The sequence below is a fragment of the Phyllostomus discolor genome, chromosome 3 (assembly GCF_004126475.2).
Source record: "Phyllostomus discolor isolate MPI-MPIP mPhyDis1 chromosome 3, mPhyDis1.pri.v3, whole genome shotgun sequence".
NCBI classification, from domain to species: domain Eukaryota; kingdom Metazoa; phylum Chordata; class Mammalia; order Chiroptera; family Phyllostomidae; genus Phyllostomus; species Phyllostomus discolor.
In genome coordinates, this window is record NC_040905.2 from 81,888,403 (window position 1) to 82,465,118 (window position 576,716).

Below are 576,716 nucleotides of genomic sequence, written 5' to 3' on the forward strand. Positions count from 1 at the left end.
AGATGGTGACACTGGCTTGGATAATGCTCTTAGTGGTGCCATCCTACATACGTTCCAGAGCTTTCACTCAAGTGATAATATATGAGTTCAGGCCAGAAGAGTGTTTTTACATTGGTACAGAACTGTTACTTGATAATACATCTATGGCTACATGAGTTCAGTTCAAGTAGGTAAGATGGAAAGAAGAAAGAGGGAGCTAGAGAATAGGGATAACCAGTCTGAGAATGAGACAGTGAAGTTTAAGATAACAGAGGTGAAGCAGCTCTCGATTGTTTAAGGAGTGACCTGGATGTGAAGAGCACTGAAAATATAGGACATGAAGGAACTGAGTCTAGTGTATTGAGTGTGTTCTCATGGGAGTTTGTGGTAAACAAAAGGACAGATAGAAACACTGCAAAGGACTATGAATAAAGCAGGTGACACAAAACTCCTCCCATGATGGGAACTAGGGTACAGCGAATGCAATAAATTATGGTGAGGATAAAAAGAAAATGATATTTCACCATAGCCCTGTCTAATAGAACTTTCTGCAATGATGGAAATGCTCTATATTTGAATTAATCTTTATAATAGTCACTAGCCACATTTCATGATTGAACACTTAAAATATGACTAGCTTGCACAACCGAATATGAGAGTGAATTTTTCATTATATTTAATTTAATTTTAATTAAGTTTAATTTAAATAACCACATCAGTCCAATGTCTATCATATTGAATGATGCAGTTCTACAGATCTGGAAGAAGAAGGGAATGAATCCAGTAAGGGTGAGGTAGTGTATTGCTGACCCTACCACCAAACTGGACCATAAAATACAAATGAACCTCACACTGTCCTTCACTTGTGTTTCTGGGTACTTACTATCTACCCTACTCCTCCAGGGGGATAATTGTGTAGACACTAAAAGATAAGTCATGTTTAGAATGCAGAGTCACTATGTTCTGGATAACTGTAAGCTCTTGTTAACTAGGTACTATTGATAAATATGTGTTATTGTAGTCTTTATACATGATATTGCCAGAATGTCTTTCAAGCTGCTATATCTACAGAAATAATTACCAAAGTTTGGTCCATGGAACCCTTGAGATTCTCAAGACCATTTCAGGGGGGCTCAGGAGGTTAAAACTATTTTCAAAAGATACCATGACATCATTTGTTCCTCTTCATTCTGCTGAAATTTACACTAATTTTACCAAACTATACAAGTAATCACTCTAATTTTTTCACTTCCAAACACTTCTAATTTTAAAAACAGAGAATTTTATTTAGGAAAGTCTTCAATGAAGTATTAAAATTATTAATTTTTTAAAGATTATATTTATTTATTTTTAGAGAGGGAAGGGAAGGAGAAAATGAGAGAGAGAGAAACATCAATGTGCTGTTGCTGCGAGTCATGACCTGCAACCCAGGCATGCACTCTGACTGGGAATCGAACCTGCGACACTTTGGTTCACAGCCTGCGCTCAATCCACTGAGCTACGCCAGCCAGGGCTAAAATTATTAATTTTTAAGTCATGATTCTGGCTTGCTGGACTTTTAAATAGGTTACTTTGGAAAAAAGGGAAGTACACATAAAACCCTTATATTGGACTCTGAAATACAATGGCTGTCCCTAACATTTTGTAGTTATTTAAGTTGTGAGCTGAACTAGCCACATTTTTCAATAAATACCATTTTACTTGGAAGAATGACCAAACATTTTGATTTTTCAGAATTGTGTTTGGCAGACGTTCTTTGGAAAAAGAACAAAGTGTACTTATCACTTCAAAGAAAATAATTGATAGTGTGTATATGTTGGCAATGATAAAATTTAAAATTTGACAGAAAAATTGGAATTTGAAAAACTTATTTGCCAGTGTGAACTTGACTTATTTTTCAATTCTTACAGACTTTTCTGATAATATTGGTGGTAATATTAGTGTTTTTTTAGTTGTATAATAAAAGTGTCAAAGTTTGGAAGATCTGTGTAATTCTATGAGTGTATATTTTCCAAATGACTAATGCACAATGATTCTTGAGCAAAATGTCAAAGTGCAAGACAGTCCAGTGCATTTTAATGCAACAGTGTAAGAAGAGTTCACTGATATGGTTTCAGATTGCACATTATAACTAATCTTTACACGCTTACTACTTGTCAAGTTTGAGTGTAATATCAAGGAACAATAGACTCAATTATCTGAAAAAGTATTAAAATTATCTTCACTTGTTCATTTATATAGCTGTATGAGGAATGATATTCTTTGCATACTTGAATAAAAACAACAATTTACAGTCAGTATGGTTTTAAGTTAGATATAAAAGAGATCTGCAAAAATTGTAAAAAAATGATACTATGATTTAAAAAAATATGACTATTTTTAAAAAATGTTTTATGTTAATATTCAATGGGTTTTGTTATTTATAAATTAATTTAAAACATATAACTTTCTGTTTTAAATTATAATACATAAATATCAATAGATATAACTCATATAAGCCAAAGCTCCTTAGGGTCCTTACTTACCATTAAGAGGATAAAGGGGTCATGGGATCAAAAAGTTTGAGAACCACTGATCTAAAAAAACCTCATTTTTAGCCCTGGCTGGCGTAGCTCAGTGGATTGAGCGTGGGCTGGGAACCAAAGTGTCCCAGGTTCGATTCCCAGCCAGGGTACATGCCTGAGTTTGCGGGCCATGATCCCCAGCAACCGCACATTGATGTTTCTCTCCCTCTCTCTCTCTCTCTCTCTCTCTCTCTCTCTCTCTCTCTCTCTCTCTCTCTCCTCTCTCTCTCCCCCCTCCCTTCCCTCTCTAAAAATAAATAAATAAAATCTTAAAAATAAAATAAAAAACAAACAAACAAACAATAAAAAACACCTCATTTTTAGCCCTGGCTGGTGAAGCTCAGTGGATTTAGCATGGGCTGCAAACCAAAGCATTGCAGGTTCAATTCTCAGTCAGGGCACATGCCAGGGTTGCAGGCCATGGCCCCCAGCAACTGCACATTGATGTTTCTCTCTCTCTCTCTCTCTTTCTCCCTCCCTTCCCTCTCTAGAAATAAGTAAGTAAGTAAGTAAATAAATAAATCTAAAAAGTGATTTTCAGATAGTTTTAAAAATAATTAAAATAAAAAAATAAAAAACTCACATTTTTTAGCATCTGTCATGAACCTCAGTTTTAAAGAACATTTCCCTTAACTCTCAATCCACTCCCTGTTCTGTGTTTGTATAGCATTTCTGTAAATGTTCTTTTGAATGTGTATATGCTATGTGTGAGACAAAGACTGAGGCAAGTAGACAGACATGTGTACAAGGTGGAATTAAGCAATAGCCCTTTGTATAAATGAGAGCAATGGTACACTTACGGACAAAGACAGAGGAGCCAGTGGACAGGGGAAATAAAGATTAAAAAAGATAGTATAGTGAAGCAAGAGCATTTGCTAAATTTTAAGAGTACTGGTTGTAAAGAAGAACCAAGGTAAAAAGAATTAATCTTAGAAAGAAGTAACTGCATTTTTCTATCTTCATTGAGAGAGGTTAGTATTACTAAAAATTTAGTATGCGAGAAGTGAAAACTAGGAATAACGGGAGACATTGTGTTGAATGACCTCAACCTCTTTAACAAAAAGAGGAATACACTGTCATTTACTAAAAGAAAAAAAAGGAGGGGTTTCTGAATTTGCAGCCATCATGACCATAAGAGGGCTAGGAAGCACATTAGATGTACTGAGACTTGCTGTGTCAGAGTGGGTGTGGCCATGATTAGTTAGACCAGCTATTCATCAGAACCCATGTGAACTTTCTTTTTCTCTTATGGAGTGGGCAGAGAAGCTACTTAGAGTCAAAGTAAAGTTGAGAGCTAACAGAGGAAAAATGCCATTGAGAAAAAAGCTAGTGAGCAGCTTGGGAAGGCATGGGAGTCTATTATTAGGGAGTTCTAAAGAGAGTTTTGTTTGTTTGCTTTATTTGGCACATTTGATTAATTATTAAGTATATAGCAAATTATATGAATAACTTACTCTGGCAAATAATTGGTGCTTATTATAATTTCTGATGTCTAGCTGTAATGTTTAATTGAGAATAATGAGCAAATTTACTAATTATGGCTGCAATTATATATTTTTTTCATGGGGATAAGGAGACCTCAGGGTAAAACATACTCTATGCCTTAACTATAGGAACATAGCATTTGAGGCTGGCATCTTACAGAACCTTTTTCATCAGCAATCATCCTTAAATGGCATTGATGAGGGTACAGCAGTTAATGTTAATAAATTATAGTAGTATTCCCTTATCTGCAGTTTTGTTTTCCATGGTTTCAGTTGCCAGAGGTCAGTCATGGTCCAAAAATATTAAATGGAAGATTCCAGAATAAACAATTCATAAGTTTAAATTTCACACTGTTCTGAGTAACCTCATCACATAGTCATTTAATCATTTCATGTCATCACAAGAAGTTTAACTTAAATAACCATATCAAAGAAAATACCAAGCAGATATTTTGTGAGATAGAAAGAGACCACATTCACATAACTTTTATTACAATATATTGTTTTAATTGTTCAATTTTATTATCCACTATTGTTAATATTTTACTGTGCCTAATTTATAAGTAAACTATACCACTAGTATGTATGTATAGGAAAAAGCATGGTATGTATAACATTCAGTATTATCTGTGGTTTCAGGCATCATCTAAGGTGTTAGAATGTATCATCCATGGACAAAGAGGGACTACTGTGTACATAGTCTTATTATATAAATTTTCTGGGCATCATAAATTGATTACCATATTTTTGCTTGTTTTGAAAATTAACCAATATTTTGTTGAATCTGTTATCTAGAAAAGAGTTAACCTAGGGGCTTGTATATTTCCACCAAAAGAGATTTTGACTCCTCTTTCAATTAGTCAGTACATGCTCCAATGGGCATTTCTTGATTTCCCAAGGCCAGCTAGATGCATTGTCACTGGGTTTCCATAACACTATGCCAGCTTCTGTCTTGGGATGTGTCATATGGTATTATAACCACTCATTCACTTGTCTGAATCTCTCAGGCAAAAAATAATCCTAAGGGAAAAGATATATATTTTATTTATTATGTCATCCTTAGAGGCAGGTACAGTATCTGGCAAATACTATATAGTAATTAATAAAATCAGTTAATAAGATATTTTGTATCTATTTGAATGTAAAAATATGAAAAAGAGAGTACTGACACAAGTCACAATAGTTTTAACCTGATTGTCCTTATCAAAACTAAAGAAAGGGACAGGGTGACACGCAGGGGCAAGTTTCAGCACTTAAAATTACAGCTGCAAACCTGTAGCTCTTTATTGTTTGGCTGCAGGAGGTTTTGAAGTAAGGATTGCACAGCCAATGTGCCTGTGATCCTTTAGTATTTAAGCATCTTGGGGCCATGGGTTACTAACACATAATTTCTGTGCATAAATATTTGAAATATTTTGTGTCACTGTCATCCTAATTGGGAACAACACTCTACTAGCCAGAGAATTTACAAAACCATACTGGGCTATCATTCACCTCTCTAGATATTTATTTAGATTAGAAAAATACTCACCTAGTTCTGTCTCAAAGTGTATTTTCTAAAAAAGTTATCTTTTCTCATGTATTTCTCATATTATAAACACCTGACCTGGCTACCTCCTGGTTTATATCCCATTTGAAAGGACACATACTTAGGAAGACCTTTCCTGACCCTTCATTGTGGTTTCCTTTCTCCTGTTACATGATTCTGTAATATCAAATAATTTATCTTTTATATGTGTTATATCCAAAACTTATTATACAGTATCTGCCTTTTTCACAAGACTATAATTTTCATAAAGGATAGGGGAAGCCATGTATCTCATTCATGGGTATGCTTTTACTTTTACACAGTGCCTTGCACAAGTTTGGAGTTTTGGTGAATGAATGTCAAATGAGTAAGTGTGGGTTAACCTATGAGTTCAGTCCAAAAACCAGAAGCTATTCTAGGTCTTTCAAAGAGGGGAATAAAAATTCATGGAATTGTTTACATGGGTGATAGACAACCAGATGAATCAATCAGGCATGATGAAACAAACCAGAAATTAATGACAGCTGGAAGCATGAAGGCCATAGAAGAAGGGACAGAGGAAAAATATTTGTATTAGACCTAGAAGATGGGCTGCAGGGGAGCTAGAAGTGTGGCCATCAGAGGTTGGATCCTGAGGGTGCGGCTGTTCTGCATGAACAGAAGGAACCCAGCCACTGCCAAAGCTGTCACTTCACGGTCAAAAAGAGAAAGAAATACTGTGGTTTCTCTCTTACTCTGGCCTTCTCATTTTCACTATTGCCTAACCTGTCCAGAAGCCAGTTGGCCAGAGAAGCTAGCTCCAGGCAAATGTTGTTCCTTGTGTTGTAGAACAGAGGGGGAATAAGGGGAAGAGCAAGAAAAAGATTAGTAGAGTAACAAATACCCAGTACAATTAACCCTGTAAACCTCCTGGAAGACTGATTTCTAGAGGATCCAGCCTGTGACCAGTAGGACACCAACAAATAATTGAAAAAATTATATATTCTGTCATTATTTCAAGAAAGTAAAGACCTGAATGATTCTATTTCAAATTGAAAGTGTTAGATAGGAAATTAAATCTGTTAAATCTATGCGCACTCATAAGATATTACTGACATGGTTTATGGGAAAACATATATTGAATAATCGGCAAATTGATTAAATCTATATACAAGAGAATCATGGTAAGAATAATCAGTTCTGACATGTAGAGTAAATGAAAACAAAAAGAACAGAATAGCAAAGTACTTTAATATTTTTTGTGGGAAACATAGCTTTTGGGATATAAAAATGTGAGATCAAAAAAACTTGTTTTTCTGGCATCAAATTTATGGTTCAATTAATAGATTTCAACCATCAGAGAAAATATTCCAGATGAGTATATTCCAATGGAAGCATAACCTTTTTGTATCTTTACTAAAGAGTTAAAAGGAAAAAAAGAAAAAGTCAATTACATAAATATGGTGGATTTTCAATAAGAATACTCTGTCTCCAGAACAAAGAAAATATGATTAGTATAAGGAGGATGTGGCCCAACTGTTGGTGAAAAACATATGTGTTTGTGTGTCTGTGTTATTGGTGGTGGAAGTTATCTAAAGAAAGAAGCAAAAATCAGAGATAACTATTTCTGTGTCCTGGTGGAATTTGTGAAAACAGTAATGCCAAAAAGTGAATAATTTGAATGTATACTATCCAGGTAATCTAGTGGTGTACTTTAGAATGCCTGGGCACTCAGTACAAGCTCATTAAGTATATTATGGATTGCACATATGGAATATTGTTGGTGACAAATGTATTAGAGGTCATTAAGTAAAATGTCTTCATTAAACATAAAAAAGACCAGGAAGGGGAGAAGCCTATATGAGTTTGCGGATACATGGCTGATAGTTCATAGAGTTCCTACTTCTTCAAAAACTAGTAGTAGTAAAGGATACTGACTTTGCAGTCAGTAAGACTTGAGATTAATTTAGAGCTCTGCTATTTGTGTCACCATACACAAAGACATGCTCACACAAGTATATAGTGGTGACCAACACAAGCAATTTACCTGGCTTCATGACAGTGGAAATGAGGTCCTGTCACAATAGTGAGAAAAGCATTTCCAAGGGCCCACGCATGGGATGTTGAGGTGTTGTGGTAGGATTTATTGGGATAGAAATAGAAGGCTGCCCCCAGGGTCCCAGTGTCTCATATATGTCCATACTGCTGTGGGAAAAGTCCAGCCTTGTCTTCATCAAGCCCAGGAAAAGGGCCAATGTCCACAAATTCTGTGCCATTGGTTTAGTCCATGTCAAAGCTGAGTCTAGTTCAGCCTCTGTCCCTGCCTGGCTAGTGTAGTCTGCTTCCAGCTGTGCTCTGGCTGGGGCTGTGTTGCTGTACCCAGGCTGGTAATCTGGAGCCTGCACTTGGAGTCTGCTTGGTTGCTGGGTTGCAAGGCTACCAGGGAGAGAGAACTTGCAAATGAACAGAGCAAGCAGATGCTATGGCAGGAGGGGTGAAAAGAGAGCTAGCTTTGTTAAACTTGGATTACGTTATCTTGGGTTTGGGAAGGACCAGGTTCCTTGTTGGGCCCTGCCCCTAACCAATCCATTTCCTAGACTTTCTGGGCTTTTGTGTCCTATATCCAAGCCTGTCCTTTTCCCAGGCTATTCACTTGCCCTTTGTGGTCACCATCGTAGATCCTGCTACCATGTCTTCTAGTAGAGGGGCCTTCCCCTGAGCCATCTTGGCTTCTACTGTGCATGCACCCAGCAGAGGAATTTCCCCTTTATTGTTTTATTCCTCTCCCTCATTGTCTATGTGAGTGGACTGGTACTACCCTGGGAGATTGGAAAGGCAGGCTTTACTCCCTATGCAGGGGAGGGAGGAGTGTTAATCGGCTTGGCAGGGCGTTGCTGTGATCCCTGGGGTGTCTGAAGCTGAACTTCCAGACTTAATCTGGCTTACTGTCCATTTCAGCTCCTTAGTTAATTAAGCTTCTTCATGTCTGATGTCCTTTGCTCCTTTCCTTTATTAATATCTAGCTACCTATTCTATCAGCTTCTCAGACCTGTGTTAAAGAACAAAAATTTAGCTAAGTAAATTAAAGTTTTAATTGGCTTTATTCAACAATTCATAAATTGAGCAGCATCCCATATAGTAAAACAAAAAGTTCTCTGAGGCATTGTACAAAATGGAAGGGTTTTATATGAAAAAGAAGGGGGGAGCAAGGAAGTTAAAAGAGTAGATAATTTCAGGCAAGGACATCTTTCCTCAGCAGAAGGCAGGGGTTTTATCAGGAAGATTATGTCATAGCATTGATCAGAAAATTCCAGGCAGATTGATTCAAAATTCTAGTCCTGGGAGAGACTGAAACTGCATTTATAAAAAATATGAATTCTTGGTGCAGCTTACCACAAGTAACTTCATTTTGGGTCTGTTGTTTTTGTTTGTTTGTTTGTTTTGATCAACTCTAGTGATCTCCTTAGCATATTTACTCTGCATTTTATTAATGAAATTTGATAGTAATTCGTAAGAGTTCTTTGGTTAATTTCTTAAATATCTTTTAAAGTTTGTATTAATTTTTGAATCTATTATTTTCTGATCAGTGAATATACCATATAATATCTGCTTCAGGGAAATTGCACTAAGAGCTTAACAAATTTTATAAATATTCCAGAAATATTCAAAGAGAAAGTATTTTACTTGACTTCTCAATCTTTTTCCTTACACTTTTCTAATATGGTTCCATAGATATGGTCTTTACTTCCTTCCCGCTGGTGTTGCTAAAAAGGTTTCTTTTAAAAAATTACTTTTTTAAGAAGAAGATAAAAATATGAACAGTAAAATGACAACAAACTCACAACTATTAACAACTAAACCTAAAACAAAAAACAAAAACAAAAAACAGACTAAGCAAACAACTAGAACAGGAACAGAGTCACAGAAATGGAGATCACATGGAGGGTTATCAGTGGGGAAGGAGAAGGGGGAGAATGGAAGGAAAGGTACAGGGAATAAGAAGCATAAGTGGAAGGTAGAAAATAGACAGGGGGAGGTTAAGAATAGTACAGGAAATACGGAAGCCGAAGAACTCACATGTACAACCCATGGACATGAACTAAAGTGGGGGAATGTGGTGCAGAGGGTATGTGCAGTGTGGAGGGGAGTGAAGAGGTGGGGAATGGGACAACTGTAATAGCATAATCAATGAAACACATTTAAAAAATACTTATTTTAGAAAATTATTTCTTCATGCATTCTCTTTAATATTTTTCATGTTGTTTTTTTTACTTGTTTTACAGTATTTAATTATAGTCCCATGTTCTTTAGCTCTCTCTCTTTCTCTAATCCCCCCTACATTCCCCATACCATACTTATTTGAAGGAGATATGCTTTTTATTTCAGTATTTGCTGACAGTCATGGTAAATCAGTTGTCCTGCTCATTCCACTTTATTTTTGAGTATTGTTGAGCAGTTGAGGACATATATCAGGTATAACCATAAGGGAAGTTGTGATACATGGTTCCAGGCTCATTCTTGGCAACTAGTTGGCACTTACTTGGTCTGTTCTGCTTTAAGTGATGATCTTATTTTACCCTCTTCTGGTCCTCTCATACTTCACACTTAAAGATGTATTCTTTATTTGAAGACAAAGTTGCCAGGGTGCAGATCTATGTCTGGTCCTTTCCTTGTTTAGTTAATTTTGCTTTGAGGACTATTCTCCCTCCCCAGCTTCCATTTGCCCCCACTAGTATCTCTTCCTCACAGGGTTATCTTTCAGACACAGCCTCTGCATGGATGTGGACGGTGCATGGGGACATTAGCAGTATTCTCATTGTGTGAAAAAGAAGTGCCCAACAGTGAATAGGACTGCTTATGCCTCATATTTTTGTTAGTGGTCACATAATCTAATTTAACTTTTTTTTATCTTTATACAAATTTGAAAAGAAAATGTGGGGAGTCAGGTAGGATCAAACAATACTGGCAAGGAATTATTTCAAACCACAATCAACCAGTTACATTTTGAGATTTGTGAATGTAATGTTAACTTTAGCTACAGTTTCTCAAAGGACAGATGCATTCACACTCACAAAATGCCCTCAGACCATTCCTTAGGGGTGCAGGCAGCACACGCCACCCACTCCATGCCCCAGTGAGATATCTTCTCAAGTCCTCCAGTTTTTAGAACTTTTGTGGAGACTGGAGGTGTCCAACAGCATATCAGTCTACACAATAACATGCTAAAAATAGTTTTAATGATTAGAATACTGAGACACCACATAGTATAGAGTTATATATGTCATTATGCAATATTGAAATGAGAAATTCACATGGAAAGAATAAGCCAGCACAGCCTGAAAGGAAACTTCTAGTAGAGTTTCTAGTGAGTTTCTAAACTAATTAACAGGTAAAGCAATTTTAAAATGTTCTTTTCAAGTTGATCAACAGTGCAACTGACTATTCTCATATGAAGCAAATAGGCACAATGGTTAAAAATAATTCAACTATATTTTTAAAATATTTATTTCTACCTATGATTGTATTGCTCTCTTTTATTTACCTGATATTGCTTATGGAAGAAAAACACTGAAACTTCCTATACATAGTAATAGCTTTCAAATGCAGCGAATTGCTGAAAATAATAATTCAAACACAGTGTGCATGATGGGAAAGTTGTTTGCACAATTGAAATGTGAGAGCTGAAGAAAGAAAACCACAAAAAATATAAAATTTTGTGCACTTAAAAAATAAATTTGTTTTGCCCTGGCTGGTGTAGCTCAGTGGATTGAGAGCAGGCTGCGACCCAAAGCATCACAGGTTCGATTCCCAGTCAGGGACATGCCTGGGTTGCAGGCCATGGCCCCCAGCAACCGCACATTGATGTATGTGTCTCTCTCTCTCTCTCTCTCTCTCTCTCTCTCTTTCTCCTTCCCTTCCCTCTCTAAAAATAAATAAAATCTTTAAAAAAGAGATCATTTTTAAAAAATGAATTTGTTTGATACAATACACTTGCTAAAAATTATACAGTTGTAGACTAATATCCAATTTATTAAGTAACTGGTTATTAATGTACTCATATTCCACGGTGGGCATGTGGATGGGAGGATGAGCCATCAGATAAACACTAGGTTGTAAAACACACATTATTTTCCCACAGTGACTGTCAACCTAGGACTAAGCCTGGGGACCCTAGGTCTCTGTTGTCCTGGAGTGGAGGATTTCCTTTCTACAAAGACTTTTTTTTAACATATGGGGTTAGTCATCACTACATATACAGACACGTTTGACTCAGTTGTGTATATAAGGCTGTAAAGTATAAAGTAGGGCCAGGTAAAACATAACTTTCACATTGGGTAATTTGAAAAAGTTTAACAAAAGGACAGTAGACAAGAGTCTGCTTAGATTGTAGTGAAACCAGACAGTCATGCAGAACCTCTGAGAAGGCTGAGACCTGAAGAGCAGAGCAAGGAGAATGGCATAAACAGAACCAAGGAAGGTCTTTATCAAGGGCCATGACTTGGGGACCCAGCCAGCCCTTTGGTAAGTAGGGCAGACAAACAAATATTCTTCCTCTAGTCCCCATCACCTGAACCAATCTAGAAAGCAGAAAGCAAAGGAATAAATGGATGTTGTCCACACAGGTGAGTCTCCTGTGCACAGATCGCTGCAAAAAATAGCAAAGAGTGTGTCTGGTTTTATTAATCTAAACTCTTTCTCAGCTGACTCTCTCATCAGGCTCCATTCATCTACCCTCTTACCCTTCACCTTGTCCAGTACACATGTCACGACAACAGAATCATTTCAGTAGAAAGAGATATGGGAACACATTTTAATTTCAAACCTTTAATGGGGTTATTCTTACAAACCTGACTGAAAATATTTGAATGTATGTATTACGTAAAAAAAGATTTAATGTATGCATTATGTAAAAATCACAAGAATAATATTAAATTAATTTTATACTATGCAATTTATTATTAGATATAGTGAAATACTACATTACAACAGTTTTTAAAGCTTAACATTATATATATATTCAGGTAAATAAGAAACAGCTTATATACCTACTGGAATCAATATTGCATAAATTATTGATTTTTATGCTGCAACTCCTAAAACAATAAAAATCCTGGGTCAGGAGCAAATTGAATCCATAGGTAACATTATTGCAGAATTTGGTGCACAGTATGGGTTTCAGATCATTCAACCATCAGTTACTTAGCTATAAATTTCCTGGCATTCAGCTTGTCAAAGAGAAGCTGACAGTAGGGTGCCGCAGCATGATGGTGTGCCACTGGAGTCTAAGTCACACTTGTATGCTGCTCTACCCTCGGCTCAGAAATGTCAGGATTGTTATTGAATTGCTAATATGTCAAATGCATGGTGGAAAGTACATGGTTAAAAGCTTTCCCTATTATTTCCTTGATTGCATTAGTGTTTTCTGAGCTCTTTTATAGGTCCAGATGGGCATCACCTGAACAACTGCTTTTCTTTTAAAACATTGCCTTGCCCTTATGACTGGGTAAGTCTCATTATCACAGAAGACACTGTTCTATTACAGCACTATCCACCCAAAACTTTGAGGATTCAGTCTTCTGCTTTAAAATCTCTGAAATAGGCAGAGGTGATTTTTAAAATAGACTCTAAATTTTCCCGAATAAATCTTAGTTTGAATTTGAGAATGGGAGACTTTTCCTTAAGTAATTCAAACCAAATATAAACCTCCCAACATCCCTCTCCTATTCCTAAATACTCTGTAGCAAGTAAAGATAGGAGTTCAGATATCAGGCAGCTAAAAATAAGCAAGCAAACCCTACCCTTCACATTTCTGACCTGAAGCAGAAACTACACTATTTTTTGGCACTCAAAGGCAGCAGAGAATTAGAGGTGCACAGTGTGAAAGGCAGAGAAGTTAAGAATCTTTGCATCGTAGGAAAAAACTCAATGAGGAAGGATGAGGACACCTGGGTTCTGCTGCTGCTTCTGCCCCACAACAGTGTGTGATCTCCAGTCAGTCTCTTAGTCTTGGAAGCCTCATCTGTACATTGAGTCTAACCGTACTCACCTGCTCTAATTTTATTAGATTATCCTGAGAATCAAGGGAAATACTAATATGACATTGGGATGTGCTTGAATAATAGTAAAGTTCTATAAAAATAACAGAATTAAATTTGTTATATGGAAAAATACATCAGCCTAAAACTACTAATGAAAGACAAACACACCTGTACACACACATTCCTAATAATGCCTTTCTCTACAGAATGATCCATTCATACAGAATCAGTTCTTAGGAAAAGCAAAATATGGTTGATAGTAATGATTAGAAACTTTCAGAATGGATCTTACTAAATTGTTTTCCATTAAATTCTTTAAGTTGAATGCTTATAGGTATTAGGTTAAAAGAAGAGAGAAGGGAAGGGAATAAAGAAGAGGGAAGAGGAAAGAAGGAAGAAGGAAAGTTGGAAGGAAGGAAGGAGGGAGGGAGGGAGGGAAGGAAGGAAGGAAGGAAGGAAGGAAGGAAGGAAGGAAGGAAGGAAGGAATAGTAGGAAGGAAATTCCATAGCCTAATACAGTAACTTTCAACTTTTTTCATGTCATCACACACATAATTAAAATTCTGCAGCATACCAAATATATTTTTTTTGCCAATCTGACAAAAAATAGGTATAGTTTTGATTCATTCACACAAGTCAGGTATTGTTGTGTTGGCTGTTGTCATTTCTTTTGCTTGACACTCTAAGGGAAATGAGGTCAGGGCCTCTGACTAAAGAGTCAGAGATTCCATACTTTAAAAATTCTTGTGGCATACCAGTGTGAACCATAGCGCAATGGTTGAAAATCACTGGTCTGATACAGTAAGTTGGAAACGAAAACAGGTAAGATTTTTCAGACTTTAATATCCTGATATTTAACCACATCATTATGTAAGAGGAAAGCATAGTATGCGGTGTTCCAAATTTTGTTTGAAATTGAAACTGCCATAACATACTTTGAAAAATGCTTTTGTAGAGGGATTCATTTAATCAAGCAATTCTGGAAAGCAGCCAAGGCCTGGAACCGTGGAGGTAGCAGCTTCCTTGATGCACAGAGAACATCAATCAAGGCAAACACAAAAAGAATAACAGTGACTAAGATTTGTTCAATAATTCACAGATTACAAAACATTTCCGTGTAATCATCTCTCCTGATTCTCAAGGTACTTTTTGCAAATTAGGTAGTATATCCACATTTGAGGTAAAGAAGAAAATGGTAGTAAAGTTTGTGTCTAAGATCACAGAGCTGGTGACACAATATGAGTTCCAAACAAACGTGTCTAATGTCGGATCCACTGAGTTTCCGCCATAGCCTACAGCCAGAGAACAAGAGAGAGAGTGACAAACTTTGTACTAGTTCTTTAAAAACTCAAATAAGGAATATAAACTTTTCCTTCTGTTAAATCCTAAAGACTTCATGGTGTAGTGATTTTTAGATACCTGAACAGCTGATATGACTGACATTTAATGAAATGAAGGACATAAATGTCTGGGCTTTGTGAGGAAGAGTTGAGCCATTTTCTAGGGTCCTGTTAAATTATTGGTTTAGCTAGTGCTATGCACACCAAAAATATAATCTAATAGGACTTTATACATATGCTAAAAAGTTTTATAAAAATTATGTGAAAATCTAAGTAATATAGGAGAAGTCCATTATAATGGCATGCTATTTTAAAATAAGAACATTGTCTTGAAATTTATTAACACTGAGCACTCTTTCCTGTCATTTTAGCATTTACAAATATATACTGAGGTGAAAGTAATTTCTGTGAATTAGAACAGTATTGAAAAGAAACCAAACACCTTGTAAGTTTATAAAGAGATATTTAAGAAATATTTAACAAAATTAAAACTAAATATTAAAATCACAGAGATACTAAGCCCTGGCTGGTGTAGCTCAGTGGATTGAGCACGGGTTGCGAACCAAAGTGTCACAGGTTCGATTCCCAGTCAGGGTATATGCCTGGGTTGCAGGCCATGACCCCCAGCAACCACACATTGATGTTTCTCTCTCTCTCTCTTTCTCCCTCCCTTCCCTCTCTAAAATTAAATAAATAAAATCTTTAAAAAAAGTGTTAAAAAATCACAGAGATACTAAGATTTTGATGAAATTTTATTATTGACAAATGTCTGTGTCTACATGACACAGGTACATGTCACCACTGTGTGACATAAAATTTTGAAATCTAATGATATCGATGTAGTGAAAAGTTGCACACTATTTTTTTGCTGTATCACCAAGTTAATAGTTGCGTTTCTATTTATTGTGGTACTGTCCTATAGGCTTCCTATACAACTTTTCTAGAGCCTCTAGCATTAATGCTTCCCTTTTCTAATTTCTGCTGTCTTTCAGAGAAGACGATTGCCAAGGACTTTTAAAGAACTAGAGATTGACTGACTGTATGTCTCAAGATGTAAGGGCCTTTTAAGGTAGGAGAAATAGATTTTATTATTTTTATACATTTTTTTCAAAAAGAGTTAGTTTCAGGCAGCTAATGTTCTTTTGGTATATTTGTACATTTGAGGTTCCATGTATGACCAAGTATCAGAAAATCTGATTCCGATTCCAGTTGTTTCTTAAGTCTGTGATTTCTGACTAATGATGTGATCTCTGAACTCAGAATCTGTATTTGTAAGATGAAAAGATTTGGTTTATGTGCTTTTAAGATCATTTTCAGTTTTAAAATGTTAAGATTTTCTAAAATATTTTAATAATTAGTGCTTTAAATCAGAATGTAAGCACTTGCCTATTCTGTGATGTTGACTATTCTTATACATTAATTTTTAGAATAAAACCTGGTCTTTGAATAGTATGTCATTCACATACACACTTCAATTCTGAGAGGAAAGCAGTCTATGGCCATTTGATTTCATACTATAGTATAGATGTGTTCTGCTTATTTTTCCTTCAGGTGAGCAAAATGCATTATTAGTAAATTTTGCATGACTTTTAAATATATTTCAAAACATTAGAATGAACACTTCCAAAAAACATAGACTTGAAATCTTAAAATGAAAGTTGACTTCTTTCTTCCTGATGTATTGAATTAGCTGCCAAAAGACATAGTTGATCTGTTCTTCTCACTCCCGAAAAACCTATTGATTATTTCCAGCACCGCCTCCCTGCTTGTACCTAGTGTAGCCTTTAAACTGGATATACTGCATACCCATAGCTGCCATCCTAACTGGGAAAGCTGCGTTTGCAAGCTCTCTCTATCTCTCTCCCTCTTGCTCTCATTCTCATTCTGTCTCTCTCTCCTTCTTTCTGTCCATTACAGAAGACTAACATTCAAGTTTACAACTTGTGAATTGCAAAATCCCAGAAGGCATTGTTCCCATATACATTCTATGCATTGGCCACCATCTTCATGTGATTGAAGAGCTCCTCTGAGGTAGATCATACCTTTCTCAGGGATCTCTGACTGCCATAACAACATACCATAGACTGGGTGGATAACACAATAGAAATTTATTTCCTCACAGTTCTGGAGGCTGAGAAGTTCAAGACCAAAGCATTACCAGATTTGGTTCCTAGTGAGAGTTCTCCTTCTGGCTTCTTGTACATAGCTGCCTTCTTACTGTGTACTCACATGGCCTTTCCTTGGTGCTCACACACATGCACTCACACACAGAGGGAAGGAGGGGGGGAGGCAGGAAGAAAGGTAGGGGAAGGAAAGAAAGATATTCCTCTCCCTATAAGGCCACTATATTGAAGGCCCTACCCTCATGACCTCTCCCAACCCTAATTACCTCCTAAAGTCCCCCTCTTCAAATAATATAACACTGGGCATTAGAGCTTAAACATATGGATTTTGAGGGGAAACATTCACTCAGTAACATTCTGTCCCTATGCGACAAATTGATGTCCTCCTTCTATGCAAAATACATTCATTCCAACCCAACAGCGCCTTGAATCTTAACTTGTATTAGCATCAACTCTAAAGTCTAAAATCTAAAGTTCAAATATATAAATTAGATATGGATGAGACTTGAGGTACAATTCATCCTGAAGCAAAATTATTCTATAGCTGGTGAAACCAGGAAAGTTCTGACAGGCATTGGACAGACATTTCCATTCCAAAAGGGAGAAATAGAAGTAAGGGAATGGGTCCCCAGCAAGTCCCAAATCTAGCAAGGTGAATACCATCAGATTTTAAATGAAAAAATAATCCCCTTTGTTTCAGTGCTCTTCCCTAAAGGCCAGCTGAGGCAGCAGTCCTCGCTCTGTGGCTCTGCTAAGCAGGAGTCATACCCCCAAATCTCTGGGCTGCCCAGGACCATGGTTTGCAGGGCAGTATCATCACCAAGTCTTTGGTCATATCTGTACTGCCTTAGCAGTTCTTCCCTTTTCTTGAAGAACAGTGCATATTTGCATCCTAACAGCTCACTAACCAACCCTGCAGGACCTAAGAGGTCTGACAGCCTTTCTTTATTTCCTTCCACCTCCATCCCCTGCAGTTCAAACTTGCCATGTTTTATACTCACGTAATCCCATAACCTTGTTATTAATTAATAGTTCAGCCATATACTTGGTGTCCTTTTCTTAACACATTCTATTAGTTCAGGGTCCAGGACAAATTATGCCCCCTTTTTATTACAAAATATTTTATTACAAAATCATAAGCATGTAATTGTATAACATAATGATATTACACTCAAGCACACCGTATGACATTTTAGGTGAAATGTTCAAAATAAAACTATAAATTATTACACCCATATTATTACCCCACCAGCCACACTCAAGTAGGCGTTACTTCTGCCTGTGTATTTTGCAAAATGATCAAGCTGATAGTTTTCCAAATCTTTAAATTCTGATTCATTTTTGCTTAACATTTGCTTAACAATTCTCCCTTCAATTCATCTCTCTTTTCTTGTATTATAATATAAGCAGTCAGGAGTAACCAAACTTCTCTTCTTTGCTTACAAATCCCCCAGTTAAACATCCACTTTCATCACTCCCAAATTCTGCCTTCCACAAAATGTGAGCACACCAAAAGAAAATTCAGTGATTTTTTTTTTGCCATTTTAGAACAAGGATCACCTCTCCTCTGATTTTCAATAACACATTCTTTATTTTAGTCCGAGACCTCACTAGAATGGCCCTTAATGTCCATATTTCTGCCAGCATTATATTCATGGGTGTATATGTACTCCCTACAAAGATGGAGGCTTTCTCACCAGCTCTCCTCTTTTCTTTGTGAGTCCTGAGCAGAATCATTCTAACATCCATTGTCCTAGCATGCACCTCAAAACACATCCAGCCTCTACCTATTAACCAATGCCAAAGCAGCTTCCACATTTTCAGGCATTTGTGATAGCAACATCCTTCTTCTCAGTGCCAAAGCCCATCTTAGAATTACCATAATATCCCATAATCCCATTTCTGCAAATATATCCAAAGGAAATGAAATCAGGATCTCAAAGAGATATCTGTACTTCCATGTTCACTGAAGCATTATCCACAAAAGTCAAGACATGGAAACAACCTAAGTGTCTCACAGTGAATGAATGGGTAAAAAAGATATATGTAACATACAATGGAAAATTATTCATCCATGATAAAGAAAGAAATCCTTCCATTTGCATTAACTCAGTTGAAACATTAGGGCATTATCTAAGTGAAATAAGTTAAACTGAGAAAGACAAATACTGTATGATATCACTTGTATGTGGAATCTAAAAAAGCTTAACTTATAGAAACAGAGAGAGTGTGCTGGTTATCAGGGGTGGGGGTGAGGAAAAGGGAAGATCTTAGTCAAAGGGTACAGACTTCCAGTTATAAGATGAAAAGTCTGGGGATCTAAAACACAGCATAGTGATCTTAATTAATAATAGTGTATTATTTATTTGAAAGTTGCTAAGAGAATATACCATAAATGTTCTCACAACAACAAAAAAAAAAAGGTAATTATGTAATGAGATAAAGGTATTAGCTAATTCTATGGAAATAATCATTTTGTAGTATGTAGGTGGATCTAATCAACATGTTATATGTCAGTTATATATAAATAAACTGATATGGTATTATATATCAGTTATATATCAATAGAGCTGGAAAAACAAAAAGAAACCTATCTTAGCTTGGGCTTTCACAAAAATACCAGAGACTTGGTGGCTTAATTAACTAAGATTTATTTTTTCAAAGTTCTGAAGGTTAGAAAACCTAAGATCAAGGTGCTGGCCCATTCAGTTTCTGGTGAGGATTCTCCTCCTGGCTTGCAAATGGCTGCCTTCCCACAGTGGCCTCACATGGCCTTTCCTTGGTGCAGGCTCGTGGATAGATATTCTCTCTCTTTCTCTCCCTTCTTCCCTCCCTCTCTCTCCCTCTCTCTCCCTCTCTCCTCCTCTCTCCTCTTTCTTATATGGCCACTAATAATAAAGCCCCACCTTCCTGAACCAATCTAATCCTAATTACCTCCCAAAGGTTCCATCTCCAAATACCATCACAGTGGGATTTAGGGCTTAAGCACATTAATTTTAGCAGCATATAACCTTCGGTGTATAAATATGTATATCTATATATTTATGTATAGTGTATATATATTTATACACTATGAATATAAATACACTATATATAAATGTATTTATATACTATACATATATGCATATTTATGTGTGTATATTTGTGTGTACATGTATATTTGAGGCCTGGTTGAGGCATAGGCCATAAATCATGGGCATTTAGTGAAACGGAGGAATAAAAAGTAGAGCGGAAGTAGCATACCAATTATATAAAGTAGCAGCTTCATTATGGATCTGGGTTATTGTATCAAGGTCCACTAGCTCAGATTGTCAGGGTGACTAAATCTTTATACTTCAGCATTACACAGAGTTCTCTTGACTGTTTACAGAGCTGGGCCATCCCATCCCATTCCAGATGAGGAGCTGAAAGTGCACACTGTATCCAGCTATGCGCAGTGGCTAACATTGTTGGCCACCTTACACTTGTCAGGGCATAGCTTCATATTTCCGAAGGCTGGAATTATAAACAGAGGGAGGGGTATAACCTCTGCCAATGTATCTGTTCTCTCTGGCTTTATTAAAGCAAATAAGGCATATCTGTCCACCCTTAATCACTTCCTTGGTGGGAGAAGATTCAGTAACCCTGAATCTTAATAAGGACAATGATCCCCAAGTATCTGCTGAAATTACTTGGACACATGAATGATTGAGTAGGACTTTCACTTATGTTGGTGCTAGTGGGCTCTATTGGGTCCTACTAAAATATCTAGTTTTCCTTGGTTGCAGCTGAATTTCCTTTCAGAGAAAGAAGCTGTTAGACTGTTAAACTGTACAGAGTGGCCATTGACCATGTTTAAGAACACCTCTTGGGCCACATTGGTTGTAGCCCTGGAGAATTGCAAGTCTCGGCTTCCCTCTTCTTTTGGTTCATCTGTTTGAAGCTGAGAGGCAGAATGTGATTGGGTAGAATGAGATGTCAGGCACAGGTGCCAGGGTTTCAAGATGAATGGAAATTCCTGAAAAGTTGGGTGAGAAAGAGTAATTGTTTAAGTATTTCTTACACATGTGCGGCAGTCCAGCCACTCTGGGCTAAATGAGGTCTTTTGAGCTGCGACCCTGAGATGAGAAGGGGCAAAGGACTTGGTAGTTCTCAGCATGGATAGACGGCCAAATCTAAGGCTTGAATGAAGCTAGTTTTGGGAATCAGAAACAGTTAAAAAATGTCAATCTATAAATATGTGAAAAAAAGATATATAATTTAATCTAAAGGCTATATGATATCTTTTTAAAAAAAATCTTCCAGGGGCACATCTCTTCTTTTGAAGGAGTAATAGTCCATAGGTGTAGGCAGCTTGATCCAAGTTGGACCAGGCATTGTACTTTCTCACGGCCAGTTATTGACTCAAGCAGAATCATTGCTTATGTATATGGTATCTTCCTTAGTGTGAGTTTGAAAACGATTTTGCTTCCTGAAGTCACTATTTCCATGTGGCAGAAAATTTTAATATACAGATTTTGGTAGAATAACTCATTTTACTGCCACCAACTGGAAAACCATGATAATTAAACACAGTTAACTCAAACAACTGGGAGATTTGGGGTAGTGACACCCCTTGGAGTTGCAAACCCCCATATGTGGGGGAAACTGGCCAGCAGTATCCATCTCGGCTGTGGATGCTCATCGAAACATGAGAAAAAACATACACAGAGACAACCAGGCCCTGTGGGGAAACAGGGACAGAAGGGCCACTCTCTCTAGTGGAGAACGCACCTTATCCATTCCCAAGCAGATTTTTATTGAGAATGCAGACTTAGTTTGTAGATTCACAGTCTGGCAGAAAAGATCAAAAGAAGTAGGTGACTTACAAAGGTGCAGACAGAACCCCTGCTGTGATTCTGGGCAAAGATTGGAGTTTTATCATATAAAAGGACTACAGGTTCCAAAGGTTTCCTGTCTGTACCTTAAAATTCCAAGTTAATAACATCCTCCAGCAAACAGATCTCACAGGATCTTGCATATTCTATGTTCCAGGCCTGATTACCCGGAGGGTCTGCTGTTTCTGGTCTGGGCTGTACTGCCCCTGCTATTTCCTGCAGGTCTGAGTTAACAGAGAAGACAAAGGCAGCTAGGAGACTTGGATTTCTCATAAGGACTCAGACTTTGACAAAGCCGAGGGGGCAGGGGTTGATGCCATCACCCCTTCATATCTATAGCCCCGTAGTCTCTTCCCTTAGGACACATTCTCACGTGATCACGTCTCTCTTAGATTCATTCTCTTTCTTGGAGAATTGTTTCCCGTCTTTGACTGCCAATCATGCAAGGGAGTCAGGCATTAGAACAGGCAGCGTTCATGCCAGGGAAATAAGTTTTGTCTCCTTAGTGGCTTCTGGTCCAGAGATCTTTCACTCAGCCTAAGTCACGGGGGGTTACAGATTCCTGAGACCAGGCAGGGCAGTCCCCAACACCCATATAACTTTTGACTCTACAGTATGCCCTTGGCATTCTCAGAGTCAACCAACCACAGAGTTAAAGCAGTATGTTTCTATCTGCGGGTGGGAATACTCAGTTGGGAATTCAAAAATACTGTTTTTGATCCATGGTTGGTTGAGTCTATGAATGTGAAACCCACAAATATGAAGGGTTGAATGTATTTATTGAAAAAATATGACTATAAGTAGATCCATACAGTTCAAATCCTTGCCATTCAAAGGTCAGCCGTATAGAAATGTATGAATTTTCTATAAGAATAGCACCACTGAAACAGCAGCTTTGCACCTGACTCAATCACAGTGATTAACTGAAGTGCATGTCCATGACCTAAGTTAGACCTATCAAAGTCCCCTCCTGGGAGCTTGCTGTGATGATCTCTTTCTTTTCTCATTGCTAAGTTGGGAATATGTGAACCAGTGGCTGAGGTTCAACCTGTATGGAAAACTGGTTTATGAGAAAGAAGCCAATCCACCGCAAGGTGATGGGATACACACACAGGAAGAAAGAGTCCCAACGGTCCCAGAAATTTTGGCTTCAAAGTTTTGGAAGATATTTCTATCCTAGCCTTCTGGAGTCTGGGTCTGAGACAATTTCCTTTGCTAATATAAGGAAAAGTTCAGTTTCTGTCAGATGGATAAAAGGTTAAAAAGGTCATGTATATTGGCTTTGAAGGTTAAGTAAAATAAATTGACTGTAGTTGGAAAAAAGGGCGAGAAGAGATACTGTGAGGTAATGTCACTTTATTACTACACAGTCATGTGCAGAGTTATCTAATTGATCCTGCTGAGAGGATGTTTTACTGCATCTTGTGGTATATCTACTCCATAATGTAGAGACTTGCCTAGAGTAGCCATTTAGAAAAAACCTGTTGAGGGGTCTTGTTCTTATGGTACATCCATATGTGCAGACATATTAAATTTGGTTAGTTTATTATGTTAAAACATTTGTTGAATTAAGTTAATTTTAAAATACACAGACATGGCAAAACTTTATGTATACACTTATTTCCCTTGTAAACTATTTATTGAACAACTACTTTTCAATAGACTGTTATTTTCACTCAGGATACTGTAACAGGTGTTTGTACTTATTCTTCCAGATCACTTCTTGTTTTGTTTTGTCTTACTGATATGCATAGATGTCATAGGTATCTGTGATTGCAAAGATATCATAGGCAGCCACCATGCCCAAAGCAGATGATACATAAAAAGGAGACATTCTCCAGACAAATGGAGACCACTCCAGAAACCATACTGGTCATTAGTGGCGTCTAGCTCCCAATTTGTATACCCTAGATGTCAAACATAACAGAGAGCGAGACAACTTCATGATCTTCAAGGCTTAATCTAGCTAGAAAAGAAACCTTAAGTTTGGTTTTAGTCTCTGGAGTGTGGTCTCTTTCCAACAGCCTAGAAACTGGTTAAAATGCAAATTTTAGGCTCTACCCCAGACAAGCTGGATTTGGTGCCCTGGTTGGGAAAGAGAAGGGGTCCAGAAAGCTGTGTTTCAATGCCAAAGGCTGAGGACCACTGCCTAGACCTATGCAATATTTCATGGTCAGTGTATATAAGGAGAAATTTTTTAATGTTCTCTATGCTGCATTTCACAACATTTTCTGTTCTAGATGTCATGTCCTTCTCTGCCACTCTCCACCCTGGCCCCTCAGTTAAAACTATTTTATTCAGACAAAAATGTCATTTTCCTTTCATCTTTTCAAATAATTTTAATAACATTATTGAATTTTACAAGCAAAAAAGTTCATGCAAAAGAAAAAGAAAATCACAAATCTCTACGGAGAATGATAGTATGTATATTATTCTTTTTATTAGGTAGTATATCAATAAGAGCCATAACCAACAGGATGGGACAAAATATTCTGTGAATATTCTTGAGCTCTTTGTGAACTAAAAATTATGTCAGTGTCAAGCATTTGCTTATGTAAGTTATTAGGGATCATTTGCAATAGATACACACACACACACAAGAATACTGATAAGTGCTTGTAACTAAAAAAACATCCACTAGATGATCTCCTATAAGTATCCAATCTTTCCTACTGCAAAACTCAGAAAAAGATGAGTAAAGACAGAAATAATAACATGCTGGGTGCACAATCGCTTCTCTATGTAAGACCTCCCTTTCCTATTTAGAAATATGTTATTCTAAGATTAACAAGTGATATGGTTTGTGTATGTATCCATTTGTAGCTAGCATTAATACATAAATTTATGGACAAATTCATCAAACATTTTATTAGGTGTTACTTTTGCTGTTTGGTCCCCATAATTTGGCTTTAAAACATCATATATACTTATCTTTGAAAGAGCATAGTATGAGCCAAAGGAATAAAATATTTTTCCAGAAGGGTAATAAAAAGTAGGGAGTAAATAAATGTTATTTATGTCCATGTGTCCTTTTCATCCTGCCCCTTTTCCCTAAATATTTTTAACTTTATCTGTACAATTTTTTCTTTTATGAATATTTTACCCATGCCTCCTTAATGACTGGAAGACAGTGGTAGATACTACTGCTGGGACCTACGAGCTTTTCAGTGTGGGTTTGGAAGCCCACTTTATCTTCTCCCTTTCAGTTAATTCCATACCATTCTTAGATATGGAATACAGACAGGTGATAGCCATTATATAAGAGTAGATGGTGATGTGGGTGTGGATGGTGTGTTTTAGAGTAATAATTATGATTTGATTTTAAGCCAGAATAGTTTAGTTCATTAATAACAATGAATATCATAGGGCAACAACTTGCTTTCTAATCTTCAGTGAAGACAATTCATAATATAAGGAAATATTCTTATACTGTAAACTGTTTTTTTTATCTTCACAACTCTTCCCTAAAATCATTTAGCTTTGAGGTTTTGGAACTTCCCTCTTCACATGTGTACTATTGAGATCAAATATTCAAATCTTGGGAAGCAGCACCTTCTCTTTTTTTCTGTCTTTTCTGACCATTCACCTTTATTCAGATATGAAAAATAAGAATATCATTAAATAATAGTGTGGGCATTTTGTATACCTGATAGAATTACTTTTATGTTACATCTTTGTAAAACAATACATATTTTTAAAGAGTAACTTGCAGAGAAAAAAAGAACTTCAAAAAATCTATTCTTCCAACCTCAGAACACTCAGGAATATTACTCATTTAACACTTGTAATTATTTTTTCTCTTTTCCCCTCTCCACTTTTCTTACTGCACACTGGTTCTTTTATTCTTTCTTTATTTTAATTCCCTTCCAGCAGCCTCTGGTTTCCACCTCTGTTTCCAGTGATTTTTCAATGCTGTTATTTTTTTTGAGACCATCTGTAAGTTTCTATTTTTAGTCGTGCTGTCTCTTTCTTCTTTCATATTTCAAATATGACTCCCAAAGATTGTGTCAAGATGAATTGTTCAGAATGAAGACGGTGATTGATTATGATGGACTTAAGGAACGGGGAAGAGAAGAGTTGTCAAGATTTTCTTCATCCAATAGAAGTGCGTTGGATAAACCTGGGGTGTGAGAAGCAAGAAACAGAAAGCCCTACTAAGACATGACTCAAATGGGAAACCTAATAAAATAATGATTTGGAGTAGTATTTACTGAAGAAAATAAAACAAACCAGTCTGCCAGGTTAGTAGCTAATAACCCATGGATTTGCTACTAAGGAAATTAAAACTTGAGCTAATAAGAATGGTAGCCACCTACTGAGAATGAAACTGAAGGCTTCCTATTAACTCCCCTCCCTGGGTCCTTTGGACAGAACAGTCAGAAGGTCATTTCCTATTTATTTAGTAGCAAAAGACTTGAAATGGAAAAAATATATATAGAGAAAAATGTCGGAGGCAAACTCTTATTCAGCTCCCTCAAAAGGAGATTCAGACAGGGTATTTTTACTCCTTTGGACAAAACATGCATCAGCATAGGTCACGAAAGAGGAAGGGCAGTTAAAAACATGGAAAAAGAAAAAAGGAGCTGTCGCAGATAAGTACAGCCAAGATGACTCATACAGTCTCCCAGGGGATTTTTGATGTGGGGACATCAAATTAATAAATCCACTATTAGCTTTGTGGAATCCACAGGGCTAGGCAACCTCTTTCAAGAACTCTTGATTTCCTGTTTCTAAAGGGTCAGGGGTCTCTATTTTTGCGCACCGCCCCCCCCCCCCCCCCCCCCCGCACAGAAGTGAGAACACTTCTTTCGAACTCCTAGTCACTTTGAGAATGATTGGAGGTCTTCGGGGCTAAACATTTAGAGTCGTTTTACTGACCCTAAATCCAACTCTTGACCGGATCTGTGAGTCTGTCTGTATTGATTGATGTGAAAGCGTGCTGGGGATCCAGGTCTCTGCTGGCGGTGAGGCAAAAGGAGTCCGGGCTGATGTGAGAAGACACGCAGCAGTCTGCGATGCTGAGGGCTTTTCAGGATCAAGACCTGGGGGTGGGCACGGCAGGAACTTCGCTCCCCGCTCCCTGATGCCCAGGTGCCCGGGGAGAGATCCTGGAGCCAAGTGCCAGGGGCACCGCAGCTGACAGCCCCGGGCACCACGGCCCGCGGAGCTCACTCCCCGCGGGGTGCGAGTGCGAGTGTGCGCGAGAGCGGCGGGCGGCGGCGGGAGGAGGCGCAGGCGCGCTGCTCGCCGGTCTGCAGCCGGGCGCCGGGCGCCGAGCGCCGCGGCTCGGGGAGTTGATGGCAGCACCACAGTGCGGCCGCTGGGCCGAGCGCCGAGCGCAGCCACCCGCCGCTGCCCAGGGAGCGTCCAAGATGTGGAGGGATCCGGGCGGCAGCGGTTGCAGCAGCGCCAGGGACCGGGGCGCGCAGCAGCCTCCGCTCTCCTGCCTGTGTTGACCTGCCTCGTCTGGCCCCAAAGAATGTCAGCCAAGTCCAAAGGGACCCCCCCCTCCTCCTCTCCAGCCAAGGGACCACCGGCAGCCTCCAAAACCAAGGTGAAGGAACAGATCAAGATCATCGTGGAGGATCTGGAATTAGTCCTGGGCGACCTGAAGGACGTAGCCAAGGAACTTAAGGAGGTGAGAGGCACAGGGGTGGGGAAGGAGGTCGTCGCCTTTTGCCCCCTTGGGGTTTTCGGTCCGCTTTTCACTGGGAACCGGCGACTTCTTAACTCTTAGGAAACTATAGTAAGAAGCCTATAGACGGACTTTCTTTGCTCCGGTGACTCCTGAGAAGAGTTGTTGCACTTTTTAAATTTTTTTTTAATCAGGAAGAAATCAACTAGTGTTTTAATCGATGGAACTGGGATGGTGGGGTGAACGCGCGCGTGTTTAGGTGTGTGTGTGTGTGTGTGTGTGTAGTGTCGGGGGAGGGGGGATAACGGGGGTGTGTCGACAGAGGAAGAAATGAGCAGCCTGGCTGGGGTGTGCAAGATGCCCCTCTCCTGCCCTCTTTCCCCCACAGAGTCCTTCTTTAAGTCACTCCTTGCCTGGCAGCCTCCTCAAGCCCGGGCCGAAGGGGGTCCAGGTCCGGGCCCTGGGCCAGACCGGGGAGGGCAGCTTGGGGGAAGCTAGGCTCCAGCTCCCCTCCCGGATTTCCGAGCCCTGCTGGAAGGAAGGCATCCCTGCTGCTGGCAAGGGGTACCCAGACTTGGGGAATGTGGAAAGGGTCCGGGACTTTCTCACTTTCACAGTTTCTGAGGCATGCCTTACCCTCTTCCGAATGTCGCTCCTAGTAACTCTGGGCCTCTCCCCCCACCCCCTTCTTCCTTCCTCCCATCTTGTCGCCACTTGGCGTTGAACCTGGGAGCTTGGCGCATTAGTGTATGTGTGTTGTCCGTGTGTGTGTTGTGCGTGTGCCAGGGTCTTGCCACTGGCGTCCTAGCTCTTGGGAACCCGGACTGTTTTGCTTTTTTCCCGCTCCCCACCTATTCCTCTTCTGCCGTCTCCCCCCCCTCCAACCCCCGTTATCCGGATAGAAAGAAGCGGAGGCAGAGTCAAGGCTGAGGCTGCGTAAAGGAGGCTGCCGCTCCCGGCGGGGGCGAAGGCTGGCTTGGGAGGGGTCGGGTCTCCGCGAGCCTGGCTGGAAGCTGGTGGAGTCGCGGAGCTGGTGGCGGAGTCTGAGCCCGCTGTTCTGCTACCGAATGGGCGCCTGGTGTGGTCCTCGGTCAGGGAGTCCGCACCCGCAGTTTCTTCAGAGCTAAGACTAACTTCTAGGGTGGTGGTGCTGGAGGAGGGAAGGGAAGGGGTGGGCGCTTCGTCTAGGTCCAAATTGTAATCTTGTTTCTGAGGCCGAGTGGGAGGAAATTGAGGGTTGTTTGGATGCCCAGCCTCTAGAAATTAACCTCCTCTACCAGTTTCCAATCCAAATGTGAGGCAAGAGTCCCTCCCTCCCTCCTACCCCCACCCCGCCCTTCCTTTCCCTGCTCTTCATTACCTCTATGACCAGAACTCTGCATTTGGTACCAAATGCAAGTCTGTCAAAATGGCCCATTCATGGGCAGAGTTCTGTTTGTCGTGGCAAATGCCATTCCTGTAGGTGTTCCACAGACAGTACATAATTATTACTGAGGTCCTGAGAGTGGAGATTGATACAGATGATAGATGTGAGGATAGAACTTGCTCATGTTCTCGGGGCTTCTATAGGATCATTGCTTCACAACTGGTTGACAGATGGTGAGGTTATGCATTGAAATTCAAGTCTAGAGATGCTGTTCGTTTCTTTGTTATTCTTTAATTTGACATTTTTGGCAGGCTGTGTTTTCATCCGAAACATCATGGCGTTGTAAAAATGAACAAATTTGGGCATGTTCCTTTTGGCAGAATCGTGCTTTATAGTTGTTGAGGTTTCTGAGGTGGGGGATATGGGAAACCTGCATCAACACAGTAAATACGTTACTGTCTTAGCAAGGAGGCTGAGCTTCAGATAGGATAGTCAATCAAAACTCTGCGTCGCTGGGCACATCCTTCCTTATGATGTGTCACTCCATTCCCTGCTGCAGACAGAACAAATGACACGAAACTGCATATGGTCTTGTGCTGTCTTGCTTCATTATTCTGTAGAAATATGGAGATCAGTTAGACCTATACTGAAACTTTTAACCCCCCTGAGGGTCTTGTGTAGAATCACAAAGAAATACACCAGGGAGTCTGGAAATCTGTTCTTTTCACTCTCTCTGTGTCTTCATTTACTGGAGAATATTTAAGGGGGGAAACATAGTTTATAAAAGGAACAGAAAAGCATAGATAATGTACAACCAAGGAATGAGAGGATTTGTCTTCTGGACAGATAAGAGAGAAAATTTTGTTTGATGCTTTGGAAGTTTGATTGGCTGCCAGGGCGAGTAGGGGTAAAAACCTCACCTGTAAGAGTGACATTTGTAAGTGATAAATGATGCGAGGTGATTGTTAATTATTTATGGAAGGATATCATCATCCTAGGTTTGCACATGGAATTGTATTATGGTATGTCTGAATCTCAAAACATTGGCAATTTATATAATATGAATGATAGTTATTTTGAGAACAGAATATTTATAGGGCATATTTAACCTATGGCCTTTTGCAGTTGTCCAGCATTTCTCTTTTAAAGACCATACTGCACATGTGACTGAGCATGTCTGTGATGCAGTTTTGAATGAAGGAGTAACTGAAAACTTAGTTAATTACAAACCTTGTTAGTTTCTATACCCGTGACTTACAAATATAAATGTCGCTGTAAATTTATCAATTGTTATACTCAATATTCTGGCTGTATGTCATTAGTATATACTAAGTATAAACTGTTTTATTTAGAATTCTAATTTCTTTATTGGTAATGCCTTTAGGCCTTAATATAGTTTGATAGTAATGAGTAGAGAACTCTTATTAACTTGTAACAGAAATTATAACAAAGTGATATGACTACATCACTATATCAGTCAATATGATACTTATTTTACTTTTCTGCTTTTTTATTCTATCTAAAGTACAATATATTTAATTTTGCATAAACTCTGCACCAACAGTATTGGAATTTTGTTTGAAGTTATTTTGAAATTGCTTTTCCTTTTAGAAGTTTTCTGGCCTTTAGTCATCTGAAAATTCAGGTAGTGTGGTGGATTTGAACACAATAATAGCTTCTGGGAACACTGATAATTAGTAACAAAACTCCATAATTATTTTGGGTGTTTTTTATGACCAGTTATTTAATCATGATTCAGTCATTTATAATTAGATTATATATTGGAAGAAGAGGAACAGGATTTCTAGAAAATCTGAGGGCCGTTTTATTCTTCCCTCAGAATTTAGAAAAACCTCAAATAACTTGACTTTCAGACATAATAGGGATCTTTTGGTCTTTTGTACTACAATGGGAAAACATAAGTAAAATTCAGCATTTTTATTCAGCACTTTCTATATATTATGTTATTTTTTTATTGTTACCAAAATGAATAAGTTATCATTTCTGGCCTCAGTGAGGTCAGAATGTTGGTTTGGGATGCATTTATCATGTCTCTGAACACCAGCAGTGTAAACAGACATTACTGCCTTAGTGGCCACTCTCACTATGATCTAATAAGTTTGGGAGAAGTAAGCAGAATTGAGAATAAGAGTGAGCGTATGTGGATTAATGAGCCCACGCTTGCTGTGTACTTAGTGGTATGATAAGCCTTTGGTAAATAGAGTAGAAGATTTTAAAAGATAGGAATTTTAAGAAACCATTTATTCAGATTGTCACGATTAACACAACAGGATCAACGCCTCAGTGCCAAGTGTTATAAGTAAATACTGGAGATTTTTATGAAGGATACGGTTTTGTGGGGAATAAAAGGTCAAAAAAAATTTTTGATCTTTCTCTGGTATGTGGATAAGATTTGAAAAGGTTGAGAGAAGAAGGAATTAACAGGAAACAGAAATAGGAATTAACAAGAAATTAATCCATATTGCTTTTTTCTACACATGGAAAACATTATTGGTGAAACTCTAGAGTTTTAGGGATGAAATTAACTATTACTGGTTTTCAGGTGTGTGATCATTTATTTTTAGAAATGTGGAAAAAAGAGCTTTTTAAAAATAGTTGTCAAATAACCTGACATCTCTAGGTACCAATTCACCAGTTCTTTTACAAAGATCTCACTGGAGACCTGCTTTGCATCATATGTTGTTGTTACTATGGGATCACAGATCTCATTAATTAGAGGGACACTGTGCAATAAAGAGCATTTTATTTGGAAACAAAATTCATTGCTGATTCAGGTGAATTCTGTTTGAGTTTAAACTGATTATAACCTTGAACATTTTTCTCAGTGTTTCGATTTATGATTTTAAGTGGCAAGGCTGATCTGTGGGTTGAAGATATATACGGCTACATCTTATGAGTAGACAGGACTCTTACATAGGAGCCAGGGAACCAGTTAACATTCGTGCCCTGGAATCACTCAGGGACTTTTCTGTGGGAAGGTATGTCGGCACTGTGGCTATGGATGGCAAAGCACCTCTGAGTTTTCATATACAAAAACAAATTAAATTAAGTTTAGTTTTGAAAAGCTTGGAAATCTGTAAGAAACCATTTGGGAGCTGATTAAAAGAGAATTAACAACTATCTTTTTTAGTGTTCTTTTTTAATGGTTTATCTACTTGAAGTTGTGTAGTTTATTGCTCTAGGAAATCCTACTAAATATTTTTTGGTTAATGAGTCCACTCATATAAACTTAATTATTAGAACAAATTATAAAGAATAATATGTGGATTGTTTCCTAAGTTCTAAAGTTACGAGTGAATGAAATTTCTCAGTTCATTCAATTGTAGCAATAGCCATTTCTTCCTACTCTCCTCAACAGTCTAACCCCCAAACTGGAGTATATTTACCAAATGCTAAAATGCTTTTTAATTTTTAAGTATGATGGCTTCACATGTTACTGAAAAAGCAGAACGGTTCTGAGAAACTGAAGATAACCAGTGACTACCTTTCACTGACTCTATTGCCAACACCTAAAACCCTCTGAGACTCAGAGAATTAGCCGATAAGAAATTCAGGTAGCCTTAAAGTAATAATAAATGTTTGTTTCAGGCAATAGTGAAGTAATAGATAATAAAACCAATCTAATAGGTTTTACTGTTACCTGGATTATGTTCTTTTTTTTTTCCTACCCTTACTGCTCTGAGGATCTCAAACTGTAGGATAAAAGATAGAAATGCCAGTTTGAATAAAATATATTTTTTCCAAACAAATTAAACTACAGAACCTTCTACAGAACTAATCATGAAAAATTTCTTAGGCAGCTTTTGAGAATTATGTGGTAAAATTTCAATAGGCTCCTGATTCAGTTCTGAATGAAATGTGGACAACTAACATCAAGCTGAACATAAAATACTAGAAAACAACAAAGAAAACTTTTTCCTTTGGGAAATAAAGTTATTTATTTCATTAAAACTTTATTTTTATAGGGCAGTTTTAGGGCAGTACAGAGCAAAGCTGAGCAGAAGGTACAGAGGTTTTCCATGTAGCTCTGTCCCACACATGTCCCCTCCTCCATCATCAGCATCTCCCACTAGAGTGGTACATTTGCTTACAGTTGATGAGCCCACATTGATGCATCATGTTACTTAAAGCCTGCAGTTTACAGTACGGTTCACTCTTGCTGTTGTGCATTTTATGGGTGTGGATAATTGTATAATGACATGTATCCATCATTGTGGTGTCTACCTCTTCATCCCTCTCCCAAGCTAATCCCAAAGGTGCTAGGTTTTTACAGAACACATTTCATTTCTTTCCTAATTTTGGAAGCAATACAGTATGCTATAGAAAGTTTGGGGGGGAAATCTCAAAATTGTAAAGGAAAAATAAAAGTTATCCTTAATGCCACACAAAAATAGATATGTTGAACACTCGGCTATATTTTCTTTCAGTTATTTTGTGTGAATATTTTTAACATAGATAAAGTCATATAATATTATGAAGTCATATACAATGATTTCTGCTTTCCTGAGTAGTAGTAGATCATAACCATTATATAGATGTGCTATAAGTTACTTTATAGTCCCCATAATATTGGACATTCTATTTATTTCCAAGTGTTTATGGCTGTTAAATATCACTAAAAAGACAGTTTTGACAATATAGAAGTGGCTAAGAGAGAGTTTACTCTGTACCTGATATTCTTCTAAATGTGTTTATTTATATTTAATTCTTCTAACCCTCAAAACAAATATATGAGAAAGGTACTACTGTTATTTCGTATTACAGATAAGAAAACAGAATCCAGAGATTAGTTACTTGCCCAAGTTCACTTAATTTTAAGTGGAAAAGTGAGATTTCAATGCCAGGCAATTTATTGCTAAAGTCCAGGCATTTAAGCATTATATTCTATTTCTTCTTCTTCTTCTTCTTCTTCTTCTTCTTCTTCTTCTTATTATTATTATTATTACATTTTTTAGAAGAAAAAGGAATGAAAGTTTTAAAGTTTTCTATTTTTATTGTCAAAGTGTCTTCCAGGGAGTTTCACAAATATTTATATCCACCAGGAGTATATATGGACATTGTTTCTCAAATTTTGAGAGAAACTAATACATTTTTTTTTAAATTTAAGCCTTGTCATATAGCCTATTATTTCCTTGTGGTAATAGTCATTGTATTTGTGCATTGCACTCAATTTTGAGCACTGATATTGAGGCAAAACTAATAGTGAGTTAATTTAACCTTGCAATTTGCATCTCCCAAATAAATAGAGGCTATAGAGAATTATTTTTGACCTATTTAGTCTTAAAAATATTAATGATAATATCACATAGTTTTTTTATATTATGACTTAGAAAATAAAGACACAACTGATGGGTACTTGTTGATATCTAGCTAGCATTGTATACCGCTGTTCCAAATGAATAAAGGAATTTGGCAAACTTTAATTCTCTTTTGTTATCAAATTGCTTTATAAGGGAGCGGTTTCCTGAGATATTTAGGGTCTGGCAGTTGTTTCACTTTCTCCTATTACTGATAAATAGAGAAGCTTGTCAAATTCTTTACCAGGTATGAAATTATTGAGCTGGCTAACAATGTCATATGTATATTTATAATTAGATTTCTCATGTGAATTCAGTGGTATTGATTGTAAGCTACCCTCTCCCCTCATATATCAGGGAAATAAGAAATGACCTTATTCTAAAATCCTATTTGCTTTTTTCCAGTGTAATATGGTTAGATGTATTTTTATTATATTTAAAGTTAGTTTCATTATATTTAAAATTAAGATTTTCCATTGGACCTAGGAAACCAAAGTTAGCACTACTGCAACTCTAAACAAGAACCAGAAGGTAACATTAAGTGAAATGAGAAAATAGACAGATCTAAGTGATGTCCAAATCAAAGTAGACTCTCAAGGGGACCTGTAAAATCAGGACAAATATTACCTTATATGGTGTCAACAAAAAGTCTCTGTCACCTGTCTAAAGCCAACAAAAGAACTCAGCCTAGGATTTGGTAAAAGGAGGAACTTTTTTCAGGTAAGCAGTTTGCAAACCTGAGAAATTCAGCCTGTGGAGGAAAACATAACTGTACTCTACCAGACAAAAGGGTGCCCACTTTTTAATAGAGAAAGTCTTTAGTCTCTGTTTGGTTTTTTTTTTTTTTTTTTTTTTTTTTTTTTTGCAAATGAGGAATCCAAATTTACACAATCTGATTGGCCCACCTATCACTGCCCTCATTCATGGAGTGGTTCTGTTTAGTCAAAGATGCAAATGAGGATACAGTTTTGCAGTTCTCATTAGACAGGGTAAGTCTCCACCCATTGGTTGAAAGACAAAACCAGGAACTCCTTTATAAGAGTTAATGCAGATGGCAGGAGCACAGTGCAGGAGGCTGAAGGCTTAGTCTGTAGCTTTACCCTGAAATTAAGCATGGGTGAGAGCTCTCTGTCAGCAGTGGCTGCTAGACTCTGATCATGAATTTTGTCCCCGTTAACCTTGAGGAGTCCTGGGCAGGTAGATTCCTTCTTGAGGTTCATGATGGCATGAGCTGTTTTTAGTTTTGAAAATGAAAGGACAGGAGAATTCCAAAGGACTTAGGCTTCTAGACTCTAGGTAAGAAATATGAACATTGTTAAGACAGAACTTATATCTATGATCTTTGTTTTCCCCCCTCCAGCTTTGCAAATGCTACTTCAGTTTGCAAAGTTTACTTCTAGAATACTTGCAGAGAGTCAAATTATATACCTATGCCCATTGTGCCAGTTACTATGGTGTTTGGCACACTATAAATAGATTTTTAACTACAGATAGCATATGATAAACTAGTCTAGAGAAAGCAAATTTGATTATTTTTAACAGGTACTATATGCATGCTAACAGATTGGTGTTTATTTACCTGTTTCATAACATCAAATGTATCCTAAGATTGCAGGCTGTGTTCATGTGACTGAAAATTACTAGGTTAGAAAATATGTCAGTCAAATGAATTGTTTTCTAGCTACAGTGGTTCTTATTTTTCCCCCCATATCATAGAGCCCTTTGAAAATTTATAAAATTGTAGATATTTATCCTAGAGCAAAAGCTCATACAAAAGTAAGTCATTGCAGATGTTCAGGGAATCTTGGGGGAGAGAGAATGACTCAGGTGAAAAGAAAAAACAAGTGACTGATTACCTTTCTTTTTCTTTTTATATTTTTTAGCTAGTTACTTGGGACCAGCTCTATAATTTTCAAAATCAAAAGCCCTGGCTCTACTAAAAAAAAGAAATACTGATGACTATAATGTGATGGTTTTTATTTCAGGGAGACAATGGTAAACCAGCAATTTACTTGTCTTAGAGGGGCTCTGGTAGCTGGTCTCAACACAGGAATATATTCACTTCCTCAAAAACTACAGAATACTTGTGTGTCTAAAGGTTAACTGTCACATTTTTTTTTAAATGACGTGTGCTGGAGCATATCATTGTATAGGACAAGATATTTCCACAGCTTGTTATAAATTATGCATAGTCTGTTTTTGAAACTGGCCCCAGAACAACACTTTCTGTTTTATGATTTCCCTGTGTGAAATTAATTCATGAATTAAGAGAGAGTTAGTGAATTCTTGATATGTGTAAGACACTGTTGTGAAGACCATAAAGGATACAAACATGAATAAGCTTAAGAACCTGTCCTTGAAGGAAGCCCCTTCTAGGAGGCTGAACTTTATGGGCAGGAGGGTGCATGAAGAAACTCTAAAGTGATGTAGAATGTGTAGGGGGCCATGATAAACTACACCTAGAATTCAAAGATGGGAGAAACATTCATCTCACTTTCCAATTTAATTGATTTTCTCTATGTTAATGAATTCTAAATTCTGTTTAATAAGATATGTAGTAACTCCTGTAATAATGCATCGTGGCTTGGGGATGTGAGCGCAAGCCTTTCAAACTCATGCTTATGTTGCCTTATTACTCCACTTTAGGTTATTCTTAAGGATTATGTTAATACATTGTAACATTTCAATGCATATTACCAATACCAGGAGTTACTTTTACAAAACATGTATCTCCCAATGTTTTTGTCAATGCATTTGAAAACAATCAGCCACCAGTTAGTGTTCACTTTTAAATTGATTAACATAAATCATTGTTTTACATACATTGTAACAATCAAGCTTTTGTAGTTTAACATTCTAACTTAATTTGAATAAAAAAACTAAAAATTTATGCAGAATTCCTGAAATAGAAAATTATTACTTTTTAACTTTTGACAATAGTGAAAACACTATCAGGCAACCATAATTAATTAAAAATAACCTTGTAACTTTAAAGCTCAAATATCAGAGATAAGTTCATGTCTATTCACTTATTTGTAAAGTATAACTTTGATTATTCCTTGATTAGATAGATCATTTTTTATAAATGTTTAGAATTATCATTTTTTAATAATAGGAGAGTTTTGAAGTGACATAGTGCAGAAGGGTAAGATCTGAGACTCTGACGCCAACCGCTTTGGTTTTTAATTGCTGCGCTACACGATGCTGGGCACGTGATCTCTGTCTGTGCTTTCAGTTTCTTCCTAAAATGGCAGTGGTGATATTAATGACCTACAGCATAGGCTGGTTATGGAGATTAAAGGAATTAATATATATGACTCACTTAGAACAGTTCCCATGTACAGAGTGAGTGCTATAAGTATGTTTGTTTTATTGTTATTATTATTTGCACTTATTTGAGCCTCTTTTTTTCATGTATTCGACAGAAAATTGTTAAGCATCTACATATGCTAGGCAAGCAGTTGCTGGGGATATAGTGGTTCACAAAACAGACCAAATTCCTTCATGGAGCTCACACAGAGAGTGGGGAGGGCATGAGGAAGACAGACCAACATAAAAAATAGCAAATTATGTGAAATCTTAGACAGTGACAAGTCTAATGAAACAACAGGAGATTGTAATGGGGTGAACGGTGATGGTGAGGAGGTGCGTTTTTAAATCGGGTGGTACAGAATGAGCCTCGTTGCGGAAGTGACACGGCGGTGTCAGAGGAGAAGCTGGAAGGTGAAGGGGCATGCCTTGTGGGTACCTAGGGGACCGCTCTTCCAAATAGAGGGCACAGAAGCTTGAGGACCTCATGGTGGGCCTGTTTCCCACATATTTGCAGAAGAGCAAGGCCAGTGTGGCAGGAGTGAATGAGAGGGGGTCAGAAGGGCACTGGGGGACATGTCTAAAGATTTTAATTCTTTCTCAGAGTGAAACAGGAACTTTGCAGTTTGGGGCAAAAGGATGAATGGATGTGATCTACTTCCATCTTTTTCTCCTTACCTTTAGTCTTTAGTTCAAAGTTTCTCAAACACAGCTCTCTTGACATTTTCGGCTGATAATTGTTCAGAGCTGTCCTTTGCATTGTATGATTTTTAGCAGCAGCCCTGGCCTGTGCTAAAATGTCAATGTGGCAATTGAAAATGTTTCTAGATATTGCCAGATGCCCCCTGGGGAGAAACAGGAATCGCCCTCATTGAGAACTAATGCTCTAGCTCTTCCTTCTTATTCCATATTAATTAATATTGCCTTCTTTGTCCCCCTTTTGTTTATTTATGCTTTTATTTGTTGTTTATCCATCAAGCATCAGGCCTTATGTTTCTTTCAGATATCGTGTTCTCTCTGTTTTTTTTTTACAAAGCTTTATCTGCATTCTTACTTACCTTTACCTGATTCTATTTTTTCCCCCGAATGTGCTTTTAAAATACACCTTCTCATTTTCCTTTTCCACTTGCCCTCCCTCTTTTTCCATTTTTGACGATGAAATACAAATTACACTGAAAAACTGTAAGGAATTTATGTACACATGTCTATTTTACAATTTGGGGGGCGGGATTCAGAAGGACTGGTGGGAGAGGCCAATGCTGACTTGCTTGGCTTCTTGCCACTATTAGTTCCTGAGTAAGGTCTTTGGCAACCTTGACTGTAAGGAAAGGCTTTTCATCTCATCTCTCAGTCAGTCTTATGCTCCTCCTGCCTCTTCTATCTCTGTAGAAATAGGAGGGTATGAGTGTTGTCGTGGCACACATTGTAGAAGAAATAAGGTGATGGTGATGATGTGATGATGATGGACATGACCAACACCTGCTCATTGCTTACCAGGAGCACTTCTGAGTTAACTCATTTAATCCTCACAGTTCGCTTTGGAAGTCATTATCATCATTCTACATAGGGAGAAGCTGAGACAGTAAGGTTAATATAGAAAGCTAGTGATTGAGCTGGATGCTCGATATTTTTCTTTTGTACCATTGTCCATACTGGCTTCCCAGTTTCCAGTGGCAGCATAGTCACTGCTGTTTTACAGGTTTTTCACTTCACTGTAATCTGTCTTCTCCCTCCTCCTCTACCTCCTCTGCTTCATCTGTCACTTTCCCCTTTATTGCTCTTTTTTTCTCTTGCTCTTCCTGTCTTCCTGTTTTTCCATCTTTTTGCTTTCTCATCAGCTTCTTTGATATGCCTCAATATCTTCTTCATTTATCAAAGTTTTTCTTTAAATTCCTACTATATGCAAGACAATGTGTTAGGCATTATAAATAAACAGTGAGCGACACATATACGGCCCCTGCCATCTGAAATTATATACTAGTGGGGAGACATTCAAATAATAGTAGAAATAATACTTATTAAGGAGTGTTAAAGGCTATGAAAGAAAAGTGCATGATACAGTAAGAGCATGAACTTGGTAAACTTTGTCTGTTCTCACTAAATGGGTTTTCAGATTGGCTGCTTCCTTCTTTCCTACTGCCACCTCCTTAATCCCTGTGCTACTAATTTCATGGATGTTGTTTCAATAGCCCTAGAGCTAATCTCTCTTTTGTTCTCTGCCAATTCATTCTCTGAACACTGCCAGATTAATCAGCTAATGCACTGGTTTCTTCAGGACACATCCACCCCACCCTGGCCCTTAAGAGATCCCACCCTATCCTCTTTATCCTTAAAATGTCAGAAGAACAAACCCAGCCTTCCAGCCAGACATCCAGCAGTCTCAGTTTTCTTGTTTGGCTATCTGTGTCTTCTGTTGAGTGAGTTACACAGAGACCATCCCAGACAGACAGTCTTGATATTTCCACAATTTTTTTACCTAATTGAATTCTGTACTCTTCATATTTATGGTCACTATACCACTGCATTGTATTTGCTTATGTTATTTAACAGTAGTTCCTTGTCTGTGCCTTTTTGAAAAAATCTATTAGCCTTTCTTTCTTAGTTACTGACCACGTAATCTTCTATGCAACATTTTTAAAGCCTCACTCTTGTTATCTGCTGAGGAATTTGAACTTGAGGATCCAACTCTGAGTAATACTGATTAAGGCACTAAGGTCTAAAGGCCCATCCTTCTACTTGTTCTTTTTCATCTACTCAAGAAAACAACTACCCACCCTCCCTGTCTCTCCTACACCATCTTTTTTACTCTCCGCAGATGATTCCTATCAGCATACAAATTAAAATATAGGTAATAGTAAAATCATCTCTTGATCCTACTTTCCCTGAAAATCACTATCCCACTTTTTAGCTTGACTTTACAAATATCTTAAAAGAGTTGTTTTGTGTGTTATTACCTACTTCCTCCCATTCTGTTAACACCCACTTCCATCAGACCTAACTGTAACCACTACATCAGAACAGCTTCTATTTGTTTATTTTTTCTCTGGTTTCCTTTGCCCAAGGAGATTTATCAGAAAAAAAATATTGCTATGAGAAATGTCTGAGCTTTTATTACATATGTTTATTTCTAGGGTTTTTATGGTCTCACATCTTATGTTTAAGTATTTAATCCATTTTGACTTTGTTCTTGGGTGTGGTGTAGGAAGGTGATCTAGTTTAATTTTTTGTACGTATTTGTCTAATTTTCCCAACACTATTTATTAAATGTTTTTAAAACCCTCACCTGAGGATTTGTTTATTGATTTTAGAGAGAGAAGAAGAGAGGGAAAGAGGGGGAGACACAGAGAGAGAGAAGCATTGATGTGAGAGAGACACATCAATCAGTTGCTCCTGTATGCTCCCTAACCAGGGATCAAACCTGCAACCTAGGTACATGCCCTGACTGGGAATCAAACTCACAACCTTTTGGTGTATAGGACAATGCTACAACTAACTGAGCCACCTGGACAAGGCGATATTCTGAAAATTTGTATGGAATCACAAAAGACCCTGAATAGGCACAGCAATCTTAAGAAAGAAGAATAAAGTTGGAGGAATCATGCTACCTGATAACAGACTATACTACAAGGCCATAGTAATCAAAAGAGCATGGTGCTGACATAAAAAAAAAGTCATATAGATCAATGGAACAGAATAGAGAGAACAGAAATAAATCCATGCCTTTATGGTCAATAAATATTTGACAAAGGAGGCAAAAATATGCAATGGAGTAAAGACAGTATTTCAGAATATTTGGTGTAGTTCTTTGAAATACATCATTATTATTTTGATAGGAATTGCATTGAATCTATAGATTGCTGTGGGTAGTGTGGACACTTTAATGATATTAATTCTTCCTCTCTATGAAAATGGTATATGCTTCCACTTATTTGTATCTTCTTCAGTTTCTTTCTCCAGTGCCTTATATTTTTCCAAGTATAGGTCTTTGAATGCACATTCTCCCTAATACTTATTGTTGATTTATTGATGATAATCATTCTGAGAAGTGTGAGGTGATAATTTATTAGATTTAAATTTGCATTTCTCTGATGATTAGTGACATCGAGCATCTTTTTTTTAAAATTATTTATTAAAAGTTTTTTCTAATTTTATTTTAATCATTGTTCAAGTACATTTTTCTGTCCTTTACTCCCGTCCCAGCCTACCCACCCCTCCCTCCCATTTCTACCCCCCCTAGTTTTTGTCCATGTGCCCTTTATATTTGTTCCCATAAGAGCATCTTTTCTTATTGTCTGTTGGCCATCCATATGTCCTCTTTAGAGAAGTTTCTATTCAGGTCCTTGGCCCATCTTTAATTGGATTGTTTGTTTGTTTTTTGATATTGAGTTGTATAAGTTCTTTATAAATTTTGGGTATTAACCCCTTATTAGATGTATCATTGGCAAATATGTTCTCCCATTCAGTGGGTTGTTTTTTCATTTTCTCTATGGTTTCCTTTGCTGTGCAAAAACTTTTTAGTGGAGAAAAGGGAACCCTCATGTACTGTTGGTGGGAATGCATATTGGTGCAGCCACTGTGGAAAACAATATGGGTTTTCACACCAAATTAAAAATGGAACTGCTTTATAACCCAGTGATTCCACTTTTGAGAATACATTGTAAGAAACCTGAAACACTAATTGGAAAGAACTTATGCACTGCAATGTTCATTGCAGCATTATTTACAATAGCCGAGGTTTGGAAGCAGCCCACATGCCCATCAGTAGATGAGCAGATCAGAAAACTGTGGTATATAATGGAATACTACTCAGCCATAAAAGGAAGGAAATCTTACTTTTTGTGACAGCATGGATAGATCTGGAAAGTATTATGCTAAGCAAAATAAGCCAGTCAGAGAAAGACAAATACTATATGATTTCCCTTATAAATGGAATCTAATGAACAAAATAAACTAACAAACAAAATATAAACAGATTCATAGATACAGAAAACAGACTGACAGCTGTCAGAAGGGAGGAGGGTTGAGGAACTGGATTAAAAAAGGTGACGGGATTAAGCAAAAAACAAACAAACAAACAAACAAACAAAACCTCACAGACACAGTCAGTAGTATGGTGAAGAGGGTAAAAGGGGATGAATGGTGATGGAAGGAGACTTAATTTTAGGTGGTGAACACACAATACGATATACAGACGATTATTATAGAATTATACACTTGAATTTTGCCTATGTAATTTTATTAAACAATGTCACCCCAATAAATTCAATGCAAAATGCTTGATATATATATAAAAACATCTGTGTCTATCAAGGTTATCAGTGACTCTGTGTTATTTAATCATATAAGCGATTTTGACTTCTAATCTTATTTAAAATGTCTTTCAGCAGCATTCTCCAGTCTCTTCAAATTCTTTACCTGGCTTGAAGAATGCGGTGTTTTCTCACCTCACTGGTTTTCTTTCTTTGTTACCTTTACTTATTCTTCCTCTCAGATGTCTGAGTTAAAATTCTGATCCTTTTTATTTTTAAATAAAATATTCATACTTAACTTCTTGGTGTTTAACTCAATCCTATGATTTAATTCAATTTACAGGTTCCAATTGTGTATCTCCAGCCCAAATCTTTCTTCTAAACTTATACAGTCAACAGTTCTCTACAGCTCTACTTGGACATAAGAGATATCTTTTCTTTACCTTATCCAAAAGTCAACCCTGATCTCCTCCCTCCCTCAAAACCTAATTAATCCTTTACAGTCTTTCCTGTGTCAGTTGATGGTGTTCTTATCCGTCTGGAACTTGGACTCATTATCAACTCCTCTTTCATGCATTATATACAATTCATCAGAAAGTCTAGTTGGCTGTATCTTCAAATGTTTCCTGAATCCGACCAATTCTTATCCCTTCCATAGCTACCACCCTAGTCCAAGCCCACATCCTGTCATTTGGGTAGGTTCAAAATTCTTCTTACTGTTCTTTCCTGCTTCCTTAAGCTTTTTTCCAGCTGAGGAGCCAGGGTAAATCTGTTACCACGTTACTTTTCGCAAATCCCTGTAGGGACTTCCCATTTCATTCAAAGTCAAAGTGCTTACAATGGTATTAAGGCTTCAAAACATTTTCCTTCTTCTCCTGTTATCTCTCTCCCCTCCTTTCTTGCTACTTTATCTCCAGCATGCATGAGGTTTTTCTGTTTCTTGAATATTGTGAAACTTTCTTGCCATTAGTCATTCTAAATCTTAAATTAATTGAACAATAACTCATAAAAAGATATTGGATACTGTTTAAATGAGCTTTAATCATCCACTGTGTCCTTAAGAAATATGCAAGCAGTCTGTTACAAAAATCCAATATTATGTAAAATACTCAATAACTAGGTAATATTAGTGTTTGGCTACTCTTTCTTCTTTTTCTTTTATGTACTCCCTCTAGTGTTCAAAATGATGAGTCCTTATAATTAGCTTAGTCAGATACTGAAGAGTAGATTTTAATGTAGAAATAGGACATTTGTAAATTGATATATATTTTTTTTACTTAGGTGATTATATTGTCCAGTTACTGAACTTTCAATATAGTATATGAAAAATGTATTCTCTCTCCCCTTACCAGTGGGATCTGACTGTGTCTTTTTGTGTGAGTATTTTCAATCTGTTCACTTCAATCAGGGACAATATTGGACTTCTTGGACTTCTTTCTTTAAAGCCTATACAATGTTGCAGATTTTTCCTTCATTATTGTAACTGAAGTCCAGGTTTTAAAAGGGCCATTCGAATATAAACAGAAAGCTTCTGCTAAATATATGCAAAATGGAAAAAAGAACTTGACTGGAGGAGTGTCTTTGAACATGGAAGTGAAAACATTTAGATAATTTATGTCATTTGCTTTAACATATTTAAATATTATTTAAAGTAGTTTCAGAGTACCTTAAATAAATAGCCAAGATGGTTCTAGGAATAATAAATAAGTTAAAAGAAATAATGTATGCTATTGTCATTTAATATAGAATATTATTAATTGCTTGCCTATGTAGAAGAGAAGATACTTTTATTATAAAGTTAACTAAATTACTGCTATTTACTGATTTTTAAAAACCAGTGACTAGTAACAGAATATGATTTGACTTTGGGTGGTGGGCACACAGTGAAATATACATATCATGTACCACAGGATGTATACCTGAAACATTTATGCCCTGTGAACCAGTGTCACCCCAATGGATTTAATTAAAAAAATTAAGAAAAACAAAAGCAAAATCAGAGACTAGTGTTGGAAGTTAATTTTTCTAAATTGACATAATATAACTTATATTGGATTAATGTAGTACAGTTTTTAAACCACTTTGATTCCTATTATTTCAATTGGTTAACTTCAAATGAAGTAAAAAAATAGAAAGAATAAATTGCTTTCAATGACTTTCAGAGACATTGTTTTCTAAGCTGTATCTACTCTCTGGAAGTACTTTGATATTATAATGATTAATGCATTTTAAAATGGAATTCAAAACTCAACATTTACCCTGTGCATTTTTAGGGGAGAATTATATTCAGTACTTAAAACTCATTCATAACAGGCTATATTATATGTCCCTGGGAAACTTACATTTTTTAAAAAATACAGAATAATATGATACAGCATGTCATGTCTGTTTGGGGTTGTTTCATTGATAACAGACAGTATGCAGCAAAATGTTTGAGAGTTTAACATCTGCTCTTTGAAAGTCCCTAATATTCAGACATATAATGTATAACCAATTCCATTACTCAGCAACAGCCTCTTAGGTTACCTTGGTTCTGATACAGAATACCAAGCTGGCCAATAACACTAGTAGGATTTTCTTGTGCTGGGAAAATAGTTATTGAGAAACTATCCAAATTCTTATTTATAATGCTTTATAAAAATTTTATTTATTTATTTTTAGAGAGGGGAAGGGAGAGAAAAAGGGAGAGAAACATCAATCTGTCGTTGCCTCTCTTGCACCCCCTACTGGGGGCCTGGCCTGCAACCAGGCATGTGCCTGACTGGGAATCAAACCAGTGACCTTTTAGTTTGCAGGCCAGCACTTAGTCCACTAGCCACACCAAACAGGGCTATAACAATAACATTTTTCTTTATGTCAATCCATTAAAAGTGGTTCTAACTTATATACTGATAATTTTATATTACCTAATATGGCTAATTCCTATAATGTAGTACTTAACTCTTTCTTAGATTTGAAATTTTTCTAACCATATTATGTTCTTACTTATTTTTGATCCTTCTTTCCTCTGGAACATTGAAGAAGAAAAAGAGGATTTCAAGACATATTTGTAATTAGATAATGGGGTTTCAATCAAAGGGATTTAATGAAACAATACTAACACCTGAACAGTGTTAGAGAGAAAAGAAAACAGAGCAAGGGCTATCATTGAACGTAAATGTAGTAATAGCCTTTATTTGTTTGTTTATTTATTTATTGTGCACAGTGTCAGGACACACTATTGTTACAATATTTTTTGAACGTAGACTGCTATTTACTAAGTTGATAGAAGGTGATGATTATCTTAAATTGTAAAGAAAGCTAAACTGCCTAGCTGGTGTGGCTCAATGGATTGAGTGTTGGCCTATGAACCAAAGGGTCTTGTGCCTGGTTTGCAGGTCAGGTTCCCAGTAGGGGGCACTCGGGAGTCAGCCACACATTGAAGTTTCTCTCCCTCTGTTTCTCCCTCCCTTCCCCTCTCTAAAAATAAATAAATAAAATCTTAGAAAAAAGAAAGCTAAACTAATTAAGTATCTTTTAGTCAGAAGTTTTGATTGCCTATGCAATTATAATATACAATTATCTTAGTTCACTGTATAGATGTATGAGAGTGATTGAATTTATGTCTTTAGAAGTCCTTCTATAAGCCATACTGTATAGTACTACTCAGCTTGGCATTGACTGAAGTACTATTTGATTCTAAAGTACATGGCAGGCAATACTTTGGCTGATTTAGTTCCCTTTGGTATTTGTTAATTTTCAAATAAAATGTAGACATCTTAACTGGTAAATGTAGACATTACCAACATCTTAAAATATATCATTCCAGATATTAGTTCCATTATTAATATAGAAGTATTTAGTATACGTGTGTGTGTGTATAAAATTCTTCTGGAAGTGTTTGGAAGATCTTTTTGTTTTTTGAAGAATATAGCTAATAATAATAATGCATTATATTAATATCTGTCTTATAAATTATAAAATGCATATTAATTTTATAAGTACAGGAGAATAATTTGCATTAACATGGCTAGAAGTATAATTTAATATTTCTGTAAATTTAAGAATAATTTCTTAATAAAAGTGTTGCTTCAATGCACAGTATCATAAAACATAATTTGGTTAGTGTAAAAGAAAATTTTAAATTGTAGCATGTTTATGGAAATATGTGAAATTTGTTTCAACTTACCTAGAATGTTTTTCCAAAAATATTTAAAAATTGTTTAATCGTTATACTTAAAAAGATGTCCATTACTAAAGAGAACCAAGAAATACCTGAATTTGATTTAGTGTTCAATCTGTCATTCTAACAAAAATAACTAATCATTCATTTTTTTGTTGCTATGATTGCCATAAAATTTTTCTTAGGAACAGAAACTATTGATACAATTATGCGATAATTGCCATCTCCCTCCCTCTCTCTCTCTCTATCTCTCTCTCTCTTTAATGAGCATAGTACCCACTGGCATTTTCTTTTTTTATAGTCAGGATGTATGTATGCTCTGTAAGAATAAGGACCTTGTATGTCTTTTATATTACTTTACCCATTTAGTTTAGAGCAGTGTCTATCATGTCATAGTTTAGCAAAGTATATTTAATGAAGACCTATAAAAGTAAAATTTAACACTTGTTTCTTGACAAGTATTATTTAGCCAATAACGAATAAGGAGTTTTCAGTATCTGAACATTTATAATTTGTCTTATATCCAGACCCTTTGTGTTGCTCCTTATTTCAGAATTTAACTATTGTAGTGGTTAAGGTGGGTTAGATTGTACTGCATTAATAAATAATCCTGAAGTCTCAGTTGTTTAATTCAACACAGCATTTTTTTTAACACACTATGCTCTCTGATGCAAGTTGGCAGAATCTGTGCTCCAAAGAGTCCCTCAGAGTCCCAGGGTCTTTTGATAGTGCTATCTGAACATATGGTTCCTAGGGGAAAAAAGAATGCAAGGAAAATTCATACCTATAATTCTATCTTTTAGTCTGTAATTGGCACAGACCGCTTGTGTTTGGTGTTTGCAGAACTGTCACCCTAAGCTAAGTGCAAGGGAAATAAATCTTTCTTATAAGCTGATGATGAAGAAGATCAATTGGGATTTGATAAGCCCAGTATTGTCTTGACCACAACTCCATTCTTACAGATTCTTGTTTTTTATTCAGAGTAAGGGTTATGGATATTTATTTCATTGAGTAGGTTTTACAGACTCACACATTTTTTCTCTCTCTCTCTCTGTCTCACACACACACACACACACACACACACACAGAGTTTGCCAAACTCAGTAAATTTGTCATTCTTTCCCAAACTTATTGGAATAAGGATTCTGCTTTTTGGAGAACATCTGTCAGAATTAGTATTCTGTGGAGCAATTTTAGAAAACATTCTTTTGGATCAAATCAGAATGTGTCATATAAAGAAAAAATTTACATTTAGTAGAATCTTTAGCCTATAATAAATTCTTGGGTATATCACTTTTCATTGTGCTTTTCAATAAAAAATAAACATAATAATAATATAATAATACACCATTTAGTTCATCATGAAGACAAATTTCTGATGACTCAGATGTCAGATCCGTAGTCAAAGACCTGAAATTAAGAAAGGAAATGCCCGGACTCAACTTCAGTGATTCCTAACTAGTTTGTGAAAAATTCATGCACTGAAGTAAATTTACTTATTTCAGTAAACTCCAATTTGGTCTTAGTTGGAACAAAATATTAACAATCTTAGTTTTCAGTCCACAAACACCAAATTAGAATCAGTTGCAGGTTTTCTTTTCCCCCCAGAAATGTTCATGCTGGCAATAGTATGCAGCAAAAGCATACATTCCAACAGCAAGGAAAAACCCAGAATAATTTTTAAAAAACAAGCAAATTCACAACAACTAATCATATTCTTAATAGAAATAACTTATTTCTCGATTATTCAAGTTATCCAAATGAAGTTAAATTAACAGTAGTGCAGTCTGATTTTAAAAAGTGAGTCAAATGCATCAAACATTTAAAATGATTGTTGATTCAAATATTGAAAGTAAAAAAATGCTTTATTCCTTACAACTGTAAGTGGCATAAATATGGTATTTTTTTGATATATTCTCCTTTCTCCACACAAATTAGAAGACAATGTTATAATGCTGTTTTGAATTTATAGAATAAAATATGTCATATAGATTCTTATGTTTCATTTTCTCTCTTAATAAGATGGTAAAATAATTATGAAATTTGGTGCTAGTCTTTTAAGTAGTTGTTCTACATTGTATACATATGTATATTTTCTGTAATTATATATTTTGTTGCTTTAAAATATATACATAAATAGTTGTTGACAGAAATATGTCTTATTCTGGACGAGAAGGAATGTATGTAATTTTTTATTCCCTGAGTTTTAGTAAAATAAAATTTTTGTACTAATTGAAATAATGTAATTGTCTGACTTGAGTACAATCATTTCAAATATATAATTTATGTTAACAATTTAAATGACCAGATATGCACTTCTACTGACTTATAGTTACAAACTATAATTACAACTGTTATACTTTGTGGATAAGTCTAAACCAGTTTAGAAGAGTGGGTTTAAAAGTATTTTTCCATATCGTATAAAATAATTGAGTTTTTGTAACAGTTTGGTCACATTTTTCTTTAAGTTGTTTTCTATATTTCTTTTTTTTAAGCTTTTTCATTTTATTTTTAGGGAGGGGGAAGGGAGGGAGAACAAGAGGGAGAGAAACGTCAGTATATGAGAGAAACATCCATGTACAAGAGAAACATTGATTGGTTGCCTCTCTCAGGCCCCCAACTGGCAACCTGGCCTGCAGCCTAAGCATGTGCCCTAACCAGGAATCAAACCAGTAGCTTTTTGTCCTGCAAGATGATGCCCAACCCACTGAGTCACTCCAGTCTGGCTGTTTTCTATATTTCTAGAAAAAGTATTAAGATAAATACTGATTATCTTGAGTTTGAGTCATTCACTTTATTAGTGAAAAATTATAACAGGGTCATACATGTAATTAGGTAAACTTTTTATCATATGTTTGTTGGAGATGCATTTTGGATAATGGGAAATGCCAACATTAATAAGATTATTTTTGTGCTATGACATCTGTTGTTTGTACTTGCTATGATTTTCTGAAGTTCTCTTAAGTAAAAGCAATGATGTTATAGACCAACTGCAGTGAAATTGTTTACCATGAGTTACTAGTGAGTCTTTTGCTGATGTTGGTGCAGATTTTGTCTAGACTTAGTTTTTAATGTTTATCTGCTATCATGTTGAGTGGTGCATGAGCAGTCACATGAAAAGAGTAAAAAATGTCTAGGCCCTGTGATTAATTTCCTTTGAAATTGTTTAGCCTGAAAACACTTTAGATGTATATACTGTAATAATTTCTTCTCCTTGTATATACTTTATTAACTTAAACACTGTATCTTTGTTATTTTTCTTCATTTTCTTTTTTTAAAACTATCCACCAGTTTAAAGAGATGATGTTACTTCCAAGATCATAAAGCATTGATAACAAAATCCATTAGAAGCATCTGATTAATCAGTGAATTGGACTGACACAATTCTCCATATTAATAGCATTATAAAATATGGAAATGAAGTTAATAAATTAGAGTACTCAGTATCTTCATAGCCTTTATTTTTAGTTCATATATAAAAACACATAGTATTCAGTTTACTAAGGTTAATCTTTGGAAATATTATTAGTTTCTGTTTGCTTGTTGGTTTTTTAAGTAAAACAAAACAAAAAAGCCTTATTGATTGTGTTATAGACTGCTTTATACCTAAACTATTACATTTTCTTGTCTTGTTTTACCAAAATCTTCAATAAGTTGGTATCATTTTTTTAAAGCTTTTCATTTTGAGATAATCATAGATTTGTATGCAAAGTAGAAATTATACAGAGATATCACATGTACCTTTAGGCAGTTTGTTCCACTGGTAATATCTGAAAACAATTATAGTACAATATCACAACCAGAACATTGATATACTCAAGATACAGAATAGTTCTATTTTCACGAGGACCTCTCATATTGCCTCTTTATAGCCTCGCCCACTCCCCTGTCCCCACCCCATCTCTAACTCCTGCCAATCACTAATATGTTTTCTATTTCTACAATTTATCATTTAAGTATTGTCATATAAATGGAATCATACAGTAAACAGTCCAATTGAAAAATGAACAGGCATTTCACTAAAGATGATATCCACCTAGAAAAAGAGAAAATAAGTGAGAAGATGCTCAACGTCACTAGCCATAGGGAAATACCGTTTTCTTTTGGGATTGCCTTTTTTTCACTCATCATAATTATCTGGAGATCCATCCAGGTTTTTATGTGTATCAGTAGTTTGTCTCTTTGTATTGCTGATTAGTAGTCCATGGTAGAAATGCACTATACCTTGTTTAACCACTCACGCATTGAAGGACATCTGGGTTGTTTCCAGTTTGGGACTGTTATAAAAAAAGGTGTTATAAACATTTATGTACACAGTTTTGTGTGAACATCAATTTTTATTACTCTGGGATAAATGCCCAAGAGTACAATTGCTGGATTATGTGGCAGTGCTGTACTTAGTTTTATAAGAACTGTCTGATGGTTTTCTTGTGATACCACACAGTGTCAACTATTGTAGCTATATAATTAAGTCTTGAAGTTGGGGAGACTGATTCCTCCCACTTTGATCTTTTTTAAAATTATTTAGCTATTCTAATTTCTTTGATTTCCATGTACATTTTGAAATAATTTTTTCAATCTCTACAAAATTTTTACTTTGACTTTGATAGAAATAATATTAAACCTGAATATCCATTTGGTAAGAATTAACTACTTACAGTGTTGAGTCTTCCAGTCAATGGACATGGTACATCTATTGATTTAGCTCTCACTGATCTCTTTTATCAGCATTTTATATCCTCTGCATACAATCATGTATTATTTTGTTAGATTTCTACCTTTGTGTTTGATTATAAATAGTATCATATCTTTAACAATTTTTATTGAATTTAGTGGGGTTACATTGGGTAATAAAATTCTGTATGTTTAAGATGTACAATTCTACAATACAATCATCTGTATATTGTATTGTGTGCTCACCACCCCAAGTTGTGTTTCTTTGCATCACCATTTATCCTCCCTTTACCCTCTCCTGCCGCTCCTACCCCCAAATGACCATACCCTACTCCTACTTCCTCTCCTCCGACAGCTATTTTTATTTCAGGATTCTGATAACTGGTATATAAAGGTATAATTGATTTTTGTATGTGGATCTTATGTTCTGTGACCTTGTCTATATCATTATATTCAAAGTGGAATTTCCTGTAGACAGTATGTAATTGGATTATTCACTTTACTAATCCTTTCTTTGAAGTGCTGTTTTAGACCATTTGTTTTTCATGTAATTATAGGCATGTTAAGGCTTAAGTCAGTTATATTTTGTTTTGCCTTTTATTTCTCTGTTTTCTTTTTTGTGAAAATTCCATTTCTCCTATTTTTGTTTGTTTCAAGTATGCTCATAGTCACATATCAAAGCATTTTTTCTGGTGGCTCTTTTAAAATCCTTATCCAATATCTCTGTCATCAAGGTATTCACATCTATTGATTGTTTCTCTTTTTTGTGTTTTTTAAAATTTTTATTGAGGTATAATTAACATATTAGTTTCAGGTATATAACATAATGATTTGATATTTGTACATACTACAAAATGATCGTCACAGTACGTCTAGTTAAACATCCATTACCTCATTTTTTTCCACCACTCCCCCCAGCCCTACCATCCACACCTCCCACCCTTGATCCTACCCCCCTTCTTCTTTGTCCATGTGTCCTTTATGCACGTTCTTTGATGACCCTTACTCCCCCTCTCCCTGTTATTCCCTCCCACCTCCCCTCTGGATACTGTCAATTTATTCTTTATTTCAGTGTTTCTGGTTATATTTTATCCCTCTTTTTTTTTTTTTAATTTCACTTAGTTTGGAAACTTTCTGATTCTTGGTATGATGTGTGATTCTCAACTCAAACGTGGACATTTGGGTGTAATGTGTCTGGAAAGTCAGTGCAATACAACACTACCGACGGAGGAGTAAGAATTCACTTTGCTCACTTGACAAGTTAGGGAGGGAAACAAGAGTGCTACTTTTTACTCACTTTTGGGTATGAAAATCTACATTTCCCCCTTCCTCAGCCTTTTCTGATACTACCTCAGTAGTATTATTCGGGTCCTTATTTATGGTGTCTCAAGGGTGGAAATCCAAGCTCCCAACTTGACCTTTATTGGTGTAGATGGAAGTGGGACCACAGTTTATCTGTGGTGTTTGGCTTTAGTAGAGAGCAGCTACTATTTAAATTTTTTTAAATTGTTGTTCAGTTACAGTTGTCCCACCTTTGCCCCCATTGCCCTCCCCCGCACTGCCCCCATTCCCACAGTGAATCCCAGCCCCCATTGTCTGTGCCCATGAGTCCTCTATTCTCGTTCTTTTGCTTGCTGGATGGATCCCTTTTTCCCACATTATGCCCCTCCCCCATTCCTCTGGTCACTATCATTTTGTTCTTTATTCTGAAGGTTCTGGTTCTATTTTGCTTGTTCTTTCCTGGTGATTTGACTAGTGGGATAATTATTTTGTTGGGCCTTTTTGTCTACTTCCCTTGATATTTTCAGTAACAAGTCTCAGATATGTAAGGCAGAGAAAGTGCAGAAACCGACCACCTTCTTTTCCTTTGAGTTTCGAAGTTTCTCTGCTCTTCCTTGTTTCCTCTCCCTTTTAGTCCTTGTGTTATTTTATGTTATGTCCAGGGTTCCAGAGCTTTTAGTTGTATTTAATGGTAATAATAAAGTAAAGCACATCAACTCCATCATTTTGGAAGCAGAAGTTCTGGGTACCATTTGCTTTTAGACTGAAACATTAAACTAATCCTGTATTTGATAACAGAGACATGTTGTAAAATTAAACTTTTCAGTCTAAAATGCTAAATTAAAAAATGAATTTCAAAAGTATGGCAGTCAAGAAAGAGAAGCATTTATTCTTGATTTATATTTTTTAAAAATTTCTTGTAATTAGATAATAGAAACACCACATGAAAAACTAATTGCCTCTTAAGAATTTGTGTTTTCTGTCAATCTCAGTAAAGAGAATTCAAATATAAAAATTACACTAAAGGCAGTAACCTATCCCTATTTTTGGTTATTTAAAGAAAGTGTCTTTCAGCATGCCAATTAAATGCGTGAGAAGATATTCAGTATTATTTAAGTTCCTACTAAACTATGAATTTATATTCATTTCTTTTTTTCCCTATCTTTAGGTTGTATAAAAGTTAATGCTTGGATAAGACTTTCTTGCCTTTATTTTTATGTTATTTTACTTATAAATAAGAAGCCTTAAAATAAAGTTATTTTAATAATAAATAACAAGCCTTAAAAACCAAAGAGAGTAACTATGACATGAATGAAAAAAAAAAACACAAGGTGAAGAGGTTGAGTACTTTTCCCTAAAAATTCAGGGAAAGGGCACTGAACTTCAAGTGGCAGATAGTAGCATTAAACCTCTTTAATTTGAAATAACAAAAGATTTTGCCTGAATATATAGCATGCATGTGAAAAGGCTCAAGAAAATAGAAATGGGTAAAATTAATTTAATTAGAAAATCTTCTAAATTGGGTTTATTCTTTGTGAGTGACATACTTAATTTAATGACTAATTAAATTAATTGAACATTGCTTTTGAATTCTACTGGTTTCTTTTAAGTAGAAATAGGTATAAACATAAATTGTGGTCATATTGGAGAGAGAATAGTACATCCATCAAGCATTTAACTCCATGTCAGATATTTCTTTTGTTTGTATTTCTAGAAAAGGTTACTTGGAAGTAGTAACCACACACATGCACAACCCCACATCAAGTCTTGATAGGTAAAAGTTAACTTCTAAAACTAAGTCTACTTTATGATAGTATAATGAGAAACAGTAGTTATTTGACACTTTTTCTATATATACTTATTCAAGGGGACATTTTTTATAAACAGTATCTTCCCTGTAGTTTAAAGGACTTTTTTGATATTAAGGTATTATTTTCATAAGTTGCTTCAGGTTTCATTTATGGAAAGGAATGGAACTGTCCAAATTAGCAATTGCATAGAGAATGTGATCCAGTGGTTCATAAAAGAAGAAAATAAATGGCTAGCATAAATATGAAAAATTGTTGTGGAGGAAGGGAGGGAGTCCAGTACTTTCAAAGCAAATATAATGAATGTGTGAAATGAATTACTCTTTCTGGAAAGTAGCTTGTCAATGTATTTATTAGATGCCATGCAAACTCTTTGTTCCAGTCATTTCACTTCGGGGATTCTGGTAAATAGTTCTTTTATTTTAAGGGAATAACAGAGAAGCACAGAAAATTTTAAATAAGAGAATCTGCATCAAAATACATACATCTATTTTCTGTTATATACTGTCTTTGTTTATTCTTAATTTTCTTTGTAATTCTATTTCTTAGTTTGGACCATCAAAGATATCACTTCCCTAATTAGTAAAGAACTCCAATAAATGTTATTTTCAAAAGCATATATTAAAATTGGAATATTTATTTCACTTAACATTATGCTATACAGTTCCATCCATGCTATTGCAAAGGGTAGGAGCTCCTTCTTTCTTTTTGCTGCATAGTATTCCATCGTGTAAATGTATCACAGTTTTTTGATCCATTCATTTACTGATGGGCACTTAGGTTGTTTCTAGCACTCGGCTGTTGTAAATTGTGCTGCTATGAACATTTGGGTGCATAGGTTCTTTTGAACTGGTGTTTCAGGATTCTTAGGGTATAATCCCAGTAATGGAATTGCTGGGTCAAAAGGCAGTTCCATTTTTTTAGGTTTTTGAGGAAATTTAGTTTTCCACAGTGGCTGCACCAGTCTGCATTCCCACTAACAGTGCACTAGGGTTTCCTTTTCTCCACATCCTCTGTAGCACTTGTTGTTTATTGATTTGTTTATGATGGCCATACTGACTGGTGTGAAGTGATATCTCATTGTGGTTTTAATTTGCATCTCTCTGATGCCTAGTGATGCTGAGCATTCTTTCATAGCCAGGTGGTGAAGACAAATACCTTATGATCTCACTTATAAGTGGAACCTAATCAACAAAACAAACGAGCAAGCAAAATATAACTGAAAGTTTTAAGTAAAGAACAAACTGACAGTAACCAAGGGGGAGAGGGATAATTGGGGAAAGCAGGGGAAGGGCCATCAAGGAACATGCATAAAGGACACATGGACAAAGCCAAAGAGGGTAGGTGTGAGGGCAGGAGGCAGGGATGGGTGGGGCAGGGGGGCATGGTGGGGTGCAAATGGAGACAACTGTATTTGAACAATAAAATAAAATAATGAAATAAAATAAAATAAAATAAAATACAAAATAAAATAAAAAATTGGAATATTTAGCCCATGTAAGCGCCATATGGTAGTCAGTCAAGGTTTAAGTATTCTTACTGTCTTTGTCACTCCTGAGGCAGAAAATCCTTCTAATTCTCTTTTGTATCTGTGACAGAAATATTTCAAATGGCAGAAAACAGAAACCATAATAGAAAGACAGCTGATAAATCAAGAGGTTCTTTGTGCTTAAAATGCAAGGCCACCTGGTGTGAGAATTCAGAGGTCTTGGTTTAGATTCCAGCTTTGTTACTATCCTTGGGCAAGCTTGTTAATCCTCTTGGAAGGCAGTGTTCTTTTTAATAATTGAAGTATCTGATGTTGCTGTTTTGTTTTGGGTTTTTTTTTTTGAAGTTTCATACTGGCCTGCCCTCATTCAACCTAATAAAATTAATAGATTTTTTCCTAGCACCAGTGATTTATGAGTCCATTGTAGAATTAATGCTGATTTGTTTAAAAATATATATACATACATTTTTTAATTCAAAAGATCTAGTTTTATGAGGCCAGGAGACTCTCTGGCCATTCAAGAACCTTCTCATATTAACTAGTGAAATGGCTAGATTAGCTAACGTATAATTTTTCCTTGGATCTAAAAAGTATTTTCCTGGTTCAATTTGCCATGTTAAACTGAGGCACAGAAATACAATACTAGGGAGCCACTGGATTAAAAAAAAGTTAATTTCTATATATTCAGTTAATCTTAGTTAAAGACCTTAAATTCTACCAAGAAATCTACAAAAGTTTAAGAGTGAATTAGAAAATATCAGTATTGAACATTTTTGTAAATGTCATAAAATTCTAAAAGAAAATTTAAACTCTGGGGACTAAAGTATTTAATTTTTGATGAAATGAGGGAAAAGGAGAGAAACACAATTTATACAAAAATATTTACTTAAAATGATGTAAATAAAGGTTTAAAAGTTTTAAAAATTATGCTATTTGATTCATTTACAGTTTCTATGAAGAGATATAACTTTACCTGATTCCATTTTAAGGGTAGGAAAAATGAGTTTTCTGATATACTGTGAATGCCCTAATAGAAATAGTTATGGACATAGAGTGGTTACAGGGACAATCTGAAATACAGTTGCGACACTGTTGAGGTATGGTGAAAGACGTGGGCCTGGCATTCAGGTAGCCTCATGATCTGTCACCCAAGTAAGACTCATTTCTTCGGAAAAAAATCTGTCTTGTAAAATAATCCATTTGTTGGAGATAGTGGTATTTGGCAAAGGTTCAGGCCACTCACTCTCTGCTTCCCTCTGCCCTGGCCTTGGTGCTGATTCTGCGGAAGGAAACAACCGTGTTGTGTCATCTCAACTTGGAAAACTGTTAACTGGTAACGTACCAGCGTGAGCAGCGCATTTGGAGTCTTACAGCATGTCATATCCTGGTGGAGACCAGCCAGAGGGATGAGAATTTCTTTGAATTCCCACCAGGCATTTCTTATACATGGTGCTGATAAGTTTCTGAAGAAATTGTGGGGATATATCTGAAGTGCTGCTTACCTTGAGACTGCCTGCTTCGATGTAGCCTGTCATGTGCTGGGTTGACACTTTGAAAAGAAGCTCTTGTTCCAGTCTTTTCGAGATACTTCCAGTTACCAAAGAGAGCAGTGAGTCACTCTTCATAGGGTTGACGTGGGCAATGACATTTGGCTCTAAAAGGGCTGGGTCTGTGGAAGAAAATGATGGTGTGGTCAGCAGAGAGGAGCTCGTGCAGGAGCTCAGAAAAGGGCACCAAGCCAGGTTCTTGGCTGTGCAGCCATGCAGGCCCCTTTGGCTGTAAGGAGCACCTATAAAGCCAAGACTGTAAAGGAGATGACAGTGGCTATAGCATTTCCATGCTACTTCTTAATCATATCTGATGTGAGTCTCAGAGAGTAACACATTCTGGGATCACATTAAATCTTCCAGGGCCTGTAGTCCCAAACCCATAGGCAAAGATGTGCTCTGTATTTTCAAGGACTTGATCGCATTAACTCATGGAAACAGGTCTCGTGGTTGATGGTAGAAGACAGGAGCACCTGTGCCTGTTACTGGCAGCTTTTATGGGAGTGGCTCTCTGGGTTCCTAGGAATCTCAGTATTGTTTTTAGGTAGTGTTTTTTCTAGACATTTGGAGTATTACCTGAAGAATCAAGCTGTATTTCAATAGTTTCAAGGATAATGCTAAAAAGAATTCCACTGATTAACTTAATCTTCTCTTTCCTCTTCTGTGCTCTTCCTTTTCTCTTTCCAGACACTTTTTTTGCTTCTAGAATGAGTTGCAAGGTAATATAAACTTAATGAAGTATTTTAATGGAAAAATAATGTCTAAAAGATACTGATGGGATTGTTAATAAAGAAACAATTTCTAATCCATTTGGTTATTAAAATGTTTCAGAGAAAATGGAATAAAGACAATCCAAGTCATAGATAAGAGCTCTAACAGGAAGTTGGTCACTTTAAATATGTTTGAATATGGCTTATGCCTCCTGCTTGGGCAGGTATCGAATAATAAATGGATTTCCCAAATGGGCTCCTTTGCACACCACTTACCAGATGGAGAGGGCTTGAGTGGCTACAGCTGAAATTCAAAAAAATCACTCTTAAAATTTGCTTTGAGATTATTCATCATAAGAATTATCACACTGCCAATCACTGGGGGCCAAAGGTTACATGCACTTGGCAGTTGTGTGTCAGTATTTTAATGAGAAAGTGTCATGGAATTGTCCATTTTTGTTTTGCAACATATTGCTACAGAGTAAAGGTTTAAACAGATTGAAACAATCTGTTGTCTTTTCTCTTTGAATAATCTAAAAAGTGGTACAACATAAAATTGTTCATGAGTTATTTGTCATATATACTTTAAAATGATAAAATATTTACTTTTTAAACTTACTACTTCTTTTCTGAAAGTTTTATATGTGTGTTTATATATGTATGTATACATAAAATATGTTTTTCTTTTTTCTGCTTTCTAAGAAATGATACTTTAAAAATCAGTGAAGGAATAGATGGATAGATAGACAGGTATACTACAGAGGCTGCAGGGTATTTTCATATGCATTATCTTTGACTTAGCACCTGTGTTTCAATTTAGAATTTTGGTAAAAATTAACTTTTAGATTTTAGTTACAACTCCTTTTATCTTCATTCACCTTATAAGAAAAGGAAAAATACAATCTTATGTTAGAAAAAAATCCCTGAAGATGAAAATTAAAACACATTAAGTATGTTTTGATTAGATATTTCTAAACAATGCTTAAAAATCTCTGTCAGAAATATGACCTGATGTTCAGTGCATACATATGTGGTATAAACTGACCTGGCTTGTACCAGTTAGGACTATGTTCCAGGTCCAAATTACAGAAAACAAAATATTAATGGTGGATTAAAATTATGGTGGTGATTTTTCCTATGTAACATGCTCAGAGGCAGACTATACAAGGCTAAAGCAATAGATTCATAGTGTCATCAGCACTCTGGCAATTTTTATGTTTCTATTTCTCTTTGTCATGTGGCTTTTCCCTCATGGTGGCAAGGTGGATGCTGTGTCACCAGCATCACATCAGTCTCCAGGCAAAAAGAAAGGAGAACAAAAGGCTAAAGAGTGGTAAAAAGAGCTTAGAGGCTGAAAGTTTCTTTAAAAAGTTTTCCCATGTGTTCCCATCTCATTGAACCATAGTTGGGTCTTAAGACAAACTGGGCCCTTCCAGTGTGGCTCAGTTGGTTAGAATGTTGTTCCATAACTGAAGGGTTGTGGGTTCAATTCCCAGTCAGGGCACATACCTAGGTTGTGGGTCCATCCTTGGTGCAGGAACACTATCCGTGGTCCAGGTGTGTCTTGGAGGTAGCCAATCAATGCTTCTCTCTCACATGGATGTTTTTCACTCTCCTTTTCTCTTTCCCTCCTCTCTCTCTCTAAAAAGCAATGAAAATGTCTCTAGGTGAGGATTAGAAAAAATTAAGGAGGCAGAATAGAGGCTTGCAAGGGGAGAATTTTAGCAGCCTCAATAAAAGGCAAGGCAAATTCGAAGGATTTGGGGAAGTAATTCAATGTCTGACATTTCACTCATTTCAACTTTCTGTCAGTGGTCACACCAGACTAAAGAAATTCAAAGGAGAAACCTCTTGATTTTTAAATCTAGCCAGGTAGCTACTTCATTTTCAATCTGAACATTGAACAATTTGTCTCAAAGGATCAGTCTACTTTTATTTTTGAGAATATATTCAGAAACCCTGAAGAAACTAGATATATAAAGACACCTATTCCCATAGTATTTCATAAATGCACTTTTATGAGACATAATACTCTACGTTTGTAACCCTGAATGTAAAGATGTACAATCTCTAAGGCCTTTTTAATTTTTTTAAATTTTAATTGTTGTTCAAGTACATCTTTTTGCCTTTTACCCCCATCCCAGCTCACCCACAGCCCTCCCCACCTCCATCCTGTTTCCACTCCCCCTTGTCATTGTCCATGTGTCCTTTATACTTGTTCCTGCAAACCTTTCTAAGGCCTCTTCATGCTGTATATATCTATGCTGCCAAAGCTAAAATGGACATTAAAATATTTCTATTTTTGATGACATATGTACAGAAAACATTTACTTAAATTATAAAACAAACTTTTCAGTGGTCATTTCTAATTTATGAGCAGTGTTTTTTCATAGCAAAAGTGGCAAATGTGTGAGTCCATTTAGAATAGGTGACCTACGTGAACAATTTATTTTGGTGATCTAACAGAAAAGTTTGGTACACTCCAAATTAACATGCTGGTTCTATATCAGTTATCAAGACAACACAGTAAAATATTAGACTGATTTATGAAGTAGACATAATCTGTATATATGAAGCCTGAAGAGGGTACTCAATATTTTGGTCACTGTTATTATCTCATTTTGCTTTATGATATAACTTGAACTTTGAAGTCAGAGAGTGTTACAGAACAAACAAGGGGGGCCTGGGACAATATATTATTATGGAAAAAAAAGCCCCCAGGTCCGTCATGTCTGCTGCCAGAAGAAAGATGTCTCTCAATGCCAGAGATTTGTGAAAAGGAAAGGAAATGTTTATTTAATGCTATACAAACTTAAAGTAGTGACCTAATGTCTTTATCAAAAATCCTAAAGTCCCTTAAAACACCCACAAACAGACACAGTCCTTCCTTCCTTCCCCCTTTGCCCAGTCCAGAGTACCGTATCTCAGGAAAGGAAATAGAAGTCCATGGCTCAGGCAGTCCTCTGGTTATTCCCAGTTAGAACTCCATCTCTACTGGGAGACCTCCCTGGGTTCCCGGTACCCTCAGCTGAGTCGCTGGGATCTCTGCTAAAACAAGGTGGTGGTTCCCCCTTCTGAACCTACGAGGGGTCCTCACTCTGGCAAAGGCACGTGGTCCTCTCTCCCAGGGCCACGGGAGTCCCCACTCTGCCAAAGCCACATGGTGATTCTCTCTCAATGGCTGTGATCCTCTCTGCACTTCCGCAGCTGCACTTCCACAGCCACAGGGCTGCGGGAGTCTCCACTCTGTCAAGGCTGCGTGGTTCTCTCTCAATGGCTGCTGTGTCTGGGTTTAAATCCCCGCACCAATCTTCCTTTGCAGCCCCATTTCCAACTCCTCCTACACTCGGGCACACTTGCCCTCAGTCTGCTGTCTTCTCTAGCTTTACTGGTCGCCATTGTGGGTCTGGGCAGGTGTGACCCCATGTCATGGAGCCAATCTTCTCCGAGCTCCCACACAGGCACTGTAACTCGGGGGACCTGCCCCCCAGTCCCATCTTGGGGGGAGGTCCCTTTCCATCCCCCTGGCCTAGAGCATGGCCATAGCTATTTAGCATATCTAAGTGACCAGCCAAAGGCTATAGGTATGTTAAATGGCCATGCCATGGATTAGCTGCAAAGCTGCCCTGCATGTTCTTGCTCTGTGTGCCCCTTCCCCCAACTCACACCTGTGGGGGCAGAAGTGGAGACATCTTAAAATCTCCTGGATACCTTGAGTTCTGGACCCCATTTCAAATGCCTATTTGGGGTCCGCCCTCTTGGCTGCACCCTGTAACAAGAGTACTAGGTTCAAACAATTTAGGATGTCTGACTTGAGCCAAGTTAGTGAGTGAAGAGTGTAGGCTTCTGTTTTGTCCTTTGTGAGTGGGGACGATGCCTCCTCTCATGAATTACAGTCATGCGTCCGCAAGATGAGCATGTGCCTGGCAAAGAGCCAGTGTACAGCGAGGAGGACTTGTTTCCTTTCCTTTCCTTCTTCTTTGCCTCCAGCCTTTTACCTACCTACCCAGAAGTCTTCAGCTTGTCCATAACCTTTATTTGGAATTGAGGAGGGGGTCATGATGGGGGGAAAGGCACAACACTTAACAGTGTTTCTAAGCCACTCTGGAGTATTAAATATGCCGATTTGAACTTGGAGAGTTTGGAGGCAGCAATCATTGGGGGATGAAAGAATCAGTATAAACTGATTCTATGTGTAGATACTTTCAGATACACTGTAACAACTGGACACAAGCCGTGCCATTGTAACCATGGCAGTTACTGCTGGGTTGCCTACACACTGTATGTTTCCTCTTTCTCCCTTCATGTCAGAATCCTACTTTGGTTGAGTAACTCACGTGCTCACAAAATAACTACACCTTTCAGGTTCTTTTACTAAAATGAGTTCCAGTCAGGTCAGTGATCTCTAAATAAAAGTCACTGGTAGCACTTTCAGGAAAGCTTTTGAAAGATGGTAGACAGAGCCACACATATTCTTCCCCTTTCTCCTCCCCTTTCTCCCCTGCCTGCTGCCTGGAGTAGGGCTGTCATGCTGAGACACTGTCACCCTTCTGAGATCATGAATGAGGACGAAACCCACATGCTGGGATCCTGAGATCGGTGACACCAGGAATATTCCTTCCAGACTTCTCCTACTTGTTGCATCATCCCATTTGCTTATGTAAATCCCTGTTGTGTGCTGAGAGATGGGTTTATTTTTTATGTGTCATTAAACACAGTTTTTAACTGTTTATAATGACAAAAGAGAGTGTGTGGAGACTAATGACAGTTTGCCCTCTTTAATAGCAGTGTGCTGCACTAGGATAAAATCAGCTTCTTCAGCTAGATGATAATTCAGGAAGCCTCGGTCACTTTGGAAATTACACTAGAAAGGAAAAAACTTTAGAATTATGATATAATCCATCTCTACCTCATTAAACTCCCATATTTATAGGCTTAGGCTTTTAAAAAATATGCAGGATATCCTTATAAAATCTGTCTTTACTGGCGCCTTATGTGGGCAACATCCCTCTGCAAACATTGTGCTTTTGCACTTCGGCTGTTTTTCCCATTACAGGAATTCTCTTAGGGTTTAAACATTAGTTTGGGGACAAAGCTATATATGATTATGATCTGATTTACCAAGCAGTGAATATGTTATATATATAAATGCTGCATATGAATTAAGTTGAACTATAATGTAGTGAAAGGTACTAGGCTTGTCATTGTCTGAATTTAAATATTTATTACTATACGCTTTTTGCTGGATAACCTGTGACTGAAATTGCTCGGTGCTTGGATGGTGATGTTAATTTGCTTAGTCAAATAAAATTTGTAAAGTTGAAAATGTATCCTGATGGGCCTTGCTTTCTCTAAAAGAGGCTGTTGATTTAGATTATATAACAATGTCTTATGTTTGTTACCCATGAATCTAATAGTGATTTTCTAATTAGCTGGCAAAATGCAGTAGCTCAGTAAATCCTTGTCTTTTACGTTCACATGTTTTATGTTTCTTGTATTCATCTTGTAAATACTTAACTCACATGGTTTATGAGCAGCACCGGCCCACGATGGTGTAATCATACATCTGCATGCCAGATTTTCCCCTTGGCTTCCGTTGAGTTCTCTGCATCCATCTGTAGGACTGTTTACAGCCATATGCTTTTGGTATCATGTGAGAGTAAAAGGACTGGCTGAGACTACCAGAGGATGCATGGCAAAACATTTGGGGCTACTGAAATTTTTTAGTTGGATGCAGTCACATGTAGTAAACTGTGCTGGGTTGTGGAGGCTCTGTTGCTCCCAGAATGGGGTTTGAGGAATAATGGCTTTGAAGCACCCCACCTCCACACCCCCTCACAGCTTCTCAACCCATCAACTCTTCCTTTTGTCATTCTTTATAGTTAAGTAGTTGCAAGTAACCATTACTATGGTGCAGGGCGATTTGAATTTGAAAAGAGGAGGCTATCAATTTTAGGCTACCAATGGCTGTTGAATTTTTATTTTTTAAAGTTAACTGCACCAGTCACCAGAGTTTTGCCCCACAGTATTCGAGTTAGAGAAGGAGGGAATTCATGTGAACTGAAGTTGTCAAGTAAATATCAAGACAGTTCCATTTTTATTTTATCTGTTCAATAGAAACTTTCACTAACAGTGAGTGAATAACTTTCTAAATTGGAATTTTGTAAGAACATTGAGTAATATTTAATTCATAATGGTGTGTCAGGACGTCAAGTTGTTTCATTGGAATATTCTTTTAGCTTGACATGTTGGGCTTTTGGTATGATGGGGCGATGGATTCCCTGTTCATTCTACTCTGCTCTGCATGTACATGTTTGGATTAGGGCATCAATAAGGTTTCTAGTAGCCAAACGGGACATTTCAAAAAGAGCCATTCCATGAAGGGTTAAAAGGTTATTAAGGTAGAATGGCCAGAACTAGGTAAATACACATTTTATTCTAGCTGGGCTTGATATTTAAACTATTTTGTCATTAACTTACACTAATTTAGTATTTGTTTCTCAACTGTTAAAGTAAGAAAATGATTTATGCCTGCCTCCAAATAGATGGTATTATGAGCAAAATGATCATGATTGGCAGAACACTTTGTGTTCTCAGAAAGCTATTTAAGTGCTAAATAATAACATTCAATGTGTTACATAGGAGCTTATTAATGTATGTCAGAATGCAGTTCATAATGGAATCTGAGAAATGGATGGGCTCTGACAGCTGGAACTGCTCCTCAGTTGAAATTGCTAAGATGAAAAATTACTCTCTGGCATGCTTATCATTGTGCAACAGAGCCTGTTATCTTTGAAGAATTATTTTGCACTTCCTATCATTTGTAGAAAAGCATCATGTCCCATGAAATGCCATCTGTACTCACACATTGGGTGTTAGTCATGGTATGGCACCACTGTTTTTTTAAACTGTCAGAAGTAGCCTTATGCGGGGCAGATGTGGACAAATAATGGGCCTTGTACTAAACCTGAGAAGCTCAAGGGAGCCCCACAGATTTCCATGCACTTGTACAGTTGGACCTTACAAACTCAGAGACCGAAGTAACCACATAGGATGGCCTGAATGTGAGAATTCCCAAGTGAAAGCCAGTCATGGTGGGTGGTCACATCCTAGGCCTGTAGCTTGCTTGTCAAAGGTCAGTCTTTACATCTGAAATTGTCTGTTGTCTTTGTGCATCTAAGATAACATACTTTTGACATGTCAGAGTAGTTTTCTTTTCCAGACCCCTCAAAACACAGCAGTGGGCACCAGCACAGGAGCACTAGACCCCAGAACCTCTCGGTTGTTACCTTGTTTCCCAAATAACATCTCTATGAGCTGTAAATGCTAACTGTCCAGAGCCCACCAATGTACAGGAAGTGTGTGCCTCTTCATTTTACTGTTCATCCAGTCTCAGAGGTTTCCCCGCTTTGCTTTCTTCTGCCTCCCTTATCTATCACCAATGCACTTTATGTAACCTCCCTCAAGTCTTCTCCGTTGATTCTAACATATAAAATAAGCTGCAAAACTGCCTTTCTCCAGAGCATTTTCTCCATTTGTTGAGATTTTTCTTCCTGCCAATTGTCATTACTTTGGCTCACATAAACTTTTGTAAGAATTTTGTCTTAGGCTTAATGTTCTTTCATCCACATAGATGAAGAGGATAGGATGTCTTAAGTGTTGGTGAGGGGGAATTTGACAAACAGGTAGCTAAATGAATTCTATTTACTGTGGTCCCTAGATTACACAGAGGATTCCTATTTATCTTAAAACCTGGAATTTAAACAGAGATTCAACACAAAATTTGTGTGTCATGTACATCTCTGATGCAAGGTGGGCAGTGAATGAGGGAGCCCAGACTCTGGTCCTGGTTCTGTCACATATGAGTCTTGTGCTCTCAGTTATGTCCCCTGTGAAATGTGTGGGCTGCCTCTTCCCTTCTTGTTTGAAAACACTCACATCATGTGGATGAGAGTACAGGATGATATTATGTGATAGGGTCTGGTAATCAGCTTTACAGTCCCAGGAACCTCGTTTACTGACATACTGAATGTGAATCTGTCTCTTTGGATTCCACACAAGCTCCCAGAAACTAATAAATAAAAGCATAATGCCAGGTGTTAATACTGTATAATGAGAAATAGGACTACCAAAGGTGCCACCATCTTTTGGCGAGCTGGTCCTCTCCCTAAAGGCAAACTATTTGGGAGACCAGGGTATAATTAAAAGCCTGTGCAGGTTGCATGAAATCAGTTTTGGTTGAATGGCATCAATCCAAGGTAACTTAATTCATGTACATAGTGTTTTTCTGTCCTTGGAATCAGAAAGAACACATCTTTGGGCTAAAGCATTTCCTCCTTTGAACTGGGTCTCTGAAAATGTTCATTTTCTACATTTTTCTAAACTTGCATTGCTGACATCTCCTTTGATTTATGCATTGTTATCGACTTCAGTCATGCTATAGCCAGTTTTCTCTGTGTGGGAGCCATTTTTGGCCTTTCAAAATGACTACTACCTTTATCTCTCTCTCTGACTTATTATGTGCTGATTTTATAATTTAATTTTCAGAGAGAAACCTTATTTCTCTTATTTCTAAGTTCTTGGAATTTCTCCCTATAACTCTTCCCCTGCCATCACTGACTATGTTTGGTTAGTTCATTATTTAGAGAACTCAGATCTATCACAACTTTCTACTCAGTGTATTTATTTGGGGAGTTCTTGGTGTTTAAGGAGTTATTTGACTTTTCGGATTTTACTTTCATCCTATGGGGAAAAAATAAAATTCCTTTGAAACCCTAGCTAGGCAACAGAGGGGAAATAGCATTATCTCTTGACATAGTGCCTACAGTGTCAAAGAACAAGGCACATACAGGGAGAACTGCTCTAGAAGTGTCATTCCCATCAATTTAGGTTACCTTAGAAAAGTGAGGAAACTTGCCTCTTCAGAGGTCTTCTAGGAAAATGACAGCCGTTGTTTTTAACAGCTTTGGTGAAAGAGAAATCTGTCTGATGTCCTGAGCCCTCAGTTAAATTATTCAGTCTTACTCAACACAACATTTAGGTGATGCTTTATTATTGTGGACACCTTTGGAGTTTCAAAAAGTTTCCCCACTACAGTTAAGCTGAATTTAAGCACTTGCAGATCAGCTTTGCAAGCTTCTGACTCTACCTAGAACCCCTTCCACTGACCTGTCCTCCCTCTGTCCCTGTGCAGTGGCAATGTTCACAGACTTGTCTTCCCTTCTGCATCTACCCTGTCTGACTTTGTAGGCCTAATGCTCCATTTCTCTTCAGCTTTGAGAGCATCAGGGTTTTAAGGGTCGGGATCTTGTGTGGAATCAAATCCATGACAGATCACAATTGCCTGGCTATGGTTCTACAGTCAGCTAAAAAAGTCAGCAGTCATGAGAACAGCAGTAAAGCTGGGGTATCTCTGGTAGATCTTGGTATATGGAAATACCTTCCTCTGGGCCACTTGATTCTGGCTGTTCTCCCCAGATGTTTGGAAAGGATGGATGAATTTCATCTTATAGGAGGTTGGTTTCTGGCTGCAGAGAAAAAAAACATAGGGTGATATTGACATGGTATTTCTGCAGGCACTGTCTGAACAGCCTGTTTAAGACTTAGATCTAGTCATTCTACTTACATCCTTCCAGTCACTTCCTGGTGAACCTAAGATATAGATTTCTCATGATGGCCATCTCCTGTTCCCTTCCTTTCTAAACTCGTCTCAGAACTGTCTTTCCTTTGCTCATTATGCTCAAGCTATGCTTACATGCTCCTAGTTCTTAAATACTTTACACTTGCAGGGTTCAGAGCCTTCACACATGTTTCCCCTGCCTGGAGTTGGGTGCCTCCTCATCTCCGCTGACTCCTCCTCACCCTCAGACACTGATTGCTGTCACTGCCCTCCCCATCCCAATATTCTCTATTATATTACTGTATTCTCCTTTTTCATAGAATATACCATATGACTTGTCACAATTTGGACTTACACACTTATTTGTGGTTTTATTTAATTGACAGACTCATAAGGTTAGAGATAACCTCTGTTTCATTTATCATCATATGTTTGGCATTTAGCACTTTGCCTGGCATATAATAGGTATTAAATAAATATGTTATAAATGAATAATGATTGATTCTAATGTGTCATTTGCAGCATACTGATTTGCTGATTCTCAGTGCCACTGTGGCATTGGGCAGTCAGTAAATCCAAGGCTTCAATTCAGTTTTGTATGAAATTCAAGGCTATTATAATATTTGTGTTAAAGGGAGTTTGATGCATTTTCTTTAACTACTAGAAGTGTATATATGGAATATATCTACTGTTCCATAATATCTTCGAAGTATTTGAAGAAAACAAAACTCTTTGTTTTTAAGTAGAGAGAACATGTTAAATGCCCCATCTCATTTTCAGCTAAAGTGCCTTTCTGAAATAATCTCTTTTGTAAACCAATGAAGAATTGACATGTGATTGGTAATACTGATGATATAATGCTGACGATGAAATGGACAACAGGGACTTTGTATGTGTAGTTGGGTATGGCACCTGCTTTGGAAGGTGCTTGGGTCGAGTGGCATCAAGGCCACAGTTCCCCCTGACCACTGTTTCTTTTGTTAATCTTTAACCAGTCTCTGACTTTGAAACCCAGATTAGTAGTATATTGCATCAGTCTTTTATACAATCTATGCACATTTGCATATATTAATTTATACAATAAATACAATGTGATTCACACAATGAATTTTAAGCAAATATGTTATATAGGAAATTTACCCCAGGAAAGAGAAGTGCAGTGTGCATTATGTGGTCTGGGTTTATGAAGATCCCATGTTCATTGCCTTTATAGCATTTATGTAATCTGAAATTATTTTGGTTTTATTCAGTTGGGAGGTATTTCTGTACATATTATGTTGATAAAAAATTTTTTCTTCAAGGAAACATTTCTCAAATTTAAATTGATGGTGTTTGTCTCCTAATTGAAGATTTCCTGTCAGGTGCTTTTCACTTTCCTGATGGGTCTCTTTTGCTAGTGTAATTGCTTCCCTACACTGACTCTACATCACAGTTCAAGTCTAAGGATTTTTATGTTAGAAAGAAGAAAAAAGTTATTTCTTGATATTATCCCCTGGCGGTAAGTATCCGTACGTTGGCAATTATAAGGCATTTATACTGCATTTTAAAACCATCTGATCACAACATTAGTGTCTACAGAATAGTAACTCAGCCGAGCAAAGTATGGCCTCCATGGATGCTTTTCTTTTTACATATTTTTTCTTTTAAAGGTATTTATTTCAGGTGCCAATCAACGAAGTAAAAAAAGGAGGTCCGCAGAATATATTTAAATCCTATTTGGTATGTTGGCATGGATTGTGGATGTTCCTCTATAGATAGTGGTCATGGCAAGGGGCGCTGTGGCCTCAGAACCTGCTGCTTTGCTTCCCGTTTTAGCCATCTCCATATGGCTCTCATGGCGCCTACCAGCCGGCTGCCACAGGCAAGGCCACTGAGTGGCCTGTGGCATTTTGAACATCCTGCTGGGTCTGTATTATAACCAAGAACAGTTTCTATTGTTAGCACATTCTGTGAGAAATCCTCTGGAGATATATGCAGTCCAAAGAGAAAGCTTCCTTGGGGTTTCCCTGAGTCAGAGTGAAAAACTGGTGGAAGGAAGTCTTTGGCAGCAGATCCTTTCACACGGCTCTGCTGGAAGGTCTGGGAGGAAGCTGTTACAACAGCGAACATACTGAGGCTGATTGAATCTGGTTGGGCAGCCTGCTTCTCCTCATCTTAAAACATTAATTTGCATGTTTAATTTATTTCATCAGAGTTCCATAAGCAATACATGATTCAGTCCATTCACCTATAAGAGAAATTAGAACATCGCAGTTGAAGCAGAAACCTGATCTGACAGGTACCGCAGGGCCAGTCTCGCCCTCCCTGCCCTCTCCCTACCCCTCACAAACTGCTCCTGCTTAAAATTCTGAAGACTGGTTTGTATCCTTTTGGACACTTTAAAAATACTTTCACATATATTAGTCAGTTCCCACAGAAAACAGATATGCAATTTTCTTCATTGATATATAAAATAAATGGAGAGAAGAATAAACTTTCCTATGGTGAAAAATGTCCTGGGAAATCTTCAAGTTTTAAAAATAGCAATCTCGTAGATTGCTTTTCTTCTAAAAAGTAGCTAGAATTTTGAGAGATTGCTGTCTTTTTAGCTAAGCCCTCCAGAATATCCATGGCTAATAATACTTTGTAGGTGAAACTTGGCTTTGTATCTGTCTCAGTCATTCTTCATTTCCAAAGAGGAAGCCAGTGTGAAGTGGTGGCTGTGTTCTCCTCTGAGAGAGTCTCATGCCTTAACTGTCACTTCTCTCTGCTTGACCTTCTGAAGCATGACCTTTATGAGACCTACAAGGACTTACTTAGCTCTGAAGTTCTGAGTTTCTCTGTGATGCTTCAGTTGCAATTGGAGTAGAGTGTCTTGGCTGGAAAATGCTGTGTGTGTGTACAGTGAAGGATAGGTAGCCCTATTGAGCTATAGGATCTACAGTCAAATTACCTGGGTTTGAATCTTTCTTGTATGACACCATATGTGATATTAAAAAGCCTAGTTATCTTACCTGATGTTAACTTTAGCAAAAGTTAATTATGATTCTTTAATTGATAAATTTAAATCACTTAGGAAGCTCTTTGCATTTCTCCCCTAAACCACATCTTACATCAATAGTGAAATAGCAGCTGTTTGTTTTAGTCTCATTTAGTTTAAGGAGAAAAGTGTGCCAGGTATTTTGTTGCGCCTTTAAGATAGGAAAGAGTTGGATGCCATGAGGTAAGAGGATATGCTGATTGAGAGAGGAATTCCAGGGAAAGTTTCTCTGAGGAGCTGACATAGAATTTGCTTTAGGAATGGACTAGCTGGGGCAAAATTCCCTAAGAGGACAGAATGCATATAAAAGTTTTGAGATAGGAGGAATTTTGCATAGTTGAGGGACTAGGGAAAAAGGTACCTGTAGCAGTATAGTGATATTTGGAAAAATTATGTAAAATGAAATTGGAGAAGGTGTAAAAGACTCTGAAAGCAGGAGTGATATGGTATTGCTCACTGTTGTATCTCCAGACTCCATTCTGTGAAACAAAATGAACGGGCAAACAAATGTATAAATGAGGTGATCTAAAAGAAAAGGAGCTGCCAAGAAGTTATGGAGAAAATCATGAGTGTTTGGTGTCACAGAAAACAAAAGCAGAATATTTTTAAAATAGGTAAGGATGTTCAGTTGATTCTGAGAAGTGAGATAAGGTGAGGATGGAAGAACCCAATGGCGTTAGTAGCATTGTGGTCCCCTGTCATCACAGTGAGAGCAGACTCATTGGGAAGTGGGATTGGCAGTCCCTTTGAGTAGGTTGTTATGGACAGTAGTGCAGCATAGATACTGGATGTAATTATAACTTTTTTTAGAAGCTGAAGGGAGTCTTTTAAAATGAAAGATAGGATATCCTGGAGCCTTTGAATGTTAAAGGGTATGATCCAATGAGAAAAAGGGAATACAGATGTAAGAGAGAAGTGACATATTAGGGGATTTGGTTTGCTGAGGCAGTACTGAAAAATAATACATTTTATATATCATTTTAACAATTCACTATCTCATTTTCAGTTTTTCCTTTTTCTACTGAAGGGATTTCATCTTTTTACTTCACTTTTCTATGGATACATCCCTAAACTAATCCCTTCTCTTCTGCTGTGAATCTTTTCTAAGTAATCCTGAACATAGCATTATGAAAAAGCATTACAGATATGGAAGCACCATAAGCTTATGAAAGACTCAAAATTTTTCTGTTTTCATATGATTATGCCTATTATTTTATTAGAACTTTGCCCTCAGAATTTGATCCTGTTCCTGTGAAATTATAGTAACATAAGAATTAAAAGGAAGCAAGGAAAAGGGCCCTTGTTAGTAGATGACCTCACTTTCCCTTTGAAAGAGGCTAGGCGGAGAGGAACCCGGAACCCAGAGCTCCTTTCACGTTGGTTCAGCACATTCACAGGAACTGAAACATCTGTCATTGTAGTGCATTAACACTACACTAACACTACACTACACTAACACTTCTCTGTTGACTAGGTAAGATTTTCACAATGCCTTTTGTCCTCCTCATTTGAACATCTTACGTGTTGTCATCTATGTGTTTCCATTTGTAGATTAGTTATATACTATAAAATGTCTAGGTGACAATGGTAATTCTTTGTTCATAAGTTTGTGGCCCTTAATTTCTGCTTGGAGTTTTGTCTCTTCCTAGCAAAATTTTCTTTTTTTTAAAGATTTTATTTATTTATTTTTAGAGAGGGTAGGGAAGGAGAAAGAGAGAGAGAGAGAGAAGCATCAATGTGCGGTGGCTGGGGGTCATGGCCTGCAACCCAGGCATGTACCCTGACTGGGAATCGAACCCGCGACACTTTGGTTCGCAGCCCACGCTCAATCCACTGAGCTACGCCAGCCAGGGCTAAACATTTCTTAAAGATTGTACTGATTACACCTTTGTTTAATTACTTTTAAATTAAATTATATCAAACATTGCTTTTTGGTTTTTTATAGTATCATAATTCATGTTCGTCAGGTGATGTAGATATTTGTCTACAGGACGCTTATTAGGACTTGCCTCTGACAGTGTCCCCAAGGGAGTAAGAAAAGCAAAGTTGAACTGCACTGTACTTGCAGGATGGCTCAGCCATTTCCAGTGGAAGTTCTGCAGTTGACATCTGATCTGAAGCAAAGGCCTTTGTACTCTGTATCAGCCAGACCTTGGGGAGGGGGTGCCCCCACGAAGGAGTGTGACCTTGGATGAGACAGCTCCCTTGAGTTCAGGATGATTCCTGGAAGAGACTTGGCAGTAAGTACCAGTAGGCTGTATTCCTGGCATCTGGGATTATTAGGCCTCTTTTCCAAAGGGGGAATGTAGGCAGCATCCAGAATTAAATTTATAGCATTTCTAATGAGGAGAAGGAAGAAAAAAATGCAATAATTAAGAAATGAGTTTAAGGACAAAGGAAACAGGAGTGATAGGTTACCAAATGTCTTTATTTTCTGTCTTCAAAGTATGCTAAGGTCTTATCTAAAATGTGTCTTGAGTGAGATCATTTACTTTTTTTAGAATAATCAGAAAGAACATACATTTAGTACTACAGTTTTTTATCCTATAGATTTCTGGATTTACTATTGTTATTGCTTCATGGAATCTGTGCTTTTTGTTTCTAATGTATATACAACTGACCAGAACCACAAATTATAGTCTACCCATCATTATGGGACCCATTTTTGTGGTAAAACTGAGCTTGTCATCTGGCCTTTGACTTAATTTAGAATCACAGAGTATGAGCCCTATAGTGACTACCATAATTTTCTTTTAAGTTTTACATTTATTTGTTTCTTTCTTATAAAGGTAGTTTTAATAGCGTCTGTATTTCTAGAAAATAATGCATCTTATCATTACATTTATTTCTGGTTTTGATCTAATTACTAGTTCTATGTTGATGTCATAAAATATATAGATATTTTTAGGTGTCAGTACCTCCAGAATTGATATATTTCAATGGAATCATTGTTATAATATATAGTATCAATTGCACTGTTTTAAAACCAACATTATTATTAATGTGCTTTTACAGATAGGACAAATGCTGTTTTGATTTGCATATATAATTTTTTGCCATCACACAAATAACTATAATACATATATTTATATTTGGGAATATTATAGCTTAACACTATTTAGTATTGGTTTATTCTCTATATTGTTTAATTTTTTTAAATGTTTGCTTTTTTAAGATTTTATTTATTTATTTTTAGAGGGGGAATGGAAATAGAAAGAGAGAAAGAGAGAGAAACATCAATGTGCGGTTACTGGGGGTCATGGCCTGCAACCCAGGCATGTACCCTGACTGGGAATCGAACCCGCGACACTTTGGTTCGCAGCCCGTGCTCAATCCACTGAGCTATGCGAGCAAGCGCTTACATTGTTTAATTTTTAAACTTTAGTTTGTAGCAGTACTTGTTGAAAATAAAGTTTATTTATTTATTTATTTATTTATTTATTTTTCTTTCTTATTTTTTAAAGATTTTATTTGTTTATTTTTAGAGGGGAAGGGAGGGAAATAGACAGAGAGAGAGAGAAACACCAATGTGCGGTTGCTAGGGCTATGGTCTGCAACCCAGGCATACACCCTGGCTGGGAATCGAACCTGGGACACTTTGGTTCCCAGTCTGCACTCAATCCACTGAGCTATGCCAACCAGGGAAAATAAAGTTTATTAATTAATATTTTCTAATTATTTATTTTCAATTAAATTGCTTTTCCCCTCTAGAGCTTTGTAATTCATTGCTATTTTTGCACCCTGCAGTCAGTGCTTTCTCATACTTGAGTTTACATGCATTTATATTTCCTAACATATATTTCCTGGTAGAAATCACCTTCAGTGAACATTTTCAGAGTTAGTATATTATTTATGTATTCATTTATTATTTTTAACCTAATTTGTATCATGTAATATTTGAAGTAATAATAAAAACATTCTATCTCATGACAGTATAATAATGAAGAAATAGATAATTAAATCCATGGGAAGTATAAAGAAGTCATAAATGAATGCAAGAGGAAATAATATTAATATGTAGACCACAAGGGTCAAAGTGGGTTGTGAAGCTAAGCTTCCAGCTTGGATGTGAGTTTTCCTGTTACAAAACAGGACAAGATAAATGCTCAGTTATGTAGCAGTTGTTGTTAGAGAACGTAATAACATTATTTTCCATTTACAGATGAGGAAACTGATGCAGACATTTATGTAACCTGGTGTCACATAACCAGTTTGAGTCAGCATTCCAGCATAGTTAAGGTGACTTCTGTGTCCCAGTTCTCTACCCTTCTATGTGAAATAGTCTTCCATATCTGCCCTATAAAAATCCTTACAGAAAACACAGTACCAGACTCAGAGTTTGTTGTAGCTGAATTACTGTTCTAAAAAAGGATCTTAGTGTATTTAAGGACAATTAATAGAGTGTCTTTGTTTATAATTTTTTCTTAGTAAAGATACAACATTTATAATGCACACCCTATAAAATTAAGCCAGGGTGAACACATTCTGATGCTTCTGAAGAGCCATGTCACGTTTGGTTTTCACTGATACACAAACTATGAGGGTGAGTTTTTGAAATGGCTGATGTTTAGCCATTTTTGACTTACAAAATGGCAATTTTATATGTTTCAACCTCATATTGAAAGTGATACCTTAAAAATATGATAATATAGAAATACATTTGTCAGCAGGGTCATGTGGAGATTTACTGTAATAGGTCCTTTAATTCTGCTTCATCAGTTGCTAAGTCTTCTTGAAAATATTTGGTGGTACTTATAGCCTATAGAAGTCAACTTATCATGGCAAAATAACTCTTTCTTATGAGACTGTGTCCTCATTTCTACTACAGACTTACTGAGACAAAATAATAAATATTTTAAACATTCTTTGTATACTGCAAAATGATATGTAAATGTGAGAGGTCTCCATTATATACTTAAATATACTAAATGAGGTTGACTACAAATCACCACATTGTCCTCTTTTTGCAAGCCTAATTAGTCAAGGTAACTGCATGGTCCTGTTAGAGCTCCATGTTTCTGTCTGTTCCCCCATACTTACCCAGAGTTAAACTTATTAATTTAAATACAAAGTGTAACTCCACCATGTTTGTTCTTTTTTATTTCTCCATTTATTTATGCTTGCTTACTGTATTTTTAAGGATCTTTCTATGCCATCTTAAATTCTTTCTGGAACATGACTGATTATAAATACATCTATTAAGTAGATAGTCTGCATTAAACTATTCAGTTCCATGGGTCACTATGAATATGCAATTGTGACCCATTTTAAGAGCGTATGGTTATACTTTAGTAGCAATGTCAATATTGCATTATTTTTAGTAAGTGCTGGGTGGAAAATTTTGTTAGGTATTGTGAGGACTTTTATCTTGCCAAGTCTACATCCACAATAACTAATATAGACAAAGTGAACACACAGCAAGCAGCTATAGAACACATCAGTGTTTATAAGTCATTAGTGCACTTTGAAAAATAAGCCCTGACGAGGACTCACTGTGCAGTTCAAATGGCCAAGTTGGTGTGATAGATGTTGAGCATAACATTTATTTTTCTTAACGAGACAGTGGATGAATTATTAGGTAATGACAAAGCTTTGCTCCCTGTTGAAAGAATTTCAAGTATATAAAAAGAAGAAACATTTTTGGACAAGCATCTCCCCATGTAACAACATAACAGATTAAGCTAGATCTGAAGAGAAATCTGACTTCATTCATTCTTGGCAGGAAAAGGGGCTGAAGGACAGTAAGGTCCACAATTCCAGCCCTAATCTTTCTCCTCTGAGAGGGAAGGGCATCCACCGTATGAGTGGTGAAGAAATGTTGTGTAACTCCCAGGGTCTCTGTGGGCCTGGAGAGTGAAGGTCTCATCCTGTACTCTCCTCCTCATTATTCACGTGAGGCTTGGAAACTCTTCTCCTTTACACACCAGGTCCCAGCCAGGACTGCCTTTTCCAATGAGAACATAGATCAGGCAGCCTCAGTCCCTTGTTATTTCTAAGTCCATTTGTATAACTACCTTCAGATTTGTATATTTTCCAAAAGCATTTATCCTTTTTAAAATTGATTTTAGAGAAAAAGAGGAAGGAAGGGAGGAGGGGGAGAGAGAGACAGAGAAAGAAACATCAGTCTGTTGTTCCACTTATTTGTGTATTCCTTGGTTGTTTCTTGTATGTGCCCTGAATGGAGAGCAAACCTGCAACCTTGGCTTATCAGGTTGATGCTCTAACCAACTGAGCTATCTGGCCAGGACCAGAATTTATTTTATTTAATTATAATTATGTACCATTTCTTTTCCTTTTTGACTTTTGGAATATACCCTGTGCCTTATATATTTTTCCTCAGGTGACAAATTCAGGAACTAGCATGAATTATCCCAGCCTTTCTTCATTTATTCATCTTATAGTACACTTACCCTTGTGTATCCAGCCCAGGGTGGGGGGGCACCTGTTTGGTAGTATAACCCCTGTTACCTGTACCAATTCTGCTCTCTACCAGAAATTAGCAGTCATAAAATAATATAGTGTGTAAGTGCACTAGTTGGTTAAAATCACATCCTTAAATTTGGAACAATCTGATTTCAGTAAAATCAGGGCAAAGTAACAGATAAAAGCATATGTAGTAATAATTTTCTAAGCATTTTCAGGCATTTCCAGCCAATATCTAGGTTTTCAGTGACATCATAGTATCAGAACTATCCCCTATTCCAGATGAGCTGTTGAAGAAAACCAATAATGTGTGATCTGGCTAGGCAATATCAGAATAATTTGATCATACTGGGCCACTAGATAGTATCCTTCTCTAGATCATGTCACTGTATATATTGTATGTATTTTAGAGCCCTAAGATCATGAGAATAGAGTTGGAACAAACTGCAGTAATCATCAAAATAAAAAAAATAGTAAGCAAACCAAAAACTCCTGGTTGTGAAATGATGTCATTTTCTGTCACACAATGAGTTAATGGTTGAAGTGGATTGATAACCTAAGTTTACCTATGGCTAAAACTTTGCCTTTCCTGATAAACTAATTTGTGTTTCCTGTAACTCTGTATAGCTCTTCACCTTGATGGATAATGGGTCCCCAAGTTAAAGCTTACATAGCTTAGTACCCAAGTGGAAGTTGCCGTAAGTCACCCCCACTCCCACCAGCTCCCTTAACCAAATCTTCTAATTCCCAGAAGGCAAGTCAAGCTTCGATGTGGCAGCCACAGCTTGATCTGTGCCTTTATTCATAGTTTCCTGCTAGATCTTGTGATTTTAACATGGTCGGGTAACTGAAGTTCAAATTATCATTGGTACATGGATTTTTCTACACTCCTAAATCCCATGCCAAGGAGGCTACTTCTAGATGGGGGGAGGGTGTGGAGAGCAGAGTGAACAGCCATGAAGAATTGCTCCCTTTAGGACAAGTGAAAGCTGGAGGTAGTCAAAGGAAACTGTCAGAAGGAGAGCGTACACAACGGTGGAAACGGTATATTATCATGATTAGGAGTAGGAACTCAGGAGCTTAGAGTCAAAGAAAGCTGTGCTTTATTCTATACTCTGTGTCTTAGGTAAGCTGGTTAGCCTTTGAACCTCCATTTCATCATTATCTTTAAACAGCAATAATGCCTAACTCATAGTGTTTGTAAAGTTCATAAAGCCTAATAATTAGTAAGCTTTGTATCAATGCTAGTATTGAGTACAGATTTGAAAATAGAAATACCTGTTTTAGGAAGAATATGTGGATAGAGAAGTTACTGCTTAAAACATTCAGTTAATATACATCATAACAAACAGAAAAAAACAAACATTTTTTTTAACCTGGAAAAAATACGATGTGACAATTCTAGAGTTTTTGCCTTAAGTAAACCACTGTGGAGTTTTTCTTTTGCATTTCATGGAACATCTGTTGTGTTTCATTAATGTAGAGATCAGCAAACCTTTTGTGTAAAGGGTCAGATAGTAACTATTTCAGGCTCTGTGGGCTGAGAATCAAAATCAAGGATGTAATGTAGATGCCCATGTAACAAAAAAAATTCCACAAATTTTTATTAATGAAGTTCAAAGTATAATAATAATTGAGGACACATTTTTGTAATACAAGTCTAGTGAAGAGACTAGCTATATACTTTTTTGTGGGGGGATAACCTTTTCTTAATTGTTGTTCAAAGGTACTGTTCCCTGTCATCAAATTTATTGCTAACATTTGTCTGGAAAAGCCATACTTAGCTGATGGGTTGTACATAAACAGGTGGCAGGCTGGATTTGGCTCATTGCTGACCCAGGTCTTGAAGGATTAAGGAAGCAAAAGAGGCTTGAGAGATTCCAATCAAATTCACATGTTTATAAGTAACCGTTTGAGTAGCCTCCAGCTAATTGTGAGTCATGAAGTGAACAGTATAGCTGTGACAGTGGCTGAACATATGTAGATGTAGAGTGCAACTGGGGACAAAATCTTGGGACTATGCCATGGGTCCCTGGTTTCGGAGCATCTTTGCTCTTTTTACATTTGCCTGAACTTTGAGCTAAGAGGTTAGTCAGGCCTGTCATATCTTCTTATGTACATGTTCTCAGATGTTGGAGCCACTGTAGCAGAAGGGAGAAAAGAACACATCAAAGACAGTGATGAGGGATGCTCACTTCATTTCCTCTCTTATGAGAACACAGTAGCCTGGAGATGAAAGCAGAATGGAAACTACCTCTCCCCTTTGTAGACGCCCAGTGTGGAAGTGTATGAAGAGGTGAATGGAAATCCAAAGATATTCCACAGAACCCTTTCTTAAGCACTGAAAAGAAAATTTAAGTTATTTAGTGAATATTATTTTATGTGAAAGTCAGATAGGAAAAGCATGCAGAGGCCTAACTAGTGTCAGGGTGAGCAGCTTCTCCCACCATACCGTAGTGAGCATCCTGTGTGCCTGGGACTGGTACAATGAGTACTCCGAGTTGCTGCTGCTGTGGGACATTCGAGAATTTAGGTATAAGAGAGGTGAGGTCAGGAAGGGGAATTTGAATGTGATACTAATGGGGACAAAAAGACTTTAAGCTTTTTGCACTGTCAGCACTGTGTAGAGCCAAAAGATGAGGACAGAGAGTAGTGGTTGAGGAGAATCAGTCGGAGTGTGGCAGAGTTGGTGCTGCCCTACAGCGGCCTTCACTGGAGTGCAATCGGTGATGATTGCTAGCCACATTATTTTTCGGGGGTCAAGACACCAACCACCTGTGTGGCGACTTTGCCATATTCTGGGTATGAAATAGATAGAGGCAAGAGCCTGGAGTGGCAGAGAGAAAAGGAGAACATGGAAAAATTATGATACCTCAGAGGAAGTACAAACTGTCCCTAAGTCAGTTAGGAATTTGGGCTCAGTGAAATCTTTTGAATTTCCAGCTGAGCCTTAGGGATCCAAAGCAGAATCCCATTTGCTGTAGATCGATTTATTGCAGAGTGGGAGAGATGGGAATTCAAAGAGGATGTGGTAGAGATGCCAGGTCGAGAGGTGACGTACAGAGTTCATTCTGAGCAGGGTGTGGCAGCAGGGTATTTCCTCAGAAGTCTGAGAGTGGCCGGGAAACATGCAGGCAGGCTGTGGCCACTGTGTGGAGGCTGTTGACAGGTCTTGCCTCTGCCCACCTCGGGCGGGATGGCCCAGGGCAAATTCATGAAGAGTACAGGAAACTGCAGCTGAATAGTAGGGATTTCCCAAATACTTTGAACACTTTTGATGTTCTTCAGAGTTCAGCTAAAACTATGAGTCCTTGTGGAAAGAGGTAAAGTTCACCCTATGACTGATTTACCTGGATGGTAATATAGCTTGAATAGAAAAATCATATTTTCACAATTTTGCTAAATAACCATTTTTTTCTTAATGTTCCCTCCTTCCCGAAATGCAAACTTAATCTCAACCCAACAAATGCTAGTTCTTAGTGTATGTTAGGGCAGCATACTTCCTTGATGAAGAACAAATCAATGCTCACTATAATTGTTTTTCTCATTACAGTATTTATTGAGAGTCTATTAAGTGCCAGATGCTGTGTCAGAATTATATAAGTGAATTTGATAAGATTTCTGGAGAAAATAGCTTTAACAATTATGTTAATTTTGACATTATGGTAACTGCTAAGGAAGAGATACATAAAATTCCAGCAAAAACAAAGAGGAGATGTGAACTTTTAAAACTTCTGACAGTGTTTACTTTTAAAAATGGCTTATTGACAACGCAAATCATCTCTATGGTTATATATGCACTGAAATAATGTACAGTGAGGCTTTATCACATGTGATCTTCTTTCAAAAAATTACCTGTCCCTAAGACAAAATCTATGTTTGTCTAAAATACCAAGCATAACAAATAACCTTCTGGATTATATAGCCAATTCTGGTGACATTTATCCATTTGAATTAAGTGCAGCAATTCCTGCTGGGAATTCACTATTACAGAGTGCATCAGCTTTCATGGTTTGAAAACTGCTCCTATTCAGATCAGCTTGAGGTGGGTGAAATAGGACAGAGAAAAATTCTTCAATATCCTTTCAAAAATGACAAGGGAGGAAAGGATAAACTTTAAAAGTGAATATGGATTTCAAGATTTAAGACCAAGGTATCTTTTAACCCTTTTGTATTACTTTGCACTAAAATAGAATAATTGTCAAAGGATCTTGTTACCATGGTGATATGTCTTTTAAGAGCACATAACTAGATGAAGTTATTCAATTATAATACCAGAAAATATTGAACACAGTATTTTATTTAGGTTTTCCTTTTTTAAAATATTAACTTTTTTTTAACTAAAATAATACCAGTTGGAGTTTTGTGTACTGGCATGAAATGAGTACAAATAGCATTTATGCATTGTGACACATTTATTTCTTCTTTTAGGAAGCTTATATTTCTTAAAATATTATTTCCTTTTCAAGCTAACAGAAACTGACCATTTGGGGACCAAATATAGGTAGTTCTCAAGGAAAGAAAGTTATGCCTGTAAATATGCTACATATGCACATAGTATTTTAGTGAAATACTGCATGTAAAGCACTTGGCAAAATGCCTACCCCAGAGTTAAACCGCATTTGTGAATGATGATGATTCTCTGCTTGCCTCTTTCCCTTTTCTTCGGACTTTTCTCCCCTTTGCCTTTCGTCCTTCCTTCACTTTCCTAGTGTTTCCCTCCTCTTTCTGTTTATAGTTCCCTCTGTTTCTTAATTTCTTTTTCCTTTACTCCCGTTTTTTTTTTCTTTCTATGTTTCTGAACTACTTAATAAAGAGATTAAATATGAAGGAATGGCCTAAGACTAGTGTTAGAATAACTCCATAGGAGCAAAATAGCATATTTTTGCAGGGCTGAGTGCACTTGATTTTGGATGAGGTGAGGTGCAGGGGATGTGGGGGTGGCAGGTTTGAGAAATGGCTGGCAGGGTGGAATTTGGTGGGAGGGGAAAGGAACCGCCTTAATGGAAGAAGGGTTTGAATAATGAGGAAGAGTCTCCCTGGAAGCACTCATGATGAAAGTTTCTGCATTCCCACTTAAACCAGAGAACTCCATGCAATCCTTACTACCAAAATAGTGAAAGGCTTTATTTAGCAAACATTCTTCAGGAGGCTTTAGCAGAGCACATGGAATCTCAGAATCATTCCATGCAGTGCATAGCATAGTGCAACAAAGATAGAAACAGAAATAGACATACAGTTGGTAAAAAATAATTGAAGTATAAAAGGAGTGCACTGACAGCCTCCTCCTTCTACCGGATTAAACATTCTCATTGCTCAGCCCCATTTTCTCTGCAGTCCAATTACACTAGGTAGAATAACGAGGAGGTTCAAAAACCCAGAGTACAAATTTCATTTTTCTGTTTAAAGGAAGGAAAATTGTCAGGTAAGAACCTTTCTTGAATATAAGCATCTTCTTTCCATTCTGAACGGTGGTAGTTTGATGGCAAACTATAGGTTTGATTCTAGTTTTACCATGGAGATAGTGCCCAGAGGGAGTGGTTCAGATCTTTAAGAGAATACTGCTGGGGGTGCTCCTTAGCTTTTTTCCTATGGGAGGCCGTAGGGAGCTTAGGTCATTACCACCAGAACGCAGGATGGGTTGTAGTGAGTCACATAGAAGTCTAGAATAGTGGTTAGAGGGCTAGAAGAATATGCCTGATGTTCAGCTTTCTGCTCATAATACCAGTCACTCCAAAATACAGTAAACTAATCAGTGAACATTTGTACTTTCTAGCAGATCATTTCCATATAAACTTCAGTATTAATGTTTTCCTCTATAAATAAATTTGGCACTTTTCTTTTATTGTTGTTCAGTTACAGTTGTCTCACCTTTTTCTCCATTGCTCACCCCTACTCTGGCCCCCCTCCCACAGTCAATCCCTCCCATTGTCCATGCCCATGAGTCCTCTATTTGTGTTCCTTTGCTTGTGCCTTCCCTTTCTTCCCCCCATTACTGCCCTCCCCCCTCCCCTCTGGTCACTATCAGTTTGTTCTTTACTTCCAAGTCTCTGGTTCTATTTTGCTCATTTGTTTATTTTGTTGATTAGGTTCAAATTATAGGTGAGATCATATGGTATTTGTCTTTTACCACCTGGCTTATTTTACTTAGCATAATGCTGTCCAGTTCCATCCATGCTGTAGTGAAGTGTAGGAACTCCTTTCTTTCTGCTGTGTAGTATTCCACTGTGTAAATGTACCAGAGTTTTTTGATCCACTCATTTACTGATGGGCACTTAGCCTGTTTCCAGCACTTGGCTATTGTAAATAATGCTGCTGTGAACATTGGGGTGCATAGGTACGTTTGAATTGGTGTTTCAGGGTTCTTGGGGTATAGTCCCAGCCATGGGATTGCTGGATTGAAAGATAGTTCCATCCTTAGTTTTTTGAGGAAATTCCATACTGTTTTCCCCAGTGGTTGCACCAGTCTGTATTCCCTCCAAAAGTACTCTAGGGTTCCATATTCTCCACATCCTCACCAGCACCATTTCTGTCTTCTTGTTTGTATCTTCCTTTATTTTGGCAGCCTATGACATTCTGCCACTGTAGAAATAATGCTTTGGAACTCTCTAAATTGTCACTTATTTGGTAATGAATAACCCAAGGAGGGGAAAAAGGAGTAGTACCTACTAAGCATAACGCTAAATTAAAAACAGTTAATGTATGCATACACGTTTAAATATGCATATATGCTACAATGCATAATTAACTTATTTACGTGACTCCTCTGAGCCATTGTACAGTTAGTTGACAAGGCAGTGATAAAAGAGTTGTTAACTGGCATCTAATGAGTTGAAGTCATCTGCAGTTACTTGTTAACAGTGAGTTACTTGGACAGCTAATTATAAAATAAATCCACTAAACATTTACTTTTTCAGTATGCTTGAGTTTTCCACTCCTATATTTTGAAAAGTAAGCATGTATTGAATTTTATATCAACAGAGAGAATGAGAGTAAAATTAAAATGATGATTATATAATATGTTCTCCAACTCATAAAATACTATTGATTGGGATTCAGGGACACTGTTTTACCAAATCTCCTCACTGTGGGAGAGATTACCATAAGTCCCATTATGATTATCCATATATGCCATTTTAGGTAAAGATTATATACTATTGTTTGGGAATATTTTCTGTATTACTTATATATTATTTCTTTAGAAAAATATATCTACAGTTCCTTTGAGGCACATTTCTGGCTCATTTATAGATATAATTAAAACATTGAAAATTATTTGTTGAATCTCATATGATGTCAGACTTTATAAAAATGTCTAATAATTCTAGTTCTCTCTGGTATTAAGTTTTCAATACCCTTGTCACCTAAGTTGTTCTGCTTCAGTGAAGAGTGGTTAAAAACTTTGTAATGTGCAATATGCATGCAAGGAACTCACAAGACATTTGATATTCAATTTTATCTTTCAGGAGTGTTAAGTTTTATTTTTATAAGGAAATATATGCTTTTAAAAGAATTCTTTTTTTTATAAGAATTAACTTGAATTTTTAGGAAAAAATCCACATACTAGAGAAATGACAAAAAAAGCAAAAACCCACACCAGAGCCCATTTCCAGGGGTTGGGGGCATTAATTATCAACATTTTACAATGTCATTCTAGAAAATTTTCTGTATAAAAACAAAAAATATAGAGTGAGTGGGCTGAGGTAATATCTCCCCTATGCTTTCAGTGTTTCCAGGTCATTCTGATGCAGAGCAGTGTTCCTGAAGTCAAAGGCAGAGTGTTGCTGTCCCTGCTCTGTCACTTCAGCTCTGGCTCTCTGCCTCACGGGTCTGCTGCAGTTTAGGGACCTGGGGAGAAGATGGTAGAGGTGTTTACCCAGGGGTTTAGCAGTCCTGTCCATTTGGAGCAATCTCCTGGATTTCTGCACAGAAATCTTTACATACGTCCCCCTCATCCACCTGAATACACCTTGAAGGCATCAAACACAGTAATTTTAATAATAACCTATTCATCCACACCCCTACTAAATTTTCAACATAATTTAATTCAACAAATATTTATTGAATGCTGTTATATGCTAGGCATTATTATATATACCAGTAAATGAAGCAAAAAAAATCCTTTGTCTGTTGGAGCTTAAGTTTTAAAAAGAGAGATGGTCATTAAGTCACAGCATGATAAAGCAGGAAGTTCAATAGCATGTTGGAAAGTGGCAAATTCTGTGGAAAAAGAAAAAAGTAGACTGGTATAAGGGGGATCTGGTGTGCCAGGGTGGAGGTAGGATGGGTGGCTATTTTGAATAGGATGGTTATTGTGAAGGTGTCACTTGAACAAAGACTTTAAAGGGGTGAAGGATTTGGCTGTGTGACTGTCTGTGGCAAACATATTTCAGCTGGTATACTTAGCCAGGACAAAGTTCCCAAGGCAGGACCATGTGTGGTATGGTCCAGGGAGTGTTTGTAGCCCAGGGAGAGGGAAGCAAAGGAAGGGTGCCCTTCCCTTCCAAGGGGTCCAAGGGTTTTGCAAGAGGTCCAAGAGCAGTTTTGCAAGAGGTTCTCAGGTGATGAAGTCAAAAGATAATGAGAGCCTGGCCATTGAGCTTTGTTAGCCTTGTCACGACTTTAGCTTTTCTCTGAGCGTAAGAGGGAACCAGTGTGACTATTGAGCAGAGGAATACACGATCTGGATTATATTTTTTAAGCATCATTCAGTTTTTGTGTGTGTTGAAAAGAGCCCATAGGATGACATGGGCAGAAAGACAGAAAATTAGGAGGCTATTCAATAGTCCAGGTGACAGATGATGGTATGATGGCTTAGACTGGAAAGCTGTCAATGGAGGTAGTTAAGAACTCACTGGATGATGGATATGTTTTGAAAGTATAACTTACAAGGTTTCCTGACAGATTGGATGTGCATTCTAACAGCAAGACAGGAGTCAAAGCTAAATTCAGTTTCTGTGCCTGGTTATTTGGAGTTGCCTCTGCAGAGATGCGGAGGGCTTTGGCAGGACAGGTGTGGGGGATATCAGGAGTTCAGTTTTTCACAGATGGAAATTGAGTTGCTTTTTAGAAATCCAAACAGAGATGTTTAATAAGCAATTGTATAAACCATTTAGGAGTTAGCAAGAGGTCCAAACTGGAGATATATGAGTATATTTGGTTGCTATAGGGTGTTATGTAAAGCCATGAGACTAAGTAAGTGGGACAGAGAAGAGGACCAAGGACTGAGTTCAGAGGCATGCAGCACTGGGAAAACGAGCACCTGCCCTGCACCCATGTCTGTTGCTCCTGTGTTTCTGAATATCTTGAAAAAAATCTTCTATTTTTATTCTGTTTCAATTATATCCATTGAACTCAAATCGTTCTTCACTGTGAATATATACATATAAGGCATATAAGTGTGCTATTCAGAGCACCCAATAGAGATGGTTAAGATAGACAAGTCCAGCTGTTCTTGATCATACTGTACTTAAAATACTTTATTGCATCTTTTTTGTATATATCATTTTATAGATAGAGTTATGTGTCTAACTCTGTATTTGAAAATTTATCATTTCTCACATTTTTTTTGTTCTCTCTACACATTCAATACAAGTGGCTTCGTGATTTTTTTCAATGCATTTCTAAAGATTATTTCAATATAGATATTTTTTAAAATGAAATACTTGAATATTTGTTTCCTTTATCTTGTGAACTTCAACTGGTCAAGTTAGAAGAAAAATATAAATCCTTAAGTCTTATGAGTATGTATAGTTTGACAAGTTTTTGCATGAAAAAATTTGATTTATTGGTAAACCTTTTTATAGCTATAGAAATAATCTTGTAAATGAACAAATAATTTTATCAGAACTTTGTAGAACATAATTATTTTTAAAGATATGCATTGTGGTGAATAAGATTATGGATCTAAATAATGTAATGAATCAGATTGTAATGAATTTGGAACTCAGAGTGATTATCTGTATTCACTTTGCATTCATTTTACTTGTGTATATATGTATATGCATACCCAATGTGTACACACATATGTATAATGTATGTATATAAAATCTCTATGAGGGTATCCTGTTACTTTGTTCTTCTGAAAATTTAAAATGGCATTGCAGATGTCTGTAGTTATTGTTTATTGACTATCATTATGAAGAAAAAACATGTTTTGTAAAATGGTTTTTAAAGCTGTTGTGAAAGAACTTCAGTCATAGATAATTTGTACAAGTCAGACTCAGAATTCTTGTGTACCCGTGTTCTCTAGCTGTCAACATTTTACTGCACTTATGTTACCATTCTATTTCTCTCACACTGTGATTATTTCATGAAATCATTGAGAGTAATTTGCATATACGGTACCTCTTTATTTATAAATACTTTGTATATAGTTTCTAGAAAACAAGGACATTCACTTATGTAATTATAATGCAGTTATTAAGATAAAAATCAACACATACAATGCTATTAGCTAGTCAGATTTCACCAACTGTTCCATGTTTAGTCATTAATTGTAGGTCGCTTACTTTTGATTTCCCTTATTTATAAAATACCACATCAGCCACTGCTGGTGTTTAGTTACAGAATTCTAATAGTTGGCATAAGCAACTGACTATGTGCATGTATGACCTTCCTGTGATCAGGAGACAGTTCTAAGTGCTTGAATCTCCTTTGTAACCTATTGATGTAAATGTCAGTGATGCATTAATTTCTTTAACATTGGTTTTCCTATTTTCTAGGAAAGAAAGAAAGACACCTATTTTCTAGTGTCTTAATATTATGTATATTGTACAACGTTCTTTAGAAAGTTTCTTTATTTTCCAGCTAACACTACCCTTTTCAAGGGTTCTATAAGTAAAATGTCCCCAGTGTCTTTTGTTTTTAAAACATGCCTGGACCTGAGGGGAGGGGGAAGGGAGATAACAGGGGAAAGAAGGGTTAGGGTCAAGTCATGGAACATGTAGAAAGGACCCCTGGACAAAAACAACATGTGGGTGAAGGATTGAAAGTGGAAGGTGGGAGGTAGGTAGGGCAGGGGAGAAATGGGGGGAGGGTGGGGACAACTATAACTGAACAATAAAAAAAGAAAAAATAAATAAAATATGCCTGGAATAAGTATATATATACACTGTTTAGATTAAATAAAACATACACGAGTGAGAGGAGAGAAACCAGTCATGTGAAAGGATGGCCGTTTTGATGTGTGGGAAGAGGCATTACATATGTTTCCATTTTAGTGGGTCTCTCTCTGTCTTTATTGGTCACTGGTGAATTAAGTTGTAATATTAGAACTAGCTATTGTCTGATGTCTATCAACCAAGATATTCCCATATCTTTTGAAGTTTATTTGGATTATTGATTTTCAAGCTGTCTTCCTTAACAACATAGTATACTTTAAGGGGGAATCATTATTTAATTCAAATTTAATTTTAAAAAATAATTATTTAATAACCCTAAAAGAATACACATTTATGAATTAACAAACTTGAACAATTATGATCACCAGTGTATTTAATTTGTTTTATCAAATTGATTATTTTTTATTTTTGGAGAATGGAAGAGAGAGACATCTATTTGTTGCTCCATTTATTTATGCATTCACTGGTTACTTCTTGAATGTGCCCCAAATGGAGATTGAGCTTACAACATTCCCTTACCAGGACAATGCTCTAACCAACTGAGCTACTTGCCCAGGGCCCAAATTGATTCTTACAATAAAAATTTTCCTACCATCTCTGGATATATATTTGACACTTCTAGAAATGTGTTATTGAGTAAACAGGGTATAACAGTAATTTTCTTAACAAATACATTTAAACTTTTTACAAAATTTTCAGTTACTATAGTATACATGTTTCATACCAGGTAAAACTCAGTGGATGCTTTAGCAACTGTTATACAAAATTACCCATCCTGTCACAAAAATATAATTTTATTCAGGATATTAGTCATTATTGTTAAATTGAAAGGTTTTACCTACCGACATGGACTGTTTTTAAGCAAAATGAGCTGAATTTGGCCAAGCAAGATCACATTTAAGTTCCATTACCAGCTCTTTAATTATAGTTACTCGTAGTGGCTGCAGTTAGAGAACTGGTAGTGGAACTGAAATAAAATGTAGAGTCAGTTTGAAATAAATTGTTTTGAATTTTGAATGACTTTTTAACATCATACATAGTTACCCATATATCTTGGATTTTTAAAGAAAATGATATTATTTAGCATATCATAATGGTAAAATATACTTGGAAGCCTACTTTCTGCTAAACAAAGGAGATCGAGGGTGGGGTGGAGGGAGTAAAGAAAAAGGAGTCATGGGCATGGACAACAGTGTGGTGATTGCGGGGGTAGGGCAGTATATGAGATCAAATTGGCAATGGAAAAAATACAATAAAATTTTTAAAAAATATAAAACAAATGGCTAGCCAAGTTGTTGTCTATTCATTGACTTCATCCATGTTGAATGTTTACAATTTAAAAAATGCAAGTTAATTAGTAGTAGTATTCCATTTTTTATTTGAATAAGTGTTTCTACTACCCTATTTAAGAAATTTAAGTAACTTACTAAATTCCATTTCTAATTTGAATATGGTTTCTACTATTCCTCTTTCAAGCTACTGGATTAGTTTAACTGATGAATATTCCAAGATTTTAAGAGGAGCTCTTGAGAAAACAGGGATATTTCAGCTACATTTCTATGTGAATTAGGATTTTGTCACTGCTCTGTAACTAAAATGAAATCCACAAGTAATTTGACTTTGGAAGCAGCAGGCATCTATCAAGCTCAACTGTAAAATTTTGTTATCAAACATACATCAATTCTGTTTATTGGGTATACACATATTACAATTTTGAACTTGGAAACATTAATATTTACTATTAAAATGCCACTTCTCGTGGAGATTTAGTGGATTGAGTAAAGGTTTCCATCGCTAAAAGTTTGATTACTGGTGGTTTGAATTCCTCAGAAAAAAGAAGATACATATCTCTAGGGTACTTTTGAAAACTGAAAGGGTCTTCAGCATTTGCATTAATGTGTTGCAAGTGCAGATAAAAAAAAAAGAAAGTTGTCCTTGCTTCCCAGACTTGTTTAAATATTCTAAAAAATCTAGTTCTAAGATCTCAATCTTATGAATTACTTCTCTGCTCTCCTTTTCCTAGTGGTTTCCAGCCGAGTTGGGAGCTGGTTGCATTTGTACAGCCCACTTAGGGCCACTGCTGGGAGAAATTGTGTTCTGAGTTTATTCCCTAGAGGAAGATTGTGAAAAAATGGGTGAAGGAAATTGGTATAAAGGAAAACAGCTAGCTCAGGAACAGATGACTCCAAGGGCAGAAGAGGCAGTTTTGTTTGTTTTGCTGTTTCCTTTCATTTTAAATACCTGGGCTTCCGAGAAAAGAGGAAAGAGCAGCTCTGTAAGGCTTAGAATTTCGTGAAATGTCTGGCAGGCAGCTTCAAGTTTGTTTCTATACCACGAAGAGGTTCTCATGAATATTTCGGATTTTAAAAAGTCATGATGATAAAGCAAGTAATATGGTATCTTATTTCCTGGCAGTTTGAAAATATTCTAAATCAGGATCATATATTTAAAATGCAATAACGGCAATAAGAAAGGAAACCAAGAAATAAGAAGCAATGCCCATATGTCATTTTAGTGTAGATTTTATTCTGAAATTTAAAGGAGTAATACTAAATAATATTGCAAATAGCCATCTAAGGGTCCTATCAATTTAAATATTTTTTCCAGCAGAGGTTTAGTTGTTTGTTGGGGAAAAAAAGTGTGTAGAAGAGCAGTATGAGATATGAGGTTCTTGTATTATTCATTGATTAATGAGTATGTAAATGATCAGTTTAGTATAATGTAATTGGATGGTTAATTTTTAACAATAATCAATATATCAGCCTGAAGCAGATAAAATGTGTTGTTTTATTTTGGCTATTTCTTGCACGGATTATAGTGAAAAAATGTGTAAAGCTTTATTTGTTAAGCTTTATTGAAATGTTTTTTGGTTTTATGATGAGTGGTTAACCTGTATAGTGGGAGACATAACTGAGTCATTTTTAGAGTTTATTGTCCTTTATAGTTTAGATTCTTTGTTTTTTTCACACCATCCCTTCTGTTAAAATTTATGTACATGACTCAGAAAGCCGAGGACACACCTGCATCTACAGAGGGTAGAGCTGGCTGCCTTGTTTACTTTGTTACCAATTTCAGTCTGGATGAACCTGACAGGATTTCATACTGTGATGGCTCATTAGACAGAGAAGATAATAATCCATGAGCCAAGCACATTAGCACACTGTAGTTTTTGTCATTTGAGAACTTCTCTTTAGGCCAGGACAGGAATTCTCAGCAGGACCATGGCAGAGTCCCCTAAGGAGCCTCTGTTACCTGCTTGCACACAGCAGCCAGATTGGTCTTTCTTGAATACAAATATGAAAACATCTCTTTCCTTCTTAATGTGCTTTACAGGCTTGGACTGGCCTTAACCAGAAAATTCAGGGATCGTAGGATAACAACCAGATTTCTGCCTCAGTTCTATAAGACCCCATGTGGCCTGGCCTGGCCTTTCTGCCAGGTGTGTTGTGTGCTGTGCGCCCTTGGACAGCCAGTGTTCTGGTTACATGGGCTCCTTTTCTGCTCCTTGAAAATGCCATTCTCCTTCCTGCCTTGGGCCTTGGACATATTGTATCCCTCCTGTCCTCCCTCTGTCCTACCGTCTACCCTAACCAACTCTTTTAATCATTTAGGACTCAGATGAAAGAATTTAGCCTTCTGCTGACCCCAGGATAGAAGAATGCCCCTTTTTTGCTATTATTATTTTTTCCAACTTTTGCTTTTTAATACCACAAAATATTTCTTTGTAAAATTAATCACATTATACTTCTAAATAACTAATTTTTTTATTGGTATGTCATTGTCTGCCAGCCTAGATAAAATGGACATTTGTGTAGGCATGTGGAACAGAGCCGTGAGCATAGGAGATATGCATTAAATATTATTTAAACAAGTGCACTCAGATATATATGTATAAATATATGGTCTTTCACTTATATATATATTTATAAAGGGATTCTTTGAGGTCTTATGATTGATCATTCTAGTACTTGAGGCAGGACAGAGATAGGACATACAGCAGTGAAGAACTCTTTTTTGAAAGCCTGAGCTAGTTTCCAAGTCTACATCATTTCTAGTCACAAGCATAGGATTTTGTTAGCAGTGTAGGCCAAAATGCACTTCAGACTGTGCGCTCTGCTTTTAAGAACTAATGGCAAAAGATTAAATAGTAGCTCTGTCAGAGCAGGTATGGGACTTTAAAATGACTGTTTAAGGGCATCTTAAACAATTGCCTGTTTCTTAGGATTCATGTGCTGAGACATCCACATCCCCTTTTTTATAACAAACATTAGTCTTTGGTCGTAATCAGGGGCCTACACACAGAAGTGTTCCTGCCTTTTCTGAAATAATTGAGATCACATAACCTGCAGGACCCAGGTGGACAATTTTGGAAATAGACATGGTCAACTGAAAAGGCATTTCACCCTGGATTTCTTGGCCTCTTTATATTCTCTTGATGTTTCTTTGAGTTAATTGGCACACTGATTCTCCCCTTTGTTCTTTTTTTTTTATACTCTTAAGTATTCATTGAAACCTGAAATTAAAAAGTAAACAGTATGTCTATTCTACCCTGTTAAAATCATATCATTCGTATTTCTTCCCTCTTGGGTGTTACAAAGAACCTCTGAAAAGGACTCTCTTTACTAGTTAAAACTGTCATTGTGTGTTACATGTCTTAGCGGGGCACTGTGGTTCAACGTTGGAGCAACCTCTGGTCCTTGTCACGGCCATGGCCTTGTTGTAGCCCTTGTGCCAGCTTGTTGCAAGGCTTTAGATGGTGATAGTTGTGCTGGAGTAGCTTTTTGATAAGGAATAGTTCCTTCAAAATAAATCTACCCTTTTCTCATTTTACTGCTAACTAATAGGGCCTTCTCACTACATTTTTATTAATGGTTTCTCAATCTTTTTAATAAAACTTTTATTTTGTAATAATATTAGAGTTATAGAAGATTTGCAAAGATAGTACAGTTTCCATATACTCACCTCCTCCTTTCCCCTGATGTTAACATCTTTTGTTACCATGATACATTTGTCAAAATTAGGAAATCGGCATGGGTTGTTTATATTTTAGAGTGTACGGTATGTAGTAATTAATCACCAATTTACATTCTTTCTCGTGATAAACACTTGGATAGTATAGCTAAGTAAGGAAAACTGATGTGAACAAAATATGATGTTGGTGAGAATAGAACAGAACAGCGATTGCAAGTACTTTATTTCTGTCAGCAGTGTTGGTATAACTAATAGATCATTTACACATAACCCAGATTACATGGGCTTCAGTGCGTCTCAGTAATATTTGTACTGCCTTTCATTTCTGGCTATTTAACTAAGAGCAGCCATGTGTAGTTGAAGGGGCATGAAGTTAGGAGTAAGAATTTTTTTTTCTAACCTTGGAGCTTTTATCACTGTGTGTGACCTTTAGGGTCTTAGTCTCTCATTTGTGAAATGAAGAGTGTAGACTGAGGACATCTAAGAAGTGTGTTGTCTTTACTCAGGGATGAATTTGCAATTCTGTCTTTCATGATCATGTACAGTCTTTATTCAGTGTTTGTCAGGCTGTGGAAGGATACAGGCCAAGTCAAGAGTTTCTGTAACAATCCTTGGGCCTCTGTGATCATCGTGGGAATAGAAGTCTGGACCAGAGGGGACAAGTTCACATGCCTGAAGTTACCTGGCAGGTACAGAACTGAGTGACAAAGAAGGAGGTAGGGGCCCTGATGACCTGGAGACCATGAGCCCTTTCTATTGGGGCAGCTGCTACACAACTCCCAAGGACCACGCCCCAGGGGAGTGGGTCTTCTCACCTCTCCAAGGAAGCCCCATAAAAAGCTTTTTGTGTAAACTTCTATGGTCTTCAAATATTAGCAATTAATTCAGTTTAAAGAAACCAACTCTCTGAGCTAAATTAAATATTCAGTAGTCTGGAAACCGATCCATTGGATTCCAGGATTTTTGATTTCTCTTCTGTTTTAGTGAATGTCAGACATGTTTGGCCACTACAACAATAAAAACGTCTTTTCATCACAACTGAGTACATGCCTGTGTGTTTGTATGTATGTGCATGTGTGTGAAACCAAAACTGAAGCTTAATGAAATAATGTGTGGAATATGATTGTTTCTGTTTTATCCTATGTAACATTTTTTCTATTCTATTCTGTATTTTTATATTTCATCTACTGAAAAAAAGTAGTCACATTCATTATGTCATTTTCATGATCCACCAATGTGTTGACTTCCCACTTCCTGCTTCTCAGAAAAATGGAGAGGACAATACTCTTGAAACGTGAATATGATTTTCCCACCTAGAGAACCTAGAGCTGAGATATCCCTGAGGTGATTTTCTCAGCTTGATATCTTAAGGGAAATTACATAACCAGTGTGAATGTATTGATTGCTGATACTTTGAGTTTTCCATTTGTCTTAAGTAATCAGCACTGGGAGATAATGGTGTCCTTAAGAGGAAGACACAGCTGCACAGAGAGGGTAGAAGAGAAGGACAGAGACAGACTATTTGGGAATCTTAAATTGAACATTACAGCTATTTTTGGCAAAATACATAATTTTCTTCCTTTCAGTTGCCTAAACATAACATATCTTCATGTGTGTTCACATGTCCACCAACTATTTTTTGTTGTTTCTTAGTAAATAAAAATCAGTTTAATGAGATAATCAATATAGGTGATTTTAGGTATTGGAATCTGTCCATTAGATTCAAATTTTTATTACATACTTTCTCTGGAATTAATTGATTTTCCATATGACCTCAAGCTCATTAGTAAGGCTTCTTTCAGCGCTGACTTAACAATTCATCCAAGGCAGTGAGTTTCCTAATAGTAAAGAAGGCTGGACATCTTAACTTATGATTTTTATTCCTCAAGTCAACAGGGCTTATTTCTAGGGAAACACTTTAATTTTAGGAGAAAATATTGGCAAAAATTCATTAAACATGTATAAAAATAAGATGTTATATAGTACTTCCCAATTTAAATTTAAAAAATGTTACATGATGTATTTCATCATTTTTATTTATCTCTGTGGAGAAATATCCTAAAATTACATATTTGGTCAATGAGTTTTTGAATGTCAAAAACATTATACTACTCGTAATGAATCATTTGCCTCATTAATAATAAAATAAAAAGACTGGGAACCACAGATTTCACCTTAAAAAAATAACTTAGCCTTTATAAATAACATTTGCTCCCAAATTCCCAGACTTAAGTTAAAGGAATGTGTCATTCTACATCAGCTTTAGAAGTAAGAAATGTTCTTGTAAATTCCTTTTTAGGTAACTTAATCCTCCTGCGGAGGCTCTGTTTTATATTGATTTGACATGTAGTTAGACAAAGATACAGGTTTCTACTACCGAGGTAGATGTGTACCAGCATTTACTGAGCACTTACCGTGCAAACTGCTTTTTATACATTGTCCATTCATTCTCAGAGGACTAGAGGGAGCCTTTTAAAATCATTTCCATTTCTTAAGTGAGGAAGCTGGGGTCAGTGACAGTGTTGCACAGTTTGTGGTAGAGGCCATGTTCTGAATCACTGTGTTACATTATCTCCGTATTTTGCTCAAAAAAGACTTACTTGCAAGGAAGCCAAAAATTAAGTGACCACACTTCCTAGAATATATACAGCACCCAATGCACATAAACATGGCTAATAGTCACTCAATATACAATGCTAAAGATATACCTGTTGGATTCTGAAAATACCGAAAAACTTAAAAACATTTTGTATAGGTTGAAAGATGGTTATTGATCAGATCTAGCCTCCATCTGCCCTTCTCCACAACCTCGAGTTTCCCCCAGTGTCTTAACAGGCCCTCTGTGATTCAGAAACAGAAAGATGACTGCTTGGCACAGCAGGAACCAGCAGAGGTCTGGCCCAGTGCCGGGCCCAAGCTGTTTCTGGTTGGTTGGTTTGACTGACTGATGGTTCAATACTTTGGAATCATCTCCACATATCATTGTTTGACCTGAGAAAACAGGTGCTGTGATCGGTCAAGTGTCCCTGCCTGATCTGCTGAATCAAAAGCACATGGTGGGGAGGTGACCAAGGACTTAACTTGAGATTTTCCTCTGCTTTGGGGGGCATTAAAATAGTCATCTCAGTGAAGATGCTTGGGAGTCTCTAAAGAGCTCAAACCATTATCATTTTCCAAGGCTGGCAAAAACTCCTAAATCCTTGGATTGTTTTTATTCCTTGGGAAAATATGGGGAAAAGTTGGTTGAGTGAATATGGAGAGTCTTGGGTACAATCTTAGTCGCTGAGACAGGGAACAGGATTCCTCACCAAATCCTATCCCTCATGCCTACCCACTCAGGAAGCTGAGTCTCTCTGTAGACTCAGAGGCTCTCTTGGCCTGTGGGAGAGCAAAAATAAAAGAGCTGGTGACTTTCCTCTCTGTAGTTTTTCTCCTTAAATCCTTCACCAACATTCTTAATCCTGTGCTTCCCTGGGAAGGCAAATGATCCTCATTATAATGCAACTTTCAGTTTTACAGTATTCATTATCTTTTGGCATTATCTACGAGAACATAATTGATAAAAACAAAATTGAGTTCTTATTATTTGGCACACAGTGTTCAAGAGCAGAATGTCAGTCACTGAAGTGAGCAAAGTGCTTACTTATTTGAAATTTGAAGTTACTTAAACATTTCTGCAACAACTGTGAATTCCCTGGATGCTGTGAGACTGGCAAACATTAAAAGAGGGTAATGATTTGAATGTCTATATGAATATAATGACTTACTCAATGTCTTTAAAACTGATTAAAATGCACAACGAGTGAATCTATCAATTTTTATAAAAACACGCACCCACACAGGTGAGAAAGGCTTATTTCTCTCATTTTTCATAGGATTTTACAAAAAATACTGAATGTTAAGAATAAAAATACCAAACCTTTCGATGAAAGGATATGACGAATTGTGTATTTAGGATCAGTGTCCTATATTTCTGATGCTGAGGAAGATGGTGATTTTCAAGTTGAGAATCTTGATTTCAGAAAAGGAAACTGGGACTGTGTGCCCCTGTTTCCAAACATTGCAGGTAAACATGTGTGACTAATGTTACTGTTCACTTTGTTTCCTAACCCGCACCTATTTCTCAGTGACCCACTGTGAATACATGAACTTTCTTGGTATTTGGCAGTGCTTGCCTGAGTCAATGCAGCTGTTATTTTTTAGATATAGGTATGTCAGTGTTCTCTAGTCCTGTGTTTACATTAGGTTTCTACTCCTCCATAATTTTCTCCTGAAAAATCAGCCAGGTCTCAAGTACAACTTTTTAAGCAAATTGTGTCAATGAAGGTGACTTGGAAATTTAAACAGTTAATAAGAAAAAGAAAAAAGTCTTTAAAACAGTTAACAAACATATTTAAAAGTATTGTGTGCTTTTTATTGCTGGTAAAAGGAAAAGCCTCATTTTAGTTGAATTAGAGCTGTTTTAAATAAAAATTGGGACATTTATACAAAATAGCAGTTAGCTATTGCAGGCTGTCCATGCTCTGCCTGGTTGACAAGGTAACTTCAGTTTTAAAGGGTCAAGTGTTATAACTGACCCTCAAGCCTTTTGTTTCAGCATTGTCCTGGAGTTGTCTTTCATCAGTAGAACTGGAAATATTCTAGGGCTCGACACGTGTCTTATTGTGGACTGATTGTAATGTAGCATCGTGATGGCCTCTGACTTGCCATTGTGCCAAAGATGACTAAAGAATTAGGGAACACAGAGTAATTGATACAAACCACTTCCTGACTGACATGCTTTCTGCTTTTGATGAGATTCCACAAATTAGATTTTGATGCACTGAACTAAGTTTCAAGGCACTGAAATTTGAGGGCCGAAAATGTTGAGGCCTGGTGTTAAAAACAAGACAAAGAAAAACTAGACCCTTTTCTATCCCCTGAAACACATGTACGCATGCACACACATTTGTTTCTTCATTAATAATAAAGCCAAGTTACTACTCTAGAAGTAAGGAATGACCCATTGTCCTCATATCTCCAAGTTGCCTAAGCTTGCATGTTTTTCTCCTTTTATTCTTTAACATAAATTCCAGCATGCTCTTCAGCTGTCGAGAACTGGAAGTGACTCCTATGTTCTTTTCCATCAACTGAAGTCTCAGGCTGGGCTTTATGATACTCCTTCACCTCTGGTCTCCCTACCTATGGAAATATTCCCACTAGTTTTCACCCTGTAAAGGATTCAAGAATAGCTAATATTTCTTCCTTCAAAATAGCTCATGTTTCTCCTGTTTCTCTAGTGTGAAATCACCTCCTCTTTTGTTATTATACACGTCCTGTGCATTTCTTGCCGAGCATTGGGTTCTATATGCCTCATTCTCCCTGAGACCTTGTCTGCCTATACTTGCTTTCAATATCTTCTCTCTTTGTACACTTGTGCTAGTGCTGCCACTGTTTCATGTTCTCAGATTGCTCCTAACAAAGTAGTTAATTGACGATCACAGGTGGCAAACACAAGGCCCATGAGCTGAATCTGGCCCAGCACCTTGTTTTATCCGGCGGCAGCACCATGCTCCTTGCCCCTAGTTAAGGAGTAGTTACATTTATACAGTCCTAAATTGCCTTCGGCCCTTTGAAGACAATCTTGAGGCTGATGTGGCCTCCGGTGAAAATGAGTTTGACTCCCCTGAACTAGATTATATACTTTTAAAAAAGAGGAACCATACCTCTGGTTCTATTTTGCTCGTTTGTTTGTTTTGTTCATTAGGTTCCCCTCATAGGTGAGATCATACAGTATTTGGAAACAAGGAACAGACTGACAGTGGCCAGAGGAGAGAGGGGAGGGGAATAAGGGGAGTAAAAAGGGGAAGGGTCTAGTGAAGGACCTAGACCCTTCAGATATAAATGACCCATGGACATGGACAATGGGGTGGGGATTGACTGTGGGAGGGAATGTGGGGGTGGGAGGGCAGGAGAGAACAACAGGGGAAAATTGGGACAACTGTGATAAAAAAAAAAGAAAGAAAAAATAAAACAGGGACAACAATCTAAATTTCTTTGTACTTCTGTAGCATCTCTTGTATGAGAAGATTCTATATACACACTTGCTGAGCCTTTAAAATATATAACTATAATTTAAAAATATAACTTTGTCTTCCTGGTATTGAGAAAAGTGCCGTAATGGATTAGCAGCCCAGGCAGGTCACGGTTAAAGTATCTTAGGTGGGAAATTCTCCCTATTTACCGAGTTTCAAATCCAACAAGCTTTATCCTGTTCCATGGCTACAGATTTGTCTATCTGTAATTCTAGGTGGTTAATTCACAAATTAATTAATTCAGTGGAGCTCTTACTACACACAGGAGTATTGGTAGGCACTTAGCAATACAATGTTGAATAAAAATAGACAAGTTCTTACCCTCCAGGAGTTTATATTCTACCCCGATGGACTAGAATTATATCTTTCTTCACAGAAATGGACAATTGTAATATTCACTGCCCTTTAAAGGACAGATAGATGATTTGGGGGGAAAAACACCCAAACAAGAATTAAAGCAAACTTTCCTAGGAAAGGAATTTGAAAAACGAATTCACGTTAACTAAGTGGTGAAGTGATGTATACCCGGGCAGAGGCAACGCCTTGCATAAAAACGTTACCAGGAAAACAAAGTATTGTAGAGGATGGTCCACAGCACTTACTTGTCATTATCACTAGAAAAGCATCTTTAAGTACACAGTCCTCTCTTCCTGCTTAATAAGTAACAACTCCAAATATGAAGTTGGACACATTGTAAAAGTCGTTGAGAAATAAGAGGGTTAGTACTTAGGTTTGAATAGCTTGTATCTTAGGGTTTTTTTTTATTTTTGAACTGAAATTACTTGCTTGCAGGGAAAATGGAGAAGTAAGTGACAGACTGCAGGTTTGATTATTTTACAGGCACAAGATATAGGAAGTTTCTGGATGTGGTGGTAAACATATAACAATGAGATAAAGAAGTTCTAGAAAGCAGCTGCCTTCCCCATTTCCCTCTGATGAGCAGAACTGTCTTAGGACCCCTTGCGTTATTAGGACTGACAGAAAGAGGCAGCCGGCAGGCCTAAACACAGACAGCTTACAGAGATGCCTACAAACCTGTCAGCTCAGAGTCAGACAGGTCTCGATTTATATCCTGGGCCTGCCATTTAGAGGGTGGTTTCCCTATCTGTGAAAACAGAAAAAGTATTAAGAGAATTAATTGAGTTAATATTTGTGTAAGCGCCCAGCATAATACCTTGAACATAGATGCTTCCTTTATTATTTTTCCTCTCTCTATTTTTTATCCTCATTTCTTTGCTTCCTCATTGTTAACACATTTAAAATGCAGTGTAGCCTACAGGAGAGAGGACAGAGCTTGGCAGGTGTCCTGACTGTTCCAGTATCTTCATTGTTCTTCCTCAGCTCTCAATATGCATTTATTTTTTCTAAGAGAAGCTGGGTTAAAATTTGACTTTTAGAATCATATGAACTCAGGTTAAAATGCTGGTTCTTTGACTAAGTGGGTGTGTGACTGTTGGCCAGTTATTTATTTTCAATTCAGATTCAGATTCATCATCTATTAAAGACAGATTATAAGATCTCCCTCATCATGTTGTTCACTTAGTATAACCTGCCATATACTCAATATACAATAAATGTATGTTACTTTCCTCTGTATACTGGGAATGAGTTTATATTTAAGCTTAATCAGATGTCACTGTGTGTTTAACCCAAGTTTTCTACCAACTGCGAGTCTTTTCTTTGGGTCAAAAGTATGACCCATACATATGTCAGGGTAACACATGATGAATACGTAAGAGAAATTGCCGCTGATGTGGAGCAGGTGCAGTGCAGGCATGTGTGGAAGGACATTGTCCGCACTGGATGGGTTTCTGGCTCAGCACAGGGAAGACATGGGTGCATTCTCAGACCAAGGAGACCAGGTTCTCTTGTGCCAACATCATGTCTTATGTATTTAACAAATACTCACATTTGATTGGATGAATAAATATGTCTGAGAGCTCAGTGCAGGATACCCAGAACATCTCATGGGCTCACCCCCTCATGTAGGACTGGAGAACGTTCCTTCCAAGGGATCCATAAACAAAAGTGAGTCTTAGGCATCCTTTCTAATCGAATTCCCAATCCCCTATGACATTGGGGACTAAAAGTGATATGTGGCTTTTGTAGTAACAACAGACTATACAGTAGGTAGACCATTTTTTCTTTTTCCTACCCCTAAGATATTTTTCATTGGTTTTAGAGAGAGAGGGAGGGAGAAAGAAACAGAGAGGGAGACAAAAACCAGCGATGTGAGAGAAACATTGGTTGGTTGCCTCCATATGCACTCTGACCAGGGATTGAACCCACAACTTGGTAATGTGCTCTGACTGGGGATTGAACCCACAGCTTTCTGATGCATGGGAGGATGCTCCAACCAGCTAAGCCACCTGGCCAAAGCTAGAGAGACCATTTTGATAAAAGCATGTAAACCTCTGAAGTTTATACTGGTTTAAAATTCAATTTGTGTTTTTCAGAAGCCTCCAATGGCTCCTTTCCATTGACAAGGCTGGAAATGTTTTCAGTGGGGACTCATGAGAAACACTTTTTGTCATTTTCTCATTATATTGCCTTGAGTGACTGCACTGGGAACTAGATGCTTTATTCTGTTTTATTGACAGTCACAGGGCATAACATTAATATGACCTATAAAATATCATGTGAGGTACACAAGCATATTATTATTCTTGCAAAATTATACATAAGCTTATTACTAAATTATAGTCTGAAGACATTAAAAAGAACAGTGATAACCAGAATATAGTGTCATTTCCCTAAGAACTAATCTTATTACACTTGTTTAATGTTTTTGGTAGGATTACTAAGTGGTAAATAAGATACTCCTTCCTGTGCATCATAACGTGATTTTAGTAAGGCATGTTGCAGAGTGTCTCAAGGTGTCTTTGCATATAGGAGAGACCATCACTAAAATCAGGAAAAGGGATGCTTTGAATTATAGCTCACAATTTATAAAACATAGTTATTCTGAATAATAATGCATGCAGGCAGCTTCTTGGTTTTGTTATTAAGATGCTTCTTCTTGTCTTTTTGTTGTTATTAATCACTTCTTAAAAAATTTTCAAGGTGAATATCATACACCATTGCCTCTACAAAGTATTGGCAAGATCAACAGATTATCCTCACGTTTTTGCTTCACATTGCTTTAGGAAGATTTTAAGGCTACACCCACAACAACTGGTGAATTTGGTTTCATGAATTAGACATCTCTTTTTACGTTTCAAGGCCATCAATAACCACTTACTAACACAGATGAAGTGATTGTCCTTCATCCCTACAGTGCTTCTGATTAGCATTTTATTTTTCTCAATTCTCTATACTGCAGTTAATAATCATGGTCAAAGAATACCCTCAATGACATTATAACTTGGTGGAGTAATTCTAAAAACAATCACACTTGAATTGTCTAAATTAAGAACAGTCTTTTAATAAATGAGATAGAATTGTTTAGCAAGTCACATAGTAGGAATTCAGTAAATATTCTCTTTATCTACTTGTTGAGTCTAACAAGCAAGGCCTATTTTACAACATTACAATAAGTTATATGCATTGCTTTGTCCTGTTTAAACATTTTTTTTAATTATTTAAATCTTTAGAAGGAATACTAACTAAATTTGCAGATGATACACACTTGAGAGAGGATAGAAAACATATTGAAGTTTAGAATCATATTTTCAAATTAAGTTTGTTTACTGTTGTTTTTGAAAGGGACCAGATATACAGGTGGTACTACCAGGTATGATTTTGTAGGTTCTCACTGGAAGCTTCCCACTTTTGGAGGCGTTTTGTCCCCAGCTTTACTAAGGTGTTATTGGCAAATAAAAGCTGTATGTACTTAAGGTGTGAGGTGTAATGTGTTGATATATGTATGCTGTGAAATGATTGTCACAGATAAACTAATACTGTGTCACCTCACATACCCCTTTATGTGTGTGGTGCGAATAACTGAGATTTCTTCCTTAGCACATTTCAAGTATACAATACGTTCCTATTAACTGTAGTCACCACGCTGTGCATTAGGCCTCCAGAACTTACTCATCCTATGACCGAGGGACTGTATCATCTGGGCAACATCTTCCCTTTTTCCCAAATGCAGCCCATGTTAACCACCTTTCTGCTTTCTGTTACTATGAGTTTGACTTATTTTTTTAAACCTTCTACACATAATGAGATCATGTAGTGCTTGTTTTCCTTTGGTTTATTTCACTTAACATAATGTTCATTTATGTTCTTGCAAATGGTAAGATATCCTTCTTTTTTAAGGCTGAGTAATATTTATATCACATTTTAATATATATCATATTTCTGTATCCATTTACCTGTAGACAGGCACTAAGCATTTTCCATTTATAATAAATAATGCTGTAATGAACACAGGAGTGTAAATATCTTTTCAAAGTAGTGATTTTATTTCCTTGGGATATGTACCTGGAAGTGGAATTACTGGATTGAATGGTAATTCTACTTTTAATTTTTGAGGAACCTCTGTACTGTTGTTTACAAGGCTGTACCAAATTACATTTTCACCAACAGCATACAAGTGTTTTCTTTTTTCCACATTTTTGCCAACACTTCTAATTTTTTCACTTTTTTTTAAGATTTTATTTATTTTTAGAGAGGGAAGGGAGGGGGGAGAGAGAGAGAGAGAGAGAGAGAGAAACATTAATGTGCGGTTGTTGGGGGTTATGGCCTGCAACCCAGGAATGTACCCTGGCTGGGAATCGAACCTGGGACACTTTGGTTCCCAGCCCGTGCTCAATCCACTGAGTTACACCAGCCAGGGCTTAATTTTTTCACTTTTTAATAATAGACATTCTTTTTAAAAAGTATCAGGTAACATGTCATTATGCATTTGACTTGCTTTTTCTTTATTATTAGTGATGTTGAGCATTTTTTCACATCCCTGTTGGCCATTTTTGTGTGTTCTTTGGAGAAATGTCTATTCAGATCTTTTGAACAAATTTTAATTGAATTATTTGGTATTTTTGTTGTTGAGACATATGAGTTCTATATATTGTTTGGATATTACCCTCTTATTGGATATGTGGTTTGCAAATATCTTCTTCCTTTCTATGAATTGCCTTTGCATTTTCTTGATTGTTTTCTTAGCTGTGCAGAAACTTTTGATATAGTTCCACTTGTCTGTTTTTGCTTTTGCTGCCTATCCTTTCGGTGTCAAATTATAAAAAGAAATAGATCATTGCCAAGACCAATACTTTGGGCAAATCTCTAGCAGTTCTAGATATTCATCTTCTCATGCAAAATAAAGGATATGATTGTATCGAACTATATATAATTCCTGTGGTTTCTTTTGCATTCTTAAGTACATATTATAATAGATAATTAAATTTCATTAAATACTTAGTAGAAAAATATGAAGCATATCTGATAATTAGGTTATTGACAATTTAAAATTATTTAGCATCAATTAAAATAACATCTTTCCAATGTTAGAATTCTTGTGTATGGGTGCTTGTAAATAATTATTTTGAAACTCATTTTAATTGGAACCTGTTAATATTAGAAAATATTTCATATTCAGAAGGGGGCGGGAGTATGTGATGGTTAGAGGTTTAGAGTTTACCAAGTACAGGAGCTTTTCATTAAAAATTAGATCTTCTACCATATTTAGGTTTTTTTTTACCTTATGAATATTTAAGCATTTGTTTTTTGTAATTTTTTAAGTTAAAACCCAGAAGTTTTCAGAACTATTCTTAAAATAATCTATTCTCTGTGTTAAGTCAATGTTAGTAATTTTTTTACAGTGTATTGTTTATCAAAACATTATGTTGTTCACATTAAATATGTTACAATTTTATTTGTCAATTATACCTCAGTGAAGCTAAAACTATAATAAAGTACTCCATTTTTTTACAAATTAGATTAAAGGCACTGAGCTTTTCTTCACCTGAAAGTGAAAGACTATTAAGGAGTAAATTGGAATAATAGTAGAAGGTAAATTCTTTGTTTTGTATAAGCAATATGTAGTTGTAGAAAGATAACACATATTTGGAAGGATTATAAATAAAATACCTACTCCAGTTCTGTGTTTTTTATGGAGGAGATTTTGAAATGAGGTAGTTATCTTGTCACTAGGCCCTAATGGTAGTCCCACATGTAACTTTGTGATTGTGCATGTCTATCATTTCAAGGAAAGATTAATTATATCCTTCTGGAAATAATTGGGTAAAGGTGTTTTTGTTAACTTTGTATCTAAACCCCTTTAACAAGTGATACTAAATGTCAATATCTTCTAATTGTTACAGAATTTTTCTAAGGACCTTTACTGCTTGCTTTCAGGAGTGTCCAAACTTTTGCCATCTCTGGGCCACACTGGACGATTTGTCTTGGATCACACATTAAATATATTGTGACACATAATCACAGAAAGATCTCATAATGTATTAAGTAAATTTACAATTTGTGTTGGGCCTCATGCATAGCCATCCTGGGCCGTATGTGGCCTGTGGGCCGCGGGTTGGACGTCCCTGCAAGGGGTACAGCTTGTGTATTCAGTTATGACATCAGTGATATATGCAGTCTTCATTTGATGCTTTGGTAATTTGGGGGTTTGTTTATTTTTGGATTATATCTACCTACAATGCAAATTAATATAAAGGTTTTTATTGGCTTATGTTAGTAACCTGCAGTTGAAAGTTCCAGATGTATATGGTGGCATAAGCGGTTGTGACAGTTTGAGGCCAGCTGTGTGTTGATGATCCCTTTCTGTGTGTATGTTTCAAACTTGTGCTGAAGCCATAGCTGAGCTTTTCAGTTTCTTCATGTGTGATATATTAAAAGTTAACTAGAGGGAAAAGGGGATTTAAAAAAATAGTAAAGCCATGTATAACCTTGAAAAATAAAGTAGTAAGTAAGTATAATTATACATCATTGAGGTGAAATGACTTTTGAGGTTCTATACTCCTTATATGCATCAACTAGCCCATTCTGACTAGCTAATCTCATTAACTTTTCCCCAATGTGGAGAAACGTGTCAAAATTACTAGTTTAAAAAAGAGCTTGTTCTGCCATGTTTGATGGGATTTTTAATTCATCAAAGTGTGATCTGGAAAGATCATAGGTATTCAAAATGAACAGAAATTTTAACTCCTTTCTCTACTACCACTTCCTACCTATGAGGTATCTAGCAAATCTCTCACCTTACACGTAAAATAAAAAGAAAATGATATTCATCACCTCAGAATTGTAGGATGGAAGAAAGGAAAAGTGTCCTCTGTGAAATAGCTTTGTTAATTCTAATGTATATTACAATCCTTAGCAGTCATCATCTCAAAACCAAGTACCTCTAAAATAGCACTCCATTTTATTGTTTTGAGTACTGGGCTGATTATGAGCACAGTTAACTTTACAGTTGCACCACACCTGGATTTCTTTCATGGTATTTTGACATCTTAATTTTTTGTTAATAGTTCCTCCCACCCCACAATTTTGACAGGGTTGGTTTAGCCTGTTCTCACATGGATCAGGGCTTTTTCTGTGTTCATGTATGAACACAGCAGGCTAGACTAGGGTGTGGGGCTTTCCTCCTGCTCATTCCTGTGGGTGTTACTTGAACAAGAGCTTGACTGACATGTACTTTAGTATCTTGTTAAGTTTTATATCTTTTCTTTTGGTGTTTGTTTTCACCAAACAATCTAGCTTCTTGGCCGCACAGCTAGTTAGAACAATGCTTTTGCTGAAGTATGCTTTTGGCTGGTGGAAGTGTTTTTGATCACTGGCTTCAGAAGATGGTTATATCCACATGCAAAAAAAAGTTAAGAAACTGAAACATCTCTTGTTTTCAAATGGGTTAATTTTAAATAGTTGATAGATGTATATTCTATACAATTCAATAATAAGTTTTAAAAGGTCACCCACTTTACAGTGAGACTTTCTTCTGTTTCTGTCTCCTTGCCTCTCTCTCTTCCTCCTGGGAAGCAATAACTGTTAACAGTTTCTTAAATAGCTTCCCATACATATTCTAGAAGCAATTCTCTATGAATTCCATCAGAAAAGCACTTTTACCCTAACTTAGCTAGCATCATGCTGTTCTTAAGTTTCAGTCTGGTCTTTGATATATTACTCTTAAGTTGGTAAAAATGTGACTTTCTTATATGCCTTACAAAGTTCTATTGGTTCTTTTTTCTTTCTGTTCCTGAGGCATAATACTCGGCTCTTGCATAATTTCTAAATAAACAGCTTGTCATCAGTTTGTGTATGGACACACTCCATGCTTATCAGATCAGTGTGAGTTATGCTTCCATACTTCTCATATTTTACAACTTGATGTAGAGGGATAAACCTACTGTCCTAAGCTGGATATTCATGTACACCATTTAAGCTTGTAATGGCACCCCTGTATTTTCTGATTGGTAGTATTGGATTTTAATTCAAAATGTATTCTCAGTCTGTGCAGCTGGCTTCCTGGCCTCGTTTCTTTTTTTCTGAAGCACAGTCTACTTACCTAGGGCCCTGTTATGGATTGCATGTTGTAAACCACCAAAATTCTTATTTTGAAGCCCCAAACCCCAATGTGATGGGGGTTTTGAGATGTGGGGACTTTGAGAGGTAATTAGGTTTAGAGGAAGTCATAGGGTCGGGTCCTCATAATGAAATTAGTGCCCTTGTAAGAAGGGACTAGAGCTTATTTTTTCTCTCCCTCTCTGCCATGTGAGGATATAATAAGGTAGCCAGTCATCTGAAAACCTGGAAGGTTTTCACTAGCCACAAAATCTACTGGAACCTTGATCTTGGACTTGCATGCTCCAGAACTGTGAGACTGTGAGAAATAAATATTTGTGCAGGCATGTGTGTGTGTTTAAGTCAACCAATCTATGGTATTTTGTCACAGCAGCCCAAGTAACTAAGACAGGCCCTGACAATCTGTCCAGCTCTCACAGGACCGTTTACCTGATGGACAGGAATTTGCCTTGGTTTTTCAGTTAACTTTCCTACCACTGTGCTTTTTCTATCACATTGGTCTGGAATAGAGAGAGTTTACAGAGCCTGGTGGGAGGTTATCATTAAGACAATTTACTACCTTCTAGGAGACAGCTCTTGTGCAATAAATATCACTTTGGATCAGGCCTTATTTTGTCCCGGTTCACTCCCTGTTTACCCATCTCTACTCAGTTTTAGCATGTCTATTTTGGATGAGTCTGCTGATTATATATGATAGTCTTAGGAGTTACACATGGTTGCAAGGTATATTTCTAATATAATATGACACGAGCTTTAGTTTAAGTGAATATACTGGTGCCCTGCATTGTGTCTGTGGTTGTTAATACATCACCAGTATCTCCTGGACAAGTGATTACAAGGTATGTGTTGTGAGGTTATTGCTTCTTTGTATATCGGTCATCTTTCAGGAGACCTGGAGAATCCAGAAATCTGATGTAGCTGGAGCCAGGCAGTGTGCAGCAACAGCAGAGACTGCAAATGCCAATATATGACCCTATATGAAAGCTGGCTTTCTAAAAACATAGGTCTCCAGGTTCCACTCAGGGAGACATGGATCAATAGGGCTGGGATAGAGCCCGAAGAGTCTGTACTTTTAAAAGTTCCCTGTGTGATAAGATTGTGCAGGTACCAGGGAATTACTGCCCCAAACAGTAAGTGATGAGCTTTCTGTCATTGGTTATTATCAGGGATATATTTTTATGGGAAAGATCTTTCTTGAAAGAAAACACAATAAAATCATCCAGGAAAAAATGACTTTTTTTATGTTCTGTATAAAGAGAATATGGAGGACCAACTGCTACCCTCCATCTCCCTACTTTCTCTGTCACCTAATTTGGGGAGCCAATTTGAAGTAGAAAATACTGTGCAATATTTGTTGATTTACTGTCTGCGTTGTACAGCATGGCATATAGGCTTCAGCATTTTCATTTTTGTAGTGAGTAGAGTAATATAAAAGTGAGAATTACACATCCTTTGGTAATAATAGATTATACACCACAGCACGCATTTTTAGGATGTGATTCTGGTGCTTGTTTGGCACATAGGGTTTTGATGTTAACTCTCTGATGTGCTGGGTTAATTTGTGGGACCATCTGAGTTTGAGAAGTTTGAGAATTGAATTTAGCTCATTTTAAGAAAAGTGTGAAATGCTTGGGTATGCTGTCATCACTGATTCCTGAGAAACACAATGAAAGTATCACCAAACCCTCTTACAGCTTTGATATTAGATCCCCTTCTGATGCCTCAATGTGTGAATTTTCTAATTTCTCACTCAGGGTCATATGAGATTCATTCATTTCACACATATTTAGACATCCCCCATTCTAGACATCTCTCTCTTCACTATCCTGCTTTCAGGGGTTATTTGTTTTTAGTTTGTAAAAACTCATAAATATTTGTTAGATATGCTAAGCTTTTCTGTTGTATATTCATAAAACACTATTTTAACTATTCACTTGTTTCTTTATGAACATTAAGGTGTTTTATGTTTTTAATGTTTTCTGTGAAAACTTGTAAATCCTGTACCTGTAAAGCTTGCAAGAACAGAGCACAGACTCTTAGGGCATCCAGTACAAAACACTGGGGAGAGACCCTTGCTCCCCAAGGGTTAAGGTAGGTTAACTGTTTTAGTTTTACAGTGATGGGATTTTTGGTTCAACACAGACTCTTGTGTCTTGGAAACTAAGAAATCAGGCTGAGAAGTCAACTACCACACAGAGAAAGCATGAAGATGCTTTGCATATTGTATTCATTTAAAAAAATGTACTGTCTCAGAAGAGATAATAAAATAAAATTCATGGTCCCTGAAATCAGATAGTGTGTGTTAGACGAGAGGATAAGCATGCTACAGCACAACAGAAGAAAACCATTGGAATGGTCAAGTCTAAAGGAGATGACGAAAACAGAGCATGACCCCCAGGAGGAGTAACAGAAAGGTGCTGTGGTGTCGTGTGATGCCCCAGCATGATCGGGGGATGATTCATAAAAGGGATGGGAATGAAAATGGGCTTCGAGGTGCAGGCAGGGATTTGCTAGATGGAAGGTAGTAAATAATACATGTCAGGGGAGTGTTAGGAAGCAGGAGACCTGGATGGGAACAGCTGGGTAAAGGGTTAATGCAAAGGAAGAATTGGAGATGAAATTAAGAATGCATTAACACTTTTATGAGAAAAGTAATAGAAACTCTGGTTAAAGGGAAAAACGGTAGGGATTATTAGATCTGGGCAGCTTAAAATTCTAGACATACGATTCAGTTTAGATATAAGGCTTATTATAAGCCTTATTAATAACCCTGTGACCAGGGTGTGGTTTCTCTGTTGTTGTTTCTTGACTTCTTGTCCCAGGATTTGCTCTGTTTCTAGGTTATAAGCCTTGTATCTTTCACTGCCAGATCCAGGAGATGAGAACATCTCTCACCTGAACTGCTAAAAGTGGGAAAGATGTGAACTTTCAAGGGAAAATTAGGGTACTGTTGGTGGAAAAAGTAGAACATTGATGGTGAAAAGGCAACCTCCAGGTGTCTCGCATAGGCATATATGTTGGGTCACATGGGTTATGTAGGGACTGAGGCAGCTGAGATGGTTTTCTGTGGAAAAATGGCCTTATGTAAAGAGTAATGGAAATAACCTATGAGGCAGGTATTATTTTTCCAGGGGAGGGGGGCTCCTGAACATGTGCAGTAGAAGACATGTATGATTATATTTGTAGTAGCACTATTCACAGTAGCAAATTTGAAAACCACATAGATGCCAATCAAGCCAGGAGTGAATGAGTAATTTGTGGTACATTTACAAAAATAATACCACAGAAAAAATGAATGAACTATAGCAACATGAAATGTCATGGATACATCTTAGTGATAAATTGTTAAATGAAAAAAAGGGATTCCTAAAGATTATAAATCTTTATAATCTTTATAATCTTTATATACTATTGTAAATTTAAAAACACATAATTTTTAAAAACATATCTTTTAAAAGTATAATGTGAATGCAGTAAAATTATACAAAAATATGTGAGACAAAATAAACAAGTGAATATGTAATATAGATGCCTGTATTACATGTTTTAAGAAAAAAATTAAACAGTATAAGATGATAGAATGTGCTGGTATGGGAATGTTAGAATGTTATTTCTGTTTTATATATGATGGCCATTGAAGCCTGCTCTTAAAAGATGGCATACAAGCACAGAATGGATGAAACAAGGAACAAGCCAAGTGGGTGGCAAGCGAGGAAATCTGACCTGAGCATAGGGAACAGCATTTGCAGATGCAGTGAGAGCGTGCTTGGTGTAAACCCAGGAATTCCAGGGAAGCCAGTATGGCTGAAGTGGAGTGGTTACAAGGAAGAATAATAGGATGTAAAGTCAGAAGAGCAGGAAGGTTCAGATCTTGTAGCACTATCAAAGCCATTGTCGGGGCTTGTCTATTAACCTGCATGAGATAGGAGTTCACCACTATGAGACAGGAAGCCACCAGAGTGCTTTGAGGGAAGGATTAATTTTTTTTTTTGAAAAAATTAGTCTAGGCCCTTTGTGGAGAAAAGGGTGGGAAGGCCAAGCTTGGAATCAGGGAGATCAGAGATCAGTTAGAAGGCTTTGAAGTCATTCAAGAGAGGACTAATGGTAATTTGGGAAAGGATATTTATTTTGTTTATCTATTACCTTGGAACACATTACCCAAAACTTAGGGTCATGTTTTTGTTGGTCAAGGTTGTGGAAAGGACTCTCAGCTGGGCAGTTCTGCTTCATAAGACACGAACAAGGGTCGTGTACAATAATATTCATAACAGCACTATTCACAGTACAGTCATCCCTCACTATATCACAGTTCACTTATTGCAGCTTCACTGTATCATCTAATTCTGCATCATGGAGTTTTTGCTATATCGCGGGCTTTTGTGGTATATAGATATTCATATAATATTTATGATTTTAATTATTTTTGCCTAAAAATTTTAAAACAATATGATTTTTTAAAAAATGTTAATTTAAACATGTTAAAAGAATATTAAATCAAAATAAAATACAGTATGTATTTCATCAGTGGATGAATACCATACTGTACACAATGGAAATGCAGTACACCGCTACTGTATGCACAAGTTTCCCAACCTGAGATTGTACACAGTACACTATTGGCTGATGGAATGGTAGGTGACCAACCACAGCACTGTGTTCTGTATCCTGGGCGCTGATTGGCTCAGTGACCGTAGCATTGGTCCGTTTGCTCTCCCACACTGTGCCCATACGTTCAGCAACTCTCCTTGTCCACTTCACATCCACATTTGATCGTTGCGTGTAGTGTTGCTCTGTGGTGTTGTGTTTTTGTGAGATTTTCATAAAAGTTTGAATTTATTTCAAGCCCTATAATGCCACTCAAATGTTCTGCGCCTTCTAAGCCTTCTGGCAGTGAACCCAAGCGCCACAGGAATATGCTTACCATCAAAGAGAAGGTGGAACTTCTGGACATGTTAAAGGAAGGCAAAAGCTATGCTGCTGTAGGCCACCATTACGGGATCAACAAATCTACTGTTTGCTACATAAAGATAGACAAGAAGGATATTAGGTCTATGGCAACAATGACTTTTAACAAGACTGCAAAGAGGGTGGTCACTTCCCTCAATGAGGCCATTGTGAGGATGGAGTCTGCATTGGCCCTGTGGATAAATGACTGCAGGAAGAAGAATATCTCGCTGGATACCAACACCATCAGGATGAAAGCCAAGAAACTTTATGATAGTTTTGCAGAAAGCACAGACATTCACAACGGTGATGAGGATGAAGACAAGGATGACAATGTAGAAGCAGGACTGTCGAGTGCTTCTCCCACCAGACCAACCCCATTCAGTGCCAGCAAGGGCTGGTTTGACAAATTTCAGACACTCTTTGGACTCAAGAGTGTTTCTCTGCATGGAGAAGCTGACTCCGTGGATAAAAAGCAGTGCCAGCAACCCCCCATAACTATGTTCATCACTCAGATGAAGAGATCAGTTACACCTATGCCTTTAGCAGAAATAGAAATTATGGCCCAGGGCAAAGATACTGTACCACCTGATGAAGCACCTGATGAAGTGGTGCCTTCAAAAGAGCTGTAATGTTCTTCTTGGCTGTGCAGTACATTCATCTCATCATCATCACCTTCTTCACCATCAGTACTGCACAGCTACATAATTCATGATCTTCATCATTCAAGTTGTAGTATACTTCACTGGTGAGTACCCATAGAGAATTTTATATGTTGTTAAAATTACGTAGGTTTAAGAGTGTAGAAAGTGTTTAAGAGCATATGAAGCATTTATAAGAGTGTGGGAAAGGTTAATAAAAGAGTGGGAAAGGTTTATAGGAGTGTAGGGTTTATAAAGCCTTAAAATATATATAAATAATAAAATAAATATAATGCTGTTGCTTCATGGATTTTCACATATCGTGAGGATCTCTGGAACATAACTCCGGCGATAGGTGAGGGATCACTGTATTCAGTTGGTTGCTTATTTGGAGGATCCAAGACAACTTCACACATATGCCTCATGCCTTGGAAGGGACAGCAAGAAGGCTGGGCTTTACTGAGTCTCTCTGTCTCCAGATAAAGTCTCTGGGCCTTTCCATATCTTTCCAGAGTACCATTCAGACTTCTTACAAAACAGTTTACAACTCCAAGAACAAATATCCCAAGAAACCAAAAGTGATAGTTTTCAGTATCTTAAGGCCTGGATATAGGAAATCCCAAACATCACTTCTGTCATTCTATTTATCAAAGCAGTCACAAAACCCACCCACATTTCCAGAGTAGGGGATTTAAGCTTTTTTTTTTGATGACAGGACTCTCAAAGAATTTGTGGTCATATATGGGCCTGCCATAGTATGAGAAGTATAAGTTGCAAGAAATGGCTAAATTCTAGATAATTTTTAATGCTTAGCTTATAGGTTTGGCTAATGGATTAGATATGCATTTGAAAGAAAAAGAATCAGTGATGGCTCCATGATTTTTGATCTACACAACTGGAAGAATGGAGTTGCCATTTACTGGGGAAGTGAAAATTGTGAAGAAAAAATCAGAAGTTCCGTTTTGTATATGTAAGTTTGAGTTGTCTGTTTGACACCTGCATGGACGAATCAAGTAGGCAGTCAGACATAAGACTCTGGAGTTCAGGAAAGAGGTCTGAGCGGAGGCTATGTGCGGGTGGTATTTAAATAAATGGAAGTGGATGAAACTGGAGTTTCATTCAGGGAGGTGAACAGTTAGAGAATAGGAGAAATCAGTTTAATTACTGAGCCTAAGGGAAGTTTAAATATTAGCAATTATAGAAATGAGGAGAAACTAGCAAAGAAACCAAGAATAAGTCATGAAGTAGAATAACCAAGGGAAAATTATGTCTAAGAAGCCTTAAGAAACTATTTGGAGGAGCAGGGAATGATCAAATTGGTTACACACTGCTGATTACGTAGATGAGGACTGAAACTTGAATATTATCTTGGAGCCTAAAATCCACTGGTGACTTTATGGAAGCTATTTTGTTTGAGTCATAGGAACAAAAGCCTATGGCAGTGGCTGCAAAAGCAAAACAAAAATACAAAACAATGCCCCTCCGCCTTCCAAACAAACAAACAAACAAACACGAGAATACTTAGAGAAAGCTAGCATGAAAAATATCCATACTACACTTTCTAGTATACCTCATTTCTGCATAAATGAAATGCCCATTATTTTCAGTTCTGGCCTATATGTCTGAACAGAGGCAAATGGAGGACCTTGGACATTTGTATCAAGTTAAGGGCAATTGATAAAGGTGATAATATCTGTGACTTTATGTCTATGACTTAAAGAATATTGACAAGAATTGTTTGTAGCCATTAAATATGTTTCTGTTTGTCTCTCTTTAACACTTTCAAATATCCAGGTTTGATTACTTTGAATTGAAATGTGTATTTAGAAGTGTTTTATTGCTATTATATCAAAATGATAAGAGGCATAAATTCCCATTTCAAACCTATGAGGAAAAAATCAAATTTGAAAGCCTTTGGGCCTATACTTTCTAGTTGACCATAGTTCAATATATATTATCTGTTGTCTTATTAATATTTCCTGCCTTGTCCCTGAAGACATTTGTGTGTGAGGTATTGATTTTATCATGTCAAGACTGCAACTTTCACTTGAACTGATTTACTAAAACTTTAGGAGGATCACAGTGAGTCTGCAGGACACTGACCTGGCAAATCAGATACTTGAGTCCAGACCTGGAACTCACTGGACGGGAGAACTCACTGCTGCTCCTGCTACTCGCTGGACAATATTGGTGGCAATCATGTTACTGGTAGTAATATCACCTTCACCACATGATGGTAAAAAAAGAGGCTTTCTGCTATTATGTTACACATATTATCTCTTAAGACTCCTTCCTATAGATTGAGGTAGATCTTATTATTTTGGCCATTTTACAGATGAGGAACTTGGGTTTAATGGGATTAATAATTTGCCTGGTGTCACACATTTGATCTGTGCAGTCAACTTGGGAAGGCAGACAGAATCCAGAGCTTATAAAGGCTTAAGAGCTAACTGTCTCCCCTTTGTTAGTTTAATTCCCTTTAGTAAGGGTAACAAGTGACCTATATATGCCTTATTGTGACAGACAGTGGGGTGGAGGAAAGCGGTGGCAGGAAAGTCAAGGCAACTGTACTTGAATAACAATAAAAAAGGAAAAAAAGAAATATATATATATATATAAATGCATGTTTATACTACAATACGTATATAGTTTTCACATGATTTCTATAATGAAGATGGAAACTTTAGTTTGTCTGGTTGACACAGTTTTTAAGATTGCTAATCTGTAACATTTTTACTTTGGCCTTTAAGGTTTCTACATTTCTAATTTCAGTGAAATAGAGTGCCAGGTTCAGTGATTTTCCTTTCAGTTTTTCATACCAAATGGTTTATATGTTTCTTTTTGTACCAAAAAAATCACATAGTAATAATTAGTAAACGTACATTTTATTTTTTATTTTTAATTTTGAAATATTTTATTTACTTATTTTTAGAGAGAGGGAAAGGGAGGGAAAAAAAGAGAGGGAGAGAAACAATGTGAGAGGGAAACGTCAATTGGTTGCCTCCTGTATATGCCCTGATCTGGGACTGAATCTGCAACCCAGGCATGTGCACTGAGCGAGGATAGAACTGGGTGTTATCCCTTTTGCTGTGCAAGATAACACCCAATCAACTGAGCCACACTGGTCAGGGCTGTAATTAGTAAGTATACATTTTATATAGTTTGTAATAATATTGACTTACCTAGTTTTTCAAGTGATTATTCTCAATTCAGATATATTCCATTGTTTTTAAGTTAAAAACAGCAAAGCTCAGGGAAGCAGAATCAGGATTCAAGAGATTAAGTTTTACTTGATCTTTAGAACATATTTACGTTCCTATTAAACCAACAGACAAATAATGGGAGGAAAAGCCCCAAATATAGTTTTAAATACATTTTTAGTTTCTTTTTTACATGTTAAGTTAGATAAGATCATTTTTATTTTACTTTTGTTCTGATACTATTTTACCCAAAGGAGTACACACACATAAGAGGAATCTAAGATTATTTACAGCCTGTAGCTACCAATTTGTGAATTCTGAGAAACTAATTAATTCATATATCAAATGGTGTGCTGAAACCATATGGCAAAGCATGCAGTCTATATTTTCTTTTTTCTGAATAATTACAGACATAAATTTAACAAGTTTGTTCACTTTAGTTTGGAAAATTGGGAAAGGACTGTTTGGATTTTAGAGACAGTGGTTTAGTAATGCAGAGCATAGATTACACAACACAGAATTTGAATTAGGCAGTCTTCAAACATTCTGAGTTCAGGATTTAGTCTCTCCTGAAATCTGGTTCTGTTGAGGTCCCAGGATTCTTTACAGCAGAACCTGACACAGGATTCCATCCACTGCCTTGTCTGCTCGATGGCACAGTGGGCACCACCACATTTGCTGACAGAATGCCCATCTTTGGGCAGATGGCTATGTTCACACAAAATTAAGAGAATTTCTGGAATATGTCAATTTGACAGTTTTTTCCATTTGTTTTGTTATTCTTGTTTTCTAATGCTAGCCCTTTAAGTCACAATAAACTAGAAGTTCCAGCTTTTTCCTCCTACTGAATGTTCAACCTGTCTCCTTTCTGAGAACTTACATAGGAATGTTCCTCATTGGAAGCTCATTTTGGGTTAAATTAGACCTTTGAAAATACAATTATTTTCTGTGCATAAAAATACCATAGAAATTATAAATGGAAATCCTTGGATTTCTGAAGTACTAATTTTCTAAAAGGGACCATTTGCAAATGTTAGTGATGTTGTTATGACAAAAGAAATTGTTACCTTTATCAATTCCCAGATTTTTTAATTCTCTGTAGTTCTTTCAGGAAGCTATTACTCAAATTAAGCAAATTGATATATATAATGCTTGGATTTGGATATAAATAAGGAATACCAATATTTTACAGTTCTTTATAATGAAGAATCCAGCACTATGAGAATATGAAGCCACTTCACTCAAGAAACATTTGTTGAGTATCTATAATATGCCAGTTAGTATTTTAGATGCTATGAATATAAAATCTCTAACTTCATAATATCTAAGAAACCAGTAATATTATGGAATTAGGAATATGGTGAGGCTATAAGCATGAATTATTACATTGTAGGTAATAAACTTATTCTCAAAGCACTTTTAAAAAGCAGCAGAGTTGCCTCTATTATTTGCTATTTTGTATATGTACAAAACTAAGCTAATTTGATATTCAAAATGTCAGCAACTGTGAAAGGATTTTTTATCAGTAAATAACACCCTGTCAATAGAATATGTAGACTAGAAATAGTAAGTCCATTTTGAACCTTGTTTCGTATCATTAAAAATCAATATTAGAATGATTGTAGCTCTAATAGTGAAAGATGAAACACCAGAACATTTATAAAAAGTAGAATATCATTATGACCTTGTAGTAGATAAAGATCATTTTTATAAACATGCAGACTGCAACTGTAATGGAAAAATATTAACAGATTGGACTAACTGAAAATGAACTATTATATGTCAAAAATGTCATAAAGAGAGTGAAAGAGTGAAACATGAACAAGAAAAGTTTTAATGTGTATATTTGAGAAAGCACTTGTTTCCAGAATATATAATTCCAAAAAATTAATAATAAAATAAATAAAGACAACCCCATGCAAAAAATGATCAAGTGACTTGAATGGTCACTTTATAAAAAAGTATATATAAATGACCCCAAAATCTACCCAATTTCATTAGTCAAAGAGAAGTGCAGATTAAACCCACTTTATGTATCTCTTTTTTAGGGAAAGGGGAAGAGAGGGAGAGAGAGAAATAACAATGTGAGAAAGAAACATCGACCAGTTGCCTCTCATGTATACTCTGACCAGGGACCCACCTGCAACCTAGGCACGTGCCCTGACTGATAATCTAACCAGCAACTCTTGGCTTTGCTGGATGATGCTCAACCAACTGAGCCACACTGGTCAGGGACACTTTATGTATTTATGAGCACTCACCAGAATGGTTAAAAGGACAAAAAATAGACAGTATGGAACGCTGGTAAGGGCATGGAACAACTAGAATTCTTATATACTGTTATGAAATGATAGATATAAAACTATGTCTAGATTCTGCTGTATTTTAAAATTCAGAAATTCCACTTGTGTGTATATATATACACCAAAGAAACATGTTCACATTATTTATTGTAAGACATGTAAAAGAATGTTTATATTGGCATTATTCAAAATAGCTCCAAACTAGAAGAAACCCTATTTCACATTAATAGTAGAGTGGATAAAGTGTGGTATATTCATATGATTGAGTACTACATTGCAAAGAGAATAAACTGTATGTAACAGTATGGATTAATCTTATGAACTTATTATAACATTTTTCTTACTATATTGAGCAAAAGAAGCCAAATACAATAGATTGTTTTATTTATAAAATGAGTCTATGGAATTGGAAGTAAGAGCCATGTTTATTTTTCTGGGAAAATAGTAACTGAGAGAGGGGGAAGAAGAGCTTCTGGAGTGCTGGGCATAGTCTGTCTCTTGAATTATCTGCTGATGTCATGGGTGTGTTCACACTGTGAGAATTCCAAATAATTTGTGCACTCTTCTGTTTGCATGGTACACAACAATAAAATGTATTCAGAAAAATTAGAAAAATAAATGAAGGGAAAAAGTATTTGTAGCTAATACTTTGCCCAGAATTAACTCTTTGAAAACAAAAAGCCCAACATTTTTTATTAAAAATTTTTTTTTCAATTACACTTTATATTCAATGTTATTATGTCTTTTATGATAGTAAGAAAATGCCTGCTCTTATACACACTGCCCTCTGTCAGTTATTATCCTAAATTGAGCTATAATTTGTTAATCACGCCTCTATTTTGTTCTTGTATTTTTGGGTGGAAAAAATGCAGAAAATTAGTATTACATTTAAAGAATAGTGACTGTATGAGCTGGAGCACTGCATCTTTCCTGCCATTGAACTTTAACTGATGAATCTCTGTTCAGCCAGCTTTTGGACTGGAGCCTGCACCATTGGCTCCCCGATTCCGAGGCCTTAGGACTTGCTCTGGAACTACATGACTAGCTCTCCCTGATCTGCTGCGTGCCCACTGCACATCTTGGAATGTTTTTGTGCTCCATAATTACCTAAATTAATTCCTTATAATCCATCTCTATATTTCTCTCTGTATACAAATTCTGTTTGCTCTCTCTGATGAATACAAACACTATTTTTAAAAGATTTGCTTTCCTTATGCTGACAGATTCTTTTTTATACAGCATCGGTGAATTCCAGGAAATGGTTCACAATGAGTGAATAAATGCATATTCTTGTGAGTTCATACTAATATGATTCACATATAAATACATATAGCAATGTGTGCAGACAAAAGCAGTATGTGTTTCAAGGCTATGCTTTGAAATTTTAACAAAGAAATCTAAACCAACAGGTTTTTGTATTTTTCTCTCAGATGGCCTTGTTTAAAGCCCTGAAGTTTCCACACTGAGTTGTTACTAGCATATGAAAGCTCAGTTAGCAAAGGCTGCAAATTCTGAAAAGTGTAGAAGCTGAAGAGAGACTGTTTTATTGAGGTCTGGAGGATAACCTTGGCCTACTCATCCTCTCCATGGACAGTAACTTGATTGGTACATTAGTGTAGTTTTGAGGAGATAAAATAAAAGCAGAGAAATAATACTAATGTTTTCTTCAAGGTAACTTCTAGTTGAATGTGCTTCTTTTTTTCTGAAACACTGACATCTGCCTGATATTGTTGGGAAACACCATTTCATGATCACTGCTTCCTGGAGCATTTGCTGTTTATTTTACACAAGGTAGTGTGACGTTAAAGAGCACACAACAAAAGGAACCCACACAATGTAAAGAACACACACTTTGGTTAGGTAATATTTGATGTGCCTTCTGCCTCTGTTAATGAACAGTACTGGGCTTCTCCTAGGGGAGGTGAAGTGGAGCACAGGGGAGAAATGACAGGCATGAAAATGCAAAGGAGTGGCTCTCGTCTGCTGAGTGGCCACCATATGGCAGGCACAACATTAATAACTTTATCTCATTTGATTTTCTAGCACTTGGAGATGGAGATGCTATTATTGTGCTAATTTTTAGAAGTGGAAACCTGGGAAATCCACACTGTTAGGTGGTTGAGATGTAATTTAAACCCAGTTCTTTTAGAATCCAGAGACCAAACTATTAATTGGTATGCTAACTTAGTGAATGAAGAAAAGAAAGAATGAAGGGAAAAGGGCAAGAGAGGATAAGAAGAAAGTGGAAAATTAAAATATTTATTATAAATTAAAATACTTTATAGGAAAAAATATTTGTTAAAGTAATAGAAAATGTGAAAGGAAAAAAAGCAACTGGACACCCACAATCCAAGGAACCTTTTGTACTCCTCCCTTCCCCAGGTATTATGCTTGGCATAAATTTGCTTGATTGTAGTGCTATTTTGTATAGTTTATATGTGCTTTAGTTATCCTATTTTTTCACTAAATGTACCTTTAGTATTATCTGAGTTACTATAAATCTTTATAAACAACTTCATGTCATACAATGTTATATTGAGAAAATGAGCAGTATTTTAATCAACTGTATTTCTCTATGGGGACAGTTAGCTGCTGTCTGGGATCCATGATGTAAGCATGACCATCAGTGTCCAGAGAGTTTGTTCTCAGTTTGGGATTAATCACCCTCCTCTGAATATTCACTTAATATGAAACTTCTAAAATAGTTTATTCTTGACAGAATTTTTATCTTAGGGATGGTATATTATATTACGGCCTTATATAACTACAAGTAAAAATAAGTCTTAAAACCACTAACTTCTAAACCCTTTCATTCTTTACATTGTAATTTTCCTTGTGATAAATTGTATATCACTGATTTTTAAGATAAATCTCCTCACTCTTTTTTTTTATAGAATCTTATAAAACTGACAAGGTTCTTTCTTACAACAATGTTTTAAACATTCTTCTTTAGCATTTTTAAGTAAATCTTTTAACAATACAGATTATAAATATTCAAAAGGAGATTTACTTTTTCACAATGTAAGCACTGTATTCATAACCACTTTATTTTATATCATTCTTCATCATCTTCAGATTGCTTAGGTTCTCATCATCATATACCCAGGTATAAACCCTAAGCCTGGGTTGTCAAAATCATCTAATGACCTCTGTCCTTTTGAGTCCAGAGAAATTGCCAGTTACTTTTTTTTTTTTTGCCTTGTACCTCTTTAAATTAAAAGAAATGGCTATAGTTTTCTTGGGAAAGAGATTGTTCACTGAACTTCTATCCTGAATATGAAGTTCTAGTTTTTAAAATCATTTCTTATTCTAGTTATACCATCATAAGTTGGGTTCCTAAATGTGCATATATTTGGTCAAATTAATAAAAACATGAAATATTCAAAGATTATTTTTCTAGTTTTATGTCTACATTTTAAGTAGTTAGCATCCCTTGAATTTGAGGATGTTAAATGACAATAAATAACTTAATGGTTTAATGTCCTGACCTCTTTCTCTATCTGCAGATGATCACATACAGTCAGTATTAAGTCATTGGCTGGACACAGGGTGAGGCAAAAATCCTGCTCTAAAACACTTGGATATAATTGTGAAGATTACATGTAAATATAAGAATAACTGTAGGGATACCTTGACCTATTAAGTGCTTATATTTTCATTGAATCCTCACAGCAAAATTAAGAGCTATGTATAAGTATCATCTGCATTTTATAGGTGGGAAGCTGAAACATAAGTGAAAGATAAGTAAATCAATACAGAAAATGGACTTATTTTGACTTTAGGAGTATGTTATTTAGCAAACAGCAGTAACATTTTCCAACTGGCTTGTTCTAGGAAAACTTTGTAGAATATCTGTAGATGTGTTTGTTAGTGAATGACTTCACAGTGTGGGCCATAGGTTTGAGGGTGGGGGGAGAATTTCAGACAGAAAACTAGGTGAACAAAATGTTTAGAGGAGTATTTTTATCAGTCAAACAAATTGAATGGAGGCAGGTACTTATATAGATAAATTAAAATCAGACAAGTTGGTAAAGACTTAATTGTGATACAATAGGGAGCAGAGGAGTCTGGGGTTTACAGTATTGTGTATTACTGCCAAAGAGAGTTCACATGCATTAAACACAAAAAGATATAGATCTAAAAAAGCACAGCAGAAATACTATCTTCTTCAAAAGTCAAGGAACATGTAGAAAGGACCCATGGACAAGGACAAAGTAGGGGAGGATTGAATGTGGGAGAGGGGGTAGGCAGGGTTGGGGAGAGCAAAGGGGGAAAAATGGGGACAACTGTAACTGAACAACAGTAAAAATGTATTTTTAAAAACTTGTTGAAGAAATATAGTTGAAAACAGATGAGGAAATATTGTGGAGGGCTTTAAAAACAATCTAGAGAATTCTGTTAAACACTTAAGGAATTTAGTACAGTAGTTTCTGAACGATTTTCATAATTCCTTTACAGTGGGGATATTTGCTCTAGGATTATGAAGTTAAGACTGGTTAGTTCCAGATAGTCTGTCAATTAAAAAAAAAATGACCAAGTAGTGTCAGAGGTTTCAGATGCCTTAAACCTAGTTATAAATTGATATTCCAAAGGCTAGGCACCGTGCCAAATCTATTTGGATTTTCTTTTGCTGCATAACAAATCATTCCAAAACTTGGTGGCTTAAAACAGCAATAATCATCTAATTTCTCTAATGGTTTCTATGGGTCTCAGCTGGAAGATCGAAGGTTGGAGGTTGGAATTATCTATAGTCTCAATCACTCCCAGAGTTGGTGAAGTGGCCCACTAAAGTTTGGTTGGTATGACCACATGGGGTCTCTTTGTGTAGCCTGGGATTCCTCACAATATAGTGGCTGGGTTCCAAGAGCCAGTGTCTCAGTTTAGAGAGTGAGTCCATATGAGATCACTTTGCTTTGTATCACTCAGCCTCAGAAGTCAGGCAGCACACCTTCCTTTGGATGTTACTGAGCAAGGCAGTTACAAAGGACCACCCAGGTTTAATGAGGAGGGGGCGTAGATTTCACTGGAGCATTGCTGTCACATTTTAACAGACGTGAAAGAATGGGCACTTGTGTTAGAGGGGTGTGTGTGTATATTGTCATGCTTTTAAAACACAATCTGCCATTCCATCTGAGGGTTCTAAAAATTGCCAGGGCCTGGCAACCAGGTAGAAAGCAGTGAGTCACATTTGTCTCCTGGAGCTACTAGAGGTATTTTATTAAACATGTCAGGAGTTAGGTCATCTCCCAAGGGGAGACTTTATTCTTTCTTTTTTTTTTAAGCTGTGCATTTTGGTGAGCATTTGTAATGAGAAACTGGAAATTTGATTTGTGAAACATGACTGGAAACATCTAAAAATAAAACAACTGTGTCAAGGATGAAATAACCGTGTGGAGAATGGCATTACAATATTACAATTGTTTGTAAATCTCATGAGAGTGGGCATGTTGAAGTGCCAAGGCTAAGATTAGTTGCCTGGCACAAAAGACAGCTATGGAGGTTGGCAGATGCTTTAGAATGATGTTATTTGTTGTTCAAATGAAAACTATCCAAGTGCTGGGCACTCAGACTTCAGGCCATGCACTAGATGACCAATGTTAGGGAGCGTCCTCAGATTCACTGACAACAGCCACTGCAATCATGTACCCAAGGCTGTACCAAACAGTCCAGGGATCTGCTGTAAGATTCAGAAATTATGCTGATTTTCTCTACTGGTTCAGTTTAACATTTGCTAATACCTGTTGTGGGTCAAGCACTGTGTGCTACAGAAATGAACATGGCCCTTTCTGTCCAGTGACATTCCTACCAAAAGAAAATGACATGCAAATAGACCATTTCATGGGCAGATGTGAAGTGACCTGAAGAAAGTTAGAGGGGAATCTTCTAGGCAGACAGGGACACATAGGAAAACAATAGAAACACAAGCCACAGGGATTAACTGTAAATTACAGGACAAAGTGGGATGGGATAGAGTTGAGGTTTTTGAGGTTAAGTAGCATACAAGATATAATTGAGGAATGTTACCTAAACTGGATATATACAAGGCCTTTACTTCCTTGAGTTGTGATTTAGAGTCTGGATAAGCAATTTTTATAGGAGGGTATCTATATTATAAACTTTAAGAATCAGAAAGAATCTCAGAGGTCATGAAGTAACTATATAATTCTAGTTAATTGTAAGGTCATAAATTGGCTCATGAAAGTGAAAGGGTACCATAGTTGATTAATAGACGGAAAAGTTAATTGCTAATTTTTTTGTCACTCCTTTTCTTAAATTTTAAAAAGTATTTTATGACTGCTATTTAAAATTAGTTATACTACCTTTCTATTGCTCTTCTGTTTTACATGCAGTATCTGATTGGATTTTCAAGCAGTTTTTTTTTTAGATAGGCACAGATTAGATTATCTGAAATTTATATTGAAATAAAGTATATTTGGGATGAGTTGTGAATATGACCAAAATTTATCAATTTTCACAGCAAGGAGTAATAATTCTGACTTTTGACTTTAGACTTTAAATCACATGCTTAAAATGAAAGCATTTTCTTCCAAAATAATCCTCATATGTGTTTGTTAAGAGCCGGAGGTCCTTTAGAAGTTACTTGCATGTTTATTTTCTTATTTAACCTTCCCAATGATCCTATGAGTTAGATGGTGTGGTGGAGAAATTATGACAAAGAGACACAAAGAAGGTCATTTTTATTGTGCTCAGGACAGAATGGGGCTCAACCATGTCCTGTTGGAATCCAAGTCCTCAGCCTTTCTGCCTCATTAAATTGGCCCCACTGTTGCCTGTCTCTCAAAAGTATTCTCTAAAAAAATAAAACAGCAGTGTAATTTACCCTTGCCCCATGGGAAACAAGTTCAATTGTTAAAACAGTATGAAAATCAGTGGACTTTGAAATGTTAAATAAGAACAAGCCAGATATGTGAATTTCACTTACGTACTCACTGGATATATATTTTCTTATTGAAGTGGGCCTAAGTTTTTACTATTTAAATTTTAATTCGATAGAATAGCAGCACACATCACTGCATAGTCGTGTCAGAAGATTTTGCTGATTTAGGAGAATGAAAGGCAATGTTTCTCTGTTTGGTTAAGCTTCCCTAATATTTCTGTTCCATTAAGAATTTCAGCTATATTATTCAACACTTCAAGTTAGTGTTTCAAGCTAAGCACATACGTTTCAGATGGCTGTTACCTATTACTTTCAGTTCTAGGATCTCTGTCACTTGGAGTTCATGCTTACATAAAAAAATATTAAAATCTACTTTATACCAATGTGTGCAAAATTATCTTAACGTTGAAGAGATATATGCACAAAAGATATATAAATTAATAGACTTAAAATATTTTTATCTTAAAAAATCTATTGTTTCAAGACATGATTCATAAATTAGTCTAGAGAAAGGAAAGCGTAGGGTTTTGTTTCAAATGTGATATGTAGCAATCTTCTAAAATCATATTTGTAAGTTATGTGCCTTAATTCTAGCATTTTATTGCGAATTTAAGTAATTCATTAGTAGAGTACAAGTTCTGACTATGAACTCTTAACCTGGGATTCAGATACTCATGTTTTGCTCTCCCTTATTTTTTCTTTTTAAGAATAATAGGGCAATCAAGTCCTTCTTCTCTCGGTATCTAGCATAAGACCCATAGAGTATTTGTACTAAATAACAGTTCTAATAAATAACAGTTCTAATAATGATATTTTCTAGGCAGGAACATCTCCGTGAAATTCCTAGATTAGAATCTTACCTCTACCATTTCCTAACAATGTGACTTTAAATTACCTAGCCTTACTAGGCTTTCATTTTATCTCCTGTAAAATACGGATAATAATAAAACCCCCTTTATAGGTCCATTATAAAGATTAACTGAATAGACATTTTTTTTGTTTTAATAAAGGCTAAAAATTAAGCTCATTAGCCTGATTTTCAAGGTTCTTTACCCTCTAATTTAAAGATACTTTCTGAAATGTATCTTCTGCCTTAAAAAATGTATGCTTCAAATAACCTCTGAACATACCTAATTTTTAGTGTTTCTCATTAGCACTAACTTTCAAAACACTGCAGTTTTGAAAGAGAGTGGCACTTGCCACTCTCTTTAACTAGAACACTTCTACCTACCTGTTAATATTTGATGTCACCCAACCCAATCCAAGGATAGTATCCATAAATTTTCAAGGAATGGGAATGTTCAGCACAGTACAAACTTTATCGCCACTTCCCATAGGCTTAATCTGAGGCTGTGGCTTTAGGGCAGTGATCCTTGGACTAAGTAGCTAAAAGTCCACAAGCTGAAATGGGCAAGGTTCTGAATTTTACTGCCAAGAAGGTAACTTGGAACTACGAATAGTTCTTGAGATGTATGATAGTACTTGTCTCCCTTATCCACTCAAAAGCATTTCTAGGATTCACAGGGTTACTTATTTTATTTCTTCCACAATATCTTGTGCTATTAGTTTGTAAACACTTTATTGAGATGTGATTAACATACAAAAAGCTGTACATTTTAATGTATACAACTCGATGAGTTTGTAGATATGTAATATCTGTGAAATCTTCACCATAATCTATGGCATTGGCACATCCATCACCTCCAAAAGTTTCCTCCTGCCCTCTTTATTATTTTTATTATTAAGAACACAATATAACATCTATCGTTTATTTTTTAAAGATGCCTGCACTCCCATGTTCATTCCAGCTAGTGTTTTGTTCCATTTCTAAGACATGGTTTTCAGAAGACATATGCCTGTAAGAATGTTTCTATCTCAACAGAAAGTAAAGGAAAGATTGATGATATCAAATACTCAATTGCCTTAGGAAGGCCTTGTTTCCTCATCTCTTCCCAACTTGATTCTTTAACTTCCAACACAGCTAGCTTCTTGATGCCTCCCTTCTGCTGTCTCTGAATATCTGTATCAATTTGTCTGTTCGTAGCAGCCTATCTTGCTGCACCCATCCAGTTTTCTTGTATTTTCAAGTTATTTGCACACTTGGCTTGTCTTACTAATAAATAGTGAGAAACTTGAGAAGGGGTTGCCTCATCTCTCTGTTTTGATCTTCCTGTGTTCTACAAGTATTTTGTCAGTAGGGGTTTTTAAATATTTTATCTTATACTTATTCTATCAATACTGCTAATATATTATGCTTTTTCTAAAATGACTGATTCGGCATTAATGTTTTAGAAAATGTTACTTTTTTTCAGAAAAGCCTCAAACTTTTGAGATGTATCTAATACATCTAGAATTCTTAACAACTAAGATTGATGCTTGAACTGTTGTTACTGGGAGACTTTCAACCAGACAGATCCAGGTTCATATCACTTTCTGGCTTTTCTGGAAAGGCGCACTTTAGGATGTGTGACTTCCCAAAGTACAGTTTCTATAGTTGTAACATGGAGAAGAAAAAATAGTGAAATCATTTGGTGAGGGTAGAATGAGACCTTGACTATAAATTCTAGAGACAGGCTCACAATAAGCATTCACTAGAGATTAAATATTATTATTACCATGAATAAAAATGATTGTATATATAAAATCTAAGAGTATTTAAACTATTTGAATAGCAATCTAATAACAGCATTGTGTGTTTTCTTTTTATAGTAAGCCCTTGATTAGTAGAGATGATGTATGCATATTTCATGTATTCCTCTTCATCTGTCACAATCATTGTATTTTAAAGGCAATATAAATATTTTTATAAATGAGGCCAACCCAAGAATGATTTATAAGAAGTGAAAAATACATATCAGTTTCAGTGTTCATAGAACTCTCAATGCATTATAAATTATCTACATATTATAGAGTGTAACATTGATTTTATTTAGTTAATTTAATAAATGTAATAACTTTTTGGAAGACTGGGGTAGAAACAAATAGTGTATGTGTTCATTGTTTTCTGGATTATCTGTATAATTAATTCCTTTTTTTACCATAAGCACATCCACAGTCTAATTGTCCTGGGTATGTAAGTAGTATTGGTTGATTTCAGTTTTGCGGTCTGAAGGAATTGCTATCAATATCAGGGTAAGAGTAATTAATGTATTAATTAATTAATATATTAAGTGTATTAATGAAGTTGGAATTTCTTATCTTTATCTTTTTTTTAATGGTATTTCTCTAAGAGACTCACCAAAACAGCTATGTAAGAGTAATTTGTGTTTTCTTTGGATGTATATAAAAGAAAAATCCTAGGATATGGTCACTTATCCTATTTCTTTATTTCTTATGCAACTCACCATCTTTAATATTTTTATGGTATTTGGGACATCTATCATTTTCATCATCAAAATGGCTCAGAAAATATGCTATATTACAGTTTTGTCATACCTGATGATGATGTCATGCTACTCTTCCATAAATTTTGGTAACAAACTTAACTTTATTGAAGTCTATAGACTCCTTCCAAACACTCTCTTACAAACATAAATTTCAGATGAAAATATTTATTAACATGAAAAATAAACTTCTAGGCCTGGGGAGCGATATGCAGAATAACTCTTGGAGCAGTAGTCTACACAGTGGATGCTTAGTACATGTTCTTGATTGAGTTGACAGCGGATGGAACCAAGTTGTAAAGCATATATTCAGGACCAGTCAACTCATGTGTTTTTCTTTGATATATATTGAATCTACTGATATATTACATTTATATGAAGTGTGTGAATCATAGTAAATAAGATTTTTTTTAATGTTGTGACTTTAGGTGAATGTTGGAACCATGCTTTTGGTGAATGTTGGAACCATGAACTTTTGCTGTGGTTTATTTCAAAAGCAATTTGAAACAACTATTGTACATATTATTTATATTTCCTTAACTTTGTTGCCTAATTTTTCTGTGCTTCATCCTTAGGAGGACCATAATTTATTATTTAAACTTAGGCAATATATATCTATATCTTAGCTAATAATTACCTTTGGATTTTCATAAATATAGTTATGATTTTATAGGACATGTGAAAGTATTTTGTTGTAAAATTAAAATTTTATTAACATGTCTCCTATGTAATATTCCAGTATCTCAGTGATAAATGCTAACTTCTAAAGATATATTATTCTATTTTCTGGAGTAGCATGAGATAATCAATGCCAACCTCTTTAAAAGATGTGAAAACCTAAGATACCTATTCTGTGATTTCCTTTTTCAATTGCTATCTTGAGAAATCACTTTATTCTCAAAGAGTCTTAATGTGAATTTGTAACTCTCCTTTAAGAATCTTTGTTTTGTACCTTATCAAATGCTTTTTCTGCATCTATTGATATGATCATGTGATTTTTGTCTTTTGTGTGATTGATGTATTATGTTTATTGATTTGCAAATACTGTAACATCCTTGCATCCCTGGGATGAATCCCACTTGATCATGGTGTATGATCTTTTTAACATATTTCTGGATGCGGTTTGCCAATATTTTGTTGAGGATTTTAGTGAACATGGATAAAGGACATGTGGACAAAGACAAAGCAGGGCAGGATTGAGGGTGGGAGGTGAGGATGGCTGTGGTGGTGGGGAATAATGGGGGAAAATGGAGACAACTGTATTTGCAAAACAAAAAGAAATGAAAAATTATAAAAAAATTATCTTTTTTTACCAATTAGTGTTCACCTTTCATATAAATAGTTTAAAGGATCTTGCTCTCTAATATTTCTTTATCTTGACAGAGTTCTAGTTAGACAAATTTAACTTTGCAAATTAAATTAACTCTTTATGTTTCCATTTTTAAAAACTACCTAATGTATTTCCTATCAAAATGCAATATTTTGTTAGTACTTTTTCAGGTTGAGATCCTCATAGCAAGACGAAAGATTGACAGTTATTGTGAAAATTTTAGAGGTTTCTCCCACCTGAGGAGGAAGTAATGAATGTTGAGTACTTAAAGTAAGAGCTGCACCATTTTCAGAAAACCAGAGCCTGATTATATCAAAAAGCCTGGTAACAAACTCTTTTTGAGACTTGCCTTACCATGAAATTTGTATATATTTTGAGCTAGTAGGTTAAATCTTTTGTTTTACTTCTTTATTTGTTTTCTTAGAAATTATGTTTTCTTTTATTTTTCTTTCTTTTGATGTAATGAAACATCTCAATCACACCAAAACTGCAGACAGTTTTAATCAGTGAGGTAATCAGTACCTTTGTACATATTGTCTAACCTAATGAAGCAAATATTTTGCCATATTTGACTTAAAAATGTTATAAATGTTGTATAAATAAAATAGCACAAATACAATTTTTGTCTCTTGTTTAACTTCCCAAATCCCATTTCCCTTTCTCTTCTCCTCTGTACCTGGATATAAACAAAATCCTGAATTTGGCGTTTATTATTATACTTCTTATGTTTTCCACATAATATGCTACTTGTTTTGAATTCTGATTTGTGTCATATGCACTTATTGTGCCAAATAATTTTTCATCCAGCATCATGCTATCCAGAACTTCTGGTTATAGCTTATGCATTCTTACTGCTGGAAAGTATTTGATTATAGAATATGAAGGGCATTGCATTCAATTATAAAGATATAGTACAACTTATTTATATATTCATCAGTCATTGACAGTTTTTCAAGTAGTATTATTATGGATATTGAAATGGTATCCAATTAATCCTTTTTTAAATTGATGCTACTAAAGATGTTCCACATTCTCCCTAGCCTTTGTCTCCCTCCACCCAGCCCCCGCCACACCACCTGGCTTTCACCACGTCACTGTCTGTGTCCATGGGCTATGCATATATACATATGTGTTCTTTGGCTAATCTCTTCCAGCCTCCTCCTCCCTCCCCCTCTGAGATGTCAGTCTGTTCCATGTGTCCATGCCTCTGGTTCAGTTTTGTTCATCACTTAATCTTATTCATTAGATTCCACATATAAGTGAGATCATATGGATTTGTCTTTCTCTCACTGACTTATTTTGCTTAGCATAATGTTCTCCAGGTCCAACCATGCTATTGCAGAGGGTAAGAGTTTTAATTGGTGTTTCCTTGGTTATAAATGTTTATTGAATATTTGGGTTTTCTTATTTGCTAAAGTTTTGTTTACATAATTTATATTTTCTAGTGGATTACTTGTCTTTTTCATATTGATTTGCAGAAGATTTTGTTTACTATATTTGAGTACTAGTACTTTATAAAATATATGCTTTAAAATGCCTTTTCCAATGATTTTGGTTGTTTTGAGCTTATTTGTAGTCTCTTTTATAAACTTTAGTAGACTTTGTTACCATTTTACATTACACTTTGTGCTTTTTGAATTTTGTTTAAGAAATCCACTTATATTCCAAGTTCATAAAATTATATCTTTCTATATTTTCTTCAAAAATTGCTAGTTTTGCCTTTCATGTTTAAGAAATATTTTTGCCCTGGCTGGCATAGCTCAGTGGATTGAGCTCGGGCTGCGAACCAAAGTGTCGCAGGTTCAATTCCCAGTCAGGGTACATGCCTGGGTTGCAGGCCATGACTCCCAGCAACCGCACATTGATGTTTCTCTCTCTCTCTCTTTCTCCCTGCCTTCCCTCTCTAAAAATAAATAGATAAAATCTTTAAAAAAGAAGAAAGAAATATTTTGACTAGCATATTATATTTTTCTCTATTTTTCTAAAATGTTAAAGTCCTGACTTTCACATTTACATTTTTATTTATTGAAGATTTAATTTTGGAAGTCACACAAAGTAAGGATAAAATACTCTGATTGTTTTAAAGATTTTTTTTTTTTATTTTTAGAGAGAGGGAGGGAGGGAGAAAGAGAGGGAGAGAAGCATTATTGTGTGGTTGCCTCTCGATCACCCACTTCTGGGGACCTGTCATGTAACCCAGGCATGTGCCCTGACTAGGAATTGAACTGGTGACCCTTTGGTTCACAGTCCAGTCCTCAATCCACTGAACCACAGCAGCCACGGCAAAATAATTGGATTTTTTATATTTATAGCAAATTATCAAAAACAATTTATTCTTGCCCCTGCTAACTTATCAAGTCCCAATAAACATGAATATATATTTGGACATTTATTCTTGTCTATAATCTATGTAATATTATCATAGACCATGTAACAATATTGCATTTTCTGAATTATTAGAAGTTTATAATATCTTGCTTTTTAGGAGGATACTCTCCCCCCAAAAATCTGTTAGGCTCATTTCTCTTTCTGTTTCTCTTCCTCCATCTTCTCCTTTTAACTTTTCTACAGAATATTCTTGATAAAGGCAATGAAAGAAAAAAAATACACAAATGGGATTACATCAAATTAAAAAGCTTCTGCACAGCAAAGGAAATGGTGAATATAATTAAAAGCAATAAAGGATTAATATCCAAAATATAGAAGGAACTCGTACAAGTCAATAGCAAACATACAGATACCTGAATTAAAAAAAAAGTCAATGGACCCTAATAGGCATTTCTCCAAATAAGGCATACAAATGACCAAAAGTATATGAAAAGATATGCAACAGCACTATTGTCAGGAAAATGTAAATCAAAGCCAGTGAGATATATCACCTCACACCTGTTAGAATGGCTGTTACCAAAAAGCAAAAGATAAATGTGGTGAGCACGTGAAGAATAGGAAATCCTTGCATACTTTGATGGGACTGTGAATTGGTAGAGCTACTATGGAAAACATTATAGAAGTTTCTCAAAAAATTAAAAGTGAAGCTATCATATCATCCAGGAATTCCACATCTCGGTATATACCCAAAGGAAATTAAATCATTATCTCCAAGAGATATCTGTATTTGTGTTTTTATTGCAGCATTATTCACAATAGTCAAGATATGGAAACAACCTAAGTGTCAAGACAGATGAATGAATAGAGGAAATGTGAAATACATACACACAGAAATATTACTCAGCTTTATTTAGTTTTGCATTTTTTATTGTTGTTCTAGTACAGTTTTCTCCATTTTCCCACCACCACTTCCCCCCAACCCACCCACCCACACCTTCCACCCTTATTACCCCATTTGGCGTAGTCCATGGATCCTTTGTACATGTTGTTTGATGACCCTGTCCCTTCTTTCCCTCATTAGCTCCCCCCTCCTCCCCTATTACTCAGCTTAAAAAAGAATACTGTCATTTGTGACAATGTAGATGAACCTGGAGGGCACTGTGGTAAGTGAAACAAGGCAGACGGAGAAATAATGTATTATGTCACTTATATGTGTAATCCAAATTTTAAAAAAAGTCAGTCATAGACAATAGGAAGGTGGTTTCCTGGGAGTGGGGGTGGGGGAAATAAGGACAGGCTTATGAATGCATACAAACTTTTAAATAGTTATAAAATGAATAAGACCTCAGGATCTAATGTATAACATAGTGACTATTGTTGATAACACTATATTACATAATTAGAATTTATAAGGAGAGTAGAACAAAAATGTTCTCACAAAAAGAAAAAACATAAGCACGTGAGATGACAGATGTGTTAATTAACTTAATAGTGGGAATCCTTTCACTATGTATATGCATGTCAAATTATCATTTTTCACTTTAAATATTGCATACTTATTTATCAATTATACCTCAATAAAAGTGAAAAACAAGCTTCTTTTAAAAAGGAAGATGTGTATTACTGGTTTAGCTATGTTTCTTTCATATTTTTTCTTATGTTGCTTATATCATCTTACTATAACTTTTATTGCATTAAAAAGTTTTATTTATAATAGTTATTTATTAGCTATTAATATGATGCTTTTAGTAAAAAAATTCAGTAAACCATACCACTTCATTACCCTAACACACTTATTGTTACCTTTAGGTATTTAGCCAAGAAAATATCCAGAACTATGTTAAGCAATTTTCAAAATGTAGGAAATAATTTGAGGATACAATTGGAAAAGAAGATCCTTTATTCTGTTACATTTGTGAGAGAAAAACTTAAAGTATGAGTATGAGTATGAGTATTATCTTTATACCAGCCTCATTAGGCCTGTGAATGGGAGTGCCTGGGCCAGTCATTTCGAGAAGGTATTCCATGACTGGTACCAACTTTGTTCATGTAGCCAGTTGTGAAATGTGTGTATTAGTTTATCACGTTTCAAAGATAGAGTGTCTCTTTTCATCTTTTAATGAAAAGTGAAAAGTCCTTAGTGTTTCTTTTTCACTTACCATATCTCACATGCAATGTTATAATATGAAATGTGATCATTAGTATCTTGTCAGCACTGAAAGTGTAAAGTGAAAACAAATTGTTCTTATTTTTCTTTTTTACTGTTGGAGATGAACATTTCATTTCTTTGGGATTTTTTCATTCTATAAAGGAATTTTAGTTTGGTGCTTTCAGTGGTGTGCCAGCACCGGTGAGCTGGGAAGAGAGCCGGGCTGGGATTCTGATGCTGTAGTTGGTGCCCTGGGTCTGTGCTGCCTCTGAGTCTGGTGTCACGTTCATGGTCAACCTCCTCCTTCAAAGCTGCTTCACAGAGCTAGCAATTTCCTGCAAGTGCTTCCCCACTTCCCAACACATATTAAGGACGATTTTCACTGCCTTCTTGAAATTGTATCAGAAAGGATTTTTGTTGTGGTTATGGTTTTATTTTCTTTGTCTTGTTTTCCTGGAGTTTATTACTTGTATATATTTTTGTGTTGTTTTAATTCTGATGAAACAAGAAAACACTTTAAAATTTTAAAACATGCATCCCCATTTTCACTGCAGCCTTATTTACAATAAGTAAGATATGGAAACAAGCTAAATGTCCACTGATGGATGAGTGGATAAAGAAGCTGTGATTACACACACACACACATACACACACACACACACACACACACACACAATGGATTGTTACTCAGCCATATAAAAGAATGAAATTTTTCTGTTTGCAACAACATGGATGGAACCAAAGGTCATTTATGCTAAGTGAAATAAGCCAGACAGAGAAGGACAAGTACCATATGATTTCACTTACAAGTGGAATCTGAAACAAACAGAAAACCACAATAGTTCCTATATACAGAGAATAGATCACTGGTTGCCAGAGGCAAGGGGTGAGGAGAAAAAAGAAATAGCTTAAGGAGGTCAAAAGAGAAAAGGAGGGGGAATAAAGCAGGGCTTCCCAATTTTGTTTGGTAATAAGAAACATGTTATCAACCTAGCTCTCTAGGTTCCTTCCCCAGAGAAGCTGTGTATTAAACAAGAAAATTGTCATGATCAGGTAAATTTGGGACATACTAACAAATATAAATATATTTGACACATTCTGTGTGCCATTCTCAATCTTCCCTAATCCACCTCCCCATGTAAATGAAGAAATAAATCAACAGTAGCAAACATTATATTTAGAGACCTACTTTTAAATGTCATTGAATCACTACTTCTTTCAACTTACCCTACAAGTGGGTAATAGATCTTCTTTGCTGTGGCAAAGTCACCAACAGGCACTGGTAATCTTAGGGATGGATGCATGTCTACAAGCTGTAATATTTTAAGCTCACAAGAAAAGGGGTGTATAATTTGGTTGGGGACTTTCCCTTATATTTTCTGGAAATAAGTCCAGTTGTTTTATTTTGAACCTAAATTGATAACTAGAGACCAGAGGTTTCTGATAATATGAGAATGGAGTAAAATTTAACCCTCAGCCTCTCCAAATGAGACTGTGCTTTAGGTAAAATATTGCTCTCAGCATGCAAAACAGTTTTTTTTTTTTTAATTAGCACCCTGGCCCACCTTCTCAACTACAATAGATTCCTGCCTCTGAGCCCTTCCTATGTGGGAGCATTGAAACCAGCACTGATAATCAGAATTTAGGATAGTTACATTAGTTACATTAGTATTCAAAGCAGAGGGCAGAAGTGCATAATGTGAAACTATCCCACTAATATAAAAACAAAAATGTAGACATGTTTTTAAGGTGAAGGTTTATTTACTGCATAATAGTCCAAATTTTACAGGCATTTTAGTAGTTTAAAAAGTGGCTAGAGTAGTAATTAATAATTTAATTTACTGAATAAAATTATTTCCTTCTATTAATTATAGGAATATTTCTACAAGGCCAGATTTTATTAACCTATTTTTAATTATAAAATTGCATTTCTTTAAAAAGTATATTATGGTCATTATTAAGCCTTTCTAAACCTTTAGGTGGTATTTCATTTCTTAATTTTTTCTGATTCTTACTTCTATTGTATGTTTGACCCATAGTAAATAACATGGGATTAACATATCTCTGGTGGAGTATACTGCTTCATTCCCATTATACTGCTTCTGTAATCATAATGGTGTCCAAAAGAGGGTCTCTCCTATAGATCTTAGTATTCTTTGAAGAAAATTAATCCTCGAAACTACTTATATTTAAAAGAAAGAGTTGACTAGTAATGCTAGGAAGATTATATATTCTAAAAATATTTGCTTCTCTTCCATGAAAAGGGATATTCTTTGATCACACCCCTTGGCTTCTCTTTTCAAATTATCCAGGGATCCTTGACAAATTATTATGTAATAAACACATATAGCCATCTCAGGATCATGAACCATTTATTCAAGTTAATAGACAATGAAATGTTTCAAGAATAAAATATGATAATACAGGCATAAAACTAGGCTCAAAGCAATATATGTATCTTATGAAAGTATTACCTTCTTTTCCTAGGTAAAATCTGAATTACTTTTTCCTTCTTTCCTTTTCCAAATTGAATTTATTGAGACAACACTGGCTTACAAAGGCACATGGGTCATCATCTGCACACCGCATCGTGTGCCCATCTCCCCAAAATCTCTTTCTGTCCCCATACCTCCCGCCTTTACTGACCTTCACCTACCCCACACCCCTTTCCCTCTGGCTCTCACCACACTGTTGTTTGTGTCTATGTGTTATGCATATATGTTTTTTGGTTAATCCCTTCACCTTCTTTCACCCAGTCCCTCAAACCCCTCCCCTATGACAATTATCAGTCCATTCCATGTATCCATGCCTCTGTTTTTATTTTGTTCATCAGTTTATTTTGTTCATTAGATTCCACTTACATAATGAGATCATATATAGTCTTTCTCTAACTGATTTATTTCACTTAGCATAATAATGCCCAGGTCCATCCATGCTGTCGCAAAAGGCAAGATTTTCTTCTTTTTTACAGCTGAGATTATTCCATTGTGTAAAGTACCATAGCTTTTTATCCACTCATCTACTAATGGGCACTTGGGCTGTTTCCAGATCTTGGCTACCATAAATAATGCTGCAATGAACATAGGGGAACTTATGTTCTTTCAAATTAGTGTTTCGGGTTACTTCGGGTATGTTCCCAGAAGTGGGATTCCTGGGTCATAAGGCAGATCCATTTTTAATTTTTTGCAGTAACTCCACAATGCCTACACCAGACTGCATTTCCACCAGCAGTGCATTTTCTTTACATCCTCAGGAGCACTTGTTTATTGATTTATTGATGACAGCCATTCCGACAGGAATGAAGTGATATAGAATTAGATATGTATTGGTAATATATCTGTATATATTATTTATTCTTGCAATTAAAATCAGAATAGTCAAAAATGTTATTTTTATTATCTGGAAATCTTCACTCTATTGTCTTTTTCATTTTCCTGGACTGCTCCTAGAAAATAGTTTAAACTTCAAAAGGTTGCCATTTTCAATTTGGTTACCTATGTAACTCTGATTCTAGTTTTATTTTTGCATCACACTTAGCTTTCTAAATCCTCAGGCCCCATGAAAAGAGAGTCTTTTTTGGTGTTGAGGCCTATCCTCCACTTTGGGCAAATTCTACAAATAAGGACATTTAACTTCAGACAGTTCTGTTACATTCTAACTCCAGATGTGTGTGGCATATATCACAGGCTCACTTTAGCCTCTTGAATAGCTATGCTGCAAAGGCAGGTAGAAAGCAGTTCCTTACCATGGAATGTATAGGTTTGTGGGGGAGGAGATTTTCACTGTAGTTGTCCATCTCTTTACCAGTTCTAGTTGAATAACTTCCCTTGCACTACAAAAGTAGCTGGTTGAAAATACAACAGCCTCAAAAAGTTCTATTTGAAAGCTGTACTCTCCTTTTATTTAAAATAAGGATCACATTTTGTTGTTTAAAGGCTGGATTTCTTAATACTTCATAGAATGTACAGAGTCACTATTGGAATTTTTAAATGACTAATATGACATTTATGGTCAGATTTCGTCATTATCTGTTTGAGAGCTTGGAAGTTAAAATCAGTTTAAACTTGAAAGTGTAAATATTTTTTTCTATTCTTTTAAGTCTTGGAATTTAAATTCTAAATCTTGAATTGTCTTGTGAAAGGACATACTTCGCACTTTTTAAATAATTCTGTAAGCATATTACTAAAATCCATGATTTAAATCTCCCAAAGGTGTTTCCAAATAATTTACAGGAAAGCTATTTAGACCACCCGTTTTACTGTTAATTTGGGACAAAATAACTAAAGCATAATCCAAAATTTGAGTGTTTTATTTCATTCATATGATTGCTTTATTGGTATGATCTATTATGTAATTAAATTTAGCTTTTCAAATATATTTATATGGTAAGCTTTTCTGGGGTTCTTTGTGTCAGCAACATAGTGATATGCTGATACTTAGGTATGGTCATGAAAATGGCACTGAACCCTGAATTTTAATGATCTATATCCAGATACAGGATTCATTTAAGAAAGCTGGACTAAGAGTCTAATAGCCAGCCCTCTGCTGCTTAACCTGAGAGCTGTGCTTTAATTAAGTTTGTTTAGCCAATAAACAAATCTCCTTTGATTCTTAGATGATGGCATTATAAAGATGAGTAAGAGGTTATCACTTCCTGGAAGAAACTTTTAGTGTAGCCAGTTGGATACTGATTAGAATTTGAACAGAGCTTTCCTTAGCAAAGCCCTCTCACACACATGGATTCAGTTGATGGGTATTTGTAATTTTTGGGCTGTGGGTGTGTTTGATTTCTAGATAAACTGATGGCTTAATACAGAGACATCTTTTTTCTATAACCAGATTGTGACCCTGTGCGCATGATGCATTTTACAAATGTATGTCTCTGATCATAAAGGAGACAAGATAATGTAGCAAGCAGTGTAAAATCCATGATTCCTGTAAAACCTATTCAAAATCATTTCTTATAACGTGGCCTTTTTTTTTCATCTTGTTGGAAGTATAAGCAAGTACTCAGGGTGGAATTATCAAAACAGATTGTGGATGTTGATTAATTCTGTAAAGGACAACATGTAAATGCACATTTGTCAAGAGTTCAGGTTTGGTGCTCTCCTAACAAATTCAGATCATCTTCTGTCTTTTCCCCATAGCTGATTCCAACATTAAAGTTGATATATGTTCCTTCTAAAATGGGCAGAAATGCTCTCCATGATTAATACAGGGATTAATAATTTACTTCAAACATTTACCAGATAATTTTCAAACCTTTTTCATTTGGGTTTAGCCTAGTCTGAGACTGTGTGAAATAAATACATGAGGGGAATGAAGGAAGGAATTGTTCAGCTTGTACTTGGCAGAAAAGTTCTGTTGCTGAATAAGATCACAAGTTTTGGCTGGAATGGTTTGGTAATAGCTTTTTCCACTGTACAGAGCCAGACAATCTCTGCCAAACAGCAGAACAGGATCTATACTGTCAAAATGGGAAAAAAGTGGTGGCAATTACGAAGTCAAGGGATTCTGGCAGCGCACTTAGAATGTGGCGTTTGCACTTTGCTGTGTGGAGGAAGGTACAGGCACCGACTATGGCAGTGCAGGCTGCTGCTGTAGGCAGTAGCCTGGAGAATATCTGACACCGAGATGTATGATGAAGCTGAAGTGCTGGGTTCAGGATTCTTTATTTGAAGTGCTCTGAGAAACTCTGTCAGGCAAGGCTTTGACATGCATTGTTATTGCACTGCTCTTCAATTTAATAACAGAAATGATAGCAAACACCAAAGTATTCATTTAATTCTCACATTAACTCTAGGAAGTTAGTAAGATTTTTTTTTACATATTTCAGAGACTAGAGAAGAGAAGCAATTGGGAAAGAAAGTACCTGCCTTGTGCCACACAGCTAGCAAGTCTATGTATGGAAGCACTATTTCTGCTGCCATTCTCTAGTGTCTTGGCATGAAAAATAATATAGTAGTGTTTAACAGAAAAATCTATATTACCTTTCTTAGGCCCTTAGGGCTCTTTTTAAATGTCTTCTGGGGGCAAAGACTTTTGGGGGGAAGGGAAGAGGCATATATATTCCATCAGAAGTATTAATATAGAAAGCATAATTTTTACCATTTCTTTTCCACACCAACATTATAAAATTATGAATATCTGCTTTTTGCCAGTATTGTTAGGAGTAGTTAGTGTAGATTTAATATGAAATGTGGTTGGATAATTTGATTGCTCACCTTATTTTTGACTGTTCACTTTGTTAAATGTTTGAACCATAAAATTGTTTAATACTGAGTAACAAATAGTGCCTGCATAATGCTATTCATTAGAAGGTTTTAAAAATTAGTGTTTTGCATTCAGACTTTACAATTCATTATTTACAGAAGTGTTTCTTATAATCCATGGGTATGTAATAAAAGTGTGGGCAGGGGTGCTGGGTGTTTCATTCCCAATAACTAGAGGAGCTCCTGGCACATAACGGCACTCAGTGGGAATTTGATGAATGAGCATTCATTATGACTGGATGCATGATGAAATTAAACACTTGGAACTTATTCAAATGTACAATTTTGCTTTTCCTCTACTAAAGAATCAAGGTTATTGTTGATGAAGAACATAAGTAATAGCCTGGGAAGCAACAGGAGCTGAGAAAATTGTGCCCTTCCTCAGTCCCTGCCCAGGATGCTTCTTTTGGAGCTCCTTGAGGAAGGTGTCTTTCCCATACTTCTTAGGTATTCCTAGTACTGACAAAACATAGTGATCTCTAAGGAATGAAAGGGTGAGTGAATGCTTGTGCAAACAAGATGACTTAAGCTATTGTCTTTTTATTAATATGTAGTGCTAACAAGTCTCAAATATAGTAGCCACTGCAGTGTTTGGGGAACATGTTACCAAAGGCTTAAAGCAGGGGTGAGGGATTATTGATTTGGGGAGCAACCATATAGCATCTCTGGATTGGCTGCAGCAACTTCATAGACCATGGGCTCTTAGACCTCACAAGTCAGAGGCTCTGTACTCACTGGCCTCTGGTACTTAGAGTTCTGACCATATGACTACCAAGAGATCTCCTATGCTCTGTTGTAGCCCGCCTTGCCACTCAGTTAGTGTAGTCTTTGGTTCCCAAGACCTAGGGCATGTTTCTCTGTGGTTGGTTCAGCCCACTAGCACCTCATACAGTAAGCTTAGATTTCCTGTGACCAGGCATCCCTTTAAATATTTGAAGATAGCTTTCTCATTTCAAGAGGTTTCTCTTTACCACCACTTTACTGGTGGTGTTTATACCAGTTTCTGCGACACGGTTGGCTGCTCTTCCCTTCCTGACTATTGTCCCTAGAGCTGGTCCACATTGGTCTGTTAATGATCATTGGACAACAATACTAAAACAGTACTGATTAATGAGTAAGTGTTGTCAGGAAAGTTTCCAGTGACTTGCTAGAGCATTCTCTTCTTGAAAAAATAGGTGCTCAGTGAACGTTCTGGAACCACAGTTTTCATGTTTTCACTCATGTTATGTGGTTCTTCACATGCAGTTCCTTCATATACACGCTTCATATACTAATTCTTCTATTCATGTGTATACCTCCATCAGGACAGCCTGCTCCTTCATACTGACTAGTGCCCCCCTCCATTTATAATCTCCTATACCCACTCAGTTCAGTGTGTTTTGGAAAGTCTAAAAAGTACATATAGTATTTTAAAGGTTCTCTAATTTTTTTTAAATAGAAGCTCCATAACCTATTCTCACCTCCCACATGCCACAGGCCGACAGTGATATCAGGACACCAAGAAATGCCCAAGAAGGTCAGCCCCACCTTAACACAATGTTTGCAGGAATTGGATGACACATACCAGCATTTTTAAGAAACGGAGAAGTCCAGTGTATCATTTGTTATTCAAAATATATACACAAGTTGTGATTAACAAGTAGATCTCTTTTAGTATTAAAGTTATAAAACAATGACCATGAGCAGCATGATTAACAATCACAACATTAGTTATCACCATACTAATTGTCATGTTTTCAGTCTGTGTTAGTCATAGAGGAAAATATGTACAATAATATCATGAAAGTCAGCAATATTTTCTTTGACTCTGAGACTCCAAAATTATTTTAAAGAACATATGTGGTATTTTTAAATGGCAGGATTTAACTTCCAAGGTTCCAATATTAATGAGTTCATGGATATACATGTTTTCTATGACAAAACTAGTTCACATTTTGATAATTTCTCTTTATATTGACTATAGAAAAACTAATAAATTTGGCCATTAAACAATAATAAATATTACATAAATTATATGTTTATTTGGAGTCTAATATTGAGTTAATGCCCATTATTTCTTAAACATTGATTTGTGGCATATAGATCTTACTCATAATTGAGACACAGTCTTGGCTACATCGTATGTGACCATAAGAAAGATCATTATCTTACACAGCTGGGAATTCCTGATTAAGTGAAAGCATGCACAGTCAAGGTCAACAGTGCTCTTTTGTTGCAATTTTCTATTTTCCCACCATACAAAGCTGCCAATAAGGGTTCATTGGTTCCAGTATTTTTCCATATATGACAGAATATGGGTTACTTCTTATTAAATTGTATGCTTCTGGAACTGTAATTTAATTTCCACACTCCTATCTATCTATACAGGACTCTGGATATCATTTGTTTTAAACATGGATACTAAATTTTTCCACATCTAGATAAAATCTGAAATATACCATGGAAAGCCAATTATTGAATCTGAAAGTTAATTTATTATATCTAAACTTTTTAAAAAATGATGCCTGGATACTGTCAAATATTGGGGATATATTGATATGTTTACAATTGCTATTTTTCTTTAATTAGTTAACATCCTTATGTGCTGCATTGGGAAAGATTCTATTTGAAATGAATTTCTCTGAATAGTATTGATTTTGTAGTGGAGAACCTATTAAATAAAATTCAGTTATGTAATTAGTCAACTATTTCCAGTTGTGGGATTATAGCAGTCATAGTCTTTTTAACAGTTTGTTAGGAGCTATGAATTAACTCTTCATTACAACATGACTAATTGTAATAAAAGAGGGGAATGTTATTTGGAATTTAGCTACATTTATCTCCTTAATCAAATTCTACTTTAAAAGTCAGTAAGTTATAGAGCATTACATAAATAGAAAAATACACTGAGAGGAAAGGAAGGGTAAGTTGTTGACTAAATCAGGATCAAGAGGTTAAAAAAATCTGCCTATATGTGTATTGATAGGCAAGACCCATGAAGAAATGCATAGAATTGTTTTTAAAATCCTCCTTTCCTTTCATAAGTAATGTGAATTAACCATGAAGTGTTGATGTACCAAGATCAAATTATGTGGTGAAAATAATGTAAAACCAGAAATTAAGAGTCCTCAAATTCAAATTCTAGTTCTAATATTAACTTGCTGGTTATTATTTTGCAAGTCACCCATTCAATCTGAGTTCCTAAGACATAGAGCTGACTTAATGGGCAGAGAATTTAGGACCCAGTTTCCATGTATTGTGTTTGACATAGCTTTTGCAGAGAAAGCAGAACCCTGCAGGCTTAGCATCTCCACTGGAATAAAGCCTTGATAGTCTACAACCAGGCAATATCTTTCTCCTCCAGTGAAGTCTTTTGCACCCTTTAGATTTCTGGTATACTTATTAGACAGTGATTGAATCTGTCCAAATCATTTATAATATTTCTAGAAAAAATTTAGGTCTAATGTTTTAACTGTTTCAGCTAAGTTTAGTTCATTAAAAAAGGCACATTTACTGTTGAAATAATTATGAAGTTAACAAGTAAATAGCATAGAATTTTCGATGTATTTTTGTAGTTATTTTAGTAACTATAAATATTGTTAAAATATAAGAAAATTTGCTACATTGAGCAAAAGAGAAAATACAACATTTAATATTGCTGTGAGGTTAACCACATTGCTGGTTCCTAAGGATTAAAAAAATTTATAGGTCAATTGAATAGAATTTCTCATTCAAAATAGTTTGTTGTTATGAGTCTCATCAACAGGAAAATTTCTTCTAAGGGCCTAATTTAAAATATAATAAAAAAGCAGTCATTGGATAGCTTTATCATTTTTGCCAAAATGACAAAGAACAATTTGAACCAGTCTAGTAGATTACTTAGTTTATTCATTCACTCGAAACCTGTTGACTGTGCACTCTGTACCAGGCACCATGCTAGAAACAAGATATATGAAGATTAATAAGACACAACTCTGCACTTGATGTGTTCGGCATTAGTAGGAAAGAAAAAATAAACAAGGTAAGACTAGTTACTTGGAGGTAAATCTGCCAGTATACAAACTAATAAATTGTGTTTATGAAATAAGGATGAATAGTGACAGTAGAGAGGAGCTAAAATTAATGTGGCTCAAAAACTGAAGTATTACTTGATAGTCATCAGAATTTCTGAGGAAGGAATAGAGAGTAAATTGGCAAGCCATGGCAAAGTCTGCTGTTTTAGAATATGAGAACTATCTATCAGAACTTTTGCAAGACTGTGTAATTCCATAATAAAACAGTGAATGAAATTTATCTCAAATTTCGTGGTCACAAAGAATGACCTTGGATATGATAACAGCAAAGACTTATGGAGCGAGCGACAGCAAGGCCAGCAATGGCAGTGGGGACACAGGAAGATCAGCTTCGCCATTGTATTGCGGTTCTCCACATGTGTGCACAGTGATTGATGACCTGTAGGAAAGTGTGCTTAGGAGATTGTCCTGCTTCATTTTGTTGTTAAATCAAAACACAGTAGAAATTGTTTTAGAGACTTATTGTTTACATCCAGCCTTAGTCAGCAAACAAGCAGTTCTGTGATACAGGTTGGTGAACTGGCTGTACTCACAATGCTGTAGGTGTAATGCCAGAGAGCACTACATTCTGGTTATTGTTAGAATGCTATCCGTCAACATTCTGTGCATAGAACAGGTAAATTTATGTTTTCCCTTCTCAGGGCCATTCCTCTTTAGTGTTTTTTGCTGAATCCTTCTTTATTCCTCAACCTATAAATGTTGCAGGGCCCAAATATTCTGTCTGTGGTATCTCTCTCTCTCTCTGTCTCTCTCTCTGTCTCCCTCTCTCCCCCCCTCTCATTTTCTCCTTATTCCTTACTTATTCCCTTCGCCTCCACCCTTCCACTTTCTCCACCCCATCCCTCATCCATGCTCATCTTATCTGATCTCATAGCTTTAAAACTCCAAAAGGATGTGAGGGGCTCCCAGATTTGTATCTGCATCTCCAACCTACCCCTGAGCCCACTCATTGTCTCCACAGGATACATAATAGGCATCTCAAACTAATTGTGTTAAAAGCAGAAATTAAGAATCTATACCCAGGTCTTTCTTGTTTCATTTCCTCAGTGTCACTCCATCATCTATCCAGGGCAAATACTCTTGGTATCACTCTTGCTTCCTCTTTTTAACTCATGTCTAATCCTTTGGAAATTTTTGTCAGATCTGCCTCTAGAATATATCCTGAATCCTTCTTTTCGCCATCCTCACTGCACTCATCTTAGCTATCCTCATCTTTTCATTAGACTGCACTGACATGAATCCCTGACCAGACTCTGCTTTCTCTCCTGCCCTCCTGTAGTCTGTTTTACTTAAAGAGCAAAAGTAGGATTTCTGAAATATAAAAGGACCACCATCACCCCATATCGAAATCTTCTGTGGCTCCCCATTATCACTAGAGCTCCTTCAGTCTACTTACCTTGGCTATCTAATGTCTGATCAATTCACTCTAACCACTTCTGACCCCAGAACTCATCTCCTATCAGTCTCAGGACTCTGCTCTGTGCTCTCCCATAAAAAATATTCTTTGGGTTCCTCTGGCTTCCCAAAGTCATTCCTGCTTGTGGGCCTTTGCATTTAGTATGCACATGGCTGGCTCTTCTAATATTATAGTCTCAGTTCATGTGTTACCTTTTCAGAAGTGCTTTTGCTCACACCCAGCCTGAGATTTAGTTGTCCACATGCATCTCTCTCACTCCTACACACACACTTAATCTTTTGACATACAGTTGTCTCTCAGGGTCTTATCTGTAGTTTTCTTCATGGCACTCACCACTCAGTGATATCTTGTTTCTGTGTTTGTTTTCTGTATCGAATGTGTTTCCTCCTGTCAAACGTGTTCCTTAAGGGCATGGGTCTCATCTGCCCCTTTTATCACTGAGTCCTCCAAATCTAAAAAAGTAATGGCACAACAAGTATGCATAGAGTGAAGGAAAAACACTCTAAAAATCAATTTGTTCTTTTTCCATCATCAGACGCTCTAAGGAGGTTACTAAGATATAAAGAAGCTGCAGAGAGCTGAAGAAATATCTTACTCATTACTCTGATATTGTCTTCTGAGAACAGAGCATGAAAAAGTATACATATTTTAGAAGTTGACATTCCATATTTTAGCATCTGTTTGCAGATGCTAAAATCTATTGATTTTTTGCGTGGTTTCAAATTTGCTCTTTAGAATTTGATTTGCAGAAACTTAATGTTAGCACTTTGAAAAGCATATGGTGGGGAATAAACAAGCCAAAGAGGAGTGGGGTTGAAGGTGAGAGGTGGGGAAGGCTGGGGTGGGGGGAATACTGGGGGAAAATGGAGACAGCTGTACTTGGAAAACAATAAAAATTTTCAAAAAATAAAATGTGCACTCTTCATCGAAAAGCACAACACATTTTATACCTTATAATTAGGGATTAATGTATGAATAATCCTTCCATGGAAAAATGAAAGATAATATGAAATAGTGCTTTGACTGCAGATGCATTTTATTATTGTTAACTGTTTATAGAATAGATCACCCTTTGAAAATGTGCTGAAACTGAAATTATTTTAGGATAGGGAAGAAGGAAAAAAGTTCTAATCGTCATGCTCTTTAGAAAAAAAAATAAGTCTTGCTAGTGGAAAGGTTTTATAATAACTAAAGTATCAAGAGTTAACACAAACAAATTATGATGAGTAAATCATATCTACTATCTCTAGATTTTTCGGGTAGTTTTATATGATGATCATCTACTTTCTAGTTTATTCCTAGGGATTCTACCCATGGGAGTATGGTTTCCTGGGGCCCACTGGGGCAGCTCAGTGTAATTATTGGGATCTGGATCCTGGATATAAAATGCCCAAATTTGAAGCTCAGCTTTAAACCTCTTTGTAAGTGAGTACCCTGAGCACATTACTTGGTCTCTTCTTTTGAAAAATGATAGACATGAATATTGCCTCTTGGGGTTGTTCTGAGTGTTAAAACAAAGATACTCCATGTAGAACTCTTAATGTCTAGAGCCTGATAATGTTAGTGAATGTTACTCCATTATTTTCTTTACACTTACCTATGTTATTGCGCATTATTAAAAGTCATCTTGCCCATGATAGGCCTCAAAGATTGCATTAACGTAATGGTTCATTGGAAGAATGAGGTATAGTTGCATTGATTTGTTATGGATTGGTTAGACATTTAGAGTGGTGTCTTCCAATACAGCTAAACAGGTGTTACAGAGGGGGAAAGCTGATTCTCATTCTGCTGGATGTATTTCTTATTTTGACAGAAACATTGTTTAAATATTTTAAAAAATGCTACATTAAAGAAATTTAGTCAGATGTCTATACAACAGGACTTTTCAGTGCCTTTAAAATATTAACATTGAGCTACATTTAATTTATCTAAAGGTTTTAAATCTTAAAAGTGTGTACTTAATGTTCAGATAATTTAAAAGTTTAAAAAGTCAAAATACGCCATGGTCTATCAAGAAAGATACAAATCATGCAATACTTTTCACAATTGGGATTTTTTTCCCACATAGGGCTTACTTTTTCACTTCACAGATAGTGAAAGAGTGAATGTTAAGAAAGAGAATGTCCTTATGGTCAGGTTAGGGATCCTTTCTGGATGTATGAAGAACCTCACCATGAACTTGGAAACCTTGACATGTTTAATATTATACTTTTAGGAAATGGATAAGGAAATGTAAGATGAAACTGAAAATAGGGTAAAATTTCCACTTTCCTCTTTTCACTCATCTTTGAAAGAAGTATATTTTTGTGGCTTAAAGTTAATTAAATAGTATATTTAAAAAGATTGGTCTGTGTGCTGAATGAAACCGATTATGCTCCTACCTGTCTTTCCTGGGAATATGTCTTATTTCAGTCATATGTTTCTTCTAGTAAAAGAGGTTACAAAGCACAGTGTGGCAAACTAAACACTGGAACTGATTTGAAATCAAGAAATATTCCTGGCCCATAATACACAATGTATAGTTGTTAAATAAGTAAATTAAGTTTGAGAAAGTATGTCATTGCCTTTTCTATATATTTTTCATTACTTCTATCGTATGTCAAGTGTCATGTTCAAGAGGATGCAGTAACAAAAATAATGTGTTCATTGATAGAAACTTAATTCTGCTACTTGTTTCTGTCTTGAAACAGAAGGTTATTAGAGATTCCTTCTCAGCCTGTGACTGTAGTGATGGGCAGACAACAAAATAGGCATTTCCTCCCTCCATATAAATCACATGGTATTTGTGCTTAATTGTATATTGTATTAAGCAAGAGTAAATGTTATATCTCTTGGTGGGAAAATAGACTCAGAAATTTTCTAAACTTATTTTAATAGTATCACTAATGTCTAAAAATGATTCCTATGATGGTTTGGTGCACTGTTATACTTATAATAATTAACATCTGGTGAGCAGTGGGTTAAGTGTAGTTTGCATCCTGTAACACTCACTCTAAGTGTATGAAGGAGCTATTGTCATCATCCCCACTCTACAGTGAGGAAACAAAGGAAACCAGTGACTTGCCTAACTTAGAACTGATGCTTTGTTAAATGGTTTATAAACCCAAGGAACCCATCTCTACAATTTGTGCTCTTAACAAGTCTACTTCCTGCCTCTCTTCACCAGGAAACATTAGAACAAAAATGGATCACATGGAAAGTTTAAAGTTATGGTTTGAATATCTCAGTACCAATTTCCTCAAAGCCAAGTAAGCACTAAACACATACACACACACACATACACTATATGTATCTATATACATATATGTAGGTATATATGTATACTCTATAATGCAGTATACACATATACCCATAAAACTGTATTACAGTGTCCATGCAGCATTATTCATAATAGCTTGAAGATGGAAACAATCCAAGTATTCATCTAATGATAATAAGATAAACAAAATGTGAAATATCCATGTAATAGAATATTATTTAGCAATAAAATATAACCAACTACTGATACATGCTATAACACGGTTGAACCTCAAAAACATTATGCTAAGTAAAACAAACCAGGTATAAAAGACTACATGGTATATGATTCCATTTAAATGAAATATTCATTAAAACCAAATCTACAGATTCAGAAAATAGATTATTATTTACCTGGGACAAGGGGTTATAACAGGGATTGACTGCAAATGAGCACGGAAGGTTTTTTGTGGTCTTGGAATTGTCCCAAATCTGGATTTGGCAGCATTTTTACATACCTGTAAATTTACTAAAAATCATTTATTTAAAAATAATTGTACACTTAAATGGGTGTATTTCATCATGTGAAATTATGTCTCAATGAAACTGTCAAGAAACAAACAAACTGGATTAGGACCTATGGTCCAGGTGTCCTGGAACATAGTTTAGCGACAAAGCTAAAGCAGGCTGAAAGTCAAATTCAAAAAATGTGTAATTCATTGTAATTTTTACAGTTTTCTACTCTCCATAATTGGAATAAAAAATAAAAATTCATTTTATATCTAGTGTAACAAATAAATTGGCAATAAAACAAAATTTTATTTATTTAGAAACTGTACTGATGTGATTTCAATTTGCTGTGATAAACTGGGTATATCATTTTGGAAATACAATGAGGTCTGTTCAGAAAGTACCCAGCCACATAATATGAAAAATAGTGACATTTATTGAAGAAGATACAAGATACAAGACACATTGCACGTAGGACAGTAATGCTTCAGTCCCCTTCAAAGTAGGCACCTTGGGATCTCACCCAGTTCTCGCTGTTGCCATCAGCTGCCCTGATGTATTATCCTGAATCTCATTGATGGTCTGAAATCTGTTCTCTTTCAAAGGTGATTTTAGTTTTGGGAAAAGCCAGAAGTTGCAGGGCACCAACTCTGGGCTATAGTGGGGCTGAGTCCCCCGGAAAGTTTGATATTTTCACACACACACACAAAAAAAACCTCTTTACTAGATGGTGCATGAGCAGGCGTGTTGTTTTGATGAAGTTGCCAATCACCATTTGCCCGTAACTATGTCCTTCTGAATCTTCTGAAGAGTCTCCACAGACAAATGTTCAAGCTTAATGCAAAATTTGATCCACATTCTTTGCTTTACTTGCTCAGTCATTTTTAATGAAACACAGTATACTGGTCACTCAGTGGTATCAACTGCCCCCACTGCCTAGTACAATGAAGTCGCCATTGTTCACATGTGCACATTCCAGTCCACTCTCCTTGGCTGCCAAGTTACATTAATGTCATGCAAACCATTTTATTTATATTAACAATGGTTGGACTTTTTGCAGAGAGACCTTGTATATTTAGTTTTTGTGCTTCATTTAAAGCTTGTCTCTTCAGATGAAAACGTTTAAATGGAATGAATGGAATGGTATTAGACTCATATATAGAAGAGTACCTGCAAAGTGTAGTGGAAATTCATTACGTGTACCCTGGATAGGTAATTAATATACCCCTTTATATTCAGTGACCCAGTTTCATTGTTTCTGTCCTTTGACTTTTCCTTGGTTCTACTTTGTGAGATATGGAAGGAGTTATTTATCATTAACCCCATTTTACAGATTAGGCAACAGAGGCACATAAGGATTAAACCCAAGTCATGTAGCTTTTAAATGACTGAGGTGGGCTAACTGCTCAGTGTTCCTGCATAGTAATCATATGTAACCTATAAACCATTCTAATATTCTGTACTCATTGATTAAAACAGTAGATATTTAGTAAGTGCTGACTGATTAATTTTGTAGAATGTTGATAGCTATCATAGTTGGGTTCTTATGCAATTTTATTACTATAATCTTATAAGATTCTTTTAACGTTGTGTACTAAGTTGGAACCACATGCAGTAAGGGCTAAAAATGTGACTTGGTCCTGATGCATTGTAATAGTCTTTGGTATGCGTTTTCAGGCCTCTTACAATGGACAAATGGAGAAAAATATGACTCTGTATATTCTACACCTAGTTAAAAGTAATGTCCCTGAGTGTATCATTGTTCATTTTTGAGCTTCAATCTTTGTAAAAAAATTAAGGAAGTATAACAGGCTATTTAACTATTTGCTGGCTTGCCATAAATCAAAAGAAGAGAAACACATTGCTGTTTTTACAAAAGAGGAACTGGCTCTGATGTACCTCCAAGTCATTCTTCAGGAATATTCTGAATGGCACATTTCCTGATGCTCAAAAGCCTTAGATCTCAGTCCATTTCTTATGGACTCAGCAACTTACTGTTTAGCCAGATTTGTCAAAAGCTCACAAATCTGTTCTATCCCTTTTTAGTCCCTTTCTTAAAGAAATGAAAAAACACTTAGTGTATTTTTCTGTTTGTTTTGTTTGAAACAGTATCTCTTGACCGATTCTTAGTACAATTTCATTGCTTAATTATATTCCCTTTCTGTTTTCCTTATTGATTTAGCTGAGTATATTTCTACTTTAGCAGCGACGTGGAACCTATAATCATTTCTTCAATTGTTCTGTTATCTTGTGAATGTATAGTCCTTACATGTGAAGATGGATTGTTCCGTGGAAAGTTGAACATCAAGCCTGGATGTTTTCTTTTTTTTATTTGCAGTCCTCCTGTTTTCACTTTTTATATTTTATTGTTTTATTTATTTATTTATTTATTTATTTTTGCATTCAGGAACCAACGTGCTGACAGCAGGGAAACAAAGATAGGTATCTTTTTCAGAAAGCAGTGTGCGTGGGAACTATGTAAACATTTTTCTGGTTGCATTTATTTTGTTTCTAAGACCGTAGTTTTTTGGATATAAGTGAGACTGAGTGGGGTGGACTTAATGCAAAGCACATGTATTGGCAAGTTTGCAGACACTTGTTAGAGCTCTCTGCACATGTGCTGGATAATGGGTTCTGTTTCTGTTATGTGATTTTGGCAGAGGCCACCACTGTGCTTTTTAAAGTCTAGGAAACATGTAATTTTATTGGAACTCTTTCTCCCCCTAAGGCTGTAAAGGGGAAAGGATATAAAATGTGGGCAAAGGAGATTAGATTTCTCTAGAATAAAGCATATTTTTATCTTTTGTTGTATGAAATTGTATCTCTGTCTTTCCCATCCAACAGTAAGCATATTAAAGTCAGGAACCTCTGATTTTCATTGTTGAATTCCTTCAACTTGTTTGAAATACACACTTTTTTTCTGTTCTTTGGAGACTACATTCAATTTTTTTAAATTTCAAAAACACATTTTTTTGAGATGTGGAATTATTTTATTTTCTTCTATTTTTTTATTGTTGTTCAAGTACAATTGTCTCCATTTTACCCCCACCATTCTCCCCACCCCACCCATCCCCATCTCTCACACTTGATCCTACTCCCTTTGGTTTTGTCCATATGTCTTTTATACATGTTCCTTAATGACCCTTCCCCTTTTCCCCCCATTATCCCTTCCTTCCTCCACTCTGGTTACTGTCAGTTTGTTCTTTATTTCAGTGTCTCTGGTTCTATTTTGCTACTTGTTTGTTTTGTGGATTGGGTTCCACTTAAAGGTGAGATTATATGGTATTTGCCTTTCACAGCCTCACTTATTTCACTTAGCATAATGCTCTCCAGTTCCATCCATGCTATTGTGAAGGGTAGGAGCTCCTTCTTTCTTTCTGCTATGTAGTATTCTATTGTGTAAATGTACTATATTTTTTTTGATCCACTCATTTACTGATGGGCACTTAGGTTGCTTCCAGCACTTGGCTATTGTAAATTGTCCTGCTGTGAACATTGTAGTGCATGGGTTTTTTTGATTGTTGTTTAGAGACTACATTCAGCTTTTAACATGCATGCTTGATTTCTGCAGGTGTATATATCTAAAATGCAAAGCTGTATCTTTATTAATAAAAGCATCTTAGAATGTTTTGCTTCTGCTCATTACCTTACTGTTCAGTATTTTAGACTCATCTTGGCTTATATGCCTAAAGTAGTTCATTATTATACTTACTGTTTTGTACTAACAAGGCTTATTTAGATTTATGGCTACACTTCCCAAATTATTTCCTCATCATTGCTTCATACTCCTTTCTCACTCAGTTTCCATATTCCTAAAATACACCCTTTATTTCTTTAGTTGCAAACAGCTAATAGAGGATTCTTTGGTTTTGCTTTGAAAACTATTTATTTTATTCTTTATTTTAGGTGATGATTTACTGGCCATAGGATTTCAGGCAAGCAGTTATTTTCACTCATCCCTTTCATAACATTAATCCATTGTCTTCTGGTTGGTACTGTGGCATGTGAGAAGTCTGAAAATCAGCCGCCAGCATAACTTTCTTACTTTCACATTTAATCTGCCTCTTCACTCTGTTTGCTTTCAAGATCTTTTCTGTCCTTTGGTCATTGGGCATTTCATTATGATGACCCCAGATGTGAGTATTTCTTTAAAATCACACTCACATATCATTTTTTTCCCTCAAGCGAATTCGTGTTTTCCATCAATTCTGGAAAATTTTTAGCCATTCTTTCTTTAAGTACTTATTTACTGCCATTTTTCTTAATTTAACTCTCTCTCTTCCCCCCTCATTAAGAACTTTTATTACATGCTGTTCCTTCTTATTCTATCATTTACATCTTAACCACTTTTTAATATTACAAAATCCTTATATTACTCAGCTATATTTCCTCATCTGTTTTATAGTTCACTCTTTTCCTCTTTAGCTTTACCTAATCTGATGTTTAACTTGCTCATAAGTTTATTTACACATATACTCTGTATCTTACCCTGTGTTTTTTTTTTTTAGTATGCTGTTAGTTACCTACTTTAAATACACCTATGTCACAGTTTTTATATTTTTATCATCTTAAGTGCTTGGGCTTTATTTGTATTGTTTATTTTTCTCGCTGAGTCTCAATTATAGTGGACTATTTCCTTATATATTTTGTCATTTTTTTTGTTACTAGTTCATCTAAATTTTTCAAACTTCTTAAGATCAAACTTGCCTTTACTTCTGCCAGATGCTCTCACTAGCTCATAGCTGCACAGGCATTTATAATTCTCTGGTTCGAGATTACTGAGATGTGCAGATTATATAAATTTAAATTCCAAACTCAGGTTAAGGTTTTAAAAAGTTACTGGAAAAACACTTTGCTTCTCCTGCATCCATACTGAAGGAAAACATCCTTGTCTTCTGCTTGATTTTTATTCTCTATCTCTTCTCAGAGGGTACAGCTCTTCTACTGTTCTGACTGATGCAGGTATCCCTCTCTCAATATCTGTGGCCCATGTGATTGTCAAATCCCAAACCCCTTGGTTATCCAAACAGTTACCTTACTCCCCAGTACAAAGTTTGCTTTTGTACCAGCTCATTGGCTTACATTTCTGTTTCTGGCACCTGAGCTGTCCCTTTCCTTTCTGATCAAATCTAAATAGGCATTTTAGAGAAGTCTCAGGTTGTGTAGCCTATCTAGTCTGGTATATTGTGAGAACCAGAAGTATCTCATATTCCTTAGTGGCTTAGCTATGTTTTCTATCAATATTCAGGACTCGCTCACAGATAAACTGATTTATCATGTTAGGAATTGACTGTTAGCTTAAAGAAGCCAGTGACAATATAATCTGCTGATAGTAAATATTTATTTAAAACATTAAATTTTAGGAGAAATTTACTGGACCCAAAATAGAGACAACCTCATCTTTAAAGATCACCACAGTGAAGTAAGAGATGATAGTTTAAAGTTGATTGTACAGCATACAAGTGCCCTAATTATATATACACATACATAATATAGACCTGAGCATTAAAAGAAATAGATTGACAGGAAAATAATTTACCATTTGAGTATGTTTTTTTTGCCATTTTTTCCTCATTAGGTGAATCTGCTTTATCTTTGTCTTTTCATTTTTTTCTGCTTTCAACTTACCCTTTTCTACACACTTTTTAAAAAGAACTCTCTTAAAGGGAACTCTTATTAGACAGTATTGTTATGGGTTTGCTTTAAAATGCATGTGAAGTAACATATAAATGTAACAAAATACTGATATTGTTTAATATTATGCCATCCTCATTCTTAGATATTTTGGCTGGATTCATTACTTCTGATCTCCTGCTTCAGTGTGGGCAGAAATAGTAGTCACCTTTTGAAAATATAGAAACAGTACCACAGATGTGTTATTTCACCAATATCAGTTGTAAAATTATAATATTGTCATATTTTAAAACATAAATGTATCCAACATCTGCCTAAGCAGTATATTTGACAAAATACTATTTAGGATAATTCATGATATATATAGGCTAGAAGAATTTTAATAATGGTAATCTATAATACAATAACATTGGGAACCAGGCACTCTTTTTTTTTTTTAGAATATCTACTTTATTCTTTTTTTTTAAGATTTTATTTATTTATTTTTAGAGAGGGAAGGGAGGGAGAGAGAGAGAGAGAAAGAGAGAGAAACATCAATGTGCAGTTGCTGGGGGCCTTGGCCTGCAACCCAGGCATGTGCCCTGACTGGGAATCAAAACTGCGACACTTTGGTTCGCAGCCTGCGCTCAATCCACTGAGCTACGCCAGCCAGGGCTCAGAACCAGGCACTCTTCTGCGATTTACTTACTCATTGAATTCTAACAAGTCTGTGAAATTCTGTTATAATCTTATTTAAAGCCTAGGCACTCTGATAGGTCCAGGTCCTTCTCAAAGTTATGTAGGTAGGAGATAATGAAGCTGAGATTTACAAGCAGATCATCTGCAATCTGTCTCCACAGTTTAGTTGTGAGATACTATGATACACTGTGTCTTACTTCACACACACCCTAGTATATACACACCCACATACATGCATGGGTGTGTATATACTACACACACACTCCAACACACACACAATCTATAGCAGGGGTGTCAGACTAATTTACACTGGAAGCCATGTCAGCCTCGAGATTGCCTTCAAATGGCTGAATGTAATTTTAGGACTGTATAAATATAAAGCAAGAGCTTGTTGCTGCCACCAGGTAGAAACATGGTGCCCAGCCAGATAAAACAAGGTAGAGGGCTGGATTCAGTCTGCAGGCCTTGTGTTTGCCACCTGTGGGCTGTAGTATGCTAATTATCTTTAAACTATGTCTTCCTAGCTCCTTATTTATCTGGTTAGGAAGAAAAGGGGCAAACATTCTCACGATTCAGTTTATAAATCATGACGCCAGCATAACAATTATCTCATCAGTGGAAAATGCTATAATCCTAATGAAAGATGTTATTTTAGAGGAACTGAGGCCCAAGTTTCACAGAATTGAAGCCAAGATCTTATCTATACAGCTAACTTCAAGCAGTCCTGAAATCATTTTTGTTATTTTGGAAAAACAACAGATTTTATTTCAAAGTTCACTATCTAGTGACATAAGTCAGCGTCTGTGCCTTAAACTAACTCAGAACAAGCAAATGAATGACATTAATTATTAACAAGTAATGTTTTTTTGGTGCTTAGCCATGTTATGCATAATGATTATCTATTAACCAATATAATGTATTTAATTATGATTTTGGATTTAATTAATGTATTTTAATTATTTTAATATTATTTAAGTCTGTTAGTAATCATTGCTTTTTAAACTCATAATTGTTTGGAAACAAACATTGATCATAATAAATTTTATAGCAAAAAATTATAATAATGGAAATAAAGTTCTAATGAATAGGGAGAACATTTTGCTCCCTTTCATAATATATCAGTGTATATATCATTTTCCATTTTTTTTCTGTAGATTGACTCAGTGAAAAATTCTATAGAAATGATTTTTTAACATGTTCAAAATCCAAAGACCCAAAATGATAGTAGCTTTTCTGATTTTCTTACTTCTTCACCTTAAAATATCTTTATTGCTATTTTAAATCAATGTTATTGACTTCAAATCTGTGACATAAAATACTACAAGGATTTTTACACTAGTTGCATTAACATACTTGATGCCATATGGAATGAGAAACATGGTCCAGGAGCACATAAATTTTTGTGAAGGTAGTCATTCTAGAGCTGCAGCACAGCTTGGTAATTCACCAATAGCAATTTATAACATTAGGAAAGATTGTGCTTTATTTATGCACTAACTATGTACACATGTTAGAGAACTGAAATTATATTTAGAATGGTTGCATGTGTCTGAATGTAAGACACAAGATGTGGGCCAAATTTATAACATGAATTTTATTGCAGTTTTCTTCAGAGAATAACTTTTGGCAAACTCTTTCATATTTATTAAAAAATACTCATTTTGGCTGTGGCACAGTGTGGTGAGGGGCTGCAAGCTGGACCGCCCAGCTGGCCATGGGCAGAGAGAGAGGAAGAGGGAGAGAGAGAACCATGGATTGGTTGCCTCTTGTAGGCTTCTCTACCAGAGATTGAAATTGCAACTTAGATTAAAAGACTTCTGGCCAAGATGGAGGTGCTGGTAAATGTACTTTACTTGCATGCACAATTACAGCAAAAATTACCATCTCCCAGATTTGTCAGAAAATTGAGCTGTATGGAGGTCTGACAACCAAGGATTTAAAGAAGCCACATTCATCCAGGTGATGCCTTTTCTACAATAGAGCATACCTGTAAGACTGGGAGTCAAATCTCTACTACACAGAAACAAACATAGGAAGGCTGCCATATTGAGGAGACAAAGAAATATGGCCCAGATGAAAGAACAGAACAAAACTCCAGGAAAAGAACTAAATGAAAGGTTGATAAGCAATCTGTCAAATGCAGAGTTCAAAACAATGGTTATCAGGATGCTCAAAGAAGTCATTGGGTACTGCAAATGTATAAAAAAGACCCAGGTAGAACTGAAGGTTACATTAAGTGAAATAAAGAAAAATCTACAGGAAACCAACAGTGAAGGGGATGAAGCTGAGATTCACATCAATGGTTTGGAACATAAGGAAGAAAAAAACATTCTATCAGAACAGCAAGAAGGAAGAAAGAATTCATAAAAATAACAATAGAATAAGGAGCCTCTGTGACATCTCTAAACATACGAACATTAGAATCATAGGGGTGCCAAAAGAAGTGGAAGAGCAAGAAATTGAAAACTTATTAGAAAAAGTAATGAAGGAAACTCTCCTTATTTGGTGATGGAAATAAACATACAAGTCCAGGAAGCACAGAGAGTTCCAAACAGGAGGACCACACCAAGACACATCATAATTAAAATGCCAAAGGCTAAAGATAGAGAATCCTAAAAGCAGAAAGAGAAAAGCAGGTAGTTGCCTACAAAGGAGTTTGCATAAGACTATTAGCTGATTTCTCTAAGGAAATTTTGCAGGCTAGAAAGGATTGGGAAGTATTCAAAGCAATGAAAAGCAAGGACCTACAATCAATGTTACTCTATCCAGCAAAGCTATTATTTAGAATGGAAGGGAAGATAAAGTGCTTCCCACACAAGGTAAAGCTAAAGATGTTCATCATCACCAAGCCATTATTATATGAAATGTTAATGGGAACTATATAAGAAAAAAAGGTCAAAACTGTGAGCAATTGAAATGGCAACCAGTGCACAACTATCAACAATTAGCAGAACAGGAACAGAATCATATAGATATGGAGATCATTTAGAAGGTTATCATTTGGGAGGGGGAAAAGAGAGAATGGGGGAAAAGATGCAGGGATTAAGAAGTACAAATTGGTAAGTACAAAATAGACAGGGGGAGGTTAATAATAGTGTAGGAAATGGAGTAGCCAAAGAACTTACATGCATGACCCATGGACATGAGCTAAGGGAGGGGATTGCTGGAGAGAATGGGGGTACTGGGCAGTGGGGGGGTAAAAGGGTAAAAACTGGGGCAACTGTAATAAGAACACCAATAAAATGTATTTTTTAAAAAGTAGTCATATATACTGTCAAATGGCCTCACTACCTCAAAGCAAAGCAAAGAAGACAAAGCTGAACAAAACCCAAATCTTCTTTGCTTCTCTGAGTCCTTAACACACAAAACCACTGTTGGGCTTTAACCCTAAGGCTGGGTTTGCTTATTTGGTTAGACAGTTTTCACCCTGCCATTCTGGGGATTGGCAGTCTTAAATTGGCTGATTTCTTGCAGAACTTAGAGTCAGTGATTGAAATATCCATTGCCTAAAATTATAAAAAGGAGGCATCATAGGACCAATGCTTTAGCAACCAGGGGAGCAGAGTAGAGATGGAGATGGGAAAGGAGCAACACAGTGGTAACAAACAAGCAAAGACAAAAGGTAAGGGTGAGGAGCTCAACTGAATTTTCATCTACTTGAAAATTATGCTGAGGCTGAGCAGATTATGACCTATCTTCTCTATATCTGAAAAAAACAACCCTCCTCACTTAATTTGTCCAGAAAATGTTTGTTGAGAACTATGTGCCATGTAGTGTATAACAGCTGGATAGTACACCATTGTAAACAAGACTTATGATACCTTGTTTGGTGGAGCTATCAGATTAATAGCTGAAACAGAAAAAAGCCATAGTTATAATGTGTTGCAATAGAAATATGTACATGCTGTGTAGTTTCTAAAATGCATAGGAAAGGGGGAAAAATATTTCTCTTCTTTAATAGGCTCTCCAGACTTTCTATGATAAAAAAGAACCCCTTTTTCTGGGGATATTTGCATGGTTTCTCACTTCCCTGGTCAAAGTGAGGGATGATCCTCAAGTAGTGTTCCTACAAGAGAACACTACCCGAGCCTAGAGAGAGGAAATATAACACCGTATAGTCCAGTAGACACCCATCCATCTGCTTTTGACTATGTAGGGACACTTCAGGCTTTCTTCTGTTCTGGTTGGCTTTTATTCTTCTAATAAAAACAGCAAGTATAAGAAAGTGTCACAGTTGTCTCTGAAAAATGTGCCAGGGGTAAATTATCCATATCAGCTTCACTCTCCCTCACTAAACTGAGGAGAACATTAACCTGAATCCATAGGAGTTTTCAATTCTGACCTCAAGGCTGACATCCTCTTTATATTGATTATATTTATTTGGTTGCCCCCAGAACCTCTAATCCAGTATGTTAAATACTGAGTCCATTGAGTTCTTTACATCCCTGGCCCCAGCCATCTACTCCTTCCCTCTTTAGGTAAGCCTTACGTTGTCCACCCATGTACTCCAACTAGAAGTGCCACTGTCTCCCTTAACCTTCCATTCTTCCTTACTCTCCACATATGATCAGTCACCAAATCTGTTTGTTCTACCTCCCATCTCTACTATTTATCCCTTTCTTTGTTCCTTAGTTTCTTCAGATTGTTGTGATTTCTCACCTGGACAATTTAAACTGTATCCTTATGAATTAGTCTCAGCCACCAAACTCTCCTTTTGATCTACAAATCTGAACCTGCCATTTCTCTGTTAGAAATTCTTCAGTGGTGCCCTAGTACACAAAACACTGGTTTTCAAACCTGTTTTTCATGGGCAGAATCCTCTTTCAATGATTCAATTTTTTATGTAGTATCTCAATTACACAGAGTTGATTAGATGTGAAGTTTGTTGTGTGGGAGAAGGACATAAGAGAGCAATGAGCTCAGAGAGGTTCTTCCCATTATGTCTTACTGGGTGACCTAAGGTACTTCAGTGTATCTACAGAGCAGAGAAGAATGCAGCTCAAAAATTATTGATCTATATAAAAAATTATAAGCCCCCTTGAGTTACCTATAAACTCTTAATTATCCACCTATCCAGGCTTATTTCCTATACTCTGTACCTTTACACTTCATTCTGCAACCACAGACACACTAAGCTCCAGCATGCCTCTCTGTCCTTGAACCCTGGTTCCTCTGTCCAGATTTCGACCCTCTGACAAGAACTTAAAGCAACTGAACACTCATTGTCTGGCTCAGTGGGAATCATCTGTTCTTTGTCACATTCCCATATCTCATGCCTACACACACTAAAACTTTCCTTTTCTATGTTTCCCTCTGCTTTTTACCTTCACCCCATAGCATATTGCTTTGTGTGTGACTCTTGTTTTCATATCTGCTTCTCTAAAATACTGAAGTATATAACTAGGCCTTCATTGTTCATTACTCAATACCTAGCATAGTCTCTCGGCCTATAGTGGGTCATTAATAAGTATTTGTGACATGAATAAATAACTTGCTTCTTGAATTACTGTAATTAGAGTTAAATTGTTTTCAAGGATAAATATACTCTTAAAACAGTGATATGTTCCTTTACTTTTTAAATGGAATAATAATTCAGATATAAATTTGTTAATAATAAAATGGTAGAAAGCAACAAGAGGCATATAGGTAGAACTAAACAAAATAACTCTTAAATTATCATTTTAAAACCAATTTGGATCCATATATTAAATGTGAAAACTTCTCTTTTGGCTTCTTTAGCTTATTAGTGGTATACTTAAGACATTTTAAGAGAGCCTGCCCAGGCCCCAGCCCACCCACAGTTTCTCTTCACTACACAATTGTACAGTGAGCACGGATGGTTTAGACTTAGTAGTGTTGGAAAATGGAAGCATGGTTAAAAAATTATCCATTCATTATTTTGTTTTGGTCAAAATGCCCTCTATGGACCCATTATCTCTCGCTGTAAGCTCAGAAGATGATCTCTTTTTCAGGTAGGGCTTCAGTAAACATGTATGAAGTGATGTTTGGTGAGGAGATAACCTTGGGGCTGAATCCTTTTAGCTGAGGCCACAGAAATCCTTGGTCAGAACCCAGAGACCCAGGTTCCAGACTGGTACATCCTGTCACTAGCTGCCTGAGTACTTGGGCCAGCTACTTCTCTAATCTTCAGTTTCTACTTTTGGAGAACAGGAGTGTAGTGACTTTCTCATAACGAGGATTCATGGAAATAATGTGCATAAAGTATTGTGCTTAGTTCAGTCCCAGAGACAGGGTGAGCATTCAGTAAATGCTGGCCATTATTTTTATTTGACTCTGCTATGTGGAATATAAGTCCCCTGGAAAGTGCTGACATTTATAGCAAGGCTGCTGAGGGGAAAAGGCAGAAGGAAATGTCTAAGTATGCTAAGAACAAGAAGCTTGGAAAATGTCAAATACACATTGTAACAAATGATGTTTAATTTGGTTCCTATTTGTAATAAGGGAGCCCACTGGGACTAAAGATGTGTAAGGCAGATAGATGGTTCATGTCACTGCACACCGGGACTGCCAGCTGTGTTTTCCAGAATATTTAAGAGGTAGCCATTGCATTTATACCTGACTCAACAGAAAATTGAATTACGTATTTTCATTTACTGTTGCCTCTTGGGTCAACATATTTCATCAAGTTTTGAGCTGAGAACTAGGCCTGCCTCATTTTTTATGATGCATAGTCATATTCTTCATGTGACCTGGCATTTGGAAAGGCATTTTAGTTCCTTCTTTGAGTAATGGATAATGCCTGTATTTCTCAGATAGAACACTGTCATTGAAGGTATTTCATATATTGAAATAATGTTGCTAGTTTATATACTTCAGTTGGTTTATATTGTGAGTTCATAAACCATATGGGAATTTAAATAACTTGAAATGAGACCTTTGATAGAAAGCCTTCTTTCCCAACTTCCATTTACAGTAAAGAGATTCATCTCAACAACCTATTCATCCAGCTATTGACTGAAATCAAGAATGTATCCCTATGGCTTTCTTCTGACTATGTGTCTGGCCAACATTTCTATGCCATGTCATCTCTGGAGGGTATTGGATATTTTCAGGTTCTCTGACACCAACACCTTTTCTGTCTCTTTAAAATTGCAGATTACTTGGCTGTGTTTATAGCCTGCTAAGGAGACAAGATATGAATCCTTTATTTGCTAAAGGAAAGATTAATGGAATTGAATAAATATCTACCTCTGTGTCTTTCTATGTCATCAAAACTGTCAGCCTGTGTATTGCAGCATCATAGGAAACACACTCCAGTAGAGCTGAGACTTTAAGCCCAGTACTGTGTGATGCTTAAAAGCTTAGATGTGTATGCGCACAGATATACCAAAGAGAGAGATAAACCAAAGCAGAGAAAGGGAGTCAGAGAGAGAGAGAGAGTAAATAGAACTGGTGAGGATTTTGGTTGAAATGCAACTTTAATTTCCCCAGATACTTTTATCAGTTATTACAAGCAAAAGTCATGCCAGATAATGTGGAATCTAGGGAGATGAAAAAGATATATTCCCCATATTAAGCATGTTTATAATATAGTAATGTGATATATTAGTATTTGCTGTAAATTGCTGGATTATAGAGAAAGGAAAAGTGTAAGGTCACTTAATAAGGGGTTTAGGGGTAAGCACATCTGTGGGTACTGCAGGATTGGGTAATTCAGTGACCCAGTGAGATCATCGAGAGCCAAGATTCCTCCATTGCTCCACTGTGTCATCCTTGGTTTTGGTGTGACACTCACTCACCAGTGATCATTATCTGCAGTACTTCCAGGCATGACATCTTGAATATTAATGACCAGAAGAGGAAAATCCTTCCTATGTAGTCATGTGGTTACCTTTTCATAAAACAGAGGAGTTTTTGCTGTTTTCTGAAAATAGCTCATCAGCCTCCCCTTTTATATCTTACTGCCCAGTGTGGAGACCATGATTGATTCCAACTTATCACCTGAGAGGAATACATGTTCTGGCATTACTCAAAATCCTACACATAGGAAGATAAGTTCAGATTGAAAAGAAATGTAATGTACACTAGAGTGACAAATATTATAGAAATATTACAGAAATTTGAAAATGACATGATCTTTAAGACAGCAAAAAAAGTGTAAAAAATGTCACTTTTTATAGATTTTAAAAATACTACTTATAATGCTTTTGTCATTGCAACTCACAATTGCAGCCAATTTTTTAGAAAACTATTAATTTCTGTTTTTCCCTTCATATTGGAGCTTCATAATGACAGGGCAAACTGCCATCTTACTCATCATTGTCCTTCTTTTTAAAAGGAATCAAAGAAGGAATGTATAGTCTTGGAGAATCTGTAGCATTTGAGCAGACAAGAGGAGGACATTTGGGGTAGAGGGGACATTATTAGCAAAGTCATAAGTCAGGAAAGCTTAGACCACTGCCTGCAACTTAGAGTAAGTAGAGTAGAAGAGTGAGAAACTATGCTGGGATGATGAAGGACAAGGTACATGGATTCAGTTAGAAGGTAATAGAGAGAACTGAATATTTCAGAGTTGGATGATGATGTGCTAAGAGCTTTGCTCTAGAACAATAATGTGGCAATATTGGATTGACTACAAGGGGAAGAGCAGGTGTGAGACTGCTGACCAGAGGCAGTGCCAGTAGTCGGCAAGTTATTAAAATTCTGCTGTGGGTTAGCAGAGGAAGAAAACTGCAATAACTGCGTATCTAGAAACATTACAGATGACAATTGAGATGACTTACTAAAATATACAAGGATGAACTGGCAATGTGAAGATCAAGAGAACCATAACAACAGAATTGTAGATATCAGAAGCAGGTGTTCATGTTGTTGGGCTTTGTTTCCAGGGAATGTAGGTTGTGGAGATACATGATGTGGTGAGCAAAGGCTGTGAGGCTTCCAGGGGGATGAGAGTACTGGACCCCTAACATGGCCATGTAGGAGTCATCCAGTGATGGAGATTTTCTAGAATAACAGTAACAATGATAAAATATGTATTAAGTGCTTTCTGAAATACTAAAGTAAATCATAAATAATTATAGGAACCTTGGAAACAGTTTAAGATTAAGAAAAGACTTAGAATAAGACCATGACAGAATATAGGATGATAAACTTTAAGGAAATATTTACTACATCGACAAGTTTTGCCCCACAGCTGTTTAATTGTTGTCTAATATGTGGCTCAGCTTTAATCATATTTGTAGAATAGAAAAGAGCTTTATGACACCTTCTGATATCTCTTGCTTTCTGTAGATGACAATTAAAATATTCCAGGTGCATGAAAATAGTTTTCTAAAAGAGTTGAAAAAAAGAGAGATTTCATAAACAGTGTCACTTTGTATTTGGATGATAAGTATCAGTCTCTAACAAGAAATATTTGTGTGTATTACCCTTGGGTGTAATTAATCACTTAGATTTGGTTGGTAGCTTGATAGATGGCATTTGATTGATTCCTTTGACTGCTAGGCCTTAACTCAGTGAAATCCATTATAATACTATCCTTCCAGTTACTTCTTTAATAGTTCTAGTCTCTAAAAAAGTTATTCATAAGTAAATTTTTTAAAAATTTGTAATTGCTTTGGGCTGACCTATGAACCCTCTTTAAAAAAATGTAACCCTTTAAAATTACATACAGCCTAAAATATGTTACAGGCCTTTGTGAAGGTATCTGAGTGTCAGATAAGGTGTTCTCACCTTAATGTCATTTCCTGAAGTGCTTTACAAACAACTAATATTTACAGCTAACTTGAGGAAATTACCAGATTACATAATTTTGTTTCTATGGGAGAAATTTTGAGATCCTGATTTTGGGGCTAACAGGGAAATTAAACAGCAATAAATGCATATTTAGTCATATTACAGAGATAGAACTGAGAGGATTTATTGCATTATTAGTACAGGACACTGGGAAGGAAAGGGTTAGCGCTTCCCTGAAATTGGAAAATCAAGATAAATATAAGAAGGTTTAGGAATGCTGCTGAGTATAACTATATTTATTTCAGTTTCATATATGCAGAGCTTCTCTCAGATTTGGCATGCTATTTTCAAATGTAACTTTACAAGCAGAGTTTAGAAAATGCTGAACTGTTTTGTACATATTGGGTGTTTTTGAACTGTAGCTTCTGTTTTCACAGTAGGGATACACTGCTGAACCTAGAGGTACACTGTCAAAAACAGCTAATACTTACTGAGCATCTGTTGTAATTTTAAATTTATTATCTCACTTTACTGTTCAAAATATAGCATAGAGTGTTACCATATTTTTTTTAACAAACAAGCATTCAAACCATCAAGAGATTAAGTATATTCCTAGTGTAGTAAATGGTAAAATTAGGTTTAAACCCATTTCTGTCTGCTACCGGTATTTACATACATACTTTATATCTCCTTTACATTTAGAATTTGTCAAACTCACATAGAAGTTTCAGAATTTATTATACCTACATAGAAGCTTTCTTCCTGAGAGATGTTTTTTTTGTTTGTTTAGAGTGACATTGCTTTACTATTTTTCTATGAAAAGAATAAAAATCTCTATTAGCTTTAAGTGAACCAGTGTTATATGCAAAGCTGAAAGTTTCCCCAAAACAAGTGTCTTTAAAAGAACTAACACTAAGAATGTTTTTTTGGGGGGTGGGGAAGGGATAGAACTGGCAAGAGGGTAAGTTAAATGTGGAATTGGCCAGTGGTGTGCTGGCAAATGTATAACAGCCAGCTCTCTAAGGAGGGCAGGCAGAGCACTGCTTTGCAGAATTTGCTTATATTCATGGTGTTAATGCTCCCAACAAGACTTATTTCAAGCTGCCAACCTGATGCCACTGAATGTAGAATTGGAAGGGGTGCATAGTAACACACTATGCATAGAATTTCTAGATACGCAATGAATATAAATGACCTCAAGAACATATATAATTGGCCCTGACTGATGAGTTCAGTTTTGCATTGTTCCACAGAGTGAAAAGTTGCCGGTTCGATTCCCTATCAGGGCACATGCCTTGGTTGCAGGGTTGGTTGGGGCGTCAACAAGAAGCAACAGATTGATGTTTCTCTCTTACATCAATGTTTCTCTCCCTCTAATTCTCCCTTCCTTTTCCTCTCTCTAAAAATAAATAAATAAAATATTTTTTAAAAGAACTTATGTAACTGTAAAATATTAGGAAATGATGTTTTTGAATATTCATTACATTTGATTTTTAACATGATTAACTTTACATGTATATAATTTAATTTTTAATAATGATGTTCACAGTGCGGTCACAAATTCCAAAATTGTTTAACAAATGGTTACTATAAGGCAATATGAAGTGGCTCCAGCACACCACTGATAGGTGCAGTAGAAGAAGATATAATTTACATCATATAGAAAACTATTTGGAGAGCACATTATCTCCATCTCAATATAGTTTTCTCCTACTCTTTTGAAGGTTAGTATGAATATCAGTTTCAATAATGGATCTTCAGTAGTGATGTTTTCCAGAAAGGTTTCATTGTATTTTTGCTAACTGAAATTGATTATTCATATTTCTGTACCAGCCAGGGCAGCCCCTATGATTCAAAGTTAGCATGAAGATCAAGATTCATATTGCCTCAGGTATGAATGAAGACAGCAGACTTTTATTTCTGAAGTTCATTGTCATTTCTATTACTACTGATTATATAGGAGATAGGATTTATCCAACATTTTATTTTTACTTCAATTCAAAAAGAAGGATGAAAACTAGGTTTCAGCACCAAGTAAACAGATGTAACTCCAGTCTATGGCACTTGGAAAGTAGTATCAATTATTGAACGGCAGTTAACACTGAGGGTAGATTATATAATTTACAATATAATATACTTAAAATATACTTTGTTATTTTCTGAGCTGTTTAATAAAATATTTTATATATTAAACTAGATAAAGACTTGAGACATTCTTCAGGCTTCATGTAGACTCAGCGTAAGACTTTATATATATATATGTATATATGTGTGTATATATATACACATATATATATGTGTATATATATGTGTATATATATATACATATATATATACTGATGTAAAGATCAAGTAACTAACTACAGGGCAGGCAAAAGTAGGTTTACAGTTGTGAGTACATGAAACACAGTTTATTCTTATATTTTTTCTTGTATTATATATTTTTTCCATACAAACAACTGTAAACCTACTTTCTCCCACCTCTGTATTTTGAGAGTCAGCTTAGATGACTCTCTGAGAAAAAACACATTTGCAATGGTGTCTGCATTTTCTGGGTATCTACATGGACATCATACATTGGATCGGTGGTACATGTTCTTTCATGTATGTCGATATGTAGTAGGGTATTTAAGATGCCATGCTTGGTAGCCACATAAGTTTGCTATTTTTCTGCTACATATATTTTCTTACAAAGAGTAGGGTAGAGGGAAAAAAAGGGGGAATAATTTGGCAGTGAAGGAACCTGACAAACTCTACCTGAAGCCAAGTGATTCAGCTTAATGTCAGCAGGGATACAGCATATCAATAGGAAATACCATGTATATAATATGATGGCAGTGGTGCACTTTGCCTCTGCAGTCTTCCTCCCCAAAATGCATTTCCTCAGTCTAACCATGAGGAAAACACCACATAAATCCAAGTTAAGTGACATTCCACAAAATACCTGGCCAGTAATCCTCAAAACTGTCAAAGTCATGAAGCACAAGTAGAGTCTGAGAAACTGTCACAACCAGGAACATCTCAGGAGAAATGATTCTTGTATGTGATGTGATACGTAGATGGGACCCTGGAACAGAAAAAAAAAGGCATTAGGGAAGACTCTGGAAATCTCAGGAAAGTATATGCTGTAGTTAACAATAATATATCAATATTGTTTCATTAATTATGACAAGAGTGCCATGGTAACTTAAGATTCTAGTAATAGGTAAAATGGAGTATGAGGTATATGGTAATTATCTGTACTATTTTAATAAAAATTCAGTACATCTAAAAATGTTCTTTAAAATGGTTATTTAAAATAAAACTGTATGTCCAACAATGTGGGGATATCTTATATCCTCATATTCAGCCAAGAATCTAGGCAGCAGAATGCATGTGGGATATGACTTCATTTTCATAAAGTTCAAGGATAGACAAAACTGATTTGTGCCATTTGAAGTCAGGAAAATGCTTTCACTTGGGAGAGGAATGTGACCAATGGGGCACAAAGGTCTTCAGGGTGCTGGTGACGCTCAGAATCTCTAGTCTCTGTGTTGGCCCCATGGGCATGTGTGCCCTGAGAAAGCTCTTTGAGCTGCACTCAGGGTTTTTATATTTGTCTGTATGTTTGTTATGCTTCAGTAAAAATTAAAAAGTTGGATTATTTAATTTTTGCTTAGTGACATTTGGATTACATCGATTATAAATGGTTTCTTGGTATTAAATAACACACCAAAATGCATTTTATGGAAAGTGATTTAACAGAAAATAAAAAGTAAGGAACTGTACAGTATTAACTCATAAATGTAACACATAAGCATTAGGTTGTGAAATTCCAAATTGACTCTAGAATGGGTTAGGTGTCCCTCCTGTACTCTGGTGCAGGGCTCTTACAAACTTTTACTGCTCTACTTAGTCATTAGATTGTAATAATATTTTTTAAATGCCTATTTTCTTCAACAGAATAAGATCATGGAGAACAGAAACATTATCTTACTCATCATTTCTCTCCAGTGCCTAGCATATGTTCTGACAGGTTGTGTGTGATCAGTAATTATTGGTAAACATAATATAAGGAATAAATACATGAATATTTCAGTAAGTATATACTGAGTATCACTGACTGTTTTGAGATGTGTTCACACATTATGTTTGGTAATTTTCTCTTCTCATTCCTTTCTTTGATCTTTCTGATCATTCCTAGAAGTTGATTACAGGACATTCCCAGTTGATTCTACATTTTTTCTTTTTTTTCCTATTTTCTATTTCAGTCATTTTGTCTAATTTTCTGAGATTTCATCTTCCAACACTTTATTGGGGCTTTAAGTATGATAATAAAATGTTTAATATGTGAGAGCCCTATTTTATCTTTTATTACATACTTTATGGAATAGTATTCCTTTTTAAGTGAATGCAGTATGCTCTTTCCACTTCTGAAGATATTTGTAATAGTGTCTGCAGTTTACCTTTTCTCTCCAGTGTATTTCTTCTAAATTTTTTTCCCGTTTTTATCCTCCTGGGCCAATGGGTGTGGGTGATAGATTAAGATTTTTCTTTAGCTCTAGGATTTTTCTGAACTGTTCTGGAGCAACTGTTATGGGTCAAGCAATATATTATTATATACTGGAGTGGGGCTAATTTTGTCTTTGCCTAATGAGCCCATTGTCTAGTTTCCATGCCAAGGAAAAGAGATGGAGTAGAGGTAGGAGTAGAACATTTCAAACACAGGGGCCAGCTTATACTTATGTATTGAAGTAAGGAAGAACAAGACATGCATTGCAAAGTGGTTAGATATCATTGCAATACAGAGTGCAATTATAAGAGTGATAAAAGATGAAGTTAGAAAGATAAGTAGAGACCAAATCATGTAGAGTGTGTTGTATTCATTTGGACTAGGTTTAGCTGAGGGACTAATTCTTAAAATAACAGGAGTTAAAATGAGTTAGATGTCTATATGTTCATATAAAGTAAGTAGTACAGTGTATCATCAATGTGCATCTTCCATGTTCTGGTCCAGCCATGGACTCAGCATTCCAACCAGCAGAAAGAGGAAAGGGCAGCAGCTCACAAAATTTCTCCCCAAAGTGTATTTCCTAGAAGTTATACCCATTACTTACCTTCCATTGTCTCGGCCTATATTGTATGTCACACCTGTTAGGTACACAACAGCCTAGAAAATAATAGGCTTTGGGGAGAGAAGGACCATGTGTCCAGTTAACTTTCAGGTGTTTTTTTTACTAAGGAAAGAAGGGGGATTTGTTAAGGGACACAGTGTTGTATAGGAGTTTAGAATTTATTTAGACACTGGGGAGGGTCCTTGAAGAGGTTTAAGACTAGCAGTTTTTCACTTTAGAAAGGTTCTTGGCTGTGACAGGAAGAATAAGGTGATGTGAGAGTAAAGGTGGTCTGAGCAGACAGGCAGCCGTGAGAAGCCCCTCCATGTGAGCAGTATAAGATGATATGGCTTTATTTGTAAGGGACTGAAGAAAGATAATCACTACTGGTGATGTTAATGACTACACTGATGCTGACTTTTTTATCTTCATGGTTGAACATTTGAAATGTAATTATTTATAGAAGTATATGAGGTCTGTACAGAAAAAGTCCAGCCATTATTAATATAATGAGAATGATTTGCACAACATTGATGTAGCCTGACAGCCAAGGAGAGTAGACTGGAATATGCATGTGTGAACAATGATGACTTCACTGTACTAGTCAGTGGGGGTGGTAGACACCGTTGAGTGAGCATGTATACTGTGTGCCCATCACATTCAAAATGACTGAACAAGTAGAGCAACAAATCTATATCAAATTTTGCATTACACTTGAATGTTCCTCTGCAGAAACTATTCAGATGATTCAGAAGGTTGCAACTATGGGCAACAGGTGATTAGCAGCTTCATCATGACAATGTACCTGCTCGTGTATCACGTCTTGTTCATCAGAGTTTTTTGGTGAAATATCAAATCACCCAGGTGACTCAGGCCCCCTACAGCCCAGATTTGGTGCCCTGCAACTTCTGGCTTTTCCCAAAACTAAAGTCACCTTGGAAAGGGAAGAGATTTCATACTGTCAATGAAGTTGAGGAAAATACGATGAGGCAGTTGATGGCAATGGGAGAACTGTGTGAGGTCCCGAAGTGCCTACTTTTGAAGGGGACTGAGGCACCATTGTCCTATGTACAATGTTTCTTGTATCTTCAAGAATTGTCTCTTTTTCATATTACATGGCTGGATACCCTCTGGAAAGACCTCACATTGACCATAAACCCAGGCCTTTGTCAAAGAGATGGTGATCAATGCTCTCAATACCCCTTTCTAAATCTTAGAGGATTTCTGTCCTATTTATGTAATATGTTTGTTTCTCTAACAATGCATATTGTGAGTTCTTTAAAAGGTACATATATGTGGTTTAAATTTAAATACAAACATTTAAATATAAAAATATATCAAAAAGTATATTTTTCAGTACATTATAAAATCCCAGAACATTATCAGTGCTATAGTTCATCCTACTGTTTCATAGAAGATTTTATATACAGGGCATGCTCTTAAAAAATGATCTAGAAATGTCTTCATGTACCGATATGGTTGACATAGAAATATCAAAAAGCTGTATTTTTAAGCAACGGCAAAATAAAGAACAGTGCACAGAATAAGATCAATGTTACTATGAAAACCCTTTAAAAAGACTCACACACACACCCCTTCATACAGACACACACACCCTTTTCGTCTTTTAAAAATGTATTATTTTCAGGATTTCCCACATAAGTTATTTGACTTAATGAAATTTAGCTATATTCACAAATGTAGCCTAACAAGGGATATTAAGGGAGTGGGTTTAAGTATGCAATCTGTTCAATATGCATATGCTCAACAATGGGGACGTAAATATTCTGTTTCTAAATCTAGTCTCAGTAACACCTACTCCCACCAATATTTTATAATATAAGCATTCTTTGAATTGAATGTGATTGTATTTACATATGGGTATATTTGCATCATTATTTTCATTTTATTTATACCACATGGACTTTAAATGCAAGCTAAATACATCACTTAATAAAATAGTGAATCTCTTCCAAAGGCAGAGGTAAAACTCACTGTGTAAGAATTTTGGAAAAATGATATTTTATTCTTTAACTTAGAATTTTTGTGAAGGATTTTTATAGTAACCTTCATCCCAGTGAGCATACTGTTCTGTAATTCTGTTGTTGCTTAAAAATACAGCTTCTCGATCTTCCTATGTCAGCCATATCAGTGCATACACGCCTTTCTACGGCAGTTGTTTTAAGAGCTGCATTGTATATAATCCATGATCTGTTCTGGTTGATGGATATTTTGTATTGTGTTTTTTCATTTTGTGAGAATTTGTTTTGTTCTTATTCTTCTCAAAGTATTTTATCAAAAGATGTATAAATTAACATTCTCATATGTATAATGATAGTATATATTTACATATATGTAACAAATAGTACTTAGTGAACATGTGAGTGAACCATATATAAATAAATGCATACATACACACACACACACACACACAGATAGGGTGAAATCCTAGAGGCAGAACTGAGGGCCACATGGTATCTTTATTTTCATTTTGATGAATTTAAAAATCACCCACCAAAATTATTATGCCATGTATTCCCACACAAAGGTTTCATAGAGCCCAGGGTAGGTAACATAAATGCACTGAGCAGCCTCTGCGTGGGAGCAGTTACAGTGCTTGTACTGAGACCAGGCAACCTGTTTATATTCTCTTTGAAAACACTGGCTACCAAACTGTCTAAATCAAATACCCTCTTTGGGTTACATGGTTTCCAAGGGTATATTATAAAAGTTCTCACTTTTGCTATTATTGTCATTGAAAAAGATATTTTAATAATAAGACTGAGCAATATTTACATTTCTAAGTTATGTTTCTGTCTCTATTTATGAACTTTTCCATTCCCTCTGTGAGCCTTGATTGTGAAGGTGGTGAGGGCATAGATCCAGTGCCAGAAAAAACTTTGGGAAAAAGTACCCAGATATATTGAGCCATCAGTGGAATCAAGTATAGAGAAAAAGTTGGTAGAAAAACAGAAAATGTCAGGAACTTTATAACACAAAAGAGACATGGTTCATATTGTTCATGTTTCTCCTTGTATTTCATTGACGTACAACCCTTCAGCCTCCCCCCATAACTTTGCTCCTTTATTGTTTATTCTGGCCTGTGGCAATAATGAGCACTTAGTAAAATGATACTTAATAACATATATGCTCAGTTTCTGATGGTGATTGTGGTATTCTGATGGTATTACCTTATTGACCTTAAGTCTACAAAATTTACTTATACAAATAATCAAAGGGATGGTAATTTATAAGGATGACAGGATTTTCAATGGATTTTTAAGTCAATAATTGATTTTTTAAAGGCAGATTTTTATGGTACTTAATAGGTTAGTGTGTAAAGAAAAGTATGGGAGGAAGTGAATCTATTTATTTCAGACATATAAATAAGTATAAACTTTTGTATAAATAAGTGATAAAAATGAGAGAAAGGAGGAGAAGTAGTAGTTCAGTAATACTTAAGGACTCAGTTTAATGCTTCATTTTCTCTCCTAATATTTCTTGATTTAATTTATAATCTACAAACTCCAGGATATGGCATGTGGGATTTTCCATTAAAATTCCATAGCATCTAACATAATACAATAAAACCATTCAAGTATATGCCCCATGATAATGCAGATTTGGATGTTAGAGACTGAAGATTGGTTTTCATCTTCAACCCAATCTTCCTTTTCAAAAGAAAGTTGTCAAATCAGGAGGCTGGATATAGAAAGTGTGAGGCTCCTCTTGGGGAGCCAGGCTAGTTGAGGAAGGTCTTCATATGTTTGGTATTCATCCTTTCTAACTCCCTGGATAGAGAAGGGTGATTATATAGGTGCCAACTAACCAGGAGATTCCCAAATTACTGACATTATCCAGGAAATCCCAACTAGCCTTGGAACTCAGCCTTTTCCCACTTCTGCATTTAAGACATCCTGAGCAGTTGCCACCAGGTGGAGCTAATTTCCAGTTTGGACTCCATAGCTCTGCATTACACAGTCAGACCCACAGAATTCTAAACCTGCTAGCTATTTGGGCTTATCTAGTTACTTCATTATCCTTAAAATATCATTACCACGTTTTCCATGAATCAGTCTCTTGGACCCCACTTGCTACATTATGACAGAATTTTATAGTATTGTAATTTCTGCTAACTAGAAATCTGCAATTATACTATCACTGGCCATCGTGGAGAAAAAACTCAACTGAGTAGAGTTAAATTGTGTAGCTAATGTAAAGTAATGTGTTTGCTGGATTTGGGCTCAGCTATTTGTTCACTTCTTATAGAAAACCTCTTTTTAAATAGATGTGAGGATGAAGGGTGGTAACTATCACATGGGAAAAAGTCATGTATTTTCCATAATCTCTCATCACATTAATCTCCAAAGAAAGTAGAAGGACTTTCTAGTGGTTGTAATGATGCTTACTAAAAATTTAAGCATTTATCAAGCATGCCAAAATAGCAGGAAAATAACTGTGAGTATAGATGTCAATATCTAAGATCCAGTAATTACCTGTAATTACAAATACGTTATAAAAGGGACTTATTTAAGTTGATATATTTATATACACCTTGCCAAAGTAGCTTATTACCACATTTTAAAAATAGCCATATATATAATTTCTGTCTATTATAAATACATAGAACCAACTTAAGTAGTCATTCTTTATTTATATATGTCATATTTTTGTGCTTAATGTTTCGATATTAAACTACTTGAGAATTTATTTTATTCAATCTACATTTATCAAATGTCTGTGAAGAAAAACATATCCCAAAGTATTTTATAGAAATAGTTGAGGTTAATAATAAAATAACTCAATATTTTTATTACTGAGGGCTTTAGAATGGTATATGTTTGCATTTACCTTAGTAGTAGCCAAATAAATGATTCTTTAACAAAAGAGCCTAGATTATTTGACTGAAAGTTGCACATTTGTTATTATATATGGAAATTTTCCTTTATAATCACAAAATCAAATTTATACATTTATTTTTATTTGCTAAGTATTTAGTAGCTTCAGTTACTTTATTGCTCATAGATCTCTAAGGATAAATTAGAAATGGTCCATATATTAGACTTCTGTATAGTTTGGTATTTAAGTGTGATAAATGATTAGCACTCCCCTTGGCAGGTCAGGTTTTAAACCAACTGAGAAATTAAACTTCAGAGCAAGCAGATTGAAGCTAAAATACCACCTAAGTTACCGATGAAGGCAGCTCTAAGAAACACACTGCAGTGTGGTGTTATGCTCCAGCCAGCTCACTGGGAGTGTCAGATTGTTCACACTCCTTCCCAACTCAGTTTTCAGTGACACCATGTTGGTGGTTGATAGTCAGCCCTGGAGGAAGTATTTACACCATGGAAACTGGTGACATTTATCAGGGACTTTTTGTCCCCTGGAGAGCTGGTGGTTAAACAACTAACAGTGTAGTACTGTCTGAAGGTACGAATTAGTCGAAGTACTGAATCCCAGGGTTACCCACTGAACCCCACACAGGGGAGGCAGGGAGATGCTTTCCTGCTCCTGGAGCTGAACAAAGTGTACTCTGAATGTAGTTTACACACAAGGGGAAGGGAAAAGGGAGAGAGTTTCTCCTACATATTTTTCAATTTCCCAGAGGCAGAAGAACTGAGGATGTGAGGAACCACAACTCCAGAGGGAGAAACCATTAGAGGCGTGAATAGTGTTTCCCCACCCATTGCCCCTGCACCTTTGCTTTGTGTTCTTCTGTCTGTGGGACTGAACCATTAAGAATTAACTATTAAGAAGAAGTGTCTTTATACGTCTTGCCCATTTTTTAATTGGATTGTTTTTTGATGTTGAATTGTATAAGTTCTTTATAAATTTTGGATATCAACTCCTTATCAGGTAATAATGGTGAATATGTTCTCCCATTCAGTGGGTTGCCTTTTCATTTTGTTGAAGGCTTCCTTTGTTGTGCAAAATTGTTTTAGTTTGATGGAGTCCCATTTGTTTATTTTTTCTTTTGTTTCTTTGCCCGAGGTGATATATCAGGAAAAATACTGCCAAGAGAAATGTCTGAGATTTTACTGCCTATATTTCCTTTTATGATTTTTATAGTTTTGAGCAATGTCACCTCAGTAAATTCAATTTAAAATAAGAATTAACTATTAAGGGGTATGAATATTCCCTATAGGGAGGAAATTTGCACTGCATCAGGAGAGTCCTCTTCCTACCTTTGTGAGGCTGCTTGGTCAATGCCAACCATTGTTTCTTTCACACCCACATGGAAGTACTGGTCATCAGTTATCTTTTGTTGCCACTAAGCTCCACCTGCTGGAGCCATATCAGAAAATGAAATATTAGTAATTTAAATTCCATTGTTCTACATATGGATTCAACTAAAGACATTTCTTGCACATTTTTTCCTCTGCAATGTTACATGACTTCACAATGGAAGGCATTCTTCGCACTGTGCTGAGAAGCCCATGACTGTGTAATTTTCTGGTGTGATATAAGTCGGTCGAGTATGTCAACTTCAACCACACTGAGGTTCATAGGATTTGGGTATTTTTGCAGCTGTCTTAAGTGTCCTGTGGGGGGCCAAAGATGCACTCTGAAGTCTCATTCTTCATGGAGCCCACAGCCTGTGCCATGCCCGGCAGCAGCCGGGAAAAGATGAGGCAAAGAGGAAATGCTTATGTCCACCATTCCACGGTTCCCAGAAAACATAGAAATTATTCAGAATAGTTCAGCGATTAAACCGATTCCAAAGTTTCTCTGTACTCAGTTCTGAAAATTTATTTGCTGGTTCTTTCTCATCCCACAATATTTCCAGCCACATTGTCTAGCAGAAGCTTTGCAGTTTGATTAACATAATAATAAGATGCTCCAATAATACATAAGCATACAGGACTCCAAAATATAGATATAAATGCATAAAGACTCCAATAATAAAATGTGAATAGTAAGATGTCCCACCTTTGTTTAAAAATCTACCCCTCTTTTCTAATTATTTGAGAACAAAATAATTTGATATTTGATCCTCTTGAGTACTAATCCAGACATATCATCTGAACTCAAATTTCTTCCCCCTGTTAATCTGAAAGTTCAAAGAAAGTGGTTCTTGCCAATTTATCATTCTGGTTTCCTGGGTTAGAGTCAGGAGCAAGGGCTCATTTGCTCTCATTCTCCCTCTCTTTCTCTGAAGGATTACCTTTAGGGCCTCAAAATTACTTTAGTTTACTTAAAAAAAAACAACTAAAGAATTAATAGAACATATGATTATCATAAGAACTGGCCCCACAAAATAAAAGTTCAAAAATGACCCCACTTGATTCTGAAACCTACTAGTTAGAGTTTGTCAAAGACCGTATTTATTTTTATTTTATTTGTTTGTTTGTTTGTTTATTTAGCTACAGTGTTCAAGAGATCTTGTAATCTGTGTTTTCTTAGATTCTTGAGAATTTCTGTCAGTTGTCTCTATATTTGAAGGGTAATTTTTAAAATGTTCCGGTAATGTACTTTGTTCTTCAGAATGTCTGGAGCTGCCCTCATGTGTTGATCTAATCCTTTCATCACAGTTCTTCCTTTCATCTCCTGGGCTGGTGAATTTTATGTTTGTTTCATTCCTTGGACATTTGGGTCAAAAAGAGCTACAGCGATATCTGAGGAAAGGATAGCTTAACTCACAAAGGTTTGAGAAAGGAGTGAGGAGCTGGATCATTTGGTGTTACAGAGATGACATTTTATAGCCAAGTTACCTTCACCTGAGGCTACTGAGCTGGTCAGGAGCATGTCCTTCAGTTCAGGGCTGCAGTCCTTTTTACTACACACATGTGTTCCACACGTATTGTCAAGTGCCATCCCTCTTACTCATGTCTTAGAACGCTTCCTCAGCAAACCTGAGTATGGAGTCTCAGTAACAGATGAGTGCTTCATCACCAGCTCACCCTAAAATTATGAAGCCAGCATAAAGATGATATCAATACATTTGTTGCTTTGGGCAATATAAGCTTTATACAGTAAATGTATCAACTTCTACATTCCAGTCCCCAAACATATAATTTGCAGTTATTTTTAAATTTGAAATCATATTTCTTATGGACAGTTTTTGCTGTTATCAACATATTTTAAATATTAGTGGCAACATATTTTGTAGCTTTCATTGACAGACATCATTGCAAAACAAGTTTGCCACGGTGCTCTTTCCGTTCATTTGTTTTCTTAACAGATAATCTGGATGTTGATAATTCACTTACCATATATTAAAATGTTCAAAACTTCTACAGGCTAAAGGAAACTAACACATTCTTCAGGCTTTGCACTTTTAAAACATTTTTATGTATGAATATTTTCAAACATATAGAAAAGTACAGAAGATAATATAATAGGCACATAGGACCAGTGACTGAGATTTAACAGATGTTCTTGCTTGCCTAGGAACTTTTATTTTCCTATTTAATCCAAGCAGATAAGCAAAACCCCTTAGTCTCTTGTTTCCATCCCAGCCTCCTCCTCCTTGAAGTTGTTGCTAATTTTCCCTAAGTGTGCTTTTGAACTTTTGCTTCACAGGTACTTATGACAGTATGTAGTCAGATTGTGTTTTTAGAATTTGCATAAATAGAATAACATATGAATTCATTTTAAGTATGATTTTATTGTTGAACGGGTATGAAATATAAAAAAAAACAAGAAATGGATTTGAAATTATTTTCCACATTTGACGTAATTCCTTGGTGTCAAATAGTTTTATTGTTGCTTTTGTTTTTATGTGTATGTGTTTGTTTTTAAAGAAGTATTCAAGAGATTCTGTAGTCTTTGTGCTCTTAGATACTTGAACATTTCTGTCTATTGTCTCTATCCTTGAAGAATAGTTTTTAAAATGCTCTGGTATATATTTTTTTCCTTCAGAATGTGTACACCTGGACATTGAATATTGATCAGATTTTTTCACCACAGCTTTTCCTGTCATATTTTGGGTTGGGAAGTTTTGGTGTTTCTTATCTTTTGGGGGGATATTTAAATTTGAGATTGTTATGTCTGTTGTCTTTATACTTGTCCAGCAACTCTGCTAGGGATGATATTCTCGGGTTACTCTTTTTTCCCTCAGAACTTTGTACACCTTGCTGTTCCATCTTCTGTCTTCTGATATTGCTCTGGGAAAGTCTGATACCAGACTGATTTTTCTCCCTTGAACTTGCTCCTTCTGCATGGAAGCCTGTCCTTGAAATGCCACATGTTTCTTAGTGGCAGTTGTTCAGCAACTGATTTTATTTGAGTTTATTTTGAAGTTTAAACAACCAAATTCAATAGTTTCCTCCTTTCAGAGAAATTAGCCTTTCAAATACATTATTTTTTCTGTTGCATGCTAGAGGAGTCTATTTACTAGGAAAACCAGTATTTCTCGTGATCTATAACAACATGGTATTTATTCTGTATCTACTATTCCTCTCTAATCTGCAATCAGTAATGCCGTTAGACCCAAGCAAGAGAGACTTTTGCCTTGGAAGCTGTGCTTCAGAAGAGCACTCCAGTGTGCCCTCTGCTAGCCATTAAGTGGGACAAAGCAGCCATGCCCAGGAGCCCTCTGTGTTTCCCAGCTAGATTGTTCCCTAGATCTGGAATTCTCCAACCATCAGCTCCAAACACATTTTAAGGACCAGTAGTAGTTTCCTGTCATGATCCTTCTGTCTGAGGAGAAACCAAACCACTGCTAAAGTTACATTCAGACCCAAGGATTTGCTGAAGGTTGACTGTTTGCAGACTGTCCACAGTAGCTGGGAAGGACGTGTTGGGGTATCTACATAGGTGCATTTGCAGCCCCTCAGGGAGTGGGAAAGACAGGTGGGAAAAGTCAGACAGTGGCCCACAGTCAGGGCTTGGGGATCTGAAGCAGCTCCTTCTTCATTGGCAGACTCAGCCCTGGAATACTGACTTGTCCAAAAATGCAATAGTTAAACCTGGACTCTCAGGTCTTTTTCTCAAAGTATATTTTTTAAGGTGAAGGATAGAAAATGTAAACTTTTAAATAAGTTTATTAGCTTGAAATCACCATTATTTAATAGTTCAATGTATGGTATTTTACTCTTACTGTGGACCGTGAAAATGTTAGGGACATGCCTGTCTCACATCTCTGGTTCTTTTGCAGTCACATCATTCCAGCCTGCACTAGACATTGATAATTAAGTTTCAGTCATCTCTCTGTGTTTCTGTTCGTATTTATCAGTGTAGTGATGGCTGTATTTTAGAAATCATTTTCTTTCTTTGGCTCTTCAATTCTTTATATTTTATTCTACCTTGTATATGAAGGGGGACCCACAATAACCAGTATTGTCTTTCGGAGAGTGGGGCCCTTTGTAGTACAGGCTTCCCTGCTAGGTGAGTGTTCTAGGGACCCATCTGTATCAGTGTACCAGCTGGTGGTGTTGTGTGAGCCTGCTTTAGGCTTCGGTGATTTATTTTTTTTAAGACCCTTTCAACACTTTTGCCCATTTCATGATGGATGATTTACAAGTGTATCTACTCACAACTGCAGTGAGTGTTTAGCAGTTTTTGACCAAAAATGGCCTGACCTCCATGCCCCACCCTCCCTATTCACCCATTCTTGCCCCTGAGCAACTTTTTTTGTTTCCCTGATGAAAAGGTCCTCAAAGGGAAATGTTTTGCCAAGTGAAAGAGGTGGGGAAAAAATGGCAGAAGCATTAAAAGGCATCAAAATTGACGAGTTCAAAAACTATTTTGAGCAGTGGAAAAATGGTCTCAATTGGTATATTTCATCAAATGGAGAGTACTTTGAAGGTGACTGAACTTTAAACATGTAAAAGTAAATATAATTTTTTATAAATTTCTGATTTCTTGGGAATCCTCCTTATATATATCAATATATCTATATCTATATCTATATCTTATTAAGTATTTCTATAGCACAAAGCACTCAGGGAAAAGTTTCTTCAATTTCCTCCAAACTGAGTTCTTCACCTGTCTTTCACATTATGTGTTCTTTTCTTTTCTCTCTTGCCACAAGTGTTTATAAATCATAATGCCAATTTTTAATTTGAATGTGTAATTTAACTTTTTAACTTTTATTGTACTTTTCCATTACCATTTAGTCCCTGTATACCCACCTCCCCCTGCATTCACCACACTGTTGCCCATGTCTATGAGTCCTTTGTCCATTTTGCTTGATCCTCCACACCCTAACCTCCACACTCCAATAACTGTCATCATGCTCTCTGTCCCTGAGTCTAGTGTTGCTTGTTCCACTTGTTCTTTAGATCTCACATACCTGTCAGAATGGCTATCATCAATAAATTAGCAAACAACAAGTGCTGGTGAGGATGTGAAGAAAAGGGAACCCTTTTGCACTGTTGGTGGGGATGCAGGTTGGTGCAGCCACTGTGGAAAGCAGTATGGAGATACTTCAAAAAATTAAAAACGGATCTGCCTTATGACCCAGTGACCCCACCTTTGGGAAAATATCTTAAGAAACCCAAAACACTAATTTGAAAGAATATACACACCCCTATGTTTATTGCAGCACTATTTATAATCATCAAGATATGGGAGTATCCCAAGTGTCTATGAGTGGATAAAACAACTATGGGACATTTATACAATGGAATATTACTTGGCTGTAAAAATATAAGAAAAATTTACCCTTTGCAACAACTTGGATGGACCTGGAGAACATTATGCTAGGTGAAATAAGCTATCCAGAGAAAGACAAATACCATATGATTTCACTCACATGTGGAATCTAATGAACAAACTGAACTAACAATCAAAATAAAGATAGATCATAGATAGAGAGCAGATAACAGCTAAGGTTGCGTGGAAGGGAGGTTTAGGGGTGGAGATATTGAGCAAAAAGGAAAAAGAACTCATGAGCATGGGCAACAGTGTGGTGATTGCAGGGGGAGGGAAGTATAAGGGGACTAAATATTACAGAAAAAATACACTAACTCTTTTTTTAAAGTAAAATTTTTCAAGAAATAAAATGACTCTCTTGCAAGTAGAATGTCCTTTGTTAATTTATTGTTTGAAAAAGACTAATTTAGATATTTTAATTTTGAGAAAGATTTGTCCAAATACTTTTCTTCAAATGTGCAGAAAGACTAATGCTCTGTAATTACTTTGCATCTGTTAAGCCAGGGGTCTCTCACATGGCAATGTGTGAGCTGGACAACGCCTGCATACAGATTTATTCTGACCTGCATAATCATTTTTTAATTGCACCACTGCTGAAAAAAATCTATAAATTTTACATAAAAATCAGTTTTCTAGCTTCTCTTGAAAACTTTTAAAAACAGCCGGTTGAGGCCATCTTGCTGTGCCAACTTTAGGCAATTACGTCCCCCACTAATCACCGCATTTCCCTTCTTTTTTTCAGTGTACATGTACACCTACCGCTCCCCTTCACGATGCGTTTGAAAATGCCGTGTTACTTTATAAACACCCACCATATGGTGCTAGGGTAGTGTTTAACACTAGCCTTCTGAAAAAGGTTGAATGAATGTCTAAATATTATAAATTATTCAGAATACTTATTTTCTAATTACTGATTTACACAGAAGAAAAGTATGTCCTAAAATCCATATACATAATTCTATATATTTAAATTATGAAATTTCAAAGCATTTTCTTTACACTATTATAATTCCATATAATATGGCATATTTTTAAAATAATGATATTTGCTTAAAGATATTAACTTAAATAGCACAATTTTTCCACCTTTGTATTAAATTAGTGATCAGGAAAAGAGAAATTCATATTTTTAAAGAACTAGAATTTATGTTAACAATGTAAAAATATGCTAATTATTTTTTTAAAAATGTAAGTAGAGAATCTGGTACAGTACAATAGAACTATATACAATTTTGGCCACTAGAGGGCTTTCATTGACATATATATCTAGATAGATAGTCCTGCAGAAGGCCTGCTTGAGTGTGATTGGTAGGTTAATATGAGTGTAATAATTTATAGTTTTAATTGAACACTTTACCTAAAATGTCATATGGTGTGCCTGAGTAAGATGTTGTTATGTTACAGAATTACATGCTTATGATTTTGTAATAAAAGATTTTGTAATAAAGTAGGGGTGTTATTTATGCCAGACCCTGTATCTACCAGTGAGAGTATAATTATGAAGATGAACAATGAAGTTGATATAACTACCAAAGATTAAGTGTATAACTACAAAGTTTTAAATGTCATTATGATGTATAAAATATGCAGGAATCTTATCCTGACTAAAAGTGAAATGTATAATATTTGACATTGTATGTGGGGAAGATAATGTTTCATATTTTAATAAGTGAAAAGTAGTCAATAATACAAATTCACAGGTGGGATAAGTTTTACAGTTTTTATATGTTCATTTCCTTAACATTTTAAAATGTTAGAAAAATATTCTACAGTTTGCTTATCCTGATACCATATAGAGAACATATATATTTATAGTAGTTTGCAAAACGGTTCTATTAGAACTAAACAGTGGGACTACGTGTTGCTATGAATACTCCATTTTGTAAAGAAAAAAATCATGTTTAAGTCTTTCACGGGTTTTTCAACAGAATGAGAGCTTTGAAAGGTTAATTTTCAAGGTTCTAGCAGATTAAATGGCCATTGACCACCCGTGATGAATGTTTTCATTGTTTTTCAAATTATGTGTAATTTACTTTTGTAAAATATCTCTGGATCCCTATGACAATGAAGACAGATGCTTGGGAAGCCAATTCTAAAAGAATTTCAAATTTTAAATTCCCTTTTTCTCTTTCATCTCATATAGTATGGTTCATTAAATAAGATGTGAAAGTATTACAGTTTCAAATGCAACTCCCCTTACCGCATTGAGAGTGCTAGGCACAAAAGGGAATAGCATAATGTTTGCACGCCTTTATGAGACCAAGAATAATGACCCCCTTTGTGTCCACACTAAGCACACTCCCATAACTGAGTTAGACTAGGTATTTTCAAACTCGGACAGATATTTTAAAGATGGACTTCAGAGATTTTCAAATGTTTTCACTAGTGCAAAATAATGTAATATAACCTAATCATTTGTGTAATTTTCCATAATTTTCTCTAGGTTTCTTATGACAGTAATAATTTTTAATGACTTACTTTAGGCAATGGCTCTCCTTCCTCAAGGCTCTGTAAAACCGTAGCTGCTAACATCACTCCTCTCTTTGAACCTGGACTGTGACTTGCAGGTGCAGGCCAGACTCGGGGTATTGAGCATGGTATTAAAGATCAGCTGGAATGCTGGTCCTTCTTCACCCGCATCTGTTTCTATTTCTGTCTTTAGACATTTTTTCTTTTCCTAGTTTGCTCCTACATTTATTACATATTCCCAAAACTGTGCATGTGTTCACATAAACACACACACACACACACACACACACACACGGAAGGCACACCCTTTACAGTCCACCATATTGGATGACTTTCCATCCTGGGAATCCCAATTTATTTTTCATGCTGTTCTTCCTTTCCTTGGCCTTTTACTGTGCCTGAAATGCTCTTCTACTATTTCCTCCCTGATCCTGCAAAGCCATTTTTAAATATTTCCTGTTTCTAAGACTTTCCCTGACATTATTTCTTCCTCCCTGGTAGAATTTAATTGTTCCTGCCTATCTCTAACCAAAACATTTTCTCCTACTCACACTCTAGCACTTTTCACAGATAGCATAGACAGTTACTTGCACTTTCTTCTTCTTCTTTAAAAAAACAACAAAGTAGAGAATTAAAACCAGTAAGGACAGACCCAGTTTCACCATCACACAACTAGTGAGAGTCAAAATTATAATCACATCCAAATGTCCTATGGGGTTAATCTCAGTTTCACCAATATCAATATTTCTTGTAATATTACTTTGAATGTTTAATAAAGGCTTTATTTCTACATTATAATTATGTGCTTGAGATATCAAGGAAAGGAGCAGTATAATTTTTTGATGGTTTTAGCAAGTAATTTATTATTCTACATAAATTCTAAAGTAATTTAGACAAAAAATAGTCTGCTATATTAAATTCTTCTTCTTTTACACTATACACTAAAGATTTATTTCAGTGCCTGAGATGTACAAAATGAAACATGTCAAAATAGCATTTTGATATATAAATATTTCTTTGGAGATAGTGATAAATAAAATGCTTTATAATATCGCAAATTTATTTTAGTATATCATTTAATTATTTTTCTGCAACATTTATTTCTGAAAGTATCATATTTTTAAGATATGTGTGTATATGTATATATGTATGTATAAGGGAGGTTAGAAATTCAATGAACATAGTTTATTTACCATCCAAATTTATCACCACAAAAGTTTACAAACATGCACCAAACTGTAAAGAATAAGTATATAATGTAAAAATATTTTGTTATACTACTTTCCCTTAGATTTATTATTTACTCAATATATGTTTTCGTTACAGACATAAAAGAACAGGATAGCCTCCCCTCTCAGAGCTTACATTCTCACCAAGGACACAGAACTTAAAGAAATAATCACACAGTTAATCAGTCATTTTATTTCTAGGGTTTGGGCCATGAAACACAGGCACAGGAGCTCTGGGGCTGTGCAATAGGACTTCCAGGAAAGTTTGAAGATTTCCTCGAAGAGAAGATATGTAGGCTACTTTCTGAGGATGGGCGGTGTGTGCGTGTGCATGCACATGTGTGGTGTTTGTGCTCTGGGAGGAAACAGCGAGCAAGGAGTAACTTGGTTTAGGTAAACAGTTCTTGCACAGAGACCCAGAGACAGGAGCTTAGCACCTTCTAACACAGTAAGAAATGACAAGAGCACAAAATGAGGACAAGTGTCACAGGAGCATACCAGTGTGGAAAGCAGGACCCAAACTCCTAGGAGCTTGGAGACCTTATCAAGTATTTGGTCTTTATCTTAAAAACAACAGGATGCTACTTGAAGTTTAATAATTTACACACACACACACACACACACACACACACACTTAAATCTCTCTCTGACTACAATGCAGAGAGAATGGATTAAATGGAAGAAAGAGTGAATTGGAAAGAAAGGAGTTTTGTTTTTACATTCTTTCTGATGATGCTTACAAAATACATGTTATTGAACTCATTTAACATCAGTGGAGAATATGGTGCACAACCTGAGGTTTATTTCATGTATTCTTTTACAAATGCAAAAAGATACAGATTTGAGAGCTATAAGCTTGTGTTAATGCTTACAGTTCCATTATCATGAGTTACAGCTTGCTCCTGAACATTATTAACATAATGGAATCATTTTGAAGTTTATACTCACAAAATGCAGGTACACGAGCCTTTTACATCTGTTAAGCTGTTAAAACAAATTATGATGAGGGATGTTTCTTTTTCTACACCTTACAGGCAGCCTCAGTAGATGCATGTTCCCTGTTCAAATGACAAGAAACCTTATGAAAACAAATTAAAGTGAGCTATGACAATTCTGCCATTATAATCTGGGGGTAAAGTTTGTTACAGAAGAAAGTGATCAACACCTCGCTCATTGAAACTGGTAGACAAGTAAACGTGGGACTTAGATGAAGTGACCGTTGTGTGTGGTACATTTTGATTGTATGAAGCTACACTGTGCTTCAATAGCACTTTCTCCTTTAGTACTTAACTGTTTTGTTTTTGTTTGAAACAGTAAGCATTTGAGTATGTCACAACTAGAAATTGTTATAATAATTTGAGGAATTTTTACTTCCTTTGGGAACATCTCAAAAATGCTTACAGGTCAATGAGGAAAAGTTAAATTAACCCTGATCCCTTTGTGTTATAAGTTAAAAAAATAAATGTCTTAGTTTGTAAATTGTAGATTTAAAAATGTTTGGATCATTTAGTGTTTCAAGTAACATAAACTGTTGAAACTGGTATAATTTTCCAAGGCTGCTGGAGTCTAGTAATGTTTTTGGACAAATCATATCCATGGTTGAATTTTATATTTAGACCTGTGCTGTCTTTGTGCTATGACTATAAAATAATTAGGCTTAAAATGAAATGAACCTACTAAAACATGTGTTCTTTTGACTATCACAAATTTGGAACTTTTGGGGATTTATCTCTAAATGGCAGATCAAAGTGTCTAAACGTTGTAACGTGGCTGACAGGGCCGCCCACAAACCTGTCCTTTATCTGTCTTTTCATACTTATCTCTTATTCCTGTACCATCTACTACCTTACTCTTTACTAACATAAAAATTTTATGCTTCATGCTTTAATTCCACAGCACATGCTATGCCTTCAGCCAAGAAATACCTTTTTCTTCAAATTTCATTTTATTATTCAAGACATCTGTCATCTGTTGAAGGTACCTCTGCCCAGTGACACCAACAGACCTTGGAAAGAGGCCATGTCCCCTTTTCCTGCTCTCCTGTACTTGCCAAACCTTCCTGCTGCCCACATCACACTGTATGGTAATTATTAGCTTATGTGGTGAAAAATTGTGTCTAGTTCATCCTTTTTCTTTGATTTTCTTGGGCAGGATTTTAACTCTTATCAGGCTAATACATGCACATGTATCCTGATCTCCAAATCCAGTTCTGTGTATAGATTTATAAGTAAAATTCACCTTCCTACCATCTCCATCCTGTATCTAGGCCTGTTTCCACTACTTGTCTTTGTTTACCAGATAGATAGTCAGCTGTCTAAATGATATGCTCAAGCCCTTTCTTTCAACTTCAAACCGTATTATGTGACTCATCTTATGGGAGATGAAGAATTAGTCTTTTTTGCTTTTGCCTACATGTTGAAAAGAAACTTGAAGCACCTCACTAGTTAGTACAAGTGAAATAAAACAATGTTAATGAACTTATAAAAGTTTAAGCCTGTGTTTCTAAACTTGAGCCTCTTGAAAGGGAATGCAATTCAACATTCAAATGGATTCCTTTTTTGCACTCCATTATTCTCATCATCTACCCTGCAAAGTTCACGTCTTCATATCACTAATGTGGGACAAGTTTTCAGTTATATGACCTGTTGAGTGTAACTTATTTTTTTTCTTGGAGCCTTTCATTTCCTGTTTTAGTTTAGAATAATTGTTTTTTTAGGAGCTGTGATATAGTTGTCATTCTTAAGTTCTTCTATTTGTTTTCGTACTGCATGTTAGTCAATATTTATTGGATCTTCTGTGTTCCTCCTTTCTTGGATTTCAATCAACTATGCTATAGTATATCCTTAACTTTCACAAACTACACGCAAGGGAAGTAAATTGTCTTTGTTTTTAATATCTAGAAATATTTTATTTTTTCCTTACAACTGGTTGTTAATTTTAAACCAGGTATAGAATTGGGCTGAAATCATTTTACACCAGAACTTTTTGAAGTTACTGGTAAAATATCTTTCATCACTTTTTGTCCTGAAGAAATGCTAATGATTATTTAATTTCCATTTCTTTCCAGGTGTCCTGGACTTGCTTGGTAATTGACTTTGTTTTCTTTTTCATGCATCCATATTAGTGCTCAGTTGGTTCTTTCTATATTAAACTTCATTTGTATTGTCATCTATAGAATTTTCTTTTATAATTTCTTTAGTTTACCACTCCACACTTTTATTTTCTTTTGCTGGAGCCCAGGGTTTAGTTGTTGAAGCTCCAGGATTGATTTTACTGTTCTTCATGACTTTTAACATTTTCTTTAATGGTCCTTTAATTTTTAAAAAAAAACTAATGACTGGGAATATTTTTTTAATTTTATTTATTTATTTTCAGAGAGGGAAGGGAGGAAGAAAGAGGGAGAAACATCAATGTGTGGTTGCTGGGGGTCGTGGCCTGCAACCCAGGCATGTGCCCTGACTGGGAATTGAACCAGTGGCCCTTTGGTTTACAGGCCAGCACTCAATCCACTGAGCTATGCCAGCCAGGGCTGGGAATATTTTTGAGATTTTATCTTTTATGCTTTGTATTAATCTTTGTTAGTTTGGTATTTATGTTTTATATTCCATATTTTGTATTTTTTATGATAGTGTGTTCTTATTTTGTAAACCAATACATTCTCAAACCTCTCTAAATTCATTAATTAGAGTTGTTACGAAGTTCACTAATAACAACATCTTCATCTTCACTATTTATCTGTTAATACATATTAGTCCTTATATTCTTCTAGATTTTTAAAAATAAATAAATGCCAAAGCAGAGTTAATCAAATTATGCAATAATTTAATGCTTTTACTTATTAAGTTGTTTCTGACATAAGTGTAATTCAGTGTTAATCTACCATTCACAATATAACTACAGGAGTGATTCACACATGTTAATTTACATGCAGTCTACAGCAATTACTATGATGTGGTAAGAGGACACAGAGTCATGTGCTGTATGGTGAATGAATCATTTTAATCCTCCTACTAAGTCAGTGGCATAGATGTAGAGAGTAGGTACATCGATACATAGATTAATATAGATTATTACAATTGATATAATGTTAATGGAAATGAAGTGTGTGAGATATGAATATGAGGGAAATTGCCCTCCTGTCTCCCTGCTAGAATAGCCCGCTGGTGGCTCCTCTACTTTCTGCTTTGTCTCTTTCAGGAAGGATCTGACTGGTCTTCCAGTTGCTATCCTGCATGTTTCTGTTGGACAAACCTCTAGGATCAGCCTGCATTTGGGTTCAGCCACTGAGCACAGTCTAGAAGTTGTAGCTGGGGAGTGTTTTTACCTGTCTCTTTTTCTTGGCTTCTATTCATTTTTCTTTTCAGTTTTTGCTGTTCTTGCCACAAATTTATATATATATATATATATATATATATATATATATATATATATATATATTTGTTTTCATAAATCAGTGTTAAAGATCTTAGAAGACTTTACAAATTCCCTTGTACAGATTTAAGTTGGGGTTAAATTGCTCCTTTCCTGTGGTTAAGTTTGTAAGTGAACATCAGTGGTCAAGAATTGTTATGGAGGAGGCCATATAGAGAGATTCAGTGATGTTGAAAAAGAGTTTTCCTTTTTAAAGGCAATTGAACTATCTATTATGTGTTTTTTAATTAAACAAAGTAAGCAGGATTTATCTAGAGCTATATAGATAAATATTTAAAGTTAATACACACTTAAACTATCTTAATTTGGAGAGTAACTAAAGGGTCTCTATAGTCAAGCTGTGGAACAAGGATTGGATTTAAGAATCAGATGACAGGATGAGAGCTCACCACCTCCAAGTCTGTTTCTGCCTTCCCTTGAATCCATTCCAATGTGCTTCTGGGGCCAAACACAGTCTCTGGGCTTGAAGACTTTGAAAGTCTCTCCCACGCTGGGGAAACTGGGGAGAGATGGAAGTAACAGGAAGAAAAAACCTTCCTCTCAAAATATACATTTACCCAGTTCCTTGGCTCAGCATATTATTATTATTGAATATCTATGCTGTGCAATCACCATACTCTCTGCCAGAGACAAAGATGGACATATGTGCCTACACTGTCTGAGGGAAAACACACATAAATAGATAATTCTATGTTAAGACAAGTGTAATAATAAAAGGACAAAACATAGGGAAAGGAGCTCCTATTTTTTAAGTAAATCTGTTTATCTTGAATTTTACTCTAATGATAACCCTACAGTGTCCCTATATTTGTTATTCATAGCTCAATATTTATAACAATAATATAAACTGAATTTTGTATTCCCCAAAATAAATTGGTTCATATAATCACTTAATATCTTTCAAATTTGCTTCTCTTTTATGAAAAAATGTTTAGGGATATTCTTCCTGATGTGAAAATCTTGAGTTCATGTGATTCCTAAATCACAGTTATCATTATTTTTAAAGATTCCACAATCTGACCATAGCTTCCTTGTATGTGAGGCTGAGAAAAACCTCCCAAAACCATCAAATACAACACATTTGTTTAAATCTCTCTCTCTGTTTCATTCCCATTCGCAAAGTCCTCCACAGACCTGAGTAGTCACAATTAATTGGACAGATAACTGAATTTCAGGTTTGAAATGCACATTTTTCCTTGCACCTGGTATTTTAGGTGTGGATGGTCATAGACTTAGGATGGATATCATCCTGTCTTCTCACCTCCAAATAGCTGCAGACAATCTGCCCCTTCAGTCCTACTTTCTTTCATTTTGTTTTCACTTAAATTCCATCACATCTGTGGTCATGATTGCTTTTGTTGCAATATGATATGTTGAAGTAGCTTAAGCATAACCTAGAGGTGTAATAATAAGAGTACAGTGTATTCCTTGTCTGGTTAATTTATTCATCTGTCACTTGGCTGCAATAAGCATCTAACTAGCAGAGTAAATACACTGCAGCACCCTTCAATATGTTCTCCACGTGGCAGCTGTAAGAACTACTTCTTGCCTTTCTTTACAACTTTAACTCATGTTAAATATGTATTTTATTTTCAAATTATAAAATATTTCACACAGAACAGAAAATAAATAATGTAACAAATATAATCCTGACTTAACAAACATCCACACTTTAATTACTTTATATTGTTTTAAAAGAAATAACATATTTCAGCTATACAGCTCTTGCCTCCCAACATCTATTTTCCTTGTAGCCTAAAGTTGATATGCATTATTTATTTTCACATTCCATAAACTAAACTAGCTGTGCCTCTATATATGATCAATACACTGAATATATAACTTTTTTATTTAGCATTAGTTTTTTGAGATTTATCCCTACTGATAATATAGCTCAAGTTGCTTCATTAGAACTAATTTATATTTACCTATCCATTTACTAACAGATTTTTATGTTGCCTGCAGTTCTTTGCTATGGCAGAACAAACCAACAGACACCTGAAAGGACTGCTCTTGTGCTTTCTCAGTGCTTGCACATCTGGTGAGAGTTTCTTAGAGTAGTCTAGGCTTTGCTCCTAGAAGACCTAAACCATAAGGTATGTACCTTATCCAAATTATTGGGTATTATCCCCAAATTTCTCAACTGACTGAATTTTCATCTGACCTGGTTGTGGTCAGAGTTCCCATTTATCCACATTATAACCAATAATCAGAATCATTTTTCTTTTTTTAATTGAGTATGAAATGTTACCTCATTTTTCTTTGGTTTGCACCACCTTGATTACTAGTGAGATTGAGGGTATGTTCATGGTTTTTGGATATTTGATGTTCACCTTATGGAAATTACTTCTTTATAATCCTTTTTTTCTCATTTTTATGTGTCTATACATGATCTCTTAATTTTGTTTCATTCATTTTTTTCATCTAAGTATTGATAGAAAACTATTCTGATTAAGAAAGATTTATGCTGAGGGTTTTTTTGTAAGTATTAACAGCTGTCTCAGATTTCATTTCATTACTTTTTTGCTATGTCTGACATATCTTTTAAAATTCAATCTTCTCTCTTTTTGAATAAATTGCTTTAATCGGTTTATACTTGTTATGATTACTGATATATTTGCAGTTATTTTCATCTGTTATCTTGTGCATTTTTCCTACTTACTATCTTCTTTCAGTTTTTGTATTATCTTTTTTCTTATATTTGCCAATTTTGTATTCTTTGATTCTTATTTTGGAAGCTATGAGTTTGTCTATTAGTTATACAGCTCACCCACAATTGTCCATATGCATAAAGTGTGAGGTTAGTCACTGATTTCTTACACACACAACAAAAATGCTTTAATCTGATTGTTCTCCAACCTGAGTTCTTTTTCCTAGTGTTTTGTTTTATGTTTTTCTAACCCTCTTTCAAATTAGTCACTAGTATATTATTGTTTTCTATACAGTGTATATTTTGATTTACTTACGTAACCATTTCTTTCTCTACCCACCTATGGTTCTTTTATTTCAGTTTTTTCATCTGGCTTTTTACGTTTTTCTGAACTGTCATTTATCAATAGATTCAAGACTGAGCTAGAAGACCTATACTCTTTGTCTTTATTGTCTGGCAATGTCTGTTTCACTCTCACTTTTACAGAGGAGTTAAATTATATTACTATTGCAGTTACTTTTTTTCAGTATGAAACACATTTCTAAATTTTCTTCAGGTGTCTGTTGCTTGTATGAAAATCTGTCAGCCTAATTTTTGTTACTGTATACTTAGTCTTCCTTTTTAATGCTGTAAAACTTTTGTCATTATTTCAGTGTTTTATATTTTTATTATGGTATGTCTGGGTGTGGGTTTGTTTGTGTTTTCCTTTTTGGTATTGTTATTTCTTTAATTAGGTGATGCTTTAATTTTGAAAAATACCAATCCATAGTCTCTTTCAATATTGCTTCTCTAACTTTTGGAACTATTTTTAAAGATGTGTGGTGCTTTATCACAACCTAACAAGGACTCTCACAGCCTAGCTGCTACCTAACTCCCTACTCTCTAACCTCATCTTTGTCCATGCTCTTCAGCCAAGAGTCTTCGGTGATTACTGGCAGGAGGGAGGTATAAGGGGACTAAGTGGTAAAAGAAAAAATATAACAAAGATTAGAAAAAAAGTCTTCTTTTAAAGGACCTCCTACAGGCTCTTTCGTGAGTGGACTGCTAACACCACTTCTCTTCTACCAGTTAACTGCAGCTCATCCCTCAGGAGTACTTCAGCAGCTTTACTGATGGGGCCGTGTGCGCTCCCCTTGCAATGTCTTACATTTTTCATTCAGAGCACTTGGGTCAGTGGCAAGTTTACAGTTATTTGATCGAGTATCCAATTAATGTATGTCAGGCTCTCTGACTAGATTTCCTGCTCCTTGAGAGTAGTAGTTTGTTTGTTTTTGTTTTTTATGCTGTTGGCATTTTGTATGCACTCGGGAAATATTGATAACAATGTTGAATAAAACCACCCAGGAACTATCAAACCATCAGGGACCTGGGCAGTAGTTATTCATCTCTGAACGTCAGCTTCAGTTTTTTCACGGTAGACCAGCTTTCTCCCCTTTGCTCCAGGCATTTAATACAATAAAAGTCTTGGGGTAAATAACCTCTCTAAATCCAATAGTACACAGCACCTCTGAGCCAAGACTGTGCCCCTATCTCTCACATGCTTTATGTGACCTCCACTTTAATTTCTCTGCCATCTAGAGCTAGAGAATATGCCACCAACTCTGTAAATCATTTATGGCTCACTCCTTTTATTCCCTTTTTTAAATTCTGGAATATAACTGAGCAAATATGACTTTTTAAAGTAACAACACCTTCAAAAAACAAATAGGAGCCCTGGCTGGGTGTCTCAGTTGGTTGGAGCATCGTTCCACACACCAAAAGGTTGTGGGTTTGATTCTCAGTCAGTGCATGTGCCATCCATATCTCTCTCTCTCTCTGTCTCTGTCTCTCTCTCTCTCTCTCTCTCTCTCTCTCTCTCACACTCACACACACACACATCTCTCTCCCTTACTGTCTTTCTCTCTAAAATCAATAAACATATCCTTGGGTGAGGATTAAACAAATGAAATAAGAAAGACTGTGTTTGCTGTCAACTTGAATTAAAGAAATAACCTTCAGTACATTTACTTAACGAGTATTTGTTGAACCCCTATTGAGTGTCGTTCATTATGTTAGGCCTTTAGGATACAGGAGTAAAAACAAACAAGCTGTGTGACCTTACTGCGATTACAGTCTAGAGAGGAAACATTATTCTGATGCTCACACTACTACTAAACCTATAATCAAAAAATACATGAATGCTTAGAAAGAAAGGAATATGGTCCCTTGTGAACATTTAATAAAGTGACTTGACCTATAAGGGAAATTACAGTATGATGGGGAAGTTTTACTTTATGAGTGATGACTGAGCTAAGATTTTAAAGAATAATAGCAGTCACTAAAACAAAGAAGAGAGATCAGAGCATTTCAAGGAGAAAAAAACAGTATATGCAAATGTCCTGTGGCAGGAGGCTGATGAGCAATTATGAGTGTCTAAAATAAGACCAGACAGGTTTGAGAACAGAAGGGAAATGGGAAACTTATCTGAGTTTAGGATATAGAGTTATTTAGGAGTGAAAGACAGTGATGTGCTGGCTTATATGGGCTATAAAGGTCCAATTATTATATTTTTAGAGATTTTGTAAACCAGTAGTTAAATGACTATTACTGAAAACATGTATATAAAAATATGTATATAAATTTATGTTAAATGAATTACATTAAAAGTAAAGGTTTTCTAATTATTCTTAGTAATTTATAATTATTTTACTATTATTTGTACTCCTGATCTCATTTACATCTATTCTGTCAGTATGGTGGAAACACTCTATAATGATGTGTTACTGAACATTTCTTTCCGACCTCACGTTCAGTGATATTGCATTTACTAAACTTGAAATTGACCAGGGTGGAAGTTTACACTGTGAAAACTGGCAGACTTTTGAAGTTACGATAATCCTTGCATACCTACAAAGCCGTTGTTAAGCGCTTGCTGGCACAGCACTGAAGAAGACTATACAGGACCCTAGAGACTATGTTAAGAATCGATCTTTGTTACAGGAGAAATGAACAGACATTGAAAGGTTCTAAGCGTGTTACTGAGAAGAGCGCATTTTTATTTTTTAAAAAATCATTGAGACTATGGCAAGGAAAGGGGAGAAAGATGACTCTGGGTGGCCCGTATGGTAAATAATGGTGGCTTGGACTGGGATCAAAGAAAGGAAAACACAAGTGAATGGATTTAACATATATTAAAGAGCTAAAATAGAAGGCTGAGCTCTGGTGGTGTTAGTGTGAACCAGTCAGGAGGAAGAAGTAAAATCTCCATAGCCTCCCTAATTTCTAGTTGGTTGTGATGTTCACATTTTGAGCCCAATCCTGCCACCCTATGTCAAAGAAGCAACTTCACAACTGAACATATGGGCCTGAGTAGAGAGGAGGACAAAAGCTTCAAATGGAGCATGTGAATTAAAGGCACTATCTCCATATAAAAATCAATTATTTTTCATGCAATTCATAACTTTTCCATTTTCACATATGTATAATAGTGCTCACGTGGCAGTCACGAGAATCAGGCCCAAGATCTCTGACTGTGAAGAGTGTAAATGACTGAGGGCCCAATTGTCATCCTGTGAAATGCAGCATTTGAGTTGAGGTCACCATCCCACAGCTGCCCTCAGATGGTGACTGAACAGGATGGATACCCTTAGGTAAGCCTGCTGTGGGAGACGCCAGGTACATTTGATGGGTGGCTTTAACTCCATGACTCCTCAATGCCCTTGGAAAAGCTTTCCCTATAATTGCCTTATCTAACATGCTTCCACCCAATTTTTCTGTCTTCAGAATTACTCTCCTTCACTTGGGGTAAGACCTACATCTCGGTCTTATGGCTCTGCTGACTTTATTCAAGTGCCTGCCTCTGCCTGTGTCTGTGGCAGGTTTTGAGTGGTGGTCGTGACTCACGTCCCTCTCCAGGTGATGGTGGGCACCTGTGGTGTAGGTTCCTGGGTCTAAGAGAATGTTCTGCCCCCTTCCCCAAGGTCAGCTAGCTTTTCCTTCTACCCTGTCTCAGAGGCAGGAGACCCTTGCCTATGTCTGAGAGGTTAGAGGGTATTTATGTTTTTGGCCACTGCCCTAGTTCTTAAAGCTTCTGTTTTATAAAGAGAGGGGTCTGGGAAATGGGTTTGTGTGCGTGACTATGTGCCCAAGACAGACTCTTTCCACTTTTTCCCTGCCTTCAGTCTCCCAGGTGAGAGGAACATGGAAAAGAGACAATGAATGGGGACAGATTACATTATTTGGGCTCCTAGGAATTCTAAATTGGCGTAACAGCACACACTCTGCCTTTAATTACTCGTTAAAGTCTTATTTTTTTTTTTATCCTCACCAAAGGATATACAGGGTCTGGCACAAATAACACTCTGTTTTATTATAAAATCTTTTATTACAAAGCATGTAATTTGGTCACATAACAATATCAGACTCAAGCACAAAATATGACATTTTAAGTGAAATGTTCAAATTAAAACTAAATTATTTTACCCATATGATTGCCCTACCAACCACACTGAAGCAGGCCTTACTTCTGCTAGATCCTATATATTTACTGACTTTAGATAGAGAGGAAGGGGAAACAGAGAGAGAGACATTAATGTGAGAGAGAAACACCCACCGGTTGCCTCCTCTATGTGCCTCACCCTGGGCTGAAACCCACAACCTTGTGATGTATGGGATGATGCTCCAGCCAACTGAGTGACAGGGCCAGGGCTATTTTGGTCTTGTTACTAGCTTTGGTGGAGGCTGCCTCTTTTCCTGTGACTTGCCAAAAGTGAAACAGTTGTGTCCTATCTATCCTAATAGGGCTTGAAACTCTGTGTATTTCCATTCATTTATTTTGTGATCTTAGTTCTCTGATTGTCCAGAAAAGTTATGATTTTAAAAATTGCCTGGTACTTTCCCATTTTTAGCATGAGATTGATGTTCTTCTGTAGCTTTCCACATGGTAAGCAAAACCCCCTCCCTTTTAAAAATCATTTATATTTCTGCATCAGAATTTTATCTTTGATGGGTATAGCAGAGTTAGGAATAAAATGTGTGCATAAATAGTGTATTATATTCTGGGCATGTGAAATCATTATGTTATCAACCGTACTCTTATGGTAGCTATTCTGTAAATTCATTGAATGAAAACATTATGCTGTAATGGAATACACGATTCAATATTTGTCAAGACTCCCATAGCAGATTAAAGCTGGACAGGAAGACATTATTTGTAGTATATTTTGCTTTGGGTCATTTTTCAACACAGCTGCCTTGTCCTTTCCACCAGGTGGTTGATCAGATTGATACCCTGACTTCTGACCTGCAGCTGGAGGATGAGATGACCGACAGCTCCAAAACGGACACGCTGAACAGTAGCTCAAGTGGCACAACAGCCTCCAGCATAGAGAAGCTCAAAGTGCAGGCCAATGCGCCTCTCATTAAACCCCCAGCACACCCGTCTGCTATCCTCACGGTCCTGAGAAAGCCAAACCCCCCACCGCCTCCGCCACGGTTGACGCCTGTGAAGTGTGAAGACCCCCAAAGGGTGGTGCCAGCTGCCAATCCAGTAAAGACCAATGGCACCCTTCTGCGGAACGGAGGCTTTCCAGGAGCACCAAACAAAATTCCCAATGGAGACATCGGCTGCATACCCAGTAAGAACTCGGACAAGGTGTCCCTGCAGCCTCTGATGCATAGACCTGAAAAAGACAGGTGTCCCCAGGCAGGGCCTCGGGAGCGGGTTCGGTTTAATGAAAAAGTGCAGTACCATGGCTATTGTCCTGACTGTGACACCCGGTATAACATGAAAAACCGGGAGGTCCATTTACACAGTGAACCTGTCCAGCCACCAGGAAAGCTTCCTCACCCAGGCCCTCCCCGCCCTCCTCCACCCCATCACCCTCCATTTCCACTTGAAAATGGGGGACTGGGAATAAGCCACAGTAACAGCTTCCCCCCGCTCAGACCTGCAACTGTGCCTCCTCCCCCTGCACCGAAACCACAGAAGACGATCTTGAGGAAGTCAACCACTACAACAGTGTGATGTATGCCATTTAAAAACATTTTTTGTTTTATTTTAGTTTTTATATTATAAACATAAAATAATAAGTAATGAGCACTTTCTACTCAAGCAATAAAAAGCCCAAATGTATTAACCCTGCATTCAGCAAAGTGGCATAAAAATCACCTGGTAAGTATGCAGTATGTTGTTTATATCCTGGGTAAACACTGCTTAAAAAGTTGTGTCATCAAAAAACCATACAATAATGAAAAAGCTGAATATATTGGCTTTTTTCAATTAACTTGTGACAGTGACCTATAGTTTCAAATCATCTGATTTACTATAACAGATGGGGTTAGATTTATTTTATTCATGCCTAACTCATCTATGTATTAAGGACATATCAATATGATTAACTTTGACCTAATGCTTTTTAATAAGAAATTTTAATGCTGAAGGACCATTTTATTATTTTTCCCAAAGATGTTTGTCTTTAGTTTTGCAATATTCAATGCTGAAGACAATATTGAAAAGTTTATTTTCTATACTATGAAATTAAGATTAAATGTTCAGCTATATAGATGTTAAAACATTTTGGTGTGTGGAAATATCATATCTCAATAAACAGTAGATAACTACAAAATCAAATGTTCCTCAGAATAAAAATGAAGCAGTGGTGCATTTGGTTCCACGTTATATTTGTCAAAGTGAGCAGGAATACACAATGGAATAGCGTTTGGGCAATAGTAATGGGACAGTGTTTGGAGAAGATCACCATGAATGGATATGAGATTTTTAAAAATTACATATCATAATCAGGTCATAAATAGAACTTTACACAGTTTCATATTATATTTTGGTACCTCAAGGGTCCTCTATTGAACACCTCCAACATTGCCAATCCCTGTCCACCTGTCTCACACTTGGTGTTTCCCCCGGACACCCTGTAAGCCAGAACACTGAAACGGTGGGGTGATTTGCCTCCCACATCAGCAAGCTCTCTGCCTCCCCGAGGGAACCCCACCTGGAGAATAATCAGAAGGAAAAATAAAGATGCTTTCTGGAACAGGGTGCTTTAGCATTAGCCTTCAGCTGATTCCACTAAGAGTTGAAATATGCCAGGGGTCTGTTATTCTGTAGAAGGAAGAGAAGAAATCCTTTCTGCCTAGCAGCCAGGAAGAGTTCTTTTCTTCAGTCTGATTTGCTGACTGAGGTCACTTACTCACCCATGAACCAAGTTTACTTCCCAAATACCATGGTTTGGGCTGATTGGATATTTTGCCCTGGAACTAGTGATGAGTTTATCTCCCCTATCACCACAATGACAGGGGCATGCATGAACCATATTTTTCCATTAAGTGGGAAGGGTAGAGGGAGTCATCTTTGGTGAAAATTTGTTTATTGTACAGCTTAATGAAGAGTACTGTAATTTTTTTAACGATGACTTTAATTTTTATTGCTACACAGAGGTTAACTATTCAGTCATATTTCTTTGTTGCCTTTTTCAAAGTATATGATGATAATTTAGAATACTATTTTTAATAACTTCCTATTAAAATCATACTATATTTTAGTCAGAATGACATATAAGAGGCTTTATTTTTTAAAGGAATAATCAAATGAGTAAAAACAGGATGGTCATGTTCCAAATTTACTTACAAAGGCTTTCGTTCTGTGTTTGTTTGACATGAAGATAATAAATCTAGTTTTTCTGAAAGTTAAAAAACATAAGACCAATAATCAAGAAAGGTCATAGTCAAAACTGTCAGTAAAGCCTTTGTCAAAGGATGGATTTTTAAAAACATTATTAATTGCATAATCCATGTATTTAATAAATATAAGTTGGGTAAGCAAATAATAGATTTATTGAATACCAAAATAATATATTCTTAACTTTTTATGTATCCACTTAGCTTGATATAAATAAACCCAGAGTTTCATTATTTTTGTAGATTTAAATAATTACTTTCTTCCTAATATTTATTTAGGGTTAGCCCTTGGTGTTATAAATAGTCTCAGAAGACACGCAGTTTTATCCCTTCAGCTCTTCTTTCTTGCACAGCCTGTTGCTTTGACCCAATAATTACCTTATAATTTCAGACATTGACCCCCTGTTGATATCTGGGAACCAATCTAAACCTCAAAGTAGAGCTTCTTAGCAACTACAAATCATTCAATAAATAGATAACTTATGCAATAAAGCAAGTCAAATAAGTTGAATAATTCAAGCTGGGTGAACATGGATATTGAGCCAGATGCCTAATCACAACCTTTGAGGTTTAAATCTCTCTCTCTGCCTCAGACCTACCCCATGAAAAGCTATCTTTTTAAGTACAATTAGTGACATATGACAAAACTACAGTACCTGTTTTTATTTAACATATTTTTAAGTAACTACCTACCTGGAAATATGAGTTAAATCCAAACCTAAAAGAAGTTATAGTTATTGACCTTCTTCTCTTATTATAGTTAATTATGTAATCAAGATTAAGTATTAAATTATAGCAGTGTGGGGTTTTCTTGAGTTTGTTTGGCCCATATATTACTTTCTCCCATTAATGTATGGAATATATTGAGCCAATAGGTTGTTTTTCTTTTTTTGCCCCAGCCAATGATTTGTTAGCAGTCACTGAAACTTAGCTATGTCTTCAAAATATGTATAAATTCGTAAAATGTGGAAAGCAATCAACACAGAGCATCATAATATTTGTCTGGAATCTTGTGATTAAAATGTTGTAAATGGTAGTGCAGGTTTTGTAATCAGCCAACATTGTTTTCAAAATTTAAATTCTGAACTGCAAGCTCTGCACATCATCCATTAAATTATCATAACACATGGTATATATTTTCTATTCCTGAAGTGCCAGAGCAGAAACACTTTCCTCAAATCACTAAAGGAAGGTTTTTTTTTTCATAATATGCATTTGAATACTTTGTCACATATAGAGTAATGCATGCAGAGCTAGCCTCCATACTCCTCTGAAAGTGATGTTTCTACACAATATAAAATGTTAATACTGCCTATGACAATATCCATTCTTAATGAAAAGCAGCACATATATTTTTAAAAATGTAGTATTCATCAATTAAGTTGAAATAGGAAAGGCTTTATCTAGTCCATTTAAACAAGGATTGTCCCACTTGTGAGATGGGAGGTTGTTGTATCCCTACTGATGTAGGGCAAAAGGAAAACAAAAATTGACCAGGGTCCTCTTCTATTTCCTACTAGTTATAGCAGTTATAAAAGTAAATAAAACATATTTTAGGCCATGCTTAAGCTAAATATAAAATATCTGCTCAAAAATACAGGGCATACAAAAAAAGAAATGCCTCACTCTTCTAATTTGATATTATCTTCATACCTCCCCTTAGTTTAATAATCTAGACAAATGAGTCTGCTATTAACTGGTTTCATTAACATAAAAACATTGTGTTTGAGTTATACCTGCATCTAATTACTTAATAAATAAAGGAACAAGGCACTGTGCTATACAACTTATTTTTTGGACAGATCAGTAGTTGAGTTGCTTTTAGCATAACCAACAGCAGCAGCTACACACGGTCACTGAAACTATGCAAGACTTTTTATCTTCAGGATCTAATTATAGCTCCTTTTGGATCCTCCATGAAGAAAAGCCTGAGTAGTCCCACATGTGATTGCACTGGTTGTGGTGTAATCAAGCCAGGTATCACTGCCTTGGCTGAATTTTTTCCCCTGGAATATATGCAAAACTGCAAAATCAAGTTTGTTATTGTCCTGATTCAGTTTCTTTCTCCTGAATCTCTGTGAGTAGCACATCTTTCTACACTGTGCACTCAAATTTGTAGCAAAGGATCGCATTGTAATGAACTTTAGTACATACTGATGATTTCTAAGTTAGGGAATGATGTATGAACAATAAAAATGCATATCACATAATTAGGTAAAGTACACAGACTCTGATGATTAATAGACCTATCAGAAAATCACATGATGTTTTCTGGGTCAATTTGACACTGTATTAAATTTTTAGACTACACATTGTAGAATTTTAGAATTGTTCTAGTTGCCTGCTTCTGAAATAATGACACTGTGATGCTACCATTAGGACAAACAGTGGTGTTGAACTGCAGATATGTAGGTTGTCATTTCATTTGAACCTTGGATTTATAATTCTGGTCTTTTGGGAAAAAAAAACTAAAGTGTAACATAAAGAAGATTTGCAAATAAACCTCACTTTAAAATGTAGTTAAATTAACAAAGGGTATAGAATTGTGTGAAGTCCAAGAGAAAATAAGGTGAAAATACTGCTAATAATTTATAACTTCTAGAGTGATCAAAGACCGGTAAGCTATTATTAAATGCTTTATAAAATTTAACATACATTAGAGTTTCTCTAAGTCTCACATGAATGTATAAAATAATTATTATTATCCTTATTTACAAGTGAAGAAATGTAGTATCTCAGTATCATTATTTTGCTGGGCAACCCTTTAGTGAGTTGGTTAGTATTTTAGTGGGAGCCTGACTACCCATAATGTTCTCCCTACAACGTCACCATTTAATTGTTCTTCATAGCCCTGAACTTGGTAAAATTTTCCCTTTATTCTCAGATGTTATTTTGATGCTTGAAAGGGGTTACCTAATGTTGTTTTGACATTCTTAATATGTTTGATCTCTGTAGAATATGAAAGTGATCTCAGTCAATTTAGCTACCCTCTAAAATGAATGAGCTGCTGAATAATGCAAGCCTCAGTGTTTCATGTCTTGCACCAGCAGCCCCACCTTCCAGTTTTTTTCCTCTAAGTTCAAAGGCTGTTGATTATTTTGGTTTCTTCCCCTAAGGAGCTCTGATTTCATAGTATTAATGCTATTTGACCCTGCATGTGTCACTTCCATTACTGGTCTTTCATTTGTGATTTCCATCTATTTAACATTCACCCCTACAGCTAAAAAAAGAAAAAAGCAATATGTCCACTCTGTGGAACCACTAAAAGCCAGTGCATTAGAGCTGTCTCTAATGAAATAATTTCCATCCTCTTGTTATTGGACTATAGATATTTGATAATGCACTTGTCATTTCTCCTAAATATCAAAAGGGGTTTGGATCAGCTAAATAAAACATTGTGTGTCCCCTAGTGGGTTAGGGTTGATGTTGACAAGACATAAAATCTAACCCTTGTCAAGGGATTACTTTATGCCAAACACTCTACATGTTTGTCTGTGTTATTTTTTTCTCATAACATTATTTCTCCCTCATAAGAACCCAGTGTCTTAGACTCTATTATTATTTACATTTTGCAAATGAGGAAACTATGTCAGTGAGACCTGCTGCCCAAGGTTGTAGAGGCAGGAAGTGGTCAAGCCAGAGCGGCAAGGTAGGTAGGAAGCCTCTACAGCCCAAGTACTTCACCGCCTTTCAGAAATGCTTAAAGCTCCACCTGCATTGTGTATAGGTTGTTTTAGAGGTGGAAGTCATTTCATTGAAACTTGCTTGAAGAAGTTGTTGCAAGATATAAAATAAGAGAAAAATAAGTGTATGTGTGCTTAAGTCAGGATATACCAGTCCATGCTGAAGTGGCCAACAACCCCAGTATCTCAGAGGCATCCAGGTTATATCTTGCTCCCTCACAGTTCATCCTGAGTGCAGGAGACTCTCCAGGGCAGGAGTCTCCCTGGCAGTCCCTCAGCAATACAAGCTGCATTGATCGTGTGGTACTCCCATCCAGTCCAGTGTCCTCTTCCAGTACCACCAGACCCTATCTGAGTCATTGGCCAAAACTAGTCATGTGGCTTTGCCTATAGCCCCACCTGTCCAGAGAGAAAAGGTGATCCACACGCGGGTGAGCACCAGTTCTGCCACCACTGTTTTCAGTGTGCATGTAATGTGAATATATTATAATAGACTTCATTTTTTCTTTTTCATATTTCCTGATGTTCATTTAATCCCATGATTAATTAGGATGCCATCTTATTTTAAACAAAGATGGAGAGGAAAGAAGTGAATCTGACAACAGCCCAGCTAAAAATGTGGTAGAGGGAACTGAAAGCATTTACTCATTTACTAAGAAGAGGGGTGAGTGTTATGACAGCCTTTACCAACCCTGTTTGCATTCTGTGTGAGCATTATGTAGTTCAGCACTTTAGAACTGCACATTAAATTTTCATTAGTCAAATGCCCATATACAAGGATTTTTCAGTAAATTGTCTCCATAATAATAAATAATCCTAATTTGAAGACACATATTTATTTATCCAGAATAGTCAACGAAACATGAAAATCTACTTATAGAAATTTAGGTCACTGATGATGGAAATTAAGATGTGTGAAGTTATAATATTAACTTAGAGGGCAGTATATCAAGATAAAAGCATATGTTTAAGACCAGAGACCTGGATTTGTGTCTCAATTTTCTCACCTTCTAAGTGTCTCTGGTCAAATTGCTTAATGAGATCTGAGGCTTGCTTTAAATGAAGATAATGGTGCAACTCTTTCCAAGCTAATAGGGCCCTTGAGTCATTAATTATTCTCCTCACCTTATATATTCTGAGCTCACCCAACCCTCCTTTACATGTAAAGAGTAAGGAGAGTAATAGCAACAGAAGGATGCTGCAATTGCACAATCCCCAAATGTATGTCTAAGCCATCGGAACTATAGGCTTCCACTCTTTCCTGGGCAGCAATGCTGAAAGGTAAGGTGGATGTGGCAATATGGATAGGCAGCTTCAGGATTCCACAAGTCTACAGCCTTTAGAGCTATTGAATGGGTAGAATCACCAAATTATTATACCTCATGCCTTGCATATGTCAATCTCCCACTCTCTTCCTCATAGCATCCTCTTGGTTTGAGGTAAGTAGGCTATGGATTGCAGCATAGCCAATTGCTACTTCCTTAAATTCTATTATGTTGTTTGCTTGGGATGGAAGCTCTTCTGCCAACAAGATGAGTCACAAGCACTCAGTCATATTTTCTGCATTTAGCCGCCCAAACCTCAACTTCCTTTCATCCCATGGTTCTCTGTGGTCACAAAATTAGAAATGATGTACATTTCCCTTGCTTTATTTTGTCTATTTTTCACAAGTCTTGGCCCTGTACTTGTTACTCAATTTGCCTGATTTCACACTTTTTTTTTCACTGTAGTTAAATTGATACACTTAACCATGCTCTACTACCACCCAATTCCCTAAGGCTCTTCTCTGTTTCTACTGTAGAGGGATAATGTCCTAATGAATTCATGAATATGTAAATACTTTACAAACTGTAAACCCTCAGACAAATGCAAATCACTGTCATTAATTTGATATTTTTTGCCAAATTACCCATATTCCTTGTTAATCTGGTGGTTGGTTTGTATTTGCCTAGGTTAATGCAAATCCATGAAATGAGGGAAACTATTCTGGATTTCTTGTAAACTACACACTGATATAAATAACTGCTGATTTTTGGATATACAATAGTTCTTTAATGAACAGAGGAATGAAATTGGATTTGGCAGTATATACTCTTAAGTCTTCACTTAACATCTCAATAGGTTCTTGGAAACTAGGATTTTAAGCAGAATGACATACGTATAATGAAACCAATGTTTCCATAGGCTAATTAACATAAACAGGCGTTAAATTTCTGGTCACAAAAGCATCACCAAACTTATAAATAAAGACCTGAGGTTCTTTTCATATTAAACATTGAAATAAATGTGAGCTATATATACATTTCAGAAAGATGAATGAAAAAGTGAGATCATTATTTTCCAACTTGCTTAACACTAGGGCAGGGTCCTCAGTGCCCAGATCCCCAGAAGCCCGGAAGCAGATGGAACCCACTGTCAACAGCATACCCTTCTGTTGTAGGGTGCGCTCACACCCACAGCCCCACTCAGACTGGGTCAGTTCAGCCATGCCCCTGCACATCTTTGAGATGTGGGAGGAAACCAGAGGACCTGAGGCAAACCCGAGCAGACATGGGGAGAACATGCAAACTGCACACACACAGTGGCCCTAGCTGGAAGTGATACTTTCCTTATCAATATTGTAATGAAAGGACATTGAACAAAAAGTTATTCAAGGACCTGCTGTACTACCTTAAGGTATCTTTGGATTTTTTCTTTAATGAATGAGATATTGATGATGCATCTAGGCTTGTATAAGCAAATACAGAATTGTGTTTTATGTTATGTTTTCAGTGTCAAAATTCAAACAAAGAAGCTAATATAAGAACACAGGTTTTTTTCACTACCTTCTGGACTTCATAAGAAAAGAGTGTCTAAAAGAGTGGGGAGGGGAAACACCATTGAAGATTGTGGACAAGGATAAAATGCACTTGTGGATTCTGAGTGGGTAGTGCTGTAAAAAGCAGAATTTCCATCTGATCTTGGATCTTGGAAGTGGGCAGTGATGGGGGCCGTGGTTTCTATGAGTGTGGAAAACTGACCCCGTGGGCTTGAGGCTCTTTTCCCTCCTTCCCTGGGCTGGGGATGTGTTGCAAATCTGAAAGAGTGCCAAGTTCCTGTGAAAGAGCAGTGCTGCTGGTGCGAAAGCGAACCTGATTTCATCTTCTCAATGGAGAGATGAAGTAATCTGAGAGTATAATCTAAAAATTTTGGCATCTTATGGGACAGACACTAGAGTGCCATGGCTGAGGAATATTTTAGAACTCACAAACCTATTCCATTGCTTATACTAGGGTGGATCTCAAAGCTGTCTAAACATCTGAATCACCTGATTTACACCCTGGACCAATTAAATCAAAATATCTTTATGGCTGGCCTGAATATCAGCATGTTTTTAACTTACCCAGGTAAATCTAGGTTATCAACATGGTTATGAACCACTAAATAATAGTATACAGAGAATAATAAATGTGGTAGTACAATATTTCATTCTAATCTCAGTACTTTGGAGTCTGTTTACATCTTCCTTTCCCCATGCAAGCAAGAATGAGGAATGTCCTTAGAAATCTGTATTTGAAAGAGATTGTATGAAGCATTAAAATCTTGTTTTGGTTAATGCTGCATTAAAAAAAGTAATTCCTGAGCTAGAGATCCATGTAAGGTAAGTATAATGTGGGGAATATATGTCTTCTATATATGCATTACCTTACCACTCTAAGTTTCTTTGATTCACTGGGTCAATGTCTGCTTCAAAAAGTGAAAAGTAAAGCATGATATTAAATTGTGACAAGGACCAAAAGTTGAATTGTATGCATTTTAACAATATTGTTTATTAGTAGTGTGCTTAAGTATCCATTCTTCTCAATCAATGATGAATATAGAATATTATTCTAACTTTATGACAATAATTCATTATTAGCAGTTATTCACATTTGCTGATGGTGCATTTAAGCTAAAGTATCACATATAATATTCTGACATTGTCAGAAATCTTATATTCTTCATGGCCTTCCTCAAATTCTACCTTGTGCAAATCATGTTAATTAATTGTAATAAACTTATGTATACCTTATCATTTTCCACAAACACTTAAAACAAATTTTAAGTGTTTTTTTATTTTTAGAAAAAGTAAGTAGGCCATTTTTATTGTTTAGAAAAATAATTTTCATAACCTCTTCAAGATTATATTTTCTATTGATTATGTTTATTTTTTATAATCTGCTTATATCTCCACATTAGCTCTAACAATTCAAATTTTTCTTTATTCCTTTGTTTTTATGCTCTTTGGCTAAGGAAATAAAAGTTATTTTGGACATTTAGGGCATAAGCAAATAATAACGCAGTCATTAAAGTATTCAAATTCTATGTTAAATATTAAAGTTGGCAATAATTACAAATAATTTACAGTGCTCTCTTTTAATTGTTGGTGATTACACTTAGAAACAAATATTGCCAATTAAAACACTTGAATTGGAGCCGGTCATAAAATAATGTGGATTTTAAAAAGTTGTAAAATGTCTCAATCTAAAAAAGTTATCGAGTGTCCCAATGGAGAAGATCGTCATATGTCATTGATTCCTTACTGCATAATAGAAAGGGCATCTTTGAAAAAGCACTCTAATTAACACTCTTACTCAAAATTCACATTGTATCTTTTATCATTCCCCTTTAGAAATTATGTAGCAAATTTGAGAAAATGTAATCTAATGAAAATTATATAAAAACAGTTCCAGTCTTAGGACTAACCTCATTAAAGAATAAAAAGAGAAGAAACCATTTTCATATTCATGAAAATCAAGCTGAGAGTGACTTGTATTTTATTAGTTTCTTACTCAGAGAATGACTTGGAAGGAGAAATGCTTTGTTGTGGAGGACACCGGCCAGCAGTATCCATCCCTGCTGCAGATGCTCATCGAAACACAAGAAAAACATACACAGGGACAACCGAGTCCTGTGGGGAAATAGGGATGAAATGGCCACTCTTTCTAGTGGAGAGTGCCCCGTTTTCCTGCCCAAGCAGGTTTTTATTAAGAATACAGACACAGTTTGTGGATTACCAGTCTGGCAGGGAAGATCAAAAGGAATAGGTAATTTTCAAAGGATCTAACAGAACTCCCGCTGGGATTCTGGGCAAAGTTTGGGATTTTATCACTACAGGACCTAAAAGGCTACTCTCATTTCCTGCCTATGCCTTCAAATTCTAATTCAATAGCATCCTCTAGCAAGCAGATTTCAGGATCTTGCGTATTCTATGTCCCAGGCCTAATTACCCTGGGGGTCCACCAACTCTGGTCTGGGCTGCACCACCCCTGTTATTTCCATAGGCCTGAGTCAACAGAAGAGACAAAGGCAGCCAGGAGACTTGGAATTTTCACACCTTAGAACAAGGACTTAGGCTTTGACAAAGCCAAGGGGGCAGGGGTTGATGTCCATCACCCCTTCATTACCATAGCCCTGAGTCTGTTCCCTGAGGCCTCCTCATGATCATGCCTGTCTTAGGCAATTCCCCCCATGGGAAATCTTACCCATCATTGGCTAACTGATCAAACATAGAAGGCCAGGCACAGAATAGGCAGCTTTCATGCCAGGGGAATAAGTTTTGTCTCCTTAGTGGCTCCTGGTCTGGAGGTCTTTCACTCAGCCTAAGTCACGGAGGGTTACAGCTTCCTCAGACCAGGCAGGGCGGGCCCCAACACTTTGTTTTAACTCTGGAGCTCATTCAGACTAAAATGGACTTTGAGATTTTCATTCAATATTGCTTTGAACATATCATCTCCATGCCTTTTGATGTGATGCCACTGATATTTCTTGCTTTATGACTTTTATCAATTCCTAAAGAGGAAACTACCAGTTTGGCTTTGAGAACACACTACTTGCCCTCTCTGCTTAGAATCTGGTGTGGATGGCACGGGGCTTGGGCTGGAGACCTTCAGCTCTCTGGCCAGGAGGCAGCTGTCAAAGCCCCATCCTAATTATTGGCACTAATGTGCAGGCCCTTCAGGCCAGCTCAGCAGATGCTGGAAATAGAACTTTATGTTAGATTCTATCCTTGAGTCTGTTCATTAAAAGAAAAAAAAAAGCTCACAATGTATTTTTTTAAGTTGTTTAACTGCTATGTCATGCCACTCTACCTGATTTTTGAAAAGAGACATTTGAGATTTTCAGGGAACTCTGTTCAAGAAGTGGAGGCTTTGAAAGAGGGAGATGGAGAGAAAGTTCTACTAGTCAACTATTTACTAATATTTACAAATATTATATGCAGTGTGGGAGGTCTACATATGCTATTTTATTTAATCCTTATAACAACTCTTGTCAAAGGAAAATAGCACTAGATGGGTTAAACAGGTAAGAATGTCGTTATTCAAGACTGTTGAAATAGGGGTAAAGGCTTGGAATAAGATATAAAGACTGAACTCAACTCAGGTGAAACAAAAGGCAGCAGAGTTTCTTCCTGTGGTGATCTAGTGAAAAGCACTTCAGCTGGGGAATTGGCCAGCTGTGTTTGCTAATTGGTGCTTGTGGAAGTTAGGATCCTCCCTTCCCTCAGAGATTGGCAGATAGGGACAGATGATGATTACACGTCAAAGGAAGACTCCAGGTGGAGGAGGACATTCCTAGGTAATAAAAGCAGATGGGGAGGGGGGAGGCTGAGAGATTTATATCTCAAAGGGCAGAGAAAAAAATTATAATTGAGCATTTCTTGAAGTAAATTTCTAAGAAAAGGGAGATCAGAGGCCTATCTTCAGGAAGAATTCTGCCTAAAGTTCAGTTGAACTTGAGGGGAGTGGAAAGGCTGTCTCGATCACCTTTAAGGTAAATGCATTCCCCTTGTTACCGAGAGACTGAGGCCCAGAGAGGTTAAGCTTACTTGCACTAGGCCTCCCAGGTAAAAGTGACCAAGTTGTGACTTGACCATTAACTCCAGTCTGCTCTGAAACCTGTGAACTTCCCAATAAGCTTCAGCCTTGTGAAGTTTCCTGGCAAGAAAACATTGGCTGCATAGAAGATGCAGAGTGAGTTCCTAATTATTTTCCTAAAGCTTTTGTTACAGAACAGAAGGAGTTCATCTGCCCAGTGCTAGCAGAGCCAAACACTAGACACTGAGAATTGCAGTGGAGAAATATTAGCTATTTTATTATGGAGAGTGCCATCCAGGGGAACAGTAAACTCATGCTCATAAGCCCTAACTCTTTAATGGCATGTAACATGGTTACCGATTATATAGGGGGGTTTGGTAATGTTGAGATCTGATTGGTTGGAGTTAAGGTAAGGGTTTCTTCAGGTCTCAAGGATGGCTCTGAGGTCTTTTCCAGGGTTCCTCTGTCCGTTTTCATTGGAAAGTAGCCAGGGGATCATTCCACCTTAGAGCTCAACAGATAAAACATGTTAGGTCAAGATGTTACCTTTAGCCTGCCAGAGGTCCAGACCATTTGGTCAGGTCTGGACCACTGTCTTCTGTTGCCCAAGGGGTTGCTGATTATAGGGGAGGGGGAAAGGCTAGGTATCTGAGCAGACAGAGATTTCTAAAGCTAGAGATAGGATTTAAAACTAAATTTAACCAAACATAAGGACGCTATGTTTCACTTTCTAGCTCCTTTAGGGAAAAGATGATCCCTAAAAGGGTTTTATTCATTTAAAAGTATTGTATGCTACATGTTACATAGTTTTTGACAGTCTTAATATTTCACTGACTTAACAGCAGATGTTACTCTTTTTCAAAAGTCATCTAATCTGCCTGCCTGTTAATGTTTCCTGTTTCTAATAAAGGCTTCTTATAAGCTGCAAATGATTCTCTTAGGATATTTGTGAAATAGCTTTAGGAAATTTTTATTTCCCTCTTAAGTGAAAATTGTTTGTAGTACTTATGAGTTAAAGCACCATTTTTGATAGGGGAAGAAGAAAGTTAAGGATTTCATTGAAATCTGAAGAGAAACAAGGTATGGAAGAATTGTCAAAGGCTCTGAAGGATAAGGGACTATTCTGTTGCATATCAGAATTAAGCTTGTCAGCTGAACAAGTGTCAGTAGTCTTAGGTTCCCATGGTAGGTTCTAACCCATGGCCCAGGGGACTGAAGTCTTCTTCCCAAGTGGCCACTGATCAGGGTTTAGTTTCTAAAAATGGAAGGCAATATAAGTTTCTCTGTACAGAATCAGCATTCACAAAAGTATTTAATGTTTTTCACTTTAATATTAGTCTTGATTTTTAATGTGTCAAATAACAATCATCTATGTTTTGGGGGTTTCTGATAGCAGTAAAAGATATATTTAACACCCAGTAAAACCTCCTCTGGAATTTTGTAACTGTCTTTCCCTCTTCCAGTCATGCATTTACTATAAGAGAAGTAGTTAAAGTTGTCCATTCTTCCTTGGTTTTAGTCTTAGAATATATGAAAGACAAAAGACTCTTTAAAAATTATTATGATAATAAATGCACCAGAAGCTCAGAAAATTCCAGTCAAGTGCTCTAATCATGTCTGTCTATCTCAGCTTCTTAACAGAGTGGTGATTACTTGCTTTTCTTCTGTCAAAAGGGTCATTTTTTTTTTTTTCATGATAATACCAATGAGCTCCTGGTTGGACTTTAATTGTCAGAAAATGTTTTTTTTAAGGATACCTTGCATGAAATTTCATTAAATATCCTTACTTGAATATGCCATTGTTCTGGGAAACCACAGACAGGAAAAGCTAAAAGTACTGTTATTATTATTAAGGAAATAAAATGGAAAGTAGATAGGAGACAGCTGTGATTTTATGAGGTACAATAAGCCATTGCCAAGGACTATAAACACTAGGAGAAAGATTACTGTGTGTTATATTAAGAATGTCTATTTCATAAGGTGAACAGAATTAAACTATATGTACATGCACAGCTTCACTTTTTAAGTGAGGCAAAATGAAAAGCAGAATTAAAGAAGGTGCATAGGCATTATCAAATACATTTAGTTTAAATGGTATCCTCATGCCATTCTTAACTGATTATCTGCATATGATGCCAATATTTGCAGTAGATTTTTGAAGGAAGAATTTTATTATTGTCTAAAATATCTTTTGTATTTATTTTTATTCTTTGGTATTTCTTTAAAAATCCTTATAGTTATATCCAATTTGTACACAAGAATCTTTTTCTGGAAAATTTATTCTGAAAAAAAATTTATTACTTTGTCCATGGGTCATACATTGTCATTTTTCAGAGATTGGTCACATCACTCATTACGTTTTTCTCCCTACAGATCCCATGAATCATGTGATACTTTTGCCTCGTTGACTCCTTGTCATTCTTCAGTTCTTAGTCCAACCATCACAATGTCATCCCTCCAAGGGGCCTGTTCCAGTTATCTCTCTTCCTCTGCCATCTGTTATTCTCTTATTATAGATGGACTGTCCTAGTGTAACCTCTCAGTGTATAGTTATATATCTGTGTGATTCCTTGTACAAACTATGTATCAAGAACCTACTACTCACCAGACACTGTTCTGAGCTTTGGGGAAATAGCAGCAAACTAATAGATAAGTTCCAGCCCCAGTGGAATCTGTATTCAGATGAGTGGAGGAAGAAAGTCATCTAATGCATGTATAGCATAAGTATCAATAGATTGGTTTTTTTTAAATTAGAACTGACAGAGGAGTAGATCTTCTACATTGAAAGGATTATTAGAGCAGAATACTGAAAAGATGTTGGATCAGATAATGGAATAAGAAAAGGGAACAAGGCTTGCCACTATCTGCGGAAGGATATTTCAAGCAAAAGGAACAATGTGTAAACCCCTGGAGCCAGCTTGGGCTGTTGTGTCATAAGTGAGGCCAGAATGCTGAAGCAGAGTGAGGAACCAGGAGTGGGCAGGAGTTGAGGTTGTGACAAGATTATAACTACTTGATTAATGTCACTCATCTTCAGGACTGTGATCTCCTTGGGGGCTGCACATTTGAGTGATGTGTATTTTTATTCCCAAGACAGCTCAGAATCTGGCATATACCAGATCTTTAAAAAATATTTGTTGAATTAAAAAAAAAGCATGGCTAAGATGCAAGGATTAATACCATTCATATTTTTGGTCAATTAAAGGAGAATGAACAAAATGGACCAGAATGTTGACCCCTAGCATTTTGATGTAGCTGAAAGGGAGGTTAGGCCATGAGGTATTACAAGAAACAAGAGAGAAGTGAGTTTGTTGGCAGACCATCAAGAGCTCTTGGTACCACCAGGAAGAGCTAGGAATTTATTCCAGAGATACATGTGAAGTGAATGGCAGGATATAATGGAATCAGGCTTTAACTTTGGTGGTTAGTCTGCTGGTATGTGAAAAGTGAGGATGTAGGCAGAAGGAGGGGTCATATATACAAATATATAAACATGGTAGAATCTGCAGGATTTTAAAATATATTTGGGTTTAGGGAAAGTAATCTTTGTGGCACCCCATTTTTTGCTTAGGGACCTGATGACAGTGAGTCCATCAGAGCAGGAAGATCATTTTCTGTGAATAGGGAACAATATTATCATTTATTGTTCAAACTGTTACTTGTATGTCTGCTTGGCCAGATTTTAAAAAGTAGGAAGAGGACTGTGTGTTATATCACTCCATCATCAATTGTTCTTGATGTGATGACTTGCACTTATAATTGTTTATTAAATATTTCTTTAGGATTTTACATATCAACACATTTTTTAGAGACACATTATAAGCTTGAGAAAAGGGGGAAAAAGGTAGTCCCCATACTGTGTGATTGAAGTAGCATATAGTTTCCTCTCAGTTTTCCGCAGGAGTAAACAGATGATTACAGTGAAGCATGTTAGCACAGAAAAATGAAAGGAATTAAGAGTTATCTCTGCCATATTGTCTGTAAACCAAGATAGTATAAAGTCCCCAAGTTCATTCAAGGGCATATGGCAAATCTTGAAAAAAAAATGAATGTAGACATGTTGCATTAATTATGATAAAAAGTGGATACCCTGATGTAGTTTTCTCAAATTGTTGATGGTATGTAAAAAGGACCAAACACTTATTTTCCTAAAGAGGATGATTTTCATCAGCAGCCTTTATTAAAACATCACTTAATTCTCTAGGCTACTCTAATTAATCACAATGAACATTTAGTTGCAATTATTCTGTCTGGTTTTTTAAATAAGTCCCTACTCATGCCTAATATTTCTCTTCTGGGGAATTTGTCTTGATGTCTAGGTCATTTATCCAAAATTATAATGTCACTGTGTTGTAGTTTGCATAGCAATGAAGTGAAAAAAAATAATTATGAAATTGAAATGTCCATTATTATGTTTTCTTTATAACATCATGTAACTAATGAGTAGTTATCACATCTCTTATACCTAAAAGCACCATATTATTTTGTCTTTCATCACACAATTAAGAGGAATGTACAATACCCTGAAAATGTATCATATATACACAGTACTAGACATTTAGTTTCCTGAAACTTCCACTGTTCTAGCAACCTCACAGCTTTTCAACAAACATTAATCCAATAAATGTAAAGCCTGACCTACAGTGTTCCAGGCACTTGAGAAGCAAAACCAAATTATGGGTCTGCCCTTTAGAGGTTATGTTTAAAATATATTATTTTAATATTCAATACTTATGTACTTACATTTCAAAATTGTCAATATTGTCTTAAAAGTAGGGATAAATAAAGCTACTCAAGAGTGTACATCAGTTGAAAGCTTATCTTTCAGATAAAGGATTAAAACAAGCTTCTTGCACTTGTAACATTTTTATTCATATTTTTAGTATCAGTTTATTTTATATCATCATTTATTTTCTACATATAAATATAGGTTTCAGTGTAGTATTTCTCCTCATCACTTTGTGCAGGATATTTGTCAGTGCCTTTTGTAGGTCTGAGGGGAAACGTTCCTTTTCTAATCTTTTTCCTTTAACCAGACTTGAGTCTTAGGGGTAGAAAATTAAATGTAATAACTTTATAATAAAAAATATCTTTGAGACCCAGACTTCTGGCCAAGATGGAGATGTAGGTAGACACACTGTGCTTCCTCGCACAACCAAAAAGAAGGACAACAACTAATTTAAAAACAAAAAGCAATGAGAAGTGCCAAAAAATTGAATTGTATGGAAGTCTGACACCAAAAAAATTAAAGAAGAAACATTCTTCCAGACTGGTAGGAGGGGCAGAGACAGGTGGGCAGAGAGAACTTGAGTCAAGGCGGCTGATTTCAGACTGGGCGGTCCCACATTCGCTTGAGGATAAACCGGGAGGAACAACTGGGGAGGGAGTGAGACTGACCACATAGCCCAGGGTTCCAGTGCTGGGAAATAAAGCCTCAAAATGTCTGACTTAAAAAACCTGTGGGGGTTGTGACAGTGGGAGAAACTCCAGCCTCACAGGAGAGTTCATTGGAGAGACCTACAGGGTCCTAGACTGTACACAAACCCACCCACAGAGTAATCAGCACCAAACAGGCCCAGTTTACTTGTGGGTAGTGGGGGAAGTGACTGAAAACCAGCAGAGAGTGGAGCAAGTGCCATTGTTCCCTCTTGGACCCTTCCCCCACATACAGCATCACAAAGCAGCCATGTGGGTTACCCTGCCCGGTTGAATACCTAAGGATTCACCCCTTCCTATGTAACAGGTGCATGAGACAAAAAGAAAAAAAATGTCTCAAATGAAAGAACAGATCACAGCTATAGAAAAATTACAACTAAGTAATGAAGAGGTAGCTAACCTATCAGATGCACAATTGAAAACACTGGTAATCAGGATACTCACAGAATTGGTTGAATATGGTTGAAAAATAGAGGGGAAAAAATGAAAGCTATGAAAAGTGAAATAAAGGAAAATATATAGAAAATCAACAGTGAAGGGAAAGAAACTGGGACTCAAATCAACAGTTCGGACCAGAAGGAAGAAATAAACAGTCAACCAGAACATTAATTCTGTTCTAAACATGAATTCAAAAAAATGGGAAGAGGCTTAGGAACCTCCAGGACATCTTTAAAAATTCCAACATCTGAACTATAGGAGTACCAGAGCAAGAAGAGCAAGAAATGGAAAATTTATTTGAACAAATAATGGAGGAAAACTTCCCCAATCTGGCAAAGGAAATAGACTTCCAGGAATTCCAGGAAGCTCAGAGAGTCCCAAAGAAGTTGGGCCAAAGGAAGCACATACCAAGGCACATCATAATTACATTACCCAAGATTAGAGAGAAGGAGAGACCCTTAAAAGCAGCCAGAGAAAAGGAGACAGTTACCTACAAAGGAGTTCCCTTAAGACTGTCAGCTGATTTCTCTAAAGAGACCTTACAGTCAAGAAGGGGCTGGCAGGAAGCACTCAGTCATGAAAAGCAAGGACCTACATCCAAGATTACTCTATCCAGCAAAGCTTTCATTTACAATGGAAGGACAGATAAAGTGCTTCTCACATAAGGTCAAGTTAAAAGAGTTCATCATCACCAAACCCTCATTATATGAAATGTCAAAGGGACTTATCTAAGAAAAAGAAGACCAAAATTATGAACAGTAAAATGACAACAAACTCACAACTATTAACAACCACACCTAAAAAGAATAAAAAGAAACTAAGCAAACAACAAAACAGGAACAGAATCACAGAAATGGAGATCATATAGAGTGTTATCAGCGAGGAAGAAGAGAGGGAGAAAAGGGGAAAAGGTACAGGGAATAAGTAGCATGAATGGTAGGTAGAAAATAGGTGGGAGGTATTAAGAATAGTATAGGAAATGGGGAAGCCAAAGAGCTTACATGTATGACCCATGGACATGAACTAAAGGGGCAGAATGCAGGTAGGAGGTGGTGTGCAGTGTGGAGAGAAATAAAGGGGGAAAATGTGACAACTGTAGTGGCATAATCAATAAAATATACTTATAAAAATATTTTGAGACCCTAGCTGCTACTAACTCCAGCCCCAGCCTCACCCCCAGCCTTCTGGGAGCTCATGTCATGCTCCCACGTACCCATCACTGGCACTGTAGGTGGCAGCACCTGCTGTGCTCCTGTGGAACCCTCTGACTATGGCATTGCCTTCTTCTATCCAACTGTGAGCTGCTTCACTGTAGAAATTATTTTTACTTTTATCCATGTTCAAGGTCCTAAGAAAAATATGGGCAAAATTAGTGTTCAATTATTTTTTTTCTTGAATGAGGGAGTAGATGAGTACTATAGTGAGAAGGCAGAGGAATGCCTGTCCTCGGAGGGAGGGAGGGAGGGAGCAAGCTCCACCTGCAGCATTTCCTGGCCTCAAACTCTGCGACAGGAGAGCTGTGGTTGGGATTTAGTAATGCCAGCCTTTTGAAATTGGGGGTTGGGGGAGAGGAGGTTTATTAAGATAAACACACATATTTGTACTTGGAACCAAATTGGGTCATTTTATGTAAGTAAAAGTATGTTTATACAGGTCAGTATTGAATATAGTGAATAAGATAATGCCACAGGTTGCAGGTGATTTTGGCAGTTCTGATAATGCTTTGAATATAAAAAAATATGTAAGGGAATTTGAGTTATACATAGTGCTTTTTGCAAGACAAAAGAAAATCAGTACAAGGAACCATCTCCTTCAGAGTCAGAGGGCAGTAGGTATTACCTGTGGCTGTCAGGAAGTCACAATGGCACTTTTGCCCCGGAAACCTCCTGTGGCAGAGCAGCTGGAGGGGAACAGAAGCGCTTAACTGTTTACAGGTCATTTGGGAGGGTGGGGGGCAGTAATGTCCACACAACTTTCCTCAGTACTCTACAATTTGCTGATCTTCTAAAAAGTTATGTAAGAATGATATAAGTTAACAAACTGCAAACTGCCCAAAACCAGAATTCCGCCATTCTCCCCTGGGTCTTGGCAAACACAAATGGCATTCCAATGGGCTAAGGCAGCTGTCATTGTCATAACTTGCTATTTAATTCTTTTGTCTTAATCGTTCTTACTCTAATATCTATAATAGTTTGTAGTTTAATATGTTTCAATAGTTGACAATGGCTTGGGCAACATAGATAAAGGAGGCCTTGCTGTTGGTTTTAGTCCTTTGTGATGTAAGCTAATGGAGAAGTCGTAAATGTTGCCCTTCCTCACTAACTTGTCCACTCTTTATGGGGAGGAAACAGTCTGTGCCAAGTTCTCATACAACAGGGATGAACCCAGGGCTATAGATTCATTTAGAGTGTCCCTTTGAGAGAGCCTCCATGGCAAGGCTGCCTGGCCCTTCTACCCAACTATGCAGAAGCTTTGTTACCGTCGTTTGCAGGACAGCAGCAAATCGTCTCTTCCATTCTCCACATTGGTCCTCTAAACAGTTCTTCCCATTATTGTAAGTAGGACACCTGACCATCAGGCCACGGCAATCCCTCTGTAGCCCTGGAATACCACTGATGTGCCTCTTAACCAAAATCACCAAAGTGTCTTATTGCTGAATAAGGAATGTCCTGTTCTTGAAATTGTCACCTTCCTTGATTTCTAAGACTTCATCCATAATTCATACAGTTGTTTTTCTTCTTTCTTACCTGAGTTTTCTTTTTCTTGCCAAATGTATTTGCACCTCCAAGATTCTGTACTTGCCTTCCTTTGCTTCATGTGTTGCATGCTTTACCAGGATGATTACTTGCAGGGCCAAGGCTTCAAGTTCATTTATAAGCTGGGGATTCCCACAGTGTTGTCCTCAAAAGAATACTCTCTTAAAAGTTCCAGATGTGTGTTTACCTTCCTATTCTATAGGCCACAAATGGAATATAAAAACAATATGTCCAAGACAGAATTCAGTCACTTCCCAAAACCCTGTACTGTTATTTTTCTTTGAAACATCTCACCCCCACCACGCTGCAGTCCCCCATTATAATGAGCCACGAAAACACTGCTTACACACTTTGAGTAGTTCCTTTATATGTAAAGTGAGCATAATATTTGCCTTGCAGAATTGCTGTGAAGATACATAATTGATTTCACAACTGCTATTTTTTGTTATATATTTCATGCAGTTAAACAAAAATAAGATTTGAAATTCAATTCATGTTAAAATAAGGAGATGCAGAAACGAATAAATTGACTGGGAGAGTCTTCCATAAGTTCATTTCAATAATCATTAAGGAAACTTTTAAATATGTAAAATAGAGTCCCTTAATTTGGCAAACAAAAAATAATAATATAGAAAAACTGAAAATTATTGAAATGTCCAGAAACAAGCTTGGTTAAGTAAATTATGTAATATCTAGTCAGTGTAATATTAGGTATTATTAAAAGTTGTGGGTTTGTGTTTATAATTTAACATCACATGAAAAAATTATAATGTAGAATCACATACATTGTTTGGTCAAGTTATGCATCAAAGAGCATTGCATAGAAATAAATTTCAAATTATGTATTGTGACTATATATGAAAGCTGAGCTAACTTTTTAAAAACTGTTTATTATAATGTTTTTATAATTTAGAAAACCAAATCAAACTGGTAAAGCAGCAATCCCTGAAATAAAGAAAATGCCAGTATAAGTATTTAAACAAGATACAATATTTTGACGTACTAACAACAAAAACCTTTTTCCCAAAATGATTTTTTTCCACAGGAACCTGGAATCATTTTGCATACAAAAAAAATGAGACAAAGAGAGCAAATGATTCTCATCTCCTCGTAGAGCTGAAAGGAGGCAGTTTTTAAGTTAAATTTTAATGATACAATTAGGAAGTGATCTTAAGGGGATATGTCCTTATTGATGGTAAATCATACCTGTCCAGATTACACTAAATTCCCATAGGGTCTCCTTATTTAAGCAATAGATAAAAGGGGATAATTTGAAATCAGCTATGACCTTGAGCTTTGCTGGTTTTGTTTACTCTTGGGAATTCACACTGACAGGTTTAAGAAGAGCATTTATTCAGACTCTACAGGAAAACACTTCATCTGTCTGTCAAACTGAATGCTGTGTTTTTCTGCATCTGGGGACCAGTAACCTGCAGTCCAGGTGCTCAAATGCCTTGTTTTTAACATTGTTTACCCTACTTATTTTCACTATATTCTGTAGCAACCATATATTATTATTATATCATTTCTTGGTGATTCTGTTTGAAGCCTGCTTGTATTATTTGAGAATCTTATTGCAAAGCTATAGGCATTTTCAGAATGAATAACTGAAGCTTTAATTTGGTGCTTAAATAGCAAATAATGCCCTACATGCTATGTGCTCAGTACACCATTTATGTTTTTCCTCCAACCCTCTAAGCCATTTCGTTCTACAGATGCTACAGGAGTCTATCATCTCTTATTGATGAAATCAGTGGGGCTCCAACAGCACATTTTGCACATTCACTGCTCATGATTAAATCCTTTTGAGTGCTAACATGCTGCAACATAAAACTTCCTCTAACCTTAGAATTTCGAGAAATCCATCTAAGGCTGAGAAATCCATCTAGGACTGAGAGATTTGAATTCGTGGACCCCTTATTTTTATAGCTCCTGAAAGCCAATAAAATTGTGAACATGGATGGTTTCTGAAAGTGGACATTTATAGATTTGTATTCAGATTCTGATATTTTCCAGCTATGTGGCCATAGGTAAATTTGTAAATCTCTCTGAGCCCTTGTTTCTTTCTCTACCAAAGTGTCCAAATAACACTTATTTCTTAACATAATTTTGAGAACTAAAATGAGTAGACATGAAAGGATCTAGTACTGTGCATAACAATTATAAGATGCTCACTGATGGGGTTTGAGCGTTCAGTATGTGGCCAAGATTGCACAGATAACAGGATACTCAAGCAGTCCTCCATTTACTGGGGTTTGTGTTATCTATTTGATTATTGTCTCCCCTCCACAAACATATAAGCCTCATGAGAACAAGTATCTTTTTTTTGTTTACAGATGGATGTTTGAGTAAATTAATGAATGAAATATCTGATGTAAATCCTGAAGCTGGACAGTAAATGGCCACATAATACAAGTGGGGAGGCTCAATGGGTGTCCTTCACGAACAGGGAGCATAAGCAACAATGGGAAATGAGACAGAGAGTGGTATTGGGAGTACTGCCACCAGTTGGATATTGCTAGGATGTGAAGGGTGAGGTGGGGAGGAGCAGTGTGTCATGGAGAGCTTTGCATGCCATGCCAAGAAATGAGCTTCATTCTGTAGCTCAGTGGCTTTCAACCTCTGCTATGTGGATCCAAATGGGCTCCTCAGAGCACTTCAGACTGCAGAGGAAGTGAAGAAGAAGCCATTTTGGTGGAGGTTTATCTCCCACCCCTGTTCTTTTCCCATAACACAAGGTGCCAACCAGAAATCTTTTCATTTCCATAACATATTTTGAGTGGTATTTTTTAGGGTTTGGGGTAATAGTTTCATTTTAGAAATGATTTAACTACAATAGATAGAAAAATACCATTTTAAAAGTGACAGTAGAGTGTTGGTGGAGGAAAATGGTATGGAAAACTTTGTATTTTTTTTAGGTCACCAAGAAGGTCTTTAAAGGATTTATTTTCAGGCTTTTAAGGCGGATGACAGAGTTAGTCATGGTACAACTGATGTGGAAAACACAAGAGGCACAAGTGGATTTCAGTGAGAAGATACACAATATTTCAGGTCGTACAGACCTTGAAGAGGTCCTGGAATATTTAGTAGTAGTCCAATTAAAAGTTAAGTAGATGAATTGAAGCTTGGGGAAATTTCTTGGCTGAAGACATAGATTTGAGAGTCATTTAGGCTAAAAAGACCAAATTATAACAGTAGATAAAATCAACTAGTGAAGATTCACCAAGAGAAGCTCAATGGACCCAAAATAGATCATTGGTTACTACTGTTCTCTTAGAGACCAAGGTAAGATAAGGAGCCCAGCAAGGAGATGAAGAAGAAATTATAACTAACATACAAAGAAAACAAGGAGAGTTTGAGGACAAGGGAAGCCATGAGCATGCTGAGTTTAAGAGGATGACCGTGTGAAATCTAATGTCTGGTGGACTTGTCAAATTCGGAGTTGAAAATATAATATTTACTATTGATGTTCATACATATGAATAATAAAATTATTACTTGCCCTGAGATGCTTTTTCTAGAACTTGTATATCAGCTTAATTTTACTTCTCATCAGCATTAGCAGAGAATCCTTTTCTCTTTCTTTGCCTCTGGACTCACACATCTATTTCCTTAAACTAAAAATTGTTCATTTGGAGATTTAAGTTAATCCTTTTATCTTCTATGAGGGTGTAGAGATATCATTAAAGCATAAATTATACACAAGAACAGCCTAGCATTAAATGTGGGCCCTCTGGCCACTCTTTAAAGGATGGCATTTAGGTTTTACAACATTTGTGGGAGAGTTGATATAAAAGGCATGCCTTACAATTCAAGTCTGGGAACCTAAGAATTCCCATGTGGACATCTGATAGAGTCTTTTCCTTGAAAAGATAAACATCTAGGTAGATAATAGATATTTACGTTCAAAAGTGTACAGTAAGTTAAAGTATATTATAAATTATGACTATAGGAACAAAAATAATGGAGTAGTCCTTTTCATAAGTGTTTTTCAAATGCCTTTAAGCACTGAATGTCATGATTTGGACTGTTTTCCTTATGAAATCTGGAAGATGCTGTTGATAACAGTGTTGTACTGGACCTGGCTCAAATCAAATTGTAAAAGCCAATTGTGTGCACCTTTCCTCTACTCCACATCTAGTGATGAGGGCCATGTTGGTAGCTTGAAATCAGTCATTGATGGGAATACTTACTCCTGGGAAACATGGCAAAGAGCATAAATCAGGATTTTTTTTGCTTTTTTTTTTACTTTTAAAAAATTTTGACAGAAGAGATGGGTAAATACAACTGTCATTTACCTACTCCTTTAGTGAGGCTCTTTAGAATGCCCTAGTACACTGGAACACACTGCATAGGGCAAGTGTATACATTCATAATTTTCACAGCAAGGCAAGGATGGTAGTGAAAGCACATTATGCCATGAATTGTTAGACTCAATTCAGTTTGAAGAGCCATCCTTTCAAAGTATTATAATGTATTAAAATGTACAGGTGGGTAATCACTTTTGATCCCACCATTCCACTAAACTTCTTTTCATTATAGAACTTGTGCTGGATTTCTGCTTGTATTACTGAAAATTGTTGAAGTTACTCATCCAGCCCCTCAAGAAGGTCTATAATCATGAACATGAGATGTATGCTCAGCTCTCTCACAAATTATCTCCCCAATAACTTTGTAATTATGCAACTGGGGAGCATCTACAGATTTCAAACTAATGGCAGAGACCCTTTCTGGAACATCCAGTTGAATTACCCAGCCTTCTCACAATTTTCCTGAACTGGTTAAAAGTCCATTTTATCAATTGACTTCTTTTTATTTATTTTACAGTATTTTCAATGTGTTCTTTGGCTTAAAGAGTATATATAAATATGCTAAATAAATATATTTAATATAAACATTTATAAACATCCTACATATGTATATTATATATTTATTTATATATTATTTAATATAAAATATATTTATTAATATATTATAAATTTTTATATATGGAGCTCTTTACCAAGTAAAGTGCTTTTACTGTTGTTTGAGTACATTAAAATATAATTGAAAGTTATATTTATTTTATTTCAATATATTATTTCTTATTTAAAGTTATGTATGTAAGGGGATAGATTTTACCAATTCATTAATGACTCTTTTTTTATTTTTCAATCTGCTCTTGATTTACTTAATTTTTAAATTGCTTCTTTACATTTAGATTTTTGTGAGTTCTAAGTATGAATAGACACTAAATAACTTTATTCTTTCATTTTTAATTTAAAAAGATTTCATTTTTAAAACTGTGCCTCAGCTTACCCACTTATAAATTTACTCTCCTTTTAAAAATTTCATATGTTTGATATTTATAGCACATGTATACTGATTCTTAGAGTGCTAATTGAACTCCAGTTTGGGAAATGAGTATCTTAAAAATATATGGAGCCATAAGTGACCCCAAATAGCCTCAGCAATTTTGAAAAAGAAGAGCAAGTTAGGAGGGATCACAATACCTGATATAACACTATATTAAAAGGCCACTGTAATCGAAACAGTTATATGAGGGGGAAGGGAATAATGGGGGGAAAAAGGGAAAGGGTCATCAAGGAACATGTCTAAAGGACCCATGGGCAAAACCAACTCAGGTAGTGCAAGATTGAGTGTGAGAGGTGGGGATGGGTAGGGCAGGGGAGAGTAATGGGGGGGGCAAATGGGGGAAATTGAACAACAATAACAAATGAAGAAAATAGTTATATGAGGAAACTAAGAATTTTTCTCAAAGTATTTATTTTGACCATTACTTTGTGACTCATAAAAATATCAACCTTTTAATGTTAGAAATTTTACAAATGTAGTTATTCTGTGGTATGGCTTGAGTTTGTAACCCCTACATTTCTCTTATTTTAAATCTACTAGTTCCTTAAGAATGATGTGTTTATTTAGATTCTGAGACTCATGTAAGATAAAATAATTAACATGCATTGAATTTGAATATTGGTCTATTTTTATAATGTAAAAACCTCGTGTGTTTCAAGCTGTCCTTTCCTGCATCAGGCTATTACAGCAATCTTGAACTGGCGTCCTGCAAGAATTTTTAAAACATGCAATACCTGACTATTTAGTTGGCATCACTGACCTCTTTTCCCTTAGATAGTCAAGTTAAAAATGACAACAGAAAGCACAACAGTCATCTGGTGTAAATGAATCAAAATTATACTTAGTTTGTCATGTAAGCAAAAAATACAATACATTTTTTGCGTGCCACAGAATTTTAGTAATTAGTTTATGTGTGCCATGAGATGAAAAAGTTTGAAAATCACTTGCCTGTTACACAGGGCACAAAGCAGAGCTTTCTGATTTTAAGTCATTTAGAAAAAGAAGGGTAGACAGTATAGCAACAGATATAATCATTAGTCGTGTTTTTATTTCCTTTGAGGTTTAAAATTTTAAAATGACTGAAATATGTACAAACAAATGTCTGAATCAAATTGGAGCAGCTTGAATAAAGAAGTGCTGAAGGACCTTGTTTTTGTCTGGCTTCTGATGGTTCTATGCTTACATCACTCAAGATAAATCTTAATTTAGAAAGTACTTAGTTTAATTACACAGTTTTGAATACCCAGAATAAATCTAATGTGTGTTTTAAGTTTAATCCTCAGAAATTCTAGGTAAACACTGTTATTTTATATACTTATACTAAATCAATACTGATGTTGGACAACGTATTTAAAAAGTTAACAGAACTATTGGAGACTGATTCAGAAACTAGAAGATATTTACATGAAAGAACAAAAACCTAAGAAAATGCTTTTTGGGGCAAAAGGTTTAAGAATTGGATATTGGGGAAGTATAGAGAATCATGAAGAAGAAATGACTGGAAAGAAAGAAAAAAATCTTGTCAACATAGAAAATATGATCTTTCATAATAACCATAATGAAAAATGATTGACATTCTTGTTTAAAGCACTGAGTATACTAGTAATACTTCTGTGGGACCTCTTAGGTATAGCTGTGTGCTGATCTTCACTTTGATTTAATAGACTAAAATTAATTTTTCCATAAAATTGGAGTGATACAAAAATGAAGATGAACTGGCCAGCCTGGTCTCTAGACTTTCCAACCTAGATATGATAGTTTCATAAAATTTTAAAAAAAATTGTGTTTATAAATAATTGATTTAATATTATTTTGCATATTTTCCTTTCTAATCATCAGAACTTTGTTTTTCACTTTTCATTTCATATAAACTGACATAAGTGCTTTTCAGCTCTGTCCACCTAATGATTTTGACCACATCATTGTTATGACTGAAAGCCAGGGAGTGACTTTGCACATGTTAAAAAGCCCTTTCAAACTACAAGTGACACATTGGAACCTAAACCAAACCATTTTAAAAATGCATGGGCTCACAGTTTATCTTGGATTTCACTTAAGCACAGAACTCAGAATTTGGCCTTTACTCTCAGTAGCTGCATCTGTACCAACTTGATTTGATCTCATCAGAGGCTGACTGACTGACCAGTGTTCAGTGTGAGTAAATACAGCTTTTAGCAGGCACTTCCTTCCTGTAAGAGGCTCTTCAGCAAATGGCAAGGAGCAGAGACGCAGGGCCACCTAATGAGATAAACCAAGATAAATAAAAGACACTGATTGGACCAAATACTCATCTTTGCACAGATCTGTTCCCTTGAATGTTTGTGCAACTTTATTAATGGCTGCATATAAATATGCTATTCATATACTACAAAAGCACCAGCAAGGAATAAGAAGACCAATCAGAATGAGTCATGTCCTTAGAAAGTGTAAATAGAAATAGAAATAGATGTAAGCAGTAGCAAGTAGTATAACTAGACTTACAAAATTATAAGTGGATATAATTTTGATAGACTGGCCTCACAGAAGGAATTAGCAAAAGACATTGAAAATTGAAATTTCTATTCTAAATGCTATGTCAAGGAAGAACAATAGTAGGATGCGTTTGTAAAATGTGTTCTTTACTATGAGTTGTTAGATACCTTTATAAAATTTGTAATGTTGAAATATGAATACTTCACTGGTCTCCCAAAGTTACATGTATCTAAATATGTATCATCAAGCTGGACGTTGCTATCAAAAAGCAAGGTTGAAATCACAGACCATGAGATCTTACACAGTGGTAGAAGAGAGTGGGTTATGTTTCTTTGTCCAACTCTGAGAGCAAGTTTGAAAAATCTAGTTGTCATATCTAAGTTGTATATGTAAAAATCAACTTCTAAGAATGGTACATTGGGGAATAAAACTGGGACCAAAACCAAGTTAACAAGTCACTGAGAATCTATTGAGATTGTCTCACCAAATTGGCATATATTATATTGTACAGAAGGAACCAACCCATCACTTTAAGCCTATCATTGGAATACTTTCTAAGAAATCTTTTCTGTATTCTGTTTTTGCCATAGAAGTTACTTTGTCTCTCTTCTCACTAGGAAAAATATTATAAGAAATTGGTAATTTAATATGACAGTAGTATCTTATTTATGTTTAAAGGCACATGATTTTTCATATTTTCAACTTTCTAGAAATCTTGCAATTCCTATCAGTTTTGAGGAAGCAGTATTCTGCAAGTGATTTTTCAATTAGCCTCATCTAAATTCCTACAAAAAACTATTTTAAAATATATTTTCTTGATTATGCTAGTACAGTCCCATTTCCCCCGTTTATTCCCCTCTGCCCTGCACACCCCCTCCCACCCACGTTCCCCCCTACTTTAGTTCATATCCATGGGTCATACATATAAGTTCTTTGGCTTCCACATTTCCTATACTATTCTTAACTGCCCCCTGTCTATTTTCTACCTACCATTTATGCTACTTATTCTCTACCTCTTCCCCCTCTCTCCTCCTCCCACTCCCCTGCTGATAACTGTCCATGTGATCTCCATGTGATCCTGTTCTTCTTCTAGTTGTTTGCTTAGGGTTTTTGTTTGTTTGTTTGTTTTAGGTGTGGTTGTTAATAGTCGTGAGTTTGTTGTCATTTTACTGTTCATAATTTTGGTCTTCTTTTTCTTAGATAAGTCCCTTTAACAATTTCATATAGTAAGGGTTTGGTGATGATGAACTCCTTTAACTTGACCTTATCTGAGCAGCACTTTATCTGTCCTTCCATTCTAAATGAAAGCTTTGCTGGATAGAGTAATCTTGGATGTAGGTCCTTGCTTTTCATGACTTTGAGTGCTTCCTGCCAGCCCCTTTGTCTGTAAGGTCTCTTTTGAGAAATCAGCTGACAGTCTTATGGGAACTCCTTTGTAGGTAACTCTCTCCTTTTCTCTGGCTGCTTTTAAGGGTCTCTCCTTCTCTCTAATCTTGGGTAATGTAATTATGATGTGCCTTGGTATGTGCTTCCTTTGGTCCAACTTCTTTGGGACTCTCTGATCTTCTTGGACTTCCTAGAAGTCTATTTGCTTTGCCAGATTGGGGAAGTTTTCCTTCATTATTTGTTTAAATAAGTTTTCCATTTCTTGCTCTTCTTCTTCTCCTTCTGGTACTCCTACAATTCAGATGTTGGAACATTTAAAGATGTGCTGGAAGTTCCTAAGCCTCTATTCATTTTTTTGAATTCTTGTTTCTTCATTCTTGTCTGGTTGGCTGTTTCTTTTTGCCTTCTGGTCCAAACCGTTGATTGTAGTCCCAGTTTCCTTCCCATCACTGTTGGTTCCTGTACATTTTCCTTTATTTCACTTAGCATAGCCTTCATTTTTTCATCTAAAGTGTGACCATATTTAACCAATTCTGCGAGCATCCTGATTACCAGTGTTTTGAACTGTGCATCTGATGGGTTGGCTATGTCTTTGTCACTTGGTTGTATTTTTTCTGTTCTGTCATTTGGGCCACTTTTTTTGTCTGGGTGCACCTGTTAAGCAGTAAGGGATGGAGCCTTAGGTGTTCACAGCGGGGGCAGGGGTAACCCACATGGCTGTGTTGTGATGCTGTATGTGGGGGAGGGGTCCGAGAGGGAACAATGGCACTTGTTCTGCTCTCTGCGGGATTTCAGTCACTTCCCCTGCTACCCATAAGCAAGTTGGGCCCTTCTGGTGCTGATTTCCGGGTGTGTGGGCTTGTGTGTGTTCTAGGACCCTGTGGGGCCTCTCCAACGAACTCTCCTGTGAGACTGGGAGTTTCTCTCTGCACCTCAGCCCCCACAGGTGTTTTCAATCGGTGGTTTGAGGCTTTATTTCCCCATGCTGGACCCCTGGGTTGCACAGTGTGTCCCACTTCCCAGTTGTTCCTCCTGGTTTATCTGCACTCAAATGTGGGACCACCTTCTCTACCAGCTGCTGCTTTTCCCACTCTGTCCTCCAGCTACCATCTTGCAATGAGTCCTCTCTGCCTGGAGCCTGCCTCTGCCCCTCCTACTGGTCTGGATGAATGTTTCTCCTTTAACTCTTTGGTTGTCAGACGTCCATACAGTTTGGTTTTCTGTCAGTTCTGGTTGTTTTTTGTTTTTAAATTGTTGTCCATCTTTTAGGTTGTGCAAGGAGGCATAGTGTATCTACCTATACCTTCATCTTGGCCAGAAGTCCCAAAAAACTAAAAGATATTTGTAAGTTGATGTAATAAATGAATAAGATTGAAAATGGGAGACTCTTCATTGACTAAATTGATGGTAAAATATTCATAAGGTCAAATGGTCATATTATAATTTATAGAATTCTAGAATGATATTCATTATTTGAAGTTTTGTCTTACTGAATGATAGCCCAATGACTTAGTGATTATTATTATTCTGAAAATACTGACATGTCATTGCATGCTTTGGGGGCATAGATCTTCATCTTTTTAACTAAGATGCTGTGTCCATTTGAGCATGAGCAAAACTGTGCCCTGATGCATTTTCTTTCTCTTCTCTTGCAAGAAGAGAGATCATGTGGTTTATTCCCTGGGTATTTTCTGTAGTCATGATATCTGTCAAGTTTCTCCACAGTAAAGTTATAATTTTTCTTTTTGGAATTAGTAACACTTCACATTTACTTGATTTTTTTGTTTATGTCTTCTATTTTAAGTCCTGATTTAAAAGACCACTTTTATTTGAAGATTATAAATTAGTTAACAGAGACCTTCTTCTGGAACTTTTTGTGCTCATATTATTTCATTTATTTATTTTTTATTGGAAAAGACCCAACTTTTCCTATTGTATTGCACTGCCACCTTTATCAAAAATCAATTGACTAAGTGTGTGTGTGTGTGTCTGTGCTTGGCTTCTCCCTTCTGTTCCTTTGGTCTACTCTGTGTCCTTATACCAGTCTCCCACCGTCTTAGTCACAGCAGCCCTCTCAGATGTGTGGCTATATGGGAGAGCAGTCCTCAGGCTCTGTTGTTCCCTTGCCTTAGCTATTACCCTTTTCCATTTCTATAAAATTTAAAACTTAGGTTTCCCATTTCCTCCAAAAAGACCTTTGGGATTTGAGGTCAATTTACTTTAATATATAGGCCAATTTTAAGAAAATTGGCATTTTTAATATTTGAATCTAAAATAATAATATACTAAATTGTTCTTTAATTTTATTCATTATATTGTATAATGTTCTATATAAACAGCTTGAAGGTGTTTCTTTAGCTATATTCCTCCATATCTTATGTACTATGCTGCTAATAAAAATGGTATAAAGTATTTATTAATTTTATTTCTTATATGTAAATAAAATTATTTTTGTGAATAAATTTGGGGATTTTGCTAAACTCAATTATTCTGATCATTTTTATGTATATTCTTTCATATGTTTTACATATACAATCACATTATCAGTAAATAATGAATTTTATTTCTTTCTTCCACATCCCTATAACTTATTTCTTCTTCAATTATCGCGAAGGTTTAGGTCTTTAGGACAATGTTGAATAGCAATGGTGATAGCAAATATTTTGTCTTCTTTCAGATTTCAGAGGGAAACTTTTTAGTATTTCACCATTAAGTTTGGCATATTCTGTGGAGTTTTTATATATATTTATTAGATTCATAAAATTTCCTTCTCTTCCTTTTATTTTCTTCAAAGGGCTTTTGTTTGTAATTATTAACTAGTGTTCTACCCCTCACATTCACATTTTTCAGTAACTTCTTCATTCATTTATTTACATTTCATGTTCCCCCATCACAGTGTTTTAGTACATTGTCTTGAACATATAAAGTTCAATTGGTTTTAGTATAATCCATGACTGTTTTAACCAATGAATGGATTTACATGTATTGTGCAATGCATGTGTTAGTTTGCGATGCTGTTAGTTTTCTGCTGTGTTATTAATATTGCTTCTATTTTCAATATTTTGACATTTTTTGTCTCATGTCTGTCTTTTATAGTTTAGGTGGGTGTGAAAGTGTACATCTAATTTTCCCCCAGGTGATTTAGAAAATTTATAATGTAGGTATATTTCAGCTATTATATTAGAAACTTTTAATATAGTATTCTTAGATAAGATCCTTTGTTTTAAATTCTTGCTATCAAGCCCTGGCTGGCGTAGCTCAGTGGATTGAGCGCAGGCTGGGAACCAAAGTGTCCCAGGTTCAATTCCCAGCCAGGGTACATTCCTGGGTTGCAGGCCATAACCCCCAGCAACTGCACATTGATGTTTCTCTCTCTCTCCCTCTCTCTCTCTCTCTCTCTCTCTCCCCCTCCCTTCCCTCCCTAAAAATAAATAAATAAAATCTTAAAAAAAAATTCTTGCTATCAGTTGAACACTGAATTTGTTATTTTCTTATTTTAAATTTTTGTCGTTTCCTCTTTTATTTTGACAAACTGCACTGAAACCATATTTCCTTGATTTATCCATATGTTAAGTCCCTATTGTTTTTTTAAGAAAGTTTTAAAAAAATGAATTCATCTAAACTCCTTTCCACCTGTGTTAGTTTCCTGTTGCTGCTTTAAACAAATTACCACAACTTAGTAGCTTCAAACAGCGCAAATTTGTCTTACAGCTCTGGAGTCCCACATCAGTCTCCTGGAGCTAATGTCAGAGTGTCAGCAGACCTGGCTCCTCTGGGCTGCAGAACAGCTTTTATTTCCTCGCCATTTCAGGTTCTAGGGCTGCCCGCATTCCTTAGCCCAGGATCCCCTTCCAACCAGCAAGGCCTCCTACTAACCTTTGCTTCTATCATTACAAGGCCTTCTTTGACATTATCTTTCCCTTATAAGGACGCTAATGATTACATCAAACCCACCTAGATAATCCAGGGATATCTTCTGGCTCAAGACTCTTAATTGAATCACATATGCAAATTCCTGTTCAGCCTCTTGTCATGTAATATAACAGATTTACAGGCTCCCAGGATTAGAACATAGCCAGTCCAATCTCGTTTTGTCCCAAAGATGTCTATCTAACCGAAATCTTTCCTTTTCTCTTCCCTTAATATTTTCTTTTTAAGTATTTTTATATAAATTGTTCTCAAACATTTAACTCTGTTGGACAGTTCATTGACAGGATATGACTTATAAAATAATGGGAGGCTGATGTGGAGATCTGCTCATTAGGTACCCAAGAGAAGCCTTGTATATAAGTCCCCTTGCTTCTGGTCCTTGCTACCTACCAATGTGGAGTGGCCTGCCTCTACCTTCCCTCTGACCTTGCCCTTGCTCTCCATGTACGTGGGCTAGTTTCAGATTTCACCTGGGAAACTCCTGGAGGTTGCAAACTAACCATCTTCTGTAATCCATTTTCCCAGTTGTTACAACTTACTTTTATTTAACTAAATTCAGTGGGTTTTTAAAAAATATATATACCTTAATTAGTAAAATTCAATTTTGAGAAGTTTTATTTGTTTTCTTCAAGAAGTTCTCACTAGTGTTATATTTCCAAGGTGATTTTATTGTGTTTTAGTCTGTAGGCTATAGCTTTTATTGTGAATGTTAGTTTGGTTGCTATGATAGCTTTTGGTCAAATTTTCTTTTCCTCACGGTTCCGGAGTTATCCCTCTAATGCAGCGGTCTTTAACCGGTGTGCCACAAGAACTTTTTAAAACATGCAATACCTGACTGTTTAATGAAAGGCACTGACCTCTTTTCCTTTAAATGGTCAAATAAAAAAATGACAACAGCCAACACAAGAATAGCCATCCTCCAGTGTGAATGAATCAAAATTATACCTATATTTTTGTCACATTGGCAAAAAATACATATATTTTTGGTGTGCCTCAGAACTTCAGTGATTAGTTTATGTATGTCGTGAGATGGGAGAATCGGAAACCGCTGCTCTCTATTTGAATTAGAGGTGTCTGAAGATAGCCTGAAATTCTCCATCCTTGAATTTCAGATACTTAAGATATATTTCATAGTTGGTAGTTTTGCATCTGATTATTCCCTCTAGAGAATGTTGTGTGCTTTCATCTTTGTTTTCAGTTTTCCCTGTATTCTAGGAACACTTTCCTCCGTCTCTGAAAGCATTCCCATTTCACTGATGGATCTGCTCCTTCAGGGACAACAGCGATCCTCTGGCTTCTCAACTCGGCCCACCGTCCACACTCCTGGTCACTTCCTGAGCTGTGTTAAGCACTTTGTTTTATCTTTTTCCTTTATTCTGAAATATTCATTTTTCTAGTCAATAAAACATTTTTACCTGCCCGTTATTTCCCTTTCTGCATCTAATACGTTTATGAACTCAGTAATATACTAATATGCTAATTCAGTGTAACTAAATTCAGACCTGTGTTTGTTTTTTTACTCTTAAATATTTTCATCTCTGTTGTTTTGTAATTTCATCTTTTAGGTGTTGATTTATTAAAGTCAACTTTTCTATTATAATTTTAAATATAAATTATCCACTTATTTTCTTCTAAAGTAGAGCTTTTGGTATTTTTCACCTGATTCATTTTTAACATGAACACTTTGCCCACACTTCCTATTTGCACTGATATTGTTTGTATAACTTTATGATAAATGCTGGCTTTCTCCCCTTATCTGACTCCTACTTATCTTTTCCTGAAGCTACAGCTAGCCTCTCTGTGTGTTCTGTGTATATTTGAGAGAAGGGAATTGCAAATAGGGCTGCAGTGGGAGTCAGCTGGGACTGGTTATAAACTGAATTAGGAAAAATTGAATTGTACCTTGTTCATTAATGTCCTATACCCCGATTCATGCCAAAATATATTCAAATTTCAAATAGCACTTATGAATTTGATGCGGAATCCTAGTCTTGGCAGTTATCAGATAACAGCTGCCTAAGTAACTTTTAACCCTATTTCACCTGGCTTTCCCTATACACTTTTTAAAAATTAAATTTATTGAGGTAACATTGGGTGATAAAATTATGTAGATTTCAAGTTTTCAGTTCTGTCATACATCATCTGTACATTGCATTGCATGCCCACGATCTAAAGTCAGATTTCCTTTTGTCACCATACATTGGACCCCCTCCACCCTTTACTATCCCTACCCCCCTTCCCTCTGGTGGCAAACACACTGTTGTCTGTGAATTTCAGCTTCATATCCCACGTATGAATGAAACCATATGGTTCTTAGCTTTTTCTGACTTATTTTGCTGACCATGATATTCTCAAGATCTATCCATGTTATTGCAAATGGCTGCATTTTATCTTTTCTTATGGTTGAATATTTTATTGCATATTTGTACCATGTTTTATTTATCCAATCATTTATTGAAGGACATTTAGTTGTTTCCATGTCTTGGCCACAGTGAATAATGCCATGGTGAACATAGGGGTTCATATGTCTTTGTTAATAAATGTTTTCTAAAAAAGTCCCTCTGCTCTTTCACAAGCAAAAGGAGGTAATGAGATTGGTGACTTGATTTTAGACTCCTGTGTTGAGTCTAGAGCAGGTCAGAGATATTTTGGTAGGTTCTTCTACTTCTCACTGCCTCAGAAATCTCTCTTCTTTCTTTTTGTCTTTTCTTATGTTTAACTAAATTCTTATGCATAGGATCTCATGTCTAGGTGTTTGAAATGTATCTGCTTTTCCTCTTTGTTCTCTTCCCAGCAGGGAAGCCAAACCATAATGGTCAACTGTGTTTCCTTTTCTGTGGTCTTTGGTCTTTTTTGATCTCTCTTCCATGCTTTCTCACTATGCTTTTTCCAACTGTGGTTTTTAGTTGGATTTACTTTTGAATGTTGTAAAATCACATCTCCATGTTCTTCTCATTGGTGTGTGAGAAATACCATGGAGCTAAACCGAGTCATGCCTTGTAGATGGTTTTATAAAGACTTCACTGACTACCAGCTCTTGGTTTGATAACTTCTGTTATATTTCTGGAAGTTTTTGTGTTTGGTGGTTGGTAGGCTTTGTTTTTAAACTATTTGCCCTTGTATTTTTAGGTTTAGAGGAAGTAAATTTTTAAGATTTTTTTCAGACTTGTTTTACTTAGAGTGGAAAATTATGCCAGGGACAAAGTCAACACAATGAAACAAACGGAGGCTGCCCACCAGGGCCTCTGGCCCAGACTGGAGGTGTGAAGAGGCTCAAGTGGTGCTGTGAGATGAAGTTCCAATGACTCATGCTCACAACCACTGACCCCTACAAAGAGCTGCAGCCAATGGCCACGAGTGCCTCTTCATCAGGTACTCCAACCCGGGGCTCTCGAGGCACCCCTTGGCTTGGCTGCCTGGCAGAGACCTGCCATAAGTCCCATCATTGCCATGGGCCTGGATGGGCCAGCACCTCACACCACTGCCCCTACAGAGCTGATGCCCAGCAAGGCTGCTAACAGGCAAGCAATGAGCCACAGAGTTTAAGATTTAACATCATTCTACTACTTTTAGTAGTTTGAATTTAGATTTGTTCAATCTTTTCTATGAGCAGTTGTTTTTCTTTTCAATTATATAACTTTTTTTTCCTTTGGACAATTTCCATATAGTGTTCAGTAAAGAAATATGTTGGTGAACATGATTTCCCCCTGGTCTAGGCACCCATAACCATGACTGACTCAGGCATGAAGGTAATGTTAGTGAAGTCTGCTTCCAAGCCCTGGTCCTGTGCTAGTTAGGCATGATTTGAACCTGGGAAGCAGCTCTCCTCTGAAGTTATTCATTGATTTTCAGTAAGGTACCCCCCAGGCTCAAATAGGAAATTTGGAGGCGCAACAGGAATTTGGTAATAATGTCTGGTGAAGTGTATCAAAATAGCATTTTTTGAGTCATCTCTAAGCTAAATCTAGAACTTCCCAATTTTGTTGACTGTTTTTCCTAAACTCCTTTCTATTTACCTATGACTAATTTTCTTCAGATGAAACTGGATTAATATTTTGCAACCTTCATTGTGTATTAGAGTCACCTGGGATGTTTTTAAAAAAACAATACTTGTCCAGGTCCTAGCACCAGAAATTTGGTTTCAAATTGTCTGGAGTGGGACTCTGTGGTATTTTTACAAAGCTCCTGGAGGTGCTTAATTTGCAGCCTGAGTTGAAAGTCATTGTAACAGAACAATCAATCAGGAGGAATACCCACATTTAGGAGTGATGGGAAGGGAATAATAGCTAAACACTACAGGTATTAGGACAAATGGAAGTAAAATATTTCTGTTTCACTTGGAACCACAGGAGAAATTGTTTTGAGTTAAACTATTGTCCAATGTAGTTGTTGAATAAAAGCACCTTTCTTCTGGGGAATAAAAGAAATCTTTCCTTTCAAATTTGGGTGGAAAATACTAAAATCTTATAGTCAGCTTGACTTGAAGTAATTTATTCTCAGTTGCCAAAAGACTAGTTTCTTCATTGACTGACTGTTGAAGAGAAAGCTTGCTTTCAGTTTTACTTGAAATTTATAATCACTATGAAGAAAAAGAGTTCAAAGTTAAATGCATATTGAAAATCCCAAGTATTTTTTCAAAAAATAAGCCAAAACACATAGAGATTATGCTCAGAGACTGGTCATATGTGTGGCGCTAGGGAGATGTCTACACTTTGCATTTGCCAGTTAACCTACTATGTTACTAGAAAAGCTATTTTAGACATACTCTATACCAGGGGTATCAAACTCGTTTTCACTGGGGGCCATATCAGCCTCACAGTTGCCTTCAAAAGGCCGAATGTAATTTTAGGGCTGTATAAATGTAACTATTCCTTAACAGTAAAGCGAGAGCTCAGCACTGCTGCTGGGTAGAAACAAGGTGCTGGGCTGCATAAAACAGGGTAGAGGGCTGGTTTCAGTCTGTGGGCCTTGTGTTTGCCACCTCTGCTCTATATATTCAAGATTTTTAAAATTAATTGAATCAGTAAATTAAGCATTCCAACCTTTGCTCTGTTGAGAGCCAATGCCATTTAGTAGACTAGAGAAAAACATTTAAGCTGAAGTTTTAGTCAGGTTCTACCTCAGCTTTATCTGTTAGATAAAGCTTTATCTCTTAGAAAATACTCCAGTCTTAGATGTGATCAGATTAGTGAGTCTCAAAATGTGAGACTACCAGAGGGAGGTGTAACTATAAAACAGGAGCAGTATCACATGTTAACCAAGCATGCTACCCAACTGACCACCTGTACCCACAGTGGATGCCTGTAGATACACTCTCTGATATTAGATTGATTCGTATTACTTAGCCAAGAAATATAGCAACATGTACACATAGGATCAGGTGCTTCTTGCAACCTAGCAATTTACTCTATTTTATAAAAATGAGGGATGGAAGGAAGGAATCATTTAGTTTATCAAACATTCCTAAAATGATATTTGTAACTCATGTTGCTTTATGGATAATTAAGTTTATAAAAATATAGCTATTATAGCTATAGTTTCAAGAAATTTTTAAAAATCTACACTTTACACAATTTTTCATATCCTAAGAACTATTTTTTAGAATTATGCAAAATTAAGTGATTTCTCATCAGCTGCCATTATATATTAATATTCTCAATATTTTGTCCAATAATTCAAAGTTGTGGAGGATTTATCAAATGTCGATGTAGGATACCTTGGTAAATGTATTATTAAATAAGTAAGATGTTAGTATAGATGGAGTCATCAAATGCCAATCGATAATGTTTGCCATAAGAAAGCAAAATGTTAAAATAGAAAAATAGGGTGTTTCTTTCACTTATTATTAAACAAACATGTCAGTTTTTATGTTCAGACTAGAGTGAAGCTGACACTTTTAAAACAGGTGAGATTGAATAATATTAATCTCTGTGGGCCAAACAGTGGTGATTCTCTCCCAAGAAGATATTTGTCTTAGTTTTGGGAAACTAAAGCTGAAATATCAAATATTTCTCTTACACCGCTTCCTTCCATATAAAATTTATTCTTTCATACATTCATTCATTCATTCTCCTAACATTGTGTGTATGTCTAGCTATACCAGAGAGTGGAGTAGTGAGCTTAAGACTACCTGTCAGTGTACAGAATATGGAATAGTGAGAGAAATGAAGACACAATTATTTAATCTAAAACTTTAATAATGCTATGAGAGAAGAATGTAAGTTATTATGAACATTTGGAAGACAATTATTTAATGTGGAAATCTGGGAAAGCCTATATGAAGAAGTGATATTTTAGCTCAGATCTGAGAGCTAGAGACATGTATTTAAAAGATAAATGAGGTGTCATAAATATTTGAAATGGAATGGAACATGCATGTGGCTGGTGGGCAAGGAGCAGGGAAAGAAGCACAAGAGACTGAGAGAATGGGCAGTAATCTAGAAATGTCAGAATGAAAACTTGGATAGAAATGGAATCAAAGAATGGGTGTGATTTTGTTGTCAGCATAGCTTAAATTTAATTTTATAATTTTACAGCTTAAATAATTTTTATTTACCCCTATTGTAAAGAGTCAAGTATTTCTGTTGTGTGTACCAGGTGGCAGTAGTATGCCAAAGCCTTAGCCACACAGGTCAAATAGTAAGACTTAACTATACACACATATAACAACATTTTTCTCTTTAAAAATATTTAGAATACATTTATCTGTGCATTATAGCTAATCATTGTTAAACACATTTTTACAGAAAATATTAGAAAATGGTTAAAGATAAAAATTGAAATTTTATGATATTCTTTGTATTGTCAAAAATATTCTATTTTAGCACTAAAACATACATTTTTAAAACTATTATATGATTCATCTTGTTTCTAGTAATTGGAAAACAAATATTCTAAGAGTTTGTAGTAGCGTTCTGGTTAGTTGCCACAAATCTCTTCCCTCACTCCCTCCTCATAACACTAAAACTAAAAACGTCTCCTATTGATATGCATCTTATATAATCAATAGTTTCCAGGATAAACAGTTTTTTCAACCAAGTATTGAAATTGTTCAAGAAGAACTAATGCTTAGAATTAAAATATGCTTGGCCTTGTGCATGGTAGAGTTTGGGAAGGCAAAATCCTGAGGGTTTCTTTTTTAATTCTAATATATTCTATGAAGTTTGTTGAATGGTGTACTCCTTTTTAAAATATATTTTATTGTTTATGCTATTACAGTTGTCCCACTTCTTCTCCCTTCCCCCCTCCATCTAGCCTACCCCCCACTTCCATAATCAGTCCCCTCACCATTGTCCATCTCCATGTGTCCCTTATACATGTTCTTGGACTAATACAGATGGGTCCTCTCTATGTCCTCCTGGGAGAAGTGTCTATTCAGGTCCTTTGCTCATTTTTTAATTGGATTGTATGTCTTCCTGGTATTGTCATATAAGTTCTTTATATATTTTGGAGATTAAACCCTGTCTGATGTATCATTGGCAAATGTGTTCTTCCATATAGCCGGTTCCCTTTTCATTTTGATGATGGTTTCTTTAGCTGTGCAGAAGCTTTCAGTTTGATGTAGGCCCATTTGTTTATTTTTTCCTTTATTTCCCTTGCCCTAAGAAACATATCGGCAAGAAGATTATTATGTGAGATATCTGAACTTTTACTGCCTATAGTTTCCATTAGGACTTTTTGTGGTATCATGACTTATATTTAAGTCTTTTATCCATTTTGAGTTTTTTCTGGTGTATGGTGGAAAATGGTGGTCTAGTTTCATTTTATTGCATGTACCAATCCAGTTGTCCTGATATGAATGGTGTACTCTCTTCCTAAGTAATTTTGAGGTTCAACTGTAGGCCTTGAAAGTGTTCATGAAGAATTGACAAACACATATTAACGAGACACTTTTTTAGCTCATCATGGTGTTAGGTGGTGGAAAAGAAGTCTAATTTATCATGATCTCTGCCCTCAATTAATTTACAGTCTAACTAGGAAAATACACTTGCAGATTTTTGGGATTATAGATAATTAAAGACCAACTAAAATGAAGATATGAAAACACTTTGGAAAGGTTTAGATGGGAGCAATATAGGTTTATTAAGAAACACTCCTAGAAATTTTTTATACCTGAGGTAGGACTTGAGAGTTGGGTAGAACTAGGAAGGCAGTGAGAAAGGGCAGGACACTAGGAATGTGAGTGAAATTCTGGGGTTCAGAGTTGAGAACCACGAGCGAGTGTGTAACACTGGGGGAGGGAGACATAAAGCCACTGCCCAGACTGAAGGAAGAAGCATGTTGAAAAGCATGTTGAAATAAGGTCGGTCAGGGGAGGGTCAGATTATTAGAAATTGATGATGTTACTTAGGGACCTGCAGAGTGTGGTATTAGGCACATTAGAGGTTTTTAGACAAGACCGACTGGCAGGAAAGTGTGGTAAGAAGAATATCACTTTGGGAAATAAAAGGCATAGTATATGCCAGGGCTGACAAGTATATATAATATTAATAAATGTGATTAATATAGTATATATATTATATTATATATTAACATACTGTTAACATATGTTAATATATAATATAGTAACATAGTTTTACTATATTATATATTGACATATGTAATACATATTACTATATAATTAGTATAAATAATGTATATGGCAGTGGTAGCCCATTATATACTCTAACAGCTGAGGGATATGCTCACAGCTGAGCTTTGAGAGGAAATTTCTTCATAGTATTTATTTATTTAGAATCTAAAATTAGACTGCCTGGGTTTAAATTCTGGCTCTGTCACTTATTAGTTGTGTAATATTAGACAAGTCATATTTAAACTCTGTCTATATGAGTATTAATTAGTTACTGCCTGTAAACAGTTACAACAATGCCTGGGATGTAATAAAGACTATATAAATATTATCTAGTATTTATTAAGCTAATAGTAGTAAATAAGTAAATAGATATAAATATGTTTAAGGAAGAAAAAAGCATATGTAATAGTACATCTTTTATTTAAGGGAAGTGATAGAAATGGAATCAGAAAGTGAGACAAAGAAAAAGTCACTAAAATAATAACCTTGAGTTTGAAATATTGGGTGATAGAAATAACATGATTTGACAACTAAATTTTGCTCCAATTTAGTAAGTAACGTGGACAAATGACTTCTACAATATATCCACTTCATCTATAAAAGATGTGGAACTAATTTTTAAAGTTTTTCCTAGTTCTGATTTCTGAGGTTTGTTGATGCTGGGAACTTTTAAAAGCACTTATCTCCCAGGCTTAAAAAACTCATTTCTCAGAGTACAGACAAAATACCTTAATGACAGCTTCTGGTGAATTGGTAAAATGTTGGAAGTGCTGTAATGGACAGTGTTATTCTTGTAATCTAATGGAAGGTGGAATCTGCTTGAGATCACTTGTATCAAAGGCCTAAGAAATAGTATTAAATGGATGCTTTATTAAAATAAAAAGATGAGAAGAAGCAGGGATCACTAGAACCTAGAAAGGATTCTCTTAAAAAATTGTATCTATTTCAGTTCTTTTCTTTGGAACTGTCAGGAGAATGTAGACTCAGGCATTTTTAGAAAGTTTCTTCAAATTCTCTGAAGATAAGATATAGAAATGTTATATGGACTACTAGGTGAATCAGTAACTAGGCAAGCATGTGGAGAAAGGGGAACCCTCGTACACCATTGGTGGGATTGTAAATTAGTGCAGCCACTATGGAAAATAGTATAGAGATTCCTCAAAAACTGAACAATGGAACTATCTTATGACCCAGTGATTCCACTTCTGGGTGAATAGACAAAGAAACCCAAAATACTAATTCAAAAGAATGTATGGACCCCTCTGTTCATTGCAGCATTATTTACAATAGCCAAGATAGAAGCAAGTCAAATGCCCATCAATAGATGAATGGATGAAAATGTGGTGGTACATATATACAATGGAATACTACTGGGCCATAAAAATAAATGATATCTTACCATTTGCTATACCATTTAAATGGACCTGGAAGGTATTATGCTAATTAAAATAATTTATAGAGAAAGACAAATTCCATGTGATTTCACAAATATATAGAATGTAAGGAACAAAATAAATGAATAAACGAAATAGAAACAGACTCATAGAAACAGAGAATAGACTAATGGTTGAAAGAGAGGATAGAGGTTGGAGGACCGGATCAAAAAATTGAAGAAATTCAGAAGTAAAAATTGGTAGTTAGAAAATAGTCACAGGATGTTAAGAGCCACTAAAGAATATAGTCAATGATATTGTAATAACTATTTTTCTTGTCAGGTGGGTACTTGGAATATCAGGGGATGACTTTATAAAGTATATCTAACCTGTATGCTGCACATATGAAACTAAAACAAAATAATATCGAGTGTAAACTATAATTGAAAAATAACATAAAAAGAAAAAAGATTGGATAACATCAAGTGAATCATCATATGGAATTACTAATCTCATTTTGCCATGGGTACATCCCTTTTTTAGGGAGTTAGTAAGAATGCTTCAACATACTATGGTAATGTCGACTCACCAGATGTGACATTATTTTTCAGTTTACTCGTGGAACATTTATTTAAGTTTGCTTCCTCAGAATTTCGTGCTATTTAAGCTCAGTTGTTTATTTAGGTAGTTAAAGGACTTCCCCTTTATCTTCAAAATTGTTTAGGGTCAGGAATAACTGAATTTTCTTAAAGATGCTTAGAATATTTTAATGTAATTCTGTTGATGGAAATAGAGAAAATAATGCAAGTTTTTAATGATTATTTGGTCATTACAGTCATATAGCACTTACAATTTTTTCACTACAGGAAGATGTTAAAGGGACTGTATTCCATCCAGGAAATACATGAAATGTAAGAACTGCTTGCTCCATTAAAATATTAGACAAGATAAGACCTATGTGAAATAAGTTATAAATACATTAATTCCACATTAAACCTGGAATGTGCTGATAGGACATAGGGGAATACATTTCAGTGAAAATAATATTGGGCTGACCAAAAATAGAAATAACAGCAAATCTTGCTTTATAACCTGTATTTTTTTATTGGAATGTTAAGAGGGATAGTAAGGTTCTATATACTTGTGCATCAGAAACATTTTCCCATCATTTTATATTTGTCTTTGTTTGCACAGACTAAACTTGTTTGTACTTAGATCAAACTAATTTAATGAGACCCAAAACAAAAAAGCAATTAACATTTCCTTTAACAATTTCCTATGGGAGATAGTACCAATTTATGAGACCCACGCTTAGCAATTTCTGCATTCCAAGACTGTGTTACAGGTAGGATGAAACTGACTCACCTACCCCAAGTAATAAATATGTGGTTTCTCCTATGTTTAGTTCAGAAGTTTTATGAGTGGTATTTGGTTAGAAGTCACTGCTTACTTGTAGCTTTTATAGATCAGCTTAGCTCAAGTAGGAGCAATCCTCACTACACTTGGTTCCTCACTCTGAGCTTGCTTCAGCTCGGAGTAGTCAATGGAAAACAACAGATTAAAAAAAGTAAAACAAGAGAAAGGGGAAAGAGGAAGTTCTAAGAACAGAGAGAGAACTGAGGAAATATGTACATTCTCAGAGAGAGAACTGGGGATATGCTAAGAAAATCAGATCACACACTAAAACTTTTTTGTCTGTTTCATTCAGAGAATGTCACGAAGACAAAATTGTGGAGAATAAAGTGCAACACTAAGGATTGCCTTAGTTTCCACATACACAATAATGAGAAATCCTTCATGGTTTTGAGCAGAGAATTGATGTGTTAAAAGAGGCTTTGTAAGGGATATTTGAAAGGTCATCCTGTAGTACAGTGTGGATTCAGAGGTGGTTAAACTCAAGAGATTCAAGAAAAAAAGTTTCAAATGAATCAAGTGCTCCAAAGGAGTCCAGGAGCATAGAGAATAAAAAAAAATGACCTTTGAATCTGACAATTAATCAGTCATTCACCTGTAAAAGCATAATTGTAGTAGAGTGATATGGTTGGAATAGAGCCATGGGAGGTTAAAATTTCCAGTATATATGCTGCAACTACTATGCTAATATTGGAGTAGGAAAAAGAACAGGTACATAACCAAGCCAAGAATGGGAAGATTATGTCCCCCTCTGTTGAGGCTGGCCAGAAGGAATCAGCTTTGGTGGGATAAACATAGACATTGTTAATTAAATAATGGAGTCTCAGAAACTTGACAAAGGGTGGTGAGTGATAAATTCATCACTGTGAGTGACTGGAATTTGGGGTCAGAAATTCAGACCTGCATGATGATGTTCTTAATGATGATGGTGATGATAAAGATCTAGAAAGCATAATGCGATACTACTATATACCAGTCACTGTGCCAAATGCTTCTCATTTAATTTCCACAAATACAATATGAGGAATATACTATTATTACTGCCATTTAAGTACAAAAATTACTTAATTGTATATACTCTGATATACCTTGAGGTTTATGTGTTTGGCTAGAATATTTTTAGAAAAGATCTTAATTTTATTCTTTCTGACCTAAGAAAAACTCAAGCAAAAGCCAGAAGAGTTGTCTTCCTCTGCAGAGAAATGCCATATTTTTCATCTGATTTACTACTAACTCTGTACCAGTGGTGATGAAAAGACTAAGGGCAGAATCAAAACATAAGAGTCAAACTTTGACTCTTATGTTTTGAAAGTTGCCTAGTAACCAGAATAAATGAGCTATAAAAGAGAGTAAAACTATTGTAGATGGTAATGCTATAGAAAATTGACACTAGAATAGCACAGAGAATCCATTCTGGAGAGAAACTCGGGAGTTGAAATCTTGGGTCTGCCATTTCTTAGCTGTATTGATTGGACTAGTTTCTGTCCTTTTTTGTTTTGTTTTTTTCTTTCTTTGTTTTTGTACTTTTTTACCTTTCTGTGTTCTCATTGGCAAAATGAAGTTGTTTGGCACGCCTTGAGGCCTTGAATGAGACGTATGACAGCGCTGCACTTTCTTCAGTAAATATGAGCTATTGAATTTGTATTAGTATTGTCATTGTTTTTATTTTGAAACAGGTAGAAAGAAACAAGAATAGAATTCTTGTTAAATCTTCATGATAAGAAATTATTGAGGACTTTCTGTCTATATTGAGCTAATTTCTTGTTTCTTTATTTCCCTGTGCAATTTATAATAAGTTCCTCTCAACTATAGCATTCTAGGTATGTATCCTTCTTACAACTAGATGAGCTGAAGGCAAGTTAATATTAGGAATTAAACAGCCATTTTTATGTAAAAGAATTAGAATTTAAATTTGGTCAATTAAAAATTGTCTTGGGCCCTGGCTGGTGTAGCTCAGTGGATTGAGTGCGAACCAAAGTGTCCCAGGTTTGATTCCCAGCCAGGCCACATACCTGGGTTGCAGGCCACGGCCCCCAGCAACCGCACATTGATGTTTCTCTCTCTCTCTCTTCCTCCCTCCCTTCCCTCTCTAAAAATAAATAAATAAAATCTTTTTAAAAATTGTCTTGGATGGGGAAATTTGGACATGGGTGAAAATTGGACGCACTGGCTCTTGTCTTTGCTGCATAGTATAAAAGAGATAATAGTGTTTGGGATCAGTCACTGGATCATTTCAATTTATGTCATTGTTCTTATCATATGAATTATCATAAAACTCCTTTGACATGAGTATTCTTAAAATACAAGGCTATGATATTTCTTATTTAGGATTGAATAATAAAGTAATAATTGTAGAATACCAGATAAATTAAGATCATAGGCTTGGAGAATTGACAGTATCTAACTAATTGTAAATAGAAGCCTAATACAGTTTTGATTTTGAGATAGTTTAATGAATCTTATACACAACATGAAATTGATATTTCTAGTCTCTGGATCTCAATAAGAAAAAGAACTGTGCTGGCTGGTGTGGCTCAGTAGATTGAGCTCCAGCCTATAAACCAAAGGATCGCTGGTTGGATTCCTAGTCAGGGCACATGCCTGGGTTGCAGGCCAGATCCCCAGTAGGGGGTGCTTGAGAGGCAACCACACATAGATGTTTCTCTCCCTCTTTCTCCCTCCCACTCCTTCTCTAAAAATAAATAAGATCTTAAAACAAAAAGAAAACTATAATTTTCATCTTCACAATAAGTGTTTGAAGCTTTGACAACTGCATTAAAGCAAAAATTTATCATTAAGATTTTCTAAATAGAGGGAGAGTAATTATATACAAACTTAGAATGTAAAACTATATTTTATTTATTTATTTGTTTTATCCTCATCCAAGGACAATACTCATCACTTTTAGAGGAAGAAGAAGGGAGAGCGAGCAAGAGATGTAAGAAACATTGATCAGTTGCCTCCTGTACCCACCCCAACTGGGGACAGACCCACAACCTAGGCCTACATTCTGACTCAGGATCCAACCGGCAACCTTTTTAGTGTACGAATGACGCTCCAACCAACTGAGCCACTGGCCAGGACTGCAAAACTATATTTTAATATTGCTACTTCATTGTTAACTCTATTAATGTTAATATAGGGTAATGTAGTTAATGCATAACTGCGGTGCATAGTATTTATAGTTATGCACTGAGATTATGTGAAATTTGATGGAGAAATAATGAAATGGTTTATATTTGTTATGAAATCTTAAACAAATTTTTCTATTCTCAAATTGTTACTATATTCTCAAATTGTTATTTCATATGAATGTTGGTTTTCATAATAGTGAAAATAATCAGTAATTATCAAGGCTTATTATTTTTTAATCTTTACTTGAGGCTGTGTTTATTGATGTCAGAGAGAGAGAAACATCAATATGACAGCAACATCAATCAGTTGCCTCTCATACACTCCCAGACCTAGCTCCTTGCAAGCTAAGTATGTGCCCTGACTGAGGATGGAACCCACCACCTTTTGGTGTTCCCGATGATGCTCCAACCAACTGAGCCACCCAACCAGGGCCAGGCTTACTATTGTTAGGCTTTGTGCCATGTTCCTTATGTGAAATGCACTTTGTTTTTATTATTTACCAGCTTTTATTTATCATCTATTCTAAGAATTAGGAAGTTATTTTTATTTTGATGTAGAGCATGAAAAATGAAACAGGAATGGTAACTTTGTGTTTAATTAGTTTAAATAACATATTTATAGCAACATAACTTTGTCACCACAAAGATATTAAAAATATTAATACTTTCCCTCCCACCTTTTAAATTGGGCCAAAAATCAAATTAACAAAGATGGATTAACAGTGGAAATTCCATTTGTGCATAGGGAATTTACACAGGCATGCAAATTCCAAAGACAGTGAAGCCACATTGGGTAGATGAGACATTTTTGGACAAAAGAAAGAAGGGGAGCACATGGTATTAGATGTCAGAGGTGAGAATGGGTGATTTGCAGGTAGTTCGGGGAGAGGAGCACACACATGGCAGGAGGTGTAAGGAGAACATTGTAAGATCTCCTTCCTGAATAGGGTTTTTCTGTCTGATTCTCTTGTGCATGAAAGGGGGGAGTGCTTTCTGAGTCCTAGTTCTTAATAAACAGCTTAAAATCAATATCCCAAAAAGCAGGCTTAGGGTGGCAAATCTGGTTCCTATAAATGCTATCTTATTTTTATTTTTGACCATGTTTCCTTTCAGACATTTTTTTATTTTTTTAAAGATTTTGTTTATTTATTTTTAGAGAGAGGGGAAGGGAGGGAGAAAGAGAGGGAGAGAAACATCATTGTGTGGTTGCCTCTCACGTGCCCCCTACTGGCAACCTGGCCTCCAACTCAGGCATGTGTTCTGACTGGGAATTGCACCAGCAACCTTTTGTTCAATTCCCAAGCTGTCACTCAATCCACTGAGCCACACCAGCCAGGGCTCAAACATTCTTATTAATAGAAACAGAAATACAGTGATCAAAGAATTGTCCATTGATTTTATAGCATTATTTCTTAATATTTTCATAGCACTTGAATAATTTCAGAGCCATTTCAAAGTCTTACCAAGACATTTATCTTATAAAAGTTTTGTTTCCAAAATATACAAATAACTCCTAAAGTTCAACAGTAAGAAAACAAGAGTTCTGAAAAAGTCACATAGTGTGTAATTTCAATTATATAACATTATGGAAAGGAAAGAAATATAGATATTATAAAAATAAAAATGGTTTCAAGGGACTCAGGAGGAGAGATGGAGGACTGAATAGGTGAGACACTCTTTTTCTAGGATAAAATATTTTGTATGACATTGTAATGGTCAACATATAATATTATGAATTTGTCAAAATCCATGGAAATTATAGTACAAAGACTGAAACTTCAAAAAAAGTAAATGAATGAACCATAATGTATGCAAATTAAAAATAAATAATTTAGAAGATTGGAAAATTCCAAGAAGGAATGCAGACTATGACAAATTGTATGTGAAACAAACTCTATTGCAAATAGCATGTGAAAAATCTCCCCTAAGGAGATGGGTATAACAGGTGCTGAACAAGTCACTTTGGATGTGAGTAGAGTCTCCAAGACTAAAGTCGAAAGGAAATGCATGTATATGCTAAATCCTAGTTAGTACAATAGTTTACCCCTGAGGTACAAGTTAATTCTGATATTACCATAGGTGTAAAATGAATTAAACAATTACATACATGAATGCGGATGGTAGGAACCAGGTTTCTCACAGTTGGAATGAACTCACAGATTACCAAATGGAGAAGGATACCATCATCCATGTGGTAATAGATTGGAGTTGGAGCTATCAATTAACACTCACATTTAGCTTCATCTAGGTATACAGAGGTAAGCAAAATTAGGTTTACAGTTGTAATGCAAATAAATAATACAATAATTAATAAATAATAATATAAGAGTAAACTCTGTATCATGTACTCACAGCTATAAAACTACTGTTGCCCACCCTGTGATGCTTACCTATAAAAATATTTATAGGCACATGTGTAATAGTGAGTACAAGGGTGCCAAACCTGCAGCCAACAGGCTACATGTGGCTCAGGATGGCTATGAATGCAGCCAAACATAAAATCATAAATTCACTTAAAACAGTATGAGATTTTTTTGTGATTGTATGTCTCAATGTATTTAAGGTGTGGCCCAAGACAACTCTTCATATTCCAGTGTGGCCCAGAGATGCCAAAAGTTGGATACCCCTGGTAAAATATGCACATATATTTCTTTGTGCTGTCAACCTAAAAGCAATGATATGTCAGTAGTAATTAGCACACATGGTAACCTGGTCTTGGTTTGTGATGAAATGGTTTGTGGAAAATGGTTGATTCTAAGACTGTCACAGGTGGGCACAGGTAACCAGGTTCTTGGTGATTCAGGGACAAAGAATTAAACCGAACACACAGATGGTTTATAGCAGAAAGAGAGAGAGAGATTTACTAAGTGATAGTACACTCCATGGGAGCGGAGAACATGGGAGTGGGCCAACTCTGAGCAGATATTGACCTCAGGGGCTGGACAGATTCTATTCTTATAGGGCAAATATTCCTGACTAGTTTTGGTGGGGTTTTATTATGTATGTACAAGTAGTTATATTACTTTAAAGCTACTGTGCATGTGGTCTTCCATGATTTTCCTTAATTGGCCATTGGGAAAGGTGGTTGCACAATGTTAATTTAGTATAATACTATTATAATGAAGCAGGGTCACGTAACATATTCTGTGAAGGTGCATTCATGATTCACCATGATTCAGTGCTCTTCCAGAAATCGGGAACAACCAGTCTTAGAACAGGGTCTCTGTCCTGTATCGATGTCCTTTATCTTAGCTCTGGGGCACCTCCGGAGATTCCTCCTTCCTGACTATCTCCTGCCTCACGACTGGGACAGGGAATACACAGATGATGTCAGAGCACCTCGTGGTGCCAGAAAGTAAGGAAATACAAACACACAGACACACACATCAGTGTGGATCTGTCCAAGGGACCCAGGAGCCAACTGAAAGAACGCCAATGGCCAAAGGTAGAAGAGTGAACAGTTTGGGCCACAAAATAAAGTAGTACTGGATAATAACCCAAAGTATAAATTAAACTTCCATGAGTCTATAATGATATTAGTAAATTTTTGAATAAATAAGTAAGTGGGAGAGAAGAGGTGATTTTCCCAGTACAGGATAATTCCAAATAATTTATTTAAATACCAGGAGCAAGAGCATTATTTATAGCTTCTGAATTGTAAGTGGTGCACAGTGACTTTCTTCCAAAAAGACTTGAAGACTTTCTTAAAGAGTTGCATTACAGTGGAGACACCTGTCGGATCACCAGCCAGGTGATCAAGGTCAACATCAACAGTGATAAATTATGTTGATGGTAAATAAAACTCAAATGATATGATAAAAATGGGGCCTCTGTGGTCTTCCTCCCAAAACTTTATAACCACAGTCTAGTCATATGAAAAACACCAAACATCAATAGTGGAACTTCCTATAAAATACCTGATCATTATTCCTAGAATCTGTCAAGATTGTCAAAAAATAAGGAATGTCTGTGAAACTGTTACAACCAAAAGCAGTCCAAAGGAACATGATGACTGAGTACGACATGCAGCCCTGGAGCAGAAAAGGGACATTATGAGAAACTTTGGAAACCTGAATAAAATATGGTGTGTTTGTCTGCTAGGGCTCCTGTAAAAGTACTACAAACTGTGTGGCTTGAGAAACAAAAAATTATTTTCTCACAGTTCTGGAGGCTTAGATCTCAGTCCAAAATCAAAGTGCTGGTGGGGCTGCTTCCTTTTGAGGGTTCTGAGAGAGAATCCGTTCCCTGATTCGCTTGGCCTCTGGTGGTTTGCGGGCAACTGCTGGTGTTTCTTGGCTTGAAGAAGCATCCACCTAATCTTTGCCTTCATCTCACATGATGTTTTCCCTGTGAGCATGTCTGTCTCCAAACCTTTCCTTCTTCTTATTAAGAACATTAGACATATTGGGTTAGGGTTCACTCTAACAACCTCATTTTAACTTTATTGTCTCTGTAAGGACTCTTATCTCCGAATATAGGGTGTGTGTGTGTGTGTGTGAGAGAGAGAGAGAGAGGGAGAGAGGGAGAAGTTGAAAAAATAGTACAATAATATGTAAGTTTTCAAGGACTTACTAATATCCAATTTAATTTAGAGATAGAGTTATATTTTGAAATTTCAAGTGATGATTTTCTTCCATGTGTTCAATTTTATTATTGTCTTTCCCTTATGGCATGGCTTTGTAAACAAAATATGCATATGGTGTTTAAAATTTCAACAATGTGATAGATTGTACTTCATCCCCTCTGATGACCAAGTCCCCTTAGTATTTAAAAAGTCTGTAGGCATCATTTCCATGACCAGCATAATGTAACAGAAATGGGATATTTAAGCCAAATGTTCCATGCTTTTTTTAAGACAAAAACTAGATATCCTCATGTGTTTCTTTCCCAGAGCCAGAACCAATTACTGACTAATTTTGAAACTGCTTTCCAAACAAAATATAATTATTACAAATTATAGGTAATAAAGGCTTTAATGTTTCATGTTTATTTTGCAGAAAAATCTAAGTTGGATTTAGTGTGTACAAATTCTTGTTAATTGAAAATACCTTTCTAGTTTGTATTAATAATTTCTCTAAATTTTGTCTCATTAAAAATTTATTGCAAAGCCTCAGTCAAAACACTTAAAAGATCTAAACCCTAATTTCATTTTCTATGCTTTCCATTTTTAGTTGTTCATTATGTGCAAAGAAAGAAAATGTAGGAAGCAACAAAATTAAGTCCCTTTAAAGGGTACTTCTTATGGGAAGCTTCTGGATCAACATATGCTAGTGGGTGTTTTTGTGTGCTCGAGCTTACAATTTGTTCTGCTTTACCTCTTTCTACTTACGATTCAATGTCAGCTCCATAGAAAGAGAAAAGCTAGAATAGAAATTCAAAACAATAAAAAACTACACGTGGTTTGCTTTGTCTGTGAGCAGACAACTAGATTTACTTTGGCTTAAATCATTTCAACATTGGTTTTGGAAAAGATCATCAAGGAGAACTTTTACAATGTACTTATTATTTGAAAAGTCTACTGCACGTAGTTCACTGTGTTTATTCCAATTTAGGTCATCTTGGTTTAATAAAACTATTTATTGGGATACCAGTTTATTTATGTTAGTTCTTTAGCTACACTTAACATTTGTAAAGTGATCTATTTGCATATCTGTGTACTTAAGAAATGTAGAATTTTAAAGGTGATGTGACTCAATATTAATGTTTCTTATTTTTTGGGGGGGAAAGGTAGGAGGAACTGCATATCCATAGAAAATGCTGAAAGATTTGTGATTTTCCTGTTATATTACACACTTTGTTTTTGCTATTTTCCAGTTGTCTTTTCAATGTCTTTAGACATATGATATATGTTCTTTTGTTTGGAAACATCCTGGGAAATGGTGTCGGCTTCCACCAACATTTGATTCCAAGGACTTGATTGTTATTAATGAAATATTGTTTTTATTTCTAGTGTTTTTGCTTTTTGTTTGCTTGCTTTCTTTTATTTTTCCTTTTTTTTAAAATATTTTACTTATTTATTTTTTAGGGAGGGAAGGGAGGGAGATAGAGAGAGAGAGGGAAACATCAATGTGCAGTTGTTGGGGGTTATGGCCTGCAACCCAGGAATGTACCCTGGCTGGGAATCGAACCTGGGACACTTTGGTTCCCAGCCCGCGCTCAATCCACTGAGCTACGCCAGCCAGGGCTTTATTTTTCCTTTGATGAGCAAGAACACTAAGTGATTTTATATGCAATAAAAATAACTTGAGCAATGATGTTCTGTAATTAGTGTCCTGAATAGTTTGTTTGTTGTTGTTGTTGTTGTTTTCTGATTTAAGAGCTATGCTGGTATGACTCAGGACTGTCATATATTAATGTAAGTCCAGACACAAACATATTCCAAATATCTTTTCTCAGAGAATTATACTTCTTTAAACTTTCCTCCCCAGGAAGCTCCTTAATATGTTAAGAGTACTGATACAGCCCTGTAAGTCTAATAGATTTTAGCTCAGACAATGCCTTCAATGCCCATATTAGGGTAACTTCATGCACAAGTTTCCTTGTCAGTGTAATAGGGTATAATAATAAGTTACTTGATTGTTGTTACTTGATGGGATGTACATTTTTTAAAAAATAGCATATGGCATATATATGCAATTTCCTTTTTTCTAGAGACACAGTAAAAGTAAATAACACCTTAAATGAGACACTCCTGTTTTAAAAGTTTTACCATACTTTTTGCTAAATCCATTATTTTCTCAAACTGTTTCATTTCACTGAACTTATGTTTCCTACTTAGGCTACATGGGAGTGGTAGACACTGAATACTCTGGGTGTTATATTTCTGTCTTTGGCACAGCTACTTGTCAAATATTAATTTATTCAACAAATAGGAGGTAGGATTCGTTAGGCAAGTTTTAAACCAGTGCTGAGAAGTGGCAAATCTATTTTTTTTTATTTTATATCACAGAGAGTTTTAATACAGCCACTACAGAAAATGGAAAACAGTGTGGAGATTCCTCATGTAACTAAGAACAGATCTACCATGTGCTCCAGGATCCTCATTTCTGGGTATATCTCCAAAGGAAATAAAGTCATTACTTTACAGGGGTGTCTGTCTGTACTTCCATGTTCATAGCAGCATTACTCACCATAGCCAAGATGTGGAAATGATCTAAGTGTTTATTGATAAATAAATGGTTAAAGAAAATGTTTTATATATGTATACACACACATATATATTTATACACATACATACATATATGTGGAAAATATAGATGTGTATAAATAAATGGTATGTGTATATACATATGTATATATTATATATACACATATACATTATATATGCATATACATATACATAATATAACATTTTGCACATATAAAAATTATATATATGCAGTTATTATTCAGCCTTTAAGAAGAGGAAATCCTGTCATTTGTAACATGAATGAACTTTCAAGGCATTATGCTAAGTGAAATAACCCAGAGACAAAAACTACATAGTATAATTTACATATTTACATATTCATTTTATTTTATCTTTTGCATCATCATTTATCCCCCATATCCTCTTCCACCTCCACTCACTCCCCTTCCCACACAATTACTACACTGTTGTCCATGTCTGTGAGTTATCTTTATTTAACTTACATTTTTTTTCTGAAAATAATTGGCCTGTAAAGAGTATTTTAATGAAGTAATTAATCTCTTTACTTTTTTAAAACTTCCAACTACCATTGTCAGTTTACAGCTCAATGGATTTTCTCAAGCTAAACATACTGTGTAACCAGCACTGAGAGAAGAAATAGATCATTCCCAGCACTTCCAAAGCCCCATGTGCACCTTCAGTTCCTGTCTCACACTCAAGGTCACTGTTTTCCTGATTTCTAATGCTGCAGATTAGTTTTCTCTATTTTGTATTTTATGTACATGGGAAGAGAACTGCATAGTCTTTTATAACTTCTTTTGATTGATGTCATTTCTTTGCAATTTCTTCAAATTGTTGTATGCAGCTTTTGATATTCTCATTGCTATAGAAAACTGTTATGGAAATATACCAACAGTTATTTCCCCTTTCCAGGGTTGATGTTCATTGTTAATAGGTCAGCGTGTAGTTTGTGGCTATTATAAACAGTAGCACTAGAGCCTAGTACCTGTACTTCGCTAAACCTATCTCTCTATTAGGTACACATCTAAGAATGGAATTAGTGAATTTTAAGTATCCACATATTCAGCTTTAGTAGATACTTTAAATAGTTTTTACAAATTATTTCTACACATGTATATTTAAACTAGCAGTATACAAGAGTTCTAACTGTATCACATACTTTCAAAAACATGGCATTGCCTGTCTTTATTTTTTTTTTACTATTCTAATAGGTTTGTATTGGTATCATTTTGTGATTTTTATTTGCATTTTCTGCTGTTTTGAGCATTTTAAAACATGTTTTTGGCTGTTTGGATTTCCTCCTTTGTGAAGTGTCTATTCACCTCCTTGCCTACTCTTCTGTTGCTGTCTCTCTCTCTCTCTTTTTCATTGACACATCAAAGTTTTAATATATTGTGAATGAATCTTTTGTATGATATGTCCATTACAAACATTTTCTCCCTGTGTAGGTTACATTTTCATTACTTAAGTGATTTCTTCTATTTCTACCTACTTTTTGTGGTTATTATTAATTTTAATTGATTTTATTGGGGTGACATTGGTTAATAAAATTATATAGGTTTCAGGATACAATTATGTAATATATCATCTGAATATTAATTGTGTGTTCACCACTCTAAGTCAAGTCCCCTTCCATCACCATTTATCCTCCTTTACCCTCTTCTACCTCCCCCCACCCACTTTCCCTCCAGTAATCACCATACTTTTGTCTGTCTGTGAGGTTTTTTCATTTATTTATTTATTTTGCTTAATCCCTTAACCTTTTTCACCATGCTCCATAACCCCCTCCCCTCTGACAGCTGTCAGCCTGTTCTTTATATCTATGATTCTGCTTCTATTTTGTTAGTTCATTTTGTTAATTAGATTCCACATATAAGTAAAATCATATAGTACCTGTCTTTCTATCACTGGCTTATTTCACTTAACATCACACTCTTCAAGTCCATTAATGCTGTCACAAAAAGTAAGATTTCCTTTTTTTGTTGTTTATGACCAAGTAGTATTCCACTGTATAAATGTACCTGTGGTTTTCTAAATACTCATGTACTGATGGGCACTTTGGCTGCTTCCAAATCTTGACTACTGTAAATAATTCAGCAATGGACACAGAGGTGCATATGTTCTTTCAGATTAGTGTTTTGGGCTTCTTTGGACAAATTCCCAGAAGTGGAACTGCTGGGTCATAAAGCAGTTCCATTCTTAATTTAGGGAGATAACTCCATACTGCTTTCCACAGTGGCTGCACCAATTTACATTTCCACCAACAGTGTACGAGGGTTTCTTTTTCTCATACCTTCGCTAACACTTGTTGTTTGTTGATTTATTGATGATAGCCATTCTGACAGGTATGAGGAGATATCTCATTGTGGTTTTAATTTGCATTTCTCTCATGATTAGTGACATTGAGCATGTTTTCAAATATCTATTGGCAATCTGTATATCCTCTTTGGAGAAGTGGCTGTTCAGGTCCTTTGCCCATATTTTAATTGGATTATTTGGGTTTTGGTGTTCAGCTTTATAAGTTCTTTATATATTTTGGATATTAACCCCTTATCAGGTGTATTATTGATGAATATGTTTTCCCATTCAATGGGTTGTCTTTTCATTTTGTCGATTTTTTGTTGTTGCTGTACAGAAACTTTTTGTTTGATGTAGTCCTGTTTCTTTATTGGGTTATTTTTTCCTTTGTTTCCCTTGCCCAAGGAGATACACCAGAAAAGATTCTGCTATGAGAAATGCTTGAGATTTTACTGCCTATGTTTCCTTCTAGGGTTTTTATGGTTTCAACTCTAACATTTAAATCTTTAATCCATTTTGAGTTCATTTTTGTGTATGGTATAAGAAGGTGGGGTTTTTGCACATATCTGTCCTTTTTTCCTCAACACCATTTGTTGAACAGACTATTTTTACTCCATTTATGTTCTTGCCTCCTTTATCAGATATTAACTGATCTTTAAGTATGGGTTTATTTCTAGGCTCTCTATTCTATTCTATTGATCTATATCTTTGTTTTTATGCCATTACTTTGCTTTTAATTACTATGGCCGGTGGTATAATTTGATATTAGGTAGCCTGATTCCTCCAACTTTGTTCACCTTTTTCAAGATTGCTATTGCTTTTGGGGTCTTTTATACATATTTGGAATATTTGTTCTAGTTCAATGAAATATACCATTGGTATCTTGATAGGAATTATGTCGAATATATAGATTCCTTTGGGTAGTTTGGACATTTTAATAATGTTAATTCTTCCTATCTATGAATATGGTGTAAACTTTCACTTATTTGTATCTTCTTTGTTTCTTTTTTCATTGTCTTGTAATTTTCCAAGTTCAGGTCTGTTACATCCTTGGTTAAATTTATTTCTAAGTATTTAATATTTTGTTGTTGCAATTGCAAGTGGATTGTTTTCTCAGTTTCACTTTCTGAGAGTTCATTATTGGTGTATAATGCAACTGATTTCTGGGTATTTATTTTGTACATTACTACTTTGCCAAATTCATTGATCAGTTCTAGAAATTTTTGGTGGAATTTTTAAAGTTGTCTATGTACAATATCATGGCATCTGCAAATAATGACCATTTTACTTCTTTCTTTTAAATTTGGATACCTTTTATTTCTTCTTCTTATCTGATTGATATGACTAGAACTTCCAGTACTATGTTGAATAAGAGTAGTGAAAGCAGACATCCCTGTCTTGTTCCCGATCATGAGGGAGATACTTTTAGTTTTTGCTCATTGAATGTGATGTTGGCTGTGGGTTTGTCATTAATGTGTTGAAGTATGTTCCCTCTATTCCCACTTTGCTGAGAGTTTTTATAATCAATGAGTGCTGAATTTTATCAAATGCATTTTCTGCATATATTGATATGATCATGAGGTTTTTATCCTTCATTTTATTTATGTGGTTTATCATGCTTACTGGTTTGTTGATACTGTGCCTACATTCCCTCCCCAGAATAAATCCCACATGACATGGTGTATAATCTTCTTAATGTATTGCTGGATACGGTTTGCTAATAATCGTTTGAAGAATTTAGCATCTATGTTCACTAGGGGTATTTGCCTATAATTTTCTTTTTTGTAGTGTCTTTATCTGGTTTTGGATTTAGGATAATGCTGGTCTCGTATACTAAGCTAGGGATTCATTCTCCTCTTAAATTTGTTGGAGTAGTTTGAGAAGGACAGGTGTCAGTTCCTCTTTGAATGTTTGGTAAGATTCTCCTGTGAAACCATCCTGTCCAGGACTTTTGTTTGTTGCTGACTCCTCATCAGGGCTTGAGCATGGAGTCCAGAGAGTGGATCTATTGCATTCCCCTAGGCTGATGCCATAGGGAGGGGTGTGTTTCACCCACAGAATGATGGCATCTGTGGTGTAGTAGAGTCACTCTGCACAGGGGGTCCCTGGGGCTGTCTGCTCAGCTCTCTCCCCAGAGCCACAACTGTCTTCAGGCATTGCCTTCCCACTGCTGGGGCCCAGGGTGAGTGGCTGTGAATGAGATATTTTGTGTTGGTCCCTTAAGAGCGCACCTGTGTCTCCAGCAGACTCTTGTCTTTCCCCACTGACTTCTACAGCCAGGTGTTATGTGGGTGCCTTTTCCCAGTTCTAGTGCTCTGGGAAGGGGAGCCTGCCTTGGCATTGAGACCCCATGCTTCTCTAGGGACCTTTGCAGGTGAGATATCACTCCAAAATCTCATCCCCTGCCTGTGGAAGTGGGACCAACTCTTTTTTTTTTTCATCTCTACCCTTCCTACCAGTCTTGATATGGGTTCTTCTGTAAATCTTCAGCCCATTTCCTTTGTTCTTCATAATTTTTTCTTTAAACTAATTAGCCCACACTGACCCTCCATTTCACTGATTTCCTCACAATGGTAATAATTCTCAGTGTAGCACAAAAGTCTTCTTTACCCACAAGGTATAAGCAGCTCAATTCCAGAGATGGGTACACAATAGATGCTAATCAAATATTTGATGAAATGAATGAAATTTGAAGATACTGCTGTAAGTGACAACTCCCCATATGGTGTCCTTTTTTTATATACTAGTAAGCAAAATAAAATGAGTTAAATATAATTCTGGTAGTAGTAAATTCTAATGAGCAGAGTGTTTGATTTATGTCTCTCATTTCAAAGCATTTAAGTTTCATTTTCTCCTGAATGGTGACTCTATGAAGACAGAATATCAGTGATTGTTTTATTCCAGAGTTCGGAGAGCTAAAAGAAATAAATGTTTTAAATGTGATGTGATAACCACCAATAAAGCAAGAATGCCTTTGTCACCATTCTTCAATTTAATGAGCTCACATTTTCTCAGACTTTGGGAATAGCTGGCCAGGAGTGGAAAACAATATTTTCATATGAACATTATAAAAATTAATAGCAAATCTTTTAAAGGGGCTAAAATTTAGCATTCACCTCTTTATCTTAGACTGCTGGGACTCCTACCCTTAGCAGCCATGACACCTCTGTTATCACCAAGGCAACAGATTTTGGTCCAAACTGTAGGCTCTTGGGAGACTCAGTTGGCTTGGTGATGCTGCATGGCATCGTGGGAGTGTGCAACCTGTTTTCTCAACTCTAGCCCAAAGAGTAAATTCTCAACAAAGTTCTGTGCTGATTTTACTCTTCAAGAAGATAGTGTATTTATAACTTCTTCACACATAGCTCTTTACATTCACCCAAGCAATGTCGGTCCCGTCACTGGGAAAGAATGCTGTCAGAAAGAACATGAGGGAAAGTGTTAAAATATAGCACTACTTGCTCTCCTTCACCAGGATTTGCCATTTGAGTTTTAAATTCAACAATTTTACCTCCCTTAATTTCCTAAATTGTTTTGATTTCATAAAGTTTACAGGTATTATTTCACTACAGCCAAATCACAAAGGGAGGGCAAAAATAGCTTACTACTTATGATGTAACCAAAAAGAATTAGTCATCAAAAAGGTATTATTCAAAAAAAAAAAAAGGAAAAGGAATAGTAAATGTGGCATCTTGAACAGAGAGTTGAAACCAGATTCTCATTGTGGATCATCTGACCTCGGTGTGTATGTATCTATATTTTTTGCATTGGAAACATTCACAATTTAGAGTGATTGAGTTCTTATCATTCTACATCTTTAAAAAACAATCTCATTGAGATATAATTCACATACCACAAACATTACCATTTTGAAGAGTGCAATTAGCAGTTTTTGGTAATTGACCAAATTATGCAACCATCACCACAGACTAATTTTAGGACATTTTTACCACCCCCTAAAGAAACTCTGTACCCCTTAACAACCACTCCTATCCTGCCTTCCAGCCCTACCAAACCACTAATTTACTTTTGATCTCTATGGTTTGTCTCATTTTGACATATCATATAAATGAAATCATAATAACATGTGTTCTCCACTCGATCTTACTACATTAAATTTTCCCAAGTTTTGCTTCCAGTTAATGTTGATGAGTCTTTTCAGAACAGTGAAATCACACAATACTGTGCTAGAGAAGGTTTTAAAGAACCAGGATTAGATGTAGTTTATCTGTTCTTTCCTTAACATCAATCATTATATGGCTTACTCTCTCATATTTTCCTCATGCTTGGATTTCTTTTTTTTTTTTTTTCAGATGTCAGTCTTAATTTTATTTGTTTTTAATTTTATTTTAATCATTGTTCAAGTACAGTTTTATATCTTTTACTCCCATCCCAGCCCACCCACCCATTCCTCCCCACCTCCCTCCCATTTCCACCCCCCTTAGTTTTTGTCCATGTGTCCTTTATATTTGTTCCTGTAAACCCTTCCCCTTTTCCCCTGAAATTCTCCTGAAATTGTTTTCCCTCTCCCCTCTGGTCACTGTCAGCCTGTTCTCTATTTCAGTGTCTTTGGCTATATTCTGCTTGTTTGTTTGTTTTGTTTATGTTCCTGTTAAAAGTGAGATCATATGGCATTTGTCTTTTGCTGCCTGGCTTATTTTGCTTAGCATAATGCTTCCCAGTTCCATCTATTTCTTTATAATATTTTGGGCACTGCTTTCTTCTCTCACTCCTTAGAAATTATCAGTTATTTTCTAATAGAATAAATTGAATATAGTGTCTTTCTTATTCAGCCTCTAATTGAACATTTGGAGAAGCTGATGTGAAAACCACAAGAATTTATAATCCTAGCTCAATATTCAGTAGATATGGAGAAAAGCATAAACTTCATTCACCATATCCACCTAAGGTATTATGAGCATGAAATTACAAAGAAAAATATGTTTTCAAAATTATTGGAAAGAAATGAAATAGTTGTAGTAAGGGTTGTTGCCAATTATATTTTTTAGGTCTTCTATTAAACCCAGTGAATGTTTATAAAGAACATATGTTTGACAAACTGAACAGTAACAAAATAATTCAAGAACAGTTTTGACTAATTCTTTCCTCAGCTCAGACATTGCTAACCACTGCAGTCTTGAGTAGATATACTTAATTCATTTATATATTGTTGTGGAGCTAATTAAGTGATGGAATAGAACTTCTTTCATATTACGGTATCTGAGAATGAAGCTAGCTTTGAGACATAATAGGGTTGTTCTGTATAAGTAGCTATGCTTGAGGGGACAGAGCTCAAGCTGAGATGACAAGATACATGAAACTGAAACTCTCTAGTGTTAGCAAAGCAGCATCTTGTGCTTCCAAAAAGACTTGTAGGAGGAATGAGGTCAGTTTTCCCTCTCGTAGTTCATTAGAGTCTCAGAACCATGTTATTCATTTTCCCTACTTATTCCTCTATGAGTAAAACTCACAAGTCAGTAACAATTTGCCCCCAGCTTATCTACCCAGACACATTCTCCTCCCTCCTTGCATGTACCTGTCTTCCAAAAGCAAAATGCTGCTCACTGTCTTCAAACAAATGAAAATGTCTTATGTTTTCATTCCTTTCTTTGCACACACCATTTCCTCACTAACGAGGACTTCCTGCTCATCTTTGCCTCATAGATTCCTAATATTTTAAGCTACTTTTCAGATAGCATCTTTTCTTTGCATTGATATACAGCTCACCTCTATGGAAGTATATGCATCATGGAAAAATACACACATATATGCACAAACACATTGTATCTTGTATGCTTATTTTTGAAAAGGTTTTCTTTATTTTTAGAGGGTGGGTAAGGGAGGGAGAGGGAGAGAAACATCAATGTGTGGTTGCCTCTCACATGACCCCTACTGGGGACAGAGCCTACCCAGGCATGTGCCCTGACTGGGAATCGAACTGGTGACCCTTTGGTTTGAAGGCAGGTGCTCAGTCCACTGAGCCACACCAGCCAGGGCTTATCTGCTTGTTTATATATCTATGTTCATTACTGGATCTGTGAGCTCTTTGTTCATAAAATAAAAATCCATTTCTGCATTTCTATTACCTGGTACAATTCATGGTACAGATTAACTATTAGATATGTTTGCTGACTAAGACTTCAAAAATGGACACTAATCCTTTCTGATACTACCTGAACTATTTTTGCATATATTTTAAATATACCTATAATATTTTAAAGATTGCAAGCATGAAATCAGTTTTCTGGTTATAGATGGTAGAATAAAGGAATTTTTGAACCTACCTCCCAATGATGGCAGTATTAGGAACCAGCCAGACACCCGGTGAGCACTGTGACCACCACCAGGTGTGAGCCAGAGAGTAGCCTGAGAGGTGGGGGCTGCACAACGCAAAGTAACACAAGTGTCATGATCATGGCGGTGTATCTGCTGTCCCTGCAGTAGAGTGAGGAAATATGAACTCAAGGACAGGCCACTACAGATTTGGGAGAAGTCCCTGGAAACCTAATTCAGTATTACAACTTGGCAGTGAATAGGATGCTGAAGACAGACAACACTAAAGTCATTTTTTTGTTCATACCTGAGCCTTGAGTTTATATTGCTTCTGTTAAAATTAAGTTAATTTTCTTAGAAGAGTTCTTACATATATAATATAACATAATGGAAAATTTAAATGCCATTTACATATTGCTTCATCTATCTACTAATATCTACCTATTTACCTATGTGCAGAGATGATTTGAGAAATGCCTGGAATGGTGTTCATCACATGTTAATGACAGTGATTTCTTAGGACAAAATTTAGATTTTTTTGAGGAAATAGTTTTTGATTGCTTCTTTGATTTGTTCACATTTTTTAGATATTAGCACTTGTTATATCTAAAAAATATTAAGTAGCATATGGAATTACATTTGGAGGGTATTTGAAATATACTAAGTAACTTTTATTCTTTAATATAGCATTTCCCAGAGTGTGTATCACTTATATAAATAGGCAATATGCAAAAAGTCTTTTGTCATAAAATAATTTTTGAAAATGCAAGAACATCCATCTAGGTTTGTTTAATGCATGATTATCAAAATCTCCATACTGTTTTTTAAGACTCTCCAACAAGGGAAAAAATGCATGCAGAATTTCACAAAGTCATTTGTTTGTGGAACACTTCTTATTTTATTCATTCAAAGCTTATCCTAGAACTATAGTGAGCAAACTTTTTGAAACTTCTAAATATGTCCAAGATATTTATTAGTGTTTTTTTTTACATTGGGGAATTATATACATTATTATTTTAATGACTTAGAACACAGCTTTACCTTAAAATATTATATAGGTAATATATATTTTATAGTATAGTATAAAATATTATATAATGTTTTTGATATGTTATAAAAATATTTTACATTAAAAATTAGTTCAACTAAGGGAAAAATTTAAAAACTGGAAAATAATATGCCAAAGCTGTAATATTGGATACCTCCCATAAAGGTTTCCCTTTGCCCTAAATGCGTGAGGATTTTGATATTTCAATGAAAATATACTTGAAATTTTGGAGTTTAGAATGACATCATCTTTGTACCTTAGTGATCAAAAATTGTTAGCAGAGTAAGCATATTGAGATAACTGTAAGCGTGCCATTGCATACAAGATATTGGTATAGTGAGCACTTCTCTCTGAAACAGAGGAGTGTGTCTCGCTGTTTGGTTTAGACTTATATCATATGCTTATTCGAGTTAGAATGGATTCTCACCTGTATCAGTTAGGATTAGATTCCTATGTGAATAACAGAGTTACCAAATCACAGTGACTTTAAAAGATAAAATGCAAGTTCATTTCTCATACTTAAGTCTTGAGGCCAATCAAGACTGATATGATGGCTCTCAAGGACTGAGTATCCTATAATTCCTCTGGGTCATCCCACAGAAGGTTCTCTCTCACTGTATAAATCAAGCAGCCAGAGCACCAGCCATCAAGCATGTGGGCCAGCTTTAAAAAACAAACAAAAAAAGTTCTCCAGCAGCTGTCATTCAGTCTTTTCACTTCAATTCTTTTTCAACTTTGTCACTTGGCCAAGCACACTTTCAAAATAGTATTTATTCTGGTCCTGACTGGTGTAGCTCAGTGGATTGAGCATGGTCTGGTGAACCAAAGGGTTGCTGGTTGGATTCCCAGTCAGGGCCCATGTCTGGGTTGTAGGCCAGGTCCTCAGTAGGGGGTATGTGAAAGGCAACCACACATTGATATTTCTCTTCCTCTCTTTTTCCTTCCCTTCCCCTCTCTCTAAAAATAAATAAATAAAATCTTTTTTAAAAGATAGCATTTATTCTGGATGACCAGATACGTACCTAAAAAATATATTAGTTATCTTTTTTTTTAAGGAAAAAAGGGTGTCTCTCAGACGGTCTGAAACACACTGGCTAAGAGTCGGGTAGGGAGTAGCCCCTAGAATAAAAATGAAGATTATCAGGAGACAAGGCAATGAATGCAGGGAGCAAACATAAATGTCTAGCACAGTGGAAAACAAGAATAAGAAGAAATATCAGTAATGACAAAGGAATAGACAAAATGCATGGTTTTACAAAGCAAGACTGAGGAGAAAGTCATGACAGAGAGGCATAAAATGGGCTTTGTTTTGTATTTTCAGTGTCTGTAAGTGTGAATATTAGCAGATTTCTGTACCTGATGCCAATGTACGTCCTCACTCGCAGATTTCCCATTACAGAACTAGATAAAATTAACACTTTCCATAAGAATGCAAACTTGTTAATACTGCAGATGGTAGTGTATTCAGTTACTAACTAAATTTTATGTTTATTTTTTTCAAGTTGATGAATTTCCTATTGCTCTGAAAATATCAGTTTCTCTATTAAGTTTGAGTATTTAATTTCTTAAAGAGGCAGTTAACTTTATAAAAAGGAAGAGGAAAATAAATAGATAAAACAGCTAATCTGATTAAATGACTGTTCTGTAATTCTCAGGCATTCATGGAGAGAAGATGATTTTCTCTCTAACAGTAAGAATCAGGGTGGAATAGAAAAGATTGAGTTGTCCCTCCAAAATCAGGAGAACTAAACACTGACCTTAGCTGCTCGCTAACTTTGTGATTCACTTTGTGAACCCCCATGGAAACATTTTTTCTTCATAAAGATAACACCCAACTTTATTTCTTGTATGGGAGTTTTATAAGAGTAAAAGTCCTTACCAATATTGATGGTTCTCAAATGGGGCGATGTTGCCTCCCCCTCAGTACAGGAGCTGCTGACAATGTCTGGAGGTATGTGATTGTCACACTGCAGGTTTGCTCACAGCACCCAGAGGGTAGAGGCTGAGGATGATGCTGACCATTCTACAATGTACTGGCCGCAACAAAGAATTACACCACCCCGATGTCAACAGTACTGAATTGTAAAGCCCTGATCCATATGAGTTTATTTGGAAGGGAGAGTAATTCCTATTAATGCTAAAAAGATACCACTAAATATATTTTGATTTTTAAAATAAACCCTATCTGTGATCAAACTTGTGGAACCCTAAAACCAAGAGCTCTTAAACTGAGTTCTATGCAGTGCAAGGGTGTTTATAAGTGGTTAAATCATAAGCAAGCTGATATGTAAACAGGTTGGGGTAAAAGTAGATTCACAGTTGTTCCTATGGAAAAGAATGCAATAATAAATAATATTAGAAGAATAAACTGTGTTTCACATAATCACAACTATAAACCTACTTTTGCCTCACCTTGTATGTAAATCTGCATATTTTTAAGGGGTGCAGCCCATAGATTTATCTGATTCTCTATGGGATTTATGACCTCAAAAGTCAGCCACTGAATTTATTTAGAAAGCCAAAGAATTCTGGTGTATTAACCAGCCATTATCTTCCCTCCAAGCTGCTCTTTCAGGTATTGTTTCCTGCACATTCTCTAACCTTACTGAATTAAGGCATAACTCTCATGCAAATGAAGTTTAAGATTCTCAGTTGAATCCTCTTCAGTAGAGGTGACCTCAATAAGTACATTTTCTCCTGAAGTGTTTGTGATTGAAGAAGCCAGATTTTATGACATTTCTGTTAATTGACACTTAAGTACATTAAATAGTCTTTGTGATACATGTTGCCTTGATATTTAGGGTAACATCATACCCTCTACAGTTAACAATGCAATTCCCCAAACCTGCTTCTTGCCTCTTCTCCTATCTCTGAAAATAGTATCACTGTCTAACTCACCACACCAGAAAAAAAGAAAAATCTTTGTGTCTTCAATTTAGCTCCAATTATTTTTTATATTCTGTCCATTCTGTACCCTAAACATTGCTTGCGTTAATTCCCTCTCCTCAATCCCTGCTGCTACTGTTCTCAGTTCAATATCTCATTCCCTTTCATTTGAAATCGTTCGATATGCCCCTGACTGCTGCCCATGATGCTGGGTCTGTGCTCTTCCAGTTTATTTTTCACACACACGCAGTGCAGTCTTTCTAAACGCAAATCTGACTGGGTCACTGTCCGATTAAGAGCACTGATGTCCTCTCCACTACCTACGTGGGAACACTGCACCTCTGCAGCCCCCCTTGCCTCTGGGTACTGCTCCCTGCCTCCACCGCCCACCCCTGCCGAGGTTAGCCTCTAACTGCACTGATTTCTCTCCGTCCCTGAATGTGTGTTTTTCTGACTTGGTCCCCGCTTCGCTTGAATGACTTCCCCACTTTTATTGAAATCCTGTTCATCCTTCATGAGGGAGCTGGCTGAAGTCTTTTCCTGTTCCCTCAGGAAAGGTTCATTGCTCTAGTGTTTTATATCTTATTCACCTTTGTGTTCTAAGTGCCTTGAGCAGTTCATGCACGTATGGACAGTCCCAGTACATATTTCTGTAGTGGTATTGATAACATTATGTAAATTCAAGATTTTGCTCAGGACTGGATCATCACGGATAAACACTGTCTTTTGTACTCAGGGAGATAATAGAGAGATCATATATTCACAGGAGGACTCAAATGAAAAAGTTCACTATGAGCTCTAAAAATTGAATCTTGCATTTCAGCTTTCTGAAGTACTGTTATTAGAAGTATGGAACATTGTTTTTGTATAGAACAAGTGTTACCCTATTTTTTTTTAACTACAGTTGCTATTAATGAAAAGTGTATGCAGTAGCTACACTAGAGATAGCTACAGAGTTCACAAGATTTAAGTTGAATAAATGAACAAAGTAACACCATCCAAGTTTTTAAGACAGTAAATGACCCTGAGTCCATATAATGTTCTGTAATGGGACAGGATTGTCCCCTATACTCCCAAAAAAGAATTTTCTAGACAAAAATGTTAGTACTGCCAAGGATGAGAAACATTATTGTATATTTTAATAAAGAGCTTCACCTAGAGGTTATTGAAATGCAAGAGATTCTGTTTTTATTTAAACTAAGTAGCCCCACACTTCTAGGGTTTTACTGTACAGAACACAATGCCTTATTAAGATTATGCCTCTCCGAATCCATTATATCTAGAAGCACACTAATTTCTGGGGCTTTATTAAAGAAGTTCACCTACAATGTGAAACTGAAAATGTAGGAATCATAGGTGTCATTTGTTTGTATATTATTCATGAAAGTAAAAGTAGAAACATTAAAGTAGAATAGAGGGTGGAGCAAAAGTAGGTTTACAATTGTGAGTACACAAAACAGAGTTTATCCTTGCGTTATTATTTATTAACTATTGTATTACTTTCCATACAAACAACTGTAAGCCTACTTTTCCCCACTCAGTATATGGGAACACACCTGAACCAGAAGTACCTTGAGAGCCAGTCACTGAGACCACCTCTGGTTTAGCCATTGTTGAAGAAGTTATTGAATTCTGAATCTCATACAATGGTGGTACTTTGATAGTATAGTTTACTTCTTTAGGAGTTGAAGTGACGTGTTACTGGATTGTATTTGAGAAGTATCACGTCAAAGAGTGTTAGGATACTCAGGAACTCCCTCTGATTAATTCCAAGTTTTATGACAGTAAAGATTGTTCATCATTCAGTTGTTTGTCTGATGACAAGGGTAATCTTTCTATTGGGAATGTATACATACAGATACTCACATTTTCTAGTCACAATAGTGGCAAGATTGAAGGAAAGTTAGGAGGAAATTGACATACTCTAAGGTGGAGTAAAAATATCCTAGACACCTGCCAATTAAACTTATAATATTATCTTATTCCCTTCAAGTAAAACAGAACTGTTTTAAGAGATTTTTTCTTCAAATTTTATTTTAAAATTGTAGTTTAGGCCCTGGTGGAATAGCTCAATCAGTAGAGCATCATCAGTATCCACAAAGGTTGTAGATTTAATCTCTGGTCAGGACACATACAAGAAGCAACCAAGAGGTCTGTCTGTCTGTATATAGCATAGTGGTTAGACAGTCATATACTTGACGAAGTGTTCAAACTGAAATGTAAGACTCAAAACCATAAAAGTCCTAGAAGAAAACATAGGCAGTAAAATTTCTAAAATTTGTCATAGTGGTATTTTTTTCTGATATATCTCACTGGGCAAGTCAAACAAAAGAAAAAAATAAACAAATGGGACTCCATCAAACTAAAATGTTTTGCAAGCAAAGGAAACCATTTAAAAAATGAAAAGACAATCCACTGAATGGGTGAAGATATTTGCCAATGATACAGCTGAAGGTTTAATATCCAAAATGTGTTAAAGAACCTTCTATGTGTTGCATTTTGCAAAAACGATTTTCCAGAAAGACCTATCTGTCATAGTTGATGCAAGGCATTTTTTTTCTACCCTGGAGCTCACAGTATTCTGACATGTATACGTAAAAAGCAAAACATTTTGGAAGAAAAAAATAAAGTTTAAGTAGAATATATTCTATTTTTATTTGTTTCCAATTCCTTTTGAGTACAATGTTTTAAAAAAGAAAATGGAGAATAGAAGTGATCTCTTGGCATAGGTGACTCAATGTTTTTCCAAATCTGGTAGCTCCAGAGAACTCAACAACCCAGAGAATCCCTGATTCCTTTTCAGACAACAGAACTTCATTCAGCCTACTTGTCTTGGCTGACCTCTCTTGCCCTTGACTTCTAACCCTGCCTGTGCTTGGGGAAGGAAGACTAGTTAACCTAATTATATTAGGTTCATAAAATGGTAACCCATGAAGTCCAACTTGCTGGTTCATGGAAAGTATCCTATCACTTATTTAAAAGCCAGATAAAGACATGTCATTTCATGAAGATGAGAGCAGCATTTTATTGCTTGTCTTCAGAATTTAATCATTGAATAGCATTAGTAGATTGTAGAGGGGGAAGGATTGTTATCAACTTGTTTCATGTAATAAATTAAAAACCAAAACTGAAAACCATTGGACAAAAATGTTTAAACAGGAAGGAGGGAGTAATGCTAGAATTTTAATTTTGTTTTGATTGAAGTTACTGTAATTCCACCATGAAAAAAAATGCCTTTCTCTAGTCTGCCTTTTTTGTGATGGAACTGATTAGAATGTGCATGTGCTAACATTAGGTTTGGCAAGCTTTAATGCAGTTACACAAAGGAGTTTTGCCAATAGGAGGGATACATATCACAGCCATTCATTTCACAGTCCTCTCCAATCTGGCTACAACTGTTTTTCTACAATGCTCATCAGTGAATTAAAAGCACATCAGTGAATTAAAAGGAAGGAGGAAGGGAAGAGATATAGGAGAAGGGGTTTATAGAACATTTTTGGCCTCAGAGAAAAGAATTTACAATCATTAGCATGAGTAAAATTCCTTCTTGGCCTAAGTTAATGAAAACATTCTGAAAGCAGAGATACTTTCAGAAAAAAAAACACCCACAAAAACAAAACTGTCCTCTGAACACCATTAGCAAGTAACAAGGGGCCCAGGGTAAGTAAACATCTGCATTTTACATAGTCAAATCCCTCTGCTTCCTCAGAGTATAAAGTAAATATCGTCAGTGAGTGGGGCTTCACTGGGTTCGTGGAGAAAAGGACAAAGTATCCCCGTGACTGTTTTTCTAAATTGGTTCCTTTAGCACTTATGCTTTGGTACTTTTTACACTTGTAATACATTGCCCTAAAATAATTCAGTATTACAATGTACGTATAACTCTTTGGTTGCAAAATGGCCAATGCTGATATTGTTAATAACCAACAGAAGAAGAGGACAAGACAGTTACTTCCATTCTGGTTTTATTTCATTGCAAATCCACTACTGCAGCCACCTTGGGTAGGAGGGCTGGGACGAGAATCGCGGCAGTTCTCCTGTCACGGTGCACCAACAAGCCTTGGGCTCTTTATTTTCAGATAGCTCGTTCAGCACTCTTATGGAATTAATTCTCTACAAAAAAAAGTGTTCAATGTTTCTGTCTCTGTAAAAAGAAAAAACATGAACATTGTAAAATCATTTTTTACCTATGTTCTCATTTACTTTCTTCATCACTTCATCAACCCTGCAAAGTAGATATTGTTCATCCTGTTTTTTAAAAATAGTTGAGGAAACTGAGTCTCAAAAACTCTCTTGTCCAGGTCCTTGTAAGTACTGTGGGAACTTAATTTTGCACCCCAGATTCCAGAATTATGATATCATACCAGGCACTGTATTAAGAATTTCACAAGTATTTGCTAATTGATCTATCCACATTTGAGTTTGTTATTAGCCAATACTAAGGAAATACCACAGGGCTGCACACAATTTAGATGAATGAATGAATGAATGAGGCAAGTAAGCAAGCATATACTGCTTATATCCTGTGGGAGAGATGCTATTCAGGTGGTTGGAGTTAGTGCTCAATCATAACATTGGTGGAAGTCTTGACTAATTAATTTATTGGTTCATTTGTGCCCATAATAAACAGTAGAAAAAGATTTCTAGAAAGTGTCTGTCTTCAAGGCTTTCTTCAAGGATTAACTTGGAATCCAAAAGGATGAAAAATACTACTTTTTTCCATATTATTTATTCCTTTTTTATGGGAGACTTTAATTATGATATTTAATTGTAACATTTATATAGCAATAAAAATTTTTTTTCAAAAGGTTGACAAAATATCCCAAAACTGGTTTGAACTAGGCTTCTGAGATACTCTTTTCACTGGTCTTTTGTGAAATATATGTTAAAATAATTATAAATATATTATTAGTATCTTAAAAATTACCACATCATAGGAACTTCAGTGTTATCTTTCATAAAATATAACTTCTATAATTATTAAAAATTATGTCACCAAACCTATTTAAACTGAATTATATTAATTGGCAAAATAATTGAAAAGCACCCTTTTCCAAGCTGAGGTGATTCTACATGGGCATATATTACATATGGAAAAAATGATGCAGTTTAAGGTCATAAGAGTAGTTTTTTTTTTTTACTTGTGGATGCTGATGTGCCCCAGGGAACAGAACTTCTGTATTTTTATTCATGTCTATAACTAATTTCTTTAGACAATTTCACCAAATTCATTTGTCAAGTTGTTGCCAGTGAAAATGGGTTCTTGCAGTGTCATGAGAAAGGAATTTCAAAGGGCACATGCATGGCAGGAGTTTAAGAATAATGGCAAGATTTATTGGGATAAAGAGAAATAACATGCCCTCAGGGATGTAGAGGGAGGGTGGGCGGGCTCTGGCAGCACTGCTCTGAGATCCTTGATAATCCTTCATATACTTTCTTGGTTTTGGGGAACAGGAAGGGTTGTTTTCAAATGGTCCCTCCTACTTCCTGAGTTTTTCCTGGGCTTATGCTGGGCCCTCCCCTTAGCCAGTCCCTTTCCTGGACCTTCCAGTGTTCTGTGCCTTCATCTATCTGATTCTTTTCCCAGATTTCCTCAGACTGGACTCCACCCCTGTATGTCTCCATTTTGGCTCCTACTGTGCATGCCCCAGAGTTCTGCTGCTTCATCTGGTTTCTGTTGTGCACATGCTTACCTCCCTCTGCAGCATCTTGTCTTTTACTGAGCACATGCCCAACAAAGGAGTTTTTCCCTGTGCCCCCTACTCCTGTCCCAGAAAACTCCAGTATCAGGCTAAATTGTTCCCTGCAGAGGTTCTTCCTGCCCTCATGAGCATTGCTTAAGGATTGCTAGGAGATTAAGTCCTCAGGGCAGAGGATGAGGTAGTTTCCTGGGGAGCCAGTGAATACTGCAATTTCCTGGTGAAGCAGGTTTAATATTTGATTCGGCTCCCTAGTTTATTAGGTTTAATGTCTGATTCTATTTGCTCTATTCCTTCACCAATACTAACTAGCTACCTGTGCTACTACACTAACAAAGTACTTACCTGAAATTTATAAACTATCTCCTTGGTTTGAAGGGTCAAGTTTTCAGGGCCAGACTACACAGTAGATGAATATTTATTTTTCTATTTAAGTGTTTAAATCTTAAGTGGACATTTTTAATTTACTCATAAAATGAATTAAAATATTTGGTGTGTGTGTGTGTGTGTGTGTGTCTGTGTGGTCTGTCCAGAGAGTATCCAGCCATGTAATATGAAAAGTAGAGACATTTATTGAAGAAGGTACAAGATACAAGAAATATTGTATGTAGGACAGTGATGCCTCAGTCTCGTTCAAAGTAGGCACCTTGGGACCTCACACAGTTCTCCCAATTGCCATTAGCCACCCCATCATATTTTCTTGAACTTCATTGACAGTATGAAATATTTTCCCTTTCAAAGGTGATTTTAGTTTTGGGAAAAGCCAGAAGTTGCAGGGCACCAAATCTGGGCTGTAGGGGACCTGAGTCACCTGCGTGATTTGATATTTCACCAAAAAACTCTGCACAAGACATATTGGTGGGTACATTGTCGTGATAAAGTTGCCAATCACCAATTGCCCATAGCTGTGGCCTTCTGAATCACCCAAGTAGTTTGCATAGTAGAATATTCAAGATTAACACCACATTTGATGCAGATTCATTGCTCTACTTGCTCAGTCATTTTGAATGTGACGACCACACAGTACACATGCTCACTCAGTGGCATCTACCACCTCCACTGACTAGTACAGTGAAGTTGTCATTGTTCATACACATACATTCCAGTCCACTCTCCTTGGCTTCCAGGTTACATCAATGTTGTGTAAGCCATACTCATTATATTAACAATGGCTGGGCTTTTTCCGGACAGGCCCATATATGCATTTCTTAAACTCATTTTTATGTTACTCCTTATGTTTTATGTGCATTTTTGTGGTTACTATTGAATGAAAAAATCAAATACAATAGAGCATAGTATCAGGCCAAGCTGGACTTTTGTTTTTTGTTATTTTGAATTTCAGTCTAAGGCTTTGTAATGGGACAGACTTGCTGGGTCAGCTTCATGGGTTTGTGACCATTGGCAACTGCACAGAGCCCTGTCTTTAGAAGCAGCATCTCCACCATGCACATGGCTCTCCTACCTTAGGGTTTAATGACGTGCAATTGCTGTCTTGATATTTTTATCTTTGAATTTGTGTTTTGTAAGTGAAATCCAATGGGATAATAGAGAACATGTTGGGGGCTTGAAGCTTCCTGTCAGGCATGGTACTACATGCATCACCCACTCTCCCTCCCACACCTGGAGATCACTGCTGCCCTGTCTCAGTGAGGACACAGCGCTGGCAGCTGTGTGATGTACTGTGATTTGCAAGGCAGAGCCCCAGGGTTTATAGAGGTCTGCCCTCAACCTGTGCCAGAAGGAGCATGACATTAAACAGCAAATACAAAAGCAGAGAGACTGAGCAAGGGCCCTGCATTTCATTTTTCACTGAACTCTATAAATTTTGTTGCTGTCCTTAGTAATTTGGAACTAATGCTATTGAATGCCATCGTCTGATGTGCTACCTTAGATGAGGAGTGCAATTCTGAGGTGCATGATATTTCAGGGTGTCAGGAACCTATTTTAGAAAATGACCATCTAGCCTGAAAGACTTAAATATCATCTCTCTAAATGGCTGCTTTGTCAGACACATGTACACTTACATCACTACATCAAGCACTACCTACACACTTGGTTAGTATGTCTTTCTTATGGATATACAAATTCATTAGGCAGTACTTGCACTGCTGCTGGGCTCAGGTAAGCAGGGCAGCTGTCAGAGACTCTCATTTATACTTTCAATATTTCATAGGCAATTCATGAGAGGAAGCTAATTGTGTCAACTAAGAACACAATGTTAGAATTAGCAATTTCATTTTCCTCTTATTAAAATAATCTTCTTCAAGCTGATTTTCTCAATATTCATAGAAAAGATCATGACCAGTTACCACCCTTAGAAATCCCAGAAGATATTTATAGTCATTCACAGTCTTGCTAGATCAGATGCAGTTTTCAAATCAGGATTAATTTTATCATAAGCAAAGTTGCATAGTAATACAGCTGACATTCTACCAGTGTCAGGTTTCCATAGAAACAGAGGTAGAAAGGTAATTCTGGTGATTTTTCTTTTCAGAGAAGTGTTTTTGCTATCCCTCCATTCATATTATAAAACACTAGTATTTGGGAATTTGGATTACCAAACAGGCTTGTTTTCTGATCTTTAACACAATAAAATTCAAAATGGCAGCTATATATCAACTAAAAAACTAAAAAAAAATAACAAAATTTGTTCTGATATGACTACTTAATATTGTAGTGATGCCAATTCTGCCTCATTTAGTTTATAAATCCAGTCCTAGTCTATGGAATTTGTAATTTTGCTAAAAAACTGAATCTGAAATGTATACTCTCTAGAGAGGAAATGAATGACTCCCACCCAAAAATACTGCCATGCAAGTATGTGAATTATTACATAAGAATAGCATGTCAAAACAGAGCAAAATATAGATAACTCGATAAATGCTATTGAAACAATCCACAATCCATTTGGAAAAAGTCAGACTCATAAGTAATGTTCTAATAAGTAAATTAGATTCAAACAGGATTGACAACCTTTTTCTGTAAGTGGAGAGAACAGTAAATATTTTAGTTTATGTGGGCCATGCTGTTTATCCCAAATATTCACCTCTGTAGCTATAGTGCCCAAAGAATGGTGCGAGGGTAGCAGATTTGGCTTGCTGTGCCGACCTTGACTTAATCTAACCAGGGCCAGCATTTTCTTACCTGGAGAATGGCAAGAAGATCCTTCATTTGTTTATATAACAAAGTGTCAAATAAATATTCAGCTGTATGTTTAAATGTAATAGAAATATAACTTTTTATTTTTATATTTTCTATGTTTGCCATAATAGCTCATTTATAGAGGGTATTCCATACATTTTTATTTAACCTAATTAAATGAAAACTCATTGCTGCTATTAGTTTAATGGGGCATATAAGAGAGATTTTTTTTGGTAACGGTTTTGGTCTCTTCATAGTTTCTACTAAAATACAGCAAACACAGTATATGTAATACATTGTGCCATAGTTAAAATAATATATATTATATATAAATACTTGTTTTATAAAATATGTGATTCATGTATATACATTTATATATTTATACTTAATAAATATAGAGTATAAGAAAGATAATCACAAAAATTACACTGAGGTCAAAATAAATACAGAATTATGAACTACTGCTGTTTGGACAAACTTTTTGTATTACCTTTAGCTTTTCTTTAGCTTTGATTGCCACCTTTGACATTTTAAAATCATGCTGCCCTGACTGGGTAATGAAGGCTCTCAGTCACCAAGGATATTACTTCCAGCCCTGCAGCCTGACACCTGCCCTACAGCTGCATTGCGCTCGTCACCAGGGCTATCATATAGGTTTGTGGGCTGCCTTACGCTGAGCTGCATCTACAGGTTCATTACCGAGCTTCTCCCCTTCTACCACAACCACCCCCCAAAAGCAGCGGAATAGCAACCGTTGCAGCCTCATGCTAAATGACTGCTTTCTCAAGATCTCCTGCAAGGCCTGCCGCCTGGGCAAGGAAGCTACTGGGTGCTGGACCCCAACACCAGGGATACATTCTAGGGTGGCAGCCTTCTTGCCCACTGCAAGAGCTTCAAGCATTCACACCTCTCCACTTACCTGGTCCTCTTCCCAGCAAGGTGCCTACTGGATGCCTGCCTTACCTGGTGCCATCTATTTAGCCCATGCATCCCCGTCACTCTCCACTCTATCCTGGGTCTACTACCCCTCTAAGTCACCAGGCCCTTACCATGTCTTTGGACTGATGCCTGAGCAGCACTGAGTCCTGACCTGGGCTCCACACCCTTGAGACCAGTGACTTCCTATGCCTTTACTTAGGCCAGTTATTCTGCCACTACTGAACAGCTACCAGTTTGCCTGCTGCCCTGCAGCCAGACCTGACAACTCTACCTATGCAGGCCCCCTGCATAGTTGCAGATGCCGCAGTCCCACAAGGTGGCAGCAGTGGCTGTGTGGAGACAGCATGGACATCTATAGGTGTACATCACCCTGCCAGTTTGGAGAGCGGAGGCCCTGCTACAATCCTGGTGGGCAGCTTGGAGGGGGCAGTGTAGGGGCTTACCGTACTTGCCACATGTCCGCCTCTATGTGAGCTGAGCATACGGTAAAAAATCCATAGATGCCTCAGGTCTTTATCTGAACAAAGTATCCCCAACACCAGAGGGCATGACTGGACAGAGGGCCAAATTGAGAGCCACATAGAGGAGACCGTGGGCAAAAGATGCACAGCCTCTGAGTCCACTGAGTGCATACACTGAGGCAGCCTCAGCCCCAGTGACTAGGACAAAGGACCCTTATTCAGGGGAGGCCCCAAAGGACATGCTTTTCAGGGGCACAGCTTAGCATCCACATTAGACACCGGGATCTGAATATTGGGGAATCTCATGACTTCAGCTCTTCCCTGCACTGCATGAAACTTGGGCCTTTTGACATAGGTTTAGCCTCTTGAACTTTTGACTATGTTACTGCAATAAAAGACTTTAACAGTGCCTTCCTTCTTCACATGAGGAAGATAAGTTTGAAAAAAAAATGGTGCTTACATAAATTAACCGGGCATTTAATGACTCTGCGTAAAATTGTGTAGTATCATTCATATTTTTCATATCACATTTGTGTCTGGAAAAAATTTACCATAAAAAAATGACCCTTGTGCCCATCTGGGTGCCCAGTCGGTTGGAGCGTTGTGGCCTACACCCAAAGAAAAGGTGGCAGGGCAGTGCCTGTCTGGGCTCTCTCTGGAGGCATTTCTGGAGGCACCCTCTGGATGTTTCTCTCTCCCACTGATGTTTCTCCTCCTCTCTCTCTCTCTCCCCCTCTCTCTTAAAAATATCAATAAATATATCTTTGTGTGAGGATGTAAAAAAAAAAAAACCCTTGCAGTACTTGAAAACTTTGACCTATTCCATTCCAAAAGGGAAGAAAATTATAATTCATTTTAAGCAAAGGCCTTTTGAACAAAATGAAGCAATTAACCACTGATCTGAAGAATGGGACATACAGCATTTCCATGAACACTTCCTTGTTGGCTATAAGGATCTTGGTGTATGTGATTTATGTGTCATTGTCGCATTTCTGAGTACCTTTATTTAACTTGTACAAACATGATGGTGTATTACATCTACATATTTTAGGCAAAAATACAACACATGTAAAGGTTTAAAAAAGTTTGTATTTTAAAACCTATTAACAAAAGTTGATGGATTTTTTAAAATTATCAAATTATACATGAGGAGTTCTTTGGGGCTTTTCTTCAGTGGGAAAAATATATTTGACCCTGAGGCTGACAGGCTGAATGTGACATTCAGTACTATATAAGGAGAGGCTCAGATATCTAACAAATTTTCAAAACTCAGTAAGAATTAAATGCATTCCATTAATGCCTAATGTTAACATCCAGACAGCATATATAGGCATCTACTGGTTAGAAGATTTTATTCTCTGCTTTTAATGTATGATCACTGAGGGCTGTGAGGCAAATATCTGCTTCCATGTGATACTTAAAAAATTGGTGGAACAGGAGATGATTCATAAATAATGTTAGCTCTTATCTTAAATAAATGTAAAATGAACAAATCTTTTATTTATCGAGCAAGAATCTGTTAACAGTTATATTTTTTGTCATATTAAATACCATAGGACAGGATCGTAAGGATGAAAAACTCAGTCAACAACTGCCTTACAAAGGACAAGAAAAATTCTGCCATGATATTAGCAAAGGTAACGGAGAAAGTTTACTCTGTGAGAGGCAACATTTCCCTGTAGAATCTCTCTTGGCATTTTCTGAATGAGCAGGATTAGTGATCTAAGTAAACCATATTTCAAGAGGTAACAGCAACAGATAAAATTTAAAGGGATTATTACAATAACATTTATAAGATTCTGAACAATTCTTGAACTCTTATAAACACTTCTTGAACTCACAAAGAAAGCAATTCTTTATTTACGAATTTAATAAAGGACTGAATGTGCAACTGACATCTGCTAATGATAATCTGGCAATATATAGTTTGTTAAATAGCTGAACAGTTAGTTTTTATTTTCTAACCATAAGAGATCATTAAAGACAATATGACGCTGTACATACGCATAAAACTGGTCACTCTGGGCCCTACTACCAGTGAAATGATAGTAAGCAAATCTTTTTCTGATCAAGAGAAAATAAAAGAAGTAGCATTTTGCATACTTCACTCTACAAGATGTTTCCCTAAAAAGAATCTAATGAAAATGGCTGTAATTACAAGAAGTGAGGAAAGAGGATTGGTGACATTATCTCTGAAGGAAGCAGTTGAGGCTGATCCAGGTTTATCCAAGTGTGCTACGTTTTTGAGCCTTAAGCCTTTATCATTTCTCCCTGATGTTTCCTCCATGAGTTTCATGGAGAAATTACACTCCTCCATGAGTTTCCTTGTTTCAGTATCATTGAATGGAACACTGCATGGTTTTGGTGTGAGTCCATCTTGTTTAGATGCATTCATCAGAATAGTTTTGCTGGGTTCCTTATCATTCAAGTTGTCATTTTCATTGAGCATTTCAAAAACATTATCTCAATTTAGAATCCATTGCAGTCACCGTGAACCCTGGGTCAGTGATTCCACTGTTGGGCCACACACAGTACTGATGAGGTGCTGTGGTCTTCACTTTGATACATACTTTTCTATCTGATAGATTTTGCGATTTAAGATTTGTAGTGACTTCATCTGCGTAGGGGTCTTTGAATTTGAGGGGTATGGGAGGGTCGAGGACCAGAATCTGCTTGAGCTTCACCACGGACCCAGAGGCAGATGCCATTGGAGACATAGCACAGAGCAGGGAGTGCCCCTGTGCTGGCTCTTTCCTGACTGGGGCAGGGGGTAGCCAGGGCTTGGCCAAGACCTATGATGGGGCCAGTTCATGACTCCTGCACACCCATGCCTGCCACTAGGTCACAGGTTTATTGGGCCTCCTGCTGGGGCAGCAGCTCTGGGTCTCACAACTGACTCAGTCCCACACCACACCAGACGCTGAGGCCACACTCACGTGATCCTCAATCCCTGGCACCCCACATGATGACTTAAGTGTGCCTATCTGTGCACACCTGGGTCCCGGAGCCCCTAACACTCCAGGTTTCCCTTATTTAAGTAAGAATAGATGGGTTATTTTGCTTTCTTCAATTTGCCACTAAGAAAGCATCTACAGCTTGAGTGCTTAGTCACTGGATTCAGCTGATATCTTCACCATTCCTTTGCTGTAAACGTCTGCTGTGCATACTGCCTCTCCACCACCATCGTACTTTCCACGCTTCCTCCAGACACTCTCCAAAAACAACTTGATTTTTTCCCTTAATTTTTATGCTACACAGTGTTGATAGTACTGTACCCACCCCACCCCTGTTTCCATGCCTTTGCCCAGGCAGTTCCCTCTGTTTGAAATACCCTTATTTCAAAACTAACAGGTGTTACTTTCGCAGATGCCAACCCATTCCTCAAATCTCAGTTCAGAAGCCATCTTCTATAGGCTTCTTCTCCTATGCTTATTCTTTATTTCATACTTATATGTATTGTAGCACAAATCTTTTACTGTGAATATTAGTATGTCTCCTTTGAATATTAATCTCCTTGGAGGCCAAGAAATTAGAGTTTTGTATTCATGGTTCCTAGAGCAGTACCCAGTATACAGTAGGTACAAAATACATAGTTTTGACTGAATGATAGATTGTTTCACCTTTTCAGTAAGCTATAACAATAATAAAGACCCCTATATCAGAGAACTATGAGAATATAATTGGCACATATAATTATCTCTGCCCTATTTACATGAATTGTGTTCCTATATATTTGCAGAAAGCCATCTTTGTACAACTTTATCATATTTGTTTATTTAATCATAAACCCAAAATATTATTGTATGATTGCTGCTGATATATTAGTAACAGCTTTAGTGTCCATTTCTTTTCCACATGTGGAAGCTAATATTTCTAAAGTATAAAAAAATGGCATAAATAGGCAGATGCAAGTGGTACCTCCCATGCTGGACTAAGCACAGCTTACATGAATTTAGTCCGGCCTTCCCCACTACCCTGTCCTGATAATTACCAGGAAGACCTGAGTTATGGGGGCTCCCCCTCCTCCTTGGTTCTTGCCTTGCTTGCAAGAGAAGAATTCAAGCAAGAAACAGCACATGTGGTGGAGATAAGTTTATTTGTGAAATACACTTGGGCACAGGCACCTAGCTAGTCTAAGTGTCCCACGTGTAGAAGAAATAAAGTTGTTAATAAGTTTGTTGTATACACTGGAGCCCAAAGCTGCAAGTGGGCACTCAGCCAATCTGAATGCCCTGACTATTGGGGTTCAGGGGTTATACATTTTAGCCAGCTCCTAGGTACGCCTCCTCCTCCTGTGTCCAGACCTTGGGATTAATACACACAGTTTGAAAGGCTTTCTTTGCCAACTAATGAAAAGGATACACACAGAATTTCAAAGGTTCCCCGCCTCCTGCACTATCATAGTTTTGCTTGTGATGTTCAGATACCTCACGATCTTGTTGATCTTACGGGGCCAGGCTCAGGATTGCTGAATTAATGAGTAAGATATGACTCCCCCCCCATCCTTGCTTTGGTTTACTGTCTATCCTACTTAACAATATCTTTCACATCTTTGTAAGAAAGTTCATGATGAGAGATTGTCTTCTCTTTCTGTATCTTTCTCAGAAAATCTTTTATGATGAGCCAGAGTGTGCCTTCAACACACATTGACTAATCGTGTTTGGTGATTTTTCTAGTTATAATCTTGGAGTTAGGAGGATTCTTTTTTTCATTTTGATTATTTAAATTATTTAGAACTTTGTCTTGCTAGCCTGGGAGTAACATAATTAAAAAAATTCTTACTCATCTAATAGAATGGTAATGGTTTGTCAAAAAAAGGACTCACTGATTCACTTTGTGGCCTGGGGGTATGTCTGTGTCTCTGTATTGAGGAAAGCACTGTGCGTTTGGAATTCACCTACCTCCAAGTGAAGGGGTTAAGAAAGGATTCTCAGATGGACTTTAGGAATTACAAATGCCCTTAAAGCCATTACTCTCTGTCTCTGACTTTTCTAATAATTTACTAGTCAATTAAGTATGGTACCAGGTTTATTTTAATAACTTTCTGTACCTATTCTAGTGAGTCATGGCATAAGTATATCCTTTTGCATCATAGCCTAAATTTCAGGGGGAAAGGGGAAGGGTTTACAGGAATAAGTATCAAGGACACATGGACAAAAACTAGGGGGGCTGGAAATGGGAGGGAGCAGGGGAGGGCTGGGTGGCTGGGTTGGGATGGGAGTAAAGGGTAGAAAATTGTGTTGCAACAACAATTAAAATAAAATTTTAAAAAAGCCTTAGCTTCTGAAATCAAATAAATAAATAAATAAATAAATAAAGAGAAGACCATAGACATACTCCATATTAAGTGGTGCTAAGCATATTTGATGTTGGGTGGGCAGGGTGAGAACTATGGCTAAGTTTATTTCTTTTTGTTTTCCAAAAAATATATTCATTAGTTACAACTATGGATATCAATTATTTTAAGGTGTTAATTTTATTTTATTTATTTATTTTTTAATAGTGTTATTCTTTTTTTTTTTTAAAGATTTTATTTATTTATTTATTTTTAGAGAGGGAAGGGAGGGAGAGAGAGAGAGAGAGAGAGAAACATCAATGTGCGGTTTCTGGGGGCCGTGGCCTGCAACCCAGGCATATGTCCTGGCTGGGAATCGAACCTGGGACACTTTGGTTCCCAGCCCGAAAGGTGTTAATTTTAAAGAATTGCAGATACTCATGAAGGAAGAATAGTTCTTTGGCATCTCTGCTGCATCGAGGAAAAGAATATCCTTTTGGCAATTTGATAATATATTTAGACAATATAGAATGCAATGGAAGATTATATTACACAACATGTTTTTTAAATTCTATTTTTGTTTTTAAATGAAATCTCACCTTAATAAAAGTGATTTATTGATTAACCATTTTTAATGACATATATATAAAGATATATTTCTCAAGATATAAATATCTCAAGATATTTTATACATTTTCTTTGAGAAGTTGGTGCATTTACAAGTGGACAAATTTTTCTGAAGTTTAAAAAAAAACTGTCAGAAATAGACCCCGGCTAGTGGCTCAGTTGGTTGGGCATTGTCCTGTGCACCAAAGTGTTGAGGGTTCGATCCCCAGTCAGGACACATACCTGGGTTGTGGATTCAATCCCTGGTTGGGATGGATACAGGAGGGAACAGATCCACGTATTCTCTTTCACATCGATGCGTCTCTTTCTCCTTCTAGTCCCTGCTGCCCCCAGTCCTTTCTCTGAAACTAGTGAGCATATCCTTGAGTGAGGATTTAAAAAAAAAAAAACTGTCAAAGATAGATCTTTTACTTGAAATATGAGTATGCTACTACTAAATTTTGATGACTGACATCACATTATTTTCATGTATAAAATTTACATGGGTGGAATATATGTTTCATATATTTAGACATTTAGAATAATATTCTTGATAATTCAAATAATTTTAAAGTAGGCATTAACAAATGCTTGCCTCATTCTTAACACATTTTTTATGTTTTTGTTGAAGTGCACTTGTTATTTAAACTGATCTTTTGTCTTTTGTTTTCATTCTTTTGACAGCTCCTTCAGGATGGAAGGAAAATCTTTATTTGGAGGCATGTCAGCTCATTTTTCTCACTTCAGATTCATCACTATGACTTCTTGAGGCCAGATCTAATTTTGAAATAACCAGGAACCTGTCCATCTTAGAGCAGCAAACCCCCTGAACTTCGGAGCACAAATGGTCACGGATACGGTCTGCGTAAAATCGTCTGCCTCTAGTCTGACAGCCGTGAGCAGAGCCCTAGGGGTGAAAAAGCCACAGCCTTAAATCTCTTCGCTCAGAAATTACCAAGAAGATTTTTTTTAAAAAATAGATGAAAAGGACTAAACAATCAAGCCAACAAAAACAGAAACCAAACAAGCTCCATCTTACTTCACCATGAAAATAAGTATTCCCAGATAGGAACCCATGAAAATGTATATTCAGCAAACTAAGCTAGTAAATTATCAATTGATTTATCATTTGGGAAGGTAAAAGTATAGAGATAGGAGATACCTCTAGCCAGAATCACTCAGCATTTCAAAAGAAAAATGTAGACAAAGAGAAACTGAACAAGCAGAGGAGCATTGCAGCAATGAACAGCATTAGGACGGAATGTTGCTGTTTGCAGAGAGGATGTTTGCCATCGTGTGTAACACTTTTAAAGCCATAATGGAATAGCAGCATTGTTGTCAATTGCTTGAAAAGTTTCTGCATTCAATCCTTCACTCCATATTGGTTGAGAGAGGGGGGAGGTCAGTTCTTACTGATTATTTCTCAATGCACTTCGAATATTTGCACTGTCACTTCCATTCAGGGTAATGATGTGCGCTGATATTTGCACAGATGGTCCCGTGAGTTTTGAGACCACAACAAGCAGTTTCTTGCAGGAGTCTAAAAAGGAAACACTTAAGAATTCTGCATATATTGATTCCTCTTTCTTCCATAAAAATCAGTTATTTGAAAAAAATAATGTTCTTGTCTCAGATTAAAACAACTACAGAATTATCATGAAAAAGCAGCAGTGTGGTCAAATGAATGAAAAAGGGATCAAATTTTTTAACGAAGATCATTTTTTTATCATTAACAGCCAAGAAGTCAAATACAGTGAACTGTACACTAAACATTTGTGTTTAACATCTATTTGTTCTCTGAAAAAAATCATTTGTAATTTGTATTTGACATATAACAGTTTTTTATAGCCATTTATCTATGCTTCATGGAAAAATGTACCAGACAAACAAACAGCATTTTCAGTTTATTTTTCTAAATAAATGTGTTGTTTGTATTATTTGTAGTTGCTTATTTTATTTGATTTTCATTACCTGGAAGATAAGTTTCCTGTGGTTCATTGACAGACTTTTGTCATTTTAATTTGAACTAATGGAAGACTGAAATTTCAAATATTTCTGTAGCATAAAATTATGCTTTCTAGCTCCTAAACTCTGAAGAAGAAATTATACATTTTCACCATGACTTTCTTGTCAAGAATTATTTTAATATTCTAGTTACTAATTATCCAGAGTTAGTTTTACTATCTGCTAGAAAACAGCAAGTTTGGGTGTGCTGTGCTGGTAGGTATTTTCTCTCCATTCTCTTGCTGAACATCTGTTCCAGAAGATGAAAATTAGATTAATATTTTTAGGCCATTAATCATACCTAACCAGTCTTCAGCAGAGGTCTGCTGAGTACGTCCGTCAGTATATATCATAATGAGTGGGCAACTGTGCTGGAGCAAAAATGAAAATCGACAAGGGCTTATTGAAAACCTGCAAAGTGTTCATCCTTACTTGCAGCTCACCAGCTGGAGTCAGTATTCACGATTGTTGCTAACCCCCAATAAACAGTGTGTAGCTCAAACAAATTATTTTTTCCTTTTTTTCATTGAGGCATAATTGACATAAGGTTTCAGCTTCAGGTGTACAATGTAATAATTCAGTGTTTGTATATATTGCAAAATGATCGCCACGGTAAGTCCAGTTAACATCTGCCACCAAACATAGTTACAATATTTTTCTTATGATAGGAACTTTTAAGATCCACTCTTGTAGCTCCTTTCAAATATGCAATACAGTATTATTTTTTATAAAACAATTACTTTTATTTTTCAATTACAGGTGACATACAATATTAGTTTCATGCAATACATTATTCACTATAGTTGTAGTAATACTTGTGGCATTCTGGAGGTGGCTGGGGCAGAGTGGGAAGACAGCGCCAGACCTTCGAACTCTCTGGAAAAGATTATGTCAGCCCTGAAATGTGTATTTAATTAGAAGCTAGGAAGACAAGCTAATAGGCCTGTGGTTCCCCGGGTCTGCTGTCTCTTGCTATACTCTGGGTGGGGGGGTTGGGGGGGGGGGTGGTATCCATCTCAGAATTTTCTCTTGGTTGTAGTACAGTGACGCCCTAAGCCTAAGCCCCACTGGCCACCAGAGCCAGGTGAGGTAGACATGTCCCCTCACAGTAGCTGCAAAACTGGGGCACCAGACAGGCTACAAGCTCCTTTCCAGGAAATACAGGCGAGTTAGAGTGAGGCAGAAGCTTAACCCAAAGATGCGTTCACCAGCCTTGTGCGTGAGAAGACTCCACAGCTCCCAGCTCCAGAACAGCAAGTAGGTTTCTCCCAGCAAGTCCAGGGCAGCGTCCCAACCCAAGCTCTGCTCAGTGCCCAGGTGGTTGCAGCCTGCCAAGCGCTGTCTCGGGAGACCAGAGACCCATGCCCAGCTCCTCCAGGGCCAGTTAGTCCAGTAGCATCCCCTAAGCAGTAAAGCAAAACAACAACAAAAACAAAACCCACCACGGGATCCAGCAGGTGCGAAGGCCAAAGGCTCTCCTTTGGAGCACGGCAGAGGGTGAGTGTGTAGGTAGCACCCAGCAGGAAGAAGAAAGGAAAGATAAAAGCCTAGATTAATTAAAAATAAAAGCAGCTGGTGCTCTCGGAGGAGAGCACAGAGATGTCACCTGTGGTTGGAAAGCTACTGATGGGAGCGTGCAGATGGTTCCCGTGGGGCAAAGAAGAAAAAGTGTATTGTTAAAAAAAGAAAAGAAGGTGACTCTTGGCTGGAGACAGGCAAAGGGAGAGCCAAAGATGGTGCTCACCAGCTAGCAGTCCCCTAGGTGTGTACTCAAGTACCGAGACGTCTGCCCCTCAGGCTGAGGAATGCAGTAGGGTTTGCCCTTGGCCTTGTTCACCTCGTGCAGAGAAGTCTGGGTTCTTCAGGGTCGGCTTCTTCCTCAAGATCCCCTGGGCCAGGTGAGTCCGTGTGGGGCATGCTCAGTTCCTTACAGTCTTGTGGAGGTTGTTTCTCAAAGCTTGATGTTTGGGGGCTCATTTCTCAGGTGCAGCTTGGGGCTGAGACTGAGTTTCCTCCTGAAGGAGTTGTTGCACCCACCGTGGCATTTGGGGGGAGATTGTGTCGCGTTCTCTCCTTCCCGCTATGATGAGGTGGGCTGGAAGCATTGGAGTTGCTCAGGGTTTAGGGTTTGTTTTTTTTTTGTTGCTGTTGTCATTGTTGTTTGTTTTATTTATTTTAATTTTCCCAGAGGAGATTGAGTCATTTGTACGTAGCTGCAGATTCAGTGCATTTGAAGGAAGAAGTGAGGCCAGGATTATCCTCTGCCACTATCTTCAACTGGAACCCTCAAACAACCTCAAACACGTTTTTTAAAGAAAATTAAAAGAATAGGTTATTAGGTATATTCCCAAACTATGATCCAAAACCAAATTCACATTATATTATTCTGCACACTAAACTGATTTACTCTCTGCAGTCTCTTTGTGGTACTTAGTGTGCCCTGTAACATAACAAAGAAAATTAGTTTTTCATGCATGATTTGAACCCCTGAAAATTAAGACATTGTACATGAAAATAATCCAGCTAGGAGTTAAATTGCCAGCTCCTGTGGGATATTAGATGTTGAAGTATGCCTGGACTCATTTGAAATCTTTTAAAGTTCATACTTATTGCATCAAGCTGTGAATTACTTGAAATTATAAATGGGAAAATCAAGTTTTCCCCAAATATCTAACAACAAAATCTTTCAAGAATAAATTATATAAATTAATTCTTCAGTTTATGGATATACTCAATAATAAGCAGTGATTCACCTGTTGTGGTTTATGGAGAGCCCTTAAAGGGTTTTGGAAAGATGTGAGTTTGTCAGGTCTGTTCTTTAGTAGTAAAACTGTGATAGTAATGTGTAAAGTGAATTTCAGTGGGTGGCATACACACCAGAAAAACATGTCTAAAATTTTTTTGAATTTGGTTTATTTATTCTCTTCAACTTTAATTACATTTACTTTCTAAGTTATTTCACTTGTTTGTCACTTTATCTCCTTTTGTCTTTAAACTTTAAACTTAACTTTGCCACCATCACAGTCAGTATTTTACAAAACTGTTAAACAATCTTCAGTTCCCATTGAGAAGTACTACTTACAGATTTATTGAACTGAGAATGCCAGTGTAGGTACTGCCATATCTCATTTTATTGCCCTTCACTTTACTGCACTTCACGGATTTTGCATGTTTACAAATTGTAGGCAAAACTCTCCACCAGCACAAAGATTACGGTTTGCTTTTTTGAGACACTGGCTTTATTGTGATGGTCTGAAAGCAAACCTGCAAGATTTCTGAGGTATGCCTTGCAATCTCCACTTCCTGGCATTTGCTTTTAGAATGCAAGTGTGTTACATTCACATGCAACTCCAATTGTCTTTCTGCTGGCCCATATTTAGTTAATTATCACGTTTCTCTGCATGAGTAAGACGATTCTCTTTATTTACTGAGTGCTCACTCTGCAACATGATCTGTGTTGGGCACTAGGAAGTTGAGGAAAAAAGACACAGATTCTATTTTGATGAAGTTTAAAATCCGGTTGGAGAGAAATGGCAATATATTAAAAATGTAGTTTCACCAGTTAACAAAAAACTACATCTGTGCTCAGTTCTATAAAGAAAGGTAGATGGTATGCCAAAACCATACATCCACTCTGTCCAACTCAGTGGGGGAAGTAAACGTTGAGCTGAGAGCTGACGGGTGACAAGTAGGTAAATGAGGCACATCGTGTGCGAAGCATTGGAAAGGGGAAAAAAATAGGTTGACCTGAAAACTGGTGAATTAGGTTTGAGTAAGAAGGATTGCACAGAAAAAAACTGTGAGGTGGCATCCTGATCCTTCGTAATCTATACCTCAGGTAAAGCAGAAATAACACAAACAGCCATGAGCAGTAAAAACAGTTAGTATACAGAAATAACAGAAGTAATAGCAAATCTATCTGGTATAATAAATGCAGGTGGGTTTAATTCCTGAAAACACTAAGATCAGGTTCACACAACTCTCCCCCCACCACTGCCCCACAAAGCATTTACTTCTACACTCAAAGTAATGCAGATGGTTACACAATAAAACAATGGATTAAGTTGTATCTGATTGAATGCAAACCAGAAGAAGAAGGGGGTCAAATGAATATAAAATATTGCAAAATAACAAATAAAAATTAAGAATGGCATTGGCAGCATTTTTTTATTTATATAGGTATACTTCTCGAAGAAGATATAAAAATGCATTTATAGGCATCTGTGAATTCATAAAGACTTGAGCAACTATAGGTAGACTAGCAAACATTTAGAAACATGTTGAAACCAATTTTTGTAAAATTAGTTTGCCTGTATATAACAGAAAAACCCAAATAACAAATAAGAGGCTGTTCAGGCCTGGTGTAGCAACTCCTTTAAATCAATTGAGATCCAAGCTTTTTCCACTTCTCTGCTCTGGCGTCCTTAGAATGTGGCCTCTGTTCTTATAGTGCAAAACAATGACTAGGACTTCAGATATCACACATTGGGTTGGCCAAAAACTCCGTATGTTTTTTTTCTATAAAATAAAACACACATTTTTTTATTTTCACCAATAACTTTATTGATTTGGATATTTTGAATATGTTGACTATCCCCCACATGGTATAATGTTGATTTTTCTCAATGTCTCAGTTTGATCACTATCAACTTCAGCTGGTCTACTCCATCATGGAGCATCATCCAGCAAGAAATCTCGAGCATGAAACTTCACAAACCACTTTTGACACATTCCATCAGTCACAGCGACTTCTCCATATACTGCACAATTTTGTTTCTGTGTATCAGTTGAGTTTTTACCTTTCTTGAAATAATAAAGCATAATATGCTGAAAATGTTGTGTTATTTTCTTCCATCTTTAATATTAAAATGGCTACGCAAAATTCACCAATTTTGTGTTTTTTTTTCAATGCGCGCTGATATGACAGGTGTCACGATACAATCTAACAAAATTGTTCAAATGGAGTTAAAGACAACTAAGTGCTACTAGAGCCATCTTATAGAAAAAAACAAACAAAATTTTTGGCCAACCCGATATATTTCAGGCAGCCGGATGATGAGAGATATCATTTCTTCCTTTACAAAGACTTAACTGAAAAATATTCACACAATATTTTGGTATATTTGTCATTATTCAAATTGGCCACATGAGCATAAGGAGAACTAAGGGATGAATTCCTGCGGCTAGGCACATTGCCACATTAAATAAATTTGATATTCTAATACTACAGATGCTGGGGAGAATGAATGATGGTGGATACAACTATCTAATTCTGCCACAAGGCTTTAAAGACATAGCACCGGTTTATTATGCCCTGGGTTGAGTATTGGGAGTTTTAGACACTAAAACTCCCAATTATATGCAAACCTAAGGAAATAAAATTTTCAATTTATATTTTTAAGAGCAAAATAATAGTGGAATCATAGCATGTGAATTTTTAATATTTTGTGGATTCTATTGTACTCATGTCTGTCCCTTTTTAAGAATGTGTAACCAAGATTGGTAATGATATGGAGAACATCCATGTCTCCTGTATGAACCTCTCATTACACTGACTATAATTCTGGCCCAGAAGGCACTGTGCATTTTATTTATTTATTTTTTAATTAAATTAATTGGGGGTGACATTGGTTAATAAAATTCTACAGGTTTTGAGGCAGGTTAATAAGAAGCTAGGAAAATTCCTTGGTAAATGGAATGGGGAAACTGATACAGATAGCTGAGCAGACTGGCAGAACAATTTGCAGCCAGCTAATAAATTGCAAGATCTTATCTTCCTTAATCACTGGATACTTCAGAGCACACGGTTTACACATTCAGACCTTTCCTGGGCAGATCTGCCTTGCTCCAGTTCCTTTTGGGTGACATTCTTCAAAGGTGAAACTGGCCAGAGAAGGCTCTGATCGCTTCATATGCTCATTTTAGTATATCAGCATATCAAAGGACACACCTGGAAAGCTGATGAATATTCTGATTGAGACCTCCCCTAAAATTCCCACCTTTAGAAAACAGATAAAAACTCTTAAGACAAAAGACCCAGTGTACACTTCCTCTTGAGCATGCCCTCTCTCCTCTTCTTCCCTCAAGCGTGTATCTTTGCTTTCTTTCTCTTAAGCTCTGAGGCTTCCCCCGATACTTTCAACTAGGGGAGCAGTGGGCAGCAGCAGCTCTCCCCAGACCAAGCCCCTGACCTTGTCTCCAAGAGCCCTCCTTTTGCCTGTATAACTTGTTCCCTGAGTTCATGCAGCCCAGCTGGCTCACTTCTTCCTCTGTGACTTCCTCTCCCACATCTAGGCAGCCCAGCTAGGTTACTTCTGGTACTGTGACCTCCTTTTCTGTGTGTAACAGCTCAGCCTAGGCTCACTCCTGTTGCAGTGATCTTGCCTCTTCCATCTTAAGCCCTTCCTTTGTTACACTGTTCCCAACTGTAATAATGGTACTCTCAAAGTCACCTGGACTCATGTCATGAAATATTTCCTACACAAAGTCAAGAACCTACACATTCCAGACCATGCTGGGGCAGACCCACCTGCATCCTAGTCCCTTTCTGGTGACAAGTTTCACTTGTACAATTCTATGGTATATCATTTGTATATTGCATTGTGTACCCACCACCCAAAGTCAAATCTCCTTCTGTCACCATACACTGTACTGGGATGTCCAATCTGCAGTCCGTGGGCCACATGCAGCCCAGGATGGCTGTGAATGCAGCCCATCACAAAATTGTAAATTTACTTAAAACATTATGAGATTTTTTTGTGATTATTTCACAGTGTATTTAATATGTGGCCCAAGGCAACTCTTCTTCTTCCTGTGTGGCCAAAATGTTGGACACCCCTGTTACCCTCTTCCCCTTCATTACCCCCCTCCAACTTCCCTTTTCCTCTGGTAACCTCCATACTGTTAGGTCCATGAGTTTTTGTTTGTTTGTCTTATTTGTTCATTTGTTGCTTTCAGTTTTGCATCCCATATATAAATGAAATCAGTGGTTCTTGACTTTTTCTGTCTGACTTATTTTGCTTAATATTATATCCTCAGGATCCATCCATGTTGTCCCAAATGGCCATATTTCATTCTTTGTTATGGCAGAATAGTATTCCATTGTGTATAGGTACCACATCTTTATCCAATCAGCCATCAAAGGACACTTCAGTTGTTTCCACATATTGGCCACTGTGAATAATGTTGCATTGAAAATAGGGGTGCACTGTACATTTTATGGATGATATAAGGCATTTTCACAAGGACATTTTTACTGTATGGGCTTTCACAGTGCATAATGACATGCTAATGTATTTGTAAATACAAGTTATCAGTAACTTACTTGCACACACTTCAGCAGGGTGTTTCATCAGTTATTTTTTGGAGGGGTTGGGAAAGTAGTATAGGAATTACCTAACATCTTTTACTCTATGGGAGAAACATTACATACTGATTCTATGAAAGTATCACTTACATTTTTGTTTTTTTGTTTGTTTTGTCATAGCTAAAAAAGAGAACTGTTGTTTGGGCATGGTGCAAAATCCAGATATTCCAGAGGCTTTGATAAACAAAACTGAAACACATAAAATCAAAAAGTAAATATGTAAAAAAGTAGATTTATGGGTTTCCATAGACATTGCAAGTCTCCACAATTATATGCACTTGCCCAACCACACTTAAGAAAGTCTAAGTGTGCCAGTTATAAATGCATGCAATGACAGATAAAGGTATTATTTGAGATTTAGAGGTAAAAAAAAAAGTACACCATCCAGTGTGCAGTATGATCCATCAGGTAAAAGGTAGTTCACACTTTTCAAGACAGTTAAGTCTCTTTAAGCATAAAATAAATCTAATGCATGAACGACTTATCTAACCAACCACCATGACCAAATGAACTTGTGACAGCATGGGAACATATACTCTGTGCACTCCCTTTAATTTTATGGAGAGCATCTAATCATTTCAAAAGTGTTTGTTTTTTATTATCCAATTGCACATTGAATCCACAATTTGCTAACATGAAAATTTTTATGTTTCTATATTGGATACGATTAAAAGAGAGTGCATATTTAAATGAAACATGAAAATGAGACTGCAAAAGTGACTAATAGTCCATTAACAAGCATTTTTTTGAAAATTAGCAAGAAGGAAACATTTTACCATGATCCAAAAACATATTGTTTATATTTTGACATAAAATTCTTAGAAATTGAAGGAAAGGAGCTTGAGTATGAACTGAGGAAGGTATACAGCATATACTATATTAAATTTTAAGTTTTCACTTTTAAGTATGTGTTTAATTCATTAATACCATTAGACAAAAGTTCCTGTTTACTATTATTTACTCACCCCACTCCTTCTCCAAAGGGAACTACTATAACCTTTGACATAGATAGAAATACCAATAGAAAAACATAGTATTGGTGGGCATATGAGTAGGAATATGCTTTATATTAGTGGCATCATAATTTACATAAGGTGTTCTACCACCTAAATTTGTTCTACTCAAGAATAAATCTGGGAGATTGTTTCACATTAATACTTGTATCTCCTAGTAATTCTCTCTAGAAATTAATTACTCATGTTTCAGTTATTGGATATTTAGGTTATTTAGTTTTGCTTTTGTGTATAATACCAAAGTAGGTGGTTTCCTGTATATATGTACACCCTCTGAAGTAGAAACCAAAATCAATTCTTTCTAATGAATCATATAGCAAATTTAATAACATTTAGAAATGCTACAGATTTAAAAAATGTACTATTATTTGTAGTAGTAGTAGTAGTGTGTAAAGTTTCTTTTCTTTTTCTTTTTTTTTTTACTTTTGATTTTTATTGTTGTTCAAGTACAGATTTCTGCCTTTTCCTCCCACCCCTTCCCCACCACCCCAGGTTTCCCCACCTTCCTCCCCTGTTTCCACCCCACCTTGTTTTTGTCCTTGTGTCCTTTATAATCGTTCCAGTAAACTCTTCACCCTTTTCTCCCATTATCCCCCACACCTCTTCCTTCTGGTTACTATCAGCTTATTCCCAATTTCAATGTCTTTGGTTATATTTTGCTTGCTTGTTTGTTTTGTTGATTAGGTTCCAGTTAAAGGTGAGATCATATGGTATTTGTCTTTCTTCACTTAGCATAATGCTCTCCAGTTCCATCCATGCAGTCTCAAAGAGTAGGAGCTCCTTTCTTTCTGCTGTATAGAATTCCATTTTATAAATGTACCAAGAGTTTTTTGATCCATTCATTTACCAATGGTCACTTAGGTTGCTTCCAGCACTTGGCTATTATAAATTGTGCTGCTATGGACATTGGGGTGCACAGGTTTTTTTGATTTAGTGTTTCAGGGTTCTTAGGATATAATCCTAGCAGTGGAATTGTTAGGTCAAAAGGCAGTTCCATTTTTAGTTTTCTGAGGAAATTCCATATTGTTTTCCATAGTGGTTTCACCAGTCAGCATTCCCACCAACAGTGCACTAGGGTTTCCTGATATGTCCCCTAGGGCAAGGGACATAAAGGAAAGAATAAACAAATGGGATCTCATCAAAATAAAATGCTTCTGTGCAGCTAAAGAAAACATCATTAAAATGAAAAGAGAACCAACTGCAAGGGAAAACATATTTGCCAATGATACCCGAGACAAGGATTTAATCTCCAAAATATATAAAGAACTCACACAACTCTAAGAAGACAAGCAGCCCAATTAAAAAATGGGTAAAGGACTTGAACAGACACTTCTCCAAGGAGGACATACAGAGGGTCCAGAGACATATGAGAAGATGCTCAGTATTGATAGCCATCAGAGAGATGCAAATTAAAACCACAATGAGATACCAGTTCACACTAGTGAGAATGGCCATCGTAAACAAATCAATAAACAACAAGTGTTAGGTTGTGGAGAAAAGGGAACCCTAAAGTTTCTTTTTCATAATAGGAAATTCTATTCAATTAACAGGAAATAAAACTAAGAAGATAATAAAATCTAGCTTTGGGAGGTAATAGGAAATTTCACTGGAGAAGTTCCATTTGGTATAGTAATTATTGTTTACTAAAGTACAGATGTCGACATTAGTTTAGAAAACATGAGGATGGAAGAGAAGTATATTTCACAGAGTAAAACATGTTCTTCAATTATGCTCACAAAATATTGGAAACAACTGTTTGTTAGAGTACTTGTTCAATAGTTTCAGTTCATGTTGAACTTTTCTTTTAAAGATGCCATTAAAATTCTCTTTTCTGGAATGAAATCATGCTTTTTAAAATAAAACAGTTGTGCCCTTGCCAGGTTGCCCAGTTCGTTGGAGCATCACCCCTTACACCAAAAAGTTGTAGGTTTGATCCCCAATCGAGCAGAGCACATATGGGAGACAACCGATAGATATTTCTCTCTCCCTCTCACCCCCTTTGTCTCTAAAATCAGTGAACACATCCTTGGGTGAGGATTAAAGGAAACAAACAAAAAGAAACAGATGATTGATTATAGTGTAACATGTGAGACATGTTCTTCATGTGACAATTTATGTTCACTCTGTCGTAGCCAGAAATTTACCTACCATAGAAATCATCATTTCAAGAGGAGAATGTACCTAGTAATTAATAAGAACAGGCAAACCTGTTCACTTGGGTAGCCTAACACTTATTTCAAATAACAATATATACCAATTTAAATTAAAAATACCAGAATATTTTATTTATTTGTTTGTTTGCTTGTTTGTTTAAAATAGTAATGTTCTCCCAAATAATGAATACATATATAGATATTAAACTTACAATATCATGAAGTCCACAGATAGTTGCCAAATTAAAACTGTCTTATTTTTTCAGACAAAAATATACCTTAACCAACTCCCTCCCCAGAGAAAGAAAAAGAAAGCTCTGAACTGCTTCTTTAAAGCAGGAGAGGGGAAGGAATTTCAGGGGAAAAGGGGACAGGTTTACAGGAACAAATATAGAGGACACATGGACAAAAACTAGGGGAGTAGAAATGGGAGGGTGGTCAGGAGCACTGGGGGGAGTGGGCTTGGATGGGAGTAAAAGAGAGAAAACTACTTGAACAACAATTAAAATTTAAAAATGTAAAAAAAAAAAAAAGCAGCATTTCATTTGAGAGGACATTCCGAAGACTACTAAAGGAGAAATGACTTTTGCCAGTAGACTTTCTTTTGCATATCTATTTTCTCCAACATGTGTGATGGAGACTGGACACTCAAATGCTTTACGGAGTAGTAGAATGCAGTTTCACTGGGAAAATTATAATAACTGGAGCAAAGCAAAAGAGAGAAGGGGAAGAAAGTTTGCTCTTAATCAAAATTTGGAAAGCAGCCTCCCTTTTTCTGAGTAAGCTCTTTTAGATTTACATTTTTTAAAGAAAGGATCTTTCAACAATACCTGTTAGGAATACTGGCCAAGAAAACCTGGATATTAAATTCTCCAAGGATGCCCTAAGGTATTCCCTCTCAGCCTCTTCTTCAGGTATATTATTCCAACTTGAAAATTTTAACTTCCCTGAGTCTCAATATAAGACAAAACTTTCAGTCCCTCAGTACTTTTTCCTGCAAACCCATAATCTTTGAATTTAGGATAGATCCAATTTAATGTCTTACTGTTGACTATTCTCCATTACTCATACAACAAATATTGAGTGAACATTATGTTCCAAATTTGCTTTACTTAAGCATAAAATTTAACTTGAAGCTTTCTGAAAGTTAAGACCAAACTAAAAAAATAAGAGCTCTGTAATTCATTAGAAAGAGAAGACAGTGTCAAGAAATTAAAGCCAAAAGCTTAACAATGAAGTAGTGTGCATTTCAGTGAAAGAACTTTTTTGAGTTGGTAAGCTAATGCAGTCTGTTTGTTGTTTCTTATTTTTCCAAGACCAAACTTAGGAATTACTGGAGAACTGGGAGTGGAAGCTTGTCTTCTACATAAGCTATATTTGTGTAGCTTTGGAGTTCCCAAGCCCTCTATATTTCTGTATATATTTTTCATCCTACATAACCTCCCTCTTGTGCCCTGCACATTGTGAGGTAGATCAGCTCCTTCCCAGAGTCCACGTGGAATGTGTTTCTCTGGGTTCCCAGCTGCTCTGCTTGCCCATTGCCATTGCTGTTTCTGTGCTTTCTTTTGCCCACTGGACCCGATGCTATACTTCACACTATTTCCTCAAGCTGAACACCACCCCTGTTCTCTTTTGGCCAAGGCACAAATAACACAAGGCTATTCCAAGTCTAGCATAGTTTGCTGAAATTAAGGAGAAACAGTGGAAAGTTATAGTCTAGTTCAAGTGCCAACATTCATTTTAATGTGCACATTATATAATATTAACCTAAACTTCTATATTTTATATTGCACAATGGGGGATTTATCTTTGGTAACATCTCACTCCTCTTCTCCCTTCCTTATCCAAGTTACAGCCATCTCCTCAACCAATCCTACTTGAAGATGGTTATTCACCCTTTCTACCTATTTTCAACCCCCAGTTACTGCCTCTTTCTTACATAGAGTAGCTTACCATTAAGACCTCCTTTTGCAAAGTCAAGAAAAATCTCTGAAATATTTTCTTCAACAAAGACTCATCTATACTAAACTTTCCACTAAAACTTAGAAATTAAGACAGTCTTTGTAACTCGGTGAAATTCTTAGGCTCCTGGTAGAATGGCAGTAGAAATATTTATGTTCTATTTGTTCACAAAAACTCCTCAGAAGTTGTGAAACTCGGAGTGATGGTTTTGTTGGGGGTGTTTTGTTTTGTTTGTGTGTTTTGCTTTCTTCCAATTACATCAGCACACACCTGAATGAATTTTTATACAGACGTTTAAGGCCTCTTATGGTAAAATGATTAACCTGATCATTAACCTTATGATTTTTGTTTGCTTGTTTTTTTTTTTATTTCTGTGTTTTATTTGGAGAGAAAACAATGTATTTGGAGATGCATTCTATTATATGTGATGTTTACTGGGAGTAACAAAGACACAATAACCAAATGTTCATAGAATTCTATTTTGGGGCAGAAATTATTTGAGACAATAGGGTATGGTCAATTACTGTAAAAGTATATTAATTATACAAGAAACAAATCTGTTAGAATTCCAGGAATCCATGCTACCATTTTTATAAAATTAATGAATCCAACAAATGTTTATTCACTGTCTAGTAAGCCAAGGCTCCATTCCAAGAACTAGGATAAAACGCACAGAAAACAACAGTGCTTGCATTATAATGGGATATGGCAGATGATAAGTAAATACAAATGCCACAACAAATACAGAATGTGTCTGGTGTTAGTAAGACATTTTGGGAAAAAATACAGTGGTTAAAGGGAAATGAAATGATAGAGGCTGGGAAAGTCAGGATTATAAAAATGCTATTTTATATACAGAAATGAAACAAGGCTTCTTTGATAAGGTATCATTTGAACAGAGATTCAAAGTAAATTTGGGAGTTTGCCTTGTGTAATGTGTGAGAAGAGCATTTCAGGAAGAGAGGGCATGAGTGGAGGTCCTGGCTCAGGGACATGTTTTAAGTGCCTGAGGAAAAGTCATTTAGCTTAGAATAGAGTGAGTGAGAGAAGAGTGATGAGGTCAAGATGTAGCAGAGGTTTGTCAGATTTTGTAGACTCTGGGGACTTTAAAATGTTGAATTTTACTCTGAGTAAAATGAGAAATTAATATCGGTCTTATACTTGAGAAATGACAAAATCTAAGGAGCAAGATGATTTATCTTTTAAAAAGATCACTGTGATCCATAGATGAGGTTTAGGACAGAGTCTGAAGCCAAGAGACAGTGTAGTGGAGTGCTGGACTAATCCTGAGGGGAGAGGACACTGTCTTGGGCCAAGGTGGGTCTCAGTGAAGGTGGCAAGAGGGACTCAGTGTGGAGACATATTTTGAAAGTTTAGCCAACAACATTTGCTTATAGGTTGATACATTATTTGTTATGAGAGAAATAGAGGTGTCAAAATTAACTACAAATATTTTGGTTTGGGGGATCTGAGCAAATAGAGTAATGAAGTTGCTATTTATTCAGATGGGTGAGATGAGATCGCCTGGGGAGGGAGTATAAATGAAGAAGTCCAAAGACAGAGTCCTAGGCACTGAAGCATTTAGAAGTAAAGGAGGTGAGGAGGAAACAACAAAGAAATCTGTAAAGGTCAGTTTAGTAAAATGCAAGAAAATTAAGAGAAATAAAAAATGACAAAGAAGTATATTTTAAGACATCAGATCCCAAATGACATGAAAATGGCTTTGTTTATTTTAGCAAAAAACATAGAGGTCAACCAAAAGTCTATCTTAGGAAGCTAGACAGCTTCTCACTTTTGAAAATTATTTTATTTTTATTGACTTCATTGTGATTGTATTTACTTATTTATTTATTTACTGGTTCTCAAAATGATATAGGTTTCAAGTGTACAACTCAATAAAACATCATTTGCACACTGTACCATATACCCATTGCCCCAAACAGTCTCTTTCCATCCTCATATTCCTCCTTTGCCCACCTCCCACCATGCCACCCCCATTTCCCTCTGGCTGTCCCCACATTCTTGTCTGTTTCTATGTGTTATATGTTTCATAGGTAAGACCACAGGAGTAGACTACATGTTGTGGTTATGATGGCCCATATTCCACTTGCTATGGAATAGTGATGCTGATCTGGGACTAGGACTTACTAAATAATCACTTTCAAATTCCCCAAACTCTTCAAATCCCAACCAATTCATTTCAAGTGATATTTATGAGCTACTCTTATGAATCAAATATACCTATTTGGAAGAATAAAGAAACATCTAGGTTGCCCATATTGCTGTCAGATCTGAAGTAGAGATACATGGTTTAACTTAAAAGAAACAACCAACCATGATTTGTTATAAAAGGCAAAGCCAGGAGGAATAAAAGGAAGTGTCCAGGAATTGGTGGTTGTGGGTGATGTTACCCAGGCACTGTAGTCCTCTTTGCAGGGCTGATGTTTGTGGTGCTCATCTGCACAATGGTAAGGCTTAAGGACAATTGGTAAAATAAAAGTAGTAGAGATAATCTGTCAAGCTCAGAATTTAGGGCCCCAAATGAATGGTTGCCTGATTGGTTTATGTCAAAACTTGGGATAGTATGTGAATGAGTGTATTTAAGGACTCTTTTACCAGGATAGGATTCATGATGGATGATCAATAAAGCTTCTTTGTTGGAAAACCTGGAAGCATTCAACCATGTTGCTTTATTGCTCATTTTCCCTACAGGCTCCATAAATAGTGCCACCTTTTATAAGCCTACCTTTATATCCCAGTTATTCCTTTTTTTTTTTCTTTATGCAAAACTTCTGGGTTTCAGTGCTCACCTAGTTCAGGGATATGCAGATCTTCCTCCAGCTTCTCTGCACGTGGTGAGCTTTGAAGTATTGGGTACAACTCTGTTTTGGGTACCACCTAGGGCCTTGACTAGGGTGTGAGCAGCAAATGCCTTGGGGTTACTGAGAAAGGAAAAGTCACTTCAAAATGCAAGTGTCCATGGTCCCAGCTCTCTCAGCAATACATGACACTCATTTCAAGGGAAGATGCAAGGAAAGAAGTTCATTTGGTTTAATTTTGCTAACAGTACTGATAAGCAGCAAGGAAATGTTCTGAGTCCTGAGTACTAGGAACTGTGTATTCTTATGGGAAGTGCATCTGGTATTGATTATATTTTAAGAATTGAGAAATAGTCCTGGGACCATTGGCAGGATGATGCATAACAGGAGAGGTTAATGTATTCCCCACCTTCTTTTTCTTTTTAGTTCTTTGAATTCTTGCATTCTTCATACATTAAAATCTCACTCTGAAGAGCATTATAAATCTTGTTAATTACATAACAAAGACATACAGAAATGATTAAGGGGTTAGTTTACAAGAGCAGTACAAATAGAACTGTACATGGTTCAGTTGGAGAATGAATGGATAAAGGACAAATTGACAAATAATTTTCATATGTGTGAATAATCTTTACTAAAAAAGATTTAAGTAGTTTCAATGAGGACAACATAAAAAGAAATGGGCATAATTAAGCTTTATTAAATCAATTTTTAAAAAAGAAGAAATGTTCCTGGTGGTATATGCTGTACTAAACATTGGTTTATTGATTTTTCTTTAGTAGTATTGATTTTTTTCAGTGTGGTTTCCCACACTCTGGATGTGGCTCCCATCCAGACACAAGAGAAGCAATTGTGGACATTTATGTTCTGTTCCCACTCTCAGTGATGACAATAATAATAAGCCATAGCAAAGAAAAGTAAAATCTGATAAAATAGAAGCAATGAGCATGTGTGCCCTGCCCCAAATCTCTATAAATCAACAGAACATACCTAATTTTAAATGTTTAAAATTGGAGACTTGTTTAATAATTCACTAAATTTATAAAATAGTATTTAATGTATAGAAGATATTAATGGAAGACAATGTTATAGCTGATTTGATGACCATTGGTATCACCAATTTGAATTTTATAGAGTGAACATTAAGACCTATTCTCAGTATAGGAAATATTACAAAATCTACCTTATACAAAAATCTACTTATAATCTACTTGGAACCAAAGTATAAATTTTGAGCATCCATCTGGTGGCCAAAATAGTGTTTGATCAAACTTATTATCTTGGAATCCCAAATAGAGTTTTGAGCATGAAAATAAGAACTGGTTTGTATCTGATAGCTTTCCAACTAATTGACCTCTCTGTCTCCTTAACACTTCTGTGCTGCTTTTCAAAGCCTTTGTGTGTCTCTCTCATGACTGTGCTCTAATCAAATATGAGGAATGTTCTTGGGAGCATTGTTGTCAAAAATACTTCTTAAATCGCTGTTCCTGAGGTGCAGAGCATTTCTACATAAATACCTGTAATTGACAGGTAAAAATGAATGTGTTTAATAGTTTATTAATTAAAACCTACAAAGAGGAAGTAATTGAATCCATTAAACACATCATCTTTTCAATACATACACACGCACATCCATTGCCTCTCTATTTATTGGCATTTAGGTAAATACACGTTTAATAGTGCCAGATTCTCTGGAATGAAACTCTGGCTTTAATCACTTTCTAGTTTTGTGATCTGTGGTAAGATATATAACCTTCTGTGCCTCAGTTTTGTCATCTGTAAAATAAAGATGATAATTAAATGTACCTATATTGTTTAAATTAACTGGTCATGTTTAATTGAGTTAAAGCAGACCATACAATTGCTTGGCATGTACTAAGTGCTTAATATTTGTTAACTGAAAATATGTAGCTTTTCCAAGTACAGAAAAATCTACTTTGGACTAAACTTGGTGTAAAATACCCTTTTGTTAATAGAAGTCAAGAGTAAACCCACACATTGTTCTATGACTGCGCCACTCCATGCTCCCCTGGCCTATGTTCCAGCCGTGAAGAGATCTTCACAGTAAGTAAGTCCTAAATTTCTAGGGCTCCCTTTTTCATCAACTGAGGTAAAAATACTGAACCCCTCTTTACCCTCCTACATTTATTACCTTTCTATTTCCATTGGTTTAACCCATAACAAGTAATTTTATTAAACCCTCTATTCCCCTATATGAGGTCTGTCTGGAAAAAGTCAAGCCATTGTTAATATAGTGAGAACAGTTTTTATGACATTCATGTAACTTGGCAGCCAAGGAGAGTGGATTGGAATGTGCATGTATGAACAATGATGACTTCACTGTACTAGTTACTGGGAACAGTAAACACTGTTGAAGTGAGCCTGTGTACTATGTGACCGCCACATTAAAAAAGACTGAGTACAGCAATAAATCTGCATCAAATTTTACATTTAAGCTTGGACATTTCTCTGTGGAAACTATTTGGATGATTCAGAAGGCTGCAGCTATGAGCAGCTGGGGATTGGCAGCTTCATGACGACAATGTGCCTGCTCATGCATCACATCTTGTGTAGAGTTTTTTTGTGAAACATCAAACCCCACAGGTGACTTAGCTCCACTAAAGTCCATATTTGATACCCTGCCACCTCTGGTTATTCCCAAAACTAAAATGACCTTTCAAAGAGAAGAGATTTCAGACTATTGATGAGATTCAGGAAAATACAAGAGGGCAGCTGATGGAGACTGAGAGAACTGTGTGGGGTCCCACGGTGCCTACGTTGAAGGGGACTCAGGTGTCACTGTCCTGTGTACAATGTTACTTGCATCTTCTTCAATAAATGTCTCTATTCCTCATATTAGATGGCTGGATATCTTCTGGAGAGACCTTGTATATACCTAACACCACCTTGTCATGGTTACTTCACTCACTATTCCAGTATATTTTTATGTATAAGTAATTTGCTTCTTTTGTTGCTGAACAGTACTTCATAACACAACTATATCACAATCAATTTATCTATTTTTTATGATGATTGTCAGGGTTGTTTCTAGATTTTGGCTCTAGTATTTCTATTTATGTATTTAAAAGTCTTTTTGTAAACATTCATTTTCATTTTCTCTTGGATAAATATCTAGGACTGACATTTCTGAGTCATGTACACTTAATTTTGAAAGAAATGTCATTGTTTCAAAATTCTTGTAATTCTACATTTTCACTAGAAATATAGGAGAGTTCTGGTGGCCTCCATTCCTTAGGTTGGAATTTTTAAATTTTAGTTCTCAGCTTCACTAACTGTTAGGGGAATGCAAATCAAAACTACAATGAGATACTACCTAACACCCATTAGGATGGCTATTATCAACAAGACAAACAATAACAAGTGTTGGAGAGGTTGTGGAGAAAAAAAAGAACCCTTATTTACTGCTGGTGGGAATATAGACTGGTACAGCCACTATGGAAAACACTATGAAGGTTTCTCAAAAAATTAAAAGTAGAGTTACCATATGACCCAGCAACCCTTCTTCTAGGTATCTACCCCCAAAATTTGAAAACATTTATTCACAAAGTTATATGCACCTGTATATTCATTGCAGCATTATTCACAATGGTCAGGACATGGAAGCCCTTTGATAGATGATTGCACAAAGAAGACATGGTTCATACATATTACGGAATACTACTCAACCCTAAGAAGGATGAAATACTGCCCTTTGCAACAGTATGGATGGACCTTGAGAATATCATGCTAAGCAAAATAAGTCAGACAGAAAAAGTTAAGAACCATATGGTTTCATTCACATGTAGAATAAAAACCTGAAAACAACAAATGAACAAATAAGACATCAAAAACTCATAGGGATAGACAACAGTATGGTGGTTACCAGAGGGAAGTGGGGTGGAGGGTTCATAAAGGGTAAAGGGTGTCAAATATATGGTGATGGAAGAGTTGACTTTGGGTAGTAGGCACACAATGCAATAAACAGATCAAGTATCATGGAAATGTACATTTGATCCCTGGCCTGTGTGACTCAGTTTCGTTGGGCATTGTCCTCCAAACTGAAAGGTCGCTGTTTCAATTATCGGTCAGGACACATTCCTAGGTTGCAGATTCAATCCCTGGTCAGAGCACATAGAATAGGCAATTGATCAATGTTTCTCTCCCTCCCTTTCTCCATCCTTTCTCCTCTCTCTAAACCCTTTCTCCCTTCCTCTCTAAAAACAATGAGAAATATCCTTGGTGAGGGTAAAAAATGCTTTTTAAAATTGAAAATATATATATATACTTGAAACCTCTATAATCTTATTAACAAATGTCGCCCTAATAAATTTAATAGAACATTATCCTAGTGTTCTAGTGGGTGTATAGTGGTATGGTCTTTGGTTTCAATTTGAGTTTTCATGATGACTAATAATAGTGAGCATTCTTTCATGGGCTTATTTGCTATTTATATACCTTTCCTTGTGAAGTTTCTACTTTTGATTGAACTATTTGTTTTAATTATTGATTTGTAGAATTATTTTATGTATTATGTGTACAACTCATTTGTCAGATATATATTTACCACATTTTTCCTGTCTCTGATTACCTATTCTTTCTTTATAGTTTCTTTTGATTAATAGATTTTTGAAAACGTTGATGCTTTAATTTGTCATTTTCTTACTTTAAGAGTTATTTCCTTCCATGTCCTTTAAAAGATATAGTAGATGTATTTATGTACTCTTATGTCACAGGTATTTTATGATTTCATCTACAGCATTATAGTTTTAGCTTTCATGTTTAGGACTGTAGTCCCTTTCTGATTTATGTTTTTGAATTTGGTGTGAGTTGAGTCAATATCTTTGTCCTCCCTCCCCAATATTGATATCTATTTGTTTCAGCATCATTCTATATTTTCAATATTTTATTTTTAACCACCATTGAATTACTTTGATTCAACTGACTTTATAAACCTAGGTTTATTTCTGTACTCTTTTCTGTCCCATTAATCATTTACCTCTCTTTATGCCAATGCCTCATTGTCCTAATTATTACAACTATATACTAAGCTTTAAATTCAGGTAGTTAAGTCCTCCAAATTTTTTCATTTTTGTTTTTGTTTTTAGGGTTTTTTTCAAAATTGTTTAGGTCATTATAAACCCTTTGCATTTTTGTTTATATTTTAGAATTAGCTTGCCAATATTTACAACACAGCCAAGTGGAATAGTGATTAAGTTTGTATGCAGTTTAGGTTAACTTTTGGAACACTTTACTTTTTAACAATATTGAAGATTCTAATACATACAGAAGACATATCTCTTCCATTTTTTGTCTTGGCAATGTTTTCAGTGCAACGGTCTGTATTTTTGTATAAATTTTATCTAAATATGTTCTATTGCAAATATAACTTTTAGAATTTCACTCTCTAATCATTATCTGCAATTATATAGAATTGCATTTAATTTTTGTACATTGACTTTATACCTGGAAATCCTTCTAAATCACTTGGTTGTTGAGGTTGTTGCTTTGAAAATAGAATGATTACACTGGCAATCATGTAATTTACAAATATAGATAGTGTTCTTTCTTTTTTTCTGATTTTCATGCCTTTTATTTGCTTTTATCACCTTATTTCATTGCCTAGAACCAACAGAATATATATGTGACATGCTGTCTTAATTATTGATTTTTAGCAGGGAAAGTTCAATATTTTACCATTACATATGGTCTCAGTTGTATTTTAAGATGACTTTTGACAGAGTTTATAAATTCCTTTTATCCCCTTTTTTATTATGAATGTGCGTTTAATGTTGTTGTTGTTTCTTTACTTTGAAATAAACATAGTTTTCCTCCCTTATTCTGTTAATATCTGATGTTACACTGGGTAATTTTAAAATGTTAAACTAACTTTACATTTCAGGGATAAGCCATGCCTGATCATGATATATTTTATTTTTAAATGTTGAGTTCAATTTACACCCAAGGATTTCTTTCAATCTATGTAATAATCTCTCTTACAATGTCTTTGTCAAATTTTGGTATTATGATTATCATGGCCACATAAATTAAAATGGAAAGTGTTTTACTTCTACAATCTTTGGACATATTGTTATAAAGTTAGTTGTACTACTTATTTCTTACAAATTTGATAGAATTCATCAGTGACATAATATGTATTTTATGGGAAGATTTCTGATAATTAAAATTCTATAGTACTTAAAATGATATTAAACTTTATGTATCTTCTGTCAATTTTGGTTAGGTTGTGTTTTTCAAAGAGTTTTTCCATTCATCTTGTCAAGTTTATTGACATAAAGTTTGTGATAGTAGTCAGATACATTTTTTAAGTCCAAAGGATCTATAAAAATACAGGTTGGGGCAAAAGTAGGTTTACAGTTGTTGGTATGAAAAATAATACAATAATTAACAAATAATAATACAGTAATTAATAAGTAATGATATAAGAATAGACTGTGTTTCACATACTTACATTTTAAATATTGATATTTTTATTTTTCTCTTTTTTCTATGGTTTTATGCTAAGGTATAAATTTTGTTAAGCATATTTACTTCATTTTGACCAAATAGTATTCATACTATTTACAGTTATAGTTTTAAATAACATATGTAAATATTCAAGTAATGTATTTATTGTACAAATGTACTTAAGATGTCAGGGCAAAACAAAAAGGCTAATTCTAGTAAAATGTTTACCATTCAAGATTTCAAAGTAATCAATAATTATTGACAGTTTTTAGAATTTATGAACTCAAACAGATGTCTTATGGTGTTAATGCTTATTCATAATTTACAATATACTTCTACATTTTAATTTAACAACAAAATTTGAACTCAGATTACATTTTTATACCAGTGCATTCTGTCTAAAGCAAAATTATTTCTGAACCTGATACACAGTTGGTAATTAAAGGTCAATTGCAGACCAATTTATTGATAAATTAATTATTCTTTCCTACTAAGAGTATTTATTCCCAGTATTATTTTATTTATTTTATCTATAGTTTACTATTTATAGTTTATTTATAGTGTCTCAAGGCAGTAATGGGAAAAATCCCTTTTAGATCTCAGGTATAAGGCCATTTGTATACTCATTATTAAAAAGAAGTTATTTTTTAAAATATTTTCCAGCCATTGTTTTAATACTAAAATCACTTATTGTTACTTAATATGGAATATCTAATGCAAAAAGATATTTCATGAAAAATCAAGGCAAACTATAATGTAGAAGTTTAGACATAGAACAGAAGATATATTTAGCTTTGTGTTTTTGAAAGACATGATGCTGGCACACACAAAAGTACATATTCAAAAATTATTTTGAGACTGCATAGGAAAAATGCCTACAAGAAATTAATGATTACTTGTGAAGATTTATATGTGCTATTCCATTTAATCATAAACTAAGAAAGAAATTAGAACAAGGAGGTTGTAAGTCCAAACTGAAGAAAGCTCTATGGGCTTAAAGCCATTACTTGAGAAAATAAATCCTGCCACACATCACAGGGAACGGACACAATAAATTTCAGGGTTTGGAAAATGTTTCTTGTGGGAGAAAATCCCATTAAAGTCTATCTGAATTACTTCAAAAGAAGGTCCATGGTGATGTCAACTGCCATTAACATGAAGGATATTTCCCTGCTTCTCATTTCATTATGTTTGTATCAGATTCTATGACTTTTGTTTGTAATCAATAACCAATTTCTTCTAAGAACACTAAAATGTTACAACCTGGTTTTCTCATAGTAATGAAGATTTACTGTCATGCGAGTCATACCCATTTAAATCAGCCTATTGAGTCATCAATTTTCCAAGTCCCTGATGGGCTTGTATTTATCACTGTCCTTGGGCTAATGGAGATTTGCATTCATATCGTAATTTAAGCCAAACATTGATTTTAGTTTACAAGCCCTAGTTTCTTCCATGAAATGTATTCTTAATAGAACCAGTATTTCAGCTTTACTAGTACTCAACCTAAGGAGAGACTCAACCAATAGATGAAACAGAGTTGGGATGAACAAATCTAAGCTCAGGTGATTTTTATGATTAACCACAAAAAAAAACCCTCAGCCTTTGATAGTAATTAATTTCAAATTTTCTTTTTGCATTTTTTAAAAAAATAGATATATATTTCTTATCCTCTGGCAGGGTTTGGCCTTCTAATCATTGTTAGTGTCAGTAAGCATGTCTTACTTTAATTTCCCCAAACATGTGTCCCCTAGTAATCCTTCACAGAACTTTGCCTTTCTTCTTCAGTGCACACAGTGTTGGTACTTCTTTTGGAAAATATATGCTTCCCCCATCACATTTATTTCCTTGGAATCTGTATCTGTTCTATACATGTGCACGTATTTCACTAAATTCTGACTTAGAGTATTGAGAGCTTTCGATATGGGAAATGTTTAGGAGTTTTATTAACTGATTGTAATTGTGAGTAGTCCTCACAATGACCGTGTTTTCTACTCAGAATTTTAGCCTCAAAGTGCACACCTTTTTCTTGGAGAAAGCTGACTCTTTTTTCTAGGTGCTACTCTGTGAATCACTGCTTGTTTTTGTTTTTGTTTTTGGCTTCCTGGCAGTTAGCACTCAAGCTAATCTGTCTAAAATTCCTTCTTGGTAAAAATTTGAAAAGTTCTATTATTATATAGCTGTGTTTTCCAGAGCTGCAAGCTCAACATATTCATGTCTATAATTTCATAAAAAAATATTGAGTTACTTCTTAGTGCAAGGCATTATACTGGACATAGATGTATAGTAATTAAGAGGTCCTATGTAGTGTCTATCCTTGTGGAAGCAGAGTACAAAATGCAAAGGAACTTAATACACATGGGTAGGGAAAAGTAGGCTTACAGTTGTTCACATGGAAAAAGACATGCAGGCTATGATTATTACAAAAGCTTTATTAACTCAAAAGAATATCAAAATGGCACAGTGCACAGAGGTATGATCCCCTAAATGCTCAATTGCTGGCCTCCATTGTTTACACATTCTTATAGTCTGCATCCTATACTCAAGTACACTTTGGCCTAGAGTTCTTATGTGCCCACTCCTGGACATCCATCTCATTCACTACATTTGTGGAAAGTGTTATAAAGTGCAAGTACACTGTTCTATGGGTGCCAAATAGGGCCTGACATCTAACCATAACTAATTCATTGCTACCAGAATCTTGATAATGGAAAGCTACCAGCATATAAAAATGATATAATTAGAAACCCAGACTTGCCATTTTATATTAAATATGACAAATGTATTCTACAGGTACAGTCATAATTCAGCAAATAAGCCTTGAGCATAATGCAATAGCTGTCTGTGTACTAGTCACTGAAGATAAAAAGAAATGAGACTATTCCGTAATAGAACTGGGCATCCTGATAGCAATTAGTAGGATTGTATCACAAAACAGCAAAGACAAGATGGTGGTGCTTAGCAATCAAAAGCAAGGTAAGTGCATTGATCACAATGAGTGGCAAGATTTGAGTGACAGAAAGAGAGAGGAGGCTTGACTCTCAGTGAGATATGGAATGAGAAATACTGTGAATAGTCCTATGTGGGTAAATTTTAAAATAGTTCCCTCATTTTTCACTTTCTTTAAAATATATTGTTTAAATAAAAATATATTTGTGGGGTTTTTGACATAGATGTGTTACTTTGACAGTAATAATGTAGAGAAAAGGAAGGTATAATAGAAGTATGCTGTCAGTAACTTGTTACATTATATTCGAGGTGGCATAATATTACTTGGAGCTAGACTATGTTATGTTAATATGCATATTGCAAATCCTAGAGCTTCTGCTATCTAAACTTAGAAGTTATAGCTAGTAAGACCATAGTAAAGAAAAATTAAATAGTAAAAATACTTAAATAGTAAAAAATAATTAAAGGAAAAAGAACAAAAATATGTGAAACAATGGAGAATAGCCAGATGGTACACATAAAAATAACCATATAATAATTAGATTAGTTATTAATGCTCTGAACTTTCCAAATAAAAATCAAAGAATATAACACTAGATTAAAAAGCTAAATCTAGCTGTATGTCATCCAGAGGAAATGCACTGTAACTCTGATGTTATAGATAGTTTAATAGTAAGAGAATGGAAGAATATACTTTCATACCAAAGAAGACTTCAGGACTAGGAATATTAACAAAGATGAAAAGGAAGATTTCATAAAAATAAAAGTGTCACTTCATCATGGAAATATAGCAATTTTAAATCTCTATGTATGAAATAACTTAAATATATGAAGCAAATCTAGAAAAATATATGAAAAAAATATTTAAATAAAATTAAACAAATCCACAATTTTATTTGAAATTTCTACAAAATTATTAATGATAGAAAGTGAATAAAATCAATCAGGAGGATATAATTGACTAAGTCACCCAACAAAGGACCATACAGTCTTTTCAAAGAGTACATTCAACACAAAATAAAATAATTTAATTAATGTATAACTAAAAAAATAACTGAACAGGTCTTTGTTCTACCTTTCATATGATTTAACATTAAATGGAGACACATTGTGGAGCTGAATCCTTCATGGTTACCTGGACTTTAAAAGCATATACATCACATATTAAAGCTGGTAGGACTTCCTGACTCTATTAGTATTAATTGACTACATTACTTGGAAATACTCCAGGACAATTTTCCATTCCTTATTTTGAGAAAAGGAAAATTATCTCTATGGCAGATGCCTTAGGTACTTTCAAGTGATTTTATGCTGTTTTAAGCTTAAGTCACCTCTGTGTTTATCCTAGAAAATAAACAATTTTCCCATAACCTCACTGTCCATTAATTACTGTTAAACTACTTACTATACCCTAGTACTTACCCACTGAAAAAATGGGCTTATAAACATACATCCATTTGATTATATGATTTGTAGAATGAATAATAGATTTGGTGAATTTTCTAGCATCATCTCTCTGGGCTCTAAGGTCCATTAATTTGGGGGAGTTCATTGTGATGGTTTTAATTTTTTTATTATGGCCCATTTAGTGGTTTTATCCTCTAAAGTAAAAAAAAATGTTCTTTGATATTCTCTTAAACAAATTGTCATATATCTAAGTAATAAAATGGAACAAACTACTTAAACACACAATATTTTAAATCTCAAGAAAATATGCTGAGCTACCTAGGACACATAAGAGCACATACTATATGAATTTAAGGACAGGTAAAATTAATCTATAGTAACAGAGTGCATACAAATTGTTCCCTGGACGAGAAGTGAGGAAGAGTAAAATGCAAATTGCTACAAGGAAAATTTGGGGGTGGGGGTGGTGATGGAAATATTCCATATTTTAATTGGGGGGATTATTATAGGGGGTATACAATTAACAAACTCATAAAATTGTAACCTAAAGATAGCTGCTTTGTATTGCATGTCAATAATACATACTTCGGTGAAGTTAATAAGTTAAAACAAAATAAAACTCTCTTGGTTGAGAAGAATGGAAGCTGGGAGGCTAGCTAGGCTGCTGTGAATAATCCGAGTGGTCAGTGATGGTATTTACAGTAGAAATGAGGAATAAGAAGACAGATTTAGAGCATGTTTTGAAGGCAAATTGTATTGAATACATGGTATGCTGATGATTGTGATATGTAAACTTGGAGATGCAGATATCTGATGAACAGAGAGAAATCAAGGAACATCTTTAAAAGCTTGGCTTAAGAAATTGGATGGCTTCTTGATTCAAAAAAGTTATTCTGAGGAAGGAGCTAGTTTGGTGGTTGGTTCCTATGGAGAATCAAAAGTTCTTTCTTGGCTGTTTTAATTTTGAAATGCTTATTAAAACATCTTTGGACAATAGTAAGTTATGTGTTGGATACATGAGTTTGGTGTTCAAGGGTGAGTTTTGTCTTCAGGTATAGACGTGGAAGTCTTAGCAAACAGGTTGAAAAAGTATCACCTAGAGAGAAAGCACATTTAGGACAGATGAGAGACACCTGGTGGTTTATCAAGGAGGGAAGGAACCGGCATAGGAGACTGATATGAAGCAGCTAACAATGTAGACAGTCAAGTGTGCGAGGTCCTAGATACGGAGAGATAAGAGACTTTTAGAAAGAAAGGTTAGCAACTATGCTGAAAGCAATGGAGAAGTACTAATTTTGTATTTATATTATTGTTCTCTATGCTTTAATACTGAACTTGGAACTAAAAAGTAAAACTCAGAAAAATATTTGGTAGGAGTTAAAATTTGGATAACATTCTAAGATTTCTTTTTTGGATTGGAATACATGGTTTTTCTAGTTTTGTTTGCTCTTCAGAAATATCTTGCCTTCAGCCCTGACTGGGAGGTTCAGTTGGTTGCAGCATCTTCCTCTGAACCAAAAGATTGCAGGTTTTGATCCCCAGTCAGGGTAAACATTTAGGTTACAGGTTGCATCCCCAGCTGGGGCATGTATGGCAGGCAACTGATCAATGTTTCTCTCTCACATCGATCTCTCTCTCTCTCTCTCTCCCCCTCCCCTTTCTTCTCTCTCTAAAATCAATAAACATATCCTTGGATGAGGATTAAACAAACAGAGAAAAAAAAAGAACATTTTCTCAAGGTTATGCTATTAGAGGTTGTTTTTATTGTGGGAAGAAAACATATAAATAATTAAATATTTTTATCCTGATGAAAATAATAGTCTCACCTGAGTCACTAATGAGACTGTGGAAACAAAAGACATAATCTTGGAATTTGGTTCAACACCCTTATCAATTGTAACCTTCAGATAGCTGTTCAACAGAATACAGTCCTTGAAAAGTCTGCAGCCACAGTAACAGCCATCCTCAGTCCTGTGATCTGAGGACCCTAGGACTGTCCTGTTAGATGTTGCAGAATTGTACACCAGTCACTAATGAAAGTTTGATTTTCTGTAGTCAGTTCTTTAATAGTCACAAAAAAAAAATTTAGAGCTAATGACACCTTTCATCTACTGTGGTGAGGGAAACTGAAATATTTAAGGGTCACAGCAGGAAGTGAGGGAAAAAGCTATGATTTTGAAATTCCATGAAACAAAGGATGTCTTACAAATGAGAAGAAAACTTGAGACTATAAAATCCTTAGGTCAGGTCTCAGGAAAAATTTAAATAACAAGTTCTCTTCCCAAATACTGGCATTTAAGATTTTAATCCTTCCATTGGGGTGACTACCAAATCCCTGAAAGGATCTTCCACTCTTGCTGGTAGATTTGGGGAGTTGGGGCCATTCCCTTGCTTATTCTCGACCTCCTTGAAACGTGGAGGACAACACTAAAACACAGTGGTGGGAAAAAGTAGGTTTACAGACAGTTGTTCACATGGAAAAAAGACATGCAAGTTATGATCATTATAATAGTTTTATTAACTCAAAAGAATGTCTCAGTGCAACTGTAAACCTACTTTTTCCTGTCCCTGTATTTATATCCTTAGGAGTCTTCAGGTGCAAGTAACTCGATAAACTAAAAGTAATGTAAACAATGAGAAAAATGTGCTACCTCACGTTTATGTAGCCCAAGGTAGGCTGTAAAAGAGTTGGTTAACTCAGTGGCTCCATAATATGAGGGTGCTCAGTCACTCTTTCTGAATTTACTCTTTTAGGCCCCAAAACACACACAGGAGCTCTTAGCATCAGTGCCTCACATGGCAGTGCCCCAAGGCAGAACCAGCAAGTCTCTATTTCCCCCCTTTTTTTTTATTTATGAGAAAAATGATTATAGAAGCCTCTCGACTAGACTGTTCTTTGTCTTGATTTTTGGTAACATGACCATGTTTAGAAACCACTGATAATAGATCTAGAATTATAATGATTGGTTTAGACTAATGAACATTTTTATCCCCGAGGATAGAGAAGCCCCCTAAAGATACGTGAAAACTAGTTCCTAAATGAAGCTAGGGTTCTGCAAGCCAAGTGGGAGGGATGCCTAATGACTGTTGAGAAGATGGGGCAGTGCACACAGAATGACTAGCAGAGTGACTGGTATACAAGCATTTAGTATATATGCTTGTATATATACTAAATTATATAGTATATAATTATCTGCTTCCCTGTCCTATCCAAGTCACTCTGATGGAAATACAATAAATGACACCAGCCTCACTCTCCAGACTGCTTACTTTGCCCTCCATCCATTCTGTCATCAAATAGTATATAGTTAACCCTTATCTGCAGCTTTCTTCCTTTGACTCTAAATCCTTTTCCCTTGTCATCTCACTCAAGCAGCAGCTAATAAGTTGTATGCCTCCATCCTCATTCATTTTCAAAAGTTTTGCATATTGTAGCTGAATTGATCTTCCTTAAGGCAAATCTGATCACATCACAGGCTTCCTTAAGAACTGTGACATTTCCTCATTATGTTACACCTCCTAAATCATGTCCTTGTAGTCACTCTGTCAAGCCTGTGGATGGAAGCTTCTCTGTCCTTCAGCTGCATCATCTAGAACATGCAGTCACCTTGGTGAACATGGTGTAGGAAAAGAGAAACAGGAGACTCACACATGAGATTTCCATTGTCTGCAAAGAATCAGATGCCCGGCCCAGCTACAAGGGAACCAAGAAGGGCCATCTTTCTTCACCCAGAAATGGAGGAGAACATGCTTTCAGGGAACACTCTTTCGATAGATGGAGTGATGTGCCTGCCTGATTCTCCTTCCAGGAAGGACTTGAGATTCAAGTGCAGGGAGTTTTCTATCTCATCAGCCACTGTCTTCCAGGGGCAGCCCACATACGGACTAAGTGAGGCAGTGGGGTAAAGACTGGGCCATGCAAGCCTGCTGGACACAACTGCTACAACTCCCTGGGGCAGTGGCTACTTGAGAGCACCCTGGAGGGGTGGCCAGGACTTCACTGGCTTGCCTCACAGCTTGATTCTCTCTCTGCCCTCCTGCTTCAGTCTTTCTTTGGTAAGTTTTGATCTCTGAGGAATGTCTTGCACTCCAAACTCTACCTCAGCATCTGCCTCTGGAAATTCCAGTCTGAAACAGCTAGTAATTTTTTCCCGGAAGACCTTTAGCCCTCAACTCTCTTTTCTGTCTTGATTATCACTACTTCACTTGAATCTTTACACTCCAGATATACAGAAACAATTATAGTCCCCTAACATATCACAAAAATTCACAGATAAAACTCAATGTATTGAGTACTTACATGCTGCTAAATGCTCTTTCTCTTTTGCTCTCTCATTTTCTCTAATGCTGCCTATGAGTAAACAGATGTTTAGAAGAAAAGTTATCTGCTAAGACTCATTTGTCATTAAACTAGGGAATTCAGACTCAGATTCTTCATATCCCTTTATAACTTTCAGCCCACTTCCTTTTTCTAACTATGTGAAATAGCCATTGCCTGGAACACCCTGTCCTCCTTCCCTTTGAGAGAGGCTCACTGGTACTTATGCAGTTCAGCATCATCACCTCCAAAAAGCATTCCATAGTTATCCCCATCCTTAAATAGGCTGTCCTCCTGTGTTGCTCTTATAGCTAATACCCCAAACTTCTATCCTTATCATGGCACTTATCATTCCTACATTATAATCTAGGGATGCCTGTCTAGCCTCCCTCATGGCTAGCCAGTGCCTAATGCATTCCTACTTCACCCACTTCTCAAAAGGATTTTGAGTGCTTTAGTGTCATCACACATAAGTACTGAAAAGTGCTTACCAAATGAATTTAGTATGCTCTTTGAACTGGCTCTACCATCCTAAGGGACTCAGTTAAAAAAGGAAAACTGTAGTGCCATTACTAGGATGTGTGCAATGAACACCCATGAGTCCAAAGGAATTTGATGTGTTAAAGATTCCTGATATTTGGCTATACCCATGGATGACTACACAGTGTAATATTGCACTGATAGCTTAAGAACGGCACAGGTATCTAAAAGAACTCCTCCTACACAGAACTATTTTCAGTCCATTTCTTCACAAATCAACATTCAACACCCATGATGTTCAAAGTTCCCTTCAGGTGTAATGATCTCAGTTAAGATAATCACAGTAAAGATGTATGTGTGTAACTAGAATTAGGACATATGAGTATCCACATTTTGGTTCTCTTTTCTCGCCCCAAGTGCTACCCACATTGCATATGTTTTACATAATAGGCAGATAAGGAGTGAAAATGCTGAGCAAAATCTTTTATGAGGTACAAAGAAGATAGATATGGGAGGAGATGAGGGTGTTCCAGTTAGAAGGAAAAATAGGCACAAAATGTGGCTTATATTCAGTTAGGAGGCCCTGATAACAAAACACTGATATTGGTAGATATTTACTAATTTTCTCCCGAGGATTCCCCAAGTCTCCCATGATCCAGTAACTAAAGGGTTAGTGCCTGGGAGAGCAGGGCACATTCAGGACCTGAATTAATACTGTCACTGATCATCATCTCTGATGTACACGGATGTTTAAACATAGCTTCTCCCTGTACCGAGTAAAAAATTCAGAAATTTTATTAAATTAATTTTAATATAATAAATTCATTTAAGTATCCTTTTCAGTGCACTGGGGATTCCTGAAGTGTGAGTTGATTAAATTTGTTAAATCCTGTCACCTACTGCCTGCTTCTTCCCAGGCCTCATTCCTTTAAAGCACAGGACTGTGGCCTTATCTTCACAGTAGCTCACTCAGTTCATCTTGAGTGTCTTTCTCTGGTTTGTTTTGAAACTTCATGCTGTAAAATGACTTTAGTCCATCATCTGCTCTTATCCAGAAAACGCACATTCTGTCAAGGGATTTGCTTTTCTTGAGATACTTAGTGCCTACTGACAACAATAATTTTTCCTCTGAACAGAGAGAGGAGAGGAAGACATAAAAAAGACTTTTTACAGATTTTAAACTGAAGGGAAAATGTCATTCTGCACCTTAACAATCAAAAGCAGCTTTGGCTTTTGAAAATATATTTCTCTCACTCAATAAGCAGCTGATCCTGACAATTACAATTGTAGTAGAGCTTTTTTTCCTCCCTTGAGGATCTTAGAAAACTTACCAATTAATAGCATTATTTGTACAGAATATTGGGAAGGCTTTACTTGCATAATAAAAATATTCATAACATAAATATCTTTTTTTGGTCAAAGAATCCTTATTAATGGAGAAATTTTTAACTTCTGATAATTACTAAGTTTAAAAAAACTGTGACAATTAAAAATTCATTAACAATCTTAGATCTATTATATTATCTGAGAGTACTTTGAGAGAATTATTGTTTGGATAATAGATGAAAAATATGGAAACAGGAAAACTATTGCTACAAAAGAACTGTGTTGGGAGAATATAATATTCTTCATGGAACAGTGCTTTGTTAAATACCAGAACAATCCTTTATCAATGTCTGCATCTAAAACACTGTCATTAATCTATAACAGTTATGCCAATGAGAGCATCATCTAGGTGGAGAGTGCATTTACTTAACCGAATGAAAAGAGAGATTTTCTAGTGCTTTTATTCCACTCCTTGTTGTTATGTGCTTTGTATAAAATAATCTCCCTTATTTTTCATAGGAAAAAACACATACAATGTCTTTGCAATTTAAAAAACAAATATATCATTGATTTTATTTTAATTATTGTTAAATGTAAAAATGTAGAGATGATATTAGAAACCACTTTGTTCTGCACAATAATTAATAAATGTGACAAATGTGTGTGACCAGAAGAATATGATGTTCTGGTAAGGTAAGCAAGGTAAATGTTACAAATAAAATTCATTTAATTTCAGATGCTGTAGAAACCAGCACCTGAAGTGCTTTTCTACATGCCGTAGAAACCAGCACTTAGGTAAATGTCAAAGTACGGCCATGTTTTCCAGCTTTTCATTCCTTTTTCAGATACTCTTTATGTTTCTAACAGTATAGCCCTCCAGATGCTCCTTGCTCCCTTCTGAACTTTCTTGTTCCTTTTCATCCTTCTGTCTTTCCATCCTTCCTTCTGTCCATATATTACAATTTTCCCTCCTTTCTTTTAACTACTGTCCAGCACCTGCTATGAGTTCAGCCATGTGCTGAATCTGAGGAACACAAAGATGAGTAAGTCTGCGTATTATTGTTGCCAGAGGCCTTTATTTTTGCCTCTCTGGCCATCATTTCAGGCTTACATTTGCTTTCCCATCTATTTCAGTAGGGCATGAAACTATTGAAATTTTCTGTACCTTTCGCCTTCCAAGTCAAAAAGAAAGCACTCCTTTCTTGTCCGATTGAATCACATAAGAATATCTCCTGCTATTGTGCAGAGAATGCTAATGGAGGAACAATGTTCCTCACAGGCAAATTTTCATGTTATTTTTCATATCCCGAGTTATGTGCTTACCTTAATGGAGGTATCAACCTGTGAGAATTGTAAACTCTTATGTATGATAATAATAGACAGCTTTGAGGATGTGGGTCTTGAGGAAAAGATTTGTGATTGTCATTCATAGTTGAGCTCATGGAAGGGGATTTGGGAAGCAATTAGTCCTCTGGTCCATTCCTAGCTTGGCCATGTGCTGCTTATGTGAAGCTGAAACCCTTGGTTTCTTCATCTGAATTCAGTAATGGGCATTTAGTCAGCTGCAATTTGTAAGGTGTTAAAAATCATTAAGTCGGATATAATTCTTAAGCTATTCATAAACCAACCTTCTCTTTGTGCACCAGTCTGAACTGTCATTTATTAGGAGTTGGATCTATTATTAATATTATTAGTAGTATTAGTATTAGTATTTGGATGTTTGTGCTTCTTCCTTTTTGCTGGTATATATGGCTAAAAGGCAGTGTGGTATGCTTGAGCTGGCTGGTTCTACCTCCAAAGACATGATTGTGAGCATTTCTTCCCAAATTCATATTTCAATGTATAAAATCTGTACATTGAAATCAGCCATTGTGGGAGAGCTTATAGGAGGGAAATTAGCAAACACTACAAAATAAGGCTTTCCTTTCTCCTGCAGGAAAATAATTGTTAAATCTTTACCAGCTAAAAGGACTCCAGGTGCAGATTGACCCAAAAGCCTCTTCTTTTCCCAAATAACAGAGTAGGGTACTGCAAGTCCAGCGTCCTCATTTCCCCATGCCTGTGCCCTTCTGCTAGGAGGGGAACATAACTTTAAATCTTCTCCAAACTCATTTCACCTTCTGACCAATGTGGTCATATTATTAGTGTCATTTTAATATTCTCTCTTGCCTTTTATTTTACCAAAGCTGAGTTCACTTTCTTTCCATGATTGCAGTAGTCTTAACGTCTGTTGCAGTAGTCATGAGTAAAGTCTTCCTTGCCTGTTTAACCTCAGTGGTGCAGCTTTTTTTGATGATTTCCAGCTCCCAATTTTTGCAACATCAGTTATCCGTATTCACACTTCTTTCAAATAATGTATTTCAAATACTACTCCTAACATGAGCTGGCTCTGAGCAATCAAACTCTTTGGCCATGTATTAGATGTTCTGCCTTATTTAGAAGGGGAAAAAACCAGGTAGGGTTGGCTGATATTTAGAGAGAATCCCAGGGTATTTTTATTGGCATCATTTAAAATGTACTAAGATGATTCTTCTCTAAATATAAAATTGCACTACTTATATTTAAGTAATGATTGCAAAATATAAAGTTGTAACCTTTTAGTTTCCCAAACTTTCAGCAGGTTTTACAGGTTATTTGACACAGCTGCATTTTATGAGAGGCAACCAACCATATTTATTCGGAAACTTCTTTGAGGCAGCGAACTCTGAGCTCTCACACAGAATTAGCATAGGTAACCAGTGCACTCTTGATTGTCAGGCACATTTGCACCTACACATCACCCTCAGGGGAGGCCTAATACAGCCCTGTCTAGTCGTGCTTCCATAAATTTGAGCTTCGTGCTTGTTGCCTTACCGACATTTTAAAATGCAAATTTCTCCTTTAATGTTTGAGGATTCTTGCCGGCTTCTTCCTTCTCATTAAATTGTCCCACCACTTATATCGCAAGGTGAGTCTCTGTCAATTGCAGACCATTTGCCAAGAACCCTAATAAGAACTTCAAAGTTTTCATTTTCTCCCTCCTTTCCCCTCTACTTTGTTCGCTGTGGCCTCCACGGTTGACAGCTCTTCCTGGAGGGACTCTGGCTGACAGCTGAGACTCCTGTGTCTTCTGACTTTAGTTTTGCATAAGTAGATCTCAATTTTGTGATGGCATCAGGGGTAGCAACTTCTTAAAATAAGTTTGCAAGAAGACTGAAACTTTTTTAAAAATCCATTGTCTTCAGTTGGTGGCCTAAAGTTCCTATAAATCTCCTTTATGAAGTGTGCATGAAAATCCTGGTGTCCATGGAGTTTGTGCACCTTTTAACTAAGTATGAGAATAGAAAGTCATGGAAAATCAGGTCCCTTCAATGGAAACAGAAACCTGAACTGTATTCCAGAAAAGTGTTGGAGGCCCCAGCATAGTTCCTTATGCAATAATTGGAAGATGGAGGATAATTAACTTCTCTTACAAACTCATAGCTTTACAAGTTTTGCTTTTTCTCAGTAAAGTCATTCCTTAATTAATACCACATGACTTTATGCAAATCATCCTAATTCCTAGTGTAAGATTAATGGTTACCAAAAACGTCATCAGCTTACGTGACATTGAGGAAAGATCTGTGTTAAGGTAGTCATTGTTGCTAGCCCATCCAATAGCCATTTCTTCATCTTTCCATGTTAAGAGGCATCTTAGTGTGCTTGGATGGCAGTGTGTCCATCCCCAGGAAATAAGTTGTATTGGTCTGTGCCAATTTAGTACCATTTTCTTCTTTGCCAATTGTCATGGAACTCTGCATCGGCTAAAGCAGGAGTCTTGCTGGAATGTTTTTTATCAAGATTTAACTTAGGAGATGGAAGATGGTGGCTTTACTCTAGGCAGCGTGTTTCTCGGCTTCTGTGAAGAGGAGGGAAACTCTCAGATTGGTGGAGAAACAGAGCGAGTGGACTAGGTTACCGAATCACTTTTGAAAGCAGGACATCAAAAATTATTGCTATCATTGAAAAACCAGATGGTAAGGAGACTGCTTCAGGACAAAAGGGACCCAGGGATCAGCGCGAGGTCTAGGGGTGTGCAGTCCCCAGGCCCGGTGTTCCCGGGTCTGCCTCAGGGCTCCAGGGAGAGGGGAGTCGCTGCTCCCTCCCCCAAATACTGGGGTTGAGCAACTCCAGGGGAGAACGTGTTGCTTGAAGGCGCAGATTGGCCAGTTGGACTGGGAAAACATCGCCCAGGGACTGTGAGCACCCACCCAGAGATCTGGGAGAAGTGAGGGCCTCCAGCCGGCCTGACCAGGGGTGGCCTTGAAGAGCGCCCGCACCCCTAGCCCGGTGGGAGTGTGGATCGATGGAAAACCCAGAGCCAGGAAGGGCTCGGCTCACGCCCCATCGGGAATCCTGATGCATGCGCTGTGACCCTGGAAGGGACTCGGTGCTTAGTGCGTTCCTACAGTACGTAACTCAAAAATTTCCAGCCAGCCCGACCGGGGGGGGGGCCCGGAAAATGCGCCAACACCCCTAGCCCCATGGGAGTGCGGATGGGTGGAAAACCCAGAGCCGGGAAGGGCTCGGCTGGCTCCCCATTGAGAATCCTGACTTGTGCGCTGTGAACCCAGAAGGGTCGCAGCACTTACAGCGATCCTAGAGCCCCAATCTCAAAAGTTTGGTGGAGGGGCGTGCCCTTTTACGATTCCCAGGGAGGGGGCAGTGAATCCCAAAATGTCGAGGGTGCCTCCTGAGGTCATAGAGCTGGAACCCAGCAGGGACCCTGGGGTCCGGAAGAACGTGGCAATGAGCTCCAGAGAGCGAGTGTGCTCAGGAGTGCCCACGGTACCTGAGAGACTTGCTGAGATCTGGCTGGGAAGAGAGAGAAGCATTTCAAAGGTCCCTTAGCCAGCTGAAACCAGCAAGATCAGAAAAACTGGTCTGGCCAGTTAGAAACCAACAAGAGGTTATTTTTATTTTGTTTGGTTTGGTTTGGTTTGGTTTTTGTGGCTGTTGTTGGTTGATTGATTTTATCTTGTGTTTTAAGTGACTTTTTATTTTTCAATTCTTATTATTTTTATATCTCACAATCCCTTATGTTTCTCTTCCATTCATCCTAGTATTATTCCTTCCACTCCAAATTTATCTCTCCTGCACTCCATCTTCTGCTTTTTCTTTAATCTTGCAAGTTACTGTAAAATTTTATTATCTTTTTCTCACTTTTCCAACATTTTTTATTTTAATAGTATTCTGGTATTCTTTTCCTTTTTGTATAATCTTCTTTGCTTGGCTGGTTATACTGTCATTTGGTAGGTTCCCCCTGGTATCTCAGTCACAGTGTGTTGATAATTTACTATCCTTCATCTGTGTTCCATTAATACAATTCTCAAGGTCCTATACTCTTTATTCTTGTTATCTAGATCTCATCGATTCTGCCACAAGACTGTTGCTTTACTATTACTGTTAATAAAACCTAGTTCATACAATTGTAAATACTACTCAATACCCCTACCTGATCTCAGCCCACTTTGCAATTTCCTGAACTATATTATTGTGGGGGATGTCTCTATTCTTTTACACACTACTCCTATTTACTAATCTTTATTCCAACTCTACCTTAGAATCTCACCTCCCACAGCCTCACAGCTTTCTAGATCCAACTAACAATCCTCTTGTCCCCAATAAGAGTCTTACCCTCTTTCCATCCTTTCTAAAAGGTGCATAGGGGGGTGGAGGATCACAGTTAACACTATAAGGAGCCAAAGGATAACCCATCTCTTCTCTACTGGCTGCTAATGTAAATATCATAGTATACTGTCTTGCTGTCTTAAACCATTTTGCCTTACTCCTGCAACTGATCACAAAAAAGAGTAGGGGGAAGTTGTGAACACCAGGATACAGGAAGGAAACTGCACCACTGAATCTCACAAGCATTCTACCACAGAGGTTCACACCATAATTACAGGGAACCAGAACAGATCAATTTAAGAAACAGAGGCTAACAAGAAGGTACTTCCCAGGAACAGTGAGAAAACAAAGAAACAACCCCCAATTGAAGGGAAATGAGGAAGCCTCAGGAAAAATGCTAAATGAAACAAAGGCAACTCAACTATCAGATAGTGAGTTCAAAACAATCATTATCAAGAAGTTCAATGAACTCACAATGAGTTATCAGAAACTAGAGGGAAACAACAATCTCACTGCAAACTATGTAAACATGAAAAAGGAAATAGAAACTCTCAACAAGGGCCAAGAGGAAATGAAGAATACAATTTCTGAACTGAAGAACACAGTAGAAGGAATGAAAAGCAGGATCGATGAAGCAGAAGATCAGATTAGCGACCTGGAGGACAAAGTAGAAAACAACACCCAGAAGCAGCAAGAAAAGGAAAAGAGGCTCAGAAAGAATGAAGAGGGATTAAGAAAAATGCAAGACAATATGAAACGTAATAATATCCATATAATAGGGACACCAGAAGGAGAAGAAGAAGAGCAAGGGATCGAAAACCTAGTTGAACAAGTAATGAAGGAGAACTTCCCTAATTTGATGAGAGAAAAAGTCACACAAATCCAGGAAACACAGAGAGTTCCAATCAAGAGGAACCCAAAGAGGCCCACCTCAAGACACAGCATAATTAAAATGGCAAAATTTCAAGACAAAGAGAGAATATTAAAGGTGGCAAGGGAGAAAAAGGAAGTAACATACAAGGGAGCCCCAATAAGGCTAACAGCTGACTTCTCAATGGAAACACTTCAAGCCAGAAGAGAATGGCAAGAAATACTCCAAGTAATGAGAACCAGAGGTCTGCAACCAAGGCTACTTTATCCAGCAAGGCTCTCAATCAAGATAGAAGGCCAAATAAGAAGCTTCCCAGACAAAAGAAGTCTAAAAGAATACACCTCCACCAAACCAGCTCTGCAAGAGATTCTAAAGGGACTGCTTTAAGGAAGGGAAGGAAAAGAGAGAGAGAGAGGAACACACATACATAAAAGACAATGAATAAGTACCTATCAATAATAACCTTAAACGTAAATGGATTAAATGCTCCAATCAAAAGACATAGAATAGCTCAATGGATAGGAAAAAATGACCCACATATCTGCTGCCTACAAGAGACCCATCTCAGGAAAAAAGACCTACACAGGCTGAAAGTGAAGGGCTGGAAACAAATCTTTCAAGCAAATGGACAGGAAAAAAATCTGGGGTAGCAATACTCATATCAGAAAAAATAGACTTCCAAAAAAAGGTCCATAAAGAGAGACCCAGAAGGTCACTTCATAATACTCAAGGGAAGAATCCACCAAGAAGACATAAATATTGTAAATATATATGAACCCAACATAGGAGCACCCAAATACATAAAGAAAATCCTAGAGGACTTCAAGAGAGATATGGACAGCAACACAATTATAGTGGGAGATTTTAACACCCCACTATCAAAAATGGACAGTTCTTCCAAACAAAATATCAACAAAGATATTGTGGCATTGAACAATACCCTTGATGAAATGGACTTTACTGATATATACAGAGGCTTCCATCCAAAAGAAGCTAAATATACATTCTTTTCAAATGTACACGAACATTCTCAAAGATAGACCACATGATAGGACACAAAACAAGCCTGAAGAATTTCAAGAAAATTGAAATCATACCAAGCATTTTCTTGGACCACAAGGGACTGAAGCTAGAAACCAACCCCAAGGAAAAAAACCCAAAACACTCAAAATCATGGAGATTAAATAGCATGCTATTAAACAATGAATGGGTCAAGAAAGATATTAGGGAAGAAATCAAAAGGTTTCTGGAAACAAATGAAAATGAACTCACAACAACTCAAAACTTATGGGACACAGCCAAGGTAGTCCTGAGAGGGAAGTTCATAGTGATACAGGCCCACCTAAAAAAGTTAGAAATATTTTAAACAAACAGCCTAACCCTACGTCTACAAGAACTCGAGGAACAACAACAAAGACAGCCCAGAGCAAGCAGAAGGAAGGAAATAACCAAGATCAAAGCAGAATTAAATGACATAGAGACTAAAAGCACAATTCTAAGGATCAATGAATCCAAGAACTGGTTCTTTGAAAAGATAAACAAAATCGACAAGCCTTTAAGCAGACTCATCAAGAAAAAAAGAGAGAAGGCCCAAATAAACACAATCAGAAATGAAAGAGGAGAGATTACAACAGATACCACAGAAATACAAAGGATTGTAAGAAATTACTACAAAGAACTGTATGCCAAGAAATTTGAAAACCTAGGTGAAATGGACAAATTTCTAGAAAAATATAATCTTCCAAAACTCAGTGAAAAAGAAGCAGAAAGCCTGAACAGACCAATAACAACAAAAGAAATTGAAGCAGTAATCAAAAAACTCCCAACACACAAAAGCCCTGGACCAGATGGTTTCACAGGAGAATTCTACAAAGCATTTAAGGAAGAGCTAACCCCTATCCTTCACAGACTATTCCAAAAAATCCAAAAAGATGGGAGACTCCCAAACTCTTTTTATGAGGCCAACATCATCCTAATTCCAAAACCAGCTAAAGACACAACAAAGAAAGAAAACTTCAGGCCAATATCACTGATGAACATTGACGTTAAAATCCTCAACAAAATACTGGCAAACCGCATCCAACAATACATTAAAATGATCATACACCGTGACCAAGTGGGATTCATTCCAGGGATGCAAAGATGGTACAATATTCACAAATCAGTAAATGTAATACATCACATAAACAAAAGCAAAGACAAAAACCACATGATCATATCAATAGATGCAGAAAAAGCATTTGATAAGGTACAGCACCCATTCATGATAAGAACACTTGGCAAAGTGGGAATAGAGGGAGCATTCCTCAACATAATAAAGGCCATATATGAGAGAACTACAGCCAACATCATACTCAATGGGAAAAAATTAAAATCTTTTCCACTAAGATCAGGAAAAAGACAAGGCTGTCCACTTTCACCACTTGTATTCAATATAGTACTGGAAGTTTTAGCCACAGCAATCAGACAAGAAAAAGAAATAAAAGGCATCCAAATCAGAAAGGAGGAAACAAAACTATCACTCTTTCCAGATGACATGATATTATACATAGAAAGTCCTATAGACTCCACAAAAAAACTGCTTGACCTAATAAATGAATTTGGCAAAACAGCGGGATACAAAGTCCATATCCAGAAATCAAAGGCATTTCTGTACACCAACAATGAAACAGCAGAAGCAGAGATCAAGGAAAAAATCCCATTTGAAATAGCAAAAAGAAAAATAAAATATCTAGTAATAAACCTAACCCAAGAGGTAAAAGACCTGTATTCAGAAAACTACATAACACTCAGGAAAGAAATCAAGGAAGGCACAAACAAATGAAACATATACCGTGTTCATGGATTGAAAGAATTAATATCATCAAAATGTCCATACTACCCAAAGCATTTACACATTCAATGCAATTCCTATTAAAGTACCAATGGCATATTTCACAGACATAGAACAAACACTTCAAAAATTTATATGAAATCATAAATGACCCCGAATAGCTGCTGCAATTTTGAGAAAGAAGAGTAAAGTACAAGGGGTCACAATACCTGACACTAAACTATACTACAAGGCCACTGTTATCAAAACAGCCTGGTACTGGCCTAAAAACAGGCACATAGACCAATGGAACAGAACAGAGAGCCCAGAAATAAACCCAAGTCTCTACAGTCAATTAATATTTGACAAAGGAGGCAACAACATAAAATGGAGTAAAAATAGCCTCTTCAACAAATGGTGGTGGGAGAACTGGATAGCCACATGCAAAAAAATGAAACTTGAGCGCCAACTTACACCATATACAAAAATAAATTCAAGGTGGATAAAAGACTTAAATATAAAATGTGACACCATTAAAGTCCTAGAGGAGAACGTAGGTAGGAAAATCTCAGATATTTCACGAAGAAACTTTTTTACTGACTTGTCCCCTAGAGCAAGGGACATAAAGGAAAGAATAAACAATGGGACCTCATCAAAATTAAAAGCTTCTGCCCAGCTAAAGAAAACAGCATCAAAATTAAAAGGGAACCAACTGTGTAGGAAAACATATTTGCCAATGATACCTCAGACAAGGGTTTCATCTCCAAAATATATAAAGAACTTACATGACTCCACCCTAAGAAGACAAGGAATCCATTTAAAAAGTGGGCAAAGGACTTGAACAGACACTTCTCCAAGGAGGACATACAGAAAATCCAAAGACACATGAAACAATGTTCAATATCGCTAGCTATCAGAGAGATGCAAATTAAAACCACAGTGAGATACCACTTCACACCAGTCAGAATGGCCATCATAAACAAAGCAACAAACAACAAGTGTTGGAGAGGTTGTGGAGAAGAGGGATTCCTAGTGCACTGTTGGTGGGACTGCAGACTGGTACAACCACTATGGAAAGCAGTATGGAACTTCCTCAGAAAACTGAAAATGGATCTGCCTTTTGATTCTGTGATTCCACTGCTGGGACTCTATCCTAAGAATACTAAAACACCAATCCAAAAGAACCTATGCATCTCAATGTTCATAGCAGCACAATTTATAATAGCTAGATGCTGGAAGCAACCTAGATGCCCATCAGTAAATGAATGGATCAAAAAACTATGGTACATTTACATAGTGGAATTCTATGCAGCAGAAAGAAAGAAGGAGCTCCTACCCTTTGCACCAGCTTGGATGGAGCTGGAAAACATTATGCTAAGCGAAACAAGCCAGGCAGTATAAGTCAAATACCATATGATCTCACATTTAACAGGAACCTAAACAACAAAACAAAGAAACAAGCAAAATATAACCAAAGACACTGAAATAGAGGACAGGCTGACAGTGCCCACAGGGGAGAGTAGAGGGAATTTCAGGGGACATTGGGAAGGGTTCACGGGAACAAACTTAAAGGACACATGGTCAAAAACTAAGGGGAGGGGAGTGGTGGGAGTGAGGTGGGGAGGGGTGAGAGGGGGGCTGGATTGGGAGTAAAAAGGAGAAAACTGTATTTGAACAATGATTAAAATAAAAAAAGATTTAACTTATGAATAGAAAAAATGACATCATGAACTAAAGTCCCTTTATGACATTGTCCACTTCCTTCCTGCCTGGGATGCTATTGAAATGTGATGGTTGGTACTACAGCAGCCATCTAGTGCTGAGAAAAACCATCACCATCATCTACCTGAAAATGGTTGAAAAGAAATTGGGAAGAATCTAGATTCCAGCTGTTCAGCTGCTAAATCACAGTGTATGCTTATGAACTTCTATTTTATACAGAATTAAAGAATATTATTATTGTTTTAATGACCTTAGGCAAATACTCTTTTACTTGTAGTGGAGGAACTCTAACTGAAATATTTTTCTTACTACAGAGATAACCCATACAGTGACTGTAGTTTTGGAATGGAGATTACCGTGTATGAGAGTTTATTCCATATTTATATACTGGATTTGAAAATTTTAAAGTAGAAAAGAGAGAAAGTGAGGAATTTAGGATGACTGTGAAGATTTATTTATTCTCCCTCAAATAGTCTTAAAAATAATGAAGGAATTGGCTGTAAGTTAAGTAGGACCTTATAATTTTCTTTTTGCCACTGTTAAAAGAGAAAAAGGTGAGACATTTTAAAAGAAGTAATGCTGTATAATCTGGTTTTGCATTACCATTACTATGATAAAACCCAAAGGAGTAATTCAGTCATCCAAAGGAGAGTGGGTATAATTTAGCTGGGTCCTGTGCTTAAGGTCACACCAGGATGAAATCAAGTCAGTAATGAGATTTCTTTTAGTCCAGAGATCCAGTTACAAACTGATTCAAGTTTTCAGTGGAATTTGGTTCCTTGTGGTTTTAGCGCTGAGGTTCTCATACACTTGCTGGCTGTCAGCTAGAGGCTGCTTGTGGCTCCCACGTCACCTACTTACATATTCTCTCATAACATAGCAATTTATTTCTTCTTCAAGATCAGCAGGAGTACTGTATGTTTCAGACTATAAGACATACTTTCCCCCCACAAATCTGGGAGGAAAATGGGGTGCATCTTATAGTCCAAATGTAGCTTCCCTGGTTTGCTGGGGGGGAGGGATGACCTATGTTATTTATGTTATTAAATATTACCACATTTTTTGCTTCAAAAATGTTTTTTATAATTTTTGCTCTAAAACCTAGAGGTTTTAGACTGTGCTTACAGTCCGAAAAAGTTGGTATATCTCTCTGGCTGCTGAACCCTCTTTTAAGAGTTTACTGTCTTACCTAGGATAAATCGCTTTTGATTAAGTCCAAGTCAACTGATTAGAAAACCTAACTACATCTGCAAGATATGATCACTTTTACCATAAAAAGGAACATAATCATGGAAGTGATAGTATATCATATTTAGAGATTTCACACACATTCAAAAACAGAAGATCATATAGGTCATGTGCAGAAAGAACCAGAAGTCTTGGGGACCATGTTAGTGTTCTGTTTACCACAGTGTTGTTTATATTTTGTAGCTAAAATAATTGAGACTCAGAGAATTTAGTAATTTGCTCAGGTCACATGACCAATAAATGCAGGACTATGATTAGAAATTGTGTTCCTGATTACCAAGCCTATACTCTTTCTATTTGTATCTTTTGCTGAAGAAATTTATAAACATCAAGTTGAAATTTTCTAGAAAATATTTTCCATAATTATCAATTTTATTAATTCCAGAAACAAAACATATCAATATTATTTAGCATGTTCTTTTTAATTTTTGTATGCATCTATTTTTAGACTTTTATAATTTTCTTTATGAATTCAGTTATTTTAATATAATTTTAAAGAGGTTTTAGGTTTTTTTTTAGAGAGAGAAGGGAAGGGAGAGAGAAATAGGGGGAGAGAAACATCGATGTGTAAGAGAAACAATCAACTGGTTGCCTCTCACACATACCCCAACTGGGAACCAAACTTGCAATCTAGGCATGTGCCCTGACTAGGATTCAAACTGGTGACCTTTCATTTTGCAGGATGATGCCCAACCCACTGAGCCACACTGGTCAGGGCCATTTTAATGCAATTTTAAACAGATATAAGGCTCCTTAGTTGTGAATAATAATAGCATTTGCGTTTTCAAAAACCTGTGCTTCAAACTTTAGGGTTTTTTTTTTTTTTTGTCATAGATTAACTTTCAAGATAGGATTTATTCCCAATCTTTAAGAAAACTTGAAACTAAAGTTGAAATTCATACACACACACACACACAGATATATAAAATTGTATAGTCTATTTCAGCATTATTTTAACACTTGCTTTAATATCTTCAAGACAAAGAAAACTCTCCAAGAATGACTATGCCTTTCTAATAGAATCATACAATACGATAGAATCATGCTACACATTTACATTTCTGGAGGGACTTTGGTCCATCTAGCTGAACAACTCTTTTTACAGATGAGGAGACTGAAGGCAGGAAAGGTTAACTGTTTTGCATAAGGTTAGCCAGCCTCTCTGAGCTAGGTTTTCTTATTCCCAGTCCATTACTGTTCTTGCCCTCTACTGTTAATCACTCTCTCTCTCTCTCTTTTTCCTGCTTATTTGACTTTTGTTTATTTATTTTAGCTTTTCTTCCCCTGCTTGTTTACTACCATATACATTTTGGACTACAGCATTCAAAATGCAGAAGAAATGCCTTTAGTGATAGAGGAAGGGTATAGGCTAGGGCAAGTCCCATTGCAGAAATCCATTGGAAAGTCTAAGCATAAATGCTAGAGAACACTGCTGGAATTAAATTCCTAAGTAATAGTTGAGGCTCGATGAGATGATTTTGAACCCCTCAGCATTCTTGTCCCAGTTCATCCACAGGACCATCAGGTTGGCTTTCAAACATAATGTATTGAGGATATAGTATTCAAAAATCTTAACAGACTTTGAATGTTTCTTACATATAAAACAAAAGAAAACAAAAACAACCTTGCAAACTGATTAACAGTATTGAAATTCTTTGAGGTTGCCCTCTGTATTTCTAGGCTCTCACACCCTTGGCTCTCTTTACGCTGCCATAAAACCACCAGTTACCTTGTGATTCTCTGGAAGCTTTTCTCTTCTCAAATGTATACATTCCTTTTCCACTTGCTGAGATCCTATGTGTCTATTCACGCTTCAGCTTTCCATTACTTGAATGTACTGGACTGAGTTTTTACTTTGAGCTTCCTCCCTCTTCCAGTATGTTAAAAAATCTACATATCAGCTATTTTTAGGTATTATTTTAATTTTTCCTCTTGCTTTTGTTTTTTAGCTTTTGTAAAAATTGAATATATGAAAAATCATTTATAGTATAGTGGAACTGTTTACCAGGGAGACCCAAGTGAGGGGGCTCACCCCCCTTGGTTTTTGTCTCATGAGAGATGAATTCAGGAGAGGGACAACATGTGTAGCGGACATGAGATAGCAAGTTTATTAATGAAATACACTTGAGCTAGTTGGAGGTACCTGGCTATTGAGATTTTAGGTGTTTTGTGCTTGTAGAAAGCTTCTAGGTTATCACTCCTCCTCTCATCACCAGACCTTGGAATTAACATACTGTTTCAAAGGCTTTCTTTCCCAGATAGTGGACATGATACACACCAAATTTCACAGGCTCCCCTCCTCCTGAGTTATCAGAGTTTCTCGTGATTTTCAGAACACCTGTCAATCTTATCTGACTGGACTCAGGTTTGCTATCTCTTCTGCCTAACAGAATCTCAGTTATTGAACTTAATTGATTCTGGAAAACTATTTGAGAAGTGACTTGTTTGAAAAACGAACCTCCTTTGTCTACTGAGAGACATGAGACTGATTATACAGGTATCAACATGAAAGGGTTGTCAGGACAAGAATTGAGACTCAGAGTTTTGTTAGGCAGCCAAGACATTTTTTCCATGGATAACTTGGTCAAGAACCAAATTGTTTAAGAACCAAGATGTTCAAAAATCAAGATTTGATTTTATATGATTCAAGGATAAAGAATAACAGTACAAACACCTGTTTATTCACTGTCCACCTTAGGGGAAAGAAAGGTATCCAAATCTTTGAGGTTTCTGAGGGTTTATTCCACAGGGGTGAACATTCACTGTAAATATAATCTAATACTTTTTGAAACTTTTACCATGCATGGTTCTATCTCTAAACAGAATATAACTTGGCTTTCCACAGTTTCTGAACTTCACAAAAATGTATCTTGTTTTTGTTTTCTCTTTTGCCAGTCTGGTTCTGAGATTCACCTATTTTGATGTGTGAAGGCATGATTGATTTATGTCCATACCATATGTTATTGTAGTATATGACTACTCCACAAGTTATCCACACTCCAACTAATATTTTTACTTGGAATAAATATTACAGATGATCTCATTCTTTTTTTTAAGATTTTACTTATTTATTTTTAGAGAGGGAAGGGAGGGAGAGAGAGAGAGAGAGAGAGAGAAACATCAATGTGTGGTTGCTGGGGGTTATAGCCTGCAACCCAGGCATGTACCCTGACTGGGAATCGAACCTGCGATACTTTGGTTTGCAGCCTGCGCTCAATCCACTTAGCTATACCAGCCAGGAGATGATCTCATTCTATACCTACTTCCTATCTCCTCTGACCTGCCTTTGGGTATAGGGAGACTAGAGACCTGAAGACCATACTTCCCAGGCTCCTTTGCAGTCATTATTCTAGATGGTATCTTGGTTTCAGATTATTACTTCATTATAGTACATCATAGGCATATTATTATATCTTCCCTCATATAGTTTAGGATATTTATTACTTTTTTAAATGAAAAAGCTCTTGACCGTTCTTTCCTAAATTTTTTGTTTTATGTATCTTTATATTTTGCATAGAACATTTTGTCCAATTTGTCTTCTTTTATATGATTTGTCCTCATATGTATAGTTATTTTGGCCTATGGTTCTGTGTTAGACAGTAGTTTGTGATTTGAGAGCAAATTGAAGGTATAAACCCATGAGAGATGTCCCAAGAACTCAGTTTGGTGCTGTTCTACCAAAGAATTCCTCTGGGCTCAGATTATCCTAAAAATATTTGAAAGAAGCAACATTGTAAGATATTCTTAGCCTTGACTAGGTATTAATAAGAAGAGAGGATAAAGAAGTGAATATATAAAAATATCTGGTCGGTCATGCTGTACTCATTTTTATAAATTCTTCATCTCTAATATCTAGAATTCCTTGGGAATAGCATTGTCTGTGTTTTAATATTTAAATACTTTTTGTTAAAATGTTTCTTAAGATGTATTCAACACATTTGTTATAATTCAGTAATGATTAAAGATTATCTAATGCCCAGGATGTATCAACGTGAACTTAACACAAGTTAGCATATCTAATTAGGCTTTCACCAAGAATAATAAAGAAGAGTCACTTAAAAAATTCTTTCACTTCCTGCTAAGACAGAGGCATAGGTAAACTTTGCCTCCTTGCACAGCCAAAAAAGGACAACAACAAATTTAAATACAAAAAACAACCAGAAATGCCAGAAAATTGAACTTCATGGAAGCCTAACAACAAGAAGTTAAATAAGAAACATTCATTAAGAATACTGAAACAACATAAGAAACATACTGGTAGGAGGGGCTGAGACAGGCAACCCGTGCAGAGAAGACATGTGGCAAGGTGGCAGCTGAAGGACTGGGTGGATGAGGCAGCAGCTGGTGGTCCACATTTGCATGCAGGTAAACTGGGAGGAACAGTTGAGGAACAAGATAGACTGCACAACCCAGGGTTCTAGCACAGGAAAATAAAGCCTCAAAACTTCTGTCTATAAATATCTGTGGGGGTTGTGGCAGCGGGAGAAACTTTCAGACTAACAGGAGAGTTTGTTGGAGAGGCCCACAGGGTCCTACAATATACACAAGCCTACCCACCTGGGAACCAGCACCAGAAAGGCCCAATTTGCTTATGGGTAGCAGAGGAAGTGACTGAAAGCTGGCTGAGAGCTGAGCAAGTGGCACTGTTCCCTCTCAGGCCCCTCCCTCACATATAGTGCCATAATGCAGTGACATGGGTTGCCCTGCCTTGGTGAATACCTAAGGCTCCATTCCTTACAACTTAGCACATGTGCCAAGACAAAGAAATATGGCCCAAAGGAAACAACAGATAAAAACTCTATAAAAACACCTAACTGACAAAGAGACAGCCAACCTATCAGATTCACAGTTCAAAACACTGGTAATCAGTATGTGCTCACAGAAATGGTTGAGTATGGTCACAAAATAGAGGAAGAAGTAAAGACTATAAAAAGTGAAATAAAGGAAAATATACAGGGAACCAACAGTGATGGGAAGGAAACTGGGATTCAAAAGGTTTTGGAGCAGAAGGGAGAAATAAACATTCAACTGAAACAGAATGAAGAAACAAGAATTCAAAAAAATGTGGGAGAGGCTTAGGAACCTCTGGGACAACTTTAAACATTCCAACATCTGAATCATAGCATGCCAGAAGAAGAAGAGGAAGAGCAAGAAATTGAAAACTTACTTGAAATATATAATGAAGGAAAACTTCCCTAATCTGGCAAAGGAAATAGACTCCCAGGAAGTCCAGGAAGCTCAAAGTCCCACAGAAGTTGGACCCAAGAAGCACACACCAAGGCACATCATAATTATATTATCCAAGATTAAAGATAAGGAGAGAATCTTAAAAGCAGTGTAAGACTATCAACTGATTTCTCAAAAGAAATCTTACAGGCAAAAAAGGGCTGGAAAGAAGTATTCAAAGTCAAGAAAAGCTCAGATCTACATCCCAGATTAGTCTGCCCAGCAAAGCTATTGTTTAGAATGGGAGGGCAGATAAAGTGCTTCCCAAACAAGGTCAAGTTAAAGGAGTTCATCATCACTGAGCCCTTATTATATGAAATGTTAAAGGGACTTATCTAAGAAAAAGAAGATCAAAACTATGAACAGTAAAATGACAACAAACTCACAACTATCAACAACTGAACCTAAAAACAAACTAAGCAGACAACTAGAGCAGAAACAGAGTCACAGAAATGGAGATCACGTGGAGGGTTATCAGTGGAGAGGGCGAGAAAGGAGAATGGTGAAAATGTGTAGGGAATAGGTAGCATAAATGGCAGGCAGAAAATAGACAGTGGGAGGTTAAGAATTGTGTAGGAAATGGAGAAGCCAAAGAACTTATATGTATGACACATGGACATGAACTAAGCGTGGGGGGCAATGCTAGTGGGAGAGTAGAGTGCAGGGTGAAGGGGAATAAAGGGGAGAAAAAGATGGAACAACTATAATGGCATCATTAAATTATTAAAATATACTTAAAAAAGAAATTTCTTTCATACTCCATGTGTTTCTAAAATAAACATGCCTTTTCATTAAAATGATATTCTTGATTTAAATTCTGTATATAATCAGTGAAAGATCATATTTTAAATAAAAATTAAAACCTAATATCAATAGCCTCCCTTCTTTTTCCTTATAAAAACAATAGCATAAACCCTATCTCATGTATCTTTTTCTAGATGTTAATTTTTTAAGGAAAATAAGCACATGGTTGCTAGAGTCTTATTTATTTATAAACATTTGTGTATATACGTATATGTTGATCATATTACTTTTATTTTTTCTACAAATCATAATAATGTGTTTAAAAGCCTACTTTAAAATGCTCAATCATTTTTGAGTCACATAGCTTCAAAAGTAGATATAAATAGCTTGGATTTTACCGATTAGTCTTATTGTGAACATGAAAACTTCTCAAGTTCCTGTACTGATTGCTATTTGGGACTTGGATTTGAGAATTTAAAATCTATCTAAATGTCTGTGAATAATGATATTCATATTATTTTGTCTAATTTATTTGACTATAACCTTTCTTATAATGTGCCTCCTTATCAAACACAGAGAGAAAACGTTCAACGTGTTTCCATGTAAGATGACTTGCTCTACATTAAGGAGGTTTCCTTCTGGTGCACTAGTAGGTTTCTATTGTGAATGGTTGTTAAATTTTAATACTTTTTTACTGATCTATTGAGATAGTGATATGATTTCAGTAAGGCATTGTTCAATTTTGTTTGTAGGGAAACTTATTTCATTTTTATAAACATTTTATTCAAGTGAAATTCACATGATATAAAATCAAGCATTTTAAATGGAATGATTCATTGGTATTAAATAGGTTCCCAGTGCTGTGCAACCATCACTTGCATCAAGTTCAAAACCATTTTCACTTCAATTTTTGAAGAATATTTTTCTGAATATAAAATTCTTTGTTAGCAGTTTCCCTCTCGCCTATCCTTTGAAGACATATAATTCTATTGTCTCCTGGTTCCCAATATATTTGTTGCAAATTAATTTCTTTTTAATATTCATTTAAACATATTCTTTCTGGCTTTTCATTCTGGCAACATGTAGATTGTATCTTTTCTTCATTCTTCTGTAATTTAACAATTATGTGTTCAGATTTAGTATTGTTGATTTTTATTTTGCCTGAGCATTCTAAAATCAGATGCTTTATATTTTTCTTCAGTTTTAGATAGTTGTCAACCATTATTTATTCAGATATTGCTTTTCTTCATGTTTCCTTTTTCCTCCTTTGGAATTATATATATCTATTTGACACATTATTTCCAGTATTTCATGTTTTTATTTCTTCTATGTACTATTTCATATATTCTCTATGATGTATTTCAGTTAACTCATTTGTTATAATGGAATATTAGCTAGTAAATACATTTATGAAATTCTTTTTAAAATATTTTTTATTTTAATTGTTGCAGTACAATTTTCTATTCTTAGTATAGTCATTTCATTTTTATTTTTAGAAGTTTTATTGGATCATCTTAAAATTTCAATTCTTTGCTTGAATTTTTAGTCAATTTTCTTATTTTCCTGAACAGAGTAAGAATAATTATTTTGAAATCTGTGTCTGGTAGCTATTATCTGGGAGCCTGTGGGATGTTTTCTATTAACTTTTATTTCTCATGGATATTGTTCACACTGTTTTGTATCTGCAAACATCTGCCATTTAAAAATATATAGTGGAATATATATGTACATATATAACATTATATATTACACTATAATATATATTGTATAGACCATATATTATATAATACATTCTAGCACTTAATTTAATATATAAAAGATCATTAGAGTTCTGTAATATTATATATAGCATGCTAGACATTATATAACTACAACTGACAATTTTATATGCAATTGAATTATCATTTAATACTGAGGATGAAATGAAGGTATTTTCAAGTAAAACACTGAGAGTTTATCAACAATAGACCCTGTTAGTGTTGAACTGTGTTCTCTCAAAATTCATGTTGATTCCCTAAAACAGAGGTGGCAAGCACAAGGCCCGCGGGCTGAATCTGACCCTCCACCTTGTTTTATTTGGCTCAGCACCTTGTTTCTACCCGGCAGCAGCACTGAGCTCCTTGTCCCTAGTTAAGGAGTAGTTACATTTATACAGCCCTGAAATTACCTTCAGCCCTTTGAAGGCAGCCTCGTGGCTGATGGGGCGCCTGATGAAAATGAGTTTGACACCCCTGCCCTAAACCTAGCAACAGAGAATGTGACTATATTTAGAGATAGGAGATTATTTTTATTTTTATTTATTTTTTCATTGCTGTACTATTGCAGTTGTCCCAACCCCTGCTGCTCTCCCCTGCCCTGCTGCCGCCCCCCCCCCCAGCCCCACAGTCAATCTCCACCCTGTTGTCCATGTCCGTGGGTCATTTATACTCATTCTTTAACCAGGTTCTTCCCTTCCTTCCTCTATTACTCCCCTTTTCCCTCCACTCTGCTCTGTATCAGTTTGTTCCTGGTTTCCATGCTTCTGGTTCTATTTTTCTCATTTATTTGTTTTGTTCATTAGCTTCTTGCTGTATGTAGGATCATATGGTATTTTTCTTTCACCACCTGGTTTGTTTCACTTAGCATAATAGTCTCCAATTCCATCCATACTGTTGGGAAAGGTAGGAGTTCCTTCTTTCTTTCTCTTTGTAGGAGATTAATTTAAAATGTAGCTGTTTGAGTGGGACCTAATCTTATCTGACTGGTGTCCTTTTAAGAAGAGGAAACTTGGACACACAAAAGGGCCTCAGGGTTACATACTTCCAGAAAAGACCATGAAGACAGTCTGAGGTGCTGATGTGCAAGCCAAGAAGAGAGGTCTGAGAAGAAACCGAAACTGCTGACACCTTGATCTTAGAATTCCAGTCTTTATAACTGTATTTGTTATGGCAGCCCCAGCAGTATAATGATGAGGCTTTTAAGGGGAACTAATACTGTGACTTTCAAACCTTTTTAAATCATAGCACACATATAGAATAATATTTATGCAGTATTCTAACATAAGTACTTGAGAATCTTACTGGCTGGATGTTAGCCCACAGATTCCAGTCATCCCGCCCTGCATGTGCGACAATAAGGGCTAAGGATATTAATACCCATATGCATCTGTAAGCCATTCGTGACACCCCATCTGGGAAGCTTTTTTCTAAAGGATAAACTTTAGAAAGCAGGAAAATATTCTCATAAGGAATGTCTGAAATCCAAGGAAGGAAGGTTCCCTCAATTGTATATATAAACTGAAGTCCCAGGCAGAATTTCAGGATGGCTATATTTTTAAACATTTGTTAACCAGAAGGACACTAGTCTAACTGCTCACTTTTCTTGGTAGACCAAGCTCCAACCCTCCTTATCACCATTACCTTCTAGCTATACTTTCCTCCTTCTGCACTTGAATTCCATTGAGTGGTAAGATCTGTGACAACAGCTCTATTCTTTGCTTTGAGATACTCTTCAGAAACTACAAAGGTATTTTTCTTATGTTTGATTTGAGATTTATATTTCTCATTTTATATTTTATTTATCATCACTATGCTTTTGGACAGATTAATTTATTGAAAGTGTGAGTAGATGGTGATTTCTTAATCATAAATGTAACAAAGTCATTATTAAGTTTTCAAATCCCTCTTTGCCTAAAATATTAGCTTATGGGACACTACATGAGGAATCATAAACAATATTCAACTCAATTACTTTAAGGTACATGAAAATATACAAAATTAAATCCCACACTTGAAAACTGGACACTGCTAAAACAATTTCGTCACTATTTAGAAAACATTATATTCCCCTTCAAAAATAAACACCAATTTTAAATTTTTTAGTAAAATTAGATTTCAAAAATGTTAATTTATTCCTGAGGTTTAGTTTATCTTAGGACTAGTTTAAGAATTCTCCCATGAGGTCGCTCTAGAAGCGCTGGAGTATTATTGAAAATTTCACAGAAGAATTAAAAAATTGTACAGGACATTTTACTCCCCTTAAATCTCTATCATGAATTGTGACCCAGTTCTTATTTTCATATTGTATAACCACACAGAATTTGGTTTCTCTTTCTTCTTCGAGTTTGACTTAGTAATGCATCCTGGCCTTTTTTGACACACACTTTAATTGCATGCACTTAATTATTTTTTATTGTTCAGTTATAGTTGATATACAATATTATATATATTAGTTTCAGGTGGACAACCCAGTGGTTAGACACATACATTACTTGCAAAGTGATTACCTTGATAAATCTGGTATCCATCTGACACCATGTATAGTTATTACAATATCATTGACTATATTCCCTATGCTGTACTTTACATCTCCATGACTACTTTTATAACTGGCAATTTGTACTTCTTAATCCCTTCACCTTTTTTACGTATCTACCCAGCCCACTTGACATCTGGCAACCATCACTTTTTTCTCTGTATCTCTGAGCTTGTTTCTGTTTTGTTTGCTCATTTTGTTTTTGAAACTCCAAATACTGTATAAGTGAGGTCATATGGTGTTTGTATTTCTCTGTCTAACTTATTTGACTTAGTATAATACCCTCTAGGTACATCCATGTTGTCGCAAGTGGCAAGATTTCATTCTATTTATGGCCCAGTAATTTTCCATTGTGTAAGTTATGTGTGTACATGCACCACATCTTTTTTCTCCATTCATCTATTGATGGACACAGGTTGCCTCCATATCTTGGCTATTATCAATAATTCTGTGATGAACATAGGGGTGAATGTATCTTTTTGAGTTAGTGTTTTGGATTTCTTTGGATAAATACTCAGAAGTAGAATTGCTGGGTCATATGGAAATTCTATTGTTAATTTATTGAGGAACTTCCTTTTCCACCATGGCTGCAGCAGCCTGCATCCCCACCAACAGTGCACTCCAGTTCCCTTTCTTCCACATCCTCACCAACACTTGGTGCTTGTAATTAACTTATTGATGGGAACTATTGTAACATGTGTGAGGTGGTATCTCATGTTTTTAACTTGCATTTCTCTGATGAGTAGTGATGTTGAGCACCTGTTCATATGTATGTTGGCCATCTGTATGTTTTCTTTGAAGAAATGTCTATTTAGGTCTTCTGCTCATTTTTAGTTTGTATGGGTTATTTTTGGTGTTAAGTTTTGTGAGTTATTTATATACTAATATTTTGGATATTAACCCCTTATCAGGTGTATCATTATTGAATATCTTCCCCCATTTAGTAGGTATTCTTTTTGTTTCACTGATGGTTTCCCTGTGCAGAAACAATTTAGTCTGATGTAATCTCATTTGTTTATTTTTTCCTTTGTTTCTCTTGCCCAAGGAGACATATCAAAAAAAAAAACTACTACTAAAAGTGATTTCAAAGAGTTTACAGCTTATGTTTTCTTCTAGGAATTTTATGGTTTTGTGTTTTTCTTTTAAGTCTTTAATTCATTTTGCATTTATTCTTACACATAGTGTAAGAAAGTGATCCAGTTTCATACTTCTGCAAGAATCTGTCCAGTTTCCCCAATAACATATGTCTTTACCTCACTGTATATGCTTGCCTCCTTTGTGTTAGATTAATTGACTATATAGATATGAGTTTATTTCTGAGCTCTCTATTCTGTTCCATTGATATATGTGTCTATTTTTTCATGTTTGTACCATGTTATTTTTATTACTATAGGTTTATAGTATAGTTTAATATCAAATAGCATGATACCTCCAACTTTGTACTTTTATCTCAAGATTGCTTTGACTATTCAGAATCTTTTGTGGTTCCCTATAAATTTTAGGATTATTTGTTCTAGTTCTATGAAAAGTGTCATTAGTATTTTGATAGGGATTGCATTGCATCTATAGATTGCTTTGGGTAATATGAATGCTTTAATGATGTTAATTCTTCCTATCCTTTTCTGTATTTGTTTCTTCTTCAATTTCTTTAATATCTTATATTTTCCTTGGCTAAACTTTTTCCTAGATATTTTTGGTGCAACTGTAAATTGTTTTTTCTTAATTTTTCCCTGATAATTAGCTATTGGTGTATAAAAATGCAACTGATTTCTAAGTACTAATTTGGGTCCTGCTACTTTTGAATGCATTTATTGGTCTGAATTTTTTTTTTGGTAGAATCTTTAGGGTTCCCTATATTATAGGATCATGTCATCTGTAAATAAGGACCATTTTACTTCTCTACAAAGAATAAATGCAGCAAAGCCACATATTATTAATATGTGCTTGATGCTAAGATAGATAATTCACAGAAAACATACAGACAACACACAAACACACACACCATGCCCATAAAAACACATGGGCGCAAACACACTCCACACTCTCTTTAAACTGTACCACATTTTCTTAGCTCACTGTTTTTTCCCGATCATCACCACTTATTCGTTTTAACAATTCCTGTAATCCCTTGCAACATTTCCCTCTTACAGATGGTTCACAGGATTGACGGTGGTGTCCTGTGGCTGGCTTCACTCTATTCCTGGGTCTGGTAGATTATCTGTGGCAACGCTATTAATCTAACGGCCACTGAGCCATTTCACCATGTAGATGCATCTTTCATGTCAGAGGCACAGGCTCTCCTCAGGCGGAATCATGAGGGTGGCCTGAGCTGTTACTTGTCTGCTATATTTGTTCATTTTATATCTATTACAACAAAACATAGATTTAAGTCAAGGTTGTTTTTGTTTTTGAGCATTTGTTTACTTTTAACCAAACATGCAAGGATATCCCCTATCTTTCTTCTTTTGTTTTTTTAAGGAAACAATGTTATAGCCAACAACAATGGCATAGATAAAACTGTGACCACGTGTTATTCCTTGGTTACTAAAATATACCAAGATAAAAGGCACTCCCAGAAATTCAGAGAGTAGAAGAATGAACCTACTGCTGGTGGCACATATGCACATTTACACAAGCATAGGACTTGTTTTTCTGCAGCCTCCTGGAAACTGCTGGGGGGGGGGGGAGAACAAATACTTTCTAGATATTAAAAAATTAAATCAAGTTGAATCAGCTTCTCCAGAAGTATGGGGTGTTTACATTGAACTTCATGCTGCTTTTCACTGTTTCAAATATGGGATATGTCTCTGCATGTGGTTTTTTACTCATGTTGCTCTTTCCATTTGTTATATGTAATTATAAATGTCACATGCATTTTATAAAATTTCCTATACAGGCATGGCTGGAAAGCCATTTCTCCCAAGGCAAGTATCCATTATTTATCTTTCAAACTGTTGTTAAGCAAGGAGCTCCTGCAGAGACTTTCCGTAAATACGCAAAGAGAAAGTTGCTGTTTTGGTGCACCGGGCGTGCTGGGCTCCCTGACTGCGTGCTATCTGGGGGGTGCTACAGTTAGTTACACAGTGGCACAATGCAACTTCTAGTTCCCCCAAAACATTTTTTAAAAATATTATTTATGAAGTAGCTGTTAAACACTTGATATCCATTTATAGCCAAATGTATGAAGTAATGTTTTTATTCCATGGAGGAGTCATGAGTAGGCAAATTCCTGAACTGACATTTGATATTTGTCTTGTCACTCAATTCTGAGACAAATTATTACCTCTCAAATGAGTAATGATGAAAAGAAACAAATGTCTTTTTTCATTATATTCATTAATAGTTTAATTCTACTGAGCTATTTGAATTTGTTTCCTCCCCAACTTACGATTTTAGTCGACTTGTCTAGGACCAGCGTTGTTGAACATATATCTTTGCTTGAACACTACATGCTTTGACATTTTCTATGGTGGTGATGGGCAATGCTGCACTGGAACCCTTCCCATAGGCAATTTCTGATGTCTTAAGAAATGTTATCAAACAATTTGTGGGCAGACCTTGTTTCCACATGTGGCTTAGAAAAACTGAAATTTCTGTGACTGAGGCACTGCCCTTCTGGCAAACGGGCCTATTTTGATTTTAAAGGAGAGGAATGTTTTTATGTGTTTATTTTTATAGACACATTTAATTATACATGCATGGCTTCCAATAACATACTTTTTCAGAGAGAGCATTGGGAAGTTTTTAGTGTGCCTTCAGCTCCCCAAAACAAATGACCAATATTACGGTCACAGTAAAAATGTGCTGCAGTGATAGCAACTGCTTCTTATACACTGCAGAGTTCTAGCTGCTTTTATGAGGAATGCAGGACATTAATATCTCTTTTTAAAAGTCTATACTGAATAAAGCCCATTTGTCAATATTAACTTTCATTCATATAAATTTTCTTTTGAGGAAATAAATTGTAATTTAAAAATAGTCCTCGTCCCCCCATAATTATAGAATGAAGTTGATCATTATGAACAAATTCTAAAAATAGACATTTAAATAAAAATAAAGACCAAGTACTGATTTCTGCCTTCTCCTTATTGTATCTGTTACTGACTTTATATCCTGATTTAAGTTCTGATAATAGTGGTGATTGGTAAGAAAAGCTTCTACTTCTGTTAAAATGTTACCCTTGGACCATCCAAAGCACACATATTTTTGCTTTCTCTGAATAGATTTTGACTGAAAAGTAGCAGGTCTTCCACAAGATCCAAATGGAGGCCCACACATAAAATGTCTAAATATTTAAAACTTATAGATTGAACTAACAAGTTAGTAAATACAAAATGTTATACTTTTCTCCCTTAAATAGCTTTGTATTGATAAAATAAAAATTATGTATAAAGCTTGAGATTTTATATGACTAAAAGTCAAAAAATGCTACAGATGACTATATTTAAATATATTTCACATATTGATGTTCCTGCTGTATTAATAGTAAAATATGAATGTGTAAAATTCATATTATAAATATTATATTATGTGTATATATTGTTATATAAAATTTAATTTTCTTGTCTTGATTGAAGTATACCATTCAGTATGCTGAGACCTAATCTACTTCCATAATCCTCTCATCAGCTTTGCCTGGTATCCCCAAGTTCAAAGCTCTTTTGATGAGTCTTTATAGAGACAGTAAATTTTGTTCCAGAATTCTTTTAGAGGCCAAGTGGGAGTAGGTTTATAAAAATCCTCACTTTTGAACTCTCTTTTAGATGCTTAGCCTCAGAGGTCCCCATTGTCTCAAATCATTGAGTGACTTCAAAATTCTTAAATGCATAGAGAAAAGTATTCTTATGTTTTGATATGGGACATGAGACAGATTTGTGTTAATGTCAAGTGATCTTCAATTTGTTTTTGTTTTATTTTTGGATCTATGAGTTAGTTAGAAGAGTCTTAATTTCCAACTAGTTAATTTTCAAATAGTTATACATAGAAGCAGAGGCTAGGGTGGGTGTGGTGGTGAACGTGGTGGAGAGACATGGAGATCCATTGTCCAGGTCTCTCTATGTGACCATAAGAGAATTGATTCTCTTTCAACCACATAATATGGCAGAAATTTTGTTCACCTGAGCTCCTCAATGCTCAGTAGGATCTGGTAGTTCCCCAAAAGGCCCCCAAAAGACTAAATGCAAGAAATAGACAAGTGTGTTAATTCTCTGTACACATAAGATCCTCTGATACCTTATGGGAGCTCAAAGGCAACCAAGTCTGTGACTTTGCCCTGGGATCTGATCCATATTTCATATTCCTCCAGTTAAACAGACTAGAAAGCCTGGCACCTGTCCCTGAAGACTCCATGTCTTAAGAGCTACACATATGGTCTTCTGAATTCACCAGAATGGTTATTTTAATTGTGTGGGACTGAAGCAAAGAATTAGGGGAGAAGATCCACAGTGTGTGCTCAGATTGCAATGTAAAGTGTCAGTGGACATGTATAGATGCCTAAGTAAAGAACACAATCCAGTTGAGTTACATATTAGTACATATTTTTTTTCTAAAGTAAGTTCAATGGACAAAAACAAACAAACAAACAATGGCATGTTAGCAAGTTTCCCATTGAAATTTTTTTGAGAAAGCACTATGTTGAGGAGATAAAGACTTTTAATAACTCCAACAAAGCCAGTTATTTCTTCACCATGGGAACAGATTGATGTGTGTGTGTGTGTTTATTTTGTCAAAACTATGTTGAAGTCATTTGCTACTACAATAGGACATGTACAATACATTTATGCACTTAGATTACATTATACCATTGCATTAAACCCAGGGAGATGCTCATGCTGAGATCTTCAAAGGAATAATGACTCAGTTGAGAAACAGCAAATTTCTCTTATGCCTGAGCTTATGTAAAGAGAAATTATTCCACCCTTCAAGTTCATATTTTTATCTTGCTCATTTCTTTTTGAAATATACAGTTGAATTAGTGAAAGTGTAAGTTCAATTTTGTGATATTTTGCTTACTATGTTTCAAAAAGGTAGATTTTTGAAAATTCTATCAACTTAGATGTATAGAAGAAACACCGGTGTTGCTGTGGATCATAATGAGACACATTGGATATTCATGTTTTAGAAAAAAATCAGATTTTGTTATTCCTGATATTTTGGGAAAACCTGAACCAGATTAATGAGGTTTTTTTCTTAATTCTTTAAAAAAGCAGTACATATGAAATATCTTACTTTTATTATTCTTGCTATATGATATAAGATTTGCTTTAATCTGAGTAATTTATTTACACATTAGTTAATTTACCTAAATGGATTTGATATTTGCTTTTGGAAAATATCCATAGAGCTTATTCTTAACATTTTAAGAAAACAGTTACTGCCAAACTCAAGCAAGTGTTAAGTTGTGACTCAGATTGCTACCAGATGTGAAGTAGCAAATATATCTTTTATATACGTGTACACATATGCATATTTGTGATTTTAAAATTAAAAACCATAATTTAAAGTATTTTACAACTTTACCATGTGCTATTCTCATGGTTATAAACTTCTGGAAGAGAATGTACCTTAATTGTATAGTGCCAGTATAATCATGCTAAATATGTCCTTTCTAAATGTGTTTATGCATTAAGTGGATTTTCTAGTATAATGCCACACGCTTCAGTGAAAAATCATGATTCATTTTTAATGGGGAGAGTGTAGAATGAAATATAGAATAAAATGCAATGGGCAAAATGAGCAAAGCAAATAATGTGCTTCAAAAACAATTAAGTATTTATCAACAACTACAAAGCTGAGTAATTAAAAGTTGAGGTAGCAAACATCCCTAACTCTCTGAGTATAAAGAGGAACAAGAAATTTTTATTGATCTAAGTACCAAAACCAGAATAAGTGCAAATTACAAATGCTTTCAGTTCTGAATGGTAAATATCATTCAGTTATATAATTTTATTGGTAAAGGGGTGGGAGGACCCCAATCTCCTCATTTGGCACATGGAAAACTTGTGGACCTGCAAGATTTATCAACTTGCCTGATGTCACAGAACCAGTTAGCGACAGACCAGACTTTGAAACCAAAATTCTCATAACTCTTGTCAGGTGGTCTTTCAACTTTAGCAAGCACAGAATGCTACAAAAGACTGTCGAAATATTGTTTTAAGGCAGTGCAGGTAATTGAGGGCAGAGTTTTATCAATAGACAGACCTTATTTTTTTATTTTCAATTTTGCCACTTAGTAACTTTTTGACCGTGGTAGGTTTCATGGTCTTTTTTAGGTTCTGCTGCATTGGCCAAAAAGTTCATTGTTTTTTTTTGTTGTTTTTTTTTACCATGGCTATTGTAGTGCTTAATTGTCTTTAACTTCATTGTGTCCTATAATATGGAAATTAATACATTGTTTATCCAAAAGGGATTTTTTGAATAGAACAAATGAAATGATTTATTTAAATACTTAGCATCATGATTGTTACATGGCAAGTTCTGCATAAATAATATTTGTTAATGTTTATTTTTGTTTTGTTGACAGAACATGGCAAAAATTACAATGTGGGCCTTCAAAAATAGCTAGATTCTCTCTGCTTCCTACCCTTCTTCAGATTTCTTATTGATCTATGTTATTTAAAATATCCATTCACAAAAGACAAAATTATGTGAACCTTTGCAATCAAATGCTCTACACAAATCAATAGAATGAAAAACTACCTTTATGATATTATGAGTTACACTTGTATTATTGCATCACAAATGAAGGGGAGTGTTGTGCATGTTTAGTAAATATGGCTGTGATCCCTGTCTTTCCTTTCATCTGCTCTACAGTTTGTCTTAAAGTTTCAACAAATCTATCTTCTTAATCCATATGAGTTGTATTCTAGACCACATGCCTGAGTCAGTTCAACAAATGTTCTAGGTGGCTCAACTGTTTTGGGCTCCATTCATCTCTTTTTATTCTGTTAAATACTTTGCTGCCAGACTTGTCCATAATGCTTGCTCTGGCATTCAGTGTTCGCCACCCCTTGTACTTAATACTTTCTTTATACTTTACATCTTATTTCCTAAACATATACCTTCCACCCCCAACAGCCTTTTACAACCCCATCTCCTGAATACAATAGGTTATTTCTTGGTTGTTTGGCATGTTTTTTATCTGCCTAGAATTCACCTTACCCAAGATTTCCTTAGTGCTTATTGTCTGGCATTGTTTCCGTATTGATTAGGCTGATGTGCAATGCTTTAATGCTTTTATTGTTTGATAATTTCCACAAATTTGTGAGCTTTTTGAATGACACCACAACCAGAAGGCAGCACAGAGTTGGCCCTTAACCAATGTCATTCCATTGATTTATTGGAAATAAGATAGTAATTTAGGTATGAAACATAAAAACTATTGGAGACTATAAGTAAGCATAGGATGTGAGAACAAATGCTTTTCTGAATGTAACAAAAACTAAATACCTGTTTTCAGATTTCTGTTCACTTCAGAAATGATTTGGCAAGAGTTTCAAGTCAATTTTGACCAGGTTTTAGGTCACAGGGCAGCACATTTCCTTCTCTGCAGGTCCACAGTGCTTTTCTCACTCTCTGAAGAGAAGCATTATGTAATTAGGGAGATCTGTCAGCAGATGTAGCCACACTTTAGTACTCAGCAAAGGTTATTAAAAACTGACCTTGAGCTTTGGCAAGGAAGTTAAGGGACAGAATGTGTACATTTTCTCCTTACCAACTGTAGGCCAAGTGACTTAATGTTTGGATTTAACGTCTGCTGTGAAAGACTGTGCACTGGAAATGCAGCTTTGCTTCTTCAGACCCATCTTAAGAGACCCTGCAGGCCGCCATCAAATAGTCATTCAGGTGGTAGTTTTGAACTTCAATGTGCACGAGCCCCAGAAGTCTGAGATAAAACCCGGCTAACAATTCATGGAGAATGCTGTGGGTTATACTCCTGACATGAAGGCTCTGCGCCATGTGTTGTTTTGTTTTATTTCTTCTCAAATACCATTATCAGGAAGACATGATAAATTTGTTTCAATCAGTTATATTTAAAATTTAGAAAATAAGCTTCATATTTTCCATTTTCTTTTACATCTCCAAAATGACTTTTTGATTCAAGAATAAGTAACATAAAATTTCCGGGCTTATTTGGATATAGTTTCCTAGCCTGGCATGACATATTATCCTTAGAGGAGATCCTTGGTAGATATTAAACTAGACTGGGACAGAAAATTAACCTGCAGTCACATCTGCCTCTTATGCCCATTTCACACACCCTAGAATGTTATGCTATTTATATTTCTGTATTCATTGAAGCCCTAGAGCAGGGGTGTCAAACTCATTTTCACCGGGGGCCACATCAGCCTCACAGTTGCCTTCAAAGGGCCAAATGTAATTTTAGGACTGTATAAATGCACCCCATAATGAGGGGCAAGGAGCTTGGCGCTGCTGCTGGGTAGAAACAAGGTGCTGGGCCGGGTAAAACAAGGTGGAGGGCTGGATTTGGCCTGCAGGCCTTGTGTTTGCCACCTGTGCCCTAAAGTTTCACACACAAGAAAGAGTGAATACTTGCTAAAGGAATATATGAAAAAAAGTTATTTACACATCCATTTTGCTGCAAAACATCCATACTGGAAAAGTAGGCTAATTTTTTATTTTGATGACAAGTAAGGAAATAGTATTTTAGGAATAAAGAAGTTGCTAAAGTGGCATAAGTTTAAAATTCATTTACTTAACTTCTAAAACCCCACATATTAAAACTTACATTACATTAAGAGCCCCTCATTACCTATTTACATTAAAAGTGAATTTATTTATTTGACTATAACATCATTCAGAAGAAAACACAGCTCATATGTATATGACTCAGTGGATTTCATGAAGGGATCCCTCATGACCACCACCAAGATCGAGGAACAGAACATTAGCAGCACACCAGCAACTCCCTGCTACCTTTCCCAGTGACTACCTCCCTGTCCTCCCCAGATCAACCATTACCTTGATTTCCAACACCACAGGTTCATTTGGACTCTTTTTCAACTCAGTACTAGTATGCATTATGCCTGCCTTTTTCAATATAGCATTTGCTTATAAGTTTCAGTTGTGTGATTTCTCTAACAGTGGTTTGCTCATTTTGTCTGCTGTACAGCAAGGCATTGAAATTATTACATAATTTATCTGTTTCATTATTGATGGATATTTTTATTGTTTGCAATTTTCAGCTACTACAAATAATGTTATTATAAAGCTTCATGTCGTTTGACATGAGTTCATACACATTTCTGTGGGCTATATGACTGTGAGTATAATAAGTAGTTCATAAAATATCCTTAAATGTTCAGCTTTAAAACGGACTTCCGAACAATTAGAAAATTTTGGGTCTTCAATGAATAAAGTGATCTTATATTTAGGTTTAAGTCTATCATCTTAAAATGGTCCCCTGTGTTCCTTAATGCTCTGCACTTTTTTCCCTTTCTTTTCCTACCTCTGAATCAATGCAGGGTGGAGTTAATTATTACATTTTTGCCTTTCACTTTCTTTTTCTGTAAAGTATAATTTTTTGCTCATCTTTAATGATTGCCCAGGAGATTACACCATAAATTCCTGGTTTAATAAAACTAAGATAATTGGTACATTTACCACTTTGTTTGCAATATATAATTTTGTCTCCTTTTAACACACTATGCCTTTGTGGTATTAGTGACATAAATTATTATAATTCTGCATTTTAAACCTCCAAAGCAGATATCATCATCTGTGCTCATTATTTTAGTCAATGATGTGCTTTATATTCCTGGTCAATACTTACTGTAATTTCTTGGTTTGTTTGTATCTGGAATTATTTTTCTGCCTAAAAATCCTTTAAGTATTTCTTTTAGTGTTAATCTTAGTGACAGTTGTTAAACATAAAAACATCTTTGTTTAAGTATCTAATTTTCCTAAATACAAAATTCTAGGATGAAAATTATTCTGTATTAGCACTTTAAAAATATCATTTAACTGTCTTCTGGCTCCCAATGTTTCTGAGAAAAAAAAGAACTGTCAGTATTATTGTTGCTTGACAGTAAGAAGTGGGTTTTTTTTCTAGCTGTTTTTAAGATTATCTCTTGGTATTTGGTTTTCAAATATTTTACTATGCTATTGACTGTATTCATCCTGCTTTTTCCTAGAGAGTTTTACATCTGTAAGTTACATTTTTATAACTTTAAAAATATTTGAATAGTATATCCCAATATTTCTGATAGGGAAACTGTCAGAAAAATAAAAATAAAAGGTTAAAAATTTTAGCTTCAGTTGTAGTTGCTAGGCTTAAGTAATTAATGCATGTGGAAAGCTGTTATCCCCAGGTACTGGAATGCATGACCACAGGGACTCCAGAAGGTTGACATTCAGTTTTTGTGCCCCAGGGGATCTGGAAGTGATAGAGCCAGTCTGAGTCATTGTGTTAAAGGAAGGGAATGTCTATGACACAGATAAAGGATTGTTGATCAATAGTTAAAAAAGGAAAATTGCTGATGGACTACAACTCTTATCCAGTGAACTTTTTTCCCAAACTCCTTACTGACTACCCTTTCTTCTTATAGAAAGGTTGGCTTGAGATGAGATGTCAGGACAGAGTTCGAGGGTACATAACCCACTGTCTTCTCAGATCGCTGGCATCCAAAGTGCCCATAAGAGTCAATCCTTGTCTCTGCTAACTGGTTGTGTTATTGGTGGGCAGCGTGAATGTCAGCCTTTCTGGTTTGATTTCTTCTTCCTTCCCCAACCTATTTACCTACTGAGTCTCAAATTAGACATTTTTATTTCCCCATGTCTCTTAGCTGTATTTTGTATTTTCCACCCTTCATTGCTGTTCATGCATCAACCTGAATATTTTTTATTTACCTATCTTTCCTGTCTCCTCCTCTCTTCTACTACATCTAATCTCCTACTGTAACCAAGGAGACTGGGGTCTGGTTGCTTGTTACCATGTATACACATAACATAAAAATTTGTGGGAAAGAAAATGGGTGGTTCTTATTAATAGAGTTCCCAATTTGAGGGGGCTTGGGGCATTCCTTACTTCAAACCAGCCACCCCTAGCAAGGTTAAAGTCCAGACCCATGCCCAGAAGTTCCCCATTATTGCTTATCTGTAGCCCAAGGTTGTTACTCTATCAGGTTTCTGTCTTTCCAGCTCTAGGACCTCTCTGTCTCTGGGGCCAGACTCTCCATCAACTCCCAGCAGCTCTCACCTCTGTGTGCTGCTCTCAGTCTCTGTGAGCTTCTCTCAGGGGCAGAGAGTGGAAGCAGTCCAGGACCCATCTGCCCTGCTACACATGATGGTGGTGTCTCAAGAGCTGGAACCAAGCGAGGCACGCATCCCTGGGTGGGATCCTGCCTCTGGATATTGGTTTCCAACCATGCAGGGCCTAAGCCCTAAGGACTCCCGGTGTCTTCCATTCCCACCCATACAGGGCAAAGCAAGAGAGAGGCTTCTGCCCACCTTTGGTCTAAAAGTCCTGCCCCAGAATCCCAGGCACGCTGGAAGCCAGTGTGAGTGTACAGCTTTACAACCAATGGGGGCCATCTCAGCAATGTTTGCCTTTCCCCTCTTTTGGCTGCTGTGTTGATAAGAGGCAAAGTGTCCAGTAACCTGGGGCAGGGGGTCCAGTCACCTAGGGCAGGGTGTCCAGCCCCCAACAGCTCCTGAAGGCTCTGTGCAGCCTGTTTCATGAGCTGCTTTTCTGCTTCAGGCAACTCCCTCCTCAGATGGTCCCTTCCTTCACAGGGAGAGCAAGCCATTTCTAATCTTCAGTTCTGCCTAGGGGTTCTCTCACTATCCCCTGCCTTCTCCTGGCCATCTGGCCTGAACCCTGTTACACTACTAAACAAATCTTTTAGTATGTCAATTTTAGGTATAATATTTTTAGTTTTTTTTTTAATTTCTGTATAGTTCTGGCTATACATAGACTCACTTCTCCAGTTAGATTTCAATATTTTCATTTTTTAAAATAAATCAACCAGTTATTTTAAAATTCATGTGTAAGAAACTCTTAATACCTGAATTACCTTTGGATTTTTCTCTGTTCCCCCCTGTAGTTTTCAGTCATTTGGTTTTGCACTTTATATAGCTGGTAATCTGTGATTGAATACCAGACATTGTTTTATTAAGATCATTAAAAACACTGGACAACCCTGGCTGGTGTGGCTCAGTGGATTGAGTGCCAGCCTATGAACCAAAGGGTTGCTGGTTCAATTCCCAGTCAGGGCACATGCCTGGATTGTGGGCCAGGTCCCCAGTGGGGGGCCCGTGAGAGGCAACCACACCTTGATGTTTCTCTTCCTCTCTTTCCCCCTTCCTTCCCCTCTCTCTAAAAATAAATAAATAACATCTTAAAAAAAAACACTGGACACTGTTTTCTCTTGCCAGAAAGGAAATGCTGTTGCTTTCTGACATGTAGTTAAAGTAGATTTATGGGCATGGACAGTGGGGCACGGGCTTGACTGTGGGACTGAGGTGGGGATGGGGCAGGGGAGAGCAATGGCAGGACTGTAACTGAACAACAATAAAAAATAAACATTAATGCAAAAGAAAAAAATTACTTTAAAAACTTTAATTCATTTTGGGATTGGATTTATGTACTTAGGTTCACATTTTGTTAAGGTAGATTCATGTTCAAGTTTCTCCTTACTCCTGAACAGTAGCACTTCCAGAATCCCATGTGGAAGTGTCACTCTCCCTTGGCACACTCTGATTTCTACTCAGTCTGCTCCATGAAACTTCCTAAGGATTCATCTTAGCCAGTATTCTGCTTACCTCCTTAGCTTTAGGGCACAAAGCTGCCAGTAGATCAGTAAATGCTTCAGCAACACAACATGTTCTGTTTCCACTAAAGTATTTTCCTTTTTCCTGGAATTATTGCCCAGGAGGCCTTGGCTGATAAGTAGCCCTGTACCTGTGGTTCTGTACCTGTGGTTCTCCAACCTCATAAGGCTGCTGAAAGCTCATCTCATATACTAATCCTTTTACTGAATGCATTTTGCTCCTCTCTTGCCTCTCTGCCACATGTAGCTTAGAGACTGGCCCAAACCTTATGGGAAAAGTGTGATAGATTATCTCTATGCCAGAGGCACTTTAGTGAGATTTTGTTTTCCCCAGAATTCTGAATCTGTCAAGTTCTAGCTCACTGGGTAGCTATTTTCAAATTGTTTTTAATGGGAAGTGTGTTTCCTACAATGTATTACCATATTATTGGAAGCAGTTCAATCCAATTAATTTATACTCTGAAATATTGAATAAATATTATTTTATTAAGAATATTTACCAACACATTAACACATCAAACATATACATAGTCTGAGCTAAAACTGTTCTGAGTTATAGGACTATATGTAAAAAATAGTATTGTTATGTGACATTTGACCAGATTACCAACTTTCTAAATGGACTTCTAGAACACAGTGGCTAAAATTTTTTTCTCCAATGAATACGCAAAAAGTATTTTGTTGTGGAATAACCCAGGATTGATGTGGATTGTTAAAGTATAAATAATCTATGTCTTTTTTTCAAAATCCAATCACATGTAAAATATCTAATGGTAAAAATATCTTTAGTTTTGAAATGAAATGACAAATTCTCTTTCCAAGGGGCTGTACAATTTGTATTCCCACAAACAGTAATGAGGTTTCGTTCCCTTATATCTTTGCCAGATTTTAGAGTTGTCAGTGTTCTGGATTTTGAACATGTATTTTTTTTAAATTAAATATACCACAATTTACTCTGCTTTATTGAGGTATAATCGACATGTATAATGGTTTGTTACAAGTATATACTGTGAAATGGTTATCTTAATAGTGTTAGTAAACACCTATCATCTCATATAATTAGCTTTCTTGTTTGTGTTGAAAAATATTTAAGATCTACTCTCTTAGCAGATTTAAAGTATGTAATAAAGTACTATGGTCACCATTCTGTGCTTTAGAGTCTCAGAACTTACCAATTTTATAACTGGAAATTTGTACCCTTTGACCAGAATCTCCATATTTCCAGTCTCTGATGTCAGCAATCTACTATTTGTTTCTATGAGTTCACCATTTTTAGATTCCATATATGAGGTCATACAGTGTGTGTTTGTTTGTTTGTTTATTGTTATTCAGTTATAGTTGTCTCCATATGTCCCACTGTTGCTCTCCCTTGCCCCATCCATCCCCCATTCCCAAAGACAGTCCCCTCCCTGTTTTCCTTGTCCATGGGTCCTTTGTACATTTCCCTTCCTTCTGCCATTGCCCCCACTCCCCTAGTCCTTGTCAGTTTTCTCTTTATTTCTATGTCTCTGGTTCTTTTTGCTCACTTGTTTTGTTGATTAGGTTCAACTTATAGGTGAGATCATGTGGTATTTGTCTTTCACAGCCTGGCTTATTTCACTTAGCAAAATGCTCTCCAGTGCCATCCATGATATCACGAAGGGTAGGAGCTCCTTCTTTCTTTCTGCTGCATAGAATTCCATTGTTTAAATGTACCACAGTTTTTTGATCCATTCATTTACTGATGAGCACTGAGGTTGTTTCTAGCACTTGGCTATTGTAAATTGTGCTATTATGAACATTGGGGTGTATAGGTTCTTTTGAATTGGTGATTCAGGATTCTTAGGGTATAGTCCCAGCAGTGGAATCACTGGGTCAAAAGGCAGTTCCATCTTTAGTTTTTTTAGGATATTCCATACTGTTTTTCACAGTGACTGCACCAGTCTGCATTCCCACCAACAGTATGCTAGTATTCCCTTTTCTCTGCATCCTCACCAGCATTTTTTTGTTGATTTGGTTATAATGGCCATTCTGGCTGGTATGAAGTGGTATCTCATTGTGGTTTTAATTTGCATCTCTCTAATGGCTAGTAATGTTGAGCATCCTTTTGTATGTCTCTCAGCCCTCTGTATGTGCTGCTTGGAGAAGTATCAGTTCAGGTCCTTTGCTCATTTTTAAATTGGATTATCTGTCTTCCTGGTGTTGTGTATTGAGTTCCTTATATATTTTAGAGATCAAACCCTTGTTTCAGGTATTATTGGCAAATATGTTTTCCTATATGGTTTCCCATATGGTTCCCTTTTTATTTTGCTGATGTTTTCTTTAGCCATAAAAAACATATTTGTTGATTTTTGTCTGACTTGTTGCACCTAGCATAATATTCTAAAGCTTCTTGTCATGAATAACAGGATTTCCTTCATTCTTACAACTCAATAATATTTGATTATATATACATAGGAGGTCTGTCCAGAGAGTATCCAGCCATGCATTATAAAAAATAGAGACATTTATTGAAGAAGATACAAGATATAAGGAACATTGTACATAGGACAATGATGCTTCAGTTCCTTTCAAAGTAGGCACCTTGGGACTTCACATAGTTCTCCCAATTTCCAACAGCTGCCGTGTCTGATATTTTCATATTTCCTGAATCTCATCAACAGTCTGATTTTTTTCCCTTTCAAAGGTGATTTTAGCTTTGAGAAAAGCTCAAATCTGGGCTGTAGGTTGGGACTGAGTCACCCATGTGATTTGATGTTTCACCAAAAAACTCTGCACCAGCCATGATACGTGAGTGAGTATATTTTCTCGATGAAGCTGCCAATCATCAGTTGCCCATAGCTGTAGCCTTTTGAATCATCCGAATAGTTTCTGTGGAGAAATGTTAAAGTTTAATACAAAATTTGTTGCAGATTTATTGCTGTACTTGCTCAGTCATTTTGAATGTGACAGCAAAGTTGCTAAAACATTCACAAATCAATAAATGTGATTCACCACATAAAAAATGAAGCATAAAAACTGCATGATCACATCAATATATGCACAAAAGTCATTTGATAAAGTCCGGCACCATTTATGGCCAAAACTCTCAGCAAAGTAGAATTTGAGGGAATATACCTAAACATAATAAAGGGCATATATGACAAACCCACTGCCAGCATCATACTCAATGGGCAAAAACTACAAGCATTCCCTTTAAGATAGGGAACAAGACAGAGGTGTCACCTTTCACCTCTCTTATTCAAGATAGTATTAGAAATCCTAGCCATAGCAATCAGATAAGAAGAAATAAAAGGTATCTAAATTGGAAAGGAAGAGGTAAAACTGTCTTTATTTGCTGATGACACGATAGTGTCCATAGAAAACCCCAAAGATTCCACCAAGAAATTACTGGCTCTGTTATTTTTAATTTTTCAAATTCTCACCCAAGGTTATGTTTATTGATTTTAGAGAGAGAAGGAGAAAGAGATAAACATAAATGTGAGAGAGAAATATCAATTTGTTGCCTCCTGCATGTTCCTGGACCAGGGATTGAACCCACAACCTAGGTATGTGTGCTGACCAAGAGTCACATCCAGAACCTTTTGGTATATGGGCTGATGTTCCAAAAAACTTAGCCACCCAGCCAGGGCTAGCCTCTTATTCTTTAAAGTATAATTTTAACTAAGTACTTTTACTATATTTTCTAAATTTAGATCCAAATCTTGTGAAAGTTGTGAAACATTTATACTCCAGCTGTGGTTAGAGGTGCATAGCCCATGAAGTGACATTTGAGATGCTTTTGGTAGAATAAATGAGTTAACAACCCTAAAATCACAGAAGTGGAATTAGTAGAAATAATAACATAAGCAAAATTAGCAGAACAGAAGAAAATCAGGAGTATGCAGTTAAACAACATGCTCCAATTTGTCTGGGTCTAATCCACTTCTACAACCCCAATCTAGGCAATCCTCACATAAGGGAAGACTTTGCTTCCAGAGTATAACTTTCTCTTCGCCTGTTTAATCAGGAGATCAGAACCATTACTGTTAATTTGGGTGTATATAGCATTTAGTCCCCAGGAGTTCCAGAGTTAGATTATATAATTTTACTTAAGAGTATCAAAGCACATCAATGGATAAAGTAGAGAGATAATTTAATCGAACGAAACTTTACCAATTTAGCCTTTTGGCTTGGCTATTGGTAATTCAGAAATCTTGTTAATTTTTATTAAATTTCAAACCACTGTTTGAATTCCAGGTTGAAACCTTTATTCGACAGGATATTGATAACCCCTATATTGCTCTGTTTGGAATATAGAATGATTAGAAACAAAGTGCTGAAGATGTTATTAATAACCCTTTAAAACTTTCCACTTGCATGGTGTGTGCTCCTGTATTTCTTTAGCTGAGCATTCTCCTTTTGGTAAAGATCAGGCTCCAATTTATGGATGCCACAGATGAAAAATATCTCCAACTGGAGTCTAGCATTGTTAAAACTGCTAACTGATTGTGTTAATATTTATCTCCCACATTACTATTGTATACATTTTAAGGAGGCAGTGTTTGTACATGCTAAAAAAATTGTGTAAATACTATAATGCGTCTGTTCAAAGCTATGCATTAATAGGATTGAGTTAGCTGTGTGTAGTTCAATGTAAGCTTTTTTACGTATTGGCAGTACCCATGTTTTGGGTAGCTTTTTTCATGTGATACGGGAGGGGGTGTACACATACACTAATGGAATAACATGTTTTGTTTTATAATGACAGAAGTTACTAAATCATCTCTTCATTATCCTGTATAAAACAAATATTCTGAATTCCTCTACTGTGAAGTAGATGCATCAGTTTTTATGTCTGTGGACAGGGAAAAAGCTGCAAAAATATGAATGGAAGGGAATAATTTTGAGATATGAGACAGAACCTAGTTTGTTTTTTCAGGGAAATACAAGTAGTTTTGGATACTTTAAATGTAGAGTATAAGCTGAGGAGCAGTAAATGAAGTTGAGAACTTGGGAAGGCTAAAGTCATAAAGAACCATGTATGTGATGCTAAATAACTGGGGTCTATGTGGTAGGTAATGGAAAGTTTATAGGCAGATTTATTTTCCCCAGAAAACCACTTTGGTTTACAGTAAAAAGTGGTTTGAAAAAGGGTAAGACTGGAAGTACATGGACCAATCAAGGATCTGTCTTGATAGCTTTAGGGAGAAATGATGAGACTAAATTTCTGGTAGGAGGTTTGCAAGAGATGGGTAGATTCAGGAAATGTTATTGTACTCTGTCCATCCTTAACCCCCTCCCAGAAAAAACAGAGCTAAGAAACTAAATTATTAGAAATTTGTTTGCATGTTAAACTTTTTCATTGCTAAGGAAATGATCCTTTTTTGTTGTACAGTGTGAAAGACATTGGCTCATTAAGAATTTCACAATAATATATTGCATATTTTACAGTTGCTAAGAGAGTAGATCTTAAAAGTTATCATCACAAAAAAAAAATTTGTAACTATGTATGGTGATGTTGTTAACTAGACTTTTGAATTTCAAAAGACATGTATTTATTATGTTCTAAAGGACCAAAGACCAAATCAGAGGACACAACTCCTATTAAAATTTAACTTTTAGTGGGGAGAGCTTAATTCTAGATCGCCATTATCCAGTCCTTTCCTTTATTTTGATATACTCAAATAAAGTCATTGATATTTGGAAGGGTTATGTCACAGAAATCCAGAATGGGTGCTGCTTTTGTAAGGCAGGGTGGTTAGCCACATTAAAAAAAGTAGAAGCAAACTGCTTTCTTTCTGCAATAACACTTCTGTCATGCCGTATTCACCATTCCTCTTATGTTTATGTAAAATAAACCTCACTTTTTCTGTTAAGCTTCATGATGACAAATGAGATGTGACCTATTTGCACTGTATCCAAAAGAAGGGTGGTGAAGCAGTGAGTGTACCTTTGGGGAATCATGTGTCATGTCTTGAGGCGAGGAGAGAATGGTTACAGTCCATCTCTCTTAGAAACTACTACCATGTGGAATGCAGCCACAGAGCACCAGCAGGGCTGAGGGAGTTATAAATAATCCCAAGAGTGTTCTTGCTCTAGAATAGTGGGACAAAGGTTAGCAACCTCATTTAAATAATTGTCAAGTGGGTGGCAATTTTGTTAAAGTTTATTGAGAACCATTGTTCAGGGTTCAAAGTGAAGTGACCCAGTTTTCCCGTTCAGCAAACAGCTGGAGCAAGTGACTTGAATGCTTTCCATTTCATCTATGCACAGGCCTGTTTGTGTTAAATGTAAGGCAAAAAAGGAGTGGGAGCACAGAGTTCAAAACCTAGTGGGATTCAAAACCACACAGATACAAATTTAAATCCCAATTATTTGCTCACAATATGACTGAAGAATTTTTATTATGGAAATAATGGTATGAACCTCATGGTATTGCCATAAGGAGCATATGAAATACACACAAAGTTTCTAGCACAGTGTCTGACATGAAATACGTAATCAATACAAGTTAGCTCCTCTTTGTCCTGAGCCTTGGAATATATTGGATTGACCAAAGAGTCCATTTAGTTTTTTCCATAAAAAACAAAGTTTTCATTTTCACCAATAACTTTATATTTGGGATATTTTGAGTATGTTGGCTACCTCCCATGTGGTATAATGTTGATGGTTCTCAATTAAATGTCTGGATTTGATAACTATTAACTTCAGCCATTCTACCCAACCACTTAGCATTGTCCAGCAAGAAATCTCTAGCACGAAACTTCCCAAACCACTTTTGACACATTTGATCAGTCATAGCACCTTCTCCATACACTGTACAAATCTTTGTGTGTGTGTGTGTCAGTTGATTTTTACCTTTCTTGAAATAAAAAGGCATAATATACTGAAAATATTGTGTGTTTTCTTCCATCTTCAATGTTAAAATGTCTACAAAATATTCACCAATTTTAATGTTATTTTTTAAATGCACACTCATAAGAGAGCTGTCACAATACAATCTAACAAAATTGTTTCGAATGAAGTTCAAGACAACTAAGTATTACTAGAACCATCTTATGGAAAAAAACAAATGAACTTTTTGGTCAACCCAATAAAATCCTAATAGGACTGCTGGCTTCTCAGTTTCATCTTGATTCTAATCATACCACTAATATATTCATATTGCAGATTAGTTATAAACATAGATAAATAAAAATAATCAAGAGTGAAGTTATACATTATTATTTCACTAGGTAATAACCATAGTTAATATAGTGGTTATTATTCCCATATACTAATTGTGCACACACATTTGTTAAAACATAAGAGTTCATTTCTGTTGTGCATAAAGAATATAAATATACATACATACATATACATACATATATACACATATATACACAGTGAATTGTTTTAAATACACACAAGCATAGAGAGATAGTATAATGAGTCCTCATATACTCATCACTACTCTATAGATTTTGCTGCATTTGGTTTATCTGTTCACTCCCTCAGTTTTTTGAGGGGTTGGAGTTCCTTGCTGATGTATTTTGAAGCCAGCATAGACATCATATAATTTCCTATATACTTCAGATTTATATCATATACAGAGTATGTAACTCTGAAATACAGGGACATTTTCTCATATTACCACATTGCAGTCATCACACCTAACAAAACTATCTTTTAAAATTTGAATCAGTATTTAAAAGAACCATACATAATATTTTGTTATGTATCTTAAATATACTTACTTAGAGCAATGATTTCTACTCTCTTTTTTAATATCGATTTGCTATAGAAAGTGCATCAGTTGTTGAGGCAGAGAGAATAATGGCCCTAAAGATGTTCATGTCCTAGACTTCTGATCCTCGAATATGTTGCCTTTTTGGGAATGGGGGATATTGCAGATGGATTAAGTTAAGGACCTCGGGATGGGAGATTTTCCTGGGTTATCTAGGTGATTGCAGAAGAATGATCAGAGAGATGTAACACTTCCAGCTTTGATGATGAATCAGGAATGTTGTGACTTCCGTGAGCTGAAAAAGACAAAGGCATGGATTCTCTAACAGAACCTCCAGAAAGGGAGGCAGCTCTGCTAATATTTTGATTTAACTCAGTGAGAGCCATGTTGGATTTCTGACCAACAGAACTATAAGACAAAAAGTGTTGATTTAAGCCACTAAGATTTTTTTGTAATTTGTTACACCAGCCATAGAAAATTAATATGGTTATCTTGCAAAGGGTTTCAGTTCTGGGTTTATCTGTTTGATTATTTTCACTGTCAATTAACTTTTTCTATATTTTGTATTTATTGTAATATAATTCACCTTTAAATGTTCAAGTCCCTTTAGATTTAGATAGACATTTCTTTGTTTTGACAAATACTTCATAAGTGTTGTTTTAAGCTTCATATTCCATGTAGTCTTCCAACATGTAATGTCTGTTATATACTTAGGCTAAGATTTGTAGCGTTTTGAACCCTCCATTGTAAAGTTCCCAACTCACATTTCTTCTAATGATTTAATCTATTGATAAACATTGTTTGGGTCAATTATTTCATTAATGATTACAAAATAATGATTTTAAAATTTCATCATGGCACATTTACTAGTTGGGATATACCTGCAAAAATAATTTTTAAAAAACTAAGTTGATTTGGTTATATTGAAATAATTTGCACAAGAAAGTCAGGATAAATGTTTTAATTATTTCCTTTTAACCAATTTTTAAAATAAGGAGTTTGTGCTAAGTTTACTCTGTGTGTCAAATTAGTTAGATTTTGAATACATGTCTTTATTCTTTTTAAAGTATAAACTCAATAGTTTGTTTTAGTACTAGTATGTTTGTTAATGTGTATTAATTAATGTAATATTTATTTGTGTACTCATATTATTCCATTTCTGGCTTGATCATGTTGATTATATGCCTTTTTTTTTGTAAGACCCAAATTCATTGATGGCTTTCCTTTTCAGTAATAGTAAGCTGCCATGATCTCATCTTGTATATATCCTACCCCCAGGTCTGTAATCAACCATTTTCCCATATTGACATAAGTAACTTAGGTTGTTCCATTGAATATATACTTATTTTTTAAAGATTTTATTTATTTATTTTAGAGAGGTGAGGAAGGGAGGGAGAAAGAGAGGGAGTGAAACATCAAAGTATGGTTGCTTCTAGCACACCCCATACTGGGGATATGGCCTGCAACCCAGGCATGTGCCCTGACTGGGAATCAAACCAGTGATGCTTTGGCTCACAGGCCTGCACTCAATCCACTGAGCTACACCAGCCAGGGCCCAAATATATACTTATTTTAATTTACACAACCAATTCTCTAGAATTGGGCATTTAGGTTATTTTCACTTCTCATGTAACTGTGTTTTCTAAAACAGAAGCAATAAGCTTAAAATAACTTGTGTTTATGTTTATATCATAGCTATTTTTCAGATATATTAATTTAGGAATCAAATGGCAATAATCATACAACATCACTGTTTTGAGGTACATTTTATGCAGTGTTTTGTTAGGTAATACCAAGATAATAAAATATAAAGCAGAGCCCTTGCTCTTAAAAACTAAACATTGCAATTTAAATGATAAAAATACATCTATTGAGGTTAATCAGTAAGTATATTAATAAAGAACACTTGCTTATTTCAATTTCTTGGCTTCCTTATAAAAAAAAACAGTGGGAATCTCCCAAATTGCCTAGTGTTAGAATAGATACATTTATGTTTAGCTGAGTATTCATTATGTGAGTTCTGTCAGTTATGAGAATGAATTGTACAAAACATTGCCAAAGAAAAATAGCAGCAGACAAGTTAAACAGGCAGGAAAGACTTTGTTAGAAACTATTGAAACAGGGAAATTATACTGAACTTGACTGAAATAAAGGTCTAGAGAGTTTCTAAGAGCTGGAGTGGGGTGGGGAGATCATAAGCTGACTATGTTTGCCAATAGGACTTGCCTGAAGGTGAAGCATATTTTTTGGTATCCTATGGTATGATAGCAGGGGTTTTAGAGTTTGGAATAAGGTGCTCACAGGAGTTAGGATCCTACTGTCCCAAGGAGACTGGTAGATAGGAGTGTCATCTTCCTGGATGATTACATTTCCAGGAGGTGGTTTCCAACTACTTGTGAAAGACTTTTCCTGGGTCTTAAAGATGGCAAAATGCTTTTATTTATTTTTTAAAAGATTTTATTTATTTATTTTTAGAAAGGGGAAGGGAGGTAGAAACAGATGGAGAGAGACATCAATGTGTGGTTGCCTCTGGCATGGACCTGGCCTACAACACAGGCATGCACCCTGACTGGGAATCAAACCACTGACCCTTTGGTTTGCAGACTGGTGCTCAATCCACTGAGCCACACCAGCCAGAGTGCAAAATGCTTTTAAAGATGGCAGATAAAGTATTTGTAATAAATTTTCTAAAGTAGATGATCTAAGAAAAGAGTGGTCAGGAAAATGTGATCTAAGAAAAGGGACCTGTGTCTAAAGTTTAGTCAAGCTGAATAAAGCATTATGCTGTCATGATATTTCACAACATAAGGTTTTGTGAAATTATTTACTGAAGAATTATATTATATCAATTTTGTTCTGTTATAATCTTTGCCAATTTCCCTCTCCTGATAATCTGGCTTGGTTAATACTGCAGGACACAGAGAAAGAACAATGAAAACTAAGTGCAAGCTGAAAATTTTTAGGAAGTTAATTACAGTGATACTAAGTATAAGAAACATCATAAACAAAGCAACAAACAACAAGTGTTGGAGAGGTTATGGTGAAAAGGGGACCCTAGTACACTGTTGATGGGATTGCAGACTGGTACAACCACTATGGAAAACAGTATGGAATTTTATCAGAAAACTAAAAGTGGATCTGCCTTTTGACCCAGCAATTCCACTGCTAGGATTATATCCTAAGAATACTAAAACACCAATCCAAAAGAACCTATGCACCCCAATGTTCACAGCAGCACAATTTACAATAGGCAAGTGTTGGAAGCAATCTAGATGCCCATCAGTAAATGAATGGATCAAAAAACTATGGTACATTTACACAATGGAAATCTATGCAGCAGAAAGAAAGAAGGAGCTCCTACCCTTTGTGACGACATGGGTGGAACTGGAAAACATTATGCTAAGGGAAACAAGCCAGGCAGTAAAAGACAAGTACTATATGGTCTCACCTTTAACAGGAACCTAAACAACAAAACAAAGAAACAAGCAAAATATAACCAAAGACACTGAAATAAAGAACAGACTGACAGAGTTCAGAGAGGAGAGGAGAGGGAATTTCAGGGGAATTTCAAGGAAAAGGGGGAAGGGTTTACAGGAACGAGTATAAAGGACACATGGATAAAAACTAGGGGTGGGTGAAAATGGGAGGGAGGAAGGGAGGGTTTGGTGGGTGGGCTGTAAAAGATAAAAAATTGGACTGCAACAACAATTAAAATAAAATTTAAAAAAAGAAACAAAGCCACTGATAAAAATTATAGAAGAGATGGGGCAAGCTATTAATAAATGAAAAAGAAAATCCACATTAGTATCGACATAATTGAATTTAAACAGAATGAATTAACATCAATAGATTATAGAAGACTTGTGTAAATCTTGATAAAAGTCAATAAACATGAGAAAAAAGTAAAAGGCAAAATTATGAATGTAAATTTATCCTATCATAAAATTTATCAGAAAAATATACCCTGAATATAAAGAATCATTTTAAATATACATTTATTAAACACTACAAGATCATAATCAAAACCTAAAATGTAATCAACATATATAAGCACGTTTTCATAGCTTAGTTTGGTTTATAAAGGTAATGTCTTAATTTTTCTGTTCATTAACAATTTTTTCACCATTTTATATGCATTCACTTTTTTCATATTAATTATTTACAAATGATAACTCTTTTTTCAAAATAGAAAATTTTAACACATACTGAATTTTTTATAATAGATGTATGATAATGAAAGAAATGAAGGATAGAATACTTTCTCTCGAAAATAAAGGGGTGCTGTGCTTTCCATTGAATATTTAAAGCTGCACAGAACAATACTGTCTATTTCTATGAGAACATTCAGGAGGGTATGCAGAACTTCACAATGATGATTTGCTGGGAAAGGATTGAGTTGGAGAAAACAGAGGGTGTTAGTGGAGGAGCCTTAAAAATAGCTAGCATCTTATTTCTTAAAAATAAATTAAATATTATAAAAGCTTAATCTATGTTAAATCTAAGTGGTGGGTAAATGAATATTTTATTGTAGTATATTGCATGTTTTCTTTTTCAGTTTTAAAGTAGAAACTAAAACAAATTTTCATCTTACCTGTTTTCTTTGTTAGAACATAATCTTTTAGGATGTTAGAGATGATGCCTTATTTATTTTTGCATTACTGTATTCCTCATGTAAACCAGAGATTTGCAAAAAACAAATGCTATAACTCTTTGCTGCATTGATTTAGAAGGTTCTTAAGTGGTAGATATATGATTTATAATAATTCAAGTGATTTGGTTTTTAAGACACCTTTTGATATTTCTCTAATTGGTATCGACTTATTCATTAGTAAATTAAACTATGCAGATTAAATTAAATGTAGAGCAATAATGGTGATTTTATTATATAGGGTATTTAATTTTAATTTCTCTAATCAAAAATGCAAGTGCTACTAGTTTCTTTCCTTTCTCACTCTTTTTTTTTAAAAAAAGACTTTCAGTTGTGCAGAGAAACTATACAAAACAGTGCTGGCACTAAGTGAATGGCAGTAGTATATCAGAATATGAAGTTGTTTTTGAATACTATGAAACTGTCACATACATACATACACATATATACAAACATAGCCATCGTGGTCCATGCAGAGAATAAAAAAGTGAGTTGGCACTATTTTTTATGAAACCCTTTGAGCATTTTTCAGCATTTTATAATAAAATTTTTCTATCACCAAAAATATATGCTGAAAGGTTTGTTGAATCTACCCAACTGTGACATTACTTATTATCTATGAAAGCCAATTTAAAAGCAGCGATGAATATGCTCAAGTTTTTATAGGTGATTTGTTAAACAAAACACATCGTTACTATTTTAATAGCTGAACATAATCTAAATTATTTTTGATATATAAAATGAGTTCAGCTTTATGAGGAACTCACTGTGAACTCATTAATTTTCATATACAAGTGTCACAGGTTCGATTCCCAGCCAGGGTACATACCTGGGTTGCAGGCCATAACCCCCAGCAACTGCACATTGATGTCTCTCTCTCTCTCTCTCCCTCTCTCCCTCTCTCTCTCTCTCTCTCTCTCTCCCCCCCTTCCTTCTCTAAAAATAAATAAATAAAATCTTTAAAAATATTTTCATATACAGTAAAATGCTTATAAAAATATTTTTAAATGTGTATATTTGAAGCTTATGTATTCATTATTAAATCTAAAGAGTATTCTCAATTATTAGGATATTTTTAATAAGATTTTTTTTAGGGACAAATATTTTATCACTGAAACTCTTTAGAATTAATGGTACATAGGCATAAATAAAACAAATCAAGTTATAGTCAGTTTTATTATTGTTCTTAATTTCTCTACAGACAATTTATCTCATTATTGGCTGTCCTGACCACCTTGCTTTGCTGTACCATTAGTTTGGGTCCCAGGCAGTGTGTTGGCTAATATGGCTATAAGTCAACAGACTTCAGTTCTGGCTCTGTATCTACAGAAGATTGATCTATGATATTGTGTCCCATCAGTTAAATATCTGGGTTTCAAATCCCCCATCTTTAAAATAAAGATGGTCAGGTTACATGGTTTATAAAATTTAATCTCTGAAGTCTAACTACTTGGCATTTAAGTAAGAATCATTAAAGTGTGTGTGTGCATGTGTGTGTATGGAGCCCATAAGCAGAACACAGATATGAGAGCATAAGCCCAGTTAAGTTCTAACCACTGCACTGCACTCCCTACAACCTTAAGTGAGTCCCTTAACTTTTTGCCTTATGCCAACTTCATTTTTATTATCTGTAAAATAAGACAGTTTGACCAAATACTTCAATGTTTCTCTTTTCTTGTCTGAATGTTGTTTAGTTTTTCATCTCATTTGTAAGGTCTCAAAATATTAATCATACTGTTCATTGTATATATATTGATTTGTTTAGTTATCATAAAGATAATAATGAGCCTTTTGTGATAACTAATGTAGATGAAGAAATTGAAGTTCAAAGAGATTATATTTCATGCTTCATAGTTGGAATATCTACATTTATTATATACAGTTAAACTTCACTGGAGTTTATTATTTTGCTATTTTGACAGTTTATGCAGAACAGTATTTAAATTTTTATGTTAGTTTTAGATATAGCTGTGTTTTAGTTATACAACTATAGCAGTTTTGGGGCTGCTATAACAAAAATACCATAGATTGGGTAGCCTTAAATTTTTATTTCTTACAGCGCTGGAGGCTGGAAGTTCAAGTGAAGATGCCCCCAGATCTTGTGTCAGGTGAGGTTCCACTGCCTGGCTTTTTGACAGATACTTTTTAGTAGTCTTCCTTCATGGCCATAAGAGAAGTTCTAGTCTTTTTCTCTTTTTAGAGGGCACTAATCCCATCATGTGGCTGTAGCCTTATAACCTCTTCTAAACCCAATTACCCCCTAAAGTCCTTACCCCCTAATATCCTCCATTTGGGGGTTAGTGTTTCAACATAAGAAAGGTAAGGACTTACTTGTGACTAGAACAAGTCACAAGTAACTAGCACTCTTTTATCTAAAGTTGTCTAGGTCTGACTTCTCTCAGGATTCAGTTCAAAATTATTCATGGACCATCTTCATGATTTGACAACTACCAATCTTGCCAAAGTCCCTACTTCTAAGCCTTTTTCCACATCCTTTTTCTAGTTTTGAATCTGCTAAAGTCCCGTCCCTATCTTTACTCTCTTTTAGTCAGCTTAGGTTGCCATAGTAAAAGGCCACAGACCATGTAGCTTAAACAACAGAAAATTTTGGTCTCTCCTTGGCTTGCAGACAGTTGTCCTCTCTCTGTGTTCTCCCATGGTCATTTCTCTGAGCCGGCTTTTGGCCTTGGTGTCTCTTCATCTTCTATAAGGACGCCAGTCCTATCGGATTAGGGCCCCCCATTTATGACCCAGTTAAACCTTAGTTAACTTCTTAAAGGCGCTTATCTCCACTTAGAGACAGTCACAGTTGGAGTTAGCACTCTCACTTCTGTTTTTAGGGGAGCACAGTTCAGCGCACAAGACTCTGTAAGCTCCCCATGCCTCATGGAACTTGTTCTGTCTCTAACCCATTTTTTCACTTTTATTCAGAATTAATCATTTCCTGAACAGCATCCTATTTTCTTCTGCCATGTGTGAGGAAGGTACTAAACCTATGTGTTTCATTTCCTCCTGTATCTCTCTGATCTATATTTTTGTCTATTTATTGTCTTTTTTACTTCATTGGACATTCAGATCCTAAGAAGCTGGGAGTGTACCATTCTAAAGTCCAGAACTCTAGGACAGAGATTGCAGGCAGATGTCTTAAGCTATCTATAAATACTTTTCTAATTGGTTAATTAATATACTGGTTTTATTTCCTGTAAAGTTTTTTGAAGGGTGGAAAATTGCCCTGCATGTCTTTAGATTCTGCCTTCTTAAGATTCCCTTCTGCTTTGAAGAACATCTGTGAAGAGTAAAAGCACAATATATGTACTTCAAAATATTTATGGACTTGAAGTGAGAGAAATCTCTAAGATAGCAGTTTAAAAAACTACTGCATCAAAGGGAACTGTAATAAATTGAAGTCAATTTGGCTGAAGCGGAGGCAAGGAGACAGATTATGTGCCTGTGACATGGTGTGACCACTGAATGTTCCTCACAGCAGGTGCATTCGAGGCCACCAGGGTGGTGAGTGAGGTGAAAGGTAGGAGTGGAAAAGAAAGGGAGTCCTCTTTAGGAAGAAATCAGTGACGGAATAATTACACCTGTGTTTTATTTCCTCCGGTATTTTCTTTATCTCTGGGGCATTTTTTCCAAATGGCTTACTTGCCTCAACCTTTTTTGTTTTTGGACTTATCCTTCTCCTTTACACATTGTGAATCAGCCTGCTGGCCCATTCCATAACATTCAGTTTGACAGCATAAAGAATAATTTCTGAGGCTTCAAAGAAGAAAAAATAAATCGAAGTCATAAGTAATTTTCTTTCTATGATTTCATGTCATAATGATCTTTTACAATTTTTCATTGAGATAATGATACACATTTATTTAACAGCCCAATGGCTGTCTCATTTCATTCAGATTAAAAGCCAGAGTCACAATGTTGACTTACAAGGCCCACCATGAGGTGAGCTCCCTTCCCTCTCTGACCTTGGGTCCTCTTTCTCTTGCTAACCCATAAACCTGCTTGCTTTCTCTCCAAAGCACTGGTTACTTTCAAGTATTTTATTTAGTATGTTAATTTACTTGGTATATTGTCTAATCTTTTCCATGAGAACACAAATTCTACCATGACAGTTTTATGTGTTTGATAAAGCTATATTCCTAGTACCTAGAAGAAGGTCTGGGACATAGAAGACATAAAAAGATGAAATTAGCCCTGGCTGGTGTAGCTCAGTGGATTGAGTGCGGGCTGTGAACCAAAGCAATGCTTTTCGATTCCCAGTCAGGGCACATGCCTGGGTTGCAGGCCATGACCCCCAGCAACCACACATTAATGTTTCTCTCTCTCTCTCTCCCTCCCTTCCCTCTCTAAAAATAAATAAATAAATAAATCTTTTTTAAAAATAAAATTATTTTTTGGAAGCCAAATGAAATTCTAAATTCATCACAGAATATTGGCACATAAAAATAAAATTAGTAACATTATATTAGCACTGGCTTTTTGCTTCTGTATAATCATGTTGAAGAAAGCTGATTTTCTTTTGTTTTTCTTAGGCTGCTGTTCATTTAAATAGGATAGTCCTTGTTGATGGAAACAACCATGATCATATTTATTCACTGAATTTGCATTGGTAATAGTCTCCATGTCTCCCACAATCATGTCTTCATTTTTTATTAAATACTGCAGGTTGCAAATAGAGCAGAAAGAAAGAATACAGGAGAAAATATAAGGGGAAGGTGAGACGAATGTTCTTTGTTGCTCTATTTTTTAGTCATGCCAATACATTCCTCTCTGCCTGTATGAGGAGGAGTACCTTCACATTTCCCTGCTGAGGAAGGGGGGCTGAACTTTCCTCTCCATAATGCCAAGAGAGTTCTGTATGTGAGACATACGGCAGAAAAAAGAGAAAAGAGAAGGTGATTTATAGAGGATATAGAGTCTTTGTTTTTCCAAATTACAGTTTATTATTTCTTTTTCTCTGGTAAAATAAGACATTTATTTTACTTAGAAAATTGTTTTTGAGGTATGCTTTCCTCTTCATGGTAAGGTAAAGGTATGGTAATCTTCCTCTCCATGTAACATGCATTTTCATAGAAACTGACTTTTTGGCAGATCAGCAGGAAGGAAAAGACTTGGTGCTCTCTCTGCAGGCTTGCTCCTTGTTACTGTAAAAAGAAGATGAAGAACCAGACAACGCAGCAAGGGGCAGGGCATGCTTGGCAGCAACAACAGCTCAAAGACAAAAATATAAAACATCAATTGTGTACTAGAGAAGGGTGTTCAGTTAATGATCACAGCAGATGAAGCTTTGTTTACACACAAGAAAATGTAGTCTCCCCACACTTTGTACTCAACCTTGAAAACACAGGCTCATTAGTCAGGAAGAATCTGTTTTAATTATTTTTCAAATTAGACGTTCCTTTGGGAGAGTGGTCCATTCCAGCTATCTGATAACACGCTCCTCAAGAGGATTTATTGGCACTGACTTTGGGAAAAGAGCCTCATTGAAGATCCTGTGCTGCCTTGTTAATCAGGATATTACTCTAAAAATCCTTTCCCTTGTCTCCCAGACATCAGCCAGATGCAAATCTCAGGTGACCCTTTCTTCATTATGGAGCTAACTAGGGAGTCAAATGGAGTGAGATCAATCAATTGAGCAAGTTGGCAATTGCTTTAATTCATAATGCATTGTAATAGCAATAACTAGCATCTTTATTGATTTTAAAAAGACCACCTCACATACCTTATTTTGGCCAGTCTTCTGAAAAGCACTATGAGTTAGCTACGAAAAATGTGTGTATATTTATACTCGGTCCTGGTTGCTACCATTTTTACCTTACTTGTTGCAGAAGTGAGATTTGGCTAGATTGGCTGTCCTGAAACCAGCTGGAAGGGTTAATAGTTTCTCCAATATAGTACACATTACTTATCATGGCTCATAACAACACTTGGGATTAAATTGTATATGGAGGTTTGGTGAGTTAATGGCTCTGATTAGAGACATCCGAATTAAGTGGGTAGAGCTTGTAGATTGCTCCTACTCCAGTGACAGCTTCGCACTCCAAGTAGTCTACTAGCATGTAAAATAAAACATTTAAAGTTAAAATAAATTTATAGTAAATGACAGTAACAGTAGATGGCAATTTTAACAAAAGACAGAAGTCCAATTAATCTAGTGTTCTGGCATCAGAAACACATACACATTCAAGTAATGGCAAATTTCAGTATTTTAGAAGAATTTTTAACAAATCAAAAAACTACACTTAGACTCAATGATTTACTATACAGATGCACAGGATTTACAAGCAAGCTCTTATACAAATGGTTACAGTTTATGACAGTAAAAGGATAAAGCTGAAATGCAGTAAAAGGCGAAAGGTGCATTGGGGGAAGGTCTGGGAGAATCCAGGTATAAGCTTCTAGGTGTTTCTTTAAATAGTCTCACTGGATGCATTTAATTCTCCCATTGTTGATGCATGGCAACATGTATGTACAAAGTGTCAACAACCAGGTAATCTCACCTGAGCCTTGGTGCCCAGGACTTTTTACTGGTGGTTATTCCGACAGCATTATGCACAACTAATATATGCAGCTATGCTGTTCCTCAGGCTCCAGAACACCAAAGAAAAACAGGTGTTTACCACAAATCATATTGTTAGCGTAAACTATCTGGTCAAATTGTACAGCATAGCTCAAGGCTGCAGGCATACAAAAACACTCTGGCCAGGAAACACCTTCCAAATCCTGAGAACTCAGCAATCATGAGCCAACTAAGAGGCAGTCCTGAAATAAGGATCTTTCATGGGAATGTGCAAAGATTAGACAACTCAGGCCTGCTAGGTTAACAGTCACTTCTTGCTCATTATATTATTTCAATACACTAAAGTTATGAATTGAAGAAATATTCTTTGAGACCAGGTCCCTCTCAACCACTGTCAAGCCATTCAGATCCTCTCTATATATTGGTCATTAGACTCTTCTATAAACTTAATGTAATGTTGCTTAACTTACAGTAATATTATATATTTTGCTTGAAGATAAACTGAATTTATTTTATTATTGTAAAAATACACATTTACACAATCATCAGTCTCTCCTCTATCACCTATTCTTAACTAAATTGGTTCACTCTTTAGCTGGCTTCTCTAAGTATCAAGGACAGAAAAATCAAAGCTTTTTCTTCTATCTCTTCTTACATTACTTCATCAGCCATATTTTATAAACCTGCATGTTTATCTGAAAAGGATTATCCAAGAACTATTTTCCTATGAAAAGTGAATCTGAATTGTTATCACATGATAGTATGCATATGATTTTAAGAACAAAAGTTTCAACCAAACAGGCAAAAATTCTGTACAAATCAAAATTTTAAAAATGTTGGAAAAGTAAAGGATTAAAAAAAAAACTAATGTTATAGAAAAACCTTAACTGTAGTTAGATGAGGCTATTTAAAATTCTTTTTTTTTTCTGTAATCCATGAACTGTGAACATTCACATTTTTCACTTCAGAAGTCTGAATATACTTGAATACAGGAAGCTGCCAAAAACTCTATTGGGTGTGTGATGTAATACATATTATTTTATACCAGATTGCCTCTCTAAATTGAAATTTCCAACTCTAATTCTGAATCACCAAAGAATTTTTGGGCTTTACAGAGATCCAGGTTGGGAAACCTCTCCGGGATGCCTCTAGGTCTCATTTTCCAGAAGCAGTCATTTCCATCTCTTTTACCTACTATTTATAGTTTGTATGTTTCATATTTCTAAATGATGTGTTTTATACTATTTCTTAAATTTTCAATTGTGGACAATATATGTGGACTTACTAATGAGAAGGTGGAAGATAGGCATTTATTTCTTCCATATCAAACAAGTGTTTATTGTTCCATACTTCTAAAATTTAGGGTTGAGAAACATAGTATATTATGATTTTTATTTTCTGTAATTTTAAAATTTACCTGGAGTAATTGTCTTTTATTATTTGCTTAGTTTTTTAAATGTAATTTCACCAATCTAATCAAAATTTATCAATGAAGCAAAAATATCCTTTAAATACGACCCAAATCATCAGGTCATCTGTCAGTTTATTTTTTCTTGGAGCTCTCCTTTTTCCTACACTCGGGATGGTTTCTCTGCAGGCTTTCTTCAAGCTGCAAACCTGGCACATAACTATATAAACAGCTTTAAAAGTTTCTTTATCGTTTTCCTATGTTTACTCATACTTCTGGGTTTCATGTGTCCTGACACCAACTAGTGCACTGTAGTACAATCTTGATAATTATTCAGAGTAACACATACCTCACACATAAAAGAAGATAGTCCCCAACTTCCCTCACTTCAGACACCAGCCGAACTTTGGGGGTTCTCCAAGCCACCCACAACTCCTCCGACCAACTGTTTTAAAGAGTTCCCATAATATCCCCAGATTCAATAATTTGCTAGAAAGACTCACAGAGCTCAGAAAACTGCTTTTATAAAGTACATTTTAATTATAGAGGACACAATGGGCAAAGTCTGGAAGGGTCCCACATTCAGAGCTCCCATTTTCTCTTCCCATGAAATCAGTGTGTGTTACCTTCCAAGTATATCAAAGTGTTCCCCAACCCAGATGTTCCAGTGAGTCATGATGTATTGAGTTGTTCTTTGTTTTATTTTATTATGCAGGCATAATTGATTGAATCATTGACCAAATGATTGAATTAATTGTGCAGCCCACTTCCCCTTCCTGGAGGTTAAAGTCCCCATCCTTTGATCACATTGTTGGCCTTTCTATTGAACAGTCCCTAGCTGTTCATTTCATTAATGGGCCAAGGTATGATCTAAGGGATTCATGGTTAAGAAAGACATTCCTGTAATTTGGGAGATTCCAAGGATTGAGTCTCCCTTCCAAGAACTGGAGATAAAGTTCAAATTCTTTATTATTAGCACCTTGTCTTCCTCTTTTATGGTATTTTGGTGGAATGCATCTTCTAGAAGCTTTCCAAGATTCATAGGAAGTACAGTTTTCCTGAGATATTGTCTGAAAATGTATCTGCTTGTCACTTTTTAAAAAAAATTTATTTATTTATTTTAGAGAGGGAAGGGAGGGAGAAAGAGAGAGAGAGAGAAACATCAATGTGCAGTTGCTGGGTGTCATGGCCTGCAACCCAGGCATGTACCCTGACTGGGAATCGAACCTGCGACACTTTGGTTCACAGCCCGAGCTCAATCCACTGAGCTACGCCAGCCAGGTTGCTTGTCACATTTAATGAATACTTTGGCTGGGTATAGTCATCAAGGCTGGAAATCATTTTCTCCCAAGATTTTCAAGGCTTTGATTCACTGTCTTCAGCTTTTCATGTTACAGTTGAATAATCTGATGCCTTTCACAAGACTGATTATTTGTGTGACACCTATTTCTCCCTCTCCCTTTTTAGTCTCTGAAAATGTTTTATATCTTTTGTTTTTGCCCTGGATTCTGACACAGTTTGAGAGGTCCTATTTTCTCCCCAGTCATATTATCCTTATTTTTCACTCATGCCACTTGGCCAAAGCTGCTCTGCTGTGTCTCTGTTCTGTATTGTCTTCACTGTGGGGCATGTTCCCATCTACCATGACTGAGGTCTGCTGGGTCTCATAGCAAAGGAGCAAGAGATCTGGTATATTAAGAAATGGCTTTAACTACTTCTGCTAGAAAGTGCTACCTCTGGTCACATTTTATTGAACAAAGCAAATCACATAAGTCAGTAGTGCTATTGACAGTACAAGGAGGGACAGAATGGGCAAGATACAATTTACTACACCAGGTCCTGCCACCGTCAACCTACTTAAAAAATTTTATTTCATTTTGGGCCAAATTTCTTACAAATAAATCTTTTATTTTCTAGCCTGAAAGATATGTATCTGGCTGTTAGGGCTGGGGAGTTGCATAGAGAATTTGGGGATTTCACTCTTCACTATCTAGAGATATAATTAATCATAGTGTTTTAAGTGAAGCTACCTTACAATCAGGATACCTGGTATCCCCAAGTTCAGAAACTTTCTTAGATTAAATTCGTAAGTGTCTTCCAGGATAGATGACAGGGTTCATACAATATTGAATCATGTTGAAAAACGAGACTGTGCTATTTTTGCTATTTATGTACCTCTGAGTCTTTAATATATTTTTTCAGATGACTACAGGATAATACTTTATGTTAAAATTGTTTCTTTGAATAATCAAAATAATTGTGTTATAAAATCTTTCATTTCCTAGCTGGGTACAATATTTAATTTTTATATCATGCTGTAAGTAGAATTGATATTGTCAGTGAAAGCAAACAGTTCAGTTAAAGAATTTTATGAGACAAGGTAACTCATATTCACGTGATACTGAAAATATCACGTGATCTAGATAAATGTATAAGTCTATTATATATAGTAATTTTCACTTTGGCTAAAATTCTTCCTGTTTTTGAAGCAAGTATTCTATAAATCACCTTACCATCTGTTTGAATGTGAACAAGCTATCATTTTAAGGGTTATATATGGGATTTGTTTATTAGAAATAAATATAAAATACAGGGTGGGATAAAAAGTGGTTTTACAGCATTTATGAAAAGTAATAAAAAAACTAATAAATAACAATACAAGAATAAACTGTTTTGTGTACTCACAACTATAAACCTACTTTTGCCCCACCTTGTATTTTAATTTTTCTTTTTCCAGGCATAACATGTAAAGTATATCCTTTCACATGTTTTAACAGTTTTTGAAGTTCACAATTTTTATTTTGTCTTTCATTAAGAAAAATCTAGGTCATTTTGAAAGTTTGAGGTTAAAGTGAATTTATTGGAACATAACCACACTCATTTGGTTATTGTTTATGGCTTCCTTTGTTCTATGGTAAAAAAAATGAGGAGTTATGATAGTGACTGTATGGCCCACAAAGCCTAATATTAGCTGAACCTCTATAAACAAAGCTTCCTCATACCTGGTCTAAATAATTTCTGCAGGTATACCCTTCATTTTATTATTATTATTATTTTAATAATACAACCAGCATAAAATTAGAGTGCTATAGGTACCAAGGAGAGGTACATATGTATCTTAGATTGGGGTTTGTGTTGGTAATTTCTACAGAAATCACTGTAAACTACAGAAGGGCGTAGGGAAAGAAGGCAACAGTGTAAGGTAGGTGACTGGGAGCTGTCTTTGTACAGGTAATACTTGGGATGGGATGATAAGAATAAATTTACTCTAGAGAAATCTGAACCACATGAAATAATGATGACTAAGCAGGTTAATTCCTGATTTAATTTTGACAACTATATCTGTGTAGAATTTTGATTGATATTTAGAAAATCTGAAAGTACATGCCAAATCATTAGAAGAACACATATAAACCACAAGGAGATCTACAATCATCTCAAATTGCACACATGACATCAATATAGTAGGTGCATATTTTGGAAAGCACAAAGTTGATCTTCAAAAAGGTTATTCTTCTAATGGCAACCAATCATTATCCTGATGATAATGGACCAATTCCAAATGTGAAACCTATATTCAAAAGATTTAAAATGAAATAAACTTACTCTCCCCACCATGAAATGAGATCAAATTCAATAGTTTAATAAGATAATATGATATATGGTTTAATTAAGCACAACATTGGCCATGGGAGATATATTATGAGTTGGAAGCTGAATTGAACAGTAAAATATTCAGTGCTATGTTTTTATAGTGAGTTTACTGGGAAGTTATAAAACACAACATAAAGAACCATGTTTTTGTCTTTTTTAAAATCCTCACCAGAAGATATTTTTTTCAATTGATTTTTAGAGAGTCAGGAATGAAGAAAGAAAGAAAAAGATCAATCATATGCACCCCAACCTGGGATCAAACCTGCAACCTAGCCATGTGCCCTGACAGGGAATCAAACCTGCAACCTTTTGGTATATATAACGACACTTCAACCAACTGAGACACCCAGCCAGGGCTATCTGTTCTCTTCTTGAGTCTAAGACTCTGTAATTGTCTACTGAAATCTAAGACCATGGAACTAAGTGAAGCTATCATTACTGAAATTTCAATTAGGTCTGGATCTAGAGTCTGGTATTCATGTGGTTACAAGTACTCATTTTACCATCCCAATTCTTGCCTATATGGTGCCTAAGATCCTACCATTAGGTGACAACTTGTTTTCCACTCTGATTCTCTCGAACTCCTGTCCCTTTTAGAAGTTGTATTCTACTATGATCTCAGGTCTCAATGGCGGATCCCTGCTACGGATCGTCAGATATCCGAAACAACAAATTATTCTCTGTGCATAATACTTATTTTCAATTCACAATATTGTTTGGTATCCTGTTTTTTTATTTTATAGCTATATACAACAATAATTATAAAAATTGTATTCCTAGATTTGTTTCTATATACTTAAGTAGCATTATAATGAAAATAATTTAAGAGGAAAATTGTAGAGGGTCTGTAATTTGCGATTCTTTTTACAGACAAGGTTTTTGACCTTGGACTAGTATATTAGTTACATATTGCTATGTAACAAATTAATCCCATACCTAGTGGATGAAAACAACAAATACTTATTATCTCATGTTTTGTGTCAGCCCAGCTCTAATGGTTGTCACTGGGTCCTCTGGCTCAGGGTCTCACAGGTGCAATCCAGTTTTCAGCCATACCTGGGGTCTTTGCTGGCTGGTGACCAGAGACATTAGTTCCTGGTGGTGTGGGCTTTCATGGTGCTACTTCCAACATGGCAGCTGACTTACCCACAGAGAAGGCACAGAGGCTGACAGAGAAAGACAGAAGTCTTAGTCTTTTGTAACCTAATCTTAGAAATGACATTCTATCATTTTGGCCATATTCTGTTGATTTAAAGTGAGTCAGTAGGTCCAGCTCTCACTTTAAGGAAAGAGGTTACACAGGAGCAGAAGGATACCACAAGGAAGTGATTCTTTAATGAGTCAGTAGAAGTGACCTCATGGTCCATTTATGGCTTATGAATGGCTATAGTCCTAGTTTCTTGCTGCTATCCACCACAGAAATTACTTAGATGACTGTCATTAAAATCATACAGACCATTTTCTGCAGTGTCAATGAGTCTGCTGTGTGTTTGGTGGTGAACCTAGGAGCTTGCACCTCAAGACCTACCCACCAGGCCTATGCTATCCCATCCCAGTAAGTGAGTTCACTGAAGCTTCAGGGTTTTTTTTCTTTTCTTCTGCTGTTCCATATTCCCATAGAAACCATCTTGCCCTGACACTTTTGCCTGAAATACAGTATATTACACCCAATATAATATGTAATACTTTATAAGATGTATCTCAAAATGAGATCTATATTGCATAGTGTAGCTGGAATCATAAGACTTTTGTGCTAGTGCTGGCTGTGTGACTGTCAGAAGTTACATCATTTCTGTGATCCTCCCTTACCATATCTGTAAAATAAAATAAAAAAAAATATAAAACATTTTTTTGGGAATTAGAAAGGTAAAGCCAAAAAACATATGTGCATAGACAGTTTATAACCCATAATGTACACTCAGCAAAGATTAGCTTCCTTTGTTCTCTTGGAAAAGTGATCTATGTTCATTTGGTAAAGGCAATGGCATTGTAGAAGCAGTTTATGTTTTCAGAGTTCAAATAAGAAACAGAACTGTGGGAAATAAATTTCTGTTATAAGACAAAAAGAAAAAAATAAACATGCTTAAGAATTGATGCATTTAATATACTTAGAAGAAGTTTTAGTAGGAGATGGGAAGTTGTAATATTTAAAAAGTAAAGTATCTAATGTACATTGAACTTTAGATAAAATTCCTCTCTTGAACTTAATGATATGATAAGGAGCAAAGCCACAGGTTATAAAAGACCTCTGTAACTAGTGGGGGTGGGGTAGTTTTGGAGAATATGTCTGGGTTCTTTGTGACCTTTAACAGAATTCACTGTAGTTAAAGTGGCAAAGAATTAATAAATAAAAAATATTGCAAGAATTACAGCATTTTAGGAGTGTTGAAGAACTAGGTTTAGGATGTATTCCCAGAAGTGAGGTTGCTGGATCATAAGGCAGATCTATTTTTAATTTTTTTGAGGTATCTCCATACTGCTTTACAAAGTGGCTGCACCAGTCTGCATTCCTACCAGGAGCGCATGAGCGTTCCCCTTTCTCCACATCCTCACCAACACTTGTTGTTTGTTGACTTATTGATGATTGCCACTCTGGCAGGTGTGAGGTGGTATCTCATTGTAGTTTTAATTTGCATCTCTCTGATGACTAGTGAACCTGAACATTTATCCTGTATGTTCATTGGCCATTGGTATCTCCTCTTTGGAGAAGTGTCTATCTAGGTCCTTTGCCCATTTTTTAATTGGTTGTTTGTCTCTGGTGTGTATACAAATTTTTCTACTACCCAATTCTCTTTTTCAACTCTCCTCAGCTATAATTACAGTGCATACTAAGACATGTCTCAATCAATTTGTATAAAGAATTTTTTGTATATAAAAAAAGAAGAGCCAGGCTTAGAGAGTGATTATGTTGGTTCACCAAAGAAGAGCCTACTGACACCACAGCTTAGAATTTATGGAATTCTCTAAACAGAAAATGGATCTTTTAAATACCCGGGATGACTAAACCTTGGCAGATATCCACTTGAGGAGTAATTTTTAATGGAAGATCATAACGAACTAGGACTGGGTTGTAAATATAAGATATGTTACTGAGTCTATTGACTTGGGAAATTCTAGGGTCCTTTCAACCAGTCATCAGCTCACTGATGAGTTCACAGTCCTAATAAATTGTTTTTCATGAATTTTACATTACATCATGTTGGTTGGCATTTTAGAGAAAGCAATAACTAACTCCTGTCTTCATACTCTACTCTGATGCCCAGAGTTTAGAACATATCAATAAATAAAACAGGGGAGAGAGAGAGGGAGGGAAGAAACAAGAGAGAGGTGTGGCACTATCCATTTTATACACATAAAGTCAACTGGATAATATGGTTTTAGATGTGCATTATTAGCAAGTTTTCTAATGCTCTATCTTTCTTCTAAACATATTCCAACAATTGCATGACTAGATCATTTTGGGTCTGCTCTTCTGGAACAGACCACTTTATCAACCACACAGAGGAGAGAAAACTAGAAAGCACCTCTGAGTGGAGGAGCAGAGATTGCATGGGATTCTTAGTTGCATTCAGAGTGTATCCCATTTTTTTCTCCAAACTGACCAGCCTGAGGCACAATCTAGGAATAGGCAGAGAGAGGCCAGTACTGTTATTCTAGAAGAAATCTCATGAAAGTATGATTCCAGGGTAATAGTGATAACTCTGTAACATAACCCTCATTCTTTCTGGTGTTCATTGTTTAGAGACACATTGGGACCATATTTCATAAACCCTTAAATGTTAAAGTGGGCATCTGAACATCAGAACTATTACAGCTTTTTCCTGTAATACCATGTGGGTTCAGCTTTGTATTAACAATATTTACAACTAGGTGTTGTCTAGGGAGAATATTCTCAAGTAATGTAGTCTGCGATATTTCTGGAAGTAAAAAGCAGAGTAAATTTGGCTTCAACGGGGAATAAATATGGTGAGAAAAGGAGCTCTTCAAACTTGGTGCCACTTTTCTCACTCCAGCCTATCAATAAAGCCCTTTGGAGGCACAAATTATGAGTTAAACTTTTTTGTTAACTCTCCTCAATTCCTTGTGAGATCTATTGGTTTTTCAACAAATGCCTGGTAGTTGTCAAGTATGTACAGATTTTTATACTTGTACTGAGTACATGAGACTTTTTCCTCTGCATATGATACAGGTAACAAGGTTGAGAACATTTTTTACAAGGATTCCTCTTACAGTAGACACTGTATTTATTTGAGACTGACTTCTTGCTAAGTTCATTTAAGACAGGACATGAGTCATTGAGCCTGTCAGCTAATATCAATATTTATAGAAAAGGGCATGAATCTGCTTTCTAGGTGATACAGACTTTTCTTTTGTATACTGAGTGAGAGAGCAATATAGAAAAGAGATGAGAGAAGGATATGTATATTTAGAGGGCAGGTTGCTGTGGGCCCAGTTTCTCTATACATTTTTCATTGCTAATAAGGTTGACCAAAATCCTTTATATGCCTTTTGAGGACTTTGTGGACACTATATTTGGAATGAATGACAATAAATGATTTGGGATTTTTAGGAACTACTATAAAGGACACATGGACAAAACCAAGGAGGAGGGTGGAAGCAAGGGAAGGAAGTGGGTTTGGCTGGGGTGGAGGGGAGTGGTGGAGGGAAATGCAGACAGGTGTAATTGAACAGCAATAAAATGATTTTAAAAACATGATTGGAAAGTTAAACATATGTAAAACTTAAAAACTGGAGATGGGGTATTTCTTGAGTCTTAGCAGAAATTTGACGAGGCTTGTTTTTCTGTTCAGGAATTCATAGTAACCTTACCTTGCTTTCAAGGGCTGGAAAGGCCCTAGTTAATGACACTTATGCTATACATGGGTTTTGACTAACCTCTGGTTACTCTCCACAAGAGGTGAGATAGTTTTGACTTCTGTGGAATTACTGAACAGGAGCCCGGAACTTGCACAGTTATTGGCCAGAGCACTTGTCCCTATGTCCCTATAAGATGCAGAGATGAGACTCAGCAGTGATTTCATGACCCACCCATCTGCCCTGAGGAGAATTTATTCAAATCTTAGTAATGTCACTTGCTGTCACACAGGCATCAGCAGTCGAACTATTGCATGGGAAAACTGCTCTGTGAACCTGCAGGGAAACAAAAAAGAAACAAATTCGATTTCAGACATCGTTCCAAGTCGGGGATTTTGTTTTTCATTGCTTTGTTTTCTGATACGAAATAAGGTTTCCTTTTCTATAGTTTGGTTTCAAAGATAAATATTTCCAATATACAAGCCTGCAAGGAGAACATGGATATTATGTTACACATACACAACTATATTTTTAGCAATGAACTTTTGTTCATAAATTCTGCACTGGAACACACTCAATCTAATCCTGCTTAATTCACCATTTAACCCACTGCCTATGTTTTCCATTTTCTAATGTGGGATTTCTTTCAGGATTTTTATTTATATTAATGCTTAATGAGCCTACAGAATATCCAGGTTTATTGAATAAAATTATATGATTTTAAAATCTAGTATAATTTATAAATAGCATAAAGCAAAAATAAGGTATATTTTTAAAATTATAAAATAAAGCTAATTTCTTTTTAGGTAGCTTCCTTCTCTCCCTTGTTCTCCTTCCCTCCCCTTCTGTGTCTGTCTTAATTTGTTCTCATATCAAAAACACTTCTTTAGGAAAGAGGCTTTACACTACATGGCATGCAGTATTATATTAGACTGGCACAAAATCACTATGTATTGAATTGATTCACAATTGGGTAATTTTTTTTTCTTAATAAATTTCCTTCTGGTATATTTTTAAAGGTTTTCTTCGTGAATTTTTACATTCTACACTTTGATTTGTGACAGAATCCATACATACAAACACGTATTTATGGAACATAGTTAAAATATATATTAAACTTAAGTGAATCTACATTCCCTATTTTCCCCATAAAAATAAAAGTGATAATTTAAGTAGCACAGATTATTCTTTTCCTAGTCCCCTTCATGGGTGAGGGAGGGATGGATGTTGGGAATCTGCTTTGTCAGCATCAGCCTTGGTTCTGAAAATCATGTCTTAGTACAAACCCATCATGCTAAAAGTAATTCTCCAACTACTTTTCCCTAAAGTATTTCCAAGAGCCTTTTGACTCCTCATTGTGGAACCTAATTTATCATAAAGTGACACTTTATTGTATATTTTCTCACCAAGTGTGTATCTACCTCATATGGATATGCATATACATGTGTATACATGTGTAAAGTATATATACATATATATGCATTTGTGGTAGTATATATATGTTAATGTAAGATATTATATATTGCTATTATTCATTTATGTCCAACAATTTGATTGCACAGAATTCACATGAGAAAAATTTCAAAAATTCTTCACACCCAGTTGGAAAAACTGAAAATACAAACGAGCAAATTTTACTCTTAGCTTCTCCTGGCCTAATATGCCGTTGAGTGTATATTTATATGGTAATCTGATTGTGCATGTGGAGTACTTTTTAGACAACCTAAGGATTCTTGAGTCTTTTGTGACCTGTAGAGATTTAGGGAGATGAGACCTGTAACCACAATTTCTCAACCCTTGGAGGTCCACTACCTTCCTATAACCTCTGTCCCAAGGGCAGACTGGTACCATTCTTTGTCCCTTGTCCACTTCCCCAAGAACTCACACAACATCAGCAGTAACATGATTCCTCAGACTGATTTACTGAAGATTAGTAGGTAATCACAGAAGGAGCTCTTCAGCCCCAGCACAGCATTTTGCTTGCATCCCCAAGGTCCACCTGTGTACTACTTTGAGCTGAGCCACTCTGGCTCACTTGTATTCCTGCTGCATGGACTGTCTGGGAAATATAGTCATTCTCATATTCTTAGTGTTTTCAATGGCGAGCAACCCCTTTTATCTGCTGAAAATAATTATGTCACAATTATTTCTTTCTCAGGGAAGAGACAAAAGTCAAAAAGGATATATATCTGCTGCAGCTGAGCCTCCTTTAGCTCACAGTGTGGTTCTGATTCTCTCCTAGGTCCTTGGGATGGTGGTTGGCAATCTTCTCCTTATCTCTATTGACACCTGTGCCTGGCTCATATTGGCAGTGTTTTCAGGATTGTGGGAATTGAGCAGCTAATGGTAGACTAGGGCCAAGGTAGCAGGATTCAACAGTGTTTGTGTGACCTGATAGAAATTCTATCAAAACAAGGAACAAATATGAAATACAGAAAACTAATGGCAAAATGGTAGATTTAAACCTGCCATGTTCATAAATAGTATAAATGTAAGTGGTATAAACTTTTCAACTAAAAAGGAGCAATCATAAGAGTAGATTAAAAGCTAGACATAACTACATACTTTCAACAAAAACTTATTTCAGTATAAAAACACAGATAAGTTAAAAGGGTAAAGAAAGATGTACAATGTAAACACTAATTTTAAGAAGGATGGAGTTGCTGTATTAATATTACACAAAGTAGATATCACAACAAAAGATAGAAATAGAGATATTTCATATTGACAAAAGGTTCAACTTATCAAGACACGGAAGTCCTAGCTATATAAATATATGGCTTAATACATGTACAAAATACATAAAGCAACTATTTACATATGTGAAAAAATAAATAGACCAATGATAGTTTGTCATTGCAGACTCAACATTCCTGCCTTAGAAACTGACAGAAAAATAACCCCAAATTTAGTGGGGATGAAAGAATGCTTTAACAACATTGTCAACCAAAGTGATTTAATTGATGGATGCAAACACTACACTCACCAATAGCAGAGCATAAGTACTTTTCAAGCATACACAGAACAGTCACCAAAATAGGCCACATTTTGGGCCACAAAGTAAGTCTTAATACATTTAACTGATGGAGATTATAAATTTTATTTCTATATATCAACAATGGAACAATCAAAAATAAAATTCAGAAACCCATTTCAGTTACAACAGCATCCCAAAATGTGAACTACTCCAGGAAAAGTTTAACAAAATACGCTCTGCACTGAAGACATATACATGGAAAACCAAAAACTACTTCCTGATCATCGGTGTGATTACATAGGTATATACCTCTGACTAAATTCATTTAATTGTGTACTTAAACTTGATGCATTTTATTTGTGTAAGTTATACTTCAATGAAGAGAGACCTTTAAAATATTGCTTTTTATAATCAATTCAGTGATTGTTAGCCTCAATTCTCTACCATAATAAGTTCTGCAATTTAAAAACTTCGGTTCTCACACAATGGAATTCTATGCAGCAGAAAGAAAGAAGGAGCTCCTACCCTTTGCAAGAGCATGGATGGAGCTGGAAAGCATTATGCTAAGTGAAATAAGCCAGGCAGTGAAAGACAAGTACCATATGATCTCACTTTTAACAGGAACCTAAAGAACAAAACAAAGAAACAAACAAAATATAGTCAAAGACACTGAAATAGAGAACAGGCTGACAGTGACCAGAGGGAAGAGAAGAGGGAGTTTCAGGAGAGAATGGGAAGGGTTTACAGGAACAAATATAAAGGATACATGGACAAAAACTAGGGAGTGTGGAAATGGGAGGCAGGTGGGGAGGGATGGGTGGGTGGGCTGGAATGGGAATAAAAGGCAGAAAACTGTACTTGAACAATGGTTAAAATAAAATTTTAAAAATAAATAAATAAAAACCTTGGTTTTCTGGTACTGGGGGCAATAGATGAAATGAATTCTTAAAATCAGTAACATGCTCATATTTGAGAAAGAGAAAATACATTATGAATTTACACAATGACAGACTGCACTGCAGCTTCCAATAGTGAGTGAGTGTATGGGATTAGCCTGTGCAGTGTTTTGAAGAGCTGGTGTACTTTCTCTACCATAAACCCAGCAACAGTGCTCTGTCCTTTTAATATTAATTGAAAATAATCTATATCAGGATCTGTCAAGTTGAGGATTTTCTGTATTATTTCTGCTATATGCTACTGCTGTTCATACAGCTACTTTGCTATGTGCTGCAAACATATATACTATAGTATGTAGGTACACTACATACCTGCTTCTCTGCAGGGTACAGCTAAGATTTATTTGTAAGAGCAGAACTTAACAAGAGAACTGTGCCAGGTATCAGTCAAGGATCATTTAGGTGATTATATCTGCCATTCTTGCCTCTTCTCATTCAGTACCTTCTACAAACTTTTTTCTGAACAAACTGTTATGTTGTTGCAAGAACTGTGGTTTATAATAAGGATTAAAAAAAAACATTTCTGTGTGTAAAAGGAACATACTTTTGTAGGAAGGCCAACACAACCTAATAATTGCCATTTAGAAGCACTCCTAGTATCAAACTATTGCTCACATATTTCAATATCTTACTCTCCTAAATGTTTTTGACAGTGTCTGTTGCCTGGATTTTTTTCTGAATCTATCTGACCCATTGTCTTTCTCTGTGTTTTGATCCCAGGTTGGTTTCTGCACCTGATTACCAAGTTATATTCTTATTTTAAGCAGTTTGTCCCAAGCCCTGCATGAATTTGGATGATTATTCATGCCTGTCTTTGGTTATCCTCAGATTTAGCTCATTTCTGCCAGTTTTGGTTTAAAACAGATTTTTTTGTAAACCATTATGTATTTATATATTATAAAATATAACTACCTATGGTGTTAAAACTGAAGACAAGGTTATAGTATTTATTTACTTAGTTTTACAAAGTATTTTGTTTAGGCATACCAATACAGGAGTCCCTCCTTATCTATGATTTCTTTTTCCATGATTCAATTACCTGTGGTCAACTGCAGTCTAAAAATATTAAATGTAAAAATTCCAGAGATAAAGAATTCATAAGTTTTAAAATTGTGCACCATTATGAGTAGTGTGATCTAATGTTGCATGATCCTACCAGAACATCAGTCATCTCTTTGCCCAGTGTGTCCACAGTGTGTTCCCTACCAGCCTGCTAATCACTCAGTAGCCACCTCAGTTATCAGATCATTGTTGCACCTGCACAGTATTTGTGTTTAGGTAACCCTTATTTTACTTAATGATAGTCCCCAAATACAAGAGTAGAGAGGCTGGCAATTGAAATATGCCACAGTAAAGCCAAAAAGTGCTTCCTTTAAGTGAAAAGGTAAGTATAGTACAATAAGATATTTTGAGAGAGAGACCACATTTCCATAACTTTCAGTACATTATATTGTTATAGTTGTTTCATTCTATGATTAGTTGTTGTTGTTAATCTCTTACTGTGCCTAATTTATAATTGAAACTTTATCATAGATATGTATTTATAGGAAAGAACAGTATGTATATATATACACACTGTTCTTTCCTATAAAATATATATATTTTATGGTTATATACCATATATATGTATATATAACATGTACATATGTATATATGTATGCATGCATATATATACATGTATATATATGTGTGTGTGTGTGTGTGTGTATATATATATATATATATATATATATATATATAGTTCAGTACTCTCCATGGTTTCAGGCTTCCACTGGGGGTCTTGGAACGTATCCCATGCAGTTGAGGGGGTACTTCTATATACTGAATATTATAATAACCTATAGAGGGCATCTCTTTTATTCCAAGGATTTCTCTGTTAGGAAGCATTTTATGTCCTGTGTATCTCATGAAGAGGCAGTGTTTTCACTTCTAAAAACTGCTCAGTCTGACTGTTGAAAGAATTTAAAAGCCTTCAGGATGATTATGGATTGAGAATGGATGACTGATTTTGCAAGTTAAAGGATGATTGAATCTTTTTTTCCTGTTACGAATCCTGCATTCTATTTTTCTATGTACAACTGTAACATAGAGAGGCAGTAAAATGGGGATGTCTGTCATAGTCAATGCTGCCAGGGGCTTTCAGAAGTCTTTCGGTTTGATGTAGTCCCATTTGTTTATTTTTTTCTTTTGTTTCCCTTGCCTGGGGAGATATATCTGATAAAGTATTACCATGAGTAATGTCGGATTTTGCTGCCTATATTTTCTTCTAAGATCGTTATGGTTTTTGGTCTAACATTTAAGTTTTTGATCCATTTCAAATTTATTCTTGTGTGTGGTATAAGAAGGTGGTCTAGTTTCATTTTCCTGCATATATATTCCCAACACCATTTATTGAATAAACTCTCTTTAGTTCATTGTATGTGCCTGCTTTCCCTGTCAAATATTAATAGACTATAAAGGTATGGGTTTATTTCTGGACTCTCTATTCTGTTCCATTGATCTATATGTCTGTTTTTATACCAGTACTATGCTATTTTAATTACTATGGCCTTATAGTATAGTTTGACTTTAGGTATAATGATTCCTCCAACTTTGTTCTTCTTTCTTAGGATTGCTAATGCTATGTGGGGACTTTTATGGTTCCATATACATTTTTAAAATATTTGTTTTAGTTCTGTGAAATTGAACTGAACTAGACATCTCTTTGGAATCTTGATAAGAATTGTGCTGAATCTACATCAAACTAAAAAGATTTTGCACAACAAAGGAAATCATCAACAAAATGAAAAGGTAATCCACAGAATGGGATAATATATTTACTGATACATCTCATATGGGGTTAATATACAAAATTTAAAGAGTACTTACAAAAATCAACACCAAAATAAAACCCAGTTAAAGAATGGGCAAATGGCCTGAATAGACACTTCTCCAAAGAGGACATACAGATGGCCAATAGACAAATGAAAAGATGCTCAATGTCACTAATCATCAGAGAAATGCAGATGAAAGCCACAATGAGATATCTCACACTTATCAGAATGTCAATCATCAATAAATCAACAAACAACAAGTACCAGCAAGGATGTGGAGAAAGGGGAACACTTTGACACTGTTGGTGAGAATGCTGATTGGTGCAGCCACTGTGGAAAGCAGGATGAAGGCACCTTAAACATTAAAAATGAATCTTCCTTTTGATCTAGCCATCCCACTTCTGGGAATATATCTGAAAGAACCCAAACCACTAATTCAAAAGAACATAAGCATCCCTATGTTCATTACAGCATTATTTACAATTGCCAAGATACAGAAGCAACCCAAGTGTCCATCAGTAGATGAGTGGATAAAACACATATAGGACATTTACACAATGGAATACCATGCAACCCTTTGTGACAGTACAGATGGAACTGGAGAACAGTATGCTAAGTGAAATAAGCCAGTCAGAGAAAGACAAATACCATATGATTTCACTCATATATGGAAAATAATGAACAAACTGAACTAACAAGCAAAATAGAGACAGACTCATAGATGGAAAGCAGGATGGCAGCTAAGGTGGGAGGGTAAGAGAGAGGAATGAGCAAAAAGGACTCATGGACATGGACAACAGTGGTGATTGTGGTGGGGAAGGAGGGTATAAGAAGACTAAAATGTAATGGAAATAATGCAAGTGAAAAACATTTTTAAATATTCTGAAAAAATTTAAAGAACAAAAACAAGTCTTTGGGGAATTATACTCCATGGAGGCATCAAAATATAGTGTTTAGACTGGCTGTCTAGACAGTAGGAAGTGAAAATCTGACAGCCCCAGCTATATAATAAACTGTTTATTCATATTGGGTTATTCTATAGTTATGAGCTGCTTAATGTCTGTTTGGAAAACTAAGATAAAGTTGGCTTGTACTACATTTGCCTTGATGACTCACACTACTGAAATCAAGGCTCATAGCTTCTAACTTTATCTAATTCTCAGAATATTGTAATGTGTCCATATTTCCATATGGCAATGAACAACTTTATTCAGGAAGTTTTGCTGTTATAGGTTTAAGTAATTAAATATGCTTTATATTGTAACCATGAAATATTTATTTTTTCTTTTCACAAGTGGGATTGACATTAATTATCTGGACATATGTGGCATATTTTTTATTTGAGTGATAGCTTTTTGTATCTTTGTTTTTTTGTGGAGACTCATAAAAGTCAGTGATTCAGCTATTCAATGTTGTAGAAATATATGAATATCCAAGATAAGTTCTTACTGGATGCCAAAATAATTCTTACCAAACTGTTTATATCTTTCACTTTTCATTTGTCACTTCTATGCAAGAATTGCTTTTACTTTTTAAATCCAAGGCAATTGAACTACATCTATTCTGGGAAGCAAATATTTAAAAACAAAATTGTCAGTGAATAATCACCCCTTTGGCCAGTGGATTTTTAAGTTATAAATACTTTTAATAGTGTGACAGATATGTTTTTGCAATAATATAGTTTTGGCTTTTTTCACTAATTAACATATTAGCTTTTCTTTAATTTTTCTGTACAACAGATAACTTATGTGTGATTTATTCCTGTGTTGTATTTGTGCTATCCCTTTTATAAAAAAAAATCTTGTTTAAGATTATGAAATTGATTAAGATTACTATCCTTCAGAAAATAATTTGCAGGTTTTTTGCCACAACATATGAACTAGAAATTTTATATAAATAAAACTTTTCAGACTCTGAAACCATTAGAGCCACATCACTAAATGGATTATTTCTCAATTCAGTGTTTTAGCCCTAGGAAACATGGGCTGCTGACTAAGTTTTTAGGTTGCTGTGTAATTGATTTAATTTTCCTTAGATGACTTAAAAATAGAAAATTTTTAGGCAGTGGTCTTCTTAAGACCTGACATTTGATCTTGAAATGATTACAGTAGATTGATTTAGTGAAAGTAATCTGATGCATTTCATAAAATATAGCCACTATATCTGGTGAAATGTTTTTAAAAACTGGTATGTGATTAAGATATGATATAGAAATAGCCTGACTAAATAAATATGTTCTGATAGTTATATGTAGGTTTAAAACTTATCTTAGGTGATTATTCTTAGAACATTTCTATAGAATGGCTAATATTTTACAGATGGAGAAAATATTTTGTGATGATTCTCACCTTTTTTTTCCTCTGATATATTTTAACTCTAATTCACCTGAGAAATGAGGCACACTCCAGAAAAAAATCCTATATTGAAAATAAGTCTGATGGATTTTATTCGTCTAAAAATATTAAGTGCCAGTTATTTCAGGCACAAATAAAATAAAACTAAATAGATATAGTGTTTGCATTTAGGAAACTTGAATTATAGTAAGAAAGACACATATGTAACTGTGTCATAATGTGATCAGTTCTATTATTTTTTATGTGAAGTTTTATGGTAGGATACACAGATATCTTCGTTTTTCCTAGCTGTCAGTAGATGGTGGGAGGCACGTGGTAGAGGAGCAGAAACCATATAAAGCTTCATAGAGGAAGCCCTATTTGTAATTTTATGTGTTGAATCTTTAGAGTATATACACTTAGTGAACTTGTTTTTTTAGATGAAGATGTAAATTACTTTAACTTGTATGATTTGGACAAGCCATTGCTGATTCTTGTTAATCATTAAGAAGTCATTCATTAAAATATTTATGGACAATTTTGAGGATTAAAGACTAAACCAGATGCTGTACAGAATTTTTTAAAAAGGAAGATTTTGGATGAAAGATGATAAATAAGAATGAAGATGGGTTGATGTGTGATCTTTTGGGGTATCCCAGGTGGGGGAGCCTAATGATGGTGGAATGTGCATATTACGACTTAGAAAATTCATTACTGCATGGGTGGTTCAGTGAAAACTCTGAGCCTGGATGAAATCCTGGGACAAAGAACACAGACCAAGGGGCTAATTCTGGGGTCCCAGTGTCAACACAGAAAACTCAAAGGACGCTGCTACTATATATTCATAAAGGTAGAAAATCCCTGGGAAATTCAGGCCTTAAACTTTTTTGTTAGTAGATCAATTACAAAGATAGTCTTAAAAACATTTATTGCACTTGCTAATATGAAGGTACACAATGACCTAAGCCAGAAGAGGGGTTAGGGAAAAATGAGGATGCCAGATAGGAGTGGGGTTTTAATTGAACGAAGAGGGAGAGTGAGGGAAGCAGAGATAGGGAGTATAGGTGATCATTTCAGGGAACATAGAAGAAACAGGAGCACAGATAAATAGACCTAGTTGGAGAAACATAGCTAGGAATCCCAGAGAGGAAGATGTATGAACTTTGTATGCTGCGAAAAGAACCAGCAGTTAGAAAGATGGAAGAGACATCGAGGACTGCTATTTCTTACCAGACTTGTTACCTGCTGAATGGTATAAATTGGTTGGCTTATTTACTCTATTTAGTAACTTAAAGAGGGCAGATAACCTTTTGCAAGTCTTTTGGCAACCATCTATTTGTTAGTTACGTGGAGGATCAGTGTGTCAGAACTGGCCCTTTCTTTTCTAGAATGGGATGTCTCGGACAAACTATGAAAGGAAGTCAAAGACAGCTAGCTGGCCTGTGATTTCTCCTGCTCTGGGGGTTGTCTGCTGCTGGGGTTTGTTTGCCTGGGAGTGCACAGGAGGAGGACAGACACTGTCCCCAAGGCCCCTGGCTGGGTATGCAGAGGCAGATGCTATGTCTTCCTCAGCCCCCTCCCCTAAGGAACACACATGATTAATTCAGAAAGATGTTTAAAGTATGTTTTGCTGTTTGTAAATGCACAGTCGTATCAGCATCTTAAAGTTATGCAGAAGAGAATTACCGGTTGGGAACTAACACATCACGTGCTTTAAAAAGGTACTGGCTGTGCTGGAAGGAACAGTGAGAGTTTAGGCCCTTGGAGGGTGTAAATCAGTCTCACTCTCTGTCAGTCTCCTGCCACCTGTTTTCTCTGATTCTCCTTAAATCTTTTTCATCCTCATCTTTAGTATCAAATATATCCTTCCTCAGAAAATTCCATGCATCCCTACTTCTTGAAGAAATATGAGACACTTTTTTTTAAATTAGATCCTACTGACTCAGGCTTCCTTAAGTATAGACTTTATGAAGGTTCTGCTTCAGTGCCTTCCTATTTCACTCAAAAGAAATTTGTATGCTGTTGCAAAATCTGACCATCCACTATGGTGCACTTATGATGTTGAGGAAGCATTAGTTCAAGGGTTTTCTTGGTAATAATTAGCTTGGTAATAATAAGGGTTACCCCACATATGAAATCTTTTTTTACTTTGTTATCATTGTTTACACTATTACAGATGTTTCCATCACCCCAACCCCCGTTTGCCCACATCCCCTCTGCCCACCCCCACTTCCCTCTGGAAAATCTCTTTTAAAATATCCATGATTAGAGCACATGCATTGGATCTTTAAGGACTGGGCAAAACTGGGAATGATTCCATCTCCCTAGCAGTTGCGCATGTACCACTATTCCTCCAAGGTGGTGTGGATGTTTCAGGTTTGGGAGGGAAAGATCCATTTCAGAGCTCACAAATAGTACAGGGGGGATGGGACAGGTGTGCTGGTGAACATGTGTGTGCAACCTCTGCAGGAGTGTGTCCATGTCTGCACGTGCAGTTGCAGGGTTTGTAGGAAGGATCCCTCTTCTTGGTTCATCGGAGGGCCCAGGTTCTCTGTACCTGTCTACACACCACTTGTGAGTTGGAACAGTTACGTGACTTTTCTATAAATGATGCCCTAAACTATGACATCCTTGTGCAATAAACAACACAAGAAAAAAAAAGCATGTCAGCTTGCAGGGAAGAAGAGGATGGGGGTGGCTTGGGCGCCTAGGACTGAGAGCAGTTACACATGTAGTGGAGGTTCTGCCTCAGTCTCCTCTTCCACCAGCGTGGCTTACAATCAGTCTCCTGTTGGGGCACCTCATCCTTATGATGCATAGGCATAGGTTTTTAAAACAAATACAATACAATTTAGTATGACTTGAAAAATGAAAATGCTTTCTATTTTAATGCTTTCATTCTACTTAGTAGGTGGGAAAAAGTCTGCCCATGGGCTAAAGACCATTTGGATTTGTTCCTAAGACCTAAGATTGCTTTTATTGTAAAATGCCACAACATAAGCATTGAATGGCTCTCTTTGAGCCATCTGAGATGAATGGTGGTACCTAAAACCAGATTCTTGTCTACATCTTAACAGGGAAGTCAGTTTAGCCCAGTAAATCCGAAGCATATCTTTGTAATTTGCAGGTTTAAAAATAAAACAGAACAAACTGACCAGCTTCCCAGACAGAGGCTTGGCGCCAATATTCACTGTGTGATCTCTAGCCCCAGACTCAGTGTTCTGTGTCACAATGACCCTTGTGGCTGTTCCTCCCAGAGGGAGAAAGCACAGAGATTTTAAATAATCTGGAAACACAGTTAATGGAGTTTTAATTAAGTGGAACAAGATAGGATATACATTGCCTTCATTGATAAACTTTTAATTGAAAAACAGACCAGACTGGGAGTTTCTATACTTCTCTGCTCCTAAGATGAAGGGTGGCATAACTCTTATCACTGATGAAGATAATTCAAAGGTGCAGCCATGGGAGAGGGTAAAAATCATCTTATTCCTAAGACTTAGGAACAGGCTTTCAGGGCTCTTCCACACACCTAGAACTGGCTACCAGAACCCAATGTGAAATGAGTCTTCCTTTCCTTTAAGAGGGACTGGGTTTCAAGACTTCTATGAAGTTCTTAAGAAGCAGCATAGTGGTGCTCTTGAATTTCAGCATGACCCCACCCCTTCTACCAGTGGATAGGAGGAAGGGGCTTGATTTACAGGGGAAAGGACCTGGGGGACGATTCTTGAGTCTTAATGGAATGTATAGGATTATTGTTGAGAGAACTTTTCCTCCAACCAGGGCAAAGGGAGGTGGGTTTTTTTTTTTCCTTCCTTGAATCTAAGTGGGAAAATAGAACATTGGGAAAACTAGTTATAAACATTTGGGGAAACATCTGGAAAAAAAAGGAAAATTAGGATGTGATTCTTCTTTTACAATCTGCTTTTATCTGGCCCAGCTGCAAGTTGAACCAAGGAAAGAGATGAGAGAGAGAGAGAGAGATACAGAGAGACAGAGAGACAGAGACAGAGGGAACACATGAGTGTGAGAGAGAGCTCAAACACAGAAGGGGTGGCAGTGGTGCAGGCTCCCCTGCTGGTGTTTGAGTCTATAAAACATGAGAGGTTTCCCTGGGCAGCAGATACCATAAAAAACCACTCAGATGAGTCATATTGCCAGTTACCCACCCAAATGAATCACTCACGGAACAAACAACTCCAGCAGTAAGGGGCATTATTTGAATAGCTACAATGGAAGAAGTTAAGCTGGATACAAATACCACGTCAGGAAATTTTGCAGGTCCGAGATCCCATGGTACATTTCAGAGAAACCAACCATGCATTCCACAGGAGAGTAAGTATTTCAGTGCTGGCTGCAGGGAGGGCATGGCCTGAGAGGTCATGGACTCCTGAGAGCAGTGGTCTGCAACCAAGTAGAGACTCTTACCCTTTAATAATCCTTCTTGCTTTCAACCACCTAGAAAAGAAAGCATCTATAAAAGGGAGCATGAATAAAAAGAGTTGGGCTCAATTATAGTTCCACGGAAGGACAAGGAGTATATTTCAATATAATTGGAAAACAAGGTTGAAAGAAGAGAACAGAAACTTCATGCACCTATGCAAAGGGTTGAGACTCCTAAGTAAATCAGTCCAACAGTGTTCTAAACACAGCAGGTCTGGAACCTTTCAATGTCTAGAGTAGAAATTGTCCTTTCATTTTAAAGAATGAGAAAATCTCAGCGACCTCTATACTCTCAGAACATGGCTTATAACCTTAATAGAGAAACTGCCAATGACTTTCTTTTCTATCCTTCTTACCGTATTTTGCCATGTATAATGCCTGCCCACATTTTGGGCCCAAACTTTCAGAAAAAAAAATCTTTCCTTTTCATTTTTTAATTCAATGTTTTATTTATTTGTATTTAGAAACAAAACCAATTATCATATTCCAGGGTATTATTTTGCATACAGATATCATTGTTGCTTTCTAGAGTTACACTTTTAACATATAAGCATAAATAATTAAAAACATTTATATATGGAGTTAGTACTACCCATGTATAATGTGCATCCTTATTTTTCCTTCAAAAATTTGGACAAAAAAATGTGTGTTGTACACAGCAAAATACAGTATGTTTCTATACATAAAGTGTTCTACGTGAATATACATGATTTGATTCAAACTGGGATCCTAACATCTGAGAGTTCTTTAGCTTGGCAGACTCAGGAAGGTAAGGATATGTTTTTAGATACTACTGAATCATTGGTGCCCTACAATTCTATGTCTGTGAACTTGGGTATATGCCCCACACACACATTCTTTGTAGCTGGACCAGAAGTTTGTGTACCTCCTTATGGAACTTGTGTGGACCAATTCTTCTGCTTATACCTCACTATTAGAGCATGAAAGACCCACAGGGCTTATAGGCAGCTCTATCTTTGGATAGGGGTAGAGTGGAAGGAAGAAGCCTGTGGAAGTCCAGTTCTGTCAGCCATCTAGAATTATGGTTTAAATATAAGTTTAGGCAGAGATCTATGGCATACTCAATTTTCCTCAGAATTTTGTAGTTCCATAGTTATTCAGGGGAACCAAGAATGTTTTAGGGGTTCTAGCACAAAGGTTAATGGGTGTCAGTGGGTATCACTGTTGCAAGTTCTATATTAGATAGTTGTATTATTATTCTTTGTATCACAGACATTTATAACACCAGGCACCTCAGGACTCCAGATAGATAATCACAAAATATTTCAAGAGCTATTCTCTCTTTAAAATGGATCTGTTTAACACGTTTACTTTTACAGATAATTCTTTTCAATGAATATTTAAATTAAAAAGCCAAAGGTAATTCAAATTGTATGTTCAGAAAGACAGTACAAAGTGTACATTCTGGAGCTGAGTTAACCTTCTTCAGATTAGATTGTGTTTTAACATACAGACCTCAAGGCTTACTAGTTTTACAAACGTACTTCAAATGATGATCTATTTGTTAAGGTCCAGTTGTACCTGAACCTTAATAACTTTTAAGAAGCAAAGAAATTATGTACCTTCTCCAAAAGGCTTAGGATCTGAAGAAAATGTCTGAGATTAGCTCACTAAGAAATAAAGAGGGAATATAAATGTCTCTTATTAATGGATTTACTGAGCAGTGGATTCATAGGAAAAGTTGATAATTGAATGTCAATCAGTTGCCTTAGAGAGATTTCTGTGCATGGTTTTAATACAGAGGTCAGTGGAAATAAAACAAAAATAAGGGGTTTTATTCTTTTATTCTTTTATCACATGTCATAAAATAAAACAAAACACCATATATAAAGAAAATCTGATACCTGATATTAGGATTGCAGAGGTCAGCATCTGCATAATGTAAGCAGCACTTCCTAAATGATAATAAGCATCAAAGTGAAGCCTGTGTAACATGTTCAAAAGTTCTAATTAAAATCACAAAATATGTCATAATTTGAAAGCACAGGATAATACATTAATCTACATTTGACCTAATGTTTAAATCATAGAACCAACCCAAGTATTACTTCTGGAATGGGGAAGCATCAGAAAGGAAAACTTGCAATTTCTGTATGCTTTTCTTTGTTTAACATTTTCATATTTTCTTTTCTCAGTGTGACTATGAAATCCAAGTTTAGGATGTTTCATCTTTTTATACTACTGTTCTTTTTTTTCAGGGGTAGAACACTCTAAAACAATCTTTAGTTTATAATTAAAGTTAAGAGTCCATAGAAATTTAGAAACACCAAAAGGAAAGTTCTGATTTTGTTTGATAATATTTTAAATATTAATGGCCCCCTCCTGTGTTTAGCATTTTAAATTTTTCAACAGGAAATGATTGAGTATTTCTCCTAAGCCTTTATGGATGACTAAAACAGGGTGAAAATGCCTTTCACTTTCCGCAGTGAGCAAAGACTGAGGGATACACATTACTGATGAGATGCACAGAGGTCCACGCCAAGCCTTTGTGCTCCCTGTGCAGGGATGCAGGAGCCCCAGAGCCCACAGCCTGTTCCAGTGAAATATATACAAGTCCTCTCATTGCTACTATTCCTAATTATTGGCGTTGGAAATATTGCATTAAGTGTGTGTCCTTGAAGTGCAGTACGAAGCCCAACACGGTCTATCCTACAAACTGCTGGGACTCGTAGGGGTTAACCATCTAAAAACCCAGAAGGCTCTATTTGTACATTTTGTTGAATGGAAAATGTTTTAAGCACTTTCAATCTGCTTCCTTGACTTAAAAGTAGTTTTTTGTTACATGTGGAAATTTTTATCATTCATTGATCTAAAGAGGCCCACAGAGTTTCTCTGAGTCAGGATCCTTTGTACAATTTTTAATAAGTGCACATTTAACTGAACCCCCAAGGTGCCTTTTTTACCATCTGCTTTCTTCATATTGATGGCCCCAAACAATAATTCAGCACTGCACTTATTCCACCACCAAATGAAGTGCTTTTTAAAAGAATTCTTTTCACAACTGTCAAACTCTGAGAAAGCTTGCTGAGCAAGTGGCAGCAAAACTTTAAGGGATAATGATGTATATCACTTTAGTTGATATTCTATTCCTAATATTATTTTTTCTCCTTATTCCTTCTGGACTGGGATTCAATACTCTCAAACTCTGGAAAAGCTTGCTGAGCAAATTGTAGCAAAACTTTAGGGAATAATGATGTATATCACTTGAATTGAATATTTTCTATTCCCTAATATTATTTTTTTCTCCTTCTTCCTTCTGGATGGGGATTCAATACAGACAATAATTCCCAATTTTAAACTCCTGCTTCTTCTCTTATCTTCTGTCACAGGGAACCTGTTAGCCAAAATATAAACATATGGACTTAAGGCACTGAGATAGCAAGAGAGAGTAACTCTCTTGTTACAGTGGCAAATATAAATATTTTAAAATACACCATTTTAAAGCTTTGTATTTACTGTACTTTTCTGCACTTTTAACTTTATACTTTTCTTCACTTTTATATAATGCTAAATTTTTAATCAGGTTTTTGGAAAACACTTATTAATGTCTAGATAGCATAAATAATTTATTCACATCTCTCCTCATATGATGCTCTCCCACTTCATGGCATTAATTTCTTTGTATTATTTTCTGGAGAATATTGCTGTTTTATCCATATGTCTTGGCAGAATAGATCTTTATGATAAAGTATTGAATACTTGTATCCAGTTTGTTGAACGTTTGAGTTTTTAACTCATCCACTCAGCCACATTGCTGTGTTTAGGGACACAGGTGTGCAAGCAGCAGCTGTGTAGATCTGGGGGGATGCAGGAATGACAGACGGGTTGTGCCCTCTGAGGGGGCGTAGCCAGTCTGGTGGGGGGGAGTTGGGGGGGCACTGCCATGTGCTCTTTCTTTGCAGTGGGAACAGTATTATAACAAAGTTAGAGAGTTAGTTTTATAGAATTAGGAAAATAAATGACTACTTTTATGCAGAGCAGGTAGGGAATGATCTCAGACAAAATACAGGAATTTTCTGGGAGAAGAAGTCATTGGGGCATCTAGAGGCAGTAATTTTCATGAACAATCCTTAGAAGCAGTATTTTTACAAATATTAACAAGATTTGGTTTGAATGGCCTCATCATTAACTCAGTCTTCCAAAATGGAATGCTTGGAGTGATTCTCAGCCTAAGTTGAAAGAGAAATAATGGGAGGTATGGCTAGGAAAAACATGAATGCCTGTTTATTTAAAGTTAATCTGGTATTCATCATGTCAGAGGTACTTCCTGTATTTTACCCCTTTTATTTTTTGCTACAACAATACTTGTACATTAGGTATTAGTATATAACTTCTGCAAATAAGAGAATGAATTTAAGATATTAAATTTAACGTATACTGAATAGCAGCTATGCCCAAGCATTTGCTAACTTCTAGCTTATACTGTTTTCACAATCCCAGTAGAGATCATTGGCTTCTAGGTTAAAGAATTCTGTCCTAAAGTAGAAAGCATGATTAAATCTTAGATTGAGAAAGATAATTCTATCAGTCAGCTATGAATAGCAGCAGAGAATCAGATAAAAGGTCATTCTAATAGATAAGGCAGAAGGTAATAATTGTCTTAAACAAAGCAAAGCATGAAACTCTCTTTGCAGAGGGTGGAATAGAGAGGTATTAAGAGTTAGATTTAAAAGGAAGCAGGTGAAGAAGGGAGATCTGTGATAAAATTAGCCCCTTGTATGTACTTACTTTTGTGTTATTTTTAAGGTAGGCTCTTTTTTTAAGATTTTATTTATTTATTTTTAGAGAGGGAAGGGAGGGAGAAAGAGAGAGAGAGAGAGAGAAACATCAATGTGCTGTTGCTGGGAGTCATGGCCTGCAACCCAGGCATGCACTCTGACTGGGAATTGAACCTGCAACACTTTGGTTCGCAGCCCGAGCTCAATCCACTGAGCTACACCAGCCAGGGCTTAAGGTAGCCTCTTGATAAATGATTTATGTGAATACTCTTCACAACATGGATTTCCCAGTCATGTTATCTGAAGAGTTCTGAGGATTCTTATTTTCTATTTCAATCTTGTATTTTAGTTTCTGTCTCTTTTAAAGAAGTAGTAATGCCATCTATTTTTGTGCACATATATTTATACAAATATTTATATATATACCATTGGTAATATAGGTCTTACCATGTACAGTGTGCTTGCCCTTAAGTTAGAAGTCGTTCTTGGTCTCTCAACTTTTCTGAATTGGACTCAGCAACTCTCTTGGTATATGAGGTCTGTCCAGAAAGAGTCCAGTTATTGTTGATATAACAAGAACAGTTTGTGCAACATTTATGTAACTGGCAGCCAAGGAGAGTGGACTGGAATGCATGTGTGTGAAAAATGACAACTTCACTGTACTAGTCAGTGGAGGTGGTAAGATGCCATTGAGTGAGCATGTGTACTGTGTGGTCATCACATTCAAAATGACTCAGCAAGTAGAGGAATGAATCTGCATCAAATGTGGTATTAAGCTTGATATTCCTCCAGGGAAATTCAGAAGGCTGTAGCTATGGGCAACTGATGATTGGCAGCTTTATCACAACAATGTGCCCACTCATGTATCATGTCTTGTGCAAAGTTTTTTGGTGAAACATCAAATCACCCAGATGACAGCCCTGCTACAGCTCAGATTTGGTGCCCTGAGCCTTCTGGCTTTTCCCAAAACTAAAATCACCTTTGAAAGGGGTGAGATTTCACACCATTGATGAAATTCTGGAAAATATAAGGGGGCAGCTGATGGCAATTGGGAGAACTGTTTAAGGTCCCAAGGTGCCTACTTTGAAGGTAACCAAGGCATCATTGCCCTATATACAATGTTTCTTGTATCTTCTATCTTCTTCAATAAATGTCTCTACTTTTATATTACATGGCTGGATACCTTCTGGACCAACCTCATAATATTTAGAAACCATCTGAAAAAAGAAAAGGCTGAAACTTGCTAAGAAACCTCTGTCCTCATGGACAGCACAGAGAAATTCCTTTCAGAATTAACTGAGATGCTGTACAAAACATAGAAGTGTAATAAATTTGCATTGGCCCTTTCAGATGAGGACATTAGGGTCATAATTTGATTTGAAGAGTGGTAGCAGGAAAGCGGTACTAGTTCGGGTTGCCTAGGTTATCTGACCTGCCAAGACCTTTCTGAAAAGAGACTAGGAGAGTTACCAAGCACTTTTTGATAAAGTAACAGGTGACAAAATGTGAAAACTACAGTGAAATATTTTTCAGAATGTATTTATCTAGACTAAAATTGAAAGGTGCCAAAATTATTTCATTGTTATTTATTCAAATATATATATTTGTGCCTTCTTATGTGCTCAGTGTCCTAAGAACTTGGGGACATAATGATGAACTTAATGTGCATATTATAGGTAATGAGACAACTATAAAATATATAATTATAATTATTTAATTATAATTTTAGTAAGTATTACAAATAAAAGTAAGTTATGCAATGAAAGTATAAAACAGGCGCCAGAATGAATTTCAAACATTAGAGAAAAAATGTATTTATAGTAAACTAGAAGGAAGAATAAGAAAAAACAGGTAAGAAGTGAGAAGAATCTTTAATATCCTAAGTGGGAAGAAATTTATAAGGTTAAGAGAATGAAAAGATGCTCAAAGTGGTCTTATTATTGTCTTATTTTTAGTCTAAAGAGAATTGCATAGCTGGATCCAAAATGAGACTAGATTATCCCCAACAAAAAGGAGACATGGACAAAACCAAGGGGGGGCGGGTGGAAGCAAGGGAGGGAGGTGGGTTTGGGTGGGGTGGGTGGAGGGGTGGGAAGAAAATGCAGACAACTGTAATTGAACAACAATAAAATAATTAAAATAAATAAATAAATACTAATCCCTTAGCAACAAAAGAAAAGAAAAAGAAAAGGGAAACATTTTCTGAACATACAAGCACTGCTAGTCTGTAATACACAGTAGGTTTGTGAGCATGTGTATGTGGCATTGTGTTCTACCATATTCTGTCTATAGCCAAATAGGAGCCTGGCATGAAAGTGCCTTGACTTTAATATGCTGTCTTCTTCAGGAATCTGACCAGCTCTCTAAGAGAATTCAAATTGTGAAGAAGAGCTACCACTTTGGATAAGTCTTTTAAGTAGCTGTATTTCATAGGGACATACTTCAGGGAGTTGTTAATCTGAACCTGAGTTTATCTACCAGAAATATACCTTTTACTTTTAAAATGTTTGTTATTATATAGTTTATTTGCTCAAACTCTTCCATTAACTTGAGAACGGTCCATTTCTATTGAATTGTTAGTTAACATTACAGTCCATTACTTATATAATTTCTTCTATTTTATATAGACAATCACCAGGTGGGTAACCAGATAAAAAGTTGGCTCTGGTAACTTAGTTGTAGAAAATGAAGACATTTTAAGATCTTCATTAATCTTTATGTATTGGTGGAGGAATGTGTCTGGCTACTGACCTCCTGCATCACTGCAGTCTTCGCTTATTGGACATGAAGGAATTAAAAACACAGCTGTCTCTAAATCTGTACTTAGGAATGCTTCCTCTGCCCTGAATACTATGTTCTTGTTAATAATATGCCTTTTAAATAGTTTACATATAAGAGGCTAGTAGTTAAGAGCTGCAGCTGTTCAAAAGATTAGAATCCAGGATAGTATTTTCTATTATTATGTCTCTCCCTAAAATGTTCATATGTTATGGGAAAAAATTAATCAGGTACATTTGAGGAAAACTTGTTTGTATAACAGTTTTGTTTCTTCTGAATTATACATTTTCTCAGACTCTGTAATACAGGGATATATATGATTATTCTCTAAGAAGGGAAGGTCTAGAATGTAGCCTCTCCTGGCTTGGATCTGGGAAACTCATCTGCACGGGGCCACTATGAAATGCCATTTTGGATACTTCTGATCTAGAAAAAAAAATACCCTGACCCTTCTGGGAGATTGAGAGACAGGTATTACATTGACAATAAGAAATGAGTAACATATAAAAACCCAGAAACAATGCCTTCAAGGTTTTTTTTAACAAAAGCAGAGCACCCAATAATTATGAAATATGAGTGAATATGGTCAAAGGCCACCCTGCCTGATATGGTTCAGTGGATTGAGCATGGGCCTGTGAACAAAGGGGTCACTGGTTCAATTCCCAGTCAGGGCACATGCCTGGGTTGCAGGCCAGGTCCCCAGTAAGGTGACCTCGAGAGGCAACCACACATTCATGTTTCTCTACCTCTCTTTCTATCTCCCTTCTTTTCTCTCTAAAAATAAATAAATAATATCTTAAAAAATATATTTTCAAAGGCCAAGAAAAAAAGAAAACACTTGGTATTAGACCTAAACTGACTGAGGATGTTCATGGGATTTGGGCTGGCATACACCTCTTCAGAAGTAGACGAGATCCTGGTCTTCTACCATGTAAATATCTCCATGTCTGTTCTTCTAACATACTGTGATTAGAAAGGAAGGCAATGAAACGCAGTTTTACTGGTTTTCACATTTCATGAATTTGGCTTGTCCTCAGGCATGTACTTGTTATATATTTAATGCTTATATGTATAGTTGATAAATTTTTATGCAACTCCAGTATTACATTTATTATGTATTAAAGATTCAAAGGAAAAGAAAGGTTACAGAGGGGTCTGGAGAAACATATTCTGCAAGGTTCTTTGACAGTAAATTCAAAATACAATACAGTAAATCCTCTGTGATTTTAATGTGAAACGAAGTATACCTTCAAGAAGAACCACGCCCTTGTTCCTGAAGTTCACTTTTGTATTGCATAAATATGGTATACAATTTAATCTTACAACTGCAAACAGTTGTTGTTTGAAAACTTACTAATTTTAACTTAAAGACTTCAGAATATCTAGTGAATTACTAGATTTATGAGAAGGCTTCATGCCTCTCTGGATAGTATAGTATCTTTAAAAAGTATCTTTAAATTTTTTGTGCTGTATTTCTTATAAATGTCATTCAAAATTAAAAATTTCAGGCTATAAAAGAAGGTTATAAAACTAGTTTGTAATCTTTTTACAATGCAAAATCATATTAGTTGTAAAACCTTTACCAGCTATATGTATAATATGATAAATACAGATTATTATACTTTTTTGTAAAATAAATGCGTTCCTTCTGTTGAGAAGTAAATTTAAGATCACTGTGAAAATCCTTTTACAATGTTAATACTTAGAAATTTCCAGGCATCAGCCAGAACAGTTTAGGTATATATTTGGTAATTTATCTCTGAAATATTACTTATAAGTATTTATTCATTTATAGAATTTCATCAATCTTTAAAGCTAGGGCACCTAATTTGCTTGAGAGTATGAAACATCCCCATGGTTATAAAGATCCAATGTCCACTTCTAAATAGCCATAAGAATTTCTGAAACTTAAAAAAAAAGGCATTTCCAGCCTTCTGAAAAGGTCTTTTCTCTCTTCAGCCTCTGTAGACTCTGGTCCCCAGGCCCTTCCACAGTGAGAGGCTCACTGATGTATTATGGTTTTGTTAACTTACCAGTGGGAACTTCTAAGCAATGAAAACCTGTTGTATTTGATTTTCATTTATTGAATACAAATGTATCCTATTTAATGATTTTTGAAAAAATCTTTGTAAACAAAAAGAAAAACCTGTAGATATGAGAGAAGCAAATTAATCTTTTGCCCAATATACCTGGAGTGGTGCTTTCTTGGGGTTCTGGATTCCCCAATGAAATAGTTTGAGATAGTTTGAGATAGTTTATTAGTGGGAAGGAATAGAGCTGAGACTACAAGAAGATGGAAGGAAAGTCAATTCCTTATTCATTTCTCATCCTGTCAGTCATTAGCTACCCAAATCACTGCAGCAACTTTCCCCTTTTTTTCCTGACAGCTCAACACTGCTTTTCTACTTTGAGACATATTGCCTTAGAATTTTAAGCATGAAGCATAGAAAATGAGTACAAGAGTAAGGTGGGAAGTGGCCTCATTTGAAAAGGGAGTGAATGGTGAAATAAGAAAAGTAGCTAAAAGCTACTTCTCCTAAATTACTTTTCTTCTTCCTATTTTCTTTTCAGGGCTTCTGTTCACAAAAGAACTTTTCTTTCTTGATAAAGAGAAGTTTGATGCTGATGCCATTCATCATAAGGAATAATCTGAGCCTCTGCCTTCTGCGGTTTGGCATTTCTTTTTAACCTGAGGACTAGATACTCAGTCATTTCCTCCTTGGAAATACTGCTTAGAAAGCAGAAGTAAATTTGATTCAAATGGAATTTAATCTTCTGAGTTCTTGCAAGGCAATACCTGCCTTATCACTGCCTGCGTTACACACATTTTGGGATGACAAGCTGGGCAAGTTAAAAGAGGTGGGTAGGCATCTAAAAGCTAAATGATCCCATTATAATTTGTTCATCCCAAATACATAGCTCAAAGCCTTGGGAACAGAAGCAAACTACTTTAGTGGCTTTTGCCTTGTTTTACAAGATCAACTGTCAGTAACAAAATTGTCAAAGAAAAAGCAAATGAAAGCTTTAGAACCAGAATTCCAAATCAATTAGGGAAAAAATAGCAAATGAACAAATGAAATGTGATAATTTAGTCGGCAGTGAATAGTGAGTGGGCACACACCATTACATAAAGTACATACTGGACCTTAGAAAAATCAGGCACCCGTGGAAAGAGTGAAGTTTTCTCTCTCCCATCCCTTTTCTTTGTTTTTCATGAGAGAATTGGTTAACAGGGTCGAACCCAGGCGATATCTGTTAGCTGAATGAATACACCTGGATTTTTTGTTAGAAAAATGGGCATGAAACATTCTAACAGATTTGAAGGGACAAATTGAAGGCAAGAAGAGGATTTTTGAATGGAAATATACACATTCTGTCTTTAACCAGTTTTCAATGGCAATTTCTTAAATCAATTAAGGACTTTCAAAATACTGTTTTCCACTTTCAAAAATGGCAATCTAAGATTTGATGAAGTTAAATTAAAAAAGTGTATTTTCACATGGATTCTAGTTAAATGGAAAGTGACACCAATCACCCAGTGACAGGAGATGCCCTTGGAGCAATAAAAGACTCAGAATATCTTCAGGGACTTATACCCTTTAGGCAAAGCTCAGGATATATATGAATTGCAAGTTCGAACCTGAAGAGTAGGGAGTTATTCATCAGTCACCATAAAACAAAAGGAAAGGGAAATTGAAATATAGTTTGGATGATAAGGAAAGCAGCAGAGAAAGCCAAAGATGACGGAACACAGTTCCTCCCACTGCCTTTGTACTGTCATTTCTCCCCCCCCCCCCCCGCCCCGCCGTCCTGTTTTTCAGTATAAGACTCAAAGAGTTTGGAGAAACTAAGTGCTGGCTTTTGGGGGGAAAGTAAACTAAACTCAAGATTATGGTCACAAGTTAATAACCATGTATTTATTACTTGATACAAAAAATATTTATCCCAAGCCTAATTTCCTTTATTTATTTGTATAATGAGTACAGCAAAGGTGCACCTTTGTCCCATAGATAAATGAGTTTACTAGCTGTGACTTTAGGCAAATGGTAATATATCTTTGAGCTCTTTGCATTGCCTATGAAATGAATATTATAATAAGTTCCTCTTAAGTTTTTGAGAAAGTTATAAGAAGATTTTAAGACTATATGAAAAGATATTGGACATAGACCCTCAGTGTCATCCTCAAGAAACTATTTAATTTTAAGGTTATAAACCCTGAAGTACAAAGAAAATCAAGGAAAAATTGTCCAAAAAATCTACTTGTACCATAGAGCAATAAAATATTGATAATAAAATAACTGCTTTTATCAATAATAAATTTTAGGCCCTGGCTGGCATAGCTTAGTGGATTGAGCATGGGCTGCAAACCCAAGTGTTGCAGGTTCGATTCCCAGTCAGGGTACATGTCTGCGTTGCATGTCTGGCCATGACCCCCAGCAGCCACACATTGATGTTTCTCTCTCTCTCTCTCTGTCTCCCTCCTTTCCTTCTCTAAAAATAATTAGATAAAATCTTTAAAAATAATAATAATAAATTTTAGAGGCATTTGAAAGACTCATCATGTATTTAAAATAGTATTTTATTTTTGTATCTTCCAATGACTTCTCAATCATTTGCAAGTGATTTTAAATATATATGTTTTTTAAGGGAACTGGCAAGTGGAAACACATATTATATTTTGGTCACATGAGGACCTTTCTACCTAGGGTTTAATAATTTCAATCAGGTCTTAGAAAGAATTGAAGAAGAGTGGAATAAGTTACCACATTATATACCTCTTTGGCATAAGGATTATTTTGAACTGATTCTTTTAAGCACTTTATTTTTTTTTCTATTGATATTTGAATACAATTGTCTCCATTTTCCCAACACCAGTTTCCCCCTCCCTACCCACCCCCACCTCCAACCCTCAATCCTTCTCTGCTTTGGCTTTATCCATGGGTCTTTATACATATTCATTTATGACTCTTTCCCTTCTTTTCTTTTGACTAACAGAAGTTACCCTTTTTTAAGAGACACCTATATTTAGGGAGATCTTCATTTGTAAGTGTGTCTGCCTCTCTATACCAGGAAGAGAAGGATGACTAAACCTCCAGAAATGCTTATCAGTGGGCAGAGTGTGGACTGACATCTGCATAACATCCTATCCTCATTCACTGTGTTTTACCCAGGAACCTCTTATAACTGGCCTTCCTGCTTGACATCTTTTTTTTTTTTAATCTTTGGCTGGAGATGGGATTAAAGGTAGTGGTTTAGGTTATTTTGGCAGGTTTCTAAATTTTCCTGTGTATGTCCATGCTTACAAAGGATATACATGCTATTAAACTTCTGCTTTTTTTTCTATTGTCAATCTTTTTACTAAGAAATAGAGATGTCTCAGCCAAGAACCTAGAAGGGTAGAGATAAAAATTTTTTTCCCTACAACATCGTTAGAAATCCTTACAGTATCATTAGAAATCCTACATTTAGATAAATATTTGTGACTTTGGGGATCATGATTTATCAGTTGGTGAAATACTGAGGTTATGAAAATACTGTTTTTTTAGGGCAGTGAAAATACTTATTATTATTTATGATGGTGGATTTAAATCACTATACATTTGTCTAAAACCATAGAATGTACGACACCACGGGTAATTGCTAAAGTGAATTATGGACTTTGGATGATTTTCATAAGTCAGGGTAGGTTCATCCTTGGTAAAAAAAAAAAAAAAAACGCTTAGAAAATGCACAGTTCTTGTGACTGACATTGATAATAGGGGAGGCTGTGCCTGTGTTGGAACAGGGGCTGTGCGGGAAATGTCTGTTCCTTTACCTAAATATTTTTGTAAACCTAAAGCTATTCTTTATAAGAAGACCAAAAACTCATACTAAACAACAGAGCAAAAGTTATTTTAATGTAATTCTGATTGCTCTGATAATGTGATGGCCTGACCCATGCTATTTGACCACTAAAGATAATAAAAACAATAAGGAAATAAACGAGCCAAGACATGATGCCGATTCATGTACAAGTATCCCTGACATTGAGAACTATAAATACAAAACTCCACATGGTACATTTTTTGTTAAGTTACTTCTGATCAAAGCTGCTTTTTGTCCTACTCAGAAAGCAGTGTCCTTGGAAATATCTGAAATTGTTAGTTGGCAAGTGTTTTTCATTGTTTCACCAGGTGGAAAGGGTAGACAACATATATTACAAAAGAACCCCATTTTGTCCCAGGAGCACTTTGATTTATAATCAAACTAATATGTGTTCATTCGCAAAATGTAGAATTGTCCTTGAAATTAATAGGTATGTAGTCAAGTGGTAGTTAATTTGGGTTAGAATTTTGGGGCAATAAATGACCTTTGCACATATTAGCTCTTTCTTTTGCAAATTTTTTTATTATTATAAATGTTGATTTGTGTCAAACAAATCTTTTGGAAGTGCCAGCTTGTAGATAATTTCTTCTTGCTGCATTGGATGCCAGCAGAGAGAAAAATAAGCTTGAAACACTACTTTTAACACTAGAAGCAGGGACACCTGACAAATACAATAAAAATGTGTATATCTCATGCCACCAGCATCTTTATCACCTAAAGTCTTGTTAGAAGTGCAAATTCTCAAGCTCCATCCCAGACCTATCAAATCAGGAATTCTGAAGGTGGGACTGAGCAAAGTATGGTTTAACAAATGCTCCAGGTGACTTTAATATATGCATAAGTTTTGAAGGACTGTTCTAAAGGACAAGGATTTTGTTATAATAAAACCTGGGAAAATGTGATTATATGATGAGTATTTGAAGCATTGATAAAGAAATAAAAGGGGGTGCTGACTCAACCAGAACAAATTATTAATAAATATGAAGTTCAGCTCCAACTTACATACCTTACAGAGACTGAGAACAACTTAAAATCCAAATATTGTTTCTTCCCTATATCCATTCATTGGCTTCTCATGGAATGCATGTAATCCCAGCACACACACAATTCAAATGAGAGAACAAAAAAACTTCAAAAGAAAATTACTTTTGATTCTGTATTGTTCTTGATTAACCATAATAATTCTTATTGTGATTATGTAAAAAATCAGATATTAAATCTTGTCTCATGACAATCTCTCAAAATGCAATATCATGTTAATTAACAGGAGAAAGAGAAAATTTCTAAAGAAATGACTATTACAATTTACTACTAGTAGTCTTCTATTTTTATACAGAGAAATATTTTAGCCCCCCCCAAAATAAAATATTGAGAATTCTATTTAAAAAAATCTTTTGCAAATATATGTAATTAACTTTATATAGCCAGTTACACAATTCTCCCTTGATAAAAAGTTAAATTGTATAGGGAGGACATAATTTATATAATTTATTTTTAGTTAATAAGTATGTTTGTTGATACTTTGTTTCTATGTAAATTTCTTAGGTAAAGTAAGATTCATGTTTTATATAACTTATTATTAGTGTGTCTTACTTTTAAAAGAAACAATTAACAGAAGATTGAGTAAAATTGAAATTAAGTTGCATTGTTAAACTGTAATTTGAAATAATTTTACATTTAGGTACAAATTACAAAGATAGTACAGAGATTACCCTTAGCCCAGCTTTATGTAATATTAGCACCTTCCATAATTAAGCTACATTAATCAAAACTAGTAAGTGAAACTATAAACTTTATTTGTATTTCATCAGTTTTAGTGTTAATGGCCTTTTTCAGTTTCAAGATTCAATTCAGGGCACCATATTGCATTTAGTTGTTATGTGTGCTTGGATCTCTTCAGATCTGCGAAGGTTTCTCAGTGTTTTCTTGTTTTTTCATAGCATTGACACTTTTTAGAGGTAATAGATCCATATTTTTGAGTCCCTCAATTTGTTTTTTGTGATGTTTTCTCATGCAAATGTAATAAACATGAGTTCATACTGATTTCTCTTACTCTAGTTCACTGCTGAAGTCATCCTAGCCCCATTTCCTCTTTGCTTCTTTGTAGCTTTTTTATCTGACAATGAGAAACCTACTCCAAATATGTACCATTTGTTTTTCTAACCCTAGAACACAGGTAAAGCAATTCTGGAAATGCTAACCCTAACCCCTGTGTGAACAAGTTTATCATCAAGACTACAGTGCTCACATGCAATTCATTCTTCTCTAGTTTTAGAGCATCCAGTCAAAACACTGTTTGCCAGAGGTCCTCTTGGACTACCTATTTCAAGTGTTCTGTTATATAGTTATAACATAGTTGATTTTACAGAGTAAAATAGTAATTCAATTGCATCATTTTCAGTTTTCCGTACATTACTGATTTGTAATGCTAGCTTTCATACACAAGGCTTCTAAGTATGAACGGACCTCTTTCCAAGCTCTCTATTTTGCCCATTTGATAGTATTTGTTTGTTCATCCTCATACCAATGCATATGATTTAAGTAAAATTTTATAAACAGTTTGGTATCTGATTAGATAGACTCTTCTCATTAGTTTAGCTTTATGAATTTGAGGAATACTTTATAATTTTATAGAAACCCATTTAGATTTTGATAGTATTAATTTTATGAATATTGTCATCTTTAATGTACAGCTTTCACATGCATTTAGATAGTATTTTCCTACATTTTAAGTATCCCTTCATGTCCTTCCATAAAATTTTATAAATTTTTCAGCAATTATTTTTGTGACCTTTGTTAGTTTTATTTATACTTACTCTACAGTTTTTACTTTTATTATAACAATCTTAAAGACTTCTATTTCTTAAATGTTTCCTACTGGTTTATAAGGGAATTATTTATTGTTGTGTAATAAACTTTCATATACTTAAATAGCTAAAGTCATTTACTATTTGTAATACTTTGTCTATGGATTCTCAGGGGTGTTTTAATGAATGCATTATACCTTTAGTGAACAATGGCACTTTGTTTATTTTGTTCTAATTTTTAAATCAGTTATCTCTCTCATTCTATATTATTATAGTTATCTAAGTTTTCTAGTACAATGGTCAAGAGAGAGTTAATAACAAGCACTTGTGTTTACTCCTAACTTTTAAGAGACATCTGCTGATATGTAACCATTATATCTGATGTGATTTTTTTAGATGGATTTTTCTATTGGCTAAAGAAGATAATCGATTTTTCTTTACTCAGTTTTTTCTTTTTTTGTAAATCAAAAGTTGTTAAACTTTTACAACATAATTTATGCATCTAGTAGTATATTCATTTGACTTTTGTTCTCTAATGACTCAGTTTAGTAAATTTATAAAGGGATTGCCCAAGGCTATAACATCAATTATATTACTTTGCTTAAATTATAATTGGTAATGATTTCTCATTATTTTTATACATTCTTGGATTCAGTTTGCTGATATTTTATTTAGGATCTTTACATAAAATTTCACAAGTGATATTGACCAACAATGTTTCCTTGGATATATATGTCTGATTTTGTGGCCAAGATAATATTGCTTTCATTAAATTACTTAAATCATTATGGATTTTAAATAGTCAAATGAGACCACTTCAGTTTCTTCTTTAGGGACTCAGAAATAGGAAAGACAGGCTCAGAGCTTGAGTAAGAAAAATGCCACATGTGGGTGATGTGTACCTGACCCCGTGGTTATTGAAACACACAGAAATATAAATGTTTTGGGGCACTTGAGTTTGTAAAACTTAGATATCTGTACCTGATACACAGACAGTTGAAGGAGAGTGTGTTTGTGTGTGTTATCTCACATACGTGTGTTTGAGAGAGAGAGAGAGAAGAGCTGATTTGGGACGGCGTGAAATAAAGATGAGAAATAATTGATGTGCAGAAAGGAAAACTCAGGAAAGAAACAAAACAGAGTTTATTCAATGGAATCACCCAGGAATCATATTTAAGAGAATTCTAGGTTTATTAGGAAGGAATAATATGATACACAAAGAAAACCTATTTTAGGGAGGGAAATGTGTTTTTTTCTTTTACCTTTCTAGGTTCTTTTGGCTGGTTAAGTAATCAAATAGACACAAGACTGATGAACCAGAGAAAATAACCAAATTTATTATGTATGTACATATGGGAGTTTTATAAGAATATTGGACCAGAAAGAACAAATCAGGCAGTTAAAGCTTATATGCCTTTTTGGACTAAGGAGAAGGAGGCAGGACCTTCAAACATTTGGTAAACAAATTCTTGTTGGACCACCCAGAAACAAAGGAACACCCAAGGAAATCTAACAAACAGGCTTTGCTAGGCTCCCTTCTGTCTGTCACGCTTAGTTTATACTAGGCTAAGGTGATGCCTCCCTTCCTTTAAGCATAATTTTCTATCTGAATTCCTTTAGGCAGGTAAAGGGAAGTAAAGTCTCTTTCAAGTCTTTTTCTTCTTAAAAAAAGAGTTTAAAAGAATCAGTGTATCACCCTGGCTGGCGTAGCTCAGTGGATTAAGCGCGGGCTGCGAACCAAAGTGTCACAGGTTCGATTCCCAGTCAGGGCACATGCCTAGGTTGCAGGCCATGACCCCCAGCAACCGCACATTGATGTTTCTCTCTCTCTCTCTCTCCCTTCCTTCCCTCTCTAAAAAAAATAAATAAAATCTTTAAAAAAAAAAGAATCAGTGTATCAAAAAAAGAGTATTTTGGGGTGGCAAACTGCCTCTCTTCACTGGCCAGTCATCCTTCTGCGAGAAGCACTGTATGAGAGTGTTACCATTGGTGTTTAGCTACATATTGATATAGGAGGGCAAAAGGGACTTAGATAAACTGGGAAGGGGCTTATTAAGGGGCTTAATAAACTGGGAAGCATAAGACTGTGACTAACCAGAAAGCAGCAGCTTCACACTCCGGGGGATTACAGCACTGTACTTGGCCAAGAGAATGAATACTCCTCCCTCCTCCCATTGCCAGAATCCCAGGTGGGAGCAGGGGAAGGCAGGCACATGAGCAATAGAAATCAAAATGGTTCAGGGGAAGGTGCTAGGCCATCAAGGCCTGTCCAACCAGCCTGGGGAAAGAAGGAATTGCTTTGAAGGTGGACCTGTCCAAATCCCAAGGAAGCCTGGGAAGTTGATTGGTTCTTTTGAAAGGGTGTCTAGCCTGCTCCAAGCCCAAACTAATATAATCCCAGGGGAACAAATAAACTCTCTATAACTCAGGTGACCCACACTTGCCCAAGGTGCTTGACAGACTGAGATGCTCGTTATTCAGTTGTACACTGGGGAAATAGCTTGTGTTTGGGACTAATACTGCCAAGGCTGGCTAGGTTTGAATCATCACTTTCCTTCATTCAATGGGGATTTAACAAAAACTTTCAAATTTCTGGTTTGGGAGTTCAGATAGGTTTGTTTGTCTTTGGATATGTAAATAGTTTATTGCTACATTTGATCAGACTTCTTCTGACTAGCTGTTCCTAAATTCTTAGGATACATCCTGATGAATTACACTTTGTGAATTAATTGTCATATGTGTAATTGTTGCATTTTGGATATATCTAATTTCATAATTAAAAAAAATTTCCATTTAAGGTATCTGTTTGCAGGTCAAAAAATGAGAAAATGTAATTATGTAATGCTCTGATGTAAAAACACAAGCTATAAATAAAATTGACTAAATTCAAAAACAAAATGAAATTATTTCTATATGCTAAAATAAAATTATCTTGTAAAATAAATAAACTTATGTCCAGTTAAAGGTGTTATTTAAAAATTGCACTTTTGTTGTTCTTTTAACCCTCTTGGGCAAAAAAAAATAATCTATCATTTGTCCTTTGAATGTGTACCTAGTCAACTCCCTATGACTTTGTAACTAAATACTTTTACTGATTTGCTAAAAAAAATTTAGTGGCAAATGAAATGAGTAAAATCAAAGAAGGTCATTGCTTTGAAATCTGTGATGTGCATTATTTCTAAAAAGGGAAGAAAGAAAAAAAGGAAGGACTGATAAAAAGAGAAAGCAGCTGTGTCCCTTTCCCTTGAAAATAATGTTTAAGGTTAAAACTTATATAGATATATAATTATAACAAAAAACATAAAGTTCTTATAATTTTTTAAAATTCCAGTGAATTACTAAAATCATGACAATAAAATTAACTCTTGTTTATTATATTCTCATATACGTTCTTTGAAGAATAATAGATGTGGAGAATAATTTTGTTATTTTCCACCAGTAATTAATGTCACTTTGGTAAAACACTTGTATTTAGCTATCACAAAGAAAAATGTATTGGTATAAGGATGATATAATAGGGGCCAAATAGCAGAAGGAGATTTAAACTTTGTCCCATAGTTTAGAATCATATTAGATATTTACCATCTGTAGCAGGCAGTTAGGTTGAGCAGAGTAGGGACAATAGGACAGGGGTGGAATGTCACCAGGTCAGAAAGCTCCAGGTACCTTAACAACGGGCAAAACTGGGAAAACAAAATCCTCACCTCCAGGGTGACCTTTCCTCCCCTAGCATATCACTGATCATGCGGTCTAGACCCCTTGATCTTTTATTATGCAGTTCCAACCCTTGCCTGTTCTTTCCTCCCCTGACATTACACTAGTCGTGTGGTAGGCCCCCTTAGGGGAGGGACAAGGGGGCCAAAGAACAGTCTCATAAGATTCTCAGATAAGCTCTTGTACAACTACTCCCTCAAGTATTAAGCCCTAAGTACAATGAAGTTTGGCCCTCATCACATGATCTGAGGAACAAAGCCTTGACCACAGAGACAGAGTTTCGGTCAAACTAAAGATAACAAGTTGGGCTCAGTCATGTTGCAACTCCATGTCCAGAAAAGCAGTGAAAACAAGCAGGGCAACCCATGGTTAACATCAGAACCAGATGAAATGACTAATGAACCCTGCCCTGGCACTGACCAATCAGTAGAGACCACAGTCCTGAAAGGACACACCTAGAACGCTGACGAAAATCCCACTGAGATTCTCCCCTGGGACTTTCCCTCAGATCCCAGCCTTTAGAAAGTAGATACAAATCTTCAGGATGGAGTACCCAGCATGAACTTTTTTTTCTCTCTTGAGCATGCCCATGCCTTTTCCTACCCTTTTCTTTCCCAAGGTGTGCGCACTCTCTCTTTCTCTGGAGCATGTCAGCACCTTTTCCCCTTTTCTTCCTCCAGACAAGTTCTCTCTGACTTTTTTGCCTAAGCTCCAAGGGCCCTTCTTTTACCTCTGTACCTTGTTTCCTGAGCCCATGCAGCCCAGCTGGCCCACTTCTTCCACGGCTCATTTCTTCTACCTCTGTGACTTTTTCAATAAACCTTTGCTCATATTTAAGTCTTGACTCTGAATTCTTTCTTAGCCAGAACTCAAGTACCAAGGTTGCTGAGGTCCAATGGCCAGTAACATTTGGATGTCATTTTGCATCTGAAAACCTACAATGTTGCAAAGAATTTTTAGAAAATACAATAGAGGTATAACACAAATGATGGGTTTGGTTCTTTGATCTCTGTCCTATTATCACATTTATCAAGTCTTTAATATGCAATAGGTGTCTTTCACAATGAAGTAATTCTAATCACTGTTACTCACTTTTCTTTGAAAATTTAACTGCCTATCCACTAATGAATGAGATTCTTTGTATGTATAGATTTGCATCTGCTGTAATAAAACTTTAAAAATGTAACTTTTAATGAAAAGAAATCGTCTGTCTTTTGGGATCCCTTTGCAATCATATGCTATTGTAAGGTTATTATATATATAAGGACATAAAATATATGCCATAAAGGTATCATGAGAGAGCAAAGAGAAAGAATTATATTAGCAAGCAAAGTTTTATAAAAAAATTTTAAAAGTTTTATTAGAAATGTAGGGTGTTAGGTGTTATTTAAAAGAATTATTTGATTCATTTTGCCTGCTCTACTGCAAAGAAAAAAATGAGAGAGAACTTAAAAATAGGTGGACAAAACTTTAATATATGTCTTGGATTTGTGTAGCTGACATTAAAATAAATATGTATATCAAATACTTCTGTGGTTTCTATCATTCTTAACCTCAAATTAAAACACGAGTTCTGTAGTAAGCTGGATTATTTGACCATTTTCAATAATAAATCTGTAATTTTTGGAACTATAATTTGGTAATGCTTTAGATATGAAAACAAAGTAGATGCAAATTTAATATTTAAATGTGTTGCATGTTATAATTTTACATGAAATAATGAAGAGAAGAAAATAGAACCAACTACATTATCTCATAGGAATGTTCTTTTATAATTCAGAGGAAGCCTATATGTGTTTTATATTCTTAAATGCCATCTAGTAAGGATGACACAGAACCCAAGTCAAAGGAAATTATAGGGATTCCACAGTCCAGATTCAGTATGTTCCATAGGATGGGTTCTACAGTGATTCAGTGTAGGTTTGTTTACATGGAGCAGCCTAAGGCTTTAGTTTATTTTGTGTTTATGTGTACTTCTTGGTATTTTATATTTCAAGATTGCAAGCTTTGTATATGTTTAAATTTTTGATTTGAGAATGACATAGCTGTAGGAAGTATGTAATGATGTGACTACCAGATTTGTAAGGTGGCATTAGAGTAAAATGATAAGTTACAAAATCTTATAATAGTTATATACCTCATACACTGATTATATAACCTTTCATGGATAAAAATCCGTTTGCTCCTTAGCTCTTAAGTAAAATAACCTGTTATAAAATAATATTTAAATTTAAATATCAAGCCTGGAAATCTCCATGAAAAGCAAGACGCCAGACCCAGTCCTGTTTCTCTCATAATTACCAATCTCCCCTTAAAAATACTGTGAGCTAGGTGTGCCACTGTAAAATAAAGAGATACTATTTTCATTTTTGTTTACTTCTCTGACTCAGATGGAAGCCAGCTCAATCCCTCTCATCACATTTGGCAGAACACCCAACATTAGCCGTTTCTCAGGGCCCTTTCCTGAACAGGAACCTTAGAATTAAGTAAAGGAGAAATTTGATGGAACTTCAGCTGTTCAGTTCATTATGGTCACTGATAAGCTGTTGCTTGCACAAGCCCCGCTAATCTCTTCCAAGGCAGGCAGCCCCATAAATCAGTAAGCCCGCTTCCTCTCTGGCTGTGGCTCCCATGGCTAAGGGCCATATGCTTAGACTACAGGTGTTTATATGTCACTCCCTCACAAGTACTCTCTGTTCTCTGGGTGCAGTGAAGGAAATTTGTGACGGTATCTGCATTTCTAAGAACCTTTTTTCTTCTCTCTTACTTTTGAAATCCAGTTCCCTTTCTCTTTCAGTTGAATCATTCCCTTCCGCTTAGAGATTTTGAAAGCTTTATAGGCCATTCCTGAACACTGAATATGCCTTTCAGATTCTAGGATACCTAAGACCAAAAAAGTGGCTGCTCTGAGAGGTAGGAATGAAAGGGGGGAAATGTTTTTATGTGCAAACAAGAACAAGGCAAATATGAAGATTTCAGGATATTATTCTGCAAAGTTTAATCACCTGATCCTGCTTAGATTTGTTTGTAAGTAATCAAAGTGCTTATTCCTGGGACCTAGGCAAGGGGAATGTTCTTTCTAGAAACAATGTTAGCAATCAAGCGAAAAGATTCTTCAAAAATTATGAAACAGGCAGGGGATTCAGATTGCAGTTGAAAAAAAAACAACTTTGTTTTAGGCCGTTCAGGCTGATATGTATAAATAATACCTTAGCGTGGGTGGCTTATATAATAGACACTTGTTTCTTGCAATTCTAGAGACTGGGGAGTACAAGTTCAAGGTGGTAGTATTTGTTGTCTATCAAAAGCTGCTTCCTGGTTTATAAACAAGTGCCTTCTTTGTGTCTGCTCATAATAGTCTTTTCTCAATATGTGCTCCTGGAGTTCTACCATTTTCTGTTCTTATAAGAGCACTTATCGGTATCCCATCATGAGGGTACTACCCTTATGACTTACTTCATCTACATGTAATCAACCCCCAAAGACCCCGAATTCGGGTATCATTATACTGAGGATTGGGGTCTCAACATATGAATTTTAAGGGAACACAACTTTCAGTCCACAATAATGCTTCATGGGAGTACTTTTATTTAACATACTATTCTCAGGTTTAATATTTTACTTTTATCATTAGAGGTGTCATGTTGTCACCATCAATCTCTCTTGACCTCTGCTGTTTACATGATATGGTTTGAATGGCAGAATCTTTATCACAACCTTGGCTCTTTTTCTCTGGGGTTATAATGTCATTTGTATCTGCCAATTTGGCATTTCCTCTAACATATCTTGCCATATTGGCCAAATTTAATAAGCCACAAACTAAACTTAGCCTTCTATGTTTCTCAAAACATCCCTTCTGCCATCCTTATTTCTCTGGTTTGGACACACCAGCCACCTCGGCACTCATTCCCTAAATTCAGTCATCTTGAAGAATTTTTGTATTTTATCCCATCTCAAGAACAGTCCTCAAGTATAGTACACTCGCTTCTTCTTTTCTATTCTTACTGACTCTACTGGTATCACTTCTAATTTAGGTACTTATTAATTTGTCTAGATTATTGCATTGTCTCTACTTTTCTTTCTTTCTGCTGCTAACAGATAATACTTGTGGCGAATACTCGCCACTTCATCATTCCTCCTACAGCTTACATTGATGCATGTCGCTTCCTTGCTTAAGACCGTGGGGTTTTTCTTATAACTCTATCATAATAATTGCTTATGATCGGTCATCAGAGCCCTATGATCTGGCTCATTTCACTTCTATATTCAGCAACATCAAACCCACTGCCCAAATCTTCCCTTCCTGCCCTGATTCCCCTTTCCCGGTACACTTTCAGAATTTCTTTCCACCTATCAAAATTTTACCATTCTTTTAGGCCCAGTTTTCTTCTCACAATCTTCATTTCCCTAATGTTCCAGCCATTTTTTATCTTCTCTCATGGGAACTAATGTTACATGTATTTCTCATGCCATGCATGTGGCATGTAACACCCATTGATTTTCATTTTATTTTGTTTGTTTGCTCATTGGTTTGTATCTAAAGTAGATTTAAATTTACAGTTGTGATTCAAGATATGCAGATGTATAATTTTATATGTATATTGTTTTATACAAGAACTACTATTGCTCAGAATTGACCAAATTTTGGAGTTAAAAATTCCTCTGATAATGGGTCTGTTGATTCTTATTAACCAGGGCCTTTTTATACCAAGAAGGGCGTCAAGAAATGTTTTAGATCTCTTTCATGGCTCTCTGGAAATGTGTGAGAGACAGATGGGGTTGGTCCCACCTTTGAGTCTGTTGACTATGGTGGATCCATAATGGCATGTGTCCAAATGCATGGCCACTTCCTCAGCTTTCCAAGGAGGTAGTTGTTCAATTACAATTATCCCATTTTTTTTCCCAGTCACTCTCTCTTTCCCTGCCCATCCCCCACTCCTATAGTCAATCTCCACCCTGTTGTTCATGTCCATGGGTCCTTATACACGTTCCTTGACTAGATTTTAATGCATGTCATTGTGTATTAGTTTTTCTGCTCAGTTTTTTAAAAAAAATGTTCTAAATTTATCAGGGTGACATTGGTTAATAAAATTGTACAGGTTTCAAGTGTATGATTCTATAATACATCATCATTTGAATATTGTAGTATGGGTTCACCACCCAGAGTCAAGTTTCTATATGTCACCATTTATTCCTGGTTTACCCTCTTCTACCTTTCCCCATGCCCTTTCTCTCCATAATCACCAAACTGGTTGCCTGTGTCTATGAGGTTGTTTATTTATTTATTTTTGTTGCTTAATCCCTTCACCTTCTTTATTCAACCCCCTAAAACCTCTCCCTCTGACAGCTGTCAGTCTGTTCTTTGTATCTATGAGTCTGTTTCTATTTTGTTTGTTAGTTTATCTTCTGAATTAGATTCCATGTATTAGTGAAATCAATGGTATTTGTCTTTCTCTGACTGGCTTATTTTATTTAGCATCATTATCTCCAGGTCTATCCATGTTGTCACAAAAGTTAAGATTTCCTTTTTTTTTATGGCTGAGGAGTATTCTATTGTGTAAATGTACCACAGTTTTTTTATTCATTCATCTACTGATGGGCATTTGGGCTGCTTCCAAATTTTGGCTATTATAAATAATACTGCAATGAACATAGAAATGTACATAATTTTTCAAATTGGTGTTTTGGGATTCTTCAGATATATTCCCAGAAGTGGAATTGCTGAGCCATAGGCAGTTCCAATTTTTTAAAAAATTTTTTTAATTGACTTGAGAGAGAGAAAGAGAGAGAGAGAGAGAGAGACATTGATTTACTGTTCCACTTATTTATGCATTCGTTGGTTGCTTCTTGTATGTGCCCTGACTGGGGATTTAAACCACAACCTTAATGTATCACAACAATGCTCTGACCAACTGAAATACCCAGTCAGGGCAAGGCAGTTCCATTTTTACTTTTTTGAGGCAATTACATACTGCTTTCCACAGTGGCTGCACCAGTCTACATTCCCACTAAGAGTACATGAGGGTTCACTTTCGGGACATCCTCCCCAACACTTGCTGTTTGTTGATTTAATTATAGCCATTCTAACAGGTGTAAGGTGGTACCTTATTGTGGCTTTAACTTGCATTTCTCTGATGATTAGTGACATTCAACATCTTTTCATATGTTTATTGGCCATCTGAATATTCTTTCTGGAAGAGACTACTCAGTTCCTTTGCCCGTTTTTAAATTGGATAATTGGATTTTTTGGGTTTTTGGTGTTGAATTTTATAAGTTCTTTATAAATTTTGGATATTAACCCCTTATTATATATATTATTGGTGAATATGTTCTCCCATTTAGTAGGTTGTCTTTTCATTTTGCTGTGTAAAAACTTTTCAGTTTGATGTAGTTCCATTTGTTTACTTTTTCTTTTTTTCCCCTACCCAAGGTAATACATCAGAAAAAATAATGCACAAGAAATGTACAATACTTTACTGCATATGTTTTCCTCTAGGATTTTTATGGTTTTGAGTCTTACACTTAACTTTCTTTTTTAAAAATTTTATTTATTTATTTTTAGAGAGGGGTAGGGAGGGAGAAAGAAAAGGAAAGAACAGTCAGTGTCTGGTTGCCTCTTGAGTTGCTTACTGGGGACCTGGCCTGCAACCCAGGCATGAGCCCTGACTGGGAATAGAAGCGGTGACCCCTTGGTTCACAGTCCAGCACTCAATCCACTGAGCCACACCAGCCAAGGACTAATAAGGTTTTTTTTTAAACATAATATTTAATCCATCATTCTTATGTAAGATGTAAGAAGGTGGTCTAGTTTCATTTTTATGTACATATCTGTCCAATTTTCCAAAAACCATTTATTGACAGAACTGTATTAGTCCATTGTATATTTTTGCCTTCTTTGTCAAATATTAATTGACCATTAAGGTGTGAGTTTATTTTTGTGTTCTCTACTTTGTTCCATTGGTCTATGTGTCTGTTTTTATTTGAATACCATGCTGTTTTGATTACTGTGTCCTTGTAATACAGTTTGACATCAAATAGCATGATTCCTCCAACTTTGTTCTTATTTCTCAAGATTGCTGTGGCTGTTTGTGGCCTTTTGTGGTTCCATATAAATCTTTGCAATATTTGTTCTAGTTCTCTGAAATATATCGTTGGAATCTTGATAGAAATTGCATTGAATCTAGAGATTGCATTGGGTTGTATGGACATTTTCATGATCTTGGTTCTTCCTGTCCATGAACAGGTTATATATTTCCAATTATTTGTATCTTCCTCAATTTCTTTCTTCAGTGTCTTATAATTTTCTGAATACAGGTCTTTTACATTCTTGGTTAAATTTGTTCTTAGTTATTTTTGATGCAATTATAAATGGGATTGTTTTATTTGTTTCTCTTTCTGATAGTTCATTATCGGTGTATAAAAATACAATTGATTTCTGGATATTTATTTTGTTTTCCTGCTACTTTACTGAATCCATTCATCAGTTCTAGGTTGTGTGTGTGTGTGTGTGTGTGTGTGTGTGTGTGTAATCTTAAGGGTTCTCTGTATTCAGTATCCTGTCATCTACAAATAGTGACAGTTTTATTTCTTCCTTTCTAGTATGGATACCTTTTATTTCTTCTTGTCTTATTGCTGTGGCTAGGACTTCTTATACTATGTTGAATAAAGCTGGTAAAAGCAGACATCCCTGTTTTGTTACTGATCTTAAGGGGAATGATTTTAGTTTTAACACACTGAGTATGATGTTGGCTGTGTATTTGCCATATATGGCCTTTTTATGTTAAGGCATGTTTCCTCTCTTGCTATTTTGCTGAGGGTTTTTATTATAAATGGGTGCTGGATTTTATCAAATGCTTTTTCTTTATCTATTTACATGATCATGTAATTTTTATCTTCATTTTGTTTATGTAGTGTATCACTCTTATTGATTTGTGGATATTGTACCAAGGCTGTATCCCTGGAATAAATCCCACTTGGTTATGTTGTATAATCTTTTTAATGTGTTGCTGGATCTGGTTTGCTAATATTTTGGAGGAATTTAACATCTATGTCCATAAGGAATATTTGCCTATAATTTTCTTTCTTTTTTATCTGTTTGGAATTATGATAATGCTGTCCTTGTAAAATGATCTTGGGATTTTGAATTTTTGGCTTAGTTTGAGAAGACTAGGTGTTAGTAACTTTTGAATGTTTGGTAAAATCCACCTATGAAGCCATCAGTCTAGAACTTTTGTGTGTTGGGAGTTTTTGTTTTTGTTTTTGTTTTTTGTATTGCTTTAAGTTCACTAGTTGTAATCTGTCCATTCATTCCTTGGTTCTTCCTGATTCAGTTTTGGAAGATTGTATGTTTCTAGAAATTTATCTATTTTGTCCTAATGCTCCAATTTGCTGACACATAATTGTTTGTAATATTTTCTTACAATCCTTTGTATTCTGTGGTGTCAGTTGTCACTTCTCCTCTTTTGTTTCTGATTTTATTTATTTGGGTCCTCCTTTATTTTTTTCTTGATGAGTCTTGTTAAATGTTTGTCATCTTATTTATCTTGTCAAAGAGCCAGCTCTTGATTTTATTGATCTTTTGTGTTTTTTAGATTCAATTTTATTTATTTATGCTCCAATCTTTATTATTTTCATTTTTCTACTCACTTTGTGTTTTTTGTTGTTGTTGTTCTTTTCTTAGTTCCTTTGAGTGTAAAGTTAGATTGTTTATTGAGATCTTTCTTTGTTTTTAGTGGTAGGCCTGTAATGTAGTGCATTTCCTTCTCAGGACTGCTTTAGCTGTGTCTTGTAGATTTTGGATTATTGTGTTCTCATTTTCATTTGTTTCAAGGTTCTTTTTGATTTCTTTCTTGATCTCAATGTTAATGCATTCATTGTTTAGTAACATTGTATTTAGCCTTATTGTTTTTGTGCGTGTACTTTCCTATGTGTTTATGTGTACATGTGATTGATTTCCAGTTTCAAGCATTATGATCAGAGTAGATGCTTGATATGATTTTGATCTTCTTAAATTTTTGGAGACTTGTTTTGGGGTCTAACATGGGGTCTCTCCTAGAAAATGTTTAATATGCACTAAAAAAGAATGTATATTCTGTTGCTTTGGGGTCAAATGCTCTGACGATACCAATTAAATCCATCTGATCTAGTGTATCATTTAAGGCTGCTATTTCCTTGCTGATCTTCCATCTGAAATATCTATCCATTGATGTCAATGGGGTGGTAAAATCCCCTACTATGACTGTGCTACTTGATCTCACTATATATGTCCACCACCAAGATTTGCTTTACATATTTAGGTGCTCCTATGTTGGGTGAATAAATGTTTACAAGGGTTATATTCTCTTGTCAGATTGCTCCCTTATCATTATGTATTGTCTTTCTTTGTCCTTATTATAGAATTTGTTTTAGAGTCTATTTTGTCTGATATAAGTGTTGCTACCCTAGCTTTGTTTTCATTTCTATTTGCATAAAATATATTTTTCTATCCCTTTACTTTTCATCTGTATATCTTTCATTCTGAGGGGCCTTTTGTAGATGGTTTATAAATGAGTCTTTTCTCTTATCTAATCAGCTACCCTATGTCTTTTTGTGGGAACATTTAAGCCATTTAAGTGATTAGTGATATGTGCATATTTATTGACATTCTATTCTATTTTTATTATACTTTTAATTGATTATGATATTACAGTTGTCCCAGTTTTTCTCTCTTTGCCTCCCTCCATAAGACATTCCCCACTGCCTCTGGTGATCACCCCTCCTTTTTCATGTCATGGGTCATACATATCAGTTCTTTGGCAATTCCATTTCCTATACTTGCTCTTAACATTCCTCTGCCTATTTTGTAACTACCAATTTTTACTTCTTAATTCCTTCACCTTTTCCCATATTCCCTAGACCCCCTCCCCACTGGCCACCACCCCAGTGTTCTCCATATCTATGATTCTGCTTCTGTTCTGCTTGTTTGCTTAGTTTGTTTTTTAAATTCAATTGTTGATAGATATATATTTATATCATTTTAATATTCATAGTTTTGATCTTCTTTTTCTTAAATAAGTCCCTTTAACATTTCATGTAATAATGGCTTGTTGATGATGAACTCCTTTAGCTTTACCTTGTCTGGAAAGCACTTTATCTACCCTTTGATTCTAAATGATATCTTTGCTGGATAGAGTAACCTAGGTTGTAGGTGCTGGCTTTTTATCACTTTGAATACTTCTTGTCAGTCCCTTCCTGCCTATAAAGCTTCTTTTGAGAAATCAGCTGACAGTCTTATGGGAACTCCTTTGTAGGTAATTATCTGATTTTCTCTCACTGCTTTTAAGATTCCCATTTATCCTTAACCATTGACATTTTAATTATGATGTTTTTTGGTGTGGTCATCTTTACAACCATCTTGTTTGGAACTATCTGTCCTTCTTGGACTTGCATGTCTGTTTCCTTCACCAAATTAAGGAACTTTTCTCTTATTATTTTTTCAAATAGGTTTCCAATTTCTTGCTGGTTCTCTTCTCCTTCTGGCATCCCTATGATGCAAATGTTGGAATGTTTGAAGTTGTCCCAGAGGCTCCTTACACTACCCTTGATTTTTTAGATTCTTTTTTCTTCTTGCTGTACAGATTGGATATCTTTTTCTTCCTTATGTTCCAGATCATTGATTTGATTCTTGGCTTCATCCATTCCACTGTCGATTCCCTGTAAATTGTTCTTTATTTCAGTTAGTATATCTTTCACTTCTGCCTGGGTCTTTTTTTATGCTGTTCGAGTACCCACTGTGTTCCTTGAGCATCCTTATAACCAGCATTTTGAATTCTGCATCTGATAGATTGCTTTTCATCATTTTGTTTAGTTCTTTTTCTGGAGTTTTCTTTTGTTCTTTCATTTGGACCATATTTATTGCATTGAACTCAAATTGTAAAGTGACTACCTTTATTTAATTTTTAATTTTCTTGAAATCCTGAATGGCTCTTTGTGTGCATGTGCATGCGTCTCTGTGTCTGTGTTTGTGGTGTTCAGACAGCCATGTGTGGAAGAGCCCTGGGAAAGGAGTCAATGGTGATGCTATTTATGCAGAATTTTCAGGCCTGGCCCAATGCCAACCAACTTGCTCCTCATACCCTCAACCCATACAGTTGTGCAATGCAGCAGAAAAAGAGATCTCTGCTCATAAGGTAAATTGTCCTTCTATTTTAGCCTTTATTTTACATCTCTGTGGAGGATAGAATGTACCACTTCCTAGAGCCTGTCTCAACAATTCCATTGTGTCTACTGGAAAGCCCTTAAAGAACAATTACTTAAGTAGAAAGACATAACATTCTCTAAAAATATTAGTCGTGATATGCTAATCTTGAAAGAGCTTCTCAGTTCCAACATCTTTTAATGCAAAAGCTTCAGGAAAGAATATGACATCTTGTTTAAAGAGACTAAAAAGACTATTGGTGAGTAAGAATCTAGACAGTCTAACCTGATTGGTAGTGTATCAATTGAAGCAAACATCACAAAATTCAATAATCACAGTGATTTGCTTTAGTGATCACTGTGTAGAGAATGTGTAGAGAAAATGTGTAGAGAAAAACAATGTAAGTTCTGAAAAGGAAATTGTTTCATTTTAAAGTTTTTCAATGAAGCACACTGAAAGAAAAACAGTGTAATTAACACATTTCTTCGGCTGACAAATTATCATACTTGATTTTGTTATATGAATCCAGCCTGTGCTAAAATTTTGTGACATATATTCTTGATTATTCTTCTACACAAAAGATGAAATTTCTCTTCATGAAAGAGCACATTTAATTTTGGCCCAGGAGATAGAACTTGCTGATCCTTCACTGTCAGAGAATGTAGACACAATTTTTGGAAAATGATGATGATGTTCTGAAATCTGCATGGCAAACAGAAACAAACCCTGCAATTTTAGAATAAACATATCAATATATGACAATGTAACCTCCTAGGACTCTCTCTAGCTTTTGTTTAGGAAATTCTATCAAAGCAAGCAATTGCCCTGCTACTGGACTCCAGTCCTTCTGTGTAAGTGCATTCACAGCAAGAGGCCCTGTGACTTTATTTTAGGGAAGGAGCAAGAGCACGTCCTCCTCATTCTTTGACAATAGAAGAACAGCTATAGGCCAGCATTTCCTTTTTCCCAAGCCATCTGCCCCTGACCTGGCCAAATGTTATAAGTATTTCTTGGTTTAGAAATGAGAAGATTATCACATTTTTTCTCTTAATAAACAGCCATAAAGTAAATATTTTAGACTTTATGGGCCATTTGGTATCCCTCAGAACTATCCAGCTCTGCATGCTATCACAGTGCAAAAGCAGCTATTGAAAATATGTAAATGCAATTTCCTAAGAAAACTGGAGATTTCTCCACTACCTATGTTTTGCATTCTTTTTCCTAGACCTGATTTCCAACAACAGCAAGCTGGGAAGCATTTGTCATTCTGGCCAAAAATCAGTGCAGTATTCTTGTGCTTTTCCTGGTTGTAAATGTGAGTTAAATCTGAAAAACAACTGTGAGATAAATGACTTGAAATAAAATGTGGCTAACAGAGGCTGACTGTAAGAATTAGCTATGTTTAGAGGTGGCTTGGAAAGTGGTTCAGAAACAGGGACTGAATCATAGGTTCAAGATCATGGTTGATACTCATTACTCCATTTTTCCAGGGTGAAGTGCAGCTGTAGAACTCCTTCCTTCAGTCCTATATAATGGAGACAGGCTGTGTTACAGCTCGCACATACTCAGCTGAAGGGCAGGCTGTCTCTTAGTAGGGTGGGGCTCAGGGAAAGGGAATGGTTGGTTTATGAAGGGACTAAGGCTAATCATACAATACTATTGTAATAGATACTATTTATTGAACATCTATAGTAGGCATTGTATGAACATGACCTAATTTATTTATTGTTCATTTTATTTTATTTTATTTTTTCCATCACCATTTATCCTCCCCATACCCTCTTCCACCTGCACCCACCCCACTCCCCACCAACTGCAATTACCACTGTTGTCTGTGTTCATGAGAACATAATGTATGAATTATGTTCTCATATACTCTTTACAGATACTCTTGAAATAAATATTGGGAGTCCCTTTATGTGGAGAGGAAAAGTAAGCTTAATAGTGCCAAAGGCTTGGTCCCAATAAAGTGGAAGGAAAATGTTGAATTTAGGTGTGTGTACCTGGGTTACAACAAATTCAAAGTGGAGAAAAGTGCACCTGTGCTGTGTGAAATCGGACAGTGCCTGGGAAGACAACAGTTTGTTTTACAGAGTCAATCGTCCTGCCCGGCATTTGGAGAAGGGGATAGGGGCCCTGAGGGGAACGGACTTTGCAAGGGCTCTATGTTCAGAGAAATAATTTAGCTCTATCAGTAACTAGGCAGTTAGTTACATAAATATTTCAGAGAGTACATGGAGTAGGGAAACCAAATACCCGTTTGCCAGAATTTCTTGGAGCCTAGGACTTTTGGCAATACATCCTGGAAACATTCAGCAAACTAGAAGGGAATTATGGGTATAGAAGTTCTTAGGGCTTAATAGAAGCTTTTATGTGATACTGTACTGAAGCTGGTTCACAACTGCTTGTGAGAGCAAATTGTAAGATAGTCATGAATTTTATTAGCCTTTTGTTAAACAACTATTATTAAAAATTAAATTATAAGGACCCCCCCCAAAAAAAACAGAATTATTTTCTGGATAGGAGGCCCTTTGTAGTACAGGCTTCACTTGCTTATTGAGTGTTCTAGGAGCCCATCTGTATCAGTATACCAGCTGGCATTGTTGTGAGAGGTTGTGCTTGGCTTTGTGAACTTTTTTTTGAAGACTGTTTCAATGCATTTGCCCATTTCATGATGAGTGGTTTATAAGTGCACCTGCCCACATGTGCTGAATGTTCAGCAGTTTTAGACTAAGAACAGTGTGACCCACCCTCCCTATTCACCCCATCTTGCACCCAGTGACTGTTTTTGTTTCCCTAGATGAAAAATGTCCTCATAGGGAAACATTTTACCAATGTGGAAGAGGTGAAAAAAAATGGCAGAAGGACTAAAAGTCATCAAAGTCAATGAGTTCATAAACTGTTTTGAACAGTGGAAAAAACATCTCAGTTGGTGTATTGTATTAAATGGAGAGTACTTTAAAGGTGACTGAAGTTTAAACCTGTAAGAATAAATACACAATTTTTAATAAATAAATTCTGTTTTGGGGCCCTCCCTGTATAAATGTACAGTTATATTAAAATATTAATAAATATTCAAAAGTTACCACTTTCTAATTTTTTAATTGTTTTCACTCATCTATAATTTTGGGGTCATGTTTATTGTCTCAGTTTATGTAGTAGAAATACTACAAAATTGTGAGCTATTGCATATCTTTTTCCCAACTATGCATTCAGTGACATGATAGCTTAAAATAGGAAACAAGATGTTTTGCTTGTCTAGTAAGTTGATAGGAAAAATGTTAATAATACAGATTAAACTTTGTAGTACATGGTGTCTGTAGCTGTTACATTGTGTATAGCAGACACAAAAAAGAGAAATATTCTTCAGTATGTGAGAACTGTTATTTCCTCATGTCATTGACAAATGAGTGAAGTTTCAACATAAGTTCTTATTCTCTCACTTTCATTTTACTCATTAAAGTAAACAAAGATATCAAACATCATTCAGGTGGCAACTACATGGATCATCACATGAAACTGTAAGTTGGCAATAAACACAAGATGCTGGCCAAAAAGTCAATTGGCTATCTAGAAACAACAATAATGAGTATTTTCTATTATTTATAAATTGCATGCCACACATCCTTTATATTAATATAATTTATATAAACTTAAGACTATATATATATATATTTATATGTTTATATCTATAGATCTCTAGTGATAGATATGAGAACAAGTTGTTGACTATTTCCCAGCAAACCATCTTATAAATTATGATATGTATAGCAACAGCATGAAAAACCTGAACCCCAGTAGCTAGTGGGTTTGAGTTGGGAATCTACTGGCTGCTTTGTTCAGCAATGATACAACTGTGAATGTAGCTGAGTGCTCACCACCACATGTGACCAAGCAGAAAAGAGTCTTGCAAAGAAGGCCGGTTAATAAATAACATGGAGCCAGCCATCTCTGAGGTACTTAAATGCTGTTCATTGATGCCAGGTTATATAATTATGTTCCGAAGTGATATCTCCATGCCTGAACACTTTCTGTGGTTGTGTCCATTTATACCATAGTACAAGTCACTTAAAATATAAGTTCCACGAAAGGGAAGGCTGAGATTCTTTGCTCAATGCTGAATCCTCAAGACACACTGTAGGCTCTCAGTAGCTATGCATTGGGTGCATGATAAATGGTTGACAGAGAATTTGATTTTGTCATCTTTTCTTAATGTTAAAAGCCGCAACCTCTCATTCCTAAGGTTTCCTTGTGGGGGCAGGGGTACTAGTACATTATTTGTACAATACTAGCATACTATTGTCCACTTAAGTTAGAGCTGGGCTTAGTCAAATGTTCTTCCTGTTTACCTTGAAGGACAGAGAGATAGACTCGATTTGGTATTGAAAGTGGCCTGCTTTGGTAATAAAATTTCTTTGTACTTTTGTATTTATTTATACTTAAAAATCCACATCGATCTTTCATTTTTTCCAAAGAGCATCACATTTGTATTATCTTAAAAGATCCATCAAGAGTTGTTTAGAAGGTACATTAAATAGATTTTCCTCTATGTTTGAATACGGCTGGTTTTCTAATTATGTATGCTGACTTTGTCCTGTAAGGGCTTAATCATATATATTTGACATATACTTCAGGATTCCATGTAACCCTGTTTGAGAAGTTTCACACAGGTACTCATAAAATTCTCTTTGAATAACTTACACCAATAAATCTTCTTTTTAAAGAATATCCCTCAGCCCTGGCTAGCATAGCTCAGTGGATTGAGCTCGGGCTGCGAACCAAAGTGTTGCAGGTTCGATTCCCAGTCAGGATACATGCCTGGGTTGCAGGCCATGACCCCCAGCAACCACACATTGATGTTTCTCTCTCTCTCTCCCTTCCCTCTCTAAAAATAAATAAATAAAATCTTATTAAAAAAAGAATATGCCTCTGTAAAGTTTTATGTTTTAGGTAAAAAAAATAAAATATTTCCTATACCATTACTATTAAAGAAAAAGCAAAAAATTGATAAAATACAGAACATTTTAATGATAAATCTATTTTTTTCTGAAGGTGTTTAAGGGCTATACTAAATGTGAATAATATTTTCAATTTTATTTTGCTACATTCAAATAAATTAATTACAATATTCTAAAAGGTCAATTAGTTGCCTATTAAAATAATATGTTAAATTCCTTAAATGCTTTGCATTACTTTATCCTTTACTTACTTTAATTGCTTAAACATTAAAATTAAACAACTAAAGAAAGAAAGAATGTGATATTAAATTACCATAATATATCCCAGAGCCAGTTGCTGCCATTCTTTATGGTAAAATTAAACAATATTGCCACACTAATTTTATGTTCTTGTGTCTTTGGTGATCATAATTTTCTCAATGACTTTTGGAAGCCAGATGTGCCAAGAATAGCACATAAGTATTCACAAACACAAGTGGCCTCAATTATTTCTTGGCACAAATTTCCTTTGAACTGTGTGTGTTAAATCCTAGATGTAGGTAACCACATCATTTTGGGCATTTCCATGATATTCAGGAGAATTTTCTTTAAAACATGCTTTTGATGGAGTCTTTTTTTGGCATAAGAATTTATGGTGCCTCAACCTTAAAGGATATATTGAAGCTAAAAGGCATAAACTTGTCCTCAGTTTTCTGATAACTCCATATGTATAATTTGAAAATTTTATTAAAACTGGAGAAGCCTACATTATCTTTTAATAATTCACCTGACTTTCTGACTGAAAACTTGCCTGGAATCATGTTTGTCCTATGGGATGAGCAAGAAATACCATCCACTCACTTAAATAAATTGCTCAAAAAACAATGTGAACCAATAATTTGTTAACCTGGAGCAATTTCAATAAATGACATAAAATTTAATAAGAAAAAATAGGTTATAAAAATTAAATGTAATCTGAAAGCTCTTTTGGAAAAAACTGTTAAACCAAATCCCTTCCATTTCTTTCCAAATACCAAGACCTAATTAAAACCATGGAATGGAACTGAATTATAATTTCTTTAAATTATAATTCAAAAACCATTTCCAGAAATACTTCTTGAGTTACAAAAGGAGATATATAGAATCCAGGAGACCATTTATTTTTTACTTTTATGATTAATAGACAATTTTTAGAGCTGTTTTAGACTTAAAGAAAATTGAGTAGATTCCAGAGGTTGGTGTTGGGTATTTATACTCTGGTAAATTCATGAAAAATAAAGGGTTTTTTTCAATGTAACATTTAGAACTACTGAAATAATTTCTGAAGCTTTTTCACTTGTACCATCTGCTGTTGATTTCTTTGAATTTGATTGATGTTTCCAGGGCTATTATTTGTTTACCATCATCATCATCTAACCACCAACTTTAGGAATTGAACTCTGGGTAACCCACATATCTCAGAAAAAGTTAGTAGTTTGTAAAAATATCACAAATATCCTGACACCATTGATTCTGAACAAATCTATTTAAATAAAACTCATACCTCCTTATTTTAAAATATTTTGATAGGAACATCAGCAAAAGCAGAACACAATGCAGTCTGTCTAACTTCATTTGATATTTACAAACATAATGTGGAATTTATTTTTTAAGAATTAAATTAATTGGGGTGACATTGGTTAATAGATTATATAGGTTTGAAGTGTACAATTTCATGAAATGTTATCTATGTATTGCATTGCGTGGCCATCACCCCAGTGAAATCTTCCATCACTATGTATCTGACCCACTTTATCTTTTACTAACCCACCAGCTCCCTTTTCTCCGGTCCACTGTACTGTTGTATGTGTCTGTTAGCTTTCTTTGTTTCTTGTGTGTGTTCATTTGTTCTTTCAGTTTTATATACCACACATGAGTGAAATTACATCAGTCCTAAAATTTTCTGTCTGACTTATTTCAGTTAGCGTGATATTGTCAAGATCTATTCATGTTGTCACAGATGGCAGTATTTCATCTTTTCTTAGGGCTGAGTAGTATTCCATTGTATATATGTATCATATCTTCTTCATCCAATCATCCATCAAAGAACAGCTTCAGTTTTTTCATACATTGGCCACTGTGAATAATGCTGCAATGAATATAGGAGTGTATATATTTTTGCAAAGATTTTTTAAATTTTTATTAGCAGTTGATAAAATAGAGAAATATTTGCAATCAACTTTTTAAAAGGCCTGTCTTCCTATAGATACTTAAAAGAGTCCCCCTGAGAATCATGGTGGTAAAATATTTATTATTTACTTAATTATGTATTTGTGTATACCTGTCTGTGAAAGAGAGTAATAGTGTTTATACTCTCTATAAATAACCTTATTGATTTACTTATATAAAAGTATTTTAGTAACATAATCAAGCCTACATTTTTACAATAAAATTCTATTTAACAAGTATTTTACCATTTTTTCAAACTGATTTAAAATTTAAGTAATGCTTTATCAAATACTTTGAATTAATTTAAGCAAATTTAAAACACTGTCAATTTTTTTTATTTGTTTTCAAATTCAAGCAAGTTTTTATTACAAACAGCCAATAACTAAATGGAGAAAAATCACAGGTGTCTAAGGTGTCCCTGTACAAGCCGATTTTATGAGTGGGACTCACAGAATTTTAACCAGCAGCTTGGAGAGGAAGAACTCAACCCATGAGTACTCCAGTCAGTTGTAGTCAAACATAGAAGACTTATATGGACTGGAAATGATTCAGTTTTGTTTTTTGGATAATTTGACAAAATGACACTCTCTGACTAAAGTTACATTATTCACATCTTCCTGAGTCAATTTTTGTTATATTATTTTTATTAGAATTCATTTATTTAATTCATGACTTCATACATATTTACAAAAATGATAATATGAGCAACTTCAGATCATTTAACTTTTTAAAATTTGGTTTTATGGAATATAGTACAGTAAAATTCACCCTTTTTAGGTAAATCATTTCATAAATTTAGAAAAATATACAGTTATGTAACCATCACCACAGTGGAGATAGAGAATATTTTCACTGTCTCTTCCCTCACCAACAATGCCTCAGGACTACTGATCTGATCTCTGCTTTGCTTTTCTTCAGGATGTCATAGTATTGTTGCTTTTATTTTTATTGGATTCTTATTTTTCTTACCTTGGTTGCTCTTCTAATTGTTTTGAATCCAAAAATTGATTTTTATATTTTTAATTTTTCTTGTTAAGTAATGGGGACATGTGAAGATACAACCTTTACTTTATCTGAAACCCACATTTTGTTAAAGGAAATATTATTATCTAGTACTTTGTTACTTTGCTTTTTATTTCTTGTATCTGAGAAGGTTTTAATTTCAAACATTGTTTTAAATTTTTAAATTCAATTTATTGTAGAGACATTGGTTTATATAATTTCATAGGTGTCAAGTGTACATTTCTATGACACATCATCTGCATATTGCAATGTATACCTACCACTCAAAGTCATTTTTTCCACCACCCCGTATTTGACCTCCTTTACCCTTTACTATCCCCAAATCCCCTTCCAAAACTCATAGGCACAGACAACTGTATGATGGTTATAAAATTTTACTTTTAAAAAATAATCAACTCAAAGGAGGAAACTGTTAGTGCTTCTTAGCACCAAACTTCTTCGCCAACCCTCTCTTTCACTGTGGCTTTTTCCATCTCTAAACTCAACTCTGTCCATATCTTCCCTGTTCTTGCCCATTTCTACACCTCCAACATCTAACCCTTTGAGACCCTTCAATTTTGTCATAAGAAACCCCTTTCTACTGTAAATGTTCTTCATTTCCACTTCCCACTTTAATTTTTCCTCTCCTCTTCTTTCTCTTTTTCTGCTGATGTCACCAAGGGATGATGTAGGATGACTATCCTAACTCAATAGTTAATTATTTAATCAGTATTTAATGACCTTTCATCTTAATCAAGATCCACCACCCCCCATATTTTATCTAACTAGCCATGATGTGTCATGAGGGCACAGCTTCAACTTTTTTATGGAGATTTCATGATAGGAACATTACATTCCAGAGCCACAATTACTCTTACCTTTGCTAATTTCATTTTCTTTTACAGTAAAAGCCTAAATGCAAAGACTTCTAATACCACCTTAGCATAATAGAAAGGTTTACCTAACCTCAATACCTATTGACTTTTAGAGTTTACATTACTAACTTTCATGAAATCAAATTTCCTCTTGAAACAAGGCCCCACTGTTTCTGAATTTCTTTCCCAAAGGCTTATGTATCTCTGTCAACTTTTCATTTCTTTTTGGCCACTTTCTATTGTCTTGATGACTACAGCATCCTCACAGGTGACCCATAGAGCATGCAAATTTCACAATCCCACCTCAAATCTAATGTAATTCATTTGAGCTATTTGAGTCATTTGCCAGTATAGCCAACCATTGAATTCTATAATTACTTGAAGGAATTCTACCTACAAAATTACAAAATATTGGTAATCACATCTAATTTAGCTTATACCTTTCTGATTCTTTTATCGATTTTCTTAAAAAATAATTATTCTTCGCCCTGGCTGGCATAGCTCAGTGGATTGAGCGCGGGCTGGGAACCAAAGTGTCCCAGGTTTAATTCCCAGCCAGGGTACATGCCTAGGTTGCAGGCCATAACCCCCAGCAACCACACATTGACATTTCTCTCTCTCTCTCCATCTCCCTTCCTTCCCTCTCTAAAAATAAATAAATAAAATCTTAAAAAAAATAATTATTCTTCTACTAGAAAGGCCTCATAATTTCCCAACCATTTTTTGGGTTTAGGTCTAGTCCCACAACTAGAGATCTCAGCAGACTGTTCTATTCAGTCCAAAGCTTCCCTAAATTTCTGCTTTTCACCTAAGATCATTTTGATTCACCCTATTCTTTTCATGGCTAACTCTTCAAATTGTAATCTTGTTTGGCTGCTATTTTGCACTCTGGGGAGATTTGTTATATCAATATTCACTTTCTCTTGCTTCTGCATTAGTTGCTCCTTCTCTGATACAGTGGTCATCAGAACTTTGCTATTCCAAAATTGTTGGCATAGCCATAAGTGATGGAAAGACTCCACCCAGAGAAAATAACATTAGGTTGAAATTTGTTTGGCTTATATGACCATATTTGTATATTCCATATATCACTAATTTACCTTCCAGCTTAAAAGGCTTCTCATACAGATAACCTGCATAAGAATCTACTTTGTAAATTCTGGGAGCATGTGCATTAATAACAATGATCTATTTTGTGTCTCTTTTTTTTTCAATAAAAGCAGGTAGATGTGTAATTTTCAGCAATAAAATATTTTAACATTATATGCTCCAAGAGAGCAGGTGCACTATTGACCTTGTTATCTATGTATCATAAAGACAGACACTGTAGTTATATTTCCTTGTGAAATTACATCAGTGAAATGAACATTAGAAAGGACTTAGATTGGGAACAAGGTGAATCTACTTCCCCACATCACTCTGCAAATTAACTTTTATGTGTCTGTCCTTTTATGTTCACTAACAGGAGTGAATGTAATGTGGAAATGTCTAAGTCTGATGCATAGGGCTTCTTCTTGGACAACCCTGCTTTAAATATTTACTTATTTGGGAGATCTGTCTTAGATTTTTCAGTGTTTGGTCCATTAATATTTTTGGGTTTCATAATGTATCAACAGATAAGGAAAATACAATGACAGTTCTTTTTTAGAAGTTTATTTACAGAGATTTGAATAATTTTATATTAGTAATGATGTGAACTTAAAGTTGGAAAAGTGATTCTCCAAGGATACAAATAACTTTATCTTTCATAATTTTTATATAACCTTTTATTTTTTTCTAATCAAATAGTCAAATATTGGGTTCATTTTTTTAAAGATTTTATTTATTTATTTTTAGAGAGGGGAAGGGAGGGAGAAAGAGAAGGAGAGAAACATCAGTGTGTGGCTGCCTCTTGAGTGCCCCACTACTGGGGACCTGGCCTGCAACCCAGACATGTGCCCTAGACTGGGAATTGAACTGGTGACCCTTTGATTCTCAGGCCAGCATTCAATCCACTGAGCCAGACCAACCAAGGCTGGGTTCATTTTTTTAAAAAAGAATTTTATTTTTTAGTTGAATTTTGATAAGCATTTGGTTAGTAGCAAGCAAAATTAGGCTTTTTTTTTCTTTTTGAGAAAAGATTTAAGAAGCTCTAGGGCTAGAAACTTTGAATCCACAAATTATGGTATAGATAGCATCTTTAGTGACAAAAACAGGTTGGATAGAGTTCAATAATATACACCATTTTCATAAAGAAAACTCCTTTGTCTTTGACAGCAAAATTGATAAATTTAACAATTTATCAATATATTAGGATTATTTCAAAAGATGAACTGGTTTTATCTTTATAAATAAAAAAACAAAGCAATAAGAAAAATGATTGATAACACTATACAGAGCTCAGTTCCATATACTCTGCCCCTTAGGCAAAGGGAAAACTGCACTACAAAACTTTTATGGTGATGGCAGCACCTGAAAGGCAGCTGAGTGTATGGGGTGAAGTCAAAGAAAACAGAAAAGTGTATGGATCCATGAAATAAAGAATTGAGTTTAATAAATGAGTGAGAAGCTGAAAAAAAAACTATTATGAAATTGAATGTGGTATTATATAAACACTTAGAGTTAGAAACCCTAGCTTTAGGAAAAGTTATTGAACATTTATTTCTAAGTCTGTTTTTTACCTATGAAATGGGAGTAGTAGGTTTGTAGTGAAGATTTATGCAAATCATGATTGAGCATCATCTTTATTATGGGTTTATGAGAAGGACAGTTGAGAAGAGTGGTCCAAAATCATGTATTACTGATAGATGGGCACAATAGGAGGACTGAAGTCTTAGAGAAGTTATCTGTGTTGTTACTATTTATATTTTACATTTTTAGGTATTTCACAGTTTTTCATAAACTTTATTAAATTCAGGTGTTTTTCTAAAGATATCATAGTCATCTCTGACTCATTGCTTCTTTTAGTTTGAACCCAAATACCCTGTTCTCTTTTCCTTTGATTAGAGACTCACCGAATCACAGGAATCTGAGGAATTATTGAAAAGTGCAAAAACATTCTTCCTTTTATCTTTTCTTTAAAGTTTTATGAAAGCACTGTTTTTGGCCAGATGGCATATTGATGGGAATATGAAAAAAATGAACAAAGCAAATATGAGATGACAATTATCTTAGCATGAGATGACTTGTACTGTTCCTATGGAAAGCAGAAGAAAATAATATGCAAAGAAATAGTAGAAAGTAAAGGAATAAATTTGTGGAGATTATGTTAATAGGAAGCCATACTTTCAGGGCACAGAATTTTTACTTTTATTAAGCTCCTATGAATTTCACTTCTGTTTTAAATTTTAACTAAGTATTGTTCTATTTCACTCATATTCTTAAACTATTTGTTAAAGAAAGTAGTACAAAAGTTACAAATTCTAAAGTTTTCTATCTTACTAGTTTATAAAACACAGGTTATATAAGTACACTATTTTTTTATTACTGATAACGAAGGAATTTCCTTTTAAACAGAACATCAATTGGGAAAGTAGATGTCTGCCAATTTACATCACAAAAGGATAGAATATATGGGAAATAGGGCAGCTGTAGAGAACATTAATAACTCTTCTGTACTTGTAAGTGCTCTAGTATTGCGCTCTTTTCTATACATGTTCTTTATTTAAATCATTATAAAGAAGAAATTTTAATTTATATATAGATTTAAATTTATCTGCCTGTAAGGAGATAATATTTACCATATTTTTCCATGAATAATGCACATTTTTTGACCAAGCCTTTCATTAGAAATGTAGAAAATTAGTCAGTGTATTAGTTATTGTATATCATATTTGATACTACTTTTTGAAACATGTAGGTTGCTTTTAATGAAAAAGACTATTTACAAAACTAATTTTAGGATGAAGTATAACTAAAAACTACACTGGGTTAAATCACTGAAGACACTGCAACAAACGTCGTGTCGTGGAGCATGTGATTGTTTTTGTGCTGGCTGGCTCAAATAACAGATCTGTGTCTGCTATTGAATTCATCATGAGAACAGGTATAAATAATGGATTGACTATATATTCAAATTGATAAAATTTACCTTTAGATGCACTGTTTGGAAAATTATGGAGTAGGCAGAAGTCAAGCAGTTCATTAGGACCCTTTCAAGAGGAGTTAGTAATGATGATGGGAGGCATTTTTGATGCCCACATAGCCTCCACTCAACTCTGAGTAAGCACCATGGACAGGTATTGTACAGAATGATATTGTACGGAATAATAGCTTTCCACGTCAAGTTCCTGCATCTTTCTGCTCCTGTGCCTGAGGTCTTTGTTCCACACTATGGAGATTTTAATGTAAATGGCCCAAGAAAACAGAATCATGATGTAATATCTGTAATTGAATTACTCATCAGTCAAATAGCAACAAGGAAATTTTTGGTAGTAAGTGGAATGAGAAGTAATAACTGTCGGCTGTGACAGCATTTTTCTTGGTATGAATCTCATGAATGATAAATTAAGATGATGTTTTGATGGAAGAGGAAGCAACAGCTTATGCAATAGCTCTAACAATAGAAAGATGTAGGGGCAATGGCAATTTTAAGGACTGTGCCCTTGGCTGGGTTTTGTTAACTGCCACAAACCTTTTGAAGAAAGATAATAAGAGGATGAAAGTGCCAAGTCTTTTTTTTTTAAAGATTTTATTTATTTATTTTTAGAGGGGGAAGGGAGGGAGAGAGAGAGAGAGAGAGAGAGAGAAACATCAATCTGCGGTTGCTGGGGGTTATGGCCCGCAACCCAGGAATGTACCCTGGCTGGGAATTGAACCTGGGACACTTTGGTTCCCAGCCCGCGCTCAATCCACTGAGCTACGCCAGCCAGGGAAAGTGCCAAGTCTTTACTCAGAGCTTGCTCTAGAAGCCAGAAGACATCTATAGCAGGCTTTAAAGATATTCTCAACTCCTGAAGCAGGAGAAAAGATTCGGCTAAAAAATTAGGTCTGGGATTTGATCATAAGTGTGGTGGAACTAGAAAGTAGGTGTAACAGAGAGCTTTGAATGTGGAGGCCCCAATAAGGGAATAAATGAAACCCTAAAACATTTGACCTGACAGGAGCTATTTAATACCAATGAATATTCTGGAGTGGCGGGAGCAGCCTGTAGAGAATACCCATATTCACTTTCATTGATGCTTTAGAAAAACTTTTATATTTTTGTCCTGGAAAATCTGAATGACTAATGCCAATTATAAGCTATGCATGGAAGCCTGAGGTCCTCTGTGATAGCATACAAAGAGGCTAATGTCTCCCTCAGTTGGAGAGAATAGCAACCTGAGAATCAGACCGAGGTCCTAATTATCAGAAAAAAACAATGTCCAAAAAAGGCTAAACTTTGAACAAAGGCAGGGTCTGCTTGCTAAAGTCAGGGCCCTTGTTGGAAAAGGATGGGACCAAGGTATATAAAATGGGTCACCCAGAATCAAGAATTCTCAGATCCCTCTGAGCTCTCTGCACCCTTCCCTATTAAGAAGTAGAATGCTCCCACTGCCTAAGATGGTGCAAATGCTTTTCTCCTGCAAGCTATGTATGGCACCGAAGATTCTCACCCTCCTTTCTGGCCCCTAGGCCTTAAACTAGGGTTAAGTTAAAACCTACACTATCCAGGGATGTTCTGTTTCTAATAAGGAAAAAATTCCTACTCTGTAAGAACTGCAAAACAAAACCATCATGAACTGTCAGGAACCAGTACAGTATAAGTGACATTGCATTCTAGTTTGTTTATCTTTGACCATCCTCCAGGGATATAAGACAGAAAATCCAGGTAAGGATCTATGGAAAATGTAGGGTTTTCTAATGCATACATTTTACAAAGTAAAATGGATTTAGTATTTACTTGAAATCTCCTAGACATAAAAATATTGAGCCCTCCTCATTATTTTTCAGTACTGTAATTAATGTCCACCATCATGAAAAATACAACAGCAAATTCCTTCTCCATGAATGCATTTTAATATTGATTATATAAAATTATTTTTTATTCATTTGAAATGAATACAAATCTGATATTCTGCAAATTTAACTATTTTCTCAAGAATACATTGAGAAATATCAACCATGACTTATAGAAATTCCCATGAATGTAGTCTATATTATCCATTCTTCCCATTTGTAACTCTTAGACTTTGATCAAAGGCTCCCTTGGGCCTTGGGATGCATTCTTCTCTACCACAGTCAGTTGGACAGTAAGCTGGTGCCTGTTGGACTTAAAGGGTGACTTTCAGTTAGATCCCAGATGGCTGTGGTAATGACATCTGTTGGGACTTTTGGGAAAATGGGAAGTGGAAAGTTAAACTGTCCTAAAAGTAATATGTTCTAGGTTGAATGCTAAATCTGCTACCCTCAAAGAAGAAACATTCAGAATTTGTTTACTGAATATCTAGTCTTACTTTTTTTCAATAGTTCAGCTGTAAGGCAGCTTTCAAATGGGGCAAGTTAATGTTTAAACTAAAATTAAGTAATAGTTTTTACCTATATAAATAAATCTCAGAAATAATGAGTTTGTCTACCTCTGATCTGAATTTTAGCACCATGGAAAAATATCACTTCTCTTCATGAACAGGTCTATAAAATATTATAGTAGTTTATTTGCAACCAGGCAAGTCAGAAAAATGTCCCCTATGTTTTATTAAAACAATTTCTATCACCACAATTACCAATCTTTTCTCCCTGCCCCCCCCAAGCTGTCTATTTACCTGGGTAAGTTTCATTTTAATTCTCATAGGACTTTTCCAGAGTTTTCTTAAATGGAATTGCCAGTCAACAAAGTTATATAAAAGTGAGTGATTAAAGAACAGTGTAAGTTGCCCTGGCTGGTGTAGCTCAGTGGATTGAGCACTGGCCTGTGAACCAAAGGGTCGGCAGTTCGATTCCCAGTCAGGGCACATGCCTGGGTTGCGGGCCAGGTGCCCAGTAGGCGGCATGCAAGAGGCAACCACACATTGATGCTTCTCTCCCTCTCTTTCCCCTTCCCTCCCACTCTCTCTAAAAATAAGTAAATAAAATCTTAAAAAAAGAACAGTGTAAGAATTCTTATATATTCATGAAGTTGCTGTGCTATAAAATATTATTTCTGTATTATTGAAATTATGTTGAAAATAATGATATGTATTTTACAACATACTGGGGTAAATGAAAAAGACTGGTAACTGTTAGATAAACACAACCCTTTGGGGAGCCTAGCTAGTCCAGTCACTCACTGAATATGCAAAGCCTGGTGAGATGGATATCCCAGCATGCCTGTGAATGAACCATTAGCACCACACAGTAATGTGCAATGACACATAGATGGGAAGCTCTGCTCTGTCACTTTGTGAGACTTGCTAATGAAACATCACATTTTTTGAATCACGTTCAGTTTATGATGCAGGATGATTTAGGTGTAGGGGGTAATAGTAAATATTTAATTTTTCACTTTGAATGAAATAGCCTATTTTTAAAACAGTTTTACATTATTTTTTTCTACAATAAGGAAGGCTGAAATGAGCAAGGTTTCTTCTTCCTCTCTTCTCATTTTCTTTACCCATTAGTAGTAGATAATGTTATATTTCTATAATTATTTCTTTGAAATTGTCAAATATATTATTATATCTTTAATTTTCTACTTGTAAGTGATATACTTTCACTCTTGACTACTACACTTCATTACAGTATATTAACAACAGTTAATCAACTGACCTATTTGACCTCAAATATTGTCTCACTCTTTTCTTTCCAAGTAATTTGGTGTATTCATACACATTGTTGGAATATATAATGTTTATATACTCTCTTGTAATTCTAATAGTTATATTTGTTTTAGACACAGTCCTGTACTTAAACAACTGCAGTGATTCTTGTCAACCACTTTCCAATGGTTTTCAAATCAACTTTTGATTGTTTGAAATTTTCTAATAGCTTTCTTGAGAAAGATTCATTAAAATGAATTTTTATATACTCAAAACTCTCTATCGCCTTTACATTTGAAGGAAAGACAGCTAAAAATAAAGTACTTTACGTCACAATTTTTTCCTTGAATATTTTCTTGGATTGAATATAACTGTGTAGAAATCTGAGGCCATCGTATTTTTTCCCCTTATAAGCTAATCAGCTTTTTCTTTGCCAGATTACCCAAAGAATGCTTTATCTTTAGATTCTAGTAACTTTATGTTTTGTTTTCTAATTTTTTTATTTTAATTAAATTTATTGGGGTAACATTGGTTATTAAAATTATATAGGTTTTATGTGTACGATTCTATATCATCTATATATTGCATTATGTGTTTACCACCCACAGTCAAATCTCCTTCTATCACCATACATTTGGCCCCCTTTACCCTTTACTCCCCCCCTTTTTCTCTCATGTAACCACCATAATGTTGTCTATGTCCATGAGTTTTTATGTTTTTCTTGTTTGTTCATTTGTTGTTTTAAGTTTCATATCCCACAAATGAGTGAAATCATAAGGTCCTTGACTTTTTCTGTCTGATTTTTGCTGAGCATATATAATATTCTCAAGATCTGTTTATGTTGTTTCAAATGGCAGTATTTCATCTTTTCTTAAGTCTGAGTAGTATTCCATTATATAAATGGCCATATTTTCTTTATGCAGTCATTGGTTGAAGGATGCTTTGATTGTTTTCATGTCTTGGCCACTGTGAATAATACTGCAATAAATATAGGGATACATATATCTTTGCAAATAACTGTTTTCACATTTTTTGGGTAGATACCCAGAAGAGGGGTTGCTGGGTCACAGTGATTCTATTCTTAAACTTCTGAGGAATCTCCATACCATTTCCCATAGTGACTGTACCAGTTTACATTCCCACCAGCAGTGAATGAGAGTTCCTTTTCTCCACAACCTCTCCAACACTTGTCATTACTTGTCTTTTTGGCAATAGCCATTTAAACAGATGTGAGGTGGTATCCCATTGTAGTTTTTTTTAAATTTAATCTTTACTGTATTTTTTCTACTACCATTTATTCCCCTTATACCCCCCTTCCCCCAGCAATCACCACACTGTTGTCTATGTCCATGAGTCCTTTATCCTTTTTGCTCAGTCCCTCCACCACTAACTTCCCCTCTGCAGCTGTCATCCTGCTCTCCCTCTGAATCTGATTTACATTTTGCTAGTAGCTAGTGAAGTCAAGAATCTTTTCATATATCTGCTGGTCATGTGTATGTCTTTTTGGGAAAGGTGATTTTTCAGGTCCTGTGCCCCATTTTCTACTAACTTATTTTTAAGGAATATGTCTTAGAACCCTGGCCAGGCGAATCAGTAGGTTAGAGAATTGTTCCATACACCAAAAGTGTGGGTTTGATTCCCACTCAGGGCACATACCTAGATAGTGTTTTCAATCCCTGATCAGGTCCCATCTGTGAGGCAACTGATCTATGTTTCTCTCTTACATTGATGTTTCTCTCTCTCTCTCTCTGTCTTCTTTTCTCTCTCTCTCTCTAGAATCAGTAAACACATCCTCCAATGAGGATTTAAAAATATATGTTTAGCATGGTTCATTCTGAATCAGTTTTATCTACCACATAGTATACCTTTTCTTTCTTTTTTATTTGTGGAAAGTTAAATTTTCTGGAGAGCATATATACCTTATTTCATTTTCTTTTTGAGAGAGCTTTAAAATTATGTTAGCTTTCCTTTGTGGCTTTCCTATATCTACAATCTTCTCTCTAATCCTTTTATGGTTTAGTTCTGTTTCTTTCTGGTTGCTTTTTAAATTATATTTGTACAATGTCTATTTATTTGATGTGCTGCCCAACATTGTTTTCTGTGAGAGACTTGTCTTTTCATTTCCAACTCCTGGCAGTCTCACATCATCTCTCTTTTCAGTGCTCATCTCATCTTGACTTGTAAGGTCTTACACTATCCTGCTCTCCTTACCCCTCCTGAGTTAATTTTCTATCCTGATCCTCTGATTTTCTCAGTTCCAGGACACTGCTTCTTGGTGTCCTTAGAAAAAGACAGGCATGCTCTTGAGAGACTTGCCTGTTCTCTCGCTAAAATGTCTTTCCCTCAGATGTCAACATTGTTCCCTGTCTCAAAAGTTACACTAAGCCTTCTTCTCTTCCCAATCTGCAACTTCAGTCCTCTTTCAAAATTTTGTATTCCTCTTCCTCTTTTTTTCTCCTTAGTTATTGATACTACCTCTATACTCTTTTAGTCCTTTACCTGATTATGTCTTTCCTTGTAGAATAAAAAATTTCTCTAAGGAAGTTTTGTCTTTTTACTACTATATCTCCAGCACCTGACACAGAATAGGAGTTCATTAAATAATGTCAAATAAATGGATAAAGAAATTACATATTTTCTCAAATTAATTTTTGAAATACTCTATGTAAATATTTTTTTTTTAATTTTAATCATTGTTCAAGTACAGTTTTCTCCCCCCTACTTCTTGCCATTGGATTTTTAACTTCAAAAAGTATTTTTTATAACCCAATGTTCTTTTCCTAATAGCTTTCAATACCACTTTATGGATGTAATATTTTTCCTGTTCTTACCGAAGCTAATAAACTATCTTAATACTTTTCATCATTGCTTTGTACTAGTTTCCAACTTCCTTTAACCTGGACTTTGTTTTTTCCTCAGCGAAATGCATGGGGCACTAAAATAGCCAATTGGAAATCTTTCTGCATAGTTGTTGTTTATAGATTGCTGGGCTTCACTGAATGACATTAGGACTGAAAATTTTTTATTGCCAACTACCCAACTTTTAGTGTTTTTACATCTGCCCTCCCGTTCCCTGTCCCTGCTTCTGGGGCTTATAATTTTCCTCAGAGAGAACTTATCCCTGATGATACCCACAGGCATAACTCTGACTATGTTCTCAGACCAGACAGAGGAGGCATATTGCATCTCACCATTTCATAGGAATAATTTTCCTAAATCTCCTTTTTTTCAATAGGTTCTCTACATCCTTTCCACTGGGAAGCATGTGTTTCCCAATTCTATATGTTCCTAGTTAAAGTTCTCTGGAGAAGAAAATTCTGATTTTCTCCTGCACGGAAAAATGTTGTTTTCCTACCCACTGCACAGGACAAAGGATCTGTAACCCAGCTTCAGAGAGGTGTGTTTCCTAGCACTCCTTAATTGTTTTGTGACTCTTTAGTGTTAGTTTGTTCTGCACTTCTTCATGACCGGTTTAGAATCTGGCTTTAGAATTATTATTTTTTCTTCATTCTTCTTGTTTTTATTGTTGTTCAAGTACGGATTTCTCCATTTTCCCCCACCACTCCCCCTGACTTACCTTCCAGATTTCAAGTTTTAGTTCTGTGATATTTTTTCTTTTCCTTGTTCCTTTTGGTTTATCCTTTTTTCTCCCTTAAATCTGTCTAGTGTAATTTTAAGAGGGAGCACAGACAAACATATGTTTCAATTGGTTCCTTTAAAATGGTGAAATCATCTAAATCATTCCCATTTTATGTATTTAATAGACAAATTTTACTATACCTTATGACTAACATTTTTTTTTCCTTAGAGAAAGAGTACAAGGAAAGGAGAAAGAGAGGGAAAGAAATATGGATGTGAGAGGGGAACATCAATGAGTTGCCTCTCCTACAAACCTGCAACCCAGGCATGTGTCCCGATCAGAAAGAACTGGTGACCTTTCTCTTTTCCGGACAATGCCCAACCAACTGAATGCCCATGCCAGCCAGGGCTTTCCTGAATAACTTTTTGATAAGAAATTGAAAAAAATAGAATTTGGGCCATTTAATCTCCCATATGCCTTATTTAGAAGAAATGAGAGTTAATAGAAGGAAGTGGAAAAAATAGTGTAACTTCATTGTCAAAAGGCCAGGAGATAAGCTATGGCTGTGCCTTTAACTCAGTCCTTAGGCAATTCTTGACCTTTCGAGGCCTCCTTAATTAATGGGTTTAGATAACTGGTCTCTAAGATCATTCCAGAATAAATATTTTGGTTCTCATTAATATAAATAGGATGCCATTGGTATGTGGGTTTTAGCATAGATTTTATTCAATGAGTCCCAAAATGTGTAAGTTGATTATATTGTACTGCCACTTTATTGAGACTTCATTTTTCATTGCATGTATTGTAACTGAGCTTTGACAATTTTCTTCTGTATACCCAAACTGGGGAGAATTTAATCAAGCTCATTTAGCAAAAGTTTGCTGCACTCACAGTGCCTATTAAAGTTATTGCCAGATGAACATGGAAATCATTGGAGCTGGACAGGTACTTAGAGATCATTGATCCAACCGCCTTTCACAAGAAGTGGAAGGAAACGTAAGTCTGTGTAGCAAGTGATGTGGATGCCCCAGATCACAATAAGATTTAATTAAATGGTACCCTCAAGACATGAACTGTATTATTCCGAATTAGGACACATTCAGGATTCTGTCACTATCGTTGTTGTGGTCATTTTACTTGGTTTTATTGTTTTTTGCTCTGTTCCGATTTGTTTTATTGTACCACACACTACATTTAAATAGGGACCAACCATGTGTACATTGACCTGACTCTTACATAAGTAATTAGTCTTAGATTCTCACCAGTAGCTGCACAGTTTACTCATCCTTGTAGGCACTTTTCGCTTTTTTTATTATTAAACACTATTAAATGCTATTCAATATATCAATCCTTAGTTTCACTTCTTATCTTGTTAAAAGACACTACCAACATGTAGTTAAGTAGAGCGTACAAAAATGACAAAATGTTATCATCAGAAATTTCAGCTAAAGAAAATTAGAATCCTTACTAAAACATTAAAAAGGTTTTAATAATCAAAATAGTAAAGAAATAAAATATTTTAGCATTTGTATTTTTTCAGAATTTTATCACTTGCAGTTAAATATAGTATAAAGTAATTTCTTAAGACTTATTTTGTTTCTTTCAGAGAAAAAAAATATTCTTCAAGAGTAGATATTTTCAACAGTGTGATAGAAACTAGTGCCCAGGAGTGGAGAAAAAGGGATTCGCTCTTACTCAAAATAAATGTGCTTTATGACATAATTTACCGGACTGTAGCTCTTTTCTGTGAGAAGTAATACACACTTGGGAGACTTTTTTCTCATAATTTTAAGCATATAATGAATTCCATAAATTTCATTAAGAATGGCACTAAAATGATTAGGAATTAATATGCTTCAATAAACATATTCATCTTCATTTAATGTCTGTGAACTGACTAATTAGATTATGCATTTGGGAAAAGAAACTTGTAGTTTAGAATCTTTTTACATCAAAATTCTTAAATTCTTAAATGACACCTGTTCATTTTTGCTATGACACTGTTCTCTTGATAATGCATTCTTGTCTTCAAATTAGGAAAAAGTACCTAATCTATAACAGATATAAAAATGTGGATCCTAGCAATTTTAGTGTTTCTGTAAAGGTTGGCAATCTAGGCATTCATCTAAATAACTCAAATCATAAGTGAAACTTTTTACTAAATTGCAAAAAAAGCCTAGATAATTATAAAGTTATTTTACATTTTCAAATTTTAAATAAATTCCAATGGAGTACAGGACTCACAAATCTATTATTACACCAAAGTTACAGAACATTCTTATTAGCTTCTGTGATATGGTTCAAGGGACATGATTTGAGAAAGTCCTGTCTGTTTCATTTGTATTCACTTTTGCTTTTATAGTTTTGCTACAGTCAGCTTTGCAACAATCAATTTTTTCCTCAGCCCTCACTTTTGTAAAGCAACAAACTTTCTCTTTGTTCTTAAAAAGAAGTGAATTTCCACTAACATTTCAAATCTAACCAGATGGCCTAACAGAAATTGAAAGTTGAAAGGGTCATAAGGAAGCAGAAAAAAGATGTGATACCTAGCACACTTTATCCATGTTCAGTATGATAAATTGTATATGTGTTCAGTTCAGTAGCTTTTCTTTAACTTTTAGGGTTTCTTAGACCTACTTTTCAAATGAAAATATAGTTAAAATATTCAAATGAAGAAGTTTCCAGAGTAGAGAGAAAGGAGGGTTGTTACTAAAGAAAATAAAATGCAGAGTGTTTTTTTTTCTGTGTAAACAAGAGACTTTTCTCTCTGTATATCTATCATTTTTGTCTGTGAAAGCAGCATTGTTGCTAGGGTAATGCAGGTACATGGTTATACTAATGAAGGGAGCCAGAATGTGGCAAGTTTTTCACTATCTTATACCTGCTTCCCATTTCTCCCTCAAATAAAAAAGTTTTAAAATAGGAAAATATGTGTGTAAAAGCATCAAAGGTAACTTGGAAAGGAAGAGAGTTCATAAGCAATGTATGATCTGAGTGGTGTGTGAAAATGTACATTTATTAATATTGAATTTCATGCCTCACATAGATTCCATTAACAAAAGCTAATTTTTTACCCTCCATTCCCACCAAAGGGCCTGACACCTAGCTGGTCCTCAGGAGCTAATGTTTTGTTTGGTGTACATTTCATATATTATTTAGCACCATTTAGTTGTTACAACACAGGCAGGATTGAGTTAATGCTTTGTCACCTCATCTTTTTCATACAGTTAAATTTCACACTCCAAAGTCGGAAGCCTGTGAGACTGCAGGAAAAGGCTCTGAGTGAAAGAACAGACCCATGAGTTAGAGAGATTGACAGCGAAAGGATGACGACACATTTTCCTTTGTGCTTTTCATACTGTTTCTAATTAGGAGAAATAAATATTATTTTATATTACTTAGAGAGTTTCTCAGACCTATCAAGAACTGCTGATTAAGATGACTTTGCTGAAAGTCAGCAGGGATACCTGGGCTTCACTGAGTATGAATTTCCAGGGATTGGGCCAAGACAGCTGCGTGCTCAGCCATCCTTTCAGGTGTTTCTGATACACACAGAGTAGGAAAACTAGTGAACTAGAACAATGGGCAAGCTGAAAGGGAAAAGTCTCCGTATATTTAATTCTTGACAATATTTATCCTTTGCTTTTTATAAATCCTCAGATGAAGGGAAGAATGTAAAAGTAAGAATGTTGTCAGTGGTTATTGATAACAGAGGAAAATGTAATATTAGAAAATATTCCTCAGTGGATAGAAGAATGAAATAGAATTATACAGGACAAAAGGCTGTTATATAATGTGCATTCATTATTTTTTTCCTTTTTATGTATAGAAGAAACTAACATATACACCAAAAACATACTTTTACTGCAACGCTGATGGGGTTTCACTCTGTGTGTGTCTGTGTCCTTGGGTCTGTCATATTTAAAAAGTGGAAATGTCGAGCCAGCTAAATGCTGCCATGGGCAGGAGATTTCTATTATCATGATAGCTGCAGAGCTGGGCTCAGGGAACAGCTTCTCTCTTCCAGTCTGTCTCTAAGTCTGATCGTTTTCCTGAAATGTCATTATTGTGTATTGGAAGTTAATAAAAATGTTAGGGCTACTCACAGAAGTGCTAGCCCAAACACTTCCCACTCTTGTAGGGTTGTTCAGTGGTTGGTTCTGCTATTACACTTGTCTTTCATTTTTCTTCTGTGCAGAGGGAATATGCTGAGTTGCTTTTGCTTTGAAGCATTTATCTTTGTTCAAATATAAATTGGTATCCCTCACATAATACAGGTATATCTTTGCATTTACTAGAGGAAAGTGAACTAGAAGATATATTCAAATACAACCATTTTATATATGCATCAAAACACACAGTATAGAAATATACATTTGCTTAATGATTGTAAATAAATATGTTAAGAATCATAGTTTCCCTCATGTAGTATTAAGTGCTGGAAAGTATTACATCTTTATTGTCATTCTCCTTTCTTCCTCTTCCTCCTTTTTAAATTTTTTAAAAACTTATTTATTTTTAGACAGACAGCAAGGGATGGAGAAAGAGAGGGAGAGAAACATCAATATGTGGCTGACTCTCCTGTGACCCCAACTGGGGACCAGGCCTGCAACTGGGGCATGTGCCCTGACTGGGAATTGAACAAGTGGCCCTTTGGTTTGCAGGCCAGCACTCAGGCCACTGAGACACATCAACCAGGGCTCCTCCTTTATTTTTTATCTCCTTTCTCCACTATCCTTACTTATTATAGTACATCAGCCCTATAAAGAAAAACTGATCGTTTGCAATGGCTATGTTTCTTATAACTGGGGGATAGCTCATCTCAGAGAAAACCAAAAGAGAAGGGCAGATTTATTAAACTAGCTGGCCTGTGACTGAAGTTTCCTGGGAAACTGAACTTACAGTTCAAAGAGAGGAAAACTGTCTTAGAAATGTAAAAGTCCAGGGAAAACTGAGTCTTTTAGTCACCCTACTGTAAACTTCTTTGGGAAAAAATAAAACCACTATTACTTAAAAAATTTTTTTCTGGAAAACAGAAAACTTTCGGTTTAACTGAATACTTACATGAAAATGTTTACCTCTAATCATTATGTAGCACAAAGCGACTACCACACTAAATATCTACATGAGATGAATTCAACAAATTTATCAGGAATCAATGCTGTGCTTAAGAAGAGAATTCTCTTCATGGGAATACTGCAAAGAAGTTCAGGCAGAACAACCTGTCTCAGCTCAATATGTATTAAGAACATTGTATATGTATTTACAACAGTTATGTTTTTGGTTAAAAAAATAACATGGCGCCCTGGCTGGCGTAGCTCAGTGGATTGAGCGTGGACTGCGAACCAAAGTGTCACATGTTCGATTCCCAGTCAGGGTACATGCCTGGGTTGCAAGCCGTGACCCCCAGCAACCACACACTGATGTTTCTCTCTCTCTCTTTCTCCCTCCCTTCTCTCTCTAAAAAAACAAATAAATAAAATATTTAAAAAATAACATGGCAAAGAGATTGCAGAGAATATATAAGTCAGCAGTGGGCAATTAATCTTGTCAAAGAAAAAATGCACTGGACTGAGTGAAACACATGAGGAAGACTTCATTCAGCACCAAGGCAATAAGGAGAAAGATTGACTTTAACTTGGCCCTGACAAAAAGAAGGAGGGTTTTTAAGCTCTAGGGAGAACCTGTGGAAAGTTAGTGGAGAAAGTAAGGAGTGAGGTTGGTTGTGATTAGACTGTCTGTGCTAATTGGCACTTTTGCAAGTCAGGCTTCTACTCTTCCACAGAGACTGGCACATAAGTGTGCTGTCTTAATCTGCTGGGCTGCCGCAGCACCGACCTCGGATTGGGAGGCTTAAATGATATGAACTTATTTTCTTACAGTCCTGGGAGCTGGGAGTTCCAAGAACAGGGTGTGAGCTGAGTCAGCGTCTAGTGAGGACTCTCACCCCGGCTTGCCAATGACTACCTTTTTGCTGTGTTCTCATATAGCAGAAAGAAAGAGATTTCTGATGTTTCTGTCACTTTTTATAGGGATACCAGTTCTATTGAATCAAAACTTATGATCTCATTTCACCTTAATCACTTCCTTAAAGGCCTTATCTCCAATATACCCATGTGGGGAGGGAGGTTAGAGACTCAACATGTAAATTCAGGGGAGACATGATGTGGTCCATAGCAGGCACTATCTTCCTTGATAATTGCATTTCAAAGAGATGACTCCCAAGTACTTGAGAAAAACATTTCTCTGCAAATCTGTCAAGAGACTGGGAGAAGATTTATATCTCAAAGGGATAGGAAAAGATTTACAATTGCAAGTTTTCTAAAGTAAATGCTCTAGAAAAAGGGAAATCAGAGACTAAGAACCTGTCTAATGTTTAGTCAAATTGAGGGTAACATTGAAGGCTGCCCTGGCAAACCTGTGGGTCATTATTGCTTCAAGCATTCTCTAAAAAAAAAAACTGCCACAGTCCTTTGCCTTTTCATTTATCTGTAACACACAACATTGGCATACAATAGTCTATGCCTTAGCAGAGCCATGCCCTAGAGGCTGTGGAATGTGCTGTATAATGCAGTAAGTGGGTGACGTTTAAATAAATACCCCCAAATTCCTCTACTTATTGTTAACTAAAAGGGGGAAGAAATAAGATCTATATTTAATAATAAACTCTTTGTGTCCCTTGGGATTTCATTGTCCTTAGGCCAGTTATCCATTTTTTTAAATTAATAGTCTAATAGCATTGTACGAGGCACCCAGGTTTAAGAGCAGAAGTCAGTTCATTATTTATCTTTGAATACAGGGGGCAAGAGCAGGTGCATGTATCTGTGCATTGTGAAAAGAAATGCCAATGGACTATAAAGAAAGAGGAAGAAAGTAGGAAAGGAAGGAAAAATAGAAAGAGGGAATGCCAATATCAATATCAATATCAGCTAAAGGTATTATTGATGGCAAGTTACCAAAGATTCTTTGACTTTGTTGAAGCTTAACTGCTTATACCAGTCCAGCTCTTCCCAACACCATTTATTGCAGAGGCTATTTTACTTCATTGTATGTTATGCCCCCTTTCTCAAATATGAATTGACTGTAGAGACTTGGGTTTATTTCTGAGCTTTATGTTCTGTTCCACTGATTTATGTGTCTGTTTTAATACCAGCACCAGACTATTTGGGTTACAGTGGCCTTGTAGTATAGTTTGATATCAGGTTTTGTGATTCCCTCCAACTTTGTTCTTCTTTCTCAAGATTACTGAGGCTATTCAGAGTCTTTTTTGATTCCATATAAATTTGTGAACTATTTTGTCTAGATCTGTAAAATATGCAACTGGTATTTTAATAGGAATTATATTGAATCTATAGATTTCTTTGGGTGGTATGGACATTTTAATGATGTTACCACATTTTTCTGTGTATAATGTGCACCCACATTTTTGGCCCAAACATTCAGGAAAAAATCTTTCATTTTAATTTTTTAATTCAATTGTTTATTTATTTATATTGAGATACTTGTTTTTTTTCTATTAAAAGAAATTTTAACATTTATTTTTGAACATATTATGGTACAAGAAATTTTATGTAACAAATAATTATAAAACACAAGAACAGATACCAGGTATTTCAGGTACTACCCTTGTATAATGCACATCCTTATTTTCCCCTCAAAATTTTGGACCAAAAAGTGTGCATTATACATGGTAAAATACAGTAATTCTTCCAATCCATGAAAAAGTTATACGCTCCCATTTACTTGTGTCTTCCACAATTACTTTAGTGTTCTATAGTTTTGCCTAAGTGCCCACTAGTAGATGAATGGATTAAAAAACTGTGGTACATTTATGCAATGGAACACTACACAGCAGAAAGGAAGAAGAAGGAATTCCTACCCTTTGTAATGGCATGGATAGAACTGGAGAGCATTATGCTAAGTGAAATAAGCCAGTTGGTCAAAGACAAATACCATATGATCTCACTTATAAAAGGAATCTAATGAACAAAATAAACTAATGAGCAAAACAGAACCAGAGATATGGAAACAGGAAATAAACTGATAGCTATGAGAGGAAAAGGGGGTGGCAGGAATGATGGAAAGAAGGGGAAGGAATTAGTCAAAGAACATAAGAACACGTATGAACAGGTATGAATGACCCATGGACAATGGTGTGGTGATTGACTGTGGGACTGTGGGTGGGCTGGGCAGAGGAGGACAAAGGGGGAAATATTGGGAAAACTTTAATAGAATAAACAAGAATAAAAAATTGACTAAGAAAAAACAAAGTCAACTGCTCACAAAAGGGGCTTTTCAGTTGTTTTATCATTTGATGAACTCTTAGTTAACTGGGTGAAGAACAGGAATTAGACTATGATGAAGTGATAGACACACCTACCTCTGGGTGAAAAATTTAAAGGGAAACCAAACAAAAATCAAAATTAACTCAGACAATGATCACTATTACTGATTTTTCTTTTGGTTTGGGGTCTAGCATGGCTCTATCAGGTACTGGCTACTGATATGTCTTGATTAAAATTTTTCAATTTTGTTTCCCATGTACTTTTGCATCAGTTTTAGCTTTTTGAAGAACAAACTGACAGGAATCAGAGGGGCAGGAAGAGGGGGATAGAGGGGGGAAAACAAGAAGGGTTGTCAAGGAACATGTATAAAGGAGCCATGGACAAAGACAATGAGGATGGGAGGATTGCATGTGGGAGGTGGGGATAGGTAGGAGTAGGGAGAGTAATGGGGGGAAATGGGGAAAATTGTAATTTCACAACAATAAACAAAGTATTTTATCTGTAAAAAATATCATATTAAACATTATTTATCTCGATTGACAAGCTTTTTGGCATACCCTTAAATTTTGTAGCCAAGGCAGATGTCTCACGTATGTCATCTAGTCCCTACTCTGCTGGAGAAATTTAAAAAAAAAAATGGTTCTTCCTTCTAGATACAGAATATATTTTTAGCCCTTAAGTTGGATGGAGTAGGCCTAGAAAGCATTATAGAATCTAGGCTTTCCTTAATGTGAGCTGATGGAGAGGAACATCGGTCTAGCAAAGGGACAGCATTGCTTATCCCCACATCAGTCACCTGAAGACGCTAGGAGAAGCAGGAATTTTACCAAGAGGAGATTTGAAGAGAAACATCTCTGAGAGCATAAAGATAATTCAAAGAACACAATTTTGTGTCACTAATAAAGACTCTTAAATGGATAAACTGTTGATTGAGACAGAATATGATATCTAATGCAATAGCTTTATCATATCGCGTTTGCAAGTCTTTAAAACCTACATATCTGTCTATAGTCTTTTAAAGAGGGAATTTAATCACACAATTTTCACACAGTGTCTCTTGACATTGTATAAAGAAAGTGAATGTACTTTTTTAGCTAATTTTTTAAAGATTTTATTTATTTTTAGAGAGGGAAGGGAGGGAGGTAGAGAGAGAGAGAAACATCAATGTGTGGTTGCTGGGGTTCATGGCCTGCAACCCATGCATGTACCCTGACTGGGAATCGAACCTGCGACACTAGAAAGTGAATGTACTTTAACACAGTCTATAAATGTTAGTTCAAGTTCCTCTAAGTTTCGGTAGATATATCTCTCACTGTTAGCTGGGTACCTGGGAACAAGTAAATACTATATCTACTATTTATTTATTTTAAAAATATTTTTGTTTATGCTGTTGCAGTTGTCCCACTTTTTCCCCCTTCCCCACCCCCACCCAGCCCGCCACCCACTTCCATAGTCAATCTCCACACCGTTGTCCATGTCCATGGGTCTTTCATATATGTTCTTTGACTAATCCTTTCACCTTCAATCCTCAACTTCCCCCTCCCCTCTTACAGCTGTCAGTCTATTCAAAATTAAAAATGGGACTGCCTTTTGACCCACTGATTCCATGGCTTGAAATATACCCTAAGAATCTCAAAACACCAATTCAAAAGAATGTGTGCACCCCTGTGTGCACACATTAGCAGTGCTGTTCAGAATAGTCAAGATTTGGAAAGAGCCTAAGTTCCCATCAGTTGATAAGTAGATTAAAAAACACATCTGCACAATGGAATACTCCTTGGCCATAAAAAAAGAAGGAAATCTTACCTTTTGCAACAGCATGGATGGAACTGTAGACTATTCTGCTATTTATTTAAATGACCCCTTTTCTTTTTACTAAGTTCATATAATGCTATGTATAGTTAAAATACGCAGAATCCTAATTTTAATAGTAATCTATGAATTATAGGAGAGAAATATACTATTTCTATTGGTTTAGGAGGAACTTTTTCAAAACTGCAACAGTCAAATAATTCCTCTGTAATTTACATGGACCACAAGTAAAAGAGCATGAATTAATGTGTTATATCGGGGTTGGCAAACTTTTGGTAAAGAGCCAGTTAGTGTTTTCAACTTTAAAGGCTATATGGTGTTTGTTGAAATTATTCAGTTTTGCCAGTATAGTAAGAAATAGGCAATATTTACTATTGCCATAGATGATAGTAAACAAGTGGGTATGCTCCAGTAAAACTTTATTCACAAAAACTTGGCACTGGAAAGGTATGGCTTATACAGGCTGTTATACAGTTTGCCTACCCTTGTGTTAGATGCTTCAGCATGCTTTATTGAAAACTGTAAACTTGGGTGTCTACAATAGTTGGCCATAAAGGATTTATGTTATTTATTGAACCGAGTGTCCAACTCAGTATCTAGACTCTTCATTACTTGTGGCTATGGAATAATAATTCATGTGCCTATACCTAATCTTATCTCTTAGCATTCTGTATCCAATAAAATTATTAATGGTAGATGTTATTACAATGGAGATGTTCTATCTTTATCTTGTTAGTGCTTTGCCATGTTAGAAACTCTTTAAAAGTCCTGAAAGTTTAACACTTTATTTTTTAACTTTATTTTTATTGTTGACACTATTACAAATGTCCCCATCCCCCTGCCTCTGCCCACTTCAACCCAGGCCCTGGTGCCCTGCCCCCCTTACTTCTGGGCATCACCACACTGATGTCTGTGTCTATGGCTTATGCATATATGTACTTTGGCTGATCCCGTCACCTTCTTTCATCCAGTCCTCGTACCCCCTCCCCTCTGACAGCTGTCAGTCTGTTTCATGTACCCATACCTCTGTTTCTGTTTTGTTCACCAGTTTATTTTGTTCATTAGATTCCACATAGAAGTGTAATCATATGGTATTTGTCTTTCTCTTCACAGTAAATAAATTGACACTTTGTTTTAAAAACTTTTTGTTTTTTCCTTCTTTATTGAATTCATTGTGGTGAAATTGGTTAATGAAATTACAGATTTTAGGTGTACACTTCTATGATATATTGTCTGTATGTTGTATTGTGTGTTGATCAACCTTATGAAGCTTAGGGACATTTGTACATGAGGACAGTTTGTTTCACTGGGTCAGTGACTTAGCTAAAAATTACCAGAGAGTTGAAGTGGCCCTGGAATGGAAAGTTGTCTTACTAGGTATTTGGTCTTTAATTGTAGTAGGACATCTTCCCAATTTAAAGAGAATTTACTATAGCTGTAGGGGCAGAGGTTAAGTGGTGCTGAAACTACACTATTTTTAAGATCTGACTGCAGCCCTGGCTGGTGAAGTTCAATGGATTGAGCACAGGCCTGCAAACCAAAGGGTTGCTGGTTCAATTCCCAGTCAGGGCACATGCCAGGGTTGTGGGCCAGGTCCCCAGTAGGGGATGTGCAAGAGGCAACCACACATTAATGTTTCTCTCCTTCTCTGCCTCCCTCCCCCTCTCTCTAAAAATAAATAAAGTCTTTAAAAAATAAAAATAAAATTCGACTGCATATTTTGATAGCTATTTTAGAAGAGATAGCACTTTGTTCTATGCCCTTAGCAATATCTTTGATATTTATTCTGATTAATGGGAACTTTTGTATTATAAAAGATAAGCAGAAAAGCAATGCACAATAATTTAAAAACAATGCCAACTATATTTTATTTTTAATTATAGCATATGGAGAATGGATAAATAAATAATCAATAGAATAACATACTATAATGCCCATGGTTTTCTAAAGATTATTGTAGAATGATACATATTTGAATTAAAGTCACTGGGGCTATAAGATATTATAGCCAGGTCTTTGGAAAGCCCATAGCTAACCCCACATTAGCACATTGGGAAAGGACAGGACACTAACGGTATTTTACCCAACAGAGCATTTGATAAAAAGAGGTTTCATCAGTCATTTGACCAAAATCAAATGAAACAGCCAAGATATTAAAGAACTTTCATGTCAGGATAAACCTCAGAGATTACTTGTCTAACCGTTTAAATAGAGATGAAGAAGCTGATGGCCAGAGACATAAGAGATTTTGCTAAAGATTACACACACAATGCTGACAGATTTGCCATTAGTACCCTGGTTTATCCCTGGCCTTTGCTCTTAGAACTGGACTTTCTTCCACATTTAGGCACAAAGAGGCTCTCATGATTGAAGCCTGTAAGTGTATGAAAACTGCAGTCCCAGTGCCAGCATCAGGTATTTCCAATTAGTGTTTGCAATGTTTTTTTTTCATAGCTATACAATGGAATTAGAAAGTGTGTATTTACTCCCAACATACTTAGTTTTAATTTATTTAAATTATTTGGTTAGATAGCTTAAACTTTCTAGGACCAAATTCTCAGGTCAGTTATGTTTTTTAGAAATCATCTTAATTTTCAGTTGAGTGGGAGTGTAAGGAATTGGCAGGTTACATATTTATGTACATACTCTGAGTTAAAGTACATAACTTTATTTTTTAATATTGTGGTTACTTATTTGGTTTCACCTCATAGGAACAAGCTTTTATCTGCAAACCTGTCTTTCATGGCCAGGAGTAGGGTGAGCCACCTCCACACAAAAGTCAAAGAGACATAGGCTGGCAAGACCCTAGAAATATGCACCTCCTGGAATTTTGGGACCTAGGAGCCTCTCTTATTCACTGCATTGTAGCCTTTTCTTTTCCCATTGAGTTCTTCCCTGACAATATATTGAGAGAATGACTGATAGGGTATGTCTGTAAGGCCATTTTAGCTCCAGAGAAGAAACATCTTGTAATATTAACTATATTTTACTCAGAATATTTTAGACTTAAGATATTTAAAGATTAGGAATTAACTACATATAAATGTAACATATTGTTCAGATAAAATTTTCCTGGTTACATGACACAGGTTAACACATGACAAATGGCTTCTTTGGAAAAATTTCACCAGATGAACTATTTCCTGACCTTTCACATTTAATCACAGGGCTTTAGCCACAGACCTTCTGTTGATGTTTTATATTCCCCATTTTTATTCAAATCCCTCCTCAAATTTATTGTCTTATTTCCTTGTCTCTGTTTTATTCTTCTTCCTGTTTATTGTATATACTATACAGGGGTGGGCAAAAGTAGGTGTACAGTTGTGAGTACACAAAACACATAGTTTATTCTTTTATCATTATTCAGTAATTATGATATTATCTATTGGTATTGCAACTGTAAACCTATTTTTGCCCACCCCTGTATACATTGGAGAGAAAGGGTAGAAGGAAAAATCCCTATTTTCATTGGCTCTTGTTAGGATAAATAAAGTATAAACAGCTCAAATCTAGCATCTGTTTTGCAGCCATGATTTTTCATTTTGCCTGGAAATGATTGATCAGGTTTGAAGCAAAGTAAGAGATATCTACTTACAGCCTTTTTTTTCCCCTCATCACCTAAAAGGTCAGATTACAATCATTTGCCTTGTAAAAATTTACTCTGCAAGAGAAATAGCTGAATGTTTTTTCATTCAAGTGTCAAAACAACACACTAATGAACATTCTGTATTCTTTTTCCACTTAAGACCAGAAAGGTCAAGGACGTGCAGTCAAAAAATAGTAAGACGATTTAAAGCCGATGCTTCTTGACTCCAAAGATCAATCTTAAATCCAACTACACCCCAACAATTCATGAGGTCCACCATATTCATTTACTTATTTTCAGTGCTCCTCAACTTTTAGAAATTGTGATAAAATACATATTACATAAAATTTACCTCTTAACCATTATTAAGTGAACAGTTCAGTGGTATTAAGTATATCAACATTGTTAGGTTACCATCGCCACCATCTATCTACAAACACTCTTCATCTTGAAAAAGTGAAACTCTATCCAGTAAAAAATATCTCCTCATTTCCCCTCCCTCCTGCCCCTGGCCAACATCATTTTACCTTCTGTCTCTGAATTTGACTCCTCCAGGTATCTCATGTGAATACATTGTCTTCTTGTAACAATTATTTTACTTAGCATAATGCCTAAAAGGTTCATCTGCATAGTACCATGTGTAAAAATTTCCTTTCTTTTTATGACAATATTCCACTGTATGTACTTTATTTGTTCCATCATTTATCAGCAGATACTTGAGTTGTTTCCACCTTTTCACCATATTTATTTATGTACCTGCCTTGGGGGTAAAAGATGTTTTTTATTAGAACTTAAGTAGGTTCTTTGCTGTACATATTTTTAAAGTAACATTCAAAATTAAATAACAAACAATTTCAACAGGTAATGAAGTGTGGATTGATACTGGGACACCCGTAGAATTATTTTGTGTGTTGCAGATAACTGGTAGAGGGTTTTCTGGGAGTCAGTTAAAATACCTTAGAGAAAGGAAATAGGGACTGGATTTCATTGCTCTGTGTGAAGAAAAAGCCACAGCACATGCTTTCATATTACTATAAAAACAAAAATGGTTATATCTCCCTAAAACAGTGTTTCAAAGAATCTTGGAGCTTTTGGTCTTAAAACATATTGTAAATACTTGCTCTTTTTTTTTCTGGTAAAATGGTATAAGAGGCTACATTATTATTAAAAAGGTAGCCTTAAGGAAAAATCAGTAGTGAGGATCAAGTAAATGCCAGAAAAATATGTTCAATCAAAACAAATGCAGTAAATATTTTCTAAATATCACTTTCTATTGCTATGATAAAGCAATCTTTTTGGAATGAGTTACTGAAGTGATTTTTTTCTTAAAATTATTTATTGATTTTACATGTAGCATGCATATCACCATTTTGAGTGTTTGTATGTTCCTTAGCTTAAGCTATTGAGCCTTAGTTTTATATTATGAACTCAATTTGAAAAGTTAGGAACCAAAGGTGTTACAGTTTAGTACCCAGAAGGAACAGAGTACTAATAAAAAATAATTTTTAGTAAAAGCTTTAAGTCTGCATAATGATAGTATATTTTTTAAAAGTTGAAATTTTAAAAAAGAATTGTTTTATGATTGAAGATAATTTTAGAATGTAAATGTTAAATTTTAGAATGTTTTGCTTTATTAATTTATATTACTCTGAACAAATTTATTACCATTTTCATCGGGTTATTTAAAATTCAAAATTAACTTGATCACTGTTAAGATATTATTTCACTAATAAGCATTTCATAGTTTAACTTAAGAAAGTTATCATGAAAACTCAGAAGCCAAATAATTATAATTTTATTTTTTCACTGGAAATATCCAAATAAAATAATATGGAATTATTATTTTATTCTTTATTCTGGTTTTAATACCTATAAAATACTCTAAGATACACACCTTGATTTTTGTGAATTATAAGAATGCTTATTATTCTACATTTATATTCCTTATTTATTTTCTGTGTATTTTCAATAGTTTGTAAACTGACCCTTAAAAAGACAATCTTTAAAGATGCCTTTCTTGTATTTGTCAAAACTGTCAAAGCACTCCATTTGCTAATTAATCCTGTGGTAACAGAATATGTTATTTCTTTATTTTCTAACATGATATTTTTATAGAATTCAAATTTAAAAATAATGTACTTGTGATATTACTTTAAGACTTTTAAATTTAGTTTTCTACCATACTTCTAAGTGACCCATCAATTTAGTTGAAATAGTTCATTTCACAGAGTTGAAGATATTGACAATCAGTTTATAGTTGTAAAGCTAAAATGATTGATCGATTAAACATTTTAATTTTTTCATTCGCTACAAAAAATAGGTAACACATTTACATTCACATTTTCTAAAAGTCCCCGATTTTTTGTGGTTTTATTTTCCGGGGCTTCAGTTACCTACTGTCAACTGCAGTTCACAAATGTCAACCAGAGAATTCATAAACAGTAAATGTTAAATTGCATGCCATTCGAAGTAGCATGATGAAATCTCCAGCTCTCCTAATCCTTCCTGCCAGGCATGTGAATAATCCAGGTTGTCCATCCTAGCTAGTCACTTAGCAGCCACCTGGGTTATCAGATCTAGTGCCAAGGCATTCCCATGGTTGTGTTAATTAACTGTGTCCAACCCCATGGCCCACAGGCTGCATGAGACCCAGGATGGCCATGAATGTGATCCAACACAAAATCATAAATTTACTTAAAACATTATGAGATATTTTTGTGATTAGATGTTGGGATGTATTTAATGTGTGGCCCTAGACAACTCTTCTTCCAGCGTGGCCCAGAGATGCCAAAAGATTAGACACCTTTGTTTAAAGTAAATCTTATTTTCTTAATGCTGCATTTACAAGCCTTTTATTATAGTATATTGTTATAATTTTTCTATTGTAGAGTTAGTTTTTATTAATCTCTAACTGTGCCTAATTTATAAATTAAGCCTTATCCTAAGTATGTGTGTATAGGAAAAACAGTCTAGATAGGGTCTGGCACTATCTGCAGTTCCAGGCATCCACTGTGGTCTTTGAACAAATCCCCCATGCATAAGGGGAGACCACTATATTGCATTCTTGAAATCTGTTCCCAGTTCTAAAGGATATATTAATGTAATACAGGAGATAAGTCAGCTGACCAGAAAATTATCCAAATAAAACAAAACAAAGCAATTGTAGCAACCACCGAAGAAAAACAGAGTTTTAGTGGTACGTAGGACTAGGACACTTTGCTTCTTGGAAGACCCTAGCGATCTAAACTGAAAATATCTGTCCTAAGGATGCGCATCCTAAGTAGGTCAGTGACAGAGAGAACAGGTGATTTCCTTTAACTATATGCCAGAATCTTTGGCCTATCTTAATTCAATTGTATAGCTACAGATTCAGTTGTTTTTGTTTTGTTTTTAATTGCAGATGGCCATGCTCCTTCATTTGTTTCTCTATCATTCTTTGTGTAAACAACTGGCATCCTTTGCTCTTAAGACTTTGTGTTTGCCCTTTCAAAGTGTCAGGGCAGTTTAAACTAAATATTGCTATGAAAATTCAACAAAATTGATAAAACCTGAAGGAATGGATTGGGAGGGATTTCTAGAGGTTGATTTGAATAATAAATTAATAGTAGTTGTTAGATAAAGCAGAGCAAGTGAGAGTAAGGATTTTGTTGCCTGTGGAATAGATGGAGGAAGATAACTGAATTTGTTGGGCTGTGCTTAAAAATTAAGTTAAGCTGAGGATGCAGATGCAAAAGAGATGAGAGATGACACAGGTATGTGTCAATAAAAAAAGTAATAGTTACTATGTGCTTACTTCTGGGGATAATTAATAGCCCTTGGAATGATTTAAGGCAGGGGTGTCAAACTCATTTTCACCAGGGCCCACATCAGCCTTGAGGTTGTAATTTTAGGACTGTATAAATGTAACTACTCCTTCACAGTTAAGCAAGAGCTTGGTGCTGTCACCAAGTAGAAACAAGATGCCTGGCTATATAAAACAAGGTGGAGGGATGGATTCAGCTGGTGGGCCTTGTGTTTGCCACCTCTGATTTAAGGGAAAAGAGTCTTACAGCTTGCATAAGATTATATAACAAAAATTAATTGGGATGTGTTATATTCAAATCCATGGAAGAGGTAAAGCTGATTCAAACAATACACAAATTATATTAGGAAAAATCCCTTAACTTTACTGAAATTTTCTGTGTCACCACTTGGTGTATTTTATCTTTTAAAAATTAGAACTCAGGCCATAAAAATTTTTATTGTGCTAAAATTAGGAACAGAATCAGATTATTTTCAAGTTTTTACTTTAACTATGGGGAATAAGCTTTTATCACAAAGTGGATTCAGGGCATTTAATAAAGGTATTTTTATGATACAGTTTGTTCATTCATATTAAATTTCCAACCCAAATCTGCGTTCTTTTTACAAGGACTCTTTGTTCTGGGGGACTGTGGTTTTGGAGACATATTTAAAACACATGGCTTACCACCTTTGGAAAACAGAGCCTCCGAGATTTGGACCACACATTACTGGTGCAGAAGCTGAAGATGTTTCCATTTACCTCACACAGTGTCATGCACTTTTGTGTTTCTCATTTCCATTTCCTTTTCCCCCTCTACTTTTAACCTGTTTTGCATAGCTAAGCAAACCTTCAAATCTGGTTTAAAATTTTTTAGCTATACTAAGTTTATTCCAAGTTCACAAGAATTTCATTTACTTAAAATTGTGCTTTTTTATAAATTATTTACAAATTATGTCTGCTTTTAATAGATCCAACAATGCCCAATTTTATTGATTGTTGGATGGTAGGTTCACAGCATTACACTCAGCACGATTAGGATCAAAATGAGTATGCAGGGCATGAGCAATGGTGCTGCCCATAGGCTTAGGCATTCTAGATGGTAGTTGGTGTGTTTATCAAATCATCCCTGTTCATTTTATACTGATTTTCTAACATAAAAATAGAATACAATAGAGTGTGTGTGAGAGTATACACACACATATATATTCTGTCCAGAAAAAGTCCAACTGTTGTTCATATAATGAGAATGATTTATGCAATATCGATGTAACCTGGCAGCCAAGGAGAGTGGACTGGAATGCACATACATGAACAATGATGACTTCACTGTACTAGTCAGTGGGGGCAGTAGATGACATTGAGTGGGCTTGTGTACTCTGTGGCCATCACATTCAAAGTGCCCAAGAGAGTAGAAAAACTAATCTGCATCAAATTTGGCTTTAAGCTTGAACATTCCTCCATGGGAACAGTTCAGATGATTCAGAAGGCCACGGCTCTCAGCAACTGGTGATTGGAGCTTTATCATGGCAATGCACCCACTCATGCATCACGTCTCCTGCAGAGTTTTTTGACAAAACAACAAATCCCTCAGGTGACTCAGCCTCCTTATAGCTCAGACTTGGCACCCTGTGCCTTCTGGCTTTTCCTAAAATTAAAATCACCTTTGAAAGGGAAGAGATTTCAGACCATTGATGATGTTCAGGAAAATATGACTGAGCAGCTGATGGTGACTGGGATAACTGTGTGAGATCCGAAGGAACCTACTTTGAAGGGAAATGAGGTGTCATTATCCCATGTACTATGTTTCTTGTATCTTGTATCTTCTTTAATAAATGTTTCTATTTATCACATTACATAGCTGGATGCCTTCTGGACTAATTACTTATATATAGAAAATATGTCTGTATGTGTATGTGTATATATTTTTTCCTAACAAAAGACTAGTTGTCACATGAACAGTTTTACTCTAACATGGAATGCAAAAGATTAGAGCCACAGTAACATATTTCATACCTACTTCAACTTTTAAAAAAGTAAATGAAATTAAAACAGGATAGTGACTAGAATAATAGTACTACTATATCACATTAAATAGAAAATCTCCCATAAACATTTTAAGAATGTAACAAATGTAATATGATACATTTTAAATATTCTACTCAATTTTATAATCTATTTGTCATAAAAATGTTCTTCAGAAGAGAGGCTTCAGACACCCATGAAAAAATGAATATTCAGGTTGGAAATTTATAATATGCCATGATTTGCTAATTCACTCTTAAAAAACTACTTTCTATTTGCTCTTAGGTATTTTAAATAAGTGAGTACTATATTTCATATATAAGACAGGTGGTACTTTACCTACATTAGAATTGTACAAACCTTTAGATGTACATTTAAACTGTTTTATTTTGAATCTCACCACATTTTGTAAGTTAATTTTCATTTCTGTTTTAAAAGGTTGAGCAGGTTATTTGCCAATACAGTATTAGGATAAAGAAATTTTGGAATGTACTACATTTAGTTATATATCTAACATATGCAATTTCAAGTAATACATGGGAAATAACACAGCCTTAATTCATATTTAGACATTTCTTTGAACCAAAAATATTACTTTTATGAATGTGATAAGAAACAGCCTATTCATTGTATGCTTTTAAAAAAAAAAAATGAGCAGTACAAAAAGCAAATACAGACTGCTATAATCTGACAACCAGGAAATGCAGCCAGACTTTAGAAAAAGACAGTGCAAGAAAAGATTCAAGTTAAAATGTATTCCTTTTGTTAAAAATCATTCTCTTTATAATATTCATTTGTAACCTAAACTCACAGATGTCCCACCGCCCCAAGGCAATCTTCTAAATGTCACTATATTTATTGTATTACAATATTTTCCCAACCCTATGTCTGTGGAGGTCACTGAGTTTAAGAAAACTATTTTAACTCTGGGAAGGGTATATTGCCATGTTGCATTAACTCCTTTGACATCTGTCTTTCTTAAAGTATTTTTACTTTAGAAAGCTCCAACACATGCAGTTTTCTTCAGATACTGTATATCCAGACTTTTTATAGAAACCAACATTTTGTGGTAAACACACCCTTGTATGTGTGTGTATTTTTAATTGTGAGGTCACCAGTAGGGAGAAAAATTTATAAAAAGAAAGAAGAGTGTTGATGTCATTGGGGAAAACTTCACTTAGGCATTTGGACTTGAGCTTAACTTTGAGGAATTGAAAGAATGTGTTTGAAAAGAGAGGAAGGAAATATTTCAGCAAATCATATTAGCAGGGGGATTGCCCTAGACCAACTAGAATTGCACTAACCTGTTAGGCTCGCTATTACATAGCTCACATTAGTGGGCTTTATTTTCCCTTTTCACTGTGAGTGTGTATTTGTATATGTATTTTGAGCCCTGGCAGCTGAATCCCCAGAGGAGATTTTACATCTGCTTGTCATGTAAACTATAACTCCAGTTTGGTGAAGATTAAAGTCTTCCTGAGATCATGACTGAGCAGCATTTCTCCCACTTTATTTGACATCGCACTATATCATAGTGATGTTGGCTCTTTCTCCCCTCGCTGTGCGCTGTAAATCTGTTGCGTGCCACAAGGTCAGTTCAGTACTGGAGGCAGGGTCCTGTCGGAGGTGCTGACAATTTCATCTTTCTGAGGGAAAGGGAATGCCGGGTCTAGAAATTCAGTTGTCGTCCTGGCCCAAGAGAAAAAAAAATGCTTTCACCTTGAAGGATATGATGATTATTAGGGACCATGTTTCTATAATTCTTAAATCTTTTTCCTGACATAAATTTTGTGTTGTTTCTTCTTAAAGTTTTTGGAAGTGCTAGGAGGAAAAAGAAACTGTAACTGAAATGGGCAGGAATGGCAAGAAGAAAAAAGTTCAGAATGTTACAGAGAATTACATATATTTGTTAAGTATCTAGTAAGCACCTTACACTTCATTTTTCTTTAGTCTAAAGTAGATTTGTTTTAAAAATACCCACTAGTTGTACAGTAATGGCTTTGGGATCATTTTCTCACTGTCTTTGTCTTGGTTAATTTTAGCACAGCAACCTCTGTAGAGGAAAGACAATAAAAGGGAGTCTTCACCAGTGAAAGTAGATTTATAGGACGAGGTGGAAGAGATACAGGGGATGATATTGGGAACATGAATCAAGAAAAATAAGGCATTAAAAACATTTATTGGACATATTTAGTCTGAAAAATTATAGTTGATGAAAAATGACTCAACAAATGAATTGAACTGCAAAGTGGATATAGCTGAAGAACAAATACATGAACTGAGAGAAAGGTCAAGGACATCTCCCATATTACAGACAGTCATACATGATGACCAGGTGGGATTATTCCATGAACACAAATATTATTTAAAATTAAGAAGTATAATCATATAATTTACCATATTACATCCACAAAAAAGCCCCACTGATAAATCTTTGTAAATGCTGAAAATCATTTAATAAAATTTAACATCCATTCTTTATTTACAAATGATTAAATAAAATTAAAATTGATAGATATTCCTTAACATGATGAAATTTTATTTTGACTTAAAATCCAATAATTTAGTGGAAAAATATGGGACAACCACTCTATAATTAGGAAAAATACAAAAAGTCTATTATCACCATTATTTCTTAACACTTTACTTGAAGTATTAGCCAACAAAATTAGATAATTTTATATATATGTACATATACATATATATGAAATGTGGGTTAAGATAAACATAAAATTTACATAAATCAATAACCTTCACATATAAAAGCAGCTAGCTAGACAATACATTTAAGAATATATACCATTTAAAAAGTAAAATAAAACACTTTTAAATAAGCTTAAAAATATGTAAAAGCTCTATGAGGAAAATTAAAATGCTTCTGAAGGAACAAGAAGGAGATTTTAAAAACCAAATGCTTTCAATATTTGGATATGTAGATTTAACATAAGATGTCAATTATCCATCACTTAATTTATAAATGTAGTGTGAACTTGATATATGCCAACAAGGATCTTTCCTTTTTCCCCCTAGAACTATTCAAGCTATAAGGACATTGAGTAGGAGAGTTCTCTTCATTTGAGAGAACATAGGGGAAGCAGTGGCATCAAGGCGATGTGCAGAGAACACACTGAGAAGAGACTGTGGGCACATAGGGAGTGGGTGGTGATGCAGCATTCTCGAAGGCACAGAGAAAGAGTTGTAGGAATGCAGGAGGCTGGACCACACAAAAGCAAGTAGAGAGCAGTATAAAAGGATACTGAATGTTACATGATACAGCACTCATCCTCTCCTGGGGATTTTATAGTAGTTCTCCAAAGTTGAGGGTTATTATAGAAGTAACAGTAATTGGTGAGAAGGAGGTAAAGAGGGATGAAATGCCATTATTTATCTGTAGCAAATGCAGTAGCTTCTCTGCATGGGTTTGGAGTGCTGTTTGATTAAGGGTAATCACTTCCAAGATCCTCTGAGTGGGTACTGGTCACAGAGCTGCTGAGCTCTTAGTAAAATTACTGATTACAGCAAAGGAGCTAAAAACATTTTAACAGGGTAAAGTAATATTTATTGAGATTAAATAGAAATCTGTAATTATTTTGGCAACGTTGAATTTTACCTGGTACCTTACCTGATATCTATACTCATTTTTTTTAGGATTTTTAAAATACTAAAAAATCCTAAGATTTTTATGATTTTATGTATTTATTTTTATTGTTGTTCATGTACAGTAGTCTCCATTTTTCCACCACCACTTTTCTCCTCCCACCCTCAATCCTTCCCCACTTTGGCTTTGTCCATGGGTCCTTCATACATGTTCTTTGATGACCCTTTCCCCTTTTGAAAAATAGTGATGGTTAAGAAATGCTCTTACCTTTTTGTGTTCCAGGGAACAGCTTGATGCAAAGAACTGTCCTTTTCCATATGACTTAGATAACTCTTTTGATGATCCCCTTGATTGCCTACCCATGACAATGCCAGACAGAGATGCTCTAAATCCCCCCTCTTTGTTTTATAAATGATAATAAATCACTTATTAGTAAATGTTTGTTCTCACTGACCAATCTGAATAAAATACGCACTAATGTGTGACCTCACCAAAATTTAATACCTTTCTCCTCCCTACTAAACTTTGACTTACCCCCAATGTCACACAAACACTGGACTATGGAACAACTTTCCTCTATGCCCCCTCCTGAGAATTGGGACAACAAAGAAAAATCACATCCTGCTCAGTTATCTGATAATGCCACCTGCGTATCCCACTGCCCTATTGCTGCATCCCTTTAGTTTTGTGTATTCCTCCCTAAAAAAGCTCTCTCTGTCTGACTTTTGAGACACATAAATTGAATAGTTGGAGCGTTTCTCTGTTGCAGTAATTCCCTTTAATAAAGTTTTCCTTACTAATGTCCAGATTTGCATGTTTTCTTTGGCAGTTCATATATTTTGTTTTGCACATGGACATCTGTGGTGGTGCTTGCTCACTTACATTGTAATTTAAAGGGGAACTAGAGATATAAGAGTCCTGCAAATGATGACAACCAACAGCTGAAGTAGTGAGGTACAGTAAATGAGGATTTGTACAAGAGCTTGCAGAGAGACAATAGAGAGTTTGGGCTAGTAACTTTGGAAATATTAGGACTTTTACTTTTTATTTTCATTTTGTTTATTTTTAGAGGGAGGGGAAGGGAAGGAGAAAGAAAGGAAGAGAAACATCAATGTAAGAGAGAAACATCAAACAGTTGCCTCTTGCACTCTCCTACCAGGGACCTGGCTTGATACCCAGGCACTTGCCCTGATCAGGAATCAAATCAGCAATGTATTGCTTTGCCAGAGGACACCCAACACACTCAGCCATGCCAGTCAGGGCAGGCACATTAGAACTTTTGGCAAATTAAAGAAATCATAACAGAGGGGAAGCAATAGAATAAGAAATCTTTCTTTTTTGACTCTAAATATCTTTTCATTTTTTAATTATAGTTTACATATAATATTATATTAGTTTCAGGTGTACAATCCAAGTAAACTTCTTTCCATACTTTTTCCTTTGTATGTTTTTAGTTAAATGATTAAATCAATGAATAACCAGACCCTTTAAATTATATTTTAATGATAATGCTATTACAGTTGTTCTGTTTTATCGCTTTTGGCTCCCACTTCACCCAGCACCCCCTACTCTCTCAGGCAGTCCCCCCATCATTGTTCATGCCCATGGGTCATGCATATAAGTTCTTTGGCTACTCCCTTTCCTATACTATACTTAACATCCCCATGGCTCTTCTGTAACTACCTATTTTTACTTCTTAATCTCCTCACCTCTTCACCCACTCCTCCCCACCCCTTTCCCATCCAGCAACCATCAAAACCCTCTCTACATCCGTAATTCTATCTCTGTTCTTCTTGTTTGTTTAGTTTATTTTTAGATTCAATTGTTGATAGCTTTTTGTATTTATTGCCATTTTATTGTTTAGAGTTTTGATCTTCTTTTTCTTAAATATGTCCCTTTAACATTTCAAATAATAATGGTTTGGTGAAGATGAACTCCTTTAGATTTTTCTTGTCTGAGGAGCTCTTTATCTATACTCCAATACTAAATGATAGCTTTGCTGGGTAGAGCAATGTTAGCTGTAGGTCTCTGCTTTTTATGACTTTGAATATTTCTTGCCAGTCCCTTCTAGCCTGCAAAGTTTTTTTTTTTTTTTTTTGAGAAATCAGCTGACAGTTTTATGGGAACTCCCCTGTAGGTAACTGCTTTTCTCTTGCCACTTTTAAAGATTTTCTGTTTATCTTTAACCTGTAGCATTTTAATCGTGATGTGCCTTGGAGTGGGCCTCTTTTCATCCATCTTGTTTGGGATTGTCTGTGCTTCCTGGACTTGCATGTCTATTTCCTTCACCAAATTAGGAAAATTTTCTTTAATTATTTTTTTCAAATAGATTCCCAATGTTTTGCTCTTTCTCTTCTCCTTCTGGCACCCCTATGATGTAAATGCTGTACTTGAAGTTGTCCCAGAGACTGCTTATACTATCTTCATCATTTTGGATTCTTTTTTTCTTCGTGTGGTTCTGAATGGTTGTGTTTTGCTTCTTTATGTTTTATATCATTGATTCAATTCTTGGCTTCATCTACTCTACTGTTGTTTCCCTGTAAATTGTTATTTATTTCAATTACTGTATCCTTTCTTTCTGACTGGATCTTTTCTATGCTGCTGGGGTCCTCACTTAGTTCCTGGAACATCCTTATAACCACTGTTTTGAACTCTGCATCTGATAGATTGCTTATCTCCATTTTGTTCAGCTCTTTTTCTGGAGTTTTAATCTGTTCTTTCATTTGGGCCATGTTTCCTTGTCTCCTCATTTTGGCAACCTCCCTGTTGCCAAAATGTGTTTGTTTCTATGTGTTAGGTGGCACTGCTTTGACTTTGTGTCTTGTTGGTGTGGGCTAATGTAGTAGGTATCCTATAGGGTCCAGTGGCACAGCCTCCCCTTTCACCAAAGCTGGATACTTGAGGTGTGCCCTTCATGTGGGCTGAGTACACGTTCCTTTTGTAGTTGATCCTTGGTTGCTGTTGGCAAATCAATAGGAGGGTTTTACCCAGGCCTGTGAGCTGCAAAGATTGGCTGTGACCACTTATCACCAACCTCTGCCCTCTGTGGAGGATCAGCTGTGCAGGGGCAGGGTGGTGGTACTCCAATGTGGTCTATAGCTGCCCACTGAATGCACAAGCCATGGGGTTTCCCAGGTGGTACAGGCTAAGACCCCACCCGTGTTTCCCCCAGGACACCCTTCCTGATCTATAAAGTCACATGAGATGACTGCTATTTGTACTGGGCTTGGAGATTCCCAGGTGAAGCCAAGCTATGAATCCAGGCTGGCTGCTGCTAGTGCCAGGCCTGAGGCTCACTGTGGCCAGCTGCTGCTTGTTTGAGAGGATTTGGGAAGTTGTGCAGTATGAGCCAAGACCAGTCATCATATGGAAGAGGAGCTTGGGTGGGCCCAAAAGTTGGGTGGGGCAGAGTCTCTAGGGATCTCCAGGGTGGGTAAAACTGTTAGCCAGGTCAATAGAGTCTCAGATATGGCACCAGCTTGCTGTCTCTCTTGGGGGAGAGCTTAGCAAAGGGACAATAGCCTCTGCTCACCTTGATGTCAGACAATTCAGTTTCTTACTGTTTCCTGTTTGTGCATTTCAAGCTGCTACCCCAGTGTTGGAGCTTAGGGGGAATGAGTCTGATTAGTTGAGTCCATGTGTGGGTTCTTTAAGAGGAACTGCTTGGGTTTCCAGAAGTTTCTTCCACTAACTCAATCCCTGTTGGTTTTTGGAGTCAGAAGTTGTGGGGACTTATTTTCCTGGCACTGGAGCCCTGTGCTGGTGGGTCTGGTGTGGGGCTGGGTGCGCTCACTCGTGAGATATCTCTCCTGAATTTTTATCCACCACATGTGTGTGAAGGACCAGTCTGTTCTCCATCTGTGTCTCTCCTACCAGTCCGGATGCATGTGGTTTTTTTAATTCTGTGGTTGACAGACTTCCATTCAACTCTATTTCTGATGGTACTGAGTGATGGTTGCTCTATATTTTAGTTGTAGTTTTGATGTAGTTGTGCAAAGAGGCAAGACATGTCTGCCTTCTCTTCCATCTTGACTGGAAGTCTCAATGGTTGGACCTAATATAAATAATTTTTTGTTAGAAGAAGCAACATGATGCTATAGAAAGGGATTTGAAAATTAAGAGATTTGGAATTTCCTCTTACTCTCACAATAGTCCTCTCTTTGACTGAAAATAATTTACTCTGTTCATCTGTTAAATGAAAAGAATGAAATTGAAATCTTCAAGTTATCATCTGTCTTAAAAAATCTATGAATCACAAAATCAAAGTTCTGCTTTGTCATGAGGATTCAGTGGCTTTGGGAAAATGGAATGGATGCTAAAAGTTGCTGTCAAAGCTTTAAAAGATGCACAATGAAATGTTGCTGATGGTGTCATTAGAGAATGCTTCAGAAGAAAATTATTCCAAGGACACTCTGTGCTCACATGATAATGCAGGTAAGTTACAGCATGAAGGAATGATTACCAATGAATAAAAAGGAAAAATATTGGCAAAGATCCCATTAAATATTTTAAAAGAAAAAATAGCCTGATGGAATATGGACCCAAAGTAGTGGACATTCCAAACTCTTTACCAAGGACTCTTAAAAAGGATTTTGTAGTACTCTCTGAATCCCAGGAGACATTCCTGGCCCTAAAATGAAAACATTAAATGAAATTAACAAAAAGAAAGCATCTGATAGCCCTCTTGGTGATATTAGTGACAGGGAAGAATGACATGAAGAAAAAGACTTTGCAAAGCAGACTCTCGTGTCTGAGGATAAGTGATAGTGGTGATAACTCCTTTATTGGGAAAGTCATTATTCAGGACAAAAGAAGGAAAATAATTGCTATTCTTCAGTTAGAACAGCAACAACAAAAACAAAGAGTGTTACCTGAAAAAACATTTGAAACTTATTGGAATGTAAGAAATGACAGAAACAGGTCAAGTACAGAAGCCAGGTAGTTTGAATCAGTGCTTTTCTATTCTTTATCTGGATCTAAAAGTTCTATTTTTTAAGCATTTATTTCCCTAGGTCTCTTTGGAGGGGTTATAGAAATAAGTTTGTTTTGTCTTTGTCCTTGAGCATATTTGCTCAAGTTATGTTTATATAATCTTTTCACAAATCAAGTACATACTTACATTGATTTTAATATACTCTAGAATGATTCCTCTGTGAAATAATTCTGGGATTATAAATACCTCATAGTTTTTCTTTTTTAATATGCTGTATTTTATATCTCCATGACTATTGTGTAACTGTCAATTATTTGTATTTCTTAATCCCTCCACCATTTTCACCCATCCCAACGATCCCCCTCACATCTGGCAACCATCAAAATGTTCTCTATCTATGAACCTGTTACTGTTCTGTTTGTTCACTTATTTAGTTTTTTAAATACAATTCTTTATACATATACATATACATTTATTGCCATTTTATTATTCATAATTTTAATTTTTTTATTCTTAAAGAAGACTCTTTAACATATCATGTAATACTGAACTTCTTTAGCTTTTTCTTGTCTGGAAAGTTCTTTATCTGTCCTTCAATTCTAAATGATAGCTTTGCTGGGTAGAATAATCTAGGTTGTAGGTTTTGCTTCTCATCACTTTGAACATTTGCTGCCACTCCTTTCTGGCCTGCAAATTTCTGTTGAAAATCAGCTGACAGTCTTATGGGAACTCACTCCTCTGTACGTAACTAACTTCTTTTCTTTTCTTTTACTATTTTTAAGATTATCTCTTTATCTTTAACCTTTGATATTTTAATTATGATGTATCCTGGTTAGGCCTCTTTGGGTTCACCTTATTTGGGGCACTTCCTGGACTTGTATATCTGTTTCTTGCACCAGGTTAGGGAAGTTTTCTGTCATTCTTTTTTCAAATAATTTTTCAATGTCTTGCCCTCTCCTTCTTCTGGCAACTTCATGGTGTGAATGTCAGTACACTTGAAGTTGTCCCAGATGTTCCTTACACTATCCTCATTTTTTTCATCCATCTTTCTCTCTTTTTTTTGAAGTTTTTATTTTTAAGTGTATTTTATTGATTATGGTATTATAGTTGTCCCAATTTCTCCTCATTGCCCGCCTCTGCCCAGTACCTCCATTCCCTCCAACAATATCCCCCTCAGGTTGTGTCCATGGTTTATGCATGTATGTTTTTTGGCTTTTCTATTTTCTATGCTATTCTTAACATCCTCTGTCTATTTTGTTCCTACAAATTATGCTTCCTAATCCCTGTACTATTTGGTCCATTCTCCCCTTTCCTCCTCCCAGCTGATAACCCGCCAAATGATCTCCATAACTATGGTTTGGTTCCTGTTCTGGTTGTTTGCTTAGTTAGTTAGATTGTTTATTTGTTTAGATACAGTTGTTGATAGTTGTGGATTTGTTGTCATGTTACTGTTGATAGTTTTTGATCTTCTATTTTTTTAAATATTTCATTTTATTTATTTTTCAAAAGGGAGGCAGAAGGAGGAAAAGGAGAGAAACATTAATGTGTGGTTGTCTCTCATGTGCCCCCTATTGGGGATCTGACCTGACCTGCAACCCAGGCATGTGCCCTGACTGGGAACTGAACTGGCAACACTTTGGTTCGCAGGCCAATGCTCAGTCTACTGAGCTACACCATCCAGAGCTGATCTTTTATTTCTTAGATAAGTCCTTTTAACATTTCATATAATAAGGGCTTGGTGAAGGGTAAACTCTTTTAACTTGACCTTATCTGGGAAGCACTTTATTTGCCCTTCCATTATAAATAATAGCAGGGCTAGACAGAGTAACCTAGGTTGTAGGTCCTTGTTTTTCATCACTTTGAATACTTCTTGCCAGCCCCTTCCTGCCTGCAAAGTTTCTTTTAAGAAATCAGCTGATAGTTTTATCAGAACTCCTTTGAAGGGAACTCTCTGCTTTTCTCTCGCTGCTTTTAAGATTTTCTCTTTATCTTAACCTTTGGCATTATAATTATGATATGTCTTGGTGGGATCATCTTAGGGTCCACCTTGTTTGGGACTTTCTATGCTTCCTGGACTTGTATGTCTGTTTCCTTTGCCAAATTAGGGAAGTTTTCTTTCATTGTTTTTTCAAGTAAGTTTTCAATTTCTTGCTCTTCCTCTTCTCCTTCTGACACCCCTATGATTCAGATGTTGGCATGTTTAAAGTTGTCCCAGAGGTTCCTAAGCTTATTCTCATTTTTTGAATTCTTGTTTCTTCTTTCTGTTCTTGTTGAATGTTTATTTCTTCCTTATATGACAAATCATTGGTTTGAATCCCAGCTTCCTTCCCTTCACTGTTTTCTCCCTGTGAATTTTTCTTTATTTCCTGTAGCGTAACCTTCATCTCTTCCTTTCTGTTTTTGCAAAACTCAGTGAGTTCCCTGAGCATCCTGATCACCAATGTTTTGAACTCTGTGTCTCATAGTTTGACTATCTCCATTTTATTTAGTTCTTGTTCTGTTTTTTTTTCCTCTTCTTTCCTTCAGGCCATATTTCTTCATCTTCTCAATTTGGCAGCCTGTCTGTGTTTGTTTCTATGTGTTGGGTACAGCTGCTTTGACTCCTTGACTTAGTGCACCTGTTAAGTTGTATGGGGTAGAGTCTTAGGTATTTGCCAGAGGGGGGTGATCTGCTTCACTGCTTTGTTGCTCTCTGTGTGGGGAGGTCTCAGAGAGGGGACAATGCCACTGCCTGGCTTCTGGATATTTGCCTGGAACTTGCCTCATCTCCAGTCACTTCATCTATTTTTTGTATACAACTGGTGCCCATCCAGCTGCTGACTTGTTGGTGAGACCCAGAGTAGGTGGGTTTGCGTGTGGTCAGGGGTGTCAAACTCATTTTCACCAGGGGCCACATCAGCCTTGCAGTCACCTTCAAAGAGCCAAGATAATTTTAGGACTGTGTAAATGTAACTACTCCTTAACTGTTAAGGAATTGAAATTACATTTGGCCCTTTGAAGGCAACCACGAGGCTAATGTAGCCCCTGGTGAAAATGAGTTTGACACCCTGTTCTAAGTCCATTCAGGCCCTTTAAGTGGTGAAAATATGGCAGTTTCTTCCACTGGGGGCCCCAACTGCCACCCCTGGTTTTTACAGCCAGAGGTAATGGGGGTTTATCTTCCCAGTGCTACTACACTAGGCTGTGTGGTCTGGCCTGGAGCTGAGATTGCTCACTCCCCATGTATTCCTTCCAATTTTTATCCATCACACGTGAATATAGGACCATCTGTTCTGCTTCTGTAGCTGCTGCTGCCACAGCCTCTCCTACCACACCACCTCTCTGCTCATCCCCATGACTCTGCCCCTCCTGCCCATCTGAATGAATGTGGTTTCTTTAAATCCTTGGTTGTCAGACTTCCATACAACTCTATTTTCTGATGGTTCTGGGTGTTATTTGTCTTGAGATTTGGTTGTAATTCCTTCCACAGTTGCACAAGGAGGTGAAGCATGTCTCCCTATACCTCCATTTTGTCTTGAAGTCCCAGATTCTTCTTTCTTTTTGCTGTTCTGATTATGTTTTTTCCTTCCTGTATTCAAAATTACTGATTTGACACTCAGCTTTATCTACAGTAGTGTTAATTTCCTTTGAATTATTTATTTCACTTAGTGTATCTTTCATTTCTGATATTTTTTGGCTTTCATGTCCTTTTTTATGCTATTGAACTTCTCGCTAAGTTTACTGAACATCCTTATTACCAGTTTTTAACTCTGCATCTAGTAAATTGCTTGTCTCCATTTAGTTTAGTTTGTTTTCTGGAGTTTAGATCTGTTCTTTCATCTAGGACAACCTCCTTATTTTGACAGCCTCCCAGCCTCCCTGTTTTGCTTCTTTGTATTAGCTGAAACTGCTACATATCTGTATAGTAGTTATTCTGTACTGTCCATTGGCATAAACTCCCCAGTCACACAAGCTGGGCACAGAAGGTACACTGACCTCCTATGTGAACTGTGTACACCCTCCTTTTGTAGTTGAGCCTTGATTGCTTCTTGCACATCAATGGGAGGATTTAACCCCAGGCTAATCTGCTGCAAGAATTGACTGAGACCACCAACCACCGTGGAGAATACCTGTGCAGGGGCCCACTCAGGTGGGCAGGACTCACTTTAGTGAGGCTCTGGTGCCTGCTGAGTTCAGGCCTTTAGTGTGTTGCTTGTGGAGGTGGTTGGATGGTGCTGGGATGTGGTCTGAAGCTGTTCACTGGGTTCACTGACTCTGGGGCCTCCCAGGAGGGGCAAGTCAATGTCAGACACTGCTGTGTTCTGCTCAGAGCCACCTAGAATGAGCTACAAAGTGATCTGCATATGGCTGCTACTTGTGCTGGGTTTGGAGTTGTCCAGGTGAAGCCAAGCTGTGAACCAAGACCAGCAACTGCTAGCACTGGGCTTGGGGTCACTAGGTGAGAAGTGTAGGATATACTGAGGATAGATGCTGCTTGTTTGAGAGATTTTAGGAAAGTCTGAAGCATGAGCCAAGACAGTCCATTCATATGGAAAAGCCCCTGGATATAGCTTGAGTGTCAGGGAATCATCAAGGCAGGGCAGATAGTGTAAGCCAGATTGTTGGGGACTGGTATATGGTCCATGCCTGCCAGTTTTGGTGGAAGGTGTGTCTCAAAACAGGAATAATGGCCTCTGCCAGCACTTTTGTCTAGCAGAAATCTGCTGCTCATCTCTTGCACTGATACCAGACAATTCAGTTCCTCCCTATATGTCCCTGTTTCTTTTCAAGCTATTACCTTAGTGCTGGAACTCAGAGAAAGTGAGTCTGAGTAAGTATGTGTATGGGCCTTTTAAGAGGAATGCCTGGGACTCCAAGAGCCCTCCGTCTCACTCAACCACAATCCTCACTGGTTTTTATAGTCAGAAGTTATGATGACTTTTCTTACTGGCACTGGAACTTAGGCCTGGAGGGTCTGGTGTGGAGCAGGAATCCTTCACTCCTCAGGGAACCAAGGTATCCCTCCTGACTTTTGTCTGCCACACTTGGGTGTGGGGCCAGCCTGTTCCCTGTTTTTGTGCCCCTCCTACCAGTCTCAATGTGGCTTCTTCTTTAAATTCTTAGTTGCAGAACTTCCATTCAGCCAGATTTCAGGTGTTTCTGCATGCTGATTGTGCTCTAGTTTAGCTGTAATTTTGATGTGGTTATGGGAGGATTTGGGTACCACTTTTACCTGTGCCACAATCTTGACTGGAAGTCCCTCCTAACTTATTTGTTCTTGTCATGAAGTGTATTTCACTGGTTTAGCTCTATGTTTTTTGCTTTAAAAATAAATGTTGAAATATATCTAAAATAATAATAGAAAACTATGAGGAAACTATAGCTGTTTAAAATACATAATCTTTTTCACTTATTTTTGATAGCAAAAATAAGATAGCTTTCATTAGGCATATACAGACAATAAATTACACAAGTAAAATTAGCTTCTATTATAGTGTAAAAAATAAAGTAGATTTCCAAGAAATCTCACATATTAGCACTAGGCAGTGAGCACTGATGCCTCCTAAAAGACTAATGTATGCAAACCAGATGTTGGTTACTAACTACTTCTGTGGTGATTGACTCAGTTTATTAAAAACTTGTAGATCATTCATTTTTTCCTATTATGCAAACTCCCATAAAGAAACCTAAGTACAGGTAATTTGACACAATAAAATATTAAATATCTTTTTATCACCAAAGGAAAAGATGTTCATCTCACCATGGGTAGTGAAAGAGCCATTGCTGGAAATATATAACTTTTTGCATCTAATCTGTATGTGTTCCCATTATAAAGTCTATTAAGTGGAGAAAATGAAAACATCCATCAATGCAGCACTATGCCAACTTTCAAAATATTTGAGAAGCATTTCTTTCTTAGGATTGTCAAAGACAAATGAGAATTGCCACTTTGGATTAATAAAGAACAAAGAAAGGAAATTGACCAAAATGATTTCTATCATTAAAATTAAGTAGGACTTAAAAATATTTAAACAGAATAACTTTTGAAAGTAAAGTAGCTATTTCAAATATATTCAGTATGATTTTATCAAAATGTCAGTGCCAAGCCCTGACAGTTTGATTTAACTTAGATTTGTAATTTTTATACTCATAACTTATGTAAAAACATTCAATATACAATCAACTTTTGATATATGTATTCCTTCAGTGCTAACAATCATCCAGAAAGTGTAAGATTTTTATTACTCAATCTTCAACTCAATAGTATTGCCACCCTTTTAAAATGAACAGTGTGAGACACAGAAATTTCAACTTGCTTGCCCAGCCTCTGATGGGTACAAAGTGGCTGATCTAGGATTCACACTCAGGGCTACCTTTCAAGCCCATGCTGTTAAGTTACTCTGCTTCACATTCAAGCCAGGTCATTAGAGGAACTAACCTCACTCTTCTCTTTTCAAGCTGCATGTTTAATGACAAGTCATGGAGGAATTGGGAGGAGAAGGTTGGAGGAAGAGTTTTTGATTAGCCTTCTCTTGCATTTTCCTTGTTAACCCAGTCCTCTGACCTTTATTCTACCTTTCACCAGTTGTCAGAGGCAAAGGTCAAATGACAATAGTTAAGAAGGCTAAGTCTGAAGCTTCTTTTCACATTCTGCTTTTGTTCCTTTTACTTAGCCTCACACTTCTCTTGGGATAGCTTTGACTCAACAGGGAGACCTGGTGCAGGCTGGATATTACATTACTGTGTGAAGTCTGTTATTCAAGTTTCCTCCTGAGAGGAAGTTCTATTCTAGTCAATATCTCCAACCTCAAAAAAATCTACTGCTTGGGGGTGTTAAAAAGTTAGACATTATTAAAAATTCTATAGCTGGTTCATTGAATTAAAATTTCCCACTGATATATTACCTGATAAATAATGGCTCTAGTAAGCTTCTATACCATATTATCAAGAACAGCATTTGAAAAATAATGCAACTTCTCCTAGTATTAATTAAGATGTTGTATGAGTTTTCAAGACAAGAAGAACAGATTGAACGAAAGCACAGAGATGAGAAACAGCATGGTGGGTACTGTTGGAATTAGATAGTGCTGGAGCATGTGGTAACACAACAGGATGACAAAGCCTGGAGCAGTGGAACCAGACCAGTGTTTGAAAATCTTGAAAGCCAAACTTTCTTCATAGGAAATGCTGTAATAAAATTGGGTCAGTCATTCCCACCCCACTTCCACCTGCACCCTCTGATATCTGCTCTCAATGTCTGTCTTCTGGTATGGAGTATGGTACTCATTTTTTTTCATGGCACTTTCATTCATTCAGTTTTGAGCTGGTTCTATTACAGGGTTAAGTGATGTCTTCCAAAATGGCTCTTGTTTTTGTGTGTGTGTGTGTGTGTGTGTGTGTTGTGTGTATATATGCACATATATACACATATACACATGTATTGTGTGTGTGTGTATTCCTTGAAAAAAATTTAACACACATTTGACATCTGTCAGGTGTTTTTACACTTGACTGTTGAGTTAATAATTCTCCTTACTCACTAGCCTGCTTTTGATAATTTTATTGAATAATATTTTCTTTTTATCTCTGATCACCAATTCCTTTTTGATACTCCTTCCTATAGGAATCTATTATAATGGGCTTGACTTCAATCTTTGGAAGTTAATTCTATAATATGTACATGCCATATCTTGCTTATCCATTCTCTTTGAGTTAGAAAGAGAACTAATCTAAAATTCCAACCACATTTATTATAAAAAATGCTATGAATGTTACAGTTGTAAAGATACCATTGTGGAATGAGATTATAATGTCATAGTTTATATGCTTATTTCACTTTTCAAAGTGTTAGCTAGTTGTTCAACAACAGTTGTTCAGCTACATCAGTCAATATTTTCAGTCATGAAGAATCCCTTTTTTTACTCAAATCCTTACAATCATTTGTATAATTTGATCTAATTTTTACCAGTTTGCTATAGCTAAAATAGCATCTAATTTTTGTTTTTACTTTTTCTGATAATTAACAAGCTGAAAATTCCTTGGTAAATGTGCCGGCCAGTGAGCGGCTCTGAGAGGTCAAGCCCAGGGTCAGGTGTGGTGACGCCCAGAGGCAGGGCCTCGTCCGGGTAAAGGACTGAAGTCTTGACCTGGGTCTAGTGTAACTGACCTGGGTCTAGTGTAACTGCTGAGGTTTGGAAGCAAAAGACGTATTGGCTCTGAGGGAGGTGTATTCACTGGTGGGTGGGAGGTAGAATGGAGCTGGCTGTAAAGAGTTCAAACGCTCTACAGAGCCCAGCTGTCTCCAGAAGATACAGCCTGGGGCCTGGAACAGAAGCCTAGAAAATGCGACCTTTAGGCTTGACCAGAATAGGACTTAAGACAAAGGCCAGGGCTTCCTCTTTTCCCAAGCCCCTGGGGAAATGATAGGGAAAAGAGGTCCTGACTGATGTAACTTGGTTGTGCAGTCATCCTGCAAAGCAAAGGGTTGCTGGTTCCATTCCTGGGCAGTGGGTAGGCCTGGGTTGCAGGTTCAGTCCATGGCTGGGGTGTGTTCCAGAGGCAAGTAATTGATGTTTCTCTCTCACATCAATGTTTCTCTCCCTCTCTTTCTCTTCCCCTCTCTCTAAAAGTAAATAAATAAATAAAATCTTTTAGAAAAAAGGGAAGAGTAGCAAAACAGACAATGGCTTGTTTTAAAAATATATGAGGCTATTTCCAATTGTGGGGTATATTCGATAAGACTTAGTTGTATGGAATTATGAGATGTTTTAAACTCCACACATACATCAATGTACACCTCATATGTAACTTATGTTTGTACATAAGCTAAATAGTAGTACTAATAGATATAAACAATAGTTTATGAGACAGGCGTGGTTCTAAGCCTAGTTTTCTCAAGTACTGCTTAGCCTCACCATTGGGGATATTGGGTAATATGGTTACCCTAGACACATAAAATAATTTCCTTTGTCCAATCTATGTGTCATCGACATTTGGTATCAAGTAAAAAGTTAAAAGAAATTCATATACATAGTAGACTTTACACTGGATAAAAATAACCGCTCTAGTCAGTGGGTGTGGCCATTCTATAGCCCTGTGAGTGCTAGCTGGGTCCCTGGAGCGCACTGATGTAGTACTGGGTTGGCCAACAAGTCATTTTTCTCACATTTCCTGTTAATTGTGAATTGCCCCTCAGGTCCTGACCTTGACTCTTGTCATACCCTGCCCTTTTCAGCTGCTATTTTTTTTATCATATCATGATTGTTTGTTCCTCTATGGCCCAGTTTTTCAACTGAGGCACTATTAACATCTTGGACCAGATAATTCTCTGCTGAGGTGGGAGGTGGAGAGCTGCCCTGTCCTTTGCAACATGTTTAGCAGCATTCCTGGCCTCTAGCCACAACATGCACGTGGTGCTCCCCCTCACCCAGAGCTCCAGATGCAGTGACCAAAAGTATCTCTAGACCTCGCCAGATCTACCCATGGGGAGAAAAAGTTGCCTGTGGATGCACCTCTGCCATATGGTGTTACCAGTTTCTTTTAAATTTAATGCAAAACCTTCTTATGCTTTAGTTGAGTTTCTTCTCTCAGCTCTTCTAATCTATCTTCACAAGTTTCTCTAAGCACTCAGATATTAGCAAGGGTTCTTTCTCCTAATGTGGCCAGTTTTCAAGTGTGTAGTAACCTGGCTATGAAGGCTGGGTTGGATCATTCTTTCTTAAGTACTTATGCCTTTCTTCTAGGGACTGGAAATGCATTCAAATGGATGACTATTTTACTCTCATTAAATAGCAAAAGTAGTTAGTCTTACAAATCACCTCAAGCTCTTAAGTCAAATTACCTCTAGCTATATCTTCAATTTAAGGGAAAACTCCTACCAGCATCTTTTCATTTAAAATATGTTTTAAAGACTTTATTTTTTAGAGTACTTTTGGGTTTATAGCAAAATTGAGGGGAATGTACACAGATTTCCCACATAACTCCTGCCCCCACCCATGCATGGCATTCGGCATTGTCAACAACCCCACCAGAGTTATATATAGTATATTTTACCAAGGATGAGCCTACATGGACACATCATAAGTCTTTAGTTTACCTCAGGATTCACTTGTGGTGATATATATATAGATATATATAGATATATCTATATATATACACACACACATTGGGACATTGGGTTTGGACAAAACCCAGTGGGTTTGGACAAAAGTATAATGACATATCCATCATTATAATATTATACAGAGCATTTCCATTGCTCTAAAATTTCTAGGCTCTGCCTGTTTATCTCCTCATACCCCACCTGCCCAACTTCTGGCAGCCACTGATGTTTTTTGTGTCCATATTTTTGCCTTTTCCAGAATGTCATGTAATTGAAACACTATAGTATGTAACCTATTCAGATTGGCTTCTTTAACTTACTAGTATGCATCTAAGCTTTCTCCATATCTTTTTGTGCCTTAATGGTTCATTCTTAGTGCTAAAAATATTCTATTTCTGGATATTTACCCATTCACCTACTGAAGGATATCTTTCTTTCAAATTTTGACAATTATGAAAGCAGCATCTTTTAAAATTTAGATTCTGTTTTACCCTGTCATACTGTATAAGCAGAAGTTGGTTCACATACTGTTTTTTTTTTCTTGGATTTTACTGTTATTGGAGCAGTTATAAGTCTTCTAGTTCCAGAATAGTCCTGAAAACCTACTTTAAAACATAGTCCAGTTTTAAAGTTGATAGACTTTAATGACCACATGTTACAATGCATCTAACAATTGTGATGTTAATACTATCTACCTCTCTACCAGGGTACAGGTGACAGATGATAACAGGGCATGAAATCACTCGACACAGGTCCCATAGGGACTTCTGAAGGAGAGAAAAGCTATGTCTGTCAGGTGGGCAGGGGGATGGATTTTCCAGCAATGGACCTAAGACTTTTTCACCTTCTCTTTTCTGTTACTATGAACAAGTTTTTCTTGCCTTTTATAAAAAAAATATATATATATTCTGGAAACTTTTTGCCCAATCTGCTACTCTCCTTATGGCAAGTACACACACACACACACAAAGATTGGAAAACACTGAGATAAGATATTTTTGCTCGTTCATTTTTTTCAAAAGTCAAACATCACATTATAATTATGGCATGCCTTTCTATATACAAATAGTGGAGGTAGATACATTTATTTTTTAAACAAAATGACTACTTTTTCAATGCAGTAAAGGCTGGCCCAGCTCTGAAGTGGAAAGACAAAAGAGCCTCTGGATATAAGTGGAAAGAGAGGAAATGGGACTGCAGATGCGGAAAAAAGGAAGTATATCTACTAGCTATTGAATATTATAAGAAAATAGATTCAATTAGTTGTGACATTTAGAAAGCATGTTTTCCTATTTTATTTTTAAGACATACAGAGAGTACTTGAAATAAATTTCTTACCATCCAATATATATCAGAATTTTATTCCTTGGGGGAATATCTCAAGTACTCTAAAGAAATGAGGTGAAGCATCAAATCCCATTACATACTAAAAACTTATTTCCTAGTTAAAATAGTTTAAAATATTCTTTAAAAATTTAGTCTTTTAGTGACCAATTTATACAATTTGCTTTGAAAAAGTTACTATTTTAATGAAAAATTTGTTTTGGTTCTATCATGGTTAATGTAATGATCTTAAACTTAAGATTAATATATGTATATAGTATATATTAATTATTAAAATATGTTATTCAATGAAAATAATCTAATATAGTTTCTCTCATAGAAATTTATAATTGCCAGGAGATTACCCAGTATTCTCTAATGTAAATATTTATATATAATAAGTAATATATCAAAGGGAAGTTTTATTATCAAATAAACATGAGGGAAAACAAATTATTAAAGAGAAGCATCAAATAAAAATAGTTATCTAAAAAGACATCATTTACTTATTCATTTTTAAAAAGAGGAGAAGGGAGGAAGAAGAGGAGAGAAACATTGATGCGAGAGAGAAAAGAAACATCAATCAGTTGCCTCTGGAATACATCCCAACTGGGGACCAAACCCTCAACCCAGGCATGTGCCCTGAGTGAGAATCAAACAAGAAACCTTTAGTTTTGTGGAATAATGCTCAACCAACTGAGCCATACCCACCAGGGCAAGAAGACACTATTTAACAGGGTAAGAGAACACTTCATACAAGTACAATTAGTAATCTCATAAAGATAAAATACATATAATATCCACTAAAAATAGACTACTATTAAAAAGAAAAAATGAGATTTGAAAATTTAAAATATTGTTACAGAAATAAAACATAACTTGCACAAACTTCAACAGAAGGCATAAATAGTATAATGAAACAAATTAGACCAGTTGGGTCGAAGACTGATTTAGGGGAACACATTGAAACTTCAACTAGAATTTCTGTGATACCAGATTCAAAGGAAGAGACTAGAAGGAATAGAAGGAATAACATAACCAAGAAATAATGGAAGAAAATATCCTAAATCTGAAGAAAGACATATTAAAAAGTGTCATACTAGCCAAATAGGAGTAACAGAAAACACTCTCTAAACAATGAAAGTGGTATTGTAGGTACAATCTGAAAATATTTTTAGGAATCTGAAGAATAGAAGATCTTGTTAGCAAACATCAGAAAAGTATCAGAATAGTTTGAAAGTTTTTATGAGTATTACTGGATCCTGAGGGGAAAAAAAGGGGGACCAATAGCTTTTAAAGGGGGTATAAAAACAGGCAACACTAAGTAATTGTTCAAGTATAATGTAAAGGGCAAAGTTAATCAAAAGAAAAAGAAATAAAAGTAACTTTTTGATGGCTGACTATGGATATTTTGTACGGGGAAAAATAATAATCACTCCCAACCACAAGGGAAAAAAGAGAATAAGAAAAAGGAGAAAGACAAACAAAAACCCTGTGATAAAATAAGAATACAGAGTAAATAGAAATGTAAAATAGGGTTAGAAATCAGTAGTCAAAATAAATGAGTAAGGATAAAATTCTCTATTAAATATCAGAAATTTTCATGTTGAGTAAGAAGCAAGCAACTACAATATAGGTCACCCTATGCATTTTAAGTGATATACACCAAAAACAAAATAAGTCAGGGCATTTTGAAATGATAGCCAAGAAAAATGTAAATAAGAACAATATTCACAAAGTGATTAGTTCTGGGAGTATTAGTAAAATCACCTATCCATTTAGAAAACATAAAAGGTCTTGAGATTCCATTCACTATTAAGGAAAACCATTAAAAGATTATGTAATATCCGTAAACTTCTGGAGTTCGTAGCTGATTTGTGAGATACAAGCAAACTCTTTTCTTAACAAGAAATGTGCGGTCCCTATTTGAGAAATTAACTAAAATTTTACTGAAGTGTAGAAGAAAGGATTTGAATTGATAGAGATAATTGTGGTGCTACTTATTCAGAAGATTGAAAATAATGTCTCCCTAATTTAATATATAACTTCAAAATAAATATCACCATACTAAAAGTGTTTTGTGTTTTTTTTTATTTTTAAAAGTTGTTATTCATTTATTTTTAGAACGTGGGAAGAGAGGGGGAAAGAGAGCAAGAGAAACATCAATGTGTGGTTGCCTCTCCTGTACCTCCCGCTGGAGACCTGGCCCACAACCCAGGCTTGCTCCCTGACTGGCAATCAAACCAGCGATTCTGTGGTTCTCAGGCCAGCACTTAATCCACTGAGCCACACCAGCCAGGGCTAAACATTTTTTAATCCTCACCCAAGGACATTTTTTTCATTGCTTTTAAAGAGAGAGGAAGGGAGAAAAAGAGAGAAAAACATTGATGTGAGAAAGAAACATCAATTGGTTGCCTCCCGCACACACCACATCTGGGGATTGAACTGCCACCTTTTTGGTTTTGGGACAACACCCCAACTGAGCCACATCAGCCAGGGCCATGGTAAAAGTTTTTAATAGATATCAACATACTATTTATTTTTTTCTTTTTTGAGGGGTAGATTGTTTAATAGCTAGTAAAGTCCTGTAAACATCAGATGATCCTGCCATCACAATAAATCACATATACCATGGGAAAAGTAAACTGCCAATGTTTTGTGTGTTTTTTTCTAATTTTTTTATTGTTGTTCAACTATAGTTGTATCTGTTTTCTCCTCACCACTCCCCTTCACCCCGGCCATCCCCACCACCCACCCTTGATCCTACTCCCTTTGGCTTTGACTATGTGTCCTTTATATATGTTCCTGAGAACCCTTCCCCCTTTTACCTCCAATTACCCCTCCCGTCCCCTCTAGTTACTGTCAGTTTGTTCTGAATTTCAATGTCTCTGGTTACATTTGCTTGCTTCTTTGTTTTGTTGGTTAGGTTTCACTCATAGGTGAGATCATATGGTACCTATCTTTCACCACCTGGCTAATTTCACTTAGCATAATGCTCTCCAGTTCCATCCATGTTGTCACAAGGGGTAGGAGTTCCTTCTTTCTGCTGCATAGTATTCGACTGTATAAATGTACCATAGTTTTTTGATCCACTCATTTACTGATGGACACTTAGGTTGCTTCCAGCACTGGGCTATTGTAATTGTGCTGCTATGAACATTGGGGTGCATGGGTCCCTTAGAATTGGTGTTTCAGGATTCAACCTATTACTTTTTAATTTATCATTGAAAAAATATGTCCAAGAAAATAGGAGGATATTCTTTCCCAGGTCAAAATATACTATGATATTATAACAAAATAGGTGAGTGTTTGTCCAGAGTTTTGTCTTGTTTGACTCAGTTTACATTCCCTTTAGCCCTCTGAGAATGTCCTTGAGATCAGCTCTTGAGGAAGATGGGGGAATGAAGGCACACTGGGAGTTGAACTGGGAAGCAGGACCAGTAATTGCCTCAGTCCATCCCATGGAGAGTTCTGAAGCTAGAGTAGCTCCTCAGAGTTGTCCTTACCTGGGCAGCAATGGCCTTTATACTCTCAGTGGATTCATCATTGGAGGTAGACTCTCCAGAGGGGGCGTGCCCTTAGATAAGGCTGTTCTCTACAGCCAAGGCAATCTCCGAACGGGCTAGCATGTAATGATATCTGCTGACGCTCTGCAGCTGAGACAAGTACTTTTTTTTTCTTAATTTCTTTTTCTTTTCTTTTTCAATTATAGTTTACATTTAATATTATTTTGTATTAGTTTCAGCTGGACAGCATAATGGCCAGAGTACTTTACAAAGTATTCCATCTAATATTTCCAGTACCCACCTGGCACCATACATAGTCATTACAATATTATTCACTATATTCCCTATGCTGAACTTTATTTCTGTGTGACTCTTTTGTAACCACCAGTCTGTGCACCTCAATCCCTTCACCTGTTCAATCAATCCCCCAGCCCCACTCTCTCCACACGGCAGCAATCATCTGTCTGTCCTCTGTATCTATGAGTCCATTTCTGTTTGTTTATATTGTTTTTTAGATTCCATATATAAGTGAAATGATATTTTATTTGTCAATATTCTAGTATGTCCTTTCTTTACCACCAGAAAGCATAAAAGTCTTGCCCCAATGGAGGTCTTGTTAAAGCATCTCTCCTTGATACTTTTGACTTCTCATGCTTATATCTCATGTTGTCTTTTGAGATATTTAAATATATGGATATGCCAGAGAATAAGCACAGTAGAGGTCACTATGATAATGCAGTGTCAATTTTTAAATTTATTTTATTCACAAAATTAAATGTGTGTTCAATGAAGAAAATTAGCAAATGAAGCACAAAAGAGAAAAGTTATCACAAAAAAGTAAAAATCATTCCTATATCCATTGCCTGGTATATAGGGAATCTTTTCATGTAGCAGTGGCAAATGTGGCCCAGCCCCTGATTCAGAAAGCCATCAGGGAGCAAGTTGGCATATAGGAGCCAGGCCCACAAATTAGTTTTCACGTGGAGAATCAGTCCTGGATTATACCTAGGCTGCTTTGAGGCTTGCTTTTTGCTAAAACTCCCTCACCCTGAATTGAAGCAGCAAATGTTTACTGCATATCTTTAAAGTAACTTCCTAAAATCTGTCCCAAGGACAGGTATAACCAGTTCAACCACTTTTCCCCTTGATTTGCAAACATCTTTTTCTTTGAAGTAATTAGCAACATTCTTTTCTTTAAAAAGAAAAGGTAAAAGGTAATCACCTAAAGTGAACCTGTGCATAGTAATTGAGGACCATCCTCAAGTAATATACCCAGAAAAGCAATAAAAGCCTGTTCAGGCAGGGGCTGGGGCCCTCTCTCACTTAGAGATCAGCCATGCCGTCCCTTTTTCTCCACAGGACTTCTGTAGTCCATGTGTATTTGTTTGTTGCAGCTACAACACAGGTACCCCATGGGCCGGAGTCCACATCACTGGTACATTTTTCTAGACTACTCATATTTTCCTACTTTTCTGTTAGTTAACAATACAGGAAATTTTAAATCATGTTAATACATTTTTTAATCCTCACCTGAGGTTATATTTATTGATTTTAGATAGAAAGGAAAGGAGAGAGAGAGAGAGAGAAACATCCATTGGTTGCCTCCCATAAGCACCCCAAACAGGGACCAAACCCACCACCCAGTCTGGGAATAGAACCTGCAACCCTTTTGCATATGGAAGGATGCTCCAACCAACAGAGCAACCCAGCCTGAGCTAAATATTCTTATACAATATGTTTTCATCTTCTGTCCTGCTTATATTATCAAGAAGTATGATATACTTAGACTTTCAACTGTAGGAATTTTTTATTTTCATGTTATACATTTATAAATAAAATAAATAATGTATATAAACATGTTTGTACATATGTTACACTATCGTTTTATTTATTGGAGATGAACCTTCTGTTCTTTATCATAAATAAGATAAAGTGATATGCTTAGGAATCAGTTTATTTCACATATTAAGAATAAAGTGCCCAAAGTGGACGTGGTCAACCGAAGAATAGTGGTATTTTTCACAGTGAGGGCGAGCCAAGCAGAAATGTCATAAAGTACATATCCTGGGATGTTTACCAAAGATTCTGAGGACAACAGTGTGTAAGTAGCAAAATGTGAAGAGGTAAGTGAATCCTAAAAGCATGAATTTAATAGTTAATTCTATGAATTTCCAGGAGTTAATTTCTTCAGATCTCTGTTTTTTTCTCCGTCACTTTGAGTAAATCAATGCAAGAATAAAAGAAAATATATTCAGACATTTTAAGATATGCTAGTTTGATGAGGACATTGGAACTGAATAGAAATACTAAATGTAAAAAAAAATCATCTGAGAATACAATAGATACTAACATTTTATGAAAGGAGTTTCTTTTCTAATGAAAAAGAAATTCAAAGAGTGACCTTGTGCTCTAGAAGACTGAAATTTAAATATCTAAAAATCTAAAATAAACTTAAAAATTCAAACATCTGTGATTAAAGCAAGCAAAACAATAATCTGCAATCATTAAAATGTATTTCTTTTTCTAAGGGCACTACCTTTTGTTTTAACCCTATGGAAATAGCCTGTTTTGAATTATACATATGCTATGAAATTATGTGACTGTTCACGTGATAAAACTGAAGTTTTCTTGCACAGTTTGAGTATGTATTATATTTTGCACCAGCATAAAAGGAAAATGTTGCCTTTTTCTTGTAATTGTAGCAATGTGTGATTAAAAATTCCTTTGTCTTTATTTCTACTATTATTCCTCACATCTGGTATGGATTAAGCATCTCTAGGCCCCTGGACTTCAACCCTGATGTTCTGAACAGAAATCTGATAGCCCGTATTCTTCTCTGAATTCTACATTTAGGGAGAGGAAAGAAAAATACCCAACTTCCCCAACAGTTTTTGCAGTCTTTGGTCTTCTTTCCACTAACACATTACATCCCTCCTGATGCCTGCTGTGATTAACTATCGTATAGTTCCACACCCGCACTGGTCTGAGTCTTCTGTGACAGCCCTCCCTAGGGCAAGCATGTAGAACTCTGCATGCAGCATCTGAAGCTCCAACATGGATAAAAGGAACTGGGGCTTATTACCTTTATACCTCAAGGAAAGCAAAATATATAATGGCATTTTACAAATTTGTTTCAGCAAGTAATCTATCAATTTACATAAATGTTGGTGAATGTAATTACTGTGTGTAATCTGTTCGTCCTTATGGAAATAACTTGAATTGATTAAAAATGGAAATCATCTACTTTAATAATGATAAGACAGTTTATAAAACAACATTGTTATTTGTTCAGAGTTTTGGTTGGATGCTTGAGCTTTTTTGGTAACAAGTTATTGCTAACTTTTAGCTGAAGTGTGGTTAACAGGAGTGTTGCCAGGGAGGGGTCAAATTGCTGTACTCGGCTTAGGTTGTGGCTTTTGGCAATCCTGTAGGAAAATTAAGGCAGCCAGTATGTTCTGGTTATTTCCGTTTCTCGTTGAACACAGAAAACCTCTCACTGTTGTGGTTCACTTCTACAGTGAGTGTCACACAGTTTCCCAGGCTCTCCTTTACCAGGAATCTGTGGACTGATGTTCATGCTCCTTGTAGCTCCCTGGAGATACGATCAAACAAGAGGGCTCGGACCTAAAATTGTTATGATGATCAAGCTCTGTGCCACTTTTTAACTCACCACACCACTCATTTTATTCTTCACGTCTCTTTTCCCAGTTTCTCTTCATCCCATGTCTCTGTATAATGGGGGGATGTAATTCAGCCTCTCAAATGCATTGAGCTTGTCATCGATGCTTACCAGCCTGGATGAAACTGCAGAGTGCAGTTCAAAAAGAGCTTGGTTCTGGCTTAGGCTCTTCCACTAATCTGTCATTGGGATCAGATCTTTTAAACCCATAGCACCAAGTGGGGTGCAGAATGAAAAGCAACATAGGGGCCTTCTTAACTCTTTCTTGTCAGAAGAATAGACCAATGCTTCTAGTTTTTTAACTTTCTTTTTGGTTAACATTTTATGGAAATGGAATGAATATGAACACTTCTGGTTTCATCATATACTAGACACTTTAAATTTTATTTTTGATTCATTGCTTTGAGGGCAGCATTTATTATAGCTATGTTAAGACCACAGGCAAATGATAATGTGCTCAAGATACATTAGTCTTTGCACTTTTATCTTTCTAGGACTTAGAGATTTCATCTTTCATATTAGTCCATTTCCCAGCAGAAAGCAGTGCACTAAAAAGGGGCCGCTGGCATGAGTTTAACAAGGTATTTTTCAAAGTTAATGAAAACCAACAGGAAAGAGCGAATAAACCCAGGGCTATCAATAGTGGGAAGTTGCTCCTCTCTATAACCTTGAAGGGGCTAGAAGGGAGAGCTGTCGGTGGCTCTACAGGGTTTGGAGCCTTCAATAGAGTAACACCTGCACTGACAACCAGCTGCATCAGTGGGGAGGGAGCTGGGGGAGTAAGTACGCTGACAGCTTCTTCCTCCCTTCCTGTGACCTCCGTCTAGAAACTCATTGTTTAAATATGACCAAAGCTAAAGGCCAAAAGAGTCTTTTTGTGGTTGTCCATAGAGAACAACCTCTTGAAGAACAGACCGGACAATGGAAAATGATTTTCTCACAGTCTGAAGGCTAGAAGTCCATATTAACACACCTGCATGTTCAGTTTCTGCTATGGGCTCTCTTCCTGGTTTGCATACAGCATTTCTCTCCATGTCCTCACATGACCTTTCCTCAGTACATGGGCTTGAGAGAGAGAGAGAGAGAGAGAGAGAGGAGGGAGAGGAAGAGAGAAGGAGAGGGAGAGGGAGACAGATTGACTGGGGAGGTGTGGTCTCTGCTATCTCTTACAGGGATACAAATTTTATTGAATCAGGGCCTCGGCCTTATGACCTCATCTATCTTTGATTCCTTAGCTTTCCATCTCCAAACACAGCCACATTTACACTGGAATTAGGGTTTCAAAGTACAAATTTGAGGGGGACACAAACATTCAGTCCATAAAACATGAAAATGGAAAACAGTTTTGTCTTTATATTATTCTTTTTTAAAGCATATATTAGAAATATTATTCCAAAATTGATTCATTAGATACTTAAAAAAGAAATCCTATCAGCTTATTCAGTTTTGTCTGAAATTGTAGAAAATTTGGAAAAAGAGAAAAGGAAGCAACGGCCTCACAATCACCTATCCATTTTTACTCAGCTATAACACTTGTTAGTAGTTTGATAAAATTTATCTCAGGTTTTTTTGTACACAGTACTTAAAGCATCAAGTTAAACAAAATTAAACAGATTCTTAATTTTAGGATTATATTTACTAATTGTTTTGGATAATTTCAGATAAATATGTTACCCAAGTTTAAGGGAATTTTATGGTCTTTTTCACAATACTTTATTTCTTTTGACTGCAGTTTAGGACATAATTAACTTAATTGTATCTTCCTTATAATCATATTTTCATTGCTTTTATGCTTATGTCTTTTTCTATACCATGATGAAATAAAAATTTATTAACTTTTCTTTCTATTCTTATGCAAGGCCATCATTGCCCACATAGCAATTTTGATCATCTGAAAACATATTTTGACAAGTGATAATCCCTTTGTACCAGTTACAAAAAGTTCTCCCTTTCTCCAAATAAGGAGCCCCTCAGGACAGGCACTTTCGGAGGGGCCATGTTTCAGAGGTCATTGGCTCTTTTATTCTTGCATCTTTATTTTCAGTTTCACAGGATCAAGTCAACAATTTGTTTGTTTGTTTGTTTGTTTTTAAATCCTCACTAGAGGATATGTTTATTGATCTGAGAGAGAGAGGAAGTAAGAGAGAGAGGGAAACATTGATGTGAAAGAGGAACATGGACTGATTGCCTCTTGCATGCGCCTTGACCAAGGATCAACCTACATATGTTCCCTGACTGGGAATCAAACCTGCAACCTTTGGAAACATGGGATGATGCTCCAACCAACTGAGACACCAGCCAGACCAGGGCCCAGTCAATGGTTTTCTAGGTAAATTAGGTTAATCCTTTTCTTTCCCACCCCTATCAATATGGTTTTGTTATTTATTTGTAATACAGTAAGTCTTATTTTTCTATAGTTAGCATTCTATTTCTAGTTTCCCTCTACCTTGCTGAATTTTTTATGAGTCATGTATCCATCACCACACTCATGGTAAAGAACAATTCTATTACCCCTACCCCAAATTCTCTTATTCTGGTCCTACGTCCAGAAATTTGTCACTTTTAGCAAAATGTTTAAATTGATGTACATTTAAAATCTAGTTTTTCAAGATACTTTTTCTGTTCCTCCTCTTCCTTCATTTTCTCTCCTCTTTTTATTCCCTTTCTAGAAAATTATTTCATAGTTCCTATTTATTTTGTTACTATTCATTTTTTATCAGAAACAACAAATATCTACATAAGCTATGTTTGAAAATCATGTATATGAACTCTTCTCGACTCTGTCAGTTTACCTGGGTCTTGTTTATATGTGAACTTTAGTGAAGAATGTCTGTCGTACACTCATTATTCAGACATTCAGCTGCCTGTGAAGGGAGGGGAAAATCTACGAATATGGTTAATAGCAGCCCCTGAAATTGTTCTTTGAGTTTCCCTAAATTCTATCAAAATTGGTTGAACATCTCCACTTCTTTCCACCCACAAAGTGGTGGGTATGTCTTATCCCACTTTGGGAATAAGAATTAAATTTAAATGCATGTTATCTACTCTCCAACCCAACGCTTTCTTATGGTCTACCATTAGAGTTGTCCACCTTCACCATTCTCCCTATATTTCTTACTTAGGAGTCTAGGTCACTGGGTAATATCAGTGGTGTGTAGCCTGGCAGTCTTTCCTTGTTATGCTGTATTGATGTGCTCTGAAGAAATGGACTGAAAGAACACTATCCTGTGTCTTCTGCACAACTCAACATCCACAATTGTGGCTTCTTCATGTTGGCAAACATTTGTAGGGTCTTTCAGAATTTCTTCCCTCACGCTTTACCATGCCTTCGAGTAATAGAATTCTGGATCACTTCTGCTGTTGTCTCCCATTTGCTCCAGACACTTTTTTAACTTGTGCATTTGTGCCATGAAGCTGGAGGCCTTCTCTGTTTTAGTTTAGCTGACTTTTTTCACTTTTAAAAAATTTATTCAGTTTAAATGAAGAAAATTTTATAAACATGCATAGATGCTAATTACTGTTTCATTTAATTTTCATCTATTCTAAATTCAATGACATTATTGATAATCATTCTTTTAAAAATGTACTCTTTACTGTTACTTTTGAAAAAATTAAACCTAATTAATTTTAGCATTCCATTCAATTCTGTGTTTTATAATATACTGATGTTGTCCAGCCCAAGAAGTACATCTTAGTACACCCAGCTTGTTTATACAGAATTAATTTGTTTAGGGTTACAGGTATGGATCTGAGGAGCAAAATACAGGAAAAATACCCCCCCCAAAAAAAATACCTTCAAAAGTACTCTAATTATGGAGGCCGAGAGAGACTACTGAGGTAAATTATAGAGTTGACAAGTGGTAGTAAATTCAAGTTTTGAAATAATTACTTCTCTCCTGCTTCTGAATAGACACAAACATATATAAACATATATATGTTTATGTATGTCAATTTATGTTTATAAATATAGAAACATAAACATCTTTATAAATATATGAATACATAAAGCATATATCTGTAAATGTATATATGTGTATATATATGTGTGTGTGTGTGTATACATATATATATCAACAAGCCACAAACTCTTTGTTTTCTGATCAGTAAAAGCAACAAATAGAGATATTTGTTCCATAGCATTTACAGGAGCGTTTTGTTACATTATTGTCTAACTGAAAGTTGGGCCAAGTGCCTATCTAATTGTTCTAGGCTTTCCCAGTGAACATGTTGTATACAGAGAGAATACAGACCTAAAGAGACGGTCATAACAAAATGCTTAAATGTTTGGGGATTTCCAGGCCATTTCAAACTACTTATCCTCTCAGATATTTTTCAACCTTTTTCCTATAATTTCAATTTATTTTATTTTATTTTTTATTATTGTTCATGTATAGATGTATGCCTTTTCCCCCCACTTCTCTTGCCCCCACCACGCATCCCTACCTCCCTCCCCTCTTGGTTTTGTCCATGTGTCCTTTATAGTTGTTCCTGAAAACCCTTTACCTATCCTCTCAGTTTTAATTGATGTTTATACAGCTATTATTTTTCAACTCAGAATCCCAGTAGAGCCACAGTCCAGTGAAGACATGGTGGGAATTTTCACTGAAATATTTGTGATTTGTTACTATTGGGTCTGGATGTAATGCCCATTAAATATGTGGACTTCTGCTGTATCACTGTTATGTAGGAATCTTCCCTCTTCAGAATTCTCCAGTTTGCATTGTTTTGTCAGGTCCTGCTGTGAGATTTTTACACAGTGAAAAATGGGAGTTGTTAGGATTAATTTTCATAGTTAACCTAATATTAACACATTTAGGAGCTGTACCACATTCACATTATTATAACAAATGTGGTATTGGAAGCAAATCTGGATTTTTTGACACCTTTTAAAACTGGGGTTTCCACATTCCTGATTATGACCAGCTTAACCAGTTATACAAAATTGAAAGCTTGTTCAAAGTAAATTTTTTGGACTACTAACTGAAAACTGAATTAGTCAAGATTTACTTTAATTTTTTATTGTATTAAAATTATTTTACTTTATTATAATGGATTTATCACTAATTTTAAATGACACCATCTTCTTTTCTGTATTACTAACACAACTCTTAATATGATAACTGACAAATAATAAAAACTAAGTAAATATTTGCTAAGTAATTGACAATAAGTAATTGAAAAAATGAATACATTTGGCTACAAATAGCATTCTTTACACTCTTTTCTAAACATTCTAAACATCAAAACAATGAATATTAAGAAAAATATTACAGAAACTTAAGACAAACAAATTAAGCAACCTAGTAAGATTTAGGAAGTGCATGAAAACTTTAAATATAATTGCCTTTTTGATAAATATACCTTAAAATTCAAGTTAAACATCATATTTGGTGTTTGTTCTTCTCTATTAAAGCTAATAAAAATAAAATTGATATAACTAGAGTCTGTCCTATCTTGACTCAACTTGATAATTTTGTTAATGAGAATTTAAATGGTTAACCCATAAAAAATGAATAAATATGCATATTTTTCTACTTATTTTCTCCAGAACAAATGCAGACATGTGTATTTACATCTTTTTTCTTCCTTGTCATATTTACTACTTTGATTAATACTAGGTTGATTTTATTAATACTTCTCCAGTGGATCTCCTCTTTAGTTAGGGCAATATTTGAGCATTTAAATGGATTTCCAGTATAATTATAATTATCAGAGTAGTTTTTCTCATTCATCCAATCTCCTGTAATGTTTTCTTTTAAGTTTAGATTGGCTAACTACCATTTGTAATGCTGCCTTTTCACAGGATGAACGGTAAAATGTTCCACAGAGAGGGAAAAATGCAAAGAAGAAAGTCTGTGTGGTATTTATACTCTTATAAGGGATGTAATCACCTGAAAATCATGAAATGGTATCTAGTGAATAGCACTTTTTCATGATTGTGCCAAAGGGTTTTATGGGGTAAAGCCAAAAATCTCTGGTAAATTATAGGCTGCAAATCTTAGTAGTAAAACAAACCACAAAACTAGGACTGCTTCGCATGGTTTTATATCACCTGTTGAAACCCTTACCTCTTTCACTGGAAAATGAAAATAACTATTTCAGCAGGGGTGCCCAACCTTTTGGTGTCTCTGGGCCACACTGGAAGAAGAAGAGTTGTCTTGGGCCACATGTTAAATATACAAACACTAACAAAAACTGATGAGCAAAAAAAAGGTTTTAAGTAAATTTATGATACTGTGTTGGGCCACATTCATAGCTATCCTGGGCCACATGCTCCCTGTGGGGTGCAGGTCTGACACCCCTGATAGGGTATAAAACATTTTTGGTAGAGTCAATAGTGAACACAAAATACAGTTTTCCAAACCTACAATTTTACTGAATTATTTGATTTGTGCTCTATACATAGATATCTGTGTATCTTGTAAAACTAGTAAAGAAAAAGCTAGAGCATCAAAAAAAGTTTCCACCTTTACAGGAAAACCAAGACTTGGGTCATTAGACTTTAATAGCTTTTAATGTCTTGGGACATTGAAACAATTACCACTCAGAGAAAATGATTTAGCTAGCTGGGAAAGCTATTCAGGAGTGGCTAAATACTTACAAATGTTTTTCAGATTTGGTGTGTGAGTTTAATAGTCATCTCTGGACAGATGATCAGCCTTGATATTGGAATCGCTTTGCATGGTATCAAGCTTGTCCTAGAAAAGCAGGCAAAATCTTTTTTTTTAGTCCTCTTACAAAATACAGAAACATCTAACAATATGTTTACCCATCCTTTAAATACCTACATGTATTTAAAGTTGAAGAGACCTCAGAAACACAATTTCAATGAAGTCAGTAAATGTGACTATAAATCCTTGAAAGACCAGTTCAACTTTGATAATAATGCATTGTTTCTTAAGTTTCTCTATCTCAGTGAAAATCCTCTAGGGACATGTACCCCAACTGCATTGCCATATTTTTTTAGGATAAATAATCAGGTACTATAGATTAAATAAACACTGAGAAACAGCAGATCTTCTACACCTGCGGCCTGATAACGTTCATTCGTATACCAGGATCCACAATGGCCCAGCCCACTCACAATCCTAAACCTACATCAGCCTGAATTTACTGGGAAACACCTGTCAAGGAAACCCAATTTTCATCAATTATAATTTACCAACTCAAGGTTAGCTAGTTTGTTTTACCCTAGAGAACAGAACCTGCTAGCCCCACCAGGAAATTGCTTACCTCCTAGCAACCAGTCATGCCTGTTTCTGTGTTGCCTCTTCTAATCTCTGCAAAACTCATTCTGGCCCCAGATCCCTTCAGAACAATGTACCGCTGCTTGTGAGGCACTGTACTCCCCCAATCCATGGATTGCTTTCCCTTGGAATAAAACTCCCAACAATATCAAACCCATTACTGAATTGTTTTAATTTAGTCATTTGACAATTCTGTAGGTTTAATGGGACCAGAAGCCAGCTGCTGAAGATTCCAGGGAGAGCACCTTTGGTTTGCTGCTTCTTTTCTGATATCGGGAGCTCAGGTAAGCTTCTCAAGGATCAAACTCCACTTATTTTACAGTCTGAGCTCTTTGAATTTGTCCTATTCCTTTTGGGTGGAAATTGGGATATGAGACATTTTTCTGGGTGAAACAACATTTGGGTTTGTGGCCAACCTCATCTGCAAGGTAAGTGCCTTCTTGATAGTTCTCAGGACCTGTGTGCAAGCAGCCAGAAACAGTAAGTATGGTTGAATTAGGGAAGGTTATTTTAAGGGAAATAATGGGTACCCCTCAATCTAAAGAAAGAAAGATAGCAGCTGTTAGGGGATAGCAGCTGTCACAAAGCCTCGAGTAAATTCAAAGCATAAACTATTGGGGACTTGAGGAAATGAGTTAAAGCAAGAAATTTTGACTTTTTTTTTGACAACAGCACATCATAATCAAAGTAAGCACAAGTTGGATTATTAAGAGCCGTTGGGGCATCTGCCACTATAAAGGAATCTTCTCATGAAAGAAATAATAGATCTATTGCTAATGGAAATTTCGGAATCCAAAGCTGCAAAATTCTCCCACCTTTGGAATTTCTTTTTACAGAGGAACTAAAGTTATTTGGGTCTGTTAGTAAATGTGTTTTGTCCCACATTGGAAAATTTCCTGTGAGGAAGAATATACTTGTAGAAATCATGAAATTTATTTATAAATTTGGCAATCCCCAAAATGCTAGGGTAACAGTCAATGATTTCTTCTTAGTTTCTGAAAAAATAAGGATTCTAAGGCTTAAGAATTCTAATCAATGCATGTAATTTAAATTACCTAGCAATAATAAGGAAGAAAGGAAACAGCTGCATGTGAAAAGTAGGTGAGGGAAGTAAAATGATTTTTCATTCCAGAATGAGAAACAGGAAACACACAGAACAAATTCTGAATGGATATGAAAAAGTTGTAGATGGTTTGTGGAAAAGGAATGTTGGCCTGGGAAAGAAATTTTATGTGTGGTTAAGGTGGCTGAGATTGGAATGGGTTCATTTAAGCTTCTTTTTTTAATGAGTTTTAATGTCAAAGTACACTGGTTCCTCTCTGTTAATAGGAAACAGTTTTCTTAGATTGTCTGCTCCTAATATGAAATTGTAAACAAAGGTTTTTCTTTACCTTTTAAGTAAGATGCGCCAACAGCAACAATTTTGTCTTACCAAAATCAATTATGGTGCTTTCTTGTCTTTATCACGTCTTTGATTAGTTAAGAAAACCTAGTTTTCTCAGTATTAAAAGAGCTAAGTTTGGTCATAGCTTATGTACCCTTCTGTATTTGCCTTTAACCTTTTCTATTGCTGCTTTGGTGACTGGAATCCTCATGGAAGTCAAAGGGGTATTTCATTAACTTGCTATCTAATGCCCATCTTCCAGCAAACATATCCATTTTCAAAAATGAAATGCTGGTCAAAGAGGGAAAATAACTTTTAAATTTGTACAATACATATCTATATAACAAAATAATCCAGACCTGTGCCAATCTTGAGTTTTTTGCTTGGGGGCATGTGGTGACAGGACTGCACTGCCTTCTCACATCACGGGAGGTTATTGCTGGGGTGCATATCCATGGCGAGCCTGGAGACTATGGTGATGGAGGCGCTCACCCTCCCCTCTGAGTCTGCACTCGGAGGGTTGGTATGTTGAAACTGTTATGGGGGAAGGACAAGTGAACCTGAAAGAAAACCAAGAATAGAAACACTCTTGAAGTGATGACAGCAGATTTGTGGAGCCCTGTGTCTTTTTTGAGCCATATCTAATTCTGACACCAGCAGCAAGTTGTGAGAGGGACCAAAAGAGCTTTCTCCTTCATTTGCTCTAAGCATTGCAGCAGTTCTCAAATGGAAACTTGGGAATGTCAGAAGTGAGTCTTTATTTCCTTAACAGCTATTTGGCAGACTATCCAAAATTTTCTGATACTTATGTGACACAATAATTGTCAGAAGTAAATACTGTATTTTGGATTGAATAAGCATTCGGGTTGTATAAGAAATTCTTGTTCTTAAACTGTTGAATGTTGTAGGAGGTTAGAGAGAATGGCTCCTTGAGACAGGAAATAGGGTTTCTGAGTGACAAACATTTGAACATTGAATTGTTTGGATTTGTTTGAACTTCAAGATAATGAATGTCACATACTACTTCTACATTATTATGAAGCACAGATTAATTACTATCTTGAAATTTCTCATTCCAGAAAAAGCTATTGATACTCTTGGTTTAATCAAACATACAATATTATATGTGGGATTTGTGTGTGTGTGTGTGTGTGTGTGTGTGTATGTGCATGTATATCCTTTTCTAAGGAAAGCACAGTCTTTCCTCAAAGTTAAATCCAAATTTCCACCTAATCTTCATCTAGACTTCAAATTAAAACATTCAAGAAGAGAATTTTATCAAAGTACTGAAATTTATGGAGCTTAATAAGAGAATGCACTATATTAATTTGTTTAATTCTTTAATGTATGTTTTAATATTAAAATAAGTGGAAAATCAGCAAATTAAAATTCTCCAGTTATTATAAGTAGGAGTAAAATTTGGCAAGACCTGACAGACCTATGTTGTTATTGCTAAATATTAAATATGACAATGAAAGTGAAGGAACATTCTGACCTGACCGTGCAAGGATTAACTGCTATTATTACTGTCATTTCATAGATAGATCTGTCTTCTGGAAACTAACCTTAAGTCATTTAAGCCCTAAATTAAAACAGTAAAAAAAATTTTAATGCAGTAGTCTAAATACTCATCTGGCAGTATAAAATAACTTACTAATGAAAATAATACTTTATTAAGTATATATATATATATATAGAGAGAGAGAGAGAGAGAGAGAGAGAGACAACAAATAAGCAAATTAGAACTTTGCTAGGGATTTCTTTTATCATAAATGAACTTGATATGGACAATTTATTATTCAAATCAGAGACAACAAAACAATTGATTCTTTAGAAAAATTAGAATTAGAATCTTAATCAGAACTTGATTTTCAACTATTGTAATTAATTTAAGGGTAACTTTAAAGGAGGCCTTGATTACCAAGAAGAGCACCCACATAATCTATATTTTTTCAAATTTGTACACACTTTTCTAGCCTTGAACATTTAGAAAAGATATATGTACAAAATTATCACATTCTAGGGGGTTTATGACATGCATTCTTAAGTCATACTTAAATTTTTTCCATCAATGTATTCTTTGTCTGAAGAAATAGAGGCTTATATTTTGTTTTGTCTTTTTTTCCCAAAAAGCTAAGTGCTTTTCTAGAACAAATTTATTTGATATTCTGAAACTCTCATACCTTCTCATTTCAGTTTATTTGGTAGAATAGATTGAAATCAAGTTTCTTCCTTGGGAATTTATTTTTTTTTATTTCTCTTCCTGAGAAATCCACCTTTCCCATGTTTTCAATCAAAATCTTACTTGGAATTAATGTTTGACAAAAACATGTCATCAGACTATAATTTCTTTCTTTCTGATTTGTTTCACTCAACATTCTGTTAAGTATTGCAGTCCCAGTATCCCATAAAAAGATTCAAATTGACATCTCCAAAGGAGACTTCATTATCTTTCCTCTGATGCAATGACATTTCAGTCTCACTCTTTATTCCTTATCACAATGAGTGACAACTGAGGTCCCCCGGACTATTTTTATCCTTCACAGATAACATCTAAGCAGTTGTCATTTTGTGGATTCCAGCTTTTTGACATTTATTCTTTGCTCTAACATTTAATCCTTTTGTTCTTCTAATTTTGGTGTAGGTGACTCATTATTTTTTTTACTACAAATCTGCTTTTTATATGCCTTAACCTAAGTAATAATGATCATTGTTAAAGAAAGTCAAAGAGAGAAATCAGATTGAATCCACAATTAACTCATGAGCACCAGCTTTGGGTCTCTGCAATGTCTAATAATGTATGGCTACTGGTCAACTGCATTTTTTTCACATGTATATTGACTATCTCTATCTCAAACTTTTCTCACTTTCTTTGAAAATTCAGTTCACCATATCCCAACTCTTAATCCCTGACTTTACCACCTGCTTTAGAGTGAAAAGAGAAGACACACTGGAATTCTGTCACTCTATTGATACCCAAATTAAAACAACCCACACGTTTATCCATCCTATTCTTTTTTCTATAGAAATAGTTTCTGTCCTTTTTTTTTCATCTAAGACTGATTATTTTATTGTCCCCTGCCTTCTTAAATGCTTATACTATAAATCTACTTCCTGGAGACCAAAATCTACCTGACTAAAACTCTGACTCAATCCCATACCCCATTACAACATAGAATAATACTATTTATCTCTCCCTGACCACAATTTCAACATTTTCCTGTGCTATCATTTGGCCAGCATCTACCTCAGCTATCTGTAATGTGCCTCACAGAGGGTGAAACTGTTCATGTGCGCAGTCACCTGTGTCTCCTGCTAGCTGGCATTCTGCTCAACCACTTACACATAGAATTAATTAACGTATATGGAGTATAACTTGATCTGTTCTTTATTCATTTAAACTCAGGCCAGTTGTGGACTTTTCTAGATTGTGGGTGATTTTGCTCTTTGGATTATCCTTAACTTCCCTTGTACCAAGCATAGTATCAGTAATGTAAAAAGTATTAAAACACAGTGATTGTGTATGAATTGAGTTGTCAGAAATGTGTGGATGATGAGTTATTTAGAACAAAAGTAAGCTTATTGTATTCTAGTTTAAATAATTTATCTTTCTTTTAAAAATTAATTATGGACATTGTTACATTTATTTCAATTCATGTGTCAAAATAATCTTTAAAGAGCATTTAACATCATTAGCACAAATTAAATAATAAAGGATTTCTTTAAAAATATGTGAGTTGGATGAAATAATAGTTGAATGGGGAAATCTTAATAATTTTTCTAATTTAAATTTTATTTTGCCAATACTAACAAAAGAGACTTTAAAATATTCAGTGTGTTAAAACCAGACATGCCCTGACTGATGTGGCTCAGTTGGTTTGGCATTACCCCACAAAGTGAGAGGTCACTAGTTCAATTCCTGGTCAGGGCAGATGCCTGGGTTTCAGGTTCATCCCTGGTTGGGGAGCCTATGAGAGGCAACCGATGGATGTTCTCTCTCATGTCAATGCTTCTGTCCCTCCCTTCCCCTCTCTCTAAAATTAAATAAACAAAATGTTTATAAAAACAGACATGGTTTGAAACAGCAAAAATAGAATAGAAAGATAACTGACAGGAAACTATAACAATTTTTATAATGTAATAATAATGTTTAAATACTCATTTGGTGCTTGACCATCATCATCATAATATTAAATGTATTAATGTATTCATAAAGTATACATAAATGCATTTTACATGTCATATATATTTGCACTCACATGTTAGGGAATTAGACAGTAGATATTAGGGATTCTGGGTTTAATCTTAGCTGTTTAATTATTTAACTGTGACATTGTGTAAATTACTCAGCAATACTGAACTTTCTGGTTTTGCATTTCAGGGATTGGAAAAATGCCTAAGGACCCCCCACCCAACCCTAATGCATTATTAGTTATCAAATCTAAGCAATCTGCTTATATAGGGAAGGAGGGAATTATATATAAAAGTTAGGTTTGAAAGGTTGAAAGAGAAAATGAAATCAAGTATTTTACTGCCATGCTTCAATTATAATTTTGCTTTCTATACAAATAACATGAAGTACCAATCAAAGTAATCATAGATCTCCAAAATGTTTAAAACAATGAAAACTGAAACAATAAATTCCTGGCTTCTTTTTGAAATCTATAACAAAAGTATTAAACCTTTATTGAAATTTATTATTCAATGACATTTTTATAAATGACAAATAGAAAAAAAACAATATGCTTAATTCAATTCTTAAATTTGGTTGACTTTTAAAAAAATATAATAAAGACATGTTAAGTATAGGATGTGGAAGCAAGTATCTGAATTCCAATATTATGATTGTTTAAGTCAAATAACACTAAATTAAGTTTAAGTGATCTTTGAAAAATATAGAAAAGACATGTACTAAGAAGACAACTGCCATGTCTTACTATTGCATATGTATTCTGATAGCATCCCAGATATTATGACTTTTCTATTTTATATAGCATTTTATAAATAATGGCCTAACTTTGTGGAAAAAAATCCTTAAGAAGTTCAGAACTACCATTTTTATACTCTTTGCTATTCTATAACTGCCTCCAATTATTTTCCAAAAGTTGTATAAATTACAGGAGGCATTCTCCATTAGATAACCATAGTTTTAAAAAATAGTGGTGCCACATCTTATTATGTGATCACTAACTACAGCTCTGAAAGTTTGAATACTTTCTAAATCACGTAACGGCCTGCACCTAGTTCTGTGGGCCAAGTGACAAAAACTTGTAGGCATATAATGATGTGGGAAAAAACAAAATTATCTTAATATAATAAATATGAGAACAAAAGTCACTCTAAGAGTTGTTTACCCCTATGGATCTATATTAGATTTCTATTGCTTCTGTACCTACTACATAGATGTTTACTACAAACAGAGTAGCTTAAAGCACCAGACATTTATTATTGTTCAGTTCTGGAGGTCAGGAGTCTAAAGGAGGTTTCACTGGCTAAAATCAAGGTGTCCCTCTGAGTTCTTTATAGATGCTCTAGCAGGAGTGTCCAAACTTTCAGTGTCTCTGAGCCACACTGGAAGAGGAAGAGTTGCCTTGGGCTACACATTAAATACACTGCGACACGCAATCACACACAAAATATCTCATAATGTTTTAAATAAATTTACAGTTTTTTAAAATTGTTGTTCAAGTACAGTTGTCTCCATTTTCCTGCCTCCACTTTCCCCCACCCCTCCCACCCTCAGTCCTTCCCCACTTTGGCTTTTTGTGTTGGGCTGCATTCACAGCCATCCTGGGTTGCATGCAGCCCCCAGACCATAGGCTGGATACCCCTGCTGGGAGATTTGGTTGCTTTGTCTTTTCCTGTTTTTAGAGGCCACTTGCATTTCTTAGATGTCAGCCAGTTATTTCATTCCACATGTACCATCTTGAAAACATTCCTTCTGAAACTGGATCTCTTGCTTCCATTTTAAAAAAAAAAAAAAAAAAAAAATTGTGATTGCATTGAACCCACTGGACGATCCAGGATAATTGTCCCATCTCAAGATCCTTAACTTGCCTTAGCTGATGCATCTCAGTGGATTGAGAGCTAGACTGGGAACCGAAGTGTCGCTGGTTTTAATTCCCAGTCAGGGCACATGCCTGGGTTGTGGGCCAGGTCTCCAGTAGGGGGCACATAAGAGGCAACTACACATTGGCATTTCTCTTTCTCTCTTCCTTCCCCCCTCTCTAAAAATAAATAAATAAAATATATTTTTAAAAAAGACCCTTAACTTAATCGTAGCTGAAAAGTCCCTTTAACCTTGTAAGTTTTTTTTTTTTAAGATTTTATTTATTTATTTTTAGAGAGGGAAGGGAGGGAGATAGAGAGAGAGGGAGAGAAACATCAATGTGCGGTTGCTGGGGGTTATGGCCTGCAACCCAGGAATGTACCCTGGCTGGGAATCGAACCTGGGACACTTTGGTTCCCAGCACGTGCTCAATCCACTGAGCTATGCCAGCCAGGGCTAACCTTGTAAGTTTTTGTATGCCTAGGTTAAAATGATTATAGCCATTATTCAGCCCATCACAGATACCTATCAGAATTTCAATTTCATAGACAAGTATGTTTAGATATTTGAAGAAGATACATTTGGATTCAAGAGGAACAATGAGATGCACTGGAAAGAATACAGAATTTTGTGCCACTTATAAGTTCAGACCCAAGAGGTATCATATGCTAGCAAATTATTAAATCAGTTTTATTTCTTGAAAGTAGATATAAATGGAAACATTCTTATAAGACCTATGGCTATATGTTGTAAACAGCTATTAGTAAACAGTTATTAGTACTATTTTATAGATTGATTAAAATCATCCATGCCTATACCTGTAATTCTTAAAATTAAATTATTATCCAGCTACTTTTCTCCTCATTTCTGTTTCAGATACTGCTGTTGCTAGATACTTAAACACTTCTGTAAAATTTAAAAAGAGAAAAATGTTTAGAATTTAAATATGAAGGCCACGGAAGGTCCAGGAAAGCTATGACTTTTAGATATTGAGCCTAAACTTTAAATAATGAATAGGGTTTTAGTTAAATGTGTAGTGTGGGAAAGGGCATTCCAGGCAGGGGCAACAGCATAAACAAAGAGGCACACGTGTGTGATTGTATAGACATGTGTAATGAGTTCCTTTGAGATCATACAGTCCTTGAGGAGAATGCTTTGTTTTTTGCTGATATCTAGAACATAAAACCATGTAATTAGGAACTTAATAACTCTTTTAATGAGAGTGGAAACTATAATATCTAATGCTCCACTAGTTCAGCTTTCATGTAAGCTCTAATTAAAATATAAACACATTTTCAAAGTATAGCAAAATGGCTTTGCAATTCATTTATTTCTCTCTTGTTTATAACCAAATATTTTCATTTCCTAAGTGTCCACTAATGCAAATGAGAGTGTTGATTTAAATATTAATTATGTTACTTGAAGTATGAAGCACCTACACAAAAATGAAGAAGAATGAGGAGAAGAAAAAGAAAAAAGACACACACACTTGTATTTATCCAGCTACTTAATCATTGCAGGCTTGTGGGGGGGCTCTGGCCACCAAGGATGAGAATAAATTTACCAAGGCAAGATCTGCTTGAGGAGGAAAGGTGGCCGATCTCTCAAAGGAAAAGGGCCAAGAGCCTTTTCCTCAATGGACTTTTATTGGGTTCATTTGCACAAGAATTCAGATAAAGCTCATTAATCATTGTCCGGCAGTAAGGATCAAACAATAGATAACAAAGAACTCTGAGGGCCTATTCTGAGTTGGGGTCAGATAGTTAAAGAGCTGTAAAACCTTGAGAAACAAACTTACTTCTTGCTTGGACCCTTATCATTTCATTGAGAGCATTCTAAACAAAGCAGGTTTCACAGGATTTTACACATTCTTTCTTAGGCCTGATTGCCCGGGGAACACACCCTTTCCTGCACAGGGCTGCACCACCCTCTGTCATCGTTTCAGGCTTAGGTGGAGCAAGGGAAGTAAGGCAGCCAAGAAATTAGAAGATTTCTCACAGACAATGAGGACTCAGGCTTTGTCAAAGCCGAGGGGCGAGGGTCCATCACCTGCTTTTGCTGTAGCCCCCCAAAGTCCTTGGGGGCCTCCCAAGGACTAAGTCAGGATCATGCCTGACTTAGATTGTTCCCCGCTTGGGGAATCTTACCCATCATTGGCTACCCGACCAAGAATTGGGGGACAGTTATAGATGATGTAAAAGGAGCAGAAGCTGTGCTACTGCCAGGGAGATAAGCTTTGTCTCCTTGGTGGCTTACGGTCCAAGGTCGCTCCCTCAACCTTAGCCTTGGTAGGGGTTACAGCTTCTGAAAATAGGCAGGGTGGTTCCCAACACAGGCTTATAATATAAACTTCATTGTTCTAGACAAAGGACAGCAAATGCTCATCATTGCAGAGGAGGGATCATTTTATTTTTTATTTTTATTTTATCCTCAACTGAGGACGTTTTTCATTCTTTTTCTACAGAGAGAGCAAGGGAGAGAAACATTGATGTGCAACAGAAGCATCGATTGGTTGCCTTCTGTATAAACCCAGACCAGGGATCATTCATCCAAGAAGGGGGATTGAATCTGCAACCTTTCAGCTATGGGACAGTGCTTCAACTAACTGAGCCACAGCAGCCAGTGCCAAGGGACCATTTAAAGGGGATTGTTGCCTGAAGCCAGCAATGAACTGTGTGAACATGTGCAGAGAGGGATGGAACGTCCTCCTGAGTAAGACAAGTTTTTCACTTAGTCAGACAAAGGCCATGGTGTCATGAGAGCTACAGTTGCCAGAGGAGGTAAGAGTCACACTCGGAACATGCATAAGCTTCGCCAGCATTTTTATATACTTTCTTCTCATTGAGAGCTCTTCTCTTTAGATGACTGGCCCTTGTCCCAATTTATCACCTCAATCTTCAAGACTTCCTTTTCTGGCCTAGCCTTGCCACTGTAATAACTTAGCCTTCCATCCCCCTACATGCAGGCTGCTGAACTACGGGAGAAAACCACATGTCTTTATTTTAGTACTGACTAGAAATCAATAGTAACACATGGTTCCTAAAATGCTGTGTTGGCGAGTTTGCTCTACCAATCCTATCAGGACTATACTCAGACCCTTGCTCTGTAGTTATAACCCTTATTTTGTATGTGCTCTATTGGACATGGTTTTAAAAGTATGTATTTTTATATATGTGTAGATGGAAACAGATCAGTTCTGTCACCACTGAATAGTACTTTGTCCCTGAACTTGATATAAGTAAATTTTATAGTTTATACTCTTTTGCGTATGGCTTTTTTGCATTTATGTAAAAATGGTAATGGTTTTTCATCTTGAATGTTTGCAAGAATTCATTAGTCTATAATGTACTGAACTATTTGTGCCTGGAACTTTCTTTCTGGGGATGTTTTAAATTATATATTCAATAATTTTAATTCTATAGTACTGTTTAGATTTCATTCATGTATTGTAATAAATTGTTTTGTTCAGGAAATGTGTACATTTCATTTCTGTTTTTAAATTGGCAAGAAATTTGAAATCCATTGCATCTTCCCCAATGCGTGGTCAATTTTGGTATTTGCATACTCCTTTATCTAATTTCTTAAATATATTAACCATGGCTACTTTGAAGCCTTTGTGGCTATCTTCAAAGTTTATATTCGGAATCTGTTTATTTTTATAATTTTATTTCTTTTATGCTATAAAAGATTTTATTTATTTATTTTTAGAGAGTGGGAGGGAGAAAGAGAGGGAGAGAAATATCAATATGTGGTTGCTTCTCACTCACCCCCTACAGGGGACCTAGCCCACAACCCAGGCATGTGCTTTGACTGGGAATCAAACCAGCCAGGGCTGATTTTACTTCTTGATTGCTGATTCACATTTTTCTTCTTCCTATGACTAGATATGTATTATTATTATGTTAAATTATCAACTATTGACAATCTTAAATTTGTTATATTTATATTGAACCTATATTATGTATAGCTCTAAATCATTGTGCAATTTCTTTACAATAAAGCTTTGGACTTTACCTACTATTCTTTTTAAACATAAAGGTGTATTCCATCACATGCACTATTAAATACTTTTTCTTTTTCTTTTTTAATTTTATTTATTTATTTATTTTTAGAGAGGGAAGGGAGGGAGAAAGAGAGAGAGAAACATCAATGTGCAGTTGCTGGGGGCTATGGCCTGCAACCCAGGCATGTGCCCTGACTGGGAATCGAACCTGGGATGCTTTGGTTCACAGCCCACGCTCAATCCACTGAGCTATGCCAGCCAGGGCTAAATACTTTTTCAAACAAAGAGTTTTAGATAATGTCTAAGTCACATATAAATAGATGATATTTTACCTAGTCTCATCTAGTAGCATATTCAGGGATAATTCAATGATACATTTTTATCAAATTTAAATTTTATTTTCACTCATACTAGCAGGATAGTGGGAACAAGATTTAACCCAGTGCAAGGCAAAGTAATGTGTTCATCACGCACCCTCTTTATTTATTGGCATTTGCTACTTATCCCTTGTGTATAGAAGATGTTAACTTATTTTTTTAAATAACTCATCTAAAATTAACTGTAGTCATTCAAGGAAATCTCTTTATATGCTACTTTAATCTTCTGAATTCTGCCATCAATCACATCAACTGCTTAAGTTATGGTGAATAATCATATTAACTATTCATTGAATATCTATTATTTATCAGGAAATATACATGATTCTTTATATTAAACAGCATTAACTTTTATAACAACCCAAGAAGTCCTATGTTAGTATAACTATTTCACTAGTTAGTATAGCTAACCTTTCTAATCTTTAGTAAAGTTAACATATTAGTTAACATATTAGCTAACATTAGTAAACAAAAATAAACAAGCAAAAGTAAAGTAACACATTAGTAAACAGTAGCTATAAACATTACATGTGGAGACAACTCCCTTTGTCTGTCCACTTTTCCATTCTGAAATGTATCACTGCAAAGGCATCCTTGAGGAAAAATAGTGCATGTGACCAAGACTGAAAATTTTAATTAAATGTCACAGCTTTTAGTGTTTTTTTATATCATGCCTTGCTGATGTAACAATCTGAGTATCTTTCATCTTTCAATTCACTCCATTGATTTTTATTAACTGATCTTGATATAGAATAATAGAGCTTTCTGAGTCCACTGTTAAATATAAATTGTAAATCAAAGTTAGACTGAAACTGAGGTCAACTCCCTGTAAAAATAGAGAATCCTCTAAAGAAGAAACACACAAACCTTAAATACGTATAAATGTGTGCTTTGTGTATGCATGTATGTGTGTATATTACTACACACAATAGAGAGTAAAATTTGAGGCGAAAATGGAAAATGGTTAGACTGAAGTATGCTCAGCACACAAGATTCATCAAGTCGGAACTATATGTAGGAAATCAAGGGACCATTCATGCAAGGGTTGCATTTTTGATAACCTAGTCAGCCTGTGTTATGCAATGGGTTGGGATGCCAGTTGGGGATATTACAATAGTCAAGGTGAAAGTAGATAGTACTAGATATATTTAAACACTCTTTACAAGTTCCTGTTACAGTGAGGTGTATACCCTAAAAGTCATGCCTTTCTTAAAGATATTTGAAAGACAAAATAGTAACTTAGTGTTAAATTCTTATCCAAAAGGAAAAATAAAAATTGTCCTTGGGTATTTCACATTCTAGTTGCTTTTCTATTAAATTTGACAGTTTAGGAAAAAAAGTCTGTACACAAGAAAGGCCACGGACCAGAGGAAACTTGTATGTGATTTTAGAAAATGAGGTAGTTTACAAATTCCCTCCCACAAGATGCATAGATAGTGAAACCAATCGGTCTGTGCCTGGCATAAATAGGCCCTTGCCCCTGGCGGCACACAGTCCCTCCCCCGTTCACGGCCTTCGTGTCGCAGGCAGCACTTCCTCTCTCATCACTACTTATATCTGTTATACCTCCGAGGGCACCAACGTTTGCCTTTAAACACGAGAATGTAACATTCAATTTAGGGTTTACAGTGATTTCTTATTTTTTGAGAAACTTGAGTACACTGTATTATTTCAGAGCCTTTTGTATTTAGGAAAGACTCTAGACATAAAACTCAGAAGAATAATCACAGATTTTAAATAGGCACATTTTACTTCCTCACAAGGAAAATATAAAGTAATAATAAAATCATTGTTTCTGAACAAAAGACGAATATCCCATCTATTGATATAAATGGACTTCAGGAAAATGTCTAATGTACTGAAACATTCTGCTATAACATTCTTACTAGCTGTAACAAGACAAGCAAAGTAAAGGTGGAGGATGAGAGAAGGGACAAAAAGGAAAGACAAAGTATTCTCAGACAGATAGAACAGGACTTATATTTCCTATGCTTAAATTGAAGTTTCTCTTTCAGAACTGAAAAGAACCAAGTTGATTTGAATATTGCTTACACCCCACTATCTTTCCCTTAACACAGGCCTATTAGCGTTGATAGCTGAATAGGAAATTTGAAGTTTGAGGTACCTATGTGAGAGTCTGGAAATAAGACTCTCTAATACAAACAAACATACATTAATGTTTTTAGTTCTCTCTTTTATAGTTTTTAAATGTTATAATTTTCTATGTAAAGCTGCAGCTCATGCTGAATACCATTCTGATTCTTTAAAGGCTTTATTAATATTCTATTAATATTAATTATGCTTAGTGTGTGTTTTGACATATCTGTGTGACTTGTTCTTACTCTGGAATGTTTCCAGATAAATCTAATGCAAAATCATTAATGAAGTTTGCTTGACTGTAATGCATTTTCTTGTCCAAGCACTGTTTCATTTGGCTTCTATTGAAATGTGTAATCTGATTCCCTTACTCTTTGAAATCTCTTGTTAAAAGGTCTGGTGGTATTTTTCAAGGCTAAGTTTTTGATCACAGGCTTGATTAAAACAAAATATACTGATGTAATTTTAGAAAATGAGTCATAAGTTATGATGGAAGACAGAATCAGATTTTAAATATACCTCAGCAAGCTAAAATAATAATTAAAAACAAGAAGGAACAATTTAAGATGAATAAGTACCAAGGCCTACATTTGGGTTTTAAAAATAAAATTCATGAGTTAGGAAAAATTTGATATAAAAATGTGAAGAAAGCCTTAGAAATTTCAGTTACCTACAAGCTAGAGTTATCATCTGAATTCCTGTATGGATCTCAAAAATATATTTTCTGTCTATTTTATCTCTATATCAACCACAGCCCTTCTAAGTGGCCTTGCACATAGCAGAAATAGGTAAATATAAGCATTAACAAGAGAGAAAAGAGATCTATGTTTTTAACTTCCGGCTCTAAAAGGTACGTGGTTTGTAGTTTCATATTTCTGGACTTCACTGTCTCCCTCTATCAGAAGACTGGGGCTGCTTGATTCCTAAGACTTCTTTCAGACTTAATTTCCAACACTGAATAGGAACTTATATAACACACCTGCAAATAACCATAATCTATCAGCAGAAGGCAATTAAGGTAATGTTGGGATTTTGTCTCTCATAAACCATTTGAAGTGTTTCCGTGAAGTAAAGACAGTAGCTCTATCTCAGAAGCCAAAATGTGAATCAATGGATGAATATTATAACCAAAAGATTGTGCTCTACTAAAACAAACAATTGTCACCTGTAGCATTCCTCTCACCATCTGCCAGATTAATGTTAAAGAAAATATATACAGTCAGTGGGAGGTAAATCCAGGTTCATTTTTTAGTATAATTTGGGTCTTTGAATTGTAAAACAAACATTTGTGGGTAGAAGTTGTGTCATTTCAAAATAGTTTTAAAAGATTTGAAACAAATACCTTTCACATAATTTAAGAATGTTATAGGAGAATAGTTTAAAAAAGGAGAAAAATATCTTGCTGATAATGTTTTTCACACCAGAGGGCTTACACTCATAGACATACTCTGAAAATGGCAAACTGTTTATTTTACAGTTCATCTGAACACCATCTCCTTCACAATCCATGTCTCTATCTAATCGGCTTCGCATGCTATCAATTTTACCCCCTGCTGGTGTCAGAATTCATTATTCTGATCCCTTTACAATTCATTTAAAGATTCTATTTGTTTTCTGTTTCCCTTTTCTGTGAGTTATCTTATATAATGTCACAAGAAAAATCCATTAGAATGGAAAAACTATTGTTGTGGAGAAAGGAAAATTTCTAGATTATTGTTCTTGGGTAACAAGAGTGGGTAGGATCTAATGCCCCCAAGAAGTTGTTGGGCCAGACCTTTAAGTGCCTAAGAAATGCTCAGCATATTTCAGAAATATGAGTTAAAATAATTATAAAAGTATAAATGCTACAGACAATACGGACAACAGAGTGGTGATAGCAGGGAGTAGAGGGCTCGGTGACAGGGGAAGAGGGTATAGCGGAGATAAATGGTAATGGAAAAAACAATAAAAAAATAAAAACTGAAGTGTAAATAGAAATTATATGTATATAGTTTTATATATGTATATATATATTTTTCCCCAGAGTGGGCTTTGATTTTGTTGATAATTATAATTTACCTATTTTAATTTGTCAATAATATTACTGCACGATTTAAATCATTATTGCCAAAGTTAGCATTTATTCAGCATGCATTTTTATGATCTTCAAAACATATCTACAGTGCATATAATTGTTTTCTCAATTTTAAGAAGAAGGAAACTGAGACTAAGAAGTGCTGAGTGTTGCAAACAAATCAATGACCAGAAAGTATTGGAAGTAAAATGCAAATCACGAGTTTTGGAGTTAAAGCCTAGTTCTTTTGAATACACTTTGCTAAGTTTTATTTCAAAACCCTCTTTACTACCTTCATCCACAATGGAAAACCTGGAAGTTCAAGACTATTCAATCTAGGAGTCCTTAGATTCCTATTTAAATAAAATGACTTATTAAAACCCATAGAGCTAATTGATGGCTAGGTCCTGTTGTCTTGCCAAAGCTACAATAACTATTAAATGGTCAAGTTAACTGAAAAATAAAAAGAATGTTTTTCACATGTTCTAGATCCTCCCATCTCTTTGTTATCCTAATAGAGTGGATGGTTGCTTATCTTTGTATAGTGTGTGTAAGTAGGTTATCAGTTACCAGTGTGGAGTCTCGAAATTAATGCATCCATGCTTAAAAATAAATTACTTTAACCTACACCACCGGAAGTATATATATTTACCAGTCTCTTGGTACAGACAGTTACCTCTTATTTAAATATGTATCCTTTCAAATAACTTTTTTTAAAAGGCCTTTCTTATATAAACCATAGTTTAAAAATTTGAGTTTGGGTTTCTTTAAAATGGAGCAAGATTCTAAAAATTGGTGCAAAGCGATATGATAGCAAATTCCTTTTATGGTTTTTACTATGTGATCCTTTCTAAAAATTTAGAGTTGCCTCTCCTAAACATGTTAAGAAAATACAACCCGAATTTGAAAATACATTTGAAGTGGCATGTGTTTCCAATGTTATACTAGAACATTATTTAATAGGCCTTGTGCAAGGATTATTTGATTTTTAGGAAAATATGCTTTGATTTTGTTACTTATTGTTTCATTACAATGTAGATATTATAAAGCTGCATAATAATCTAGACATTTCTAAGGAAGACTTATGTTTTTGACGCCCTTTAGGATATTGACTCAGTTCTTAACTAATCTAGTGCTTATCCTAACTCTATCTTTTCAGTACTCACAGTTATTTTTAATAATTCAGGAAACAGTTTTATCATCTTAACAGTACCTCATCAATAAGTTAAACAACATGGTGGCTTTGGTCCATTTGGTCCATTTGGTCCATCATGGAAGTCATGTAATTAATTTTTGTAAAGTTTATACATTTACATATGTATTAAACAGTTACTTTCATTTTTTAAAAGTGATTTATCTTCCTGAAGTCTTTTCAAATCACTTATTCACTTTCATGCAAACAACCTTTATTTTGCTTTTCACAAATGATATTTCATAGGTTAATGTAAACCAAAATGGAGTTATAATTATAATAAAATTAAACTGGTAACATCAAGATTGAGGTAATGTACCTAAGTTAAATACAACAGCAATTTATAAAAAAAATTAAAGGTAGTCTAATAGCATTAAGAATTTTGTGTTGTGACCATCATCTTTATATTTTAAAACAAAAAAATAAGAATGTTTATCTGGTGAGTAGTAATTGGTGGTAAGTTTAAGAAAGTATCTTAGCTGTGACACTTTCCATCAGAATACTCCTATATTATAAGGTCTCTGCACACCTAATTTTCTAATCTTTATGAAAAGGTCTTCTTAATTCATTGGCTCAGATTGATTTACCTCAATGAGTTAAATCTCTGCACTGCTTGTGTGATCTGTAGCTGCTCACCCTATTGAAGTGCATACTTACGTTTGTTCCTGGAGGGGCTGATTATTTGCTAGTGAAAGCAGTGAAAAGGGACTGGGGAAAGACTACTCAGCAACCTTTAGGAAGAAAAATCACCAAGGGAGGGAAAACATTTCTGGAGAAAAAGAGTATGGTAGCCAATCCTGCATGTTTCAAAATCAAAACACTGTTAAGTGATAACCAAGACATATTTTCCAGAAAAAGAAGTGATAGCCTTTAAATTTAATATTTAAAGGTAGGAGGTTGCCTGAAATTAGAAGGCTGCTTAGGCACACGTGCTGCAAATTTGGCCAGTGAAATTTGACTGCAAGTGTTACTGTGGATGGCAGAGCCATTAGCATTTCAACAATAGAACAGTAGGGTGTGTTGACCTTAAAAATAAAACAATTATTTACCATCAAAAATTGTTTTATTCATGCATAGCAGAGAATTGCAGTTTAGGACATGCAATCTAGGCAAAACCATAAGCAAGTCTGGAGGACAAAGGGGAAGAGATATATGTATGAGAAAGGGGGAGTAAGAAAGAGGTATTATAAACAAAATACAATGGAAGAAACTGGGGGTTCAAAGTGTTACAGCTTTTTATTGGCTGGCTTGTGACGGTCTGTCATTGGCTGGCCCATTATCAGAGGAGGAGAAAATGTTCCTTCCTCCTGCAGGGTAGTAGAGAGTAGAAAATATCCTCTTGGAGATTCAAGGCATACCTCTCCCTATTCGGGGCAACAACAAGCAGAAGGGCATGAGAGCTCCCCACACCAACTCTCCTATTTACAATCTTGGTTGAGGTCTCCTCTATTAATTTTCACTGGCAGCATGAAAAACAACAGTGTAGCTGGATGATAGGTAATAGGGATGCTCTTTGGAGGGAAAATAAGGGACTCGTGCTTTGGATTTTAATTCCTGAGCAGAGATTCTCAGATCATGGGAAAGGAGTAGTAGCAATAGGCTAAAGGACAGTAAGTGGGATTCCCTGTTAATCTTGCCAGTCCATCTTAATTTACTTCAAAAAGAAAAAAATAGAGAATGTGACTGTATTTGTATTATGAGTGTTTTGTAGCTTTTCATATACAACATTTTATCCTGTTGGGGGGAATAAACCTTTACACATAGAAATTCAGGCATCAATTAGCAAGGTAAAAACCTTCTTTTAGGGAGAACAGACAAAAAAGTAAGTGTCGGGCCCAAGCACTCCATGTGTAAATTATAGCACTGTTTTAACTGTGAGAGACTAGCCTTATAAGTTTTATACTCAGGACATAAAATTAATAATAAATAATAATATATAGCCTATCATGGCAGGTCCTGGCTCAGGAGAAGATTAATTGGCATTATTTTGTCTTACAGTATTTAAGAAATTGAAAAATGTCCTTTTAAAGAAAATACTTTACATATTATACATTGCATTTCTTTAAATGATTTTGCAAAACTTTAAATGATTTTGCAAGACTCAGATTAAAAAGTTGGGTCTTCTAACTGCATTGATTTATTGCATTCAGAAACAGTGAGATGAATCATTTCCCCTTCAAGTTACCTTTTCTCAAAATATTCTAGGAATTTAAACGGACTGCTGCTGATTGTCTCAAAGGCATTAGCTGCTTTAATGCAGTGATTCTGTGTGTGCCAAATTCTAAACGTATGAAAGAATGTAGTCTTGAAATAGGAGTCCTTACTTAGGATATCTACTTTGTATGGAAATGAATGCAGTTAGGACTAAACAAACAGACCTTCTGCCCCACCCCTCACGCATAAAAGACAGGAAATGAATACCAGCACAGTTAACATATTCTTTTTCAAGCAGCCATCTTGTTTACCATTTTAACTGCGTTTCCTAACATACCAAATGGTGAGTAATTTTGGACATATTCTTAGATATTATCTAAAAATTACTTTCATTAATAAAATTGGAAATCCATCTGTACAAAAGGTGCAAGGTAAATTGAACAGAGTAATGTCATTAGTGATTTCATTTGCACAACACCAGTGGACCTTGATGCCTCTGGGTTTTTCCCACCCTGTGTGTCCAAGCCATAACTCACTTTCTTTCATTGTGCCACTATATTAAGAGTTGTTGAAATAAATCAGATTATGCATTTTCTAACTGCACAAAATAATGGTGTCTGGCAAGGAAAATAAGTGTTTTAATAAGTGATGCCATCTTACTCATGTTTGTCAAGGTTTAATGGCAAAAGCAGCAGACCTTATAAGAATGCTGGTCTTCAGGGAATTTTCTTAAATTGTAATTTTAATCCAGCTGTAAACTGGTTGGTTATAGGAAGCACTGATATGCACAGTACCTAATGGTATGTATTCTGTGGGGAATTAAAAAAAAAGGGAGGCATATATTTCATGACCATTTACAACTGATTATTCTCAAGCTCTCTCAATTAAATGTTATAGACAGAAACATCATAAAAATGGTGATAGAAGATGTATTAGAGGACTGAATGAAATAATTATATAATCTTATACCGTGCTAAACAGTATTACATGATATTAAACAATAGCAAGAGTGTTACTCAATAAGAATTTGTATTTTACTGTTACTGGGCAGTCAGCTAAATTTGTTTTCCTTTACTTCAGAGGTGTCAAACTCATTTTCATTGGGGGCCATATCAGCCTTGTGGTTGCCTTCAAAGGGCCAAAATAATTGTAGGACTATATAAATGTAACTACTCCTTAACTGTTAAGGAGTTGAAATTACATTTGGCCCTTTGAAAGCAACCATGAGGCTGATGTGGCCCCCGATAAAAATGAGTTTGACACCCCTGCTTTACTTTCTAAGTATGAAGACTACACCTTTAGTCTGCATGAATCTGGATCATAACTTCTTAAAATTCTGAGTCCATTTTCAGAGTATCCTGAGAGCAAAGAAAAGCTACACTACAGACATAGTTTACAATGTTCAGGTGACTATAATTGCCTACATGATGAGTCTACATTTAAGCTCAAAGGAGTGTATTTACTGCTCAAACTATTCTCAGTTCTTGACTTTGACAAAGAAAGAATTCAGAGCCAAGAGCTCTAGAGCAAGAGGAAGTTTATTTAGCATGCAAAGTGCAAGTACACACAAAGAGAAGGTTCAGGCGGGCTGCTCAGAGAGCTGCCCTGGCCTTTTAGAAAGAAAGCCAGAGAGGAAGGAGAAGTGGGCCAGCTGGGCTGCATGGACTTGGGAAACAAGTTACAGGGGCAAAAGAAGGGCCCTTGGAAACAGGTTCAGTGGGTTAGCCCATGACAAGCTGCTGTTTGCTCTGCTTCCCTGGTTTAGAGTCTCTTTGGGACTCTTAGAGCTTAGGAGAAAAAAAAAAAACAAAGATACATACCTGAAAAAGAAGACAGGGCATGCTCGAGACAGAGAGAAAGAGAGAGAGAGAGAGAGCAAGCACGATTATTCAGGTAAACTGAAAAAATAATATATTTTTAGATAGATAAAAACTGAGGCAATTTCCCCTTGCCAGTGTGGCTCCCTTGGTTAGACATCACGCTATGAACCAAATGGTTACCAGTTGGATTCCCAATCGGGCCACATGCCTGGGTTGCATGTTCTGTCCTTGGTTGGTGTGGGTGCAGAGGGCAACCAATCAATGTTTGTTTCTATCTCTCTCTCCCTTCCTCTCTCTCTAAAAATAAATAAATAAAATCTTTAAAACAGAAAACATTTTCAAGGAAGATACAAAAGTTACAACCTACTTTCACTATTTTTAATAGTTTCATAATATGAAAAGGATAAACTAATAGAATTACAATGAAAATGGGCAAATTCATCACCATAGTGGTATATTTCAAAACATCTTTTAGCACTAGATAGATAAGCAAACAAAAAATTTACTAGTAGTATAGCCAATATCTTTTGTTGTTCAAGTACAGTTGTCTCCATTTTCCCCACCACCACTACCCCCCACCACACTCATCCTCACCTCCCACCATCGATCCTACTCCCTTTGACTTTGTCCATGTGTCCTTTATACATATTCCCTAATCACCCGTCCCCTATTTTCCCCCATTATCCCTCTCTCCCCTCCTCTCTGGTTACTGTCAGTTTGTTCTTAAGTTCAATGTCTCTAGTTATATTTTGCTTGCTAGTTTGTTTTGTTGATTAGGTTCCACTTATAGGTGAGATCATATGGTATTTGTCTTTCACCACCTGGCTTATTTCACTTAGCATAATGCTCTCCAGAATCATCCATGCTGTTGTGAAAGGTAGGAGCTCCTTCTTTTTTCTGCTGCATGGTACTTCATTGTATAAATTCAAAAGAACCTAGGCACCCCAATGTTCACAGCAGCACAATTAACAATAGCCAAGTGTTGTAAGCAACTTAAGTGCCCATCAGTAAGTGAGTGGATAAAAAAACTATAATATAGTCAATTTGAACTACACAATTACCATTTTTGATCACTGCACCCAACAACCAGATAATACACATTTTTGAACTTGAAAAGCCTACAAAATCAAATATATACTAGACCAGGGTACTTGTACATAGTACCTCAATAAATTTTACAGATCATGTATAACACCAGCAACTCCAAACAAAATTAAGTTCAATCATAATGCAGTAAAGGAAGAGGCTTGGAAAACCAAAAAGCACACTATTATGTAATCTATGGATGAAACAATAAAAATAAGACATAAAACTGAATAAGATATTAATATTATCTAAAGTAATCGATAGAAATTTTTGGCTCTAATTGCTTATATTAACATAAAAAGAGAAAGTGAAACTTTATGAGCTAAACATCCATGTTAAGAAATTAGGAAAAGAAAAACAATATGCACAAAGGCAGAAGAATGATAATGGGAATCAAAGAAACATTACAAAACTCTAATAATACTAAATGTTTGGTGGTACTTTGAAAATAGTAATGACATTGACTAATTTCAATAATGATTAATGAGAGAGAAAGAGACAGGATGATTAGTGGGAGGAAAGGAGAGCTGAGGAGAGGGAGACAGACAGAGACAGAGAACAAATGGAAAGCAAATGTGGTATTGTAATGAAATGTTGAAAATGAGTAAATAAATAGGAATCAGGGCAAGGGATATGTGGAGGTTTTTCTTGTAGTGCTTTTGCAGTTTTCTTTAAGTCTAAAATTATTGCAAATCAAAAATATACAAATTTCCAAAAAGAATATCACTTTATGAGTTTTAACTTCCCTGAATTTCTGTGTTTTATCTTAAGGGATTCACTGAAGTGTGTCAGGTGTCGATTATCATACTGCATAAAAATCATGTAACAGCAATGGATTTAAAATTAGATCACAAAATTTAAAGATCTTGGGTCTGGAAAGAACATAGGATATGCAGACTTGTTCAAGGATGGCATTCAAAAAACTTTACAATGTAAAACACTGCTCAGGAGTATTTGTCAAATATTTCACACCTGTAATAAGTTTGTATAATGATTCGTGAGAGGAAAATGATGTGCTTTACATGTATTTTACTTAAGCTGGGCCATTTTAAAAGAGTATTATGAAAGAAATTTTTTGACAATGTCAGGAGTAATTAGATTAGGATTTATCTTCACAGGTATTTCCAAGTTCCTTTGTGCTTCGCCAGCTGTTGGCGGGCATCCATCCAACATCTCTCTGGGATAAAAATATCTGGGAACACATTAAGAACTTAACCTCAGATAGCGGAGGTCTCAGTGTGATTTGCAGCAATTACTTTTTATTTTCAGGACTAAGCTTTCTAAATTGAATGAACCTCTGTGAGCATGTAGAAAGAATGAGTCACTGTGAAGTTAAACTGTGTTAACAACTTCAGAAAAGAAGCACATGTACAACAATCATGAAAGAAATAGGAAGTATTTTCTGTTGTGATCATGAAGACAGTCATAAATTACCTCCTGTATTTTTGTCACTTGGAGTCTATGCTAAAAGATTAATCAATTTGAAGGTAAAGAAGGACCTGCCTTGTCAACCCCCATGTAGTAAAAAATGCAATGACACATTTATACAGTTATATCATAACCTGCAATGAATTATGATTTTGCTTAACAGTTTTGATTTTCAAAAAATATATATAACTTAATATGACACCAGATGAATTTGGCTTTGTTACTCTTTATTATACTAAAATGTTCACTTTGAAATCAAGTGTTTTACTTTTTTAAATGTATTTAACAAGTGGACATTGGAAGCAATCGACTCCAATGGATACTGAAGGCCTCAAAGCCTCCTCTTCCATTGGATATCATCTTTGCTTAAACACCTCAGTGCCTACATGTTACTCTTTTACCATGAACTAGTGAAGGCCTTCTTCAAAATGCAGATATGTTCTGGGAACTCAACTAAGGCCTGGTCAGTCATTAAGCTCTATGTTCTCTTTAGAATGATGAATCAACAAAATCATCAATTTGAACAATGTTTTACAAAAGATATGTAGTTTGATAGCTGTGGAAAACCCCTCTCTCTGAGAGTACTGCCAAAAAGGCATATTTTTAGATGGAAAAATTACATGAGGATTCTGCATATTTAAAGCACAGTCATGAGGTCTAGGAAGTTTCAGGTTCATACACACAAATACTATGATGGAATGAGGAAGAGTGTTTTCATAAACAACATACACATCTTAGTTACTCAAAACAGCAAACGTTTATTCTGATACATGTTACATGTAAGTTGAGGGCTGGCTGGCTCTGTTTTGTGTATCTTCGGATTCTGTATGCAAACTTCAGGAGCAGCACATATGTCCCGAGAACACAAGCTACCACCAGAGAGTGTCCAGGAACAGACATTAGGCAGGATGCCCATTAATTAGAAGGAACTGCAGCATAGCACACATTTCATATGCTTGTGGTCCATGGTGCAAGCCATGTGCCTTGTAGGTTGTAGGTAGTTTGCCTTTCAGCATGAGGATTCAGTCATTCTCAACACTGATTATTTTATCATCACTATAGGCATTGTTGAACTTGACCTGAGCCCTGTGTCCCCAGAAAGCAATAAAAATTGTGAAATCCCCACCTTGTAGTTGGAGATAGAGCACCATATCCTAGCATATTCCCAGATAAGACCATTTCCACCCTTCCACATGATGCTCCTTTGTTTACCTGTCTCTATAAACTCAGACCCTCTTTCTTTGAGATGTTCTTCATTAATAAATGTTCTCTCCATTGCATTTGCCTGAATAAAATCATCCCCTTAATTTTGTCCTTCATACCATAATGTTAACAAATGGCAGAAAAGGCACAGATATTACCCATTTCATTTTGGTCATCTTGATCAAGGTGAGTAATTTTCTAGCTGAAATCAATCTTTACAAATTTGGGTAAAGGGGAATTAAACACCTATCTATAGATTTCTTCATTTTTCTGCTTTTTTTTTTAAGAAGAATTATTCCCATGACCTCTCTAATTCCTGTCACCTGTCTCTGACACACCTCTGTAGCCACATGTCTCACTCTAGCAAAATAGACACTGTGTCACTGCAACACTGCTCACTTAAGCCTTCCACCTCACACCGGTCTGGGCACTTTGCAACATTTATGTTTGTCCCAATCGTAGATAGCACCAAAACTTCTTTCTGAAAAGCAAAATATCTATAAACACTTATAATTTCAATTAGGATTTGTATAGTGATCTGAAAATATGAGGTAATTTCTGCTCTCTGGCTATCCCTAGTTCTATTCTGTATGTCTCTTAATAATGTTTTTTAACTACTACTAATTGCTGATGGTAACCTTCGTGTGAGAGCAAGATGTGTTGTCTTTAAGGACCATAATTCTAGCACAGTGTGAGTCTGACACGGTGTCTAGTAGAAAAGTCTTCTTATTTGTGGAGTTTTTCTTAAATTCATAATTAATTGTTCACTTATAGTTCTGTTACACCCATCATATGGTGATTTGCACCCAGGGAACTGTGAGTAGTGGTCCCTGGTTGCCTGTGATCCCTTGCCCAAGGAGTGCCGTGGAACAAAAGCAGTGTTCAGATGCCAGTCAGACCTAGGACTTTTGATTGCACTCCTAGGCTCTTTCTGTCCCTGAATTAAGGACTTTTAAAACTATCTTTTAAATAATAAAAGTTGCTTCAGAGTTAGAACTGACATTTTACAGTGATAATGGATATGTGTCAAGAATTACAAAGGAGAGCTGTAGTAACCTTTTCAAATAGGAGGAAGCAGAGAGAGGGTTGTTTTCTAGCACAAAGGACAATGGATGGGACTCTTTCAGTTGAACTGCATGAACCGGAATTTCAATTACCTGAGCTGCCTTTGTTGTCACTGGTAGATGGGTACCTCAGGTAAACAAACAAGGATGATTAATAATTGTGGACATGGATTTAGAAGCACTTTAAACCAGTGGTGAGGAGATTTAGTGTCATTCTGATCCCCAAGGCCAAAGGTAAGAATAAAGCTGTGGGAAGGGTTGCTGGATCTTTTACAACCTCAACAGAATGAAAATTGAAGATGACTCTTCTCTCATCATTTACAGACATAATGATGGTTCTGCAAATGTCAATCATGTGTTTTCACAAGACTTCTGCATTCAGCAGAAATGTCAGCAGTAATTTAGCAAATTTAGAGATATTAATTTATAAACTTTAAAAATAATACATGCATAATTATATAGAAAACAATGTGTACACCATTTGGGTATGATTTAATGAATGATGTAGTAATGTCCTCTGTACCTGATACCCAGCTTTGAAAATAGACACCCCTTTAGCACTCTGCATCAGTCACATCCCCTCCCCTCCACCCCTGTTAAAACTTTTTTAAATTTTGTATTAATTGTTCTTTGATATTGATTATAGTTTATCACATATATGTGTGCCCTATATAGTGGTTGTTCATTTTTAAAAATTTTTATTGAGATAGGATAAGGCTATATGTGATATTTCTTCTTTTTAATTTTTTATTATATATTGGTTTCAGGTTTATGACTTAATGATTAGATAATCATAAATCTCACATACTGTTCCCCTCAATATTTCCAGTACCCCAACTGACACCATACATAGTTACGATGATATTATGGACAGTATTTCCTAGGCTTTACTTACTTCCCTGTGACTATTCTATAGCTACCAATTTGTGCTCCTTAGTCCCTTTCCCTCTTTCAACCAGTGCCCTAACCCCCTCCCCTCTGGCACCCACCAGTTCCCTCTCTGTATCTATCAGTCTGTTTAAATTTTCTTTGTTTATTGTGTTCTTTAGATTCCATGTATAAGTGAAATCATATGGTATTTCTTCTTTAAATATTAAATTTTTGAGATATACCATGCTGATGTGTTCAACTATAAGTCATCCATCTTCCATCCTCTTGCAAACTATTAATCTGTTACTGTCCTTAGGGAGAATTGGGTTGTGCTTAGCTTTGGGATATAACATATTGCTGTTATGAGCATTCTTATGCAAGTCTGTCAGTTCACATTTAAAAGAGTTTTTCTAGGCTATGGATCACTGAGTCATAGTATATGTGCATCTTCAACTTTATGGGGTAAAGCCAAATTGATTTCCAAAAGGGTTTTTAGCAATTTATATTCACATCAGCAGAGACAGTTAGGATGTCCAACCTTTGGCATCTCTGTGCCATGCTGGAAGAAGAAGAGTTGTCCTGGGCCACACATGAAATACAATGTGATATGTAATCACAACAAAATCTCACTTTTTAAGTAAATTTACAATTTTGTGTTGGGCCCCATTCACAGCCATCCTAGGCTGCATGCGGCCTGCAGGCTGCAGGTTGGACATCTGTGGAGGAGATTCTGCTGCAGTCCATACTTAGATAATAGCTGATAATCTAAAATCCAATTGTGGAACTGGAACTTTTATTATTGGTGTACTGGAATCCCTATATTTTACAAATCATAAAAATTTGGCTCAAAGACAATCCATGATTTTTCTGGGCCACACAGTCCATATCCTACTTAGAAGTACAAACTTGTCCCCTGATTTTCCACCTAATGGCCTTTCAGTTAAAGCACTTGCATTATCAGCTCCTCAACACAGAAGCTGAACTGCCAAGGAGCAGAGAGATTCAATGAAGCATAATTAAACCTTTATCTTGACTTTGGAAGGAAGCCATTGTTTTCCTAAAAAGTATGAATAAATGTGTGATTTCTTTATTACATTGGAATTTATGGAAATATGTAACCAAGACAAGATGGTATGCATTTAAACTACTGTTGAGAAATTAAATTCCAGAGTGCTTAAAGGAAGTTAGAAAATCAAGCTGAACTGTGGAAATACTAAGAAAAAAAAAAAAAAAAGAAACAGGAAACTAGGTTAATCTGATTAAACAGAAGAGCTCTATTATTAAAATTTTCACTCTCAGAATCATGGATTTGGATACAGTGTTGCTAATTATATTTTTAATATTTAGACATTAACTTTTGAGAAACTAAGAGCCCAAATAGCAGATTATCTTATGTGTTCCAATAAAGTGGATTTTCTACTAGAGATAATAATTTTTTCTAAAAAATTCTATACCATAATTATTTTACTATATATACATATATGTGTGTATATATTTTCCATACCATGTAATTTTTTTTCTTTCATCTCAGAGAACAACTCCATAATAAATTTTAGTTGTGATGGAAGTTTATATAGAATTAGCTTTCAAATTCAGTTTTGGCCTTAAATGATTCTAAATCTTCCAATGCTGCATGTATTCCAATATAGGTTTAAGTTGTTTGAAAAGAGAATTTGGACTTCAGAGAGATCTCGACCAAAAATCCCAGGTGCTGGAGCAATCGCATTTGGTAGCAAGAACACTCAGTAAAAGACAATGGAAGTAGCCCTTACTGAGAGTGTACTGTGAACCAGATTCTCTCCCAGTCCCTTTTCATAAATTTTTACAGATATGATAATATTTTGTATGGCACGGTGTTTTCATTTTACATTGTCTCTAAAGATCTCAAATGATTTCATGTCCTGACAAGTTTATAGTTGTTCAATTCCTAAAGTTGGTCATCGGAAGAGACAATTTTTTATAGAAACAAACCAGAGTCATTTACAATAAAAAAAAAAAATCCCTCATGATGTAAAATCAAAATTACTGGGTAGTTTGGTTTCATTTTTATTTTTGTTGTTCCCATTTTTTATGTCTTTGGGATTTGGTCAGTAGCCTTAGGGGAACAGTACTATTTCAAAAATATTCTATTCAGATTTGAAAATATTTTTCTTGTAGTATTTCTATCATTTTTATTTTTATTATCATTCTGTGGTTATAGCTGTGTTTTCATCCTTATAATTTTCCTAATTTGTGGAAACTTCAATAAGCAAGTATATCTTCATCTAAATAATTGCAATTCAACAATATGTTTTTTGACCGTGATGTCAGGAGTTAGTTGACTTCTTCCGTTAGGGCAGAAGCTTGCTGTATGTATGACCATGGCCATTGCTTCAAACTGTGGAGCTCTTAAGTCATTCAAACCTGGGATTGGCTCCTTCATAAGGGAACAGCCATCTCATACTGGATTCATAAGAGTTGTATAACTCTCAACACTTGTTGATTCACCTCTCTTATCCCTCCCCCTTGTCCAAGCCCATCTTCTCACCAGATGGGAGTGGTTGGACTATTCCATTTATAGCAATTTAAACATTATCTCCCCACCCCAGTCAGTTACACACATTATGCCTGAGATTTCATCTTTTTAATTTCTGTAGACAATAAACGTCTGATTTTTTTTGCTCCCCAAGAATGAAAAGCAACAAGTGTAGCCTTCTGATTCAGAGCAGAGACCCACTGGTGGGATTGCATGGGTTTAAATCCCTATTCTGTCATTCTTTATCTGGGGAACATGGGCAAGTTTGTGAGCCTCCTAGTGTTTCTTCATCTGGGGGTAAAATTACTACCTAACTCCACTGTTATTTTGAGAATTAAATCAATTCACCCATATGATGATCTAGAATAAGTTAATACCCAATTAATTCTACTCTAACATAAGAGAGCTACATGCTGATATTTTAGGCATGGGAAGTAGAGTCATCTTTTCTATGAACAGATGTTCTGACCAGCCTCCTGCTTCTCCCACTCTTCAATCCAGATGCTCCACATTATTTGGTGCCCCCACTCCCGAACCTCTTTGTCCTGTCAAACTCTGCTCTAGGACACTGAATTGCTGATTCCTCTGGCAAGCTAAGTCAATAACAGCCCTCCCAGAGCTTTTTATCTGGCTGCATATGTTGTAATTTTTTTCTCACTAGTGATCTTTCTCTTTTTTCTTGATTGTAATAATTTTGTACCTTTTTAATTTTTTTCAGTGATGTGTTCAATCTAACATTTAATTTTTATTTTTTTTTTTTATTTACTGATTTTAGACACAGAGAAGAGAGGGGAGATACGGGGAGAAAGAGAGAGAGATATTGATTGAATGATGTTCCACTTATTTATGCAACTCATTGGCTGATTCTTGCATGTGCCCTGACCAGATACTGAACCCACAACCTTGGCTGGTCGGGAAGAAGCTCTAACCAACTGAGCTACCCTGCCAGGGCCTAATCTAACATCTTGAGTGCTGAAAGGACAAGCATGTACCATGTTATTTTGAACTTTTTACAAGTATGTTTTAAATTATATTACATTGTTTTAATTTTTATTTTTAAGATTACTAGAAAGTGAGTATTTAATACATATGTATGTGTATATATAAAGAAGAATATATGTATGCATATTCTTGTATGAGTTTTCTATTTATATGTATTTTCAGATTATCTTTTAGGGTTTTAACACTATCATAAACCTAAATATACGAATGCTTATTTTATTTGAATTCTTCTCCCAATGTCTTCTTCCTGAATATGATATTAAAATTTGCAGGAAGAAATGAAGATGGGCAGGTAAATATAGTAAGGTATGCTTACATAAATAGTGTAAATTACTAAAATTTCTTTTTTGTCCTTTATTTTTCTTTTCTAACCTTCCACTTTGATTACCAGAATTTCAGTATTAATATTACATGATATGTCAAAGATTCTGCTAGATTTATTACCCTGTTTAATATTATTTCACATGAAATCTAACCTCTACATATTCTTTAATAAAAAGTTACTATCCCATTAATGTTACTATCCCAATCATCCTTACATCAGTGAAGGTATTCCATCATATTTCTTCCATTCTGCTAAAACCACAGATCCTGGATTCAGAATGTCTCAAACACTGATTAATTGTCTAAGGTTGGGAGAATTACATTTCTTCTCTGTGATTCAGCTTCTTTATTTCTAAAGTAAAGGTAACAATGATACCAACTTCATAAAGTAGTTATTGATATTAAAATGAACAAACATTTATAAATACCTTTGAAAAGTTCCTAATGGAACATAAACACTAAGGAAATAATAACTGTATTAATATTATTATTGCCTACTTATTTTTAAATTCTTCAAAGCTGTATAATTCTACCCTTTAAAATATTTTCTGACTAAAATTAGAGCTCAAGCTCTCAATATTTGTACATTCAGATGACAAATAACTTCCAGTGTAGCTTATCTTGGGTTTTCTCATTTCTCTTCCACACAGGACTGAGAAGACAATTGGAGATATTTAAATGTGTATTAAGCCATTGGAAACTAGAGAAAAAATGGAAAGATGCCAAGTAATTGCACCGAATGGCCAGAGGTATTTGTTTTTCCTGTTAAAAAGCCTTTTTCAGTAAATATGAGATGCCAATAGCAGCCCCATCAGCAGTGATTCATGGCAAATGAATGTTAGCCTAATCACCAAAGCCAGAGTTCTTATTTTCAAGAAAACAGATAAAGGCAGTGATGAAGTTCTTAGCAACATCTATTCTCCTCTAGATTAGGACAGCCATGGAACAAACCAACATTTTCTCATTCTCTCAGGTAGTGAGAACTGATTATTTTTATGTTCATCCAGCTTTGAGGAGATAGTGATATAGAAGACAGAAAATTTCCTTTCTTGTAGCTTACATTTCAGAAGATAGAGAGACATTGCCACCATATAAATGAATTGTAAAAATCAGATAGAACTAAGTTATATACAGGAATTTTTGAAAACAGGGTAATATGATAGTGATTGGACAAATCCTTTATTCTAGATTGTAAGAAACTCCTAAGAGATGTCATTTAAAGAGCTATCTGAAATGTAATAAAGTGTCATGTACACTAGACCCTCTAATAACATCAACTTGTTCAATGTTGTTTTATTATAACATTAATGAGGAAAAATTATTCCCAGCAGGGTCATTGTGTGGAGTTGAGAGGTTCTCTCCAATCTGCATGGATCTTCTCCAAGTACTCCATTTCCTCCCTTATCCCAGAGATCTGCAGGTTAAGTTATTGGTGTGTATAAATTGTCCCAGTCTGAGAGAGTAGGCATGTAAGTGAGTGCGCCCTGTGATGGAAGGGTGTCCTGTCCAGGATTGGGTCCTGCCTGTGCTCTGAACTGGCTGGAGAGGTTCCTATCACCCTTGTCTCTGAGCTGGAAAAAGTGGATTGGAACAGAATGATCTTACTTGATTTTATTCATCTTTCTTAAATGTATGCATATAGCTCACACTTATTTCCTTGTCAATATTAGAAATGTTTTGGGTCTTTATTTACAAGTTTGACAATGTTTTGTGGCCAGAAATATGCCTAGGAAGTTAACTCTTGTTTGTTATCAGTTAGCCTATGGCAGTATTGGTCACATTATAAATCCCTTCCTTTTGTTAAAAGTTTCAGTTCAAGAGAACCTATCAGTGATGTTAAGTGAGGACTTACTGTGTGAGATTTAAAAGGTTTGTTCTCTATGAAATAAATTAGGAAGAAATTAAGATGTTTTCTCTGTAATGCATTTGTTTCCCCTTATGGAAAAAAATAATTAGGTTTAGTTAGTTAAAAATCATTTGCTTTCAACTGTGTTCATTGGACATCTGATCTACATAAATGAAAGATGATTTCTTTTCTTTTAATAAAAACTGTTTTTTAAATTTTTTCCACTTTCATAAATTTAATTTTGGGGGGCATTATTGTTCAGTTACAGTTGTCCCCATTTACCCCCCATTACTCTCCCCTCCTATGCCCACCCCGAGCTCCCACAATCACCCCCCCCATTTGTCTTCGTCCATGGGTCCTTTATACAAGCTCCTCAAAGAGGAGATCCATGCAATGCACTGTGCTATGCCTTGTGCCTTAGGTGATCAGCTGATAGACTGAGACCCTTATATTTTCCTGCCTCTTGTTTGATATTAAGTTTTAATTCACCTAACCAGCACTTCCAGTCCTTAGCCACACACATAAAGGAGACTGGGGGTATTGGGAAGCTACATTCTGAAGACATTTTTATCCCTTAAGTCAAAGGAGAAGTGATATAGAAGACTATATTCTATAATAATGGCTGCCGGTCTGACTGCATAGTCAAGTCGCCTTGGCTGTTTTTACAAAATTCTAATGCCTGGGATGCACTATAGACCAATTAAACCAAAGATAGATGTATTTTACGTATTCATGTATTTTTAAAATGTTTTAAAAAGCCAAAATTGTGGACACAATTCAAATGTCAATTCACTAGTGAATGGATAAACAAAACATGTTATATCCCTATGATGGAATATGATTTGTCAATAAATAGAATCAAGTACATAGGCATGCTACACCTAAATGAACTTTGAACACATACATGTTAAGCCAATCACAAAAGTCACATGTTGTATATAAATTATATTTGTATCACATGTCAACTAAAGACAAATGTATAGAGATGAATAGTAGATTGGATTGTCTGATGCTAAATATAGAAATGGGGAGTAACTGTCAGTGGGCACCAGAGATCCTTTCAGGTTAATGGAAATGTTCTAATAATGGATTTTTATGAAAATTGCACAACTCTATAAATTTACTAAAATGCATTGAAGTGCACACTTCAAATAGATACATTTTCTATACCTAAATTATATCTCAATAGAGCTATAACACAAAATGATAGGATTACTGTCCTATCATTTCTGGAGATCTTCAATATATTTATATAATTTAAGTAATATTTTTTAGGAAATGAAAATATTTTATCATTTACACATAGCTCATCTTTTATTCTCTGACATTTATTGACACTGAGCATCTTTTCATGCATCTATTGACCATCTGTACTTCATCTTTCTTAAAAATTATTTTATTGTTGTTCAATTACAGTTGTCTGCATTTACTCCCCACCATTTCCCCCAACCCCAGCCATCCCCACCCCCCTCTCCTGCCTCTTTGGATAAGTGTCTATTCAGATCCTTTGCCCTTTCTTACATTGGATTCTTTGTTTTATTGATATTGAGTTTATGAACTCTTTATAAATTTTGAATTTTAAAATTGGTGAACATGTTCACCCATTCAGTGGATTGTCTTTTCATTTCACTGATTTCCTTTGCTGTGCAAAACCTATTTGGTCTGCTGTAGTCCTGTTTATTTTTCTTTTGTTTCCCTTGCCCAAGAAGATACATCAGAAAGCATTTTGCTATGAGAAGTGTTGAAGATTTTACTGCCTATGTTTTCTTCTGGGATTTTTATGGTTTCAAGTCTTACATTTAGGACTTTAATTCATTTTAAGTTTATTCTTGTTTATGGTATAAGAATGGGGTCTAGTTTCGTTTCTTTTCTGCATGTATCTGTCCAATTTTCCCATGACGGTTTATTGAATAAACTGTCTTTACCCCATTGTGTGTTTGTGTTTCCTCAATCATTAATTAACCGTATAGGAGTGCATTTACTTCTGGTTTCTCTATTCTGTGCCATTGATCCACATGTCTGTTTTTATGCCAGTACCATGCTGTTTGATTACTATGGCTTTCTAATATGGTTTGATATCAGATAGTGTGATATCTTCAACTTTGTTTTTCTTTGGCAAGTTTATTGTAACTATTTAAGGTCTTTTATGGTTTCATATAAATGTTTGCGTTATTTGTTCTAGTTCTACTGAATATGCTTTTGGTATTTTGATTGGAATTATGATGAATATATAGATTGCTTTGGATAGTTTGGGTATTTTAATGATGTTAATTTTTATTCATGAGCATGGTATATGTTTCCATTTATTGGTATCTTCAATTTCCTTCTATAGTGCTTACAATTTTCTAAGTGTAGGTTTTTTAACTCCTTGGTCAAATTTATTCCTATGTATTTTTTGATGCAATTGTAAATGAAATTGTTTTCTTAGTTTCCCTTTCTGATAGGTATATAAAAATGCAAACAATCTGAATATTTATTTTGTATCTTGCTAGTTTATTAAGTTCATTTGTCAGTTTTAGTAGTTTTATGGTGGAATTTTTAGGGTTTTCTATCTACAGTATCATGTCATCTGCAAATAATGACAGTTTTACTTCTTCCTGTCCAGGTTGGATGCCTTTTATTTTTTCATCTTATCTGATTACTGCAGCTAGGGATTCAGTCTGTTGAATAAGAGAGGTGAAAGGGGACATCTTCGTCTTGTTCCTGGTCTTAAGGGACAGCTGTTGTCTGTCTGAAAGTTTGTACTCTGATTACTGCAGAAAAGATTGAGTTTACTTGGAACTTTAGGCCAATAATGTGTTTACTGTCCCCACTGCATATGTTGCTAGGGTAAGATTATTTGAGAAGAGATATCATTTGTCTAGTTGTGGTTCTCAAATAAAAGATGGTATATTTTTTATGTGAGTGTTTTCTTTATTTTCTTTAGATTATCTGATTTAAGAGTAACTATTAGTAAAAAAAATGCTTTTATGTCTGCAAAGGTTGGGGTTTTCTCTACCTTAAATAGTTAATTCAGACTCTATTAATACTGTTTTCAAGGCATATTCTGGCCTTATTCCCAGGAAATCATTATCAATACACATTTCATTTGGTTTACGTGGCTTTAACACTGTACAAATTAAAATTAACTGAAAAAACCCATGAATGTTAGGCCTATAAAGGTATTCTAAGTGTGTGTGGGGGGGGTGGGTGAGGGAAAGAAAGATGTGTGTGTGTGAATATGTATGTGTGTGGTTCGGTATAGATTAGTGGCTAATCACATGGATACAAAGCCTGAATCTGAGGTACCTGCATAAGTTAGTAAATCTCTTTAACTATGAGTTTCCTCATCTATAAAGTGGGCATAAATTAATACATATATTATGAAATTCTTATAAATGCTAAATGAGGTAATACAAAGAGATCACTCAGTACATATTAAGCTCTGAATAAAATTGACCTGTTATTAATCATTTTATCTTAACATTTGTAATACAAAAGAAATCCCTTAGTTTTAAATTTTCTATTACTTTTTTCACAGAGTAGTGTAAAGGCTGTTTTTTATAAATATGTTTTTACTAATGGACTACTTAATTACTATTAAACAATATATATAGCCCTGGCCTCGAGTCTCAGTTGATTGTTTTTGTCTCAGTTGGAGTGTTTTTCCATACACCAAAATGTTGCAGTTTCAATCCCCAGTCAGGGTACATAGCCAGCTTGAGAGCTAATTGCCAGTTGGGGTGCATATAGGAGGCAACCAGTGGACGTTTTTCTCTCTCAGATCTATGTACCTGTCCCTCTCTCCCCACCTCCCTCCCTCCTTCTCACTTTAAAATGAATAAAAATATCCATGGGTGAAGATTAAAAAATACATATATACAATGTGTGTGTATCCATATATTATAAAACAAAGAATAATAAAGCAAACCTTAGCCCAAGAAAGAGAATATTACAAATGCTGATAAAGCTGATTCTGTGTCATAAAAAATAAGCACTATTTAGTTCCATTTTCTTTTTGCTTTTCATTGCATTTTTCTGGTCATAAATTTAATCATAAACAATACTTATTTTGTTTTATATATTTTAGATATTTTATAAATGGGATATTATAGTTATGGAAATTGCTTTTTGTGAAAAATTAACTTCTTGTGGTTTATTTATTTGATATAAGCAGTCAGTTCATATAGTTTCACTAGTATGTGTTATTATATAACCAGACCCATTAATGGATTAAAGAAAGAAATTATACTTACTCTGAGAAATGTTTGTTATACATTTATTTTGAAACCAGCAATAGAAGAAAACTTCTCTAACTCAATAAAAGTTACCTACAAATGTTTAGTCTATGTTTTTATGATATATTAAAAGTATTACCTTGAAAATAAGGCAAATGAGGGGGAGGGTATATAAAGGGACTAAATAGTAATGGAAAAATATAATTAAGATTATATATTTTTTAGAAAAATGCCTTCTATGAGCACCTTTCTTCAAACCTATACTGAGTTGCACAACCAGTGCAGTAAGACAAGGAAAAGAAATAAATGTTATAAAACTAGACAAAAACAAGAAATCAACAATGTTACTACTTGTATTCAGAGGTACTTTTTCTAGCTATATTTTTATCACATTTAAATTTTCTTTTGCTTTTCTTATTGGGTGTTACAGCTACTTTGAATATATGTTTTCTCATTTTTCTTTTCCCCCATACTAGTTGGGAAGTTAAACATTCTATGTCTATCACTTTAGATGTTATTCTTAATTTATACATTCATTTTAATTTAGAATTTAAATTGAGACATTTAACTATGTCTAACTTTGATCAACATATTCACTACAGTCTTTTTTGTTAAACTTACCTTTTAAAGATTTTCATTAAAGTTATTTTTTATGGTTGTTGAAGTACAGTTGTCTCCTTTTTCCTCCACCACTCCCCCCAACCCCAGCCATCCCAATTCACTACAGTCTTTTCAAAATATATTAAGCCCTATGAAAGCTCTGATTACTCGCTAACTTTCTTTTATCTATACTTGAGTTCTGTCTAGTATTGTTTATATCTTATTTCTACCTTGCATTTTTAATTCTTATACAAGCAGAGTTTGTTGGGATATACTTCCTTGGCTCACATTTCCTTCTTGTGTCTCAGAACTTCTCTCTCGGAGGAGTTTTCTTCTTCCTGAAGTACAAAATTGGAAGTGCATTTAGCTAAGATCTGTCGGTAGTAAATTTCCTCAGTTTTTGTCTAAAACATAGTTGCTTAATTGTTTCTGAAATATTGCTTTACTGGGAATATACTTCTATCTTGAAAGCTGTAGTCAACATGATAGTCCTGTGCATATTATTTTAGAAAATCTGTTATCAGCCAATTTAATTGTCATTCCGAGGATTATCTGTCTTTTCTGTCTGAGAGCATTTAATGTTTTTTCTCTACAGTTAGTATTGGTAGTTTTGTTTCAAATTGTCTACATTTTTATTCATTTTTATTATCTCATTTGAGATTTATCAGAATTACCAAACTAAGGCTGGGTATCTTTTAGCAATTCTAAGCATATTTCAGGCATTATTATCCTAAATATTGCCTTTTTAACATTTCTTTCATTTTTCCTTCTGAATATGTAATTAGACAAGTATTAGGACATTTCACACTCTTCCTCAGATCTATTACCCTGTGTTATTAAGTTTCATTTCTCCTTGCACCTCTATGTGGACAATTTCTTTAGATTTGTCAACCAATTAATGAGTATTCTAAGTTGTTCTTCCTCTGCTAGTTTCATAGGATTTCTAATTTAATTATTACATATTTCATTTTACATGTTCTACGGGGATCTTTCTTGAGTTAGATTGCTTATTTTTGATGCTTATTCATTTGTGAAGCATTCTAAATCTTTTATTTCTTTTAACACATTAAAAGAATTTTAAAATATTTTATATCAATATACACAGTTTTTTATATAAAATCTGGTATTCATTTCACTAATATTGTGTGAGTTGTGATTCTTCATGTGTTTATTAATATCTGATAGGTTCTGAGCTCATGATCTGAACTTGTCTGATCTGGAACTTAAATTTTGTGAGAATTATTTCAGAATTTATGGATTATTTCTCCAAATATGATTTATATCTTTGCCAAGTACCTGGGGGCACTACCAACATAGACAAATTGAAATTGGTTTATCCCTTCTGTTGTTGCTTTTATTGTTCTGTTTGGCTTGTTTGCTTGTTTTTAATGTATATGGAGTGAATCTAACCCCTAGCAGGAGTGAGTAAATTTGTGGTTAGGTGTTTTTCAGACAAGGCATTTTCTTTTCCTTGGTTGTGCTCTTCTAGAGCTAAGTTAGAAACAAATATTAATTTTGTGCCTTAACTGTGAATGAGGTTTTTCTTTCAAGTGTTGAAATAGTCACCACTGCAGATTCATGCATGATGGGAAATTCCTTGGTCTGATAAATTTGGGGATGCATCACAGTTTATCTCCTGGCTCCCAGTGAAGTTCTAGTCCTATCACATCCAAATCCTAGGTGCCCTGAAGGAAATGCCAGACCCATAGCCTTCTTGGGATTTTTATTTCCTCGTGGTTTCAGAACTCCAGTATTTTTCTTAGTGCCCTTCATTCAATCATGCCTTGTAAAAAATGTTTTTGATAGTTTATCCAGGCTAGTAGTTGTTTTAACCTGAGGGTATATCTCAAAAATATCTAACACATACTATTTATGAAAAGGGGGTCCTTGGTATTGTCTTTAGTAAATGTTTCCAAGGGAGGTTAGACAGATCTGTCAGACACTGTGCCAGAATGAGCATAAACTTTGTTACATATTTTTCTTCTCCACAATCCCTCTGTCCTCTAGCTTTCCCTGCACCACAGATTATCAGTCTGAGTTTGTAGAGTTACCAGACACTGGCCAAACATGAGGCCGGGAGGTGATGATGTGAGTAGGTAGAAGGCAGGGAGCATAAACTCTCCCATGTGTTGGTCTACCTCTGTTCTTTCAAACAGCAACCGTTATTTTCTAAAGTCTTTACTGCATGAACAAAGAAGTGGTGTCTTATAAGCGGATAGTGTTATGGTTTTTAAATTTTGCCAATATTCTTTGTGACCAGTAAATTAGAATCAAATAAAAAATGAAAGTGTTGTAGGTTCTCAGATAACTACATGTGTAGAATTAATTGACATTGGCTAAAGATGAGGCTAGGGGGTGATAATATGAATATGTAAAGTGATTTTTTTGCAGACATATGCCTTTTGTAAAATAAGAAAAACAAACTTATGGTTCTTACTAATTCAGGTTCTTCAATACCAAGCATGAAAACCTGAGTGTCTCCAGGTTTTATCTGTGAGTGTTAAGATGGTGTTCAGAGTCATGTCAGAAAACTGGCTTCTGCAACGTGATCTCACTGCTTTGATAAGGGCCCCTTGACTGGAGAAGACTTGAAAATATAATTCACAGCACATGGGACATATTTTACTAAATGTATGGAGAATCTGAAAAATAAGAATCTTCAGAGTTGTTTTTCCCCCCATGATTCTATAACATGGGAATTAAAACTTTCAGTTTAGCACAAAAGGCTAAGTTTCAGTGTACAGTGAACACAGGTTACTATTTTTAATAAGAAATGTAACAAAACTGTACAATGATTAAATGAAGATTACAATTGATGATCATATCATATTAACACAAAAACATCTCTTCTGGAATTTATTTGAGATCTGTCTTTGCAACAAAAATGCAACTTTGTGGGACTCCTTCATCTCACACTTATCCAAAGATGCTTTCCAGGTGTCAAAGGTTTCTTACTGATGGAATAAATCTGGCACCACAGCCACTGCATGCCAGCTCTGGAGGCCTTTTAAAGACAAAGCCTGGAGAGCTCCTTTGGCATTAGGTAATTAACAGGTGGCAATGTCTGGCAGGTTAAGTGGCAGCCTCTCAGTCATTTACTCCAGTGATTACTGAGAATGGCAGGGAGTTTATAACTCTGCCTCTGTGGGATGGGACCCCTCTTCTTATACTGACAGGGCCTGGCTTGCACTGAAGGCAGCAAGCCTGGTTTCCTCCCATTCACGGAGACTCATCAAACATCCGTCCTCTCCCCTGACTTGGTGTTGCTCTTTCCTCCTGGTTCTCCAAATGGACCTGCATAGAAGGATAGGGTCTTAAACTGCTCAGAATTGTTTACTGGGACATCTGACAGAATTTGGCAACATCATCCCACCTCTGGAATCAATCAGGAGGCATCATGCTCCAGTAGAGGGAAGCCATGAGGATTTTGTTCATCTTCAGAGCCATCAGAAAAATTCTAGTTATAGTACTAACACTATATATATAGATATACAATTTTTCCTCAGTAAAGATTGTTCCTAAATTGACTGAAACTCAATACAGTCTTTTTGCGAAAGAAATTGCTTATTTTGTCACAATTTTAGACAAGAAAGATTTACCTAATTTAATTTAATTTTTGGTTAGCATAACATTTTATTTTATTTTTACAAAGATTTTATTTATTTATCTTTAGAGAGAGGGGAAGGGAGATTGATCTCATCTGTCCAGAGTTGTACCTTGTGTGTTTAGTTATCCCCACCACCCCAGGGTGAATTTTCCTTCCTTGCCTACAGTAGGAATTGAAAGATACTAAAACACTCCTGCATCCTTTGGTCACACGTCCTTTACACCCAGTTCTAGTTCTTCCCTTTAAATAAATCTTCCTCATACAGAGTAAAATACAATCATCTGTCTTCTCAAACCACAGATTAAGTTCCATGCCCCTAATTGCAGTCCTTGTAACATAGTGCATTGTTTCATTATAGGACCAACATGGCATTGTGTCTTCTTACTGCAATGAGCTTGTAACATCTCTGAGAATAGTAACTGGGACTGTCTCGCCTTTGTTCTGCACAGCCCTCTAATTGAACATTTAGTCAGCAATTGTAGAACCAAACTGATCTGGGGATAATAGAGCCAGATGGTTTATTTCTTACTCTGGACCTCACCTTCACTTCTCATATGGACCATTTTTTAAAATAAATCTTGCATCTGGATCATGAGTAAAAATTACTATATATTCCTCATGAGTACTAGAATTTAAAAATGGCTTAAGTATATGTTTCATTGATAATGAATCAATTGCATATTTTTAAATTTTAAGTACAGAATAGCTTAATGTTACATATTTATAACAGTTTCATTATTGTTTACAGCTCTTTCCCCAGACACTTTTTATTTCTCTTGTTGGCTCCAAGTCTCATTCTTTAATTATGTGCAAAAACCAAGCCGAGTCCTTGGATTACAACTATTCTTCTTCTACATACATTTGCCAGGTCAGTAGATCATATATTTTCAGCTTCCACTTTATAGTGAGGATCCCCAACCACATCTTACCTGAAATTGTAGTTCTGCATGTATATTGTACATAGGTCTATGCAGGCATATAATGAAGTGAGTTAGAAATCATTTCTTTCATATAGCTTGTTTTTCATTTTCTATATTTTAAACAAGAATATAATCCCTCTGCTAGCTAGCCCCCAAACCTTAGAATCATCTTTGATTCTTTCTCTTTCATTTTTGTATAATCCCATAACTAGTATGACTTACAGGAACAAATACAAAGACTGACTGGAAAACAAAGTCTGTAGGGAAGAGATGATTCGTTAGTGGCTTCACAAATAGTTATTGGAAGGCAGAATATATATTTATTTACATGCAATGTTCTCATTCATTCACATTTGAATGGCTATTGAAAACAAAAAGACATGATCATTTTTTGCATTACTTTAGTTTTTTCTAAAGTAAGCTTACTTGATATTGTTTACAGAGCAATTTTAATAAAATATAAAAATTATTTCTATTTATAAACTCCTACCTCCCCCAAATTAATTATGCTTCTTCAAAGGGTACTAATTGCTATATAAATATTAAGTTTATTAATAAAACAAAAAATAATAGGCATGGATTGGTTTATGTTCTTAGAATTACTTTGAAATGATGGGGAAAAAATGCCAAACTATCATCTCAGGCATTCTTTTTGTCTTTTTTTCTCGGTGACATGGGAGCTAGCTATCAACTAGAAAGCATAGATAGAATATGAACAAATTTAAAATAGAATAATGTCATAACTGTGAAACATAATTTAAAGTATGAAATCATTTCATCAGCTTGTTTTTTTAGAAGCAAACACAAAAAAACTCAATATGCCAATGGTATAGAATTACTATGAGAGTATGGCAAATCTCACAAGTAACTACAGATAAATCTCAGAGTAAACTAATGATTTTAACGTGATGTGACTGAAATATATTTACAGCAGTGTTTCCATATGCTGTGTGAATTGTTCTATGTAGTACTGAAAAATGTCTGCAACATACAGATTTTATAACAAACTTTGCCTCATTCTGAAATTAAACATACACTTGAATGGAACAAGTTAATTGATAAATTTTAAAGGGACATGTAAAATATGGCTTTCCACAAGTATGAATTTTCATGGACACATTTTTTGATTACTTGAAGATAACTAGTAATTAGGGTAAGATATTATTTGTTGTTCAGCATTAACTTTTTTGTAACTTTATAATTCAGTAGTGATCTTTATCCTGTTTCCTTGAAAACATATTACCAGACTTATTTAAAAGAAATACAACCAGAATATTTTTAGAAATATTAAGAATGATAAAAAAGAAAGATGAATAAAAGATCACAACATAAATATTTTGTAAATTTACCAGATTACTGAAGTTAAAAATAAATATAAAAGGGAAGCTGGACTGAGAATTCCCCGAGCAGACAAAGACGTTTAGGGCAAGTAAACAAAACTAAATCTACCTTGTTTTATGAAAATAAGCAAAACTTGACTCAGGTTATTTCTTGTAAATGCCTCTGAAAATCATAAAAGTCATCTTTCTAAAAATGAACTGAGGTAATCACTTTTAATCAAACCCCTGCTGACTGACTAGAGATCCTCATTGTAATAACCAACCCTCGCAAAGGGCAAGCAACTTCATTTTCCCTTCGCGAGCCGTCCTGTGACGTCAGGCCCCTGCATGAGCCTCATGTCAGTTTTAGTTTCAGAAGGCTCCCAGTTCAAAAACTGTTCTTATATGCACAATAAATTTTTCCTAATACAATTATTTATTTTATTTTATATTAATTTTTATATTTATTAACTTGGTCATCTAATTGTAGTACTTCTGAATTTTTCACAGTTGCTGGTATTAGAAGTGGGATCCAAAGGAGATCCCCAGTGATTCCAAGAATGGTGCTCATCCAGGTGCTGGTGGTGGGCACAGCACCTGTGGAGGCCACTGCTTTCTCACTGGACTGTGAAGTTCATACATGCGTCTCTCTTGGATCCCAGCTCCATTCTCTTTGCGTTTTGAGCTCTCCAGCTTTATTGTGCATACATATATTCCAGTTGTCAAAACTTCTTGGTAAGTCAACCTATTTTGTTCAGATTGGAGGGTAATGTGTGATTACTTATATTTTAGAACAGTTGTTCAGAACCAGGAATGCTCAAAGTTAAAAATCTTAGGGAATCTAAGGTCAGTCCTTAGATTGACCTTAGGACTGACCTTAGATTTTTTATGGACTGACCTTGTATATACACACAAAATCCAACCATTGTTAATATAATGAAAACTGTTAATATGAGATTGATGTAAATGGGCAGCCAAGGAGAGTGGACTGGAATGCACGTGCATGAACAATGACGACTTCACTGTACTAGTCAGTGGGGGCAGTAGATGCCACTGAGTGAACATGCATACTTTGTGGCCATCGCATTCAAAATGACTGAGCAAGTGGAGCAACAAATCTGCATCAAATTTTGCATTAAGCTTGAACATTCCTTGACAGAAACTGTACATTTGATTCAGAAAACCATAGCTATGGGCAACTGGTGATTGACACCTTCATCATGACAATGTGCCCACTCATGCATCATGTCTCATACAGTTTTTTTGGCAAAATATCAAATCATCCAGGTGACTCAGCCACCTTACAGCCCAGATTTGGCACCCTGCAACTTCTGGCTTTTCCCAAAACTAAAATCACCTTTGAAAGGGAAGAGATTTCAGGCCATTGATAAGGTTCAGGAAAATACATTGGAACAGCTGATGGTGACTAGGAAAACTGTGTGAGGTCCCAAGGTGCCTACTTAGAAGGGGATTGAGATGTCATTGTCCCATGTACAATGTTTTTTTGTATCTTGTATCTTCTTCAGTAAATATCTCTATTTTTCATAGCACATGGCTGGATATTTTGTGGACAGATCATATGGACCGGGATCTTCTGCCTTCTTGGAAAATGGGTGAACTTTTGGATTATTTGAAATTTCAGTGACTACTTTGGGGAAACTTTTATCTCTTTATGTATGTATAATGTATATATATTGGGTATATGTAATATGTTAAGTGTTCTATGTAGTGGGCTTAGAGAAAAATAAGTGCTTGTGAAAATTATTTCTAAAAGTCACATAAATATAGACAATAGCCCAAATGTTTTTCACATTCACATAATCTAGGGTAATCTTTGATAATTAAAAGCTAATTTAAGATTGCTAGTTTAAGCCCTGGCTGGCGTATCTCAGTGGATTGAGTGCGGGCTGCAAACCAAAGCATCGCAGGTTCGATTCCCAGTCAGGGCACATGCTTGGGTTGCAGGCCAGGTCCCCAGTGGGAGCCACATGAGAGGCAGCCACACGTTGATGTTTCTCTCTTTCTCTTTCTCCCTCCCTTCCCCTCTCTCTAAAAATATAAATAAATAAAATATTTTTTAAAAAATTAAAAAAAAATTGCTAGTTTAATAAAAATAGCCATGTCCTCAGAATTGTCAATGTTAAATGTAATGCAAATATACAACTTTTAATCCTGGGTTTACTCATCAAATAAGCTCATGCTATCTTCACATTCCAAATTTGTCAAGAAAAATAACAGAAGTTGCTGGTTAGGTGTTTGATGTCTAATATAAGCATATTTGTTAAAAGCTAGTAATTTAAATAAATATAACTAAGATAAAAGTTTATTCTAAGTTAAAATAAAGAATGGATATTTATTAAATATCTAGATCATTTCCAAATATATTCCAAATGGTAATATACTGAGATATTGATTGCTAAACATAAGTTTAAACTTATCTACTCTTGGCTTCCTAATTTTTTACAGAGAGAAAAAAGATATTTAGGTAGATTAATAAATATGTCTTTTGCCATATTAAATATTATATTATAAAAAATACATCACTACAATGTATGTTTTTATTTTTTTAAGATTTTATTTATTTTATTTTTAGATGGGAAGGGAAAGAGAAAGAGAGAGAGAAAAACATCAACATGTGGTTGCCTCTCCTGTGCCCCCTACTGGGGACCTGATCCACAACCCAGGCATGTGCCCAGACTGGGAGTTGAACTGGTGACCCTTTGGTTTGCAGACCAGCATTCAATCCCCAAGGCACACCAGCCAGGGCAAATATTTTTATAATTATGTGTTCATGATGATATGATATAATTTTGCAGCTATTGGATTGACAATGAGTAAACTGTTGAGGGAATAGAGAGAAATGTACACTCAAATACTTTTGGTGGAAACAGAAATTGGTACAAAGTTATTCGGGGTAACTATCTCTTTCAGATTGTCAAATGTACATACTCCTTTTTTTACAAAAAAATTTATATATAGAAATACATATTACAAATATAAATACACTGGAGTACAGTGGTGCGTGTTACAAGTATGGTCAAAGCAACATAAGAACAGAGACAGAAAATATGTATGTGTCTTAGGAGGACAATTCAATCAGTTATCATACTATCAAAGAATGGAAAGCTGCATATAATTTTTTTAAAAGAGAAGGGAATAGTGTGGGGAAATGGAGACAACTGTACTCAAACAACAATTAAAAAAGTTGAAAAAATGAATGAATGATTAAGTTAATTGGGAACATGAAAAAAAGGAGATAGGTGGTGGATCAATAGCTAGACAGATGTATTGCTTATCTATCTGTATGTGTCTCTTTTTACACCTATCTATCTTGAGTTTTAATTTTAAAACCATTATGTATGTATAATATGTATATATAATATGGTACTTACCTCAAATATATGAATTAAAATAAAAGAGAAGCTAGTTGAGTGAGAAAAGGTGGTTGGGGGATTGCTATATTATTCTAGATTCTCAGTTTTATAATAGGAATGCATTTCTTTTATAATAATAAAAATTGTGAAATATTTTTTTAAAAAGAAGTCATTATTTAACTGATGAATTTAGAAAATTAAACAAAAGAAAGCAATGGAGAAAATAGTAAAAATAAAATCTAAACTTAATTAATCAGAAAAGCAATAAAAATAAAAAAATAAATCTAAAAGCTGTTTATTTGTAAAAAACAAATGAGTAAGACATAGATACAAAAACAAAAAAGTTGAAAATGATGCTGTTTTAAGAAAAATAATCTTAAAGTAAATGAACAAATATTCTTTTGTGGTAGCAAACATACTTGTCCTCATATTTGTAAATGTGTTGTTTTGTATGTATTTAGAATGACCAGGGAATGCTCTCCTTTATGGACAATACTTCTGAGATAAGAGGGTGGAAACCAAAAAAACAGAATTTATTTATAAAAAATTCTGTATTTATTCTACATGTTTAAACTTCTGTCATCTTCAAAGTGCAATGCACCTATCGAAACTTTTTTCCAGTTTTTTAACTCATCAATTTTGATGCTTTTTAGTTTTTCTGCCATTTTTTATTTCACCTCTTCCACATCAGCAAAATGTTTCACTTTGAGGACTTTTTCCATTCAGGGAAACAACAACAAAAAAAATCACTTGGGGGTGAGATTGGGGGAATGGGGAGATTGGGGCAAAGGGGTCATGCCATTTTTGGTCAAAAACTGCTGAACACTCAACACAATGTGGGCAGGTGTGCTTGTAAATCACCCATCATGAAATGGGCAAATACCTTTGAAAGAGTCTTCAAAAAAATTCACTGAAGCCTAATGCAGCCTCTTAGAACAATGCCAGCTGCTACATTGATAAAGATGGGTTCCTAGAACACTCACCTAGCAGTGGGCATGGTGGGGGGGAAGCCTATACTACTAGGGGTCTGCCCTCCAGAAGATAATTCTGGTTTTGGGGGGTCTCCCCTCATATTAACACACATAATGTTTAAACATAATTACTGAAAATTCAGTAGTGGAAAAGTTGAATTATTTTAGAAGCTGGAAATCAGAAGTATGTGATCGCTACCTGACATTAGTTTTAACTTTGAGTCAGAGGAACACTGTCTGCATTTTAGTTTATGAAGATAGAAACAATCCCACAGATTTGCAACACACAAACCTCGACAACCTCTGAATTGCATATTAGCACAATGAGCAGGAGAAGACAGTTTCTCTCCTTTTGTTCTGTTTATAATGAGTGCAATTATTCAGTCCACACATATGTGTATCAGTTTCAGCACTATCGGATGTTCAGCTGAGAAAGCTCATACGCCAGGCTTAAACCAGCACACTCCAAGGGTGAGTCTCAATCTGATTAACATTTTTATGTAACCCAGATGGTCAGATATTAGACAAATAGCCTGGCAGGGACACTGAAGGCAGATGCAACTAGATCCATCTGCGTTTTGCTCAGCTCCTGGCATAGATCCAGCAGCTGGAATATGATTTCCCAAGGTGGCAATGGTCTGGGTCAAGTTGAGCAAAGTGAAAAGACAATGTAAATAATTCATAATAGTTACATGATTTTGTTTGAATTATTTTTTTTTGGTTGAGTTTTGTTTGCTTGGTTTTAATAATTGTAAAGAACTATTATACCCAATTAATTTAAACTGCTGGTTTTTATTTTAGTTTAGTTTTTAGTTTTTTAGGGAGAGAAGGCCCCCAGACCCATAAGTGATTTCTTCATTCTTGGCCCACTTGATAAGGCTTCAAGGAGCCCTTCCTGCCAGTGATCTAAAGCAGAAGGAGGCTTCTAGTAAGAGGCTGAGCTGGAGTCATATTGTACCGGAGCCAGTCAGGAGTCAGGATATGACTGTGACCGAGTTTGTTCTGGCTCACTCTCGGCCAAGTGGGTGGACAAGCTGTGGAAGAAGCAGGGTTGCTGCAAATCAGGGCAGTACTCCCTGGTGAAAAATCTGAAGGTATTTCCAGGACAGGTGTTACTGATTTTAGTTATTGAAGTCTTACATGGAGAAATATAATTAAGCCTTATTAAAACTAATCAAGATTAATTCCTTGCTACTCTGAAGGCCAAAAGCAATGCCATCACCTGGGAGCCTGTTGCAAATGAAGAATCTCAGGTCTAACCCCAGAATCGGAAATACTGAAACTAACTCAGAATCAGAAGTATTAAAACTTGCCCAGATGATGTGTGTGTGTATCAAATTTGAGAAATACAGTCCTTATGTACTGCATATTCCAGAATAATGTCATTTCATTCAGCACCATTTTGTTATAACATTAATGAGAGGAAAAAATAGCTTCCTGGCTGGGGCCACAGTGTGTGTGTATAGCTTGCATGTTCTCTTTATCTGTGTAGGTTTTACCCCTGGTACTCAGGTTTTCTCCCACATTCAGAAGATGTGAACAAGGGGCAACTTGGCATGTGTAGATTGTTCTGGTCTGAGTCAGGGTGGAGGGGTGTGTGTGTGTGTGTGAGTGAGTGTGAGCCCTGTGCAGGAGGGTGTCTTGTCCAGGTGGGGTTCCGTCTTGCACCCTGAGCTGCTGGGACAGTCTCAGGCCACCCGCAGCCCTGCACTGCAATAAACAGGTTGGGAAATTATGATCTCTGTTTTAATTCATCTTTCTTAAGTATATAACTCACATTTATTTCAATATTAATATTAGAAGTGTTTTGAGTCTTTGTTTAGAAGTTCAGTGATATTTTGTGGGTATAAATATGCTATAAGAACTTAACTCTTATTTATATCAATTCATGTATGGTAAACTTGGTTTCATTAGATATTGTTTCACTTAAAGTTGCAGTTTCTAAGGACTTATTGATGTTATTAAGTGAGGACTTACTGTGACTCACTCACAGAAAGTATTTGACCCATCCCACCAAAGAGTTTTTGAAGTATTTACTGCTTATTCTTCATCCATTTGTCCACAAATAATTAAATGTTTAAGACAGTTCAGTCTGCAAAGATAGCTATTATTAATAGTAGCACAGGCAGGAAGATTTCTAAGGGCTCTTTCCAATGTGTATAGCTGGGATCCTCAGGTCAATTGTAGATTTTCTCCTCCCATTTCAACTGGTGGTGATACTGGGTTCAGGTATGTGTATAGTTTGATTTGTAAAAATGTCATTGTTTCTTCCTAATGTTCAGAAAAGGTGATTTTCTGTTTGCTTGTTTCTTTGCTTGGAAAAGGCTTTGCAGTTGAATGTGTGTGTCTAATATACTCATTGCTGTTACAAGAATGATTTTCAAGAAAATTTGGTATAGCCTGATTCAGCAAGGGTCAAGAGGTTTTGATACCTATTCCTTGGTCAGAACCCAGTGGACCAGTTGTAAAGAGGACATTACTGTGTGGGATCTTCAAGAAAGGTGACCTTGACCTACAAGTGATAAGGCTGAAGATGATGCATACAACCTTGACAATATATGGTTGTTGTTAGTGGCTCATGTACTTGCAGGTTGTCAAAGGGTTTGAAGGAAGGCAAGCAACCTCTTCAGCTTTCTGTGACCATTTCCTCAGTTTCTCTGTTTGGTGTGGTCCTCAGACTTTTCAGGGCCAAAGTTACTTTTTATGATAATTTTGATTTGTGTAATTACAGTTTTTTGTCATTTTGTTTCTTATTTTCTTTTTGTTTTTTAATATCTTATTCCTTTTCTCAACATATCCCAAACATTGAAAGCAATGATTACAGTGTAAGAATTTATGATATGTTTTTTTCATATTATTTACTTACTAAAGATTAAGGTTTTGCTTACTATAAGTAGAAACATGGCATTTAAACAAGAATGAATCGATTTTTTTTTGTTTGGGTTTTGTTTTTGGTTACTGTGATATAACAAATTTTATGTAAGAAAAGCTTTTAATTGATTCATAAAACAAGCACATATTTGATGCACAGTATTCATATACATTACCATGGGATATTATATAAAGTACACTTTTAAATTAGAAAAAGCACTGAGGGTGGCACATGGTGCCAGTAATCATGGCATAAGTTATGGCTGGAAAATCAGCTCTTCAGGAAAAAGAGAATGCCCTAGTTTATAATTTGTAGGATTTGCTGATTTATTGATTGATGTGGTATAAATATTTCACCATATTGGTTTCAAACTACTTCTATTTTAGCAACCATCTTTCAAAATTCCTAAAAATTTAACAACTGCCTCTTTCTTGCAAGTCAGTAGAAACCAGCTCTCACCTACCACTTGCTATATGAGCCAACAGAATGCTATATAAGACAAAAGTCCAGAGAAATTTACATACATTTTTATACAATCTGTATTTTTTATCCCAGTATTCAATCTTTCTGATTGAGCAAAAAAGAAAAAAAAGGGAAAGAACTCATGGACACAAACAACAGTGTGGTGACTGCTGGGGGGAGGGACCAGGAGAGGTAGAAGAGAATAATGGCTGGATAAATGGTAATGGAAAAGTACAATAAAAAATAAAAATAAAAACTGATACAAAAATAATAAAATAAAATACAGTATGATAAGTACAAATAGTCATTATTATTGCATTAGCAGTGGAAGGTTTTAAAGAAGACTGTCATTAACATGGGTAGTCACGGAGGAATGTAGTTATACATTTTAATTTATTTTTTAGCGTGTATCTTCTGAGTTAACAATGATGACATGTATAACAAAAGCAAATAAGGAACCTGAATCTTTTGTAGTGGACTACAAGCCAACCTGCCCAACTTTTATCTCTTAGGAAGAGAGACTTATTATACCAAACAGCAAGCAAAATATGTACTCTGATCTAGATGGAGACACAATTTCTATCTTCTGAGGCTCTTAGCTATCCCAATACCCCTGAAGTTATAGTACAAATGACAGCTGCCCATGCATCTGATTCCAAGATGTACAGAAATGTGAGAGACACATAGAGAACTATCTCCAATGCACAAAAACAAACATTTGAATAATGCCTAGACTCCCATTTAATTTGTTTTTACTCACTCAGGACAACTAGCTTTAGGGATGAATAACAATTTTCATGGCCTTTAAACAATTATAGTAATTATCTCAGTAATGTTTACCTCAATAATTTGAAGGGAAATTAAAGGTATCAGCAAATGTAATGACATTCAGAAAAAGGATTCTTACCCTTTTAAAATTTACTAACTATATACAAGAAAGATTTCAACAGAACCTTAATTTTATGATATAGCCTAGATCAGGGTTGGTAAACTATGGTCCATGGGCCAAATCTGGCCCGCCGTCAGTTTCTGCAGACAAAATTTTATTGCTATACAGCCATACTCATTTGTTGCATATTGTATATGGCTGATTTTCACTGGAAAAACACAGAGTTAAGTAGTTGTGACAGAGAACACATGCACAGAAAGCCTAAAATTTTTACTATGTAGCTGTTTACAGTGAAATTTGATGACTCCTGATCCAGAAGCCACAGGAACCAAGTCATAATAGTCACTAGAATATTTCAGTTCCTTCATTTTTGTGATAACTTGCTTATATTACCATTGGTGATCCATTAATAGCTTTATAAGGCATTTTGGGTAGATTTAGTCTACCCTCAGAGATTTTACTTTCTGTATAACCCACAGTATTTATAAAATTATAGCCATTTTTGGTGTAATTATCCACAATTTTTATGGATGAAACATGTTATATCTTCATGTTAGATAAGACAAGGGTCTCAAAGTGTGGGTAGTTCTTACTGAATGCTGTTCTTGCCAAATGTTAAAATGCACACAGTGCTTTGCATACCATCTATAACAGGATGAGCCTGACAAGATCCCAAGCTGGTAAATGCAGCCAACCACAAAGAAGTACTCAACATGTAATTAAGGGATGGGTAAGCTTCCCTTCAGAGAGACAGAGATTTAGATATGAATCCCCTCCCTGTCTCCTTAACTTGCTGTAAGTAAATAAAACTACTTTGCAACAAACATGCCCTGTTCACCCTAAGCCACAAAGTCCTTCAGTTTGTAACACTCATCCCCAACTTAGAGACACTTTCTCTAGGTTACTTGACCATTACTGAAATAAATTTCAGTAACATCTGCATGAGACGTATATGGTTTTACCAACAACCAAACACACTAGTTGATTTCTAGTAATTTATTTCAAAACCCCTGACTTTTTTATTTGAGGGAGTTCTGGCTAGTTGGGAAATGAAACTACCCCGTGATTTTCAAGAACTTTACCTAAACTATTAGTTTGGGTAGTAGAGGATGCACTGTTCATATTCAACTAGCACCTGCATTCCACAAAGGAAACACAGTACTTGAAGCTTTCCTTCCTTCCTTCCTTCCTTCCTTCCTTCCTTCCTTCCTTCCTTCCTTCCTTCCTTCCTTCCTTCCTTCCTCTTTCTTTCTTTCTTTCTTTCTTTCTTTCTTTCTTTCTTTCTTTCTTTCTTTCTTTCTTTCTTTCTTTCTTTTTCTTTCTTCAGTACCCATTACCTATTTTACAGTCAATTTCAGAAGGCACCATTAGAATTCCTACTTAGGAAACTGGGACATTTTTGGTTTCAGCTTTTCTCAGTGCGTGTTCTGAAGAGCCTGTGGAGCTCTTCACTTTAGCTACTGTTTTTCATCTAAGGTTATGACCTCCTGATCTCCTTTCCAACAAGCACACACTCAGGCCAGCTTCTCTGATTTTATTGGGTTGGCCAAAAAGTCCATATGGTTATTTTCTGTAAAATAAAAGAAATACTTTTCATTTTCACCAATAACCTTATTGATTTAGATATTTTGAGTATGTCGTCTATCTCCCACATGGTATAACACTGAATTGTTCTCAGTTAATGTCTCAATTTGCTCACTATAAACTTCAACTGGTTTACCCAACCATGGAGCATGTCCAGAGAGAAATCTCCAGCACAAAACTCCACAAACCACTTTTGACACATTCAATCAGTCACAGCACCTTCTCCATACCCTGCAAAAATCTTTTTTTTGCTTTTCAATTCTGGCTTTATCTTTCTTGAAATAGCAAAGGATAATATGCTAAAAATGTTGCTAATTTTCTTCCATTTTCAATATTAAAATGCTACACAAAAATTCTTCAGTTTTGGTAAGTTTTTTATAAATATATGCTGATATGACAGCTGCCACAATACAATCTAACAAAATAGTTTCAAATGAAGTTCAAGACAACTTAAGCACTGCTAGAGCCATCTTATGGGGGTGGGCAGGGGACCAACAACAGCGAACTTTTTAGCTAAGCCAATATTTTTTTTCAGTTTTTATATTGGACATCATATGTTAGATGCTATCAGACAAAACAAAGTACCTATAACCCCAATTCTAACTCAAGTGGTTCACAGTCTTTCTCATGATTTTAGGAAAGAGTAAATAGCTAAAAACTCAAGGTAGCAATTTATACATGAGAAACAGCAGTAAGTAACTAAGATGAGCAGAGGGAACAGCTTATAAAGTCTTCACAGAAGCGATGGGTCCTAAGAACTAAAATTCAATTCCTGTCTCTGGCTGGGTAGCTTAGTTGGTTAGAGCATTGTTCTGGTGCACCAACATTGTGGGTTTGATCCTGGGTCAGGACACATACAAGAATCAACTGATGAATGTATGAATAAGTGAAACAACAGATCGGTACTTCTCTCTTTTATATGCTGCCTCTCCCTCCCCTTTGTCTTTCTCTCTGTCTAAAATCAACTTAAAAAATGTTTAAAGAGTCAATTGCTTTAACTTGAACATTCCTTGACTCAATGTGGTAATATCAATAAAATTTAGTTTTATAACTTTTTTTTTAGAATTCCTGTGACAGATGAACTACTTGTTTTTTTTGTTTATTATTTTATTCTATTGTGTTCCTGTCCTGTATCATGTCATCTGCATTCCAAAATAATACTCTTGAAGATAAAAACCTTATATATGAAACATTGTTATCACTTTAAATCAATTTAAGTATAATTTATTAGACTGTTCTTTTTAAGAATAATCCTAATTATTTTATTAGTATATTCTTAAAAATATTTTCAGGAACCACTCATAACAATGTACAGTTAAAAATAAATAATTAAGCAATAGTAATAAAGAAGCCCTATTCTCACAGCATTTCTATTTCTTAAGATGTAGGTACAAACTATCTGGTTTAATGCCACACGACATATAGCAAGATCGGGGCATGAGAAACATTGGACACAGCCAATCTGTGACCTGACCTGGGACAGAGTCGGTGTGGTTGAGCAGAGCCTGCAGATCCAGATCTAGGAACCACATGGTGGATTGGGGAGAGATTTCCAAGTCATGTATGCCCCCAAATAACAACACAAACTATGTGCCCTGTCCCCAACCAACTGTATTTCTGCTTTTATTGAGTGAGACCTCCAGACTTCAACTGAGATCAATATTTACTTTAATCATTGTCTGAAATGCATAAGCTGCTCTTCAGAATGTGCCAAGTGAAGTTAACTGCCTTTCTTCACAGTTACACTTACATCATCATAATTCTCACATAATTTTTCAATATTATCTAGAGAAGTTGATTTTTGGTCTTTCCTTCAAAATTATATAGATTTATGTAACCTAATGAATTACTGATTATATATAAAGCTACACAAATACAAATATTTTAAGTTCTACATAATTTGCTGTGCAATTTTAACCCGTGCTATTTTCAGAACATTCTAGGTTTTATTTTTAAAAACAGGAGTTGTGTTTTGAGGTATTTATATATATATTTTAAATTAAAAATCACAAACTGGCATGCTATTTTCTTTGGTGTCATAGCACTTTAATTTTTAAAATACTTTTAATGCTTTTAATACTTTTAATTTGATATCTTTTTTTTAATTGTCATATTTCTAGAAGTCTGTAATCAGACGTGATAGGGCCTTTATTGCAAGAGGGCATCAGTCCTCTGAAGGTGAGTTGTGTCTGCACCTTTCCCATTGAACCACAGACAAAGCCCAAAGAGTTTACTTGTATCCTCACCTTGCAGCCCCCACAAGTATCTCTTCATGTGACTCACTCTCCATGCCGATGATTATAAGCTTTAAAATGGCAGATAAATTTGGAGCATTTGATTTTTGTTAATGCTTATTGAAAATGACAATACTGATCGATCATGCTATCATGAGACAGTGGGAGATTTCAAAACCAAAGGTGACCTGGCTACTGTGTCATGATTTCTTCACCAGGCCCGCACCTGAGCGCTGATGAGTTCAGGTAGCCATGTCGTGGAATGGAGACCGTTGCTCCTCTTCCACATTTGTCCGCAGGATATGTGGTTTTCAGCCTGGGCATAAAGTGCTTAGCTCACCAAGTGGTCTCAGAAATGCATTTTCTGACTGCTGACAGACTCTCCTCCTCTAGCCTTTTCCCTCAGAATTAGCATCTACCAAATGAGAGTGAAGCTCAGAAGTTTATAGGTGGTGTCTGATCATGAACCTTTTCACCTTTTGGTAGTAATTTCAGAAAGCATTATGGAAAATCCGTCTAAATGCCTCAGAAAAAAATGCACAGCTATTGCAGGGGTGGAGGTTAGGGAGCTTAGATTGATGAGAACTTTCTGGTCAGATCATATTATAAGTAAGATACTATGACACTTGACTTTATTTATAGCCTATGTACATATTCAGGAAAAAATGTCGCTTTAAAAGAGTACATAATGTGGAATATTGCAAAAATTAAAGCTAATAATGTTTAAAATCATACGACTATTTAAAATGAAGTGCAGAGTAATGCTTAAAACACATGCCATGATGACCCACAGGCTTTGACATGTGAGCTGAGTTAGGCTCTCATGTTCTCACAGGCAGTCTCACAGGGAGAAACCTGCCCAGACATAAAACCCATAGTGTCTGTAAGATAGACACAAAGTGATGCTCAAAACAGTTCTTATTTGTTGTGCTAAGAATAGAGGGAATTGATCCTGATGGTCTACATAAACAAAATGTGTTGAAAGTAGGGAAACGAAATGCAATACGCAGGAAAGGAGTGACAGTCACCAGCAAGAGAAGGGCATGCACTGCCCCAGGCCTTGAGCTAGGTACCACCTCCTGGTGTTACCCATGCCTTCCGTGGATCCCAAAGAGAACCAGCAGCTCCTGCCCATGTGTCCCATCCAGTGCTGCAGCCTGTGCAGGTGGAGTGAGTAGCACGCTCTCCCCATGCCTCCTCCCTGTTTGCACTGCCTTGGCCAGGGGACAGAGCACAGAGGTTTCCCCACACTCTGGCTCCCCCTTCCCAGACACTCCCAGACTTTGGGTTTCTCCATAGGTTTGGAGAGAGGGGCGCAAAAAGTAGGAGACCCTGACAATGAAGAGATGGATTCCCCCCCACTGCTCTTCAAATCCATATAGTATATTTAAGTACTAATTTAATGGGGCCATTTCTTATTTTGACCTTCAACTTGAGCTGGTGGCATAGCATCAAAGTGAAATGAGTATAAGTAATGCTCCACAGGGCTGAAAATAACCATCTGCCCTGGTGGTGATCTGAGTAAGTAAAAAGTACAATGTTTAAAGCATGCACATTAGATGTAGTATTTTTACTGAGCCTTGGATAAAATGGCATGATTGACTGGGGTTGAGATCTGTGATTCCTTGTGGGAGCTGGAGTCTGGCAAAGGCCTACGCTGAATAGAAGACCATGTCTATGCAAAGGTAAAAGGAACACGGCTAGTATTCTCCTTGAGCAATCGCTTAGAGCCTGCTTAAATGCACACATGAGTTTATGATAGAAGTTATATAATTCTGTGTCATATGTAGCATGGTCAGGAGTGCTTTCATGTGGACAAAAAATATTAAGGTTGTTTTAGCCATATATGCACCTCACATCAGCTCCCACAGAAGGCCTGTGAAAACTTCTAACCCTAGCAGGTAAACCGCATGCAAGGTATGTGACATGATAATACCATCAAAATTAATATTGATATTTAATATTAGTAATATTTACTATTAGGAAGCATCTATTAGAAATAGTTAAATTTTGGAGTAGTTTTCTGTGTTCTTTTCTGAAATGATTACCTAGCAGGACTATCAGTCTTGTTTAAGAAAATAATGCCATATTGTCTGTTAATAAATAAATGTTTATGTTCTTTTCTTTTGATAATGGGGTTGACAGTTTGTATCCAGATTATCTAAAATGGTCTGTGAAATTATGGAAGGATGGTATAAAAATATGCATACACACTAATAAGATTTAAAAATATTGAAAACCATTCAAAATCCTCCTTACAAGCTCTTTTAATGCAAATATAGTTACTACTTTCTATAACAAGAATAGAGAAAATATTGCACCTCTTAGAAAGTGTTTATTAGACATCAGGGTTTAGTATCTTAACTATTTGGTTATTTTGAAGGGCGTAGAAATCTTAGTGGAACTTATTTTTTACTTCAAGTATTATTTGTTTAGTAAGCTTTCCACCTTCAGTATTCATAGACCTAATGATCTTAAATGCTTTTTGACTCAATCCAACTAATTTTTATCAAGCTTCCTGATTCGAAGTGCTGAGTGAGGTGCTGAATTCTTGAAGATGAGTAAGTCATTATCTTAAATGGGTTTTCCTTCTTAGCAAACAAAATAAATCTATGTAGCATAGTGGCTCAGAGCCTAGCCCTTAATCAGACTGTCTGGTTTTCACATCTGACCTCTTCCATTTAGCTGTTTGAATTTGGCAAATGAGTTTGCTTTTTGGTTTCAATATCCTCATCAGGAAAATGAGAATAATAGCAACGCTGTTACAGAACCCCAGTCTCTGCAGTTCTGAAACAGTGGTGGGGTCTAATTGCCCAGCACCAAGAAGGCTGACTCCCAGCACCAGAGTTTGGTGAAAAGGAAGGGAATTATTTATTTAAGAGTTACGTGGGTTTAGAATAATGGCTGAATTCTGCTGTTAAGTCCCACTCTCTTTAAAATACCTACCAACACACACGCACTCCTGCCTCCCTTTTGCCAAATCAGGCCAGTTTCAGAACATGCCAGAGACACCATCTTTCAGAAATACAGAAGTCCACTGATCAGCATTCCTGGTCCCAGTGTAGCATTCAGGCATCTGCCATTAATCCGTGCTTGGCTGGACAGGTTCTGCAGTTCCAGCGCCATCAGCCATGGCACTGGGCTCTCCATCTCTTTATCCAAAACCTTGTGGCATCTTGTTACACACCAGACCTCATGGTGGGTTGGTGGGGCCCCTTCTTGGGAAGCCCCCATTCCTTCTCAAGCCACAAGGCAGAGAAAGAGAGAGAAAGAGCCTTATGGATACTGCGCCTAGTTTAACTTCTGGCGTAGAGCTTCCAGTGTGACCCCATTTCTGATTCCTCTCACAAAGTTACATCTGCCTGTTCTTTATACAGTTCACATTCTTTTGGCTGCAATTCTCAGTCTGGGAAGGTGTGACCTGGTGATGCAGGGTGAACTGCCTTCCTGCCTCTCACACAGGCACTGTAGGCTCCCTCCAAGCTACATCATGGCTACATCAGAAGTCAAGGTCACACCCATCTCCCTGGACCCTGAGTGAGTGGCCAGCTTTTTCACATAACTATTAAGCTAGCCAAATTGCCACAGATATGTAGAGTACCTCTCAGTGGCATCCTCTGGCCCCCACCACTCAAACCAAGGTTCATAGGGAGCAGCTCTGTTTCAGGAACATCTAGCTCAACACCCAGTTCTAATACTTATAAGACCGTCAGGAGGATTTCTGTAAAACCCTCAGTAAATATTCAACTCGATGATGATGATGATGATGAAGATGATTGATATTTTGCAGCTAACCTTTCATATTTGGGTGTGTGGTATTCATCATATAATTGTCATACAATGAGGTGTTTTGAAAATGAGTAACTGACAACCAAGCATTCAGTAAATGGGGATATCTTGGGTCTCCTGGGGAAGAAAAGCTGACTGTCCGACAAGACTTACACTATGACATCACCTTGGTGCGTGTACCATAATTTTGGTTCTGGCTCAAAACAAGCATGTATCTGCACACCAAGAACAGAGCATTTCGCCAGAGATCTAGTCACACTAACCAAGCACTCAAGAATTCTGAAGACAAGCAAATGCCACTTTAGAATGAATACCCAACGGGAACTGTAACTCCCACAGGCTGGAATACCAGTCTTCGCCTAACATATCAGATCATGGGAAGTCTAATATAATTAAGTCCCAAGCTTGGTGAAAACTGTTTGCTAACATGGGAGTTTTATGATTTCAAATTTACAGCGCCTAGTTTAAGAGAGCTGTCATTTTGCCAATGAGATGGAGATAGTCCCGCATCCATTATCTGAAGTCCCCTTTCTTCTAGATTGTGATTGAATAGACACTGCCATTATTTGCTTTCTAAATTCCTGAACTAATCATCTCTGTCCCTGCTTCCCATCCCAAAGAATGCAGTCTTTTCTAGACTTGCTAATGCACGCACAAAGGTTTAAATAGAAACTCAGTCCTGCCTCTCTAATATGACTTGGGATTTATCACATAAATTATTTGGTGTGATTTTCAAAGCTTAATTACATTTCAGAGAGAGTCTCTCTCTTGCTGTCACTGAGTAGTCTGCACACAAAAACAGCATTTGTCCTAGATACTAGGTACACAAACAGTAAAAACCAGTAAGGGCTTTGATTTAGTTTAAATGTTCAATTTGGAATACAGAACATATTTTAATAGTATTTAATGAAAAAGTCAAATGAACAACTCTGAGATGATGAGAAATGTAGCCTAGATTTTTCTTATTTTATAACACAGTTGCTTCCTTACTGCCTTTAGAGACAATAACAGAGCATTTCTGAAAAAAAGCAGTTTCAATGAAACACACCTTAAAATGTAAACATTATGAACTTTTATATTGTTATACCTAGAAAAATAGATATGTTTTAAAGTTAACTCCCCGCAATGAATGAGCTCTGTTATTTTCACTTTTGCAAGTTAAATGAAGGAAAAAACTCTTCTGTGTTTGACTATACATGAAAGCATGTCTTTGACCACACACACACATACACATGTGAAAATGTACAAAATATACACAAACACTTCTTGGGTCAGTGTTGTTCCCCAAGTAAAAATAATGTTTATTTTATAAACCTGTTACTTTATTCATATTGAATATAATTTCTATAATTTTGAGATTTGTCAAGTTTTCCTGTATTTGGATAGAAGTTGCATATCAGAATATTCATTTAAAATGGTTAATTTTCTATTTGTAAGGCTTAGTTTTACTTGCAGATGGAAAAAGTAACCTACCATCTGGGCAAGACCCTAACATACCCCAACATTTAGATTTATTGAACTTACACAGTATCCATATTTCTCTGTACATTTCTGACTTGAAATAATTAAAAGAACCACTCTTAAAATGAAAACTGTATCTGGCAGGTGAAATACATTACACCATTAGTGACTATAAATATTAGAGGAGTTAATTTATCAGGATATCTTCAGGGTTTTATTGCATTTCGACAACTAAGATTATATTTTTGATATGTTTTGATAAAAGGAAACCAATATGTAGCCTTAAATTTATTTCAGGACAAGAAATGAGGCAGCAGAAAAGGGCTCTGGACTCTTCACCAGCAGACAGATGCCATGAGGTGCCTCCCAGCAGTCACGACCAGTGTAATGTTAGTGGGGAAACATCATTAGCATGGCCTGTGTGCCAGGCAGTCTTCTAAGCATTTTGGTATTTATTAACTTAATTTTCTCCAAAACACTGTGATAAAAATTATGTTTCAGTCCTTATTTGCACATGAAGAATCCCAGGCACAGTGAGGTTCTGCAGCTTGCTCGAGGGTGCCCTGCCCCTCAGTGACAGAACACTCATCACACACCCAGGATGGCTGGCTTGTGAGAGCACTTTCTCTCTTCCTTTTTTTCCCTGTAATATTCATTTCATGAGATGCACATATTTAAAGCTACATTTAAAATAATGTACAAATTTAGAGATATTGTCTGCTTTTATTCTCACATTTCATTTCATAAACACTTTATATTTATCTGAAGGAAGTGCCTTTGTCATCAATACAGGTACTTTTGGAGTCAGCCAGTACCGTTTTCAGGAAGGACTTAGGACATTAAAGCTTACAATTCAGGAAAAATGACTGTATTATTTTTCTTTGCCTCATTTTTATTTTTCAGGTGAAGGTTTTTTATTTTTTATATTTTAAAAACTTTTATTGTATTTTTCCTATTACCATTTACTCTCCTTACACCCCCTTCCAACACAATCACCATTATGCTGAGTGAAATAAGTTAGAGAACAAATACTGTACAATTTCCTCATATGTGGAATCTAATGAACAAACTGAACAGCAAGGAAAATAGAGACAGACTTACAATAGATAGAGCTGTTGGGGGGTGGTGGCAGTTGGGGGGTGGCAGTTGGGGGGGGGGAGATTGAGCAAAAAGGAAAAAGGACTCAAGGACATGAAATCACATTCTTAATCACTGTGTTACAATACCCTTCACAGCAGTGAAAAGGTAAAGGGAAGAAAAGAGAATGATCGCGTTTTGGAGGCCTACTCTGTGGCAATGCCTAGGGGAGGTACTGCAGCTGTATTTACATGTGCCACTGATTTCAAGGCTCTAAACTCTTGTTCTTTCATTTCAGCCCACATGCCCCTGGGAGGTATTCTGAATTTCCATTGGCCTCAGTGTCTTACCTATAAATCAATGGTGGTTCTGCATTCTTTCTGAGAATTCTTACAGTCTGCTCTTCTGTTTTTATGCCTAGTGATTAATTTTTTTTTCTTTTTCCATGACTTTGCTTATGTTTCATTTTGTCAACTTTTTTAAGCCTTCATAGATTATAACCTTTATACTCTGGTTTCAGGGAATAGCATTCTACACTTATCAGTTTTTGTGGTATCTTAACCACTCCCAAAGCAATTACTAGACTGTATTCATCCTCTACAATTTGGTTTTGAAATTTAAGGATTACCTAAGTGTTTGGGCCTGAAAAGAGGTTTTTGTGGTTTTTTTTTGTTTGTTTTTTGTTTGTTTTAACTATAGAATGTTGTGTACAACAGGTATCTTTTTTAAAAGACTTTATTTATTTATTTTTAGACTGATGGGGAAGGAGGGAGAAAGAGAAGGAGAGAAACATCACTATGTAGTTGCCTCTTATGCACCCCACACTGGGGACCTGACCTGCAACCTAGGCATGTGCCCTAGACTGAGAGTTGAATCACCGACCCTTTCATTCACAGGCTGACGCTCAATCCACTGAGTCACACCAGCCAGGGCTTACAAGCATTTTAAAGAGTATAGTGCTTTTTATGCTGCACAGTTAATTCCTAATGGCTGCTAAGTCTAAATATAATCACAGTACTTAGTGCAGTTTATCTAGGGGAAGTCTAGGTAGATTCTGACATCAGTTTGTCTTACCACTGATTTTACTCGCAGAGCTAAAAGGAAATAACTCCCACCAGAAACAAACAACTTTCCCTATAGACCTATCTTATACCCATCTTCATTAGAGGAATACATTTCTACATTTCTTAAGTAACAAATAAATAAATATATATATATATATATTACATATATAGAGAGAAAGCTTTATAACATTTATTTTCATGTATATATATGCATATATAGATAGTTCCTGACTTATGATTTTAAGATTTTAATTTTACCTTTGTGTGAAAGCAATTTAATGGAAACTGTACTCCAGACTTTGTATTTTGATCCCCTCCTGGGCCGGTAATACATGATACAATACTCTGGCAAACCCAGGCAGCTCCCAGTCAGTCAGGTATCATCACAAGGGCAAACAACTGGTACTCCAGAGTGTGGTATTGAATGCATTTTTACTACAACTTTTTTCAACTGAATGATGGATTTATCATAAGTCAAAGGGCATCTGTGTGTGTGTGTGTGTGTGTGTGTGTATTAATATTCTTAAGAGATTAGGGGTTCCTGTAAAAATGTTTTTTTTCCAAACAGTGTTGCTTGATTTCTTCAATGTTAAATACATAGTAACTTTATTTAAATGAGTAACAAGTGACAATTATTGAATTCTGGGCAAAGCACTGGGCTCAGCCTGTGGGAAAACGGGACTCTTTCATACAGAGAAGCCAAAATCTTCTAGGATATCAAAATTCAGTTGGAAAAAATGGGAAAGAGAAAATATATTTTCAAGAAGGAGGTAATACAGTTAAAACAATATCTAGAATGGCATAAAGCAGTGGAGCAAATAAAGAATGTTTTATAATGGATGATGTATTTAAATAGTGAACAATTTGATGTACAGGAACAATTAGTTTGATGGATATATCATAAGAAGTCATTTTCAGTTACTATTCATACAGAAAGTTAAGAATCTATGCAATCAGAAAACCAACAATGAGCTTGAAATCTTGAATCTTCACAATTTATTTGTCAGATTGAAACACAGCAGAATGCATTATTCACCTATATCTCTTTTCACTGAACAATCATTTCATAGAAATTTCCATGTGCAGCAGATAGGAGCAGAGAGGCACATGCCGGCAAACAGTCACAGCAATGCAGTAAGTGCAGGCAGATCTGTGTACTACTTGTTCTTGAAGCACAGGTGGAGTACAGAAAGAAAAAGATCCCAGAAATCTTCACAGAGGGGGTGATATTTGAGTTATCTTTTAGGAAGAAAATAAGCTTGTCTCCATGTCTGTCAGGCAAGGGAGAGTAGTATCTGCTACAATCACACTTTACTCAGTTCAGCAGGATTTATATCACATGTAACAATAATGAGACAAATGAAAGAGATCAATTCATAATTTGTGTTAAACCCTTGCAATACGTTACAGAATGCAATGCATAAATCAAGTAATGAGTCAAATTGTTACTTCTCATCAGGTAAATATAATATTTGTTGTCAATAATTTGTGAAGTTCAGTTGTCCATATGGCTCATATAGAAGTAACCTCTATATTTATTGACAATTTTTGAGTTATAGGTCTATGAGTTTTAAAACAAAATAAATTCTAAGTTTTAGACTCTTCTGCATGAGTAAAATAACATATTCTGTCACTTTCCGAAATGGTTTATTCTTTGGGAAAATGCTGCAATGTCATTGTATAATCTCTTTCATTCTTCTTTAAGCATTGTCTAGTGAAATATATGTGATACATGGTAAGAGTCTTAGTATATTAATTGCCTGTATTGTTCTTAATGAACCAGGGAGATGTTTGGGATAATCTTACTCATGTTATTAAAAAAAAATAATTCTTATTTTGGAAGGCAGCTTGGCAGTTTCTTACAAAATTAAAAATGCTCTTTCCATATAATTACTGTGGTATTTACCAAAGGAGTTGAAAACTTATATTTATACAAAAAACCTGCACATGGGTGTTTATAGCAGTTTTATTTATAATTGTCAAAACATAGTAGCAAACAAGACATCTTTCACTAGGTGAATGGACAAATGAACTATAGTACATTGAGACAATGAAGTATTATTCAGCAGTAAAAAGAAATTAGTTATCAAGTTATAAAAAGACATGGAGAAAACAAATACATATTACTAAGTGAAAGAAGTCAATCTGAAAAGCTACATCCTATTTAATTTCAACTATATGACATCCTAGAAAAGGCAAAGTTATGAAGAAAGTAAAAAATATCAGAGATTTCCAGGAAACAGAGGAGGGAAGGGGTGAATAAGCACAGAGGATAGTAAACTTATTGCATATGATTCTATCATGTTGCATACATGTCATTATATATTTGTCCAAACCTGTAGAATGCACAATGTCAAGAGTTAACCTCAAGGTAAACTATGGCTTTGGATGATGAAGAAGCGTCAGTGCAGAGTCGTCAGTTGTTAAGAAATGCAGCACTCTGGTGGAGGGTTTTGATAACTGTGCAGGCTATGCCAGTGTGGGGACATGAATACATGCGAAGTCTTTGAATCTTCCATTCAGTTTTGTTGTAAACCCAAAACTACTCTAAAAAATTGAAGCCTATTAGTTTTAGAAGAGGAGTTCTACTTCAATTGCACAAACTACCTTTATGAATGAGTACTGATAGAATTTTTATTACATATTATTATTAATTCACCTATTCTGAATATGTATGTCATAGTATTCTCTTTTGCCTATCAAGGGGTAAAACTAATTAATATGTCAAATATTTACCATGCCATTTTATTCAGTGTTGAGTATTGTATTATTTTAGGGTTCTTTTCTTTCTAATGTCACAGTTCTTTTGCATAAATTCCTATAATTGATCATTGAGTCACAGAAGTTTTTGTCAAATTGTATTACACACATTAGCTGCTCCTATTTAAAGACAACACTAAAAATAACAATACTAAGAATGCTATTGTCCTTGATCTGTCATTTTATGTATTCTTTTCTATCTTATTTAACTTCTTTTCTTTCTTTTTGGGAAAACTGATTAAATACAGTACATCCTTTTTTAAGTATATTTGATTGATTATGCTATTACAGTTTTCCCAATTTCTCTCCCTATATCCCTCCTCCAACTTTACCCCCCAACCCTCCAGCATTTCCCTATTTAGTTCATGTCTGTGGGTTGTACATGTAAGTTCTTTGAATTCTCTGTTTCCTATACCATTTTTGACCTCTCTCCATCTATTTTATGCCTACCAACTATGCTTCTTATTCCCTATACCTTTTCCCACTGATTCTTCACCTTCCCTTCCCCACCAAAAACCTTCCATGTGATGCCGATTTCCCTGATTCTGTTCCTCTTCTAGTTGTTTGCTTAGTTTTTATTTTCATTGTTTTTCTTTTTAATGTTCATTTGTTGATAGTTGTGAGTTTGTTGTCACTTTACTGTTCGTAGTTTTTGATCTTCTTCAATTTCTTAGATAAGTCCCTTTAACATTTCATATAATAAGGGCTTGGTGATGATGAGCTCCTTTAACTTGACCTCATCTGGGAAGCACTTCATCTGTCCTTCCATTCTAAATGATAGCTTTGCTGGGTAAAGTAATCTTGGGTGTAGGTCCTTGCCTTTCATGACTTGGAATTCTTCTTTCCAGCCCCTTCTTGCCTGTAAGATTTCTTTTGAGAAACCAGCTGATAGTCTAATAGGAACTCCTTTGTGGGTAACTCTCTCCTTCTCTCTTGCTGCTTTTAAGATTCTCTCTTTATCTTTAATCTCGAGTAACTTGATGATGATTTGCCATGGTGTGTTCCTCTTTGGGTCCAACTTCTTTGGTATTCTCTGGGCTTCCTGGACTTCCTAGAAGTTCATTTCCTTCACCAGATTGGGGAAGTTTTCCTTCATTTTTTGTTCAAATAAGTTTTCAATTACTTCCTGTTGTTCTACTCCTACTGGCACCCCTATAATTCAGATATTGGAGTGTTTCAGGTTGTCCCGGAGATTTTTTGGCCTCTCTTCATTTTTTTTGAATTCTTGTTTCTTCATTCTCTTCTCATTAGATGTTTATTTTTTTCCTTTTGTTCCAAACCATTGATCTGAGTCCTGGTTTCCTTCTGGTCACTGTTGGTTCCCTAAATATTTGCCTTTATTTTATTTTGGGTATCTTTCATTTGTTTTCTCATTTTTCAATCAAACTCAATCAGTTCTGTGAGCATTTTGATTACCAGGGCTTTAAATTCTCAATCAGATAGGTTGGCTATCTATCTCTTCATTGCTTAGCTCTCTTTCTGGAGCTTTGCTCTGTTCTTTCATTTGAACCATATTTCTTTGTCTTGGCACACCTGTTGTCTATATCTTATTTAACTTAATAGATATATAATATATTAAGATAATGAGTTGCTAATAAGATATTACCATTTTTAATTCATTTTTCTTTGACACAGTATCATTTATTTATTTACTTACTTTAATCTTTAAAATAAGATTTTATATATTTTATTTTTAGAGAGAGAGGAAAGGAGGGGGAAAGAAAGAAGAGAAACATCAATGTGTGAGAGAAACATTGATTGATTGCCTCTTGCATTCCCCCAACAGAGGATCTAGCCCTGACTGGGAACTGAACCAGCAAACTTTTGTTCTGCAGGCTGGCGGAGCCACCCCAGCCAAGGCAAATAGTATTATTTAATTCACTTCTCCCAAACCTCAGTTTACAACTCATTCCTCTTAATTTTGATATTTCTTTAGTTTTCATGATTATCATCTACCCACTATATGAAAATTTAGGATTACTTTCAAGCAAAGTGATTCTCGTTTGCTGTAGAACTTCAAATTTTGCTTTCTTTCACTTTTCCTCTACTAGTTCATGTCATTTCAATAAGGTTCTCATGGTTGTTTTGCAGAAACATAATCTCTGTATTTTATGTGTTTTAGGGTCATAATTTACATTTTTATTTAATGCTGCCATTTGCGACACCATGGATGGACCTTGAGAATATCAGGCTAAGCAAAATAACTCAGGCAGAAAAGTTAAGAACCTTATAATTTCACTCATATGTAGGATATAAAACTGAAAGCAACAAATTAACAAATAAAAAAAGTGAAACTCAGTAATCAGGCAACAGTATGATGAATACAGAGGGAACAGGTGGCAAGGTAGTAAAGGGTAAATAAAAGGGGTCAAATATATGGGCATGGAAGATGAGCTGACATTGGGTGTGGTAACACAGTGCAGGATACAGGTCATGTCTCATAGAAATGCACAATTGAAAACTATATAATTTTATTAACCAATGTCACTACAATAAATTCAATTAAAAATTCTTATCTAACTGCCATATCATTTTTTTTATGTGTGTGTGCATATCTACATTTGTGTAGCTGCTAGAGAAGGCCTTCCTACCAAAGGCCAGGGCTCCCCAAACTGCTAGGTTTCTTCCTTCCCTTTTTATTGAATTTATTGGGTTGACACTGGTAAGCAAAATTATACAGGTTTTAGGTGCACAATTCTACAATACATCAACTGTAAACTGTGTTGTGTGGTCACTACCCCAAGTCAAGATTCAACCCATCACCATTTATCCTCCAGTACCTTCCTCTACCTTCTCCATCCTCAAACTTCAAGGTTTCAAATTTAAAATAGATGTCTTTTCTTAGTTGTTTCTTCCTAAATTTCTTTCTTCAGTATCTTATAATTTGACAAGTACAGGTCTTTTATTACCTCTTTGGTTAAATTTATTCCTAGGTCCCTTCTTATTATATTTCTGCAATTGTAAATGGGATTGTTTTCTTCGCTTCTCTTTCTGATAGGTCATTATTGCTGTTTAAAATCGCCACCAATTTCTGAACATTAACTTTGTATCCTACTACTTTATTGAATTCATTTATGAGCTACTAGTTTTAGTAGCTTTTGGTAGAGTCTTTAGGTTTTTCTCCTGTACATATATAGCATTATGTCATCTGCAAATAATGACAGTCTTACTTCTTCCTTTCTAATTTGAATTCCTTTTATTTCTTTTTCTTGTCTAATTGCTGTGGCTAAAACTTGCAGTATTTTGTTGAATAAGGGTAGTAACAGTCAAAATCCCTCTCTTATTTCTGATCTTAATGGAAATGCTTTTAGTGTTTGCCCATTGAGTATGATGTTGGCTGTGGGTTTGCAATATATGGCCATTATTATGTTTAGGTATGTTACCTCTGTTCCTACTTTGCTAAGAGTTCTGACTTATGACTCAGCAATTCTACTACTGGGTATATATCTGAAGAAACCTAAAACACTGATTCACACACACACACACACACACACACACACACATATATATATATATATATATATGAATATATATATTCTTTTGAATATAAGTATATTCAAAATGAATGTAGGTATATACTTATACCTATGTTCATTGCAGTACTATTTATAACAGCTAAGATTTGGAAACAGTGCAAGAGCCCATCAGTAGATGAGTGGATAAAAATATGTGGTAAATTTGCTCAGTGGAATACTACTTGGCCATAAGAAAGAAGGAAATTTTACCTCTCAAGGCAGAATGGATAGACCTAGAATATATTAAACTAAATGAAATAAGCCAGTCAGAGAAAAGCAAATACCATATGATTTCATATATATATGGAATCTAATGAGCAAAATAAACAAATAAACAAAATAGAAACAGACTCATAGATATAAAGAACAGACTGACAGCTGTCAGAGGGGAGGGGAGCTGGATAGCTGGGTAAAACAGGTGAAGGGATTAAGGAAAAGAATCAGAGAAACAGACAACAGTATGGTGATTACCAGAGGTATAGGGGAGTGGGAGCAGATAGAAGAGGAGAAACAGGGGATAAATGGTGATGGGAGGAGACTAGACTTTGGTTGTTGAACATATAATATACAGATGATGTATATAGAATTGAACACTTGAAACTTATATAATTTTATCAACTAATATCACCCCAATAAGCTAAAAAATAAAACAAACTATAAAAATAGCTGTCTTTAAAAAATTACATTTGCAGAGTATTTTGTTACTTTCAGACTCCTCTATTTCTCCCAATGTGTTATTCATTTATTACTTAGCATTGGACTCTTTCAAGTGTCTTTTTAGTTTTCTCAGCACTAATTTTCTATGAGAAGACATTTTTACTTTCATGTTTAAATAGCTCTCATATATATATGAGTTCAGGATATGAGCAATATATATACATATATATTGCTTTTTGCCCCCTGTTCATATTTTCCTTACAAAGCTTCTTTACCTAAGTTATAAATGTAGACTTTGTGATCCTAGAGAATCTACTGGTGCATTTTATGAACAAAGAAGGAGTAAGCAGGATCAGAGTATAAGCTCTGTTGATCTGGAGTATGGTTACAATATTTTGTCTTCCCTCATGATATTTGAGATTCCCTACTAACTTCATTGCTAATGTCACCCTTATATATAACCTAAGAAAAACCTTTGGATCATCTCTTATTACTAACCATATGTCTTAGATAGACACCCTGGTTTAAAACACTCATTAGGTTTCATTAAAGGGGACATAAGAATTAGATAGGGTAAGATAGAAATACTATATGAAAAATTTTTAAACCAGAGGTTTAAGCCCTTGCAGGGAAATAAATGAACCAAAAGGACTGGTATTACCTGGGTTATGTATCTTCCATTCTCATTAACTATTATATTACATTGTTGATGTGAAGTTGTATTCCTTTCATCATTTTGACTCTATTGTCCAATCATTTTATCTGAGGTTCCTTGCTGCCTTTTAACCAATCCATCTCACCCCTTTCTTTCCTCTTCAGTGTGTATCTGTATATGACCATGCACTGTTGTGCTATTTGACTAAATTACCTCCGCCTAAAGCCTCATTTTTTGTCAGAGGAAGTTTTGCCAAAGTGTAGTGGCCAAGCTGGGAGCCATTCAGGGCAATGTGATAGCTACTGTGTTTGAGTAATACAGAATGCAATTCTGAAAGGGAATGGGAACAATAACGAGGTTAATTAAGGAAACTCTAATAAGGAGTCTAAAAGAGAAATGATTCTCAAAGCTACTCCTCAGGAATAATAACATATTACATTCTCAAATGTTTGTGAGAACATTATATTTGCAGAGCATATGAAGATATGCTTTCTCACTGGAAACATTCCTTTCAAGTTCACTTCCAGGAAGCATTGTATTTTGTTGCTCCTTCAAAATGACTGTTTTCATAACTTTTAAACCAATGTACTATATTTAAGAAGATATATAACATCATATATGATAAAAAGCATTCATTTACTTATTTAGTGAACACATCTTTACAGAGTACAAGGCACTCACTAGGAAATGCTGATTCAATTCCTGAAATGATACAACCTTTACTTTCCAGGAGTTTATTTTAATGAAGAAGACAAACAGGTAAATGGGTTATTACATATGGCCTATTAAGTTCTCTGATGATATTTTGCATAGTGTTTTGTGATCCATTTGCTTATAGGCCATTATGCCCTCTGTTCAGTATTCACATATTATTAATGGACTTATCTGAATATTAAGGACATATGGATGGATATATAATGCTGGCTAGAGACCTTCTGATTGGAATAAACCATTATTGGAGAAGCTGGAACCTGCCTCATTGGATGCAGTCCCTTGTGAGCCAATAGAGAAAACTGATTGTGCCTAAGATGGTCTCAATGTTTCAACTAGAAAGTAAAAGTAAAATCAGAGTGTACAGAAATAGAGATATAAAATGGGTAAACAATAGTACAATCAGGATGCTTTTCTAAGTCATACCATATTAACATTAATGTTTTAAATAAAAAGGAAAAGACTGCTAAAGTTGGATTTTGTGTACTTTATCAGTTTAATCTATTAAAATGAGAATTTTTTGCATCAAAAAAGAATAAAAATACCAGTTACAAAGGGGAAGATATTTATAATTTCCACAACCAAAATAGGAATAGTATCAAGAATATTTTAAAAATAATTAGTAATCAGTAAGAAAGACAAAACTACTCAACTGAAAAAAATGGTGAAATATATGAATAGGAATTTTGCTGAAGAAGCAGCATAAAAAAACAAAATTATTAAAAATCAGGGGGATTTAAATCAATACCATAATGAGATGCCTTTTAACATTATTCAATTAATAAAAACTGTGTCACAATATCAAATGTTAGATTATAAATAGTCAAACAGAATCTCATACATTTATATTGAGTATAAATAGATGCAAATATTTTCAAGATATTTAGCATTATCTGCTAACATTGCATACTGCATATCTTACAAGGAAATAATTCTACTCCTAAATATATATATAGAAGAAACTCTTGTTCATGTACAAGAGAAGACATGTGCCACACTGCTCATACCAATATTGCTCACAATAGAAAAACAAATTGGAAACACTCCAAATGCTCATGAAGAGAACACAAATAAGCTATAGCGTATTCCTACAATGGATGATCATAAAATGGTCAAAATTTATGAGTTAACTATGGTAACATGTCCAATATGGACGAAGCTCAAGAGAATAATATTTAATGAAACCACAACTCCAAGACTATTTCTAAAGTATGATGCTTTAAAAAAATTGAACATAACTAAAATTGAAAAAAATCAGTTGTGTTTTATTCAACAGTATATAACTATATACATCTTGGGAAATATTCAAATGCACAAAACAATATAAAGAGAAAAGGCTGAATGATGAACACAGACTTCAGAAAAATAAGAATACACCAAGTAAGGAAAAGTAAGGCAATGGGGAAACAAGAACATATGTTTAGATGTAGGTTAAATTGTCTTGTGGATTCACTTGTTACATGCATGAAAATACTTAACTAAATACTGTAATTAATAAAAACATACCATATTAGACCAGCAATGAGAGTGAAACAACTTTTATTATTAATTCAATTCTACATTTATGAGAGGAGAGATTTTTAAGGAATTTTAATTGGTGATCATAGGTAGAAAAAATGCAAGTCATCCAGACATGGCTTGCCATAGAAAATGACTGGGTAAATGGATAAAGTCAAAAATCCAACCTCCCAAGTCTCCTCTGTCACACTTCTCAGAAAACTATTTGGCTTATTCCTGAGAACATTTTATATCATATGAGCAATTAGGGAAATAAAGTGATACTCAAATCTTCCTTCTCCTGACCATTTCACATTGACAAGGATGCTGCAAAAGATTGCAGGGAGAAGCCATGACATAATCTCCTGCCACAGACCCACAGATGGGGCAATATACAAGAACTGCTTTCTGCTGTGATTACACTCACTTGTCTATGCTCCTTTTAAGCTAAAGTCGAAAGAAGAGAAGTCAGGCTGTGAACTTATTAAAAACCAGCATCTCACCTCTCCTTCACATTTTTCCCTGTAATTTTTATTTGGGTCAGATGAACAAGACTTCTGGCTTTCTTTTTTGTTTTGGTTATTTCTTACATAAAACTGTGTGGTCTAGCTTTTCTAGCCTTGCCCATGATCAAATAGAAGAATTTAGAAAATCATTCTCAATGCAACACTATTAACTGAAAAACTATTTCTATTTATATCTCTTCTCTAACTCTCTAATTTTCCTCTTCCCTAAGGCAGACATATATTCCAAATTAAGCAACTTTGTGGTCATAAATTCAAAAATGTAAGAGACAAACCCATACTCATTTTCAAAAGGAGTATTCACACTAACCAGGGTTTTAATAGAAAAGGTGATTCATGCTAACGAAGATTTAAGTAGAAAAGACTATTAAAAATTATGACATTTTGGGACACAAGTGCTTCCTCACTTGAGAAAGCAAACATGGAAAGTGTAACATGTTCTCTTTATAGATCTTTATGAATAAGCGTGTCCAGAACTCAAGGCACTTTAAAAACTCAATTACGTATCAAACTAGTTCTCTAATTCAGTTTTTATACATACCAAACATGAACACATTTCTCATGAGAATTTACTTTTTAACAAAATTAGTTAGCTTTTTATAAAGAAATTTTCAAAGGAGACTATGCTTCACAAAGGAAGACCATGGATAGTTATAAATATTTTTTATTTGAAAAATGAGTTTTGCCCCCTACTAAACATCATACATACAAAAAGAAAACCAATTCTAGGAATATTGTAGAACTAGATATGAAAGATGTAACAACTAGAAATATAAAGAGAAGTAAACATAAGGGAAAACACTAATAAATTACACTATATCAAAATTATGAGCTAGTGTTGATCAAAAGACTTTATCAAGGG

The 576,716-nt window shown here is 35.8% G+C and overlaps 2 protein-coding genes and 1 pseudogene across 3 annotated transcripts; 2 read left to right on the forward strand and 1 right to left on the reverse strand.

Moving 5' to 3' along the window:
- Positions 1–27,166: 27,166 nt before the first annotated feature.
- PRR16 (proline rich 16) lies at positions 27,167–285,489 on the forward strand. Of its 2 annotated transcripts, none has more exons than XM_028529228.2 (3): positions 27,167–27,530; positions 199,541–200,443; positions 285,208–285,489. In XM_028529228.2, the coding sequence occupies exons 1-2, from the start codon at positions 27,372–27,374 to the stop codon at positions 200,294–200,296; spliced, it is 915 nt and encodes a 304-aa protein (XP_028385029.1). In that variant the 5' UTR covers positions 27,167–27,371; the 3' UTR covers positions 200,297–200,443; positions 285,208–285,489. The 2 variants fall into 2 exon arrangements, with proteins under 2 accessions (XP_028385029.1, XP_035876580.1); XM_036020687.1 differs by having other exon boundaries at positions 27,171–27,530; positions 199,541–200,297.
- On the reverse strand, positions 279,795–281,405 carry LOC114496860 (vesicle-associated membrane protein-associated protein A-like). The gene is given in 2 exon segments (XM_036020688.1): positions 279,795–281,103; positions 281,105–281,405. Coding segments are annotated over 2 exon segments (612 nt in total). The 5' UTR covers positions 281,360–281,405; the 3' UTR covers positions 279,795–280,746.
- Positions 285,490–476,162: 190,673 nt separating the features above from the next.
- LOC114496968 lies at positions 476,163–476,855 on the forward strand (annotated as a pseudogene).
- The last annotated feature ends 99,861 nt before the right edge of the window (positions 476,856–576,716 follow it).

Excerpts from the sequence above, each read along its gene's own strand:
- PRR16 (XM_028529228.2), top strand. The coding sequence starts at position 27,372 with ATGTCAGCCAAGTCCAAAGGGACCCCCCCCTCCTCCTCTCCAGCCAAG. Across the intron at positions 27,531-199,540 it reads TAGCCAAGGAACTTAAGGAG|GTGGTTGATCAGATTGATAC; the intron begins GTGAGAGGCACA and ends CCTTTCCACCAG.